Source organism: Lissotriton vulgaris, chromosome 6 (genome assembly GCF_964263255.1).
Source record: "Lissotriton vulgaris chromosome 6, aLisVul1.2, whole genome shotgun sequence".
Taxonomy (NCBI): domain Eukaryota; kingdom Metazoa; phylum Chordata; class Amphibia; order Caudata; family Salamandridae; genus Lissotriton; species Lissotriton vulgaris.
Genome location: NC_141694.1, coordinates 1,173,776,327 through 1,174,353,042, shown reverse-complemented (window position 1 = coordinate 1,174,353,042; position 576,716 = coordinate 1,173,776,327). Strand labels below are relative to the sequence as shown.

The 576,716-nt window shown below is 44.9% G+C and overlaps 1 protein-coding gene across 1 annotated transcript; it reads right to left on the bottom strand.

The window, feature by feature from the left end:
- Positions 1-97,774: 97,774 nt before the first annotated feature.
- EPM2A (EPM2A glucan phosphatase, laforin) lies at positions 97,775-574,854 on the bottom strand. The gene is made up of 4 exons (XM_086927280.1): positions 574,260-574,854; positions 407,696-407,870; positions 140,848-141,089; positions 97,775-99,114 (listed from the first exon to the last, which is right to left on the bottom strand). The coding sequence occupies exons 1-4, from the start codon at positions 574,513-574,515 to the stop codon at positions 98,837-98,839; spliced, it is 951 nt and encodes a 316-aa protein (XP_086783406.1). The 5' UTR covers positions 574,516-574,854; the 3' UTR covers positions 97,775-98,836.
- Between the last annotated feature and the right edge of the window lie 1,862 nt (positions 574,855-576,716).

Below are 576,716 nucleotides of genomic sequence, written 5' to 3'. Positions count from 1 at the left end.
AGTTGTGAAAAAGCTTAAAAATTGTAGTTGCAGCTACTGCAATGCCCCAAACTAACAACACCAACTTACTTGTAAAATCTCAAATCCAAAAGTAATCCAAAAGTCAGCCAAACAAAAAGTCCTCAAATACAAATATCCACCAGCAGCCACAAAAAGTAATCCTTCCAGCTCCAGATCCAAATGAAAAGTGACCAGGACATGGACAAAGCACTGGGAGGAGCCTGCTGGACAGGAACAGGAAGTTGGAGACTCTGGGGCACTTCCTTCTTGCACCCCCCCCCCCAAAAAATGGACTCCTTGCACAGCCAAATTTGAATCTGAGGCGTTATTCTGATACAAATCATAATTTTCAGAAGGTTTATGGCGCAGCGCACTCAAACTGGGAGGAAAAACAACTCGGCGAACTCAGAATCACGGTAAGTCAATGCCACGCGCGCGAGATTGTATTTTTGAAGCGCGACCAAGCAAAAAAATCCACCAGCTTGCGAATTTTTTTACAAGTTTCCGCGATTCGCGGACCGCGAAATTGCCAAAAATTCACAAATTCCGAGAGCGGAACGGGTTTTCAGCCCACACTTACTTTGTACTATACTGTGGTGCAACATGCAACATAATGTGCATATAGAATATTAGAAGAAGAAACATAAGCCACCGCTGTCACCCTCCACCATTGATGTCTTCACATGGGGTTCAAGGAAACCAGTGGTCAACATAGGGAAATTTGCAGAGATACTAACCTACAAGGCACCGTCTGAAAAAGAATAAGTACATGTCTTACGCGGAGACATCCCTGCACCATGTCTACTAAGCAATGTCACAGCTCAGGTGATGGGCCTCAAAGCCATGACATATCACATGTCGGAGCAGCACATCATTCTGAGGAAACACCCTGCAATACTACAAGGACTAGGGAAACTGACAAACATACAAATAACACTGCATACCAACGAAGCCCTCAAGCCAGTAGCTCAACATCACAGAAGAGTGCCGGTGCACCTACAATCACAGGTGTAAGATGAATTAAGCCTACTAACACAAGACATCATAGAGCCAGCGGATGGACCAACCCCATGAGTATCTCTGATAGTAGGGGTACCGAAGAAAGACTCAACATAAATATGCATCTGTGTTGACATGCGCATACCAAACACAGCAATTGAAAGAGAAAGGCTCCCAGTGCCTCACTTGAACGACATGATCAGCTGTTTCACCAGAGCCTGCATATACTCAAAATCAGATCTGTTCAAAGGGTAACATCAATTGGAGTTTGATCCGCAATCAAGTTAGATGACGACATTTTCAAAACACATGGTCTTTTTTGCTACACACAACTAAGTTTTGGAATTTCATCTGCAGCGAAGATCTTTCAAGAAACGGTGAGGCAAGTGCCTGTAAAAAAACAGCATAAACTACAGTGACAACATCCTTGTATTCAGTCACTCGAATGAGGAGCACCACAAGGCCCTACGAGAAGTCTGCAGCCAGATACAACTCGCTGGCCTGACTCTGAATGAGGACAAATGCGAACTGGGGAAGGGAGAACTAGTGCTCTTTGTCCACATTTTTTCACGGAAAAGAAGGAGACCACACCCCAGCAAGGTAGAAACCCTGCAAAAAACAAGGCCTCCAGCAGACGTAGCGGAAGTGAGATTATTTCTTTGGATGGCGAGCTACCGTGCTAGCTACTTTAAGGACTTTGCTACAGTGAGTACCCGACTTTGTGAATTATCAAAACAGGGCCAGTCCTTTCTCCGGAATGCGACAGGGCTTTTAAAGACATCAGGCATGCAGTCACAGCAGTGGACCACCTTGCCTACTTCGACACATCCCTATGCACCAAGCTCACTGTTGACGCCAGCACGGTGGGGCTAGGAGCCATTCTTGAACAACACATGCCAGGAAGAGATTGTCATCTTTGCAAGCAGGAGCTTGTCAGATGTAGAAAGGGGCATACTCGCAACCAGAAAAGGAGAGGCTAGCAGTAGTGCGGCCTTGTGAACACTACCACATGTTCATCTATGGGAAGCCATTCACCATTTTGACAGACCACCAAGCACTAGTGGAGATATATGGAAACCCCAATGCAAAAATTCCACCGTACATAGAAAGATGGGGAATACGCCTCATGGACTATGCCTTCATAATAGTGGGCAAACCAGGAAAAGAGCATAACCCTGCAAATTACATGTCACGGCATCCCCTAACACGTGCACCAGAGACCACGTCCATGGCTGGGGAGTACCTCAACTTTGTGCTGCGACATAACACACTTGCCCCAATAGCAATTGATGAACTGTTGCAAGAGCCAATGGATAATGCCAGGCTACAAGCAGTCAAAAGCACAACACAGCAACATAGGTGGAGACATGTAAACAACAGCAGCCCATTGAGTGTAGGAGTAAGAAGGGAAGGAATGCTGGTGTTTAAACAAATATGAGAGGAGCTGTCTGAAACTGAATGAGGAATTTTACTTGGAGGACCAAGGATAGTGATACCAGATACCAGATACACTACAGTGGTAGACCGTAAGCCTGGCCCATGAGTCCCATAGGGGCATAGTGACAACAAACGAAATGCTAGGAGAAAAGGTATGGTTTCCGGGACTTGATAATTTGGTGAACACAATGGTGAACTGTCACTTATGCCAGATAACTGGAAGGCCAGCAAAGCCAGAATAACTATGCTTGTCTTCCCCCCAGGCAGTGTGGATGACAATGGCTGCTGACTTCTATTGATCGCTGGAAGCCGGGGGCTACCTGCTAGCAGTCATCGATGAATACACATGGTTCCCCATAGTACACAAGTGCAATCAACATCAGCAACAGTGACCTTACCAATACTAGATGACATATTTGCAGGCTGTGGCACCCCAAAGACACTGAAGACAGATAATGGAACACCATTTTCAGGTGAAGAATTTTGCAGGTTCATGGTGTACCTGGGAATACATCACAGGATAATAACACCTTTGTGGCCACAAGCAAACAGCATGGAAGAAAGGTTCATGGGCATCATTAAAAAGTCCATCCAAATGCGAAATTGGCGCAGATCTCAGTGGGCCAAGCATTGTGCCAAATACTGCGAGAATACTGCAGCACCCCACACAGTTCCAGGAGAAGATGCCCAGCAGAATTGGTGCTGGAGAGAACAAGAAGAACGAGGTTGCCTCAACTGGAGGTAAAAGCACCCTCTGAACACAGCAACATTGCTAAAAGAGATCAAGAGGCATAGATGAAGATGAAACAGAATGCAGATGCATGGCTTCATGCCAGAGCATCTGCATTGAAGCAAGGTGGCCTAGTACTAGTGTGCCAATGCCAATCATGGAAGTCAGACAGTTGCTTCTCGAATGAACCTCTAACGATAACAAACATGAAAGGGCCCATGATAACAGCAACATCAGGACCTTACTACATCACCAGAAATAGCGCTCACACTTCAAAAGACTCAGAACATCAGATGATAGGGAAGGAGAGTCAGTGCCAAGGAACAATGCACCGTCAATAAAAGATGAAGTAGAGGAAAACTTGGAAGGAGTACCTCTCAGCAGCAAAGAACTAGACAGAGCTGGAGATACAGGGTGGGAACCAAGTGAAGAAACAGAAATGTCCTGCCCAAATAGAGTGTGCACAAGACCAGAAAAGCTCATTGAGGAATTATGATGATGGGACAGAAGGCTGCCAACTTTATAGACGAAGCAAAAAACTATCATCGCTGTTGTCAGGACAATTAGTGTGTTTTTGGTTTGTGACTGGGTTTTTCTTTTCTTCTCTTTTTGTTATACCTCTTTCGCTCGTCTCCTCCTTTCTTGTTTTCATGCCCTTGGTTTCTTTTCCACAAAAGGGGGAGATGTTGGAGTGATGTGCAGGTGGGCACCAGGACCCTGCCCTGGATACAAGAGGAAGGAACTAGCCACCGGACACTACTTCCAGTCAGGGAAGGGAGACGGGGCATTAGCATACATTCCCAGGAAGAGGTAGGTAGTGCCTGTGAGCACTGTGAAGCTGTACAGTAAATAAAGAAAAATTGCACATACCTGCGTTGTGGGTGCTACATGGGTGTTGTGTGCAGAGCGGGACACTACAAAAGGCGAGACCTTTTGGCTTTGCCAATGCTTGTTTAAGCTGTCCGTGTTAGAAAACCCTACTTGGTATTCTTTATATGTTGCACAGCGTGGCGTGACCATTTGAACGTCACCGGCCTCCTGGCCGGATGCTATGAGAAGTGGGCAAGGAGAGAATTGTAGGGATCCGCCTAACGCGGTAAGGTCACTCACCATATTGTGAAGTTCAACACCATGAGATTTTTTAATTTGTTAATTCAAAATTGTAATAGATAGATTTTATTTTTATTTAAAAAAATATTACTGTTGCTAAATTTCATAAAATGTGATGGATTTTTTACTTTACGTGGGTGCTCCAACTCCCTAATCTGGATCGATTGCACTGTTCTTTTGGTTTGTCATATGTCAAAGTGGTTGGGGCTGACTTTACCACCACATTTATACTGAGACCCATTCAACAAGTCAGCAAAATGCAATTTAAGGCGGTTGGTTATTTTCTCTGATGAAGTGAAAAGGTGTGCAGATTATACTTTATACACTGTCAAGTAAACGTTTGTGCTTCCACCACAATGTGAGGATGCTAAGTTTTTACGCTCATACAGTATGAGCTTTATGTAGAATGAGCTGAAAATATATTAGTTTTGATATATCATATTAAAAAACTCAGCTTGTCATTATCAACCAACAGCTTCAAGAAAAGTTGAGCTTTTGAAATTGTTATCTCAGCACAACCAATTTCAAAATTGTATATCATGAAACCATGCTGCATGTTTTTGATGAAATTATGTGCATATATTAGAATCTAATTTAGTGTGCACTTTGTTTAATAAGTATACCCCCGAGAGCAGATAAACTGCAAAGGAGGAAGGGGAAGATTCTGGACCACCTGCTCCATTCACAGTACACATTTTGGCTGCCATTTTCTTGTTGCTGATTAAAACATACTTGATTGCAGCACAATGAATGCAATGTTTACATTCTTCAAACAGTCAATAAACCCTGCAAGATCATTTCCGACTGATCTTTTTATGTTTACATCTGTTACTCTTTTCCCTGGTGCTATCTTGTATCTGGAATTGTTTTGCAGATAATTGCTGTCCTTTGGCTGTCCATAACTCTCCTCTTTCCTCCTATGATTGTCTCGTAGAGGAAAATGTATGTGTTTTCATTCTCTTTTCATCAGATCTTACTGAAAAGAAATGAAGTGCAAAGTTTTAAATTACGGCGTCAAGAAAAAGAAATCCCTAAAACGGAGTCAGCGTTTTGAAAGACTTGCCATTGTACCAAAAGTCATAGTAAATGGAGAAATTCCATTGCATGCTTGTTCACATAAACTGACTTTACTGTCACATCAGCTGCCCTTTAAATCCCATAATGTGGGCCATTTTAAGACTAAAGCATGTTATTTGACAGTGCACAAAAACAACTGCTGAAACTAGCAAAAGCACATGTTACACAACAGTCAGAATGGTCAAATCATAGTTGTTGCAAAACAGTCCACTTGGGTTGCAAGAGGCAGGAGGAGAAAAGCAATTTCACCCCCTAGGTAGCTTTTTCAGTTTTCTATCAGCTCACTAATCTCGCAGAAAATGTCCTGATTACTTACTGGTAATCCTCATTACTCTTTGTCCTACTAGTCCTTGACCCAGTCATAAATGATGAGGTAGTATCCAATCAGATGTGTAAGCAAGTACACTGTATCTGTGGCAGAGAATGGGGGAAAGAGACTCTCTAGTGTAAGGTTGTACCTAACCCAACCATGAATGTAGGGAAAAACACTATTTTGTTTTTATTACCCTCACACACCCTAGTGGTGTCATGCTTCATCATCAGGTCACCCTGACCCCTAAAAGTCAATGTGGGCTCACAGTGTTGGGAGATCTTTGGATACACAGGAAGAGAGGGGGTTCTAAAGATAAAATACCTCAGGCAGATCCCATTTTCCCTTTATTCTTGGGTCTGTCTGGGTAAATAAAAATAATTAAAAATGGGTCTTATTGGAATATTATGGTCCTAAGAACCTAGTGCCGACATGTTTCAGTCAAATGTGGCCATAAAGGAAGGTCCAGGACTTTCTTCAGGGCAAGATTGACCCCCTATGTGAGGGAACTGAAGGGATGGGGGGTCCCTATCCTATCAGATTGGTAAGGGCAGAGTAGCTGCTCCTCGTGGAATGTAAAATGTAGTGTTCGTCAAACAACCAAACAACATGTAACATACATTTACAAACAACATTGCTGCTGTGTTTTATACTAAAAGTGATCTAAAGTGAGTACCATGTAAGTGAGCATGCCCAAACATGAAGTGCATGCCTCTGTATAGAGGTGTCTGACCCCTCACTGTGCCACTCAGTTTCATTCCACTGTAACATATTGTTTATTATGTGACAGAAGTATTGTTCTAGTGGCAAATTTAATCGCATTCTAACACAAATTGCGTGGTAGTCCGATACTTATAAACATAAAAGTAGCATGCATCAATCTGAAAAAAGTCTCAATTGCAACAACTCTCATAAAACCAAGTGAAACTATTCTCAAGAAAAAACGCCACTGTGGATATGTACATACTGCTCAAACGTATAACTCATGCACATTGCTTAGTTCAGTAATACTTTACCCAATTAGGGAAGTTGACCGATTCACACAGGACAGGTACGATAATGTGGGTGGTCCTGGGAGTTATGAAGAGAATAAGGAGAGAATCAATCTAAATATAGATTGTCATAGGGCGGCGTGCTCGTGGTGCGGGAGCGATCGGGAGTAGTGGCGGTGAAGGAAACTTACTTCAATTGAAGGTCTCACCCAGCATCTCAACCTAGTAGGTCCCGGTCCTCGGCTATCACAGCCTGAGTTGCCGGTATTAAAGTTAAATATAGCAGCGCTGAAAGCGACTGGAGCTCCAATGTGCCGGTACCGGCAGGAAGTGATGTCACCGTCAGCACGTCCAGGAAGGAAGTGCTAGAATAGGATTTGTAGTTTTTCAGGGTTTTTAAGTTCACGTTAAATGAAAAGTGATCGGGAGAATTATAAATTGGAAATCGGGCTCAAAACGTGATTGCACTGGGCTCATCACCGTGCGTGCGATACTGGTGACATATAACCAGGAAGGTGACTCGTTCAATTGGAGTTTTTTTTGTGATTTGAATTATACTTAGGGAGGACATACTCCGGTAATTACTACCTCTCCAACCCCCTGGGCATCTGGATTTCTCCAGTATCCACACATGTTTATATAGTATCCAATCAGAGACAGGAAACAAACAGGAAACACTTTCTGAACCCACCAAACTTCCTGCTAAGGACTATAATACAATAGCCATACTTTAACACTTCTTGAATTACCAAACTATACAAAGGGCTTTAATACAGGGAGGGTGGGTGGAAAGTATGACTGGATTGAGGACGAGTAGGACCAACAATAATGAGGATTACCGGTAAGTAATTAGAGCATTACCTCTACGTCCCTTGTCCCTGACCCAGTCATAACTGATGAGGAATACCAAAGCAGACAAATATAATAGAAGACCTTTGAAATACCATCTGAAACAAAGAACCACACTGGGTAGAAGCACACCACAGTGAAGTTAATGCAACATCCAAGAACAATTCATACAAGATAATGAGACTCCAAAACCAGCAAAACCCCACTCCCAAAATTCAAACGGTAATGCCTCATAAATGTATGTTTAGAAGCCCAAGTCCTAGCCCAACAGATTTCCTCCAAGAGCATACCTTTAAAAGTGGCTCATCAGACCGCAACACCTCTAGTAGGCCTGGCATGAACATTGGAAGGAAACGGCAAGGCGGCGCCTTGATATGCCAAAGAGATGGTGTTCTTAATCCAAAGCCCCAGGATCATCTTAAAGGCAGCATTCCCATGCCTGCAAGACCAAAAGTCACATATAAACCGTCAGAAGAAAGGAATGCAGCAGACCTTTAAACATATACGGATAAGGCACGCTTCACATCGAGGGTGTGGAACAGGTGTTCCTCATGAGAAGAATGAGAGGGCAGAGATAAGGCAACACCAGTTCCTGAGAGGTATGAAACTTAGAACGAACCTTGGGAAGAACCCAGGATTCAACTGCAACACCAGAGTATCCTCCATGAACTGCAGAAATGGAGGGGAACACCTCAAAGCAGAAAGCTTGCCCAACCGCCTTACCGACGTGACAGTAACCAGGAAAGCCACTTTAAAAGACAAAAACTTCAGATCCACAGAAGCCAAGGGCTCAAAAGAAAAGGACTAAAGAGCACTAAGGACCAGAGAAATATCCAATGCCGGTACAGAAGAGCGGACAGCAAGGGAAGCAAGAGAAAAACTCAGTAACAAACAGAACTGAAAAAGAGCACTTGTGGGCCCATTTTCTTTGCATTAATATTATACTTTGCTTTATCTGTTTGTAATACGTTAAACATTATCAGCACATCATTTGGAGAAAAACCATTGATCCAGGTGACATTAGGAGAGTGCAATGCATCCATTTTTCTTACGTCCATTGCTGACTCAATTGCGGTTCAGGCATATATCACATCAGGGAAGGAAGTTTTTTGTTTTGCAGTTTTAATATAGCACAAACCTGACCCGAAGGCATTGGAGCACTTTCCACGAGCACCAGTTACATTACTCAATCATTTCATTTGTATTAGGCACTGGAAGATAGAGGGGCAGATTTACAATAACTGGCGCATCCCCAGGGATGAGCCAGTTATAGTGCGCCGCAGCTCCGCCACCCATGGTGCGCCGCATTTACAATGCGGCGCACCATGGGGCAAAAATGGCACAGATGCGCGATGCTTCTGTGCCGTAAAGGTGACGCATTGCTGGAGTTGTGTCACAAGCACGACGCAGTTCCAACAAGGCTCGGGGGAGCCCTATCTGCCCAATGCTGCGTCAAGCCTTACGCCTGCTTCAAGCAGGCGAAGTGTTTTGACGCAGCATTGGCCTAAAAGTGACTGAGTGAAATCTTGTAGATTTCACTCAGCCACTTTTGCGAGGCGCACCTGCCCCGGAACGCCCACCCTGCGCCGGAACACCCACATGTGGCGCAGGGCTTTACAACGTGACGCATCTGCCTAGATGCGTCACGTTGTAAATAGGTCGCAAGGATGCGCCACGTTTACGCCACCGTTGCATGACGCAAATGTGGCGCAAGTCGAACATAAATCTGCCCCTAAGTAATTTGCCCACAATCACAAGATGTTGAGCAGACACCTAGACTTGAACCTGGTTCTCTAGTTCTAACTTGGCTGCTCTGGCCATTAAGCCACATCATTGTGCCAGCATAAAAAAAAAATTATATAACGCAAACTCGGCCCGTAGAAATTGAAGTGCTTTCATGAGCACCACTTACATTACATAAGGACACATTCATTTTTAGATTTCGCCTGCATAGCACTTGTGATGACATTGCAAAGTCTTTTGTGTAAAAAAAAAAAACTTGCAAAGGGCTTAGAACCCACCCCTTACTTATTTCAACTTACCATTGGTTTATTCCAACGTCACTCTCACTTTGCACTCCATGTATTCTCTGTTAGGGACATGGAAAGGAGGGTTATAAGTTAGCTGTAACTTTCTGAAATCAGGATTCCTTCTTTCACCACATTGGCCCTTCTACTTTCACCCTCTGGTTCTCTGACCACTTCAGTCTCTGATTTAACTCCCCCTCCACACCTCTGACTTCTATTTCTTCTTCTCTGTAATCTGTTTAATCACTTGTCCACTGTTGTGCTCTTGACCCATGTACTTTTATGTCTCATGACCCATCCCTTTTCAGGCTCCTCCTCTTTCATTGTGTTTATCGTCTTTATATCCTTATCTTTATTTAATAATTTGGTAGCCCTGTGTTATCTGTCTTGGACCCTTCCTCATCATCTCTTTTAATCTCCCACTAACTATTTTTATTCTTTCTCCCCTTTCAGCCTCTGGCACTCGTCTCTTACTACCTGTCTCTCCTCTGAATGCCACTCAACAACCACAATAATAACACAGTAAACAACATACGTAGGAGGAGCCACCTGTTGAATAAATATTCAGCATATGAAGATTGACATAGCTGATAGATTTTGCATAGGCAAAGCATATTGGCGTTGCCAATGCTTGTTTATTTTTGCCACAGACGCTAAAGTGTGGTGCTTGCAATCAGAGAGGAAGGTGAGTCCATGCTGAGACTTGTTCTTGGTTCTCTAGATACAAAGGGCCTTATTTACTACATTTTGACACACGGCAGCGCAGCAAGCCTTCCAGCTGTGTTGCACAGCGTAAAAATAAAATGGCAGGCATACGCCTTATATACAAGATATGGCGTATTACTGTCCTTCTCCCCTGTGCCGGCGCACAAACAGCAACCGTGCACCATGGAGCAAGGGTGCCTACATTGCAGGGATGATTCCTGTTGTGCAGGAAGGGACACCTTCTTGCACAAAAACAATCATTAATGCAGATGCAGCCCACATAGAAAGAGCAAAAAACACGGGAAAATCAAAGTATTCTTCCTCGTTGCGCCACTCCTATGCCTCTGAAGCATAGGTTTCTGACGCATTCCAAGGTTTACAACACTTTGTAAATCTGGGAATGTGTCAGGTTTCATGGATGTTGCATGGGAACACCCACAGCAAAACCCATGGAACGCCGCTTTCACGCAGGGTAATGCCTGAAAGGGGCCCAAATTTACAAGGCCATGAAAAGTCACGCAGGGTGACTTTACATGGCCTTGTAAATATGGCCAAGCTCATTGGGCTGCCAGTGCTTCTAAAAATGTGACACACTGGCTGTGCAAAGGGCTTGTAAATGAGGCACAAAGTCAGCATCTCTGGCCAATCACCATAGGCCAAATCTTCTCACCTTTGAGTCCCTTCTATGACCGCAATGCTCGAGTGATAGGTGAAGGTTGATTTCCTGAATAACCTCTGCCAATACAGTCTTTAACACATTTAAAGACAACTTGAAGAATTAAGGGAAAAGCTCTAGATACTTTTTAAATACATCTGTGCCAACCATTTATTTTTCTTTATTTGTTGCTGTGAATGTCCAGTTTAGTATTCAGGAATGTCCTTCTATGGGGAATCGGCTGCAGGACAGTCCCTTCACCCAGAACACTAAAAGCCTTATGTAACTCAAAAGTTGGGATAGCTCTCTCAAGTGGGAGTTTTGCTTAGCAGGCATGACTCCGGGGCATATTCACTTGCCACAAAGTTAAATGGTTTAAACAATGTTACATAGAAATGATTATAGTGGACACATTTGCTGCTGCTTCAACAGAAGGCACACAGAGGCTTATCTGGCCTGATTTTTGTTCAATTTCTGTGAAACATTTTTATAACAATTTAACTTTATGGTACATGAAAATCGCACAGCGAGCAATTGTGCCTTTTGTCACACGCCTTTGATGTTTCTAATTTGTTGTTTAACTGAAATAGATGGCAGGGGTTGATAGTGCAACCCCTGCCTTTCTCGGTCCTGAAGCAGCTATGGTGCATCCACAATGCACACTTCCAGGACTCTACCCCACAACAGTATTAGTGGGAGTGCAGAGCCATGTTTCAGTCACCTCGCTGAGAGTTATACGACTGCAGCAGGGTTGGGAGGGGACAGGGCAATGTGCATGGCGACAGGTGCTGCAGTCCCAGGCAAGAGCATGGCCTTACATTACACCACTATGGCGCTGTATGTGTTACACCTGACTGTTGAGCCAGTGTAAAGGGGCCCAAACAGGAAAAGCATCTTCTCCAGATTTCCTGTTAACATATTTGTAGATACATGACTGGCATGCATTTATTAGTCATTTTTCAAGCTTCTGGTCCTCGTTTAGAGTTTGGAAGGAACTGAAATTCCTCCAATTTTGGAGGAAACTAATAATGCACCAACTGAATTTCACAACTATAGGGTTATTCTTTGGTGCCTGGAGTGTTTTTAAAGGGATGGGGAGCAAGACCAAATCATGACTTTGCCTATGAAAGCAAACCTGGGTGTCCCAATTAGGAGTGTCTCGGCCCAAGAATTAGATTTTTAAACACCGAGTTTACTGATGCCATTTCCAGCTCAACTTCTGTAATTAATTTCCCAAAAAGCAATAGTTTTACAAGCATTTTGGTAGTTACTGTGAGTCTGCTTGTTTGTATGTGTTAGTGTATGTGTGTGTATTTGCACTTGTGTGTTTATTTGTGTATCACTGTGTCTATATGTATGAGTGTAGATATGTATGTGTGTGCTGGTTGTTTGCATCATTGTGCTTTTGTGCCGGTGTATCTATTTGTATCTGTTTCAGAATATGTAGGTGTTTCTTTGTCTCCACATGTTGGCGTGCTCGTGTCTGTGTATGTGTCTGTACATATACTTCTGTCCATATATCTGTGAGTCTAGACATGGGAATTTTTGGGGGCAAATTAGCTAAATTCTTACTTTACAGTGAACGTTTTTTTTTTTAACATAAAAAAGAAACATTTCCATTGTTCGTGTCCAGAGCAGATGTTGGTCTTTGGTGCACCGGCGAATGAGCATGCTGAGTACCATCAGGATGACAATGTCTGTGTGTTTAAAAGCCTCTTCCAAGTTGTAAAAATTTCACAAATTCAAAATGTAGGCTTTTTCATTTAGTTGATCTGCTAAGTTGAGTAGTTCCATTTAAAAACCTGTGTCTGAAATACTCACACGGGGCCCTCCAAGCAGCACCTTATCACTGTATATGTGATATTTCCCAGGTAGTTGGATCTTTATAGGGAATATACGCATACCTTATGATCACTCGGAGGGTTGAGGGTTTGCTGCAGAGATCAGAAAGAAGACTGCATTAAGGAACACCCGACCTAATAGCTACACACCAGTGGCATAACAATAGCCCCCACAAAGTGTGGCCAGCATGGTTGGCGGGTGGAGAGCGGGGAGATCGTCAAGGGATCACACGGGGGTCGCAGGGGAATCGCATGAGGGTCACGAGGGAATCACACATGGGGTTACGGGGGAATCGCACAGAGGGTCACAATTGGATAAATTAAAATTAAAAATAAATACACTTAAGTTGTCGCGTGCCGGGTCCCGCAGTTCTGCTCCTACTCTCCTCGAGCACATTGGGGAACATGAAGAAAGGCCCCACAAACCATTCACAATGCTACGGTACAGCATTGTAATTGGTGAGCATCCAGGCTCCCCTGACCAATCACAACGCTGCAGCAGCGTTGTGATTGGTTTTGAGCGGCCTCGTTTGACGTTCAAACAGGGAACTGGGGCCTGGTTGAAAGCCTGGTTTGGGCAGCCCGAGAGGGCTGACTAAACAGTCATTTTAGACTTGAGTGGGCAAACCACTGCACCTCTGCCCAGTTCAAAGAGCAGAGCAGCCCCGCCCACTCACCCTCCTGCAAATCAGCAAGAAGCAGCCTAAAATTATAATAATGTAAAGGTATTATCAATTTAGGTTTTTGCTTCCCACTGCTTTAAAGCGGCGAGGCAAACCTCCTCCGCCATAGCGGAGGAGCCACTTCTGGGCCCCACAGCCAGGGTTTCCAGATTGGGCTAGATCACGCACAATTGGGCTATATTTTTCCCGGTTGTGCTGTAAAATATTGGTTTGTGCTAGTTGCCAGGTTTTGGGTTGTTTTATAAATTACTTTGTGCTTTTTTTTTACTTATTAGGCTAGAAATTTGTTGGTAAAAGTATCAGTCTTTTATCTGTTCTAACTGTTCTCCTTTCGCTGCCAATCAATCAATCAGGGAATTTGTAAAGCGTGCTACTCACCCGTTAGGGTCTCAAGGCAAGGCACTGGAGGGGGGGGGGATCTGCTACTGTTCAAAGAGCCAGGTCTTGAGCTGTTTCCTGAAGGAGAGATGGTCCTGGGTCAGTCGTAGGTGGGTGGAGAGGGAGTTCCATGTCTTGGCCGCCAGTTAGGAGAAGGATCTTCCCCCGGTGGTGGTTCTGTGAATGCGTGGGACGGTGGCGAGTGCGAGGCTGGCGGATCGGAGCTGGCGGGTGGGTGTGTAGAATGTGAGGCGGTTGTTGAGGTTTTTGGGCCCAATGTCATGGAGAGCCTTGTGTGCGTGGGTGAGGAGTCTGAACGTGATCCTCTTGCTGACGGGGAGTCAGTGCAGGTTTCTCAGGACAGGAAGCGGGAAAAGGCGGACACGGGGTACAGAATGCAAAAAGGGGCAACAAAGGATAACAGGGCACAAAAGTCACGGGGTACAGAATGGAAAGAGGGGCAACAGAGGACACAGGGCACGGGGTACAAGAAAGCAAAAGGGGCAACAGAGGGCACAAGGAGACAAGAGTCACGGGGTACAGAATGCAGAGGGGCAACAAAGGACACAAGAGCACAGAAGGTGCAGGATGGAGTTTCGCCGAGGAGGAAGGCCGGCTCTCACGGGCGGCAGTGGCAGCGAGTCACCGGACACCCAGGGGGCTGCGTGGCGGTGAGGGGAGCGACCTGCCTGAAAACAGCGACAGAGTGCCTCTGCCTGCCCTGCCTAACTCTGGACCTGATATATATACTGTTATACTTTTCATGTACAGTTATGAAGCTAATGATTATTGCAGCAATTTGAATTCAAGTGGCAGTGTGAGTGGTCAAGAAACACTTGATAGGATTTTATGTGATTCAGATTGCCCTCTTAGAAAAAACAAAAGAGGTTAAAACATTATTCTTATACCCTTTTAGGAAAGAATATTCTCTGTCACTGCTGTGCTATACTCTCTTTTGAAGCCTTTTTAGGTGTCAGATTTACTCTACACAACACAGTCAAAGAATTCTTTATCAACCCTAGCTCCCAAAGATCCACCCCTAGTCTTCTGACCACCATCTGTTTTATCACAATTTGGCTGTTGTGCACTGTGCAATAATCACCATTATATAAGAGGGAGTATCTTCTAATCGAACACAATGCAAAGATGAACAGGCTAAAATGAGTTTAGCGTCTTCAGTCGAATTCCTGCCAAAAGACATGCACCAAAGAAATTAGAAATTAGAAAGTAAATGAAATGGCAAAATGGAGCAAATTGTATCATTGATTGCACTTAAAGTACCAATAAAAAAAAAATATATATATATATATACAATCTTGACTGTGCAGTCTTTTTCTGTTCAAAATATTTTATTAAATGTTATGATAAGATGACTTACCATACAAAAAGGAGGACCCGAAAAGGTACATACAGGATTATTAAACCAGTAACAATGACGAGGAATTTACCTGTAGAATGAAAGTTATGTGAGATACTCAAAATAAAAGGAAAAGTAAAGAAAACTTAAATATAAATAAAACCAAATAGAGCTACTAACTCACAATTCAATCAATGAAAATATAAACACCTGTAGTCTGTATAATAAAAAAATATCTTATAAGTATAATCATCACTTGGTTTCAAAAATAAGTGAGAAAAAGAGATAGTATGAACAACACTTGTAAGAGGTAAATTAGCTGGTTGTCTAGCCAAAATTATTATTGACCACCATGTATGAACTGCTCATAAAGAAGCATTTTTCCAGTTCGTGGTAATTGATTTTAAAGCAGCAGATAAAAAAAAGTCTAGTAGTTTGTTATGTAAATCTGACATATTTGGTGATAATGAAATAGATTTGTCAATCAACATTTCATAAGAAAGATTATCAGAAATGTAGAAAATGCTCATAATGGTAAGACAGGCTTTTTTTCCCAAAACTTAGAAACAATAGGGCAATCATACAACAAATGTCTGAGAGGACCAGGATTCAAATTACAATGCCAACAATTTGGAGAATCTAAATGCTTAGAGTTGTATAATTTGAATGGGGTCCAGAAACCATTCAAATGTATGAATGAGTTGGTTTGGTATAAAGTAACAGGGAGCCAACCAGAAATATTAGTCATCCATATTTTCTTCCATATAGCCTGGGAAACAGATATGTCGAGCTCATTGTTACGAAAAGTAGAAGAAAGAGAGTTAATATTTTCCTCTGCTAAATTATTACATTTTTTGTAAAACTTTGAAACAGCTTGTGGGGATGCAGCTACCATTAGAATATACATTTCTAAATCAGAGGTTTCAAACTGAGGTAAATTGTTAGGAGAGTTAAGAATGGTATTACACAGAAGTTATTTTTATAACTATCTGAGGAAGTTAAAAAAAGTTTTGTTGCAATCCAGCAAAAGTAAAAAAAAAGTATTATTATGATATGTATATCTTTAGTAAAACAATATCTGCTTTCATCGAAGATTGCCAAAGTTGTGTGGTTAAAGCTAGGTTTAATAATGGATTTTACCACAATGACAGATTTAAAGTAGCTGAAATAGGAGATTGAAAAAGAGAGTCTAAATGCTTCAAAACTAGTTTTGTGGATTTAAAAATAGCGGATAGTTTTAATAAGGTGTTAGAATTGGACTAAGGGGCCGATTACGATGGCGGTGAGACCGCCATCAACAGCTCGCAGGTGGTGGTCTGACCACCATTGTAAGCAAGTTTCCCACCCTCTATATTACAATCGTGGGCGGTTTGTTGGCAGTCGAAAAGACCGATTGCCACGCATCCCATGGGCTCCTTGGGCCCGCGGTGCATCGGAGGGAGTTGCATTGCCTATAATAATGGCGGAGCCTGCCAGGCACTGCTGTAGGGATTACAATATCCCTTTTTGCCTGCCTTTTCATGGCAGGTAACCCACCATAAAATGACAGATGGAAAGGGACTTCGGAAGCCCATAGCGGGCCCCCCATGCCCCAAGCTGTTGGATGTGGGGTGTACCTATCCCATTTTTGCCTTGCGGCATGTGCTGCAGTCAGCAGCACACCCCCACAATGCAAAATATAGGCACTGCGACCGCCGTGGTGGCTGTCACTTTGTAATGCCTCTGTTGGGACAGTGACAGCCTGTCAGGCGGTCCCGTTTATGATAGGGTGGTGGGTGGATGAACGTCCGCCAGCCATCCAAATCAGCCCCATAGTTATTAAAGCAGGTAAAAGGAAAGGTAGATCAATCCTTGTTCAATAAGAAGCCACAAGGTGACTTAGATAGATCTGTAGAATTGAACTAAAAACCCCATTAATCTTTGCAATGTTAATTTTTTTATAACATAAATGGGGAGTTTTGTTAATCCAAATGAATGAGTTCATCAATATGTTTATAAATTTGAAGAGGTAATTGACTAGGCAACATAGATAAGAAGCAAAGGGGTTTTGGAGCAAGTACCATGTGTATAGATTCAATTTTGTCCCACCAAGATAGATGTACAGAGGACTGCATAGTAAAAACTTCTGTGGTGCAAACCTCCTTTAGTGATCATAATTCATTGCTGGTGATTTTAAACTTTGCTTCTAGTCCAATTTTTATGAATTTAAATGGGGCAAGGGATATCACACCCTCAATTGAAGGTCTTCGATTAAAATGGAGGGGAATTGATTGTGGGGCCATTCTAGACAGTGTACAAACGACACACCCACATCTGATAAAATCTTGCCTGTCCCCTAGTGGAAACCATGATAAATTAATCGCAGATTTTGAAGTATTATGTCATACCATTAAAACCCTCCTGTCAGTCCCACTTCCCAAGGAACGCAAAGAGCCAAGGTGGTTTGACTCATATTGCTCCTTGGCCAACAGAGAGTTAAGAAAGGCACTCTCTGCCAAACCATGGTGCAAAGTTGTTGTTCAAGCCGCCAGGAAAAATTATAAAGAGAAAATATCGGTTAGGAAGGCTAACTTGCTGTCCGATCACTGGGACTCTTTGTTAATCAGTGCGAATTTGGGTGGCAGTGGCCCATTTTGGTCCGCTGTCAGGAAAACGAGGGAAATGGGAAAAGAGCTCACCCAAATTAGCTGTAATATAACAAGTGCAGTATGGGAGAGCCACTTCTCCAAAATGTATGCAGCCCCTTCTGATGAGTATTTTCCCTCTAATTCAGGTCAATTGGATGGCTTAAAGATTTTGGACCATGAAGTTAAAATAGCCATAAGAGAGAGTTTAGGAAACAAGGCACCTGGACCAGATGGTCTCCCCATCGATATCATTAAACATAATGTCGACTTGTGGACACCTATACTTCTCAACATCTTCAATAGTCTCCCACAAGCAGCCATGCCGGCTACTTGGGCTACTAGTATTATTGTCCCAATCTATAAAAAGGGAGACAGGTCAGATCCAGCGAACTATCGTCCCATCTCCCTTTTGGATAACACCCTAAAAGTCCTAGGACGTATAATTTACAACAGGGTATTGGAATGGGCGGTTGACACTGACTTTTTAGATTCCTGTCAGATGGGGTTTAGGAGTGGGGTAGGAACAGTGGAGCAATGTTTAAATTTGAAATTGATAATTGATAAATATTGCGTTGCCCGCTCATCCCCTACCTACCTCGCTTTTATGGATCTTTCATCCGCTTTCGATCTTGTGAATAGATCCAAGCTCTGGTCAATTCTCTCATCCAATGGTCTTGATGACACTCTCGTTAGATTTCTAGCCTATCTCCATACTGACCTGAAAGCACGGGTACGTATTGGGATGGGTGGAGAGGTCTCGGGAGCCATTGAGATAGGGAGGGGGGTGAGACAGGGGTGCGTTTTAGCACCCCTGTTGTTCATCATCTATATCAATGGTTTATCCAACTGCCTGAAAAAAGCCACTTCAGATGTCCCAATGATTCTAGGTAATCCCTTACCCGTGCTTTTATACGCAGACGATGCGGTGCTTATGGCCCGCACCCCTAATGCTCTTCGTCTGCTGGCACACAGTTTTGTAAATTTTATGGAGGGTCTGGACTTGAAGGTAAATTTCAAAAAATCTTTTATCATGTCCTGTGGCCCGGGCAAAAGGAAACTCAACACAATCCGAATAGGCACAGATAAACTAGAATCTGTTCCTAAATTTCCCTATTTAGGGTTGTTTTTCGCTGCGAACAGCTCGTGGAGTGGGCATTTGGCCCACGCCACGAGCAAGTTCTCGAAAGCCATCAATTCTGTGTTGAGCCTCCCTCACCCAAAGAAAATTGGTGCCACTAAGGCTATTTTAAAGATTTTTAAACTGCAGTGCTCACTTGTCGCTACGTATGGAGCAGAGGTATGGGGGTCGGGAAGCAGTACTTGTATTCAAAGAGAGGAAAACCGCTTTTGCAGAAAAGTGTTGGGCGCACCGATTTCCTCATCTGATTTTATTTGTCATAAAGAACTAAATCTTCTCTATATAAGTGATTTTATTAGAGCAAGACCAGCTCTTTTCTGGATTAGAATCTGGAGGACTGATACTGCTGTCCTCACACAAAATATCATTAAGGACTGCCTAAATTGCGAACATGGCATGAAGATTCCCTGGTTCACAGAAGTTTCTAAATAACTTAACGAAGTTGATAGAGGTACTTTGTTCACCGATCCAATGTCAATCGAACCAAAGGACAAAGTTGAGGTTCAAAATGCACTTTATGCACTTTACAGAAATGGTCGCCCAGGAAGAGAATCCCAGAAATCAAGCGTTATGAAATATATAGGAAATGGACTGTGTAGGCAAACTCTCCCGCCCTATCTCTCCCTCCCTATGTCCAGCTGGGAGCGATCTCTATTGTTTCGTTTAAGGGCAGGAACTGTTACATTTTTGCTGTCCTTTCCTATGGGGTATCGACATAGTGCTGATCTCTCTCCATGTCCCTGTGATGGTGTGAGTACACAAGATGATCTGCATTTTTTATTTTTCTGCAAATTTTATCTGAGATTCATCAAATGGTTTTTACCTCCCTATTTTAAAAAATACAGACCTCTCACACTCAAAGAATCTTATATAATGCTGCTTACTTTGGACACTGATGAACTGACCTTTCGCACTAGCACTTTTTTAAGATCGGCTATACGAGCGCGTAAGACGATGGAAAATCCCTGAAATTAGAAACTAGTCATAATGGTGTAACTATGTATATAATATAATGAAATGAAAATTATTGTGTAGTTATTGTATGAATTTTTATGATATTATGGAATGTTTTTCTGTATAAATTCTTTTTATTTTTCTGTATGTAGTATATTTCAATGAATTATTGCTGTAATCGGTACTTTTATGAATTTTATGAAATTCGAATAAAGGTCTTTTGAACTTGAATTTACAGAGGACTGCATAGGAAATTTATTTTAAATATGAGTAAGAATGTAATCACAATTCAAAGTAATTGATTGTTTAATAAAGTGAGATAATAGGATAACTATATATTTAAGTTTTTCTTTTTGCCATATTGTATAATTTTTAGGGAGCAGTGAAGGTTCAAATGGCAAAACCTCTGTTTTACTATTGTTTAATGTGTATCCTGAAACTTGAGAGTAAATTTTAATTAAGTTTAGCAGACGTGGAATGGAGAAGGCTGATTTACTAATATACGAAAGAACATCATCAGGATAAGCTGCAGTTTTTATAGTGATATTATTAACAATAAGACGTTCTATTTGATAAGAATTCTTGATAGCAGAGAGCAGTGGCTCAATAGCAAGGAGAAAAAGCAATGGTGATAGGGGATATCCTTGTCTAGTTCCTCTAAAGAAATTCAAAGTGTTAGAAATTTGGCCATTAATGAAATGTCTGGCAGATGGACCTGAATACAGTGCTGATATCATGCAAATAAATGAACTGACAAAATTAAATGCAGACAAGGTAATAAATAAATAATGCCAGTGGACTTTATCAAAAGCTTTTTTAGCATCAAGTGCCAGGACTCTAGAGGGAAGAGAAAAAGATGGATTAGCTTCAATCTCATGGAATTGTTATCTAGTGCTATTAGCAGAGTGTCAAAGTTTCATGAAACCAGATTGGTCAACATGAATACCAGTATAAAGAATAGAGGATAATCTGGCAGCTAGAACTTTTGCATAAAGTTTATAGTTCTGATTAATTAAATAAAGAGATCTGATGAAAGTTTGAAACTTTGGTGAGATCTTTGTTGGGTTTCGGGAGAACAATTATCAAGGCTTCAATGAAACAGCCAGAATTTATTTCCAAAATATTAAAGTGTGTAAATAGTTTAAGTAGATTAAATACAGGGTGAGGAGAAAATTCTTTATAAAATTCAGCTGGAATACCATCTTGACCAGGAGAATTAGGGCGGCTATTAGGATGGCGCACGGACCTGCGTCCGTCCGCCACCCCTGAGGTGGAGGGACCGTCCGCAGGGGCAGCGGCGTTCCCTCCCTCGGAATTAGGATGTGAATGCCACCCTGGCAGTCACATCCCGTATACTTAACATTGCGGCGGGTGCTGCTTGAAGCAGCACCCGTCGCAAGGTTAAATATGCATGTTTTCCCTTTGCATGCACATAGCGGCAGGCACCGCGCGGTGCCTGCCGCTTTGTGCATGCAAAGACAGGTGTGCACCCCCCCTTCACCCGAGGGGCCCACAAAGGGCCGCCAAAGAAAAGACCGTATGCCTTTTTGTGGCGGCATTGCCGCTGCGGAAAGGCATGTCCCAATGCAAATCCTAATATGGCTGGCGGTGTCTGATAGACACCACCACCATATTAAGCTTTTGCGCCGCGGTCGGAAGGCGACCGCGGCGGGAAAGCGGTGGACGGTCTCCCCGTCTGCCGATGACCCCCCAGCCACCCTAATGTGGAGGAGAGTCTTTGAAGGCACCGCAGCAGTGATTCCGCATCCTCCGGGCCGGCGGTGGCTTCCGCCGCCCCGGAGGATGCGGAATGACCACAATCCTAATCAGCCCCTAAGTGATTTTAGGGATTTAATGGCTGACTCATTCTCTTTTCAAGAGATCCGGAAATCAAATTTAGCTCAAACTAATTGAGAAATTGTAGCTAAACTACAGGACTCTAAAAATGTATCAAAAGTATGGGTATCAATAGGTGGAGGATTACTGTATAAAGTGGAATAATAATCCAGAAAGTCATTAACAATTTCTTTGTGAGTTAATTTAACTTTCCCATTTGGACCATCAATTACATTGATTTGGTTTAGATCTCTATTAATATGAGAATAACTTGCTAAGAGCCTTCCAGATTAGTTAGCACTGAAACAGAATGTATTTAGCTTTATTATTAGGAATTTGAATGCCAGCCTTTCTGCTTAAGAAAGAGTTTAATTCATAACAGTGTTTTTGGAGGTGTACTTTATAAGTGAGATCATTGGAAGTAATAAAGAGGTGTTCATACTTGGCTATGTGTTCATCCTACACTTTAGGTTTAGAATTAAATGATTTATTATCATGTGCCACAATAGATATAGTTACACGTCTGATGTTGGACGTTTAATGCATCACAATGGTTGGCATATGAAGTAGAACCTTTTGGATTAAATAAATTACATTTTTGGTTTATTATTGTTGTTGAGAGCAACTTTAACAATAATACGCCATCTTTGTTGAGAATTCTGAGGGCAATCTATTTATAAAACTAATCAAAGCATGATCAGAAATATCAATATTGTTAATTGCGGTATCAGAAGTTGAAGTGATTAAATGAAGGGAGGTTAATAAATATTCTATTCAGGAATAAGAATTATGAGGATTAGAAAGAAAAGTGAAATTATTATCTGTTGGGTGATGTAAGTGCCAAATATATCCAAAGTTGGTAGTTTTAAAAAAGGCTTTGAGAGTGTAAAATGTTTTAGGTGGACAATATTTAGCCATAGATGTTCTGTTTAACATAGGTAACATATTCAAATAAAATCTCCTCCAATAATAAATGGTACATTTCCTAATTTTAGCACTCCTGATATAAAAAGGAACCAAAATTTAGGATTGCCAGTTGTTGGCCCATAAACATTAATTCAATGTAAAATCATATTCTCTATTATGATTTTATATACAATATCGACCATAAGCATCAGAATGTTTATTTAATATCTGGAGCTGACTGTTTTTGGAGAAAAGAATAGCAACTCAATTTTTTTCTGTTTGTTTGGCAAAGTCATAATGGATGAAAATGTTGTTACCATTGACCAGGAGAGACAAAATATCTCTTGCCGCTTAATGGTTCATCACCAAATGATACTTTAGAGATCAATTGACAAAGTTTGGTGTGACTTGGATTGCTGTGTGAAGGATTTCTATTGGGTTTATCAATTTCCAATTTTGTGAATTTTAAATGCAGAAGACCAGGTAAAAAGTTCTTTGGATAACGTCTAAAGTCATTGCCTCTCATGTCTTCTAGTAAATGAAAAATGTGCAAAATATATTGTCGGTTACAATTTTCTAAATCCACGAAGGGATTGCTCATCAGAACAGCCGTGGCAGTAATTGGCATAATATTATCAATTTTTGTTTTGTTATCCTGAATTTTTATTGCGTTGTCTGAAACGTCTTTGTGAATGTTCTTAATGTCTATGACAATATAATTAGGAAGTTTCATTAGCATCCACAATTTTTAATTTGAATGAGGGGGTGCATTTTGCTTGCTTGCGCTTGGTATTATTAACAACATGGACATTTTTCCCCTCCATATTCAGTAAGATATTGTAAAAAGACTTTTAAAAAAGCAAAAGAAAAAGATGCAGAAAGGAATAAATAAAAGTCACTGCAATCGCAGTAGGTGCAGCAGCTGAAAACAGCTGTTGGAGTGGTCTATGCCTCAGCCGCACCCTTTTCTTGAAGCAGCTCTACCCTCCTGACAGGAACTACGGCAGCAGTGTAGAAGAGCAGACCAGGCAGCTGGTAAAAGAGCAGTCTGGGAGTAAAACTCAATAAAACCATCAGCAAAGCAATCCAAGTGAAGCGTTGATAAAACAAACACCAGCAGGTAAAGAAAAAAAGGCAAAACTAGCCTGAAGTATGACAAATAATCGTCTATCAGGGAAGGCAACATGGAAGCAGCCATCTTGCTTCAAGTTATGCAGTCTTTACTGTGATTTGCCTTTACCATGCAGTCTTTCCCAAGCATGTGACTTTAATATGCATGGCTTTATCAAGCAAAAACACTTGCCTTTACCACTCATGTTTTTATTGCCATGCCTTCACCACACATATTAGTAAGTACTGGTAGTTATTTGTACGTATAAGTTAGTACTTTCAAATATTTTCAAAGTCATTATTTTAAAAAATAAAATAGGGAATTATTTTAATAGATTTAAAAATATTGGATAAAATGCAGAATAGGTTTTAGGCAAGGGAGGCAAGGGGTATTGGATGTGGAAGTGGATTAATACTCAGGTGCGACCTATTAATGCTTGGGTATTAATATTTATTACATTTTTAACATTAATTTAATGAATTTAATGAATAGTAAAATCAAATACAATTGTATGATCAGTTTTGGCCACAGGATGCTGAGAGATATAAGGGCACTGGGTGGAGAAGTGTATTAATACACAGGTATTGACATTATTAATACCCTGGCATTAATATCTAGGAATGACTTAATCTTAAATTTAGCAATTAATGTAATCATATATGAATAGTTTTAGGTACATGATGGAAGGGATATAGGGTTATTGGGTGAGGAATTAAATTAATACTTAAGAAGTAACTATAAACACTTGGGTATTTATTTTGTTGAAATGATTAAATACATTATACATTATATACATTATATATATCTGTACAGTAAGTTTTAGGGACAGAATGCAGGGGATATAGTATTATGTGGGTAAGTTAGTTAATACCTAGGTATTAACTATTACTTTTCTGGTATTAATATTTAATAAACAAATAAGCTTTAGGCCAAGGATGCAAGGGATATAGAGGTAGTCGGTGGGTACGTTTTCTAACACTCAGGTATGACTTATTAATACGTGGTTATTAATATTTATTATATTTTTTAACATGCATTCAATGAATAAGTAGATCAAATACAAGTGTCTGATCAGTTTTGGGCATAGGATGCAAGTCCTATATGGTCACTAGGTGGAGAAGTGCATTAATACCCAAGTATTAACATTAATTCATACTCTGGCATTAATATCTAGGAATTACTTAATCTTAAATGTAGTAATTAATTACATCATATACGGTTGTATAGATAGTTTTAGGTATGGGAATTAAGGGATATAAGGCTATTGGGTGAGAAAGTCAATTAATACTTGAGAAGTAATTGTTAATACTCACATATTACTTTTTTCAATTTTTAAATAAATTATATATATATGTTTACATTAAGTATTAGGGACATAATGCAGGAGTTGCAGGAGTATTGTGTGGGGAAGTTGATTAATACCCAGGTATTAACTATTATCATTACATTTTAAAAATGAGCTTTAGGCTGAGAATGCAATGGAAATAGAGGTATTAGGTTGGTAAGTATTTTATTACTGTGATACTAATATTTGAGAATGAAAATAAATTTAGTGATTACAATTTTATACATTATTTTAGTTACGCCTATAAGGGATATAGGGGTATTGGTTTAGGTACTATAGTAATACTCTGGTATTTTTTTATATATGCATTTTTTAAATAAATATATTAAGTAATTAGGAAACAAATAATCAATATTTAATACTATATTAAATAAAAAGTATTAAAGTTATTTAATCTATTTATTTTACTAAATATAACTTCATTAAAACCATTTTAAAAAATAAAATACTGCAAAAAATTCATTTTACCTTTGAACATTTTTAATAAAATAAGAAATATTTTTAAAATGTATTGAAATTCATTATAAATATTAAAGTATATACCTTTATTTAACACAGTAAAATAGTTTTGTAAATTTGAAAACAGGGAAATTTGGATGATGAATGGTACCTGTAAATTTATGCTTCCTCTATTCACCCAAATTCACACCATACCTTCTAAAATTACTATTCCATTGATTTATGCTTAAACTTTCCGAAAATAAATCCTCTGGCTATGGTGAATTTTGACAGTTTCCATCCTCGCCACCTGAGGGAGAATCTGCCATACGGGCAGTTCCTTCACCTACGCCGGAACTGCAGTGATCTAGCCAAATACAAAACTCAGGCTAAGGACCTCAGCACTAAACTGAGACAAAGAAAATACCCTAATCATGTGATTCTCAAGGCTATGAAAAGAGCTAGGAATAACAATCGTGAAGCCCTGTTGGAAGATAAACCTGAAAAAGACGACAAACTGAGCAGAACAGTCTGTGTCACCACTTATAGTCCAATAACTAACCAAGTAGCCAAACTGGTCAACCAACATTGGCGCACACTTACAAGTGGCTCACTGAATCTGGAAAAACCGCTGTTTGCCCACAGACGTGGGAGGAACCTAAAGGACATGCTCGTCCATACAAGACCCCCTACACACAGAGTGGAACAAACAAGGTTACAAGGAATACAGGGCCATCACCCGTGTGGCAATTGTAACAGCTGTCACCTCACTAAGAAAATTCAGACTCTAATCTTCACTAATGGTACCAGTTGGGAACAACGTACTTTCACCAACTGTAACAGCAAAAATGTAGTGTACCTAGTCACATGCCCCTGCAAAAAGGAATATGTGGGAATGACAACGTGAACAAGTCAGAATAAGGATTAATGAGCACAAAAGTAACATTAGATGCAATAAATCAACCACTAGAATGGCAGCTCATTTCCTTGAATACCAACATTGTGTGAATGAGTTACAGTGGACAGTGATTGAGCAGCTACCCACAGAGACAGGGCTATTTGAAAAAGAACAGCGGTGGGTGTTCCGCCTTGGGACTGACACCTCTGGACTCAATGACTCCATTCCTTGGAGCCAGCTACGTTGATAACACAGTGACACGTGGCTCACCTTGTTTGTAGCACGGTCTCTTGGTAACCTCTATGTCTTAATATTATTCAACTTGGACAGCCAGTATATGAATTGTACACAGGGTGTGTTTTAAAATCTGGCAAACCCTAATGTTGATGGCACAGCCCCTATCGAATAACAGGTTGCAGAATGCAACATTCCTTTATTCTGCATGCGCGCTTTCAGCCCCGGGCGCTACCTCTTTGAATCAACTCTCCCCCTAATTAGTGCTGTCAGTGTCACTTTTTAGAAATATGGGCGCGCGGTCATTTCTTGGCCTTAGTTCCAATAATTTGCCTCGTTTCCCCGGCTTTATTTAAACCTAAGCCGGTGACTTTTTCCGCTTCCCAAGTGTTGCCCATGCGCATTGAATCCGCGCTAACTTCTAGCGCATGCGCGTCTCTGTAAAAATCCCAGGTAATACGCATGCGCAGATCTGCCTGCGCTGACACCCAACGCGTGCGCATCTCCCTCCCGCACCGCACCCGGCCCAACGCGCAACACCGGATCTGGTGTACCAACAATCTCCGTATTTGGGCATACATCCGAACTTAATTAACCAATCTTCCTCCCCTTATTAACAGTCCGGGAGTATAAATAGAAAATCGTCAACCCCACTCCACACTTCACCGGAGCAGCGTTGAGGGGAAGGCAGGCGATTTGACCATGCAGTAATCGTGAGTCAGGTCACAAGATCTAGGAGGAGCATTGTGTACTTTTTAGTCTTCTGCTGACCTTACCACTATACAACCTAAAACCCACCTTTAATATCCTTTAGGTTGCTTTACTGAGCAGTGAGGAAGGAATCCCCCAATACCACGCTTAGGCTCATGAGGTCATCATACTTTGAACTATAAGTAAGCCTTCATTTAACAACTCTCTCCCCCACCTTAGCCATACCTGGGAGAAAACTATTTATACTGTAGATGTATGTCTGTGTTTTTCTGTGTGTCCTTTTCAATGTCTTCTTTTACAGGGTCTCTGAACCTCACTTTGGGTTCTGTTTTTACCCTCATTCACTAGGAAAGCATTTTTCTTTCCGCAGTTCCTGGACATCCGACTATGATGTTTATTATGTTTCTTTATTCCACAGGTTCTCTTCAACGCCAATTGGGCGCAACTGAGCTTACTCATATAAACAACATTGATAGGTACATTTCACCTTGTTTATATATTTTTGTAGAATACACTTTAACATTACATGTGAGTAAGGTGAGGATAAACGTGCATATCCTTGTCCTGAAGAAGGAGTCTTTTTGTACTCCGAAACATGTTAACACTTTTAATGGTTGATATACCCTAATACGTATAGAATCAACCACACTCTGCACCTTTTTAATAATACCAGCCGAGGACATAATAAGTAATTTTTTCCTACGAGCCAGGTATTTCTTAAACTCACTTTTTTCACCTCACCTCACTAACTCACATTTTCTCCCTAAACACACACCCTCACATAGTTCACTACCAAGTGCTCCTACGCAGTTGTTAGTCGTAGCACGCCGCATTCCGTAGAGGGGTGCGAAGGCCCCGATGATGAAGCATGACACCAAGGGGCCTGTTGGTGTGTGAGGGGCATTTAAACAACACTGTGTGCTCCCCATCACATTAGGGACCACCACCACTTTCTGAGTGGATTCCATTTTGTTTAATCATATTGCTAAGGGAGACTGAATCCACTTGTTCTCTCTCTCTCCCCCCTCTTTGTTGTATTCAAGTTATGGTGAATTTTTGTCAATTATAAAATTAAAAACAATGTATAAAAGTCCTATGAAAATTAAGATTGATTTTGAATTACAAATGATTAATGCAATTGTAAAACTCTATCCCATTACCCAAATTCAAGGATGTTTTTTCACTTTTCCCAGGCATATTGGAAATAAATACAAAAAATATCCTTAGCTGAGGATTATATGGCAAGCAGTATATTACAATTTCAACTTATAAAATTAACAGCTTTGTGTTGTGTACCTGAATGTGTGAATGTCTTCTACACTGCAACTGTACAATCAGAATATTTTACAAAAAACAACGATAAACTGGCCCCTCTTCTACATTATTTTGAAGGTACATGGATTGGCCTTCTAAGCAGGTCAGGTCATAGAAGAAACCCATGTTTTACCATTGAACAGATGAACTGTTACTTGTCCTGCTTATAAGCAGGTAGAAAACAAGCAATGCAATTGAGGGTTGGCTTAACTCCTTCAACAAAGCAATTGATAAACTTCATCCCAAACTCTATCATTTCCTGGATTTTTTTGTAAGGGATCGAAGTTATCAGGAAATAATATGTGCACAATCTTTACAAGGTAGTTTGAATCCTCAAGTTTCTAAGAAAAGCAAATAAATGTCAGAACTACTATTGGCAAAATTCAAACAGTTCCCTTTATTAGGAGCTTCAGACTATCTAGAAAACACTGCAAACATACTACATTAATTCAATCAATAACAGTTCTTTTAAAGCGTGACTACGCACCCATAAGGGTCTCAAGGTGCTGAGGGAGAGGATCTGGTGTTCAGTCAAAGAGCCAGGTCTTAAGGTCCTTTCTGAATTGAGGCAGAGATGGAGATTGCCTGAGATGCAGAAGTAGGGAGTTCCAGGTCTTTGCAGCGAGGTAGGAGAAAGATCTTCCTCTAGCAGTGGTCCTGTGGATCTGGGGGATCGTGTGCCGGCCTGATGGATGGAACAGAGATGTCTGGTGGGAGTGTGGAAGGAGAGGCAGTGGTTGAGGTATGTGGGCCCGGCATTGTGGAGGGCTTTGTAGGCATGTGTGAGGAGTTTGTAGGTGATCCTTTTGTTGACTGGGAGCCAGTGGAGGACTCTCAGGTGTTCAGTGATGTGGCTGCAGTGGGGGATGTTAAGGATGAGTCTGGCAGAGGTGTTTTGGATGTTTTGTAGGTTCTTTTGGAGTTTTTGCGATATAGAGTGTGTTGCTGTAGTCGCATCTGCTGCTGACAAGTGTGTGGGTGACCATTTTCCCGCACTTAGTGGGGATCCTCTTGAACATTTTCTGGAGCAGGCAGCGCATGTGGAAGCAGGAGGATGAGACTAAACATAGTAATTTATTGCAGTGAATTACTCTCCTGTTTTTAATCAAACTCCTAATTAAATTGGCCTTTTTGATACTTGTCCCTTTTTTTTTAAATTTAAACATTAACGTCCTACCTAGCGATGTCTTTTTTTCCAGCTACTGGTGATATTTGTCCAGACTTCAGAATCCATCTACGTTGTACCAAAAAAGAACTATTCATCCTATTCCTAGGAAACCAAAAATTTGTTTTTAAGAGTAAAAATCAACATCGATTAGCTCAACAAAAACTTTCAAGTCCATCGAAATTGACATCTGCAAACCAAAAATTAATCCGAATCCAAGGACACCCCGAAATTTCTTTTTTCCATTAAAGAAAATGTCATACATAAGCAAAAGAAATGTAGAATAATAATTTGTTGTCCCTAGAAATTGTCACCTGTCTTCTTTGTTTCAAATTGTACACCTATGCAAAAAACTCAACTCAAGAAATTCTAAAATAGCTAATTAAAAAGTATATAATCTTAAAACAAAGTATTTTGTATTTTAAAAATTCTTGTTTTTAAATCTTTTTTTATTTTAAATACATCTGCCCCAGCCTGTGCATACGAAAGCACCCTGTTTGGGGATATAAAACGTGTTTAAAATAACGTAACATCAAAAAAATGACATTTTCCTTTTATATGAGAAGGCATAGCATTTTGATGCTTTTGCAGATCTACCAATCAAGGTAACTCTGAGAGTGCGCAAAAATTCATAGGTGGATGCCTATGAAAACCCATGGAATACCTCCCTGAGGCAGCAACTTGCGCTGCTTTGCATTACTCCAAATTTACCAAGCCACGCATAGGGGGCGTGTGTGCCTTGGTAAATCTCATTCCATATTTTGCTTCACCCTATATCCCCTTACATGGCATAAGGGGATGTAAAACCTTTGATAAATATGTCACTTAGCCACCTCTCTTCCGCTCTCCTTACAATGAAGTTCCTTACCTGTAACAAATACATAAATTAACTCATCTTACCCGACCCAGCTCATCCATATTTGCAATCTTGACTGTAATGCTCTACAGACTGCAGAAACACATGCACGAGCAGGAACATAACCCCGAAATGTAAAACCGGAAAAAAGACTCTTTTTCCAATTGTATGGAAAAGTGTGGGAAAATATTGTTAAAAATGTTTTACACAACTAAGTTACTGTGTTAAATAAAGTTATATATTTTAATATGTAAAAGGAATTTCAATACATTTTACACATATTTCTTATTTGTATAACAACTTTAAAAGTTAAAATCAATATTTTATTTTTTTAAATGTCTTCTATTAAGCTTTTTTAATTAAATAGATTGATTAACTTTAATACGTTTTGCTTAATATAGTGCTACATTTTACCTTTGTCCAGACAAAAGGGAGCAATCTGTATAAGTCAAAGCAATACCTCTCTGAAGAGCTCTAATGAAAAAGTGAAACACGTGTCAGGGGTTGTTTTTATTCATTTCAGGTTTGCTTGGTAGGTATTTTACCAATTCAAAGCTGTAATACTGTGCCAGGAGTGGTAACCTGCTTTAGTCATTTTTACAGGCTGGCATGGACAGCACTGTGCTCGTCCTATGCTTAAAGACTTTGCTGTAGAAAAGTGTTTGTCCCTTTCTATCTCAGCGTGGAAATGGCACTGTGCTAATCCTATGCTTAAAGACTTTGAAAGAATAGCAGACATTTGAGGAGAGCAGATCTAGAGTGCCACTGCTGTTGAGGGTGCTATACAGGAACTGCTTTCCACCTAAACTTTAGAACTACGGAGAGTTTTCATCTTCTTTTTTGCATAATGTATGCGTCACTCTATGGCTAAAAAGATATTGTTTAGATATATAGATAGATAGATAGATAAATGTATCAATAGTTACACAGTGGCAGTCAACACTGTGTAGTTATAGTTAGGACCAGGTTTCCAATTTATTTTTTGCATTGATAATAACTTTAGGGCTGTTAAACAAATGTTCACAACATTTTCTTAAAAACAAGTATATCCTCCACCTCTGCTACTTCCTGGAAAGTTTCTGAGTGATCTAGGGGTGTAAAAAGGGATGGTCCCAAAATACAATTACCTCATTGAATTTTGATTTATGAACAGCACTACAGTCAAATCAGTTGAACTGATTTAAACAAAATTTAGCAGAAATCTAGATCTTGACCCAGAAAGCATGCTTTTTATGATTTGGTGTGAATCAGTTCAGTTGTTTTTGAGAAATTAAGGCTCAAAGTTTACAAATATTTGGACACATTTGGAAATTACCTCATCCTCTTAAGAGTGGCCGGCGGGCTTCCATCTGTAAATATATCTAAATGCACATTATGTTTGTGAAAAAACCTGTTGTAAGCAAGTGCAAGCAATTAACCCAGTATTACCATTTGATTGAGATCTGAAGATGTCGAAACGCGTTATGGAGGCTTGCTGTTTCAAACTCTTGAATGAATGAAATATTTCTACCTGAAACTAGCTGGTGGGCTCGTATTACACTTTCAGGAGAAGGAGAGTGTTCATGCTTTGGAATATTGAGCTCCGAACCGAGAGGCTGGGCATTCCTTCACATCAAATGTGCATTTGGATATATGTACGGAGCTGACGAAATGGTGGGAGAAAAAATCTTTAGAAAAATAAAAAGAAGTGGATAGGATACCACGAGTTTTAAGGGTGTTGATAGTGCCATCATTGGAGAACACTAAAACGCTTATATTGAAGGAGTGGACCACCACTAACCTAGAAGCCTCCATGAACATGGTATCCATCCTTATCAAATATGCGGAAATTGATAGGATTGAGATTCCAAAGGAAATTGACAACATCAACCAGTTACTGGAAGCGCATGAAGAAAAAGATCCAATTAAAAAGGGAAGAGAAGAAATTGATGTACACTTAAAAAAGCATGAAGAGACAATAAAGGCTTGTAAAATATTCAAATTCGCCCGTGACAAGCGAGATTACGAAATGGTGTTTACATTCTCGAGTAAATTTGACACAGTGAAGAGGCAAGCTCTCGCTTCAAAAACCTCCGGTATCTCTGCATTCAGTCAACCAGTGATTGAATTATCAAACACAGATATCAGTTCTGCGAGCAGTAGCACTGATTCAGATGACAGCAGGGCAAGCAACATGCAGGCACAGCTGCCCACTAACTTCTCGCCATCAAAAGAATTGGGTAGTTTAATCCAAGATCGCCGCCAAACATTGCAGCCATGCAACCCTGTGAAGAAAGCCGGCGAAGGTGAAACAAGCGCAGGCAACAGAGCTGCAAACTCAGGAGGCAACAGCAGAGGGAGAGGGGAGAGAGCAAAGAGATGACCTCAAAAATGAATAATGCCAAAAATCCAGACAATACTATCATCAACTTCTCGGTTATAGAGCTCACAGTTGCATAATTACAATTGCTTTCATTGGGACTGTCTTTTTGCCCTGTGAATAGTTTCAAATATGTGCAAACCCGAGTGGATGTATTCAAGTTTATCCGCAAACTCCTCAAACATTTCAAATTGAGTAAAGCAAATGAAGCTGCCTCTCAAATTGCACTACATGACTTGACTAGTTGGACCCTTCTAGTATCTGATATAAACGTAGTCAAATCCATGCACTCGTTGGCCCAAAATGATGAAAACATCACTAGCTCTGCACAAGAGGAGCTTCAAGAAATGGGCATGCGAGGTAATAGTCCTTAACCTAGCCCTTTTCGCCCACCTTCGCCCTTTATCCCCCTGATGCCTGAAGACGCAATTGTCACATTTAGAAATTGTGTCATTGAAGATCTAAAGAAACTTAATCAAAAGGTTTTGTATAAACAAAAACACAGAAAATATTCAAAAATACAATATACCAACCTTGTGTGCAAGTTACAAGATAACGGCAATGTGATTATCAATAAGGCAGATAAAGGGGGTAACATTCTGTTATAGCCTAGGGACCTCTACTTGAAGGAAGCACAACGTCACCTTAACGATACCTCTTATTATAGAAAAGCCACTTTTAATTACCTCAGGTTAATCAAAGACTCAATATTTAAAGAACTAGCCCAATGGAAGCGAATCGGGTTACTAAGTAAAAAAATCGAATACTGCTTTTTAAAGAATGATCACCCTATAACACCCGTACTCTATTTCATTCCCAAAGTTCACAAGAACATTACACCAATACCTGGGAGAACAATAATATTGGCTCAGAAAGGCCTTTTAGAGCCCATGTCGAAATATGTGGACTATTTTTTGCATGACTTGGTGGAGAAACTTCCTTCCTTCTTTAGTTTATTGTAATGGACATTTGCTCACTATATACGAGTATTAATCACTCTGATGGGCTGGAAGCAGGGAAGTATTTTATAGGCCAACGAAGTATTGAGTTTTACCAACACAATGCCATGCTTCTGAAAATGATTGAGCTATGCCTCATGAATAATTATTTCATATTTAACAAAAAGGTCCATCAAGAGCTATGTGCTGTGGCGATGGGGGCATGCTTCTCTCCCAGCTATGTGTGCTTGCACATTTGCTGGTGGGAGGCGCATGTCCTCGGAAACACCCAAAAGGAACTGTATGATGCTCATATACTTCATAGGTGGCGATTTATAGACAATGTTTGTGTGACTTGGAAAGGATCTATTGAATCGGCCAAGTGTTTTGTTGACACATCATTAACAACAATGTTTTGAATTTCACTGCCAACATAAGTAATCAATGCGTACAGTTATTAGATGTGAAGCTGTGTGTTGAAAACGACGCTATACACACTAAACTCCACAGAAAGAGCACAGCTGACAACTCTGTACTCCATGCAGCAGCTCCCACCCCAACCATCTTATCAGAAGCATTCCATATGGGGAGTTTTTAAGAATAAGGAGAATCTGTAGCTCTGAAAAAGTCTAGTGTTCATGGGTACAAAACAAAAGATTTGAAGGCTGCTTTGGTGAGGCCCAACAGCCATTGTAGAGAGGAATGTTTACGAAACACCAGTATTAACACCACTCCTACCAATCCTGGGATTTCAAATAATCTGTCTAAATTGAGTAATCAGTGAGACTGATAACCACCTATAGTAGCCAGGAAAAGCAAGTAAGGAAAATCATATATAAAAACCGGCCAATAGTAATGACAGACTTGACTTTGTCTCAAACTTTGCCAGAACGTCCATCTTTAACGTTCAGACGTGCGCCATCGATGAGGGACGCACTTGTTAAAACAAGCCCTGAGGTGATTGCTTCAAGTAACTGGCTATCCAAAAAGACAGGTTTCTTCAAATGCAGCTCATGCCGAGTTTGAAAATTTGGAAAAAATACAACTGAATACACTACTGCTTTTGAGCCAAAACCCATCAAGATTAAATGGATGTTTACATGTAGAACTGAATTTGCAGTATACGTATTATAATGCTCATGCTATCTAAAATATGTAGGCAGCACTAAGCTGCAAGTTTTCAATCGAATACTTCAACACATTCGTGCAGTAGTTAATTCAGACTCTAGTTACCCTGTCGCTCGTCATTTTAAACTTGTACATAACAACAATTTTAATGACTTGAGCTACTTTGTAATAGATTCAGTACCTAAGTCGCTCAGAGGAGGTAACAGAGAAGGGAAACTTCGTCAGGTAGAGTCCCAATATATTTTAACACTAGACACCAAGATGCTGAATGGCCCCAACACAGGAGAGGACATGCATCATTTTTTATAAGTTGGTGTTACTGTGACTTTATGGTGTTCCGTTAGATATTGTAAGAGTTTGGCTTTTAGATTTCAGTTGTTTAGCCCAGTTTTTAACCTGGTTTTTAAACTAGTTTTACCTGGTTTTTACCCAGCTGTACCTGGTCTTACATGGTTTTAGCTGGTTTTAGACAGGTTTTAAGCTGTATCATAAGCCCTCTTGTATCCTTATTCTGTAGGCATTCTGCACTTTTCATGCTGAGCAGTTTTTGACATCCAATAATATTCACTAGTATCTTGTTTCGAATTTTGCACTGGCATTGCATCTTTGTGTATTTTATACTAGTCGCATTTTCTGGTTGGAATTATTTGTATATACACACTTATTTGCCATGATTTTGCACTTTGACAAATGTTTACAGTGAACCTGCTCTTTAACGTACCTATGAATAAGGCGTACCTCAGGCTTCTGTTGTTTATTCGCTTGTTGTCAACTATGATGGCTAATAGCTGACAACACACGTTGATTCTGTTATTTTTGCACTCACACTTTATTGGACTGCACTTCTCTCTTTTGTTACGAGCTACCAAGTATGACATTAGCACTGATTTTTAACGTGTACTCAAAAACATATTCATTTTGAGTAACTTACTAATTTTGGTATTCACAGAAGGCACTTACTCATTGATGAGTAAGTGTCTTCTGTGAATACCAAAATGAGTAAGTGCCATCTGTGAATACCAAAATGAGTAAGTGCCTTCTGTGAATGCCAAAATGAGTAAGTGCCATCTGTGAATACCAAAATGAGTATGTGCCTTCTGTGAATACCAAAATGTTAGTAAGTTTAGGATTTTGTCTTAAGTTAGTTCTGTGAATCGGGCCCATGGCATTTAGAAAGGCCCATTCAGCACGCAATTTTGAATGAGGAGACCCGGTCCCCGTAATTAACAACCGCCTGTAACATGAACACTGTATATTATGGATGTCAACAATTTGCATGGGTATAATGAGTTGAGCAATATGTTTTGAGGTCCATTGACACATTTTGTGAATTTCTGCAATACAGATGGTATCAACTGCTTGTTGTATAATGGCTGACACTTGAGTTAGTTATTTATGTAATATTGCACTGTAGTTCATAATTGATGTTTTAACTCACATAGCTGCCACATGAAATTACAGCAGTATAAAAGGTTGCTTTGTAATCAAGTTTGCTGACATTGACAAAGGCAAGGATTCCAAAATGGGTTTGTCAGTTTTTTGGTTGCTGAAATAAAGGATTATTGAATAAACAGCCAGTGAGAACATGGCTATCCTGTGTGGAGGATTTTGGTGTGTACACAAGACCGTCCTGCCGAGACCGTCCTCGTGACCTGTAGCACCCGCTGCGCTGAGAACGTCGGCTTTGCTGTAGAAAGTAAACATATATATATATATATATATATATATATATTACCTACTGGCGGTCGCCAGTAGGTAGTTATAGTTAGGATTTTTTTCAATGTTAAATCTCAAAATTCTATTTGGAATAACTTTGGCACCGGTTGACGAATCTGCCTGAAAATTTCCTGAAAATGGCCTCGCGGCGCCCCGGTCCTTCCCTGAAAGTTTGGGGGGGATTCGTCAAGCGGGGGCCAAGATAAAAGGGGGGTCCCAAAACGCGTTTTCCCCATGTTAATTTCCATAGGGCGGTCGATTTCACTTTTAGCCCGAACGGCTGAATGGATTTCCACCAAACTTGGCAAAATTGTAGGGACTGGTAGCCCGATGTGCCTTTGCTATGTCTCAAGATATGTGCTCCACTGGATTTTGAGTAATTTACGTTCAAAAAAATATATATATCTATAGCAGCGCACCGGTACGCGCACCGGTGCGCGTACCGTGCACGCCACGCGACTTGCGTGAGGAAAGCTGATTGGCTCTCGGGTATCTGTAAACATTCTAAACAGTCCGGAGCGGCCGCCATCTTGTGTCTCGGTAAAATCGAGACACAAGAGGTGGCCAAAACAAAGAGGGAAATGACCATAAGGGGGCAGAGTAGACCCCCCCTTGACCCCCTAGGTTTGATGTGGGGGCCATAAAAGGGCCCCGCGGGGCAAAAAAAAAAAAAATGTTTTGTTGTTTTTTTATACATACACATACATATATAAATGCATATGCATATATATATGCATATATGTGTATATGTGTGCGTGTAGAGAGAGGTAGAGAGGTAGAGGTGTAGAGGTAGAGAGGTAGAGAGGTAGCGGTAGAGAGGTAGAGATTAGTAGAGAGAGAAGAAGAGAGAGGTAGAGAGGTAGAGAGTAGAGAGTGAGTAATAGAGAGTAGAGAGTGAGTAGTAGAGAGTAGTAGAGAGCAGTAGAGAGAGTAGCAGAGAGTGAGTAGTAGAGAGTAGTAGAGTGAAGAGTAGAGTGAGTAGTAGAGAGTAGTAGAGAGTGAGTAGTAGTGAGTGAGTAGTAGAGAGTAGTAGTGAGTAGTAAAGAGTGAGTAGTAGGGAGAGAGTAGTAGAGAGTGAGTAGTAGAGAGTAGTAGATAGTGAGTAGTAGGGAGTAGCGAGTAGCGAGTAGTAGGGAGTGAGTAGTAGAGAGAGAGTAGTAGAGAGTAGTAGAGTAGTAGAGAATGAGTAGTAGACAGTGAGTATTTGAGAGTAGTGGAGTCAGAGAGAGTAAGTAGTAGAGAGTAGTGGAGAATATTCCAAAGTTTGGCACAGCACCACTTTCACAATGAGTCCAATGAAATCATATCACTTAGAGTCCTTATTGAAGCGCTGAATCTTGGTGTATATTCAAATGCTTTTATTTTCCTTAAGTTTATGTACCACAGCCAGCCGAAAGGTTTCGTTCTGTACAACAGAACTTCTTCAGGGCGTTCTTATTTCCTTCAAGTTATGTCGGTATCCCGTTGTCATATAACTAGATATTTCTTCCAAATGTTAGACGAGACATAAGTATATTCTTATTAAAAGTGACTAGGTATCAATTTTACCCACACAATTCGGGCAGACTTGAGTAATTTATAGCATCCTCAAAGTCAGTCTTTCAAAAATTCCAAAGTATAGGACATGATAATCCAAATCCAAATGTTTCTCAAGAAAAGTCATTTACAATCGTTCGGAATATCGGTGTTTGGGCAGATATGATCCAGGGACCCCCAGTATGCAAGGGGAATTAGTCCCCCCTCTGCAAAGGCGCCAGTGGCCTGCATTGCAGAGAGGTGTAACAAGGGTGTGGCCTCATTACACTTCTCTGCAATGCAGCTCCCTCGCGCATACTGGAGGCTCCTGGTGGACTAGTTGACCCCAGGGACCCCCAGTATGCAAGGGGAATTAGTTCCCCCTCTGCAAACGCGGCAGTGGGCTGCGTTGCAGAGAGGTGTAACAAGGGGCATAGTCTCATTACACCTCTGCAATGCAGCCCCAGGCGCATACTGGAGGTTCCAGGTGGGCTAATTGGCCCCCAGGGGCCCCCAGTATGCAAGGGGAATTAGTTTCCCCTCTTCAAACATGCACGGGGGCTGCGTTGCAGAGAGGTGTAAAAAGGGTTGTGGCTTCATTACACCTCTCTGCAATGCAGTCCCCTGGCGCATACTGGAGATTCCTGGTGGGCTTTCAGGTCTTATATAGTTAGGAATTAGCATTAAAAAAACCTTTGAAATTCACTGAAAAAACCACAGGTTTCACACCAGTTATAGTTAGGAATTAGCATTTAAAAAACCTTTGAAATTCACTGAAAAAACCATAGGTTTCACACCAGTTATAGTTAGGAATTAGCATTTAAAAAACCTATTAAATTCACTGACAAAACCAGTTATAGTTAGCTGGAAATTTTACTGATATAAAACCAATGAAATTCCACGTTATAGTTAGTTGGACTCACTATAACTTGCGCGTGCAATGCACTGCTGATGACGTCACATATTACATCACTCATGACATGGTCAGTGACATCACTCATGACATCACTATATGAATATATATATATATATATATATATATATATATATATATATATATATATATTCACTGAAAAAAACATAGGTTTCAGGCCTTATATAGTTAGGAATTAGCATATAAAAAACCTTTGAAATTCACTGAAAAAACCATAGGTTTCGGGCCTTATATAGTTAGGAATTAGCATTTAAAAAACCATTGAAATTGCTCCTATATAGTTAGTTGTACTAACTATATTTTGCGCACCCGCAATCCACTGCTGATGATGTCACATATTACATCATTCATGACATGGTCAGTGTTTGACAGCTTCCAGGAGGCGGGAGCTGTCAAACAGCTCCCGCTTGCTGGAAGCAGAGTTTTCATTTTTGTTCCTGCCCGCAGACATGCAAGCAGGGAAAGAGATATAAACATTGCCCTCACATAAAGGGAGCTACATTTCCAGCAGTTCCCTGCATGCAAGAGCAATGCTGGCTCAGGCAGGAGGCAGGGAGCCTGCTGGGACCGTGACCTTGCAACTTCACTGTGGTCTCTCAGCACACCTGGTGCCTTGGCCAAGCAGCCCCCAACCCCAATAAATGATGGGTGAGCCCTGAGGGATGGCCCTAAATTGGCCTGGGGAGTGCAGCCCTCATCCCTGTTAAGTTAGTTTTTTCAGGGTCATTTTGGCCCTAACACTCATTTCTAGAAATGAAACCTCAACGGGAGACATTTACAAATATAAACATTGCAGGTACCCCCGTTGAAGCTTCACTTCTGTAAAGGGTTCATGATCCTAGCTCCTCGACTTGGCGAAGGCAAAGCAAGTGAGTTTTCTTGACAATTCCATATTGAAAGATGATCTAAAGTGCTTCATGGCGGTGATTGCATCGTTGCTCTATTGAAGCGCAATCTTTATGCAGCTGTTAAATGTGGGTTCTTTGTTGTCCTGTCCTGGTGAGAACAGAGTTCATGCTTCACCCTTTAAGTTACTATGAGTATACAAATGTGCAAATAACTTGGAAGCTTCGCCAATTTGGCCCTGCCCATCTCAGTAGTATGTAAAGGTCTTCCCGTCTTTTGCCAGGATGATGGACAACTTAACAAGCACCCCCCTCAACGCGTTTCCTCTGATTTTGGTGAGCAGTTCCTGATGCAGAGGAATATCAGGACATATTCACCAAACAAAAGAGGACTTGCTTAATATAGTTAGGAGTAAAGACCCTTGTTTGAGGGAGATTTACCTCTTTGTAGTTTCATTGTCATCCCTATAGGAGGATGCATGTTATCACATATTTCTGGATAAAAATGCACCAGGAATGATCACATTGCCAAAACGCACACAAGGTCACTGGTGACATTTTGTCGTGCTCCATTACGCAGCTGTAGTGTAGAGTATGTATTAGACATTTACCCAAGGAGGTAGCACCTAATATTTAACCAGTTGAGAGTACTGCACTTGGGTAGATATTTTGTGCAAAACTGCGGACTCTTGTTAGATAAAAGGGCAGGTGTGATTCCTTTATGGCTGAGTGACTCACACTGCTATTGACATACCCACACAGTCACTTAGACACCCACTCATATACTGAGGCACTCACTCACCCACTCACAAACACACATCCACTCACACAGCCACTCAAAGACCCACTCAGATCCTCAAACACATACACCCACTTACAGACCCACTCAGACACTCATGCACCTATTCACAGATCCATACAGCCACTCACACAGTCCCTCACAAACCCACTCAGAGTCACTCAGAGACTAAGGCACCCACTCCAGGCCTACTCAGACACTCATGTACTTACTCACAGACTGACTCACACTCATGGAGGCACTTGCACACCCGCTCAGACACTCTCACACCCACTCACAGACCCACTCAGACACTCACTCAGAGACTCATGCACCCACTCATATACCACTCAGAAACTCACGCACACACTCACCACAGATCCACTCAGACACTCACTCAGACACTCGCTCTCAAAGGTTACAGGTTACATTTAGGAAATAAAGTTTACAAATCCTTAGAAATTCACTTAAAAAACAAAAGGTTACAGGGACGTTATAGTTAGGCTCAGATTTCACTTGTACAAAACCATAGAAATTCAGCAGTGATAGTTACCTGCGCTAACTATAAATTACCCCTTACAATGCACTGCTTCTGACCTTGCAAGTTACATCACTCATGACATGGGCAGTGACATCACTGATGACATCATCCACAGAACCACTTACAAACCCACTCATACACTTGTACAACCTCTCATACACCCACTCACGCACACACATAACCACTCACGTACCCATTCAGAGACCCATACAAGTACTCACACAACCACTCATTCATCCATAGAGCCAATTGCTCACTCATACGACCATTCCCACAACCACTCACCAACCCATTCAGCTAGTCATACAACTAGTCACTCACCCATACAGCTACCTACACAGCCACACACTCACACATGCAGCTACTCACATTTACACCTATGCAGCCACTCACTCACCCATCCAGCCTCTCAACACAGTCACTCACTCACCCATTCAACCACTCACTCACATACCCAAACAACCACTTACATACCCATTCACACATCCATGCCAAGCACTCACACATCCACTCACTCACTCATATAGCCATTCAGATACCTACTCCCTCACCCATACAACCACTCACACATACAATTAGAGCACAAGACTTGGCAGGGTTAGCCTTGTGCAACGCCACCTTTTAACAGTAAGTTCTACGGTAAATTGCTCCAGGGAACAAGGGAATACGGCCACTAACGTCCCCTAACCTCCTCTGTGTTAACACAAAGAATACCAGAAAAAAAGACTTATTGTCCCTGAGCACAGTGTAAAATATTAAATCATTAGAGAAAAGAGAGGCCAAATCATGTTCTTTTCCATATCAGAGTTTCATTATGTCTGTTCCTTTTATTTTATTTTATTTTCTCTTCACAAACTTGAGATTTCCATCAAGCTGTCAGTCTTCATACAATGTTCATTAAGATAGTACAAAATGTAGCCAAAAGAAAGCAAAGCCAACACGTGTTTCGTCATGGAAAACAATCACCCATTGACTTCTTCAGGGCATAAGTGACTCCTCACAAAGTCAAGAACCACATTCCAGGTATGGCCTGTCTATGGTCCAATACTCTAGCTGAAGCTCTAAATTTCTCAAACTAGCAAATCTCCATCCATCATAGATACGTTCAATATCTCCATATGATTCACGAGTCCGTGATGATTCAAAAGAAATTGTATAGAAAGTCTCTGGGAGAGTACTCCCATCGTCGTCTCTTTGAGTTTCTCGAGTTGTGGCTACATTTTGTACGATCTTAATGAACATTGTATGAAGACTGACAGCTTTTTTTCACTCACACATGCATTCACCCACCCATACAGCAAGTCACTCACCCATCTAGCCAGTCACTCACCCATACAGCTACTTACACACCCACTTATACACCCATACAGTCACTCACACACCCATAAAACCACTCAGACACCCACTCCCATATGGATACACACAGTAATACAGCCACTCATGTAATATATGTTAGCAGTAGTATCACTCATTAGTAGTACACCCAGTATATTCATGTAACTTTTGTAGTCGCTTAGTATATATGTTTCACACCCATAAACTCTTAGAAAACACTTGCACTCACTGGGTGATGTCATCAGTGCTGTCATCAGTGATTTCATTGGAGATGTCACCAGTGATGTCACTGACCATGTGATGAGTGATGTAATATGTGAGGCCATAGGCAGAGCGTAAGTTATAGTTAGGTCAGGTAACTATAACTGCAGAATTTCTATGGTTTTGTACCAGTTAAAATATGAGCCTAACTACAACGGCCCTGGAACCTTTGTTTTTTTCTAGCGAATATATAGGTCCAACAAGGAAGACAGACACTTTGGATGCATGTGTAAATCGATGCATTGCTTGGCATCAGCCAAAATGGAACACATTTCAGCAGAGAACTGCCTTTGTCAACATAATCTGTGCCATTTTGATCACTTGTTATCTAGTCACATGTCCACAATGTCATGGTAAACATAGAAAACATCAAATAACATAAAAAACAGAGTAACCTGGACATACATTGCATAATTTGAAAACATTTTAAAGGTATGTATTTGACATTATGGCATAACTCACCATGATGTCTCGAGCACAGTTACATTCCAATTGATGTTTGTGGAGTACGCTGCTATTGCCCATATTGGCTCTTTAAATAAACACATTGATGTGGATGGGATGTGTACTCCCCGCTGTCACGTGTATGCACTATATCCTTCATATCACAATTACCATATTCAAACAAAAATTAAGTAGTAAATGTAAGGCTACCATCAATTACAGACAGAAAAATAGACAATCTGAGTTCCAATACAATGAGGCCACTCAAATGTCCTCTTCGTCATACCATACTACATGACACATATACAGGTACATATTCAGCCCAAGTGGACACCAGTAAATGTGGCAACCACATATTCACGAACTCATGCTCACTAAGCCTGGAACACCCCAACACCTGCGTACAGGCCAAAATAACCAATGGGTGCTGACAACCTCATGGGAGTCCATCTAAAATGAGAAGCATCCGTGTAGCCCATAAACTTTGTAAATGAAAATCCTAGAACCAGGGGTGGTTGTGCCACATAGTTTAATAGCACAAGTTCCTTTAGTCCACAAGGGGCCTGCCCTAGATATCATAAGCTCCTTCACATCCAAAAAGTTATCCTTAACAGTAGGCAGCAGAAAGCATGCTCATCATAGTATCCCACGAGGATACATAATAGATAAAAGAATATGTTAGTGTTCTCTCATTACTGTAGACATTGGCCTATTATAAATGCACATAGAATTCCTCATCACAGTGCAACCCCTTAGGTTCCTTACTGTCCAGTGCTAATATGTATCTTGATTCTAATATTCTACATTTCTTCTCTCTGTTTTCCCCTCTCACCTCCATGTGGATACCAACAATGATAGTGTACTTCAAATCCTTATCCTCCCCTCCATGCACAGAGTGAAAGTGCCTAGCTATGAGATAAGAGGTGTCAAGGTACTTAGTAGCCCTCAAATGCTGTAAGATCCTCTTGTGTGTTGTAGGGTCGTACTCCCTACATAGATTTCGGGGCAAGTGCACTTGAGGATATAAATCACATATTCATTTTTACATATAAAGTGACCCTTGATCCGGTGGACATCCCTGCCAAACATGTTGATTTCAGTTACGTTTTCACAATTTTTGCAAGTTTTGCATTTCATGCATCTAGTAAAGCCATCTTTGGGTTTAAGCCATATCCTTCTCTCCTTCCTGACATTGCTCTTTACTTGGGTATATCTTACAGATTTTGCTCTCCTGACAATGCTGACTCCCCAGGGGAATCATGGAAACAGAACTAGAAGTCTTTCATTTGGTAACTAATGCATACCCAAAGAGAGGCACAAGAATACTCAAATTGGCATTTCAATATTTATTGAAGCAATAAGATTCGTTTGTAAAATAAGTGAGCTGCAATAATTAATAGAAGGAAAAAGGGTAATCAGCATCACAAGAATGGTAAAGAAAATAAACAATTCAACCATTATGCTGCTACATATGCTTGCGTATAAGTACAGTTATAGTCATTCTACTACCTAGAGCTCTTTATCCTAGTGTACCTAGGTTGGAGAATCTGCCAGAATACTCGTAGGGTGATCTAGCTCCCCAGTTACCTGTGGGTACGTTTAAATTAGGAGCTCGTCTTGCAGTAGGGGCTGGGCACCATCCTTCTTTGGAAGTAAACAGGATTCAGTTGAGTTGGAAATCTGGGATTGGGTGATCTCGGCAGTGTCAGCTAAATGCTCCTCGACAGCGTCAGCATAATGCTCCAACTAGCCAAAGTAGTGACGTTGTTTAAATAAACTTCACCCATGTTGCCATGCCAAAGTCCCAGTCAGGCTATCATTATTGATTCTATCCTGACAAAGAGGTTGCTGTGTGAACAATAATAAACAAAATCAAGGCTCTGATAATATGCCTATGAAGATGTGTAAATGTAAGCAAAGTTATTTCATAGAACATAATCCATATAAGCACGCAAGAAAATGTGTGTTGAATATCAAGGTTCAAGAAAAGATGTCAATTTCCAACATGAGGATGTAAAATAGTATTGTTTCTGCTGGGGCCTAACGTGACCACATGATAGTACCATCATCACTCAATCTTTATTTCGGCCATTGGCCATCAAAGATATACAGTAAAACATGTATAGTCACTATAAAATCAACATACATAATCAATCACAATATAAAACCTTGAAATTACATACTAATAAAACTGTGTTAAAAACTGTAAACCTTAAGATTAAGAGGGAGCTTGCATCTTCAGAATACGGGTACGAGTGTGCCAGACCTTAGTGAGGAACTTTGCTAGTACAAATACAGTTAGACTAGAGGCATCAGTTTTTAGGATTCTATACATTGGGAGGTACTCCCTACAACCCAGATTTCTGATCAATGGTAGAAGCCAGTATTTCCTCGCTGCCTTGTAAGCTGGGCAAAACAGGACCACGTGTAGATCACTTTCCTCTGCCGCAGTGCAAGCCGGGCACTGCTTGGTGGAGGGAGGTGATGACCAGGAACTGGTAAAGGATCGTAAAGGCAGTGTGCCGTATCTCCATTGGAGAAACAGCTTCCTGGCCAGCACGGGAGAGATGGCATCTAAAACTCTCTCCTGCCTGTACGAGTCCTTGCTTTGCAAAAAGACAGAAGTTAGTGACCCTTCACACTGATTGTCTAAGGCCGTGGCTAATTTATGTTCATAATAAGCGCTAGCCAGACCTCTCCTTGAGATATTTAATGAGGCATTAGCAGGGTTAGACCAAAGGTCGGGGAGCCCCAGTGCCGTACAGGAATTTTGGATGTATTTTATCCAGGGGATCGATAGCGCTTTCGGGTGGGTCAATAGCTCCATTAATTCCGCCCTATAGGCGAAAAGTTTGTTGCTACTCCACAGCCTTTGCCAGAAGGCTATGGGTCTCAAGCCTAGTTCGTCAGCTATGGGGCGCAAACCCAGATCTAGCCTCAGGGGGAGGAGCGGGGTGCTGGGCGGAAGTGCGACTATCTGTCTGATGAATTTATTCTCTGTTAAGGACAGACTACGACAAGATGTGTGTCCCCACAATTCCGCCCCATACATAGTAGCACCCCTGGCTTGCGCCTTGTAGATCTGGATGAGCGGCCCCAGTGGTCGGTATGTGGAACCATTTAACATCCGCGCGATACCCCCTGTGGTCTGTATCAATTTTAGATTGGCCCTGCTCTGGTGTGATCCCCAAGACATAGTTTCATTGAGAGTTACGCCAAGTTCCTCAACATCTAGGAATTCCGCTTCCATATCACTTATGTTGCTGGTGAATCTTGAATTCAAATCATTGGTGTTAATATCAGAAACAAACATAAGGGCTGAGTTCATGTCTTCTCTCTGGATTACAAAAATACCATCTATGAACCTTACCCACTTGGAGATGTGTTCCTTCCATTTGTAAAGGTGAGGGCTACTGAGCACCTGCTCCTCCCACCAGCCCATGTGGAGACTAGTATAACTGGTGGTGAAGCATGCCCATCGCCGACCCCCGCTATTGTTCATATATATCATGGATAAAAAAGAATACGTTATGTTTGAGGCACCAGTGAATCATGTTCAACAGCCCTGAGCCCATCAGTATGGTGAAGGCATGTGTATAAGGACACCAGATCTAGCACCATGAGCACCGAATCCTCATCCCAGCTGATATCAAAGACTCTTTTCAAGAAATCAGTAGTGTTTTTCATATGGGATGGGAAGTTCTACAAAAAGGGCCATAACAAATGGTCTATGTTCCTGGAAATGTTTTCAAATAACAACTCTTGGGCTGCAATAATGGGTCACCCCAGAGGTGTGTGTGTGTGTGTGTATATATATATATAGCAGCCGTACATGGGATCGAGGACGGGCCCACTTGTGGAGTCCATACAGGACTTGATTGTGTGCTTTCCGCACTACACTTCCCAGAAGTCTCATTGGAGCCTCCCATCGGCGGGTGAGTTATATGTAATTGGAGAAGTGTAGCTGGTGCGCACACCGCTTCCGTTAAAGCTCCTGAAGAGAAGCAGATGGAGCTTCGAAATGAGTTGGGCAGATCCATTACGGAGCGGCGTCTACAAGCGGATCCCCGTCCTCACCTACACATAAATAAAGCTGCTGCTTGCGTGCTACTCAAAGGTGGACAACCTGGGAGCGAGAATCTATATGCGGCAGTCCAGTCGCAGAGTATGCACCACCCCGTTAACGTGGGGGTCACGGCAGTGAAGTAGCAGCCGTACATGGTATCGAGGACGGGCCCACTTGTGGAGTCCTTACAGGACTTGATTGGGTGCTTTCCGCACTACACTTCCCAGAAGTCTCATTGGAGCCTCCCATCGGCGGGTGAGTTATATGAAATTGGAGAAGTGTAGCGGGTGCGCACACCGCTTCCGTTAAAGCCCCTGAAGAGAAGCAGATGGAGCATCGAAACGCGTCGGGCAGATCCATTACGGAGAGGCGTCTACAAGCGGATCCCCGTCCTCACCTACACATAAATAAAGCTGCTGCTCGCATGCTACTCAAAGGTGGACAACCTGGGAGTGAGAATCTATATGCGGCAGTCCAGCCGCAGAGTATGCACCACCCCGTTAACGTGGGGGTCACGGCAGTGAAGTAGCAGCCGTACATGGGATCGAGGACGGGCCCACTTGTGGAGTCCATACAGGACTTGATTGTGTGCTTTCCGCACTACACTTCCCAGAAGTCTCTTTGGAGCCTCCCATCGGCGGGTGAGTTATATGAAATTGGAGAAGTGTAGCGGGTGCGCACACCGCTTCCGTTAAAGCCCCTGAAGAGAAGCAGATGGAGCTTCGAAACGCGTCGGGCAGATCCATTACGGAGCGGCGTCTACAAGCGGATCCCCGTCCTCACCTACACATAAATAAAGCTGCTGCTCGCGTGCTACTCAAAGGTGGACAACCTGGGAGCGAGAATCTATATGCGGCAGTCCAGCCGCAGAGTATGCACCATCCCGTTAACGTGGGGGTCACAGCAGTGAAGTAGCAGCCGTACATGGGATCGAGGACGGGGCCACTTGTGGAGTCCATACAGGACTTGATTGTGTGCTTTCCGCACTACACTTCCCAGAAGTCTCATTGGAGCCTCCCATCGGCGAGTGAGTTATATGAAATTCGAGAAGTGTAGCGGGTGCGCACACCGCTTCCGTTAAAGCCCAGAAGAGAAGCAGATGGAGCTTCGAAACGCGTCGGGCAGATCCATTATGGAGCGGCATCTACAAGCGGATCCCCGTCCTCACCTACACATAAATAAAGCTGCTGCTGCTCGCGTGCTACTCAAAGGTGGACAACCTGGGTGCGAGAATCTATATGCGGCAGTCCAGCCGCAGAGTATTCACCACCCTGTTAACGTGGGGGTCACAGCAGTGAAGTAGCAGCCGTACATGGGATCGAGGACGGGCCCACTTGTGGAGTGCATACAGGACTTGATTGTGTGCTTTCCGCACTACACTTCCCAGAAGTCTCATTGGAGCCTCCCATCGGCGAGTGAGTTATATGAAATTGGAGAAGTGTAGCGGGTGCGCACACCGCTTCTGTTAAAGCCCCTGAAGAGAAGCAGATGGAGCTTCGAAACGCGTCGGGCAGATCCATTACGGAGCGGCGTCTACAAGCGGATCCCCGTCCTCACCTACACATAAATAAAGCTGCTGCTCACGTGCTACTCAAAGGTGGACAACCTGGGAGCGAGAATCCATATGCGGCAGTCCAGCCGCAGAGTATGCACCACCCCGTTAACGTGGGGGTCACGGCAGTGAAGTAGCAGCCGTACATGGGATCGAGGACGGGCCCACTTGTGGAGTCCATACAGGACTTGATTGTGTGCTTTCCGCACTACACTTCCCAGAAGTCTCATTGGAGCATCCCATCGGCGGGTGAGTTATATGAAATTGGAGAAGTGTAGCGGGTGCGCACACCGCTTCCGTTAAAGCCCCTGAAGAGAAGCAGATGGAGCTTCGAAACGCGTCGGGCAGATCCATTACGGAGCGGCGTCTACAAGCGGATCACGTCCTCACCTACACATAAATAAAGCTGCTGCTCGCGTGCTACTCAAAGGTGGACAACCTGGGAGCGAGAATCTATATGCGGCAGTCCAGCCGCAGAGTATGCACCACCCCGTTAACGTGGGGGTCACGGCAGTGAAGTAGCAGCCGTACATGGGATCGAGGACGGGCCCACTTGTGGAGTCCATACAGGACTTGATTGTGTGCTTTCCGCACTACACTTCCCAGGAAGTCTCATTGGAGCCTCCCATCGGCGGGTGAGTTATATGAAATTGGAGAAGTGTAGCGGGTGCGCACACCGCTTCCGTTAAAGCCCCTGAAGAGAAGCAGATGGAGCTTCGAAACGCGTTGGGCAGATCCATTACGGAGCAACGTCTACAAGCGGATCCCCGTCCTCACCTACACATAAATAAAGCTGCTGCTCGCGTGCTACTCAAAGGTGGACAACCTGGGAGCGAGAATCTATATGCGGCAGTCCAGCCGCAGAGTATGTACCACCCCGTTAACGTGGGGGTCACGGCAGTGAAGTAGCAGCCGTACATGGGATCGAGGACGGGCCCACTTGTTGAGTCCATACAGGACTTGATTGTGTGCTTTCCGCACTACACTTCCCAGAAGTCTCATTGGAGCCTCCCATCGGCGGTTGAGTTATATGAAATTGGAGAAGTTTAGCGGGTGCACACTCCGCTTCCGTTAAAGCCCCTGAAGAGAAGCAGATGGAGCTTCGAAACGCGTCGGGCAGATCCATTACGGAGCGGCGTCTACAAGCGGATCCCCGTCCTCACCTACACATAAATAAAGCTGCTGCTCGCGTGCTACTCAAAGGTGGACAACCTGAGAGCAAGAATCTATATGCGGCAGTCCAGCCGCAGAGTATGCACCACCCCGTTAACGTGGGGGTCACGGCAGTGAAGTAGCAGCCGTACATGGGATCGAGGACGGGCCCACTTGTGGAGTCCATACAGGACTTGATTGTGTGCTTTCCGCACTACACTTCCCAGAAGTCTGATTGGAGCCTCCCATCGGCGGGTGAGCTATATGAAATTGGAGAAGTGTAGCGGGTGCGCACACCTCTTCTGTTAAAGCCCCTGATGAGAAGCAGATGGAGCTTCGAAACGCGTCGGGCAGATCCATTACGGAGCGGCGTCTACAAGCGGATCCCCGTCCTCACCTACACATAAATAAAGCTGCTGCTCGCGTGCTACTCAAAGGTGGACAACCTGGGAGCGAGAATCTATATGCGGCAGTCCAGCCGCAGAGTATGCACCACCCCGTTAACGTGGGGGTCACGGCAGTGAAGTAGCAGCCGTACATGGGATCGAGGACGGGCCCACTTGTGGAGTCCATACAGAACTTGCTTGTGTGCTTTCCGCACTACACTTCCCAGAAGTCTCATTGGAGCCTCCCATCGGCGGGTGAGTTATATGAAATTGGAGAAGTGTAGCGGGTGCGCACACCGCTTCCGTTAAAGCCCCTGAAGAGAAGCAGATGGAGCTTCGAAACGCATCGGGCAGATCCATTACGGAGCGGCGTCTACAAGCGGATCCCCGTCCTCACCTACACATAAATAAAGCTGCTGCTCGCGTGCTACTCAAAGGTGGACAACCTGGGAGCGAGAATATATATATATATATATATATATATATATATATATATATATTCTACTCCTCCTTCTCCAGATAAGAACTGCCACCTTCCAAAACAGCGGGCGTCTCGTCTCACACGGGACCTCCGGAGTGGGTGTTTGGAAAGCACGTCTAAATTTGTTGATTCTTTTCTTTTCCCTTTGGTTAAACAACTTCCCTCTTTTACTCAAGACTCTAGCGATTTCTTAAGAAAAATCTATGACATTCCTTGGGAACCAGATCTTTTACTGGTAACGATTGACGTTTCTACGCTTTATACAAGTATAAGGCATGAGGACGGCCTTCGCGCAGTAAAACACTTCTTAAAGGAAAGACCCATTAAACTGTGGCTCCATACACAAATGATCCTGACTATGATTATGACCTGTTTGAATTGCAATTATTTCCTGTTTGAGTCTGCCCTGTATAAACAGGTGTGTGGGACCGCGATGGGCACCTGCTTCGCCCCCAGCTATGCAAATTTGCATATGGGCTGGTGGGAGGAGCAGGTGGTCCAAGCGGACTTCCACAAAGAGTGGGGAGAGAACATCCTCCACTGGAGCAGGTACATTGACGACCTGTTCGTCATATGGAAAGGCTCGCAACTCAGTGCACAAAACTTTATTGATAAATTACAGAATAATAACCTTAATCTAAAGTTTACAAGTAACATCAGTGCCACATCCCTGACGTTCCTAGACCTTACCATTTTTGTCAAAAATGGGAAATTGCATTCAAACCTATACAGGAAGCCCACAGCAGGGAACACGTTGCTCCATGCAACAAGTTTCCATCCAACCAACTTGGTCAGAAGCATTCCGTATGGGGAAAGCTTAAGAGCCATTAGAAACTGTAGCGACCCAGAATGTCTAGAGAAAGAACTGTTAACCCTTAACACTCGGTTCTCAGAGCGAGGATACACTCAAGAAAACATCAAAGGGTGTATTAAAAAGGCAAAGAAACGCAGTAGGGAAGAAATCCTGTTCAACCAACATATACAAAAAACTACTAAGCAGAGTGAAGGAAACCAGGCCAGAATGATAACAACTTACAGTAAAAAGCACGCTGACGTGAGAAAAATCCTGAATCGACATTGGCACCACGTGGCTAATGACCCACTTTTGCAAGACCTAGTCCCCATAAAACCGGCCATTACATTCAGGAAAGCCAGATCCTTAAAACAAATGCTGGTGTCTAACATGCTGCCCCCTAAACCCAAAGCGAAGGGAGCAGGATCAGACTGGCTAAAGAGGAAACCAGGTTTTATTAAATGCACTAAGTGCAAGGCTTGCAAACTGGGAGTTAATACCAACTCATACCAAGGGGGCCTGTCCAAGAGACTATACGTTCCACACTGTACAGTGAACTGTATATAATCATGAAATGTTTTTAAACCAGGGCACTTTCACTCTTCTTTAATTTTCGATTTCTTTTCTTTTCTTTCACTTAATCTTCCTTTTCTTTCACTTCTTTGCCCGCACTACAGACACTAGTAGTAATATCGCCCACTGGGGCAATACCTCTGTAAACAATGACGAAATGTAATCAATTTAATGCTTTAGTGATTTGCACACAGTCTATGCCCACTATGGGCTTAATGGTAAACCTTCATGCAACGCTTATTTTAGACGCAACTACTTCTACATGCACTATGCAAGTATTGTGTTAAAATGTATTTATACCTTAATGGATTATAAGGCTGAATTTATTATTATTCAAATGAGGTTGTTTATTCAATAACTGTGCGAAAAGGTTCTTACACTGATGAATGTGAATCGAGCCATTTAGATTGAATGCAAAACTACGAGTCTGTTGTCACTATCAGTTGATCTGTAGTTCGAATCACGTGACTGTTTGGTTGCACGAGTTTTCGTTAAAAAACGTTTGTTACTTATTGAAGTATCGGTGAACAAGCCTGCTGGTCAGGCGAAACGCGTCCGAGGGCGACAGTGAAATAAATCACTTTGGTCTGCACAAGTCTCGTCTCTGGTAGTTTACTGCCTGGGAGGTGAAATATATATATATATATATATATATATATATATATATATATATATATATATATATTTATATATATATATATCACTGAATAGGACGTTATAGTTAGTTAGACATTTCACTCATACAAAGACATAGAAATTCCCCCGTTATAGTTAGTTGAGGTGACTACAACTCGCGCCACTGCAATCCCCTGCTGATGACGTCACATATTACATCATTCATGACATGGTGAGTGACATCACTGATCACATCACTGATCACATCTCAAATTACATCGCTGTTGACATCATCCATGTGAAAATGTGATGCATCTTCTCACGCCTTAATATAACCTTTGATACACCGTTTCCAAAATACAGAATGCCATTTTTGAAACCATTGACACACCAATAACAGTTACTACATATGTAGTCAGTGATTTTTAGGTCTACACATACATCCACCCATTCATCGATAGAATTACTTATACATGCAGTCAATCATCAATACACCACTATCATATGCACTCATACACCTACATAGACACTCATACACCAGCACTCATCCACAGTTACTCACACACCTAGTCAGTCAGGCAAAGAATCAGCCACACTTCCATTTACTGACCTATACAGTTGTACCCACACCACCTCACTTATTCAAACATATACTAACACATACTTACTCTATTATACAACCACTGATACAAGTACACACTCATCCATACAGCCAGTTTCACAATCACTGACTCTCACATATAGTCATTTTTATACACCAACTCTTACATACACTGCCTTTTACATATGTACTTAGTTGGACATGTACCACTGAGACATCCATTAACTCACCAACAGACTCATACACACACTCACCCACCCATGCAATTGTTTTCACATGCACTCCTAAACTCATACACCCTGTCAATGAACCACTGACACAACTATGCACAGAGTCACACACCCCCTACCCAACCACACACAGACTCAGTCTTCCATACAAATACTCAGGCAACTAATCAATAATTCATATAGACACTCATGTAGCTACTGACCAATTGATGCAGCAGGTTATACAACAACAGACAGACTGATACAGACATTCACACAGTTTAGTCACTAACACATTTATTTAGTGAGACGCATTTAATCACTCACTTAAACAGTCAATCACATACCTACTAAATACTCCATCCAGACACTTATACATCCACTCATTCTTCAATACAGATTGGTATATGTATAATACATTTTTAAATTTTAAAGAAAAACACAGTCAGTGGATGATGTCATCAGTGATGTCATTTGAGATGTTATCAGTGATGTCATCAGTGATGTCACTAACAATGTCATGAATGATGTAATATGTGACGTCATCAGCAGTGTATTGCGGGGGTGTGAGTTTTATTTAGCTCAACTAACTATAACAGGGGAATTTCTATGGTTTTGTATGAGAGAAATGTCCAACTAACTATAACATCCCTTAAACCTATAGTTTTTTCAGTGAATTTCAAAGGTTTTTTAAATGCTAATTTGTAACTATCGTCCTTGAAACCTATGGTTTTTTCAGTGACTTTCAAAGGTTTTTTAAATGCTAATTTGTAACTATAACGTCCTTGAAACCTATGGTTTTTTCAGCGAATTTCAAAGTTTTTTTAAATGCTAATTTGTAACTATAACGTCCTTGATACCTATGGTTTTTTTCAGTGGATTTCAAAGGTTTTTTTAAATGCTAATTTGTAACTATAACATCCGTGAAACCTACACATTTCGACAGTGTATTTCATAAATGTTTCATCTTTTGTTCCATAAACCAACACTGAAGACAGCAGGGCTCACAATTCACATCAAGTCACAATAGAAGATGATGCAGTGCATTAGGCAAGAGACATTGCTCCCAGTGCCGCCCCCCTGGACCACGCATCATCGCTGACTGTGTACATGCTCAATGCTTCTGATGCCCCTACCTCACTGCAACACAACTCATGCACCCTTTCTGATACAATATTTTGTGTATAATTTCATATCTGCTGTCCTTCCTTAGTGTATCACAAGTCATGAAGCCTTTACGATAGATACTTTTCTGTATGATTTCATAGCTGGTACCCGTACCTTAGTGCAACACAAATCATTGACCCTTTATGATTGAATCTCTTTGTCTGATCCAATGAGTCGAGCGCAAGTGCCCGCTTCCTGTTCCACTATCTATCTGTGTCCGTGTGTTTATTATGTATGCAAAATGCTGCCCCTAGGCCCTACCACATTACATACTGGTCTGGACAGTGTATGCAACCATCTTACCTTTGACAGTGGTGGAAAACTTTAGTTATGTAACTTTGTCTTGATCATTGTACAAGTACGTATGTAGAGACTGCATCATTACAGTACTGTAAGGAGAGTGTATACTGAATTTATAAGTGCGTGAAGATCGTTGCAGTGATTGTAGAAGTACATAAATTGGAGCAGCCTGATTAGGACAACAACCTTGTCTCTAATTGGCAGAGCTCCATGTGCCAAAAACTGAAACTTCAACTTTCCATGGCCCTGTATTGCTACAGCTGCAACACTCCACTGAATGTGCAAACAACATTTATATCTACACAGATGTCTCATGTCCACCATCTTTCTTGTGTGGAACTATGGATGAATATAGGGTCAGTAATTCCCCGTACCTGCCATGTTGGCCGTATTGTGGGACTTGGCTCACAGAGTGACACTTTGGCTTTTGCAACACGGGTGACGGTAGCACTCCAACACGGACACCCGCATTGCCACAACCACTTCCTCAAGGCTGATATACACCTACACCACACCCTTTCAGCAAAGGCGTCACAGGACTACCGTACTAATATAAAAAAACAGGCGGATGTGCTCTACGCCATTTTAAAGTTTAGAGTGCATGGCCTCACTTCTCACTGAGTTAGTTGCACCGCACGCACTGAGCGGGTGTACAACCTGCGATCATGATAAGTGCACTAGTATGTCCTCTGCCAAGGCGATATCAAGACTCAGTTCCAAATGTGAAACCTGTTAGCTTGCAGAACGGAGCTGCATGATGTAAAGGTTGCCATGATCGCAAAAAGGTGAGCAGTAAGGCCTTGTTGCGCAGCATCCGGCAGATACCTGTGAGCGGCGGGAGTGGATGGGGTACAGCAGCCTGATTGCAGAAAGACGGCAGAGCGATTTAACCGTATGCACTCGTATATACTCTGTCACAGCATCGGATTGGTAAGGCGAGCACTGGTGCAATGCCCAAGGGGCCAGTGCTGAGTTCCAACTGCCGGATGCATTTTGTAACAGTCTGAGGGGAAGATTTGGGCGATGTCGCTGTTGTTTGGCTACAGCCAGCAGCCCAGTGGGTGTCTGAATGGCCTTTTTGAAGGCAGATGGGCGTCATTACCTCACATTTAACAACAGGCAGAAGTATCACTTTCTTTCTCTCGCAGGGCCGTCCATTAATGTATGCTTACCTAGCAGGGCAGGGGTCTAAGCAGAAGTTGCCTCACTTATTTTTAAGACACCAGTGTACATAAATCTGTGCATTTTTTTGTATCTCCCCCACCCCTCCTTTTTTAAATAAAATGTCGCCGAAGCAGTGTTTTGAAGAAAGGCAATATCCACATGTGGCCCACTTTTTTTTAGCGTGCCCGTGCAGATTTTGGATTCTAATCCAACCCTGCTCCGTCATTACTAATTCTGTACTATCTTTCAGATGTGGGAGCTTGAGAGTTCCACTAGGTCGCGGCATGTAGTTGGAGATAGAGCGGTGGCGTTAAGGTAAGCTGTGACGGTTTTGTACACAGTGTGGGCACTCAGTGTCCCTCCTCATCTCTTCCTTTCTCTCTCTCACACTCTTTCTATCTCCCTCTTCCTCTTACAGTTTGTCACTTTCTCTGTCTCTCTCTCTTCTTCTCTCTATGTGTCTCTCACTCTTCCTCTGTTTCTCTGTTCCTCTTTCTCACACTCTTTTTCTCTCTTCCTCTCTCACTCTTTCTCTCTCTCTCTTCGTCTTTCTCACTCTTTCTCTCTGTCTTCTTCTCACTTTCTTTCTTTTTCTCTCTCTCTTTCTCTCACTCTCACTGTTTCTCTCTGCCTTCTGCTCACTCTTTCTTTCTTTCTCTCTCTCTACCTATCTCTTTTGATGGACGCATGACGCACAATCTTATCTTGCTTTGTATCTAACAGGAATCATGAAACCGCATTCACCCCGCCCCCCCAACACCACCAAAGTGAACACGTGAAAAATCTGCGATGATGCGTGGCCATCCTGAACGAACGACAAAGTTGCTTTAGCACGTGGTGGACCCTCACACACACACACCCATGGCACAAGGTGAGCAGAGAGACTTCTTTCCGCAGCAGCGGGCAGTTACTTCTGGGCGGTGGAAGTGGATAGTGTACATCAGTCTAGGCGCGCAAGAGCGCACAGACACCTCCGAACAGTGGGAGTGGATGGGGTGCACCAGCCTCATTGAGCATTAGCGAAACAAAGAATTACGTATACAGTTGTATGTACTCTGCAATTTCTAATTCTATACTATCTTTCAGATCACTAAACTTGAAGGTTGCACTATCTCCCGGCATGTGGTTGGAGACACAAGGGTGGCACAAAGGTGAGCTGCGAAGATTTTCTCCAGTGTCAACACTACCTCTCCATCTCTTCCTTTCTCTCTCTCACACTTTTTCTTTTTCTCTGTCTCATTCTTTCTTACTCTCCTCCTCTATCCCACTCTTTATCTCTCTCTCTCTTACTCTCTCTCACACTGTTTCTCTCTTTATCTCTCTCTTCCTATCTCTCACGCTGTTTCTCTCGTTGTCTTCCTCTCTGTCCCCCTGTTTCCCTCTTTGGCTGGCTTCCTCTCTCTCACTTTTTCTCTCTTCCTCTCTCTCTCTTTCTCTCTCTCTTCCTCTCTCTCACTCTTTCTCTCTGTCTTCCTCTCTCACTCTTTCTTTCTGTCTTCCTCTCTCTCACACTGATTCTCTCTTTCTCTCTTACTTGTATCTCACTCTTTCTCTCTTTCTATTTCTTCCTCTCTCTCACACTGTTTGTCTTTTTCTTGTAGCTCACTCTTTCTCTCTTACTCTCTCTTTCTCTTTCTTTGTCTGTTATCCTCTCTCTCACACTGTTTCTCTTTCTTGTATCTTACTATTTCTCTCTTTCTCTCTCTCACTCTTACTCTGTCTTACTCTCTCTCACTCTTTCTCTCTTCCTCTTCCTCTCTCTTACTTTCTCTCTCTCTCTATCTCCTTTGCTAGACTCATGATGCACCATCTTATCTTTCTTTTTGTCTTGCAGGCTGTGAATCACAAATGGACCAGCGATGACACGCCACGGCAGTACATAGTTGTTGTTTTGTTTAAATAAAATGTTTTACATGTAAATCTATACATGACTAAGATTCTTATTTGTCCAACCGCAGAGGGACACTTCCGGGTCCAAGAAGGCTGTTGGGGTATGCTGGTGATGTGGGAAGAGGGTGTGTTACCTGCTAATGTTGGGAGATGCAGCGTGAAAGGGGTATCTCTCAGAGAAAGAACTCCATTACGTTTTCAGAAATGCCTCGGACAGATGCCAGCTGACAGACTGAATCACGAAATGGCTTTTCAATACTCATGTAGTGTGACTTATGAACAGTTCGTACCCAGGCTCGCAGAGGGACAGATGCAGTCCGTGGGCTCGACTCACAGAGGGAGAACTATGGGCTGTCCGCTCCCAAAGAAACAGCAGCGTATTAGCATGCAGAGGTGGAGACACAGCAGCGTAGTAGCGTAGTAGCTCGCAAAGGTAGAGAGCTGCGAGCCAACGCACTGGCTTCTAAAGGCATAGCTGGGAAGTGGTGATGTTGGGCAGAGGGAGCATGAAGGGGGTATCTCGCAGAGAGAGACCTGCGGTATATTTCCAGTCTTGACTTCACAGATACAACTGCAGCCCCAAGAAGTCCCACCGGAACAGCTGCTACCCCACCACTAGTTCACAGAGGTAGACATACGGGCCGAATATGGTTGTTGAGGGTATGCTGATGATATGGGACCAGGGTGCATTACCTACTGATATGGGGAGAAGCAGCGTGAAAGGGATATCTCTCACAGACGGAGCTCTGGTATGTTTTCTGAGTTGCCTCGGACAGATGTAAGCTGACGGACTCAATCACAAAATGAATTTTCAATGCTCATAAAGTGTGACTTATCAACAGTTCCCACCCAGTCTCGCAAAGGGACACCTGCGCCCCACAGCAACGTACTAGCTTGCAAACATAGAGAGGTGGGAGCCAAAGAACGGGCTTCTGAAGCCATAGCCGCAACCTAGTGATATCAGGAGAGGCAGCGTGAAAGGCATATCTCACACAAATGCCAGTGTTGCCTCTCAGAGGTAAAACTGCGGACCCGATGGCTTCTACACGGACACATGCGAGCTAACGGAGTAAATAACAAAATAGCTACCAACACTTCCTGCTTTTAACAGTTCACAGCCAATGAGCTGCATGCTCATGCTTGTAACCCCTCAGCCAATCATATGTCAGAATTCTCAAATATAGATTTTTTTTAAATTTGATATTTCGTAAAAACTACTGAACATATTTACACAATTTAAACAAAAGCGTGCTTTCTGGACCATCACCTTTCTCCCTACCAAATATGCCGCAATTCCGTTCAGCAGTTTAACCTGTTGTCTTCTGTAAAGTTGTGTATCGAAACTGCATGGAGAAAACACGTTTTGGGACTCCCTTTTTTCTCACCCCTCCTACACCATTCACCCCCAAACTTTCAATATAGGACCTAATCAAAAAAAGAGAAACTTTTTTGATAATTTGATAAAGATTCATCAAACGACGCCAAAGTTATAAGCACATGTAGGTCTCCAGGACGGGGGCAGCGCAGACCCCCTCCCAACATGAGTGAAGCCCCCGGTCTGTGCGAACCCCAGTGGGACACTGCAACCCCTGCGACCCCCTGCTATTATTTTTTAACAAAAGCCCCTGGAACCTGGTCAACCGAAGGGCCTCATTAAATTAAAACGAGCAACCCCATCGCAAATTACGCAGATTTAAAAAAATATATATACTTTTTGGGGCCCTGAGCAGGCCTAGGGGGTCAGGGTGTTTATAACCTGTCTCTTCCCTTATTTAATACCTTTGTTTCTCCATTTTGGGTGACTCACTTCTACCGAACCACAAGATGGCTGCCAACGCTTCCTGGTTTGGAGTGTTGGCAGCCAATCATAGTGAAGCTCGCGCACGCGACTAAGGTTGTGCCCAGATATTGAAACTTTTATTTTTCTAATTTCTCAGGAACTACTGAACGGATTTACAACATTTAGAAAATGGTCGCTCTCTGACCCACACACTACCTTCGTGCCAAATTTGGGGTAATTCTGTTCAGTAGTTTCAGCTGTAGCCTTGCACAAAGTTTCCTCTGAGAAATTTATTTTTTTGACTCTTATTTTTATAATTTCTCAAAAACTGCTGAAACGATTTACACCATTTAAAACAAGGTTGCTTTCTGAACCAACATCTACCTTTCTGTCAAATTTGGGGTAATTCCGTTCTGTAGTTCGGGCTGTAGCTCGTCTCAAAATTTCCTATGGAAATTAAAATGAGGAAAACGCGTTTTGGGACCCCCCTTTTTTCTCAGCCCCGCTTGACGAATCACCCCCAAACTTTCAGGATAGGAGCTGACCTGGATAGACTTTTTTTGGGAGAATTTCGCAAAGATTCGTCAAATGATGTCAAAGTTATTAGCAAATCAAAAAATTATTTTCCTATGGAAAATAGGTTGTAACTATAACTACCTACTGGCGATCGCCAGTAGGTAATATATATAACCTACTTGCAGTTGCCAGTAGGTAGTTATATTTTGGACCTAGTTTCCTTAGGAAAAGTGTTTCTTTTCCCCATGCAGCTTCCCATAGGGATTTTGACACGATTACAGCCCAAACAGCTGAACGGAATTGCAATCAATTTGATTGATGTATATCTAGGTACGCCGAGCCTCCGAGGATCTGACAGATCTCATTACGAGATCTGATAGGCTACCACCACTTCAATCAGTAAGTTGTGGCAGCCATCTTGCGACTCAGGACTCAGCATGTGTCCCCAAAAAAGAGAAGGGGGCAGGGTAGGAATACCCTGTCCCCTAGGTCTGGAGATGGGGTCCCACAGGCACCCCCGCCTGGGGCCCAAAATGGAGTTTTTTTTAAATTTTGTTACAAATTAATCTGCTGCAAAATGTAAAAAAAAACAACTGCGGTCTTCCAAGCTTGTTTTTTCACAATGCCCCCTGGGTGGGCCAGGTCCAAGGAGGATTATGGGCAATATAATTGGGGTGAGGGGGCACAAGTGGCACCCCTCCCCAGGATGATATCCTTATAGATAATTGGAAGGGGGGCACTCGACTACTCCTCCAGGGCCAGTTTTGTCCCTGGGAACCCTATCCCTATGGGGCCCGGATGTCTTGATTATGGGAGGGGGACCACGCAGCTCCCCTCCTCAGACAGATTTCGTCTTTGGGGACCCCATCCCCTGGGGCTCAGTCACAATTTGAAAAGGGAAGGGAAACCTGTGTTTGCTCTCGCTTGGTGGGAGCAATTTCAAAGCACCCGCCAAGTGAAAACAAACATGAAGTCTGTACCCAGCTGTCAGGAGTTTTAAAAATGCTCCCGTCCGCTGGGAGCGGACTTCGGATCTGTTTCCCTGACTGCAGTCATATGGACATGAAAACAAATCCGAATATTGCTGCCGCCCAGAGGGAGCAGCATTTTTACCTGCTCCCTGCAGGCGGGAGCAATGCCGACTCCAGCTAAATGCGGGAAGCCGGCTGGGGCCTTGGGGATCCCCCCACAGCCCCCAACAAGGAGATGGTGGGTGCCCTGGTTGAGTTCCAGAGCACCCACCCTTAGATAGCTGGGCCTCAGAGGATGGGTCCCCGTAGCCAAAATCAGCCCAAGAAGGGGTGCCACTTGGGGCCCCTACCCCTATGCTAATTGGCTAGACCCCAGTGCATTGGGTCCCCGGGGGCAATAACAATCCTTGACTAGGCCCTGGGGGATGGGGTCCCCGGGGTCGAAATCGGCCCTGGCAGGGGGTCTGCATGCCCCCTACCCCTTTACTAGTTGTCTGGACCCCAGGGGAGGCGCCCTCCCCTTTAGCATTTTGTCAGGCCCCGGGGATGGGGTCCCCGGGGCTATTTCGGACTACGGAGAGGGGCTGCATTCTCCCCTTTCCATTTAGAAAAGGTGCTGGGCCCTGGTAAAGGGGGTCCCCGGGTCAGAGATCAACCCAGGAAAGGGGGCTGTATGCACCCCTACCCCATAATTACAATGGCCAGGCCTTGTGACAAGCCCCTCGTTGCGCATAGCATGCCCCTCTCCCTGCTCACAATATGCAGGGGCCCTTGGAGATGGGCACCCAGGGGTGAAAGCGGCCCGGCGAGTGGCGCTGTGTGCCCCCTTCCCCCATAAATACAGTGGCCAGGCCTTGTGGCCAGACCCTCGTTGTGCCAGGCCAAAGGATGCTCATGTGTGAGGCTGGCTGCAAGTGGGGGAAGTGCGCAGGGCCTGGTGCTTGGATTAACGTATGGTAATTAGATATAACTTTACGTTTTAAAAAAACTAGAAATTCACAAAAAAAAACAAAAGGTTACAAGGTTGTTATAGCTAGTAAATAGCATTAAAAAAACAAAAGGTTACAGAGACCCCATTGTTAGGTTCAGATTTTACACACACTAAACCATAAAGTAACAATAGCTTGCGCCCCCGCCATGCCCAATGTTGTCATCAATCATGTAATTTTAGATGTTGCAGGGGTGTTATCATTTATGTCATAGAGCATGTAATGACTGATGTAATATGTGAGGTAATTAGAAGTTATAGGGCATGAGTTATCATTACTTGAGATAAATGCAACTGGTTTATTTATGTGGTTTTGTTAGTTTAAAACAATATGTTTTAACTGACATTTTGACCTAATGATAACTTCCCTTTAAACTCTGTTTTTTCAGTGAATTCCTATGGTGTTTGTTAATGTAAAGTAAGGTTTTAGTACCATAACGAACTGTAACGTCCCTTTAACATTTGTTTTTTGCACTGAATTTCTAGGGTTTTTTTTAAACGTAAAGTAATACTTTATTAGCATACGTAACACCAACCCACCCTGCGGGCACCCATCCCCACACCACACATGGCCCTTGGCCGTGTTCCACGTGGGATTGGCTGAAAGGCCTGGCTGTGGCCAGGCCATGCACCCAATCGCTGGTGAGGGCATTGGGTACAGGGGTTGGGGCCTAAACTAACCGTGGGCGGAATTGCATAAAAAACTGTGGGATTCGCACTGAGCTAGTCATTATGCATTAATGCCACAACAGAACAAAAGTCAATATTTCTCATGTCACTGAAAAATCCCTACTGAAATGCAAAAGCGGTGACTCATCCATGAGCCTGGAAACCTCGCTCAATGAGGAGCTTCCTTAATTAGTGGCGTAAACAGGAAGCTAACTTCAATACGCCCTGAAGGCTGCGCTTTATATTCCATCGGCACCCCGAAGAGTAACCTGCTTTAAGTATGAGAATAGGATGATGTGCTGTAGGAATTGAGAATTTTTTGTAAAAAAGAAGAGAGGAACCCACACTTCAATGTGTTTTTCACCGTTCGATTTTAGATGAAAAGATAAACAAAGCTTAATATGTTTACCAAGGCGATTATTTACGCCGTTTTTATTCTTCAATTTTTGTAGAAAAAAGCTTGGCATGTGCAGAGAATTTACACTGTCATTTACGTACTGGCCAACAAGGTTGAGGTGACTAAACCACAAAAAAAAAAAATTTACAAACATAAACAATATGAAAGCATATAGCTAGTGATAACAAAAGGTTTTTTCTGTTTGCAACAAGGTAAATAACAAAGTGAAAATGTGTCAAAAAAGGGGAAGGAGAGATGTCAAGATATTCTTTCAATAACATCAGTAAACGTAATTTAGCAAACTTATTTTCATCAAGAAGCAATTATTGCACAAAAAGCAGCCTTTCAATGGAGCGGCATGAACACAAAATAACCTCTCGGAAACAATGTTTTTAAGGTTATAGATTCCTAAGTGTTTTGTACATATTTCCAAACTTAGGACATAATCCTGTTCGCCTACGCGTTTCGAGTTTGTGGAGTTTCTTCACAAACTCTCTTCAGGGCCAAATGAATTCTTTCCCCTGTTCCTTGACCTATTAGTGGAAACACAAGCAATTGTGTACACTCATTAAAATTGGCTCACCTAAGCCTACTCATACCTTCTCATCTGTGCAACTTTAAAAAGAAACGTACCTCAGGGGACTTGAGGTAAATTTGGTTGATCCAGAGTATTAAAATGGGATTTCTCGGGTCAGTGCGTTTTCTGAAAAGACACAAGATGTTGTGTCAGGAGCTGCTCTGTTTAGAAACCATTATCCGACTCATTATTGCGGTAGAAATTGCCAATCGTGTCCTACCTGAATTTGTGGCTCGGAGGAATTACAGTGGACGCTGCAAATTTTTGTTTGGAGGTGGACGTTTAACCGTTTCCAAATCTTCTTTATGCGCTGAGGGTCCTCGGGCGGGCCGGTCCCATTTTGGTTTTTAGTGAATGAATCTGCAGGGAAGAGAGGAGCAGCGAGCGCCAAACGTTTAGACGCACTCGTTCGCTGGTTTGTGGTTAGCGCGGCTTGTGGGGGCTGGGCGCTTACAGTGTCTGAAGGAAGCGCGCGCGTCAGTGCTTTGCCGGTTTGTTCATTTCAGGGCAGTTAACTAATAACTATGTGGCTCGCAGTCTGGTTGTACCATTTTGCAGCCAAGTAACAACACGTACCTGCTGATGTGTCAGCGTGTTCCACTTCCTCATTCCATCAGTTGGAGTGAATGGCAAACAGTTCCAACAGTCTCTCTGAGAGGCTCACTGTTATGAGGCCAATCACAGGAGGGCTAGTTTGAACGCCAACTGTGGTGCATTATGGGACCTGAAGTCAAAATTGAATGTGGGTCAATTTCAGAGTCTTGAGATTTCACTTATTGAATTCAGGCCCGTGTTGATGGTATCAAAGCGGAGTATCAGGTACGCCTCTTTGCGCAAAAGTGCCTGCTCCGCATTAGGCGATCTATGTTGTGGATCTAATCCAGACAGGACCGTCCATTTGAAGTCTGTTTCTTTGTGGCTGGCAGCCAGAAAATGCTCCACCATTGGGGCATTCTGCACTTTTTTCTTTAGCCTCGAGCGGTGTTGTGTTATCCTGACATTTATTTGTTGGCACGTTTTCCCTATGTACAATTTATTGCACGCACACAAAATCCCATGGATAACATTTTTACTCTTACAGTTTGTATGCAAACTGTGTCTCCATTTGATGCCATTGTGGCAAAATTCATCTCCTTCTACAACATTATTGCAGGCCACACAAGTACCACATTTATGGTGGCCTGTAATGGGTTTAAGGTTCCATCTGGAAATGAGATCACTCTTTGGTTTTTGTATGTAGCTGTCAGCTCTAATGATCTGTTGGCCGACGCTCGGATTTTTCTTCATTGCAAAAATCGGCTTTTGTAAAGGGAATTCCATTCCCTCCAACATGTGCCAATTGCGCAAAATAATTTGGCGAAACTTATTAGTGTGAGCCCCATAGGTAGTCACACAGACTAGTTGCTCCAACTCTTTCTTATTTTTGATTTTAAGCAAATCTTCTCTTGGAGTGAAGCGTGCTCTTTTTTTGGAGTGTTTCAGTAGTTTCTGGGGATAACCCCTTTTGTTTAGTTCTTGGCAGAAGGTGTCTGCGTGTGTATTGAAATCTTAGAGTTCAGAACAATTGCGCCTGATTCTCAGTAGTTGGCCATAAGGGAGGTTCTGTTTTAAACACTATGGATGGGCACTCTTATAATGTAAGATAGTGTTTTTATCTGTTGCCTTCTTAAATAGAGTGGTGGTGAACTTATTTCCCTGGGTACAGACTGCCACATCAAGAAACGTCATTTTTTGATTACTGAAATTAATAGAGAATGTGATATCAGGGTGTCTCGAGTTAAGCCATTCATGGAAGGCTATAAGCTCTGTCTGGCTCCCGTGCCACAGGAGCCAGACGTCGTCAATATACCTCAACCACTGTCTGATGTTTGTACTGTAGGGGTTGTCCTTATAAATGAACTTTTCTTCGTATTGGGACATATACAACACGGCCATTTCTGGTGCGTATGGACATCCCATAGCTGTGCCTTTGACTTGGATGAAGAATTCGTTCTCAAATTTGAAATAGTTGCTTTTCAGTGTAATGCGGGCCAGAGCTAGAATAAAGGCAGTTGGGACTCTGTGGGGTCTTGTGCGTTGTTCTAAATAAAATTCCATCACCTCAAGGGCCTCATCTTGCGGAATTTGAGTATAAAGTGAGGTGACGTCCAACGTTACCATTAGTTGTGTTTCAGAGTCAAAGGTCATGTCCTGGAGTTTATTGATGAAGTCAATGGTATCTCTCAGATACGATTTGACTTCAGGCAAGAAAGGCTTCAAGAAGAAATCAATATACTTTGAAGCAGGCTCTAGGGCTGAGTCGCACCCGGAGACAATTGGTCTCCCGGGGGGTGTTGTACTGTTTTTATGAATCTTCGGTAAGAAGTAAAGGACAGGTGTTCTAGGTGATTTTTTGTTTAAGAATTCGAACTCCTTTTGACCCAGGAATCCATTCTCTAGTGCCTCGTTAGTGATTCGGGCAATTCTATCTTGGATTTCTGGTACCGGGTCCTCTTTTACCGCTCGGTACCACTCTTGATTATCAACATGTGTCCTTCCTTCTGAGAGATACATAGGGCGAGGCCAGACTACCACTGCACCGCCCTTGTCAGCCTGTTTAATGATAATAGATGGATCTGATTTCAAGTCTTTTATAGCCTTAAGCTGACCCTTACTGATATTATGGTGAATGAATGTTTTGCTCTTCTCTAGTTTTGTTAACGATGACAAGACAGCTTGTTCAAAAGCATACACCTGTTTAGGAATATTTGTGGTGGGCAAAAATTTCGATTTAACTCTGAGACCCGTGGTTTCACAACTTGTAGTGGCTTCTGCACCAGCGAAATAAGTTTTTAACCTAATTTTGCGGCAAAAATCCAGCGCCTCAAGTTTGAGTTTAGTGAAGTCTGTTCGTCGGTTTGGTACGAATTTGAGACCCAAATTTAAGATGGTGCTTTCATCTGAGGTGAGGGTTCTGTCTGAGAGGTTAACTATTGTAGATGTGTCTAGTTCTTGTAATACCTGTTCCTCGTTCGCATTTCCCATGGTTCTTTGAAGCGGACGTTTTGCTGTCCGCCCCGTCCTAAAAAAGGTTGATTTGAGCCCTTTTTGTTTTGCTGACCTTGATTGGAGTCAGCAGAAGATCCTGACGATGAGGTCGAAGAAAAGGTGGTAAATCTTGATCTCGACCCTCCCTGATATGAATTTAAAGCTCGTTTAGAGTCAATAGTAGTGTAGTAATCCTCTTTCAGGAATGGGTAAACTTGTTCTATTTTGAACGACTTTGAATCTTTTTCAAATTGAGCAGTTTTAGTATTGATGGTGATATCTTTGAAAGTTTGAATTTCCTTTTCAATTTTCTCCAATAGATTCTTAGCCTCTAGTTCAGTTTTATTGTCAGCTATTGCTTTTAGGAGTTCTTCAATTTCTTTCTCTTCCTCACTGCATGAAAGTTGGGCGGGCTCTATTGTGTGGACCATGAGGTCCCTGCTACATTTGGTGTTAATATAGCTAAAACCTTTTTTATACTCAGTATCTTCAACGAAGATCACTGGTATATTTTTTACTTGTAGGCCCCAAGGTATTGTACCGGCCTGCAAATGTTGTAGAAGGAAATATCCGTGTAACTCTGTCCTTATATGTTTCTTCTGGAGACGAGTTAATTTCTCTGCTTCATTTTGATGTTTCGCAGTAGTACTGAGAGAAAGACCTGAGAAGGGTTTGGAAGCAATCAAATTTTTTATGTGGCTTTCCTAAATGACAACGTTTCATTCTCTGACATATTTCGACAAGGAAGGATTCCTTGTCATAGAGTTAATCAAACCAATAGTATCCAAGAGACAAAAATTGTCTCAGTCCTGACTCGCTCGGGTAACAACCCGCCCTAACACTGTCTAACAAAAAGGAGTTTGGCCCATGAGGACAGAAGTGGGGTAAGGGCCCAAATACTTTGTAAAAAAGAAGAGAGGAACCCACACTTCAATGTGTTTTTCACCGTTCGATTTTAGATGAAAAGATAAACAAAGCTTAATATGTTTACCAAGGCGATTATTTACGCCGTTTTTATTCTTCAATTTTTGTAGAAAAAAGCTTGGCATGTGCAGAGAATTTACACTGTCATTTACGTACTGGCCAACAAGGTTGAGGTGACTAAACCACAAAAAACATAAATTTACAAACATAAACAATATGAAAGCATATAGCTAGTGATAACAAAAGGTTTTTTCTGTTTGCAACAAGGTAAATAACAAAGTGAAAATGTGTCAAAAAAGGGGAAGGAGAGATGTCAAGATATTCTTTCAATAACATCAGTAAACGTAATTTAGCAAACTTATTTTCATCAAGAAGCAATTATTGCACAAAAAGCAGCCTTTCAATGGAGCGGCATGAACACAAAATAACCTCTCGGAAACAATGTTTTTAAGGTTATAGATTCCTAAGTGTTTTGTACATATTTCCAAACTTAGGACATAATCCTGTTCGCCTACGCGTTTCGAGTTTGTGGAGTTTCTTCACAAACTCTCTTCAGGGCCAAATGAATTCTTTCCACTGTTCCTTGACCTATTAGTGGAAACACAAGCAATTGTGTACACTCATTAAAATTGGCTCACCTAAGCCTACTCATACCTTCTCATCTGTGCAACTTTAAAAAGAAACGTACCTCAGGGGACTTGAGGTAAATTTGGTTGATCCAGAGTATTAAAATGGGATTTCTCGGGTCAGTGTGTTTTCTGAAAAGACACAAGATGTTGTGTCAGGAGCTGCTCTGTTTAGAAACCATTATCCGACTCATTATTGCGGTAGAAATTGCCAATCGTGTCCCACCTGAATTTGTGGCTCGGAGGAATTACAGTGGACGCTGCAAATTTTTGTTTGGAGGTGGACGTTTAACCGTTTCCAAATCTTCTTTATGCGCTGAGGGTCCTCTGGCGGGCCGGTCCCATTTTGGTTTTTAGTGAATGAATCTGCAGGGAAGAGAGGAGCAGCGAGCGCCAAACGTTTAGACGCACTCGTTCGCTGGTTTGTGGTTAGCGCGGCTTGTGGGGGCTGGGCGCTTACAGTGTCTGAAGGAAGCGCGCGCGTCAGTGCTTTGCCGGTTTGTTCATTTCAGGACAGTTAACTAATAACTATGTGGCTCGCAGTCTGGTTGTACCATTTTGCAGCCAAGTAACAACACGTACCTGCTGATGTGTCAGCGTGTTCCACTTCCTCATTCCATCAGTTGGAGTGAATGGCAAACAGTTCCAACAGTCTCTCTGAGAGGCTCACTGTTATGAGGCCAATCACAGGAGGGCTAGTTTGAACGCCAACTGTGGTGCATTATGGGACCTGAAGTCAAAATTGAATGTGGGTCAATTTCAGAGTCTTGAGATTTCACTTATTGAATTCAGGCCCGTGTTGATGGTATCAAAGCGGAGTATCAGGTACGCCTCTTTGCGCAAAAGTGCCTGCTCCGCATTAGGCGATCTATGTTGTGGATCTAATCCAGACAGGACCGTCCATTTGAAGTCTGTTTCTTTGTGGCTGGCAGCCAGAAAATGCTCCACCATTGGGGCATTCTGCACTTTTTTCTTTAGTCTCGAGCGGTGTTGTGTTATCCTGACATTTATTTGTTGGCACGTTTTCCCTATGTACAATTTATTGCACGCACACAAAATCCCATAGATAACATTTTTACTCTTACAGTTTGTATGCAAACTGTGTCTCCATTTGATGCCATTGTGGCAAAATTCATCTCCTTCTACAACATTATTGCAGGCCACACAAGTAACACATTTATGGTGGCCTGTAATGGGTTTAAGGTTCCATCTGGAAATGAGATCACTCTTTGGTTTTTGTATGTAGCTGTCAGCTCTAATGATCTGTTGGCCGACGCTCGGATTTTTCTTCATTGCAAAAATCGGCTTTTGTAAAGGGAATTCCATTCCCTCCAACATGTGCCAATTGCGCAAAATAATTTGGCGAAACTTATTAGTGTGAGCCCCATAGGTAGTCACACAGACTAGTTGCTCCAACTCTTTCTTATTTTTGATTTTAAGCAAATCTTCTCTTGGAGTGAAGCGTGCTCTTTTTTTGGAGTGTTTCAGTAGTTTCTGGGGATAACCCCTTTTGTTTAGTTCTTGGCAGAAGGTGTCTGCGTGTGTATTGAAATCTTCGAGTTCAGAACAATTGCGCCTGATTCTCAGTAGTTGGCCATAAGGGAGGTTCTGTTTTAAACACTGTGGATGGGCACTCTTATAATGTAAGATAGTGTTTTTATCTGTTGCCTTCTTAAATAGAGTGGTGGTGAACTTATTTCCCTGGGTACAGACTGCCACATCAAGAAACGTCATTTTTTGATTACTGAAATTAATAGAGAATGTGATATCAGGGTGTCTCGAGTTAAGCCATTCATGGAAGGCTATAAGCTCTGTCTGGCTCCCCTGCCACAGGAGCCAGACGTCGTCAATATACCTCAACCACTGTCTGATGTTTGTACTGTAGGGGTTGTCCTTATAAATGAACTTTTCTTCGTATTGGGACATATACAACACGGCCATTTCTGGTGCGTATGGACATCCCATAGCTGTGCCTTTGACTTGGATGAAGAATTCGTTCTCAAATTTGAAATAGTTGCTTTTCAGTGTAATGCGGGCCAGAGCTAGAATAAAGGCAGTTGGGACTCTGTGGGGTCTTGTGCGTTGTTCTAAATAAAATTCCATCACCTCAAGGGCCTCATCTTGCGGAATTTGAGTATAAAGTGAGGTGACGTCCAACGTTACCATTAGTTGTGTTTCAGAGTCAAAGGTCATGTCCTGGAGTTTATTGATGAAGTCAATGGTATCTCTCAGATACGATTTGACTTCAGGCAAGAAAGGCTTCAAGAAGAAATCAATATACTTGGAAGCAGGCTCTAGGGCTGAGTCGCACCCGGAGACAATTGGTCTCCCGGGGGGTGTTGTACTGTTTTTATGAATCTTCGGTAAGAAGTAAAGGACAGGTGTTCTAGGTGATTTTTTGTTTAAGAATTCGAACTCCTTTTGACCCAGGAATCCATTCTCTAGTGCCTCGTTAGTGATTCGGGCAATTCTATCTTGGATTTCTGGTACCGGGTCCTCTTTTACCGCTCGGTACCACTCTTGATTATCAACATGTGTCCTTCCTTCTAAGAGATACATAGGGCGAGGCCAGACTACCACTGCACCGCCCTTGTCAGCCTGTTTAATGATAATAGATGGATCTGATTTCAAGTCTTTTATAGCCTTAAGCTGACCCTTACTGATATTATGGTGAATGAATGTTTTGCTCTTCTCTAGTTTTGTTAACGATGACAAGACCGCTTGTTCAAAAGCATACACCTGTTTAGGAATATTTGTGGTGGGCAAAAATTTCGATTTAACTCTGAGACCCGTGGTTTCACAACTTCTGCACCAGCGAAATAAGTTTTTAACCTAATTTTGCGGCAAAAATCCAGCGCCTCAAGTTTGAGTTTAGTGAAGTCTGTTCGTCGGTTCGGTACGAATTTGAGACCCAAATTTAAGATGGTGCTTTCATCTGAGGTGAGGGTTCTGTCTGAGAGGTTAACTATTGTAGATGTGTCTAGTTCTTGTAATACCTGTTCCTCGTTCGCATTTCCCATGGTTCTTTGAAGCGGACGTTTTGCTGTCCGCCCCGTCCTAAAAAAGGTTGATTTGAGCCCTTTTTGTTTTGCTGACCTTGATTGGAGTCAGCAGAAGATCCTGACGATGAGGTCGAAGAAAAGGTGGTAAATCTTGACCTCGACCGTCCCTGATATGAATTTAAAGCTCGTTTAGAGTCAATAGTAGTGTAGTAATCCTCTTTCAGGAATGGGTAAACTTGTTCTATTTTGAACGACTTTGAATCTTTAAGTTTGCTAAATTACGTTTACTGATGTTATTGAAAGAATATCTTGACATCTCTCCTTCCCCTTTTTTGACACATTTTCACTTTGTTATTTACCTTGTTGCAAACAGAAAAAACCTTTTGTTATCACTAGCTATATGCTTTCATATTGTTTATGTTTGTAAATTTATGTTTTTTGTGGTTTAGTCACCTCAACCTTGTTGGCCAGTACGTAAATGACAGTGTAAATTCTCTGCACATGCCAAGCTTTTTTCTACAAAAATTGAAGAATAAAAACGGCGTAAATAATCGCCTTGGTAAACATATTAAGCTTTGTTTATCTTTTCATCTAAAATCGAACGGTGAAAAACACATTGAAGTGTGGGTTCCTCTCTTCTTTTTTACAAAGTATTTGGGCCCTTACCCCACTTCTGTCCGCATGGGCCAAACTCCTTTTTGTTAGACAGACGTAGGAATTGAGAATGTCAGCCAACACTAGTATTGCCAACTCAAATTCCCCTGGTATGAACTTGCTGCAGCCGTGGGTCCACTGCCAGTCATCTTACCCTCCGATAACTGTCCCTGCCCACATGCCAGCAAGCCTAGCATTGCTTTGCTCTGCTCTGCCATGCACTGCCTGGCCTCTGTCTAGTGGCGCTGCTGGAGGCTGTGGAGTCCAGACAGGCAATCCTCATAGAGTCAAGCCCTAACCTTGCCTGGGAGTTGACAGGGCTTGTTGAAGGCACACTCATCTCGCAGCCTTCTGCGTTGCTCCTTGGCCTGGCGACTGTGACACTCGCTTGGGTCAGTCACCTTCCTTTGTTGGTAGCAGCACCTAAGGGCTCTAGGTGAGTCCCTCCTGCTCTGCAAAGTAGGACGTGAACCACACTGCTTCCTGCTCCATTTCCGGTGCCAGTGCACGTGATGGCCTCAGTTTCACCCGGAGCTCCTTAAAAAAAACTAGGCAAAACTCTGCTCCGCTGGTGGTAGACGGTGTTGTCTGAAATCCGCTCTCCAAGAAAAGCGCCAGACTGGAAAAAACCTGCAAACTCCACCAGGGGAGCGGAGTATACCTCCCATGCTTAGACCAAGCCCCCGGTGGGGTATATAATGTTTCAAGATAAAGGGTCATATAAGTAGGGCAGACCTATTGACTTTGTCAAGGGTCGAAACACCAAACTATAAGGCTAACTTAAGCCAGAATGGAACAGGCTGGGGGTTCGGTCCTGCAGGCATGCCATTACTGCTGCTTTGTCCTTAGATAATATTATTTTAAGCATAAATTTGGCCAAATTTATTCAGCAAGTATACCGTAACCTAGATAAAATGGACACTGCTGAGGTCTCTGCTCATCGCTAAATCTGAATATGCATTCTAATAGAACTTGCAAAGACCGGAAGGGCTAATCTTCAATTTGTAACGTTTTAACTGGCATGCTTTAAGCCACATTTTATTGTTTGCTTCTCTTTTAATCATTCTTTTACTTCATAAAATTGTATATAATGTGATTTGTGCGACCTTTTAAAGATATGTTTTATATCTAAATAAAGGAATTATTATTATTATTATTTACAAGATGGTGGTAGACGGTGTTGTCCGAAATCCGCTCTCCAAGAAAAGCGCCAGACTGGAAAAAACCTGCAAACTCCACCAGGGCAGCGGAGTATACCTCCCATGCTTAGACCAAGCCCCCGGTGGGGTATATAATGTTTCAAGATAAAGGGTCATATAAGTAGGGCAGACCTATTGACTTTGTCAAGGGTCGAAACACCAAACTATAAAAAGTGAGCCTATTGGCTTAATGAAGAGATCAGCATATCAACATACATACAACACATCCTTTGTCTTTTTCAAAAAATCACCAATGTTTATAATCAAATCATATTTCATTAATTCACACAGGGCAATGTTCGACAAAACTGACTGTCATTAATAAAATCAAAATGTGTTTGAGTTTAAAAAAAGAAAATGAAATGCTGCAGAGTGTAGCCATAGAACCAACTACAAAGGGGGATCTGCACTGTAGCTGAAGAGCATAGTGTTTCAGCTAAGAGTGGTTTACAAAATATGGTGATCTCTCGTTGGGTTATAGATTTAATGACCACAAAGACTTGGGGCACATTTACAAGCCCCTTGCGCCACTTTTGCGTCACTTTTCCCATGTTAAAAGTGACGCAAAAAGTGGCGCAAGGGGCTTGTAAATCTGCCCCTTACTGTGTTTTTCAATGTTGCTGGGGACTGTTGTACAGAATGCAACCCGACCACAGCCCCACCTTAGAGGAAAACTACTAGGCTCCCCAAAATATATTAAAAAAATCCCTCTCAGAGCATTATGGGGAACTCTGCAAAGAGCAGCTCCTGTCCACCTGGGGCACCCTACAACATTTTGTACAAAATTGGGCCACTGTGGGAGCCCCAGGACCCCCAGGGCCCACCGGCTTCCTGCAAACGCAGGAGCCAGCCATTCAAATAAAAATACTGGTGTGACCTGGTGCACACCCATGGCACCTTGCAGTATTGTGCACATTAGAGGCTGTGGGTGGAGCCCAAAAGGCCCCACAGCCCTGCTGGCTCCCCTGCCTGCACCCATCCCGGGTGCAGGGCAGGGTGCAGGGCGTGCCGGCATTGCTCCTACCTCATGGGAGCAGTTAACTTTTGCTACCACTGGGCAGGAGCAATATTGTACTTTTCTCTATGCACAAGAGCAGGGGCTGGGAAAAGCTATTGTGCTCCCTCCCGGTGGTAACAGCTTTCTGAGCCCACTGAGAAGGAGCACATCAGACTTCCTTGCTCATGCTCTCGTGGGCAGGAAAATCACAGTGACCTGAGGGCAGGGATCCCAGGACACCCTACAAGAGATGGCCCAGGTGGATGGGATCCATGGACCAAACAATGGCTTGGGGCAGGAGGACACAAGCCTCCCTCCTTTTTACTTATCAGCTTCTAGGGATGGGGTCCGCAGGACTTTAAAGAGGCTTGGCAAAGGGGCAGGACCCTTCCCCTTAAAAATGAAGTAGACACCATGGGATGGGGTTCCTATGACCGCAAGTAGGCTTGGGGCGGGGTGGATGTAGCGTCTTCCCCAGCCCAGACCATGCATATGAACACTTCACACTCGGAGCTCTGTAACACACATCTTTATTCTTCAACATATGATCACGCTGTGCGTGCATTGCATCATAACTTTCATAAACACACCTTAACACCTCCCTTCAAACTACTTAATTCCTGTTTAGAGCCCGGCCAGAGCAGCAAGATTCCGGGCACCCATAATATCAAGGACGCTACATCTCCCTCTTTGTTAAATGAAAAGGACAAACATTAGCATCATATTTTCTCAATGAGTCGCCAGGCATAAAAGTGACGCAAAATGGTGCAAAATCTTTTTTTCCTAATTTACTTTAGAGCTGGAAATAACGTAAAAGTAATTTGCATTACTTTTCGACATGGGGTCGTGTCATGGGTGGTGCATGGGTGTTCCCATGCAACCACCCAAGGTTTCTCACACTAAACCTAATTTACTAAACATAGTAGATTGGGATTAGCGTGAGAAAACTGCACCCTTTTAAACTAGGCTCAAGGAAGGAGAAATGCTTTAATTTCTCCTTCCTTTTCTGACTTTGCACGCGTGCTGCATGCATACAAAGTGGGAAAATCTTTCCGTCGCGTCTAGACATAGCCTTCCTGTACAAAACATATGTCAGACTCACACCCACTCCCTAGAGCTATGGTGCTAAGGTGGTGTGTGACGCACAACAGCTGTTATCGGCAAAGGCACAAGGGAAAGGCGAGGAGAGAGCCATATCTTTAAAAATATGACACTCTCCTGCTCCTTCCCCTCCTGCGCAATGCAGTGCTGCCTCGCAGGAGGCTGCGTTGCGTTGCGTGGAGATTTTGTAAATCTTCCCCTCAGTCTCTTAGGGCTCTTTTGGTGGCAACAATGCCACATTATCCTTGATGGGCTAGCTCAATGATTTTCTGTCTCAGGCTCTCAGGTTTGCAGATTCTAAAGCCTCTCAATATTATACCTTCTGGGTTGACGGATAGCTCATCCAGTACATTTTTTAAATTAAACATCATCAGCAAAGGGTTGAATACTTTTCTTCCAAAATTGCATTGTAATGAGATCTTTGAGGATGAGCATGTCTTTATATGAATTGGTAGTAGCAATAATCTGTTCAATGGATAGAGCTGCTAGTGTGCCGGACCTCACAATGAATTTGAGATACTCTTCATCCGCTTTGGATGTCGAACTGTGGCTTTGTAGCGAAACTCGTGAAAAGTAGTCAGCAGCGTAGGTCTTTTCCCGGCTTATGCACAATCACACAGTTGACCTCTCGCAGTCGCAATCCCCACTTCTCAATGTGAGGGGGCATCTTAGCTTTTAGTTTTCTAAAGATAGTGAGTAACACCTGCTGGTCTGCGATGATAGTGAAACGTTTCCCATATTAAAACACATAAACATGTGCGCAGGCCCACACTACAGCCAGAGTCTTACTGAGAAGTTTTCGTTTTAAGTGTCAGTTTTCTTCCATGCAATACAGTCTAAGAATTCTTTATCAACCCTGGATCTCAAAGGCCCTCCCCTAGGTTCTTCACCACCACCTGTTTTGCCACAATTGGGCTGTTTGTGCTCTATGCAATAATCAAATTTATATGGGAGGCAGGACGTGCTAATTGTGCATGGTGCAAACATAAACAGGCTAAGATGGATTCAAATTATGCAGGCAAATGCCTGCCAAATGACACGTACCAAAGAAATTAGAATTTAAAAAGTAAATGAAAGTGGGCAAATTGTATCATTAATTAAAGTAGCACAAACCATAATTAAAGCATAAAGAGCTTGCCAAAAAATGAGAACCTCTGTCAGAAGGGTGTAAAAAGCATAAGGATTTCTTGCACTTTAGTATGTTGTATGTTTGCAACAGAAAAGTTTGAAGTCTGCAGTGCTCAAAAATTATTTTCTGGTCGGGGTTCCTGCAAAAGATGGTGACAGAGTGACTGCACTCTCTCCGTTGGTGGCCGCTTCAGAACACTGAGGACCTCTAGCACCACAGTCTGCAGTAGAGACTCGCTGGTGCTTGACTTTGGAGAGCCGTGGGAGGTTCCTGGGCGAATCTTGCATAGCTGCAGTGCAGCCTAGCAAGCCGACATTGGAAGACAGGGCAGGGCTCCTGGGACAGCAACTCTGCGGACAAGAACCAGAGAGGGCCGCATGGATTGACTCCTGCCCAGGCTGCCTGACAGAAGGTAAAGATGACAAATCTGCTGGATCCCACATCTGTGATGCCTCTTCCCGCCTTCAAGTGCCACATACCTAAGGATAGTAACTCTAGAATCTGTATTGGCTCCCCGAGCCCACCACTTCCATTGACCAAAGCCTCCTTTTTCCAAGGGTCAATAGCAGTCAGCAGACTGTCTCCTGGTACAAATAGACCAATGAACAAAGTAAGGCCATGCATCTTTGGTGGGTTGCCATGGGGCACTCCCCCTACCCCGCAAAGCTCACATACAACTTCTGGACCTAGTGGGAAATAAACTCAGTACACTAAGTCCCTGAGACTCCATGAGTCCCTGCAGATGGAATAGCTCCCGAGTCTCTACCGGTATAAGACATCTGAGCAAGAGTCAGGCTAAATAATGTCCACCTCTAAGCAAAAAAGAGGTGCCAACCTAAAGGATTTACTGACCAACGCTGCAGCACAAAGAACGGACAATGGACGAAATTCAAAAATGGATAGGGATGGAAGGCAGGAGCCCTCGCCACATTGACCAATGCAGCCCACAACAGAGACCCCTCTCAAACGTTCCTTAATGGAGGAACTCTTTGACATGCTACATGGTGATATTGCAGCATTAAGGGATGATGTTGCTAAAGAAATTAAAAGTGAAATGTGACTTGGGGGATCTTGAACAAGTTTTCACTCTAGGAATGGCTGGGGATTCAAGAAAGGAAGAACTTGAGGCTAGTTGTAGGGAGGTTGTGGAACTTCTTTACCGAAACATCGAACTCCTGGGACACCTGGAAAATTTGGAAGATCAGACCTGCAGGTGGGACATATGCATTAAAGGCATTCTCAGCACGGTAGAGGTGGAAACACTAGAGGCCTATGCGAATCACCTCTTTAATCACATTCTGCCAGGCCTAACTATCTCTGACAACTAGAACACACTTATCAAGTAGGGAGGCCTACTGACTCTTGAAGGATCCCATCGGATGTGCTCACCTGTGTCCACTATTTTAAACAAAAAGAACAATCATGGCCGCTGCTCGAGATGTCAGAAAATTCACCTTTGAGGGTGCCACACTGTACCTTTCTTAGGGCCTCTTTCCGATTACGTAGCAGAGGAGAAGGCACTTCCATGCAGTCATGGCTCACCTCACAGAGAAATGGATTAAATATTGATGGGGATTTCAGTTTGGCCTCACCTTCACTTGGGCTGGAGTAACCCACATAGTACGCACCCTATCAGAGGCATGTGTGAACCTGGACCTGCCCAGCTTACTGGGAGAACCTTCATCTGGCACCAACACTCACAAAACAACAATGGCAGGATGGCACGATAGAGGGACACAGACAATGATTCCGAGCCGTCAAGCTGTACTTCAATCCTATCAGGATGAGATACGGAGCAAAGGGAAAGCCATCCTATACACTTTATTAGCAAAGGAGAAGGTGTGGGAGACTGACAAGAAGCAGAACTGGGACTATTCACAGGCTTGCCCATCAGGGAGATTTTTGATACTAGTGTATGAATGGGGTGGGGGCAGGTGGGGGTGAGGAACCGAGAGAGTCTCTTTCACGGAGAGAAGTGGTATGGAGCCAGAAGAACTGATACAGTGGCTGTACCCTGAAAATAGTATTGTTACGATGTACACCGGAGGGTGAACCTTGACGAAAATGTCACACATGGTCCGGAAAAGACATCTACACACTATCATTTTAATTAAAAGGAAGAATATTACAACCAAAAAAGTGGATACCTGCGTATACATTACTGCTGCTACACATGGTCAAGATTTTAAGCTTAAATGTTAGTGGCCTAAATGATACTGCAAAGGGACTTGCCCTATTTTCTTTTTTGAGAAAATCAGTCTGCGATATCTGCCACCTACAAGAAACTTAGGGCCATATGTAACATACAAATTCACATTCGCAAAGGCCGAAATTCGCAGAATTTCGGCCTTTGCAAATGCCAATTTTCTAAATGGGATGTATGAATGAAAATCCGGTGCAGAATAAGGAATCGCAAAATTTGTGTTTCCTTATTTTGCAATTTCACTTAAGGAATCGCAAATTTTGCGATTCCTTAAATGCAATGTATGAAGCTAAAAAAAATTGCTAATTGTCCCTAAGGAATCGCAAATTACCACCAAATTCAAGTTGGTGGTAATTTGCGAATTTCTTGAAAAATGCCCATTTTGGCATTTTTCTAAGTGCCATGTGACGCACATACATGCCCTTAGGGCATGTATGTGCACCACATGTGCACCCATACTTATTTCAGGGGTGCAACAGGGTGTCTTTTGGACACCCCTGCACCCTTGAAATTATTCTCAATTTGCGATTAGCAAATTGCGAATCGCAAATTGAGAATAAATTCAAATTCCAGGAGGCACATAGAAATAAATGGGAAAGTATTCCTTAATTGCGAATTCGCAATTTGCGAATTCGCAATTAAGGAATATCAAGAAATCGCTAAAAAATTGCAATTTTCTTGATACATACCAATTAGCGATTCTGAAATAGCGATTTCTTAAAAATCGCTATTACAGAATCGCTAATTGGTATCTTGATACATATGGCCCTTACTTTGTAAAGGGAGATTGACTGTGACTCCAGTCTTGTTGTCCCACCGACAATTCCTCTCATCTGACCTAAAAAGACAGGTGGAGTGGCTATCCTCCTTGCCAATAAATTCAAAGGGAAAGTGCTGGGAACACATACAGAATTATCAGGTTGCCTGTTGGTGCTTTGTATCATAGTAGACACCACCTTTACATTAGGTTCCATCAATGCACTGAACGCCGACCAGGAAAAATGTATCAGAACGTCTCTGTCCCAGATACTGACATCCCCAGACTGGGACATCCGAATTGGGGAGGGGGGTCCCAACATAGTTATGGACACCTTGCAGAACAGGTCTGCACAGCAAGTGGGCAAGCCAGAGGCTCTGTCCAAGGGAAGTTTAGACTTGTCAAGGGAATTGAGGCTAGTGAACAACCCCACACAAAGGGATTATACCTTCTACTCAGCATCGCAACAGACATACGCTAGATTGGACCACTTTATCTGCACCACTTCCATGCTGGTGAGAACACTATACACAACTATTGAAACATTTGCACTCTCTTACTACTCGCCCATTGTGATTGCATTGAAGGATTCCCAGGATGATCCATCGATACGGGCATGGACACTAAATGACAAGCTACTGAAACATGACATAGAAGTAGAACTATGCTGGAAAATGGCCCTCTCAGAAGGGTCTTCTCAAACGTTTTGGCTTCCTCCTTCTCTTATTGCTGAAATCTTCTTGTCGGCTTTAGGACGCTGAGAACTTTACGACCGCTGACCAGTTCTAAAGTGCATGTGCACTCTCCTCTAAACATGCCATAATTGGTTTACACCTGTTTGGCATATCTACTTTACAAGTAAGACCCTTGTAAAGTGGTATACCATATACTCACAGCCTGTAAAGTAAATGCTACTAGTGGGCCTGCAACACTAATTGTTCCACCTACACAAGTAGCCGGGTAAACATGTCTCAGTCCTGACACTGCAAAGCCTCTGTGTGCTGTATTACTGCCATTTCAACTTGGCATTTAAAACCCTTTACCAAACCTTAAACTCCTCTTTTATCACACATACGTTACCCCTAATGTAGGCCCTAAGTAAGTAAGAGTGTGCTGTGTAAGTAAAAGGTAGGACATGTACCTTTAAGTGTTGCATTTCCTGGTAGTTAAAAACACCTAAAAAAAAAATTCACTACTGTAAGGCCTACTCGGCTCATAGGTTAACATTCGGAATTCCTCAATACACTTTTAAGCTGTAATTCCTGATTAGAAAGGAGTGCTGTATCATGTTTAATATATTTGGAAAGGTATTGATAAATTCTCTTTACTGGTAAAGATGGATTTAACATTACTGTTTTAGAAATGCCACTTCTAGAAAGCGGACATTTCTCTGCACTTACAGCACTTTGTGTCTGCAGCCTCTTTCCAGTACATATCTTTGTGCATTCTTTCTAGGCAGCCACAAACACAGTACGGTAAGGTGTGTCTGAGTAGTCATCTGCATTCTGATGGCTCTTCCTAGGCAAGAATAGAGGGAAGAGCTAACACTTACTCATGAATAGGCAGGGTCCTGTCTCCACACAAAGGACTGATTATCCCCTACAGTTAGTCTGGAGCCAGGACAGGGAAGAAAGGGCTTCTGTGCACTTCAAATACCCTTCTGTGAAGTCACCCCCATTGTAAAGGCACAGCTAGGTATTCCTATTGGGGCTCTAACCCCACCACATCAGACACTTTTGGGCCTGTAACAGAACTCTGTCAGAAGAATTGCTATGCTGCATCAGTGACTGACACTGCTGGAATGCTGATCTGGAAGACCTGCTTTTCTGCTGTGCTACCCTGCTGCTCCCCGGCCCTGCTCAGAGAGAACTGGACCCTGCCTTGCAATCAAGATGATCTCCAGGGGTTATTGGCTTGCCTCTTGTTGCTTGAGACTCAGGGCTATCAAAGTCTCTACCCCTGCTCCTGAGCCTGGTTCCTTGGAAGTAGAATAGATACTTGCACCAGAGAAATCAACACGTCTCCAGTCTGAATGTAGCAGAACTGGTGTATCAACCCTGTTGCATGAGTAGAATTGGTGCATCACTCTCAGAACCAACCAATCGCCTTAAGAGCCTGATGCATCGGAACCGCGCATCACCGCCTCAGCAGTGTTGTGAGATCAACGCATCCCCTCTACTGTGTGGACAACATGCATCACACTTTGGAACCAATGCATCTCGGTGCTTCATCTTTTGGACTGAGGCATCACACCACTGCATGGAGAAAATCAACGCATCACCTCAACTGCAGGCTCAACTTCAACACATCGCTCGTCTGTACCCCTCACTTGCTGTTGTTACCAGGATCAAGTTACTGTGTTCACCGGGCCAGAGGGGTTCTTGTCCCTACCCTGAGCTCCATTGTTGTCACCTGACCTGTTGACTTTTCCCCAGTCCAGCATGACCAGATAATCCCCATTGACACTTATTTCTAAGTGCTAGAACTCTTTTTATTCTTTAAAAATTCATATCTCCACTTCTACTTATTGGATTTTTGTCATGTTGGTCTTGATTTATTTATACAAGTATTGTCTATCTTGTGGGGAGTATTTGTGTGGTATTTTCATTGTGTTACTGTGTGTTAGGTTTACACAAATACTTTACACATTGCCTCTTTAGATTAGGCTCATTGCTCTGTGTCAAGCTACCAGAGGGTGAGCACAGTTAATCTCTGAGTGCTTAGTGCATATCTGACTTACCCTGACTATGATTATTGTTCCTGCTTGGGCATGGTGCATAACTCTTCCAACCAGAAACTTAAATTTGTAACAAACAGGTGAAACGAGTCGCCTCAGACTATCTTTAAAGCAATGACTCAACCGTAACCACCCTGCTTCCACTTCAGTCGGACACGCTAAAGGCAGTAATATGCTGTGAATTTCTCTCCCAAGTGATCCGATACAACAAAGAGCGGCGAGACAAAAGAAAGGCACTAGAACATAATGTCAGGCACTTAGTTGCTAGTTCTGCGGCTTTTTTGAAAGGATTCTGTGGATTTTGCATCTGACTCGATAAGGACTCTAGTAACAACTTGAAGTACTGCACGCATGTGAATGTCTTGTCAGCCTCAAGACAAATCCACAGTAATAAAAATATACACACACAAACACAGAAAGAGAGGCAGTCAGTCAGACAGACGGACAGACAGATATTTAATCCAATATCTTTATCTATTGCTTTGCTCCACTGATATTGACATTCTGCTTTTTCCTATAAGAGCAAACATCATATTGCTTGGACTTTAACCCCTTCGACGCTGATGACGAGCTGGGCTTGTCATGGCGTAGCCTCCTCGCACGCTGATGACGAGCCCAGCTCGTCACGTAAAGTGCGTTTCCGCAAAACCCAGCGTGCGAGCGGAATTCCGCTAGCGCGCACAGTGTTAATATAAGCAACTGCGATTAATGTTACACATGTATAGTGCCACTCATAAAACAATTTGTTCGAATAAAGTTGAAGGCACCAGAATTGACCAGTGACAGCTAGTATGTATGTATAATAGAATTTCATCACAAGTGTTCCATGATAATCAAGATATTTATTGAAAGTTACTAGCATCATGTTAAAAAAAATCATAATACAAATATATACATTTAAATGTCTCTTAGTCACCCTTTTTAGCTATCGCCCTGCCACATTGTCATTCATATTTATGCTCTATTGTGTCACATCGCAGAAGGTAGATTAATGGGGCAGTCCACTTTAACTACTAGATATATTTATTTTGAGTAATTGCATTTTTAGTACAAAACATAACCTTCAAGGGCAGATAACTGAAGACACGTATATTTACGTGTGACTGTCAGTACCACTGTATAGTAGGGTGTCATCACTTGGTTAAAAATGAGGACTCTCCCGGATCCTCGGCTTGCTTGAAAGAAAAATTGGCAACCCCGTTAAAAACAGCAGGGCTTTCGGTGTGGGGCGACCGGTCTTCTGATGGTTTACTTTTATCCTGGGCTCTACTTGACCATATAGCAGGGGGCAATATGTCTAGGTTTAAATATCTACAATTGCAGAGCTGGTCTCTGAACCTCAAAACACATATTGGTAAAGGTAACACTTTAGAGGAGCAATTGGTATCGAGACCGACAGGGAAGAAAGAGGTGTCCTTTTTCTATTGGGCCATTGAGGAAGCCATAGGTGGTGACTTTAAGCTAGCTGAAGAGTTGTGGGAAGGTTCTTTACCAGGCAAAGACTGGGAAAACCTGTGGCAAATCTCCTTCAATACTTTGTTCACAGTTGTAAAGCCAGCCTGGTTTAGAAGAAACCACTACTATACAGCCCACAGAGCTTATGTATCCCCCTCTAGACTTTCTAAAATTGTAAAAGGCCCCCCTGTCAGCTGCAAGAAATGTAACCTGGTAAACGCCTCAGACATACATACGTTTAAAGATTGCCCAGCTATTTCTGAATTTTGGGAGAAAGTAGGGGCAGCTCTAGTTGATATTGTGGGCGTCCCAGCCCAAATTTTTCTTGCCCCGATTATTTTGGCATAGCTAGCGAAGTTACAGGCCCCGCTAGGGGGTTCCTGTTCTATGCAATCTTGCTGGCCAGAAGAGAAATATGCAGGAGATGGGTAGAGTCCACACCCCCCACATATTCAGATTGACTGTCCTCCTTATATAAGACCTCTAAGACTGATTTGGCCAGACTACAGAATAGTAGAAAGAAAATAATATGGGACTATCTGCTCAATTGGTCTCCCTTACAACTATAGTTATTCTTTGATTCTACTCACATATTAGGGGGGTTGCAGTTGTTGAGTTTATCATTTTTTGGAATTATTTTTGTTTCTGATCCCATGATTATGCCTCCCAGGAACCTCTCGGGCTGGACTGTCTGGACTGTGCTAGGTCTTTCAGGTTTCTTCTCTCCTGTTGGCCAACAGCTACAGACAGCGGTTAAGATCATAAGAGAATGACCACCTTCTCCTTCGAAAACAGAGGTCATCAATATCACCTTTTGGGTTCTGTCAACTTACCGATAGGCAGGTGGTATCAACTCCGGTGCCTACGTCTCTCGAAAGTGAGTAACAGCAAGGACATCTACTTGGTTAGTCGTTTGGGGTCAGAGGCAAATGAGGATTAATAGAAAAAAAATGTAAAATGAGGACGTTTATTCAGGTCTGCAATAATGCCCCATAAGCACCAACCACTTTGGTATACGTATTTATCCTATGGAAAAAAAACACAAATCATTAAAATAGTAACAGTTTATATGCAAAGTTATATGTTGAAGCCTCATCCCCTCAGCTTTATGAAGGTTATTTGAAGCACTTCCATCTGTCTCTAGCAGGATACCTAGTAACCACTTAAGGTACTGCTGCTTAATTAAAGGATTTTAGACTTCTAACTCAAGAGGGACCTCTTTTAGCAACTTCAGATACTGGAGGTTTGTGGAGACTTTAGTTGGATCTGACCACAGGGACACCTAGTAACCACTTTAAGCACTATTAGGTACTGTATTTCTTCAATACCACTGGCAGAGTTTTATCCGTTAGTGTACTATATTTTCCTTTGTAAATGCCACACATCCACCACAGATTATATCATTTATTGTAACCTTCTATTTTGATTTAGCTTTTCATGAAAAACAAAAGAAACTACAGAACAGATGATGTGTTGATACACAAATGTTCCCCATTAAGACCCCGCCACACAAAACGACCTCAACATCCTTCCCCTCTCAATTCAATTATCCCAGTAAGGATCACACTGTGTTTAATGGAAGTTTTATATACCTTCAGCAGATGTGTAAATATGTAAATTCTAGTGTAATATCATAGCTTGAGGGTTATCAGTCTATCAGTTAGTACGATCTATTCTTCGTAATGCAGGGTTTCTTGCCCTCCCATATGTATTGTATTGCGATTTATATAGCGCACATATTGCCCGAAGGCATCAAGGCGCTTGCCTTGGGAACCCGTCCTGGTATTCCCCTGTGAGATAACCCCAGCAGGGTATCCACAAGGTGAAAGCCAGGCATCCCGCCGCGAGGGGCCGTAGTGGAGATTAAGCAAGCTATTGCCCAGAGTCGCAGAGTGTGAACCCGTGAGTCGAGTAGGCTCCGGAACGAGAATTATCGAGTCCGTGGAATTTTTGAGCCCAAGACCCGCTGAGGCGGGGAATTGAACCCTGGTCCAGGACCTATCTCAGCTTCCGGGTCTGCCGCCTCTAACCCCTGAGCCACACTTCTCCACATCATCAACTGATCGATAAGTTGTTGCAGTTTGTCCAACGTTCCTGGAGGCGTGATCAGGTGTACTGTTTGCATCAGGTAGAGGATCTTCGGAAGCAGCTAGCGTTCTCTTAATGACTTCGATTTTTATTTGATTTGACTTCTATGCAGCCCAGCCACAACAGACCACCCATCTGCCAGCTCTGTAGGTCAGTACATGTGGTATTGACTAACTCAGCATAATTTATCTAGACAATCTTCTATGTGAATGGGCAGATCTTTATGCCCAGATAGAGTATATACATCTGTGAACACTGTAATGGGTAGGATCGTTCGATTTAAGATGAATATGGGGCGATATGACGAGCATCGTACAGGGTCCTTTCCGGGTTTAAGAACAACTGGTTAACCTGCTTCTTTCATGATGGACGTGAGTGTTCCTGATTTCACAAATTCATTGTAAAGGTGTTTCAGGATTAGTGGTGGGTGGAATCTTTTGATGTGCCTACGGAATTGGAGGAATTTGGCGACTCCACTTCACTCTTGTAATGTGAATGTCAGGCCAAAATCCACCAATCACAGTGGTGGGACTGAGGATGAGGACCTCTGTCAGGCAGAGGCGTTTTGGATGCATTGTAGTCGTCGTAGGTGTTTGGCAGGGATTCCTGTGTAGAGTGCGTTGCCGTAGTCCAGTCTGCTGCTGACGAGGGCTTGGGTCACTGTTCTTCTTGTTTCGGTCGGGATCCATTTGTAGATCCTGCGTAACATGCGGAGGGTGTTGTAGCAGGCTGAGGAGACAGCGTTGACCTGCTTCGACGTGGAGAGGGAGGAGTCGAGGATGAACCCTTGGTTACGTGCGTGGTCCATGGGTGTCGGTGCTGTTCCCAGTGTGGTCGGCCACCAGGAGTCATCCCAGGCAGAGAGGGTGGGGCCGAGGATGAGGACCTCTGTCTTGTCTGAGTTCAGTTTCAGATGGCTGCTCCTCATCCACTCGGCGACGGCCTTCGTTCCCTCGTGGAGGTTGGTTTTGGCATTGTGCGGGTCCTTGGTGAGGGAGAGGATGAGCTGGGTGTCGTCGGCGTAGGAGATGATGTTCAGGTCGTGCTGGCGGGCCACTTGTGAGAGGGGGGCCATGTAGACGTTGAACAGGGTCGGGCTGAGGGATGAGCCCTGGGGTACGCCGCAGATGATGTCAGTGGCTTCAGATCGGAAGGGTGGGAGGCGGACTCTCTGGGTTCTGCCGGAGAGGAAGGACGTGGTCCAGTCCAGGGCCTTTTCTCAGATTCCGGCTTCTTGCAGGCGTGTCTTTAGTGTGTGGTGGCAGACCGTGTCGAAGGCAGCTGACAGGTCGTGGAGGATGAGGGTTGATGTCTCACCGTGGTCGAGTTGGCGCCTGATGTTGTCTGTAGAGGCGATAAGGGCTGTCTCGGTGCTGTGGTTTCATTTGAATCCGGACTGAGACGGGATCTAGGATGTTGTTGCCCTCGAGGTGGCGGGTCAGTTGCATGTTGGCGATTTTCTCGATGACCTTCATTGGGAAGGGGAGCAGGGAGATTGGCCGGAAGTTCTTGAGGTCCTTAGGGTCCACCTTGGGTTTCTTGAGGAGGGCGTTGATTTCGGCGTGCTTCCAGCTTTCCGGGAATGTCGCTGTTTCGAATAAGATGTTGATGACCTTCCGTAGTTGGGGTGCGATGGGTGTGTCCGCTTTGTTGAATATGTGGTTTGGGCAGGGGTCCGATGGTGATCCTGAGTGGATGGAGTTCATGGCCTTGCGCGTCTCGTCGTCGTTGACGTTGGACCAGAAGGTCAGGTGGTTGGTGCTGGTGGTGTTCGAGGGGGTGATGGAGTCTGGCGTTCATTCACTATGTTAAAGAGCTCTTTGCTGTTGTGTGCGTTGTTGTCCAGGCGGGCATTGAAGGAGGACCTCTTGGCTGTTCTTATGAGGTGGTGATGTCTGCGGATGGCGTCCCTGTGGGCTGCTTGGCTGCCAGTGTGTGTTTGTGGACCTATTTCTTCTGCAGTTTCCAGCATGTGCGTTTGGAGGTCTGGAGCTCCTCTGTAAACCAGGTGGCTTTCTTGCTGGTGTGGTTGTTGGAGGGTTCCTGAGCGGGGTGAGGGTGTTGGCGCAGTCATCGATCCACTGTATGAGGTTGCTGGCAGCAGCGTCTGGGTCGGTGGGGTTGGTGGGATGGTTCTGGGCGAGGGTAGAAGTCAGCTGGTCTTCGTTGACTTTGCTCCAGCAGCGGCGGGCACCTGTTGGGTTCGGTGGTATGTGGTTGGTTATTGGAAGGTGAAATGGATGCAGCGGTGGTCGGTCCAGTGGAGTTCGGTGGTGTCGTTTAGGTGACGTGGGTGCTTGTGGCGAAGACGGGGTCAAGCGTGTGGCCGGCAGCGGGGGTGGGTGCGGTGACGAGTTGTCTGAAACCGAGGTTGGTGAGGTTGTCGATGAGGGTGGCAGAGTTGGCATCATTGTTGTTCTGGAGGTGGAAGTTCAGGTCCCCTAGGAGGATGTAGTCCGTGGAGGTGAGTGCGTAGGTGCTGGCGAGGTCGGCAATGGAGTTGCGGAACTGAGCTCGTGGGTCCGGGGGGTCTGTAGACAAGTGTTCCTCTGAGGGTGGTGTTGGGGTCGATGTGGATCCGGAAGTGCAGGTTTTTCCACGGTTACATGATAGCCCGGCACACTTTATATACAACTTGTAACAAATTCAGAAAGCAGTTCAAAGGATTTTGTTCCATAGACGAGTCGATGTTCGATTTCAGTTTATTCTTTATTCTTTAAAAACTTTTGAAAGCACCACTTTTGAAACCGCCAACGCGTTCCGTCCCTTCCAGGGACTTCTTCAGGGCTACAAAAGTACATATAAAAAAGACTATTTACAATTCATCCATAGCAATGTCAAGACAAAGCACACACATCGACTTTTTCAGAAATAACCAATAGGTTTCTAATGTTAAGAGTCTTCTTTCTTGCTGGGACAGGCTTATTACAATCACATCCCATTACAATTACTTTTATTGTTGCCTAAGTGTTGGACCCATACCCAACATTGATGTTCCAAAAGGGAAGAGAGGGGGAGGAAAAATTTCAACTATTTACAACATAAGTTCATCAAAGCAGTTGAATAAAAGCACATACCTCAAAAAGTTAACACAAAGTGTTCGATTTGACAATCATTTATATGTTCACAACAGGTAATTCTGTAAGATGAAGAAAGAATATATATGCAGCTAATTAATTTAAAATAAGACTTATTAGAGATGTTTACACCTGCACATCTAGATTGTGATTTACTTACTTTGAAACTTAGTTTAATGCACATCCCCATGTATAGAAAATAGTTTTAGGCAAGAAAAAGGTCTTTAATAGGGAACAGAATCCTAGAAGGAATAACATTTAATGCATATTACTTCATTGAACAAAGCCATATCGGCCAAATTAATATTGAGAACATGGCATGTGCATCATCAATTCAGATTTATGTTATTCTCAGATATATTTGATAAGTATATCAGCTAAATTGGGAATAACTGTCCTTTTCAATGAAGGAACTAACATTTAAGTTTATAAACACAATGTCTCAGAAAGATGCAAATCGATTCTAACATAAATCTGAATTGATGATGCACATGCCATGTTCTGCATATTGTTGAATGCTAGGTTCTTTGAATCAGCTTCTAAATTTGGGAAGTATAGGGAATTCTGCTTCCAGCCCGTGGTTTGCACCTTTTGCCATTAATACTGACAGTGATTACAAGACTAGTGTAGGCAATTTATGCTTTGATTCCCATTTTTTGTTCTTTTGTTCGGTTTTTCCGCGGTGTCGAGGGTGTTGTATGCGTGTGTGTAGCACGGGAGGGTGGACTTGTGGATGATTGCTAGACTTCCTCCAGTTCCGTTGGTGGGGTCCCTACGGGTGATCTTGTAGCTGTCCGGGAAGGCTATGGGGATGTCGGGCGCCGAGGAGTCGTTCCACCAGGTCTCGGTCAGGAAGGCAACGTCTGGGGTGGAGGTGTCGAGCAGGTCCCAGAGCTCGACAGCATGTTTGCCTGCAGAGCGGGTGTTGAGGAGGATGCAGCAAAGATGGTTGGGTCCTGTCCTTGGAGGTTTGGTGGTTCTGTTGCAGGTGAAGTTGCAGGCTCGTCAAGAGAAAGGTCCATGCGTGCGCTTCGGAGCGGCCTGGAAGCATCAGTTGTTACGGCCGGTGTTGAGGGCGAGGAGAGTGCTGGCATTGTATCGGATTCTGGCATTGTGGTGTGTGCGTGGTCCAGGGGTTCTGGCGCTGGGTGTGGTCGGGCGCAGACGGGCTTGCCTCTAGCGCGCCTATGGGCGTGCCAGCGGCGGGGCCGCGCAGCAGCTGCCATATAAGGCAGATAGGGAGGGTGGAGCAGCCGGGAGGCGGGACGGGGTGGCGAGGGGGCGGGGCCGCAGGGGAGCAGCGGCGGGAACGGGCTACTACACAGGAGGAGCGGCATCAGCGAGGGAGGCGCTGGGACACAGGTGGCGCTGTGCAGCAGAAGGGAAGCGACCTGTCCTGCAAGCAGGGTCAGGGGTCACTCCTGCTGTCTCGCAGCAGCCGCCATTTAAGGCAGGTAGGGAGGGAGGAGCTGCTGGGAGTCTGCAGCGGGGTGGCGATGGGGCGGGCCGCAGGGGAGCAGCGGCGGGAACGGGCTGCTACACAGGAGGAGCGGCACAAAAGGGGGTGGTGATGGACGGAGCATCTGAACCAATCAAACACTCACACCCAGTCAACAGATCTGGGTTTAATACGTCACCACTCTTTAGCCCACTCTGCCACCCCAGTTCATACATGGCCATATGCAAATCAGTCTGACCCTGTGCCTCATGGGAACCGTCCAGCTCGAACTGCAAAGCCATGCCTTCCCTGGACCGGATTCAATCTTCCTAGGACCGGTTTCTGGCATTATAACCATTTTCTGCCAAGCTTGCTTGAATCCAGTTGCAAAGTGAGCAAGGGACTCACGTCTGAGCATACCCTGCCAACTTATGGTGAACAAAGCGGTACAAAAGGGCGTGGTGATGGACGGAGCATCTGAACCAATCAAACACTCACACCCAGTCAACAGATCTGGTTTTAATCCATTACCGTTCTTTAGCCCACTCAGAAACCGGTCCTAGGAAGCTTGTTTCTGGTCCTGGGAAGGCATGGCTTGGCAGTTCAGACTGGACTGTTCCCATGAGGCACAGGGTCAGACTGATTTGCATATGGCCATGTCTGAACTGGGGTGGCAGAGTGGGCTAAAGAACGGTGATGGATTAAACCCAGATCTGTTGACTGGGTGTGAGTGTTTGATTGGTTCAGACGCTCCGTCCATCACCACCCTCTTTTACACAGGAGGAGCGGCATCAGAGAGGGAGGCGCTGGGACACTGGTGGAGCTGTGCGGCAGCAGGGGAGCAACCTGTCCTGCAACCAGGGTCAGGGGTCACTCCTGCTGTCGTGCAGAGGCTGCAATTTAAGGCGGGTAGGGAGGGAGGAGCAGCTGGGAGGCGGGAGCGGGGTGGCAAGGGGGTGGGGCCACAGGGGAGCAGCGGCAGGAATGGGCTGCTACACAGGAGGAGCGGCATCAGCAAGGGAGGGGCTGGGACACAGGTGGAGCTGTGCGGCAGTAGGGGAGCGACCTGTCCTGCAAGCAGGGTCAGGGGTCACTCCTGCTGTCACGCAGCGGCTGCAATTTAAGGCGGGTAGGGAGGGAGGACCAGCTGGGAGACAGGAGCGGGGTGGCAAGGGGGCGGGGCAGCAGGGGAGCAGTGGCGGGAATGGGCTGCTACACAGGAGGAGCGGTGTCAGCGAGGGAGGCGCTGGGACACAGGTGGAGCTATGCGGCAGCAGGGGAGCGACCTGTCCCGCAAGCAGGGTCAGGGGTCACTCCTGCTGTCATGCAGCAGCCGCAATTTAAGGTGGGTAGGGAGGGAGGAGCAGCTGGGAGGCAGGAGCGGGTGGCAAGGGGGCGGGCCGCAGGGGAGCAGCGGGGAGCAGCAGCGGAATGGGCGGCTACACAGGAGAAGCGGCGTCAGCGAGGGAGGCGCTGGGACACAGGTGGAGCTGTGCTGCAGCAGGGGAGCGACCTGTCCTGCAAGCAGGGTCAGGGGTCCTCTACTGGATGCAAACGGTACCCCAGACTCCGCCTCCAGAAACACTGGACAAACTGCAACAACTTATTGATCAGTTGATATGGGAGGGCAAGAACCCTGCATTGGGAAGTTGAGATTGTACCAGCTGATAGACTGATAACCCTCAAGCTACAATATTACACTAGAGTCCACAGATTTACACATCTGCACAAGGTATATGAAACTTCCATTGAACACAGTGTGATTCTTAGTGTGATAACTGAATTGAGAGGGTAAAGGTGTTGAGGTGGTTTTGTTTGGTGGGGGCACTTTCTGTCTGGAAACATCATCTGTTCTGTAGTTTCTTTTTCATGAAAACCTCAATAAAAATATCAGGTAACTATAAATAATATATTCTGTGGTAGATTGTGTGGCATTTAGAAAGGAAAATATATTAATCTAATGGCTACATCTCTGCCAGTGGTATTGAAGGAATACAGTACCTAGTAGTACTTAAAGTGGTTACTATGTGTCCCTCTGGTCAGATCAAGCTGAAGTTCTCACAAACCTCCAGTACCTCAAGTCGTATAAAAAGAGTTCACTCTTGAGTTAGAAGCCCTAGCTTGAAAATTCTTTCATGAAGCAGCAATACCTTAAGCGGTTACTAGGTTTTCCTGCTAGAGACAGATGGAAGTACTTCAAATAACCTTCATAAAGGTGAGGGGATAAGGGTTCAACATATACCTTTGCATATACACTTTTACTTTGTTAATGATTTGTGTTTTTTTTCCATAGGATGAATAAATATGCCAAAGTGGTTGGTGTTTATGGGGCAATATTGCAGACCAGAATAAACGTCCTCATTTGTATCAAAGTAAGTGATGACATTCTACTATACATCTGTACTGGCAGTCGCAGGTAAATATAAGTGTCTTCAATTATCTGCCCTTGAAGGTTATGTTTTGTACTAAACATGCAATTACTCAAAATAAATGTATCTAGTAGATAAAGTGGACTGACCCATTGATCTAGCTTCTGTGATATGGCGCAACAAAGTATGAATATGAATGGCAATGTGGCAGCACAATAGTTAAAGAGGGTGACTAAGAGACTTTTAAATGTATATATTTGTATTATGATTTTTTTAAACATGATGCTGGTAACTTTCAATACATATCTTGATTATCATGAAACACTTGTGATAACCTTCTAGTATACATACATACTAGCTGTCACTGGTCAATTCTAATTCCATCAACCTTATTCTGAGTAAATTGTGTTTTGATTGGCACTGTACATGTGTAACATTAATCGCAGTTGCTTATGTTAAAGCACAAGCCCTATGATATATGCTCTGGTAGAAAGAAGCAGAATGTCAATATCAGTGGGGCAAAACAATAGATAAAGATATTTTATGAAAGATTCTTATCTATCTATTGATCTATCTATTGATCTATCTATCTATCTGTCCGTCTGTCTGTCTGCCTGCATGTGTGCATGTGTGTTTCTTACTGTGGATTTTTCTTGAGGCTGACAAGACATTCACATACCTGCAGTACTTCAAGTTGTTACCCTCAAGGCAGATGCAAAATCCTCAAAATCCTTTCAAAAATCTGCAAAACTTCAAGTGGGTACTAGGTGTAAGTGCTTAATTTGAACCGGTAGTTTACGGTTCTCAACACCGGCACTTAATTTACAAGACCAGCACATTTCATGAGCACCAGTTAAGAACACATTACTTTTTGGTAGGCAGGAAGCGATTAAGGGGCACATGCATCAACATAGACAATAGCGTTTCTTTAATTGTGATAATTAAGGAATCACAATTAAAGAATTGATATTGCCTAGGCATGTAGGAATCGCAAACAAATTTGCCATTCCTACAAATTCCCCATTTGTGACTCGCAAAGTGCGAGTCCCAATTACGGAATTGATTTCCATTCATTACTAAGGGCCCAGAGGCCCATAGGAATTAAAGGGAATTGCGTGTGCAATTTGTGAGTACCCAATTGGAACTCGCAAATTGCGCATGCAATTTCATGGATGCAAGGGTGCCAAAAGGATACCCTGTTGCACTCCTGAAATTGTTAAGTGAACACATGTTGCACACACACATGCCCCAAGGGCATGTGTGTCTGTAACCTGGAACTTTGAAAAATGCACTTAAGTTTTTGTAAAATACCATCAAGTTTCATTTGACAGTAATTTGCGTCCCCTAATGACAAAATTGCTATTTTCAATGGCATCATGCATTGCATTTGAGGAAGCGCAATTTGCGATTCCTTAAAGGCAATCGCAATTTAAGCAATCACAAATTTTGCGATTACTTAAATTGCGATGTTTGTATTTGGGATGATGCATCCCAAATGCAAAAATACCAGTTGCAAAGGGGCTGATTCTGAGAATCTGCCCGTTTGCGACCGGTTTGTACTTTGATGCATGTGGCCCTAAGTGATTCGCCCAGAATCAGAGGATGTTGAACCCACGCTGAGGCTCGAACCTGATTCCCCAGCTCCGAAGTCGGCAGCTCTGGCAATTACGCCATATCCCCTCCCCTCTTTCAAGGTTAGTAACTGGTTCTATTTTAGGCAGCTCTAACCGGAGAAATGGGCTGGTGTAAGCTGCCTCCTGGTGAGAGCCCTGGCACTTATTTTTTTACAAATTAACCACTGTTAGGTGTCCCTCTTGAGTCAGAACCAACTGAAATCTCCACTACCCTGAAGTACCTTGAATCGTTACTATCTGTCGCTCTCAAGTCAGATGCCAATGATTGGAATTCAGAAGAAAGTGTTTCAAATAACATTCACATCGCTGAGGTGGGATATATTCAACATATAAATCTGCATATAAATGTTAGCTGATTTAATGAATCATGCTTGTTTTCCATGAGATAAACAAATAGCTGAGAGTGCTTTATGATAATGAGGCAATTTTGGAGATTATAACAAATTTCTTAAGACCGGTTTTGGTCTAGTTGGGCCCCTTCAGTCGATGGACTGGGATGTGTCTGCAAGTTATTATCAGTGGCTGAGATTCATTCAAGCATTACATCCATCACTTTTTTTCAACGTGACTCCCTAAGTGAGAAGAATATGCCCAGATGTAGGTCCTGCTCATTCGGCACTGGAACCAAGCTCTACTCCTCTGAACAGTCCCAACTAGGCCGAAACCAGTCTTGGGTTGCTTGTGTTCTGGTTCAGAGAAGATCTGAGCTGGGAGTTCAGGCTGGACTGTTCCTGTTGGAGCAGTACGAAGGTTGACTTGCATATGGTTGAGTCTAATTTGAGGTGGTATTATGGGCAAAAGTCTTTGGACTGGGCTGCGGCCCCAAGTAATTACCAGAGGCTGATATTAATTAAAACATTCTATCCATCAATTTTTTTATTTCTCCTGCGTTCCAGGCATCACTCTCTTCTTGCTTGGGCTATGGAAATGCCCTATTGAAGTATTTTCTTAACCGCTTGCAAAATATTCAGAATGATGTGGGCATCTGCTTTTTAATGTTCCACATTGCACATCTGCCAAGTGTTTCTAGACAAGCTCCCCTGTTTGTCCATTGAAAGTGAATTGTCTTTAAATCTGAGTGTATCATACATACTGATATCTTGGGGACCAGTCCTGTCTATCTTAGATCTCCTCTTCGGCCTTACATCCAACCCCAGGCCATGAGATATTCTTCTATACAACACAGAGAATACCCAAAACAAAGCTCCCCAGAGCTGGGGGCTGCTCCTTTTCTTTTATGGGTCATACCCTCTGAAATAAGCTGCCTCGTCTGCTCTTGCTACTGAATAATAATCTGGTTTTAAAAAGACTGAAAACATACCTATTCATAAAGCCTATTTAGATTCCTTGATGGATACCTCTAGGCACGGTTGCGCTCAATACATAGTTTCATCATTCATTCATTGGAGAAGATGTTTAGAAATTAAATTCTTGCCATATGGACTTTCCATCTAGAGACAGATTAATGGCAACAATTTCATCACCCAATAGATTAAGATTATAGCACACTGATTTACTGTTCTCGTACAAGAGCAGAACATGGTTAAACTTATAGCCGCAACTGCCTAATAGACTAAACATGTCAATACACTACACTCACAAGGGCATGTTCTTGGTTAGTTGCTTTAGAGCAGTGGTGTGGTGCTGCAAGGATGAACCAGTTTCAAGCCAACTAACGTATGATACTGGGGAACCAGGTTCGAGTCTCAGCATCGGCTCAACATCCTGTGATTGTGGACAAATCTCTTAATCTCCCTGTGCCGAAAAATAAAAAATGTGACCTTGTGTAGTATACCTAGGGCCTCATTTATGAGGAATTGGCATAGGGCAGCTCCGCAAGTCTTCTTGCTGTGCTGCCCTACGCCAATGTGAAAGGGCAGGAATGCACCATATTTATGAAATACAGTGCAGTCCTGTCCTTTCCCCCTGTGCTGGTGCACTATTTGCTGTCTAGTGCCTATGTAGGCACCAATGGTTAATTTGTAAAAAACATAAGCTCCTCTCATCATGAGCCAGCTTGCACCAGCTCATTTCTCCTGTTAGCACCACCTAAAACAGAACCAACAACTAACCATGAAAATGGGGAGAGGTGTGGCATAATGGCCAGAGCTGCCAAATTCAGAACTGGCGAACCAGGTTTGTAGCTGGGGAACCAGATTTGAGTCTCAGCATAGGCTACACATCTTGTGATTCAGGGCACATCACTTAATCTCCCCGTGCCTACCATAAATGAATGTGTCCTTAACTGGTGCTCATGAAAAGTGCTGGTGTTGATGATTAAGTGCCGGTGCTGAGCACCTGAAACCACAACCTCAAATTAAGCACTGATAGGCACCCTTGCACGGTGCCTCCATTGCAGGCAGGATTGTTTTTGTGCAGGAAGGAGCATCTTCATGCACAAAAACAATTCAAAGAGGTGTTTTCCTCTTTCTATGTGTGCTGCAGCAGCACACATGGAAAAAGAAAAAAATGAGAACAAAAATCCTTGTTATGCTTGCTCAGGGGAGGCGTAAAGGTTATGGAGCTGCCCCAGGTTTACATCATTAGGTAAATCTGGGATCGTGTCAAAATTCATCTGTGTTGCATAGAAAAACGCACTGCAACGCCCATGAAACGCCTCCTTGATGCAGAGTAAGCAAGGCAGCGATTTGTGCTGTTCTGTCTTACTCCATCAGTATGAGGCCATGTAAAGCGGCTTTGCGTCACCTCATAGATCTGATTGAGATTTACATCACCAGAAAAACAGTGACGCTCCAGCGGCGCAAGCCTCTCATAAATAAGCCCCCTAGTGCTCATGTGAAGCGCACTAATGCCTTCAAGTCGAGTTCTTGCTGTAAAACTGCAAACAAAAAAATTGACCAATGGAAAAAAAGAATACGAATTGTACATTCTTCCCGGTCAAAGTGTGAAATGAACTACTTAAAAATAAATGCAAGTTTTTCTTATTCAAAAACAAAGCCTAGGCACCTTTGAATTCAAATATGCAACTTACTTTACAAACACTAAGATGCACCGTACTGCATGGATAATTACGTCATTATTATATTTTATTCGGATTGAGAGGCATCACATATAAGGGCTTTTCCATTACAAAAATTCGCAAAAGAAGGCTTGGTGGCATCAGGGCAAGGCTCACACTAGAGGGTTGCTCTGTTTTTCTCGGTATCCTAAATATTTGTATCATGCTTCCATCTTTTTTCAGTGGGGTTAATATTCAAATTACATAGTCTGGAAATACAGAAGAAGCACGTGGATTCTTGTGTGTCACTCTGTTCTAAAACATCAAGGGGATTATTTTTCTTTCTTTGTTGATCAACCATGATTGACTTCATGTTTGAAACATTTTCTCCTATTCAGTTTTCTATACTCCTCGATGTATAATTTTTTGGTTCTTTTGATGTTATTGAACTGTTTCGCACATAAAACACTTCTTTCAGTTCGTGAAAGACATTAATTCAACACTTCATTCCTTTTGAGAGTATTACCTATTGTTGGACCACTAGTAATTCTCTAGCTAGTAAAACTCTAGCTCATACATATAAATGGATTTGTTTACAGTACATTGTCTTAAAGATACATGAAGGTGCAAATATGTCCACCAATCAAATATACTAGACGGCCAGCTATAAGCAGAGATATTTCATATCACTGTAGGACCGACTGGTACACTTTGGCCAACCTACGGGTGACACTGACTCTAAAGTTGATCCACTGGCAGCAAGCACTGATTTCATCAAAAGTGGGTGATAGTCAATCTCAAGTAAAAAATGCTGTTGCCAGTTTTCATGCAGAATTCACGTTTACGGATCTAGTCAATAAATAAAACTAGATAAATTAACACAAAGAAAAAAGTCCTGGCTGCACTCCAACACACAAAACAAATTCACAAACTACAGTCATTTGGGCTAATTAGGGGACATCTGAGTTAAAAAAGATAATGATCAATTCATGTAGCCAAAATATGGGCATTTGTGCAGAATATTTCATAATGTGTAATCGTGTAGCTTGTACAACTAGATCAGCTTATCATGCTCTATGTTTTAGTTCTCATTGTCAACATCATATCTACTTAATATGTTTTATGTGTGTAACCATCTAGGATCTGCATGTCAAAGAGCAAATGTGTCCAAATTTTTGATGGAAGTCCTCTTCAGCTCGCACAAGAGCTTCTTCGTCAATGTAGACAGCGGCTCTCTTTGACGCCACAAAATACTGGACCTTCCTGAGGGACCATCCCATGATGTACATGAGAAAGCCACACACCGCGGCGGTGGACCGGCCCACTCCAGCATTGCAGTGAATGTAGACAGTGTGGCCGTTCTCTAGCAGCCCATGCAAGAGGTGGACAGCCTGAGGTAACATCCGCACTCTACCTAGAAACACAACAATAGACAATATTTTAAATTAACCATTGTGCTATATATAAGATCAGCATTTAAAATACACACACTTTCCCCTGAAAGGAAGTCACAATATGAATTTGTGTGGCATATTTTTGGGAAATTCATGAGTTAGTCAAAATATGTCAGCTATTAGTCATACTTACTTACAGGGAAATGGTTCAGAACCAGGCCTGGTAAATTTATGCATCTAAAAACTTACTCTTACATATCATATAATATTAAAAGGGAATGGTATTCATGGGATTCATGGAGCATCCTACTTAAGCTTGAAAACGTGAACAATATGATTCCTAGATAGAGTGGTCCTAATTTTTCATATAAAACATATACATGTTTCAAAAACCTAATAAAAACTTTTCTGAAATTAAAAAAACATATACATATTTTGCAAAAATCTTATTTAGATACTTTATTTGATGTAAAAAAAATTCTTACAAAAATTAAAATAATTGTGCATTTTTGCTATAATTGTCTAGAGATGGTGGCGAGGATGCACATGAAGATGGCTACACCTTAAGGGAGCTTAAGGGAGCTCAGGCTGCCACTGCTGCTATCGCAACTAAACCCCCGTCACACATGAACTAGACATGGAGAGCCCAGGTCTTCACCATGGGGCACTCCTCCTTTGCCAGGGGGCACTCATTTGAATCTGTGCAGAGGTTGCCTTCTTTTGCAAATCCCAGCACATTGACAAGGAAGGACGCTATGTGCTCCGAGCCGGTACCCTGGACTGGGACCCACTGGGACTGGGTTACGCCCCCATTGTCAATCAGCCATCATTTCTGGAATCCCTGGCCCCATACTTGGGTATGTCCATGCTGGCGGCTAAGATACTGGGAGGCGATTTCAACTGTTTGAACAGATCCTCCCCCTACTACTTGACTCGCCCGTCTGGAAGCTGGCCCCCATTTTCCAGCAATTGCTGATGGATTGAGACCTCTGGGATGTTCGGCGACTTCATCATTACCAAAGACTTCACCATTTTAGGTGATTTCAATTTCCATTTGGATAACATCTTTGACAAAGATTCAATGGCCCTGATGGACCTAGTGACAGCTGCAGGCTTAGAGCAGATTGTAGTATGACCCACTCACATTGCTGGCCACCTTTTGGACGCTGTTTTTTCGGATTGATCCTTTTTGAAATTCAGCACCAACCTACAGCTTCACTGGTCAGATCATTCTGCAGTGATGCTAACTCTCAACCTGCCGCTTTCAACTGACCCCAAGCACGGTCCATCAAGTAGTCATAAAAGCTACTTGTGGCAGCGGTTTGATCAAACTGAATTTACAAATCAACTGAGTCAGAGTAAAACCTGCCTCTCTAGAGATCCAGAAGTAGCTTCTTCACAATACCACAACTGGATCTCAGCAGAAGCACATAGCATTATCTCCTAGAGAGCAGGGAAAATGATTAGGACGGCACCTACTGAACCTTGGTTCTCTGAAGAACTAAGCTCTTCAAGAAGACTCTGTCGTAGTCAGGAAAGATGTTTGAGCAAACATTACGACCCTAGAGAAAAAGAAAGATACAAGCTAAGACTCGCTCAACGTAAAGAACTGATCAAAAATACTAAAATCAGCTATTTCTCAGAGAGAATAGAAGGTGCACAAAACAATTCCAAAGAGCTTTTTGCAACAGGTTTAAAACTTAGCCATATGCAGGAGTCCAGTCAAAGCACAATAGATCAAACTTTCTGTGATAATCTGGCTTCCTACTTCTATGATAAAGTCTCTTCAATCTATAACACCTTTACAGCACAGTCAGTAACTTCCCAGAATGTTCAGGCTTCGCCAACTGATATAGTAGACCCTTGCTTAGACTTGCCCATATTAGCCTATGAACATAATCCGCTTCATTTCTCAACTTTTAAATTAATTTCTGAGGAACAAACGGTAAACATCCGTGTAGAAAATAAGTCAGGATAGCCGCTGGATCCATGTCCTCCCAGAGTAAGTCATGTGTTAGTGGAGACAATCCGGTCCTATCATGGAGGTTCTTAACACCGCTGTTGAAACAGCAACCTTTCCCCTGCTATGGAAAAAGACATCTATTTTACCTTTATTAAAAAAACTAATTTGGATGAAACAGATGTGGGAAATTATCTCCCTATTTCCCGCCTACCTCTACTGGGGAAAATTCTTGAAAAACATTTGAATCAGGAATTAGTTACCTTTATTGGGAACAATCAGGTGTTGGATCTCACCCAGCATGGCTTTAGAGCCCAACACAGCACTGAATTGGCTTGAACACAGCTACTGAGGAAATTAGACTGGCAGTTGACAAGGGAGGATCGGCAGCCCTAAAACTGCTAGCTTTGTCAGCTGCCTTTGATATGGTAGAGCACGGCACTTTACAACATCAACTTCAAGATGCAGGGGTAGGAGGCCCAGCCTTGGCACTCCTTAAGTCCTTCTTGCTTGGTCAGGAGCAATTTGTTGAAGTCGGAGGTTTTAAATCGAAATGTTTTAGACTCCCTTGTGGGGTGCCCCAGGGCTCCATTTTAAGCCCCACCATTTTCAACATTTATGCTGCTCCCCTGGCACGTATGATCAAAACCCATGGTTTTGAACTGGTATCATACGCAGATGATACGCAGATTATTATATCGATTTCAAGCAAAAATGATGGTACAGCTCTGAACTTCAAGGAATGCATGAGATGTGTCAGCGAATGGATGGCTGAAAATTGCCTCAAGTTGAACTCAAATAAAACAGAGGTTCTACTCTTTGCCAAAGACACAGGATTTTGGTCCTCAGAATGGTGGATATCCGAATTAGGGACTGTTCCCATCCCAGTCACCAAGGCCAAAATCCTTGGTCATTATGGAATCCACTTAATCCTTCTCCCAGCATGTAAAAACACTTACTACTTCCTTCTATTATACTTTGAAAATCCTGAGAAAAGTCCTTTCATTCATACCTACAAATCTGCAGAGAATGGTGGTGTCAGCGTTGGTGTTCTCGAAACTCGATCACTGTAACAGGTTACTGGTTGGAGTAAATAAAGCGGTAGTGGCTAAGTTGCAGGTACTTCAAAACTCTGCTGCAAGACTGCTTTTTGGACTAGCCAAATATTCATCGGCTAAACATGCTCTCAACACTCTGCATTGGTTACCAATGGCAAAGCGCTTCAGGTTTAACGCCTTATTTATTGCCTTTACGGCACTACAAAATTCATGTCCCAGTTACCTGATAAAGAGCTTTAAATGGCATACCCCAGCACACACACTTCAGTTGGCTTTACTGAAGCTGGTGACAGAGCCTACTTTCCATCTCCAAAGATGGGGTGGTAAAAGCTTCCTCAGCATCACTACAAGATGGTGGAATAAGCTTCCATTTTATCTAAAGAATGCCTCTGATCTATTGTATATTGAGTGGCTGTATGGGTGAGTGTGCAGGCGTATAAGTGGTTGAATGGATGTGTGAATGGGTATGTAAATGGTTGTGTGGGTGTGTTAGTGGTGGTATGTGTGAGTGAGTGGCTGTGTTCAGAGGAACTTATGGGTGAGTGGGTGGGTGTGTGAGTGGCTGTATGGGTAAATAAGTGGGTGTGTGAGTAGATGTATTTGTGAGCGTGTGGCTGTTTGAGTGAGTTAGTGGTTATATAAATGGCTGTATGAGTGAGTGAATGAGTGGGTCTGTGAGTGGCTGTATGGATGAATAAGTGGGTGTATGAGTAGATGTACGTGTGTGTGTGTGGCTGTATAGTTGAGTGAGTGATTGTGTGAGTTTCTGTATGCTTGAGTGAGTGGTTGGATGAGTGGCTACATGAGTGAGTGGGTGGGTGTATGAGAAGTTGTATGGGTCTGGGAATGGGTTTGTGAGTGGTTGTGGTGGTGTATGAGAGGCTGTATGGGGGTGTGAGAAGTAGTGAATGGTTCTGTGGATGATATCATCTCTGTACTAGGGTGAATGTATGGCATTGTTTTGCATTCTGTCCGTCAATTGTTCTTTCTGTAATCATCAATGAGGTTATCAGTGATGCCATTTGAGATGTCATCAGTGATGTCACTGACCATGTCATGAGTGATGTAATATGTGAGGTCACAAGCAGTGCATTGCAAGGGCGTAAGTTATAGTTAGCTAAGGTAACTATAACTGCTGAATGTCTATGGTTTTGTGTGTGTGAAATCTGAGCCTAACATTAACATCCCTATAACCTTTGTTTTTTTCAGTGAATTTCTAAGGTTTTTTAAATGTATTAATTTATTTGATTATAACATTTATAAAGTGCATGAATCACCCCAACTGGGGTATCTCCGCACTGGATAGCTTTGGACAACCAAAAAAGGAAGATCAAAACAGTGAGGTTTTTATTAGTTTTCTGAAGGACAGGTAGTTGGTGCAGAGACGTAAGTGGATGGGCAATTGAATCCAGAGAAATGGAGCCAAGTAGAAGGATTCACCCCCTAATCTGTCCTGTTTTATGCGGGGTATCAGGTGGAAATCTTTGGACCCTGAGCGCAGGGTCCTAGTGGGAGTGTATATAACCATCTTGTCCGTCATATATCTAGGTCCCATGTTGTTTAGGGCTTTAAATACCATGCAGCAAATCTGAAGTTGATTCTTTTATGTATCAGTAGCCAGTTTAGTTTATGTAGAAGGGGAAGTGAAGCTGTTCTGGGAGGGGCATTGTTCACTAAATGGGCTGCTGTGTTCTGGACTACTCGCAGCTTGTTTAAGGAAGATTACTTAGCTGATTTCAACAGAGCATTGCAGTAGTCCAGACGGCTTAGGACCAATGCTTGTATCAGGGTTTTTAGTGTGGACAAAGGGAGTGGGGGAAATACTCTGCGGAGGAGGCTTAGTGCATGAAAGCAGGTCCTAGCAGTAGAGGTGGCATGCTCCTCCAAGCTTAACTTCTGCTCAATTTGGACCCCCAAGTTCTTAACCACTTGTTTTGGGGACGGTGCCGGGCCCAGATCTTCTGGCCACCAGTTAGGTGACCACCTTGTTAGAGCTTTTTTAAATAACACGATCTCTGTTTTCTCCACATTCAGCTGAAGGAAGTTGTTATGAAATTCTATTTAATAACTATAACTTCCCTGTAACCTCCATTTTATTCAGTGAAATTCAACTTTTTAATGTTATTTCCTAACTTTAACGTCCCTGTAACCTTTGTTTTTTTGTGAATTTCAAAGTTTTTTATAAATGGTATTTCCTAAAAGTAAGCCATAACCTTTGAGAATAGGTGTGCGAGTGGCTGTATGGATCTGTAAGTGTGTGTGTGAGTATCTGTATGGGTCAGTGGCTGGGTGTGTGAGTAACTGTATGGGTCAGTGACTGAGTTGCTGTATGGTTCTGTGAGAGGGTGCATGAGTGGATGTATGGATGTATGTAGCTGTGTGGGTGTGTGGGTTTGTGAGTGGCTGCATGGGTCTGAGTGGGTGTGTGAATGGCTGTATGGGTCTGTAAGTAGGTGTGTATGTGACTGTATTGGTCTGTGAGTAGGTGTGTGAGTGGTTATGCGGGTGTGTGATTGGGAGTGTGATAGACTGTATGGGTCTGTGAATGGGTATGTGAGTGGTTTGTAGGTATGTGAGTGACTGTATGGGTGTTTGAGTGGCTGTGTGGGTCTGAGTGGATGTGAGAGTGGCTGAGTGGGTATTTGAGTGTCTGTGTCAGTAGCTGTGTGAGTGACTGGGTCAGAACAGCCCCTCACCTGCCCCTTTATCCGACAAGAGTCCAGTTTTGCACAAAATTACTACCCAACTGGAGTACTTTCCACTGGTTAATTAGTAAGTGCTAACTTGTTGGGTAAATATCTAGTGCATATTCTACGCTACTGCTGCCTAATGTACCAGGTAGAAATGTTTCCAGTGACCTTCTGTGTGTTTAATTTCAGCAATGTGATTGTTCCTCATGCGTCTTCTTCCAGAAATCTGTGATAACATGAATACTCCTACAGGGAAGATGACGAGACTACAAAGAGGTGAATCTCCACCAAACAAAGGTACTTCCTCTTAACTATATAAAGTAAGTGCTTCTTTGCGTGGTTGAGATGTCCTCATACTCACAGCATCAAGAAGGCATCACCAAAATTGGTGGGGAATGCGCTGGGGGACCTTTTGGTACGCTGACCATCATACTTGCAAATGGCGGGAAGACCTGTGCATACTACTAAGGTGTACAGGGCAGGGATAAACTAGCGAGGCTTCTAGGTGATTTTACACATTTGGATACTCATAGTAATTTAAAGGGAGAACCAAGGACTCTGTTCTCACCAGGAAAGGACAAGAAAAACCCCAGTTATCACTTTCACAAAAGCGAAGGGGGCAACGCGGCCCCTACCCGTCATGATTTTGACCCGGGAACCCCATCCACCAGGGCCCGCCTCAATGCCCCCTTGGTCCCTGCTGGCTTCCTGCCTCCAGCGAGAGCCGGCATTGATCCCTCATGCAGGAAGCATAAAAAAGTGCTGCTCCCTGTGTGCAGGAGCAATTCTTTTATCCGTTTTCCTGACCCTTTGACAGCGGGCAGGAAAACAGAAGAAAAGTCTGCTCCAAGTGAGCAGGAGCAGTTTTCCTGCTCCTGCCTGCTGAGAGTGGACTTTCTATTTGCTATTGCTTGATGGGAGCTGTCATAGCTCCTACCAAGGGACAGCAAAGTGCTATGTGCGAGGGAGGGCACCTTGGGATATGGAGAGCAGGCTTTGGGGTATGGTGGTCCATAGGGGCCTTTAATTGCTCCAGGAGGGGGGATACAGTGCCCCTCTTATTTCTTATTGCAGGGTATACCCCAGGGATGTAGTCCTTCCCTGGGCTGAAACAGCTCAGGAGGGGGGTCGCATGGTCCCTCCCTGTTCTAAAATTGTCCTAGCGCCAGGAAGTTTGTGGTCCCCGGGTCCATGCTGCCCTGTCCCCCTTTTGGCTAAATTGGCCTGGTCCCAGGGAGGTGGTGGTCTCTGAGGCCATAAAGTGCCCTGGAGGGAGGGGTCGATTTTGCCCCCCGCCAGTATTTTATTGCTTTATTGTTGGCATTTCCCCAGGTGGCCACAGGATGAGGGGCTGCGTGCACCCACCTCCTCCACTGTCATATTTATAAAACCCCCTGGGACATGGCCCACCCGGGGTCTCAACCAGAAACAAGTGGGGAAGAAGCAATTGTTTTTTTTTCTTCAATTTTGCCTTGAATTCACAGCTCAACCTGAAATTGTGCTGTAAAATTGAGAATAAAATGCTTTTTTGCCCTTGCGTTGTCCCTGGGGGACCCCACCACTACACCTAGGGGTCAGGGTATTCCTACCCTGCACCCTTATCTTTTATTTTTACTTTTTTAGGGACTCAGTCCCAAAATGGCTACCAACGCATCCTGGTTAAAGTGTTGGCAGCCAATCAGATCTCAGCACAAGATTTCTATGATCCGCGGAGGGTTTGTGTGCCTAGAAATCTATATCTTTCTTCTTTAATAACTCTGCAACTAGAGAACAGATTTACATCAAATAACAAAATGGGTTCTTTCTGGGCCAACAGCTACATCATTCCCAAATTTAGTGTAATTCCGTCCAGCATTTCGGGCTGTAGTCGTGTTCGAAACCCCAGTGGGAAATTGCATGGGAAACACACTTTTTTTTACCTCCCTAGTATTCTCGGCCCTCACTTGAACGATCACCCCAAAACATTCCACAAACAACTAGACACAGGAGCGCACTTTATTTGGAAAGTTTTGTGCAGATTTGTCCAATGGCCCTAAAGGTATGAGCAAACCAAAAACCCTCTTGCTTTCAAAACTAGATCCTAACTATAACTACTAATTGGTGATATATATTAATCAGTTAGGTCTGTGATCTTTAGAAAATGTTTTTTCAGTTTGCTAATAACTTTGGAAACCCTAGAGCCAGCTTCACTGGGTGTCCCAGAGAGCCCATCCCCAAGATACAGTTTTCCTGCCCACAAGAGTGCAGGCAGGGAAAACTTGAGTGTTCCCATATGGCGGGAACTGCAAAACTGTTACCACCAGATGGGTGAGAACAGTTGTTTCCCTGCCCAAACTCTTGTGGGTAGGGAAACTCAGGACAAGATGTACGACCATTGGCAATTGCGACTCACAATTTAGGCCAAATTGCGAGTCGTAATTTGCGAGTCGCAATTGCTAATGTGCAACAGTGTCTGAGACTCATGCATGTTAATGAGGCTGTTGCAATTTGCAAACCTATTGGGAATGGCTGTCACTCCCAGGGATGGTGGCCTGCTGGGGACAGCAGACCTCCATGTCTGGAACTGCTTTTAAATAAAGCAGTTTTTTTTTAATGCAGCCTGTTTTCCTTAAAGGAAAATGGAAATGGGATGCATTAAAAAAAAAAGAAATTAAACGTTTTTGTTTAATTTTTAAGCATAGCTAGTGGTCCCTGGGACCACTGCCTGCTCTGAAAAAATGTTTGCGGTCACAAAACATTCTTACATAGGGTTCAGACTCGCTATTAGGAAGGGACGCCCTTGGATCACCCTTTCCTTATAGCGAGTCGCTAACCCTATTTTGCGAGTCGCTATTTAATTAGCTACTTGCAAAATTGGGTTAGTACATGGGCCACAGGTTTTTTGCATGTGCAAACGGGTCTAAAACCCATTTGTGCATGCAAAAATCCATCGTACATCTGGCCCTCAGTTTGCTCCTGCCTAGTGGGAGCTGTCAAAAATACATGGTCCCGCGTACATCCAGGAAGGGTGCATTGCGGGAGCCTGCAGGTCCATGGGGACGTGGTGCTCCACTGTGGCCCCAAAGTTCTTTGTTGTGGGTGCTCAGGGTGGGCCCTGGGCAATCACATTAAGACACAGAGTATAGGGTCCACTGTTTCAAAAGTGCTGCAGGGAGTGCAGCAGACTCCAAGCAACATTAGAAAAAAAATACAGGAAGACTTCTGGGTCATTGAATTCATGGCTCCAGGAAAACTCACCATATTTTTCAAAACCTCTCGTAGCTGTAGCGCTGTACTCTTCAGCTTGAGTGCAAGGCCCTCTAGGGGATGTTTTTATGATTACGTTTTGCAGGCTGAAAAATGTTAAAAGAAAGACTCAAAGACATTTTAGCTTTATCTTTAAAAAAACTAAAAAAATTCCAATGTCTCTGACTCTCTTTCAACATTTTCTAGCACATAAAAATCCAATAATAAAAACTATGTGACAATCAAGAGTCACAGGAATATTGATTTTATTTTTTTATTAAACATTTTTATAATAATCACTATTATTAAACATTGCATTGTGTTAATAACTAAATATGCGTGAGTTTGTTAGAAAGATGATAGATCTGATAGCTCTGCTTTATATAGACTGATATGTTCACACCTTGATATAGCCAATAGGCCCGCTTTTTATATTTTGGTATTGTGACTCTTCCACTAAGTAAGTAAGCCTACGAATTTGCTGCAAATTTAAACACAAATGTTTTGGTCACAGCAAGGATACATCTGGGGCCCCAGCATCAGGCCTAGGGTTCAGGGTATTCCTACCCTGACCCCTATGTCTTTTCTTCTGCTTTTTTTGGGACTCAGGACTGAGTCCTGAGTCCTAAGATGGCTGCCACCAATTCTTGGTTGATGTGATTGGTAGGATCCCCATCAGATCTCAGCAGGAGATCTCTCATCTCTCTTGTGATGCTGCGCAGGATGAAATATACAATTTTTTTTAGCATAAACTGCTCAAAAACTACTTAACAGATTTATAACAAGTCACAAAAGGCATTCTTTCTGGATGAAGATCTTGCTTCTTCTAAATTTGGTGTATATCTATTCAGTGGTTTAGGCTGGAGCTGTTTCTTAATGAATAGGGAAATGTGCTTTGGATCACCTCCCCTTTTCTCAGCCTCTGATTGATGGATCACCCTGGAACGTTCCGTGCGTATACTGGTCTAAAGTAGCACTTTTTGGGGAAAGTTTTGTGGAGATTCATCAAACAACACTTAAGTTATTAGCAACACAAAAAAGGCAATTCCTAAGAAAATACAATCCTAACTATAATTACTAAGTGACAACCGCCATGTATATTCAATGAAAAAAGCAAAGGTTAAATCTCTCTTATAGGTAGGAACACTTTATTCATTCTTTCTATACAAACGAAACCTAAAGAACACAAACATTACAAATTCTTAAGTTATAGTTATACCTTAAATTTGTGCACCAGCTTTGAACTACTATAACGTTATCGATTCTTTACATACAAACAAAAATTAAAATAGACAAAAATTATGAATTCAAACATACTTATCATTATAAAATGTAAGCAATGCCTTCAAATTATTTTAACTTGTGCACCTCCATGCATAGTGTATTGAACGCGGTAGCCATACTACATTAACTATAACTCGTGCCTTTCTCCATGCACTGCTTTATCCTTATATAATATATTAGTTCTAACATCTAAAATAATAGCATTTATAACACTTATAACATCACAAATCACATCATTTGTGGGAACACAGTGCATGTTAGAGTGACAAGTTATAGTTAATGTAGAGTGGCTACTGAGTTCAATACACTGTATATGGAAGCGTGCAAGTTAAAATAATTTGAAGATGTATTGCAAATTATAAATTAAATGCGTAAGTATTGTTAGACCTGGTATCCTTGAAGTGGTTTTCCCCCTAACTTTTTGCCTTCAACCCTCCTGCAAAGAATAGGAGTTGTGTGCAGTGGAATAGTGGCCAATAGAGTGGTGTCTAGTGAGTAGTATATCCTGAAGTGCGGTACAGCATTGTGGCATACATTGCAAAAGTATACAGTGGAGTAGAGTGGCATAGATAGGAATAGTGTTGAGTTTAGTGATGTAGAAAGGAGTGCCGTGGAGCGGCATACAGTGGAGTGTCAGAGTGGAGTGGTGTAGAGAGGGAATTGCGTTAAGTGTAGAGGTGTGGAGTGTAGAGGCATACAGTGGAATAGCGTACAGTGGAGCAGCATAGAGTAAAGTGCTGCACAGTGGAGTGGTGTATACTGGAGTGACAAAGAGTGCATGGCAAAGAGTGGAATAGCATAGAGGGGAGTGGGGTAGACTGCAGAGCGTTAGAGTGTAATGGCATACCATTTAATAGTGTAGAGTGGAGTGGCATAGAGTGGAGTAGAGAGGAATAGCATAGAGTTTAGTGGCTTAGAGTGGCGTGGTATACAGTGGAGTAGCGTAGGCTGGAGTGGTGTAGTGTGGGATAGCATTGATTGTAGTGGTGTACTTGTAGTGGTGTACAGTGGAGTGGCATACAGTGGAATAGGGTAAAGTGGAGTGGTGTAGAACAGCATACTGATTTTGCATATAGTGGAGTGCTAGAGAATGTAGTTGCAAACACTGGAAGAGTTTATAGCTGAGTGGCATACTCTGGAGTGGTGTAAATTGGAGTGGCATTAAGTGGTTTAGCATAGAGTCTAGTGGCATAGAGGGGAGTAACATACAATACAATAGAGTAGAGTGGAAAGGGGTGTAGTAGAGTGGAATGCCATGCAGTGAAACAGTGTACAGAGGATTGGCTTAAAGTATAGTGGCATACAGTGGAATAGCGTAGAGAGGAGTTGCGTACAGTGTGGTGGCATTAAGTGGAGTGGCATACAGTGGAATAGCGTAGATTGGTGTGGCACGGAGTGTAGTGTAGTAGAGTTGAATAGCGTGGAGTGGAGTGGCATAAACTAGAGTGGTGAAGATTGCAGTAATGTACACTGGAGTGCCGTTCAGTAAAATTGCAAACAGTGAATTGGCTTAAAGTGGAGTGGCGTACAGTAAAATAGCGTAGAGTGGAGTGGCATACAGTGGAATAGCGTACACTAGAGTGGTGTAGAGTGTAATGTAGTAGAGGAGAATTGCATGGAGTGGAGACGCATACAGTATAGTGGCATAGAGTACGGTAGCATACAGCAGACTACCTTACAGTGGTGAGGCGTAGAGTAGAGTTGTGTAGAGTGGAGTGGAGTGGCGTACAGTAGACTAGCGTAAAGTGTAGTGAAGTAGAATGTAGTTGCATAAGGTGGAATAGCGTATACTGAATTGGCGTACAGTGGAGTGGGGTACAGTGGAGTGACACAGGCTGGAGTGGCGTACAGTGAAATGGCATAGAGTGGATTGGTGGGAAGTGGAGTGGAGTAGACTGGAGTGGGTACAGCGGAGTTTGGCAGAGTAGAATAGCATACAGTGGAGTGGTGAAGAGTGTGGTGGCATACAGTGGAATAGTGTACAGCTAAGGATGATTTAGAAAAGGATATCTCGCTAGAGGTCTTGGGAACTCTACATGAGTTGGCATTAGGGAAGACTGCTGGCCCAGATGAGATCCCCCTGGAAGTGTATAGGATATTGCAAACACAGATCGCCCCTCTTTTACTTGACCTTTTTAAGGGCATACACTATAGTGGACATCATCCAGAATCTTGGAAAGAAATGGACAGCATTATCTTTCCTAAGAAAGGAAAACCAACAGATAATCCAGCCTCATATTGGCTGATATCCCTAATTAACTCAGATACTAAAAACTATTTGAAGATATTGGCCTCTCGGTTAGGGAGGATTATAGGACGTCTGGTCTCCCCCTGGCAGCATGGGTTTATTCCAGGAAAGGAAACAACGGATCACATCCGGAGTGCTATATCATTATTTGACATCATGGCTGGGACGGGGGTACAGATGGCTCGATGCCGAGAAGGCATTTGATCAGGTCTCCTGGAGGCTCTTGTGGGGATACTGGAACTAAAAGGTTTTGGACCGCAATTTATAAAGGCAATTAAAGCTATGTATTCCGACCCAAGAGCCCGATTACAAGTGATGGGGAGCGAATCAGGAAAAATAATGATATCCAGGGGAACTAGACAAGGATGCTCCTGTTCACCCATTTTATTCGCATTGTATATCAACCCCTTGGTGGAAAAACTTCTGCAGTTCCAGGAGATCAAACCAGTGATAAGTAGGGGGCACAAGACCAGGGTATTAGCGTATGCCGATGATGTTCCAGTGATAACTTCTGACCCAAAAGAGGGATATTTAGGGATATTGTTTGTATAGCTGAGGGATATGGTCATGTTTTAGGCTATGCACTGAATAAGGGGTAGACAGTTGTTATTTGCACTGAGAATACTGTTTTTAATGATTCTCGACGAGCTGAGTCAACAGTTTACCTCGGAGTTCGTATCAGCCCGAAGGTGCATAAAATTGTGAAAATTAATTCTGACCCCCCGTTAAAGATAATTTCTGTGGAGTTAAAAAGAGTTAATGGATTGCACCTATCTTGGAAGAGGGAACTTTTTAAAAATGACTATGCTACCCAAGATCTTATACCTATTTTGTGCAATCCCATTAGCGGTGGATGAGCAGATATTGAAGACTTTGGAGGCTACCTTTTCTAATTTCATCTGGCAATAATGGAAAGTGAGAAGGTCACTTAAATATCTAGCTCTCCCTCAGGATAGAAGGGGACTTTCAATCCCTAACATTACATTATACTATTGGGCAACTCTTCTGCACCAGATGACCTCCCGGTTTGTGACAGAAAGGGTCAGGGAGGCTTAAAGTGCAGGCAGAATACTAATAGTATATGAGCTCGCCATAGGGAAGGAGGCCTGGGGCTGTTGTTAAGAAAAATGGGACAGAGTTATTATAAAAAGGTTTACTTCAAGTTTGTAGATAGTGCGTGGAGAATATGGAAAAGAGTGTCAAAACATATGGCGATACCTAAGTTTTGTCAATATACTCCCCTGTGGCAATCCTCTCTCTTCCCATCCCTCTCTTACGATGCTATGGGAAGGCATGGGAGGAGCTAGATGTGGCTACAATTGGAGCTCTCTATGGGGAGAGGAAATCTTCCACTTTTTCAGGATGCAGCAAGAATTTGGGATCCCAAATAATCATTATTTGAAATATCTGCAGGTTAGGAGTATCCTTACCATATGTAGACCGGCAGTAAATCTGGATAGGATACCAAAATATTTTATAGCCTGTTGATAGATGAACTACCAGATGATTTAGAAAAGACTGAGACAGGCTGGGCAAGGAAGCTGAACAACGCAGATGTGGATATTTACAAGATACTATTATTAGCTGCGAAAATACTTTTATCTACTTGTTTAACCTGTTCGATGTCTCAGACGGCCCCTGGCCGTCCGACGTCACGGTGGGCATGTGCGGAGGATTGCAAGGGCTCGTCCGAACCACGCTCACTCCTTATTTCACCCACACTGTGGCTGAATTAATGCTGCGGTCAACGGGTTAAAGGCTCAATTGTATAAAACGGTATTTAATTTGTATTTTATTCCGGCTAAATTATTTGAGTGGGGAAAAAGAGCAGATGATAGGTGTCCTAGATGCGGGGTCTGACCGGCCACATTGATTCACATGTTTTATGAATGTGATATACTATCTCCTTTAAAGAATTGGTTACTCAACTTCTGGCAAAATATGTTTGGACTGATGCTTAAATTAACCCCTACCATCTTGCTCCTGGGATATGATAGGCATCCGCAGAAATGTTTCCGGGGGGACAACATTTTAACTTCATCACCATCCTCCGACATGATTGAGCACAAGTATTAAATACATTTAAAAAAATCTAATAAGACAAAGAGATTAAATAAACAAAGAAATCCATAGGGGGAAGAGAAAACTCTTGTGAGGCAGACAACCTGGCAAGTAATAAAACAGAGGGAAAACTAAAAATGACCGGAAAAAAACAAAAACATTCTAAATCAGGTTGATGCGGTTCTAGAGCATGGGTACTCACAAACTTTCTCTCTGGGGCCAAATTTACAGTGTGGTTTGTGGCTGAGGGCTGCACTGGTGGGGGCGGGGTCAGGGAGGGAGGGGGTGGGGCTACAGCAACAAAAAAACTATGACCATGAGGTTGAACGCAGGTCCCTGCAGCGGACGCCTTCATCTGCTGAGCCACCAGACCCGGCATACATACATCTTTCTTTCTCTCTCTCTCTCTCGGTCTGTCTCTCTGTCTCCCTCCCTCTCTCTGTCTCCTTCCCTCTCTCTCTGTCTCCCTCCCTCTTTCTATCTCTCTCTCTCTCTCTCCCTCTCCCTCTCTCTGACTCCCTCTGTCTCACTCACTCTGTCTATCTCTCTCACTCTCCCTCTCTCTCTCTCCCCCTCCCTCTCTCCCTCTCTCTCTCTCTCCCTCTCTCTCCCTCTGTCCCTCTCCCTCTGTCTCTCCTCCCTCTCCCTCTGACTCCATCCCTCTCTCTGTCTCCCTCCCTCTCTCTCCCTCTCCCTCTCTCTCCCTCCCTCCATCTCTCTCCCTCCCTCCCTCTCTCTCCCTCTGTCTCTCTCCCTCTGTCTCTCTCCCTCTCTCTCTCCTCCCTCTCTCTCCATCCCTCTCTCCATCCCTCTCTCTCCATCCATCTCTCTGTCTCCCTCACTCTCTCTACCTCTCCCTCCCTCCGTCTCTCTCGCTCCATCTCCCTCCCTCCCTCCCTCTTTCTCCCTCCCTCCCTCTCTCTCCCTCCCTCTCTATCCCTCCCTCTCTACCCCTCCCTTTCCATCCCTCTCTATTCCTCCCTTTCTCTCCCTCCCTCTCTCTCCCTCCTTCTGTCTGTCTGTCTCCCTCCCTCTGTCTGTCTGTCTCCGTCCCTCTGTCTGTCTCCCTCCCTCTGTCTGTCTTTCAACCTCCCTCTGTCTGTCTGTCGCCCTCCCTCTGTCTGTCTGTCACCCTCCCTCTGTCTGTCGCCTTCCCTCTGTCTGTCGCCCTCCCTCTGTCAGTCACCCTCCCTCTGTCTGTCACCCTCCCTCTGTCTCCATCCCTCTGTCTCCCTCCCTCTCATTGTCCCACAGTCTCACTCCCTTTGTCTCACTCCCTTTGTCTCACGCCCTTTGTCTGTCACCCTCTGTCTGTCTGTCGCCCTCTGTCTGTCTGTCGCCCTCTGTCTGTCTGTCGCCCTCTGTCTCCCTCCCTCTGTCTCCCTGTCTCTCTCTCTGTCTCACTCCCTCTGTCTCCCTCCCTCTGTCTCCCTCCCTCTGCCTCCCTCCCTCTGTCTCCCTCTCTCTGTCTCCCTCTCTCTGTCTCCCTCCCTCTGTCTCCCTCCCTCTGTCTCCCTCCCTCTGTCTCCCTCCCTCTGTCTGTCGCCCCCTGTCCGTCGCCCTCTGTCTGTTGCCCTCTGTCTGTCACCCTCTGTCTCCCTTCCTCTGTCTGTGTCCCTACCTCTGCCTCCCCTCCTCTGCCTCCCTCCCCCTGCCGCCCTCCCCCTGCCTCCCTCTATCTCCCTCCCTCTATCTCCCTCCCTCTGTCTCCCTCCCTCTGTCTCCCTCCCTCTCTGTCTCCCTCTCTCTCTATCTCCCTCCCTCTCTGTCTCCCTCTCTCTATGTCTCCCTCTCTCTATGTCTCCCTCTCTCTATGTCTCCCTATCTCTATGTCTCCCTCTCTCTATGTCTCCCTCTGCCTCCCTCTGTCTCCCTCCCTCTGTCTTCCTCTCTCTCTGTTTCCCTCTCTCTGTCTCCCTCCCTCTGTCTGTCTCCCTCCCTCTGTTTGTCTCCCTTTCATCTGTTTGTCTCTGACTGTTTCCCTTTATCTGTCTCCCTGTCTGTGTCCCTCCCTCTGTCGCCCCCTTCTTCTTTCTGTTGCCCTGTCTCCCTCCCTCTCTCTCTCTCTCTCTCTCTCTCTCTCTCTCTCCCTCTGGCCCCCGCCCTATCTGTCCCCTGCCGTATCTGTGTCGATCTCTCTCTGTCTCCCTCTCTCTGTCTCCCTCAGTCTCCCTCCCTCAGTCTCCCTCCCTCTGTCTCCCTCCTTCTGTCTCCCTCCCTCTGTCTCCGTCTGCCTCCCTCCTCTGCCTCCCTCCCTCTGTCTCCCTCTGTCTCTCTCCCTTGTGTGTCCCTCCCTCCCTGTCTCCCTCCCTCTGTCTCCCTCCCTCTGTCTCCCTCCCTCTGTCACCCTCTCTCTGTCTCCCTCGCTCTGTCTTCCTCGCTCTGTCTTCCTCACTCTGTCTTCCTCGCTCTGTATTCCTCGCTCTGTCTTAATCTCTCTGGCTTCCTCTCTCTGTCCTTCTCTCTGTCTTCCTCTCTCTGTGTTTCCCTCTCTCACTGTCTCCCTCCCTCTGTCTGTCTCTCTCCCGGTCTGTCTCCCTCCCTCTATCGTCCCCCTCCCTCTGTCTGTTGCCCTCTGTCTCTCTCTCCCTCTGTCCCCAGCCCTATCTGTCCCCCGCCCTATCTGTCTCCCTCTCTCTCTGTCTCCCTCTGTCTGTCTCTGTCTCGCAGTCTCCCTCCCTCAGTCTCCCTCCCTCAGTTTCCGTCCCTCAGTCTCCGTCCCTCAGTCTCCGTCCCTCAGTCCCCGTCCCTCTGTCCCCCTCCCTCTCTGTCTCCCTCTCTCTCGGTCTCCCTCTCTCTCGGTCTCCCTCTCTCAGTATTTCTCTCTCTCGGTCTCCCTCTCTTTCCCTCCTCGTCTCCCTCTCTTTCCCTCTCTCTCGTCTCTCTACCTCTGTCTGTCTCTGTGTGTCTTCCACCCTGTATCTCCCTCTATCTGTCTCCCTGTCTGTCTGTCTCCCTCTCTATGTCGCCCCTTCCCTCTGTTGCCCCCTTCCCTCTGTCTGTCTCCTTCTGTCTGTCACCCTCTGTCTCCCTGCCTCATTGTGCTCATCTATAATAATGTCCCTCCCTCGCCTCTTTCACTATCTTCTCTCGTCAATTATTTCTCACTCTTTCATCTCCCCCTCTCCGTTTGTCTCTACTCCCCACTCCGTCTCTTATTTTTCCTTTTGGCTCTGTCTCTCTCTTTTATCTCTCCTCTGCTCTTACGTCTCCCTTAGCCTCAACATGGAGGGTTAGTTACATTTTTCCACTACAACATTGTCAAAATCGAATTTTCATTTTTTTCCATTTTAAGTCATATTGTTCTTTAAATGTAGTTATTTTGGTCCTTAGTGGTTTTTTTCCGGAGTATTTCCACTCTTAGCTGTATTAGCACTCTCCCCATTGCACAAATTCATAACAATGAAACTTTCAATTTCAATCCGGTCTGTCACTTCACAGTTTTTAAACTAAGAATGTTGGCACTAACCCCGCTCCCCAAACGACGCCCCCACTCACGCCCCTTAGCTTTGTATATGATCATTGTGGCCTGCTGTGAGGGACTAAAGCTCACGGCCCCTGCTAATTGTGCTGTTTGAAAGCATCAGCAGCTCCCCAAGAACTCAACGTCATCTCCTGAGGCCTGGGATGGGGGGAGATGCTCCATGCTGTGTCTCCTCGGCCGGCCCATTGTCATACTGCCCATGACAATGGAACGGCTGCCTCTGTGACCTGCTGGGGCTCACACTCGGGCTGTACTGTAGCAGACTTTCAGGTGTCGCCCCAGTAGGAAAGTCGGCCCAGGTATATGGGCCCATCCTCTAGAACCGGGCCTGGATCCAGGGGGGGCAAGCCCCCCCGCTTGCCCCCCCCCTGCGGACACCCATGAGCTCGCTGAAGCTTGAAACTGCACAGCAATATTGCATATTAGTGGGAAGAGCAATATTTTGGATAATGTTTGCTGCTAGAGGGAAGGATGTAGAGCACCGACATTTCAGATGTGGCTAGCTAGACTTCTTGGAATATATAATCAGGAGAAGGCCTTGTATGCATGTTGGGGCAGGCAGGCCACAATCCGTGGGGGGGGGACCTCTGGGTACATGTCTCAAAATGGTGTAAATAAGCCAGGGGGTCCTAAAGCATGAGGATAGGAGATCAAGAGTGGTGAAGGCAGGCTTCTCCGCAGATAGGTTTCTTACAGGCTGGAAAACGGTGGCTATAAGGGTTCTATTCCCAATATAAATGAATTATAATGTGTGTTTTAACACGGTCTTAAAATCGCTCTAATTATAAACTGGATATGCTATAGTTAGCAACTGCTCTTATTTTGGATTAGCTTATATGTGGTGTTTGTTTATTTTGGATTAGCTTATATGTGGTGTTTGTCTCTCTAAATCATATAATTGTATTTTTGCACAACCCTAGTAGATTTGCTATGATCACCTATGATCTATCGATATCTATACAAAGTGATTTATTGCTTTTTTGCACAATCCTACTAGAAACAGGATGTAAAGATCTCTTTTTCTGTAAGAAGGACCTGAGATGTTTTTTAAGGCTGGTGCCAACTTTCGTTAGCTTTAAATTGCATATACTGTACTTAGCAATCGCTACAACAGAGCTGCTCTTTGCTTTGTTGTCTTTTATTTAAGCAATCTATTTGTATTTTGTTATCAGAACTGTTTCTATTTTTCATGATCTATTGATAAGTATTCTTGTATGTGACGTTATTTGGGTATGAATAAAAAAATTATAAAAAGTAAAAAAGGAATAGTGTACAGTGGTGTAGAATTGAGTGAACTGGTGCAGAGTCGAGTTGCATAGTGTGGAATAGAGTACAGTAGAGTTGGATAGAATCAAATGGTGTACAATGGAGTGGCATAGAGTGGAATGAGGTATAGTGTAGTGGTGTAGAGTGGAATTGCATACAGTGGAGTGGTGTAGAGTGCAGTGTAGAATAGAGTGTCATACAGTGGAATAGGAAAGAGTTCAGTGTTGCAGAGTAGAGCTGTGTATAGTGGAATAGTGTAGAGTGGAGTAGCGTACAGCGGAGTGGTGTACAGTGGAGTGGTATCGAATGTAGTAGCATAGACCGTAATAGCATGGACTGTAGTGGCATAGAGTGGAGTGCCGTAGAGTGAAGTGGCATACAGTGGAGTAGGTTACAGTGGAGTGGTGTAGAGGGCAATAACGTGAGTGTAGTGGCATATAGTGAAGTAACATAGAGTGGGGTGCCATATAGTGAAATAGCATAGGGTGGAGGGGTGTATAGTAGAGTTGTATAGAGTGGAATAGTGTTGCGTGAGTAGAATATAGAGGAGGGGTTTTCAGTGTAGTGGCGTACAGTATCATTGAATTGAGTGGCATAGAGTGGAATAGCATACATTGGGGTGGTTTAGAGTGTAGTGGCATTGAGTGGTGTGGTATACAGTGGATTAACATAGAGTTGAGTAGTGTACAGTGTATTGACAAATGGAGTGGCAGAGTTGAGTGGCGCAGAGTGGGATGGCATAGAGTGGCGTGGCGTAGAGTGGGGTGTGATACTTTAAACAGACCTAGCATGAAAGGGGCAAACGAATGTGGATGTAATGTGTCAGGAATATAAATTATGAGGTATAAATGCTAATTTTTGTTAGTAAGTGTAAATAGTGTAAGTTATGTTAAAGTTATGAGAGTTAAAATACTTAGTAATATGTTGTGCCGTGGTATACCATGGTAGCTTCACAGAATACTGCGGTATATGCTGATAAGAAGGTGGTATCTGATTGACTAATGTCTGTCTTTACATAATGTATACGGCAGCCATGTAGTTTTCGGCATACTTTCGCTGTGTTCTGGGTTAGGGCCTTATATATAGGTTTTAGGTTTTATCATTGTTCCCTACCTATGACCACTTTATGAAACTGATAATAGAGAAACGTATTTATAATATTCTGGATATTGTTCCAGCAATTTAGGACGTACTAAGCATTTAAATAAAAAAAAAATTAGGTTGCACAGTTCTCGAGGTATTACTGAGGTACTCTGTAGACTTTTTTTTTAAGTTCAAGAAAATTTTATTTGGTAGTAATAAGAGAAAGAACCAGGTGTCAAAATACAGTACAGTGGAATATTAACTTAAAGACTATGAGCAGAATAAAACAATCATACAAATGCAAATATTATGAGAGAATAAATGTGGGTGCTAGATAAAAGAAAAGGAGAAGGTAAAGAGAAGGCATGTTAAGCAATAAACATGAGAAGCATGAAAACATTGGAAAGGAGTAAAAAAAGTGGTACAATGGAGAAAAAGTGGAATGCATCGAGCAATTAAGGAGGTTTAAGGACTTCCTGTTGTGGAGGCGGTGGGTGGAACAAGCGTTTACTACATGAGTCCAAATAAAGCGTGACAGGAGTCCATAAGTCCATGCGTTTAGTAGCCATACATGCCGGAAAAACATGAGCAGTGTCAAGTCTATGGTTATGGCAGACATTAAACCACCACGCCTTAAAGGAAATTTTGGAGAAGTCTTTCCAGTTGACCGTTATTTGTTGGAAGGCAGCGGCAAGTAGTAAGTCAACAATCTGAGGTTTTAGATCAACGTTTTCCCAGCAAGGAGAGAGGCTACCCATGAAGACATGTGTGTGAGAAAAAGGGATAGAAGTGTGGAAAATTAGATTAATTTGAGCCCAAACCTGTAACCAAAAACTACGGACATGAGTGCACAAAAATAACATGTGAAATAAATTAGCTTGTGGTGATGAACAAGACCAGCAAGTGTGGGGGGTGTTAGGAAAGCGTTTGTGAAGGTCAAAGGGTGTAAAGAGGAGTCTGTTGTAAATAAAAAACAAAGTCTGCGTAAGGGTTGCTGCTCTCGAGGATTTACGAAGCTTGGACTAGATTTTGTCCCAAAAGGAAACTGACCAGGAGACAGACAAATCGTGCTCCCAAAAATCCTCCACTTTAGATTTAGGTCTGGGAGACTCACCAGTATGAAGGTACTTGTAGATAGCAGCAGCCTTTGGTGTAGTGCGTAAAAAGGAGTGAAGTGAGGAAGGGAGAGTGGATGAAGCAGGGGAAGGGCAGAGCTGAGAGAGGCCATTGTAGTTTGTTAGGACTGTATCCTTAAGCAATTGATAGTTGCGAGCAAAGGAGGTAGGTAAGTTATAAAGGGAGCGAAGAGTATCAAAAGGTAAGAAAGAGGAGTGAGAAAAGAGTTGGGAAATCCACTGCAGACCTCGAGTATGCCAAGATTTCCAAAAGAAGGGTCTGTTGCGGATGAGCAAGGAAGTGTTATGCCATATGGGGGAGGAAAGAAAATCAGCAATGGTTGTGGGAGGAGAGTGAGTGGAAGACAGGAGCAATTTAGTAGTAAACTTATGAATCGGAGTGGAGATAGAGGCGGGTTTGCGAGAGAAGGAGAGATATTCGGCAAAAGAGAAGGGAGAAAGAAGGAGACGCTCAAATTTAGTCCATAGAGGACACGGAGTGTCAGGGTCCTGTAACCAAAAAGAGGCTTGTCGTAGTTGGAACGCCTTATGGTAAGCAGGAAAGTCAGGAAAGTTAACCCCACCCTCTGACTTAGGACGAATCAGACGTGCCAAAGACATTCGAGGTTTCTTTTTATTCCAAAGAAAGGACGTTAGAGTGGAGTTGATCCTTTTGAAAAATTTAGAAGGGATGGGGACTGGAATATTAGAGAGGGTATAAAGGACAATGGGAGATAGCATCATTTTAATGGTGTCAAGGCGACCCCACCAGGATAGATAAAGAGGATGCCATTTGGATGTAAGATCCGTCAATTTATGAATGCATTTGGACATACACAGGGAAACAGTATCTGGGATGGTAGGGGTAATGTGCATTCCAAGGTATTTAATATTAGAGGGCTTCCATGTAAAATTAGAGGCGGCAAAATCAGGTTTAAATGTGAATTTAGTTAAGGGGAGGATCTCACATTTATCGTTATTAAGTTTATAGCCAGATATTTGGGAGTAGGCATGGACTTCAGTGAGGAAGGCGGGAATTGAGACAGTGGGATTGGAAACAAAAAGAAGGATGTCATCCGCGTAAGCGGCTAGTTTGATGTGGGAGTCTGACAATTGGAAACCTTGGATGGAGGGGTTTTGACGGAGTTTAGAAAGGAAGGGTTCTAAGGCCAAATTAAAGAGAAAGGGAGATAAGGGGCATCCTTGACGAACACCTCTTTTCAAATCAAAAAAAGAGGATATTTGACCATTGGCACAGACCGCTGCACGCGGGTTAGAATAAAGTAGTGAAATTAAAGATATAAAAACAGGACCAAAACCAAACCAACGGAGGGTGTGAAAAAGATAGGTCCATTCAACCCTATCAAACGCTTTTTCAGCATCCAGGGCAATGGCCGCAAGGGGATGGGGTAAAAGGCGAGATTTAGAGAGAATATTGAAGAGAAGTCTGGTGTTATCAGTAATAAAGCGACCCTTAACAAAGCCCGACTGTTCTTCACCCAAGAGATCTGGAAGAAGAAGATTGAGACATGCCGCGAGAGACTTCGCAAATATTTTATAATCAATATTAACCAAAGAGATTGGTCTATAGTTTTTACAATGTTGAGGATCTTTCCCCTCCTTGGGTATGAGGCAAATATGAGCATCTGAAAAAGAGCCTGAAGAGGAACCAAAGGAGAGGAAAGCGCCAATAAGGGAATGGAGTTTTGGGATAAGAAACTTTGAAAAGTGAAGAAAAAATTCCACAGTGAGGCCGTCCGGCCCAGGAGCCTTGTCTTTTTGGAGAGTTTGAAGTGCTTTGAGCAATTCTTGTTGAGATATATCAAGCTCTAAGTGAGAAAGGTCAAGTGGAAAGTGAGTTGGTTTTTGAATAGTGGAAAAAAATGTGTCTAGAGAGTGAGAAGAGGGCTGAGTTTCAGAAGAGTATAGGGTTTTGTAAAAGGTAGAAAATTCAGTGAGGATATCTGCGTCTGTGTGTTTGAGATTAGAATTAGCGTCGTAGATTGATTCAATATTTAATTTATTTTGCTTAACTTTTAGATAATTAGCTAAGATCTTGCCAGCCTTATTTTTGCCCCCATAGAACTTGGCACTTGATTTCAGTAGATACAAGGATGCATCGTCCGTGGATTTTTTGTTGAATTTCATTTTAGCGTTAACCAAGGCGGTTAGAGTTTCCTGTGAGCGGGAAGTAAAATAAGAATGCTCCAATTTCTTAATATCCAGAAGGATAGCCTTTGTAAAGTCGCGAGCAGCTCTCCGTTTTTTTGCAACATAGCCAATGATGAAGTCTCTTGCTGCCGCCTTAAAGGCATCCCAAATGGTGTGCTTGGGGACAGGGGAATTGTCATTTAAGGAGAAAAATTCATGTGAGAAGGTAGTGAAGGAGGTGGTAAATTTAGGGTCTAAAAGAAGAGAATTGTTAAAACGCCAACGTTTAGGACCAACTGATTTGGGTAAGATGTCCAATTGAACTAATGTGGGGGCATGGTCGGAAAGTAAAATCGGACCAATTTCAGCATGGGTGAGAGTTTGAACAATGTTGTGGGTAACAAAAATGTAGTCGATTCGGGATTGGGAATGATGGCAAGGAGAATAAAAAGTAAATTCTGAAGGTCTGGGTTACATAGACGCCAAGCGTCAGTAAGTTTATGCTGGGAGATAGTTTGAGAGAAGGATTTATGAGACTTATTAGGGATGAAGTGTGCTTTGGAATTTCTATCTAGAAAGGGATCCAGGGGCTGGTTGCAATCTCCTGCCAAAATAAAATTATCATCAATAAATCTGGTAATATGCTGGGAAAATGAATGCCAAAAAGTAGGATCACCAGTGGGAGGGGCATAAACATTTAGAAGTGAGATTGGAACATTCTTGACAGAGAGTTTAGCATACGTCCAACGGCCGTCAGCATCCGATTCCTGAGCGAGCAGGGAATGAGAAAGAGCTTTATGACATAGAATGGCCACACCATTACGTTTACCATCCCCAGGAGAGTAGTAAACATCACCCACCCAACTTCTCTTCAGTTTAACAGATTCTTAAGCAGATAAATGGGTTTCTTGCAAAAAAGCAATATCCACATTCAAACGTGCAAGGTGAGATAGAATTCTTTGTCGTTTGATAGGAGAATTAACGCCCTTAACATTCCATGTGATTACTTTCAAAGACATATCATATAAGAAAGGAGAAAAATATCAGGAGAAAGAAAAAAGATGCGAGGAGAACCCAGAGAGGGAGAAAAACCAAAGAGAGTAAGAGAGTCGGCAAAAGGCAATGCAATATAATAGTAAACAGGAGGATGAAGGAGGAGGAAAAAGAGTGAAGGAGATAGAAATAGAATCAGTTGACGTGAAAAATAGAAGAAGGTAGTCCAAGAAATAGCGATAATGATAGGAAGGAATTGATAGTAGAAGAGTTGTCGAAAAACAAGAGAGGGAGACACCTGTGGAACAAGGGAAACTAGTGAACTTGAGAGAGAGAAAAATGCAATGAGGAAAGCGAACATCCGGGGGGAAAGGGAAAACATACTTACGGAGGGTAGAGGCGGGGAGGAATGATCACCAGGGAGAGGAGACGAGAAAAAATGAATGAGAGGGGAGCGCCAGGCAGAGGAAGCAAGCGTCGAATGCAAGCGAACCAACAAGTCGAGGGGAAAACGCCATACACATTATGAAACCTGCAAGGAAGAGGAAGGAAAAACAAAAATGAGTAAGACGAATGAGGGAAGAAGAAAACAGAACAGTAATAAATGACAAAAAGGTGTATAAAAGATAGTAGTGAGCAATACTTAACCATTCAACCGGGATGCAAGAGAAATGGGGAAGAGTGAAGAGAGGAACATAGAAACTGAAGTCGCTGGAAAACCCAGCAGAGGCAAACAGTAATGCAGTCAGCAACAGATATTAAACATGCAGATTAATGAAAACAACGAAGCCACATCTTGCAAAAATCATGGAAGGAAAGCTGACGAAGAACTAGAAAAGTCCATATCAGATGCTTGTGTTGCGTTCAAAAAACTTCGGAGACGAACAGGATCCTCGTAAGTCGTTGTCTTGTTTTTGTAAGTAACTCTGAATAGGAGAGGATGAAAGAGGCCGTATCTGGCTCCAATGGCACGAAGTTCTGGTCGCATATCCAAAAAGGCCTTGCGGCGACTGGCTGTGGTCTTGGCGTAGTCCTGCGCGAAGAAAAGGTTGGAACCTGACCATTGAAGACGAGGTGAGGCACGGGCCGCTGAGATGACTTTGAGTAGGTCAGTATATTCTAAAAAGTACATGATGACACCTCTTGGCCGTGAAGAGGGGGAAGAAGTAGAAGGGAGGCGACCTAGCCTATGTGCACGCTGGATATTAAGCGTTGTACCTCCAGGCAGATGAAGAAGCTTGGGTAGAAATGATTTGAAAAAGGCAATGGGGTCAGTCCCCTCACAATTGTCCGCCAGGCCGTAGAGTCGAAGGTTATTGCGTCTGTTTCGGTTCTCCAATTCTTCAACTTGTTTTTGGAGGGAGGAAATCTGAGACTGCATGTGTGACACCTTGGAGGATGACTCTTGAAGAGATGTGAGAGAATGTTCTACAGTAGTCACTCTAGCATCCATCTGAGACCAATTATCAGTAAGAACCTGCAATTTAGAATTAGTCTCTTCCATAAATGGCCTAAGGGCACGGATCTCTTCCAATAGCAACTCCATGGAGACAGCCGATGTGGATCCAGTCGGTGATGGAGGGTCTTTTTTGAGGCGTTTCGTGGTCACTTTCCCTGGAGGTTGGACAGGCCGTTCCGTGTTAGACTGTGACATCTGGGTGGCGAGCGCTTGGGAGGCCTCAAGGTGCGCCAATGCAGAGAAGACTTTCGAGTTTTTAATAAAAACACGACGTGGAGTCTTGGGAGTGCGAGGGATTGCCCTTCTTTCCATAAAAAAGAGTTATTGTTAGGGAGGAAGAAAGTCCAGTGGTAATCAGTGCGTGTCCGCGGATATCTCAGAGTATGCGCAGGAACTCTTGAGTGAAGAAAGGTTCGCAAACTCCCAAAAAATAGGAAGAGAAAGGAAGAGAAGGCTGTCTGTTCTGAGTTCAGGAGTGCCAAAGAATTAGAAAGATCTTTGGAGTAGCATTCATGCAATTAGTTGAAGGAGGTGACACATTGATGGATGAAGCAAAAAATCAACATGACGATGAAATGCTGATAAGTGGCGCAGTATGAAGCAAAAGAAGCCCTTCAGGCGAAGCGCAATGTGTATGCAAGCTGCACACATAAAGGTGAATGTGACAGCATATTGCGGAAAAGCGCCACCAATTGTAAGTAAACATATGCAGGAAAGTGTAATAGATTACTGCGCTTGTAATAGAGAATATGCTGAAGCTGCGCTTACATGCAAGTTATGTGAGGAAGGCTCAGTGACACAAAATGGCCACCGATTTCATAATGTCTCAAAACGCGAGTAAAACTCACTAAGAAGCAGCGTTCTTCAAAGACATGCGGCAGTATTGCAAATCTGAAGGTAATAGCTCACCGGGAGCAGTTGGTGTGAGGTGAAGCTTCTTGGTTGGCAGGCATGACCTGCGAGCGGATGCTCCGTAGTGTACGCTGTGAAGAGCCAAAATGGCGGTCGCGGCTGTCAGAGAGCCGTGTCCGCCAAAAAGTTGAAGAAAACGGGTGTTCCGCCGCTCGGTTGCTGCCACATTTAGGAACACGATGTTGTCCCTGAAGTCCAGTCGGGGAAGATGAAGTTTGCAGGCGCCGGGAGTTGAGAGAAAGCAGCGAAGTCCCCTGTCGACCCGGAGCGCTCACATCAGAGCCGCCGTCCTCGCCGGGCGCCAAGCCACGCCCCCCTCCGTAGACTTTTTTTGAAGATGTGAATATGTTAAAAATGTAAAATACACTGTAGTATATATTTGCAAATATAGTGTAGCACAGTGTATATTGAACTTTGTAACATAACATGTGTATTTATTTTAAGTACTGCGGTACTTCCGCAGACCTCCGCATTCTTTTATCAAATTGGAGAAAGGGCCAACCCAAAGATGTGATTGATGGGCAAAGGGTGTTCCTGCCATTTGAGCAATTTGACGATGAATATGCAGCTGTGCCCTCTTGTAAGCGACACCAAAAGCGATATAATTTAATGTTGGGGTACCTTCTGACGTCACACGCCATATATCATTGCTCGTGCACTGCTTTATCTTGCTAGGGTGCTGAGTTTTATATTCGGAACCTATAAAGAAGTTATGCACGTAATTGGCCAGCATCTCCGAAACTGCTGACTCCGTCTCAATGCCCTTTCCCTGATTCCATTTCAGAGACGTAAGTGAATTACCTCCGTGCGTGAGGTCCATTTCCGCGCTGCCTGAATATTCAGAGCCGTAGGAATTCTCACAGAGATGAACCTTCCAGAACATAATTAGGTGCGTAGGTTATCAGGTACAGGGCTGAAATGAGTGTCCTCGTAAATGAGAAGACAGAACATGGCATGCTGGTTTGCAAGTACTTAATAGGTGTTTTGTTCGCTCAGATTAAAGGCAAATGCCACCAGACAAAATGCATGAGAAAACTGATCGATGCAGAAATTGATCTACCTTCAGTGCCTCGTTACAAGTAATGACAGTTCTGGAAACTAAGGGGATTTAGTCGTGTTAACTTTTAATACTGTGTTGACAAGATGCCGCAGGCAGGCGCTTTGGAAGGCACTGTCTTCCAATGAACACTTTGCGAGCACTTTATAGTCTTAACAGAAATAGAAATGTTTTGCCAAGAAACAGCAGCTCCTCCTAAGTCATGGTTAGTTGATAGTAAAATATGGATTTGATGTCTAATATAATAATATTAATAATTTCGGTTTTGTAGAAGAACATTTCTATATAAAAAAAACACAACTGGCAATACAAAACATTCACCTAGGCAAAAACTGATTTAAAGTTCCCAAACGTCATATGCGTTTAGAACGGAGCCACCATTAATTACAATGTTTGTGACAGTGTAAATAAACCGGGAAGGTTTAAGGCATGGGCAGAGTGTGCTCTGGCCCAGGGACCCAGCTTTGTTCTGTAGAGCCTTGCCATAATTACCTTGATTAATTCTTAAACAGATTGTTTTAAATACCGTTTCCTCTTTAATGTATATTTTTAATGTGGGTGATGTGTAAGAGTCTATTGCAGACGTTTTGCAGAGAAATGTTGTTTCTTGCAATATTCATTAATAAAAGTTTCTTTAGGTCAAAACAGGACTTCAAATATGAGAAATTGAAGGGTATCACAGATATTATTTGCTGCTGCTGTTAATATTGAAAATGCATGTCACTATTCCCGAATATTAGATACAAACACATTTAGAATTTGGACGAGTGTGTCTTTGCACTGTCATTGACCTGACCCAAGACTGCATGAAAGAGCTGAAACTGGATAATAAACTTAAAGCTGTTCCAAATAGGGAGCCCCAAAATAAGGGGCAGATTAGGATTGCAGTTTTTCCGCATCCTCCGGGCCGGCGGAAGCCAACGCCGGCCCGGAGGATGCGGAAACAGCACAGCGGACCCACTAAAGACCCACCGCCACATTAGGATGGCTGGTGGGTCCTGGTTTCTGTCCGCAGCTTTCCCGCCACGGTTGGCTTACTACCGCGGCGGAAAAGACCTAATATGGTGGCGGTGTCTCTCAGACACCGCCAGCCATATTAGGATGCCCAAAAAGAAATGCTTTTCCACGGCGGGTTTTCCGCCGTGGAAAAGCATACGAGCTTCACTGCTGGGGCCCGTTGCGGGCCCCTTGAGTGAAGGGGGGTGGGGGTGCACATGGGGGGTACCTATGGTACCCCCCTGCATTTGTATGCAGTAATCGGCAGGCACGCGCGGACCCTGCCGCTTTCTGCATACAAATGCAATGTATGCATTTTTAACATTGCGGCGGGTGCAGCTTGAAGCGGCACCCGCCGCAATGTTAAAAATAGAGGATGTAACCGCCAGGGTGGCGGTCACATCCTAATTGGACAGGAGGGAACTCCGCAGGCCATGCGGAGGTTCCCTCCTCCTCGATGGTCGCGGACGGACTCAAGTCCGTGTGCGATCATAATGAGCCCCATAGTTTTGCCCAGGGTCCCAAAAATCCTTAAGATACCCCTGTATATAATGGACGGAGAGGCTATGTCAGAAGGAACCTATTCAAATGAGTCTTTGAAAAAAAAACAATAATTAAACGGGGAGGGGCAGCCAATTATCTTTCTCAAGAAAGAAAAAGTGATAGAGGTGGTGGAGGCGTGCGTGGTTAAATGGGCACAGTACAAGCAGTAATGACACTGGCAGACCTGAGTTTAGTCGTCAGTAAAAGCAATAAATGCATTCGTAGATCTGAATTTATATGCCACCGGGCCAGTCGGTCCACCTGGCAGGTTAATCCAGTCTGAGCAAACACAGGCAGCATGGCAACCTAAGGCTTAAATGCTCACACACATATAAAGAAGCCGTTATAGTCCACTGAGCATTGACAAATGTTGCCTCACTGTAGGGGTATGAAAATGCATCAAATGCATTTTTCTAATGTTTCTGCAAAGGGATAATCAAATGCTTATGCATTTGGCCTGTGTTATACTCAACCCCAAGCTGTGGTGCATCCCGTCTGTGGAACCTGTGTGGTTCTGGAAGCTTATGCAGTGTGACATGTATACATTTTATTTTCAGTTAGTTCCACTAGCAGACTTTGAATACCTCGACCCTATTTATTATTCTTTGAACATTTACAGCGTTTTGCTGCCTTTCGGCTAGGTTTGCACAATAGAAATATCATATACTTACGTGCATATCAGAGTAAAGGGGCACATTCCAATCCCTATGCAAACAGGAGTTTGCCAAGGGTCTAGAATTCTCAGTCATGCAGTATTTACGGTATGGGGTTTTCAAATAGTGGTGAGGTATCTACCACATGGAGTAACTAACGCTCTCCCCAAATTTCCCCAATACATTTTGTCAGGAAAGACCTAATGAAATTGAATAGGATGGAAGGGCTAGTAAAAATTCAAAACCTGTAGAATCAGGCACAGAAAATAGCAAGTTTGAGTGTTAAGCCACTTATTTCCCTCCAGCCAGTAAATACCCCATCATTGGATAAAAATATATATATTGGGTACAATAAATACCAACCCCTCCTCCAACCATCCGATAATAAGAGCAATATACGCGACTAACATAGCATGAACTCTTCTTTGCTGTTACAGTCATTCAACCTAGAAATTCAATTGGCTGTTGGGTAATAGTTAAACGGTAAGGTGCATCTTTTGCACCAGTCTGTTACCCCAAATGATGACCTAACAAATGGCAAGGTGGCTGTCAGAATATCTATGTGTGTGTGGCGGATGTATTTAAAAACTATAGCTTGCAAATACATTTAAATAGTGTTCAATTGGTGTTCTTCTTTATTCCTTATGAATATTGTTTTTCTTTGGAAGGGTTATTTGCCATGGAGTGTAGTCTTTCTAAATTCATTTGGAAATCTATGATGGAACCTCCCAAAAAAGCACAATGAACATCAATCGCTGATTTTAAGGATGGCTTATATCTTTCCAATCGGGATACATCTCTAGCTCTGCAGCCCGTGTTTTTTTACACTGTCTCAGCATCTCAATGCACCACTGGAGTATTGCCTTGATTGTCTTTATTGTTCTTGCCCACATTGCCTCTGCTCATTTATTTTCTTCCCTTGCTGGATGTAGTCTCAACTTACTTGCAATGGTTACCCACATTTGCTTTACATCTCTGAATTCCAAAGGCCACTGTTTCTTAGGCAGGGATCTCTGGGTTAAATTATTTTTATAGTGTTTTCAGCCATCAATCATCACACAGAAAATACTTATTTAACTGATTTCCACAAATGACGAAGGTCACATAAAGCTGATGCAGCATAACTCACCTTTCCATAGTTTAGTTTATCACATGCTTCAATTCTCCCCTGGCATAGTAGTGCATTTGTGTAAATATGCCCCTGCAATTCCATTACTTTTCTAGCCTCTGCAGGACATGATTGTGGTCCTTTATATCACAGGTGGCTGATGGGTTGAATTAGAATTAGACCTTTAGGTAATCCCGTGTCAAAAACACAGAAGATTCTCTATAATGTCACCTTATATGAACTCATTGCAACTTAGGGGACTGAAGGTCGCTGTTTTAGCTTAGTCTCAAAGACAACAAGTAAGCACCCCTTCCAATATTTTACTTTGGTTTTGGGGCAGTAGTTGAAAAGCACTTTAGATTCTGCTGTAGGTTTCATCAGCAAGAAGATCAGTGTAACATGCCTTAAGTTGCTCTTGACTCTATCTTGCTGGAGAGATAACTTCCAAGAGTGCACTGTGTTAGTTACTGTATGTGGTATTTAGCAGAGCCAGTCAAGAAAGGTACAATTGGGAGCCTGGAATTGTTTTCCTTCTGTATCTTGGCTGGATTTGCCTTAGACAATCAATTAATAGACAGGAGCCCCTCAATACCAAGGGGATGGGGTTATCAGAACCAAAGATATTAACTAGGTACAAATTGAGGTTGATATGATAGCTAATGGGTATAGTAAACAGTGTTGATTGACCTTCCTACTATGTACTTTTATAGATTTTTAGCCCATCACAGTTTGAGATTCTCCATATGTGGTTAGTCTCTCTTTTGAGATTTGAGGAGGTTTTTTAATCATTGGAGCGGAAGATCCTGTTTTATTCATAGCATCATTAGAGATAATGCGATGATAAATCTTTTAACTGAAGTTATCATTTACCAAAGTGAGGTGTAGCTGAAAGATATGTTGGAAGATGGGTCTTCCTAGGATTCAATTCTGACAGTTGGTGTTTGTAAACATTAAGGAAAATACATATCGGTTTGGTCCAGAAGAAGGTGGATTTTATCTATATCTCCCACCGAAACATGTCAACAATGTCATTTTTAAGATTATCTACAAGCACTGGCTATCGTGTGTATACAAATAAAATTGTGTAAATGTCAAATGACAGAAACGTAGATGTGTATGTAACCAATACATACTGATCAGTCTGCCATAGGTCTTCATTTCAAATTTGGAATAATATGGATGTATGATTTGACCAGATTTAAAATATACATATATTGCTTAGGTACCTTCTTTTGTGAATGAGGAGTGTTTGTTGAGTGGATGATATCTCTGAAGTGTAATTAGTGGATTGAGGGGAATGTATCGACTTTCAGATTTATTTTAGAGCAAGAGGTCAGGGATGCCTAAACTTTGGGGGCACTAGGATGCCCAAATAAGATTACAGATGTTCATTGTATTAGACTTAAAATAAGAGCTAACATTCTTGAAATGCTGATGGTTTCTTACTAGCTAAACTTTCCGTCATCTTGCATTTTGAACTGCTTGGTCTATTAGTTAGCCGCATAACATATTATGGTGGCTGTCTGGGTCACTTCAACACATGAAATTGAGGACAATATCAAACCTCCCTCCAGATGTACAGAGACACGTGGAAGTACACAGGAATTATAACAAGCCAAATGGTGATAGGTTCACTCAGGGCTGGACACCCAGCATGTTGTTAGCTGCCTTATGGAGTATCTGTAAATAGCAAGGTGGGATTCTCTAAGAGCATTATGGCAAGACTATCACCTAACAATTATATTAAAAGATCTGAGTACCATCTTCGCACTAGATATGACTCTGAAAAGACAGTGAACACCATAATACACTTCCCGTGATCCCAAGGAGGAAGCACAGACCAACAGAGCCAGCTGAACCATATGTAAAAGAACCAAAATGAAAGACGCAAAGAGCAAAGGAAAGTCTCCCTCTGAAAATGTACCAAAAAAAAGAGGTGGGGAGAAAATTGAAAAAAGGTGCAGGAGAAGGCTGGGTGCCACCTGGTACAAAGTATGAGCAGCAAGAGCAAACAATTAGTAGGTGAATGTTTGTTTTGAACCCTTCTTCTTGTACTGCCTGCCTTCATGACGCTGAGGAAATCCACTGAATGCACTCCTATCTTGAACTCGTACATCGTCAATACCAATCTCTATATAGTTTATATGTCCATATCTAGCATAGCCACCATGGGAGATTGCCATGCTGAATCCGAGAAAACCAAACCCTCTCCTCTATGTAGAATGCCACAGTGAGCATGTTAGAAAATGTCTTACTGACGTGGTCACACTTCTTGCATAACACAAGTCCTGACAGTGGCATACCGCGATTTTATGACTCTACATACTCCTAGATAATTATTCCTCGTGTGGGATTGGCAAAGATTTTTCAGTGAAATAGAGGAATTTCTTCCATCGACATCAAGTTTGGTTCTTCTTACCTTGTTATGTTCTTATGTTGGCATGGCCCGCAAAGAAAAATGTATTGGCTGAACTAAGATTTTGCTGTTTTTGGTTGGCTGGGGATATCCCACCAAGCAACCTCCTTAAACCTAGACATTCTCAGAAATTACCTCTAACATGTTTAATCTACTAGTTCCTGAATATGGCTCTATAATACAACATGAAGACACAAATGAAACTGAAAACAGATGAACTGTAATTTTCATGAAATCCTGAACTTGCCCTTTTATGATTCCTATGCTTTGTCTGACTTTGAAGATGTTTTCAGTACTATTCAGTTATTGTCATCGAAAATATTATTTTTTAAATATCTTTATTTGCATTTTGTTCTTTTTTTTTGTTTTCAAATTACAGATAACTATATACATATATGAATGCAGGGGTCATTTTGACTACATCAATCGTGATAGATAGTGCCATTCTGACTGCTGAGATATGTCAGAATGGGCACGATATCAGTTCCCTGTAGTGGGAAAAGGACTGCCTATTATGAACTTCGTGCACTGCATCGCGTTCAAATGTCCCAAAAGGTGTATTTTTATGTCCATTGGGATAGCAAGATACATATCTCACTTTCCGCGATGTATCCCCGCACCCAGATGGCATTTTGCATGAAAGTCTGTACTTGAACATGCAATTGGGAAGAAAGAATATAGCAAAATATGAAACAATTTATAATCAAACAAACAAACAAGGTCATCATCTAATTGCGATGCCTGGGTCAATGTGTATGAGGTACAGGTATTGCCTTCCCAACACGTCCGTGCAGATATTATATCCCTTCTTTGATGTTCATGCCTCCAGAGTGCAGCTCATTTTCCCATGTCAGAACGTGATCTAGCCTGATATTTTCATCTAAATCATGATCCCTTCATAAAATATGTCATCCACTTAATGTCTTTCCAACAGCCCACAAAGCTACCTTATTACTTATCTTCCACTCGTAGAAACAGTTGAAATCTTACCGAAGCCTGCTCTATTTTCAATCACAATAAAATCTACATAATTATCTTTATTATTTATCCAACTAAAATGTTCATAGTACTTACACTGACCTCACTGGATTCATCAAACAACATATCTATTCTCAAGAATATTAACATTCTGACCATCTCACTCAAGGGTTATGTGAAACATATCAAATCCTTACATTATCTTTTAGAAATGTGTTTGCGTCATTATGAGCTTATGTGGCTTTTTCACAATCTGACATCCTAAACACAAAACTCAAATTTTCAGGCAAAAATCCATGCTTCACTATACAACTTCTGTACCCTCTTCTCTACAATTAAACAATGTACTAATCCTATTGCTGCCACTTTGTCTTTTGCCTGCTAGATTTATTATTAATCTTTTAATATTTTCTCTGACAAAGTTCTATAATTCCAGAGGAAAATTCTAACCTTGGCCATCATTTTGCTTGCCTAACTTCACCTCTTTTCCTCTATCAATGCACTGCTTAGACCACCACTTACCATTGATCACTACATAATCAGCTGTACCTGTTATCTTTTAAATCTTTACCTAAAAACTGACAAAATTGCCCCCGCCTCAAGAAAGCTCAATCTTGATTCTAATGGCTGTCAGCAATGCTAACAAAAATGAGACACTATTTAGTACACATGGGAATTTGTGTTAAAATCATAGATTTGTTTTCATTTCTTCTGTTGGGGAGATAGTCATTTTTGCAAATCGAACATTCTTGGTTACACCCTCACTCTTTATCTTGTGTAGTATTTCTAGATTCAATCTATATGCCTCCATTTTTCAAACTACACATGGAAGAACTGGAAATGATTAAAGAAGATTAAGGCATCCAGTACAAAAATGAACTGACCTGATCTCTCATGCTGACATGTCTAATCTGCTATCAAAGATGTGATCTTGATGATGGGCACCACTGCCCTGATGATTTGTGTGGCCTGTGGATGGAGGAGAAGGGCTATAGTGGAGAAGATGGTGACAAGGGATCTTACTTGTTGTGTCCTCCCCAGCCTGGGTAGTCACCAATGGCTACACCATACACAGAGCTTAGTATTACATGTCTTTATTCATCTGCGTGTAACCACAAACACAACATTCTAAAACTACATTTACTTCACTACGCTCTAACACTAACATCACATTTCTAGTGTTTATCAGGAGCCAAAGGGGTTCTGTCATTGCTATCTCATACAAAACTAAATCTCCCCCTCTGTTAACTAAAAGATTACAATGTTTTACAAATATATACACAATTATAGCTCTTCAATGAGTCTTTGTGGTGCTCTGATCACACGTTCTGATCGTGTCTTCAGAAATAGGGGACAAGCAGTAGAAGTGTCCGTTATCTAATTGGCGATGTAGGAACAACAGCAGTCAGGGGGTTTTCCTTTGTCCTTTAAGACCAAGTCTCTACATTGACATCAGTGCCTGACTAGCGATGAGCCACAAGTCAGAAATTATAGAAATCTCATGTAATGGACTTTCCAGGATGTCCTTTGTTTTCGTTTCCTAGACTGATGGACAAGCATTCAATCTCCTTAGGGAATGTAGTGTGTTTTGTATGTTGGCGCTTGCCTGTGTAGGCCATAGTTTTCCTTTTACGAACAAAGTTTTTTATACAGGTTTCTTCCTCATTACTTGATTTTCTGCGGTCCATTGAGGTAAATTGGTCTTCATGGCTCTCCCAAACATCAAGGTTACAGGATTCTCATCTGTGTGCGAATGAGGGGCCGAACAGTAAGCTTAAAGATTAGAATTTAAGCCAGTTTTAAGGTAAAGCTTCTACAATACAGCACAATGGACTTCTTTCCTAAGAGTGCTCATGAAACATTTGACAAGGCCATTGGCCTGTGGCCAATGAGGTGTGCTCTTCTGATGCTTCACATTAAGATGGCTGAGAACGTCTCTGAATTCTTGACTGTTGAAAGGTGGGCCGTTGTCAGATTTTATGATCGCAGGAACACCCCGTAGTGAAGATGCTGTCTAATCGCTCAATGGCTCTTTTTTGAGTGATAGATGAGAGATCTGCTATCAATAGAAACAGGAGAATTCCTCAACTTAACCATCAAGTGATGTCCATTGTCATGAGGACAGAAGAAGTCAACGGAAATTATTTCCCATACATGCTTTGGCAAATCTGACATTTTGAAAGTGTGTTGACTGGTTTTCAATGATAAACAGTTATATAGATGACAGACCTTCTCCTTCAACTCTTTCATCAAGATGCGGAAACCAGACTCAGTCTTGGAGAGCTTGTTTTGTGGCAACGGTTCCACAATGTCCTTCATGGGCCACTTCAATTATCTCTTTTCTCTTTTCGCAGACTGTCCAAATAATAATTCTTGAACCTCTCAGGATAATGCCTTCTTGAGTAATTGACAGTTCGTCTTTGACATTTTTAAACTTCTGGCACTCACTGTGACTGGTAAGAGGTTGAGTGTGCTGGTTAAAGACTGATGCATAATCATTTTTTTTAGTTTTAACATGTCACTATCTTGACTCGTGGCAGTAACAATTTCTTCCAGAGAAATGGTAGCTGGTATGCTTGATTTCACAATGAAATTTATGTAGGCTTATTCTATCTTGGAAGGGGTAACATGGCACTGTAGAGGCACTTGCAAGTAGAGGTCTGCATGGTTTTGATCTTTCCCTGGATAGAGCACAAACATGTAGTTGTATTCCTGTAATTGTGGACCCCAACTTTCAATGCGAGGAGCCATCTTTGCCTTTGGATTGCCAAATATGGTCACCAATGCTTGATGATCTGTCACAAGCATGAAAGGCTTTCCAAATAAGAATACATGGAAATGTTCACAAGCCCACACCACTGCTAAAAATAAGCATGTTCAGTTTGGGACAAGCGTCTGCTTACTTATGCCACAATATCTCTTCAAACATTTGGGTATCCGCTGTGCTGTGCAAGGATTGCGCCTAACCTGATCAGGCTAGCTTCAACAACAAATCTCAGTATGAATTTTTGAATCCAAGTATGTCATTTCAATAGCATTATCAACACTTGTTTGATTTTCTTAAAGTTTTGCTCCAATTTATGTGACCAATGAAATGATTTTGTCAAATCTCTTAACTGAGCACCTACAGTGGCAAAGTCTCGTATATATCTAGAACAGTAGCTGGTCATGCCCAGGAATGAGCATAACATGGTAACATCTTGTAGGGCACTGGCAGTTGACAACACCTGCACTTTAGCGTGATCGGGTGTCACACCTGCATCAGAAAAAATATGGCCAAAGAATTAAAATGTTGTCTTATGGAACTCACTTTTCTCAGCGTTCACAGTGAAAACTGCACCAGCGAGCAAACAACACACTTGCATGAAAGCTTTATCGTGTTCCTTTTGTATAGCTTTGAAGACCAATATCTCATTACTATAATTGAAAGCATTCTTGACAGGCTGTATGTTATGTCGAATGGCATCTTAAAAAAACTCTGCAGCTGATGACACAACGAAACGTAGTCTTTTATAACAGAATAGACCAACATATGTAGAAAAGTTTGTAATGTAGCTGCAATTCTCCTGGAGTTCCAACTAATGATATCCTTTATTCAAATCAAAGCAAAAGACGACCTTTGCACCATTCAATTGAGTTATCATGTCAGCAATTTGCAGACCTTGATGTCATTCTCTGTAAATTAACTTAATAGCTTGACGCATAGCAACACAGATGCGTAAAGCTCCTTCACTGACCTTTTTGGGTACCACCACTATGAGAGAAACCCATGGCACTGGACTAGTGGAGCGCTCAATGATATCATGTTTGAGTAAGGATTCAAGCTCTTTTTCAACAGCTTCCTGTAAATGAAATGGAATTCGTCTACGTCTTTGAGCAATAGGACGGACATCCTCATTAATGTGTAATTGTACCTTCATTGTCTTGAGGTTTTTTCTAGTCCAGGAAACAACAAAGGGAACTGACTTACTATTTTGCGATGAGCATTAATGTTCAATCAGTCAGTCAATCAATCAGTCTTGTATAGCACAGCTTGTCACCCCGAAGGGTCTCCAAGCACTGGTGGGCTGTGCGATCCTCGGTCAAAGAGCCTAGTCTTGAGCTGCGTCTTGAAGCTCTTCAGAGAAGGGGTGGTGCGAAGGTGGAAAGGGAGGTAGTTCCAGAGGCAATATAGGAGAAGGAGCGGCTATGGCGGATGTGGGTAATGTTGGCCAAGTAGAGTGGAGGATCGGAGATTCCTATTCAGTCAGTTGAATGTTAGGCGGTTGTTGATGTAGGCGGTCCAGACATGTGGAGGGCTATGTAGGCGTGAGTGAGAAGCTGGTTCTTCTGGGCTGGTCTGGAGACACTTGTTTGGTGTTTCCAGCTTAGAGTGTGTTACTGTAGTCGAGCTAATGGCAATGGCTATCTATCTGGAAGAGATGGGGATCCATCGGAAGATCTTGCGGAGCATGCAGAGGGCGAAAAAGCAGGCAGAGCAGACAGCTTTGATCTGCTGCTTCACTGTCAGGTTGGTGTTTAGGAGGATTCTGAGGTTGCGGGCTGGTAAGGGTGGTTGAGAGGCCGAGTGTGGTGGGCCACTGTGTGTAGTCCCATGGGGAGGGCTTCTTTCCAAAGATGGTGGTATACATGTTGTGGTTCACTGATATCAGTCTGATATCAGCAGCTGTGCTGAAGCTGAATAAACCGGCGCTTAACGTCATACCTTGAAGCACATGAATAAATGCTTGACATTTGTTTTCTTGTGTTTCATTGTTGCTACAAATGAACCTTGCATTTGTAATAGTGTTGATGCAGCCCATGTAGCAGCCCATGTATACACTTTGGTTTTAGATGGCGTAAGTTATGTCAACGGAGATAGTTCACTGCATCTCCCCTCAGGCATAATGTTTATCGAGTCACCACTGTCAATAATAAAGGGTATTGGGGAACCGTTTACCTTTAGTTTAATTTTCGGACAGTGTTTGAAAGACTTTGGCGCTTTTTCATGTCACATTTTCTTTGACCTGAATTTTTCTTCACATGCAGCCAGTCCAACATGGGCACATTTTTCTGCAGTAAACATTGACATTGCTCTACCATCTTCTTCACTTTGATGTTTATTTAGATGCAGTCTTACTTAGTTGGTGTTGACTTGCCTAAACTGGGGTGGTGATTTGGCCTTGTGGGGGTGCATTGAACATTGCTGATGGAACATTCAGGCGGTAATATTGTCTTCGTGCTGTGACATACATAATTCTTCCTTCCCCTAGAAACTGTTCAAAATGGTTCTCCTTTCCACAGCCTTTGCAGATCTGTCTAATGGTGGGACATTTACATCTGTGTGTAAACGGAAATCCACACCTGAAGCACAACTTCTTTTTCCATGTAAGACATCACTATGTGTTTTTAGGCCTTGTACTTTTGCTTTCTTGTCATGGGCATGACTGACTCACTCTGGGCCCCTCCGTCTTCCATGTCCATAGAATATTGTTCAGTACACACTTCAGCTCTGGCAGCCATGAGAACTCACTCCAGACTAAGAGTATCTCTCAGCATTTATCACCCAAATGAATTTGTCAGACATCCGTCAATAACTCTGAGACATATACCTTCCTCATTATTAAATTAATTGAAGTTAAAATGTTTGATGGGCGAATCTAGTCACGCGATATGTTCTTCAATAGATTCACCAACTTTCTGTTGTGCTTTACTGAAAATGTATCTTTGGTAATCTACATTTTGCATTCGCTTGAACTTGACATTCAAGGCTGCTTTGATTTGACAGTATGTAATTTCATCAGCTCGTGGCATTTTCGTGATGACTTATTTTACACCTACACCAGCAAGATTCCTAAGGAATTCGATAATCTTCTTGTTATCTGCTTCTTCTATCGCATCAATGAAATCATCAATTATCTTCCCATCAGTCCATCTGTCACCAATATTTTGCCTTTTGGTGCTATCGAATGGTGGTGATGGTGGTTTCAAAAAGGCGGTGGCAATGTACCCATTTATGAGATTGACTGATACTGAGAGTAGAGTTCTCACCGGCACAGTTTGCTGTCCACTAAGATCCCCTTCATCTTGAAGGCCCTGTGCTGTGCCAGCCTCTGTTTGACTTCGGAGGAGCTACATTTTCTGTTTCTGCTCCAGTCTAAACAACAGTAGGGAGAGTTGTGAAGAAGTAGAAGACCAGGTAGTGCAGGATAGGTTCCTTATTAAGATGCAAGTAATGAAAGATCTCATCCACAGCAGACCAAGGCATCAACTGAGACAGTCTTGGATTCATTAGAACATCATTAGAACATCCTCAAGTATACATCATGACATTCTACATTTAACATTCTACTATTGCTAATACCTAGAAGGGAAAGATACCACACACCTGGATACCACACACCTTCCCCTGAAACCCAAAACAGAAATACGACTATAAAGCTGTTCAAAACCATAAGAGGAAACCAAAAATAAATAAATTAAAAAATATATATATATATATATATTTCAAAACATAATCACAAAGAGCTGCAGGAGCCCTAGTCGCACAAGCACTTTTCCTAACGGGAGTGCAAACTACAGACGAACCACAGCTGTTTCTAGAATTGGGAGAAATGTCAGTATTGTTCGATTGATTAACTTTTAATGTCAAACCAGAAACAGGAGCAACACGATTCAAATTCCATATGCGCCAGTCATTTAGTTTAACAGCATTACGAAAGAGTTTTGTGACATGAAAAGGAGAGGAGAACTTTGGTCCAGAGGACTTAAGAGGGAGACGAACTCTCACCCGATCACCAACTGAAACATTTGTGTGAACAACAGCATGTCTGATGTCAAAGTTCACTTTCCTATTAGTAGACTTAACCTTTTGTTTGATCAAACCTAATACCAGAACATTCCATCTGTGTTGCTCCTCCTAGCTTGTTCTTTCCTTCAACAATGTTACTAGGTATAATGTGCTTTGAAAGGTGGTCCTCGATTATAACAAAAAAAGAAAACCTTTTTAAACACTCAATGGCTTCAAAGGATACCTTCAGTGCTCATGTCTTGTGTAGGGATCCATATGTATGCTATGCCTGCATCTCTATACAGCTTCATCATGGTTTCAGGGCTCATGGGCTCTGGATAGTAGTTGCAGCCCGAAGAGTTCTGAATGATATCCCAGTCGGTCTGGAAGTTCATCACCGCTGTTACTCCTAGTTCATGCTTCAGCTTCACAGTTACATGTTCCAACTGCCGAGGGCAACTACCCAGCCAGATGTTTGGTAGGATTCTAGAAACAGAAAAGTTGTAAGATTGTTAATTTTATCATTCAATCCTACAGTCACATTTTATGATCATTTAGATATAGCATGACCCTAGATCTAAAGTCCAGAATTAAACTTTTTATTGCGAAAAGAACTGTTGTGGGAGGTACTCTCTGTTAGGGAGTCCAGTTGAAACTAGAATGTGTAGGAGCATGAATGTAGAGGTATGTAGTTGGTACAGCACGGTTCTTTTTATGCCACCCCAATTTAACATGTACATTATATTTATTTACAACGTGAGTCACAGAGAGAAAACTTGCCGCCTGATTCATCAAGCTAAATTGCACTCACAAAGGGCAAGATTCTCAGAATCTTGCCTTTTGCGAGTGCAATTTTTGCATTTGGGATTCATCATCCCAAATGCAAATTTCGCTATTTAAGAATTCGCACATTTGCGAAGAATTGAATTTAAGGAATCTCTATTTGAGATTCCTTAAATGCAATTCATGAAGCATTTTAAAATTGCGAAATGGCAATTTTGGGCCGCTATTTACCGAGAGGTCAAACCTCTCGGTAAATAGCAAAAACTTAGAAAAATGCATTTAAATGCATTTTTCTAAGTTGCATGTTACACACACACATGTCCTTTAGACATGTGTGTGCGCAACACCAATGTAGATTACATTTCAGGGGCGCTACAGGGTGTCCTTTGGACACCCCTGCACCCTTGAAATCGCATCCTTATTTGCGATTAGCTAATTGCTAATCGCAAATAAGGAATAACTCCCCATGCATAGGAATGCATGGGGAGTTATTCCTTATTAGCGATTAGCAATTAGCTAATCGCAAATAAGGAACATGTAGGAATTGCAATAATTATTGCAATTCCTACATGAATCCCGTTTTGCAAGTCCTTAATAGCGATTCGTTATGAATCGCTATTAGGGGCTCGCAAAACGGGAGAATGATGAATCAGGCTGATAATTTTGTAAAAATACACACATTTGTTCTCATTTGGCAAATCTATGATTAGAACCCAGGAATCCCAGTGGAAGGTAAGCAACTAATCCATAAAACCAAATCTATATGAGCTGATTAAGTGTGCAAGAAAAATGAGTCACAGATTTCTGCTGTCTATCACTGAATTTTTCATGGCTAGGGTTATGAAAGTGAATTCCTCTGACTGAAAAAGTAACCAGAGACATGAAGGAAACCTCTAAATAGACAGCAAGCATCCCCTTAATTACCTTACATTTTCTGTGGAGAGGAATGTGTAGCTGGAATGTTTGGGCAAATTTGTTGCGTTGCATTTTTTTGCGGTGGTGAAGTCTTTTATTTGTTGTGTTTTTCAGCGGCATTGTAGCATAGTGTTATTGTTCTACTGCAATATGGTTGCTGTGTAGAGTGCTTTTGTGACTGTTTTGTTATGATGCCTCTTGTTTTGTAGTGTTTTTTCCTTGTTTAGTGTGTTTGTGCTGTGTTCTGTTGTTTACGTTAGAGATGTCAACAAATGCCGCTACATTTCGAATTAAAAGCGGCATATTTCTTTAGAGATCCAATGACAAACAACAATTTATCGCTGACTAAGGTAGCAATATAACCGCTGCATTCAAATACGAGAACTTTCAGCTCTGTAATGTATTAGTAATATTATTTAGAGCGATACAGTAAACGTGTCTCTGCGTTCCTCAGAGACGCGTGGGGCAAAGGCTTTACGTGACAGCACTTCCAAAACACTCCATCTCAACCTAAAAAAACTTCAACTTTTCAGAGATTCGAATTCTATTTTTATTTCCTAGATACCGGGACTAAGACACTTTGGCCCAAAACCTTGTGCGACACCATTTACTTTCTTTGGCAGAAATACAAAAAAATCAGGAGTTTTTTCTATAATTTTCCTGTGCTAGCCATCAAGTGGTGTAATAAAGTAACTTGTCACAGCAGTACAGTGGTGCATTTAGAAAGGCGGTGATTTTTATTTTGTTTATTTTATGTATTTATCATTATTATTCAGCATGTGAACCACAAACGGACCTTACAGAGCCATGATGGCAGGGTGGAAGGAGGATGAAACGAGTGAGATGCAGGACTTTTGCTTTCCAGGGAATACAACAGAGGAGGGGCATTAATAAAAAACATCATAAGTGAATCCAACAGGTGAAGGCTTTAAAGGCCACCAAAAAGGGAGTAGCTAAGAGAAAACATCCTATACAATGAATGTGCCATTCGTAGGCATCTGACAAGCAGGCGTACATTGTACAAGAGGAAAGTCACAAGAAGCCAGCTAAGGTCTGCAGAGTCCAGCCCACACAATTAATGGAAATAGTGTATCTTCAGGCCTCTTCTGAATAATACACACTTCGGGGTTCACCATGGCTGACACCAGTTGCGGCTGCTGGCAATAAAAAGAGGCAGGGTGTGGGGCAGCAACGGGGGTATGAATTAACTACCTGATGCTGCCGGTCGCCTTGCGCCTCGGTGCTCCTCTCCTTCCTGCTCTCAGCGCAGTGCCTGGGACACCTTCAGAGACTCCATATCCAATTCCTGCGCTGCTCTCATGCTGCATGAGAGGAGCATGGGGATTGGCCTGAGCGGGTTGGTTTAACGCTCGCTCAGGCACAGGTAGTGTGTGCCGTTTCTCCACCCGGCTGTGGAACACAGATGGTTGGAGAAACCTAACTGTGCATGTCTAAGATTGGCTCCCTCTAGCTGCCAAACACACACAAGGGTCAAAAAAGAAAAATGGTATACTGTGGGAACAAATTATCTAACACAAGTTTAACATTGTGAATACTCAAATTAACTGTAGATGATGGCCGTGCACTGCGCATTTATGTGTGCGGTTTAAGGCGTACTTCGGGCTCCTTAGGGTTACTCCCCGCTCAGGAGTATATAACAATAATTGAAGACAGCACTGGCACTAAATGTGCAAGTGTCACCTAGGGCACTGAAAAATTGGTGCTGAGAAATCCAGCTTATGTGTAATCGATAAAGTTTTTCAATAAGAGTTTTTTTTCCAAATAAAGTTTTTTACACTTTGAATCTTCTTAAGTATTTTATTCATACTTTTGTGATTTGTTCAATGTAATATCGTAATCACATTCATTGATTGTCCATCAATATATCCAACTTTCTTATTTTTTATGAATGAAAACCACATTCCTTCCAATGCATTTCGTCTGAGGGGCCTTTATCGGGGAAGTCTGTGAAACAAGAAATGTATCCATCACTACTTTTCTCTAACACAAGAAAATGTCGATATAATATACAACACAGTGTCTTTATCCAACCTATATGTTCTAACTAAATAACATTAAGTTCGGGCATGTATGCTCATAATCTGAGCCAGTAAGCAACTGACGCAGGGCTTATTAACCCATAACTAAACATGTAACATTTCTTTATGTTTGGGTACGAACGCTCATAGTTTAACATCAACCGTTACTGAGCACGCTTCACTTGATACAACTTTACACGTTAATGCGTTTTAAAATGAATGATTCTCATTGCAACATTGTGAAACCCCATAGGGAGGGTTGTCACATAAAACAGAATCTTCTAATATGGGTAGACATGTGCTTGCTTATAAGTGTTTGTACTGTATTGAAATTTGACACTTGTTATTTAGTTAGAACATATAGGTTGGATAAAGACACTGTGTTGTATATTATATCGACATTTTCTTGTGTTAGAGAAAAGTAGTGATGGATACATTTCTTGTTTCACAGACTTCCCCGATGAAGGCCCCTCGGCCGAAATGCATTGGAAGGAATGTGGTTTTCATTCATAAAAAATAAGAAAGTTGGATATATTGATGGACAATCAATGAATGTGATTACGATATTACATTGAACAAATCACAAAAGTATGAATAAAATACTTAAGAAGATTCAAAGTGTAAAAAACTTTTATTTGGAAAAAAAACTCTTATTGAATACTCAAATTAGTCACAGGTATATCTATTTATCATCAATCATGGTTTAGTCATTAGAATAGGAACAAGCTCAATGGATCATATTATCGGGATACAGGGGACCAACATACAAATTAACATATTATCATACATAAACATATTGACACATTAATGACAAAAAACATAAACAAAAGGCACTCAATCATCTTCTTGGAATCTTGTAGACAAACAAATGCAAATATAGGAATTTTTAAACTTCGCTTCAGTCTTCCAATACTTTTAAATGTGCATGGCTGTCTCCAGAAATGAACACCAGGGGCGGCCTTAGGCATGTGCAAGCTGTGCACCTGCACAGGGCCACCAAACCCCAGGGGCCACCACGTCAATATATATCCTTAATATAATAATCTTCTGGGGATGGATGCATATTTGCGTGGCGGCCCCTGGCAGGGATTTGGCGGCCTCTGGCTCTGTTCCACTTCCAAACACCCTGACCCCACCCCTCTTCACTGGCCTCCATGCTCCGCTTCACCCGGACCCCCTTTTCCGGGGCCCCCTACCTACGCTCCCTGCCCAGGGCTGCCATGAGCCTAGAGCCGCCTCTGTGAACACACATTCCACATTAGGATGTAGTCTTTCAAGAACAACACACCTTGAGGACAGACTTCTCTCACTATTCCTTTAGTGCGTGTCCCAATGATATATTAATGTGTTTCAATTTCATGGGCGCTTCCAAAAGAAAAAGTTGGCGCTTTTCGTCCCTTTCACCTGTGGGCCTCGTCAGGGCAATGGAAGTGTAGAAGTACTACAGCCATGTCACCATCAAAGCATTCAGCCCAGAAACTTGGAGTGAAAGCAACGTATTATCAAGAGGCACGGCGTTGGTAAGCATTTGCGCTTGTAGCCTAGTCGCGAAGGCAACAACCGCCTGCCATTAGTAGGAAACTCCGGAAACTCTTCAGAGTGGGATGAGGAATGCTGCCAGCCAGTCAGCATTCACTGAGGTGGCCGTCACGTAATGGACACACATAAGTGCCCACATTCCTGTGAGTCGCTAAAGAACATTAATGTTAATCATCACTCAACAGCAATAGGGTGCCCAGTTTTGATGCTAGCTAATGCAATATTTTAATATCCAGCCCACCCCTAGCAAGGGGACCAGAGTTCAAAAAGCTGACTCCTACTGAATGTGAGTATTATCCTAGGAATGCCCTGCACTCATGGAATGCCTGTGATCCACATCCCCCTGCAAAGCAGTTTGAGACAGCTTTTTGTGGCCCACTGTACATTATTCTGCACAGTATCACACTATGGAACACATGCATCAACCTTTTTACCGATTGCAAACGGGCCGATTCTGTGAATCGGCCCACTTGCGACCGGTAAAATGCCATTTGTGATGCATCAATCCAAAATAGATTTGTAAAGTAAGTATTTGGAAATTTACGATTACCTATTTTGCAACTACTGATTGTGCCTTTCCATTTGGGGAATCCCAATTTGCGATTCCCTAAGTGCAATGCAAGAAGCATTTTCAAAATGTGACTTTGCATTAAGGAATCGCAAATTAACATCAACTTCAAGTTGATGTTAATTTGGAAATCCTTAGAAAAATGCACAAAAATGAATTTTTTTGAGTGCCATGTGGCGCATACACATGCCCTTAGGGCATTTGTGTGCACAACATGTGCACACTTACCTGTTTGGGGGTGCATCACAGGGGCCTAAGACCCCCTAGCATCCGTATAATTGCATTTGCAATTTGCGATTACCTATTGGGTAATCGCAAATTGTGACTGCTTTCCCATTTGTTCCTATGGGCATCTAGGCCCATAGGAAGGAAATGGAATGTATTCCCTAGCGATTTGCTATTAGGGAATGTGTAGGAATCGCTACTTTTTTTTGCGATTCCCACATGCATAAGGAATTGCAACTCCTAAATAACGATTCCTCAAAAATGCAATTCCTTATCTTGATTCTTGTCCCCCTATGTGCCTAGATCAGATACCACAACGCAACTCAAAGCTTTCTGGACCTCTCCACTACAGAGTTACAGGTATGGTGTGAGGTGCTCATTGCTGCTGAGGCATAAAGGGGGCTAATATGTGTGTCTGAATCAAGGAAATCTGCCTGGTCGGTGATTATATATAGCGGAGATCGGAAATCTAGTTAGGGTATTTTTGGTGGAGGGACAACTTCCATAAACCAATCAACCATGAAGGTCATTAAAGCACAAACTCAATCCATAGATTTTTTTGTTTTTTTAGATCTTCAGTAAAAAGGATAAACTAAAGATCATAGGTCTCTATACAGCTAAAGAAAAAACTTTGGATCCAACCCTTCCCCTAAGCCTCCATTGTCCGGAAAAAAAGAGAGAACTGATGAAGTCTAAACAATACCCATAAATGGGTAACCAACACATTTTTGTTAAAAGGATTTATCATGATTAAATATACGGAAGAGTTTTTCCTCAAATCTCATTCAATGATTGAGTTGGATTTACTGAAAAAAATCACAAATTATGCCTGTGTAACTTATGCTAGAGCAGAAATCAGTTTAAATAAAACTCCAGTTTACCATCACAAGCATACAAGGCTGAGCCCCACTTATGGTGCTGTGGTCCAACAGGTCAATGGACCTTGGCAGTTGTAGCTGAGAAGATCAGGAAGAAATAAATCATCACATCGATAATAATCACAATTTCTAGTTCAGGTAATAATGAGAATTTTCAAAGATTTTTAAGTTTTAATTTTCAAAGTTTAGTAGATTGTTTTTAATCAGAATCATTAGTTTTATTCGTTTTAACCTCAACATATTCAAGCTTTTATAGAATCGATAAGGAAATGATAGGTAAGTCAATGAAAATACAATGCATTAATCATGTTCCATAAAGGAAGAAATCCCTATTCTGAGAATGGGGCGAAAAGTGTTAACAGAAACTCAGAAAGAGTTCAAGTTCAAAAGAGAGTGAGATCAAGCATAAAGATAGAAAATATATCCAAAGGTCATCAATTGGTCACAGCAGTACTTCCTATAAAGAGACGTTCATGAAACTCAGTAGAGTCCCAAAGCAAAGGTAGTAAGACAAGAGAAATATGCAATAGCAGTACCAACTGCAATCAATAGGATGGCAGGAGAGTGGGGGAATGGCATGGAAAAGCATGAAAAAGCATGTGTGAGAGTGTTAACCTACTCTAAGAGCACGTACTATTATAAACAGTCAAAACCTAATGTTGCATCTTTTCGTCCAATCATCTTTCAGGGTTCTTCCTGGGAACAGGTTCATGCTCCATTTTCTCATGCAAACACAATAGTACGCAGACAGTAATATCCTCTGAGTGTGCAAATGTGTTATTTTAATCTAAACTACACATGAAGCTTCTTCATTCTCAACATCCTTTACCACGAATGTAACTACATTTCTAACCTTCTAATGAAACAAATGATATATTAGCTAACAATTGGCTATGTTAAAGTAAAAACGTCTGCAGTAACGAAAGAACATTATCTTCATGAGTTCATCCTCATGGAATAAAACAAGTATGTTAAAAGAGGTCAAGTTCAGTTTATGTAGTAGTAGTAATATACTTTATTCGGTAGCCAAGTACCATCAAAGTGTACATGTGCAAAACATTGCGAAAATACATTAAAAAAGAATTTTCAGACATGTCACAACACAATACATTTAAAAACAATACTGCTCAGAATTCATTTTCTTTAGCCATTACCTATGTGCAAAATAAGAGCAAAAGTCAAGCCGAGCTATGTGCAAATTAAGCAACGAGTACATAAAAACACATAAACATTATCTTTTAACTCTCTATATAAAAAGAATATTGTCAGACTAAAACAGTAGTTAAAAAATTTGACCTAGTCACTTGAAGGCGCAATCAGTAGTCTGCTACGTTTGTGCCAGACTGCCTGTAAAAATGTGCTCATAGCACTGACTATTACTGGGGTGGCGTCACTCAAGCATTTTGAATTCCTATTTATTCAAGAAGAAATATTTGGTAGAGCTATATGAAACACCTAGTTCATAAAAACATGATCATGTCCGGAATTACATTTTTATTGTGTGCGCATTTAGTCAAACCACTTTCTAAGCAATGCTACTTCAGTTTTGAGAGTAGTATGTGTAACTGTGGTTAGTTACTACATTTTGCACATTTTCAATTGCATTTTGTTCATTTAAGTCTATCACAAATATATTTTAACTATTTTATTTAGCATTTTGGTAAAAATGCCTCTTCAATCCCCCTAATGGTTATCTTGTTCTCATCTTCAGTTGTATCTTCTCTATTTCTTTCATTTATATGATCATTAAATCCTATCTCTCTCTATTCTTTCACTCATTTTCCTGTTTGTTAATGAAATATCTACAGCCTTTGAAAATATTATTATTGCATATAAATAACTTTGGGGATTCCTCCTCCTGCAGTGGCAAACCAATTTGCAATGGTGGAAACTCCTTTTCCAAAGTTTTCTAAAACTCTCTAATGGTTCTATGTCAGGTTTCAAATCAAATATGTTCTTTGCAAATTCTTGTATTTTGCTAATGGTATAAAGGCATAGCGATGCTGAACCTTCAACCCCTTCGATGCTCATGACGAGCTCAGCTCGTCATGCAGTACACTGCTCGAGTGCTCATGACGAGCTGAGCTTGTCATGAACAATGAGAGTAAAAGAGAGTCAGCACAGAGGGGGGATTGCTGCAGCACTGATGGTGTTAACATCTTGCAGACGCCGTCTTTCTCTGCAAGCAAAATATCTCAAGGCAAGAGATTTTGCAGAACCATGAATCTAATAGCTACTCATTCTGAGTTCACAAATAAACAAGCTCCAGAATTGTGGGTTGCCAGCTGTTCAACAACTTTTGAAAGCTTTCTAGTCTTTTCATCATTTATTATGGCTCCTACCGGTGGTATAATTGTGCCAAAAATATCTCCCACTAATTAAGTTCCATCTTGTACAATACAGGTGTGTCTGTGGGATCGTGTCATTGTTAAAGCATTTACCTGAGAGATATCTTTATTGTTTAGTTATTTAATACCTTTACAATGACATAGATCAGTTGCATAGCAGCTAGCATTTAAAATTGCATAGCAAAATAAATACATAATACCATACACTGACAATGAAGGCAAATTTTTAAATTGGTCATGATGGTGTTTTTTAGTCTGCTAAAAATATACGGGCCTACTTAAATGTCTGTCTACAGGCTTAGACCGAACTGATTAGACTTTGCTTTATAAATCTTGATTATAGTTCGATGTAGGTGAAGGTGGCCTGCACAATTGAGTATGACTCGCATCAGGGGAATCAGACCATGTTTAGTTTACCATGGTGCCCTCGTCTGGGGTCTTTCATGAACTTTGTGGATCCACGAGGCTGGGATTGGTCATCCCAACAAATATGCTCCAAGTATGGCCCCTGGTCATGTTTAACCTTGAGCACTTTTGAACAGCTCAAGGAGGCACGAATTCCCAGATTGTTATTAACTTAAACGAACATGGTTTTAATTGAAGATTCATTTCCATGTGCTGTGACGCCTCTGTCAGACTTCTCACTCTCCTCCCACTATGTTTGTAAATGTTTATTTACTAATTGGAGAAACTGTGTTGCCCTACAAGCAAGCTGAAACAACTTTCTATTCAAAAGTGTCATCATGGCAGTTCGACAGGATCTTATCTAAAGGGACTGGAGTGCTGGTAATAATAGTTGCCATCTTAACGGGCGAACAGCGGGCAGATGCACAAGAGATGTAATATAGTTTCTTTGGAAGTGCTGCATAGCCTGCAAAGGAGGTTCAGCCAGGTTTCTTTGCACAATGGGACCTGGTCTTCTGTTGAGAAAGCTACCAGACAAATAGGAAGAAGAGAATGTTGTATTGATGGGGATATAGGACTTGTGAGATAGGGTTGTGGGCTCCAACTCTCTTATGAATGCAGTACCATCGATCCATTATATTTCCCTCCCAATTCAGCTTTATCGAGTACCCAGGCTTCTATTTCAGATGCTTTGTTGGTGATTTTTGTAAAGGCAGAGAAACTGATGTTATGGACCATTACTTCGTTCAGTTTGTGAGAGTTTAGCGCCTGTTGAAGCTCTGTTGGCCAATCGTTCTTTGGCTTGTTCTTTATTTCTGTCCAGCATAGGGCAGCCAATGATTCTGGCTGTGCTGCTCTCAATCTCCAGCACAGTTTGATGAGCGCTGCCATTCTAACCAGAGATTGTTGAAATAGGCCAAATTCCAATTGCACCTGTTCCTGAAAGGTGAATCGCGGGAGGCGAAAGATACATTTAAACAGAGTGGATTGCTGTTGGTTCAAAGTAATCGTTTCCTTTCCCTTTAAACGTTCTGAACTGTAAGTGAGAGTAGGTAAAACCTGGCTGCGATTACTTGTAAAAGGTGAGAATGGGAAGCGCACCCCAATTTTGTTCATAGTGTATTCAGTACGAATAGAAATGTATTCGCCTGGGCCCATCTCTGAACTAGATGTTCTTTATATTTGCATTTGGGATCCAGGACCACTCCTAGATATTTGATCTGACCAGCTCTAATTTATTCCCTGCTACCATCCACCTGAACTTCACGTTGTGAGTGAGTCCATTTGCAGAAAAAACAGATCACCATTGTTTTATTGTAGTTTAATCACAAACCAAGCTCCTTCGTATCTTCGTATACTTTGTATACAGGCGCTGGAGACCGATTGGTGTCTGGCTGCATAGGTCTATGTCATCCACATATTGTAAGCACCTCACTAGACGATTTGCTAGCTTGGGCTGGTCCCTTTAAGGTTCCGACAGCCGATCATCAAGGTCTGTCATGTAGATATTAAATAAGCTCGGGCGAGAAGGCACCCTTGTTTTAAACCTATGTATGTAGGGATCTTCCCTGTTGTCCTATCACTTTGCCTAGTTTAACACAGACCCATGTCTCCGAGTAAAAGTTAACTATGGCCTCAAGTAGCTTGGGGGAATGCCTCATATAACCATCTTTGACCATAGACACTCTCTTTGAACCATGTTAAAAGCCTCTTTCCAAATCGACGAAACAGGTGTACAATTTAGTGTCTTTGAACAAAGCTTGTTCGACAAGCAGGATACAGGCCAAAACATTACTCATTGGGCTGGTACCCAGTCTGAAGCCAGTTTGTCAGATTGGGATGATGTTCTTCTCCGTGGCACATGTCTCACGATCTAAAAGGAGATAGGAAGCATACAATTTGGCTTCGACGTCAATGAGTGCGATCAGACGGTAGTTCGCCAGGTCTGATCTACTGACTGCTTTGAAGATTGGGTGGGGGATACTACCTCTCCATTGTGCGGGTATGCTGTTAGTTATGAAGGTGTGTGTGGTATCTTCCACTCCTTACACCCCCCTCCCCGGCTGCTCTGCATGTGATGGAACTGCTCGCGGTGCCATCACTTAGAATGTCACAGCAACCAGGGTTCCAAGGCGAGCACCGTGGTGACATAGTGAAGCTGCTACCTGTTGTGGCTGTTGCTGTGGCTGAGGTCGCTGGATTACCCTTATTACTTTATGCGTGAATAAATAAGTTATTACTTCCATCCTGCTCATGTCTGTCATCAATGACCATCACTACACTGGCTACTAGGGTCAACCAGGGACAGCGACCTAAACACGCTTGTGAGGTAAAGAAGCACTGTGGAGCCAGTGAAGAGTGAAGAAAAGAAACTCCAGAGGCACACGACAGGAAGAGTGTAAAACGAGCGGCTGGTGGAAAGAAGCAGCGGTGAGTCGTGCTCAGCTGGCAGCGAGAGTGTGGAAGGTACCAGGCGCGACCATCGGAAATTGACCGGCATGTGTGGAGCTGGCAGCGCTCGGTTGTGTGGCAGTGGTGTGAAGCGGCGGTGAGCCGTGCTCTCTGTAAAGAACACCAGCCGCGACAATCGGGAAAGAGGAGGTGGCGCGGAATACCAGAAGTGCCTGCGGTGTGCGAAGCGCCTTACGCATCTAACCGGCAGGTGGAGAGCTGGCGGCGCGTGGCTGCGTGGCAGGTGACCAGCGGTAAGTCGCAGCTTGACTACCCATTCGGGTGACTGTCACAAGCGGGACCACGTCAAGGCGTGGGAACAAGGGCTCCTGGAATGCTGGCATAAAGGTGACCGGTGGGGTGTGAGGCACGTGAGAGAGCGCTGCGGCTAGGTACCTTGGACTAGTGTTAACCCCGGGTAGTACATCTGTGTCGTGACGTGACTTCAGCAATAACCCTCCTTCGTGCACCTTGTGGGCTAACTTGCGCTTCCCCTGCGACTTTGGTGCCATCTGATCGATGGGGAAATAGACCTTGGTGTAACAGCCCTGCTGCTTTGTGAGGAAGGGAAGTGAAGTGGGGTGGCCGTCCAGTGACTGGGGACGTTCCGTGTTACGATAGACAATTGACACGCTTTCAAGTACATATATTCTCTTCAGTGGGAGCAGACTTTGGCGCCACAGTGCCACCCGGTGGTTAAAGAAAAAAAAAGGAAAAAAGAAAGGTTTTTAACAATACCACCAGAATTGCTACAGTGTTGGTTGATTTAGCCAAGACTTTTCATTGTGAACTGTACATGCAATACACCCTGCTCCTGTATACAGGTTACTTGACACTTCATCACATCCCTTTTGAATCCATAAGTGTTCATCCCCTTCTAATTTTGGGAGGGCCCCCTGGAACACTGACAGCATGCAGAGTGTAACAGCTCCACCCTTTTTCCTAACTAACCCTAGGGAACCTGCAATACAATGGAAAAAATGGAAAAAGTGTTTTTAAATTATGCTACTGTGTGTGGCCCAAATCTTGGGTTAGAAAGGAAAGTAGCCCTATTGTCATACTACTTAGGAGTAGAGGGGGAAGAAGTTTTGGATCACCTCCCAGATCTAGGGGCGCAGGAAGCAAGGGGTCAGAATGAGCTGGAAGTCAGCCTGAAGAAATTAGATTTTCACTACCTCCCAAAGACTAGTACCATAATGGAGAGATACCATTTTGGAAAAAGAGTACAGAAGTAAGGGGAATCTGTTGAAGATTTTGTGTCTGATCTACGCAAACTACCCACGACTGCAAGTTTGGTGGCGCAAGTGAAGAGAGGATCAGGGACCAGTTTGTGCTAGCGTGTAGGATGGAACGAGTATGTGAGGAGTTGTGATTGAAAGATGACCCAACCCTGAGGGAAGTCTTAATAGTTGCTAAACAGGTAGAACACATGCTGCAGTGCGTCAGCGAAATCAAACAGGACAGTGGGGAGAAAAGAAGCGAAGACAAACCCAAAGTAAGCAAAGTCGTGACTGAATGTGAGGCTGTGTCTGTGGTCAAAGGTCAGAAAATAGTAGGTAAGGAGCAGAAAGAGAGCAAAATGGGATGGTCATTCAACGGTACCTGTTATAGATGCGGGAAGCAGGGGCACATGGCCAATGGCAAAGAGTGCCCTGCCCCAAAATTCACATGCAACAAATGCGACAGGAAAGGGCATTTCAGGGAATACTGCAGGAGTGGACAGGGATTTAGCAAACAGAGCAAGGACAGGACAAACACAGTATGTGACAAAATAGTTGTGCAAGTAGGTGAAGGTCAGATCTGCAGTCCCAAAGAAACAGTATGTGACGAAATTGTCGTACAAGTAGGTGAAGGTCAGGTCTGCAGCCCTAAAGACACCATAAAAGTAAAGGGTGCTGAAGTAGAGGAGTTGTTTGATTCCTGTTCAAGAATAACTATCATCAGTGCAAAGGAATTTTCACGGGTGTCCAAGGGGAGGATTAGTTTGAGAAGACTGGATGTAAGACCCGGGGGGTATGCTGGTCGCCCTATCTCTATGAAGGGGTATTTCTGTGACACAATTGAATACAGGGGCAGGACAACAGTGTCCAAGGTCTATGTGCCTACTGTCAGCGATAACATCTTGGGCTGGCAGGCACAGAAGGAGTTGGGGGTCTATCTTAATCCCAATAGCAATCCCCAAATCTTAGTACAAGAAGTACAAGAGGCAAAGGAAGATTTGGTGTCAGAGTTCAAAGAAGTATTTAGTGAAGAACTTGGGTGTTTGAAGAATTACTGCCACAAGATCAAACTGAAAGGAAACGCTAAACCTGTAGTAGCCAAAGTAAGGAAGCTACCCATTGCTATCCAAGAAGTGGTGAAGACTGAACTCGAGAAACTGTGCAAAGCAGGAGTCATCAAACCGGTGGAAGCAACAGAATGGCTGGTCCCAATTGTAGCAGCCCAAAAAAAGGATGGGTCGGTCCGGCTGTGCATTGACCTTAGGGCCTTGAACAAAGAGGTTGTGGTTGACCGGTTCCCACTGCCCAACATCACCCAGATGATGAGCATGCTAGAGGGCGCAAGAGTATTCTCCACACTTGACCTTACCTCAGCTTATTTTCAGATCAATCTGCACGAAGAGCCGCAAGAACTCACAGCATTTGTGACACCTATGGGCGCATTGAAGTTTAAGAGGATGCCTTTCGGTCTGGTATCAGCGGCAGCTGTGTTCCAGAGACTCATGGGGAACATCTTGAAAGAGATCCCTGGCGTTCTATGTTACCAGGATGATGTGCTGGTATTCGCAAAAGACCATGAGGAACACAACAAGAGACTGAGACAAGTGCTGGCCAGGTTTAGGTCGCAAGGATTAACAGTGAGAAGAGAAAAGTGCGTGTTTGGCTGCAAGGAACTGGATTTTTTGGGACACAGGGTAACTGCAGAAGGAATCCGTCCGAAAACAGAGCTCCAGAACACCATTATGAACTTGGTGCCCCCGAAGAGCAAGGACGAAATCAAGTCCTTCATGGGAATGCTGGAGTTCTACAGCAAATTCATACGGAACTTTGCAGGAAGGACATATGCTATGCGGCAGTTGTTAAAAAAGGATACAGTGTTCAGCTGGAGTGATGGATGTCAAAGAGAGTTCGAGGACGTGAAAAATGCACTTGCAGAAGCACCCAGCCTCAAGTCTTTCATACCCAATCGTGCGACTGTAGTCACCACCGACGCAAGCGCAAAGAGGCTAGGGGCGGTCCTCACCCAAGTAGGCACAAGCGGAGAAGAAACGATAGCCTTCGCCTCAAGATCCCTACAGAAGTCAGAGAGCAATTACTCTGTGATTGAAAAAGAGGCCTTGGCAGTATTCTGGGCATTGGGCAAATTCAGGGACTTCCTGTGGGGCACAAAGTTCATTCTTCGTACGGACCACAAGCCATTGGTAGAGGTTTTTGGTAAGAAGGGCCTGGATGCGATCTCTAGCAGGATCAGACGTTGGGTCGTAGGACTCCAGGAATACACATTCTGCGTTGAATATGTCCCTGGAACACGTAACTTTGCAGCAGATTGCTTGTCACTTCTGGTGAAGGAAAAAGACGTGAACGAAATGGAAGACCAAGAGGAAGAAGAAATTGAAGACTATCAAAAGGAAAATGTGTGCACAATAATTCAGAGAGCAGTAGGAGAAGAAACATGGAAAGGATCACTAAAGTCAGACGAGGTCTTGGATGAGGTGTGCAAAAGAGTAAAAAGCAGATGGAAACCTGAAGATAAACGGGACAATGCTCTATGGCCATTCTGGGTAGTCAAGGATGAGCTGTCCGTAGTCGACGAATGTCTGTTCAGGGGGACGAGGCTGGTACCTCCCATGGCATTGAGAGAAAATCTGGTGGATATGGCTCATGAGGGCCACCTGGGCATCACAAAGACCAAACAAAGATTGAGAGAAGACTACTGGTGGCCGCTCATGGACCTTGCCATTGAAAGAAAAGTAAGAGACTGTGTCCCGTGCAGCATCAGCGACAAAGTGTTGAGACAACAGACGCCTCCAATGGTGTGCAGGCCACCACCATCAGGACCTTGGGAAGAGTTGGCGTTGGACATTGTTGGCCCACTGATGGGAGAAGCGCGCACGCCGTACATTCTGGTGCTCATGGATCTGTACTCCAGGTGGCCGGAAGTGAAGTTTGCAAGCGAAATCACAACAAAGCCCGTCGTTGAGTTCCTTCAAGATTTATTCAGTAGAGAGGGACTACCCAGCAGTCTACTCACGGACAATGGGGTGCAACTGTGTTCGAGAGAGATGGAAGACTTCCTTGAAGAGAGGGGAATCACACACAAACGTTGTGCCCTATACCACCCTGAGACCAATGGCATGGTCAAGCGTTTCAGCAAGACCCTCAAAGAGAGCATTCAGCTAGCCAAGACCAGCGGCTTGAACTGGAAGGAAGAAGTATGGAGACGGATAGAAGCATACAGGTTTACCCTGCACCAAACAATGGGAGTCACCCCATTTGAGTTGCTCCGAGCAAGAATAGCCAACACCAAACTATCGCCAGGCTGGATGGGGTGGCACATGGGATGGTCGGACCACTCAAAAGAAACAAAGGGGTTAGAAAGACAGAGGGAAGCAATGGTTGAGAGGAAAGAAAGGTTCAACAGGCTCCACTCTACACAGGAGGCTGGGTTCAAAGTAGGAGATGACATTAAGATCAGAACACCCACAGGCAGGGCAAGTTGGTCTGGATGCTGTAGGCCCACCAAGATCACTAAATTGTTTAGGAATGCTGTCAAAACCCAGGAAGGAAAGATCTGGAACCTGGAAAGAGTAGTGAGATATCACCCCCCGGGCAGGATTCCTGTAGGGAAAGAGGGCGTGTAGGCAATTCCGAGGGGAATGTGGGTCCCCCTCCCAGGGAACAGAGGACGGTCCCTCACCAGGGTGGAAGGACAAGCCGGAGAGTGACCAGACCACCCAGACATTTGGCACAGTATGTGATGATGTAAATTCTGTTGTACACCTGTTTTCTGATGTTTCATTTCAGATGCCTCATTCCGTAGGGAAGGGGGATGTGTGGTATCTTTCACTCCTTACACCCCCATCCCCGGCTGCTCTGCATGTAATGGAACTGCTCGCGGTGACATCACTTAGAATGTCACCGCGACCAGGGTTCCAAAGCGAGCGCTGTGGTGACAGAGTGAAGCTGCCACCTGTTGTGGCTGTTGCTGTGGCTGAGGTCGCTGGATTACCCTTATTACTTTATGCGTGAATAAATACGTTATTACTTCCATCCTGCTCGTGTCTGTCATCAATGACCATCACTACAGTGTGGTTGAACAAAGTGGTAAGGTAAAGGCCCAGAATGGTTGATCAAGATTGAATAGAGCACTTGGAAGACCATTTATGCCAGGAGCCCGTCTTCTCTCAGTCTTTTTAAGGTGTTCCAGACTTGTGATTCATTCAGCCATTGTTCCTCAAGCTGATTGTCAGGATGCCTATTTATCTGAGTTTTTAGACCTTGGAAATATTTGAAAGTTAATACTTGTGAGTTGGAAGATTCCAGGTGTATTGTCCAGTCTGCCTCTGAGATATTTGCATTGTGGTGACGGAAGCTGCCATTAGCTACAATGTTAATTTCTACCCAGAATTGTTTGTTGTTCTTTGTTTTAATCATGTCCAGGTGTTTGATTGGTGTGTTTTTTTTTTGCTGACCAGATGTTCTTTATATAGAGGCCCCTTAAAATTGTGATTTGTTGTTCCGCGTTTGGGCTGTGTATTGAATCTTCTTTCCGGAGTTTTTTAATCTCCTTATTTAATTTCCTTTGTTTCCCTAGGAGTGATTTTGTGAACCAGGCTGCAGCTTTTCTGTAAATAGTTTGAAGGTAAAAACGATGAGCCTAAAAATTATCAAGGAGTTGCGTTATTTTGAATTCCCTTTTGCCACGGAGGCCGTGCTTTATTGTCACGTGTACCTACAGTGTGACTGATAATGAACTCCATTATTGTGGATGCCTCCGTGCAGTTCCAAGTGAGCCTATTCAGGTTGTATCCACTTGGAAGGGCCCTTAAATTGTTGCTTTGTGAGGCTCTTGACAGATGGATGGTGATCACGACGAGTTGAGGAAAATGGTCGCTCTCCAGTCGTGGTTTTATTTTGTAACCTCAGATCAAGTGAAACAGCTCAGCATCTACGAGAGTGTAATCTAAAATGCTGCTGGAATGGTTTGAGACTCTAGTAGTGGATGCTGGTTGGTCTTGGGGCAAAAGGTCATTAGGAATGAGCAAGCCTTTATTCATTATTCCAGCAATGCTTGTTCTGCCTTGGCAAACTAATCTGTAGTGGTTGGCTATTACCGGGGGAATGCTGTTTCTAACTGGGTACATGGATTGAGTGTGATGAATTGTGCCTGTTAGGAGTAGCGATATGTTGAAATCACCTAAAAAGACAAAGGGGGTCTGTGGATAAGTGTATTGCAATGATTTGAGTAGAGAGTTTAGAGACTCTATTTTTTCTATTTTTTGCTACTTGGAAGGGAGAAAGTACACATTGCAAATTTAAAAGGGACTTTATCAGATTTGGTTGAGTGGTTTGAGTTGTGCTGAACTGATAGTTTGACGCATTCAACTCATGTCTGGCCTAGATCGATCGATTCTTGTTGGCATCTTAGGTGGGATACATTAAATGTTGATTAGTTAATGGAAGCTCTGCCTTGTTTTTTGGTTTTAGTCGCTTATAGATGGTGCTCCTTAAAGCCTGGAAGTGGTGTTTGAAAAACAGCCCAGGTTTCCTGTAGTAATAAAATGTAGAACTCTTGGAGAAAATAAATGAAATCAATATCGTCCACCTTGCAGCTGAGGTTTTTCTATTCCAGGAGTTTTAGATTGATGTTGCTTGAGTCCGTTTGTTGGCATATTCATGTGACTCTCCTTGATATTGCCAAATCGCATGCTGTGTGTGGAGACACTTGTCTCATGTGGCTTAGGGCACCTGGAGTTGATGAGTTCTGAATACTTAGGTATGAGAAACTATTCTGCCTGTGGCTACCCTTAGTACCCCACTAATGGAGGTGTTGCTATTTTGTGACTGTTTTGGCTTGGGGCAAAGTGGGTCTGGATACTGCTCTATCTTCTTGGTCTTTACTTCAATACCCCATTTCGAGAAGCGGTCCCTGTGATTCCATACTTCCATGTCGATGTTTGGATTGCTCCAGGAAACCACCATAACTTCTCTGCCTGGAGACGTCAAGTCAGGTGTGAACTTGATGCTTTCTATATGTTGAGTTCCGAAATGGCTTAAAGTGTCAATTGGGCTGGCTAGTTTCAGTACAGCACTTCTGTTTAGTATATTGTGCCGTCCTCTGGACTTGCAGCGAGGGATCATTGGCAACATTACTTGTTCTTCCCAATTTGTCAGGTCAAGATGTGTGTGATTTTTTTACTCTGCTTTTAGTTCCCACTTGATTAGATGTTAGGTTATAATACACTTGCAGTTGATCTGTAGTGTTTGTAGGCTAAAAGGCTATTGTGTTACGGGCCAAGCTGGGGCCCTGTGTTGCTGGAACATTCGTTGGGCTCATTTGTAACCCGACGGTTGGTCTAAACTGAGGTATATGAATAATTTGCTCAAGAATCCATTCTTGGGCCTCCATTTTACTGTTGTGTGTAGTTATTTTTGCTAAATAGCGGCCGTATTTGTTTTTATCTGGGTCAACAAGGGTTGTTGGTACAATGTTCGTGTGTCTTGGTTTGCTTTGCGATGGCTCAGCTGGAGCATACACTTGCCTTTGCTGGCTCACGTTTGCATGAGGAATATTGCAATTTACTGTGTCCTGCTCTTGCATAGGACAACGATCGTGAGGAGATTGTTGTGAAGGGCCAGCTAGAGAGCCATGTTGATTGCTTAGTGGGTTGCATGGAGAATTTGGAACCACAACCTTGATTGCTGCTCTAAGTGCCTTATTTCCATTTACTATCATTTTGTCATCTGTTGTGTCTTGATCCTGTGAAAGATAAACCTCTGAGGAGTGGGAGAGTACTGACCTTCTGTTAACTTTGACAATCAGGAGACCGTTTGATCCTGGGAGTAAGTATGGAGGAGAGTTTGGACCTAGTCTTGTTGATTTAACAGCTTCTTGTTCCTCGATTTCCTAAGACGTTTGCGCTCCCTTTTTGAAAGAGTGGGCTGTGGCCATGCGCCTGTAGGTTTTTTTCAATTGCTATAGGCAATGAATTTCCACTTGTCCAGTTGAGAGGTACAATTGTGGTAAACCAGTGGTCTTTTGGTGTTGGAGGTTTGGTCTTGGACCCTGACTTGTATTCATATGTAGTTGTGTCCTTCTGGTGGGGAATGGTGACCAATTAGTTCGCCTAATGGTGGACTGATAGTCTGATTGAGGCAAGGAAGGCTGTGATTTTACTTCTGCTAGTATTTCCGTCAAAATGATGGGGATGGCTTTTAATAAATCAAAGGTGGTGGCGCATTGACATGTGTGATATGATGTGCTGGCATAATTTTGGACTCGCTTAATCAATCCATTTAATTCCTTGCGGTTCTTTTCAATGCTTGCTACATGCATGGCTAACGTGTTCAATAAATCTACTTGGATCACTAAATTATTGGAATAGAAAGCTAGGGCAGAGGATATTGTCTCCATTGTGTTTAAGAGTGGGGCCCATAATGGAAATGAGTATGGTGTGGGTTGTCTGTAACGTGGGGCTGACAGTTGTTATATTTTGGAGAGAAGATGTCTGATGGGGTTGCTAGATTGACCTCGGGAATTAACTTTTCCGGGGGGCAGTGGACTAAAGTGGCGTCATGATTTCCATGCTGAAGCTTTATTGGTGAAAGTGAAAAATTGAAGCCATGGATCGGTCTGAGATTCACTGTAGTATTTGATTAGACTGTTTCTTTTTCCTTTGTCACCTTTTTAATTTCCTAAAATGGACTAGGTAATATTTTTTGCGACTTTACTGATATTCCTGGGGGTTTGTCCAGTGAGCTGGTTTCTTGTCTGTTAGTAGTCCTGCATACAGTAGTTTGGGAGTTTAATTTAGTCACCCAGCCTCCACCTATAGTAGTCTCCATCGAATGGTGGTTTAAAGAATCCCTGATTTGCTGTTGTGTCTCGGGTGCCTTCTTTCCAAACGGCTCAGACTGAGTGAGGCTCACCAGGAAGATCGCAGGCCACACCCAGACCTAGCCGGGCTGCCTTGGCGAGTTGCCTGGGGCTCACTCACAGAGGGAGTCAGCTACGGCTCCCGAGGTCAGGGCTGCCCAGGGGTCGGTGTGGCTTGGTGTGGACAGGTGTGCTGGCATCCCAGCGCCCCTATGCTATATATGTGATACATCTGAGAAGACAATACAACTAAATAGCAAATACTCTCCCATCAGCAGACAACTGGAAATAAGCATTCTGTCGACAAACAAAATAAACACCTGGAATGGCTATTTCTTCTCCCTTTAAATTTTGCCATGTACCTCCCATAATTTCAAATGTGTGTTTGCAACTACTAATTCCCACATGTTTGGTTCTACTTTGTGTTCTTGTTTTGTAAACACAGATTTTCCTTCCTGTCTCCAATCTAGTTTTACCTTTGGATCAACCATTTTCTTTTTAAACTCATCTTCTTTCTTCCAAACATTTTTCCAAACATCTTCCTTTCTATTCTTAGTGTAATGTGTTTCTTCCTTCTAATGTCATAATGAATACTTTCTCTAAAGACCTTCTTAAGCAGGTTAGACTGCTTACATAAGCCTTGACATTATCTATAGGCTTGGATGGTCTAAAATATTACCAAGCTGTGTCCATTTCTTTTCCTTGCAATGGTTCTCTAGAAAGCACTAAATCATATTTTGAGAAAACATATTTAGTTTTCTCACCTATATCTTAATGTAAGCAAAATACTACATGTGATGGCGTATGTAAATGGTGCATGGAGATTAGTAACCTCTTCAGCAGCTGAAGACGGTAATATCAATTTGTAATCATCTGTTTTGTAGTTTACAAATGATGCTTTCCTTCGCTCTTCATCTGCTGAGTGTATAAATGTTACAGTTACATTCGTAGATTTAATATCCTTATCAGATGTAAAATAGAACCCTACTAATACTATTGCAATTACTAATGCTGCTACTAGAAAGACAATACCCATAATAAATTTGAATCTATTTCTAAAGCAACCAGTTTGTCTATAGTCAGATTGTTTAAGCAAACGTGTACAGATAATATTTCAGCTCGGATTTTTCTAAAGCAGTTTTCTTAAGCAGTTTTCTTTAAGCAGTCTTGTTTGCACAGTCTTTTATTTTCAGATAATATTTGTATAGTTAATCTCAACCCTACTCTGTGTTCTTATGAAATGTTATCCCGACTTTTCTACTTCAACCTTGAGCATGTGACTCTTCTTCTCCCATTATTTGTTCCTTCACTTGGATCTTCTGTTTGTTCTGCTGTTGTTTCAACTCTTTTCTCAAGTTGAGGTTTGACCTCTTCTTTTTCATCAGAGACTTCAATGCCACTTTGTGAAATCATAGGAACTTGCGTTGGTGCGACTGTCTGTGAATCTTCACCGCTTGTTTCTCCTTGTTGTGGTGAATTTTGAAATACAACTCCTTGCAGTTGTTCAGCTTGCTATGATGTAATCAGCTGTGCCATATCTACATTCAGGCTCAAAGAACACAAGTTCTTCATGTGGCTCTCTGACTCTTCAAGTGTTCAAAGCATGCGCCCAGATTGGTATTCCGGCACACTTAACAGCTGTGTTCATTATTAAAATCACCTGGAAGGGGCCTTTCCATCCTGGTTTCAGACAACTCTTCCAAATCTGCTTCTTGATCACCACCCAAACTCCAGGAATGAGGTTCTGGCACTGTTCTTAATGCAGGTCTAGTGTGACAGCTTCAACCCGGTGAGAAACAAAACACACCACATCATCCAATCCTTTGCAGTAATTGAGTATCATGCTATCTGTGATGCTCACAAGTGCATTTGCTGGCACAGCAGGCAGTCTCATTGTATTCCTCTTAAGATCTCATGAGGGGATAACCCGGTCTTTCTGTCTGGGATACTTTGGATACTCATTAACACCAAAGGTAAATAATTAAAATCACTTCAGTGATGTAGAAGGACAATTGTTTGCCAGTCAGCACTTTATGGTACCACTAAGCTGTGTGACGTTACCAGAAGCTTCAGATCGATACCTATCAGTAAGTTCCACAATCTAACTCCAGATAAACAGCATTTTGTATCTTGCTATTAACTCTCTCAAAAACAGTTTAGCTACAGTAAGACTGTTGTTTCTCCTTGTTGGGTAGGCTTCCACCCTCCTAGTGAACATGCACACTACAACCAGGACATATCTCAACCTATTGCAAACAAGCATCTCGATAAAGTCCTTCTGCATTCTGTTAAAGGTACCACCTGATCTTCCTATGTGACTCCGTGTGATGGGTAATCTTTTCCCTACATTAAATTGTTGACATGTTACACAACAATGGCACACTTCTTCTGCAGGCATCCTTCTGGGATTCAACCAATTTTGCCTGAACAACCTGACCATTGTACCTCTCCTTCCATGTGTGTATCCATGGAAGTGATGTATCATTGGAAACAGAAAGCTATCATGCCACACTGTTGTCTTATCAGTTGACATCCAGATGATATTTGCGTTTTTCTCACTACATGCTCTGATCCAAAAATGCTGCTCTGCTTCTGAAACATCTTTCTGTTCTCTTTTGAGTTCCTCCCATGTGTCAGCTACTGACATCAACATTGAAAAGATAGTGTCTTCTTCAGATACACGTGTGAAAACACCAACTCCATTAAATGTGCAGGCCACTAATGCACAATACCACGCAACTTCGTCAGCATATCTGTTCCCAAATGCAATGTAACCATTGCCACTTCGGTGAGCTGCACATTTAAATCAATCAATCAAGGTTTTTGTTAAGCACCACTAATCACCCGTGAGGGTCTCAAGGTGCTGGGGGGAGGGTCTGCAGTTCAGTTGAAAAGCCAGGTCTTGAGGTCCTTCCTGAATTGAGGCACTGACATTAATTGCTTGAGATGCAGAAGCGCGGAACTACCACAACTTTTGGGGGCAACTGGAGTACCTCAAACAAGTTCCTCGAATGCTCACCGTTTCGTATTGACGTTCCAGAGGATGTCATGAAACCTCTCTTTGACCATTATTGGCCACAGTCATGGACCACACCAAAGCTGTACTGAATATCTGCAAATATATTCACTTTCAATTGGGCTGTCAATCTGCAAGCTCTTGTAAGGGCAATCATTCTGCAGCTTTTGCTAAGGTAATACCTCAACGCCATGAAGCTTCTACAATATCATTAATAGTACAAGCAGCATAAGTTGCTCTTATGGTCCCTTCATTGTGTCCCAGACATGAACTATCGACAAAGAATATATAATCAGGGGTCTTTCAGGAGTATACCTTTATTTGTCTCGCCTTGGCTTGCTGCATACATTTGTGCAATCTAGACAATCAGAATCAGAATAAACTTTATTCAATATAAATAAATAGACCATAGAAGTACAATAAAAGAAATAAATGAAAATACAATTAATATCAAAGTGACTTTTAAAATACATTATATAGAAATTTCTCATTCAGTACTATCATGCCTGACGTACCCCTATCAATGACTTTCAAATAACAATGTTATATTTTAACTGAAAGTGAGAGGAAAGGGAGGCGGGCAAAATCCTCAACTAAGGGTCTGCTAACTGCTCCTGCCAACCTAATTGTCAAGTCCAATCTGATGTCTAGACAATCATGTTCAACTTCACAGCGTTCAGGAATTCAAAACTTTACATCTTTTCAAAGACACATTGTCAATAGGATTTGTTGTTCATATTTGGTAAGCCTATTTCGGGTCATGTGCTGGGTTTTAATTCAGGTGAGCAATATCTAAGGAAGGGACCATAACAGTTAAAGGATGTCCCATCACTATGCTCTCACTCCTTTTGATACAGACACCAGCAGTGTTGAGCGCTTTAAGGCAGCCATGCAGTCCTGCGGGTACATGGTCAAGGGTAGTAAAGAAATAAGCCACATGTCTTGAAGCATCTCCATGCATTTGAGTAAGCACTTAGAAAGTGCAGCCCTCCCTCTCAGTGCAAAACAATGTAAACATCTTATTGTTATCACGCATTCCTAGTGCCTGGGCAAAACAGAGACTTACCCTCAACTCTAGAAATGCCTTTTTAACAATTGCTGTCCCATAGAAACAGATCAAGCACATCTTTGTGTGTTAGCCTCAGTAAAGGCTTAGCCATTCGAGAAAATATAGGTATCCACTGCCTGCAGTGCCAATCATTCATAAAAACATCCTGACTTCTCTCTGTGTTCGAGGTGGATTCATGTGAAGAATCGCCTCCATGCTCTCTGGTGACACTATTCTCGCACCTTTCTCAATGGTATGTTCCAAGTACTGGACTTCTTTTTGACCTTATTGCAGTTTACCTGGAGACACTTTGGGGCTGATTCCGTTTGGGAAAAAAGCGTCCGTCCGAATCGTATCCGGAGGCCTCTCCGTACGAATCGTACCAGTCCGTCCGAATCACGTAGTAGGATCCGTATCTCGTCAATCCGTCTGAATCATCTCGAACTGTACGAATTGCAAGGAAGAAACCGTACGACACGGACCCATCCCTCAGCCCGACGCTGTTCAACGTCTATATGGCCCCCCTCGCACAAGTGGCCCGCCATCACAACCTCTACATCATCTCCTACGCTGACGACACCCAGCTCATCCTCTCCCTCACCAAGGACCCACACACTGCCAAAACAAACCTCCATGAGGGAATGAAGGCAGTCACCGACTGGATGAGGAGCAGCCGTCTGAAACTGAACTCGGACAAGACGGAGGTACTCATCCTCTGACCCACCCCCTCAGCATGGGACGACTCCTGGTGGCCGACCACACTGGGAACAGCACCGACACCCACCGACCATGCACGCAACCTAGGATTCATCCTCGACTCTTCCCTCTCCATGTCTAAGCAGGTCAATGCCGTCTCCTCCTCCTGCTACAACACCGTCCGCACGCTCCGGGAATAACGGTGACACAGGCCCTCGTCAGCAGCAGACTGGACAACGGCAACGCACTCTATGCAGGAATCCCAGCCAAACACCTTTGACAACTACAACGCATCCAAAACGCCTCCGCCCGACTGATCGTCAACGTCCCCACCGCAGCCACATCACCCCCCACCTGAGAGACCTACACTGGCTCCCCATCGACAAGAGGATCACCTTCAAGCTCCTCACCCACGCACACAAAGCACTCCACAACGCTGGACCAGCCTACCTGAACAGCAGACTCAGCTTCTACACCCCACCTGCTAGCTCCGCTCTGCCAGCCTCACCCTCGCCGCTGTCCCCCGCATCCAACGAACGACCTCTGGTGGCAGATCCTTCTCCTACCTCGCCGCCAAGACCTGGAACACCCTCCCTACCCACCTACGGCAGACCCAAGACCTACTTTCCTTCAGAAGACTCCTCAAGACCTGGCTCTTCGAGCAGTAGTGGCACCCCCCTCCCCTCAGCGCCTTGAGATCCTCACGGGTAAGTAGCACGCTTTACAAGTACTCTGATTGATTGATTGATTGACCCTCAGAGTGAACCGTACAATTCGTAAACATGCTGTACGCCCGACGAGTACAAACCGGACCGGGGTATGAGGACGCGATTTATACGGTCCATGTCAGGTAAGGCCGATTCGTACGGACAACCACACAATCACATACACACCGTATGGTGCGTACACCCCATGATCGCAGGGGTATGGTGCGTACCCCTGCAAACATGGGGTGTACGCATCGTACCACATCATGCTAGGGTGTACGCACCATACACCCAGCGATCATGGGGTATGGTGCGTACACCCCATGATCGCAGGGGTACGCACCGTACCCCTGCAGACATGGGGTATACGTACCGCACCCGGGGGGGGGGGTCCATCTCTGTTTCGAGGCAAACTCTGCTTCTCCGGAATGTTTTGGACTCCCGTAAAAAAAGTGTTGTACGGTGCGTACCCGACATGAATCGTACTTGCTGGGTTGGGGAAACCAGCTTCAAACTGTATGGATGTCACGTACAGCGAGTTCCGAGGGAGAATAGTACGGAGATTAGAGTCGGATGGTCTCTGTACGATTCGTATGGAGTCCTGCTCCTGGTACGAATCGTACTTCATCGTACGTACAGGGACGTTGCAGGGTACGATTCGTACGGGAAAAACGCTCCGTACGGCTATTCGGAGTGGTTTTTCCCAATTCGGAATCAGCCCCTTTGTGTCCATTCTGGGCCACATGTTTCAATAAAGCAATTGTATCATGGTTACAAGCTTCATGTGTCTCTCATGCCACAAGTAGGTCATCAATGTATTGCACAAGAACTGAGTTGAATGCCATCTATAATGACTCCAGATTCTATATCAAGATCGAGTTGAAAACAGAAGGACTCTCTGTTTACCCTTGTGGTACTCAGCACCATGACAAAACTCTCTCCTATATCAAAAAGGAAAATAGAAACTGTGAATCTTCATGCAATGGCACTGAGTAAAAAGCCAGGCAGAGGTCCACGACAGTAAACTACTCTGCAGTACATGGAATCTGCAAAATAATGGTGGCTAGATTCAGTACCATGGGACAACAACGTTATTACTCTTTGGGAGATCCTGCACAATCCTATATTCACCATTGGACTTCTGTAAACCCATGATGGGAGAGTTGTATATGCATATACTCCCAATGAGTTCATATAAAATCCTTTTTCTCAGCATACCTATGGGGACGGCTCCTGCAATTGTTTCTGATGTCATAATGTATGGTGGTGTACTTGGATACACCGCATTTCGTTTCAGTGTGACTATGACAGGTTCTACACATTTAATCAGTCTGATATCTTTCCCTGTGAAATCCCACACTTCTGGGATCACTGTATCTTTCAACAGTTTTCACTGGGAATAACCCTGTAGCTGTGTCTTGTCAAGCCACTTTCAATTCAACATATTCATCATGTGTTTGGAATTCTACACCATCTGGTGTACAATAAATTGTGCAATTTCACTTACACACCAAATCTCTTCCTAACAGATTTACGGAACTTGAATCACAAATAGCTAATTGGTGTTTTTCCTCAAATGGCCCTATTTTTACAGGGACTTCTTCTGAAACTTGGTTTGTGATCTGTTTATTTGAAACTCTTACAACTTAGATCTTCTTTCCGGAGAGGGATAGGTCTGGGACTTCCGCTGTTCTCATAGTGCATTTGGTAGCACCATGTCAATAAAGAATGACAAGGGATGGCCATATAGTTCTCTCTCCACAAATAATCTACTCTGGTCTATTTCTAAGACTGCGCCAAGCATGCAATCTTCCTCCCCATCAGGCACCGTCATTGAGATTTGTCGAAGCTGAAATCACAATTATCAAACACAGGAAACTGTTGAAGTCTGTTCTGATTATGGTTCTGGAATTGGTTTAAATTTGCTTTAGGCAACTGGTTCAAATTTAATATGGGGTTTCCCTTATTATTTGGGACCATCGGTTCTTGTGGAACTTTCATTGTTGGGACCTGTTTCTAAATTGGCACTTGCATTTGCTGAACTGGCATGTTTTGCATCTGCATTTGATTTCCTTCCTGCATTTGCATTTGCAAATTTCCATTTGCTCTGTCTGCTGAGGGATTAAGTCTGCACTACCGCTTCCAATGCCAAATCATTTTCTTCAGTGTTGCAACACTCATACCAGTATTCGGATCAACCAGAAAATCACTATGTATACCAAACTCCCCTTGAGTACCTTGTACTCCAGCTTGTCAAATAATGCCTTGCATAGCACCTTGATTTCCTGCAAAGGCCTGATTCTGAAAATCTTTCTGAGCAAACATTGACTGGGCTTACATAAACTCTACCTAGCTCATCACTACAATATTTTGCATATCTCAGGATTTCATGTACTAACTTTGTTTGTCAACAAAGTTTACTCTGCTGTATGTGCATACTTATTTCTAATCTTCACCCAATTACAAACTGGGACATGCAGGATCCCACATCACTATGTTTGGGATACGCTCTCCCAACTCCGTTGTTGAAACACCAGTAACAACTATTCATAGTAATCATGCTCCGATTCCTTTGGCTCTTGTGAGGTTCTTTTAAACTTAACCCAAACAATGTCTTTCGGAGGCACCTTGCCTTTCAGGAAAGTATCACTGCTTCATATTTCTCTATGACAACAGAAGATGGTGCATTCGTGTAACCATCTCTCGTTGGCTCTTTAAGTGGCCATTGTACAACAACCTTGCATTCAGCCCACAAATCATTTGGCATTACAATGTCAAAGAATGTATTCAAATTAATCCACAACACTTTTGAAAATTTTGACGAATCTGTCGATCTGATTTTACCACTGTACAGGCCTGTCTCAAAATTTGAAAAATTATTCGTAAATGTTTCAAGAACACCTCTGCTCCATGGTACATCATCATATTCTCTTTGTGCTATTTCCCTTAGAGGGTAAGCTGAAGCTCCCTCCTTATCCTGAGAACCTGTTGATGACTTTTTATTTTACTTCAATAGATGCTGGGTGCACTGCGTGATTCATAAATCTATTTTTTAAGGTTTACGTGCTCCTGGGTATCACTCCCCACTCAGGAGTGTCAAGATACTAGAATGATGAGCAGATCCAATAGTTTGGTCTGTCTCCCTGGGCACTGTGTTTGCTGAATACTCAGCAAACACGGTCCCCAGGGAGACAGACCAAACTATTGGACTTTTTATTTTATCCATCTACCTCTGATAGTTTCTTTTTTTTTCATGTGTCTTTGACCATTTACTTACAATTCTTTCGAAGTCACTATATTTACAAATGCATTTCACTAATTCATGTATGTGCAATTGCATTCCTAAATAATGCATTGTTTCAATAGCTTCATCATCCAAATTAACTCTGTAACTTCTCTGTAAAGGAAAACTTTTCGAAAGATCAACATCATATTTTCAAGCAAATCAGTTAACTTATCATGTCTAATTGCTGCACGTTTCATAATGTCTTTACTCAGGTGCATCAATTATTTTTCCTGATACTGGTTTAAATGTTCAAATTCTAAGCATCCCCTAATAACCTCCTCTAATTCCACTTTTATTTTTGGACACATCAAGTAGTCTCTTCCTTACAGGTTCTGGGGTAACATGTTGTTCTGTTCTCACTGTCTTTTACAAACCAGCAGCTTCCTCAAACCAAGGTGGAAAAATACAATCTTCAAATAAATTGGTCTCTCCCATGGCTATTGATGTCGTAAAGACAAACCTTCCCACTTTTCTCAGTGACTGAAGCATTTATTGTGGATTCCAGGCAACAATCAGTAAATTCTGTGATGTAGTAACAAACCCTGTTACTCTCCTAGTAGCTCCATGAACTGCTGCATTTGAAATGACACGAGCCAGACTAGTTATTGTTTGAGTCTCTAAAGGCTATACTGTCAAAACCCTAGTAATGAGTGCTGGTACAGTTACAATTGAAGCAGTAGCACCTAGAGGCATTACCATAGATATATTCTCAATTCATGCAAGCACTATACTTTTTTCAGTTCGAATCATATTCGGATCTACAGGAGCAGTAGCCACTGTTACATCAGTGGTTGAAATACTCTCAGCATTTATTACAGGGTTCACATAAGGGGGTAAACATGTGGCTAACCTTGCATTCAATATATCATACCCTGAATCACTATCAGTATCTGACTTTGTCTCATCATTGTTTTATTCTTTTTTTTATTTATCAAGTGTTTTGGTAGTAATAGCTGGGTATAGTCTAGTTCCCTTGACTATGGCTTTCCTCCATCTCTGTTGTTCCTGATCCCATCAAGCATCTGCATATTTACGCTAATTTAGTCTTCTTCTGCTATTTCTCTCTTTCCTATTTGGTGTCGTCATTTCCCACATATTTTATGCTTCGTACTGAGCAGGTTTGGGTGGTGGTTTCATTTCGTACAGCTTCTCTTCAAATTTGTCAAGCATTCTCAACTGAAATGACCATAACTTGGAAAAATCAATGGACCCTTTTTTCAGTGATCTTGTACCACTGACCAAGCCACAAACATATATGCAATCTCAATTTTGTTGTCATATAATGTGCAGGTGTACCCTCGAAAGGCAGCCTGCACCATCCCATATCGAAATTGTAACACCACCTCTCACAAAGTTCTTAAACCCTTTAAGACTTTTAATGCTTCTCAAAAAATTCAACAATAAATGATTTATTTCAGTAATACAATTCACATTCAATGTTTTGATTGTTTTCCATAATTGTCACATATTTTTCTCTAATCTTATCACAGTTTTAATTCTTGAAGGCTCATTAACCAGTCTAAGTGCAGTATTCATGCAACAACTGACCTATCTCAGTGCGGCGCTCTGTGTTGCCATCAACCAATCACAACACAACAATACACCAAACAACTAATCTCAGCACGGCACACCATGACATATAATAACACTCCTTGCAACGGTTCACCGTCCTTTACAGTTTTTCTCATACACACTATTCTACAATCTTAGTCAAACATAAATAAACAAATCTTAGTCTGCTTCACTAAAGAAAATGGAAAGGCAACTTAACAATCAAACTAATAAGGGTGTTATACCTCTCGACTTTTCACACAAAACGATTTTTCACACAAGTGAATGAAATTTCGACCAGCGGGAAATCACTTTAATCATTGTAGCTTCACCATTTGTGCAATTTCCTTCTGCCACCATCAATTACATCAATATCAATTCTTGTATAACGAAGTTACCAGGCATGAAATCTGCCTGTAACCTTATGGCAGTTAAACTACTGCATGAATAAGTTGTGCTCCTGGCACCGGGGGAAATGTCCCCTTTGTGCTCCATTTTTGTCCCTGATTTGGGATGTATTTCACTTGTTCAAAAAGTTTCTTCAAAAAATTCAAACTTGTGAAATCTATAAATGTAATTCATCTGAGTGACAATTTGATTCAAAGCATTCCAAATACATGCTGGATACACCTGGAATGCTTTGAATCAAATTGTCATTCAAATTAATTCAATTTGAAGAACCTAAGCTCGATTTTGCAAGTTTTAATTATTTGAAGAATCTACTTGAACAATTGAAATACATCCCAAAGCAAGGAAAAACGTGGTGCACAAAGGGGAGGCACCACCCCAGTGCAGAGAGCGAAACTTATTAATTTACTTATGCCTAGGATCTTAAGGCGATATCCTACTGCACACAATTAAACTCAAAAGTTGAAATTATCTTTAATCACGAACCAGGAGTGCATTACCTACCAATTGAGATAAACTACTGTCCCTTAGGCGGTAGCCTATACCGTCCTCCCCCTCCTGAATTTTATTCACATAAGGTTATAGGCAGATTTTACCCTGTTAACTTCAATATACAATAATAACAAAGACGAATAAATAAAGTACAAGGGATATGACCTACAAAAGGTCAAGGCCAAGAACCCATTGGGAAAAATGGCTGAAACAAGTCAACCACTTGTGCATGATGCAAAAGACGGGCAATGCCTCAATTCCTCTCTTCACATTGGAATTCACTTCTTGAGGATATGAGGTAATTTTATTTTCATGGCACAGATCCCACCAATATCTTCTTGCAGATACTTTCCCTCACGATGGAGATGTTACTCACCTGGAGAAGTGAGTACCCAGCGGAACCCAATGATAACGCTACCCAATAAGTGCCCCAGAGGATACTATATATACCACTTGAGGGTTTTTGTGCTAGCATTCGAGAGACTCTGGTATTAACACTGGCGCAGTTTACTTTTCATTTGATTTATGAAAGTACAAAAATATAGCGACAGTCCTATCAGTGTCACTGCAACTATGCGATTCACCAGCCTGGTTTCAACAAAAACAATTCTACCTTAAGTGGATCAAAAGCTACTAAATTACAAAATCACGCAACCCAAATGTGTTTATTCAACCCACGTAGATCAACACAAATTCTGATTTCCCTTCCACCATTCCTTTTGGGTCAAAACTATGGGCGCAAGCCACTCTGAGTACTCTATTTCTTCAATCACTCCTTGCTCCAACAATGTATAGAGTTCTCATTCGAGAGAGTCTAACATCAAATGAGGAACTTTCCTAATATTTGACATGATCGGCACTTAACCATTCTTCAACACAAGCTTATGCTCAAAATTCCTAAGTAGTCCCAGCTCACTAACAAACACGTTAGGACATTTTGAGCATATTTCATCAGGCAAACTATCTGCTGACAACAACTGCACTGTTTCTTGAGTACTGGGATTCAGAGCTATCCCCATGTCTCTCCGATGTCTCCAATTGAACAGATTGTCACTCCTCCTGGCCACATATACTTTCCCCACAGTTTTGTGGTCAGAAAACTGAATCTTGATTACTGGATATCCAAGGACATCTACCTTCATTCCCCCATATCCCTCCGGATTGATATCTGGTAGCTCAAACTTGTCCATATTCAACACTGCTTCCCAATTTTTTCCATCTACAATAATTTCACACTCTGGTATTTCCAAGGGATCACCACCAACCAATCCATCATCCATCAAACTCAAAACACATGTTTTTCTACACAGTTCACCCGTTGTGTTTTAGCCCCACAACACACACAAGCATAATATCCTTTCTTGCCGCATTCTTTACAAATGGTATGCCTTGCAAAATATCGGGGACTAATGGAACGGTTATGTTCACTGCCACATCTATAATGTTTTATATCAAAACCCAAGATTCATATCCTCACTGTGAAAAGATGTACTAGATTCCAGATTACAAATTCTTATCAACATCTCTAGTCTTAGTATCTGGATGCCTGTCAACCTCTCTATCCATATATAACATTCTATTCTTCTGGATAGTTCCATCAATTTCATGAGTATATTTCTTCTCTCATCTCACGCACCACATACTGGTATTCTCTATGCTATCTACTATAGCCATGCCTCTTTCAAATCAGGTTGTTTTGTGAGCAGTCTTTCCTGGACCTTGATACTATTGGTACATGTAACAATTTGATGTTTAACCAAAGAGTCAGTAAGTTGTGAAGCCAAATATTTCTCAGGCAACATCACCAACATATCGTACAAATAGTGTGGCTCACCCTCCACTTGACCAATAACAATCTCACCCAAACTCTCAGACACATTTCTGGCCTCAATTTCTCAAATTATGCAACAATATAGCTTGGTTCCTTATTGCATAAACCTTTTTGCCTCCAATTGCAAGTAAATAAGAGTAAAAAAACTGTTCCATCTCTCCCGCAGTAAGATAGGTTCACCTTTGTCAGACAGAAATTGAGGGGGCTGAGACATATTGGCAACCACCAAGATGGCCCTTGGTTAATTAAATATGGCAGTTGCTGTATAAAGGTATATGCTGTATAATCTGTACTGTTACTTGTATATCCATTTAACAAGGTATGCATGGTGATAAATTGTAAATACTATAATATCTCTGCTCTGGTAAGTCAAACTGTCCCAAATGTGGTGCTGCCCGGTCACACAACGTCTCACAAAATGCATTGTAATGGTGCCAATAAAATCCTACACATAATATCATAGAAAACAACTACTATGCCCCAAATATGCGCACTGTTAAATCGTCCGTCACAGTGTTTCCAAGGGTATATCTTCTCCCAGGTTAGATAACACCTGTTAGCCTTGCATTTATCTGTCACATGAGAAAGCTGGTGGTCTTGCGACTGTCCCCAGCAGACCTTCGCCACCAGTGTTAAATTCCAAAAGACTCCATTGTAGGTTTCATTCTGGATTTATGTGTTGTATACAGCAATAGACCACCGACCTGCAGTGCCAGCTCCAAAGTCAGCAAAATTACTGACACTAATTCAAACTTCAGAACATAGCCAGCGAACAGAGCGCGTTTTGCTGTCATGGATGACAGGTAACATTCCACTAACTTTGCAACCTACGCCACCACAGTCCCATATCATAATGTACATTATAAATCTGTTCAATATCGAAATAAGTTACTTTGAAATAAACAATGATTAACAGTGTTTCCCTGCCAGAATCAGAGCGACCGATTCTCAATGGCACTCTCCGAGAACCCTTTCTCCATAGGTCCAGTAAGCTTCTTGCACCACAGGAACTCAGATGATCTAAAATACTGCCCATGTTTCAACCCAGCACAAACCATCCCAAAGGAGAGCAGCTTAAAGTTAAGAGTAAGGAGCTTTCTCTGAAATTCAGTCTGCATCTTAGTCCGCAAACAAAACCAATATAAAACAAATGTTGGGCATGAGTGTGCAGTGCAAATCCACAGACTCTGTGATAGTGTGGCAGAGGTTGGCTTTAATGCAACAGGTTTACATTACAAACAAAGTCTCCAGGCAAATCGCCATATACGCTACTGCCACTTCACTATACATCATTAGTCACTTATCTCTGCACCTCCCCATCCCTAAACGCCATCCCAAAAACCTCTGAAGTAAACTGCCTGCCATGGTACCTCTAACTTTCCTTGTGAACTTTATTAAATGCAACTTCCTGGCTTCTGAAAACTGGCTACCTACCCCTTCCTCCTTTTAAGCTGCTTGACCTACCCCAAAAGGCAATTCTAATGTTATGTAGCCTCAAACATCTCATTCAAATGCATGCAACACTTGCCCAACAGCCAAAACCAATTGCAATCCTCTCACCAACTAGTGCACCAGACCCATGTAAGCCGGTTACCATTTGACACCCATCAACCCCCAATAAGAGGGTGGGCGAAGTAGTTCAAAATGACACCTTCGTCCTAGTCCAAGCTACCTTGTCACCTTTCCTAGAAGGAATGACGTGCTGGCTAACAGCTCCCAGGATGCCTCATCCCCACTACTCTGGATTCTCTGCCTGTCCAATCACGGGGCAGTCCTTCTGGACTACTCCCATGCCCAAAACACCCAGGGAGCATATCTCTCCCTGGTAAACTCCCCCTCCCCTCCCCCAAGCCTGCATTGTCAAATTTAGTAGGTCTGCCATAAACGATAAGTCACGCAAATACACATATGCATATAAATGCTGTTTGCACATTTTAGCAGAATGAAGCCAGAGCTACTGGATTTGTCAATGTTTATTTGAATTGAGTGAAGAGAGCAAGACAGATGAATGTTGTGTGTGTATGTATTGTATAATTAAAGTTTTTCTTTGGATACAGTTATAATATAAAGCTACAATGTTTTCCAACTTTAAGATAGAGACTGTAAATTACCAACTCTATGCTGGAAATGTTATTTTTGAGTGCCTACTTGCCACAAAATTATTTTGTAAAAGCTTCAACCTTTTGCTTTCAGTCAATAGACTATTTTCTAAATTATGTGAATTACTTGTTACATGCTGCATGCTCACGTACATTTACAAATAAAAAAATATTTTCTTATGGGACACTGTATATGAGATAGGACTCTCATAACTCGTCCTTTTTGTGTTCGCAGCTTTTATTTTACTGCCATCTAGTGTGCAGTTCTGTGCAGCATTATGCCAAAAATATCCTAACCAGCCTAATTTACATTGTATGTGAAATAAACAATGCATTTGCAAACTTTCAGATATTGTGTTCTTCTCTAACATTACCCCAATGCTCTAGTGTACACCAAGAAACAATCTTACCTTACAGAATCTAGAATGAAAATTCGAAAACAAAGTGAGAACATTATTAATGAGAAACTTACATTGAAAAACCTTTAGTATAATAAATACATATTTTAAAAGGGAAATGCATAAAGATTTGTGAGATTTTTTCTTCACATTTAACAGTTCTAACAATTTCCATGAAACCGTAAAACTGCATTGCTTTCCCATAACGCCTTATTGTAAATTTATACATACACATAAACATAACACTAATCCAAGGCAAATAACTAACCTTTACCACAATTGCAGATTAAGGGCTTTTCATGGTTCTATCCAAAAGCCAAAACTCTGGGGCATATTATCAAGGGGGTTTATCTCCGCTTTTTTGGCTTTAAAAGCCAAGAAAGCGGAGATAAAATTATCTCCCTATTACCTAGCTGTCGCTAACACCAGTTAGCGACAGCTAGTAGGAGATAGCGACCATCTTGGGGCCCACTTTGCATGTCAGTGAAATTTATCACTAATGAGATGCAAAGTGGGCGTGCCAAAATGTTAGCGACTGAAAACAGTCGCTAACATCGCTATCTCCTATTACCAACTTTTGGAGATATTCGCGCTAAGCGGGAATATCTCCAAAAGCTAACACCTGCCCCTGAGCAGTTCTTAGCCATGTTATCCAATGGGAGGTGGATAACATGGCTAAGAGCATTAGCTCGCTAATGCATGAATATCGCAGACTTTTCTGCGATATTCATGCTTTGCGGCGATTTTTACCGCATTTGCGTTAAACCTTGGTAATACCAAGGTTTATTTGCGGTACAAATCGCCGCAGCGCTGCGGTAAATTTTTGTCTCTAACCAAACAATAGCGATAATTATCGCTATTGCTTGGTAATATGCCCCTCTATCATTAACCCAACCCTAGCCTTCACTCTTAACCGTACTGTAACCCTTACTTAATGGCACACCCTTAATCTACCCCCAACCCTACTTCTATTCTTCTTTTCCGTTGCCTTAATCCATAAAAAAATGTAAACATCTGACATTCTATTTCCTTATTTGTCACTTCATGTCTTCTCATTTCATGCTTTCTCAGTTTTTGATTCTCTTTACATACTACCACATTCCAACCAGTTACAAAATAATTTCAGATTACAGCATAAAAAAAGAGACCACTAGGCCAACACAAAAATGTGCAAACCTACTTCATGTTGGGGCAGTGAAACAGAGAGTGTGTATTCCATTCAATTAATGACAATTTGTATAATACAGAGCTACTTCCAAGTAGCTGTCCCAGTGCTGGCAGAAAGCACATGAGAGTAAAAATAAACTAATAGTACATAACCATAAGAAGTGTCAAACAAAAAGGTTTTAAGATTGAGTCTTAAGACTGATTCAAAAGGGCGGCAGCGCAGACTGAGCGGCACTGTGTTCCACAGTTTGGAAGCCAGATACGTGAAGGAGGGTCCGCCTCATCTGGCTTTAAGTTTGCAGCGAACATACAGTACCTTGAGGGTGTTAGACCTCAGAACTCTGGACTGGGAGTAATTGTAGAGGATTTTAAATTGTAGTGACCTTTGTGATTTGGATACATCACAGTAGGCACAAGATAAGAACTCTTTTTGGTAAAAGACTGCTCTTTTCTTTAAGCTGATTCAACAAAAAGCCTCTGCGCGCTCCCCCTATAATGGGGACTTGTGCTCATATTCCAGGGAACACTGTGAAGGGTGTTGTCTAATTTACTTTGCTGTGGTTGGCTGTTGAAATAGGGTCTGAAATCTTTCACTTTTCTTTACTCTTCCATTTTAAAATGGCGACAAAATTCACTTCTTTGTTCCCATGGTATTGATCTGATGAGGTTTAGGTTCAGGCAGAAGACCTAAGGCGCGTAACACTGTGACAGAAGGCACGCGCTGGTACAGATGCACATACACACTAGAAGTGAGCTCCAGACTGCTGCCTGAGTGTATTGTAACATGCCAATCTCTCATGCAGAGTAAGGCACAGTGAGAGTCTAAGGGCCAGATGTAGGTAGCCCTTTACCGATCGGAATCGGCCGAAAATACCGATTTTTGGCCGTTTCCGATCGGTAAAGGGCTAGGGAGATGTAGGTGCACATATTCGGTAATTTTACCGAATCGGTAATAAGTACCGATTCGGTAATAATTACCGAATCGGTAATATTTACCGATTCGGTAATATTTACCGATTCGGTAAAATTACCGAAAATGCTATGTGAGTAGCCAATTTTCCATTGGCACATGGCTTACAGAATCGGTATTTTACCATGGAATACAAATCCATGGTAAAATACCGATTCCTGTGTACATGCACATCTGTGCATGTACACATGTGCCATGTGACAGACAGACGTGCCCTTAGGGCATGTCTGTGTGCCACATTGCACACATGCCCGTTTTGGGGGTGCTAGAGGGTGTCAAAGTGACACCCCCTGCACCCTTGTGAATTCATTAATTACCGATTCGGTAAATACCGAATCGGTAATGCCTAATCATTCCTATGGGCTTCAAAGCCCATAGGAATGAATGGGCATTACCGATTCGGTATTTACCGAATCGGTAATTAATGAATTGTTAAGGATTCGGTAACGAATCCAGATGTTGGGACCTACATCCCATTTACCGATTTTGAAATACCGAATCGGTAAAATTCGGTATTTCAAAATCGGTGAATGGGATTTACCTTCATCGGGCCCTAAATTATCTACTTGGTGGGCTACTTCTAGAGCAGCATGGATCATTGGCATTTTCTGATGGTTCTGTAGTTTTTTAAGTCCTACTACTGCCTGGGGTCAGCATTCACCACAACTCTGGAGAACACATAGACGAAGACTTCAATATTGGGACACTCACACAGGCTTTTTGTTGGTGCAAAGTGAGCTCAAACTCCTGTAGGGGTGTATGGGTACTTCAGGGCCACTTGTAAATGTAACGCATCAGTGATGTTCAGTGCCCTGTGAGGTCCACCAGCAATGTCCTTAAAGTACTTTAGAACATGTTTGTAGCTGAGGATGCCCCATACCTAAATCTGTTGCAACTTTCTTACATTACATGTTTTGAAAATGTGAATATATATCTGAATTGATGCAACTGGGGATATCCAGCATTGTTAATGTTAATGTTAATGTTAATGTTATGAGGGTATTTTTATAGCGCACGGCTACTCCGAGGAGTGTCCCGGCACTGGAGGAAACCTCACAGATCCAGGGTGGAGGAAGGGACGAGCGAGAGAGCGTAGCTCAAAGGGGGCGGTTTATTGCGTGAAGAGCAGGGTCTTCAGATGTTTCCTGAATGCCAGCCGATTGGAGCAAGATCTGAGAGCAAGATCTGAGAGAAAGAGGAAGAGCGTTCCACAGCCGGGGGGCAAGATGTTTAAATGAGCGGCCCCCACAGCGAGCACGTCGGATCACAGGAGTGACTGCCCTGGCCTGGGTCGAGGAGCGTAGGGATCTAGAAGGATGATAGAAGCTGATCCATTTCTGGAGATAGCGGGCACCTGTACGGTGAAGGGCTTTGAAGGTGATGGTCAGGGCCTTGAAAGTGATCCGCTTCTTAATGGGCAGCCAGTGAAGAGTTCTAAGGAGTTCACTGGCCCTGGCTCTCCTAGTGAGCCCGAAAATGGCCCAGGCCGCAGAGTTTTGCACCACCTGGAGACGCGCGAGGAGGTAGTCCGGAAGGCCTAGGTACAGGACGTTGGAGTAGTCTAGGCGAGAGCCAATCAAGGCCTGCACCGTGGTCTTTTTGTGCTCTAAGGATAAGAGCAGCAGGAACTTCCTCAGCATCTTTAGGATCGCAAAGCACCTGCCGGCCAGGCCCGACACCTGGGCCTTGAAAGAGAGGCTGTTGTCAACCTGGATACCCCGATTTTTAGCAGCCCCAGAATCGCTGGCAGGAGGGAACATGGCGGCAGGCCACCACTCTTTCCATCTGGGGTCTGCGGGGCAGCCGAAAAAAAGCACTTCGGACTTGTCGGAGTTGCACTTGAGGCTGTTCCGACTGAACCAGTCAAACACAGCCCCAAGGCAGCCCCGAATAGACGCCCCGTCGAAGTCGTGACCCCTGTCTCAGGTGACCAGGAGTTGTGTGTCGTCCGCATACGACACGATCTGGGCCCCAAAATCCTCCGCTAGTGCCGCCAGAGGGGTCCTATAAATGTTGAAGAGCGAAGGGCTCAAAATTGAGCCCTGCGGAACTCCGACCTCCAGAGGCGGCATCGCAGCAGAAAAAGGTGGGGCCCAGATAGTTTGCTGACGGTTGGAGAGGAAAGACCTAAACCATCTGAACACCGTCCCCCTTAGACCAACCTCCCGGAGTCTAGAAAGGAGGCGGTCGTGGGGGACGGTGTCGAAGGCTGCGGACAGGTCAAGCATCACCAGCATGGCTTTTCCACCCCTGTCCAAGGTTCCTTTGATCGCTTCGTTGACCTCAAGCAAAACTGTTTCAGTGCTCAAATTAGAGTGGAAACCAGACTGTGATTTGTGTAATATATCATTTGTCTCTAGAAAGTAGGACAGGGTAGTATGGACGTGTTTTTCGACCACTTTCGCAAGTGCTGGCAGGAGGGAAATTGGTCGGTAGTTGGCATGAGATTCGGGGTTCAGGTTCAGGCATTGAGGTCTAACTGGGTCTAACTGAAATTAAAAAAACACCTGGCTCCACTCATGTAAGATACTATTGCATTAACTCTGTGGTTTATGAGTCTTTCTCTGTTTTTGCGACGTGGTTTAACAGGCATATATTATGACTGTCCGATTTCTATAGTGAAATAGTCTATAAGAATATTTTGTGTTGAGGTAAGCCAGACCTTTAACCACGTTCCTCTGAGAATTCTGCCAAATCTTCTATTAGTTTGCTCCACATTCTGAACTATGCCAAAGTCAAAGTCAAAAGATTTTATTTGTGTTGGTACTCAACCGAGGACCACAAATATAACATAAGATAAAAGGTAAACTTTACATAAAGTAGGTACACAATAATCAATATAAAACTAACATGGATTTAAAAAATTTGTACAAATTATAACATACATATTCATTTGGGGGATTTATGGCCATTGTAAGAAAATCTTTTTCCTTGATTAGCCTGCAAGATCTGTAAATCGGTGAAATATACCGGGCGCGAGCTGCTACCACCTTAGAGTTAGGACAAATGAACATTAAGTGCTCCACAGTCTGCTCACCCCCTAGACATAACATGCATAAGTTGGAGCGATCTCCGGGTAACCATTTTGTTCTATAGACTTGAACAGGTAAAATCCCAGCTCGGTACATGAAAATTACCCTCCTTGCACTATGAGAGAGACAGAAAGAGATATATGGCTGTATATGTTTATACTCAATTACTGTTGTAAATGGCTTGAATGTTTTTAGCCTATAGCTATGAGCATAGTCCAAATCATAACTTAACCTTGGTGTAAAAGATTTAAGGAATAATTTCAATTGTGAAGTGGACCAAGTCTGTAGGATTTCACTCGAAATTTCAGCCATTTGGAACGCCGCAGACATGTTCACTAAGAAAGTATGTTTAACGATATCTGTGCCAAAAGTCTCTTTTTGTAACAAAAACCGAAGAGTTCCCTCCGTAGCATGGAGTAGCTGGTAGGCCCATCTAATTATGTTCGCCACGGCCGTGGCAAAAGCACTAGTGATTCCAAATTCCAGCCGTAGGACCTGAACTGGAGTGGCAGTTGGGACCTTCATTATTTTTTTCAGGATTTTACCCTCCTGACGGTCCATGAAGCCCCATTGTTGGATTGGAATACATTCCGTAGCGTAAGACAAGACCGCTGGTATTTTAGCTTTGTAAATTTTGATTAGAGAGGAAAAATGTCTGCTCCCCGTGGCGTTATATAATCTCGTTAGAGCACCTGCGTGTATTTCAGATTTATTCATTAGCTTATCGATGTGTTGTGTATTTGTTAGATTCTTGGTGAGAATCCTGCCCAGGTAGATATATTCTTTCTCTTCGTCGATTTTTTCCTCACCTAGCTTCCAAATATATTTGGCACTTTTCTTCCTCCCAGAAAAGGCTACAACTTTGGTTTTTCTTACATTCGGTATTAAATAATTGTCATTTGAATATTTAAACAGAATATCCAGAGTTTTTTGGAGGCCGTATGGAGTAAGATCGAAGAGGACTATATCGTCCGCATAGAGCAACTGGTGAACTCTTTGTTGGTTAATTTTTGGGGGCAGACTTGAGCCCTTTTGCAGTTGTATTGGCAAATCGCTGAGATATAGCGAGAACAACATGGGTGCAAGTAGACAACCCTGTTTAAGTCCGTTATCGGTGTCTATTGTTTTCGTTAGTCCTTTTTGGCCCCCCATTTGCACACGGCACCATGTCGTTGTATGGAGACTTATTATTGCCTGTAGCAAATGCTCGTTAATTCCCAGGCTCCTCAATTTTTTCCATAGAGTAGGACGATCCACACGGTCAAATGCGGTTGAATAATCTATAAAAGCCATGTAGACCGTCTGTTTTCTTGTTGTGACGTATTTGTCCAGAAAGAACTGGATTATTGCAATATTGTCCGTGACAGAGTGTTTGGGTCTGAAACCTGCCTGGAACATAGGGATCAGACCCATCGAAAAGGCCCAGTTTTTTAATTGCAAAAATATCTCTGCCGCGAAGATTTTTCCGGTGGCGTCCATCAGGGCTATCTGGCGGTAGTTGCCTGCTACCTTTTTACAACCTTTTTTGTGGATAGGAATTATAGTGCTCCCTTGCCATGACTTGGGAACCTGACCAGTGGAAAAAATATGGTTGAAAAGTGGAGTTAGAAAAAGGCTCCATTCCCTGGAATTTATTTGTAGGGCCTTTATAGGGATTTGGTCTGGACCAAAGGCTCCTGAGCTTCTTGCCCTCCGAATATGTGTTTCAACCATTATAGTTGTAGTTTTCGGGATTGTTTTTTCCATAGATTTTTCCTTTACCTTATCTGGACTGTTTGTCAGTAATATGTCTTCGTTTTTTTTGTACAGTTCTGTCAGGTAAATTTCCCACTCTTTCGGAGGAACAGGTACTGCGTGTAATTTCTTTTTTGTCCCAGATATCTTAGCTATTATAGACCAATACGTTCTTTGGTTTGGTTCTTTGGCAGCGTTTTGTAATTCAACCCAGTTTCGGTCTTCAAAGGATTTTCTCTCGCGTATTTTTTCTCTCTTGAGTTGGTTTTTCAATTTATTTATTTCTTTCTTTTTAGTAGGAGAGAAATGTAAGTATTGCGCGCGTATCAATTTGTTTAGGGTTTTCTTTGTCAATGAATTCCCTGTTTTGTTGTTATTTTTTCTTTTTGGAATTGTATCAGTTCTTTGAAGATTCCTTTCGGTTATTACCTCCTTGAGCTCGATGAGCATGGTCTCGAAGTTTTCGATAGGGTCTTCTGAGTATTGATTCCTTAAAAACTGTTGTTGATCGACCAAGTTTGTTATTTTACTCAACGAGGTGGGGTTCCAGAAGATTCGTCTCTGGTCGCTGCTTACCAAAGTTTCCTTTCTATCAAGGGTCATCAAGCCTTCTTCTTCAGACAGAGCCGACCAATTGGTAACTAGTTGCAGGACGGCATGATCGCTCTCTGGGGTAAAATTGGAACACAGATGGGACATTGTTTCAAGCTGGTCTTTACCACAGATGATATAGTCTATTATAGATGGTCTCCCATTTCCTTGTCTTGTATACCCTGCCGGGATATCGCCTTCCACATTCCCGTTAAGAATTGTTCCGTTTATGGCAAGCAATACAGATAACAGTGTTTTCCCTCTTTTATTGGATCGAATATCGTTGGGGAATTGGGGGATTACGTGTTCCAGGCGTTCTTCTTCCAGGATTTTTCCCCATTTTTTTATTTCTGTATTAGAAATTTTCCCATTAAAATCTCCCATAATTAAATAGGGTAAAGATGTGTGGGCTTCAATTATTTGTATGATAATTTGCAGGGTATCGTCATTTAAGCTGTCGTGGTTTTTTCCTGGAGGAGCATATACGTTGAAAAGCAATGTTGGTTTGGTTATCGTCAGATTGGAGGCTTTCAGAGACAGTTTCATACATTGCACGTTCTCACTGCTGGTTTCCACTATCTCTTGTGCCCACGAGTAGTCCTCTCTCAATAAAAAAGCCAGTCCCCCTTTGGCATGGCCCCGGTTAGAGGCTTTCGCATTTATATTATACACATAGTAACCTTTTTGTGAGAAGGGTTCTGTTGCCCAGGTTTCCTGCAAGGTCAGTATGTCGGGCTGGTTTCTGAGGACTTCCTTCATTTTTATGTTTGTTCTTCCAGCGATGTTCCACGAAATGATCTTTAGACCTTGGTTAAACGGGGTGCTTTTGGTGGGTAAAACCTTTCTTATAGTTTAAAATCCCTGGTAGCCAGGTCCATGAGTTCACCATCTTATTTTCTGCGTGTTCTTCCTTTGGTTCCATATGCCACACTTCCCTTTCCCCTTTTTTTACTCGAATTCTTAGTATCTCTTCTCCCTGTTCTATATCTCTGTTTTGCATACCCTCAAGTTGTCTTAAGGTCCCCGAGGGTCTTTGCCCCTCTTTCAATTGAAGTGAAGAAAAGAGAGTCGTATTACTATTAAAGGTTGGTTGTTCTTTATTTCCTTTATACTCCGGTTTCTCTATGATGTCATAACCAAAACGGTATATTATCTCTTTTTCTTTCAAAATGATACTTGGTATCACTGGAGACCAAAATGAGACTATTGCGATTTTACTTTGACCTCGCGTTGGAAGTGATACTAGGTCAATGTCGCTGCTAGTCATGGATTGAAGAGGTTTTATGTTTTGTAAGAGGTGTAGAATCCTGCTTCTGTTAAGAGAGATATTGTCAGTGGGAAATAGTTCTTCAAATTGAAGTACCTTAGTTTGTGTGGCATTCCAGCAGTAGTTTTCTTTTTCAGAAAAGAGTTTCACAGTGTTTTCTTCTGTTGTCGTAGTAACCAAATTTACTGGGAGATATACCTCCGCCCTTGGGTTCAAGGCTTTCTTGCTATCTGTTGTTGTTCTTTTGGGGGATTCTTCTTTTTTACTCCTTCGCGGAGTACTTTTCTCGTCGTCTTTTGCTTGTAGATCTTTTTGTGGTATTGTATTTTTTTGGAATTTTAATGTTCGTGCTTGCTTTTTTTGAATCCTTCTCATAGGTTTTTTCTTCCTTTTATTTTTCTTAAGCGTATCATCCTTAGTAGAGTTAGGTGTCATTTCTCCTGAGGATTTTTCTGATTTGACATCTACCTTTGATTCCTCGCCTTCTTTTGCAGATTCCTTGTCAGGTCTTCCCCTTCCCGTTTTTTTGTTGAATATCGGGTATTGTTTTTCCTTTTTTGGGGGATTTTCTCTAAACAGACGTTTCAGAGAGAATAGAGTGGATTCATTGAGATGGTCATTCTTTCTCATGTTATCGGTTGATTTGAAATTATCATCTGTTGTCTGAGTAGATGAATGACAGAAGATTTGCTTATTTTCATTTGGTTGTTGATTGTTATCATCTAGACTTCCTTCTGTGTTTTTTGAGGACTCTTTTTTCCTTTTCTCTTCAACTAAAAACTTCAAAATGCCGATTTGTACATCCAAAGTTTGATCAGAGTTTTCAAGGATGTTTCCTAGGAAGGAGAGAACTGATTCGAGAATTTCTTGTAATGTGAAGAGAGCCTTAGATATGGGAATAGCCGATTTTTCAAGGTTATTGCTTTCTATTAAAAAAGGATCTAAAGAGGATTCTTGTTTATGTAGAGAGAGTTTTTTTGCGACTGTGTTTGTTAACTTTAACTCTGGGCTGTTTTCTCCATCTTTTTGGTTGAGTAAACATGAGTCTTTTTGTGTTTGAGGGCTCCCGTTACCCTTTATCATGAAAATTTCAGAGATCAGACTTTTTTGTTCTGCTGTATAGTTTAAGATACTCAAGTCGTCTGGTTTGGGTACACCCTCATGGTTTTTTATAGGCGTTGATGATTTCACCGCACTAGTATTTGAATTTTCGGGTTGTTGATCTCTTATTGTGTGTGTAGACTTATTATTGTTAAACACAGTGTCGCTGACATTATGAGACAGATGGGGGGATGCCGATAGGCAAGATCTATCGTCCAAGTTTCCTGGTGTTTTATTTTCGAAAGCAGACGTTGTTTTTTCCGGTTTCTTTTTTGCCGACAATGACGAGAAATATTCACTGATTGCTGGGGTCAAGCTGCTGCGACCAGCTTTAATTCCGTTGTCAGTGGATTTTCTAACGGCTTCCTCGGTTCCCATTCGCTTCATAAAAATTGTTCGGGAACGTAGTTTCTTGAGACCCATTTTTTGTTTATAAAGAGGTTGCCACTAGTATCGCAACTCTGGACGTAGGGAGACGTAAAAAGAGGCCGTAATCTTTCTTTAAGAGTATGGCTCTACGGTGATCACTTTTTGATGTTTACTAAGGCGTGGATGTTAAAGGGTTGGCCCGTCCCGTCCTCGGTCGTCCCCGGACGGCCACAGACGGCCCGCCCTTTGCCCGGGCTTCGCCCGGCGTCCCGCTCGCGTCCCGCGTAGCGTGGAGGGTGTGTCTTAAGTAGGAGCAGGGGGCGGGAAGAGACTCCAGGTGCGCTCAGGTCTCCACGCGCAGTACCCTGGGTCTCGCAGTCCCGTCCCCTGTCAGGCAGCCTCCGACGAGTGAAGGTGACGGAGCCTGTCTCCTTAGATTCCTGGAACAACAGGCAGCAGATGATCAGTGGGCTAGAGAGGATTCTACAACACAAGCGCACAGAAGCAGCTACGAGCGGCACCCGCGAAGCGGGGGCCGCGAGCTGTTGTAGCGCTTTCGTCCAATCAGATGTCCGCAGGCAATCAGTAGAGGCGGAGCAGGGGCGGGAAGAGACTCCAGGTGCGCTCAGGTCTCCACGCGCAGTACCCTGGGTCTCGCAGTCCCGTCCCCTGTCAGGCAGCCTCCGACGAGTGAAGGTGACGGAGCCTGTCTCCTTAGATTCCTGGAACAACAGGCAGCAGATGATCAGTGGGCTAGAGAGGATTCTACAACACAAGCGCACAGAAGCAGCTACGAGCGGCACCCGCGAAGCGGGGGCCGCGAGCTGTTGTAGCGCTTTCGTCCAATCAGATGTCCGCAGGCAATCAGTAGAGGCGGAGCAGGGGCGGGAAGAGACTCCAGGTGCGCTCAGGTCTCCACGCGCAGTACCCTGGGTCTCGCAGTCCCGTCCCCTGTCAGGCAGCCTCCGACGAGTGAAGGTGACGGAGCCTGTCTCCTTAGATTCCTGGAACAACAGGCAGCAGATGATCAGTGGGCTAGAGAGGATTCTACAACACAAGCGCACAGAAGCAGCTACGAGCGGCACCCGCGAAGCGGGGGCCGCGAGCTGTTGTAGCGCTTTCGTCCAATCAGATGTCCGCAGGCAATCAGTAGAGGCGGAGCAGGGGCGGGAAGAGACTCCAGGTGCGCTCAGGTCTCCACGCGCAGTACCCTGGGTCTCGCAGTCCCGTCCCCTGTCAGGCAGCCTCCGACGAGTGAAGGTGACGGAGCCTGTCTCCTTAGATTCCTGGAACAACAGGCAGCAGATGATCAGTGGGCTAGAGAGGATTCTACAACACAAGCGCACAGAAGCAGCTACGAGCGGCACCCGCGAAGCGGGGGCCGCGAGCTGTTGTAGCGCTTTCGTCCAATCAGATGTCCGCAGGCAATCAGTAGAGGCGGAGCAGGGGCGGGAAGAGACTCCAGGTGCGCTCAGGTCTCCACGCGCAGTACCCTGGGTCTCGCAGTCCCGTCCCCTGTCAGGCAGCCTCCGACGAGTGAAGGTGACGGAGCCTGTCTCCTTAGATTCCTGGAACAACAGGCAGCAGATGATCAGTGGGCTAGAGAGGATTCTACAACACAAGCGCACAGAAGCAGCTACGAGCGGCACCCGCGAAGCGGGGGCCGCGAGCTGTTGTAGCGCTTTCGTCCAATCAGATGTCCGCAGGCAATCAGTAGAGGCGGAGCAGGGGCGGGAAGAGACTCCAGGTGCGCTCAGGTCTCCACGCGCAGTACCCTGGGTCTCGCAGTCCCGTCCCCTGTCAGGCAGCCTCCGACGAGTGAAGGTGACGGAGCCTGTCTCCTTAGATTCCTGGAACAACAGGCAGCAGATGATCAGTGGGCTAGAGAGGATTCTACAACACAAGCGCACAGAAGCAGCTACGAGCGGCACCCGCGAAGCGGGGGCCGCGAGCTGTTGTAGCGCTTTCGTCCAATCAGATGTCCGCAGGCAATCAGTAGAGGCGGAGCAGGGGCGGGAAGAGACTCCAGGTGCGCTCAGGTCTCCACGCGCAGTACCCTGGGTCTCGCAGTCCCGTCCCCTGTCAGGCAGCCTCCGACGAGTGAAGGTGACGGAGCCTGTCTCCTTAGATTCCTGGAACAACAGGCAGCAGATGATCAGTGGGCTAGAGAGGATTCTACAACACAAGCGCACAGAAGCAGCTACGAGCGGCACCCGCGAAGCGGGGGCCGCGAGCTGTTGTAGCGCTTTCGTCCAATCAGATGTCCGCAGGCAATCAGTAGAGGCGGAGCAGGGGCGGGAAGAGACTCCAGGTGCGCTCAGGTCTCCACGCGCAGTACCCTGGGTCTCGCAGTCCCGTCCCCTGTCAGGCAGCCTCCGACGAGTGAAGGTGACGGAGCCTGTCTCCTTAGATTCCTGGAACAACAGGCAGCAGATGATCAGTGGGCTAGAGAGGATTCTACAACACAAGCGCACAGAAGCAGCTACGAGCGGCACCCGCGAAGCGGGGGCCGCGAGCTGTTGTAGCGCTTTCGTCCAATCAGATGTCCGCAGGCAATCAGTAGAGGCGGAGCAGGGGCGGGAAGAGACTCCAGGTGCGCTCAGGTCTCCACGCGCAGTACCCTGGGTCTCGCAGTCCCGTCCCCTGTCAGGCAGCCTCCGACGAGTGAAGGTGACGGAGCCTGTCTCCTTAGATTCCTGGAACAACAGGCAGCAGATGATCAGTGGGCTAGAGAGGATTCTACAACACAAGCGCACAGAAGCAGCTACGAGCGGCACCCGCGAAGCGGGGGCCGCGAGCTGTTGTAGCGCTTTCGTCCAATCAGATGTCCGCAGGCAATCAGTAGAGGCGGAGCAGGGGCGGGAAGAGACTCCAGGTGCGCTCAGGTCTCCACGCGCAGTACCCTGGGTCTCGCAGTCCCGTCCCCTGTCAGGCAGCCTCCGACGAGTGAAGGTGACGGAGCCTGTCTCCTTAGATTCCTGGAACAACAGGCAGCAGATGATCAGTGGGCTAGAGAGGATTCTACAACACAAGCGCACAGAAGCAGCTACGAGCGGCACCCGCGAAGCGGGGGCCGCGAGCTGTTGTAGCGCTTTCGTCCAATCAGATGTCCGCAGGCAATCAGTAGAGGCGGAGCAGGGGCGGGAAGAGACTCCAGGTGCGCTCAGGTCTCCACGCGCAGTACCCTGGGTCTCGCAGTCCCGTCCCCTGTCAGGCAGCCTCCGACGAGTGAAGGTGACGGAGCCTGTCTCCTTAGATTCCTGGAACAACAGGCAGCAGATGATCAGTGGGCTAGAGAGGATTCTACAACACAAGCGCACAGAAGCAGCTACGAGCGGCACCCGCGAAGCGGGGGCCGCGAGCTGTTGTAGCGCTTTCGTCCAATCAGATGTCCGCAGGCAATCAGTAGAGGCGGAGCAGGGGCGGGAAGAGACTCCAGGTGCGCTCAGGTCTCCACGCGCAGTACCCTGGGTCTCGCAGTCCCGTCCCCTGTCAGGCAGCCTCCGACGAGTGAAGGTGACGGAGCCTGTCTCCTTAGATTCCTGGAACAACAGGCAGCAGATGATCAGTGGGCTAGAGAGGATTCTACAACACAAGCGCACAGAAGCAGCTACGAGCGAACTATGCATCTTGATTGACTTTGATATCAAATGTTTGCCTTCTGTGTTGCACTTTAATGTTTTGATAAACCTTCATGATTTTTATTTACTGATCTTGATCCCTTTTTGAGTCATGGCTAATTCTTACTGTTTGCCATTGAAATAATGTTTTAAATAATGTTTTAAATATTATCTTTAGGAACACATTTCCTCGACTATTCTTAAAGACAACACCATCCCGACCCTGCATTAGGTGCTTTATTTTTAACATATCAGAAATCACGCCAATACTGGCTTATTTGAGTTTCATCAGATTGTTTTCCACCTCTTTGAACATATAAAACAATATCCTTCTGTGATAAATAGCAAATGGGTGTAATATGAGATCAATGTGTAACTAGATTTCCTTTTCTCCCAGACACCCGGTGTCAATGGAAAGTCAATGGAGCTCTTCGAAGATGCAATTGAGTTTGCACTGCCAGACACTGAGTGTGTATTTTACAAATGTCATGTCTTTGGTAGTGTTGCAAGTCAAAATGGTACCTGTCAGTTTTTCTATGACATATCCAAAGAAATAGCTTTGCTGGTGTCAATTGTATTGTTATCCTCAATCACTGTTTCAGCGGAATGGAGGTGTGTCACTAAGTTATCCTTAATGTGGTTTGTGGCTGCAGGTACTACTCCTTTGGCATCACATTGGCTACTATGCTAAAGTTTACTAGAGTATTGCTATGTAGCTGTTGCACTTTTTAGGAAGCATGTTGGGCTTATTCAAAAAGGAATGTAATAGTCAGTAAAAGAGTACTCCTGTAGTACTCTGAGATGTTTTGTATATTAGTTTCATAACATCTAAAAGGGAAATGGGATCATTTGACGCATTTTCATATGTAGTTAGTACTAATAGAAAGGTCTGAACCTTTTTTTAACTTTTACTAATAGGGAGTTGTAGGTGTGAGGACCACCACACAAAGGCATATAAGAGTATGTGAAGGAGTATGCATATAATACTACTTTCTATACTTGTAAATGCTTTTGTGAATCAGCCCCATAATGTGTATTTCTTCCTCAACTGAATATTCTCAGGTGGGCTTTGCTCATTCATCTTTATCGATAACTTGCTTTTGGAAGCCATATCCATAACAGACATTCCATTGGATAGGTTCCCTTGTGTGTAACACACACAGGTGCAATTTGTTTTTATTCATGCAGGATGCAATCCTTTTGTTCTGGATGGGACTCCCATCACTGTGTAGCGGTATGCCCCCTTAGTACCATCATTTCATATTCTCCTTGCGATCTTGACCACACTCTGTAATTTTCTTCTCCAAAGGGATCACATCAAATGCTGCTGCTATGCGAGCTCAAAGGGGCATGTGAGAGTTTGAGGAGTTCCCCATAACCAGCATGCCACTGACTATGCTGCATTACTCCTTTAGTATTTGTTAACAGAGCTTAGAAGATTGACATCCTGCAATAATTTGTGCATATATCTCCTCATATGAATTTGTAAAGGTGCAAGTGCCTACCAACAAAGATACTCATGCTTGAAAGTCAGCCAGTTATTTATCTTGTTCCTGTAGCATCTGGAGCAGGATGTAATTTTTTTAACTGGTTTTGACTTGTTGAGTGGGGTGAGAATTAAGAGTGACCACTGGTGCATGAAAATCATCTGCACCTGTGCTTGGGGTGTGAAGCCCATGTTCACCACACCTTCTCTTTTCAATACATTTTGAATGAACTTAATGTATGTACTACACCTTTCCTAAGTTGCATACAGAAGGTTTTAATTCACACAGTCCAAAGGTTCCATCTGGGAACACAATCGAAAAAATCAATCATTGTACTCTCTCATTTTGTAACTCTAATGCAGATAACTTAGCAAAGGTATGTGTATAAATGATAGTGAAGAAAATAAATTATCAAAGTCATTTCGAAAATGCATCATTTTGAAATGGATCTTGTGACTTCAGATTGCAAGTTTTAAAAACGATTTGACCTCGACACTGCCTTCATCAAGCAATTCAATCATCCAGGTGAAAAGACGATTAAATGGAATCCTATGTATTCCTTGTGAAGATTGAGAATGAGGGAGCCAAAACAATGTGTCAACTTCTGTTTTCTCAAGACTCTCTGAACTTTGACTGCTGAATAATATTTATACGTAGGCCTGTGGTGACTGTGATTCAATGAATTTTAAGGTTGTTGTAGAGTAGAAAAAATTTAATGAATAGAGTAGGTGTGTGCATGAATGACATGTTAAAAATTGGACTACTGGTTGACTAGGGTGTGAGCCCTGGTCAAGCAGCAACCAAACTCCTAGTCAGTGCAAGGCACTAGCAAACCCCAAATTAAAACGTGCTTACCCCATGGTAGCTTGGCACAAAGCAATCAGATTTAACTTAGAGGCAATGTGTAAAGTATTTGTGCAATACTTAAGTAAAACAGTGAAAACACCACCCAAAAAGATCCCACGCCAGGTTAGAAACATTTAGCAAAACACAATAAATAAAACTAGCCCAAAATGACAAACGTACAAACAGTAGAACCAGAGGTATACATTTTTAAAGAATCAACTGCAATATAGCACCTAAAAGCATAAGGGATATCTGGTCTCGCTGAACCCGGCCAAAGTCAAAGGTTCAGGCCAACTCGGACTGAGCACAGGTTGGATACAGTCCCAGTTTGATCCCACTGAAATTTTACCTTCTCAAGTTTTATGCCAAGGGTCCAATTCGCGTTGGACAGCGTCGCAAGGAGAGGGTTGCGGGTAGTAGTCAGTGTGGCAAGAAGAGCAGGCCAGGCATCCCAAACAGGCAGCTGCAGCTTCGCTTTGGGAAACCACTGTGGGCTGTCGATGCTGCTGTGCGAAGAGATGGGTTGGAATTGGCTCACTCTGATTTTCAGTGCAAGAATCGTGGTTCCGGTGCGAGAAGGCCTGTTTAAGTTGGGAAGAGCCCAAAAGCTTGATTTAGGAGCCCACTGAGACACACCATGGTCTAAGAGGAGCACCATTTGGGGGTCATTAACTTGCTAAAGATGGGCAAAGGAGCTGTTTAGGAGCCTTTTATATCCTGTGGCTCAGATTAGGAGACCAGCAGTCTAACCCTTTTAGTCACTCTGGAGTCCTGGGTTCAAGAAGGATTGAAGATCCATTTCTTCCTCCCCAGGTAAGAGGGCAGCAGGTCAGCACAGCAGGGCAGTAGCTTCTTCAGAGTAGCAGTCCAGCAGAGTGGCAGTCCTTGTAGCAGCACAGTAATCCTTCTTTCTGGCAGAGAATCCACAGGTCAAGAAGTGTACTGAAGAGTTTGTGTTGTAGGTCCCTCTTTTATACCTTGGTGCCCTAGTTAGGAAAGTGGGAAAAGCTTCTAGACCGCAGCTTTGAAGTCCATGGAATTCCCTGCCTCCCCTACCCTGACTCCTAGCTGGCTGAAGTGACAATGCAGGGTTGTTAGACCCATTGGGTGGAGACAGGACACAGCCTATTCAGATGTAAGTGAGGCTAGGCCCAGCTCCTCCCTCCATCCTGCTAGTGATGGCCCATCCAGTCAGACGTAAGCTTCCATTGTGTGTGGCTGCCTAGGAGGAATACACAAAGCCCAACTGCCACCTAGACCAAGTCATGTGACCAGACACAGGCTTCAGGCACCAAAAAGTTAAGGCAAGAAAACTTTCCAAAGTGGCATTTTCAGAACTGTAATATAAAATCCAATTTCAGTGTAAATTAGGATTCCACAGACATCAAACAGGAACTGATTATTCCTTCTCATTTGGAAATTACACTTATAAAATGTAATATGGTAACTCCAATGTTACCTTATGGGAGAGATAGGCCTTTCTGTGGTGAAAATAAATTTAAAAGTTTATCACAACCAGGACATGTAAAACTTAAAAGCAAATTTCCTACATTTTAAACACATTGCACCCTGTCCTCTGGGCTATCCAGGGCCTAAGTTAGGGGTGAAAAGGAACAGTTGGGCCTGGCAAGAGGTTAATTTTGCCACGTTGAAATTTCAGTTTAAAACTGCACACACAGGCTCTGCAATGGAAGGCCTGAGGCATTTTAAAGGGCTAATTAAGTGGATGGCCCAATCAGTGCTACAGATCAACCAGCACCATACAATTTGCAGGCCCTGGGTACATATAGTACCAATTAACTAGGAACTTATAAGTAAATAAAGTATGCCAACTGGGGAATAAGACAATATTACCATGTTTTAAGGATAGGACATGTGCAATTTAGCACTGGTTAGCAGTGGTAAAGTGCACAGAGTCCTAATACCAGCACAACCAAGGTCAGAATAAATGGAGGAGGAAGGCAAAAAGTAGGGAGGATGCCCACCCTAAGGCTGACGGGGCTAACAGAGCAATATCAATTAGAGGAGTCAGCAACAGAAAAGTTGGCTTTTCAACAGGTATAACAAGAATGTTCTGTCCATTGAAATGAATTAAGATACACTCTGTGGCAACATTATTATTTCAAAAATAGTTTTGATATATGAAACTAGTGATGTACAACTTTGATAGTTACAGGAATTTCTAATCATTAAAGGAGCAGTTTTATCCTGTATGTTGTTTCTGGTGCTTCACCCATAGGAAAGCCTCAATAATACAAGGGCATGCTTCAATGATTAAATGTAGATAAAAGTGACAAAATAAGGTGATAAGATAAGTTATTGAAATTATTTTGGAATCAGCTAGTAGAGAAACTTTATTATGTGAAAAGTAGGAATATGACGGGGAAGAAGTATTAAATGTTGGCACAGGATTAAATGAGTTGATACAATCATAAAAGATCCACTTTCATCTCTACTTTCCCAAAAAACATTCTTCAATTTACATTGAAAGGAGATATTCTGCCTTTTGGAAAGGGCTGCACTGTGGAAAATTTCCCAGAACTGTTACAGAAATATTGAGATTCTTTGTCCTATGTTGCCAAGGTATTTTGTATGCAGATATGACAGTCCTGCAGATAAATTGGTATATTACTGTCACCCTAAAAGGCGAGTACAGCTGGGCTACAGTCAATCACATGGAATATCTTGCAGAGCCTATTTTACAGCTGACTCTTTCTCACTCGAAGGAGACTAACATCCCTAACAGGCTTACTAGAAAATAGTAGTGCAGAAAGAGTGCCTTGTGCCCTTATGCAGGCTAAGAAAATGGGCTCCCAGCCCCTTGTGTGATAGTTTTAAAAAGCTATAGTTTGATTTGGAGGGCCCCAATAGACAGTCTTTCAAACCAAATTTTAAGAGGATTGCTGTCAGGATCAGACCATTACAGAAAACAGACTCAGGCACCAAAATAAAAGTGGCCCCCATTATTGATTTAGATAGCTAAACAAGTGGCCACATCTGCAAATTAGATAGCTAAATAGGTGGCCCGAATTTGCAAATCAAGACAGTTTTGAACTTATACAGACATGCTACATAGGTGTTTTGCAAAGAATGTGTGATAGCCAAGGGCGTAACACAGCCCCCCGCAACCCCCACGGTGCGGGGAAGCCCAAAGCTCGAGGAGGCCCCCTCAGCACAGCACTCTTGCTGTAGAGCTCTTGATTGAGCCCAGAGGGGCCCCTGCACATTCCTTGCAGGGAGGACCCCTCAATTTTCGTTACTCCAGTGTTAATAGCATGTATTTGTGCTTGCTGTTGGTAATATGTGTGGTAATATCAAAGAAACAAACAGAAAAAAACAGACCATAAAGCAGGCTCACAAGGAGCCAAAAAACGGTCCCACACACTGACCTGTCAGACCAGCCCTTCTGGCACTGCTAAATAGGGTTTCATGCTCGCCTTCAACAACAGTAAGTCCACAACCTTGTGAAATACTACCTGCAAACAGCTTGTAAATTTAGTTCCTTTATTCTTACAGCATTGTAACTGTAAAACAGGCCCCATGAGGGTTGCGGAGAGCTGTACATCAGTTCAAATTGGCTAAAACAAAGCAAGAGAACAAACCAAAGGTGTATGAAACAAAACTGTTCTGAGACTCTAAATGTAAATTAACAGTCAAGGCGTTTAAAGCTGGCAAACTGTGTCTTAGGAGAGTTCTACAAATGTTTATTACAGAGGACCAGGGGTGTAATACAGGCCCACAGCCCCTGCGTTGCAGGGGGGCCTGAGATGCGGGGGGCATCAGCACAGTACTCAGGCCTGAGAGCTCCAGATTAAATTCGGAGCGGGACTGGTCCTTGTACCTTGTGGGGTGGGAGGGGCTCAACGTTGGTTACGCCACTGCAGAGGACAAATCTGAATGTGCACATCTTAGGCCTGCTTTGGGGTGATTCTGCTAGCATTTCCATTCTTTTAAAAGTGTTATCATCCGCTTTTATCAGTAACGTCCAGGAGATGTGATCTATGCAATGTGCATCATCTACAGCTGGATAAGGAATTTCTTTCATGAGCCGATTTTAAGATTCAACCAAAGGCTCATAGCAGCCCTTCTCCTTCTCACCGGAGTTGAAGGTTTGGTTATATGTTTTCCTTTAAGGGAGAAAGTGAATGTGAAGTACAAGATGCTGATAACAAATAACTTACTGTATCTTTCTGTATTTATCTGAATACAAGAAATTGGTTACCACGGGACAAATACATTGCATTAAAAATGAGAGAATACAGGGATTTAACTCAGGCCCCTCCAGTGAACAAACCCATTCTCTGGCACTGAGATACAGTCAGACACCACAAGTACACTGTACTAAGCAGTGATCTCCAGGGGTCAGCTTGGATGTGCCCCCTTTTTATTAGAAGCAACATCCATGGACGTGCAATACTTCCAGTGGTGACATGCCACTGCAGAGAGCAGCTCAGAAACAAATTACTTTTACTGCAGTGTAGGAAACTGCCTCTTTTTGCGTGATCACCCCCAAATGTTTTGACTGATGTTACTGTATTTATGACTCCGTGTACTGGTACTCTACTACCCAAGCCCCGGTCCATGTGTTCTGACCCTTAAAACATGTTGAAATTGGATATACTCCATATTGACATATTTACCTTACCTAGAAGTCCCTAGTATATGGTACAAAGTGTACCCATGGCCTGTAGGTTAAGTGTCACTAGTGGACTACAACACCCATTGTGTCACCCACCACGGTGACAGTGCAAACTTGACTGCATGCCTACCATTTTAGCCTAGCTGACCACTTTAAAAATTGCAAATCCTGTAAAAAGAACCCCTTTTGGCAGGCCTAAAACTTCCTGTTAAATATTGATGTCACCCCTGAGTAGGCCTTATTGACTATAAAGCAGGGTGAATGGTATTGAATATGTAATGTTAAATGTGACCTTACAGTGAAAAGGCCCCCAAAGCTATTTTCACTGTATCATGGTTGGCTATTCCATAGAAAAGTATTGGGATACAATATTACATTTAATAATGTTATCTCCAGCTAGAAAACACCTATAAAGTTCATGCTGTGTCTTTTTGAAATATGTATTACACAGTAGCGGTCGGCAGTAGGTGTTTCTATAGGGCGGTGACGTGGGCAGGAGGAGGGGCAGGGTGGGGGGAAATAATGTATGGATTACGGAGTTTTACAGGTAAGTAAACATTTAAATACATAAAACGAATTTCGTTGCGCGCACTGCATCACATTTGGTGATGCAGTGTGCGCAACGAAATTCGTTTTATGTATTTAAATGTTTACTTACCTGTAAAACTCCGTAATCCATACATTATTTCCCCCCACCCTGCCCCTCCTCCTGCCCACGTCACCGCCCCATAGAAACACCTACTGCCGACCGCTACTGGTATTACATGTCCAATTCATTGCTGACGTCAAATTTGTACGTGGAAGTGTAAAAACTACTCCTTGAGCAGACCAAGGGCCTTTGTGAAGCAAATGTTCTGCTCCTTTGGCAAGATGACCAGCTGGGCTTTGCCCAAAAAATAATTAACTTCAAAGAGGCTTACAGTGTCAAAAGAAAATGTTAGCTGATATCTTGGCAGGGCACTTCTTTGTTCCCCTAGTCAGGCAGGTACCAATCTCAGTAGGAGAGGAACTGCCCCGTTGCTAGTTTGAAGTGACAACAGAGGATGGATTGCTCATTTCCTTGGCCACACAACTGTCAGGCGCTGACTTGGATCAACAGAAATCAAAGCGCCTACCTGGTGTTAGTACTGCACTAGGGACTACATCTCCCAGAATGCCTGGAAGGGGAGGAGCATCGTATATATTAGACAGCCAATCCAGGGAGATGTGCGCGTAATCTGACTTTGTTCCTGTGTTCCGTGTTCTGGGTCTCACGCGAGTAGCGTGGAGACTCCCTCCAGTAGTTGCTGCAGGCTGTGTCCTTCGCCGGAGGTTTCTTCTACACGCTGCCTCAGCGTGTCTCCAAGTAAGAACTCTTCTAGGGAGGCTGTGCTGGTCGTTCTACTTCGGAGGAAGTTCGTTTGTTTTCTTTTGCCTTTCTGGATTATTACTTCCCGGATTGGTTTCTGACTGCGCGCTGAAGGAAGCGCTTTTCAAAGTACATTTTCCTGCTCGGGGCCCGTGTTGACCGTAACGCGCCTCGAGCTCACACTTTGTTTGTTTACTAGAGACCGATTTCCTTTGCGCTATCTACAGCTCTTGCTCTCTATCCCCAGACTTGGTGCTCCTACTCTTTTTATGGCAAGGAGCTGTGGTCATTGTTATCTGGTGATATCGTTCAGAACAGTTCTCCTGTGTCCTGGCGCTGAAGGAAGCACCTATGTACAATAGGGTGTTTTTCCATACACCTAGGATTATGGACACATACTTTGGACCCTGAGTTTATTATTTTTGTTTCCACATCACTGGTTGGAGATTCCTCACGACGTCAGTGTCTTATTCTCTCTTGGGGGTTTGGTTACCAACCTAGGATTGGAAAAGAAGGAAAACCTTTTTCTTTGGATCTGTGTTTGTTTTCTCTTGGATGAATGTTTGCAGGGTATGTATGTTTATGATTCTTTTCCCCGTTCATTGGAAAGGGTATGAATGTTAAGTGGTTCATATAACGCTGTGGTTTGTCATTGTAGGAAGGCTTTGAAGTCAAAAGCTGAAGGCTCATACGTTTATGTACAGACACAGAAGCCCTCGGCCAGTGGACAGGTACTAGCGAGCTCTAGTGAGAATTTATGAGTGTAGTTAGAATTATAGGATCTGTATTAAAACTGTCTTCTTCTGTTGCAGGTCTCCCACTTTCCGAGGGTGGTTCCCTCATACATTTTTTCCCTCGCCTGACTACCTTACTACTCTGTGTACTATTATCCAGAGTTGGGGGAGTCTGGAGGTGGACCCCTTTTTGGCATCACACGTAACCAGAGGAGTGGCCGTGACGTTGACAACATCTGGGAGAGCACACCGGCTTTGTACATGCGGAGAAGGGTTCTATGATCTTGGATTTGGGCAGATAAGGGCACTGTAGGATTATTGCAGTATGGCACACAGGAATTGCTGTAAACATGGTTACGATTACCCCAGGGATCTTCTGCCTTCTTGGTTTGGGAGGGGCCAGGAGTCAACCCCACCCGCAGCTAGTGCCAGGCATTAATGTGGCATCCTAGTTACCCTCTTTAGAACTCTGCTGGACATGTAGAAGACAGAGGAATGACTGCACCTGCTATTGAGACCAGGAGATGAGCTGAAAGGCTGGATCTGCTCCCATTCGTACCCAGGATAAAGAAGTGAACTCCAAGGGTCAGTCTCTTACACTACAGCGACACAAGTTTCTAGAAGCCCTTTTCCTACAACTTGCAGCCTTGCCCGAACATAGAAATCATCACTGGGCTGAGGTGCCAAAAGTATTCAGCTGGCAAGGTACCTACCTTAGATGCAAATTTTGAATTTTTCCTGCTCAAAGATTTCCCTCCAAAAATCAGCAGATTCACTGAGACCTTGATTGACAGCTATCTGACCTCATGGAGCCTTTTTCAGTCACACCTTGCTCCCTGGCCCCACTTATGATTTTTTTACTTTCATTTCAGAAACTAAGTCAAAAAGTAATACTCATGGTAGAACCCGATTTTTGTATTTGAGCCATGCTCCATCGCGATCAGACTTAAATGGTGCCTATGTACCTGTTAATTGCGAACCAGTTGACCGCAGTTGACACTTAATGCCTTTTAGCACTATTTTTATTTAAAACTATAAAAATTCTTATCTCTGGTTACCGTTATTGGATTTTTGTTATTTTAATTTTGTTTTGTTCATTAGAGTTTCTATATTTTTATCAATTGGAGTGGTATTTTTATTGTGCAGTGTTTTTGACTTTTTAACTGTTTTGGTATTTCTAAACGATTTACACATTTTCTTAAGTTAAGCCTTACTGATCTGTGCGGTAGCTAACAGAGGTTGAGCTCATGTTTAAATTACTAAAACTGATTCCCGGCCAAACAGGAACAGTGACATTATTACCATCTACCCTAACTAATGGTCCACTTTCTCACACCCATCACTAATATATTATGTAAACAATGTAAAATGTTTGACCTATACATTATCACCCTTGCCTGTGTGCATGGGTCCTTCGAATGTAGGAAAGGGGGCACTGTAGCTTGTTTCGGAGGGGGAAAGGAGGTCTACAGCCCTCAAGCCCACCTGCATCAGGCTGCCGCCCACTCTGCAACTTTCGCCCCTGGAGGCACCTACTTCTGCCGCCTGGGGCTCCCGCTGCGCAGGACGCACCTATGCGTGTCCTGGGCAGGGGCCCCTCATCTTGGCTTCTCTTTTGGATCCTCTCAAGAAACTGCAACAGTCAGGTGAGAATCTAACTAATCCCCCGCTACAGCGAAGCGGAGGAATGGCCTGTGCTGTCTCGAGCAACTCAGTGTCCACCAACTCAATGTTAGAGAGAAGAGGAGGGATTGTTACCAACGAGATTGAATCAACTGAACGACGGCTGTCACTTGACGATGGGGCTTTACCAAAGTTACTGGGGTCAGGGGAAAAAGCAGTTACTGTTGTCTTAGCTGAGCAAGAATCAATATTGCCTAACGGCCTGCCCCATACAAATATAAGCAGAAACTGTACTCCAACCGCTAGTAACAATTTGCTTAGTTGCGCAACAGTACCTTCCCACAAGTACAGCGACAAAAAAGGAAAAGAGCTCCCAATAAACAGCCAGCTAATAAAAGGAAACAACCTGCCAGAGCTGTGATTAGTAACAACCAACTGCTTTTGTGGGCACACAGAATTCTCAGCCTGTTAAAACCCCGCAGCCCCCATTACAATTAAAGATTTAATTTGATATTAATTAGTCAAATAGCTCAACTTCAAATGCCTTACCACCTGACTCTCTATCATATGAAGCCCTCTATAGCAGACTCAGCAACATTTTGGATGAAAAGCTTAAGCCACTGTTGGAACGATCTGCTTGCTGCCTTCCCACCGTGCTGGATGGCAATAATGACTGTGCAACTTGTGTTATTTTCTCAACCACATCCCATTGACCACCCTCATCCCTCGCATGGCAAATACGTTTCTACTCTTACCAAGGTGACAACATTCAATTCAGAATAAACAACAGAGACTATATTCACTTGCAGGTCAAAATCCTAAAAGGAACGGTAGAAAAACTGCTGCCAAATTCCTGCAGAAGGAATATGCCCCTAGAAGTACCTGCAACACTTGCAGAAGGAGATACAGAGTCCACCCAAGTTGTAGTAACGCAGGTCACCCAACAGAAGCTAGAGAGGCCGTGTTAAGTGCAGACAATCTGGACCTTCCACCTGCAGCCTGCCCCTATGTTGCGGTATTAGCTGACGTACCGCCATTGAGTGTTGCCCAGAAAGAATATTGGGAGGAATTGCGAAATAAATGTGTTGACTGGTTTAGCAAGCATAAATGTTTTTATCCCACCCATAGTAACAATATATTGATGGTACTGAGGGTGAGGGGAGTTGGACGATCACAGAAAAACATTGAAGGTGATTGTATTGTGGTTAATCTCCGAAGGCTTTCTAGTGCATGCAATTTATTAAAACAACAGGAGGACACTAGCGGTCTCGACACCAACAACTGCTGCCTCCCCTTAGGTTATTTCTACAAACCCCTGACAACAAGGCTTTGTGCCCCTCCTCTTACCCTACACAAGGTAACAAGTTTGCTGTCCTAGAGGGTTTCGATGGGATGAATTGACTGAGGTATACCTCCCATGGAAGGCCTAGCTTGGTACCTAAAAAGTCAACCCTAGAACTAGCCTTGCAGGTCACGCCTGGGCCGAATGTAACAGGAAACTCAAATAATCACACATTAAAATCCTGACTTGGAACGTATCTGGGCTACAATCTAAGTTGACATGCCCGGACTGGCTTTCCTATATTAGCCAATATGATGTATTAATGTTCCAGGAGACTTGGTTGAGAAGGGATGTACGTATAAATGGCTTTGTATGCTGTTACAACCCAGTATCCCCATCAAGGTCTGGGCATGCAAAAGGGGGGCTGGCAACATGGGTAAATATGCAAGCAGGAAGCAGTGTAAAGGTCCTAGAGATAGATGACCCCAACCACCTGACAGTAAGGTACAAAAGAGTTCTGACATTATATTTATTAAATTTTTATAATAATGATTTTAGTACTGTGCCTAATAGCAAATTCTTAACCTTATTTAAGTACATATCTTTCCTTCAGAAAACCGTAAGTGATAGTGGCCTGTCTGCTGGTTTTTGTTTAGGGGGTGACTTTAATGCAAGATTAAGTGCAATAATACCCCACATCACATGTGAGGGATCTTAATCCTAATTTAATAGATGACACTTATGAATCAAACACATCTGACGTAAGAGGACGTGTTTTGGCATCCCTTCTGGCAGCCTTGGTAAACGTCATGGACATTGGATACAATGGTATGGAACCATTCCCTACATTTAAGGGTAGAGGCCAAACTTCAATAATAGACTATATCTTCATATCTTCTAACCTTGAAGATTTTCTTTCACATGGCAAAGTGATCCAATCTAGTTACAGCGATCACAGCCAGATTGAAGTGTCACTCATGACCCTAAAACCCACATATGATAAGGAGATTGGGGCTTGCCATCTCGACCATTCATCTAATGCACTGAGATTAAAATGGAGAGCCGTAGCACCAGAGCAACTATTTCGGAAAGTGATCCATGAAAATGTTTCCCTGGAGCAGGCATGCCAAACTGAGGATGACATTGCTAATCCTGCAGACATCGCTTACGTTGATCTCTGTGATAAAATCAAAAAAGAGCTCATGGTTCAGACGAACCCCTCGCCTGTTAGGCCTAGATTGTTTAACCAGGATTGTTCTGTTGCTAGTCGTCAGTTACGACGGGCACTTAAGGGATTTCCAAATAAACCCCAAATTGTGGCTGAATCTCGCAAGCAGTATAAGTGGGCTACTGCAGCCAGAAAAGTGGAACTGCTAAATCTGCAATGGGACTCTTTAGTTACAGAGGCAAATAATAAGAACGGTAAATTATTTTGGTCCGCAGTAAAGAGATGAACTAATCTAACCAAAAAGACACTGAGAAGCACATTTTACCAGTGTATATGCCCTGCAATGCCCTGATGGTGGTACTTTGCCTGATCCAATTTTTGCTTCGGTGCAATTGTCCCTGGAAGAAGTTGAGGTGGCACCACATCAGTGTTGGGGGTAACGGAGACGGAGTTCCTATAGTTAACCCAGTTTCTGGGCACCCTTATTAGTGAACGTTTTTAATAGTTTTGCTTTTGCCCCTCCATCTCATACTTGGTCAACCTCTTTAATCATGCCTATTTTTCAATAGGCCAATATCATTAATTGACCCCCCTAAAAACTTTAGGGAGGGTCCTATACAACCACGTAAAGGAATGGGCTAACAAGAAGGCAACTCAACTTGTTAATAGGAAAATATACCATTGCCAAATATTCCCCAATGTATCTAGCTTTTATTGACTTATCCACAGTGCTTCACAGTGTAAATCGCTCGAAGCTGTGGTCTATTTTAATATCTCTTAGATTGGATGAAGCACTAGTTCACTTTCTGGCATATTTGCACAGGGGCATGATAGCAAGAATAAGAATTAACACTCAGGGGGACGCATCTGAAGATGTGGACATCCTGAGGGGCGTAAAACAAGGATGTGTTTTAGCCCCACTCTTACTCATTTTGTATATAAATGATCTTCACCCTTTTACTCACTGCCACCTCAGATGTTCCCAAGATTAATGGCTTTTTTATACCAGCATTATTATATTCTGATGACGTTGTGCTGATGGCCCATACTCCGAAAGCACTTTGTCGGCTAGTCAATGGCTTTGAAAATGTTATGGCATTATTAGATTTGTGTAAACATTTTCCCAAATCTTTTAATATGTCTTGCGGCCCTAATAATCATAGTCTGTCAACCTTAAAAGTGGGAGAATCAATTTTAAAATGTACAAGCACTTTTCCCTACCTTGGCTTGGTTTTTGCTGATAATGGCTCATGGAAAGCCCATATAGCAGGAACACATTTTCTAGAGCTATCAGCTCATTATTTAGTTTACCCCGTCCCAGAAAGGGGGGAGCCCTAGTTCCCTTTTTGAAGATTTTCAAAATACAATGCGTTCCAATTGCTACCTATGGGGCCGAAGTCTGGGATATTGATAAATACCACCAAATTCAACTGGAAGAGCATAGATTTTGTTAGCAAATTTTGAGGGCGCTGATTTCAAGTTTAAACTTTATAGAAAACGAAGGGAGGTCTCACAAGAGACATCATAAAACATTCTCTTTCCTGTGATATAGATTGTCGAAATATCCCTTGACTGGACTATATAGAAACCTCAAGCATAAGACTGGTCAACAACTGGTCTAGAAGTTAGGCGGCTCTCATAGTATCACCAAAAAACAGTTACTGACCATCTGGTTCAAATTTACGCATGAGGAGAGACTGAAGATGGAGTCCATCAAGCCAACCGTGACTGCTTATTTGAATAGAAACCACAACAGGCACACCTTAACACCTTCGATGCTGTTGATATTATCCTCCTGTGCTGATATTTCATCACTCCCATTGTTCATGACGAGCTCAGATCGTCATCAGCACAGTTCCACTGTGCCTCATGACGAGCTGAGCTCGTCATGACCATCGAAGGGGTTAATTTAAAGGTATCTGCCAAGTCAGATGGGGCAGGGGGAACACAGTTTGTTGTTCCCTGTTTAGGGAAGGCAAGGCTAAATATCTGTTAAGCTTCCCACTAGGTTTTCAAGCTAATTTAGACTACTGTCCCTGTCCGTGCAATGGGAGGTCGGGTAAATCAATATAATACTGTTTTATTCATTGTACACTTAAAGTATTTTATTACCACTAATCAAGAGACAATGCACTACTGACTTTAGAGAAGCTTACAGAACTCTGCTGCAGCTGAACAATGAGGAATGTATCCTTCATGTCAGACTGTTTTTGAAAATTGCTGTGCGGGCTCGGAATACAATGACTGCTTTCTAGGCTTGGCGGTATAACGATATGGCAGTTCCCTCAGATTTTATAACTTTAGTATGAGAAGACTCAAAGTGTATGAATGTTCTTAAATATTTATTTATTTTTATGTATGCACTTTTGTTGTCACTTTTGTAACCAAATAAAGATTCCAAACTGAACTCAACTGAATGTAGGAAATGTTGTAATGTTGTGAATAAAAATAAATATATATATATATATATATATATATATATATATATATATATATATATATATATATATATATATATATATATATATATATATATATTTATATATATATATAGCTGAAAACTACCCTCAGAGGGCAATGAAAACGCACTCTCTCGTCTATTTTCAGTGATAGCGGTTTTAATAAGTAACCAGTACCCAACGCGTTTCGCTTCTTACAAAGCTTGCTCACGGGATGTTGAGCTAGTTTCTAAGTCCTCCTTCTAAACACCAGGTCATGTGACTTCCCATGTTGTATATTGTATGCATGCTGGTTAATGTAGTTACAATACATTATAGTCACCAGTATACACTTTTCTTTAGTTCATAGTCTTTGACAACAGGGAAGAGGGGAAGGGGGGAGTGCATTTCTTTGTTTGCAGACATTATTTACAGACTATTCAGTGAGTGTTAGTCATGTTACTTTCTGTTCTATCCAATGAGCCCATCGGATTTCAATTTTTCTGTGTTCATCCTTCATGACACCCTGGTCGGTTTTGTCTAATGCTGTTATTGCATTCAGATTTGTTTTTAATCGCCCTCTGGTGGGCGTGTTTATTAATCCATATGCGGGGTTCACTGTGCGTGGTACACCACCTAATCATCAGAGATGAACATAGAGTTCTTCGGTCAAGTTCAGGCCTGTCGGTTCCAGAGTTCTGACGTTAATTATGTGCTTTGATTCTTTGCGTCTTAAGGTTTTCAGTCGGTCACCTCCTCTCTCCATTTGTTGGACTTGTTCTATTGCACAGAATTTCAAGAGTTCCCAGTTATTGCTGTGTGTTTGCTCCATGTGTTTGGCTACCGCGTAGCTGCGATCCTTATTTGTTGTCGCTCTGGTATGTTCCAGGATTCGCTTCTTGCATTCAAAGGTGGTGCTGCCTATGTATTTTTTGTTACATGGGCATTCGATTAAATATACCACATAGGTACTCTTGCATGTCAGGTGTTGAGGTATTGTCCATTTCATACCTTCTCTGATCACAATTTCTTTGGTTGCTTTCGCGATCTTGCACACTTTGCAATGTCTGCATGTGAAGAAGCCTTTCCGTTGTAACCAATCCATTTTTGGCACTTCTTTGTAGTGACTATTTACCAGGTGGTCTCCCAAGTTTCTAGTACGTCTGTACGTTATATTGGGGTGGTTGCCTATAATTTGTGACAAAGTAGGATCAGTTTTTAGAATCGGCCAATGTTTTTGTATAATCTTTGCCAACTTGTTGTTTTCTGCGCTATGGGTGGTGATTAATCGGATTACTTCTACTTGTGCTGGATTTTTTTCAGATTTTTGTAAAATTTCTTTGCGATCTTGTGCCTGTGTTCTTCTAAGGCTCTGTTCCACCACTTTCCTGGGGTATCCTCTTTTCACAAATCTAGTGAGTGCATTGGTACTGTGGCGCTCGAACTCTTCATCCTCCGAGCAATTGCGTCTGTATCGTTTAAAAGGAGGACTTAGAAACTAGCTCAACATCCTGTGAGCAAGCTTTGTAAGAAGCGAAACACATTGGGTACTGGTTACTTATTAAAACCGCTATCACTGAAAATAGACGAGAGAGTGCGTTTTCATTGCCCTCTGAGGGTAGTTTTCAGCTATATGCAAACGACTGGCCCAGCCGTAGAAAACTGCACCAAGCCGAGAAAGTGAGCGCCGACACCAATTTGGGCTACAACTGCTTCGCATATATATATATATATATATATATATATATATATATAAAAAATAGGCCTCCGAGAGGGAAACCACGAGCTCTGTCGATAAGCTACAGCCATCTCAGCATGCGAAACTCTCCATTAAAAAGTCATTATTGTAGATTGCACAGCATTGGTCAGGTCACCAAACCATATTATTTCATCACAGGCCTTATAAAGAAGCTGGGACGGTAGACCTTAGACAAATATTAAACATGCACATTGTACACGTTGTTCAATACAGATGCATGATCTGCCATGTTGTACCTTGGCCAATCAGCTGCAGCGCATACAGATTGCACAACATTTCCAGTGGCAACATATCACTGCTGAGACTGATCAGAAACTAGCCTTTTTTACACCAACGTTAATTATTATTATTATAGTTGCTTTTAAAGTGCAGCTGACACCCTACGAGTAACTTGGCGCTGTGATAGAATGTAGACTGAGTGTACAAGAGCTGTAACTCCTGTCAGGAGGAATTAGCAGGACACCAGGGAGCACGTCCGGGGAAAAAGCCAAGTTTTTACCCTTTTCCTGAACTGCAGAAGGTTATCAATATGTCTGATTTCAGATGGAAGTTTATTCCAAAGACAGAGGGCTGCCGTGCAGAAGGCCCAGCCTCCTGATTTAGCTTTCTTAACTTTGTGTACCCTCACCAGATTTGCCGAAGAAGAACCAAGCATTTGGGGGGGAACATACCAGATACATTTTTCCTTTAGAAGTTTGGGTCCCTGTCCATGCAGGGCCCTGAACATTATGCACAGGGCCTTGAATTGCACTCTCTGCAGGACTGGCAGCCAAGGCAAATCAGAGAGTGCCAGGGAGGCAGAGGAACGGCGTGATCAACCTAGTGCTACTTTTGCAGCCATGGTCTGTATTCTCTGCAATCTGTCAATCAGATATTGTGGAGACTCTAAGAGCAATGCATTGCAGTAGTCCAGTCTGCTAAGAATGGTACTCTGGACTATCAATCACTAGAGAATGTAGCTATCACAAAATGCCACGTACTGACCCAAATGTGAATGACACAACAAATATGTCGATAAAGGGGGCTGACTAGCACAAGCCAGTGGGTGAAGGGGTTGATCCAAAGTGCTTTTCTGTATGTTGTGTATGTGTGCTTGCCGGAGTTTACCTGGAAGATAAAGCAGTCTGTGGGCAGGCCTAGAAACGAACAGTTGTTATCAATAGCGTTAGTAGCTTTGTGCTTAAAGGTGTTAACTGAGCCAGGGCACGATATTATCTCCAAAGCTGCTCAGAGTTACTTCTAAGCAACTTATAAAACATCGTTTTGTTCCACAATAAAGTGTTCTTTTATGTCAAAGCTGCTAAATGAAAATACACATAATTGTGATTCTAAAAACACTTCAAGTATGCCAGCTTGTGCTTAGAGCTATTATTCAAAGGGGAGATTAAAGAGTAATTTAAAAACATCAGGATGAAGGAATTGATTAAATGGTCTTTTGAATCAGTAAAGCTTTGCCCAGAAATGTGCTTTACCTAATGGAAAGAAATTTGGCTTTGTTGAAATTTCATTTCAGATCAAATGTGGGCAGATTGAATTAGAGCTTGCAGCTCTAAGCTTAAATAGCCACTAAAATGAAAGCACCTGTTTTACAGCTCCGAAAAACACTTCATATGTGCTAGCTGGTGAAGCACGTGATGTGCGTTTCTCTTGGCATCTGAAACACAACGCTTTAATTCCTTTACGTACTGGGCCCTGCACTACAAGCTGTGGGCGGTAATATATACGTTTTGCTGTATTCTGGTAAAACGGCATGGCATTTCCTGCGGCTTATCATTGTTTCCATGGTAAAAAGCACCGAAAGGTGAATTAATGTATTGTGAGCTATCTGCAGCCTGGATGGGAGCTCGGCAAGTTAAATCTTCAATCTGTCCCGACTAGGAAGCAGTGGCGAGTCGTGCATCTGGGGGCCATCAGGGGGCTGAATCTGGGGCAGACAGTCCAGTGGTGAGCACTCTGATCCTGTCCCTGAGTCCCTAGCAGGCCATGAGCCTTTTCCCGTTATGGTCTGCGCCGCAATCCTGCACCCTCCATCAGACTGAGAGATCATGTGGTGTGGGTGGACATGGTGGCAATTCGATTAAGATAACTGGTGCTAATACTGTAATGACCTGGTGTTTTCATCCATCTGCTATGTGTACTAGAACGTTCATGAATGTTGTACTAAGTGAGGGTTTACTTTAACTGAAGGTTGTTGGTCATGGTAAGGGTGTTGTTCTTTTTATTTTTGGGAAGAGTGTTGTGTCACTCCTGTGACATAACAGGAGCAATGGGAATATTGGTAGTCACCACCAGAGGGGTGTTTTGGGTAGCTGTGTGTCACCCACCTGTTTCCAACAATGGTGATAATGGTTTGATTAGCACCACGTGGTGCCTGCTTAATAAATAGTCCCCGGCCTGCGGTGATGTCAGTCAAAGACACCTGGCCTGTTAGATGCATGTCAATTGTTGTCTCCTTTGTTACATTCTAGGCCCAGGTGCACACTCATAAAATCATCCGCCCCCACCCAATCTCAACGTGTTGCGGCCGTTCAACAGTACAACACGTTCTATTCTGACAAGGCAGCAGGGGCGGCCTTAGGCATGTGCAAGATGTGCACCTGCACAGGGCCGCCAAACCCAAGGGGCCGCCATGCTAATATATATCCTTATTATAATAATCCTCAGAGGATGGATACATATTTGCGTGGCAGCCCCTGGCAGGGATTTGGCAGCCTCCGATTCTGTTCCACTCCCTAACACCCTGAACTCCCCCCCCCCCGCCCTCTTCACTGGCCTCGGCGCCTGCATTCCTCCGGGGGCCCCCTATCTAAGCTCCCTGCCCAGGGCCGCCATGAGCCTAGAGCCACCCCTGAAGGCAGATTGAGCCTTCCTTCTTTCCTTCCATTGTGCAAACTGTGTACCATACAATTGGGCAAAATTAATGCCTGTTATTTACAGTACTTGAGACGCCAGAAGTATACAAGCTTGCCAGAATGTTTGCAGGGCCCAGGTAAAAAGCCTAATTGCGGGAACCTACTTCTTTCATTTATGCCACTGGTCACGAGCATCTAATTCAAAGAATAAGAAAAATATTCTCCAGGGAAAGAGAACAGGTATTCCTACCTTATTATACAACATTTGACACTATCACATGGCATTTTAAGAATAGCTACCTCATAATTAGCAATAAAAAAGTCAAGCTTGATTTATTAATCGATAAATAGTTTTTATGCAATGAGCGTGGGGTCCTGCAAAAGCACGGGGGTGGGACATAGGGCCAAATGTAGGTAATACTATTTTACCGATTCATAAATACCGAATTTTACCGATTCGGTATTTATGAATCGGTAAAGTAGAAGGGGGGAGATGTAGGTGAAATCGGTAATTGAATTACCGAATCTGTAAATATCGGTATTTACCGAATCGGTAAATACCGATTCGGTAATGCCCATTGATTCCTATGGGCATTGAAGCCCATAGGAATCAATGGGCATTACCGAATCGGTATTTACCGATTCGGTAAATACCGATTCCAGCAAGGGTGCAGGGGGCGTCACTTTGACACCCTCTAGCACCCCAAATACTGGCATGTGTGCCATGTGGCACACAGACATGCCCTACGGGCATGTCTGTCTGTCACATGGCATAGGTGTGCATGCACACATGTGCATGCACACCTGGATTCGGTATTTTCCCACCCAATTGGATTGGGTGGTAAAATACCGAATCTGTAAGGCCGTTGGGACTCAGAAGAGTCCCACCTACATCAGGAAGTTACCGAATCGGTAAAAATACCGATTCGGTATTTTACCGATTCGGTATTTTACAGATTCTGTAACTTTACCGAATCGGTAAAATAGGGCCCCTACATGCCAATTACTAAATACCGGTCGGTAACGGCCGAAATCGGCCGTTACCGACCGGTATTTCGGCTCCTACATCTGGCCTATAATGCCTCCACTGACTTCATCCACCCTTGCGATTGCCCTGGAAATGTGGCACGAAGAACTCCCTAGAGAATATGCTAGTATTATTATTATTGTTGTTATTATTATTATCTTATGTCACACATCCTATAGAAGTATGAATTAGCACGGGCACTCATTTAAAAAGAAAACAACCCAAGCATGCTACATAATAAATAATTACAGGTATTTACAAAGGGCTGAGTGAATGCTCTAAGCTATATTAGAAAATTGGAATGTTGGGAGCTCCATGAAGACACTGGAGTGCTCCCTGCTTATATGGGCCTGAAAAGGCAAGCAGAGCAACATTCCAATGTTTTACAAAGGCCTCTTGGAGCTGGAGGGGATTTAAATCCCGTTGAGATTCGAGAAGTCTTAGTTTTATTTGTAAGAACATTCTGCCCTCTTGTGGCAGAATGTTCTAATAGCCTTATAGCCCTTTGCAGCAGGGCTATTCCGGCTATTAAAATCCTGCACCCTTGTTAAAGTCCCTCACCTTCGGCTCGGGCCTTTAACACAGGAGCGGGCATTTAATAGCCGGTATAGCCCGCTATGGCGGGCTATAGGGCTATAGTGAAATAGCAGGGTACAGTATGTTAGGAGGATTTGTTAAATTTAGTCCCATTATCCATAAAGTAAGAATAAGATACTTTCAGCTGCCATTTTTGAAAGTTGGTCTTTATTCCCGTTTATGGCTTGTTAGAGGAACGTCTCCCAAAATGCTGTCCTAAAGGTTGAAATTCTGCATCCTGTAAACATGGATAAGCATGCACATAAACTGCACACTACACAAACACTGCAATTGTCCCATGCCCACAAATACATAAGATTCCATAGAGAAGGCGAGTGCTTGTCCATCCTTTGAGAACTGCAAAGATTTCCTTGTCGTTTTCAAATTGAAGGTTGGCTAAAGGCCTGCCGTTTTCTTTTCCGAAACACGTAAATGCAGGCCTAGTGAAGAATGTCAAGAAATGCACAACTGTGGCTTTTTTCTGCTGCACCAACATTAAGGCTGACTAAAGTAAATAGACTAACTGGGTTATGTGCTTTTCTAAAATTACTTATTTGGAATTGTACCACTACTACAATTTTCAGAGTAAATGTTTAATTTTTAGGCATCCCTGATTTCGAAACACATTTGTCGCTGAAATACTTTGCTATGCAGACCGGTACATCCATTTTGTGCCAAAGGTTGTCGCAATATATGGCAGCCTCCTGCTTTTTCTGTAATATTATAGTGCTCAATTATTCCTGGCTCTCTCTCTTCCTGTTATGACTGTAGGTGTATTTTGGTGTCAAAACCCGTAGACCCACTTGAAAGATATAGTGAAAATTAGTAGTGTCAGTCTTCTACATGACAAATAATTATTTTCTCAGCTCTCGGTACAGGTGCCGAATCCATTTGTTCAGGGTTGGTTGACATCAGATGACATGTATTTCTAAGTTATTGCCCACCTCTTGCTGAATATGCTAATTCTGTCTCCTTCTTCCGATCTGCATGCTGCTTACAAATATAAAAGAGAGAAAGTACCCAATACCAAGCATGTTGTGAGCTTATAATGTTAGAAAATAGCTTTAATCTCGGGACAGTGCTGATCTTTTAATATTTAATCTAGCCTGTTAGAGTCAGGAAGTGGATTGTTAGTTGGGTTGGATGGTAGTCCATCACAAGAGATAATGTTGCTATTCCCGTAAGCTATAGTACAGGTTTCAGTAATTCAAATCGGAGCTCAACACCTCATAGCTATGGCAGAGAGCAGACATACTTAACTTAAGAAAATGTGTAAAGCATTTAGAAGTACCAAAACAGTTAAAAAGTCAAAACATACAGCACAATAAAACCCCCTCTCCAATGCATAAATGAAGGGAATCATTTCATGAATATAATGACACCAAAGCAACAGATATACAATAAGGTGAAGCAGACATATGAATTTTTAAAGTTTTAAATGAAAATAATTCCAGATTTTTAAGTGCCAACTGCGGTCATCTAGTTGAACATGGCCAGTACTAAGATGTGATTTAAGGCCCTCAACAATGGAGCATGGGTCAGATACAGAAACCTGTTTTAACCCGGTCAGCCATTTTACTTTATGACTTAGTCTCTGAAATGAATTAGCATTCTGAAGAGGGTGCTCAGGGTGCCACATTTATGCCCGGCACTAGCTTGTGAGCAAGGGTGGCTCTTGGTCCCTTCCTAATCAACAGGGAAAACGTTCCAAAGGTTAACCATACCCACGTAGACAATTGTGGCATGTTTTAGGGGTCAAAACCCATGCATTGGGTCCTGGTTTTCAAAGTCCCAATGCAGAGTCAACCATCTAGCAGCATCAGTCAAAAAAAATGGGGGGTGATCATAGAAAAAGGAATTTTTCTACAGTTAGTGACAGGGAAAGAAAAGATTATAAAAAGTGATGCAGGTTCAGGTGTTAATTTAGCACTCGAAATGCCCAGGGTGTACTTATGCCTGTGCTGCATGTTTAATTACGAGAAATGTATTTGAGTTTGTTATATCAAAGAGATCCCTGCCTGCACGATGAGGAATAATCAATGCTTACTTTGTGCAAGTGGTTTTAGTCGATGGGCACCAATACTCAGTTTTAGGGACCAACAACTGCAATTGAGGTGACCGCTCCGATACTGGGATGCTTCGTGGGAACTGGTGCATGACATAAGAAACTTTGATTGGATACATTGTGCGCAGCGTGTTTTAATCATATTCCATTCCAAGAAGATGTCCAAATTGTTTTAAAAATGATGAGAAGAAATGACATTAACACACCTTGAACGTAAACATGAAAGGACCAGTTCTCTGACAACAGAATCGCATCTAGATTGACTTTGACACACAGTGCATTGAATATTTTGGAGAGCGGTTGCTATCCTGAGTGCAACAGTGTGGCAAGTATATATCTTTTGCCTTTATTGAGGGAGAATTAGTAACAATATCTTCAAGCTATAGAGAACACTGGTTTGTTATCTGGTAGGCCCTGATGAAGGTGGTGTTCATCTGCTTTATAAACCACCGAAACGCGATGACCAAGGCTGTCCAGATCCTGCTACATGCAGTTGCCCTGAATGATCGTGGAGACTGAAAACAACTATATGTCTCATATTTTGCAGCTGTATGTGGTTGCGATAGTGGTATGAATGTATTATAAGATGTATGAATGTATGAAAGTTGTTTAACATATTGGTGTTTTTTTTCTACCTGGGGGTGATGATGTTGAAATAGGAATACGTTTTCAAATTGTAAAGATATCTGTATATGCTGAAAATATGTATTCTGATATGTTCAAATGATTACAAATTGTATAAAAATAATTTTGATAAAAGATAAAAAATAAATAAACAAAGTTAAACTATTATAAATGTGTACATGTTCACAGATTTTATCATGGTTTATTCTATGAACGGGCCCATGTATGAATTCATAGTTGAATTACAGAAAAAGAAATATAGGTCACGAGCGAGCTTTCTTAAAGTGTTAGTTTAGCTCTAGAAATGCCAGTGTGTACTTGTGCCTGTGCTGCATGTTTAATTACGAGAAATGTATTTGAGTTTGTTACACCAAAGAGATCCCTGCCTGTACCATGATAAATAATCAATGCTTGCTTTGTGTAAGTTGTTGTAGTCGATGGGCACCAGTACTCAGTTTTAGGGACCAACAACAAGAAAGATAGGAGTGGGAGAGGGAGAAAGCAAAGAGAGTAGCTGAACAGAAAGGAAGTATATGTGATGGAAAAAAAGGGATGAGGTGGAATAAAGGCTAGGCGTGATTGGTGCTTAGAATAAGGCAGCACAGGCAACAGGATCCTAAGAAAAATGTTAGTTCCCTACCATTATGTTTTTTACAAACTAAGCACTGTAGTATGTGCGTTGTGGACAATTTCGTCAAGAGCATTACACCAATAAAATGTCGGCATACAGGATAGGGAATAAGGGACTTAATCCATAAATGTGATTCAAAGCACAATTCAACTTAACTGTGGCACACCAAAATTCAGCACCTAGGAGGGAATGAGGATCATTACCACACACTACATGTTGATTTGCCTGGAAAATGTACAGGTTACCAGTAAATATACATTTGTGTGCTCTGAGTTTTGTTCAAAAGGGCCACAAGGTGAATGATGTCACAATCGAGCTCAAATTCTAAGCAGACATCATTAGATAAAGGAACTTTCAGGAATGTCTATTGTTGCTGATTGTTAGTTGTTGGACTTGGAATCCTTAGTGTGGTTTCCTCCTAGCTTTTTACCTTCCCTCCTCCTCTTTTTGCTGACTTTGATTTTGCAGGCCTTGGAACTCTACTCACTATACAGCTCCAAACCAGTGCTAACGTCCTTATGCTCACTCCTCTAAACATTTTCACATTGGCTTACATCCAATTGGCATATTTAATGTACTTCTTAGTTTCTTGTAAAGTGGTACTGTATGTGTCAGTGCTGTACGTTTTATGCTCGTAGTGGGCTTGCAACACTAATTGTGTCATCCACTTAAGTACCCCTTTAAACATGTCTCAGGCCTTCTGTTGCACCCTATGTGTGGTGTTCTAAACTGTCATTTCAACCTGGAAAAATAATCCTTTTGCCAGGCCTACACCTTCATTTTTAATACATATATATAACCCCTCGGGTAGGCCGAACACAGCCCAGAGGGCAGGAAGCAGTGTATTTAAAACGTTGGACATGTTCTGGTAGTGAAAAACTCTTACATTTATTTTTCACTACTGCAAGACCTAGCTCTTTTATAGGATAACATTTGGTCACCTTATTACATTTAATAAGGGATAACTTTTAATTGGGGGCAGATCGGAATGTCATGTTTGGTGCCTGAGAAATTGTAATTAAACATCCTCTTTAATGGTAATGTGAGACTTTAAGTTACAATTTTGAAAATGCAACTATTAGAAAGTTTCCATTTTCCAGCCCTAACTATTTTGTGCCTGCAGACTGTTCCTGATCCACATCTTTGGGTGTAGTTGGCAGTTGGACTTTGTTTATTCTCCCAGACAAACACACAATAGAGGGATTAGGTGTGTCTGGATGGTCCATTAACTTGCAGGATGGGGGAGTGGAGCAAGGCACAGCCCCACTTGCAACTGAATAGGCTGGGCCCTGCCTTCTCACAAAGAACTTGTCACCGCTGCATTGGTCACGCAACCAGCTTAGAGCCAGCACATGGGAGTCAGGAAACTTCAAGGGCTTCGAAGGGAATTCTCTAGAAATGTTCCCTACTTGAGCGTAATGGCAGGCACGGCCCACACACATAGCTGCTAGTGCAACAGCTTCCCCGCCCCGTCCACTTTCTCTCTCGCTGAGACGCCGTGGAGGAACGAGATACGGAACCCCGGTAGCCCAGAAGCCGGAATTCCGGCAGCAATTCCTTGTGGCAGGTTCGAGCGGGCAGAGGGGAAGTGGGGAAGATACCCGCTATTCCTGGACTTGTAAGTGGTTCTGGCATTCGGTTTGGAGCGGCGACAGTGCTTGAATTGCCCTGTTTTTTAGATGACGGAAAACACCCCTGCAGCAGAGAAGGCAAGTCAAGCAGAACTCAGGGGCTAAACTAGGGGAGGCTACGGACGTATTTTTCATGCCCCCTGTGGTTCCTTAATCCCTTTTTACCTGCTTCTACCGACTAGACCACAGTAAGGGCAGCATGGCTAAGTGGCAAAGTGGCAGCGTGGAAGCAGAAGAAATATCAGCGGAGCAGGGATTTCTAGGTTGGCTGGACAACACCAAAAACAGAGTGAGAGGCAGGCACCAACACCAGCCTACGAGCCTCTCAAAACCCTCAGTGGAACCAGGCAGAGGCTTCTTATTTGTAAATTCAGAAGGGTTGATGACTTTCTGCTGCCTCTGCCTGCTTTGGCTTTTCTTTGTGAGGGGATGAGATATCAGAATGTGCACAAAACAACCTAAAACAACGAAGGAAGATAATAGCAAAATGCTGGACCAGATCACCCCTTTTCCAGCCCCCAGGTCCAAACGCAGAGGCCAAAGAAATACCCAACACAGGATGGAGCTTAAAACTAATTTGCGTTTTGAGTCAGACAGACAAGCGGATCTTAATGAGCCCTCAGACACTGAGAGAATGCCTGAGATAGAGAATAACAGAGATTCCGTTGACCCTCTGCTGGACCTGCAGCTCGATATAACCTGCAACGAGGAATGCAAGGTCGAGTTAGGGGCTAAAAGAACAGAGCTGCAGGGGGAAGACACTGGTACGAGCAGTAGCTCTATTCCCCCTAAACAATGCCCACTAGTCCATAAATATCAAAAGCAACAGAGCCCAGCCCTACCTGTACCAGATGAGGCTACGCTCATTAGAGATCGGACTGGTTCTCAGCCGTCTGCGCAACCATCAATTACAAAATCTTTACAAAGCTACTTACCAATAGGCTCTATAAGGTCATAGAATTAATCATCCATGGGGAGCAATGCGGTTTTGTAGCAGACAGGCAGCTCTCCTCAAATATCACATTTTTAATAGAAGCTTTGGACTATTTTACCCTGAACAAAATAGATGAACAGGTGTTATTTTTAGATGCTGCCGACAAAGCTTTTGATTTGGTGTCCTGGGAATGTCTTTTTTTAATTCTGGTAAGATATGGGTTCTCAGAAAAATGTATACGCATAGTGAAATAGATATATGAGGATCTTCAGCACAAATAATGATTAATTCTATAAATAAAGAAAGCTGTAGAATGAACAGGGGGACACGGCAGAGATGTCCTCTAACGCTGTTACCTCCTCCTGCTTCAACACTCTCCGCATGCTCCGTAAGATCTTCCGCTGGATCCCCACTGGAACCAGGAAAACAATCACCCAGGCCCTCGCCACCAGCTGTCTGGACTACGGGAAAGCCCTCTACGTTGGGACCACCCCCAAACTACAGAAAAGACTCCAACGCATCCAGATCGCCTCAGCACGACTCGTCTTGGACATCCCCTGATACAGCCACATCTCCGCCCACCTGAGGGACCTGCACTGGCTCCCCGTCAGCAAAAGGATCACGTTCACACTCCTCACCCACGCACACAAGGCTCTCCACGACTTGGGCCCCGAATACCTGAACAACTGCCTCACGTTCTACACGCCAACCCGCCAGCTCCGCTCCGCCAGCCTCGCCCTCGCCACCATCCCACGGATCCGCAGAACCACCACCGGAGGAAGATCCTTCACCTACCTGGCGCCCAAGACCCGGAACACCCTCCCCACCCACCTACTACTCACCCAGGACCATCTCTCCTTCAGGAAGCAACTCAAGACCTGGCTTTTCGAGCAGTAGCAGCCCCCCACCCCCCCAGCGCCTTGAGACCCTAGCGGGTGAGTAGCGCGCTTTACAAATACTCTTGATTGATTGATATCACAAATTTTGTTTGACTTATTCGTAGAACCACTGGCAATAGCCATTAGACTAAAAGCATTACAAACAGCACCTTTGGAAGGCATGTTTAGTATAAAATTATATGCTGATCATATTGTTCTATTTCTCAGGCAAGGGAGAGTATTGAAAAGGAAATTTTAGCAATTTTTTCAGAGTTTCAAGCACTGGAAGGGTACAAAATCAAAATGCCAAGACGGAAATGTTACACTGCAACTGCCAAGGCCACACATTATACCTGATCTCCATACACTACACAATATGGGGCCTAAGAGATATCTAGGTATGTTTGTGTCAGAAAATATGAGCAAACCTTATATACTGAATTGCACCCCCCTAGTACAAAAAGTCAAGCGTTTATTTTCTAAATGGAATCAACTCCCAATCTCAATAGTTGGACGGGTAGCACAAATACGAATGTCTATTTTACCATTATTTAATTTTCTATTCCCGGCAATCCCCTGTGAATTACAAATGTCATTATTTTAAAGAAATAGATGGTCTATTCTCATCCTTTATATGGGCCAACAAGGTATTGAGGCTAACACTAGTCACACTAAGTAACTCACATGAGGAGGGAGGGTTATCCCTTCTAAACCTGAGAGATTACTAATATGCAAATTTTGCACAGAATACAAATAGATTTATTAACTATCCTAATCGAATATATGACGTTATCCCGCAGACAAACAGCCCGCATACCATCAGTCTGCAAAAATAATCCCGCATGTACTATTAGGCCGCAAATTAAAAGAACGAAAACTTTTAGAACAAATATGCCTTTAGCACGCATACATGTTAAAGGTATACTCGTTGTCAAAGTTGTAAAGGTAAGTAAAAGTACACTACCCTACCCTACACTACCCTACACTCTAATGTAGTACCACTGCACCACCCACCCTTGACACACAGTCCTTTTTCTACATTTACACTACCCAGCACGACTCCCCAACACTACCATAAAGCACTTTACTTCCCTACACAAACACTACAACACTACCTTAATAAACTACCCCCAGCATGACCCTACACAAACACTACACTAAACCACTACACCCCCTAAACCCTAAAACACTACCCCCAGCATGACCCTACACTGCAACTATACCCAAACCCTAAACCTCTACACCCCAGCATGACCCTACTCTACACAAACACTACAACACTACAACACTACCCTAAACCCTAAACCACTACACCCCAGCATGACCCTACACTACGCAATCACTACAACACTACCCTAAACCCTAAAACACTACCCTCAGCATGACCCTACACTACACAAACACTACAACACTACCCTAAACCCTAAAACACTACTCCCAGCATGACCCTACACTACGCAAACACTACAACACTACCCTAAACCCTATAACACTTCCCCCAGCACGACCCTACACTAAACAACCACCAAAACTCTACACTACACTAACACAACACTACACTACACAACACTACACTACACAATCACTAACCCACAAAAGAATTAACCCAAAACCACTTACCTCTCTCGTCATCGTGGTTTTCACAACGCAAATGCATTTACCATACATGCCTTTAAAACGTAATTCATTGAAAAAGGCATGCATGATAAATGCACATGCGTTTTGAAAAAATGCGAGATAATGGTATGCGAGGTCAATGACCTTGTGGGAGAATGGTATGCAGACTGAAAGTTCGCAGGATAATGGCTGCAAACCATCCTAATCCTCCAAGCACTGATAACTTTTTAATAATAAAGATACTGAAGGTATAAAAAATTCTAGATCCTGCGAGGCTGGTGAAGAATCCCAAAATGTATGTTATAAGGTCTTTCAGTGGTTTTTAAAACAAAAGCCCAACTATTTATGTTTTTGAAATAAGTAAGATAAATGGCTCTACATGTTTGGCCAACCTTCAGGGTGGACAGTATAGGCTGATCCAATCTAACATATTAATGAAATGCAAGGAGAACGGATATACTTATGTGGCAGATTTTCTCAGCTCTGACACTTGAAAAAAAAGGGCAGAGATAGAATGCAGTCCGAGTCATTCTAAAGATATATTTAAATGATCCTTTATCCAAATAAGGCACCTTTTAGAAAGTATTGATCCGTCCGCACTAAGTGCATGACTAGAACTCAGTGAGGCTTTATTAGAAACAACTAGATGGAGACCAATAAGCAGTTGGGTAAAACATTTTAATGAACACAAGACTGTAAGCTTGTACAAAAAAGCCAGAGATAAGGTATGAGAAAGAAGGCCTACAGATTTTGACGATGGGCTGGAATAGAATTAATAAATTCAACACTACATTATTAAGAGGAGCCAATTTCAGGAGAATGCAATGCTACACTAAATGACTGATATATAGGACCTTTCTCCATAGAGTATATCCTCAGATAGAGGGTAAATGTTTTCGGTGCTTAGCAGAAGGGAGAGGTACATGGACTCACATTGTTTGGGATTGCCAAAAGATTGAGCAATTTTGTGAAGAAATTGAGAATTACTATAGAATGAAGCTAGGTCATCCAATAGCTATCGATAGATATATTGCAACTCTTGGATGTTCCCCAAACATAACGGTAAACATTATACAAGAAGAGGGACTTTAAATACTGGCCTCAGTGGCAAGATCACTAATCCTCTGGAATTGGTGAATTTAGATCATACCTACTATACCTACTTTTCATAGTCAGCAGGCTAAATTACATAGAGTAAGAGAGCTAGAAAGAGGATATGCCCAACGTTCGGGCTCATACACAAAGTTTGAGAAATGCTGGAAGTCCATAGGAAGCTAGCCAGTAGATTAGATTAGATAAGTTAGGTTATTAAGGGGAAAATGTGCAATGTGTGTTCTCTATGTGATTTTAACGTATTACCCTCAGCAATACATCTGGAATATGTTCTTTACTGTATTTTTATGCTATGTGGATGACATGCGCCAATCAAAATTGGGTACTGAAAGGACTTTATTTTTATATGAATAATTGTGTAGTGAACTCTCAACAATAAAAAAAGAAGCTTCTCCTACTTTAAATGGGGCACCAGGTATAAATAATGGACTCTCAGACCCAACTCTTCAGATCATTGCTTGACCTGTGGATACTACAGAAGAAGGACTACAGTGCTGCTGTACAGCGTTCCAGTGTTTGCTGACCACCAGAGTGCGCCAGAGAGCCAGAGAGCTGCGTTCGTCAGAGTCAGAGTCAAAACCAGAGCTCCAGCACGCAAAACGGACCCGCTGCTGCTGCCGTTGAAGCGTGCACCCAACTTCCCTATAACGAGCTTCTAACCCTGGTTCCAGGAGACGACCGGCTGAAGGACACAGGTTGTCGGCTCGTTGTTTGTCCCGGGCCGTCCCAGCCGGGGAAGTCCCGAAAGCCGCTGGAAGCCTGCTGTAGCCTCGGACTACAGTGCTGCTCTGCTGCCAGAAGGACTGCTACCCTGCTGCCCAGCTACTCTGCTGTCCTCCTTGCTGCAAAGGAAGACTGGACCTGTATACTTCATCCCAGGCTAGAGTGACACCAAGGATCAGCTGACTGGCCTCCTGTTCTGAGCTACAGGGACATGCTGACATGCTGCCTAGACGTGCAACTGAAATTGCAATTGGACCTGCATGAGCCCTGATGGCCTCTGCTCAAGTAAGTTCCTGACCCCCAAGAGGTACCCCTCAGTACCTGCTACAGCATCAACAACCAGCGGAAACCGCCAGCATGAATCTCCAACAACGACAGTCCGCAACACCCAGCCTGCTCTTCATGGTACATTAACTACCATCCGTGATAATCTCCCTGCTCCTCCCGGCCACTTGCACTGCAAACGGAACTCTTTGCGCGGATCTTTTTAAGGTAACTCTTTCAGTGAGACTAACCTGGTCCCTGTATCCGGCCTGAGCTCCATTGCGGTCGGCTTTAACTTGTGTTTTATCATCAGGTCTTGCACAACGAGACGGGGTGAATTTTTGATTTGTTCCACATTCCATTCATCATTTGTAAATCTTTTGCTTTCTCATCTTAAGTGCAGCGGGTATGCCCTGACATGGGTCCCGGACTCACTGTGCCACTGGATTTGAGCTAGCCTCGGTGATAAGGGGTGATACCCCGAAACCAGTCTCAGGATACTTGTTTCTGGTCCAGGGAGGACCTGGCTTGGCAGTTTGGCTGGACTATTCCCATGAGAAGCAGGGTCAAGACTGATTTGCATATGGCTGGCTTTAAACTGGGGGGCATGGTGATCAAAAGAATGATGGATTTAACCCATATCTCTTGCAGGGGCGGTGGGTGACATTTGAAAGTGATGGGGCGCAAAGTGATTTGCATACAGCACCGTAGTGAGCGAGCGCAGCGAGCGAGCCCGAACCCCAAAAGGGGGTTTTGGGGGGATAACCCCCCCCAAGAAAATTTTGAGAAAAAAGAAGAAAAATCGTGCATTTTCAAGCAAATTTGAGAAAGCAGGAAGGTTAATAAAGCAATTATGAAAGTGCAGTTATTACATTAATAGATGGCATAACATAGGTAGCTGCTTATTCAGTATAACTACAGAGCTTCATACATTCCGTCCTATTATGCTCAGGTGCTTAATTCAGACTATAAGACTTTAAATAAATACCAGTTTGAAATACCATGTTTTAACAGTGTGGCTCACGCTCGCACCATGCACAGTTTGAGGCAATTAAATAAAGGCATGTCAGTCGCAATGATTTAGATTATCAGCTTTCACAAAGTGCTAAAACAAATGCCTTCCTGAACAGTGCCGTCCTGCCGTCCTTAGCAGTGCCCACCACATATAGTGCCCAGTAGCCACCTAATGTCCCAGGTCCAAAAGAAAAGGTCTCACTATCTACTACCGCCATGTTCGAGTTGTATTGAAATATATAGGCAGCTTCAAAAAGACTCAATATAGGTAGCATGCGCTATTAAAAAAATAAAACACTTTCACAAAATACCTAAGAAGGTGTACAATTCACAGGGACTGGGCAGACACAATCACGATGTGTGGCAATTTGGGTATATTTTAGTCTTGCAACTAGCCCGAGGTAGGGGCAGACAGCTAAACAAGTCTGGTTGCCTAAAACAAATGTAAATGTGCTCAACTGGTCAAATTGCGTTTACGCCTGTTTTGGCTGTAATTGATGGCATCACTTCAAACTTTCTGACAATGCAACCTATCTTAAACTGTCAGTGATGGAACTTTCAAATATTTACGTACATATTCACATTGTTTTCTGGCACAGACTTGGACCTCCTAGCACTAAACATACATAAATCATGGCGAATTAAAAAACAGGATGAAATTTCCTTAAAAAGGCATATGTTAACATATTTTTGTAGTATAACACTAATATGTACTTATGAGTGTAGTGTTTAGTTATACATGGCTGCTTAATTTGCTAAATTGTGACAGGCATCCATGTATGCATGTTCAAGAGTTAAATAAACACAGAAATATACAATTTTACGGCTCCATTTATTCTCAAAGTACAAAATAAACATTGAAATATATACCAGTTATATAGGCAAAAAATAAATAAGGATAAATACAGACGGAAATGTTAATAAAATAAATACCATAAAACCAGGAGCCCTAATCATGATGGATGATCAGGGGGATACGTCCACACCACGCAAACATGTTTCTCTCAACACAGAAACAGGACACAGATTCTTGTCCTTAGGTGAATCAGCCACAAAAAAGACCTGCTTCAAGATATCATATTATGTATACCTCTGTATACACTTTGTATACCATTGCCACTTTCCTCATAGCAAGAGTAGGTCATATACACTCATCCACAGTGCAAGCTCCCTGTAGCACACACAGAAGGCGAGAAGCTGGCACTTCGAGCTTCTCACACACACACACAGAGCAGGAACAGCTAAGTGACCAGTAGCGCAAGCTGCCCTAACACAAAAAGCAGGTGCATTCGTAAGCTTTCCTCACACACATGTACGCACACACGCACACACACACACACACACTAAATATTTGTTTCCACGATACAGATCTGCACTGCAAGCTTCCCACACACAGAACCGGATGCCTGGCATGATTCCAGTTATCAGACTGTTTATAATACTGAAAATAACAGTTAAAGGTGCCATAACGCTCACAACAGATACAATTCAGCCGTCTGCTGAGAAAGCGTCACTCACACACAGGTGCAGGTATTCATAGAACCAGATTCCCTCAAAAGCAGGTGCAGTACAAAGAAGAGCCACAGTCCAAACTTCCCTAACATAAAGAGCAGGGTCAATACAAGAATCTGCAGGGTAGGTTTCTCAAACACACAGAGGAGTTACCCTAACGAGCGTTCATCACACACTGTCAAAACAGGAAAAGGATGCTTGGCCTTATGTCAAGCATCACAGAGGCCGAGGGCACTCACCGTCTTTCTTCGGCATCTTGGAAACTTTCCACAACTTCTGCCAGCGGCTCCTGCTGCTCCTCCCGCAGCCCCTCCAGGGACGACTGGCACTGGGAGGCTGTGGGGGGGGTCACAAACCGGGCCTGGTGAACACATGAATGCTGTAGCTATTTTTCCAGTACAGGGTGCCAGCACAGACTACAAAAGCCCTTTTCTGAATATCCGAAAAACCTTCATGACAAACACCCCAGTTACGATACCACACAGTGTGTTCAGTTGAATACCAATAACAGAGGGTCTGGCAAAGACTCAGGAGACAAAGAATTCATACATCCAACAAACAATTGAACGAGGGTCCAAGGGCAAGTTTACCGACCGACCAGATATGTGCCCCGAACACAATATACAACAACAATAAATACCTGGGGGTCTGAAAACAAGTGAGTGAGTCAGACAGATCGGATCACTATACCAACCTATGCAAAATAACACCAGTGAGAGAAAGTTGGTAACTACTGGTCTGGTCAAGGCCCAGGAGTATATGGAGAAAAATAGTTCCCATCAGAAGCCACACTGTACCGCCCTCGTTGTCATCATTTGGGTTCTCCTTACCCAGGAGACAAACCGGCCAGTAAGTTGTTACCGTGACCGGAATGTGGTGTGCGGGAAGTACAGGAAAGAATATGAGTGGCTAATGAAAAAGCAGTGTAGTGATTAGAGTGAAAAAGTGAGGGGTAATAATAAAATTAGGTGAACTGGGTAGAAAAAGAAATTTATTGATATCTCCCAATCCCTAAGATTAAAAGGCAGGTGTGGGTGCAGGTTTTAAATATTAACCGCACTTTATAGTGGTCGACATGTTTCTGCATTCAAAAGAAAAACGTTTCTAATGCATTCTTCAGGACCTAGTTGGAAATACACTACTGCTTTGTCAATAATAAATAATGAAAAAATATCACCTGGGGATCCCAGGCGTGCTCAACCGTATACTGTTAATGCATAGTGGCATTGGATCCAAAACGAATGACAAACACACAAATAAACAAAGAAACAAATGAGCATGAATAATTACTCAAGTAGTTCTTGTTTCTAGACATACTGAAACTGCAATATGTTCACTCATACCAGGACACAGTCTCTAGTGAACACTCACCCATGTATGTTGGTTGAGAGGCTTCACCCCACCTGGCTGCAGAGCAGGTAAAAGGAGCACCGCTCTAAAGATAATCATAAAATAATTATAACGCGGTTTCATTAAGAGAAAAGGAAATAAAATAGAGTTTACTTGGAGGCAGGAGGTAGTGTGAACCTCCGGTGCATCATTTGATGGTTAACTTGCAGGCACCCCGCTGTAGTCTAGCAAGGTCAGAGAGGGCAAATACTAGATGTAAGCGCATAAAGGGTCTGCCAATTTATATAATGACCCATGCGTTGGGTTAAACAAAAAGCTGCGTGGCTTTACGATGTAACTCGGAAACGAGCCTGCACTGTGTTGAAATGCCACGATTGAATATTGATAGATGTATATCATCTCTGCTACCGCCATGTGATATGTAGCACCTTTTATCTCAGAAGAGCGGATAACTGCTCTGTATGAATATTAGCAGGCTTTTCAGTAGGCGCCGCGATGAGCGCTAAGTCTTTTGTCTATGAACAGTGGAGAGCCCATTAGAAGCGATGGCTTTTCCGTGTAGGCGTGTACTGACACGCCTACACGGAGAAGCCATCGCTTCATCGCGGCGCCTACTGAAAAGCCTGCTAATATTCATACAGAGCAGTTATCCGCTCTTCTTTTTGTTTAACCCAACGCATGGGTCATTATATAAATTGGCAGACCCTTTATGCGCTTACATCTAGTATTTGCCCTCTCTGACCTTGCTAGACTACAGCGGGGTGCCTGCAAGTTAACCATCAAATGATGCACCGGAGGTTCACACTACCTCCTGCCTCCAAGTAAACTTTATTTTATTTCCTTTTCTCTTAATGAAACCGCGTTATAATTATTTTATGATTATCTTTAGAGCGGTGCTCCTTTTACCTGCGCTGCAGCCAGGTGGGGTGAAGCCTCTCAACCAACATACATGGGTGAGTGTTCACCCGAGACTGTGTCCTGGTATGAGTGAACATATTGCAGTTTCAGTATGTCTAGAAACAAGAACTACTTGAGTAATTATTCATGCTCATTTGTTTCTTTGTTTATTTGTGTGTTTGTCATTCGTTTTGGATCCAATGCCACTATGCATTAACAGTATACGGTTGAGCACGCCTGGGATCCCCAGGTGATATTTTTTCATTATTTATTATTGACAAAGCAGTAGTGTATTTCCAACTAGGTCCTGAAGAATGCATTAGAAACTTTTTTCTTTTGAATGCAGAAACATGTCGACCACTATAAAGTGTGGTTATTATTTAAAACCTGCACCCACACCTGCCTTTTAATCTTAGGGATTGGGAGATATCAATAAATTTCTTTTTCTACCCAGTTCACCTAATTTTATTATTACCCCTCACTTTTTCACTCTAATCACTACACTGCTTTTTCATTAGCCACTCATATTCTTTCCTGTACTTCCCGCACACCACATTCCGGTCACGGTAACAACTTACTGGCCGGTTTGTCTCCTGGGTAAGGAGAACCCAAATGATGACAACGAGGGCGGTACAGTGTGGCTTCTGATGGGAACTATTTTTCTCCATATACTCCTGGGCCTTGACCAGACCAGTAGTTACCAACTTTCTCTCACTGGTGTTATTTTGCATAGGTTGGTATAGTGATCCGATCTGTCTGACTCACTCACTTGTTTTCAGACCCCCAGGTATTTATTGTTGTTGGACAAAGAATTCATAACAAAGGCCAAGAAGCTAAATAAATGTCTTTTGTTGCCACAAAAGGAGGCAGATGTTCCACACTTGGCCCATGACCCAGAAGCAACATCCAACCAGAGAGAGCTCATCGCTTATTTATTTAAAACGATCATCCAAACGCTGACTATTTGTGTATGACAGCAGTAAAAAAAAAAAAAAAAGGACTAATATAACGAATGGCAAAAGGTATAAGTCAACAACAACGGTGTTTATGGTGGTAGGTGAGGCAATAGTGAAGATCATTGCTTTCAGAGTGCAATAGTAGTGACATCCAGAGTCAGTAAGCATCACACACAACCAACCACACCACGCGTTCAAATCAGCACACCAAGCAGTTACATGTCCGAATCTGAAAATCCTGAACTGAGGACCATTTAGTGAGGATTGAAACGCACAAGATGGATACTTAACAGTCTTCTGGATAGAGAAGGATACCTGGGTTGCTTCATCCCCAACTCTAACCCCCTCTCTCATAATACAAGTATAACCATAGGTCAGACATTCGCTACTACTGTTAGACTCAACAAACATGACTCAGTTTGACAACCTACTTGCAGGAGGCGGTGCAAAGTTTGCTCCTACGGGTAGCAGGAGTCCCTTTTGTTACCAGTTTTAACTACAGACCTTCACCCCCTTATAAATAAAGCAATATGCCATGGAGCTCTAGCCACCGTGAGATGAATTGAGCCAAAAGTATGCCATGCCACCTTGAGAAACCCACTAAGGCTTAGAGAAGATGGGCATAGGTCAAATCTGGTCACAAATTAAGTTGATTCAAGTGTACGGGTGGTGGGGCTCGTGTGGTGTGCGGCTTGTAGGAAAATGGAATACTCCCAATGAGAGATTGTTGCAGTCTTTCCGCCCAAGCCACTGTCTCACCTCCCATGCACCCAAGGTCTGAAATTGCGCAAATGATAAGATGCCCTGGCACAGCTACCTAAAAATCTAAGCTTCTGAATTAGTCAACTTCAACAAACTGAAGTTCTGTGGTCTAGAAAGTAACAACCTGGAAAGATTAAATCACACCTGCGGTTTAAAGCACAGCTGTGCCAGATTACATAGAAAAAGAAAAGGCTAGTCAGCATAGTGACTCTAGGAGAGCTCGGGGACCTGTCAGATGAGTGAGGGAAGCTAATCATGGGAGGAAAAGAGCAGTAATTGTATACCTGGCTTTGAAGTGTGCAGGGTCGGGGCACCACGCATGTGCATCCTCCCACGTGACCCTCCCCTCACCCTCACCTCTCATGCATCCCTCTGCAACTTACATTCTCTTCTAATAACTTATATTTCAAGGAGGCCCTTTCACCCCCCCCTCCAACACAAACCCCCTGTTCATGGTCTCTGATGTGGGCTTGGCAATCATTTACCACGGAACAAGCTGCTAATTACGAATCAGTAAAGAATCGGTGCTAAAAATGCACAGTAGTAAAACTAGTACTGTGAGAGGGCAGCTGGAACAAAAAGGAAAGAGAGCTTCAAATCCTAGCAGCAAGAAGAGAGAACGAGGAGGTTGTAGGATGTGCACAGAGAGGGTGAGGTACAGGAAGAAGAAACTTAGATTTTAAACAAAGATTCAGAGTAGGCAGAGGGGGGACATGTATTAATAAAGAAAGGTAGTAGGTTGAGAATGACCAAGGATGCTCTTGTAGAAAATATGGAGGAAATGGAAGCAGGATAAGGTGGAATATGGGGGCGGGACAGATTGACCAGACGTGCAAGATTTCCCAGGACAGTTCCACTTTTTTAACTTCTGTCCCCGTGCCCTAATACATAGAAATGTACAAGGATTGGCAAACCTGACCCTACTGCTAAACAAATGGACCCTTACATTACATTGAAGAGCCACCAAAAGCTCAAGCTGTCTCACAAAAGCACAAGGTGCTCATCCATTGGGCGAAAGTCGAGAGTGGTGCCTTACATTATGAGGAAGCCTGTCATCTCCTTAAATGACATATAGCAGCGGCCTGGGACATGGGCCTTGCTCATTCAGTTTAGAGAACTGGTGCACAAGGATACTCCCGCCCCCTCCACGACACTCACAGCCTGACTAATGCTTGCCCGCCCCTACACCTGACTCGCTGGCCCAGTCCGCAGACCCACCGTGCCATAGTTACATTAAACACACGACCCAGCACTGCCAGCGCCTCTCCTCTCTCAGATAAGAAAACTCTCTATTTAAGCTCCGCTCCGGTAATTATTTCATCGCACCCGGTCCTCGTTCATATCGATTAGTAGAATTGTATTTTTCTGTCCATGGGTGATTATTCCGTAGGTTGAAATCGGCCTGCGCTGCCGGACAGAGACACTTTTGCAGAGAGGTAATTAAGTCTGAGATAAAACGAAACTAGACTCTGGTTTTGTTTTATCTCAGACTTAATTACCTCTCTGCAAAAGTGTCTCTGTCCGACAGCGCAGGCCGTTTTCAACCTACGGAATAATCACCCATGGACAGAAAAATACAATTCTACTAATCAATATGAACGAGGACCGGGTGCGATGAAATAATTACCGGAGCTTAAATGGGCCACAAATTCAATTTTGGTAGAAGCTGCTGTGGCAGTAAAGCTCCCCCGACTCACATCACCCCAGTTCCCCCCTGCGCTCACCCATGTACATATGATGAAAAAGAGCGCAAAAGACCGTCAAACTGTAAACACGGTCACTTACCAGGTACACGTTCTTTGCAACAGGAATATTAACCCTATGCCTACCTTACCAAGTTACCATGAGTCAACACTTCCACTAGACAAACCTCCGATCTCTTTCTAGGAAGAACATTAATCACCAGAGTAATTTTTACATTTTTATCGTTGCCTGAAAATTGCTGGAGGCAGGGAATGCAGCAGCAGGTGCTTTTCAACCATAATATAAGGCCCCAAAAATGTCATGCGAATTCAGCAACTTGAAAGCTATGAAAGGACACTCTTAGTGCCTTTAAGCTATGCTCCGATTAGTTCCAGCAAGGTCCTGGCATTCACACTGGAACCAATTATCGAGGTGCTGTAACAGTTATAGGTACATTTAGTGTTGCAGACAGAGCACTGACTATTCTCGAGCTGCAGCCCCTCAACTCTGGCACAAGGCATAGACCCCTGCAAGAGCCCCAGACACTGTCGCATCAAGAAAGAAATGGTATCACTCAGCAAAGCAGCAGTGAGGCTGTGAAGGAGGGCAGAGGAGGGACTGAGGATGAGGAGGAGGAGGAGGGATGTAGTGGAGGCTGGCTGACAAAAGGTGTCACGTCAAACCAGGAAGTGTTCTCATTTGCAGGTCAAATCTCACATCGGAAAGCACCAAGAAAAAAACCAACAAACAGGAGATTAGTAGAGTAGCAGAGGCTGACCTACGTAGGAGGTGCAATGTCACCCAAGCATAAGAAATGTGGCTGTTACGTAAACTGGGGAGACTCGCTTCTTATGGTGGTTGTAACGCTTGTCAGCATGGCCTCTATCCCCACCACTCACCCCTGTGCAGCAGGTACCTGAAAAGACAGCTGTTCCAGCACGCGACTCGGGTACTCGTGTCCCGGTTCAAGACTCAGTGCTACCAAGAGGACAGAGTGGGCACAGATTCCAACACACAGGACCAAGAAATAAAGCTCACTGTTATCGGACAGTATAAGCGTTTCTAACACAAACAACGCCGCAGTGCACCTTCTGCGTTTACTTTCCATAGTCAACTTTATTTACTAGTAGAGTACAAAAAATATACACCAGGAAAAAAAAAACAGGCACCTCGTTTGTTAAGATGCGTTCAGTGCTACCAAGCCATGGTGAACTCCAGTTAAACGCCTTACAAATACAAGAATATCCGAGAGAGAAAATAATTACAAACATACTTTGCTAAAAGGTGTGGTGGGCAGTCAAGGAGGATTTTGTATCCGTAGCAGGAAATTCAGACAGGCAGGGCAACCAAAAGCTAAGTCAATGCTAATGCTTATGCTGTTAACCTGCTCGAATTAAACCAGTAAAGTTACGCGTGACTGGATGCACAAGAAACAAATACATGCCAGACTTTCAAAAGTTAACAGGAGCCAGTTATCACCTCTTCCCTCATTTCCACAGTGAGTAAGAGTAACCATGGGTGATTATTCCGTAGGTTGAAATCGGCCTGCGCTGTCGGACAGAGACACTTTTGCAGAGAGGTAATTATGTCTGAGATAAAACGAAACTAGAGTCTAGTTTCGTTTTATCTCAGACATAATTACCTCTCTGCAAAAGTGTCTCTGTCCGACAGCGCAGGCCGATTTCAACCTACGGAATAATCACCAATGGACAGAAAAATACAATTATTCTACTATTACACACGGTCACTTACCAGCACTTACTGGAGGTGCTCAACAGGGGTATCTGGCTGGCTCTCGCCAGGGTCTGCTTGCTTCCAGCTCCTCCTGCCCGGGGTCGCGCCACTCTGCCCCCGCCCACCCACGCGCGGCATCCAATAATGGATGTAGTGTGGTGGACCAGCCAATCCTGGCGCTGTATGCAGCACCAGGATTGGCTAGGGGGTCACACTTGTGCTCGCCCTGGGCAGCCTTAGAAAACTCGGCCGGCTGTAGCTGCACCCCTGCCCCCATCTCTATGCTTGGCTGGCTTGCTGGTATCAGCGCATGCGCGGGAAAGTCTCAGCTCGGTAGAAAAATGCGCACAATGCTGGCCTGCTGCAGACTGTCACTCAAGCAGCTGCAGCAGACCAGCCCCCCCACCCCCTCCATTACGTAACATGATCCGTGTTACTCCCGCGCTGCTGAAGAATTACTGAAGTGCTGTGCATATTATTTTTATTATTAGCTGCCTTTAACTTAAGCTTCCACGGTGCGTCCAGGGCTTAGTGGGGCTACGCCCCTACGCCCCAATGGACGCACCGCTGCTGATCTCTTGACCGGGGGTGAATGCCTGATTTGTTCCACATTCCGTCTATCATTTGTGTGTTTTTTGCTTGCACAACCAGATAGCCGCGAGTGATGTTTTATGCCTTTAGGTGGTTCTCTTACCTAAACTCATTAAAATTGAATATCTCTGGGTCTACTGATTGGATATTTCGGTGTTTTGGTATCAAATAATTTAATACATTTTGCTCTATTTTTCTAAATTGGTGTGGGATTTTCCTCGTGCTGTGTTTCACTTTATTACTGCTTGAAATGCTGCAGAAATACTTTTTACATTACCTCTAAGTTAAGCCTGTCTGATTTTGTGCTCAGCTACCAGAGTGTTAAGCACAGGTTAATGCAGGTTTTGGTTTTGTTTCACCCTGACAGAGATTATGGTTGCTGCTTGAGTAGGGCTTCACTTCTCAACTAGTAACTCCATTACCAATGTTAGGGATGGAGGACTGGGTAAAGAGCACAGGTATCTTTCCCTACATCAAATGTCCCCCCTTAAGAGGAGATTAGTGTCACGCATAGTCTTACATTTTTTTGGTGCATTTGACAGTCTAAAAATATGAATTCATCTATTTAATCAACATGCGGCTTCTCCTTCATCATCAGGGACTGCAGCATTAATTTCAGGCACACAGACACAGTTGCACATTCAGGGCCATGATAGACACTGAACCATATTCTCAAGCTTTTCAAAGAACAATCAACTACCAGTTCAGGGTTTTACATCAGCAGAATAGATAGTTTCACTTTCTCTGCTGTCCAAGGAACAAGGAATTCCATAGGTTAACAGGAATTCTCGCTCTCTCTATAGCTTGCCCTGATCACTTCGGTGGTGGACTTGAACTGCCCTCAAGATCCTGCAGCATTGGGTCCTTGAGGTCCCTGGCTGACCTACTCCTAGGAACCTCTTGCTAACAGGAAGACTTTTTAATTGAGTGAAATGACATGCAAGTCCTGTTAGGCAAAAGCCACAGGAGAAGGCACATGCCACCATCAAAGCCCTATTTCACTTTATGATGTACATTCAAAAGATCAAAAATAAATGTATAATTGCTGTTTAAAATGCGTTCATAGAGCCAAGAAGTGCATCCCGTGCTCACTGTGTCATGGTACTGAAGCTACACCTTACTTACGAGCCCCAACTAGGGTGAAACATTCTGGGGTTGCTGCGGCTTCTCTAGAGGGCTTCACCTGGGATTTTGGCACATCTTTTCCCATGAGGAGCAGGGTCGGTACTGAAATGCATAAGCTGGGCCTTGGTCTAGAGTGGTACGGGGGGTGAAAAATGAGGAACTGGTATGTAGCCCAAATCGATCGCCAGTGCCTGATATTAATTCAAGCATTCCATCTGAACATGTTATTGTTGCAGGTGGGTCACTAAGCAGGCGTCTTTCCGACCCCTTCACCATGCTATTACGAAAGACTCACATTTGCTGCTGGTTGCCCTCCAGTCTCCTCAGGTTTTTTCATCCAGCACTCACATCTAAGCAGAGGAACCTTGAGGTTTTTGGGGGCATCAGTGAGGTTTGATCAAGAGAAGGAGTGTGTATATATATTAACTGAAAAAAAACCATAGGTTTCAGGGACGTTATAGTTAGTTGGACATTTCTCTTGTACAAAACCATAGAAATTCCCCTGTTGTAGTTAGTTCACCTAACTATAACTCGCGCCCCCGCAATGCACTGCTGATGACGTCCCATATTACATCATTCATGACATGGTCAGTGACATCACCGATGACATCATTCAATGACTGTGTTTTTCTTTAAAGTTTAAATATGTATTATATATATGTCAAGGTGAATTGTAGAATGAGTGGGTGTATAAGTGTCTGAATGGAGGTTCCAGTAGGTGCGTGACTGACTGTTAAGTGAGTGATTAAACGTGTCTTACTGAATGCTTGGGTTAGTGACTAAAATGTGTTAATGTCTGTAACAGCCTGTCTGTTGTTGTATAAGCTGCTGCATGGGTTGGTCAGTAGCTACATGAGTGTCTATATGGGTTATCAATTGGTTGCCTGAGTATTTGTATGGGTGCCTGGGTGTGTGTGGGGGTGGGTGGGAGGTGTGTGACTCTGTGCATAGATGTTTGAGTGGTTTATTGACTGTAAGTATGGGTTCAAGAGTGTATGTGAAAACAGCTGTATGGGTGGGTGAGTGTGTGTATAGATGTGTTGGTGAGTGAATGGATGTCTCAATGGTACATGTCCAAGTAACTACATATGTAAGAGGCAATGTATGTGACAGTTGAGGTATATAAATGACTATACGCAAGAGTCAGTAATTGTGAGAGTGGCTGTATGGATGAGTGTGTACTTGTATCAGTGATTGTATAAGAGAGTAAGTATGCATTTGTTTCTGTTTGCATGACTGACTAGGTGTGTGAGTAACTCTGGATGAGTGGTGGTGTGTGAGTGTCTGTATAGGTGTATGAGTGCTAATGATTGTGTTGTATTGATGAGTGACTGCATGTATGAGTGATTGTATGGGTGAATGAGTGTGAAGAAAATAGAAACCTTCTCAGGGGTGTCACTGATACACCTGGTCCTTTTAAACCAACAAAGAAGAGATTGGCACAGAAGCTGTAATATCAAAAGACATATTTATTACCCTCAGATGAGGGAGACTACGTCACACAGTACCCTCAGGTAACTGTATGAGGCATTCTAAGGAGTACAGAGAACAGGAGCCTTATATATGCATAAATTTACATAGTCAGCATAAAACCAAGGGGAGGTCTTGGCATGTACCAGCATGCAAAATGACTAATATGGGCATACAAGATTTGCTTGCTCAACAAAGTGGGAGGAGAGTCATTTCTCCCTACATCAGCAAGAATAGCCTGACAGTTATAACTTAAGAGCAGGTGCATTCTACTAGCTAGGCCTATCTGAGCATGTGCAATGCTCTGGAAGAGGGAGAAAGCACATGACAGACACATGGCTACCTAAAATGGCTGCCAAGTACAAAATGGCTTTCAGCTCATGCTAACAGATCCCTGCAATCTTTAACAGATAGTCCTTTTAGCATGAGCTAAATACATTCCTATGATCTAGTAGAAACATAGAAAATATTTTGCAAATTTATTTTCATAAATTTATCAATATCCTAATTCATTGCTAGGTGGGCATTTTTCATTCTAAACATTTCAATAAGCGGGTATATATGAGGTATACGCAGGAGTACAAAGGGAACAGAGCATTGGGTCATAATTAACATACAGATAGCAGGAGAGAGTAATGACTATTATCACAAACAGAATTATCATTTTCTCAACCCTAAGCGAAAAGCAAATCCTAGAACCATCCAGTAAAAACATTTTCATGGCTCCTATGCACTTGACCTTTCATTTCAATTTCAGAATAGACAACAGCACATATATAATGAAAACATTTTCAATAGACTTTTCCAGTATTTCTTTTATGAGGGCTAGAATATCAATGATATTTTTAGGAGGCGGGCAAAGTAACATTGCTAACAAAAAGAAGTCCTTGGGAAATTGAAGCTGCTGTACAACCAGGCAGGGTGGAGTCTTCTCCCTGTGTCAGTTTGAGACTCACAGGCAGGCTCTTTTTGTTTCCACTGCGGAGCTGCACAACTCGCAACTCAAGAATCATGGCCCAGTTTCAAGGGAAAAGTTTCTTCTTTCAGGATAGGGCAATCATCCCCCAGGGCAAATGCACTCAGCGATCCTGTCCAGTGTCTCGGGCAGTGCACCGGTTATCTTCACTTCAATCTAACAGGCACCAGAGACACAGCACCTGTACCCTAAACTCAAGTCTTTCCATAACTTCTATATTACTCTATTGGCGCACTGCTCTTTGTTGGGGCCACACATTGCATCCAGTGTGCCCAGGTATCTCTTGACCAACAAACAAAGGTGCAAACTTGCATTCACTTTTGGACCAGGATTCAGAGGCCTGATGCTTGGATCTCTGAAGCAACCCTTGTTTCAAAAGGGGTCGCCTCAAGCAAAGCCTCCTTGCCGTTCTGGTAGGTCTATGACTCTCAGCTGCGCATCAAAAACTTGATCCACAATTTCTCCTTTCTGATGTGTGACCCTGTCTTTCGCCCAAGACAGAGGCAGGGGTACACAATTAACATCCCAGGGCTTCCGCCTTCACTGAGGTCCTAGTTGCCAGCAACGCTTGAGCTGGTTACCTTCACTTTGGCTTCAAGCTGGACTGGTGCTGACTCCCTAGGCTGGATCTGATGTCCGGGCCCCTCTGGCAATGGTTGTAAGGCAGCAAGTATTTATTGGCGGACAGAACAAAATGTCTTTAGACAAGGCACAGAAATAAGCTATCAACAGAGAGGATAGTCTCAGAATACTTCCTAGTCTTGAGGGCGCCCCAACCATTAGCAAGGCATCCAAGAACCACTTTCATCTATGTGAGAGTAAAAAAAACAACAGCCTGGACCTATTGGCAAGTATAAAAGGAACTCTTTGGTGAACTGACAAGAGTGAAACGTCACCCAATCCCAAGCAGCCAAGGAAGTCTGTGTTCATTTACTAAATTCTGAGGAAAAGAGAAAAGCAAATCAGACATACCCTAAATCCTTACATCTGTGTATTCCTATACTGCTAATCTGAAGACCCTCAAGAAAAAGGAAATGTTCTACAATTTTACTCATAGTCTTTACATTACTTGCACAGGACTGCAGACACTTCTAAAAGGATTTCTCTTAATAAAATCACCTACATTGTATGCTTAGGTCCATGCTCTCATGTTATAGGCACAGCAGGAAAATCTAAAACTGGTAATTTAACAGGGATTCTTATTACATAAAGAACTAAAAACTTCAACATAGTTGTAGTATTCTCAGTTAGAATACTCATTTAGAATTGTTATTGTATATTTATTCCTTAACATTATTTATGTTGGAGTTGGGCAGAGGGAGCCTTACTTTGATGCACTGTGCATGTATAAGCTGTTTCTGGAATAAACTTCTTCTCTTACAAATGAAATTTGACTACCAGATTACTTCACAATTTTGGTGATGAGGATGGGATCTTTTAAAGAAGAAGCTATATAGAAGAATTTTCCAGACAGCGTTCACTTCTTTTAAGGTATTTTTCAGATTTAGGGCCAGATGTAGGTAAATCCTATTTACCGACTCTTAAATACCGACTCATACCGAATCGGTATTTAAGAGTCGGTAAATAGGAATGAGGCAGATGTAGGTAAAAAATTACCGATTCTGTAAGGGTAGGTATTTATCGAATCTGTAAATACCGAATTGGTATTTCACATTGATTCCTATGGGCCTTGAAGCCCATAGGAATCAATGTGAAATACCGAATCAGTATTTACAGATTCGGTAAATAACGAATCCTGCAAGGGTGCAGGGGGTGTCACTTTGACACCCTCTAGCACCCCAAGTACAGGCATGTGTGCCATGTGGCACACATACATGCCCTAAGGGCATGTCTGTGTGTCACATGACACAGGTGTGCATGCATAGATGTGCATGCACACCTGAATTTGGTATTTTACCACCCAATAGGATTGGGTGGTAAAATACCGACTCTTAAGGGCCTGTGGCACTCTTAGTAGTGTCACCTACATATGGATTTACAGAATCGGTATATTTACCGATTCGGTAAAATACCGAAGTGGTAAATTTACCGATTCGGTAAATATACCGATTCTGTAAATTCAGACCCACCTACATCTCAAAAGCCAAATACCGGTCGGTAACGGCCAAAATCGGCTGCTACCGACCGGTATTTGGCGTCCTTCATCTGGCCCTCAGTGTGTTGATTGCACCTGCAGCAGTTTACAGTTTTGTGCTCTGATTGCACCAGCGGGAGATTGTTTTCAGCTTTATACACGTCTTCGTTTGTATTTTTCTTTTCCTGTCGCATTTAAGAGGAAGTGCCGACTGCTGTTTGATTTTCACGCATGCACTGTTTGTTTTGGAGGATTCACTGTGGAGTATCTTTGGAGCACTTGCTACCTGGAATGCTGTTTCGAATTTGCCATCGGCCGTATTTTTTTTTCATGTGTTTGATTTTATAGTTGGCCACATCTGGTGAACAGTAAGTTTTGGCTTGAGTGCAACGCACTATTCAAAAGAAAACTTACCGGAGCGTTTTCAGAACGCGTTCTCCGGTCTCGCTCCGACATCCTAACAAAGCAGCACGTCACTACGTCAATGACGTGATACGCCCAGTGGCTATATTTGTTTTCTTACGTCAGTGACGTGATACGCCCAGCGGCCATATTTGCTTTCCCCGTGTGTGTCATCTCCATAACAACGGGTGTAGTTCACGTTGGAAACTCATTACAACGAGTTTAATTTATGTCAAAAGCCTCCAATTCAACACCCTACTATTCTCCAGCATTTGTTTGGTGAGAAAAGTTTTGTTTTATCGCCTAAATTGAACTGAAACTCGAACTGTGCATACAAATCAAGTTTATTTCCAGCAATGATCTTAGTCTACACAGTGATCAGTGGTGACTACTTTTATTATTTTAAATTATTATTTTAACATATGAATAACGTTTAAAAAAAAAAATTTACTTTAATTTTATTATTTCATTATATATATCTTCCAGGTAATTTTTTCTATATTATTCAAAATGTCTAATATTATTGCTCCTCCACATTTTCTACCAGTAGCAGGTGAACCAAAAATGGAATGGGATCTATGGTACCCAATGTTTTTAGCTTACGTAGATGTGTTAGAAGAGGATTGTTGTTCTTCTAAGAGAAAACATGCACTTTTAAAAAATTGTCTCGGCGGAGCAGGGTTAAAAGAATTAGCAAATCTACCTTCAATAGAAATTTCTGGTGATATAAATGTTTTTGAGGTTACTGTTAAACAAATGAGTCTTAGATTTGGCAGGAAAATTAACACCGTGATGGAAAGATTTAAATTATATTCTCGTGCTCAGAAAGAGGATGAGTCCATTGAAGATTATGTAGCAGCTCTACGTACTTTAGCTGGACCGTGTGCATTTGAAACAATTAATTTTGAACAAGTGTTAAGAGACCAAATTATGATGAAGACTAAAAGTAAGAAGATTCAAGAACGTTTATGGGTGGGAACGGAATCTTCTCTAAATGCTGTACTAAATATTGCTAAAGGGATGAACAGTCAGAAATATTTGTCAGTGAAATCAGAGGCCAAGTGGTTAAAAGTAAAGAAATAATTCCTGAAGTAGCAATAGTAAAAGACCATTCCAATATTAGAAAACCTCCTTTTGTTCCTACCAGGAAAGAGAATTTTGGAAAAGACCACAAGTTTTTGGGGAAAAAAACTTAAGTAGTTTGTTACACATGTTCTGGCACTGACCATGTAGGAAGTTACAAAGGCTGTCCCGTAATGAATAAAATTTGCATTAAATGTAAAAAACCTGGTCATTTTAGTAAAATGTGCAGATCTTCGCAAAAGGTAAATTTAGTGGCATGTGGAGAAAGTGATGATCTCGAACAATTTTCAGAAATCAATAGTTTATTGTGTGTTGGGGATATTGAGTGCAAGAGTTTTCCCAGTGATAAAATCTTGATAAATGGTGAGGAAATTTCTATGCTAATTGATTCATGCGCTTGGTACAGTATTATAGGCAGAAATATTTTTGACAAATTCTGGAGTACTACAAAATCACTACCACCGGACGTTCAACCGGGTGGTTATTCTGGTCATAAAATTGACCTTGATGGTTTTATATGGGCTGATCTTGAATTTAAAAACAGGAGAACGAGAGGGAAGGTTTATGGGGCAACCAAAGAAGTGTCCATTCTTGGTTGGCCTCACCAACAAGAAATGGGCATTAAGCTTGATCCTAATACATCCCCACCTGTGTATGTTGTACCTCCTGAGGATAATGAGTTCACAACCAAAATTAGAAATACGTTTCCTTCAATTTTTACTGATGATTTAGGAAAGTTTATTAACTTTCAACACAAAATTATTCTCAAGGAGGGGCTATTCCTGTTCGACATAGAGTTAGAAATGTACCATTGGCATATCGTGATAAATTGAAATTGATTTTGTCTGATCTGTTATCTAAGAAAATCATTGAACCTACAAAGTCCTCTCCCTGGGTTTTGCCAGTGGTTTTATCGCTCAAAAGCAATGGCGAACTTCGTCTATGTGTGTACCTTCGCAGTTTAAATAAGGAAATCTGGATTGATAGGCATCCTTTACCTCATATTCATGAGCTACTTTCCACATTATCTGGTGCTAGTGTTTTTTCCACCATAGATCTGGCTAGTGCCTATCACCAAGTGGTAAGCATGGGCGGAAAATCCGTTTCGCTCGCGGATTTTGCGGATTTTCGGTAAATTTGCAATCCGCGAGATTCGCGAATCTCCCGCAAAATCCGCAAATCCGCGAGCAGCGGATTTTATGGCTTGCTCGCACTGTTCGCGTGAGTTCGCGGCTTCCCAGTACAACTTCGCGCCCCGCGAACAAGCGCAAAATTGCAGAAATACGATCTTAGCAAAACTGAAACTACTTACCAGGTTCAAAAGTTCAGGCTCATCATTAGTAGCCATTTCCTGTAGTGCTTCCTGAGGGGCCCCTCCAGAGTTCAGTTGCCAGTTGCAACTATTATGTGACCCTGCTCTGAACCTCAGAATAGTTACACATATGCCACAAAGGTCCTGAATTACAGCTAAGGGAGACAAGCAGGAGCCAGGCTGGAAGTTCAAATCCATTAATCAGCCCCTAATTCATTATTGTCAGTTGGGGCAGGGCAGGTGTTGTAACTAATTTTGCAACAATGAAAGCACTTAGCAAGTGCAAAAGATCACTAATCAGGAAGCACTAAGTAAGCAGGTGCCAGCTAAAAAAATATTCTGTGACACATTAATCAGCCCCAAATTAATTCAGGTCACTTGAGGCAGGGAAGGTGTGCTTGCTTTGCCACAATAATGTACACTGACTGGACAACCAGAGGGTGCTGTGATGAAACAGAGGGTGGCATGGGTGGGCCAGAGGGTGGCATGAGTAGTCAGAGAGTGGCAGTGGTGACAGAGAGTGGCAGTGATGAAGAAGAGTGTCCCAAACAGGCTGGGCACGTAGAAACAACAAGTTCGCGAAACTTGCGACCCGACAGGTAAGTTCGCGTTTGCGAAATTGTACAAAACCCTCGCGAACTGGCAGAAACCCGCGCGAACACACAAAAAAAAAATAATCCGCAAATTTGCGAGAATTCACGGATTTTGCGAATTGCGAGTTCGCAAATCCGCAAAATTCGCGAACGCGAGATTCGCAAAAATCGCCCATGCTTACCAAGTGGTCCTACAGGAAGAATCAACATTTCTAACTACCTTTATTACACGTGAAGGTATGTTTCAGTTTTGCCGCATGCCATTTGGCTTAGCCAGCGCTGTATCTGTTTTCCAAAGACTTATGAAGGAGGTCCTGGAGGGGTGTACTGGTGCCATTGCCTTCCAGGATGACATCTTAATTTTCGGAAAAGATTTTGAAGACCATGACAAGAATTTGGAAAAAGTGTTACAATGTGTACAGGGGAAAGGTTTAACTTTGAAGTTTTCTAAATGTAAATTCAGACAGAGTAAGGTAGAATATCTCGGTCACAAGATTTCTTCTCAAGGTATTAAGCCCAAATTTAATCATATTAAGAGTATATCTAATGCTCCTGCTCCGTCAACAAAGGAACAACGTGTATCATTTTTAGGGCTTACAGAATTCTATAGTAAATTTGTATAGGATTATTCTTCAAAAGTTCATGCGTTGAGATCTTTGTTAAAGAAAGATATGAAATTTGTATGGAACAAAGAGCAACAGTCTGCTTTTGAATCACTCAAGAAAGAAATTGTAAATGCTCCTTTTTTAAGAACTTTTGAATTTGGCAAAGATTGTATTGTGTCTGTAGATGCTAGTAATGTTGGTTTATGCTCTTGTCGTAATTGGCCCTTTTGGATTAGCGATTAGCTGAACCTACACGTTGTCCTCCTTAACTTGGCTATATACGATAAACGCCATTTTGAATGTCGCAGCGGCCATCTTACACCATGAGCGGCCTCGTGGCCGACGTGCCATTTAGTCCTTTGTCCGTTCCACTGACCACTCTCATCTGCCCAGCAACAGGCTATTTTTAGTACTGGTCAAGCCACACATGCGCAGTTTTCACTGACCCGTAAACCTTCAGGAATGTGCCGCTAACTGACCAGTGGGTTTGAAACTCTCCAATGAGCTGGCAGTATTCCAAAACATGACCATATATGTCTCTAAAACTGTGTCTTAACTTGTGCCGCCTAAAACTTTTATTGCCCCAAAACTGTATATAAACGGGGTCACACCGGTGTTCGGTGTGATACCTCTTGCATTACCGAAGGGTGCTGTTTGAGTGTACCACCACCCCATGGGGTTTTAATAAACTTGTTCTTTGCATTTTACAGTTTCCGTGCCAACAGTTCTTGTGTAAATGGGTAATCTCTGGAGCGTGTAGGCCTTGGGAACCCCGAAATACTTCAATTGGCGACCACGAAGGGACTCATCGGCGACTCGGATGCCCGAAGGAGAGGTCGTGACGAAGGCTTGGAAATCCGCCATGGGCGCGCGCTGCCACGAGTGACCCGAGTCTTGGCTGCCACGGTGTTTTTTCCTTTCCTTCCGATCTGACCTTCCAGGTGGCGCCGGTCTCCGACTGAGTTTTCGAAGTGTCCGCATCGCTGAGAAAGTGCCGTTTGGCTGATTTGGCTTACAAGACCTTGGCAGTTGGAACCTGGATCTTTGGGAATTTGGTAAGCTTTGTGTTCGGTAAGGTAGTCTTTGGACGCTTACTGAAAATTTGTGCTTTGTGATCGGTAAGGACGCTTGCCGAATTCTATGAACTTTGATTTGAGTTAGCTAACATAGTGAATTTGTGATCTTTGAACTTATATGTGTAGTGCACTTCACATAGGCAGGCATGTAGAGATGTTTCTCTAACTTTGTTTTTTCCCTTTGAGCGGCACAATCGTGAGAAGAACTGTAAGTGCCATTTTGCCCGGTGTCACGCTTTCGTGATACTTTTTGAACATGCCTGTTTTTAGCACACTCCGGGGAATGTGTTGTTTTGGAGACGGTACCTCAATTAGGTTAGCGGAATCACAGCCGGCTCCCCCAGAGGGGACACCAAATAGGGAGATGTATATCAAATTCGGCCTTCCACCTATTATGTACAGTAAATTATGGCATAAGTACACTAAGGCCGATCCCGAATTGCAATGGCCCCTACACGGGTCGTACGATTTGAGTAAAATCCAATTTGTAGAGCAATGTATGTTTCAACGCAGGTCTAGACAAAACATGTTTGATTGCGTGCGAATTTGGGAGAAAGCGGCGCGTGAGCGAATGAAGCGTGAGGTTGCCTTGGCGGACAAAGAGCAGCGCAAGGCTGCTCGGGATAAGGCTTTACAGCTTGAGGAAAAGGAGGCTCAGGAGAAGAAAGAAAGGGAGGAACGGGAGCGTAATCTGCAAACGACTGGTCAGTTTCCTATTCGTCGACCACTTTATCCTGTCCTTAATAATGAAATTGATGATTTTTCTTTGTTAGATCGGTCACCGCCTCCGTACGTTATGCCGACGGCTCCAGCTGTGGATTCTGATGATGACGGACAGGATAAGTCGAACCAAAAGGGTGTATCTGCTCTCAGGTTTACTGCGGATAGTTCCGCTCATTTACGTAGTTGGGCTCGTAAAGTGAATAAGCATTGTGTTACTCAGGAGCAGTTGTTAACAGAGAAGAAAGGGTGGTCGGATCTTGAATTAATGTATTTTCTGTCCAGTTTGGCGGATGAAGTTGTAAACGCATATCGTGAACTTTCTGATACGCTTGAGCCTAAAGTGTTGTCGGTGTATCGTGAGAATTTAGCTAAAGGTGATTTTGATCTTACAGATGTTGACGACCTGTTCAAGCAATTGATCAAGCTGCGGGATGAGACAACCCAATTGCGACAGGAACGAAAACGGAGACAAAAGGAGTCCGAGCCGGGAAATAACGGGGAGGCTAAGGAGTGTTCTCTTCGTGGTTCAGATAAGAGTTCTGCGTTGCATGTTATGCCTATGCGTGAAGCTGCGCCTTTGTATGTTCCACCAAAAGGGGAAGGTACGGATGATGATAAATTGTCGAAGGATGCGAAAGGGTATTTTGTGTATAATTGGGTATATACGCCATGGAATAGAGCAGATGTCATGGCATTGAAAAATTCTTTACCTGATCTCCGAAAAAATCCAGCGGCATTTTATGAGGGGGTGGAGGGGGCTATATCGTCTTGTGTGATGACTCTTGTAGATATAGATTTGTTTTTTGGGTTGATATTACCCCCTGATATGTGGCGGCAGATTCGTAAAAATAATGATGAGACAATATTGGGAGGGACATGGAAAGAAATAAATGCTGCAGATTTAGACAGGGCACCAGCATGCAAGCCTTGTCAGCTAATCCTAGAACTCCCGGCAGCTATTTTGCGTAAATTAAAAACGCTTGTTCCCGCCAAAAAGATTGATTGGACTATGTTAACGTCGTGCAAGCAGAAACCCGATGAAACGGTTTCCGATTTCTTTACGCGCTTCGAGGAGGCCTTTCATGATTACAGTGGTCAATCTTTAACAGATGATACGGGTCGGCATTTGTTTGTAGATAAGTATGTGGCTAATCTCCTACCAGAGATTGCAAAGCGATTGAAGTCGAGTGAAAGTTCCTGGGCCACGGCGACCCCTGCGTCCTTGTTAACTATGGCTCAGTATTATGAGCGGCAGGAAGTGGAGGCTAAAGAAAGTGTAGAGAAAAAGACGAAGGAATTGAAAACGAAGGTGATGTTGGCGCAGGTTCGGGGAACACAGGGTAGAGGGAATGAGAGAGGTAGACGAGGTGGAGGTAACGCATCGTATGGTCGTACGGACATTGCGGAGGATCAGTGTGCTTATTGTAAGGAGTTTGGGCATTGGGCCGAAGATTGTCCGGTACTTCGTGAACAGCGTAGTCAGCGTGGTCGAGGCAGTGGAAGGTCAAGAGGAGGTTATACGGGAACAAGAGGTGGCGGAGGAGATCGTAGACAGGTTGAGGAGAGGGGCCGTGGCCAGGACGAACGAAATACGTTTGATAGACGGAATCAATATCAGATTTTGGAAGGCGAGAATGTGGAACATCAGGATTTTGTGCATGCATAGGATTGCGTAGGATGGGGTAAGGAATCAGTTGAAGTGCCAGTAGATCAGCAAGGTCCATATGTAACAGCGGGTATTTTGGGTTCTACTGATCAGTTTCTAGTCGACACAGGAGCTACTCGTAGCGCTCTGTCGAAAAACTTGGTTCCGAGGGCTCCCCTGTCTGGCGAAATGATTACGTGTGTAGGGTTTGATGGCACACCCTCCCCCAGCCCATTGTCCAAGCCCCTTGCACTATGCATTGACAAATACTTTAGTTTTGGCCAATTTTTGTTATCACCCCATACCCCAGATAATATCTTGGGCATTGACTTGCTTAAATATTTTCGAGCAACAATACGCTGCGCTCCAGAGGGAGTGCGGGTTATTCTGAATGACAACTACCCTGACCCTGATGATTGCCCTGACCCTGACAGATTTTGTGTCATTTTAGATATTCCCGCTTTGGCCTCTCTGCCGCACACGTTGTGGGCGACATCAGATACGGATGTGGGAGAGATGCGCATTCCACCAATACACATTACTGTTAAGGAGGGGGCCCCTCTACCACGAGTGCCACAGTATAAGATTTCGAAGGAAGGTGAAATTGCACTGACGCATATTGTTCAGGATTTGATTTCTGCAGGGGTGGTGGAGGAGGTCCCTTATAATGTTTGTAACAGCCCTATTCTACCGATTCTTAAGAGAGACTCAGATGGCAAGATCTATCGATTTATTATTGATTTGCGTGAAATAAATAAAATTGTCATTCCCCAATACCCAGTGGTGTCTGATATCACGACTTTGCTTACTTTGGTTCCACCGACAGCCACCACTTTTAGCGTTATTGACCTAAAGAATGCGTTCTTTTCTATCCCTGTTCACCCAGATAGCAGATATCTGTTTGGTTTTACGCTCAATAATAAATCGTATAGATTTTGTCGTGTTCCCCAAGGATATAATGAAAGCCCTAGCATCTACAGCCAGGCTTTGAAACGTCAACTAGATTCCTTTAAATTGCAGTCTGGCGTGGCGCTCATCCAGTATGTGGATGACCTTCTGCTTGCCGCCGACTCCTATGCACAATGTGAACAGAGTACGCTTGCGTTGCTTTCCTTTTTGGCACAAAACAATCACAAGGTTTCCAAGAAAAAGCTTCAATACTGTAGACCCCAGGTGACCTACCTCGGTCATCTGTTGTCTAAGGAGGGGCGGGCATTAACATCTGATCGAATTCAGGCAATTTTAGACACACCAGTCCCCCGCACGCAGAGAGATGTGCGCGCCTGGGTGAAGAATATGTAGTTTCATATGCTTAAGAACTCTTCGAGGTGCAGAATACAACTATTCTACCATTGAAAAAGAATTGTTAGCGTGTACTTGGGCTGTGCAACATTTTCGACAATTTTTGTGGGGCACTAAATTTCGTTTAAGAACTGATCACAAGCCATTGATTAATATGTTGGCAGCTGGGGATGGCAGGACTTTAACTGCTCGGTTAGCACGTCTAGCTGCAAAACTACAGGAATCTAAATGTGTAGTTGAATATGTTCCTGGTCGTCTCAATGTACATGCCAACTGTATGTCTCGATTGCAGCTTTCCAACACATTTGACATTGCCAACATTGGAGTTGATTGTGATGTTGCATTTTCTATTGAAGATGTTAATGGTGAGAATTCCAACGTTTTACTGGATATTATTTCTGAAACTGAGTGGAAAGCAGCTATGTGTGAAGACAGCGGCTTGTCTGATGTTGTAAAATTCATGCAACTGGGGTGGCCTGAGGAACGGAAGTTATCTGGTGATCTTGTATCCTTTTGTAAAATAAATGATGAACTCATGTTTGACCATGGTTTTGTAACTAGAGGTGATAAGATAGTTCCACCATCTAAGCTAAGAGAGAAAATTATTTCCGTGGGCCATGAAGGTCACATGGGAATGTCCAGTACCAAAAGGCGTATTAGAGAATTCTATTGGTGGCCTGGGGTTGACAGGATGGTTGACAAATGGGTTAGTTCATGTTCTCCAAAAGTGATACAACTGTTAAACCCCTGGCTGTTGATGTTTCTCACATTGAGCTTGTTGATAGTCCTTGGAAGAAACTTGGGATCGGCATTATTGGTCCGCTAAATTTATATCCCAACAAGGATGCATTTGCTTTGGTGTAAATTGACTACTTCTCTAAATGGCCTGAGTTGAAGGTGGTTGATAAGATTGGTTCTACACAAGTTATTGAATTTATGGAGGAGGTTTCTTGCAGAGAGGGCATTCCTGTGGAAATGTTTCGGGCAATGGTCCTCAGTTTATCAGCAGAGAGTTTGGTCTATTTATTGAACGGTGCGTCATAGTACATAAAAGAGTGTCTAATTACAATCCTCAAGCCAATGGTCAAATAGAACGCTTTAATAGGGTAATTAAAGAGTCAATTCAACTTGCAGTTAGGAGTGGTTTGGAGTGGAAAAAAGCATTACGTGCAACCATGTTGTCATACCGAACCTCTCCCAATTCTGTGACTGGTTTATTTCCTTTTGAAATGTTGGGAGGTAGAAAACCTGGATCTAAACTTTTACCGTGGTGGATGAAAATTAAAGTTCCTTGTAAGTTTTCGTTTGATTCTTCTCAGGTTAGAGACAAGGTTCGGAAGTATCAAGAAAATATGAGAAGCAATCCCCTGCAAGTGTCCAGTCATAGTTCTAAGATTAAAGTGGGAGATTTTGTTTGTGTCAAGTTTGGTGGTGTTTGTGGCAATAAGTGGGCTTAATGTTTTAATCCATGCAAAGTGTTAGAAGTTTTTAGTAAGGCAGAAAGAGTAGAAGGTGGTAAAATTTGGAACTTTAGACGTATCTCGTTATGTAAAGCTGTAAATTTTAAGGATATTCCTCAATCCAAGCCTTGTAATAATTATGAAACCTACTCTGCCATGTTAGACACTTTTGGACATGATCTACTAATTTTAGATACTACTGTGCCTGTTTCTGCTAATGTTATGTTAGGGTTTTTTTTGTAAAGCGCACGTACGCCCGTGGGCTTCATGGCGCTGTTGAAGTAGGAACCTAACACAACAACTTACTGAAAATAAGCCTGTCTGAACAGACAAGTTTTATAAGAACGTCTAAAAGTTAGAAAGTCTGGGCTGAGCCTAAGGGAAAGTGGTAGGGAGTTCCATAGGACAGCGGCTAAGTAATGAAAACAGCTGCCGCCCTGACGCTTTCTCTTGTAAGAGGGAACAACCAGCAAGTCTTTATTGATGGATCTAAGATTGCGAGTGGGCTTATATTTGGAGACCAACTGATTGATGAACTGAGGCCCTGTGTTTTGTAGACTCTTGTATATGATACAACCGGACTTAAACATGATTCTTTGAGATACAGGCAGCCAGTGTAACTGTTCTAGACCAGGCCTGATTGAACACCGCCTAGGTTGTTTAAGAACAAGTCTGGCTGCCTGGTTCTGCACTAGTTGGAGTCTTTTTAAAAGGCCAGATGGAAGGCCCAGGTACAGACTGTTAGAAAAGTCCAGCCTGGAAAGTACCAGTGCAATGGTAACCTGGATAAGGGCTGAGTATGTCAGAAATTGTGCAATCTTTTTTTATTTTTCTAATCTGATAAAAACTAGCAGAAACGACTGCTCCAACTTGAGCTTTTAATGAAAGATCCGATGCAAGTGTAACACCCAAACTCTTCACTGAAGAAGCAGGGACTGGGGCAGGACCAAGGCTCAAAGGCCAATAATGAGGGCCCCAGCTGATACTGCTGTCCCCGGGAAGAATTAACTCGGTTTTACCCGGGTTGAGCTTAAGGTGGTTTAAGCTCATCCAGTGTTGTATCATAAGCATAGTTTGGTGGAAGTGGGCGACTGAATCAGGAGTATTCAGAGGGAAAATTAGCTGTAAATCGTCAGCATAATTAAAGATTGTGACATTGAATTGTTTTAGAAGGTGAAGAAGGGGGCGCAGATACAAATTGAAAAGCAAAGGGGAAAGTGAGGATCCCTGTGGGACACCACAAGTGGAGATGGTTCTTGAAGCAGTGAAAGGCCCTAAGCGAACCGCTTGAGTGCGGTTCGAGATAAAGGAAGTGATCCACTCAAGGGCGGCACCCCTGAGGCCGGCCTGCTCGACACGGTTAATTAGAATAGAAAAATCAACCGTGCCGAACGCGGCCGACAAATCAAGGAGAACCAGTGCCTGGTGGATGCCTTTATCCGCATTTGATCTTAATGTGTTTTGAACGGCCAAAATGACGGATTCCGTCGAGTGACAGGGACGGAAACCTGCTTGGTTAGTTTCAAGGTAGTCACTATCCTCTATAAATTTGGAAAAAGATGTGGAGATGTGCGCTTCCAATATCTTCGACAAATATGGAAGTAGAGAGATTGGTCTATAGTTGACCAAAGGCTTGAGGATCAGCCCCAGGTTTTTTCAATAGAGGAATAAGGAGGGCCTGTTTGAATCGGGGGGGACCATGCCACTCACCAGTGAGGAATTCAGTACAGATAGAATAGTTTGAGGCAGGGATTGTCCTATTTCTCTATATATATGTGGAGGGCAAACATCCTCAGGGGAGCCTGATTTAACTCGGGTAAGCAGTTGGGACAGCAATTTGTTGTCAATTGGTGGGAAGCCTTCAAGTGTGTGAGGATTGAAAAAAGCGTCCTCCAGTGAAGGAGGGACCGGGGAGTTGATAATGCCTTGTTTTATATCCAGAATTTTATTGATAAAGAATGTGTTTAAAGAGTCGCACATATCTTGAGTGGGGACAACAGGAGGAACAGTTCTATCGCTGTCACACAACTCGTTCACCATCTTAAAGCTATCTTTGCTTTTGTTTTGCGAATTTGCAATAAGCTCAGAGAAATAAATGGTTTTCTGTGACGAGATGGATTTTTGATACTCTTTGCGAGCAGCGCGGTAGTTCTCCCTATCCTGCTTAGAATAGTTAGATCTCCAGATCCGTTCTTTTTTACGGACTGCAAGTTTTTCCGCCTGCAATTGTGGGGTAAACCATCTGTGTGTGTTATTCGGGCGGGAGCGGGGAGGGAGAGTCCATGGGGCGTGCAAATCTGCAGCACCTCCAATCCAATGGGAGATAGATTCCTCCATCTCGTCTGGACTACCTACAATAGATGGTAGGGTTGTAGTTAGCGAGTGTAGAAAATCAGGAGTACTGATACTCTTCCATTTCCTAATTTTCCCCAGTTTCTGGGGTCTCAAGGCCTTGTCGCAGCTCACCAAAACGGTGAATTGGATGAGGTAGTGGTCTGACCAGATGCATGGTTCGGCGACCAACATGGATATGTTAAGGTCATAGGACCATACCTGGTCAAGGCTGTGACCCTTCCGGTGAGTGGAAGACTCAATGTGTTGGCATAGGTTAAGGTCGAGCAGGAGGTCTTTTAGTTCTCCTGCTTGAGCATCTGCTTCTGCTGCGTGGAACCAAAGGTTAAAATCCCCTAAGAGAAGGGTTTTAGAATAAGTTGTAACCAATGGGGCAAGTTGCTCCGCTAGGGCTGAGGGGAAAGCAGGCATGGAAGAGGGGGGACGGTAAATTAAAACAGTTAAAATAGCGCCACAGTCCGTGTCAATTTTGAAGACAAGGTTTTCAATGCCAGGCAATTCAAGTGAGGGTAACAGTAGGGGTTTAAGGGAGTTCTTGAAAATGGCGGCAACTCCGCCACCTCTCTTGCCTGAGGGGCGGTTCACAGCAAAAATATAGTAGTCGCCAGGGAGAGTGGCCAGAATATCAGGTAGGGAGTCCTGGGTTAGCCAGGTTTCTGTCAGGTATAATACATCTGGTTTTTCCTCCGTGAGTAATAGAAACAGATCTGTTTGATGTTGTACCATAGAGCGCGTATTAAGGTACATACAATTAAGGGTCTTGGTGAGGGGCGTAGGTGGAATTTTGCCGACGTGCCGGGGGTGTCGGGGAGTAGCTCAGGCACTGCAAATGTGTGCGAGGCAATACCGTAAGTGCTAATGCGTTTACGTACATAAGGGACAACGATAGGGCATAGATGGTCGGGTGGTCTGAGAGCCTGAAGTTGCAAGCTCGAATAAGCATATTTTTGGGCATAGTGCCTGGCCCCTGGCTCCGGACGCGCGCGGACGGGCGCAGATGGGCTTGGCTTAGGCGCAGCTTCGGCGCGCAACCGGCGCGCCCGCTGCGCCGTCTGGTCCCTAGGCACATTATATAGGTGCGAGGAGGGTGGGAGGAAGGCGCGACTAGAGCGCTCCTCCTGCCTGACCCAAGATGGCGCCCACCGCCGCCGATTATCGGTCCAAGGCGGCTGGGCAAAGTACAGAAGAGGTGGATAGCGTGTTAGTGTGCCTGGCAATTATTATTTCCCCTAATCTTCAGAAAAGCCCCCCAGAGTTCAGAGAACACAGAAATGCTCCGCAAGTTAAAAAGTTAAAAATAGTACACAGCAATAATTCGGAACAGGTAAAAGCAGTTTAAGTTGTTCGAAAGGCTCGCAGCCCTAGGTACTCCCTCTAGGGAGAGCTCATTAGGCGTCGCGCATCAAAGAAATGAAGCCTAAATACCCTGGGAGGGCGGGAGGAAGGCGCGACTAGAGCGCTCCTCCTGCCTGACCCAAGATGCCGCCCACCGCCGCCGATTATCGGTCCAAGGCGGCTGGGCAAAGTACAGAAGAGGTGGATAGCGTGTTAGTGTGCCTGGCAATTATTATTTCCCCTAATCTTCAGAAAAGCCCCCCAGAGTTCAGAGAACACAGAAATGCTCCGCAAGTTAAAAAGTTAAAAATAGTACACAGCAATAATTCGGAACAGGTAAAAGCAGTTTAAGTTGTTCGAAAGGCTCGCAGCCCTAGGTACTCCCTCTAGGGAGAGCTCATTAGCTCAACATGCAAGTAATGTTCATGATTCTACTCCTCGTGTATCTTGTGACAATGATAAGAATGTGGGTAATGTTGTTTCAGAATCTAGTAATGTTAATTTGAGGAAAAGTTCTCGCATCAAACATATCCCTGTAAAATTGTGGGATTTTGTTCATGAATTTTTTTTTTTAATTATTTTTTTTTTATTTGTTTGTTTTTTTGGGTTTTTTTTAAAGGGGGGAGGTGTGTAGTATTCTCAGTTAGAATACTCATTTAGAATTGTTATTTTATATTTATTCCTTAACATTCTTTATGTGGTAGTTGGGCAGAGGGAGCGTTACTTTGATGCACTGTGGATGTATAAGCTGTTTCTGGAATAAACTTCTTCTCTTACAAATGAACTTTGACTACCAGATTACTTCAATAGTGGGTACATTTTCTCCAGCAGAACATGTTGTGACAAGCAAACTCCTATAAAACAATATGGTCTTCAAAAATGTTTGCTAAGGATCACATGGGTGTCTTTCCTGCATTTTACTTTTCACAATCCAAACTATGCAACATCAGCTCCAATAAGGACTGTCAGCCTATTTACACATACTAGCTAATAAAAACTGGCAATGCCCTTGCAAAACTATGTAGCATGAGAATAACAATCAATAATGGTGTTACCACCTAAGAATTTTAGAACAAAAACTACCCACATCTAGTTCCCCTTAAAGGTCAAATAAGGGAACAGCAATCTAGACTACTCATCCTTTCATAAAAACATCAGACAGGATGGAAAGTAACATAGCATATTTATTTATTCATTGTATTACTGCTAACAATTTTAAAACAGTATTACTAAATAATCAATTAAATGTCTCAGGGCTATTTCATAGACCGTTTAGACAGGCTCAAAAAAGATTGAGAAAGAGAGAGAGAAAACATAAATTTGCCTACCCTTAATTTGTAGAGGAGCTAGCCTCCTTCTCCCATTTTGACAGTAGGAAACCCTGAAACAGGTTTCACTTCTGTCAACACTATCAACCCCTATTTGAAGCAACTGGGCATAAACAAACTCGGAGGAGGTAAAGAGCACATTGAGCTAGCTAAAAAACATGAATAACCAACCGCCAATCCCTTTAGCAAGTATACGAGTTATAACAGGAGGGCACATGAATTCAAACTAAATTCCACTGCCTCAGCCCTTGCACAGTAATCTTCAAACTAAAAGTATTAATGCTGTATACATGGCAGAGCTATCTGTTAATCAGAGCTCATATATACCATTATATTGCCTTGTTCATATGAGTGCATAAAAACCTGCTTTTGCCAAAAAAAGTAAGCAAAACTTCTCCTTCTCTCCCTGCGCTGCCATGTTGTCTTTCAAAAATTGGCAGAGGTCAAAATGTCAAAGGCAAACCTTGCTCTGAGCCCTGCTAGGCTTCAAAATGTACACCTCGACCTTTAACCCTTTACCAGCTGTCCTATTTTATGTGCAAGGTTTTCCATGCGGTTCTCCCAATTCAAAGTGACCTTGGAGACTGATAGCTGAAAAGCAGACCTATTCCCCTCCTGGTTGCCAGCAATTTAGAGGTAAGAGAATAACTTCTGCTGGTTTTTAGGTTTTGCCTGGGGCACGGAGCTTTAGCTCCGCCCCCAGGAGAAATCTGCAGTTTTCAGCAAGGGACACTTGAATACGCCCTCTGTTCCATTGGCTAGCTCCATAAATGGAGGCTAGCCATTGGAACAGAGATCTGTCCGTCAAGGCCGGACCAGATTCGGGGGCGTTCCCGAGATTTTTTCCATCTCCACCCTTTTTGCCTCGTCATCGGGCGGTGGGCGTGTTTATTTTTTTCTTCTTTCTGCAGCATCCTTCCTCACACCAGCTGGATGGCTCTCCATGTGAGGACGCAGACCTGACCGGCTCTCTACTCCGAGCCGACACAATGGAAGGTGATTTGTTGCCAGTGCCCGTTCCCGCCCCTGCCCCCCCTCCCGCTCTCCGTGTGTTCGTTCCCGCCCCTGCCCCCCTCCCGCTCTCCGTGTGTTCGTTCCCGCCCCTCCCTCCCGCTCTCCGTGTGTTCGTTCCCGCCCCTGCCCCCCCCCTCCCGCTCTCCGTATGCCCCCAGGAGGGGCATGGGAGGTGAATCTGTCCGTCAACGCGGACCCGTTTTCGTGTTTTCTTCCGTGCTCCAGCTGGGCGTTTTTTTGCTGTCTGTTTCTTCCGGCCGGCCAATCCCTGCGCGGCCGGCCGGAAGTCCCGCCCCCCACAGCCCGGGAGACAGGAGAACAACCATGGCGGGTGCTCTGCCGGGCTCCCGTGAGCTGAGGGAGCCCGGCGGCATCAGAGGTGGGAGAGCCCTGCAGCACCACCACGCCGCCCGCAATGGGCCTTGGAGAGGAAATGCTGCTGGGATCTTCTTGCGGCAGGTCGAAGGATCCCAGGCATGTGTTGTGGGCGGGAATGGGAACAGGCGGGGAGGGGGTGCATTGATGAGTGCTGTTGTCATGCCCGAGCTCTGACCCTAGATTAAACGCCTGCATGAAAAGATGATGGAGGGGTGTTGAACGTCTTGGGAAATGGATGGCAAGAATAGAGAGAGAGCCCGCCTTGAAAAGGTTCTGGAATCGCAGCATCGGTTTGTGCTTTTTCGTCTCAGTATGTTGTGATTAATGTTTACACACATTCTATGGGCATCTGCTTTTCTGCTCAGGGCGTGTACTGTGCGACTCCGAGGCTCCTCTGTGATTTAGTCTGTTAGTAGAGGGCACTCCCATAGTATGTGTAGAGGGCTCTGGGGGCACTGCTTAGTTTTGCGAGCCCACAGAGGCTCGAGAGCAGTTTCTTCTTTCCCCCCAAGTAGCCCCATTTGATTTCGAGTCCCGAGAGGCTCCCGACCGCATTTCTCATTTTGAGCCCAGGGGGGCTCGGGCCGCATTCTTTGTTAGAGAGCCCAGCGAGGCTCAAGGCTTAATCTTATTGGTTAAAGCCCTAAGAGGGCTCCGGGGGGCATTTGTAATTAGAAGCCCCGAGGCTCCAGGGCCACATCGTTGTATTGAGAGCCCAGGGAGGCTCTAGGGGGCATTCCTTTTGGCCAGAGCTGCGCTTCTCCCCTGCCTGTCCATGTTATGCTGCCCTCCTGTACGTCTCCCCCAAGAGTTGCTTTCTAATCCATGTGCTCCTCCCCACCCGCTCCATGACGTTCTTTCGCCTGTTGCTTCCCCCTAACCCCGACCTCCATGTTACTTTCCGCCACCCGCACCCTCTGTGTTGTTTCCCCACCCTCCCAGTGGCACTGACCCTACGTGCATGCAGTGAATCAATAAAACTGTGAAGAGCACAAAGTCGAGTTACATAGTGAAAGCCATGTGGTAAATAGTGTGGAATCTTCTTTTCAAGTAATGTGTTTATGGCAGTGCAGAGGTTACTCAAATAGGACCGTTTGTCTCATAAATAAGGTGAAGGAATGAGAATCTGTCTAGCTAAAAATAATTCCCATGTGATTCTAGTGAGAAAACGCCAGGGCAATTGATAAGCCGTGTAGAGATTGCTCATTTTATTTCATTAAGGAGAGATGGAAGAGCCGCTTTAATGAGTAAAAAATTCAAGACAAACATTAAAATATAAAACAAGTGCCATCCATCAACTTTAGGCTTTCTTCTTCCCTGGAGACAAACAGATTTCCCTTCCTTTCCTGCGCAGAATGTCCTACAGCCTCTGCTCACCCCCCTTTCGGATCACAGAAGCAAGACAAGCCTGCATACATAAACACTGGATTTATTGCTTTCGAGATTGCGGTGCTTAAATCATTCTGTATTTTATCTGTGCATGTGATCGAAACAAATGCATTGAACTTCAATGACCCCCCACCTTCACCCTTTCTTTCCACATGAACAATCTGCTCCGGGCTCAACATTGAACATTGAGTAGAATAAATAACCATTCTTATTCTTAAAATTTGCATATCCACGTCCGCTAACGTGGCAGCAGTTACCAAGAGACTGCTAAGGGTTGACATGTAAATTCAGCAGTTCGGTAGAGTTCACTCCTACCTAGCACTGAAGTAAACAAGTAAAAATGATTTTTGAGCATGGGCAGGTTCAGGCCAGCCAAGGCTGTTTGCTTCTGAAAAGCAAAAATCACAGCAGCTCAGAAGCTGAGTATGGGGCCATAGTTGACTTTTTCGGCCTGAGTCCAGTATGCCTGGATAGGGACAATCTGCATTGGAAGGCCAATTCCAATTATCGTGAACCTCTCAATTCAGAAGATGCAGTAAGTGCCTCTTTGAGGACGGGCCTCCAACAAGGACTAAAAGCTCCAAGGACTGTTAGCAGTTCTCCTGCCATGGTGGGAACCTTGCCATTTGTGCAGAGAATTCTGTGATGACTAAGCCTAAAGGAGGTCCTCAAACCATATTGTTGCAGCACTGGAAATTAAGAGTCATGCTTTAGTATAAAGGTTGAAGAGATGGCTGATGACCCTGTTTTCGTGCCTCTGTTGCCTGCTTGTTGTGTATTTCTTCCCTCTGTCTGCCTGGTGTTTTGTGCCATTATACCCTCTGTTACAATCATCCCCCCCTCGTTTTTCTGTCCTTCTGCCCTGTCTGCCTCGTGATTTGTGCCATTCTGCCCTCCGTTACAATCATCCCCCCCTCGTTTTTGTGTCCTTCTTCCCTCTGTCTGCCTGGTGTTTTGTGCCGTTCCTCCACCTGAACTGAGCCCTTTAAAATAAGGCCATGCTCCAAAAAGTACTGCAGCCCCCTGCCCTGAACCATAAAAAACTGCCCCCTACCTCCGTGAAGTACTCTGACTCTGCTCCCTACCCTCCCTTGGCGCCTAAAACTGTCCCCTGCCATGCGGCCTACAAAGCCTCGACTTAGTAAACTGTCCCTTTTCTGTGTGCTTCGAGGCCGTAAAATGTAAGCCTAGGCACAAATGGATGGTTGGATTTGTGGGGTAAAGTTTTATTTAATGTGATTTTATGTAGCGCGAACTTTACCCGAAGGTGTCAGAGCGCTTTACATAAGAACCAGTTGCCAAACCTAAGGACTTTGATTTACATGTGTTAAGTAAAAGATACAAACAGGAAAACAATTGAAATGTACTACATGTAGTCACACAAAGAAGAGACTGTTGATTCTCGTTATATTTCTATATACATATGGAAGGGATATGAATAGATTTACTGCAAGAGTCACATAGGAATGTTAGAGTAGAAAGGTCTACTGCATATACTAGGGAATACAGTCATCTCTATATACAGAAAAAATGAGTTATATTTAGAGGGGTCGGAGTGGGACACAGTGGGTGGATGGATGCATGATGGATGAATGTATGCATGATGCATGGATGTATGGGTGGATGTATGGGTGGATGCATGGATGGGTTGTTGGTTGGATGGGTTGGTGGATTGCATAAATTGTTGAGGGATTGGCTGTATATATGCATCTATCCATCCATCCACCCATCTGTGCATCTATCCATAGACACATCCATACACCCATCCATGCATGCACCCATGCATGCACCAACTCATCCATGCAAGCATTACAACAAGAGCCCGCAGCTCTCCTTTGTCTCTCCTCGCCCCCCCTTCCCTGAGCCCGCAGCTCTCCTTTGTCTCTCCTCGCCCCCTTCCCTGTGCCATGCCCTGCTATTGTAAATGACAATGCCATTTATTTATGTTAAAAAAAACATAAATAAAAAAAAATGTCAAGAGCAATGCCAATAGCTCTAACTTTAACAAAGGCAAAACCATTGCATCGAAATGCTTGTTATATTTATTTTCAATTTTAAGCAGTGTGCAGTATACTTTTCTAGCAGTGTAGAGGTCAGCTATTCATTCTATACTTACATGTGTGCATTTATTGAAACCTAAGAGCAGTTTGAAAGCTGCTATGAGTTGCAGAACTGCATTTAAATAGTGAATATTGCCCAATTTCAACTTTGGTGTTTGGGGCAGTTAAAATTAATATCCTACAATGTTTGGGCATATTAGTCATCCCCAGAATGTTCCCTACACATTCCAGAGATTGGGCATCAGAAATGTATAAATTATATCCTTATAAAAATGAGTTTTACGCGCCTGCGTAAAGTGACATTTCATATTTAAGTTTCCACCTATTGCGGTACAGCGCGGCTTAAATTCAATTTTGATGCTAGGAGTTCACAGCGTGATTATTAGGCTTTATAAAGATTAAAAAACGAATGTAATGCACTTGTTTTTAATAACTCTTTTTTTCATCTAATCAAACCAATCATTTTGATGGTTATATTTATGAAAAGCAAGCTTCATTCCTTTTTGTCTTCAACATGTATTCATGTACAACCCTAAGCACAGAAGCCTTACTTGAAATATGAAAATTCTGCCCCACTTTTTAAAGGACAGTCATTATTTAACATCAGAACCACGGATGTGCCTATGTAAAAAGGCATTAAGAAAGGATAATCCCTACTGTCAATCTGTTCTCTGTTATCCAAAATATTGAAACTGTATTTCTAACTTTTAAAACAGCAATTTGAAATGCAGGGTTTTATACTGTGTTTGCACTGTCTTAAGATTTAGTTGACTTCAGCATTCTTTTCTGTGGCCATGCGAACAAATATAGCTATATGCTATTCATGCAGCTGTTGTTTGAGCAGCAGGCGTCGAATTCTCACGCCTTTCTCAGGAGAGAAAAACCTTTTTCTGTGTTTCTAATGTCTTGACAAAGTGTAATCTCCTTTGGTTGTGTGAGATAGCTGCTTCTCAGTGAGACAGTTAAACACAGCTTTTTGAAAGTTTTTTTTTCTCTGGTGCTGAAAGTAAGCATGTCACAGTCTATTTAAAAAATAACTGAGGCATTTTAATGCAGTCAAATCTATTGTTTAGTTCAGCAACAACCAAGTTTACTCAGGTGATGTGAATGCCTTTTAATATTTAATACAATGTATCTAAGGAAAATGCTGTAACATTTTGTATGTTAGTCATAATTATTACAAAGTACACAATTTCAATTTTGAGGCCTATTTTATTCCTATTGAATGTGAATTCAAATTTTATCTTTAGCATTGTGGCAGTTTGCACATATGTATAGTTTCTTACTTTGTCAATTTAATAGTAACATGTAGCTATGTAGCATATGTTACATAATCGATTTCTGGATTTTTTTATTTAATATTAATTAAATGACATTTTGCATACCAGAATGATGACAACATAAGATTAACAAACACATTGAGCTCCTTCCAGACATTTACAGAAGGGGGCCATACACTCAGAACACAGAATATAGCGCGCTTAAGGCTAGCCATTCTTACACAAAAAGCGCAATCACTATTTACTCAAACAAGTACCACCAATGTCAAACCACATACACATTTAAACACACATTTAACCCACAAATCAACACTTAGGACAAAAACAAAAGACAGCCCACAGACTGTACTTAAACCAAACCATTTGTAAATACTAGTTGTAAGTCATATTTACAAGAAGAGTTTCTCAATAGTAGCCCAAAAGACTGCACAGAAACAGCCCAAAGACTGTTCCATTTTGAAGAAGCTAAAATACACCAAATTCACTAGATTTGGCTGGCAGATCACCAAAAATCCCTTTGCATATCACCACTTATAAAAGTGAGCAGAATAGGATCCTTTTTATGTACACCAAGGAAGAAATACGTTTTTTATACCTAAACCTATTTAGGTATCCCCTCTAGGGGAGCCGCCTGATTCGCTTTACATCCCATTATGGTACCTTCAAAAAGCAACACATTCTTCGATGTGCGCTTGAAACAGGCATGCTAAAAATATTGCAGAATATACAATATTACACCCAAAGTAGCACTTAAGTAATGTGCCGTTCACATTTTATAAAAAGTAGACAAAAAGCTCCTCATTACCTGCCTACACAAATTGCAATTCATATATTTCCATATCCCATAACCGTTGGCCGAAACCAAAACAAATCACATGTCGACAACCTTTCCAAAGCACAAACCTCCAAAGCACAAATCTCCTAAAGCACAAATTCTAACCTCTCACTGAAATCTCCAAAGCACAAATCTCCAACCTCTCACTGTCAAGTTTTGAATGACCTAACAGTCGTTTTTAGAATACTCACGCCAAAAATGTTCTCAGTCAGAAGCAGTAAACATTTTGAGGATCAAACCAGGAAGATCAGAAATATACTGGGCTGCAGAGATTGGCACAGAAGCTGTTATATCAAAAGACATAGTTATTAACCTCAGATGAGGGAGACTACGTCACAGAGTACCCTCAGGTAACTGTATGAGGCATTCTAAGTAGTACAGAGAACAGGAGCCTTATATATTCATAGGTTTATATAGTCAGCATAAAACCAAGGGGAGGTCCTGGCATGACTAATATGGGCATACAAGATTTGCTTGCTCAACAAAGTGGGAGGAGAGTCATTTCTCCCTACATCAGCAAGAATAGCCTGACAGTTATAACGTAAGAGCAGCTCCATTCTACTAACTAGGCCTATCTGAGCATGTGCAATGCTCTGGAAGAGGGAGAAAGCACAATGCAGGCACATGGATACCTAAAATGGCTGCCAAGTACAAAATGGCGTTCAGCTCATGCTAACAGATCCCTGCAATCTTTAACAAGTGGATGTGTGTGTAGACCTAGGAATCTGTGAGTGCGTATGTAGAAACTGGTATCGGTGTGTCAATGGTTTTGAAAATGGTAGTCTGTATTTTACAGTGGGTGTATCAAAGGTTATATTAGAGAGGGAGGAGGTGGTCCAGATTTTCACGTGGATGATGTCATCAGTGAAGTCATTTTAGATGTCATCAGTGATGCCACTGACTATGTCATGAATGACATAGTCAGTGATGCCACTGACTATGTCATGAACTAACTGAAACGGGGGAATTTCTATGGATTCGTACGAGAGAAGTGTCCAACTAACTAGAAATTCACTGAAAAACCCATAGGTTTCAGGGACGTTATAAAGTTTTTTAAATGCTCATTTAAAAGCGGCCATTAGCGATATTTTAATGCTCCCAGTTTTGTATCTACTTTAACTTTATATTTGGCTATTATCCCTTGTTTTAGTCAGAGCTACGAAAGGCTTTTGATCAGTTAGACTTTGGGTGCACTGCCCGTACATACTCACATCGGTATAGAGTAGCTGACTATTAAGGTGCAAGACGGCGAGTGGAAAAACCTTGAACCACTCAATAGAGTAGGAGGACACCTACTCTAGTAGGGACAAAATTGGTTGCCGTTGCACTCAAGACAGTGTGAACAATGTTAAGTAACATAAAGCAATACACTTTATACAAAATGACAGAATTATCCAAGCACAAGAACTCTCGATAGGTAAATCTTGGAGTCTTTAATGTTGCATACAGCCAGCCGACACGTGTTTCATCGCACTCGCGATTCCTCAGGGCTAAAAGGCTGTGTTCTTGTCAGAAGGTCGCTCAGCTGGTGATACTTCCAACCCAGCCGGGCTCTTGACCGCAAATACCCAGTCCGAGTATTCAATATGAAATTAATTATTATGTTAGTGGTTTCCCGCTTTGAGATTGTAGCTATATTTTCCTCGTTATTTGTTGTCCACGGCGAGTCGATTAACGCTCTATAGGTAAGGAGTAGAGTAATAATGCCGTGAACGCGTCCGTTGTGTCAGGCGCTTTCCGCTTGTTGAAGCGAAGACGCGGCGTGTAATGCGTCCGGATCCGTGTTCCTGTGGGTGTATCAAAGGTTATATTAGAGAGGGAGGAGGTGGTCCAGATTTTCACGTGGATGATGTCATCAGTGAAGTCATTTTAGATGTCATCAGTGATGCCACTGACTATGTCATGAATGACATAGTCAGTGATGCCACTGACTATGTCATGAACTAACTGAAACGGGGGAATTTCTATGGATTCGTACGAGAGAAGTGTCCAACTAACTAGAAATTCACTGAAAAACCCATAGGTTTCAGGGACGTTATAAAGTTTTTTAAATGCTCATTTAAAAGCGGCCATTAGCGATATTTTAATGCTCCCAGTTTTGTATCTACTTTAACTTTATATTTGGCTATTATCCCTTGTTTTAGTCGCCTGCCCCCCACTTGCACCATAATTGCTTGAAACTCACCGCTGTTGGGCGGGCCCTCTTCCCGGTTCGGATCGTTTCCGTGGCAGCCATGCTGGGTGTACTCTGGGACGCCTGCTGGCGCCATTGGGGACCTCTCACGTTCTAGTCGCCATAAGGACGCTAGACGGCTTGAAAAGGAGGGAAAATCTGGTGCTCAGTCTTGCTAGCCTTCACAGAGCGTTATCTGCGCGCTGCGTGTGGTTCCTGATTTAAAAGCGGCCATTAACGATATTTTAATGCTCCCAGTTTTGTATCTGCTTTAACTTTTTATTTTGCTATTATCCCTGGTTTTTAGTCGCCTGCCCCCCACTTGCACCATAATTGCTTGAAACTCACCGCTGTTGGGCGGGCCCTCTTCCCGGTTGGGATCGTTTCCGTGGCGGCCATATTGGGTGTACTCTGGGACGCCTGCCGGCGCCATTGGGGACCTCTCACGTTCTAGTCGTCATAAGGACGCTAGAGGGCTTGAAAAGGAGGTCATGCTGACGCGCAGCGTTCACGCACAGCGGGGACGCCGGATTTCCGCCGGAGTTACGCCTGAGTTCAGCCCGTCTGCGCCCGTCCGCGCTGAGGACGGGCTGGACGCTGGACTCTCTTGTTCATTGCCACAGGTAACCTGTTGTTACACCTTCCGGGAGATATTGGCTCTTAAACCACCCTCTCTGCCCTGTAATCACAGATTCTCTCCGGAGGGTTTAATACACTCCTCCTTCTGCCACACCTGCAAATCGGTTCTTTTGCCTCCTGCTACTCTTGAAAGCAGTTTTCAGAATGCCTCGACGCCACCTAGGGCCATTCCATCTAGAAAGGGATACCTGGTTAACGCTAGGTCTCTCGTTAAAAATAATATTGCTTTTCATGAGTTTGTGTCGGATAGACAACCCTACTGGTTGTTTGTGACGGAAACGTGGGCTTCTGAGTCGTCGGGCCATGATCTACTATTGGCAATTCTTGATGGCTTTAAACTGCTTAGGCAGGATAGACTCAAACGCATAGGGGGGGGAGGGGTTGGCCGTTCTCTGTAAAACCTCTCTGCCCTGTACGATAAAAGCTCTGTCTGTAGCCTCGGATCTTTTTGAGGCATTGTATTTCTCCATTTTATGTGCTCCCTCGGTCTCTTTTACTGGTATTCTTATTTACAGACCGCCTGGCTCGAGAGCTGCTTTTAACGGGGATCTTCTGAGGATCCTTGAACCTTATTTTCACAAACCCCACCTCACCATACTAGGGGACTTTAATTTCCATCTGGAAAATTTGGGGGACACTGACACCGCTACGCTGGTGGACTCACTCGGAGCTTGTGAGTGTTCTCCATTGATGAATAGCCCGACCCATCGGGCGGGTCACATCTTAGATGGTGTGTTCACTAATGACCCTAGACTTTCAACTGGTCTTCCGGTGCCTTTAGTTTGGTCAGACCACCTGGCAGTACCCCTTGAATTAGCATCTGGCCCGGCAGAGCTGCCTGTTCTGACTGCTGGTACTAGAGGTCCCAAAAGGAGTTACAGGAACATTACCAATGAAGCCCTTGCTCCCTATATAAAGACCAGCGAGCACTCTCCTTTGAGAGAAGCTGACGAGGCAGCCCAAGAACTTGCTAACTCCATCACCAAAGCTGTTGATGAACTAGCCCCTGCCTCATATTGATACTCGGCACGGCGTAAACCTTCTGCCCACTGGTTCACAGAGCCGTTAAGACTTCTGAGACAAAGCTGCAGAAGACAGGAGAGAAGATGGAGGAAGGCTTGGGATCCCATAGAAAGGGATGCACACAAGTGTTTGCTGAGAGAATACAAGGCTAGTGTAATCAGGGAAAAACAGGAGTTTTTCTCAAATCTCACCACATCCCTTACTTCTTCTGGGGAACTTTTTAAGATCGTGGATTCTCTTTGCTCCCTTCAAGTGCCTGATCCAGTTGTGGGCTCGCAGGAGCTGTGTAACAACATCTCTGAGTTTTTCCATAAAAAATTGAGGACATACATCTTGCTCTGGAAACTCAGAGGAACACCCTGGAGGACCTTTCCTTCCAAACTCTAGCGAATCTAAAGTCCTGGTTGAGAGACTCCACCAAGATCCTTACACATTTCCCGCCGCTTTCCCTTGACGGGCTTGAGCTCCTGTTGGAGCGGACTAAGTCGGCCTCACCTCTGGACCCATGTCCTTTGAAGGTTCTGAAGGATTGTAGGCACACGCTTCTTCCGCCCCTTCTTGAAGTGATGAATGGTGCCATGGCTCAAGGCACCTTCCCTTCAGTCTGGAAAAGGGCGATAGTGAAGCCCCTTTTGAAGAAACCCACCCTGGACCCAGAACAGCTCAAGAATTTTAGACCCATCTCCCTGTTACCAGCCCCTGCAAAAATGCTCGAAGCACACCTGAATTCATATCTTTCTACCTTTCTGGATTCCTCTGGGTTCTTAGATAGCTCCCAGCATGGATTCAGAAAGGCCCATAGTACGGAGTCAGCACTCACTATGGTGGTGAATAATATTCGCCTGAAGGTGGAATTGGGCCAAACCACTGCGTTGATCTTACTTGACTGCACAGCAGCGTTTGATACCCTGTCTCCTTCCACGTTAACATCGCGTTTGAAAGAGGCAGGGATTGCAGGTCCGGCCCTGAGCCTTCTGCACTCTTTTTTACATCTAAGAGAGCAGAGAGTCATGCTCGGAGATTTCCTCTCCCCTGCTAAATCCTTGCAGTATGGGGTGCCACAGGGGTGGGCCTTGAGTCCGACCCTATTCAACATCTATGTGGCTCCCCTTGCCAGGTTAGTAAAATCGCAGGGGATGGAGGTTGTGTCATACGCCGATGACACCCAAATCATGGTGTCCCTGGCTCACTCTGTCACCACTTCCGCCGTCAACTTAAGGACTTGTATGCAGACAGTCTCGGAGTGGATGATCCAGAACTCCGTAAAGTTAAACGGCGACAAAACAGAGATCCTGGTCTTTGGCAAGGACCAGGATGTCTGGTCTAGTGAGTGGTGGCCCTCATCTTTGGGAACCTGTCCATCTCCTTCCCAATGAGCCAGAAATCTCGGCGTAATATTTGACACATCATTGTCCATGACTCTACAGGTCAATCGAACAGTGGCCACTTGCTGGGGGGTCATTAAGATTCTTAAAAGAATCTTGCACTATCTTTCTCCCCGAGCACGTAAGCAGACAGTGGTTGCATTAGTGGGTTCCAGGTTGGACTACTGTAATGCACTCTATGCAGACTCCAACAAGGGACTCATCCAGCGCCTTCAATTCGTTCAGAACGCGGCTGCGCGATTTGTTTTGGCTCTACCTAATACATCCTCTGCTACAATGGCCAGAAAGAGCCTGCACTGGCTCCCCATACAACTGAGGATCTCTTTTAAGATCCTGTGCTTGGCCTATAGGGCTCTTGCAGCTGGTCCTTTGGACCCTCTAGGTGCACTGCTAACTCGCCATGTGCCCAGTAGAACCCTTAGATCATCAGAGATGAATCTGCTTGTGGTTCCCCGTGCTAGGAAGGTTTGTTGGGGCAGTAGAGCTTTTTCCATCGTTGCCCCCAGGCTGTGGAATTCTCTCCCTTTGTAGATTAAGGCCCAACCGTCCCTGTCCCTTTTTAAAAAAGCGCTCAAAACTTGGTGTTTTATCAAGGCCTACCCACAATGAGAGCATATTTGCTACAGCTAGCTTCTTTTTGGTTAGGCGCCTTGACGCCCACTGGGCTTAGTAGCGCTATATAAATTTGTTTTCATTTCATTTCATTTCATAACTATAACGTGCCTGAAACCTATGGTTTTTCAGTGAATTTCCAAGGTTTTTTAAATGCTAATTTCGAATTATAATGTTCATTAAACCTATGGTTTTTTCAGCAATTTTGAAAAAAAATGGTGACATTTTGTAACTTTAGTATCTTAAAAATAGTTTTTGTAATTTTGTTTGTTTGTTATTAAAATAATATAATGTCTTGTCTTGTTTTCTTAAATATTAATATATATATATATATATATATATATATATTTTATTTTTAAAATGGAGTCGCTCACCCATCATGTTCCTATCTCGGTGGGTGTGCGGATTCAAACCGCTATATTGGTAAAGTCGTGAAGGATGCGTGTTTCAGCAAGCCCACTCCGCTTACACATACAGGGAGGGAACTACAACGCTACATGCCCCAGGTCTTAACTGTAGTGATCTGCTGATCAGAGGTCTAGTTGCCAGCATGCCACAGCCACTCCCTCATGGCTAGTTTACACCCACACCACACCCATGCAGCACAGGCGTCACAGGACATGTGACCCTGCCAATAAAAAGGAACGGGGGCACATGCTCAACGCCATTTCCATTCTCTATCTGGGTGTATCTTTGTACTTATTTTGGTTGCAGCTGAGGCACTTCCGCCGACACGGGCCTCCCGCAACATAGCGATGACAGAGTTGGTGGCAGACAAAGCACTTTGCCAGACACTGGCCTCCTGCCACGTGGCAATGACTTGAGGTGCACAGAATTGGTGGCAGCCAAGGCATTTTTGCCAACACGGGCCTCTCGCCACGTTGCGATGACTTGAGCTGCACTTAGTAAGTGCTGCCAGAACTCAGTGGGTGTGCAACGTGCGATGATGTGTAGGCTTCGATACATCATCCTGGCAATCAAGATCCAATTTGAATTGTGAGCACGACTGGACCGCATGTACACCAAAGGGAGCTGGCTGTACAGACATGACTCCTCGGCATGGTACAGCGGGATGTGCTGGGGGCCTTGCCGCGGAATCCAGCGACAGCTGAGGAGGTTGCTCTGGCACATGGTGGGCCCTCTTGGAAACACGCCAGTGGCGGCTGGTGAGCATTGAGGTCTGGGTGCACAGGGTCGGGCAATTATCGCTGGGCGGGGACAGGTCTGGGGACCAGGGCTGGGATGCGTGCAAAAGATGCAGGAATCATGCACACTGTCTGAGAAGTTTGTGACAACATTAGTGTACAGGCCCTGGCGGTCCAGTTTTGCCTGCACATGGTTGGAATACGTGTGGTTTCTGTTGCGGTGATTCTGTGCAGTGTCGGCAGGGATCACAAGTAGTACATGTGTGCAGTCAGTTGCCCCCAACGCGTGCAGGAAGCATGCTATGGCATGGTTCCCTTGCTTGGTCTCCAGCTGTTCCTGCGCAGTGTGGGTGAAGTGAACATGCAGGTGTATCAAGCTGAAACGAACTGTGATGCTTACAGGTGTGATAAATCCTGCATAATGAGATCGTAACAGAAGTTCGTGTGGTTGTAACGTTCCTTTTCTTTCCTACGAAGAATATGACCACACGAACTTCTGTTACGGTCATTTTGTGCAGGATTGATCATACCTTTAAGCATTTCGGTTTGTCCAAGTGCAATACACTGTACCATATCACGTTTGTGACCATACTAACACTTGACCATTGTCTTCATTTAGCCAACAGGCTTCTGAATACAGGGTTTTGGGATTTCCAGGAAGATCTACAGTTCTTTCGATCCACAAGTTGATGTTCCCCGATGGCAATGTCACTCGTTGTTTGATGTTTTTGTGTTGTTAATTTATGTTTTTCTAATGAAGTTCTGTTTTTCCACTACTGTTGACTACTAGACTTAATGACCTGGCGTACCCCCATTTCAGTGACTACAATCCTGGATCTGGAGCATAGAGGCGTCAAGCAATGGCTGGGATTGGTTGTGCAGGAATACTACGAATTGGGACGAGTGGGTGGTGCGGATACATGGGCCCTACGTTGCTTTTGAAGAGATGCATCCAAGACATGTGAGGAAGTTTTATAGGGCTGGCTGTGAGACTCCTCCGACTCTCGCAGTTGTTCGTTGGAAGGTACCAAAGGCCAACAGGTGCAGCACAGCCAGCAGTTTTGTCTGTGAAGGATTTTGATTGTCCGCTGTGTTGGTACAGTCAGCCTGTGGGCAATGTGGCAGTGTGCACCAATTTGAGAATGGGGCGATAATTCTTTCACCACTTTTGCTGTGCTAAAGTGCTGATAACTCTCTGATAAGTCCCCACTGTTGGGTGATAGGGTGACTCTTGTGTTTATTAGGACTTTGTTGTAGCTACATGCAAATCACAAGAAAAAAGATGACAAAACAAGAAAAATGGACAGGGTACGAACACCCTGACCCCCTAGGCCTGCTCAGGTGATCCCAAAAAAAGCCCCAGGACAAAAAACGTATTACTATTTTTTTTTTTGTAAAGCGGCTGGGTGCACGAATCCGGATGAAAAAAGAAAAAAAATTATGGGGTGTATTCTCAAGGACTTATCGCTGAGTTATCTGCACTTTAGCGCAGCAAAAGTTGTGAAAGAATTATCATCCCATTCTCTACTTGGTGAAAACTTCTGATAGCGCCAGTTTTCCAGCAATAGCTTCCGCAAAAAACATCGCCACGAATGAGAGCGACATCTAACACTAATGACATGCAGAGTAGGCATTCCCGTGCAAAAAAAAACACGAAAACACCACTTCTCGATATTTTCAATGACCAGCCATATCTGCGATGCGATCCAAAAACAGGCGATAAGCTGTGTTAGCAGTAAGAATTTAACACCTGCCTTTTACTGGTGTTATGCAGGACGACTACCTACAGTATGAAAGGGAGCCCAGCCCAGAGCCACATCTGAAGATCAGCACATGTCATAGTGCTACTGATCATGCAGCTACGACACCCAAGAAGGCCACAACACACACCGTCACCACCCCCAGGACCTCCCCCCGAGGCAGCGCAGAACAGGACAGCGGACATTCCCATAACAGCATGGCCCCTCAGCCACACAATAGCTGAATGTTGGGAGACGTGGGAAACAAGTATGTCTGAAGGAGGCAAGTCCCCCGTCAATAACAATGCACACAATGCCAATTGCAACAGTGATGTGATGGACAGACCTCACTATGCAGAGCACCGACCTCTCCATGTGTACATATACTGCTGGTGCTTGTAGTGTTGTTGACAGTGGATGCAACCATGTTACCTCAGGCAATGGGGAAGTTCTTAGTCATGTAATAATAATAATAATAATACTGATACTTGTATAGCGCGAACAGCTACCTCTCGAGGAGGTGTCCCGGCGCTGAAAGAGTACTTCAGCAGTAAGCAGGAGCCAAGGAGAAATTCTAGGTTTTCTGCATAAAGAGCCAGGTCTTTAGGAGCTTCTTAAAGCTAGCTTCTGTCGTAGCAGATTGGATGGCAGAGGGCAAGGCGTTCCAGAGTTTCGCCGTGCCAGCAGAGAAGGGCCTGCCCCCAAGTCTAGCTTTTTTAGCTCGTGGGACGATTAACTGCAGCAAAGAGTTAGAACGCAGGTGTCGCTCCTGATGGTGATGGGGAAGTCTAAGTTTTAAATAGTTAGGGCAGGTCCCTTTTAGTGCTCTGAACGCCAGGGTGAGAACTTTGAATTTTATTCTGTTCGCCACTGGGAGCCAATGAAGTTTGTGCAGATGCGGAGAGACATGATGTCTGAAGGGAATATGCTTTATCAGTCTCGCAGCCGCATTCTGCACGATCTGCAGGCGTTGCACCAGATATTTAGGCAGACCAAGGTAGAGGCCGTTTGAGTAGTCTAGTCTAGATGTGGCTGTCGCATGGACTACCGTTTTGCGACACTCAACTGGAAGAAAAGAAAGGAATTTTCGGAGGTTTCTGAGTTTGTGAAGACATCCGGTGGTAACCTGCTGTATGTGAGAGGAGAAAGAGAGATTCTTGTCCCATCTTACTCCTAAATTTTTTGCATGGGTTCCGGGGATTGGTGCTGGACCCATTTCAGGAGGCCACCACAGATCGGGGGGATGTGTATTTTTTCCGAAAAATAGCACCTCCGTTTTACTTGCATTCAATTTTAATTTGTTTGTATTCATCCAGCTAGCCACATCTCGAAGACAGCCCCTTATCTTACTAAAAGCTGCCTCCGATACCTCTGCATAGGGGAAGACTAATTGCGTATCATCTGCATACGAAATCGCCTTGACCCCCCATTTGGCAATCAAGGTAAAAAGTGGGGCTAGATAGACATTAAAAAGCAGTGGACTGAGTGCCTACCCCTGAGGGACACCACACCAAAGATGTTTTGGCTTAGAGGAGAGGGTGCCCAGCGCCACTTTCTGGGACCGATCTGTGAGATAGGAGTGGAGCCAGCTCAGTGCGGTATCGTGCCCCCGTAAGTGGAAGCGGAGTGGGCTGGTCCGATGTACGTCACTCCAGTGTAGGAGTGTGAATATATAGGCCGGGACTCTGGGGGTGGTTCACTTCTGGGAAGGCCAACGCGTCTGCCAGAGCGGCAGCCCTCACCCTGCCATGAGCCTGCCACCGTGACTGCCGGCCTCCTCGACACAGACGCCCTGCAAACCCAGTGGCACAGCACCGCAGAGTTATGTCTGTACAGACTACTGCCTTCGATGTACACTGCAGACCGCAGGGCTCACAATTCAGATCGAGTCGTGACTGCAGATGACGCAGTCCAGTACCCAACAGACATTGCTCCCAGTGCAGCCCGCCCGGACCACGCATCATCACAGGCTGCGCAGACGCTGAGTGCTTCAGGTGCCACTAACTCAGTGCAGCACAAGTCATCGCCATGTAGCCTTATTAAGGCAGAATTCATTAGGCAAAAGACATTGCTACCAGTGAGGCCCTCCAGCACCAGGCATCATCGCAGTCTGTGCACACGCTGAATGCTTTTGGTGCCATTAACTGTGCAGCTCAACTCAACGCCACATGGCTATGGGCCCTTGCTAACCACTGCCTACACTGCTCACAATTCAGATCGAGTCGCAATTGCAGATGACACAGTCAAGTAGGCAACAGACATTGCTCCCATTGCGGCCTTCCCAGACCATGCATCATCGCTGGCTGTGCACATGCTGAGGGCTACAAGTGCCATCAACTCAGTGCACCACAAGTCACCACCACGTGGCCTTATTGAGGCAGAATTCATTAGGCAAAAGATATTGCTCCCAGTTCGGCCCGCCCGAACCATGCATCATCGCTGACTGCGCACATGCTGAGCGCCACTGTTGCCACTAACCCAGTGCACCACAAGTCAACACCAAAGTGGTTGTGGGCCCTGGCTGACCGCTGCCTCCGGCCTACACTGCAGTCAGCAGGTCACACACATATCCAATCCAATCCTGTCCTGCAAGGACATGCCATAATCGCTGGCTGAGCTCTTCAGGTGCCACTAACTCTGTGCATCACAACTCATGGCCCCTTTATGATTGACTTTCATGCTGTAGACACCAGACACAACAATGTCACCTCAGGCAGCAGGAATATCCCTAAGAGATATTACCAATTTCTTCACATGAGCACGCTCATCTGTGGTGCCCCTACCTCAGTGCACCACAAGTCATGGACCCTTTACGATACTATCTTTTGTGTGTGATTTAAGACCTGGTGCCCCTACCTTAGTGCACCACAAGTCATGGACCCTTTATGATTGAATCTCTGTGTGTGATCCGATGATCACTGTTGTAGTTGTTACCAGCACCAACCATTCCCTGAGGGCTGGCTTACACTCACCCTACATGCATCCAGCACAGACATCACTGGATATGTGACCCTGGTAATAAAAAGGGGCCGAGCGCACGTGACCGTAGCCAGTCCCACTATATATCTAACTGTGTCAGTGTGTTCATTATGTATGCATGATGGCCATGGGCCCTACCACATTAAATTGTTCTGTTGACTGCACACGCAACCATGTTACCTCTGGCAGGGGGGGAGACCTCGGTTATGTAACTTTGTCTGGTGAGTACGTGGTAGAGACTGGATGATTAGAGTACTGCAAGGAGAGTGTATGGTGAATTTAGCGCCTGGATGCCTGTATTGCAGTGCGCTCTATAAATGTGGAATACAATACAATTTATAAGTGCTTTGGGATTGGCGGAGTGATTGGATAAGTACATATGTTGGCGGAGCCTAACCCCGAGCACGAGCTTGGCTCTAATTGGCTGCCAACCAGTGACAACCCTGGCGGAGCATCAGGATTGCAAACCAAGCCTCGGGAGAGCCGACGCTACGCACAGTGCGTGAGTAGGCACCGCGCCGGTTCTTGAGGCACCCGCCTTCTTTGCTACAGGATCCCCACAGTCTTTGCTCTAGTACCCTGGGTTCCCGCCCACTACAACCAGGAGATTAGAATTCTCATTGTGGTATACAGCATTCTCATTCAGTGGATACCCTCCCAGGTTGTTAATCTCTAGATCAAGGAACTCTGACTGTTGGATCCCCAGAGTCCCTGCCACTAGATCCCTTAAAGTGAGCTGCTGGGTTCGTAGAGCACCAGTAATAAAAGGCCCAGAATCCTGTCTGCAAGATATTCCCAGCCCCACAGCTGGATCATTGAGATACAGCGGATAGAATCAACGGAATTCTGTAAGCATAAGCGGAGTGGGCAGAGCCGGCGTACGCCAGTCAGGGGCGCAACTAGAGCCAAATTTTGGGGGGGGGGGCTGATAAAAATTTCGTGGTGGGCTAATTCTTCCAGTCATACGCAGGGTGTAGATGCCTGTCTCCGGACGTAGGGGTTGCTCCCCCTTGTCTCCTGCATCTCTGGGTATCGTAGCGCTGCTCTCCCCACTGCTGCCAAAACGTATCTGTGCATTTAATCGATCTGTGCCTGCTTAGTTGCTTACTTGCTGTAGCGCCTCGCATTGCTGGAAATTAATTGTGCCTGTGTGTGTTCCTGGCGCTCCACCGCTCGCATTGCCAGCATTGCCCCCTGAGGTCGAGTATTGCCTGACTGTGCCCACGGCATTATTTGGCTTTATTTTGCATTCTTTTAGCCCCAATAGCCCCATTATCATCGTGTTTGCCTTTATTTTGGTTGCTGCCATTTGGTTGTGCCTCAAGCCCGTCCCTCCCCCCACGCTACCGCCTCCCAGCTGCCCCGCCCACCCACTGGCTATAAGGATCGTCCCGTCCGGCGTTTCATTGTGACCAGCCTGTCTCCGGACGTAGCGGTTGCTCCCCCTTGTCTCCTGCATCTCTGGGTATCGTAGCGCTGTTCTCCCCACTGCTGCCAAAACGTATCTGTGCATTTAATCGATCTGAGCCTGCTTAGTTGTTTACTTGCTGTAGTGCCTCGCATTGCTGGAAATTAATTGTGCCTGTGTGTGTTCCTGGCGCTCCACCGCTCGCATTGCCTGCATTGCCCCCTGAGGTCGAGTTTTGCCTGACTGTGCCCACGGCATTATTTGGCTTTATTTTGCATTATTTTAGCCCCAATAGCCCCATTATCGTCATGTTTGCCTTTATTTTGGTTGCTGCCATTTGGTTGTGCCTCAAGCCCGTCCCTCCCCCCACGCTACCGCCTCCCAGCTGCCCCGCCCACCCACTGGCTATAAGGATCGTCCCGTCCGGCGTTTCATTGTGACCAGCCTGTCTCCGGACGTAGCGGTTGCTCCCCCTTGTCTCCTGCATCTCTGGGTATCGTAGCGCTGTTCTCCCCACTGCTGCCAAAACGTATCTGTGCATTTAATCGATCTGAGCCTGCTTAGTTGTTTACTTGCTGTAGTGCCTCGCATTGCTGGAAATTAATTGTGCCTGTGTGTGTTCCTGGCGCTCCACCGCTCGCATTGCCTGCATTGCCCCCTGAGGTCGAGTATTGCCTGACTGTGCCCACGGCATTATTTGCCTTTATTTTGCATTATTTTAGCCCCAAAAGCCCCATTATCGTCATGTTTGCCTTTATTTTGGTTGCTGCCATTTGGTTGTGCCTCAAGCCCGTCCCTCCCCCCACGCTACCGCCTCCCAGCTGCCCCGCCCACGCTCCCCCCCTCCACTCCCCATTTATGACAGATACATTTGCGCACAGCGTCCACGCGCATCGGACGCGCCCTATGCATGCCGAAGGCGCGCCAAAGGTAAGCCCGTCTACGCCCGTCCGCGCCTGGACCGCGCCCAGCACCAGACCCCCTGGCCCCCGCAAACCCATCACCTCCCGCATCACATACGACGCCGCAACCCTCTCAGCCCTCAACCCAGGACGTCCACCAAAGTGCCACCAAGCCGCCCCAGGACACACCCATGGACCATTCACCTGCCACTCCTGCAAGTTCGACTTCATCAGGACACACACCAAATCCACAAACCCCAAACAAGGCCCCGACACTAACCACCTAAAATGCATCCTTCTCAACACCCGCTCGGTTCACAAACACGCGATCGACCTTTGGAATCTACTCGACACCATATCTCCGGACGTCGCCTTCCTAACAGAAACCTGGATGAATGCCTCATCAGCTCCAGACATCACCATAGCCATCCCGGACGGCTACAAGATCATCCGAAAGGACCGCACCAACCAAACAGGAGGAGGCATCGCCATCGTCCACAAGAACTCCATCCGCGTCACGACCAGTTCAGACGATAACCTCACTATCGCCGAACACCTTCACTTCCAGATCCACACCGACCCCAAGACCACACTCAGAGGCACCCTGACCACCCAGACCACCAGGACCCCGCACACATTTCAGCGAAGACATCACTGACTTCATCACCCCACACGCCCTCCCCTCCGAGGACTACATTCTACTGGGAGACCTCAATTTCCACCTGGAAAAGAGCAACGACTGCAACACCACCACCCTTCTGGACAACCTCGCCAATCTCGGACTCAAACAACTTGTAAACACCCCCACCCACTATGCAGGGCACACGCTCGACCCTATCTTCACCTCCAACAAGCACATCTCCTTCAATCACACCACAGCTCTCCATTGGACGGACCACAGCTGCGTTCACTTCAACTACAAAAAGACCACGATCCACAACCACACTCAACCAATTCTGCGAAGAAACTGGAACAAAATCACCACCGACCAGATCTTCACATCGCTTCTCCAAAACCCTCCTGCCAATTCATCGGACCCAAACCAAGCAGCCATCAACCTCACACAATGGATCACCCACAGCGCCGACGAATTAGCACCCTTGAAAAACCATCAAATCAAGCAAGGCAGCAAAAACGCCCCCTGGTTCAACGATGACCTTAAAAAATCCAAGAAGCTTTGTCGTACCCTTGAGAAAGCCTGGAAAAAAGACCCAAACACTATCACCCGAGCCGCGTTCAAAAACGCCACCCGCAAACACCACCAACTAATCCGGACAACCAAGAAATCAGCATTCAAAGACCGACTAGACAACAACGCCCACAACAGCAAGGAACTATTCAACATCGTCAAAGAATTTACCAACCCCACCGCCAGCACCAACGACATCACTCCCTCCCAAGTCCTCTGCGACTCCCTAGCTTCATTCTTCCACGACAAAATCGCCGACATTCACAACAGCTTTGACAACCAACCCGGAGACCAGTCCACCCCACCCACCTCTGAACCAAACCCCCCTCGAACAACCTCTACGACTGGGACCCAATCACCACTGATGACACCATTCGCCTGATGAACTCCATCCGCTCAGGATCCCCAACAGACCCATGTCCCCACCACATCTTCAACAAAGCAGACTCCATTATCGCACCCCATCTCCGAAACGTCATCAACTGCTCCCTCAACTCCGCCAACTTCCCAGAAAGCTGGAAACACGCCGAACTCAGCGCCCTGCTGAAAAAACCCACCGCAGACCCCACCGAACTCAAAAACTACCGCCCCATCTCGCTCCTCCCATTCCCTGCCAAAGTCATTGAGAAAGCCGTCAACAGCCAGCTCGCCGCCTTCCTCGAAATCAACAAATCCCTCGACTCCTCACAGTCCGGCTTCCGAGCGAAACACAGCACCGAGACCGCCCTCATCGCAGCAACAGACGACATTCGAACACTACTGGACAACGGAGACACAGTAGCCCTCATCCTACTTGACCTCTCCGCAGCCTTCGACACAGTCTGTCATGGCACCCTTATACAACGACTCAGCAACATTGGAATTCAAGGAAAAGCATTGGACTGGATCATCTCGTTCCTCGCCGGACGAACGCAGAGAGTCCGCCTTTCCCCTTTTAGATCAGAGGCCACCGAAGTCATCTGCGGCGTACCACAAGGATCTTCACTCAGCCCTACCCTCTTCAACGTATACATGAGCCCCCTGGCAACCATCGCGCGACAACACAACCTCAACATCATCTCCTACGCAGATGACACACAGCTGATCCTCTCCCTCACCAAAGTCAAGTCAAGTCAAGAGATTTATATAGCGCGCTACATACCCAGAGGGTCTCAAGGCGCTTGAAGAAGGGTGGGGAATTACTTGTCGAATATATCCACGTTTTAAGTTGCTTTCTGAATGCTAGGTGGTTCTGAGTAAGGCGAAGGTGAGTGGGAAGTGAGTTCCAGGTTTTAGCTGCCAGGTAGGAGAAGGATCTACCTCCCATGGTGGTTTTGTTGATGCGAGGTACAGTGGCAAGGGCTTGGTTGGAGGATCGTAGCTGGCGGGAGGGGGTGTAGAAGGACAGTCGTGTGTTGAGGCATTCGGGTCCAATTTCGTAAAGTGTTTTGTGTGCGTGGGTTAGGAGGCGGAAAGTAATCCTCTTATTGACGGGGAGCCAGTGGAGGTTTTTCAGGTGACCAGAGATGTGTTCTTTACGCGGGATGTCTAATATGAGCCTGGCTGAAGCGTTCTGGATGCGTTGGAGTTTTTTCTGGAGTTTTGCGGTGGTACCGGCGTATAGGGTATTTCCGTAGTCCAGGCGGCTCGTGACCAGTGCGTGGGTGACCGTTTTTCTAGTTTCGGTGGGGATCCAGCGAAATGTTTTTTTTGAGCATGCGAAGAATGTTGAAGCAAGATGAAGAAACGGCGTTGACTTGTCTGTTCATCGAGAGTGAGGAATCCAGGATGACGCCCAGGTTCCGTGCGTGGTCCGTCGGGATGGGTGCTTTTCCAAGGGCCTCTGGCCACCAAGAGTCATCCCAGGCGGAGGGGGAGGTGCCTAGGATGAGGACTTCTGTTTTGTCTGAGGTCAGTTTCAGACGGCTGTGTTTCATCCATTCGGCTACTTCTTTCATTCCTTCATGCAGGTTGGTTTTGGCGGTGTTTGGGTCTTTGGTGAGTGAGAGGATCAGTTGAGTGTCATCAGCGTAGGAGATGATGTTGAGGTTGTGTTGGCGTGCGATGGTCGCGAGGGGGCTCATATATACGTTGAAGAGGGTGGGGCTGAGTGAGGATCCTTGTGGTACGCCGCAGATGACTTCAGTGGCCTCTGACTTGAATGGTGGGAGGCGGACTCTCTGGGTCCTTCCGGTGAGGAACGAGGTGATCCATTCCAGTGCTTTTCCTTGGATTCCGACGTTTCTGAGGCGCTGTAAAAGGGTGCTATGACAGACTGTGTCGAAGGCTGCGGAGAGGTCGAGGAGGATGAGGGCGACTGTGTTTCCATTGTCCAGTAGAGTTCGAATGTCGTCTGTTGCTGCGATGAGGGCGGTTTCAGTGCTGTGTTTGGCTCGGAAGCCGGACTGTGAGGAGTCGAGGGATTTGTTGGTTTCGAGGAAGGCGGCGAGCTGGTTGTTGACCGCTTTCTCGATGACTTTGGCCGGGAATGGAAGGAGCGAGATAGGGCGGTAATTTTTGAGTTCAGTGGGGTCAGCTGTGGGTTTCTTCAGGAGGGCGCTGAGTTCGGCATGTTTCCAACTTTCCGGGAAGGTTGCGGAGTTGAGGGAGCAGTTGATGACGTCTCGGAGGTGCGGTGCTATAATGGAGTCTGCTTTGTTAAAGATGTGGTGAGGGCATGGGTCTGTGGGGGATCCTGAGTGGATATAGTTCATCAGACGGATGGTGTCCTCAGTGGAGATTGGGTTCCAGTCATTGAGGATGTTCAAGGGGGGTGGGGGTCCTGCATAGGGTTGGGTGGGTTGGTCTTCGGGTCGGTTGTCGAAGCTGTTGTGGATGTCTGCAATGTTGTTGTGGAAGAATGAGGCTAGGGAGTCACAGAGGGCTTGAGAGGGGGTGATGTCGTTGGAGTTGGCTGAGGGGTTGGTAAATTCCTTGACGATGTTGAATAGTTCCATGCTGTTGTGGGCGTTGCTATCTAGTCGGTCCTTGAAAGCGGCTTTCTTGGCATTCCGGATCAGTTGGTGGTGTATGCGGGTGGCGTTTTTGAAGGCGTCCTTGGTGTTGGTGTTTGGGTCTTTTTTCCAGGCCTTCTCAAGGGAGCGACAGAGTTTCTTGGATTTCTTAAGATCATCGTTGAACCAGGAGTGCTTCTTGCTGCCTAGTTTGATATGTCGTTTTTTCAGTGGTGCTAGGATGTCGGCGCTGTAGGATAACCATTGGGTGAGGTTAGTGGCTGCTTGGTCGGGGTTTGAGGAGTGGGCGGGGGGGGTTTGAAGAAGCGATGAGGAGATCTAGTCGATGGTGATTTTGTTCCAGTTTCTTCGCAGAGTGGGTTGGGGGTGGTTGTTGGATGTGGACTTGTTGTAGGTAAAGTGAACGCAGCTGTGGTCAGTCCAAAGGAGAGCTGTGGTGTGGCTGAAGGAGACATGTTTGCTGGAGGTGAAGATAGGGTCGAGTGTGTGACCTGCGATGTGGGTGGGGGTAGTGACAAGTTGTTTAAGTCCGAGGTTGGCAAGGTTGTCCAAAAGGGTGGTGGTGTTGCGGTCGTTGTTCTTTTCAAGGTGAAAGTTGAGGTCTCCCAAAAGGATGTAATCCTCGGAGGGGAGCGCGTGTGGAGTGATGAAGTCCGTGATGTCTTCACTAAATTGTGCGCGGGGTCCTGGTGGCCTGTAGAGGAGGGTGCCTCTGAGTGTGGTCTTGGGGTCGATGTGGATCTGGAAGTGAAGGTGTTCAGTGTTGGCGAGATTGACGTCTGAGCTGGTTGAGATGCGGATGGATTTCTTATGAACGATAGCGATGCCTCCTCCTGTTTGGCCTGTACGGTCCTTGCGAATGATCTTATAGCCTTCCGGGATGGCAATGGTGATGTCTGGGGCTGATGTGGCGTTCATCCATGTTTCTGTTAGGAAGGCGACGTCCGGAAAGATGGTGTCTAGTAGATTCCAGAGGTCGATGGCGTGCCTGCGGACAGAGTGGGTGTTGAGCAGGATGCATTGTAGGTGGTTGGGGTCGGATATCTGTTGTGTGTTCATAGATGATGAGTTGTTCTTGGTGCCGTCAAACTTGCAGGAGTTGCAAGAGAATGGTCCATGGGTGTGTCCAGGAGCGGCTTGGATGCAGTTGGGGGGACGGCCGGGGTTTAGGGCTAGGAGGGTGGTGGCATCGTACGTAATGCGGGAGGGGAGGGAGGTACGGGGGCCAGGGGGTCTGGCGCTGGGCGCGGTCCAGGCGCGGACGGGCGTAGACGGGCTTACCTTTGGCGCACCTTCGGCGCGAATGGGGCGCGAACGCTGCGCGTTAGGTCATTGGTCATAAATGGATGGTGGAGGGGGCGGAGCGTGGGAGGGGCAGCAGCTGGGAGGCGGTGGCGGGAGGAGGGGCGGACCAGGGGAAAACAACAACACAAAATAGAGGGTCAAAGGCGAGCACAGACAGGGGCAGCAAATGCACAGAGTGTTTAGGAAAAGAGCCTTAAACGCACAAACCAGCCTTAGTGTAGCGAAAATCAAAGTTACTGCCTCAGCGACGACGCGCTACTATTTAAATAAATAAAGCGACAGTGCAGCGCTATTAAATAAATAAATGCGACAGTGCAGCGCTATTAAATAAATAAAGCGACAGTGCAGCGCTATTAATTAAATAAATAAATGCGTCAGTGCAGCGCTAGGCGAGCAGAGAGCTGCAGAGATGCTGGGTTCAGGAGCTGAAAGCAGGAGATCAAACGATACCAGCGTGCAGGTCAGCAGGAGCGTGGGGGAGCAACTGGACTGAAGGAGGGTCCAGGCGGTCACAGAGAGCTCGGGAGCGAGGAAGGTTACTAATCGTGGGTGGGAGGGGCAGCAGCTGGGAGGCGGTGGCGGGAGGAGGGGCGGACCAGGGGAAAACAACAACACAAAATGGAGGGTCAAAGGCGAGCACAGACAGGGGCAGCAAATGCACAGAGTGTTAAGGAAAAGAGCCTTAAACGCACAAACCAGCCTTAGTGTAGCGAAAATCAAAGTTACTGCCTCAGCGACGACGCGCTACTATTTAAATAAATAAAGCGACAGTGCAGCGCTATTAAATAAATAAATGCGACAGTGCAGCGCTATTAAATAAATAAAGCGACAGTGCAGCGCTATTAATTAAATAAATAAATGTGTCAGTGCAGCGCTAGGCGAGCAGAGAGCTGCAGAGATGCTGGGTTCAGGAGCTGAAAGCAGGAGATCAAACGATACCAGCGTGCAGGTCAGCAGGAGCGTGGGGGAGCAACCGGACTGAAGGAGGGTCCAGGCGGTCACAGAGAGCTCGGGAGCGAGGAAGGTTACTAATCGTGGGTGGGAGGGGCAGCAGCTGGGAGGCGGTGGCGGGAGGAGGGGCGGACCAGGGGAAAACAACAACACAAAATGGAGGGTCAAAGGCGAGCACAGACAGGGGCGGCAAATGCACAGAGTGTTTAGGAAAAGAGCCTTAAACGCACAAACCAGCCTTAGTGTAGCGAAAATCAAAGTTACTGCCTCAGCGACAACGCGCTACTATTTAAATAAATAAAGCGACAGTGCAGCGCTATTAAATAAATAAATGCGACAGTGCAGCGCTATTAAATAAATAAAGCGACAGTGCAGCGCTATTAATTAAATAAATAAATGCGTCAGTGCAGCGCTAGGCGAGCAGAGAGCTGCAGAGATGCTGGGTTCAGGAGCTGAAAGCAGGAGATCAAACGATACCAGCGTGCAGGTCAGCAGGAGCGTGGGGGAGCAACCGGACTGAAGGAGGGTCCAGGCCCAAACACCGCCAAAACCAACCTACACGAAGGGATGAAATAAGTAGCCGAGTGGATGAAGAATAGCCATCTAAAACTCGGACAAAACGGAAGTCCTCATCTTAGGTACATCCCCCTCCGCCTGGGATGACTCTTGGTGGCCACCGGCCCTGGGAAACGCACCCATACCGACGGACCACGCACGTAACCTGGGCTTCATCCTGGACTCCTCACTCTCGATGACCAGACAAGTCAACGCCATATCATCATCATGCTTCAACATCCTACGCATGCTCAAAAAAGCATTCCGTTGGATCCCCACCGAAACAAGAAAAACGGTCACCCATGCACTGGTCACAAGCCGGCTGGACTACGGAAATACCCTGTACGCCGGAACCACCGCCAAACTTCAGAAAAAACTCCAACGCATCCAAAACGCCTCAGCCAGACTCATATTAGACATTCCCCGCAAAGATCACATTTCCGGTCACCTGAAAGACCTTCACTGGCTCCCCCTCAACAAGAGGATAACGTTCCGTCTCCTCACCCACGCACACAAAGCACTCTACGAACTTGGACCCGAATGCCTCAACACGCGCCTATCCTTTTACAACCCCACCCGCCAGCTGCGATCGTCCAATCAAGCCCTCGCCGCTGTTCCGCGCATCCACAAAGCCACCATGGGAGGAAGATCCTTCTCCTACTTAGCGGCCAAAACCTGGAATTCCCTCCCCATCCACCTCCACCTTCCACAAAACCACCTATCCTTCAGAAAACAACTAAAAACTTGGATATTCGATAAGTAAAATTCTCCCCCTTCCTCAAGCGCCTTGAGACCCTCTGGGTATGTAGTGCGCTATATAAGTGTTGACTTGACTTGACTTGAGGGGCTCTAAGAAGGGGTGAAAACACAACAAAGACTCATTTACAGGTAAATGGTCTTTGAAAGACCTGTGAATTACTCAGGTGCCGCGCTGAGAGCCACGCTCCCAGCACCTTCACACTAGGGGGCCGTGCTGAGCACCATGTTAGGATCACCACTCTAAACTTTTCTAAAAAAAAAACAGTCCACGTCTGTTAATTTATATTCGTCCCGAGGACCCCATCTCCCGGGGCATGCCCAATTCTTGAATGTTTTAATTAATCATTAGGAAGGGGGGCCGTGTGGTCCCCCTTCCCTTGTCCACTTCTGGCCCCGGGGACAACATCCCCCGGGGCCTGGCCTCTTTGTTGGGGACTGTGGGGGGTGCCCCAATGCCCCCACGGTGCCGCCAGCTCCCCACCTCCTGCAGGAACCGGCATTGCTTTTGGACAAGGGGAGCTGCTAACATACAGCTCTCCTTGCTCAAAAGCAATCCTGCTTTGCTTCATTGAAGCGAGAGCAGGTTTTTCCTCTTGCTTCAACAAAGCAACCCAGGGTTTCCTATGACAGGGTGGGAGACATGCTTCCACCCTGCCATAGCAAACAACAATGTCCCGTGGGTGGGCTACCTAGGACATTGCAGGAGCCGGCCCTGAAGATGGCGGTCCCCAGGGCCATCAAGGGCTCCAGGAGGGGGGCCATGTGGTCCCACTCCCTCTATTTTCAAATCCCCGGAAGGTGGTGGTCCCTGGGGCTTCGGGGGGCCCGCGAGGGCCCCCCTGCATATTTAATTAAAGCCTCTGGTGTGGCAATTCCCTGGGCTTGGGGAGCCTCGGAGGCCCCCTAATAATTACAAAACAAGCCCTGGGCAGGTGGCGGTCCCCCGGGGCTGTGGGAGGGCCATGTGCCCTCCCGCAATGGGTCCCACACCTAATTTACATAGCCCTGGGGACGTTGTGGTCCCCGGGGCCGCGGAGGCCCCGTAGGCCCCCGTAAAATAATTATAGGTTGCCCCCGGAATCTTCCCCACCCGGGGCCTCCTTTAAATGAAGTGGGGGAGCCCTCACTTCCAGTAGGTAGTTATAGTAAGGCCACGTTTCCATAGGAAGAACATTTTTTGTTTTGCTTATAACTTTGCCGTCGTTTGATGAATCTTCTTGAAATTTTCTAGACTAATTCTTTGTTCATATTAGCTCCTACTTTGAAGATTTGGGGGTGATTCGTCAAGGGGGGACCAAGAAAAAATATAGGTCCCAAAATGTGTTTTCTCCAGGTAATTTCCATAGGAAACTTTAGACAAGGCTACAGGTTGAACGGGTGAACGGAATTACCCCAAATTTGGCAGGGAGAAGGGTTGTGGTATAGAAAGCACACTTTTGTTTATTTGGTTTAAATCCGTTCAGTAGTTTTGGAGAAATATTAAAATTTACAGATATCGATATTTGCGAATTCTGCCATCTGATTGGCTGAGGCGTTATGAGCACAAGCTTGCTGCTTATTGGCTGCGAGCAGTGCGAGCGGTTGCAACTAGGAAGTGTTGGCAGCCATTTTGTGATTCCATTGAAGTGAGTAAGGAGAAAAAAGGGCAAAAAAAGTAGGAAAGTGAGGTATTGCCTAGAGTCTGATGCTGCTAAGGTGAGCTGGTGTGGGCCTCAGGGATTAAAGCGTGAGCCCAAACTGTGTGTTTTATGCTGTGAAGTCATGTGCCTGGCCGCTGCACCACACCTGTGGAAGTAGTGTTAGCATGTGCTTATACCTACTAGGACGAACTACTGACCCGTACTGGTCTACTCTGAAAGTCCTGGTGTACAGAAAATGTTAATGTTATAAGGAACTTATAAAGCGCACGTACATCAAGAGGTTTCATGGAGCTACTCTGTAACTGGTCGGGACTGGGAAGAAAGTATTAGTCGTGTGCTTGCTCGAATAACCATGTCTTGAGCAACTTTTGGAATCTCAGTAGTTCTGTAGAAAGACTGGATCTCCAGTGGGAATGAATTCCACAATTGTGGATCCAGATATGCAAATCGGCAGCCTCCTTGCCATTTCCGTTTAAATTTAGGAATAATTAATACATGGAGATGTTTTGAATGGAGATTACGGGAAGGGGTGTACCTGGATAGCAAGTTGTTGATGAATTTGGGGCTCTGACTGTTTAATGATTTAAAAACTAGGCAACCTATCTTGAAGGCAGTCCGTTTAGGAAGCGGAAGCCACTGTAATCTTTGTAAGATAGGTCTGGCAGATTGCCACCTAGGTTGCTGAAGGATCAGTCTTGCTGCCTGGTTCTGCACCAACTGGAGCCGTTTGGTCAAAAAAAGTGGCATCCCCAAGTAGGTCGAGTTGGCGTAGTCCAGATGTGATAATACCAAAGCTATCACCACCTGTATTAGTGCTGCATGAGTGAGCAAGTGGCTGATCTTTCGGATCTTTCATAATTGAAAGAAACAGGTTGATACTACTGCACCTACCTGTGATTTCAATGATAAGTCAGTGTCTAAAATCACCCCAAGGCTTTTTACAGAGGTGGAGGGTTTAGGAGGGGAGCCGAGTTCCGCTGGCCAATAAAGAGGGCTCCAGAAAATATGGCTTCCCCCTATTAGCAGTAGCTCAGTCTTACCTGGGTTGAGTTTCTGGTGATTATGATCCATCCAATGACGGATGTAGAGCATAGTTTCCTGAAAGTTGGTAACTGAGTTATGGGCGTTATTGATAGTGAATGTGAGCTGAAGGTCATCAGCATAGTTGAATGTAGTCACATTCCTGTCCTTCAAAGACTGAATCAGAGGTAGGAGGTACAAATTAAACAGGTGGGGAGATAGTGAGGAACCCTGCAGGACCCCACATGTCGTAGTTAGCTTGTGTGCTGTGAAGTTGGCCAAGCGTACTGCTTGAGTACGGCCCTCTAGGAAGGATTCAATCCATTTGAGGACTGGGCCCTGGATACCAGCCTGTCTGACACGGTCCTTCAGTATCCTGTAGTCGACCGTGTCGAACGGGGCAGATCGATCCAGAAGGACCAAGGCCTGAGGGATACCTTTGTCTGCTTTACCGCATAGATCATCCAGAACTGCTAATATCACTGACTCTGTGGAGTGGGCAGGACAAAATCCTGCCTGATGGGGGTCTAATTAGCCAGATTGTTCCACAAAATTAGACAAGCATTTAGCCACATGGGCTTCCAAGATTTTGGCTAAATTGGGGAGCAGGGATATAGGGAGATAATTTGAAGAGTTTAATGGGTCCGCTCCAGGTTTTTTTAGAAGGGGCACCACAATGGCATCTTGAAATACTTTAGGGACACAACCCTGAAAAAGCGACTTGTTCAAAAGAAACACAGCAGACTGTGGCAGAGCAGAGAAAATTCTTTTAGAATGTGTGGTGGGCAACAATCCAGTGGGGAGCCAGATTTTACTTTAGACAATAAAACCAGGAAAGCCTGAGTGCTGATAGCTGGAAAGTGTTCTAGTGATAGAGCATTTGTAGATGTGGCAGGGAATGACTCATTGGGATTAGAGCGTGGAATGCTGGCTTTAATTGTGGATATTTTCTCAAGAAAGAAATTATTCAGATTGTCACAAAGATCCTGAGTAGGGGTAGGTTTGGGTGGCACTCTGTCAGCATTAGATAGCTCATTCACAATTGAGAAAATGTCCTTTGATTTATTACGGGAGTTCACTATTCTAGTGGAGAAGTGAGAAGCTTTCGCTGCAGTAATAGCTTTTTTATAATCTTTCTGGGCCTCTGAGTAGAGGAGCTTGTCTTTGGCAGCATAATTTAATCTCCACCTTCTTTCTTTTTGGCAGAGTGCTTACTTCTGTTCTCTTAGTTCGCTAGAGAACCATTTGTGCGGATCAAAGCAATGGTCTTGTCTACGTTTTTTGGACGAAGCATGCGTATCACTGGCTGTTAGGAGCCATGCCGAAATATTTGCTTCGGGGAGATCGACTTCCAGATTAAACATTGGGGTTGAGCTGGCTAATGTGTTCATAAATTCTTGTTTATTGAGGGTGCCCCAATTCCTTATCACGCCCCCCTCAGCCAAGGGAGACTTATTACTGATAGGTACTGTTAGTGAGAATTTTATTAGGTGGTGGTCAGACCATAAGCATGGCAGGATCATGGGAGCAGACACTATGAGGTTTGTGGTCCAGACTTGGTCAAGTATACAACCTTTACTATGTGTAGCAGAGAACAGATGCTGAGTAAAATTGAGATTGATTAATAAATCTGTCAGTTCCTTAGAATGGGGACCATCAAGTGCATCAATAAACCAGTAGTTTGAGTCGCCGATTAAGATAATATTGGTGTAGTTTGTTGGCATGTTAGCCATATGCTCACTCAATAGTAGGGGATACAGAGACATATGCTGAGGGGGGCTCAATAGTAGGGGAAACAGAGGCATATGCTGAGGTATTGTCTAGAGTCTCATGGTGCTAAGCTGAGCTGCTGCCGGACTCGGGGATGAAAGCGTGAGTCCAAACTGTGTGTCATATGCTGTGAAGTCATGTGCTCTGGCCGCTGTGTCACATCTGTCCAAGTAGTGTCAGCATGTAGTTATACCTACTCAGTGGAACTTTTGTTTCGAACATTGTAACTTGTGTATGGTGCTTATGGGGTGTTATACAGGGAGTGCGAAGGTAAATTTACACATATCAAATCAATTCGATATTTGTAAAGTGCAAACTACTCACTCCTAAGGGTCTGATGGCGCTGGGGGCGTAAGCTGAGCTGCTGCCAGACTCGGGGATTAAGCTGCTGAACTACTAACCCTACCGGCCTGAAAATGCGGGGTACGGAAATTAAGTGAGGTATTGCCTAGAGTGTCACACTGGTAAATTGAGCTGCTGCTGGACTCGGGAATGAAACTGTGAGCCCAAACTGTGTGTCCTATGCTGTGAAATCATGTGCTCTGGGCGCTGTGCCACACCTGTCCAACTTGTATATGGTGCTTAGGCGGTGTTGTACAGGGAGTGCGAAGGTAAATCAATACAGTATTTGTAAAGGGCAAACTACTCACCCATATGGGTGAGTAGAGCCAGTGATCAAAGCGAGAGCTCAGTGCTGCAAAGTCAGATGATCTGGCCGCTGCACCACTGTTGTGTGGAGAATACATTTTGGTAAGTGTCCAGGAGTTGCCATTACCTGGCCCTAAAATAGCGGGCCTAAGTTGTCAGTTATAGGGTGGCTCCAAAAAGAGCCCTTGTGTTTATTAGTTGGAGCTACATATAAGTGTGGATGCACAGCTTCACGTTATTCAGAAAATCTTGATTTCCCTGATCTGTGAAGTGTACTCCATCACTTCTGTAGATATCAGCCATATCGAAACATATGTTGTTGTTGTAGATCGACCCCATTCTATGGTCTCTGAGGTATGCAGACACAGCTTTTTTGAAATTATTCCTAGATTTTTCAATCTGAAGACAAAATAGTTTTGACCATTTCCACTTCTGTCTTTGGCATATATTGGAATATACAAAGACAGTTTGAGGCAAAAGTAACATCAATTGTCCAAAGGCGTCCTTCATAAGCATTTCCAAACCTACTCCAGTCAATGTGCCATGGTCATTTCCTCCACAATGTACAATGATGAGGTCAGGGTGTGCAAGATGCAAAGAGGTTTTAACCAAAGGCAACAATTGATGCCACTTCAATCCTCTCTGTGCAAACCATTTAATGTCCACATTTTGTAAACCTAGGTCTAAGTCAATACGTCTCTATTCTGCATACCTCTTGCATCAGAAAATATAACTATGTCCTACGATCCACACTAGCATTTTGAAGGTATGGCTGGAAGGTATGGAAAGATGTCTGTGGCTCATGCAGTTCCTTCATAGAATAAGAGATATGTTTAAAGATGAGGAACTACTTTTTTTGCCATACAAAACGATACCTGATTGGGAGATGAAAAGCATTGTTTTTTTCGTGGAGTACATATCATAGGATAGAATTGGCTCAACTCAACCACACCTGCTACTTGCATTTGGAAGGCACTGTTCGAACTTAAAACCTGCATGTGCCGTTAAATGTTCGAGAAAATGTGGCAAAAAATATCGTTAGGTTTAAAAAAAATTGATGAACTTTTAATCTGCACGTGTTGTAGAATGTTCTAGAAAGGACTTTTGTGTGTGGGATGTGTACTCGTTGTTCTATCGTATCTGTCAGGGGATGCTGGCCACTTGCAAGTTCTTTCTTGGAGCAGCAGATATGCTAGCGCATGATAGCTCAGACAAAGAACCTTTCATCCCTACAGTAACTTTCATACAGGATGTGTACAAAGGCCGGTCGCGGGTGTTGTGGGATGTCTGCGACCCTGGTCATCATGGATGAGATGCCCAGCATGTGGCACAAGGTCGGGTTTACTATGTGCTATGTAGCCAAACAGCTGCTCCTCCCTCCTACGAGTCCCCACACTTTTGTACGGTGCCCTGTTGTATCCTGTGCACTCGTACGGCACACCATTGTAATTCCTATTCGGACATGTCCTGCGGCATTGCAACTACACCATGACAGTTCTGTTTGGAGGTGGTGCATGCCACTTTACAACATCGACTACTGTGGTCCTTGTGGCAAGTCACACCAGAACACAGAGACACACTTACCGAACTTCCTGCACACGGACATGTCCGAGACATTCCATTCCCCTTTCCGGATAGGCACACCCTTGCGCTGACCTGTGTATGTCGGACCAGCACACGCCAGTTGTGCATGCAGGAGGATGCGTGCATAGCTACATATCCAGGGTCGCTGCCAAAGCTGAGGTGACATGGTAACGTCTATTGAAGACAGCACACTGTGATGTTGCAGGGCCCGTTCCTATCATGCTAACAGAATGACCACAGGAACACACTTCCTCAGATGCGGGTTTGGGGGGCGTTGGCAGTCTTGGGTTGTTGCGATGAGTCTTTTGGCCCTCATGGGTATCCCTGTATCATGCTCATTGACTCTATGGCACCTGTGGGTGTTCTGATGTGGATCTTGGCTGTGTTCCCTTTCATGCTGCAGGTAGTCGTCCTGCTTAACACCAGCAGAAAGCTGGTGTAAAATCCCTGGGGCTAACGTGGCTTATCGCCGGAATTTGTTTCGCATTGCAGTTGTTGTGAAAGTTGTGATGTGATTTTTTGGTGTGCAGAACAATAAACAAACTGGGCAGTGTATCCCGTCAAGATCTAGTACCTGATGCACTATTCCCAATCAATATAAATACAATGAGATTTCTTCAATGATTTTGTGTGTACACTATAAGTGCAGCCACTACCTTAGTGCAATTCAATAGAGGATTTTAGTATTTAGAATAAATCGCAAAGGTGCACCTTGTGTCTTTTTGTACGAGAACGGCTACTCTGTATTTCATTATCAACACTTTAATGCAACTAAAGTTGAGATAAATCTAACACACTATTCAGAAGTTGGTGCAAACTGCAAACATCACCAATATTTCCGCGATAAGTGCCCCAAAATTAAACACCATGGTGGATACCACCAAATAACAGTAATAAAAACAAGAAAGAGTCACACAGCAGTTAAGAAATCAACCCAAAAACTGTATTAATTTTTTTTTCAAATTTTATTTTTTTATAAACATATATATATATATATATATATGTAGTTCCACTTCCTTCGCGTTTGCCGGGACACCAGAACAGCGGTGCAATCCAGGGGCAAAGGTTACACTGTAACAGGTTCAAGTCTCACGGCGAAGGGTCGCCGAAACGCGTTGGGGTTGTTTTCGTTGTGTATGTTCACGATGCTGCACATGATGGATTAAAATGAAAATCTGAAACTGCACACAAAGGATTGGGAGTGATCTTTTCTCTGGTTGGGAGAGTGCATTTGCGTAGCTGACTACGCGCTGTGGACTTGAATATATATATATATATATATATATATCTTCTCCACTCCTTGCCTCGGAAGTAGTCACCGCCTGCCAAACCAACGGGTGTCTCGCCTGTAACAAAGACCTCCGCTGCCGGGTCTTTTAGAACAACACCTCAACGAGTAGACAAACCACACGCTGGCGAGACCGTGTACCAGACAAATTATATTTTATTTGTCAGAGCCCTGGACGCGTTTCGCCTGACCAGCAGGCTTGATCACCAGAGGTGCAGTGTAACGGAAACCAATTAAAGTGCAAACACAGGTAAACGGGGTCACATGACCGAAACACAAAGTAAAGGAAAGCAATGGAAAAAAGACTTATAGTTCGTTCCAATGCACCAAGACGTCCTTTAGAATTCATAGCGGAGCTCAAAATTATACCAATTACATCGGCAACAAATGACACTTGAAAATAGTGATACATAGTTGTAATTAAACACACTAATCTTGGTTTAACTTAAACACTTAACATCATGTGATGAAAACAGTATAAACAAACCATTGTGCCCAAGTGGGCTTTTTTTGTCAGTTGCAGACTTGTATTCAGCCGTATTACTAAGCATTTTAGCGTTTGAGCAAGACGCTTGGGATACCGCCCCAGTGGGCAAATAAAACAACAAGTTTCACATGTGCCCCCTATTTACATTCAAAACCACCCATCCAATTGTGCAATTTAAAATAAAACCTCTTTCTTTTGTGGGAGCGAGGATCCTGAGCCGCGCACCTACTCCTGTTTGCAACTGTACAAGTAAAAATCGCCTCAAGGCCTAACCTCAAGTCCAGCTTGGAGCCCCAAAACTGGACATCTAGATCTACAGATGTGTTTTTAAGTCTTCTTCTAGGTTAAGACCTCCAGGGGCCTTGGCATTGAGTTCCAGAATATATCTGGATTCAAGCCGTCTCAACTTCTGCAAGCGATCCCCGCCCCTACTGCTGACAGGGACAGAATCAACAACGAAATAACAGAGCCCTGTTACATCTTTGTTGTGAACCGTCTCAAAATGCCGGGCCACCGGATAGGTGGGGTCGGCGTTTTTGATGGCTCGCATGTGTTGCAGGACGCGCACATGGACTGGATGAATCGTACTGCCCACGTACCTAAGGCCACAAGGGCACTTAAGCACGTAGACAGCAAAATCCGTCTTACAATTGAAAAAACCTTTGATGGTTGTATTCCTATTTGAAATTCCAGTTGTGTAAGTGCGAGTGTTAACTCCTGCAGTACAGGCTTTACATTTAAAGCATTTAATGAAGCCTGGTTTTCTCTTTAGCCACTCAGACCCTTTCTTTTGATGGTGGACGACATCAGGCAAGACATTTGAAACCAACATTTGTTTGAAAGACCTTGCCTTCCTGTAAGTGATTTCAGGTCTCTTATTTACAAACTGCTCAAGAACCGGATCATTAGCTATCAGATGCCAGTGTTTGTTAAAAATGCCCCTTACTGCTCTGTGTTGTTTGTTATATGCAGTGATCATTCTGATGTTGCTCTTGGGGTTTTTGGCTGTCTGCTTCTGTAAGGGGTTTCTGAAGAGAATTTCTTCTCTGCTTTTCCCCTTTGCTTTATGTATTGCACTGGAGATATTGGATTCAGAATATCCCCTAGCTTTGAATCTTTTTTCAAGCGTGACGAACTCTTTTGCTTGGCCTGCGGGATCACTGCAGTTACGTATCACACGCAAACTCTCCCCATATGGTATGCTCCTAATGAGGCAATCAGGGTGGAAGCTGTTCGCGTGGAGCAGTGTATTGCCCGCTGTTGGTTTACGGAACAATTGGGAATGAAGGCGGCCATCCTTCACAAAGATGGTTAGGTCAAGGAAATTCAGGGATGTTGCACTAATTTCAGAAGTGAATCTCAGGTTCAAATTATTGACCTGAATCCTATCCACAAAGTTCCTGGCACTGGCTTCTGAACCTTTCCATACTACGAATAAGTCGTCTATAAACCGACTCCATTGCAGTATGTTTTCCCCCCACTCAACGTGGAACTCCGCCCGGATCACCTGCTCCTCCCACCAGCCCATATGCAAATTAGCATAGCTGGGGGCGAAGCAGGTGCCCATCGCGGTCCCACATATCTGTCTGAAAAGAGTGGACTCAAACAGGAAAAAGTTGTTATTAAGGCACACAGACGCCATCTCCACCAGCATTTGTGAATGTAGCCAGAGATTGATCGGTCTGGCTCTTAAGGCATGTCTCACTGCTCTCAGGCCGTCCTCATGCCTAATGCTGGTGTAGAGTGTAGTGACGTCTATTGTCATGAGTAGGTAATCTTCTATACTAATATATATTTCCTGTTTTTCTTTCCCCCTTGCCTCCCATTTCCGTCATGTAAAGTAATGCGATAATAGGCATTGTGTTAATAACTGTTGTACAAAACAATAATGTTGATAATTCTTGTCCTGATGATGATGTCATAAGTAAAAAAGGCATCGAAACGTCGTCGACAAAAACCCCATATGCAATATGATAATGCTCTATTGTTTGATGCAATGGTATGGTTATGTTTAAGAGATTGAGTCTGTAGCACTGAACACAAGTATATAGACAGATTTTTGCTTTGCCTTTTTGGCCATTTCTTTGTTGTTTTGTCTTGATTGTTGTGGGTCACGGCTGTGCCCACTTGTTATCTTGGCCTTAAAATTCACTTTATCAACCAGAATATTTCAAATAAAATTCTTGTCCGGCTGGACATAAAAACATACTACTTATTAGGTGTATGATTACTGTTTTTTGTTTGCTATCTTGTCCACATGTAGGGACCATTGTTTTTGTAAACTGAGTCATGAATAGCAGAGACCACATCAGCTTCTCTGTGGATCTCACAGATGTCACTGAGTCCTGAGTCATGAATGGCAGTGACCACATCAGCTTCTCCGCAGATCTCACAGATGTTGCTGAGTCCTGAAAGGCAGAGACCACATCAGCTTCTCCGTGGCCCGGCAGATCTCACACATGTTGATTAGTCGAGTCATCAATGGCAGATACCACATCAGATTCTCCACCGGCCCGGCAGATCTCACACGTCACTGAGTCCTGAGTCATCAATGGTGGAGACCACCTCCGCTTTTGGTGCTGCTAAGCCCCTGGAACTCAAGGCTGTGCCACGTGGTGGTAGGCCCCTGATGGCCACATGAGCTTCAGGTGGCCTTAACCCTGTGCATCTGAAGTCCGCACAAAGGGGATGGTAGGTCCCTGACGGCCATACAGCTGAGGATGCGACTAATCTTCTGCGCAACTTTTTATGCACTCTTTATGGTTGAGACATGAGGAGCATCCGCCATCCAGTCAGCACCGGCAATAAAGGATGTGACGTTGTCGATCTATTATATTTGCATGGACACATGGCCTGTGACGCATGTGCCAGATGGGTGTGGTGTGTGTGCAAACCTGCCCTCAGGGAGTAATCGGAGTGACATTGCGTGGCGTATGACGGAACAGGGCAGGGATAGCTCCAATGACACAGACGGCTCATAGTACTGCGTCTGTGAGTCAAGTGAACGGGCCGCAGCTATCCCTTTGCGAGCCTGGGTGCGAACAGTTCATAACTCACACTACATAATTATTGAAGAATCATTTTGTGATTCAGTCCGTCAGATGGCATCTGTCCGAGGCATTTGTGAAAACATATTGGAGTTCTTTCAGTGAGAGATACCCCTTTGACGCTCCCTCTCCCCACATCAGCAGGTAACGCACCCTCTTCCTACATTACCAACATACCCCCAACAACCTTCTTGGGCCCAGAAGTGTCCCTGTGCGGTTGGACAAAGAAGAATCTTAGTCATGTATAGGTTTACATATACAAAAAAAATATTTAAAGAAAAGAACAACAAATAAGACTTAAGGGAGTCTGGTGCTGTGGTCTCTGCCACGAAGTTGGGGTCACTGCCATTCAGGACTCAGGACACATTTACACATGTGGGATTGGTTTGTGTTAAATAGGGTTAGTGGCACCAGATGCATTGAGACTGTATGAGCCTGTGATGGTGTTTGGTGAGGACGGCCTCACTGGGATCAATGTGTGTTGTCTACTGGACTACATCATGTGGAATCAGGACTCTTTATGATTTGTGAGGCGTGCGGACCTTAGTGTAGGCCAGAGGTATCGATGAGTAAGGGCCCACAGCCATGTGCCTACATTGATGGCCCCACCGGCCTGCGTAGTGCAGGTTCAGTGTCACCACTTGTCGCCAGCCTTCAATATGCAAATACTCCTCCCTAATCGAAGGGAGTCAGGTGCTGTGGTTGCTGTCACGGATTTGGCGTCACCGCCATTCAGGACTCAGGACACAGTTACACATGTGGGATCGTCTTGTGTTAAAGAGGGTTAGTGGGAGTACGTGTTGCTGGCTTTGCATATGGAAATATGCCTCACAAATCGAAGGGAGTATGGTGCTGTGGTCGCTGCCATGGACTTGGGGGCACTGCCATTCAGGACTCAGGACACAGTTACACATGCGGGATCAGCTTCTGTTCAAGAGGGTTAGTGGGACTATGTGTCGCCGGCCTTGCATATGGAAATATGCCTCACTGATCGAAGGGAGTGTGGTGCTGTGGTCACTACCACGGACATGGGGTCACTGTCATTCAGGACTCAGGATACAGTTACACATGTGGGATCGGCTTGTATTAAAGAGGGTTAGTGGGAGTACGTGTCGCCAGCCTTGCATATGGAAATATGTCTCACAAATCGAAAGGGAGTATGGTGCTGTGGTCGCTGCCATGGAATTGGGGTCACTGCCATTCAGGACTTAGGACACAGCTACACATGTGAAATCGGCTTGAGTTAAAGAGGGTTAGTGGGACTACGTGTCGCCGACCTTGCATTTGGAAATATGCCTCACAAATCGAAGGGTGTATGATGCTGTGGTTGCTGCCACGGACTTGGGGTCACTGCCATTCAGGACTCAGGACACAGTTACACATGTGGGATCGGCTTGTGTTAAAGAGCGTTAGTGGGACTATGTGTCGCCGACCTTGCATATCGAAATATACCTCACTGATCAAAGGGAGTCTGGTGCTGTGGTTGTCTCACGGAGTTGGAGTCACTGCCTTTCAGGACTCAGGACACAGTTACACATAGGGGATCGGCTTGTGTTAAAGAGGGTCAGTGGGACTACTTGTTGCCGGACTTGCATATCGAAATATGCCTCACTGATCGAAGGGAGTGTGGTGCTGTGGTCGTTGCCACAGACTTTTGGTCACTGCCATTCAGGACTCAAGACACAGTTACACATGTGGGATCGGCTTGTGTTAAAGAGGGTTAGTGGGACTACGTGTCGCCAGCCTTGCATTTGGAAATATGCGTCACTGATCTAAGGGAGTGTGGTGCTGTGGTCGGTGCCACAGACTTGGGGTGACTGCCATTTAGGACTCAGAACAACAGTTACACATGTGGGATCGACTTGTGTTACAGAGGGTTAGTGGCACCACGTGGCACTGCCGTTGCCTATGGAAATATGCCTTAATGATCGAAGGGTCTGCTGCTGTGGTTGTCTCATGGAGTTGGGGTCACTGCCATTCAGGACTCAGCACAGAGTTCCACATGTGGGATCGGCTTGTGTTGAAGACAGTTAGTGGCACCATGTGTCGCCGGTCTTCCACAGTGTAGGCCAAAGGTAGCGGTGAGCAAGTGTCCACAGCAACGTGCATACGTTGGTGGGCCCAACGGCCTGCGTTGTGCAGGTTCAGTGGCACCACGGGTTGCTGGCCTTCTATATGCAAATATCCCTCACTGATTGGAGGGAGTCTGGTGCTACGGTCGCTGCCAAGAAGTTGTGGTCGGTGCCATTCAGGACTCAGGACACAGTTACACATGTGGGATCAGGTTGTGTTGAACAGGGTTAGTTGGCACCACGTGTCGACGGTCTTCCACAGTGTAGGCCGGAGGAGGCGGTCAGCAAAGGTGCACAGGCAAGTGACGTTGACTTGAGCTGCACAGATTGGTAGCATTTGGTCTTCTTAACCCATCATAGTCTCTTACACAATTTGTGTCGCTACTAATCTTGAATTGTGAGCCGTGGTAACTCCAGTGTAGGCCTGAGGCAGTGGTCAGGATGGGTGCACAGCCACGTGGTGTTGAGTTAAACAGCACAGTTAGTGGCACCTGGAGCACTCAGCGTGTGCGCACCCTACGATGATACGTGCTCCCGGCGGGCCGCACTGGGAGCAATGTCTTTTGTCTAATGAATTCTGCCTTGATAAGGCCACGTGGCGGTGACTTATGGTGCAGTGAGTTAGGAGCACCTGAAGCACACAGCGTGCGTGCAGCCTGCAATGATACGTGGTCCAGACGGGTCGCACTGGGAACAATGTCTTTTGTCTGATGAATTCTGCCTTAATCAGGCCACGTGGCGATGACTTATGGCGCAGTGAGTTAGTAGCACCTGAAGCACACAGCGTTTGTGCAGCCTGAAATCAAAACTGGTCTGTGCGGACCGCACTGGGAGCAACGTGTCTTGCGTACTGGAGTGCGTCATCTAAAATCGCCACTGCATCTGAATTGCGAAAGCAGTAGTTGGTACAGACATAAGTCTGCAGTGCTGTGCTGCTGGGTTTGCAGGGGACCTGTGTCGAGGAGGCCTTTGGTCATGGCGGCAGCCACGTGGCAGGGTGAGGGCCGCCGCTCTGCAGACGCTTTGGCTTTCTCACAAGTGAACCACGCCCAGAGCCCCAGCCTATTTATTCATACTTGTACGCTGGAGTGGTGTACTTGGACCAGCCCACTCTGCGTCCGCTTCCAGGGGGGACAACACAGCTACATGACCGAGATCTTCCCCACTGCCTGAGGTAATATGGTTGCTTCCACTGTGCACTACAGTACAAGTATCAATACTATATCTCTACATGGAGAGGTATGTGCTTTGCATAGTGAGGTCTGTGCAACACATCACCGGTACACTTGGCACTGTGTGCATTATTATTGATGGGTGACTTGCTTCCTTCACACATACTTGGTTGCCACATCTCCCAACATTCAGCTATTGTGCGGCTGAGGGGCCATGGCATTTTGGAAAGGTCTGTTGTCCTATTTTGCGCTGTGTCGATGGTAGTAGGGGGGGTGGTTCGGGGGGAAGGTTCTGGTGGTTGTGGTGCTGGGTGTTGTAGCCTTGTTTGGTTTTGGAGCTGCTTGATCAGTAGCTGTATCACATGTTGGTCTTTACATGTGGCTGTGAGTTGGGTTCAATTCATGCAGTACATAGTTGACCTCCTTACAACAGTTAAAGATTGATGTTAATTTCTTACTGCTAACTCTGCTTATCGCCTGTTTTTGGACCGCATTGCAGATTTGGCTGATCGTTGAAAATATGGGAAAGTGGTGTTTTAGGATTTTTTTCCACGGGTACGCTTACTTTGCATATCATTAGCGTTAGATGTGGCTCTCGTTTGTGGCGATTTTTTGGGCAGAAGGTATGGATGGAAAAGTGGTCAGATTTGCAGTTTTCACCAGGTTGAGAATGGGATGATAATTTAAAAACAGGTTTAATGAACATTATAATTAGAAATTAGCATTAAAAAACCTTAGAATTTCAGTCAGTCACACACCTACTTAATTATCCATCCTGACTCTTATACACCCATTCATTTTTCAATACACCTTGGCATATATATATATATATATATATATAAATGTACTAGCAGCCCATCCCGACGTTGTCCGTGTCTTATTATTTGTTTAGGACCCACACCGACGGTCTCCGTCCCCCAGTGTGTTTGTGACGCACCCAGGCTAAGGCACACACTGCATTCGGCCCCAGTATGTGTGAGTCAACGGGCAGTCCCCCAAGGAAGTAGAGCGAAGGGTTACTAACCACGCCTTCATGTGAATGCAGACGCCCATTGAACGCATACGTCGAGGTGCTTTAATTGGTATCCTAATTTTAGAATGTAATGCGATTTGCAGTAATTGTCCCCGCAGACACGCTCAATCACGTGTGGCCCAGGCGCCTTATTATTTTGTATGTACGACCCACATGGCATGAAGGCGACCCACATGGCATGACGTGCGGAACGTAACGGCAATTGTGCGAGCCTCGCGCTTAACGCATACGGCCACTGAAGGCTTTTGCTCCATGTCACGCTCCCCAGCACACGCCCCCAGCGTTTGCCATGCCCCCAGCAAACGCCCACAGCACAACGCAGAGGTTTACAGACAGCTTTGTTTTTTGTCGCCAGGCCGCTCCCCGCCCACGCCCACAAGGGACTACTTTGCTGGTGCGGTTATTTTGCCTTTTAAATGTATATGGTGGGCATCTGCATAGCCTAGGTCCTTCTGCTGCAACTGCCCTTTCCAATGCTGTATTGGGTGTTGTGATTGGTGCTGTGGTTACAGAGATTACCCGCCTCTAAGGTTTGGGCTCTCTCTTTATAATAGTAGTATAGATATATATATATAAATGCCACTCGCACTCGTCCCACACGGACCAGCGTACCACGTAGCCACCAGGTACCACCAGTCCAGAAACGAAAGTCGACCCAGGCTGAGGTGAATGAATATTTATGTAAGTTTCAAAAATCGCCACCAGCATAACGTTTCGGCCTTCTCCGAGGCCTTGATCATATATATATATATATATATATATATATATATATATATATATATAATATATATATAAAACATATTTACATTTTATAGAAACACGTAGTCACTGGATGATGTCATCAGTGATGTCATTTGAGATGTCATCAGTGATGTCACTGACAATGTCATGAATGATGTAATATGTGATGCCATCAGCAGTGCATTGCGGGGGCGGGAGTTATAGTTAGCTCAACTAACTATAACTGGGAAATTTCTATTGTTATGTATGAGTGAAATGTCCAACTAACTATAACGTCCCTGAAACCTATGATTTTTACAGTATATATATATTATATATATATAGGGATTGGATATTGCAGGACCGCCAAAGAATCAATACAGGCAAGGGCCACTGTCAGGCACAGCCTGTGACTTCCCTGGGAAGAGGGATCACTGTATCCCAGTTTCATGGCCCGGTCTGACTTTGGTGATGGGGCTGGAACGTCGGGGACCCGAGGGAATGCTCGACTATTATTCACAGGAGTTCTTCATATCTACAATATCCCCACTCCTTGTCAGGAATTATAGCTTTCATTGTAAGATCAAAACTCCATGGCTCCACAAACAGTATTTACCAGAATACTGCATCATGGGAACTGCCGTTCTTCAACATGGAACTGCAGCTGAAACTGTTTAGTAGGTGGAGCCAGCTGACCTCCCCTGATTGGGAGGACCTGCTAATATCAAGGGTGTAAGGAGGAGTGTTCCCGGCCACGATAGCGGCATCTGAAGAAGGCAAACGCCGAAATGCATCATGCCATAAAAAGATGTTATTAAAGCATTCCCGAAAGCTCCCTGTTGTGTACTCTGGCTTTATTCACGGAAGGGTCTTTTGTTGATAGTTTACGTGCCTGCCAGCAGCACGTGAAGAGGACCCGTTCTACGAAGCGTCCTGCGAATGTTGGCATCGTTGCAGTTGTTTACCCGAGGGATCGGATATCGCAGGACCGCCAGAGAATCAATACAGGCAAGGGCCAATGTCAGGCACAGCCCGTGACTTCACGGGGAAGCGGGATCACTGTATCCCAGTTTCATGGCCCGGTCTGACTTTGTTGATGGGGCTGGAATGTTGGGGACCCGAGGGAATGCTGGACTATTATTCGCAGGAGTTCTTCATATCTACAATATCCCCACTCCTTAAAAAATGATGGATTTAGGCCCATATCTCTGTACTGGGGTGAATGTATGATATTGTTCTGCATTCTGTCCATCAACTGTTGTTTTTTGCATTTGTCACCCCGAGTGGGATGGGTATGCTCAGACGTGAGACCCATGCTCTCCACACCACTGGAGTCAAGCTATCCTGGCTGAAGACGGCTGATAGCCAGAAACCGGTCCTAGGATGCTTGATTCTGGTCCAGGAAAGACATGACTTGGCAGTTCGGGCTGGACTGTTCCCATGAAGCACAGGGTCAAGGCTGATTTGCATATAGCCATGTCTGAACTGGGGTGGTGTGGAGTGCAAAAAAACGATGGATTTGGACCGACATCTCTGTACTGGGGTGAATGTATGACATTGTTCTGCATTCTGTCCATCAACTGTTGTTTTTTGCTTTTGTGATGGGGCTGGAACGTTGGGGACCCGAGGGAATGCTGGACTATTATTCACAGGAGTTCTTCATATCTACAATATCCCCACTCTTTGTCAGGAATTACAGCTTTCATTGTAAGATCAAACCTCCATGACTCCACAAACAGTATTTACCAGAATACTGCATCATGGGAACTGCAGTTCTTCAACATGGAACTGCAGCTGAAACTGTTTAGTAGGTGGAGCCAGCTGACCTCCCCTGATTGGGAGGACCTGATAATATCAAGGGTGTAAGGAGGAGTGTTCCCGGTCAAGCTTGCGGCATCTGAAGAAGGCAAACACCGAAATGCATCATGCCATACAAAGCTGTTATTAAAGCGTTCCCGAAAGCTCCCCGCTGTGTCCTCTGGCTTTCTTCATGGAGGGGTCTTTTGTTGATAGTTTACGTGCCTGCCAGCAGCACGTGAAGAGGACCCGTTCTACAAAGCATCCTGCGAATGTTGGCATTGTTGCAGTTGTTTACCCGAGGGATCGGATATCGCAGGACCACCACAGAATCAACACAGGCAAGGGCCACTGTCAGGCACAGCCGTGACTTCACGGGGAAGCAGGATCACTGTATCCCAGTTTCATGGCCCGGTCTGACTTCAGGTGAACCAGCCGATCATATTCTTGGTTTTTAGGGGAATTGAAATCTGGGAAATAGACGGAATTGTTTGTTTTTTATTTGTATTTTAATAAATCCTAAGCCTTGGGGTTCTGACAGTACCCCCCAACAAGGCGGGTCCTTCCATCTTGGGTTTGGTTGGAAATTTTCGATGAAATACCCTCACTAACCTGGGAGCGTGAACATCTAGACTACTCTCCAAAGAGCGTTCCTCTGGACCATAACCCTTCCAGTCCACCAAATAGTACAATTGTCCTTTCATCTTTTCGGAGTCTAGAATTTCTTTCACTTCATATTTGACTCCAGATTCAAATTGAATGGGTTTTGGAGGTAATTCTTTCTGCAAATTTGGTGATGCCTTTTTTAACAAAGAGACGTGGAAAACAGGATGAATTTTCCAAGTGTCAGGCAATTGTAATTTATAAGTTACAGGATTTATTTGTTTCTCTATTGGATATGGCCCTATGAATTTGGGTAGGAACTTCCTATTTCCTTTTAGCCTCAAATCTTTTGTACTTAACCAAACTGCATCTCCTATTTGTAAACTAGGACCTGCTCTTCGCCTTTTGTCCGCATAAGTCTTATACTTCTTTTTTGCTTGCTCTAAATTGTGAACTGCCACTTGATGGGTTTATTTTAATTGGCTCATCAATTCCTTTACAGCCGGAACAGGGATCTCAACCTCAGCTAATGTGAAATTTGGGTGTTTGCCATAGTTCAAATAGAATGGCGTATAGCCAGTAGATACATTGATGGCGTTATTATGTGCAAACTCCGCTGCCCACAGGAGATCGGACCAGTCCCCTCCCGGTTTTAAAAGGAACAGTCTCAGATACTGCTCCAATTCCTGGTTCACTCTCTCGGTTTGACCATCTGTTTCAGGATGGTAACTGGTGGAGTATCTCGCCTCAACTCCCAATCCCAAAAGAAAGGCCTTCCAAAAACGAGAAACAAACTGAGAGCCCCTATCCGAGACTATTGTCCATTCAAATCGTACTCCTTTCTTTAGCAGTTTAGTGAGAGGTAATATCTTCCATGAGAACTCACAGATAAACCGTCTGTAGAAATGTGCAAACCCAATAAACCCCTGCACTTCCTTCACACTAGCTGGAGACTTCCAATTCACAACTGCCTGGATCTTACGTTCATCAATTTTCATTCCACTGGGCGAGAGGATAAATCCCAAAAAGTCTACTTCAGAAACTCCAAAGGCACATTTCTCTAGTTTCACAAATAAACGATGCTCTCTGAGTTTTTGTAAGACTTCTCTTACTTGTTCTGGGTGCTTGCTTTTGTCTTCGGAATAAATAAGAATGTTGTCGATATATACTATCGCACATTGATCGATAAATTCTCTGAGAACCTCGTTTATGAAGTGCTGAAAGGCAGCCGGGGCATTGCACAAACCGTATGGCATGACTTGATACTCATACAGACCAAACTTTGTTCTGAATGCAGTTTTCCATTCATCGCCTTCCTTCATCCAAACTAGGTGGTAGGTGCCTCTCAAGTCCAGCTATGTTTAAATTTGTGCTCCCTTAACTTGGTCCAACAGCACCGAAATAAGAGGGAGCGGGTAACGGTTTTTCTTAGTGATTTTATTGATGGCGGGGTAGTCAATACAAGTTCTCAGATCCCCTTCTTTCTTCAGTATAAAAAACAAAGGGGACGACACCGGGGATTGCGATGGCCATATGAAGCCATTCGCCAAATACTTATCTAAGTATTCCCTCAAGTGTTGATGCTCCTTTTCTGTCAATGCATACACCCGACTGCATGGCAAGTTAGCACCTGGCTCTAGATCAATTGAACAATCATAATTTCGATGAGGCGGTAACTGCTCAGCTTCTTTTCCATCAAAAACATCAGCATATTCTTGATACTCAAGCGGTATTTCCTGGGAGTCAATAACACATATGGACACATCAGCCATACACAGGGAGAGAGCAGGATTATCCTCACAACCTCTTTCAAAGCCACCAAAGCAATTTTCTTTGCAATAAGTGGAATCCATGGTAATAGTTCACGTACTCCAATTAATGGTGGGGTTATGCTCTGTTAACCATGGTAGACCCAAAATGAGTTGAAACTGTGGGGCGTCGATTAAATTAAATTGAATTATCTCCTTGTGTCCATTTATTAAGACCATATGCAAAGGCTCTGTGTGACTAACTATGGGTCCAGATGAAAGACTGGTGCCATCAACTGCTCGAACTGGTTCGCTCCTAGTTTTCTCTATAGCCCTTAATCCAACCTTAGCAGCAAACTGTAGGTCGCAGAAATTTCCGGTTGCTCCAGAATCCACCATCACTGAAACTTCTGTTAAGGTAGTGGTTTGGAGTTTTCCTTCGGCTTGAATGGCGTCTTGGGTTTTCTTGGGCAGTTCCTAACAAATGACCATTAGAGCCACAATACATGCATAAAATCCCTGCTCTTCTTTTTTCCTTTTCTTCCTTTCTCAACGGTCATCGGATTGTTCCAATTTGCATTGGCTCTGGGTTAGATGTTCCATCTGTCGTATTTTCAATTCTTGCTCTATCAAACCTTGGAATTGCTGGTCGGAAATCTCTCCTTTTCTCTCCCTTCCTTTCTCCTTGACAAAAGTCAATCTCTAGTACTAAATCAATTAATTCAGAGATTTCTATAGGTCTATTTGGTATTTGAGCTAATACATCTTTAAGCTCATTTCGTAGTCCACGGTAAAATACTGCGGCCCTCTTACTCTCAGGTCAATTAGTCTCCACTACAAATTTATTAAATTGGGCTAAATATGCCACTAAGTCACGATTGCCTTGTCGCTGTTCTAATAATTCACTATCCACTGCCTGTGATATTCTTCGTTGATCAAAGATCCATAGAAATTCCTTTTTGAATTCATCATAGTTCTGTAATATTGGGTCATCTCTTGTAACCAATGGCATTGACCATGACGCTGCGTCCCCACTCAAATACGATAAAGCAAACGCCACTCTTGACTGCGCATCAGGGAAAATGATAGGACGGCACATAAAATGGAGGGAACATTGGGTCAGGAATACTTGGGCCTTTTGAGGATCCCCGCTAAACCTCTCCGGGGGGCCAAAGGAATAGCTGGGGACAAAGAATGAATTACTTGGGCGGTTAATCTGTTTGAGCCCTCAGCGAGTGTACTCTCTCTGCTTGTACCCAAGGACTGTCCCATTCTCTGAGTCAATTCCGTAGTTTCTTTCCTCGCATTTAACATTTCTTGCCTAAGACTCTGATCAGCCAATTCCGTAGTTTCTTTCCTCGCATTTAACATTTCTTGCCTAAGACTCTGATCATCCTCTCTGACAGCTACTAATTCCTTTTGGATTGCCTCTAGCACTGTCCCCAAGGTTTGTAAATGTATTCCCTCAGCCATTTTCTGCTCGGGCGCAAGAATAACAACGTGGGTACTTCACTCTGTCAAGGCCCCAATTGAATTCTTACCGCTGAAGAACTTGTGCAGGAGCAGAAGCTGATGGTTCCCAACACCCGCTCAAGGCTCCCCCTGAGCCCGTTATAAAACTTGGCTCCTGGAGACCCCCAAGGGGGAAAGGGGAGTGGACAAAATAATAAACAGACAAGAAGAGACTGCTCGGGTATTTCTTCCTGGCTTCTCTTGGGTGTCCGACCTGCAGACTCCTTCTTCAGAGAAAACCTAAATTATAATAACAAGAAATTAATCAAGTCCCCTATTCTGCTCTAACTTCTATATAATTCCTACTTCTAATCTTCCTTACCTAGTTACCCAAAGGTATTGCTTCTCTCCTTATTCGTCTTAACTATTCTTGCTCTTCAACTATGTGGATATCTATATTGGAATAGAATATATATACTGTAAATTGTGTTTCCTCTCTTGCCTTACGAATACCTTTATCCTATATATATATATATATATATATATATATACATATATATATATATACTTCTTACCTTCTCTCACTAGTTGTAGTCCTTGTATTTTAGTTCTTAACTAAGTCTAAACCTATATGTGCCTATGAGTATCCTACCTATTGCCTAATAACTCTTATTAAATGTTTTTACTAAGTACTGACTTCTATTCTATATATGCTTTTATCTACTGCCACCTTGCAATTTGTCTTCTTTTATTTCTAGGAAAATTCACCGTAGATTTCAGGTAAGTGTGAAAGGTTTTATCAATAGCTTTTACTACAATTCTTTGAATTTTCATACACATTCATTTGTCATGACTTTTAACTTATTTTCTTTTCTGAAGGCTTCCTTCCGTCGTGACGACCGTTCTTTTCTTCAGACATTGGAGGCCTCTTGTAGGAATCCTGGTTCTCTTTACCACAGGTAAGAAATATGTTTCAGCCTTTTCCAGTTCTTTTTCTCCTCTGTACTGCTCAGGAATATTCGCTCTGCAAACGCGCTAGAACTGCGCCCAAATTCATCAAGGGAAGACTCTCTTAGAGAGCCCAAGAAAAGTTAACTAGACTCGGTAACTCCTCAGGTGAAGTGCGCTGTCAGTTAGGCTCGCGCGCTTCACCTCAAATTCCAGCACCTGAAGATTTACCAACAACTAGACCGCTAACCCATAATTGGGTTTGGCGGCCATCTTGGAATTCCGCGATTGAACGTGCAACTTCCAATGGTTGCAAACTGGATTGTTTTTAGGCAGAGAGATCAGTAACTGCCCTGCTAGCGTTGAGACAATGTGAGTCCTAAGCCTTGGGGTTCTGACACTATGGCTTCTACACCCTGAGACAGAAGTGGGAGGGCCGGGTGGGCGGACTGGACGATGATGCTTGGAGGGAGGCTTGCCAGGCCATTAGGGAGTTGGTGAGTTCTTTCCACCTGCGCATGATCCAACTACATAAACATAACCTACCTGTCTCCTCACTGTATACTACGATGGTCCTATCCACTCATCCCACCTGTGTCCTGCTACACGTGGCATGGGGTTGCCCTGTTGTGTGCTCCTTCTGGGATGGGATGGGGTGAGTTGTGAGCTATCAGCAGTTTTGGGATGTTCCATTGATATGGGCCCCAAGACAGTGCTATAGGGTCTTTTGAATGAATTGGGGGACCATGCCCTGGGAGTACTTTCATAGGCATGGCATTTATGATAGCCAAGAGAGATGTTGCGCACCTGTGGAAACAACCCTTACCCCCATCATTTCAACTATGGTGCAAAGGAGTTGAGTTGCGCATCAGCCAAGAGAAACCAATACCGTCATGATGGTTACATGGTTTGAAATTTCTGTGTTATGCTCTTCTATCCTCCTGAGTCCCTTTGCTATTGATGACTGTATCGAATTGGATGACACTCGCTTTACAAACTCAATAAAATTTGGTTGTCAACTAAAAAAATCAGATAGAAGATAACCGCAATCCTATGTTAATTGGTAAAAGTAAATAGTATTGGGTTATTACATTTTTGGAAAAATCCTAGTGCATTGATTTCTAGTTCGAAAAAGATTTTTAAAGTTACCTTTTGGGCCTACATGAATGAACATAGAATGAATGATATAGCAAATGGCTCCCTTACCAAAGAATTTCTTGCGTTTAAATCAGACCCCTACTTCAAACCTTTTTTGAATGAAGTAAACCCACCCTTAGCTAAAACACTGTACTTAAAATTTAGATATGGAGCATTGATGTTAAAAAGTTGTTTAGCAAGGTTGAACAAAAGTTCTGATGATAAATGTACTATGTGTAGCGAGAAAGCGAGGGAGGACATTACGCATGTGTTGTTTTTTTGTCCAGCTTACGTGGCTCCAAGGAGAAAATGGATCAAACCCCTCTGTATAAATATTGGTGTGCGGAAGTATAGAGTAGCTGAAAGAATTTTTATATCTGATACGCGCCAGGTTTTAGTATTTGGTATCAGTACGTTCCTCCTTGCAGTATACTTTTTAAGAAGAAAAGCGGGAGAAAAATTCTGATCAATTACAAATTTAGTGAAGGATGGTGAAAATGACTGTGTTTTAAGGTATTATCTTTTATTGTGCCTTTTTAAATAATTTAATCATGTTTTAAATATGAATATCTCTCCTCTCGGAGATACACTATCGTCAGTATTTATGGCCACCCGTTGTTTTGCACGATGTAATGGTTTTCCAAATATTTTTTAAATACCTGTCTTGTTATTGTAACTTTTATGATAATTTGTATCGAAATAAAGATCAAATGAATGAATGAAATAGTATTGAGAATAGTAACAGATGTAGCAATAGTGAAATTGACAGATTGACTGACAGTGACCTAAATTTCATGCAATTGTTAAAGTTGATGTTTCCTGATATTTAGGGACTGCCATTTTGTCAATCATTTTTAAATCTGCTATTAGTCAATTCAGCTCAGATAATCTATTCTGGATACGATTCGGGTGTGTTTAGCCTTAATTATGCATGCACTCCATTAACACTGTAAAGGCATTATTGCAGTTTCTTCCCAGGTCTATGGCATAGATCTCACTGTCTGTTTGTCCCACACCTTCAGCTAGCAAAGCACACAGTGAGCACGATTCACAAACATAACTTATGTGTAGTAAAGTTACGAGTGTGGAGTCTCTGCACTCAGGGTGGACTCTCCACACTACATACTGCAGAGAGTGTGGAGATTCTGTGCTGCGTACAGAGATTCTGCCCATAGCGCAGAGACTGCACTCGTAACTCTACTACACATAAGCACCTTCATTAATCAGGCACAATCTGTCTGTTTGAGCTTTAAAGTTCTTGCTATAAAAACCTGCACTGAATTTCATGCATTGTTGTGAGAATGGGAACACAATTGTGGGAGCAGCTTCAACTTTTGGGATGTTAGGCAAAGTGAGAGTGCTATGGGCCAGCATGCCATCAAGGAAAATTGGCTCACCATGGACACAGATAGTCTCAAAATATGGGTACCTTTTGGGGCCAGAGGGCCCCTAGTGCCACTGGTCCTGATTCATCCACATTTTCTGCACAATTAAAAATGGCACTTGTTACACCTGGCACAATTGGTGTGCGTCTCCCTTCCATTTTTTGCTTTTGCCTCCTGTATTTTTGTTACGTGTTTTGCTGGTCTAGATGCTTTGGGCACTTTGCAACTGCTATTCAGTCCCAAAGTGCAAGTGCTCCATATTGTAAATTATAGTAATGGATTAGCGACTCCATGGTTGGCTTATTTGATTTACTTGTCAGACCCTAGTACAGTACACCATGTGTGCCCAGGGCCTGTAAATCAAATGCTGCTGGTGGGCTTGCATTACTGCTTGTGTCACCCAGAGAAGCAGCTTGTAAAATATGACTCGGGTCTGGGGCTGCCATGTCAACCTGGTGAGTGCACCCACTTGCCGGTCCCTAAACCTTCCCTTTTCTACATATTAGTCACCCCTAAGGTAGACCTGAGGGCAGGGTGCATTTTATGTAAAAGGTAGGACATGCTCTGATGTGTGTGGCAGGTCCTGATAGTGAACTACAACCAATTTCGTTTTTCGCTATTGCAAGGCTACCTGTTCACTTAGGCCAGAATGGGCAGTTTGATTATAACATCTTATAATCCTAACTGACTCAGGGAAGTATGTAGAAATTCGAGTTTAGTATGCCTGCACTCAGAATGATAAAATACATCTTTGAGTGAAGTTGGTTTTAACATTCTGTGTTTGAAAATACAATTTTTAGAAAGTAGGTATTTTCTTGCCTAACCATCCAAGCCTGCCTCCGCTAGGTTGTGTATTCCATGTCTGGCTTGTGAGTGACAGGGGCTGGGATGGCTCCAGGAGACAGGGTGAGTCAGCACAAGGATGAATAGACCTGCATTGGGAGTGGTGGGAGGAGTAGCACCTGGGCCTGAATAGGGCTGTGCCTGGCTTCCACAATGCTGGTGGCTCCCCCTCCTGACAAAGGAAGACGTTGTGCACTGGCAGAATGCACCCAGAACTGGTTTGGACTAGGTACAGACACTCTCTGCCTTCAGAGACAAAGGATTTGTGTGTATAAAAAGGGGGTCTGAGAACCCAGAACTTTAGATCACTTCTGGGAATCAAGGCTCCCTTTGCCAATGAGAAGAACCAAGGAAGTTGAAGGAGGAGACAGGTCCTGTGCTGTGCTGTTCAGGTTTGCCTGCAGTGGTTACTTCATTGCCAAGGAAAGGAGAAAAGGAACTTTGTGTGTAATTTTGCAATCTTGAAGAAGAATCTCCAAAGGCTTATACTATGCTTGCTTCCTGCCTTATGTCTCAGGGATACAAGACTTCACCACCAGCTCCCCAGAATTCCCTTGCTGAGGAATTCTGCCTGCAGAGAGGTTCCTACTGTTGTTTAGGCCCTCTGAGAAGACTGTGAGTCGCTGGGAGCTGGAAGCGTGAAGCAACGAGGAGAAGCGTGTCGCCGCCACAGCAGTTGCCGTTGCATCGCCGACAAAGCATGCCGCTGCTGCAGCTGTTCGCCGTTGCATCATTGACGAAGTGTGTCGCTTCACCGGAGAAGCGTGTCGCCACCCCAAAGGTCGCCGTCGCATTACCGGAGAAGCATGTCGCAAGGCCTGTCAGGGCTCAGAAGTTACCGAGTTCGCCGCACGGCCGTAGGGTGTGCACGCATTACATCCAACGTTGTCACAATGCATTAAGATGCCATTGAGGCACCATCTTGTCGCATCGCACCGGATCACAGTAAGAAACTGACGCATCACCTCCTCTCCGGTAAGGAACCGACGCATCGCCTTCCCTGCACTGCAGTAAGGAACCAACGCATCACCTCCCCCGAAGCAAGGAATTGAAGCATCACCTTCCCTGTGACCCTTTTTTTTGTATTGCGTGACGCATCCATTTGAGAGTAAAGTGTCGCATTTACCATCTACATTGAACTAAGTTATTTCTACCATTTTAAAGTCTATTTTGTATTACTGTATTGTGGAGTTTTTGTTGTTTGGCTTGTGTTAAGGCTAGTAAAGATTACTTATTTTTCTAAACTAGTGTGGTGTCCATTTGTAGTGTTTTCACTTATTACTGTATGTGTTCACAAAAGGTTTATACACTGCCTCTGAGATAAGCCTGTCTGCTCATGCCTAGCTACCAAGGGGGTGAGCTGGGGTTATTTTAGGAGTGTGGCCTTTTACCCTGACTAGAAGCAAGGGTCCCTATTTAGACACAGGTACCTACCTCTGCCAACTAGAGACCCCCAGTTCTAACAGCACCCTTGATATGGACTCAGTTTGTAGTCAGTTTTGGACTAACTGTTCAGTCCATCTGACACTGTGGAGTGGGCCAGCTTGAAAATCCCATTGTCTGGACAGGGTTTTTGAGGCTATCAAAGCCCACAGACCAGAAAAAACGCATTTCATATACTGACCCTTTGTTAGCTGGCCCATCTTGCAGAGCCAGTCTGCCAAAAAGGCCAGTCCGACAACATTGTTTTAATTGTCCTCCTGATTCAAGACTAGTGGAGGCCAGGGCACTTTATCACGCTCCTTTAAATTGAGTAGTTATGCTCTAGTTCTGAGATCTTTTTGTGCAGATCCATCAATTGAGCTGCTGATGCAGTAGCGGGAGATGCACTTTCTTATGCACTCCATTAGCTCCTTGTTAAAATGAATGCAATCAATGGTATAGCGATTTCGAACAAAGAACCTATAAAGTCACCAGAATGTTTCACAGCTTTTCCATTAGATGTTTGAGGCATTATCTTATCTTCGGTCTTAACAAGCGTATTTCTTTTATGCGCGCTGGTTAAGGGCACACGGCTGCGGAGGCACGTTCATCAATGTCCGATACTAAATCATCAGATGCTGCCTGCAGAATGAGTGTTAGTAAAATTCACAGTGGCATCTAACTCTGCACCTGAGCTACTTGAGACAAAAGAAATCCTCTCTGAAGAAATACATGAGTACTCAGTGGCGGACGGACACTCCGTTCTTTTTATCATCTCTTAACTGCACTTTGTAACATAGTCCAAACTGAAGCTCTTTTTCCTTTTTTTTCTCTTTTAACCTACCTCAAAATACCATCATCTATGCTGCTATAAATATTTATAACCCTTTCTTCTTTACTGCTGATGGTTTTGTAATGGTTTTTATTAACTGTACAATAAAGTATTACTTACTTACTGAGCTACTTGTTGGCACTTTATCAAGGGACCCTGCTATGGAAACGCTACACTCACATGGCAAGGAGAGCTGCACCACCTGCCTGTGTTTGAATTTTGGTACCTGCACTGTGGTTTCCACCACTCAACTATGGACATCATTTGGGGGTCGCCGCTGCAACCCCTGGAACTGTCAGTTCCCTTGCAACCCCTGGCAATGCCCTTGCGACTCCTCACCTCTGAGGGCAAAGACAGCAAGAGGAATAGACAAATAGGGGCATTTTACTGATCAAAATGCTCCAGAATTTAGAAAAGAGGAGCTGCTCATGGTAGCAGTCCATTGAGACTGTGACAGTTACAACTAACAAGTATTACAATTCAGTTTGAACAGTGGAGGGGCCACCTAGCAGCACACTCTAATGCGCTCTTGTTACAGGGGCAGTAACAAAAACGGCCTCCACCGGTCCAAAACCGGCCCTCACCCTGCCGGCCCACCAGGGAAATGCCTGGTGCCCACTACAGCCAGTCCGACCCTGCTCCCGACTTGTCTGACAAGGACAAAGAGTTCAGTTTTCAGGTGTCCAGTACATTGCTGTCCTTGTGCAAACATTCTAAAACTCCACCATTATTTTAGGCAGTATCAGTATCATGTTTTATTGAGAGCCAACAGGATGGGGCAGTTTCGGTGCTTTCCTTTTCCCAAGTGACCCAAAGGGGTCCCTGAGGAGTACTACAGAAGCTGTTTGTGTAGGTGGAAATAAGTCTTCATTTGCATGAATTTTTTTTTTTTCGATTTTTTTTTCCAAACTACTGACAACTTAAAGAAGGGAAAAAAATGAAAGAGGGTCCCGCGTGCTGCCTCAATCAAGACTGGTAGGGAGGTCGAATTGTGGGTGCCCAATCCCAACAATAACGGCTGGCTCCCCCCTAGTTTAACCCCTTTTATCCAGTTGGCAGATGTTGACCAATCTCTGGTTGCCTCGATTGCTATCAACAAACCATATACCGAACTACAGAAACAGCAACCAACTCTGCTGACTGGGGACGTGTCCATACACCATTGGGGGTATTAAGGTTTAGGGGGCAGTTTCGGTGCTTCCCTTTTCCCAAGTGACCCAAAGGGGTCTCTGAGGAGTACTACAGAAGCTGTTTGTGTAGGTGGAAATACGTCTTTATTTACATGAGTAACTAAAACCATTGCAACAGCCTTCATATTATAAAAGTGGAATAAGAATCAAAAGTGCTGGCTAGCAGTGATACTTCAAACATGTATTCTACGAAGCCAGTATTAAAATCCCAGCCTACCATTCATCAGGAACGTGTATATTGTGAAACAGTTAACAGTGACCGGCATTTGTCGGCTAGCAATGTCAACAATTGACTTTCCCTTCTCCAGCTGTTTGTGGGCGTCCTATAAAAGGGGCACCCTCAAATCGAACCCAAAGTTAAAGCAACCGGGCGCTATCGGGGGTCAAATTGAAAACTAGCATACGGAGATAGTCTAACAAAACTCTGATGACTTTCGTCCTTATTTTGAAGGTAAAGCCTCCTCTGCACGAAAGGTTGCCGGGATTTGTGTTAGGAACAGATAATCATTTCATGTAGCTAGAAAAATGCATGGATAATAAGCATCGCAATTTTTGCAGCCGGTATATTTCAGAACTTTTTGTGAAAAAGTACATTCTTTTTGGTGTTCGTGTTGGTGCTGTGTATCAAGTCTTGCAGGAGTGTTACTGTCTTCGCCATCCTAAATTGGAAATTCGACGATTCGCTTGCTTCTTCTTTAGTTGTATTTATATATGTCTTCTTTTTGATTTGATAATGGTTTTTAAATAATTTCATTGAACCGCGTCCGCTTCTATAAGATTTTATCCCCGTGGGTCACTTATTATGCTCTACTTTCCTTCTGCATAAGCAGCCTTCTCGCTCTGGTCTATTGATTTCATTGTGTGAGAGATCTTCGTCAGCTCTAAGAGGGCTCTTATGGCTATTGCTTTTGTGAGAGTCTGATTAGGAGAGGACAACTTAAGTAGTACATTATCTTCTTGATGTATTTTATCTAAGCGTCCTTCTGTGTAAGGGAAATGGCCTCTGGCTCGAGGGTTTTTTGTCTGTGTGGTGCTAAAGTCTTAATGAAATTGGGATTGCTTTCTTTTCCATTTACAGACAAATGGTGTAACGAAAAATGATTCCCACCCCCGCACACTGTGAAAAGGAACCCCTGAATCTCCCGTGTAACATAGATATTCATTGACCCTGGGCTGAATCATGGCCCCCTGAAGGGTTAGAGGGGACGCTGCACCGCAGGGGGGGCTGCATTATGCAGAAACCCACTTGGTTCTGAGGCTTTCTTGGCTAAGATCATGCCTTAAGAGATCAGAAGTGCATCATTTGCCTGCCTGGCAGTCCTATAAAGTGTGGCTATGGCAACAAGGCCTTTATATGTGCAAATCTATCTGTTCTTCCACGATTCTGCTGGTTCATCAGATGCTTAAGTCTTCTGTCAGTGGCTGGCCTTGTAGCAGGCTATTTGGCACCCATGTCATTTGGGGGCACCGCCAGTTAGCGTGGACTTTTTTACCAATAGGACTTTGCTTCACGAGGATTTTCAGACACACTTGCAATGCTTTCAATGGATTTACAGGCCCTTAAATGCAACATAGTTTGGCTAAAAATCTAAGGGGCATATTACCAAGCAATAGCGATAATTATCGCTATTGCTTGGTTAGAGACAAAAATTTACCGCTGAGCTGCGGCGATTTATATCGCAGATAAACCTTGGTATTACTAAGGTTTATCGTAAATGAAAAGTCAGCGATATTCATGCATTACCGAGCTAATGCTCTTAGCCATGTTATCCACCTCCCATTGGATAACATGGCTAAGAACTGCTCAGGGCAGGTGTTAGCTTTTGGAGATATTCGCGCTTAGCGCGAATATCTCCAAAAGTTGGTAATAGGAGATAGCGATGTTAGCGACTGTTTCCAGTCGCTAACATCTTGGCACACCCACTTTGCATGTCATTAGTGATAAATATCACTGACATGCAAAGTGGGGCCCAAGATGGTCGCTATCTCCTACTAGCTGTCGCTAACGGGTGTTAGCGACAGCTAGGTAATAGGGAGATAATTTTATCTCCGCTTTCTTGGCTTTTAAAGCCAAAAAAGCGGAGATAAACCCCCTTGATAATATGCCCCTCAGACTTTCTGAATATAGGTATCATGGGTAAAACAGAGCCCATCCGCCATAACCAAGCAGAACAGAAGAACAAGGCACATTTTCTCCCTTTCAAGGATCCACCTACAGGCATTTATTTTGGTTTACATTTTTTTAACACTTTACATTGAAGCAGTCAGTGATATGGACAACCAGGTGTTCACCACATAGGCCAATAAATTGGTTGAAAAAAGTCCACGCTTGGCGGGACAAGAACAGAATTTGAAATTCAGCACATTCTGTGGTTGGGTGGGCAGAGCAGAAGGCCTTGATCCTGCACAGACAAAGGGCCAGGTGGGGGGAATCTCTTATCTCCCCTGTGGCACTGTTGGTAAGTGAGGCAGTCTATGGCAACATTGGCACTATTGGTCCTGGTAGTGTTTGGGTGGGATTGGGAATAGAGAGTATTTGGGCAGGTGTCTAGGGGAAGGTGATCTATTGTCCCTTCCTATTAAACTGTGACTTGCATTGTTGATATAGGTTTTAATAGGCCAAATAGGGAAAGCAGCTGAGAAGTCTGAGGTGTCTGTATTGTGGTGGAGGTTTTGAAGTTAGAGAGCATGTGCAGTGGCTGATATGGTATGAAAGCTGATCAAGGATGTGAAGGCATCCCTCGAAGGGCTGGCTATGGGAAGGCCTAATCCAGCGGACCGATGGGATAGACTAACCACAGGTCATTGGGAGGTGGGAAGGGAGAGTCAAAGGTCTGTCCTCTCCTTTATTGGGAAGATGGACCTTAGTCAAGCAGGATGGAGAAAGCATGTGCTAGACCAGGAATGGTGAGTCCTAGGTATGCACAGCCGAGAGGTGTGCTTCCAGGGTGTGCTTGGCGTGAATGATGAGGAAAATTCCTTAGGGCCAATTGTCAACACATCGTTAAAGCAGGTATCCTCTAGATAATGGATAGATCAGGCTGTGGTTCTGTGAGGTAATCTGGCAGGGAAGGCTGATGGGAGGGCAAGTGCATGTACAGCCACTTAAAGCCATGGCCAGTAGCGGCTGCTACCGGAAGGGAGTGGTCTGGTGGCATGTTGATAAATCATTTTTTAACTCTTATTTTTTATCCGGCCGCCACCTCTCCTCTGTCTTCCTCAGCTTTCTTCTTCCTGCAGTTCCAGCAGCAAGACGTATCCAACCTCCCCACAGCCAATCACATTGCTGCAATGCAGCATTGTGATTGGTCTGAGCGCCATGCATCCTCACTCAGACTGGGATTGGGAGGGTTTGCATGTTCCTAATCAGGCTGTGTAATGCAGCCTGGTGAAGAAGATGCAGAGTGCACATGTTGGACTTGGCCCTTTTTGCAGGGTCATCCCAGAACTTTTTGCTTTCCTCTTGTATTTTCTTTTTTCCGACCTGTGTTGGTGGTTTTATAACTCTGGGCACTTTATCACTGCTGATCAGTGCTAAAGTGCATATGCTTTCCCTTTGTAAATTGTTGTTATGGATTAGTGATCTCATGATTGGCATATTTGATTTACCAGTCAGACCCTAGTATAGTGCACTGTGTGTGTCCAGGGTCTGTAAATCAAATGCTGCAAGTGGGCTGCAGCACTGATTGTGCCACCCACCAGAGAAGCCGGTGAAATATAACTCTGGCCTGCCATTGTACAGCCTGTGTGAAGTCTAGTACTGCCATGTCGACTTGGCAAGTGCACCCACTTGCCAGGCCCTAACCTTCCCATTTTTTACATATCAGTCACCCCTAAGGAGGCCCAAGATACCCCAGCGGGCAGGTTGCAGTATATGTGAAAGGTATGACATGCCCTGGTGTGTGTGGCGTATCCTGATAGTAAAATACTGCCAATTTCGTTTTTCACTATTGCAAGGCTACCTGCTCCCATAGGACAGAATGGGAGTTTGTTTATAACACCTTATACACATAACTGCCCATGGAAGCAAGGTAGGAATATAGAGTTTGATATGCCTGAACCCATATTGCTAAAATGCATCTTTTAGTGAGGGTGATTTTTACAAGTAGGTATTTTCTAGCTTGGCCATCCAGTATGCCTCTGCCTGATTTGTGTATTGCCTGTCTGGCTTTTGGATGACAGGGGAAGGAGAGGGGGAGTGGCTCCAGAGAGCCTGATGTGTCAGGGCTGGGCTGCATTTAGAGTAGGGGATGAGATTTCCTTTCACCTGAATGGGCCTGTTCTGCCTTCAAGAATGCTGTCTTCCCCTCTTGCCAGGAGGCAGCACTAGTGAGGACAGACCTGATTTTGGTTAGGTATAGACACTCTCTGCCCTCAGAGGACAAAGTATTTTTGTGTATAAAAAGAGGGGCCCTGACGCCAGACTTTTTGACAACTTCTGGGAATCAAGAGGAACCTTTGCCAAGGAGAAGAGCCATAGAAGCTGAGGAGGAATACTGCCCCTTTGCTGTTTGCTGTCTGGGGTTGGCCTGCAGTGGTTACTTGCTACCAAGAATAGGAGAGAAGGACTTAGCAACTTGCTTTTTCCCCCTGCTTGAAGAAAAGGTCTCCAAGGGCTTGAACTGAGCTTGCCCCCTGTTCTAGAGGTCTCAGGAACAGCAAAGAGCTCACTGTGTCTGTGGGCACCGACTCTTATCGTCTCCGCAGAAGTAAAGGGTAACCAACTCAGTCATCGGGTCCGTCACAGGATTCAGTGTCCTGAAACACCGTTGACAGCCACGTCTCGCTACGCAACGCATCCCTGGTCTCACCAACTTCGTCAATGAGCCGCTGCTTGCACCCCATCCTGTGGGCACCGCCCTCTGCAACACTTTGCTAAACGCTGCTAGGACGTCACCAACTCTATCGCTGCCCGATCAGAACATCAACCGGCTCCGTTGCCACACCGTGACCTTCCAACACTGCAGTGGGCACCGTCTCATCCTTCAACACAACCCCTGGTCTCATCGATTTTTTTTTGTCAAATCTGTTTATTGGCATTTGTAGTTATAGACATTACATTTCACATGAATTTCCATACAGTACATCCCTGAGGGTATGACCAACGTTTTGTCACATAGGGCGCATTGTGTCCTTTAGGCACCGTAATGCCGTGTATAAGTGCACCCGGGGGTAGCATATGTGTCAGTGTGTATCCTTAAACCATAAGTGCCTGTGCGGCCCAGCCCCGTGTACAGAAGTGATTCATATTTCAAAACAGTAAAACTCCCAAGTTCCCTAATTTAAAACAAGCAAACTGTGACATGTTCATAAACAGACAGTAGGTGTTATCCCCCATCATGCCCCTATCCCCCACCAGGAAGCGCCTCCCCCCACCCATACATATTGTGAACCCCCACTGTTCCCTCGCAATGCAGCGCCAAGCGCAGCACTAATCTAGGAGTCAGGCACACTGCCCGCTGCATGTCGTCCCCAGCTGCCAATGACCCCAGCTAATCCGCTGCCACTCCCCCACTCGTAACATTCCCTGCCGACTGCAGGGCTTTAAGCATGTGTGCCTAACATTCTGCCATGGGCTCCTAGCGGAGTCCTACAGTTTCCTCTCGTTGTATAGCAGTCCATTCCGCCTGAGCCCATGCCTGAAGGGACAGGGCCCAAGCCTGCACGCTAGGCGGGTCCCACGCCTTCCACCTCTTAGTGAGGAGGCACGTTGCCACTACCATCCCCAGATCCAGAAATCTGGACGACGCCTTATGCTTTGGGAGCCTCTTAAAAAGGTGTAGACGAAATTCAGGCCAGTTACAGGGTATGACGCGCCCAGTACACTGTGCAAGCAGCCCGCTAATGTCCCCCCAGTAGGCACCCAGCCCTGTACAACTTCACAGGATATGAAGTAGATCAGCATCCACTTCGCCGCACCTGGGACACGACGTATCTGTGAAAGTATCTGTTAATTGAAGCTGGAGTGAGGTAGGCCCTACGGATTATGTAGACCTGTATTTGGCGAAAGCGCATGTTCCGGGGATCCGCACTGGGCTCTTGAGGAGCTTCTCCCACTCAGTATCTGCTAGTGCTCGCTCCAGGTCTCGCTCCCACTTGCCCCGCAATGCGTCCAGGCTTATTGCCGTGTGCTCTCTCAAGGACGCAGCAAACCATTTAACCAGGTGTCTTCCCCTGCCCATGACATGCAGGTATTGTACAGTGAGATGTGCTCAGGCTCTGCCGTGACATCCCCCCACCCCGCCGTCATGCGCGCTAGAAGGGAGCGGTGCAGTAGGAACCCCCCTGGGGGAAGCCCCTCGTTGGTGACCAGCGTCCCGTACGGTGTCAGTGTCCCGTCTCTATACAGGTCGCCCAGCGTCTGTATGTCTGCGTCATGCCACCTTTCTAGCATACGGCGAGTGAGGACCCCCCCCCCGCCTCCCGGTGATCCCTCCAGAGGCACCGCTGGTGCATAGGGGGACACTGCCCATGTAAGCCGCAGTGCCCTACGGAAGCACCTGTATGCCACCGCCAGCAGCAGCAGGGTGGGACGCACCGGGGCTGCAAGTGGGTGAAACAGCATGAGGATTCGTTCCAGTGTGTATGGGGGATCCCCTGTAGCTGTGTCCTCCCTCCCCTTGTCCGCTAGCCAGCGTGCGATCCACTGGAGCTGCGCAGCCAGATTGTAGTATTCGAAGCAGGGGGCGGCTAGTCCGCCTCTGTCAGTGGGGAGGAACAATTTCCCTAGTGCCAGCCGATGGCGGGACGAACCCCAGATGAAGTCGTGCAGCACCTTGTTAAGCATGGAGAAAAAGGAGGCAGGCAGAAACAACGGCAGATTAGTGAAATGGTACAGCAGACGTGGGAGCATGACCATCTTAGCTAGGGCTATTCTGCCCGTGGGCGTCAGCGGAAGCGTGGACTAGAAGCCGATCTGTGACCTTAGCGCTGTCACTGCTCGACTCAAGTTCCCATCAAAAAGGTCCGTCGGCTGGCGGTAAATCTGGATCCCCAGGTACTTAAATGTGGTCGCCATCCACTGGACTCTTGTGCCCCGGATCCGGAACCCTGGGTCTTCCACTCCGTCACTAAACGCGAAAAGGCCTGACTTGCCTGCGTTCACCCGGAGCCCCGAGAGCTCCGCGAAGCGATCCAACAGGCGTTCCAGGGACTCCAGGATGTTATTCACATCTCTGACAAACACCAGCAGGTCGTCAGCATTAAACGACACTTGGTGTACTTCATCCCCCAGCGGAATGCCAACGTCTAGGGTTTGCCTCATGGCCACAGCAAGGGGCTCCACGGCCAGCGCGAAGAGCAACGGGGATAGCGGACACCCCTGCCGAGTACCCATGCCCACCGCCACCGCCTCCGAGATGTAGGGACCCAGCCTCACTCGAACCACTGGGCTGCGATACAGGAGGTCCACCATCTGTAGGAGCCAGGGCGCTAGGATCTCCCTGTTGGCTTTTTAGTATTTGGCTGGTAGGCCGTCAGGGCCCGGGGATTTCCCATTCGCCAAGGCCTGGATTGCCTCCGCAACCTCCTCCAGAGTGATAGGAGCACCGAGTGTATCCTTTTGGGCGTCAGTGGCGGTGGGCAGAGCAGCAGAATCGAGAAACGCGAACAGTGCATGTCTGGGGCCAGTACCTCGGGCCACATATAGCTGTCTGTAGTGATCAGTCAGCGCCTGATGGATCTCGCGCTGCGTATAGACCATTTCCCCTCCCCCCACTCGGATGGCGCCCACCGAGGCCCCGCGATCTGACTTTTGCACCAGCCAGGCTAAAAGCCTCCCGGCTCTATCTGCCTTAGCATGGGTCTTGGCCGTGTGCGCCGCATAATTGTGGCATCTCAGCCGCTCCATGAGGATCGCATGTTCCCCTCTTAGTTCACCCAGTCTGGCCGAGTGTCTACCAGTCCCCTCGCCTTCCCTCTCATATTGCAGAAGCTCAGATTCCAGTCTAGTTAGGGAATCGGACACTGTCTTACGGATGTTCCAAGTGGCACCTATACAGTGCCCGCAAATGGTTGCTTCATGTGCATCCCATTTCGCCATAGAATCAGCCGCCATCCCTACGTTCACTTCAAAATAGGCCAGATGGCAGTGCCCAGTGAGAAGCGAAACTCAGCGTCTTCAAGCGCTGCCGGCTGCAGCCGCCATGTGGGCACGGGGGGGCGGTCCGTTTCCCAGATAATCTGGAACAACAGGGGATTATGGTCAGAGTGCGTCCTGCCTAAATATTCTGTCCTAATCAAAAGTGGTAGCAAGGACTGGGAGCCCACTATACGGTCCAGGCGGACATGTAGGTCATGGACTGATGAATAGTAGGAGTATATTTTATCGCCAGAGATCATGCACTCCCCAGTGCGTGAGCCAGTCCTGCAGCGCCTGCGTATTCAATGCTACCGGCGCAGCATGGAGAGGAGGAAAGGACCGGTCCAGATGCGTGTCCAGAACCATATTGAAATCTCCGCCTAGTAACCATGGGAGACCTGCCTATGGGTGCAGCACTCGATTTAGGCTTCTAGGAATGAGGGCTGGCCCATTTTAGGGGCATATACAGACCCCAAAAGTACCACCTGACCGTTGAGCTTAGCCTTTGCCAAGGAGTACCTCTCCTCCGGGTCCACCTGCACTTCCTCGCATGTGAACGGGACACCAGCTCTCACCCAAATAAGTGTGCCGCATGCATGCGCTGAGTACACTGTGCCCTACAGCTGTCCCCTCCAACGCCTACGGAGATTATCAAGTTCTGCCCGAGACATATGAGTCTCTTGAAGGAGCGCAATCCCCACCCTGTGTCGCTGGAGATAAGAGAATATATAGAGTAGCGGCGCGCTGGGGTGTACATATCGTGGATGTTCCAGGTCATGATATTAGTGCTCGGCATGTATGGAATTGTAGTATCGCTGCGCGGGGGTCAGGAGAGGGGGGGCGCCATTTCAGACAAAGGGACAGCTGTTCAGGGGAGGTATCTGCATGTCGCTTCTGGAGATTATAAACAACATTCAACAATACAACATAGCGGGCGAATACCCAACGGGGCATACGTCCAAACTGAAAAGTGGGTCTATCCCTCAGTAGGTCGTGGTCTCAGCGCCGTGTTTGCGCAGCGGGGCGTGTAGTCAGCAATTGAGTGCACCCACTCCCCCTATCCAGGGCATGTGTGTGCCTAAGAGGTGCTCTAGGATGCCTGAGGCGAGTAACACTCGAATCTCAGCGCAGGCCTTTCGTGCGGCTGTTTGTGTACCTGCCAGGACCAGCGCCGCCCCTTCCCCGGTCAGAAAGCTCCCCCCCCAAGCATCAGGCGACACACATTCCCAGCAGGACGCCCATGCGAGAGACCCAGTGACCCACCCGAGCAGTGCGCTGCGCAACAACTAGGCAAAGGATATAGTACACAGGTCATAGCTGATAGAGCCGCCAGTCTGGTCAATGGTGTCCCTCACATAATCAAACAATGAAGTCCGCTGTCGGTGGTGTCACCACAGGTAGACTGATATCTTCTGACAGTTCAGTGGACGGAGAGGACCGACCGCTTGCGTCCACATCACTTTGCTGTCTGGTGTCGAAACTGCCGGCGTTGGTCGCCTCTCCCAATGACGCAACTGCCTCCACTGCTTCCTGTCTTTCCCGTCGGAGTCGTTCCATGCTGGGGGCAACCTGGCCCAGGTCCGCGCCCTGCCGGGTCCCTCGTTTCCTCCTTCGCCTCCTGGAGCGTTGTTCTAGCCATCCACCGACCTTCGGACCCATGGGCCTCGTCCCTGACCACTGTCCCGTCTCCTCCAGCCAGTCCCAAATGTCTGACGGTGCCTCAAAGAAGCGCGTGCCTTCCTTGGTGACCACCCGAAGGCGGGAGGGGAACAGCAGGGAGTAGGGCAGCTCCAGTTCTCGCAGTTGCCGCTTAACAGCCATGTACGTGCCTCTTCGCTTCTGCACCGTCGCCGTGTAGTCCGGAAAGAACATCACGCGGCTGTTGCCCACCTTGAGGTCAGTCAGCTTCCAGATTTCGCGGAGTACCACATCGCGGTCCCGATAGTTGAGGAGCTTGAAGAGAAAAGGGCGAGGCCTGGTCCCTGGCCGCTGAGCCTGTGCTGGCACTCTATGCGCCCTCTCCACCACAAAATGCGCAGATAGTGCCCGGGGCGGCAGAAGCTCCAGCAGCCACAGCTCTGTGTACTTCTCAGGGTCCCTCCCTTCTTCTCCCTCCGGCATGCCGACCACTCTGACGTTGTTGCGCCGAGAGCGCCCTTCCACGTCCTCCACGCGGTCTTCTAACGCATGAACCCTGTCCACCAGATCTTGCAGTGCTGAGGCATGACTGCTCACAACGGCCTGCAATTCGTCTGTTGCTGGACGGTAACCGCTTCCGACAGTTTATGATGATCCACGTAAAGCAGCGTGAAATCCGAGGTGACCTTAACTATCTGCGCTTCAAGAGATATTTTAGTTTGCGCCAGAGTGGTTCCAATGCGCTCCACCACCGCCAAAACAGAGTCCATCTTCGCTGCCAGTGTTGCTGTGAGCTCAGAGCCCTCTCTGCTTCGTTCCTGCGTTGGGCCCGTGTTGCCCGTCCCCTGCTGTTCTTGCTTTGGCCTATCCCTTAACTTACCCATCACTAGTTGCTGCGCTGTTGGCATCAATGCGTGAGTTCGGCGTGCCAGTGAGCAGCGGTAGAGCGCCTCACCAGGCCGAGCACCGCCACCGCGACCGTCGAGGGGGGGAGGAGGGTTCCCCACTCAGGGCAGTCCAACTCCAGTCGATTGCCTGTGTGGTACTCGATGCTCACCTCCGCGTCCCTACTTCTCCAGTGCCAGCTCAGCCACCTACCGCACCAGCGATTTAGCGCGGGGCAGTGCAGTTCAAACTGCCTTGTACGGCACCACGTGGGGTGGAGGGCCAGTGGGAGAGGACCGTTGCAGCTCCAGGCAGTCCAAGGCTGACTGACTCTTCGGTCGCTCAACTGCCGCCAGCCAGTGATGTTCCGCTGAAGATGTCCGCCGCTCGAGCCCCAGCACCACTACGCCGCCATTTTCAGAGGCTCCCGTGATGTGTGTCTTGCTTCAAGTGCTGGTGGATATTCAATAGTGGTAACTGAGAGGGCCTCCTGTCGCCAGGAATCACCAGTAGGGCAGCAGCAGACTTCGTACAGACAGTGCTATCGTCCGAAAGGAGTGCAGGCTAGAATGGCGCATGAGCCGCCATGTTAGGGTCAGGCAAGGTAAAAGTCAGAAGGCAACGGGTGGGCACAACCACATCGCAAAGCCCTCCCCTCCAAACCTGGCCGCAAGTGAATCCTGGCAGCAGTCAGCAGATGAAGGTGTGGAACTGCCGTTCCAGCCTCAGCGGGGTTCCAGGGTCGCGCTGCAGAAGGACCCAGGCTGCGGGCGACAATCAGGTGGTCCAGACAGGTTCACCTCAGAGTTCGGGCTATCCAGGTGTGTGATTCCGTCCCACGGAGGTAGAAATCCCTGCCCCGATATGCTGCCTGCTCCGAGGTGATGTCCCGTGGCCCACCACGGTCTGCAGGGTCGCCGCCCGCTCTTCGGCCCCGCAATGTCCACTGCGTATTGACAACCCCAACGGTCTCAGGCGCAGTCCCAGGGAGCCGCTATGGGTTGCCGTTCACCTCTCTTGGTAGCCCCCCCGTATCGCTCCGCTGAGACCTCCTCTCCGCCTCCGGGCACGGGCACACAGTCCCTCGTGGCTCCCTGGGTGCCGCCCGCCGCGCGTAGTCCACTGCAGGGTCGCGCACCCCCTCCCGTCGGCCGCACACACCTGGTCCCCAAAGCACCGGGGGCACTGGGCAGGCTCTGTTGTCCTCTGGTGCAGTCTCCGCCTCGCCTGCCGTGGCTCCCGGAGTGCCCAAGGCCTCGGGTGGTTTTCACGCCCCCGGCAGCCTCTCCGCTGCGCTGCCACTCAACTCTCGTTACTCCGCCGTTGCCGCCCGGGGTCAATTCTCCGCACGTCTCGGTGACCTACCGGCACTGCTGCCCACCAGCTCTGTGTGGTCCAGGTCGAAACAGGCACCTTGTCAGGATAATAACAGGATAATTAAGGCCCCGTGGATGGAGCTCTACCAGTTCACGTCTGCCCTGCTAGGCTGCTAGCCACGGCCCCCCAGTCTCATCGACTTTGTCAACGAGCCGCTGCCTGCACCGAATCGTGAAGACTTCATCCGCCGCAACGCTCCGTTTCACAACGCGACGTTTACCTTGACTGAGTCGCACCAACCTGTTGGTCGCAACAAGAAAGATACTATGTCTGAGTCTGTTGATGCTTTAGCTGGCACGTATCAATGCGGTCGGCTAAAATTGTTAGACTTTGTCGTATTCAGTATTGCGGTAGCCCCAGGAGGAGCTACTGAGTCAGAAGAACTGTGTTTTATTAATTTTCCAGCAATTTAATGGTTACTATTTTTCAAGAATATTGTTTGTTGGATTTTTATTGTAACTGGTCTTGTTGGTTTAAATAAAGATTTACTATTTTTCTAAACTGGTATGGTGTCCATTTGTAGTGTTTTTACTGTATTACTGTATGTGTTCACAAATGCTTTACACACAGCCTCTGAGATAACCCTGTCTGCTTGTGCCAAGCTACCAAGGGGGTGTGCAGGGGTATTTTAGAAGCAAGGATCCCCATTTGGACAAAGGTACCAACTAGAAAACCCCATTCCTAACAGCGCATGATTGTTTGGCCAGCCTGATAGGTCAAGCAGTCATGCCCACTTAAAAAGTTCAGCCCTTCCCACCCCAAGAGCCACTGAATTCAACAGGAAAAATACAATGATAATAACTGTACGTTATTATCATTGTATTTCTCCTTTTGAGCAATGGGGCGACGCTCCTCTGCCATAACAGAGGAGCCGCCACTGCATACGGCAACAGAAGATAGGAGCATATCCAACCTAGTTGAAAGACAGACAGAGAGTACAGTGCTAAGGATGTACCAGCCCAGCAGCAGAGGCGGCCAAGTGTGGGAACTTGAGGACTTTGAACAGAATTTCCTCATAAGCCTAGTAGATGGAATTGAGGCAGTGGAAGCCATCAAATAGAGTTCAGGAATTTGAGTAGGCAGCAAGAGTAAAGGGACAGCAGGTGAAATAGGAGGGCCCACATGCCCCCTGGTGGAACTGAACATGCCAATTGGGAGCAGGCACAGTGTGGGGCTGCACTTAGGAAATGCTTAGGCAAAGTAAAGATGAAGCAATCTGGGTATAAGGGAGTATCTTGTGAGGCAGCAGGCTGGAGGAGATTAGGATGTTGCTTTTACCTGCTTTTCTGAGGATAATGTTGGTAAAATGTTTGGCAAGCAGTGGGATAGATTTTGGTGGCATCTCCTTTACCTAGACATGTAGTAAAATTACATAAGAGAACAGTAAAAAAGCTAACAAGATTCAGCAGCATAATGGGCATACAACTACGTGGTAACCAAATAATGCCAGGCCCAGTGTACTTCTTTAAACTAATACTTTCTGGAAATATGATCTAAAATATTATTTTGGAATACACTAGCATTATATTTGCTTTGAACTTAAGTTCAACAGGGATGACTCGTTTGCTGAGCTAATGAGGGTGGAGCTCACTTTGTCCTCTCCTCTGCTGACTCACTCAGTGAGGTACAGGGAGTAAAGAGTGCTATCCTTTTCTTTACACTACTGACGCTACTTCATAGTCATAATCATTTAAAAATAAAAAAGAGAATGAACCTTCAAAAGGAAGGTTCTATTAGAGGTATACCTTGTCTGGGGTTTTAGAGATATCTGAAAAAGGACATACAGTTAAGGTTGTCTTCCCTTATTGCTGTGCAGCCAGCCGTGGCCTGTGCCAGGTAAGAGCGGTGGGGCAGTTGGGGCTGGCTGGGGGGGGGGTCAGCGGACGAAGATGAGAGAAAATTAAATAAATAATTAATTTTTCCTCGTCATTGTCTGTCGAAATGCCCCTCCAGCCGGCCCCGTCACTCTTACCTGCATGGGTCACATCTAGTAACATTACACAGCAATAAGGGAAAACAATCTTAACTGTGTGTCCTTTTTAGGTCTCGCCTAGACGAAAGCAAAGCAAAGCTTTGCTGTCTAGGGCGAGACAACTTATGTAGTTACTTTTGGGGGAATGTGGACAGCAGAGTTCCACATGCTTTTTCTGGCCGAGATTTCACCTCGGGAGCGCGCACGTCGCCGTGCCTCATATTCCCATTCGCAAACAAAGCCACACTCACGCATGCGCACATACACAGGCACACACACACTGCATACACACACGCACCCCCCCTTAAACAGACAGACGCGCACACAGACAGACGCACGCGCGCACAGACACACTCAAACAGACACACGCGCGTACAACCCCGCTTCACCCCCACTCACCGGGCTCCTCTCCCCTCACTCATGGGAAGGCACTGTGGAGCTCTGTGCCAGAAGGAGCGCTGTTTGAAATCACCGCCGCCGCCTGGGATAGGGCTGCGCTGAGGAGGGCTGGACTGTGACTAAAGCGCGGTTGCAGCGGAGCGCTGTGTGCCCGTCATCTGCCCGTTGTTCAAAGCGGTGCACCGCCGCAGGCCGGAAACTTCGGGAGCCTCAGATATCGCGAGCGCAGCTCCTCTGACGTCAGACGTGGAGCCGCGCTGGGATTGGTGCCGGTGGGGCCGTTGCCTGGAAACGGAAGACTCGTCGACGCCGGGCGGGAGGGGCTGCTTCGCTCCTCACCCGGGCAGCGCCTGCAAGGATCTAACACCTGCTGAGAACCAGAGAGGCACCACGATCCGACGAGCAGCACCAAGCATGCCTGCTGCCAGCAGCTGACTGCGACGTCAGCAAGTGGCATGAAAACGCGATACTAGGGCATGATCTACCCACAGCACGACCTGACATGGGCGGTCAGCAGGGATCATGCCGCAGCGCGTTCTGGCGATCGGCCGGTATATAATATAGATACCCGCATGTGATGGAGTAAGCCCCGCCTCGAGTGCACCAAGATGTTTCTGGCCCGCACTAGGTCCAGTTCACCTGAATCCCAATGAGGACAGCTTCGCCTCTACAAAAGCCATAACAGTGCACCCTCAAGGCACGTTCAGGCAGGGTGGCGAGAGAGGAGCCCCACCCCCATAGAGTCTGCATGCGGGGAATGAGGAAAAGTCAGGACGAGCACCAAGAGTGCTGAGGGTCCCCGGGAAATGTCTGCTGCCAATGCGGGAGAAAAGGAGACTGTTTGTCACCCGCGGTAGCATTACCATACCAGACCTGAGAGAGTGGGCCCTCGATCCCAGACCCCGTGTGCGTGCAAATCTGCGTACACAGGGCTCTGATGGAAGTCAGTGTACATGTATTCCACTGTGCACATAAAAGGTATCATTGGGTCCCGATTCTACAGTGTGTGTGCGAATGGGACGGCGACGGGGTGCTTTGCTGCCAGTCGGGCAACATTTGCCCTATTAGGATGCTCCAAGTGTTTGCTCCATATGTGCATGCAAAGGTGGGTGGGCCTGCAGAGGGGTGCTACTGTCGGGAGACGTGAAAGGTGCCAGAGGGTCTTGATTCTGCAGCCGGGGGAGAGTGCCCTGAGGTCTTCGCTGCCAGTCTGTGTACGTGCAGCAAAGGTGGGTGCTACCAAACTCATATACCACAGCCTTGCGATGATGGGAAATTATCTGTAAAATCTCTGTGAATACCATAAACGTGTATGTTTGTCAGTGTTGATCTAGTTTTTCAGCATGCCACGCTAACCCCAACTTAGATAATCTGACACTATGCCACTGCCAAGAAATTTCCACATTCGCAAGTGAAATAGTAAAATATACAATCCTACCAATACTGATTAGGTGAATCAGAAATGGGAATTCCCAATGGAAAGAGGTTTTTGTGCACCTCCTTTGTACTCTGATGCACTATATGCCTCTCAATCAGGCTCAGAGCGTGCCACCGGCCTGGAGCTGCAAGGCTCAGCGCCATATTTCCAAACACCGTGGCAGGAGCGCTGGTACTCACCGGATGTTGTGATTGCTGCCTGGAGAGAAGGGTCAGCACCTCAGAGTGGTAATTGCAGTTGGCCACTTGGAAGAGCTTATCAATATTAGGAAGGGGCTTTGTGCTGGTTCTCAGCTGCATTTGTGGCACAAAGCGTCATGCGTGCAGGTTGATTCATTTGATGGTGTGTATTTTATGATTTTGTATAGCACTCAGGAAAGGGTAAGACCTGTATCATCAAAATAACTGTCTACGTTTGTCTTGCGGGAGATTCCCCCACAAACAACGTGGTTCTGACCATCACAGCAATCCAACAAAAGAGATAGGTCGAAGGAACACAATAGACTTAGATAATACCATAAAAGTGTTTCTGTTATTGCACGTGCCGACAGGTTGCAACATATATCCATATTGAGATACACTTTTAAGTTACACTGTCCATTGCCACATTCTAGTGATTACATACAATTTACAGGTACAAAACAAGAAAAATAAGTATCTGCAAAACAAAGGTCTTCCTTTTAGCCGGAAGGCAACCCAATGACCATCAGCCCCAGCTTCCATTACCTCAAGAGGAACAAAAAAAGCATTTGCAATGCAATAGGTCTCGCATTTGCGAGAGTTTAAGCTATTGGCATTGTAAATGACAATGCCTTTTATTTACGTTTTAAAAACCAACACGTAATAAAAAAGGCATTGCCATTTACAATGCCAATAGCTCAAACTCTCACAACTGCGAGACCTATTGCATTGTAAATGCTTGTTCAGATATCTCACAGCTGAATGTTACTGTCTTGCTATAGTACGGACCACAAGGTGACATTACACCTCTAAGATGCCTATTGCAATGTGTAATAACTTTGATGGAGTAATGGTTCTGTCATGTACTTTGCATAATTTACTGGCATAGTATTCAGGGATTAATTTATGGCGTGATAGTCGGAGCTGGGCACCAGCACTTCTTTTTGGAGAAGGGGACATATTTTATTTCTGTTAGATCTTGACTCAGAGCAAGAAAAAGAAAGGCAGGAAAGAGAGAAAGGGGTAAGAAAAGGGAGAAATAAGTTGAAAGAAATAATGACAAAGGGGGAAGAATATGAGAAATAACATACAAGAATGAGAAAAAGATACATAAATATAGGGTCTGTATCCATAGATCAAGTACCTCTGATGGGTGCTGATTTACCACCTTCAGAAATTTCCAAACATTTCTAGAAGGATTTCTAGAAGAATGCTTGGAATCTTCTGAATGTTAATACTGAGATAGTAGATGTCAATGTGAACAGCAATGTATTCATGCACAAAAACGAAATTGCATTTTTATTGACAAATTCGCCTGTTGTAAAATCCATGTCAACCCCAATACGTAGTTAGGCAGGCCCTGCGACCCACGCTCAAGGTCACTGATTGACAGATCACAAGTGGGTTGGCACATAGCAGGCGGACAAATGCATGAACAGGAAATCCCAGATCAATCCCACAGATAGGCACAGGAACACCACAATGGTGCAGGATTATTGGCCCCAATAAAGCACACATGGGTGGAGGGGTACGCTTGTTCCCAAAACACCATAAAGTCAAATGCTACACAAAGTTTTTTAATATATAGCCATTCAGAACTCAGCATGTACACGGTACATGCAGTGATCATGAGCTCCCCATGCTGGACATTTGGATACGTTCTGTACTGGCCACATTGTGTCCACGCTAGGTTGAGGCCTACCTGGATTCCTCAATGAATACATTAATGTATAGCTCCAAGGACAGAGATTTGCATTCTTTATCAAAAAAGGAACAGTGGAACAATTTTATTACATTCAATGAAATGCATAAAACCCACTTCAGATCGATTGTAAGTTTAGACAGTCCTCAAACCCTATGCCTGTGACCTTGCTCCCATTGTTTAAATAAATAACTGTTTATTCTTTGCCAAATGCCTGTTATCTCTTCTTTTTTCAAAGTATTTAATGTTCAAGCAACATTTTGGCAAGCCAGCCAGGTGTTAATAGGTACCTCGAACCGAACTGCAGCCAAAGGAAAGTGACTCCGCCCAGACGCTTTCACATTTGCTCTTCAAGGAAGGTGAGCAGACGCCGAAATTGATTGAAAGTTCTGCTGAAACGGCAGAGCGGAGGTCTCTACTGAAGCAGCTGCCACAGAGGGTCGGATAATAAATCAGAACCTTAGTAAAGGCAAACTAGGGAGAAGCCACCCCAGTTTAGACCCAGCCATATGCAAATCAGTCTTGACCCTGCTCCTCAAGGGACAGTACAGCCCGAACTGCCAAGCTAGGTCCTCCTTGTACCGGAAACAAGCCTTTTGGGACCGGTTATGGGGTATCACCCCTCATCGTCCAGGCTAGCTTGAATCCAGTCACACAGTGAGCGTGGGACCCATGGCTGAGCATACCCGGCGCACTTGGGGCAAGAAAGCAAAAGACACAATTGATGGACAGAATGTGGAAAAAATCAAACATTCACATCCTAGTCAAGAGATCTGGGTTAAATCCATTGTTCTTTAGCTCACCTTGCCACCCTAGTATGGACCCAGCCATAAGCAAATCAGTCTTGACCCTGCTCCTCATGGGAACATCCTAGCCCGAACTGCCAACCAGGTACTCCCTGGACCCAAAACAAGCATTCTGGGAAAGGTTTCACTGTATCATCACTCATCAACCAGGCTTGCTTGAATCCAGTGGCACAGTGAGCTTGGGCCCCAAGTCTGGGAAAACCAGGCACAATTAGGACGAGAAAGCAAAAGACACCAAATGATGGAGTGAATGCAGAACAAATCAAACATTCACCCCCAGTCAAGAAATCTGGGTTAAATTTATCATTCTTTTGCTCACTATGCCACCCCAGTTTAAACCAATCCATATGCAAATCAGTCTTGACCCTTCTCCTCATGGCAACAGTCAAGCACGAACTGCCAAGCCAGGTCCTCTCTGGACCATAAACAAGTATCCTGGGACCAGTTTCAGGGTATCACCCCTCATCAGCCAGCCTAGCTTGAATCCACAGGCAAAGTGAGCCCAGGACCCACGTCTAGGCATTCCCGGGCAGTTAGGCAGAGAAATCAAAAGTCAAAAAAATTAATGGACGGATTGTGGAACAAATCAAACATTCACCCCTATTCAAGAAATGTGGGTTAAATCTGTTGTTCTTTTGCTCACCATGCCACCCCTGTTTAGACCCAGCCATATGTAAATCAGTCTTGACCCTGCTGCTCATGGGAACAGTCCAGCCCGAACTGCCAAGCCAGGTCCTCCCTGGACCACAAAAAAGCCCCCCTCAAAACTGGTCACAGGATGCTTGTTTCTGGTCGAGGAAGGGCCTGGCTTAGTAGTTCGGGCTTGACTGTTCCCACTGGGGTGGCATTGTGAGCAAAAGAACAATGGATTTAACCCAGATCTCTTGACTGGGGTGAATGTTTGATTTGTTTGATTTGTTACGCTTTCCATCCATCACTTGTGTTTCTTCAGAATTCTGGTCTATTACCAATTTTATTTCAAGATAGCCTGGCTGATGAGGTTTATGAACCCGAAACCGGTCCCAGGATGCTTGTTTCCGGTCCAGGTAAGAAATGGCTTGGCAGTTTGGGCTGGCCTGTTCCCATAAGGAACACGGTCAGACTGATTTGCATATGGCCATGTCTAAACTGGAGTGGTGGAGTGAGCTAAAGAATGATGATGGATTAAACCCAGATCAGTTGACTGGGGGTGAGTGTTTGATTTGCTCAAACGCTCAGTCCATCATTCCCTTTGGTATCGCTTTGTTCGCCTTAAGTTGGCAGGGTATGCCCAGACGTGGGTCCCTTGCTCGCTTTGCCATTGGATTCAAGATAGCCTGGCTGATGAGGGTTATGAACCCGAAACCGGTCCCAGGATGCTTGTTTCCAGTCCAGGGAAGACAAGGCTTGGCAGTTCGGACTGGACTGTTCCCATAAGGCACAGGGTCAGACTGATTTGCATATGGCCATGTCTGAACTGGGGTGGTGGAGTGAGCTAAAGAATGATAATGGATTAAACCCAGATCAGTTGAATGGGGTGAGTGTTTGATTTGCTCAAATGCTCCGTCCATCATCCCCTTTGGTATCGCTTGATATGCCCTAAGTTGGCAAGGTATGCCCAGACGTGGGTCCCTTGCTCACTTTGTCACTGGATTCAAGATAGCCTATCTGATAAGGGGTTATGAACCCAAAACCGGTCCCAGGATGCTTGTTTCCGGTCCAGGGAAAACATGGCTTGGCAGTTCGAGCTGGACTGTTCCCATGAGGCACGGGGTCAGACTAATTTGCATATGGCCATGTTTGAACTGGGGTGGTGTAGTGAGCTAAAGAATGATGATGGATTAAACCCAGATCAGTTGACTGGGGGTGAGTGTTTGATTTGCTCAAACGCACCGTCCATCATCCCCTTTGGTATCACTTTGTTTGCCCTAAGTTGGCAGGGTATGCCCAGTCGTGGGCCCGTTGCTCAATTTGCTACTGGATTCAAGATAGCCTGGCTAATGAGGGTTATGAACCCAAAACTGGTTCCAGGATGCTTGTTTCTGGTCCAGGAAAGACATAGCTTGGGAGTTCGGGCTGGACTGTTCCCGTGAGGCACAGGGTCAGACTAATTTGCATATGGCCATGTTTGAACTGGGGTAGTGTAGTGAGCTAAAGAATGATGATGGATTAAACCCAGATCAGTTGACTGGGGGTGAGTGTTTGATTTGCTCAAACGCACCGTCCATCATCCCCTTTGGTATCACTTTGTTTGCCCTAAGTTGGCAGGGTATGCCCAGTCGTGGGCCCGTTGCTCAATTTGCTACTGGATTCAAGATAGCCTGGCTAATGAGGGTTATGAACCCGAAACTGGTTCCAGGATGCTTGTTTCTGGTCCAGGAAAGACATAGCTTGGGAGTTCGGGCTGGACTGTTCCCGTGAGGCACAGGGTCAGACTGATTTGCATATGGCCATGTTTGAACTGGGGTGGTGAAGAGAGCTAAAGAATGATGATGGATTAAACCCAGATCAGTTGACTGGGGGTGAGTGTTTGATGTGATCAAACGCTCCGTCCATCATCCCCTTTGATATTGCTATTTTCGATAGTGAGCACACTAGGAAATGTGAATATATATTGTATTTATTGTCAGAGTTGACACCTCAATCAATTTTTTGGTCTAAAATGGTTTCTCAGTGCCACAGGTTTCCCAATACCGTTGGCATCTGAAAGAAGTGAGAGGTGTTGGTCGCTTGACCACTGGGTGTAACACAGATGGTACGCATTGTCAGCTGTACTTGACATAGTCAGTATGATTGGACTGCTAGGGGTGATACAGATGGTATGTTTGGCCCCTAAGTGTTATACAGGGTGCCATTCAGACATTCAGGGAAAAGGATTTGGACCTGGGAGAATAGGTGTAACTTGTGTTTGGCCAAGAGGGGCCTGTGGTTCTCTAGTTATTCCTTTTTTCCATAAGCTATTTTCCATATCTTTGTCCCAGAGTTGATATTGACTGACTCTCACGCTCACTTAGTCCAGTGTATCACGCAGAGCTTCCCCTGGTCACAGGATATTATGGGCTAGGAGCGGGCTAAGGAATTATTTGACAAAGTCATCATTTTTTTCTGTTATGTTTATTTTTGGTGTTGGTCGCTTGGACCACTTGGAATTATACAGATGGTACACTTGGCCCCTAGGAGTGATACAGGATGCACATTATCTATATGCAATTATTGAAAAGTGATGTTGTGGTGCTGTTAGTTAATGCAAACTGTGTTTTGTCTTAAGTGTTGTGTTTCTGTTAATTTATTATCTCACATGAGTGTACTGCTATTTCTCATGAACTGTATTTGATGTCAAGAGTCAATATCATTCCGATATTGTTTTTATTAAGAACTGCACTTTTTCCTAAGTTGCAACCCTTCATATGCATTGTTGTTTGTGTTTATGAAATGTTCATGTTGAATTGTTGATGCATCTGTAGCTAGCGCTGAGCTTGTAGTAACATAATTAAAAGCAGTAACCCTGTATAGATTCTCCCCACTATTCAGATTGAAACCATAGTCCCTAAACAAAGAAGCTAAGGTATATTATCCTCCAAAACTACCAAACTTATCATAGAGACACCATTAAAACACATGCAAACAAGGTTCCCCAGAGAGGCTGAAAAACTTAATAAGGTTTGCCAAAAATGAAACGCACACACAAAGGCACATGCATTTCCCTGGCCAAAGGAGGGAATGTCCGACACTAACATACTTGAACACATGAGAACATACATACAAACCAAATACACAGGTCAAATGAAAGATAAGAGGGAGGCATTATTAGAATTATGGGCTATCTTCAGGGAATCACAGGTGACAACCCTTTCTTGCAGATAGCAAACAAGGCGTCATCCCCTCCTCCACCACATGCATATCCAGTCCCCCAAAAGTAGAAGCCGGTAGGCCTCCTAACGAACAACTAACAAGCTCAGGCATGACAGACTATCAGACCAGCAGACCCAGGCAGTCACAGAGCAACCCCAGTCTGGTGCAGGGACTCCCATAAGCTTGATCCCCCGTCCATCTCGCCCAACACATAGAACCCCAGCAGCATGAAGAACACTAACCCCCACTGGTTTGGGCGAACAAAAACAGGACAGGGAGATGTGTGGTGGTTCCAGAGAGGGGTACAAATTACAGGAGTAAGGAAGGGGGCCTCAGTCCCACGGGATCTGATTACGAGGGTTGGAGCTACAGGACTTTCTCAGGTAGCTAAGGGTACAACAGAGAGTGATTTTGTGGGCAAACACCGGTCGAAAAGACGGGCGCATAGCCCAAAGCGAATGAGGTACCCTAGACGGGATGTGGAAGAAAGGCACAAACTGAGGAGGGAGAGAGAAAGAGCTTGCACCCAGATAGCACAGCAAGAAAATAGAGCAGCATGCCACCCACATGAGGAGAAGGGGAGTAGGCACAGGACACTGATCAGGGTAGAATCAGAGGTAGAATTAGATGAGAAAACTCATGGACGGGATCTGAGCCTCACTATGGGGCATATTACCAAGCAATAGCGATAATTATCGCTATTGCTTGGTTAGCATGAAAAAATTATCACCGAGCTGCAGCGATTTTTATCGCAGATAAACCTTGGTATTACCAAGGTTTATCGCAAATGCGATAAAAATCGGCCGCAATGCATGAATATCGCTGAAAAGTCAGCGATATTCATGCATTAGCGAGCTAATGCTCTTAGCCATGTTATCCACCTCCCATTGGATAACATGGCTAAGAACTACTCAGGGCAGGTGTTAGCTTTTGGAGATATTCGTGCTTAGCGCGAATATCTCCAAAAGTTGGTAATAGGAGATAGCGATGTTAGCGACTGTTTCCAGTCGCTAACATCTTGGCACGCCCACTTTGCATGTCATTAGTGATAAATATCACGGACATGCAAAGTGGGGCCCAAGATGGTCACTATCTCCTACTAGCTGTCGCTAACTGCTGTTAGCGACAGCTAGGTAATAGGGAGATAATTTTATCTCCGCTTTCTTGGCTTTTAAAGCCAGAAAAACAGAGATAAACCCCCTTGATAATATGCCCCTAAGTTTTTAACTTAGGAGAGGGGCTGATCTGTAAATTAGAGACCAAGGTAGCCTGGTGCTGACCCAAACAAGAACATAGGAAAAACAGGATGGCATGTTTGCACGTGCATGAGAGGAGCAGCGGCGAAGGCATACGCTGCACCACCTGAATGCATGGGATAAATGGACTGACCCCAAGGCAGATAGCAGCAAGAGAGGATGGTGAGACCTTTGCATGGCCATTCTGCCACTTGCTAGCCCAATGGACCAAAGGAAAAGACCAGTATGACAGACCTTGGCCGGAGGAGGGAAAATTCAAACTAGAGGACGGTGGGCTCTCTATCAGACATAATCCTGCAGCTATCGCCTTCCTTACTGCACTACATTACCTTCTCTTGACAGGCTGGGGAGAGGTGATCCGCCTGTGATCCTTCTGGCGGCTCTGGACGTGGCTGGTGAGGAGATCCGGTCCTCATGGCTGGCGCTGGGCCTCGCGCCCCCTGCCTGCCTGCATTCGCCCATCGGAGCTGCCATCAGCGGGCCGCGGTGCGGTGGGGCCGGCTGCAGCTGATCTCCAGCTGTCTCGCGGTGAGTCGCGCCCTGAGGGGGGTTCGCTGGGGGGGTCGGGGCCTCTTGCTGCCCGGCCCAGTCCTGCGGAGTTGCGGCCTAGTTGGGGCCTTGCGCCCACCTCGGCCACGGCCTTGTGTTCGCGCCGGGTCCCGCTGGGGGCGCGGGTCTGCGGGGATTGGGGCGGCGGTGTGGTGGTTCCATACGCCCTCCCCCGATTGTGTCCCCCCCTCTGCGGGCGTTAACTCTCGCATCCTCCAGGCCTCTGTCAGGCTGCGTTGGGGGGGGGGCCTCCATCGAGCTGATGCAACGGTGGGGGCCTCTGGCGTGGTGCTGGCTGTGGCCGTGCTGCAATCCTTGCCGCTGTGTTGCCTAGCCAGGAGGGGTTCCCAGCACTGCTGTGGTGTGCTTCCGTCCTGCGGAGAGGCTCCATTCTGGCTGCGGTGTGTTGCGCCGGGCCTCACCTGCCTTCGCCCTCCCTCCTGTCGCTCCTGCCTTTGGGGGACAGACGTTGGATGCCTTGGGCTGGCTGCGGGCCGGGATTTGGCCTGGCGCCTCTGATGTAGGCCGCCCGTGGTTCAGCTCGATCCAGTGATCTTCAGCTGCGGCCTGGACTGTACGCTGCGACTGCAAGCCCCCGATGAAAATCGTGACATCTCCTGCTGCCGGATGCTCCCTCTTCAGTGCTGTCCCTGCCTCCGCTGGTGGCCGGGGGCCTTGCTGCTGTGGTGATTCTCCTCTGCTGGTGGTGGCCGGGTGTAGGTGGCTCCTCCGGCGCCCTATGCCTCTGACTCTCCTGCATGTTTGCTCCTCTTTAAGCTGGGGGCAGAGTCGCCTTTGGGAGCTTTCCCTTTACATTTCCTCCTCCGGCCCTGAACTCTGTTGCTCTCCTGCTGGGGCCTGGCCGGGTCTGGGGGCGGCTCCCTGAATGCTGTGGCCTCCTGCGGTTGATGGTGCCTTTGGCCTGGATTATATTTCCGCTCACAAACGGACAGCCACTGGGCCCACTCTCCTTACCTGCTGCCCCGATCCGGGGGTCTCGGCACTGTGCGTGCTCCCCTGAAGCTGCTGGCTGGACGTGGGCGGATCCGCTGATCTAGTGCATCTCGCACTTACTTGCATTACTGCTCCACGCTGCGAGGGTTGTGACTCCGCTGGTGCGCTCAGCTCCCTTACCTCTCCATCTCCGGTGGCGGCCTCCCGTACTCTCCCTTTCATCTTGGGCTTCGTCTTCCCCTCTGCGCCTGTCTGGACACACGGTTTCAGTTATTCCCCTTTTTTTTTACGATGCTGCCATCTGTTTGAGCTTGGCCACCCTGCCTTACCGCAGGGGTGTCCGCCGAGTCCTACCATGCCCCACCTGGGATGATTCCCGCTTCTGTTGTTTGGTTGCCCTGTCCAAGTTCTGGGTCCCTGGGGTGGGGTGGGGGGTCCTCTTAGCCTGATTGGGGGTTGGAACGGGTGTGAGATGGTGGAACACTGGGGGATATTTTTGATTGGCATGTTTTGCGTGGATCCTGGTCTGAGATTTGTGGGGGGGTGGGTGGGTGTTTCTGTTCCTCTAGCGAGGTGGTGGTTTTGTTGTGCTGTTTTTCTGTTGCTACCTTTTGACACTGCACGTTCCATTGCAAACACTGTGCTATGCTTGCGATTATGTATTTCTGCGCTTGATGCAAGGTGCCTGGTTCCATGTCTAGTCCTTTGCTCACTGCTGGGGCGTTTTTCGATTTACAGGTTACCATTTACATCACTCCGACCTGCATGCGGCCCCTTCAGTCCCCTCTATCTCCTTCGTGCACTGGCGTCCCCTCTGGGGGGGTCGTTCTTTACCTGGGCTGTCCCCATACTCACGCTCCTCCATAGGCTTTTTGTCTCCTCGATTGTCAGAAGGTGCTGGCCCCGATTGCATTCCCCGGCTGTGCGTATTATATTACGCTGCCCGCTATCTCCATTCCATTGGCTAATCTGAACTGTTGGACATGGAATATCCGTGGCCTGAATGACCACCGCAAAGCTCGTTTGACACATGCCCATCTTCAGCGCCACTGCGTGGATATTTGTCTTTTACAGGAGACTCACTTGCTCTTCTTATGCCAGAGGAGTCTCCATTGTGCTGTGCCACGGCCTCCCTTGGCAGACCTTTTCCACCCTTATCGACCCGGAGGGTAGGTATGTCATCCTGCATGGTGTACTGCTCGCCCAGCCCGTCACCATTGCAGCGGTCTATGGCCGGAAGTCTGATGACCAGGGTTCCTCCACCACGTCTGGCACCTGATCTCCTCCTGTGGCCCTGAGGCCGTGATCTGGGGTGGGGACTTTAATGTTACCCTTTCCGTGGATTTGTACTGATCAGGTTCTTACCGATCCCACCCGTGTGTCGCCACTGCTCTTTTATCGGACAATTCGCTTTTTTGATGCTTGGCGGCACCTCCGCCCTGGTGCCCGGTAGGGCACTTGCGTCACGGGTGCTAGGGGTTGTTGGTCAAGGATTGACCTATGATTCGCCTCGCCAGACGTCCTGTCCTGGACTTTTGATGCTACCCATATGGCCCGCACTCTCTCTGATCACACACCGGTCCGCCTTCTCATTCGTCCTCCCAATTCTCAGCGACGGGCCTTCTTCTGGCGCCTATCTCCCAATGCCCTTCGGGATTCTATCTTTTGTGGCAAAATCCAGACCGCCATCACTAACTATTTCGATCTCAACACGGGCTCCGTTAACTCTGCCTTTACCCTCTGGGAAGGGCTTAAAGTTTTTATTCGGGGAAAATGCATCTCCAAGCAAGCCGGTGTTTTGCGTTCTATCCGGTCCACACTGGCTAAGTTGGAGGGGGAGATCCGGGACCAGGACACCGCTCTGGCGAGCGGCGCCGGCCCCGACGCGTTGGCGCGACTGCGGCAAAAACACTCGGATTTCTCAGACGAAGCCGGCCGCGAGCTGTCCTTTTTGGGGAGGGAGGCTCGGGCCCACCGTTTCGGGGAAGGGGACCGGCCTGGGCATACCCTTGCCAACTTCCTGCGTCCGGAGCGAGCTGTTTCTTATATTACAGCCCTCAGTGATGGCGGGCCTGACAGCACCACGTCTTCGGAGGAGATCACTTCCCGCTTCCTTGCTTTGTAGTCCCGACTCTACTCCGCTGGCCCACCTATTTCTCAGGAGGATTTCGATCAGTATTTTGATTCCATTGCTCTCGTCTGGCTTGCCGACTACCACCGCAAATTCCTTGACCAACCGTTTTCGAAGGAGGAAATATTAGCAGCAATAAGCAGTCTACCAAGTGACAAGGCGCCGGGCCTTGACGGTCTGCCGGCCTCCTTTTATAAAACTTTCGCCTCCATCCTGGTTCCTCATCTAGCGCCTATGTTTAACGAATCCTTCGACACAAGCGTGCTCCCAACATCTCTTCGCAAAGCCTCTGTGACCTTGCTTCTTAAACCAGACAAACCTGCTGACCGGTGAGATTCCTACCACCCCCTCTCCCTCATTAACATAGATAATAAAAAAATTGCTAAACTGATCGCTTCCCGTCTTCTTCTATTGATGCCCACCATTGCCCTCCCCGACCAATCTGACTTCATCCCCGGTAGGGCAACCTCCCATAACCTTCGCACTATTTTTTCCGTTTTGCACCAAATTAATCCTGATCTTCCTGCTGTGGCCGCCCTGCTCGACGCCACGAAGGCGTTTGATACGCTGGAGTGACACTTCCTTTTTTATACCCTGTCGCCCATGGGCTTCAGTGCTCACTGTTTTCAGAATATTAGGCTCTTATATACCAGTCCCACTGCCCGGCTGCGCATAAATGGCCAAGTAATGGCCCCTATTAGCATCGCTCATGGCACTAGGCAGGGGTGCCCATTGTCACCCATACTTTTTGCGATTGCCATAAAACCCCTAGCCGCCCGGCTGTAACAGCATCATACCCACAGGGGCATTGGCTGAGTCACCCAGTGGTGAATTGAGAGATCTGCATCTTGATGGGAGGGAGGAGTGCACCTGAACTCTGAATAGGGCTGTGCCTGCCTTCCACAATGCTGGCTCCACCCCCTGGGGAGTGGCTGATATCTCTGCCCTGCACACTGAAAGAAGAAGGAGTCCTGTCAACAGAGTGCTCCAGGACTGTACTTGCCTTCCACAATACTGGCTCCACCTCCTGTGGGGCGTCTGATGTGCATGCCCTGCACTGTGAAAGGAAAGGAGAAGTCTGGCAAACAGAGTGCTTCAGAACTGGTTTGGACTGGGCAAAGGCCCCTCTCACCTCCGAGAACAAAGGATTTCTGGGTATAAAAATTGGGACCCTGATCCCATGAAATTAGATCACTTTAGACTACAATAAGAAACCTTTACTGAGGAGAGGAACCTGAAGAAACCGAGGAGAGACTATTTCCAAGCTGGAGTAATGCTTGGGGGATTGGCCTGCAGTGGTTGCCTTACTGCCAAAGGAATGGAAAAGGAACTTTGTAACTTTGCTTTCAAATTGTGAAGGATCTCCAAGAGCTTGGAAAAGAGCTTGCCTCCTGCTGAAGTCTCATGGACAACAGACTTCACCCCCCAGCTCCCCAGAGTTCTTTGGAAGTGCCTGCTGCTGTTTTGGGCATTCTAAGGAACTGCGTGTCACAAGGAGCTAGAAGCGTGACTCAACGAGAAGAAGCGCGTCGCTGTCGCTGTGCTTGCCGTCGCAACTCCGGAGAAAGGAGGGTGTCGCCGCTGGAACTGTCGCACTGCATGGCATCGGAGAGAAGTGTGCCGCAACGATGAGGAAGTGTGTCGCCGTCGCTGCTGCTGCCGTTGCATCTCCGAAGAAGGAGGGTGTCGCCGCTGGAGCTGTCGCACTGCACCGCATCAGGAGAAGAATCTCGCAACGAGGTTGGAGCGTGTCACCGTTGCTGTGCCTGCAGTCGCAACCCCAGAGAAGGAGGGTGTCGCCGCTGGAACTGTTAAACTGCACCGCATCGATCAAGAGCACCTTGCATCCCCGAGAAGCGCGCCACCGTCGGAGCTGCTGCATCGCATCTTGGATGTCGCCGCTGTAGTCGTCGCATCGAGCGGAAGCTTCACGCATAGTGGAGAAGAGCGTCCCCGCTGGAGCTGTTGCCGTCGCATCGTAAGGGTGTCGCTGCTGCAGTCCACGCATCGGACCGAAAACTTTTCACATCCCCGAGAAGCGTGCCGCATCTGGAAGATCTTCACGTCTTTATTTCTTTGTATCTGAACTTTGCCGCATTTCCCATCGATGCGACATTGCTTGTCGTGGAAGCGCAACACAACTTAAGGTACATTGCCGCAGAGTGTCGCATCCAAGAACTGAACTGAACTAAGCTTAAACTCCCATCTTAAAGTATAGTGTGTATTTTTGTTGTTCACGGTCTCGTGGTAACTCTATATAAAGTGTACTTATTTTTTATTTAAAACCTGTGTGGTGTCCATTTGTAGTGTTGTCACTGGGTTACTGTATGTGGTCACGACTGCTTAACTTACAACGCCTCTGAAATAAGCCTCGACTGCTCGCGCCACGCAACCTAGAGGGTGAGCAGGGGTTATTTTAGGTGTGTAATCCCCTTTCCCTGACTAGAGGAGAAGGTCCCTATTTGTCACAAGTACCTACCTGTGCCAACCAGAGACCCCCAAATCTAACAGATATGAAGGAAGGCAAGGCAGCGCAAAGCACTGCTTAGCCCTACTCTGCGTCAAGGAGGCATTCCACGGGCGTTGCAGTGGGTGTTCCCATGTGACTCCCATGATTTTGATGCTTCCCCAGATTTACAAAATCATGTAAACCCGTGTCAGTGCTAAAACCTTATGCCTACCCAGAGCAGGTGTAACAAGGAGAAATGTTTAATTTCTCCTCACGTAGCACAGATAGAATGAGAAAAACGCTTCCAATGATTGCTTTTGTGCAAGTAGGTGCCCCTTCCTGCACAAAAACAATCCTGCTAACAAGGCAGACACCATTGCACCATAGTTCAAAGGTACCTGCATTGGTACTAGCCACCAAATAGTGCCCCGGCGCAGGCAGAAAAGACGGGAATGCATCGTATCTCGTAAATACAGTGCATTCCTGTCCTTTTAAATTGGCATAGGGCAGCGCAGCAAAAAGACTTGTGGTGCTGCCCGGTGCCAATTTTTGGTAAATGAGGCCCCATGTGGGCAAATGTATCTGTATGTTGCTCGCTCACATGTGCATGAAAAATACAAAAGACAAAAAGACAAACTTCTTTGTTTGGTCAACGCTTCTTTAATGTCTTGGACCTTGTATGCTATCAACGAAGAGATGCATTTGGGAAACATAGGAACGGTATAAACCACAGGCAACACTGACACGTGGTGTGCGAGAAATGGTATTATCTAAATATATTATATTAGTGCTACCAAAGGCGTTGATGTAACCAGAACGGTTGTTGTCACCTGACATAACATTACAGTTGACTCTGGCTTATCCAAGCGAATTATTTTTGCAAAGACGTCAAAAAGTAGAGAGCAGAAAACTGTAATTGCAAAGAATTTGAATCAGGCCCCACAATAAATTTCGTACAACAAAACGACCTTCTTGTTTTAGTTCCGATAATGTTCAAAGCAGGTTAAAATGCGATGCTAATTTGTTTCATTTTCTTTGGGGAAAACAGAAAATATGGAAATGTATGCTTTGGGAACCAGAAAAGAAAGTATGTGGGGTAAAATGAACTAATATGATATTTGAACTGTCAAAATATAATTTTCATCAGTTAAACAAGCAAAGAAATGAAATACATCATATTTATCAAGAACACTAATCTTTGGAGGTATGTCAGAATCTCCTCTACAGAAATGTCATCTGATACAATTATTGTGTTGAAAATAACCTTTACTAAAATATTGTCGAATTGGGTGTAGGTTTTCTAACATTAACTCCAATGGAGCGACATTTTTGCAAATAATATTTTGGACAAAATGATACTCTGGTACCATACCGGTACCATACCAATGAAGAGGGTCTGTTATCAGAATCTTAAACGCCAAACGTCCTTCCATCTACTTGACTATCAGACTGTAGTGCCAAGCCCTGCATGCTAAACCAACCCCATAGAGAGGTTAGTTTGAATTTAAGTGAATCTACAGCAGACAGCAAGCAGCAAACCATAGTTAAGTGTAAGTGACTTAATATTCTGTAGCATTAATCTGCTACACATTCATACAATTTGCATTGATTGACAAGGAGTGTAGCACTGAGGTATGAAGGGTCGAGGTAAAACACTGTATCTGATACAATTCCCTAACGTGTCGAGCTTCATTTGTGCATCTTGACAAGGCCCTACATCAGTGGTCCTTAATCTGTGGTACAGGGGATTCTAGGGGTCCGCAAAACCTACCTAGAGGGTCTGCGACTGCTTAAAAAACCTAAATTATATTAAAAGATTAATAACGTGTATATTAATAAAGAACCAAAATTAACATTTTAAAACAATCTGTAAATGTGAAGGAATTTGAAATTGGAGGTAAACATGTATTTAGTATCCTTAGATTGATTTGTAGAAGTAGTGGAAGTGCATCAAACAGAATACGGTAGGGAAGATAAGTGGCCTCAATAGAATTTAGAAATGCACAAACCTTCCTATTACAATTAGAATTTAGATTTTTTAATATTTGTTTGTGAATTAAATAAAATATTTCATAATTTCTGTATGTGTTTGATAAATGCTTATTTCTGTATTTTGTGTGTATTGTTTTGCAGATTAAATCATTGCAAATGCTTAGACCGGGGTGCCAGTAATGATTATGTGGGGGTCCTCAGAAATCAAAAGGTTAAGAACCACTGCCCTACCTCAAAAACAATAGTTGGTGGAGACATGCCTAGCTGTGTCATTGGCATGATTGTCTTGTAGCAACGGATGCCCTGCTTCTAAGTAATTCAGAAAAGGGGGTGGTGATGGACAGAGTATCTGAATTAAGCAGAACACTCCTACCCAGTCCAAAGATCAGGGCTTGATCCATCACCGTTTTCTAGCTCACTGCACCATCCCAGCTCAGAACCTGGCTATATGCAAATTAGTCTGTCCCTGGCCCAGTGCATCATGGGAACAGGGCAAACCAAACTACCAAGCCAATTCTTATACTGGGAAGGAAACAAGCTTCCGGGGACCGGTTTCTGGCATTTCAGACGTCTTCGGCCCGGCTTGCTTGAATCCTGATGGTGCAGTGAGCAAGGGACTCACATCTGAGTATACCCTTCCACGCTTATGGTGGACAAAATGATTCAGAAAAGGATGTGGTGATGGACAGAGTATCTGAATTAAGCACAACACTCCTACCCAGTCCAAAGATCAGGGCTTGATCCATCACCGTTTTTTAGCTCACTGCACCATCCCAGCTCAGAACCTGGCTATATGCAAATCAGTCTGTCCCTGGCCCAGTGCATCATGGGAACATCATGGGTGCTTCTAAGTAGCAACCGCCACAGGAAGTGAGCCAGAGCACACAACACTAGAAATACTGTGTGGTCTACAACATCTCGGCAAGATACAAGAGACAGCAAGTGCACCACCTGCAAACCCAACACACAGCCTGGCCCCGCATATCTGATGAGACCCAATCAACAACTTGAAGTGATCCTCCTGTCACAACTCATAGTGGTTATGGTACTAGCTTTACTACAGAGAAGTAAGCAGCATATGGCAGAGCAACCTGTCTGTTCTGTCTAGCAAAGATCTTTTTAGAGGAAAAAAGCTTGATCAGAAGATATCTGGAAAAGAGCCCACACTTCACGCCCAGAAGCATAGCAAGGAGTCCATGGGCCTCTTTATAAGCATGGAAAATGGTCGCTTTTGCTGCTGCTTTGGTAGTAAAATGCAGTGAGCCCTCTGGGCTCCTGGCTCCAGTGCAACACTGGTAGTAGCTATGCCTGTGGTCATGCCGCAGGAGGGTGCATGGTGATCCTGAAAGGAAAGAGCAAAAAACTCTTCAGGAGATATGTGCGCGTAGGGATGGTGGAGGTTCAGGGGCCGGGTCTGAGCGTATGTTACCTGGCTGGGTCATTTGAAATGGGGCTTGTAAGGTCCACAACAATTAGATTTATGGAACGGTGACCACGTGACTGTTATTAGGCAAGGACGAGGGCTAGAATAGCCCGGGCCGCCATTATGGCGGTTGCACCTGTCCCTGGGGAGGGGGGAGTCACCCCGCCAGATGATGACGCGGCCCACCCCCAGGCTATCCTATGGGAGGTCAGGTTTAGAGTTTGAACCAGAAGCACTTTAGTGTTTCCGGTTCAACGTCGTGCCAACAACCGGGCAGACTGGCCTAGACCAGCCTCTCCCTTTAAGAGGGGCAGACGGTGAGCAGAACAGTCTCTTGTTCCTTGCTCCCCCACTCGATAGCCTGGGCCTGCAGTGGCCCGTAATCTTCTTTTTCTTTTATTTCAGGTTCATTCAAGCCGGTAAGAGGAGTAGCAGGTGAATAAGAAGCGGAGCAGCTCATCGGCTAGTCACGTTTGGTGGACCCTTTTTTCCCGAGACTAGACCAGCAAGAAGCGGATCTTCTTGTTTCTTTTATTACAGGTTTATTCAAGCCAGCAAGCGGAGTAGCAGGTGAATAAGAAGTGGATCGTCAAAGATTATATGCAGTGGTGGACCCGTTGTTTTTTCACCTGAAGTGGAGCGGAGCGGCTGGACCTTGCCATTGTCAAGAGGGGACAGGCCCGGAAGGGAGCGGAGCCGGCGGTGCGTGAATAGGCACGTAAAGGAAAGCTGGCCGGGCGTGAGCAATTGCTAAAAAAGGTGTGAGCGGTTGGGGGTAGACACACTGGAAAAGGGGTGCATGTCCTTGAGCGCTCCCGCCACAGTGTGTAATTGTTCATCCGGGCCAAAGTATTTAAAGTGAGTAAGAGTGCGCTCCGTTACTGCGCTAATTTCACCGGTGCCAAACTTTGGAAATAACTCGTCAGAACACCCCTGCAAGCCGCCACTTTGCCTCAGTAATAAGGGGGTTAGCAGCAGAACGCTGAGAGGCAGTACAACAAGCAATTTTCAGCGGGACGGCTGGAGCTAGACACATGAAGAAGGGCGAACGTTTATCTTGTTCTTCGTTGCCGTAAGATTTAAGGACTTTATAGAGCGTTTTCCGCTACCGCACTCTGTTTTCACCTGTGCCAGAGTGTCATAATAGCTCAATTGGGCACTCCCGCAAATGCGCCAAACTTGCTGCAGTGCCAGGGGGTTGTAATAGTGGCACATTTTGTAAATCGATAGCACCCGTTTAAAACTGTGATTTTAATACTGAGTACCAGGGGGTGCTAGTCTGTGTGGGGCTTGATTGCAAGAGGAGCCTGAGTGTGAAGTGCATTGGGGCGCTGTTTTTGGGGGCGTGATACAGTGGAGCGCACGAAGTGAAACAAGTATTGTTGTTTTCCCCTAGGCTGCAGTGTTTGTCGACACAGCCAGAGCGGACGGGACAGTTTCCTGCTTGGTGCATTAAGGACACTGGCGGACAGTCTGTGGAAGATCCTGTGGGACAGCTGGTGGGCAGCACCAGCAAGCCAGTATTTTCATCGCTTCCGGGAGCCATAAATGGTTTGAGTGGGTGATTCACCTGAGCCTACTGGGTTAGCCAGTGGATCGTGGCTCTGGTTGCGTGAGTGCACAGGCTGGCTGGGGCTGCTGCTTCGCACAGGTATAAGAGTTGCAACAATCGGTTTGGGCTGGTGCAGGGCGCAAGTAGAGGGTACGTGCAGGTAGATACAGTCAGGAATTTTCATCTGCAATGGCCCCTAATGTGTGTCGGAATGAGAAGAGGTCACACACTGATGTTATGCTTGAGGCTTTAATGCTTCAAGTCCAGGTCATGGGGCAAGCCCTCAATAGATTGCGGGAGAAGGTGGATGGTCCCGAGGTAACAGAGGGGAGGCCAAGATGGCCTATTATTCCGCCTAGATCCTACTCCCCGCCTTTACCAAAGAGGAACAGGGTCAAGCCCAGTGGGAGAGGGGCGAGGGGGCCGGGCCGGCACCAAAGGAGTCCATGCCAGTACCACCTGCACCTGCGCCAAGCCCTCAGGGTAGTGGAGGGCCTAGTATGTCAATGCTTACCGGGTCACCAGTGGGCCAGGCCCTTGTCTCAGGGGTACCTCTGGGCAAGGGTCCATTAGGTGCCACACCTGAGAAGCCAGATTTAGCGTCCAACCTAGCGGCAGCATTACCTTGGCTAGAGAAGATGGGTCAATGGTCTCACGCCGCAGGGACCTCCAGCGGCGGTGGCGATGCAGTTGAAAGGGCCAAACAAATAATGGCTGAACTGGGAAAAAAGAGGCCAGATGAGGTCATTACCAGTGGGGGATGCAACACCAGTTGTTGCGGTTCCGAGCACTGATGGCGAAGGCGTGTTGGCAATAGTAAGCACACCAAAGGACAATGGAGCACAAAAGACGGTTGATGCAGTGGCACCAGCAGGTATGAGTAAGACGATGCCTCCTTTAGGCTTGGGGGGGGAAACATCGACTTACCTTTACAACGAATTCTGAATCACGACGAATCTCAAACAACGAAGATTCCAGCCACGAAGACCTGAACCACGACTTTCTAAAAAAAAGAAGACCGAGTCTCTCATCCTACTGCTTCCGGGCATTCAAAGACAGAGGAAGACAGTCACGTCATCCTACATTTGCCAGCAAAGCAATATTTCAAAGAAACTGATTCGTCACGTCAGTCATCTAAATTCCGCAGGTTAAACTGACACACTCTATGGCACTGGCTAAAAGTACCGGCACCTCAACACATTGCTGCAAACAGGAAGGCGGTTAATCAGGAATTCACAAAGCACCCACCCACTAGGAATCGGAAGTGTTGACTCAAAGGCTGGCGGACTATATGGAGTGTGAGCAAGCAGTATGATCACGACATGCTTTGGTCGTGGGAACAGCGTGTTTAAGAATTCACAGTTTTTGAAAAGGTAGGCGGGATTAATTAAGAAAAATTGATAAATGTTATGCATTTTGGAAATTTGTGGAAATGCATGGTTAATATTTGAAATAATTTATTATAGTGAATAATGCAGACAGCTACGAAAAAAAAATGAAGGAATGTTAATATTGTGTCTCCTTGCAAAAATAATTGACATTTTAAAGTACGTCCATGAAATGAAAAGTATGGCTTAAATAGAAAAAAATGTAAATAAAGATAAAATAAAATATATTGTGGAAGACTTGTTATTACAATACTGCCATCTAATGGACAGTCACGAGGTGAAACTTTTCGTGGTTTAGCAAGACGTTGTAAAAAGAGTCGTGGTTTAGCAAAGATCGTTGTTTAGCCTTCGTGGTTAAGGTACTCGTGGTTAAGGGAGTAGTTGTTTAGTCATACAACCGCTTGGGGGAGAACAGTTGGGGGGACATTTATCCCAGGAGACCAGAGAGAAGATCTGGAAGGGGTCATATGTCAGCATTTTTTCCCTGCTGATAGATGAGGCAGAAAGGGAGGAGGCTAGGAAAAACAAGGAATGGACACACCACAAAGAGTGTGTAAACATAATTTTGTAATACAGGGTAGAGGAGAACTTGGCCAATTGGATTCAAGGTTTCACTATATACATGGCAGTCATGTTAGAGAGCTTCCCAGAGGTTGGGTCTGAAATGGCATGTTACCAGAATAGGATCACCGTCGCTCAAGCAACTAAGGGGGGCGATGGGTGGAAGGAATATGACAAGGATTTCAGAAGGGCGATGGCGCAGGACCCATCACTGGGCTGGAACCTGACCGATATGTTTATTCATTTGAAGCATTTAGTCCAAGGCCCGTCAGATAACATGCGGACGCAGACACCAGAAAGCGGGTGTTTTCAGCCCTTTAGAGCAGGTCAAAACCGGTAACGCGGGGGGCGCCCCGGGTAAAGCCGGGGGCACGGGGAGAAAAGGTGTCTGTTTTGACTACAACAAGAGAAACTGCAGTAGAGCACCAGGTACATGTAGGTTCAATCCTAACAACACATGATAAAGATGGGATCGAGTGCAGTGCAAAAATCAAAAGATGTGTGAGTTAAAAACAAGGGGTAAAAGGATCAATAGGCGAAAAACTCTAATGTAATTTGTCCTTTCCCTCAAACAAACAAGAACAATGCAGAGGAAGCAGTCTAAACATATAACTGCATTTACAAGGCCAACATGTTTCAGCCGGTAGGGACAAGATCCCATGGCTTTCTTCAGGGCCAGAGTTCTAAGCATTAGCTACTGCATACATAAAGTGAACGTAACGACAATCTGTAAAGGATATACATAAATAGTCCAAAATCGTGTTCCTCTGTACCAAACGGTGTCTCTTACATCTGAATAGTACAGGGAGTTTACCTCACCTTTCCTGGAACCCAGCTCAGGAAAAAGGAGGCCCCGCTCTGTCCGGCGTTGTCTCATCACAGGACCCGAGCTTTGTGGAAGGCCTTCCACAAAGCTCGGGTAAATGCAGTTATATGTTTAGACTGCTTCCTCTGCATTGTTCTTGTTTGTTTGAGGGAAAGGACAAATTACATTAGAGTTTTTGCCTATTGATCCTTTTACCCCTTGTTTTTAACTCACACATCTTTTTATTTTTGCACTGCACTCGATCCCATCTTTATCATGTGTTCATGGGTACCTTAGCGATTGATGGTGCGACCCAATTGAGTAAAGGCGATGGATGGGTCTCATTGATCAAGAGACATACCACCCCATTTTTGGATGACCAAATGAGAACACTTGATCTACGTACCTATTTGATGGGAATTCAACACATCTCTGTACGGGTCTTACCAACAATCTCAGTAGGTCCTTCGACAGGTTTGTCCTGGCACACATTTTGATATAGAGACTTTTGTAGCTCTATTAGCGCCTAACTCACTTATGTAGGAGTTTTGCAGCAGCTCGGAGTACTTGAAGCTCCGTTATAGACCCCCGGTTCTTTTGTTGTTAGGATTACAGTTAGGGGGATACGAACTGGGCAGGTCTTTAAATTTCCCTCAGACCCTCCTTCAATTGTTTGTGTTTTACATGTAGGTTCAAGCCCTCCTGTGCTTTCTGTAGTAACACGTCCCACCCTGAGTCCAGGTGTTTCAAAAAATCAAGGGAGAAAGGGTTCAAGAAGCAGGAATGAGGAGGCACAACTAGAGAAGGCAAGATCCCTTGTTAACGTCAGCGCCATGATCCCCTGGCTAAACATATAGAACTGCCCCGAAGCTGCTAGGACTATCAGGGAGGGGTTTGTGGAAGGTTTCAGGATCCCAGCGCAAGACTATAATGGGGTGGCACACTGTAGAAACCATCTTTCGGTTAGGCCCAATGAGTACATAGCAGACCAAAAAATTCAGAAAGAGGTAAAACTGATTAGAGTGGCAGGCCCCTTTGATAACGTCCCAATGGAGAGGTGTGGTGCCGCGGCCAGGGCGACTGACGCTGGAATCTGGGGATCACGGTTCGATCTCTGGCGCCGGCGGCAGATTAGTTCAGCACCATGTGACTCTGGGCAATAGCTTGCTTAATCTTGATGACGGCCCCCAGCGCCTTGGGCCCCTTACAGTTGATTGTTCGCGCTTTACAAATGTGGATTATTATTATTATTATTTGTATGCTCACCATTGGGGTGGTCCCAAAGAAAGCACAAGGTGAACTCCGACTAATCCATAATCTTTCAGCACTAAGAGGTAATTCTGTGAACGATGCAATTTCAGATGCAGTGTGTAGTGTAAAATATGCATCTTTTGATCAGGCGGTAGATATGCTCAGGTCCCTAGGGCAGGGGGCATTATTGGCCAAATCTGTAATTGAGTCCGCTTTCAGACTGCTGCCATTTCACCCTTTAGATTTTCACCTGCTGGGTTTTCAATTCCAAGGGAAGTATTACGTGGGCAAGTGCATGCCAATGGGGTGCTCTGTGTCCTGTTCATATTTCGAAACATTTAGCTCCTTTTTGGAGTGGGTGTTCTGGCAGGACACGGGCCATCAATGGGTGATATATTACCTCAATGGTTTTCTTTTCTTGGGCGTCCCCGGGCTCAGGGGAATGCAGGACACCATTGTCGAAGTTTTGCACCCTCATGCGTGATTTTGGCGTGCCATTAGCACCAGGGAAGACAGTGGATCCGAGCACACAGATTGAATTCCTGGGAATTGAGCTGGATTCTGTACAGGGGGTGTCGAGGCTACCGAAAGAAAAAGTGAGGGTAGCTTTGCAACACTGCCTAGACAAGGAAAAAGTTACGTTGCACCAATTGCTGCAAGTGGTGGGGCAGTTGAATTTTGCATTACGGATTATCCGAATGGCACGCCCTTTTTCCGCACCATTGCTCAGGCCATGTCAGGTCTCGGAGAGAAACATCACCACACCAGACTATCCGGTGAGGTCAAGCAGGACATGCTCATTTGATAGGCATTCCTGCACGATTTCAATGGTAGGGTGGTCTGGCCCAGATCGCCCAGGTCCAGCCCGGAGTTGGGCCTGATGACTGACGCAGCAGAAAGCGAAGGTTTTGGTGCGATTTTGGGGTCCGAGTGGGTGGCACAGCGCTGGCAGGGTTGGTGGAGGGACTCTTTGCTCACAGGCAACATAAGCTTCCTTGAGCTCTTTCCCATCCTGGTGGCGCTGTCCATATGGCCCGAACAGCTGAGAAACCAGTCTGTAATGAAAACGTTCAGCTTGGATTGGGGAACATGGCGGCAGGCTGACGCCGGTCGCAGGAGCTCAGTGAGGCGGCGCAGGAAAATGATTTCAAAAACAGAAAGGGTAAGAAATAACATTAAGAGCTTGATACAAAGGGGGTCAGGGGTATTGTTATCAGAGGATGATAAAATCAGAGAGGAGGCAAGGTCTTTCATGCAGGGTCTATATCAAGATGATACCATTCATAGACCAGGTGAAGTTAGGGCCTGGTTAGATAGTAGAGATCTACCCCAATTGTCCGAATCTGATAAGGGTTTTCTAGCTTCCGACATATCGGAAGGGGAGATCAGAGACCAGTTGAGGAAAATGAGTAGGGGCAAAGCCGCCAGCCCTGACGGTTTACCAATTGAAGTCTATTCTAGACTTTTAGAGAAGGTGGTGCCGATATTGAAAAAACCTTTGAATAAAATATTTATACAAGGCAAAAGTATTCCTCCATCCTGGTTGGAAGCAACGGTATCATTAATACACAAAACAAAATAAAGAGCCTTAAAAAATTGAATCATATAGGCCGATCTCACTTTTAAATTTGGATTTGAAAATCTTTTCAGGGATATTGGCCACTAGGATGGCCAAAATCATTAAAACAATTATACACCCGGACCAGAGAGGGTTCATACCAGGGAGGCAGCTTAATGAGCTTACCTTTCAGGTGATTGGCGCAATCGATCTTGCGGAGGAGAGGAAGTTGCCACTTACCATCATTGCAATCGACCCCACTAAGGCGTTCGATCAGGTTAACTTGGAGTACTTATCGGAGACCATGAATAAATTTGCCTTCCAATTAAATTTCATATGAGCCGTTAAAACTTTGTATTGGAATCCCAGGGCGAAAGTTTTAAGTCAATGGTGCCCTTACGGGGTGGTTTAGCATATTTAGAGGCACCAGGCAGGGTTGTCCCCTGTCCCCTCTATTGCTTAATGTCTACTTTGAACCCCTCGTGTGTGCACTCAGAATGGATCATTGCATTTTACCTTTCAAATTGGCGGACTTGGAGTTTAAAACAGCCCTATATGCAGATGATCTTCTTCTTTACACCTCAAACCATATTGACGTAATCCCACGGTTATTTGAATTAGCTGAGGAATTTGGTAAAATATCTGGATACATGATTAACAAAGAAAAAACTGAGGTAATGGGGTGGAATAATGCAGATATCATACAGGGAGCCAAAGATCAGATGAGATATCTAGGGATTTATATAACCGAGAAATTGATGGATATACAAAAGATTAGTTGGCAGAAGGTATCAGAGGAAGTTTGTAAGCTATTACAAAAATGGGGGAGCTTGCCATTGAATATTTATGGGAGAGTTAATCTTGTAAAGATGACGATCCTACAGAGAATAACCTTCCTGTTCAACACAATTCCATTACCCTTTAACTCTAAAGATATTGCCAGTCTTCAAGGGAAGATTGGTTCTTTCATATGGGCAACAAAAACACCCAGGATAGCGTGGAAGAAGTTAAGGAGAGGTTTGAAGATTGGAGGTTTAGTCTTACCTGACCTACTTTCCTATTGTTCTGCCTTCCATTTTAAGAACTTTAGAAAGTTGGCAAATGAACTAGATTCTTCTGCGCAGGGCATGCTATTTAGGGCAATGTTATATGATCTACCGCAAGGACAGGAATTCTTTCTTTATAAGTTTGGGGAAGGTCCGCCTTAAGACACTGCTGACTGCTCTTAAAAATTGGGGACATATTAGAAGAATACTGGGGATATCATATTACACCATACAGGCCCGATTTGGGATTCCCCCGGAACCCCTGATTGTCTGTTAGACCAACTGTCTCAGCCGGTTAAATTAGCAGGTATCAGGCTGTGGAGGGACTTATTTAAAGGCTCACAGCTTATGAGCTAGGAGTCCCTCTCCAATTTGACAAATGGGACTTTAACGGGATTTAAGTTCTATCAGCTCTCTGCTTGGTGGGCAACACAGTTATGGGATAAAAATGAAGAAGACCGTATGCCTTCTGATTCTATCTCTAGAGTGGGCTTATGGAAGCGGGAGGTCTCCTTCTGGTATAAAGCTTTTATAGAAGCAGGGGCCTGTTTGGATTCCGAGTTGGAGAATCTTTGGGGTACTGTTCTAACAGAAAACCGGGAGGAAATTCGGAAAATTTGGTGCGATTCTTACACCATGTCTCAGACAGTGATTAAACCAGCGAATCTCAGAAGGAACCACCTGTATACCACTTATAGAGTGTATTAGACGGCGGAGAAATTATCCAAGATGAGCACAAGGTTATACTATTGCCCCAGATGTAAAGATCAGGCTGTAGACGATCAACATATGTTCATGTGGTGTCCAAACATTGCTTTATACTGGGCTGGGGTATGTGGTTTCCTGGAGGAGGTTCTACTAAGACCAATTGAACTTACCACTACTCTGGGTTTTTTTGGACTCTCATCGAATTACTGTATAAGTACCCCCGCTTCAAAATTGCTGTTTTATGTAATAGTTATCGCCAGGAGGGAAATCTGCAAGGCATGGAAATCGAAGGCCCCTCCCATATTTACAGACTGTCTTAAAAATATTATCATGACGAGTCAGTCCGATATAGCCTGCGATGAATCTAGTTGTAATAAGGTCTGAGCAGCCTTGGAGACCTGGAGGATAAAATATTACCAGTCCTATGATTATGCCAGAGGTTTGTTGTCCGGGAATCCCTAGTAACTTGCCTCTCGTTTAGTCAAGAGAACGGGGGTGGGACCAGAAGGCATCCCTACCTCTGGGGGAACTCTGTTTGCCGGGCACAGATATACCCAGGGCGGCCATCGATTCTGTTTGTGTGGAAGGCACGGAGGGATCCCATCTAGAGTTTATCAGGTCTGATGGCATGTATGAGGACAAAAAAAAAAAGAGAAACCAGTCTGTAATAATCTGGTCTGACAACATGGCTGTGGTGGAGTGCATCAATAACCAGACTACGAAATGCAGTGTCATGCTGCATTTGTTGAAGGAGTGTGTTTTACAGTGTATGAAATTGAATGTAATTTTCAAAGCCAAGCACGTGCCAGATATATTGAACCATGCAGCTGACGCATTGTCTCTTTTTAAAATGCAGGCATTCAGGTTGCACGTCCCAGAAGCAGCTGTACACCCAACACCTTTCCCAGAACAGCTCTGGCAACTTGGTGCCCCCAACTATCGAACCTCGTGGTAGCTAGCCTAGCGCCCAGGACCAGGAGTACTTACGAAGGGGAGTTTGAGTCTTTTTGTCACTTTTTGGGGGAAACTTGGGAGCAAAAGTGGCTGGAGCCTGGGTCGGGGGTAACATATCTTGCTTTCATGAGGGAGCAGGGGCGCACTGTAGCGGGGGCCAGGCGAAATATCACAGCAATATCAATCTTCGCAAAAATAAAAGGGGCGGGAGATCCCACTAGGAATTTTGTGGTGCGTCAGCCCGATGTTCGCAGACCAGTAGGGCTGGAAACTTTAGCTAGTCTAATGGTAGACCTGCCGTGGGTTTGCGAATCCGCAAGTGATGTGGTGTTGTTTCAAGCAGCATTTTGCCTCACATTCTATGGCGCCTTTAGGTTTGGAGAATTAGTACCAAAGAACAAAAGGGATTGGCAGGGTGGCCTACAGATAGAACGGGTAAGCCTAGGCAGGGACTCCCTGCTGATTTCCTTACACCGGTCCAAAACTGATCAGGCAACCAGGGGGGAGAGCATAGTGCTACACAGGGCAGGGAATCATACATGCTGCCCCGTTGCCAGACTGGAGGCCTTTATGGCACAACGGGCGCTGGTCATTGGTGGGCCTCTCTTGATACATAGGGATGGGGCACCCCTCGCTATATTTCAATTCAAGAGAGTAATGGTTCTGGCCAGGCAAGATGCCGGGCTGGATGCAGCTAACTTTGGGACCCATTCGTTGAGAATTGGGGCAGCCACGGGAGCAGTGGCCAGGGGGCTGAGGGAATACAAAGTCAAGAGGATAGGTAGGTGGTCCTCTAACTGTTATAAGAGATATGTGCGGCTGCACATGCTTTAGTGTGTTTGTGGAGAATAGTCATGTCAATTGCAAATTTCCTTCACCCTTTGACTCGGAGAGGAGGTGACATTAGTACACTGTTACAGGGTACTACGTACAGTTGGGTATGTTTAGCAGGCATGACAGTGACGGTGCACTTACCTATCTTATTTTCACAATTACTTGCAGTTTCTTCCACCTGTGACTCAGGGGAGAAATCTACTTCAGCCCCCAACCATGCGAGGACAAGGGCACTGGGTAAACCGGGGGGATGACAAAGGTGATGGGGCAAATGCACTCCTGGCCTCAGGAACAGTGATAAATTTGGGTTGTGGGGCATTCATATGTCCGCCGTTTAAAAGCTTTCCTTTCAGAGGCCTACGAGGCCAGGACATTTCAGTTAGGAATAAAGATGGTGTTCATTGGACAGGAAGGCCTGCGCATGGGGCAATTCAGGGAGCTGGTGAACCGCGCATTAAAAGAAAGGAGGGGACCACCAGCGACCTGGATTTTCCACTTAGGGGTCACAACTTTGCTCAACTGGGGAGGAGAGTACTAGTGGATGACCTGCTCACCGAGGTAGGGTGGATGTTAAGGAAGTGCCCAGAGTCAATGATCGTCTGGTCCCACATGATCCCTAGGTTCCACCTGAGAGGTGGGGAGTCAGTGAGAGCGTTGATTCACGCAGTAAATTGAATCAACAACAAGTTCGATAAACTATTCAGGACTCCGAAATTGAGGTCAATAGGGCATAGGTACATCAGGGGGGATCAGTTTTTTCTGCAAGACGGGCTTCACCTCTCATACAGAGGGAATCAGGCCTTTATGGAAGAGATCTTAGCCTGGGTGGAGAGTATTATAGGACACAGAACATGGCCTGCCTAGAGGGCTGAGGAGGAGGTCAGATAGTCGGGCAACTACGCTGGCCTGTGGCGGTAAGGTCATGATTGGTAACCATAGTCTTCGGTTCTTAGCACCATGTAACTCCAGGGGCAGTGACAGCTGGTAAGCAGGCTGTCGGGGTGCGGGTGCTGGGGGAGTCATTTCTTTCCAGTGGGCCTGTGCACGCTGGCGCATCAGGGCGCCAGTATGTAGAAGTCTGCACCCCTGTGATGGAATTTAAGTCTTAGGGTGTAGGGGGGAGCCCGGGGAAAATCTCCGTCCGATAAGCTGTACCCCCTGTTCAACCTTTACTCCAGTAGAGTATTTGTAGTTTACTGGGGATCTGGGAGCTGCCAGTCATTGACCTTGCCGTAGGCTATAGAGGGAACACGCAGAAAGTGAATATATGCATTGTTAGATTTACGGTAGGAGTGTCTTGTGTATTAGAATTTGTTAAGGTTAGCCACATGACAGCATTTTGTCTATCAATGTATCTGTACTTTCTGCGTAAAACTTTGTACATAAATGTTAATAACAAATGTTTTTTAATACTGTAATAAATATGGCCGAGGGTTACACCCCCCCCCAATCCAAAAACCTGGTGTTTGTCACAATAATTGCTCTAGGGGAGGGAGTTGTGGGCCTTTCTCATAGCTGTGGTGGGTCTAGTAGAAAAGGGGGCATAAGTAAGTGCCAGGCCATGATTCCAGATGACCGGATCCACAGTGCTCTGGAACGAAAAAAAGCTCTTTTCACGAGGAGCAAACTGAAAATATTAACCGAAGCGACTGCAATCCTCTCAGTTTGACTTGTAAAAACAGCAGGATGCCTTAGGAAATGTTTTGACAACAGAACGAAAAAAGAATCTGTGCGAACAGAGAGAAAAAGCAAAGAGACAAATCCCGCTCTGAAAATACAGCCTGGGCCTCAGGACAGCAAGGCCTTGGATGTTGAGAGCTGAAATGACGGCAGCAGCACAGAGATCAAAACGAGGCTTGTTCATTTCCTTGTGCTGTTAGTGCAGGCAGGCGAAAGGTGAAATGAGGCACGCAGCTGTTACCCACATTGTGCGTTGGAAATAAGATGAAGGGCATTTGTAGATCCGTGAAAAGAAAAAATAGGCATTTCCTACAGACAAATAGTTGTACATCTTTAAGGACCATAATTTTTAGGCTCTCTGTAGCTTTATTATTTACATTTTTACCTGACAGGAACTAGAAGTCCAGCATCCTGCTTTCACAGACCTATAATTTCAAGGGTTTGAGAGCCCGTACATCTATAATATCTGTCAAAGTCTGGATTTTGAAATAAACAGGACAGCAGCAAAACACTCAAGGTTTGTGACAACAGGTCAAGATACATTGAGGGCCTGTAGCAGCACGTCAGCAGTTAAGACAGTAACAGGTGTGCAACAGCACGAAAAAATATAGGGAAGTATGTATTATCTCGAATAAAGGACACCCCCCCCCCCCCACGCCCCCCACATGTAAGAAGGATACTTCAAGTCACCTTGGAGTTCTTCACTTTTTTAAAGGTAATCGTCAATTAAGACAGTACAATATATAGTTGTAGAACTCCTTGGTCAATTGCACTATCCCAATGACGTATGACTGAAGATAGCTTAGTCCATATATAGAACTCTACAATAGGTATTATTATATATTCACACCTTCTTAGGAGACGTTTGGCAATAAATCTCAGGTTATAAACATGGATGTCGATTCCCCAAAAAGTCTGGGGTAGTGAAAGTGACATAACCCAGCATTTGACATCGATGACATCACAGGAAGTGACATCCTATGAGCTTTCACCCTCAATCCCAGAAAGTGATGCCACATGACCTTGCTCCAATGGCATCACAATAATTGATGTCACTGAATCCTAATGTGTCACACAAAGAGAAAATATATTGAAATTTACCAGCAAGAATAACAAAAAAAGAGATATTTATACACGGGTATTTATACATGTGAACGGCATATTGAATAATAACTAAATTATTGGCTTGAATTACTACTTCTCATTATTAACACGTTTTGATTCATGAACACTTGAAAGAAATATCACTCCTGAGAAACATTTTGCTTCTACCCGCTAAAGCGTACAACATAAAGCAATGGGTCAGCTCACTTTATCCATTTGTTGCCTTGAGTGTCAGGATTTTGCCAAATGTCAGGGATTGGTGGGCCAATATTTTACTTTTGCAATGCTTTTTATCTTTCAATTATTTATGCTTTTATATTTTTGTAAATCTTGTTTGTTTAATCTAAGTCTTCAGGTTACAGTAATTATGATACTACCTTTTCTCTTCGTGCCAATAAGCATGATATTTCCCTCCAACAGTCATTACAACTAAATTGAGTTCCTATGCTTATTCTATTCAAATTGTATGCAATTGTTTTTTTCATTAAAAAGTATTATTTCAAGCTTTCTTTGTATTTTTGTTGCATAGCTGTGCAATAACTAAAATCAAATATCTCACAAGGTTGTCAAGGCCAATGCTATTGGCTTTGCCAAGGCTTGATTTCTTTGTAGTTTTGTGGCATAGCTGTGCAATAGTAAAAACAAACATCTCACCAGCTTGTCAAGACCAACGCTATTGGCTTTGTGAAAAATTGTTTTTCATGTTTTCACAATAATGAAGCATGGCAGCAAGTTTTGAAATGTGCTTTTTTCGTTTGTTTCATTTTATGTTTTATTGGCTAGTGCTGCATCATTGAATGATTTGTTATACCAAATAGAAAGTGTAATGTGTAAGTGTGTGCTGTCTGAAGTAAACAGTGCTCATCACAGCACTGTTTGGTTTCTGTTCTTGCAGTGTTTAATTTGTAAAATTAAATGAATACATTAAAAATAAGTGCCAATGTCAAATATCTTATAGAAAGTTGCCACCACATCCACCACTGGCATAGCCCTATTCCACCACTGGTACAGACAACTTTGAACACTGGCTTTGCCTCGGCTCAGTTTGTAAAACAACCACTGCATTAACTCTGTTTCACTCTGAAAACACTCACTTTGTTATGGTGTGTGGAACTGGATAAATGGGAAAGTACGGCTTACTATCGGCTCTGATGGGTTTGCTGCCTTTGTTTCTTTATGCTACTTTTTAAATGGAGCCTTAATACTTGTTGGAAAACAATAGGCAAGTTTTTTTTATTGCTTTATTTTAGATATCTCCCTCCTACAACTGCTTGTGAGTTGTGATTCAATATTTAGTCAATGGGGAAAATAGTTTTTCCCACCATCTCCCACTTTTTTGTTTCAAAATGTAAGGATGTATGCATCAAGGTTGTCAAAAATTAAGTTGTCTAGTCTTTACTGTACCGCCTTCTGATTTTATCTACCACACACACTCCTGCCCATTTATTTCACCCTTGCACCTTCTTTTTCATGCCTGCTTTCTCCTGTTGTCACTGTTCTTCTGTCTTTCGCTTCCTCCTTCATCCCTCGTCGATTCTCTCCCTTGCCCTAGGTCAAAGCCTATTGATGGAAAATAGGTCTGTCTCCAAAAATTAGTGTCAGTAGGACCCACCAGCAACCACTGGCTCAAATTAAGTAACAGGCATACATGTACAATAGTAATATAATACCGGCCACTGATAACCCTCCATCAAAAAATTGTTGTCAAGAGATTTTCATTTTTGATTTGTGATTTTGGATCAATCATTAGAGAAGTAATTTTGCTTGAGTCGACATTGCTGATCCAGGCCTAATTTTTTTGGATAACATTTTTAAAAATGGCGAATGTGTTGCAGTGATGATGTAATATTTCAGGATCGGTACAAAAGGGGGTGGTGATGGACGGAGCATCTGAATCAATCAAACACTCACACCCAGTCAAAAGATCCGGTTTAATCCATCACCGTTCTTTAGCTCACTCGGCCACCCCAGTTCAGACATGGCTATATGCAAATCAGTCTGACCCTGTGCCTCATGGGAACAGTCCAGCACCGCTTTTGGCCGCCATAAGTGTGGCAGGGTATGCTCAGACGTGAGTCCCTTGCTCACTTTGCCACTGGATTCAGGCAAGCCGGGCTGAAGACGGCTGGAGTGGCAGAAACCGGTCTTCGGAAGCTTGTTTCCAGTCCAGGGAAGACATGGCTTGGCAGTTCGGGCTGGACTGTTCCCATGAGGCACAGGGTCAGACTGATTTGCATATAGCCATGTCTAACCTGGGGTGGCAGAGTGGGCTAAAGAACGGTGATGGATTAAACCCAGATCTTTTGACTGGGTGTGAGTGTTTGATTGATTCAGATGCTCCGTCCATCACCACCCCCTTTTGTACCGTAATATTTCCGGAAGCATCAATCCTATATACTTCATTTTGGTGCAAAAACATGTTTTGTGGGCTAAGTAGTCTTATAGGGACAGAAAATAATTCCTCAACGCAGACTTCTGCCATTTTCCAAAATGGCAGCTATAATAGAGGAAGATGAGACATATATAGAAAAAAAACAAATAATAATGGCTTTTAATCCTTTCATTTATACACCAAACAAGGTTTATGATCTGAATATGAAAACAAAATAATGTTTATCATTCCTGTTTTAGACACAATGTTATAGTTCGCTTTATTTTTTTGTTTCAGCAATCACTTGTGGTACATGTGCAGAATGTTGAACAGTCAAGCAGAGCATATCGACAAGGACATCTTTTTGAAGGTTTTGCAAGTACATGTACGTGTAAGTTCTGTGGTAGAGTCCTTAGATATTTCATAGGTTTTAGCCCCCGTCAATATCTTTTAATGTGTCCACGCACAGAAAATGAAGGTCGCTTAGCAAATAGAAAAGATTTAATGGTAAACTAGCTGCCATTGAGCAACATATTTACTTTTACCTGTCTGAACAATAATTCTCTTGTCTGTGATCTCTGAATTGTCTGTTCCAGGTTCATATCTGGAGCCACAGCATTGCAACTTCCCTCTGCCTTTCACCACAAAATGTCTTTGAATTAATTTTCTGTAAAGGCATGGTTTTTCCATCTCTAGCTTTTTCACTATTTCCAAATACCAGGACCCATATCTCAGGTAGTCTATGCAACCAAATTCACAAAACACGGTAATCAGTGATTACGCAGTCTTCACATGCAGCTCCCAATCATCGTTCCTATCAGCATGTACATAATTTTTCACTAGAGCTACCATGTGTAAAACATTTCCCCAGTGATGGATTTTTCTTCACCTGCTTTGACAAACTCTGCAAACTTGGTTTTGATTTTGAACTGAGTGTATTAAACATTGCCTGGCAATGCATTATGTTTTTGAATGGAGTGCACCCTGTGCCTTGTTAACTTCTAAGATAAGAGATGCAAATCCTAAGTTGTCATTCTTGTTCCAGACAGCATTCCAACAGAATGTCTCTATAGTCTCAGATTTGATGAGCATACCTTGTAACAAACAAAACATAATTAGTTCCACTCACACTGACTGGACAGTTTTGCTTCCAAAGATTTCAGCCTCAATAAGTGCATTGTCTATGCCATAATCACTGAGATAACTTCCTGCACAACTTGTGTTATGTGGAATATGCCCATCATTGGATAAAGATCATCTAATTCTACTGGATTGCTCATAGAAATATCAGCAACAATACAGAAAAAAAACCTTCATCGCAGAAAATAAGCATGATAAGCTGCACTTCAAGCTGAGCATGCACATTTTGGAAACTTTTTAGAGCTGTCTATACTGTTGCATAGTTTGTAACTGGAGATAGTAATACTTGTAAAAACCCAACTTTCTTCAGTGGGACAGTATTCGGGGAGATCAGAGCATGAATTTCAGCCCACAGAGGAATTGGCTTTTCTTCATCCTTCAGTCCACGCTAAATAAGCGATCTGATAAATTCAGTTAAATCAGCTTGCGGACTGCAGCATCGAGTAGAAGAAGATCCATGTCCTCAGCCACTTTGACATTTTCTGTTAGACTGGGACGTGTTAAAGGTTTGTAGTGATTTTGCACACAGTGTCAAGGCAGTTGTGTTATAAGTTTGCAGCTTCATTTGTTTATGTCTACAGCTGACCACCCAATTGGATTGGGTGGTAAAATACCGAATCTGAAAGGCCTTTGGTACTCAGAAGAGTCCCACCTACATCTGGAAGTTACCGAATCGGTAAATATACCGATTCGGTATTTTACCGATTCGGTAAATTTACCTATTAAGTAAATTTACTGAATCGGTAAAATTGGCCCCCTACATCCCAAAAACCCATTTACCGGTCGGTAACGGCCGAAATCGGTCGTTACCGGCCAGTAAATGGCCACCTACATCGGGCCCTCAATCTTTTGTGAACTTCGTCTTGCTGCATTTCTGCAGCATCTCAAACTCTCTTCTGTCCAGCCGCAGTTGATGTTATCTTTTCTATTTGATTAGTTTGGCATATGACACATTTGTTTTTGTCCTCAGATTTTGAAGTTAGGACACTCTGTCAGGAGGTACAGATCTCTGCTACCAACTGCTTTACACAAGTTAACGAATTTTAATCACCAGAAAACCTGAAACAAAAACATTAAAATAAATAACAATATGATGGCTAAAATACATCATTATTGATCCGCCATTTTGGAAAATGGCAGAAGGGTCTCTCTGAGGAGTTAGTTTCTGACTCTATAAGACTACTTGACCCCCAAACCTATGTTCTGATACCAAAATGTAGCATTTAGGACTCATGGTTTGAAAAATATTACATCATCACTGCAACATATCCGTCATTTTTAAAAATGTCATTCAGAAAAAGTAGCCTGGATTAGCAATGTCTACCCAAGCTAAATTACGTATCTAATGATCCAAAAACACAAATCAAAAATGAAAATCGCTGGTCAGCATTTTTTTACAAGGGAATATCAAGGGGCTCAGCATATTGACGCAGACATCTTAGTTGATCCTTATGCACAAGATTGCCAAACAGTACATGGGTAGCAGGAGTGGGGTGTATAAGCAGGCATAAGGCAGGGGTTAAGCATGTCATGTTCGCTGAAGAAGATGGGCTGTGCACACAATACCTAATACCCTACCGAGGAGACCAAAGAACTATTAAAAGGCTTAACATACTACCATTCAGGGTGCCATGTGGTATGAACAAGCAAGCAATGAGCAATGTACAGTGAGCTGCCGGTACGTCCTGCTGTGCAGTTATCAGTGTTCACTGGCCTGTGAGAGATGCACAACATGCAGTGCACAATGAAAATAATGCTGTGAGCAATAAGTGGTCAGGGATGTGGAAATCATGCGGCCAGACATCCTAGAAATATTGTTTGGGGTCAAGGACAACACGTTTTCATAGTTATTTTGTCCTTGAGACATTAAGCCAAAACCCCTGCAGCACTGGCCCTTTGGCTGCCAGATTATAGTACCATGTTATGAACCAGGGAGGGGCATTGTCTGTTGAACTTGTTTGTTAATAAACACCTTTATTATTAGGCTTTAATCCTGTCCTAGGATGCTTGTTTCTGGTCCAGGGAGGACCTGGCTTGGCATTACGGGCTGGACTGTTCCCATGAGGCACAGGGTCAAGACTGATTTGGGTATGGCCAGGTCTAAACTGGGGTGGCATGGTGAGCAAAAGAATGATGGATTTAACCAAGATCTCTCGACTGGGGGTGAATGTTTTGATTTGTTCTGCATTCCGTCCATCAATTGTGTGTCTTTTGCTTTCTCGCCCTTAAGTGCACCAGCTATGCCCAGACGTGGGTCCTGGGCTCACTGTGCCACTGGAATCAAGCTATCCTGGCTGAAGAGGGGTGAAACCCCGAAACCTGTCCTAGGATCCTTGTTTCTGGTCGAGGGAGGACCTGGCTTGGCAGTTCGAGGTGGGCTGTTCCCATGAGGCACAGGGTCAAGACTGATTTGCATATGGCCAGGCCTAAACCGGGGTGGCATGGCGAGTAAAACAATGATGGATTTAACCCAGATCTCTCGACTGAGAATAAATGTTTTGATTTGTTCTGCATTCCGTCCATCAATTGTGTGTCTTTTGCTTTCTCGCCCTAAGTACACCAGTTATGCCCAGACGTGGGTCCTGTGCTCACTGTGCCACTGGAATAAAGCTATCCTGGCTGAAGAGGGGTGAAACCCCGAAACCTGTCCTAGGATGCTTGTTTCCGGTCAAGGGAGGACCTGGCTTGGCAGTTGGGACTGGACTGTACCCATGAGGCACAGGATCAAGACTGATTTGCATATGGCCAGGTCTAAACTGGAGTGGCATGGTGAGAAAAAGAATGATGGATTTAACCCAGATCTCTTGACTGGGGAAGAATGTTTTAATTTGTTCTGCATTCTGTCCATCAATTGTGTGTCTTTTGCTTTCTCACCCTAAGTGCGCCAGTTATGCCCAGACGTGGGCCCTGGGCTCACTGTGCCACTGGAATCAAGCTATCCTGGCTGAAGAGGGGTAAAACCCCGAAACCTGTCCTAGGATGCTTGTTTCGGGTCCAGGGAGGACCTGGCTTGGCAGTTCGGGGTGGGCTGTTCCCATGAGGCACAGGGTCAAGACTGATTTGCATATGGCCAGGCCTAAACTGGGGTGGCATGGCGAGTAAAACAATGATGGATTTAACCCAGATCTCTCGACTGAAAATAAATGTTTTGATTTGTTCTGCATTCCGTCCATCAATTGTGTGTCTTTTGCTTTCTCGCCCTAAGTACGCCAGTTATGCCCAGACGTGGGTCCTGGGCTCACTGTGCCACTGGAATAAAGCTATCCTGGCTGAAGAGGGGTGAAACCCCGAAACCTGTCCTAGGATGCTTGTTTCCGGTCAAGGGAGGACCTGGCTTGGGAGTTGGGGCTGGACTGTACCCATGAGCCACAGGATCAAGACTGATTTGCATATGGCCAGGTCTAAACTGGGGTGGCATGGTGGGCAAAAGAATGATGGATTTAACCCAGATCTCTTGACTGGGGGTGAATGTTTTGATTTGTTCTGCATTCTGTCCATCAATTGTGAGTCTTTTGCTTCCTCGCTCTAAGTGCGCCAGTTATGCCCAGACATGGGTCCTGGGCTCACTGTGCCACTGGAATCAAGCTATCCTGGCGGAAGAGGGGTGAAACCCCGAAACCTGTCCTGGGATGCTTGTTTCTGGTCCAGGGAGGACCTGGCTTGGCACTTCGGGCCGGACTGTTCCCATGAGGCACAGGGTCAAGACTGATTTGCATATGGCCAGGTCTAAACTGGGGTGGCATGGTGAGCAAAAGAATGATGGATTTAACCCAGATCTCTTGACTGGGGAAGAATGTTTTAATTTGTTCTGCATTCTGTCCATCAATTGTGTGTCTTTTGCTTTCTCGCCCTAAGTGCGCCAGGTATGCCCAGACGTAGGTCCTGGGCTCACTCTGCCACTGGAATCAAGCTATCCTGGCTGAAGAGGGGTGAAACCCCGAAACCTGTCCTGGGATGCTTGTTTCCGGTCCAGGGAGGACCTGGCTTGGCACTTCGGGCTGGACTGTTCCCATGAGGCACAGGGTCAAGAATGATTTGCTTTTGGCCAGGTCTAAACTGGGGTGGCATGGTGAGCAAAAGAATGAGGGATTTAACCCAGATCTCTTGACTGGCAGTGAATGTTTTGATTTGTTCTGCATTCCCTCCATCAATTGTGTGTCTTTTATTATTAGGGTGAGTGAGAGAAGGAAATGTTGCAAGCTCAGACTGCACTACTGACATGTTTACAAAGTTTAACAATGTGTGGCTATGTACAAGACTCCCAGGATGCTCTCTGATTAGATGCAAATATATGCAAAAGCTTGAAAGCAAGATTGATGAATCTTTGCTTTCAAAATAAAAAATGCAACTACGAAAAAAACATTTTGCTAAACTACTGAGTAATTTCAGGTACTATTTCTTTGCAGCATCATTTAGTAAAATGTGTTGATGCATACTAGTATTTCCAACAAATATTCATGATGGAAAATCAGTGTCACCAGTTTCAACAAAATTAAATGAAACATGAAAATAAACAAGCATTGGCAAAGCTTATAGGCATGACATGGGTGGTCAACCTTTTGGTTTTTCAATGCATGTCTTGTTTTGACATGATTTTTGTAAAACTTTATTGATGTGGGAGGTGCTGCACCCTCATCGTTACAACAAACATTTACAAAAACAAAAATATTTTTGTTCTCCAAAAACCACATTGCCACAGTAGTCAGTTCCTGACACTGAACAAAACTACTTTGTGTGCTGACATGATCCTTGTGAAAAAGCAGAATTCTATCAACTTACACTGAAGCCAGCTGGTAGAGAAAGACAGGGAGATATATTTTTAATAAAAACAAAAGGTCCTGGTTAACACCAGATCTAAATAGGGTACCGATTCTTAAAGAAAGTCACAAAAGTGTACCCAAGGCATATGCCCTTGCATTAGAGCAGATGTACAGTTTTCATGAATTAATAAGAATTTTCAGAAGTAGGTCAGGAAATCGCACACCTAGAAAATATTTGTGAACTGCATTTTAGCACGGGCAAATATGCATGTGTAGATTTACATATGCGGAAATCTGTTGAGCTGTAACATATTCATACTCCCACCAAATACTTTATCCCCACCCCTGAAAGAAGTTTTACTTCTGCCCTTGTCATGAGTAACTTTAAACCTTTCTCTGTATAGGAAAATGTTAGAGACAAGCTGATGAAAACTCATAAAACATGAAAGTTTGTAGGTTTGCACAGACTCAAAAGGGCATTCCAACCATGGCAAATTATTGCATACCGCTACCTTCAGCCCCAGAATGTAGATATGCGGAAGGTGGCAAAATAAGAGAATTGCAGGTATTCAAACCCTACTATGGTATGAGCTCTGGGATGTATGACGGAACCTCGCAAAGTGTTCATCACAACGACCGTGACACAACCTATGCAAGTCTTACCATGAATGTACCATTAAAACGCATGCCTTTCAAGAAAATATGTGTTTTTAAGATATATATGTTAAAAGCATATGCGTGGTAGAAATTTACCAGGTAAGTATAACCTCACTGAAAATCAGAGCTGGGCACTATGGCATTGGCCATGTAGTGGGGGATGGAAGCTCACACATGTTTGGGCGATTAGAACACATTGGAGATTAACATGAATTACAGCATGCAGCCTTAGTGACTAAAGCAGTGAAGAACGGAAGGAGTATCTGTCCTGGCAGCCATGGAATATGAATGAGAATTATATGGCCAGCATTATACAGGGATGTAAAACAAGATAAAATGACTCATTGAATGAAATGGTTGCTGAGAATGAAGAAGTTGAGAAAACATGACATTCTGTTGCAGGGATTCTGCACATATACAGAACTATGCACAGGAAACCAGGACCTCGGTGTATAGTGGTGTACCAACCTATCACCTGAGTGTTCAAAATCCCCCAAACCGACTAGCTATAGTGTCTTATTCGTTCTCCGACCAATAGCAAAGCTACCAATGATTAGACAACCCAGAACACAATACTCTCAACTCTCTCAGGAATTGCGGTAGCAAGACAACTCTTTCGCCTACTCACTAATACTTGTCCACAATAAGAGTAATCAGAGTCACAGTACAGTTTAAAATGCTTATTTTAACTAACATGCTCTATGATGCAGTACACGTGCCATAAATAGCAGCAAAATGCATAAACACAATAATGTCAGCATTATTACAATTCAATAGAATACAAAAGGGGATGTCATTTTATAAAGGCAATGGAAAAGGGCCATAATACCTAACCACTCTCCCCGTGATAAGATATAGTTTATTATAAAAAAGAAGACCTCTGGGCTTTGTCAGCAGACCCCATACTTCAAGGCCTAGATGAAAGGTTTACATTTCAGGACAAGCACAGCTCTTCTCTCTGGAAAGGTCTCTCTCCAAGTGTGTGAACAACATGCTTCGCTGCAATATTAAAGCATACGACTTTCGGTAGTGCAGCTGTGTGTCATGTTATGTCAAGGTGCAAGGGACTGACCAGAACAGAATAACGAGGGGCATTGAGTTTCGACCTTGTACATCGTGTGCAGACTAACCCCCATAGAGCAGCAGAGAACGCAAAAAGCAGGCAGTTCTCATGTGAAAGGCACAAACTAAGTCTTGCAAAATAAAGGCATGTAGTATCGTGCGCAAAAGCAGCCTCATGGCAGCGAAGCTCATGCTAACTTAGCAATGTCGACAATAAACCCACCATCCATACAACAACTCCTATTTCTGTACATGGTTGCAAGGATTGTTCAAATTTGCAGTTTTTGAACAGTAATCTTTATTCAGGTTCTTGCAGAAACAATGCGTACAAAGAACTAGTTGTGACTCTCGTGGTGCATTTTACAAACTTGCACTGTGTGATGTTTTTAAGTTAAACATTTTTATCTGTCTGACAGTTTTGTGGCCCCAAGCACTGGAATGTTGTCAGAAATAGGCCTTACTAATTGCGCCATTCGAGCGTGTGTTTTTAAAAGCGTTCAGACATAACTCTGGCTAATTTTGTTGAGAAAGAAGAAATACAGTTATGATGTTTGAGAATCAGGAAGCTTTAAATACGGAAGTCAATATGTAGATATGGATTGACACGCAGGGCATGAACTTTCTATTTTAGCATGACACGTAATTAATTTAAAGCATTAACTTCTTACGTGCAACAGTATGTCAAAATTCAAGTTTAGAAGAGATTACAACATTGTTTTGAATTTATCCAATGACCTTGAAGTGTTTAACCGCATCGCTGTGCGGCGATTTTCACGCTGTGCGGCAATTTTAAAATTACCGCGATACATGACGAGCTCAGCTCGTCATCAGCACACACCACCCGTGGGTGATGACGAGCTGAGCTCGTCATCAGCATCGAAGGGGTTAAAGAGAAGTGCGTGCAAGAAACCTATCAGTATTTTGTTTATGTTCATGTAAAATATGGCTATATAAAAGAGAAGAGTATATAAAGGGTTTCAAAATGGCGCTCATAAGGTGACAAAGGCTGTTGTGTACAGCCGGAACCCGTCCTGTCCGGAGCGATGTTGAAATCTCTTGCAACTATTAGGGACCCATAACTAAGCTTCCCTCTAGTACTGCCTCCAGCTTACCTTTGGTTTGTAGATAAAAATTCCCATGGAGTAAGAAAACATTTATTGTCAGGGCATTTTTGCCAGAGTTAGGATAAATTCAGTGGGCATCTGATGTGGTCATGCCCCTTTGTCGAGGTAAGGTTTGATGACTTCTAGTGCTTGTTCCTGGGGAATACTTTTATATAAGGATTTTACTTTGAGTGTGACTAGAATTTGTGTCTCCCTATTATATGGCATTTCTTTAATATGATTAATGAAGTCAGCCATGTCCTGAATGTATGACTTTTTGTAGTTCCTGGTAATGGTTCACATAAGAAGTCAACATATTTGGATAATGGTTCCAGGATAGAATGGCAAGCCCGTCTGCACCCGTCTGCGGACGGCCAGGGCTAGGGGCTTCTCACTATGTCCGTCTGCCTACTTAATCCTCAGAGCAACTGCGCTCCCTTCAAGGCCCTTGGCCAGTAGGCTCCTCCACTCTTGCACACATTGATAACCTTGGCCTGTCCCTATCTTCCGCTCCCAGGTGTCTCCCTTATACTATGCAACTACCAGCCTCCCCTCTTATTCCGGTACTGCCCAGCCCTTCCTCACCTTCCCTCTCTACTCCTGCAATCTCTGCCTTTCTCCTTAATACCAGGTCAGCAGTCAAACATCACTTGGAACTTTTCATTTTTCAAGACTCTCACAAATCAGATCTTTTGTGTTTCACCGAAACTTGGTTCTGCCCTGACTCCTTGCCCGACGTTCTGGCCGCCTTACCCCCCTCCTATTATGCCCTCCGGGCCGACAGTCCCGCAGGTAAGGTTGGAGGTGGCGTTGCCATAATAGTTTCTGCTAACTACCATTTCCAAATGCTATCATTCCCCTCTATTGCCTCAGTTGATTTTTTGGTCGTCTGATCTGTTTCTTTTCAGGTCCCCCTTACCTGTGTACTCATTTATCGCCCTCCGCAATCTATGCCACATTTCATCCCGGCAGTTCAGGAACTGCTCGCAACCTTGATTGTGAACAATTCCTCTGTCTTGGTATTGGGTGATTTCAACTTCTGGCCCGCCGACCCGAGGGAGGACTTGTCGTCCAAAAATGTCACTGAACTGCTTCTTAATTTTAACTTTACCCCTCATATCCATATTCCCACTCACACCCAGGGTCATATTTTAGAACAGGTTTGGTCAAATAATATTCCCATCTCTTCCCCGCTAGTTACCCCCTGGTCCTGGTCAGATCACTCGTTTGTTTCCTTTTTCTTTGACCAGAGCCTTGCCCGGAAACCCTCTCTTCCAAATAATAATTGGGCACGGAATTGGAACCATACAGATACCCCAGCGCTTTGCTCCTCCGTTTTAGCCTCACCCCCCAACCTTGATGGGGTACTACATCTCACACAAGCGGACACCATCACTAAGTGGTTAGCCGCAGAATGCGACCGGGTGGCTCCCCTCAAGCGCGTCAGAACCAGGCGCGCTCATGACGCCAACAGATGGTTTAACCTGGAGCTCAAGGGCAAAAAACTTGCGCTTCGGCAGGCAGAACGCGCATGGAGGCACAACTATTGTCCCTCTCTTAAATCACATTTTTCTACTCTCCTGCAAGACTACAAAAAAGCCATTCTGCAGGCTAAAACTGAATACTTCTCTTCTAAGGTCCTCCAGGCTGAAAGTCAATCTGAGGAAATTTTTTCCATAGCCCAGGAAGTAGCATCTTCTGATAGAGTAATGCCCAGACCTGTTCCTTCCCAGATTCTCTTAACGATTATTTTTTTGAGAAAATCATTCTGATTAAGTCTTACATTGCACCTCCCTCCCCTTCTTTTCAATGTCCTTCACCCCCACCCAATCCTATTTGTTTAGATTAATTTCCTTTGATCACCAGAGACGCTTTTCTAAAATTACTTGTCAAAGTTAAATCAGGATCTCCCTCTGATATCTGCCCGGCTCATATTTTGCGAAGGATCTTCACTGCTTGCCCTCTCCCCCCCATAACTTTTCTTAATGACTCTCTCATGCAAGGGATTGTCCCTGTCTCGCACAAATCCGCTAAAATAATTCCCATCCTTAAGAAGCCAGGAGCTGATCCATCCTCCCTCTCCAATTTCCGTCCCATTTCCCTTCTCCCCTTCTTAGGCAAGATCCTCGAGTGCCATGTCACCAAAGCCCTCAGCTCATTCATTGAAGAAAGCCGCTTTTTAGCCCCTTGCCAGGCTTGTTTTTGCCCCTCCCACTCTATGGAGTCTGTGGTCCTCTCCATCTTAGAAGAACTCAGAGGAGGAGCGGATGCGAACACTCTCCAAGCCCTGGTCCTTCTGGACCTGTCCGCTGCCTTCGACACGGTCAACCATTCCATCCTTCTCAACCGTGCCGGGGGCGCTGGCATTGGGGGACCGGCCTTGGCCTGGCTTACTTCCTTCCTGCAGTACCGCACTCAGGCTGTCCAGCTGGAGCACTTCTCTGCACCCCTGCGGGATGTCAGCTGCGGGGTGCCCCAAGGCTCTTCCCTTTCCCCCTTCCTTTTTAACCTTTACATCTTTCCTCTTATTTTTGCTTTGCAGCAAATGGAGGTCACGGTATTCAACTATGCCGATGACCTCCAACTGACCTTCAAGCTTTCTTCCTCCCCTGACTCCATTCACAATTTCCAGATGGTTATGATTTTTATCAAGGACTGGATGGACTGCAATCACCTCAAGTTAAACCCTGATAAGACCGAGTTGGTACTTACAGGTGGCAGCTCCAGCCCTTGGTCACCTCTGTTTTGGCCCTTAACTCTCGGTACCCCTCCCTCACCATCCTCCTCTGTTAAAACACTAGGAATCAAGCTTAATAGCAATCTCACTTTGCACTCCCAAGTTAGCATTGTGGTTTCTTCTTGCTTTTTAACCCTCCGCACTATTCGCAAAATTTCTCGTTTCTTTTCTTTTTCAGCCCTTAAGCTTATTCTGTTGGCCATGGTCATGTCTCGACTTGACTATGGTAATGTTTTGTATTCAAGCATCCCAGCTTATGACCTTCATCGCTTGCAACTTATCCAAAATCACGCAGCCCGTCTACTCTATAAACTACCCAAATTTCATCATGTCACTCCCCTCCTAAAAACCCTACACTGGCTCCCTATCCGACAGCGCGCCCTCTTCAAGATGGGTTGCATGACCTTTCAGGCCCTGGCTGGCACTGCTCCCGCCTTCATTAACTCCTGTGTCAAAGCCTATATACCCAACCGAGAGCTGCGCTCGTCCACCAAGTTTCTGCTCTCGGTTCCCCGTTTCAAAAAGAAAAGATCCGGAGGCCTTAAGTTTTCCATCTTGGCTGCGCTCTTCTGGAACTCTCTCCCCCTGTCTGTCAGGTCTTCCTCCATCTACCTGGACTTTCGTAAAGCCTTAAAGACTTTCCTTTTCTCTCAAGCTTTCTCTTCTTAAGCTGTCCCCCACCTCTTTCTTGAGGTCCACGTCCCCAGCACCATGAAACCGCACGGTGACCGAACGCTCTATAAATCTCTTAACTTCAACTTCATAGAGTCACATCCACAGACGATTGGTCTTCTTGATGGCTTTTCGTAGTCGTGATGTATTATTGGAAGTAGATAGTTGTTCTAGGTGTTTTGTTAAATAGGAATTCAAATTACTTTTTTCCTATCCATCCCTCAGTTCTTACATGTTCAAATGCACCTGAAATATCGTCCATTAGTAGTCTGCAGGGGGCCGTGTCAAGTTTTCTGTAGTGATTAGGATCAGAAACTTGTAGCTTTCCTTCAGGGGTGTATTCAAACAACTACAGCTCCCCCTTTTCTGGCAGATTTCATGATCAACACTTTGTTGTCTTGTAGTTGTAAAAGTGTTCATGCTTGTAATTTTAAGATATTCGGTTTGTAATATTTTGATACCATCTCAATTTGCTTGTTAGCTGATAAAACCTTTCAAACATGATCATTTCTTCTGGCATTTTCGAATCAGAAAGGTAGCAATCATGTGCAAAGCAGTTACTTCATGCATGTGGATCTTCTTTACTAAAAAATAAGCTTACATTCTATTGAAAAAAATGATAGCTTCTCTTTTCATTTGTACAAAGTGTGTAGGCCTGGATGCGACAACGAAAAGGTCCTTCGGTAATACTGCAAATTGGACATCAATTTGGACAGAATTTAATATATTGTGGACCAGACTAAGGGCCTGATTTAGATCTTGGCGGACGGTTTACTCTGTCACAATAGTTAAGTATCCCATCCGCGAAAAAATATAAATCCCATCGGATATAACAGGATTTATATCTCGCAGGAGGAGATATTCATCACCGTTGTGATGGAGTAACCCATTCGCCAAGATCTAATCAGGCCCTCTGTCCTATTTCTTGTAGAACTGGGGCTGAGTTCTCATTTCTCATGGTTGTCCTCTCCTTCCTCTTTACCTTACTCTGCATAAAAAAGACTGTGGAATGTTACACCTGTTATTGTTTTTGTCTGATGAGCCTTCTTCTGGGTCTTGGTCATTAGTGAAGTCTGATGAAATTATCTTTGAGAAAGTAGTGAATCACTGAGATGAACAGCCCCTGACATCTGTCAGTGACCATGTTGCTTACGGTCTGGAGTAAACATCTTCTTGGAGTAAAAATCTTCTTTGAAAAAGAGATAATCAACTCTTTTATTTTTCCCCATAAGTTTGGACAGCATTCATGTGGCACTGTAATAAGTGAAGTGCTCCATGTTAAATGTTGTGGAATCCAAAGAGGGCAGTTCAATAGATAGCAACTGTCCTATGATGATCCCCAGATTGTGACGTTATGTGGGATATTACCTTAATTCTAAAGATTACTATTGATCCCACCCAGTTACATTTACAGCTTTGTATGAACCTTCCAGTAAGCCAAAACTAAGGTATTTGCCATCCTGAACTTCCAAGTGAGTATAATTTTATTATAATAACATTCAAATAATGTTTTCTCTTTTGGTACTTTTTAAAATATAAACCATATAACCAATAATAAAACGTGATATACACTGGTCTGCAATGTATTCCTTTAACTTTAGAGGAATCTAAGGCTTTCTATGCATTTTATATCATTTTAATACATCATATTTTTGCGGACTCTACCTCTGTCTCCATGTACGAGCTGGGGAGTGTCAAAAGGTTGTTTTTGGAATGCTCTCGTTTGGAGAGAAAATACTTAGAACTTCAGAAGCTATGAGTTGGAGGTCACATGCTGTTAAAAACTGTGCAGGGGATGGAGCTGTCATGGTTCGATCACAGCACAACAGATTCTTATTGGCCAGGTTTAGGTTCAATCCATTGCATACTTTTTTTGACAACTCCGTGTGGGAGGTAGGGCCTGAGGTAAGGGCACCCTGCGGCTGCGACAATTTGTCTCCGCAGGACATGCTGCATTGTACAAAGTATTGTTCTTATTTCAGCTGGCGGAGGAAGCGTTTTTTAATCCCCTTGTTGAAATCTTTGAATCTGAAAGAAGTTAGGCCAGCTGTGATGTATCTTCAGAAGCTTCCCACTGAGTATGTGCTTTTTACTGTTTTATCCTTTTCACGAGAAGCCTGGGCGTCCAGAAGAACGAGACCTGAGTAACTGTTTTATTGCCCACAGTTTTATGAGTAATGATACTGTTCGTACTTATTAACTATGAATTTGATATTGTCTTTGATCTGATTTCTTTTATGGTGATTTTATTTACCAAATAAAGATTTATAATAATAATACATTATAAGGGCAGTAAATGGACTAAAATTCCCAGAGCTTTATGATTAGCATATGATTAATATCACAAATCATGTGGACAATGCTTTTTGGTTCATTCTGTCATGGCATTGAGTACCTGGAAGCATTTGCCCGTAATTCATTGCTTTGTTATGCCTTATACCTACTACCTTAATAAACAAACGTATACAATAAGAGGAACTAAAAAATCGTTAATACATCCAAATCATTGAGAATACCGTTAGGTAACAGCTTCTAGCACTGGAGAACACTTTTGGGCCTACAATGGTGAATGCTTTAAATTGGCAAAGATGTCTGACATCACCAGAAAACACAAGTTATTGTATAACAAATAATAACACCCTTTTGTAGGACAGCTCATAAAGGTACTTAAATTAGCCTTACTATGTTAGTACATTGTCCTGTATTATGCAGAGATATGCCTGGTTTTGTGGCAACACTTTCTTAAACATTGCCACTTATTACTAAGGGCCACATGTACAAAATGAAGGAATTGCAATTTCTAAATTGTGATTCTTACCAAATCGCAATTAGTAAATCCCAATTCCTAATTTAGGAAAGTTTACAAGTTTTAGATAGCGAATCCTAAAAGGTCACAAATCAACCTATGCCATGAATATTAATGAGGTAGGTGTTAATTTGTGACATATTAGGAATTGCAGCCATCACAGGGATGGTGGCCTGCTAAGGTCAGCAGGCCACCATGTCTGTGATTGCTTATTAATAAGGACATTAGCAGCTGCCTCAGAACAGGGGGGATGAAAAATAAATAAATAAACTTACCACCGCCCCCGCATGCTTATCCTCCGTCCTTAGCTGCACGCCTCTCCTCCATCCTCACTCTGCTAGCAGCACCGGAAGCCCCCAGGCTCCCGGACTCTCGCAGCCAATCATGACATTGCATGAGCAACATCGAGATTGGTCTGAGCGGCATGTTTGGCAGCTCTGGTAATGCCTGGGAGCCTGGGCATGTTCTCCACTGGGCTGTGGAACACAGCCCGGTGGAGAACATGCTAAGTGCGCATCAAGCTGTCAGGTGCAGTTAGGGAGGGTGTAGGGACGTTAACTGTTCGTGGCCCACCAGACTCACGGGCCACGGACCACCGGTCACACACACACAAGGAGGGGACACTTCACTCAGCTTGGCAGGTACGGACCGGAAGTCACGAGCGACCCCGGTCCCTTTATTTAAAGCCTTCTGGCCACGCCTGGCCAGAAGGTGCTACAATGTGTGGATGTGTTTCCGGGTCTCAGCCGAGACCTGCGAAACACTAGAGCGCTACATCCCATTCCAACTTGGTCCCTTGTTTATTCTTGGGACAGGACTGTCAAGAGTCAACACACAAAATCCGCAAGCTTTACACTGGGTCTAGGGTTGGGTCTTAGATGGTAACTCTCACCTCCCCTGGTTGCTTGTGACCCAGGCTGTGTTCCTCTCATCGGTTCAGGTGCTCTCTCGCTGTCCGTTGCGTGGATGTTGCCGTTATCTTGCTCCGACCTCTCCGTTTCCTGTGTCTCACCATCTTGTCGGGTGTCCTGGCTCGCTGGGATGCGCTTGAACCAAGATATATTTCTGGTTACTACTTCGTCATTTCTCTGTGCTGTCACGGCCGTACCCTTTGTCGTCTTGATGACCCACGGGTCAACCTCGTAGGGTGTACGGAACTTGCCTCCCGGTCTTCTGGCTCGCATCAGCGCCGTGTCCCCTGGGCAGAGCTCTTTGTCTTGAGCCCTCCTCCGGTAACTGGCCCTTGCATTGGTCTGTCGCCGTCGTTCTTGGGTGGCCGCCGGTCGGTATGGCGCCACTTTCCAATTGTCCGCCATGGGCAGTCGATCCCTCCTTGGTCCGGCAAACATCAATGACCACGGGGACCTTTGGGTTGTGCTATGTGGGGTGCTCCTATATTCTCGCAGAAACAGTTGCAGTGCTAATTCGGGGTCCTTGCCCTCGACCATGGCGATTCGTAGGGTTTTGTTGACTGTCCTCATAAAACGCTCGGCCTCCCCATTCGCCTGTGGCCATTGCGGAGTGACTCTGTGATGTTTTATTCCCAGTTCCTTTACAAATTCCTTGAACTCAGCTCCTTGGAATGGCGGGCCATTGTCCGTTTTGATTCTTCGGGGAATGCCAAACAGCGCGAAAGTTTTACTAAGCAGCGGGTGGATGTTTGCGAAACTGGTGGATGCAGCCAGCTCCACCACGGGGTACTTGGTGTAACTGTCCACCATCACTACTGTCACTCTCCCATCCGGGAAACTACCAAAGTCTAGGCTGATCCAGCTCCATGGAGATGGTGATGGCTCCTCCGTGATGACCGGGGCTGGCGACTCTGGTGTGCTCGTGAGCTGACACGCTCGGCAGTTTTTTACCACGCTGTCTACCTTTTCGTCCATGTAAGGGAACCATACCTTTTCCCTCATTCTCGCCTTCATTCTTCTGGTCCCTTGGTGTCCCTCATGTGCTAGCAGGGTTGCTTGGTCTTGGAGTGTCACTGGGATGACTATCCGCGACCCTCTTAGGATTAGTCCATTGCTGGCTTTGCTCAGTTCGTTGTGCACTCGCCAAATTTGAGACAGTCGATTTCGGTCAGTTTCACTCCAGTCGCTTACGTTGCGCAGGAAACTCTCCCAGGATCCTGAGTCTAGGGCCGCTGCCACTCTCACCATCGTGGCGTCATGCTCATATTGACTCACAATATCTTCGGACACCAGTGCACGGGGACATGCTAGCTGTGATATCATGTCTACAAACTCTTCCGTCTGCGATTCCTGTTCATTCCCATTTTCTTCCTTCTCAGAGGGATGTCGCGACAGAAAGTCAGCCGGGTTTTTGGCTCCAGGACGATACACCAGCTCCATTTGGTAATGTTGCGTTTGAATGGCCCATCTCTCAATCCGTGGCGGTGGGTGTGGAGCGGTCCCTCTGAATAACGATAGGAGTGGTTGATGATCGGTGACCATCCTGAAGGGCTGTCCAGCAATGTAGAGATGAAAATGATTGCAGGCCCACTTAACTGCTAACGCCTCTCTCTCTATCTGAGAGTATCTTGCTTCGGTTGCCGTGAGGGCCTTGCTTGCAAAAGCCAACGGGACCCACACCCCCGGTTCTGATTCTTGGGTGAGGAGTGCGCCCAACCCTACGGGGCTGGCGTCCACCAAAATTTCTGTTGCCCTGGCAACGTCGAAGTAGGCCATTGTCGTGCTGTCTAGTAATGCTTTCTTGACTTTCTCGAACGCTTCCGCCTCTACTCTCGACCATCTCCACGCCGTTTCTGTCTTCGTCAGGTTTCTTAGCGGTTCAGCAATTGTGGCTAATTGCGGAATGAACCTGGCACAGTATTGCGCCATCCCCATGAAACTCCTCACCTCTGACGCCGTCATTGGAGCGGGGGCGTTTTTGATTGCTGACGACTTCCTGGGGTCTACCTTGACACCTTCCGCATCGAAGACATAACCAAAAAACTCAATTGACCTTTTGAAGAACTGGCATTTCTCTTTGTTCAAAGTGATTCCATATTCCGCTAACCTTCGGAGTGTCAATTTTAGTCGTTTATGATGCTCCTCACTCGACTTCGCATGTATCAGGATATCATCACTTATGTTCAATACTCCGCTCAACCCAGACAGGATCTCTCTAATGGTGTTCTGAAAGATCTCAGCTGCTGATGTTATTCCAAAGTTGAGTCTTTTGTAACGTCGCAGCCCCAAGTGTGTAGAGAATGTCGTGATGTACCGACTCTCTTCTGCCAGCCGGAGCTGATGATATCCCGCATTAAGATCTAATTTAGAAAACCATTGGGCTCCATTTAAATCGGTCAAAATGTCATCCACTGTAGGCGTGAGATGTCTCTCTCGTTTTATTGCTCTATTCGGCATCCTCATGTCTATGCAGATCCGGATTTTACCAGGTTGTCGGGGCTTCTGTGCAATTACCATAGGTGATACCCACGGGGTTGGCCCCGTTACTTTTTCAATCACGCCTTGTTCTTCAAGGTTTTTCAGCTCCTGCTCCACCGCCGACCGCAGGTGGAATGGAATCCTCCTATGGCGCAGAGCCACCGGTTGTATTGCTTTGTCTATGTGTAGCCTGACAGGCGGTCGTTTGATGGTGCCCAGACCGTTGAATAGCGAGGGGAATCTTTGTAGGAGCTCTTCGGTGTGTAGCGCCTTCACGATGTTTGCAAATGCTATCAATTTGAGGTCTTCGGCGGTATGGCTTCCTATGAGTAGATCCGCTTCTCGATCTATTACGTGAAACGTAGTAGTGATCTCCTGTCCCTCTGCTCTTACTTGCACAGTCATCCTTCCTTTGAGGGGTAAGGGTTTCGTGCTCCCATATGTGAGGATGCGTGCTTTCGATGGCAGTAGTTCCGGTCTTGGTCTCAAAGCGTTGTAGTGCTGACACCCCATCACATTGATCGTTGCCCCGGTGTCTATGACACCTGTTACTGTTGATCCATCGATCTGTATTTCGCACTTGGGTTGTGGTCTCCGTCTTCTCTTCAACTCGCTGACAAATGAGACATAATAACACTCATCGTCTTCATCCGTTGACGATTCATCTGGGTATTGGGGATGTCGGGGCTGTGGTCTGTTGCCCGTTGCAGCCGATTTCTCACGGGTATCATCTAGCGTCAGTTGTCTGACTGCCCTGTTTGGAGTTTTCTTCCCTGCCGATTCCCGACCTCTGAACGTTCCTCTGGCGCCCCCTCTGCAGACGCTTGCGAAATGGTTCATTCCGCCACACTTGGCGCATGCCTTACCACGTGCCGGACAGCCATTTTGACTGTGTTCCTCATATCCGCATGCTCCACACGGGGCTTGTCGCTGCGTTCGGGTAGGCCATCTTCCTCTGCCCCTGTTGTTGCTGCTTTTCATCGCGTCCACTCTTTCTGTCTTCACCGTCACTTCATGGCTGGTGGATGGGTTTATGGCTTCCTCCATCGCGGTGGCACGAGCATCAGACAGTTCGTGCGACCTGGCGAGCATCAGAATTTCGTCCAGCGTAATGCGCGACTGTCGCAAAATTAGTGTCCTCAAATGCTTACTTCTACAGCCCTGGATCAGTTGCGCCGTCACTTCCTTCGTTTGATCGTCGTCCGGGCAGGTGCTTATCATCTCCCTGAGTCTTGCATGGAACGCATCCATGGTCTCACCTTCTCGCTGTTTGGACTGTCTAAATTTGAATCGTTCGTAATGGGGATTTAACTGGGGGTCGAAATGGTCATTCAGCGCTTGTACCGCTGCGTTGTAGTCTGTTTCTGCTCCTGTATTTGGTAGATGCGTGAACAACTTGTGGAGTTCATCTCCTCCAAAATGCAGCAAAAGGGAGCGTTTCACCTCCTCGTCCTTCTCACGCGTCGCCGTGAAGTAATTGTTCAGGCGGCGCAGCCACATCGCCCATCTCGGTGCAGCGGTATTTGGCTCAATGTGGGCACTAAATGGCGGCAAGGGGTTGATTTGTGAGTGTGGGGAATGTTGGACGACTGTCCCCACAGCTTGCTGTGCCACTGTTCCTGCCACTGCTGCCGGTTGCGCAGCCTGTGGTGTTCCCCCTGTCGCTCCCCCTTCTTGTCCTGACATGTTAGTGTTTGACAGGTGACGTACTCCCCTCCTGGTAAGACTGTCTTCTACGTATAGCCTTGCTCCCTGTTTACTACTTGTCCTTTGTTGGCCCTAATGCAGTTGATACTTTTGACAAAATGTTATTTAGTGATATCCGGATTGGATGTGCCAAGGCTTGATGAAAAATATATTTTCTTTTTTTTTTTTTTTCAAAATGTCATTTAATATTTTTCTAGTCGATTGGATGCGCCAAGGCTTGATTTATTGTCCATTCCCTGCTCAGCCGGGCTTCCCCCAGCGATGTAGAACCTCCAGTCCTCTCCGTGATGACACACGCCGCACTCGCGGCCTTCAGGGACGTTTTCGCGCCACACAGGCGCCGGGCCGCTCCAGCCGTCACTTCTGCGCATGCGCGCCTCGCACGATGCAGACGCAGGCCGTCCTAGGCCCAGTATGCGCACAGGGTGACTCCACTGCGCATGCGCGAACCACACGAGGCCGCCGAAAGCCTTCCCAGGCCCGACTCGTTCCCCACAGACAGCGCCGGTCCCTGATGCAGCTCCTCACACGCTGCTTACCGGCCCAGTTCCGCGCCGCCTTCACTTCCTCTGCCTCCGCAGGTCGTCACGAAGCAGGTAGGCGCGACGCGCTTCCAGACGCGCTGCTCCGCCGCAGGGCTCACGGGCTCACCACACCAGTGCCCGCCCTCGTCGCCAGTGTAGGGACGTTAACTGTTCGTGGCCCACCAGACTCACGGGCCACGGACCACCGGTCACACACACACAAGGAGGGGACACTTCACTCAGCTTGGCAGGTACGGACCGGAAGTCACGAGCGACCCCGGTCCCTTTATTTAAAGCCTTCTGGCCACGCCTGGCCAGAAGGTGCTACAATGTGTGGATGTGTTTCCGGGTCTCAGCCGAGACCCGCGAAACACTAGAGCGCTACAGAGGGCAAACCACTCCTGCTTCCTCTAACGGTGGCGAGCCCAGTCCAGCCCCACCCTAACACTGCTTTGAGTGGCATAAAAAAATTACATGATATAAATATCTTATTATTAACATTTGTATTTTACACTGCTCAAAGAGCACTGGGCCGACGTTCCTTTGCCTTAGCGGAGGGGCCGCCAATGAATAAAGCAATTATTTTTTTAAATGCATCCATTTTTCTTAAAGGAAAATGGGATGCATTTAAAAAGAATAAAATGAAACTTTGAAGTTTCATTTTTTAAGCGTAAAAATATTTTTTCCATCCTCAAAGTGTAAGGGTTTCTATTGTGAACCCTTCCCATTTGCGAATAGGTTAACACCTCCTTCAAGGAGTCGGTAAAGTATTAAAGTTTTGCGACCGGAAGTCGATTGCAAACATTAATGCATTCCAGTTAGATTTGCTATTTGGAAGGGACAAATAAAACAGGCCCCTTCCAAATACCAAACCCCATCACAAATTGTGATTCTGTAATGTGTTACTGAATCGTAATTTGTGCTTTGATCATATGTAAAGGCATTTATACAGTCAGATGCAGCCCAATCATGTTGTTTCCAATGCAAAAGAGCTTTGTACATATGGCCTTAAATGTGTTACATCGCTTACCATTTACAGTGGGGCAGATTCACAATAATGTGCATTTGTTTAACTTTGTTTACTTTACAGGAAATGTAAATTAGTAGAGTAATGGTCATGTGTGAGCCTCCATTTTGTACTGGGATGATGAAGGCCATATTGTGATTTGATCATAGCGCCTAAACTCCAATTCTAACCAGATTGGAATGTAACATTAGGAAGAAAGCAAGATAAGAGAAGATACTATAAGACAGTGAAGACTGTATTTCAGCTCTTGTTTTTTGTGTGATTTTGGCTGGGCCAGATTAAACTTTCCATCCATGATTTTCATGAAGGACCTAAACGCTATTGCTGTCATCGAACACTGACAGTTTGGTTCTGGTTAGTCCTTTGATTACTTTCTGCAAAGGGCTGACATTTGTCATTAGCATTGTATTCAAGTCTGCTAGGCATCCAGCATGGTGAAACGCTACTGAATTTCCATTAGCACTAAAACAGAGGGCTGTATAAAGAGGAACATGCCATTTTCAGAGCAGGCACCATTGTCGCTCCTTCTGGCCTTTTGTGTCAAGTTTAGTACATTAGTCTTATGAGAATTGAGGAAGATACAATTTAACTATTCCTAAATCTTCTTGTTGTTCCGTTACAAAACAAGAAAAGAATGTTCTGCAAAGTTTCAGAAATAATGAGGAAATTACAATTAATGTTGCCAATAAGGGTAGATTAATGGTCATAATGGACAGATACATTTAAGAACAGAAAATGAAGGAACATCTATTAGATTAAAATACATACACAAATGTGAGAAAGATGCTACAAAGCTGTATTCAGGATATGCACATTCTGCAGTTAGTATTTGGTATTTGGCCAGGGTTTGATCTTTCTTTTTTCCAAATAAAAGGGAAAACAAGAGAAACATAAGAACTCCGAATAAGAAGTCACTAGTTGGTCCATATATTCTTGAAAATAATCACTAAAACACAATCAATTATGGTCAAACTTTAGGAGATAGTTCATCAATTTTCTAGAAAAAAGTGACTCTAAAAAGGTACTATAGTAAAAAGAATGCATATGGATTGACAGTCCCAGTGTGTCAATGAAATCACAGAATAATGTTAATTTTAACAAGTGACAATATTACAAACCACTATTAAGAGAGGAAACTACTAAGATCATGTGATACTATTGAACAAATGAGAACAACAAAGGCACTACTTCTTTGCCAATGCTCAAGACTGTAAGACGACTTAGGTTAGTATATAGGTTTGGACTTATTTTTGTTTTTGATTGTATTGTATATAAAGACCCTGAACAGTGCGAGTTGCCTTCACCTGGGTTGTACACAGGGTCTGGGAGTACCCCAGGCACTGCACCCACCCCTGTGCAGCAAGAGATTAAGAGCATAGCTTGTAGCCAACCCCCACTCCAAAGTCGTGGGCAGCGGGTTTGTTCCTACTAGATGTGGGCATTTGTCGAATCTGCACAAAAAGAGAAGGGGATTCAAGTTTGGCATGTCTTGTTCCATGCAGCTCTTCCAGGTGGAGAAAAATAAATGGGTCAGTCTTAAAAAACGCTGCCCTTCCATACAAAATGTTGCTTTCTTCTGTAGCAAAATCAACTGATTATGGTAATGTCAATCTTGGCATGCAAAAAGAACTCTAGTCTAAGGAGTAACTTTGATTGGTTTGGTGTGATTCTCTTTACTGTTTTTTTAGAAATCTGTGTTACAAAATGGCATTGGGTGAGCTTCAAATGATTAATGTAAGAGAGTAATGTTTATATACTTTGACAGTTAATTCATATATGCGTTGATACTCCAGATCCTTGAATCAAATAAGGATGAACAACTTGAAAAATTGACAAATGAGATTTGAGGAAGAAGCTATTTTTCTCTTTGCCCCAATATGGGACTGGCAAACCCCGAGAGCATTAGAACGATCCAGGCAGTGATCTGATTGGCTGAAAGTAGCTGAAAGGTTTTATTGCAGTGAATTTTACAGAATACCAGGCCTTGAAACTTGGGCCCTGAAAAAAGTGACAGAGTTGTGTATGGGGTACTGGGGAGCATCCAGACAATATTTAAAGGTAGTCCCGGAGGAATAGACCCTGACCCAATACCACTCATTTCTTCTTGTGCAAATCAGAGCACCAGATTCTGGGTAGAATCCCAAATTGTTGTACAAGTTACATATTCGTTTTTTTTGCAAATCTTATAAATAAAAAAGGTTAAACTACCAAACAATTAAGTGCATCTAAACATACAGGTTTAGCCCTGTTGGCCCCGAGGATGCCCAGCTGCAGTCGGTGTTAAGCACGCAGATAGGATTGAGCACAGTGCCTCTACATAGGCCTTGCAGTCAACACCAGCTCCACACTGCATTCATCTTTTGAGCATAACATCATAACTTATGCTTAAAAGAACCAGTGACACCTCTGGAAATCCATTTAAAAAGCCACTCTTAAAGTTCAATCATGGTTACAAAATAAAAGTAAAAATCCTCCTGAAATTGTCTAGTTTTGATTAATTACGACACTCCTCACCAAATGCACAACTTACATCCTCACAATATTTGTACCAATAGATAACAGACATATACAACCTATCCTCGTTAATTAACAACACTTCTACAAACAAATCATACTGTATTTATAGTGTTGTCAACCACATGCCAACAGTAAGGTGCCAATGGCCTAGGATAGTAATGAGCTGCAATGGCTATAGGTAGTGTAAATGTGAATGGCCCCAGTCTGTCATGACCATCAACAACACTAGGCAGGAATGAGTATTAATGGTGCCTGGCGGGGCGTGGCTAACCGTCAAGCATGGTGGCTGCACACTAACGGAGCTCCGCTGCAGGACCCACTTATCCTGTAGAATTCCTTGGACCCGGAGGTCATCTACTCCTGATCTCCCCTACCATCAACTCCTGAGCTCAGCGCTTTTGCACGGTGCTGCTGGGGAAGTCGGACTAACACCATGTGAGGAGGTGACTCCGCGTGGCGAGGCCGGCCTGTGCCAGCCTGTGGGCTGTGGCGTCGGAACCTGGGGAGCAGAAACCCAGTGAGAGTACTGCTGATGCGGACACCCAACGATGAAGCACCGTCATACTAGATAAGCTGAGGGGGCATCCCCGCCGAGCACCATTGCCTTTGGTGTGCCTATGTGTGGCGGGGCTTGCCCAGGGGCGGTGTGGAGACCCTGAGACTGCGGAACTAAGGGGCGCCGCATGCTGTACCGAGGGCCCCTGGAAGGTGATCCTACCACTGGAGACCGGGTAAGGAGGCCCCACACATACTGATGGGACAAACAGGCCTGGTGCCAGGTGCTCGGGCGAGTCCTACAGCCTGTACAGAGCACACTGGGCGGAGCCGGAGCGGGTCCCGAGGCTGCAACGTGACTGGGCTGGCGATCTGTCAGGATCTCAGCTTGGATGCCGCCGGGGGCGCTGAGACTCGTGGAGGCTAGGCCCGGAGAGTACATCTGGGGACTGGGGTCCAGGTTCGAGACGACCACCACCAACGATCTACGGGCTATGGTTATTACACACTGCTTCGGAGCGCTGGGAAACGGCTGAGATTTGTTCTCCATTGACCGTGGCGAGGCCTGCGCCACGGTCCTGATGACCTGGGGGCCCCCAGCAACGCCAAGATCATAAGCGGAAACACATCCAGTCAGCAGGCTGCCCCTTGGGAGACGTGGTGGGGCTCCGCTGGGCCAGGGATTGGTGTCAGCGCAACAAGGAAGTGGAGGTGACTGCAAGTGGGCGCTGCTTTGTCCGGGAGTATCTGGACCGTCACTGAGCTCATTTCACCAACCGAATAAACGCTTTATCAGCCACCTCTATTAATCGGTGGAGCCGGCTGTGACGCAAGTTTATAAGTCACCTGTTTGTCTCCAAGCTCACCCAGGTGGTCAAATATCACTGCGCTGGGCGCTTATGGGCGCACTGCTGGGAGCAGTAACAAATGCACAAGGCACAGCGTCAGAGTGTATCACCTGAGACCTATGGCCCATCTCTTCTAGAGCCTATTGTGTGGGCGAATCCACGACCTGAAGTGATAGCTGGGGACACAGTGACAACTGCCGCAGGTGGCCTGTGGCAACAATCAGAGAGTGCTGCTGCATGGGGCTCATCTTCCTTCCTTGCAGGTGTGTGCTGATAACAATCTGCGGTGAGATCTACCCAAAACAGAGGACTGTGCACCAGAGGTGCTGAGAGGGGGGCCTATCCGGTCCTACACTTCAGAACACTGCCTGATCAGTGGTGTTTATATGTGCCACAAAAACAAGAAGGCGGACCTTAATGCCCAGTTCCATTGCAAAACTGAGCACAGGACCATCTAGAGCTAAGATTAGCAACCCAGTTTGTGTCTGATTCTGATCCCCGGCACTGGTGCTACACGGTGGGATATCTCCTGCTCCCCATCCTTCCTCCCATCAGGAAATAGTGCAGAGCAACAGGAAAATAGTTTGGTTGGCGCACCCCCCAAAGATTAAACAGCATGGGGCGTACTAAGGGCTAACTAACGGAATAACCCTCCGTTGATCGACAGATGCAGGGGGAGATGGACATGGCCTCACAGACATCATCGATCAGCAGTGTCCCACCAACAAACGAAGAGCGTGGCTTAGATAACCTACACTTAATTTTGAGGAGATATGTGACTCTCGTAAATCTATCGAACAGCAAATAGCTTCCCTAACAACTGGCAATATCCATCTGAAAGCTGATCATGAGAAACTGGGACATAGTTAAAAATAACAAACAGACTCTGTTGGAGATACTGCCACGGCATATGGAACATCCTGAGAGGATGACCTGCATACAAAAGCAACTATCGAGCCTCCAAGACAGGGTGGAGGATGCGGAAGGCAGGGCACGTCACAATAATGTCCGTGTGCTGGGATTGCCGTAACGTGCGGAGGGCCCTAATGAGATGCAGTTTATGAAGCGGTGGCTGCGTGACCTGATAGCCCCGGACTATCGCCTTTCTTTTGCATGGAGGGAGCTCACCTGATACCACGGGGTAGACCAACAGCTGGAGCACCGCCAAGTGACAATGATCACCAGTATCCTCAATTATAAAGACTGTGATCTTCTACTTCGGAAAGCCAGAGAGAAAGTGTCCATCCAATATGAAGCCCAACACATTTCTCTGTATCTAGACTATACAGTCATGGTTCAAAGACAGCGCGCCTCGTGCCTACCCCTGAAGAGGAAATTCCAAGCACTACAGCTCAAATATGCCCCACTGTTTCCAGCCCGCTTCAAAATTTTACACAACCAAAAATCCCACTTTTTCGACAGCCCGGAGGCGGCCAATGACTGGTTGGACGCCACCCTTTCTCCTCAAGCTCTGGCTACCTTTGATCAGAAGATACGACGAGCTTCTCAAAGGCCACAGGGTCAAAGACCACACAGAAACAGATCGACCTGTAAGACTAAGGATGGAGGCCCCTCCCTGGAACAGGCCTTGCGAAGTCAGGAATCAGCTCTGGCCACAGTAACTGCTATGCGAGACACGAATCCGCCATCCACATCAGAGCACTTGGACGATAATTTGGTGCCATCTGATTCCGATAGTAACGACCCGCTGTTTCCATCGATCACCCCGCAAATAGTGCAAATGTTGTTTGGTTAATACAGTATTAACCTAGGAGACACCACCCAACGACGCATATTGGGAATCTATGAAGGAGGCAAGTAAGATTTTTGCTAAATGTCCATAATAATGCTCTTCCTTCCCCAGGTGTCCTATAAGTGTATATGTAAATGCATGGGTCCTGTCATGCGTTTAACTTCGTCAGAAAAGAAAGCACAGTGTGCTGTATAGGAACCACCCTCTCTACAAGTATTGCAATAGTTAACCAATTGTAAGTTTAAACTGTTTTGCTTAATGTTTGGACCAGCAAAGTTATAGTGCTAGTCCTAGTATTGGGAGGGATAGACAACTTTGTTGGGCTCATCCCGTTCAACGACACACACACCAGCGGTTGTACTAACTTGGGGCAATGTAACAAGTACAGACAAAATCATAGATGGCTGTGCTGGGAAAATATAAAATAGTGACCTGGAACGTTAGAGGGACGGGCTCAGTCCATAAGTGTCACCGGATCCATGCTCAATTAAATAGGAGGAAAGCCCACATAGCCTTGCCGCAGGAAACCCACCTGACTAACATCGAAGTCGTTAAATTATGCAAGAAATGGGGCGGTGTGGCTAACCACCAGCCAAGATGGCCGCACTCTGAGAGAGCTCTGTGACTGACGAGCCCTCCTCTCGAAATCCATACATTCATCCAGATTCAGATGCTACACGGCGGGATCGTAAGCCTCTTATCCTCCGGTGCAATTTGCTTCAACCCGCATCACTGTCCGAGGTTCCCCGGAGCCGCTACGTCGTGCTGAAACCTGCGGCCTATTCTGGCGCCAAGAGCCGGGGACTTGCGTAGGGACCGGACACGAAGGGCCTCGCACGCAGTGACACCTGCCGTATCCTGCTTGTAATTAGCCATCAGGACCAGACGACCGGACGCGCTCCCGCCCAACCTACTGCTATTGCCAACGTCCCGAGCGGAGCCTGTCCCCCACGCCTGCTCCAGAACTCGATCAAGCTGTAGGCAAGTGGCATTACCGGCAGGCCCGGGGACGGGGAGGACTAGAGAGCGACAGCCCCACTGGTTTGATACAGTGAGCCCACTCTGGCAGCTCCTTCTCCGGCGGCTCGCTGGGGGTGCAACGGTTTGCGCTCGCTCCTGTGGCCTAAAAGCCCGCCATTGCCCACTCATCTCGCGGGCCGCTTGCCGAGACACCCCAGAGGTGGGAAGAAATACGAGGGCAGGAAAAGCAGGGGAGTGCCCTGATACTACGACGCCAGCCCACGCCAGCAGATCAGTCTCAGGATCCCCACTGGCCGTGGCGAGGCGGGTCCCGATTTTAAGACATCCGAACCGGCCCTGGTTCACCCCAGGGTGTTCACGGTCACCGCCACGCAGGCCTAGTTGGGGGACAGAAGCCGCAGACAGGCAAAGGTTGCGACGGTATAAAGCAACACAGCCGACAACACTCCAGCCCACCTCCCGCCAGAACCACTTAAGGACACACTCCACTGAACACTCCAAGCACCTTCTTGCAGCACACAAACGCCGTCGGCGGCGATGAGTGGAAGGGGGACGAGGGGCCAGCAGGCCTCCAAACTGGAAAGGTACGCCTATAATAGAGACCCACCGGACGCTGCGAGGGGAGACTCCGCTCGAACGCCACCCCACCCCGTGGGAGATGTGAACAACACAGACAAGATCACTCTCCACGACGCCATGGCGACCCTAAAGACAATGCAATCCTCAATGGGCACGATCTCGAAAGACGTCTCCCTGATTCGAGCAGACCTCGCAAAAATGTCTGACCACCTTGTGGAGGTCGAGAAGACAACTACTGACCTTGTGGGAGACATGTCGGCTCTAAAGCGTAGAGTCCAACGGTTGGAAGACGATAATCTTGTGCTCAAAACAAAACTGGATGACCAGGAAGGCCGCTCGAGGCGAAATAATGTGCGAATGATTGGCGCTCCAGAATCTGAACGGGGCCCGGCCCTGGACGTTGAGGACCTTGTAACTAAGCAGCTCCAACCCAAAGGACTGTCGAAGTATTTCTCAGTGGAACGTGCCCATCGAGTACCTGGAGGACAGCCAAAGCCCGGGGCACCACCTCGGCCTATCCTGTCGTGAATTTTTAACTTCAGGGACCGGAACGCCATTTTACAGGCGGCGCGCACTCGACCTCCCATCCAAATTGACAACTCAGAGATCCACTTCTACCCGGATTACACAGCGGCAGTGGCTCAACAACGCCGGAGCTTCACGGAGGTAAAGAAAGAATGCGTGCTCGGGAGCTAAAATACTCGATGATTTTCCCGGCGAAGCTGCGTGTAGAGTCCGAAGGGAAAACGTGGTTCTTCGACACGCCGCAAGCGACTCAGGAGTGGTTGGAGGGATGGAGACCAGCGAGAAATCCGAAGAACCAAAATGCGCCACGGAACCACGGAGAAAGAAGCCCTCAACCAAATAACGACGCAGAATGAACAGGTATCGTCGCACTACAATCTCCGTCATTGTCACCCACATCTTTCAACCTTTGATTTTCAAACCGGACATCCATCCACTCATCAACATGATGAAGGTTGCCGGACATGCAGAGAGAGGGTGAGGCGGCGGGCCACTTACGGATGGCCAATTATGGTGAGACTATGGTCCTGCACGACGAGGCCCATGCAGGTAGGACTAAATAGTTAAGACTGGCACTGCACGAGCATCTACAGAGGGGGGGGAACGGCAACGGACACAGAAGTCTCACCCCCACGAACAATTTTCATGTGTTGGGACTGTAAGCACTCTGCTCAGTTGGGGAGGTGGAAGGTTCATTGTCCGCCGGGCAGGGAGGCAGGGTGGGGGGTAGGGGTTCTTTACGTTTTGACCTTGCTTAGTTTCTGTTCTAATTGTACGTTTCCAACATGGTTGGCTTTTTGCAGGCACACGCGACACATGCAACGTTTCTTCTTCACACACTTAGGCGTGACTGCCCGGCCGGAGCGACCAACTGGGAGCTTCCGGTCACGGTCTATTCGACATGACACCCACATTACAGGCACACTGCTAGGCACACAGGAGCACGTTCTACACTCCCGCACACCTCGGACCTTGGTCCGCGTCCTAAATCCGATGACACTGATGCACTTGCCTACCGATGACCATGGCTAATCCTGATGTTTCTACACTAGTCCCCCAATCACAACCACTAGTCGCACCCACGCTAACAATAATTTCGTGGAATGTCAATGGCCTAGGCCATAAAATTAAACGAGGGCTAGTCCTCCAATATCTCAAGAGAAAAGCACCCACATTAGCTCTGCTACAGGAAACACATTTGGTGGGGACTACCTCCAAGGCTCTTAATCGCTGGGGCTTCAAGATGGTCACACAGGCAGAATTCTCGGCTGGTTCCCGTGGGGTTGGAATCCTAGCCCAAAAAACGCTCCACTCCTCATCAAACACACTTGGGCTGATGACCAAGGGCGATTTGCTGCGATACATTGTCAATGGGAGGGACGGCCATATAATATACTATCAGTATACATCCCCCCGACGCTACACCAAGGGGCATTCCAAGACCTGGGTAAACTACTGCTTGAACTCCCAGAAGGCGAACTAATCATTGGAGGAGACTTCAACGCAGTATTGAATGCAGCGATTGATAGGCAGCCTCCTCGTGAAACCGCTAGATCTAACCAAATGTTTAACGACTTCCTAGAAGCAATGGGACTGGTGGATATGTGGAGACTTAAACATCCCCATGACCGTCACTACACATTTCACTCAGGGGCCCATAATAGTCTCTCAAGAATAGACTACATGCTGACCTTGGCGATCCCCCCGGAAAAGATCACGGCCCTCGAGCTCCTCCCAAGAGGGATATAAGACCACTCCCCGGTGCACCTCACCTACACCGCACAACCCACCAGACGACAAAGAATATCCCCGATTTATCCCGGCTATCTTAAAAATAGATCTATTTTGAAAGCACTGAAAACCTCCGCCACGCATTACTTTGATGAAAACCCAGACTGTGTAGATTCGCCCTCGGTTCTATTGGAGGCATTCAAGGTAGTGCTCAGAGGACTGGCTATTTCTACCATTACCAGGCACAAAAAAGAACAGCGGGCGGCTGTTGAAGCACTAGAAACAGCAGTCCAAACAGCATAATTGGCCCACGCCTCACATAACTCGGAGGACACAGCACACACACTAACACTGGCGTCACAGGAATACAAGGCATACGTAGAGGACATAACCAAGACAAAACTGACTGACACACTGCATAGGGTCTATGAATTAGGTGACAAGACCGGGAAAATGCTCGCATGGATTGAACGGAAGGACAGGGCCAATAGATGGATTGCCACATTAGAGCGCTCAGATGGTACGCACACGACTGCTCCCCCGCAAATTGTAGAAGAACTGGCCACATATTATGAGACCGTATACACTGCACGGGGTGGGAGGACGGAGGAAGACTGCTTGCAGTTCCAGCAAGACATACCCCTGCCCGCGCTATCCCAAGAGGATGCACAAACACTTGAGGGCGACTTAACAGGACAAGAATTGGGAAAGGCAATAGCAGCACTACATACTGGAAAAGCGATGGGGCCGACCGGCCTACCCGTTGAACTCTATAAAACACTGTCACAATAGATAATCCCCTATATGCTCCCGATGTATAATGAGTGCCTGTCGAGAGGTGAGCTCACGGCTGACCAAAGACTAGCCACCGTTGTCGTGGTGCACAAACCTGGTAAACCACCTGACCAAACCTCTTCCTATAGGCTGATCTCCCTAATGAATGTGGATGCTAAAGTCCTGGCAAAAATTCTGGCGCTATGACTACAGCCTCACCTTACAGACCTAATACACCCGGACCAATCGGGCTTTATGCCTGGTAGAAATACATCACTTAATCTATGGCGCATTAATGGAGTCCTACACCGTGTTCCCATGTTACGGGAAGCCGCGGCCATCCTCTCTCTTGATGCAATGATGGCCTTCGACCTGGTAGAGTGGCCATTCCTGTTCGCGGTACTCAGAAAGATGGGCTTCGGCCCTAAATTTTGCAGTTGGGTTAAACTTCTCTACACCGAGCCGATGGCACAGGTGGTAGCCAACGGCCATACTTCCCGCACATTCACACTAGGGCGCGGAACCTGGCAGGGATGCCCTCTATCCCCGCTACTCTTCGCTCTGATACTTGAACCCCTGGCGGTACAGGTGCGAGAAGACCCTATAATTAGAGGGATCACATGGGGGACGGGATGGGAAGATCGCATCTCCCTCTACGCGGACGACGTATTGGTTTATTTGATGTCCACCACCCAGTCCCTGACAGCTTTGATGGACCTACTCAGGGCCTACGGCGATTTGTCGGGATACACCATTAATTGGCACAAATCACTTCTCTATGTCCTACGAGGCCATACACCGATGTTGCCCCCAGACTGCACCCTACAGACGGTCACCAGGGGCTTCAAATACCTGGGAATCTATGGCACGCCACAGGAATCCTTATTCATAGAAGAAAACTTAATGAAGCCTCTACAGAGGCTAAAATCCGACGTCACACATTGGCGCTCTTTACCGCTTACATTGCTGGGGAGAGCCGCACTATTTAAATGCTATCACTCCCTAGATTCCTTTACGCGTTGCAAAACACACCCTTTGCGGTCCCTCTCACCTATTTTAAGTCCATAGACGCAAAAATCTCGGCACTCCTATAGGATTGGGAAACCAGCCCGTATAGCACACTCCAAATTAATCCGATCTTGGTATGACGGTGGGATCGCCCTACCCAGTGTTAAATTGTATTACTGGGCAGCACAACTAATAGCGGTTAATCAATGGCTACACGCCCCACAACTAGACCCAGCCTTCCGCCTTGACCGAACTGTCCTGCCACCTGACCAACTCATGAGGGCACTGTACATGAACAAACGACGCCACACCTTTACAGGCCAAACAGCCCACACGGTCAAGATCTGGCACGCAGCACAGAGAGCCTTGGGATGGGAGGGAGGGCTCACGTTCGCCACGCCACTTTGGGACACGCGGCGTCTGGGTACCCTAGCAAACACAAAGGGCTTCCGGCAGTGGGACTTAATTGGTATTTCCAAAATCGGGGACCTATGGAAAAGAGGTGAAGTTATCACTTTCCCAGCCCTCAAAGAAAAATACGGGATGGCAGACACCGAACAATATCGCTATGCACAAATCAAACATGCATTACAGGGGGCCATTCCAACGGGCACACAGCTAGCTGAATCCTCCCCCCTGGAGGATAGACTCCTCACCGAATGCCTAGACAAAAAAGCGATCTCCTTCACATATCGCAAACTTCTCAACAACATGCCCAACCCCACAGCTGTCCTCCGGAGCAAATGGGAAATAGAACTAGGGGACATAGAGGATGAGGATTGGCTATACGCTCTAGCATCTGCCAGGGAAGCCTCCATACCATCACGACTCAAGCTAGTGCAATTGAAAATATTACACACTTCTACACCGACTGGGCCGCATCCCGGGGCCTATCTGCCTGCGAGGGTGCGGACTTCCGGGCACATTCTTTCACATAATATGGGACTGTCCCAGGATCCAATCGTATTGGGTCCGAATACTCTCCGAAATATCAGATGCAAGTGGTGTTGAATTGCTAAGAGAACCTAGATGTTGTTTATTAAATATTTGGTCGCCAACTGACATGAATCGAGGACTGCAGACATGGGCAGCATTGGGTCTAGCCCTTGCAAAACGGAACATTGCCAGGAACTGGGGCTCAGGTATGGCGCCCACATGCGCACAGTGGGGGAGAGATATGGACACAGCTATGCTGGCAGAAAAGGCGGTGTATGTTCATCGGGGCTGCCCCAAAAAATGGACTAGGGTATGGGGGAAATGGAACGAATACAGGGGACAACTGTGCGACCCACCACAAGAACTGTCTGATCTTGAAAATAGTCCATGAAGGAGACAACATGGAACGCTAATGATACGATGAGGCTGTGGTTTGTTGGCCGGGGGGAGGAATAGAGACCATATGTAACTCTTGCTCTCGAAACGATGGGGGGAGAACAAGTGTCAACTATACGAAGATACCACTCTACTCAGAGGATTTAATTTCAGGAGCACCCATGGCTCGATATGGTGTAGGAAATTTAGTTTTGAATAGAAAGTAATGAATATTGCCTGATGTGTGAACCAAAAATGTATATTACAAAGAATATATGCATGTATCGGATAATTGAACCTAAATGGCAAGTGTTGTGTGTCACATGTAAAAGCCAATAAAATATCTTAACAAAAAAAAAATGCAAGAAATGGAGGGGCCAGATATTCACCACGTCATACACTGCATTCACAAGGGGGCCCTTATATGGGTACAACACAGGGTACCGTTTGTAAATATAGAGCAGGGCATAGACATGCAAGGACGGTACACACTCTTACATGGGACACTCGACGGGGTACATATAGTTATTGGTAGTGTATATGCACCAAATTATGACCAGGATAAATTTTTCCCCACCATGAATGCCATATTAGCGAATTGGATTGATATCCTTTGGGCACTGGGTGGGGATTATAACACCATACTGGATGATCATCCGGACTGTTCCCACCACCCTGTTCAAGGGGCTGTATCCATTAAACAGGCAGAGTTCCTGTGTTCTTGGGCAGAGGGATGGAGGATTAAAGATGGTTGGCGACTTCAAAACCCCACTAATCGTGAATACTCTTTTTATTCTACACCACACCAGTTACACATCAGACTGGACAGAATCTTCTGCTCCTCTGTTATTACACCCCAAATCTCCCACGCAACATATCTGGGTAAAACTCTGTCTGATCATAACCCATTGGAAATTATTTTAGAATGTGGGAAAGTACCCACCCCGGTCCCCACCTGGAGCTGGTGGCCACAGACATTAGAAGATGCAGTCTTTAGAGATCATTTAGGCACCACTATCACTAATTATTTTCACGAAATTGCAAACTCAGCTTCCTCACGCTTAATAGAGTGGGATGCATTTAAGACAGTAATGCGCGGAAAATCTATTGGAGACGTGGTGGGGGCTCGCCAGAAAATTATTAAGAAACTTACAACACTTGAGGCCTCTTTGCAGGAACTGGAATGAAACCTGAGCACCGATCATTCCAGACAGGACCAATTACTAGACGGGAGAATTCGCCATGCCGAACTCCTTGAGGACCACCGCCTCATTGACTACCGAGCATACACCCAACATGCGCATGCGGAAGTGGAAAAGTCTGGCTCTTTACTGGCCCGCCTCATACGCAATGCACCCACCCCTGTGCCAATACCGGAAGTGGCACTATCAGATGGCATTCTGGTGTATACACAGGCAGCAATTAATACTGCCTTTAGTAAATATTACGAGGCGTTATATAGTGCGCCACCGGATGCAACACCAGAACATATGGCAGGGTTCTTGGAAGGGCTAACATACCCTAGACTAACAAGGGCTGCCCAAGAGAAGTTAGACAAGCCTATCACTAGGGCGAAATTAAAGAGGCCATAGGAGAACTCCCGCGCAATAAGACCCCTGGTTTGGATGGGTTAACAGCGGAATTCTATTCCACATTTGCAGATAAGCTCGCACCCCAACTTGACCGCTTATATATTGCGGCACAGGAGGCCCCAACCCTCCCATTGACCACTATGCAGACACTAGTCATATCCCTTCCTAAACCGAACAGAGACCTGCACGATAAGCCGGGGTACCGCCCTCTCTCCCTCTTATCTACTGAGCACAAGATACTTAGCAAAATCTTGGCCCATCGACTCCTCCCCTACTTTCCTAAACTTATACAAACAGGTTAATGCGGGTTCGTCCCGGGTCGAAACACGTCCCTCAATATAAGACGCCTACACTACATCATGGAGGCAGCCTCAATGCTCTCCTGTAGGACTGGCTGTATTTCTCTCGACCACCAACAGCGTTTGACACTCTGCACTGGGATTACATGTTTGCAGTCCTAGGTAGATTTGGTGTGCCCCCTAAATATATACAGTGGGTTAAACTCTTATACACTGCCACTACTGCCCGAGTTCGTACCGGGTCCCACATATCTCACCCATACCTGGTGGCGAGAGGAATTGGGCAGGGTTGTCCCCTGTCACCAATCCTATTTGTAATGGCACTAGAACCCCTACTCATTAAACTGCGATGGGAAGCTATAGATAAAGGGATCCCACTGGGAGAGACAACACATGTAGTGCCAGCCTATGCTGACAATCTTATACTGTATATCAAAGATTTAACAGATGACCTGGAGCTCATTCCATCTATATTTAGACAGTTTGGAACAATTTTAGGGTTAGCAATAAATGCTGCAAAATCACATGCTTTTTATATGCAGCACAGGGAAGACCCAGAACCTATTTCCTTTGGCCCCGTGGTTCTGACGGTTGCACCACAAACCTTCAAATATTTAGGTATACAAATCTATAGAACACCCCAGGACCTACTAGAAGGGAACCTCATGAGAACCATTAGATCACAAAAGGCCCAGATTACATTCTGGAAGTCGCTGCCACTCTCAGTAATGGGCAGAAATGCCATATCCAAGATGGTGTTACTCTCAAGACTATTATATTATTTTACCAACATGCCAATCCTGATACCGACCAGTGTCTTCCACACAATAGACACCCTTCTCACAGAATTAATATGGGGTAAGGGACGTAGGAGGACTAGTCTGGCAAAGCTTCAACTGAAACCTGAGGAGGGGGGACTTGGGGCCCCGACTTTCATGCACACTGCATGGCTAGCCAACTGCAATGGTTATCGTATTGGCTGGCCGGCCGAAACCTACACGAAATTGAATACACACCACAAAAATTGGCTTGAGGAACATTACATACACTACTGCTGCCTGCCACAAAAATACCACATGCGACCCCACCACTGCTCTACTATATTGGAGACAGTCACTACAAAGCACCAAGAGGACTTCCCCATACTCAGGCAATATTCCACTAGATGGTATGCCCACCACTACAGGATTAATTACCAGACTTAGCATTTCCCAATGGAGACAGGAAGGAGTGGAGACAGTAGGGAACTTGCTCATAGTCGTGGTCTGCATGCTTGCAGACCACAACATCTTTGCCTGAGCGCAGGGATTCCCCCAGACATTATTTTTAACACATGCCACTATAGCACATTCTATCAAAAAACACTGGGCCCCAGACAGGAATGAACCCCTGACACATGGATTGGTACATGCAGTATATTTGATGGGAAGGGACACTTGGTTCGCTTGCTATATAGAGGAATTAGAACACATGTGGGCACCACTCTTGGCCCAGTACATACAAAATGGGAGAGGGACTTTGGACGGGACCTCACAGACAAGGAATGGGACCATGCCCTAGAGATCCCACAGAAATTTTCCTGCAACTCTAAATTTTAATATATCCAAAATATGGTTCTCCATAGAGCATATCTCACGCCACACCCTCTTAACTGTATATTTCCAGATACGCAGATCTGTTGCCCCAGATGTAAGTTGCACGATGTGGACTTACTACACATGCATTGCGACTGCCCAAATCTACGGGGTTTCTGGAAACGGATAGGATGTGTGATTCAGGACAAGATGGAAACCTCAGTTTGGGACACAGCAGACAGTTGCCTTCTGGGCCTACACCCTCGTGGCACCTAGCTTCTCCTGCTCTGGACCTGTGGAGCTAGGTGCCACGAGGGTGCTAGGTGTCGCGGGCGGTGTGCCATTTTCACCTCCACCCCCTCCCGAGATCCATGGGGCGTGGATCTTTTACTACACAAACTATACAGGTTCCTCTGAGTGGAGGTAAATCCCACAACTTGTGGTTTGTGTTCTGTTTTGCACCTTTTTACACATAAAACAGTTTTTAACTTTCACGTCCTTTGGTCAGGGTAGGCCTTAGCGTGCCCATACCGCCAAGGTACATGCTACAAGGTCCTGACGAATGCCCACGTAATTCTTACACTTAGAAAGGGCAGAAACATGTTGACCCCACTTTAAGTGGAAACTTCCATCATAATCTGTGGTAGTTCTTCCACACATACCTTTTTTAACCATGTCTAAACTGACCAGTGAATAAATCATTTTGATTGGTACAGCATTAGACATTTTTAACATCACTTTTCACACCACTGTCACAAAATCCAGCTCCGCAGTAATCTGGCGTTGTAGCACACCAGGGAGGCACTCGGCTTCTCCTGGTGGGCCTGATGATGAAGCATGTCACCAACCAGGTTGGTGAGTGAGGGCTTTCCACAAAACCCTTGAAGGTTTCCAATGTGTCAATAAGAGGGTATCTTTCTATAGTCCTTTTTCACAGTCTTTGCCGCTGTGTCTCTACATTGACACTTTTGCATATGACACTCTTCTTTTGTTTTGCAACCATGCAGAGATATACAGAACCATGACTACCAGGAGATACATGTATGAGGATGACAGGAATACACATAAGCAGACAGTATGGATCGTGAGAACTACACCACACATATGCAGAATCCCAATGAAATGTAGCATCAACAGCACATATATGCATCGGCAGAAAGAGACAAGAGCACCACCAGGTAGTCAACCGGCCAGCCGTACCCGGAGGTACATTGGTTAATGGAGATTGGCCAGGTCGGGCACACACATAAGGCTCGCTCCCAGGTGGGAGATAGAGAGAAAGAGTGAGAGAGAGACAGGATTTGGGACAAAAAACCCTGATACCACAGCAAGGAAAAACCTAGCATGCCTGCCTTCTCACTGTGTGGATATCTCATGACATATATACAAATAGACGTATACGTGTATATGAAAATATATTTATTGAAAGACAGGGGAACTTGAAGTGCACGTCCTACATAATATAGGAGGCCGCGCAATTGGTACCAGCGGCACCAATGCCAACCAAAACAGGATAGAACATGTCAAGACACTTAAAAGGCAACATCATCAGCCCTGTGAGGGAAGAGACCCTGGTCTCCTGAATGACAGGTGGAGACATTGACCACCACACTAACTATGAAAAGAGTTAGTAATACACATACATAGAAGCAGAAAAATGTATATATATATATATATATATATAGATACTGTAGAAATGGCAATGAGTTTTCTGAAGACAAATACTCCCAATGAGACCATCAGCCAGGGCCAGGAACAGGAGTACCTGAGCCCCCGTGCGGCAAGGAGCAAAGGGACTAGAGCCCCTGCCTGGAAAGTGCATAGGGTAAAAAAGGCACAAGGCAACGTTCAGCAGGGACGTGTCTGGCATGGACTCTACTGCCCATAAGCGAAAACCAGACAAGGTCTGAGCCGTGAAAGAAGACCTAAGCACGTCTCAACACCAGATAATGAAGAGTAGACAATAGCACAAGAAGAGAAGGCAGCCAAGACAGTGGCGCAAGGCGTAGCACAGTCCCCATGTGACTTTAAACTTACCCAGAGCGTACTCACATATCGTGTCCATATAGAACACAGAAAGAAACAGTTCCCGAGAGGAATAGGACAACATGCCCACAAGGCACCCTTGCTTACGTCTAAGACAGCCAATGTAGGCAAAAAAAGCACAGCGAAAAGGTGAACACACCGGGGTGAGCCAGGTGTGGCAGAAAACCAAAATTTATCTGGAGCAGTCTGCCGCCATAGAGGTAGAAGAGAGCTAAGGACCAACCGTAGAACACAACTCATAAGCTCTAGTAGAGAACCATTCCAATCTTCTGGTTCTCACCAGAGGAGACGTTATGCAACAGTAGGAAGAGCGACAAAGGTAGGAGCCTACAATATGAACAATAGAAGAATCCCCCAGAGGGACAGAAAAAGCCATCCTAAGAAGACTCAGCTGGAGCCTTCAAAGCTGCCTGTGCAAGGAAGAGCGGCTATGCAATAGCCAACGGATACCCCACATAGGGTATGTCTTATCCCAGTAAAAAGCCAGGGACACCTCTTGATACTAGCTAGTAGAAAGAGGACTCAAAAAGATAAGCAGAAACAGCTGGCTAGCTGTACCAAATAAGGACAAAAATGGCTGATTAGCTGACAGTCTGTTTGGGCAATAACGTCTTGAATCCATAGATGGATACCAGAAAAAACAGTGACAATACTTCAACCAAAGTAAAAGTCCACAACAAGGACTAAAAACCCTGGGATTTTTGGAAACCCAGACATGAGACATTGGACCGATGAGTCAGCATGACTCTCAAAAAGGGGCACCCCATGAAAGGACAAATCTAGAAGATGCTCCTGAACATTTGCACGAAAACTGCCATCGCACAGCCAGGCATGGCGACTAAGAGCAACTGACCAGGCCATAGCCCGACCCACAGTCAGTGGTGTCCATGGCTGACCGAATGGAAAACTGTGCCATTATGAAGCAGCTGATCCAGGTCAGCCCGAGAGCCTTCTGGAAGAGATGGAAGGAGATACTCGACTGAGTCCCAAAGGGCAAAATTAGCCTGTGCAAAAACGCACAACATGTTCAATGACTGAAGGGCCAAGCTGGACAACGCAAAGACATGGCAGCCACAAGCCTCAAACCAGCTAGACTCCTTAATGGGAGGAAGCACAGGAAGAGGGGAGGAAGGTAGCAAGAGAGAGGCTGCCTGCACTACCAGTCCTTGAGCCCTAGGAAGGAGGGACAAACAGACTGGGTCATCTGGAGTCGGGCAATGATGATGTGCAATAGCACAACCCACAGGGTCTCCCGATGAGGATCTCGCCCAAGTCCTAAGAAGAATGTCATATAATGACCCGCCAAAAGGCAGAGAGACTGAGGAAGGCTGCATCTGTTAGATACCTGCAGTTTTGAGAGCAGCTCTGGCAAATGCTGCACTAGCCTCCGGGGCCATTCTAGGTGGCGACAATAAGCCATCTTTAGTAGGCTAACCCGTCCACCAAAAGGCAGAGGCTCTGCAGCCTGAGAATGACCAAAAGCATGCCAGTGCACCATTGGCATCAAAACTACTAGGAGCATCGAAACAACCCTAGGGATGTTGAACCCTCAGGGTCCTCATCCTCCTCGACCAACAGAGGAACAGTAGGGAACAGCACCAGCGTCGACCGACGTCAAGATGGTGTTGCATCAACGTCAATGACCACCAAAGAGGACTCGTTTGCCTGGCATTGAACCGTCATCGACTTGACCTCCACTGAGATGGAAAACTGTTGTGAAGAACAGCGTCGACTCAGAGTCGAGCTTCACGCTGCAGCCGCCACTAGCGCCAATGCAGGGAGCCCCACAGGGCTGTGAGGTGGCTCCACAGGAGGGCCGGACGTCTGACTGGGATGCCCCTCCAGGCCGTGTCCCGAAGTTGCAGCAACACCGAAACCAGAGTCAGTGTACTCGATCGGCGCCGAGGACGAACCTGCTGGTAAATTTCAGATCTGAGCCCCTACCCCCTCTGTGGGGCCCGAAGGTGCTGCAGGGAGAGAAGGTGACCCAAAGATGGCCTGAAAAGCCCGAGAATAGGCTTCCATCTGTGATCTAGTCGCCCCAACATCAGGAAATGGTGGGTAGGCAGGGGTCGACTCCTGGGGGCCCGTGTCTGGTGAAGACTGGGAGCAGCGGGCCAAGGCATCACGTTTATGGGAGGTCGACGACCGCCGTGACTTCTTCCTGTGCTTACCTGTGTCAGGCGAGCGACGTCTGCGGGAACGACTCGGTGACCTGTCCCGATCCGAAGCCCCAGCTTGAGAGGGAAACCGGCGAGGCGAGGACTCCGAGCATGACATAAGGGCCGACAGCAACTTCATCCGAAGTTCCTGCAGGGACTTTGGCTTCAGCTGCCGGCAGGCGTCGCACTCCTCTGAGTCGTTGTGCTCTCCCAAGCACCACACGCAGATCTCGTGTGGATCCGTCGCTGACATCTACCGCATACAGGTCTCACACGACTTGAAGCCCTTAGGCATCGCACACAGTTCCTGGACACTAAAAGACATTGATAAGGCCAGAGGAACTGCTTCTCCTGGATCCGAGTTGCGACACAGAAAAGAAGGAAACTGACATCAGTGTGCCGGATGGGACTTATTTGGCTCTATTGACGTTATATCCGTGGACGAAGTCAGGATGGAGCCATGCGATGCCTTCCTTCGGATCACAGAGGTACTGCTGAAGATTCTCCTGATACTGTCTGATGCCTGGGGATATTCTAAGTTAAAGAATCTGCAGCTAGATGTCTCTATCAGATTGAGATCAAAATGCATTGATATATTCCTTTTAGACTCAGAAAGAGGAGAGGAATTCCTCTTTCATGCCTTTGCCTGTTTGCAATTGAGAAAGTGTTCCAAAACCAGTTTTGCAAGGCTGAAAGATTTCTGTGACTTGGGAAAATGTTTTTGTGCACTGTGAAAGGTATCTTGAAGTTGTGAAGCCTGATACACAGGATTTAGGACTGCAAAACCTCCTTATAAATGACATCCACTTGAAATAGTACAATTTCTTGGCAACTGAGTAATTCCCATCATTCCTGGCACACTTGCACATTGCATCTGTGTACTCCCCTCAAATATTGTCACAGCAATGGTGCAATTGTCTATGATCCTTCTATATCACATTTAGGGGTCGCATTGGGGTTGAATCAATAAATACTTTCATGATATCTGGCTAATACACTTAGGGCCATATCTACATAATTTAGGGATTGCAATTTCCGAATTGTGAACCGCAATTAAAAAATTGTCATTTCTAGTGTACAAAAACCTAGAAGTTGGAAAAAGTGATTCCAAATGGGGTCCCAAAATGACCTACCTCGTGAATATTAATGAGGTAGGTTGCAGTTTGGCCCATTAGAAATTGCAGCTATTACTTGGAAAGTAGCCTGCTGGGGTTACCAGGCCTATGATTGCTTTTTAATCAATTCAATCTTTTGAAACATTAAGGCTTCATTTTTAAAGAGTAGGTATTTGTCCCTTTTCCCCTGACTGCTTTTCAAAAATATTTATATCAGATTTCACAATCTTTGCAAATGGTTCCACCACCCTTGAGGTATCGATAAAAAATTTATGCTTTGAGACCGCAATTTAGTCGTAAAACGTTCATACATACCACTTTAGCAGGTAACCAAATTGCAAATGGACTTTTGAACATTTTAAAAAACGTTTAGTTGTCACAAACGGCCCAATTCTGAGAATTGGGCCATTTGTAACATCAAAAAGTTTTTAATTTGAACTATCAAGTATTCTTCGACAACAGGGTCATTCTCAATGATTCATTCTAAACTGCTTCTGGGAGCAGACCTCACAATATTCTTCCTAGCAGTGACTAAGGATCTACAATCTTTATTCACAAAGTTTTTGTTCTCTGTGCAGTTGTGTCTTACTCCTGTCATAGATGTGAATTTGACAAGAATAACCAGCCTGAATCACCAAGCGCTTTGGTGAGGGGTGCTTCCTATATCAGGCTTAGGTTTCATTTACTCATAGATTTTCCAGAGTTGGACTCTCTCTGAATCATAAAACTCTTTTCTGTACATACTCCTGAAATAAGCCAACAGCTCACAAAAATACACTGTGAAACAGGTCTGGGTATTCAGGTGCAGATCACATATAAGACAGAAGACACAACTACTTATAGAAAAATCCTTTTGAAACGGACCCTTAATACTGTACTCACACTTCAGAGTCTTTATTAACCTGGCAAACAGCAACTCAGACCTCATATAATTCACCTACATTGACCCTACTTGTGCACAGAATGACTTACTATGCAGCTAAATATTCGCTAAAACGTTTTAGTTCACAATCACCATCTCTTCCAAGCTCGTGCACAACCTCTCCATTTCAGTGAGTTATTTACGCAACTTGAAACACCTACATCTGTGGTAGTTTACTAAACACAGAGTCTAGTCAAAAATACATTTTAGAGTAACTAAAGTAGTTCTTCTGTGGCACTCTTTCACGTTCTCTTATATTGTTTTGTGAATTTGCCTCAAAACATAAAAAATGAAATAAATGGAAATATTCAACAAAGGAATGGGGAATGCCTCTGTGGCCACCAAATTCATGGTTTTTCCTATGCTGATGGAGTCAACGCTCCCATTCATCACCTGCTTTAGCAGGTGGTAAATGGGAGCAGTGGCTTCTATGCTGAACAAGTGTGAGGTTGAAATGAGGGAGATAGGGATGGGGAAGGGAGGATACACAAGGCTAGTGGAAAAAGTGCTCATGCAGGTTGGAATTTTGGATTTACCCACATCCCCCCACCCACCACCGCCATAGAATAAAGTCGAGAGGGATGGAGATGGCAGCCTGCATGAAGCACTTTTATTGGCTGGAATATCTGGCTGGTAAAATTAAGTGGTGGGACCACCAGGCCAGTCGTGAGTATGGAATACTACATCACTTTGCAATAAATTTGACACATGCAAAGATCCAACACACCACATTCCACAGAACTTTTCACAGATCTACAACACAGATGTACTACATAGTTGGCCATCACCATGCTCACGAGAGAACCTCTCACCAGAATATACTGATACATGATATAGATTACATACTGCACTCTATCATTTAAAAATACATCTTAGACAGAACTCCTCATATATACACAATCTGGTATGCCATTGGGTTGACAATATATTTCCCTAATAGTACTTGCCACCCACAAAATGCCACACACACTTATCTGTCAATGGAGCAGCAGCATTGTCTACAAGGTTAGATAATGCGTAAACAAGTGGTTCGAACCTTCAACTTACACATGACAACTGTTGCGGATTGGGAAGCGACCAACCTCAGGTCAGCGGTTCCAACCGCCTTGTTTGGATGAGATGTGGTGCGGTCAGAAACATCCATTTAACAATGGGAGCTTGTGCGGCGGGTGGAAACCATCCGCAGGACAAGCTCCCATTGAAAAATGAACGTCTGTAAACATCCTTACACTGTGTGGCAGGCACACGGTGAAGGGATGTTGATGGGGGCAGCATAGGTGCCCCCGCGGCCCAAATGCAGAGTGGAGCTCAATTTATAAGACATAACCACCTATAGGACAATAGAACTGGAAGGACTTCTAGGATTTGTAGTATTTCAGCCCAAGCTGATTCAGACTCTGATGATTGTGGAAAGCTGTAGATGCAAAAAGCACTTAGAAGCCATTTCAATAGCAGAATCTGTGCTACACAAAAAAATAAGGCAGCCTGTGCAGCAAATGTGTAAACGAAAAGCCAAAAAAATGCGAGCCACTACTGTACCCGAGTTCCACATGGTACAGCATTAAACCAATTGCCATATAATTGTCTTGCAAACTGAACACTGCTACTGTTGAGCCAGTACCTTGAGTAGTGCATGGCCTGGTGGCCTGCAATGTGGAAGTAAAAGTCTGTGGTGTGCTTCATCTCATTAGGGTGGCCTGTTGTCTCAATCCAGTGCCCCAGCGGGTGGCAGTAGACTCCATCCACCAGGTTTTTCTCATTATAGACACTGCAGCGGTCATGGTGGGGCCCACTACCTGCGAAGAAAACGAGAGGGCAATAACTCGCCAAGTGACTTTTCATATGAAAACTGGGAAAGCGCCTTTAACATCATGTACTTTTAAATCCAAATCAGAAAAGATTACTTCCAGTACCTGCCATCGTTATTATCGAGTAATACAATTATAAATTCACTGTGTGAATGTAACACGAATACATCATCTCGGCTGGGTACAGTCATCAATTAATGTCGTCTGTAATTGGAGTGCAGCTACTTTTATCTTCTGCGGATGTCAAGTCTATTCTTAAACAGGTTCATTTGTATCTTGAATGTATCTAGTTGTCAGGGCTGTAGGATTCTGAATTGATTTGCCGCCATTTTCAGACGCGTGTTAATTATAGAAATACATTCTCAACTGCTCTTTTTGGCCGTTTATAGCTGAAAATCCAAGGTTCGGGACTTAAAAGCAGTGCAAGAATAGCAAAACATAGGAAACGTAATTGTATTCGTTGTTAACACATAATTTAATATTACAAAGAGAAATGGAAAGCATGGTCTGATCTATACACAGCCGAAGTAATTTCAAGAAGTGGCAGTAGGTGCCCTGGTCTGGTTGAACATGGAGGAGGCAGTGTTCTGTGACCCGGAAGCGACTGGAGTCTCCCGGGTACAGTCTGCACTGGAGGTGACTTGCCCAGAGTTTGGGTCTGGACACTGGTATACAGACTAAAGGTGTTGCAACCAGATTTTGTGACCAGACGTTACAGCACTACTATCTTTCCAGGAGGGCGATGGCGCCCCTCCTGGTGGTTAGAAACTACACTGACAGTAAGGGGACAGGACTGTTGGACAAAGCTTTCGAAAAGAGGGGTGCAACAGAGAAGACAACGCATGCCCCTTTTCCTTGTATGGGAAAAAAACAAAAAAATAATGCAGATTAAGGCAAAAAAATCAAGCTTCAGAGAATAACCCCCGCACTGCGCCCATACCGTGGGAAATATCTTCCCCAAACCCATCGCCCTGGTATCCCAATAAAATCAGCCAACAGGGAGTTGTAGTTGTTGTGGTTGTTGTTGGCCGCAGTTTTATTAGGATTATACACAGACTGGTTATCCGGTCATCGTTAGCATGAACCCTGGTCACATTGTGTCATTTGCGAACTGCCATATCTGGGTCATAAATCATATCTGGTCATAAATCATACATGTCATCATCATACTGTGCAGATCATATTCTGGGTCATAAATCATACATGTCATCATCATACTGTGCAGATCATATTGTGGTACATTCAGTTCGTAAATGGCACACCAAAAACCAATTCTTTTGTTAGTCCTTGGTAGTCCTCTTTGTCATGTTACTTCTGGGACCACCATTTGGTTGGTCACCCACGCCCTCTGAGTGTAGGGAGGGGTAGCTTCTCCAAGGAGTTAGGCCCCCAACTCGCTACCTTTTTGTGCCCTGCCGTCCGACCGGTTCTGGGCCGAGAGTGCAGTCTCCGTTTGCTACTCCTCTCCTTGGCCCGGCCACCTCACCCTGCCGTGCGGCATCCCAAAATGAGTGGCCTACTTCCTAAACACCGCCCTGTCGGTGTGTCTTCTTAGCCCATCATTGTACCAATTTCCGCCAACGCTTGTGTTGCTGTCCAGCACTGCAAGATTTGCTGGTTCCTAGGTGTGGGTGGGTGGGTCCAGAAAATGAAGGTGCGCCGCTTCCCCGCTCCACGATGTTAGGAGCTATCTGGGGGAGCGGATGCTTATATCCCCCCTCGCTCTTCCCGCCACTCAGGTGCGGCTCCCCCATTGGGGGGTTTGTACCTAGCGGGGCCTCCCCATTGGCCGGGGGTTTTTCACTTGCTGCTTCTGGACGCTTTTGGGTGCCCAGAACTGGTTCTCCCACTGGGGCTCGGCGTGGGTTATGGCGCCGGCCCCTGAGCATCCCCCCCCCTTCGGGGGGAGCGGCGGCCTCTGCGATAAACACTCTAGCACAGCAGCAACATATAAATAAACACTTAATAAGCTTCCTCCATACGGAGGAAACTCGGTTAGGCAACACATGTACAGTGTAAACAGTGGCCATGTCTAGTAAACACTGAAGAACTTGGTTGACTGGGTTGATAGCCCTGGTCAAGGACAAACCACAGTTCTAGTCTGTGTAGGGCACAAGCAAATCTAAAATGTTCTTGTGCTTACCCTGTGGTAGTTTGGAACAGAGCAGTCAGGCTTAAGCTGAAGGTAATGTGTATTTAGTATTTGTGCAACACTTCAAACACTAAAAACAGTGAAAACCCCACAAAAAAATCCCACGCCAAGCTTAGAAAACCAAAGGAGCTTTAATTAAATAAAACAAGACCAAAACAACAGAAATCTAATCAGTAAAACCGGAGATATTGACCTTTAAGATCCTAGGGTAAAATAGTGCCAAAAAGCACGCAGTGCCAACAAGGGATAATTGGTCCCGATGGACCGGGACAGAGTCATAAGTTTACGCTCACTGCGATGGAGCACCGGCCGGCTACAGGAACTAGATCAGGCTCGCTGAACAAAGTACCTTAAATTCTGGTTCCGGATAATTGAATGGACCTGAGGCAAAGAAGGGTAACGCAGTCGAAGCAATGCATCGATTCCGAGATGCAGCGAGGCTGCGTGCGTGGTCCTGTTGCAGCGACGTTGAGGATCCCATAGACGGGGCATGTGTTGTGAAGTCCGGGCATGGAGAATGCAGAGTACGGCCAAGGCAATGCATCGGTTCCGATGAGTGGTGAAACTGGGATGTGGAGTTTCATCGTCGTCATCGAGGTGCCATCAATAAGAAATGCGTGAAACTGGGTTGGGGATGAACCACACTGTCGGTGATGTATTGGTTCCAAAGCTGCGAGGGAGATGTGGACCCTACGCACCGGGTCCAATCCGTGCAGCGGAGGCGATGCGTCGGGTCTGCCAGAGGATGCCCTGCTGAGCCAAGGAGATGCATTGATTTGGCTTGCATTGATTCGGCTCTCAGAGGCAGTGCCTCGCAGAGAAGATGCATTGATTCCACTGGTAAGCACCTTAGGCCAACTTCCAAAGGTCCAGGATTGGGGTGGCACCACTTGGCAGGGTGGGCTCACAGACAGCGGAGTCAAGGTGCAGATACAAAGTAGTTGGAAGCCTGTTATGTCCCTGAGGCTTCAGATCGGAAGACCAGCCAACTAGCCCTTCGTGTCACTCTGGGTTCAAGAGATGTAGATCCAGACCTTCTCACCCCGGCATGAAGGCAGAAGGCAAAGCAGGAGTACAGCAGATGCTCAGCAGAGTGGTTGTCCTTTCAGCAGCACAGCAGTCCTTCTTCCTGGCAGAGTATCCACAGGTCCAGAAGTGTACAGAAATGGTGGTGTCTGAGGTCCTCCTTTTATATGCGTTAAGGTTGTCAAAAAATGTTGCAATGGAAACATACCTACATGTATGCATATTCACAAATGGGAAGCACAACATCTTCTCCTCCACAAAAGAGTCCCTTACTCCTGGAAGATACATGTTAGACAACCGATAAAGAGTTCTAGGATTGCTCACTTCTGTGTTATGTGGTAAAAATCACTGCATGTCCTGTTATGTCAACTGCACCAACACAAAGAGGAAGAGTTCATGTGTATGAGGCTCTTGGCCAAACATATAAGCTCCTCCCAGGCTAAAAATAAGCTAACGCTGCAGCAAATGAAGGTTTTTAGCGCTTTTTCACCAGTTGTAGATTCTATAACTGAGCCTACAGCCTCGCAGCCCTTTAGAATCTGCACTTCATGTGCAGTCAAGCAGTCAACATAATGGAAAGGCTTAATTATGTGAGCTATTCATGACATTGCAAAATTAATTGTTTTCAAAAAGATATGTTTTCTTTTCTATTTGGCCACATTGTGTTAAGCTTGGCAGCTACACATTTCCATTACTCAAATTGCAATATTAGTATTGTACATGCTTTTTCTTATTTTTTTAATGGGCATGATCTGAAGTTGTAATTGGCATCTTCAGATTCACATTTTGTAAGTGCCAAGCAAGAGGCAACTCATCTTCTAGTACTTCTTCTTATGATCTAAAACACAGATGTACAGAGTAGCCCCTTTCTTTCCAAATTAGTTTATATTTCAGAGAATAATAATCATAATTTCATATAAACGCACAGTGTGGCTAACCACCACAGGGAGTGGAAAGACTATCTAATAGCTTGCAAAATCATCCTACAATTCCTTCACATATGGCTTCTAGCTATTAAAATAATTTTTTAAGATTAGGTCACCAATTGTCCGCCATCTTGCACTGCATCAGTAAGCATCCCTGCCCAGCACTTTGCGGGAGGCCCGCAAGCCCCCTGTCCTACATTAAACCATGAGACATCTGGCACAATGGAACTAGCAAGACCCAAGAAGATATAAGGGAACTGTTTAGGATGGATCTGCGAATTTGCAAAGCATGGGTCAAGGAACTAAGGGCACGATGTAGATGGCCCATTACCGGCTGGTAAACCCGAAATTTGGTAAATTTCAGGCTTACCAACCGGTATTGAGCCATTTCTTATGTAGGGGCTGATTCGGTAAATAGCAAATCGGTATTTACCGAATCATTATTTACCGATTCGGTATTTACCGAATCGGTAAATGGCATGTAGGGAGCACTTTTAAGAGTGCTTATATGCTTTAAGGATTCGTTATTTACCACCAACTATAAGTTGGTGGTAAATAACGAATACCTTTAAATAACGAATACCTTTGAAAATGCAATTCTGTGCATTTTCAACAGTGCCATGTGGCAGACATACATGCCCTTAGGGCATGTATGTGTGCCACATGTGCACACAAGCACTATTCAGGGGTGCAACAGGGTGTCAATGTGACACCCTGCCACCCTTGCATGAGTTCCCCCTATTACCGATTCAGCATTTACCGAATCAGTAATATTGAATGGCTTCCCATGGCCCATAGGAATGAATAGGAATTACCGTATCGGTAAATACCGATTCTTAATTACCGAATATTACCGATTCGGTAATTTTTATCGAAAATGTATCTACATCCCATTTACCTATTCTTAAATACTGAATCGGTAACATTCGGTATTTAAGAATAGGTAAATTGGGATTACCTACATCTGGCCCTAAGCCTTTGTGAATTTGCTGTGTGGGAGTGTGAGGCCAAGACAACAGGGTGAGAGCCACAGGCATAAGGCATAAAATAAAATGCAGAATGATGCTGGATAGGGGCTAAGTGTGCAGCAAAGTCTCACCTGTGATAATGCCCATGATAGACATCATCTTGTGGAGCAGTGCCACAGAGTGAATTTACGAGTAACTAGATTAACGGATTGCTTACTCGACTTGTTAGAAGTTTTTACACTTGTGTATCTGTCCACAGACCAGGAGGCACGCACTAACTTTGCACCGTTCAGATTCGTGTCGTGCTTGATTACATCGACAAACCCGTTTCAGACGCCGCTCGATAGATTCGCCGTTCCAATATCGGCTGCTTAATGCGAGTGTTTTAGCCTTATTTAATCTGGATTGCCCTTTTCGTATATTGTAAAGGACTACTGAAGCCAAAATCATCGTCTTTGAAATTTATCAATATACAAGAAAAAATGTTCTTTTTATTAAACGGAAAGTGGAAACCAAGGTATTTTGCGTTGTACGCATTTCGTGATTTAGTAATACGTGGCTACTCCTGAAGAAAGCACTGGTCGCCAAAACGCGCGTCGAAATATTGTTGTGCCACTGTGTTGTTGTGTTTTTTATTGAAAATAAGTTTTCTTTTTTTACTTAATAATGTCTGTAAAAATTCATGATATTTTCTGTTAACCTTTGATGTATTCTCTCTTTGCTATTAAGTCATACATCTTTTTAAATAACATGCTATTAAGTATAAACCCTTTTGATTGAATCAATAAAAAGCAGAATTTTTATGTCATTAGTTTTTTCTTCCTCTCTATTATTAGATTTGACAAGCAAATAGTATATTGCCTAGGTTGTTATTTAATATGTCTTTATGTCCCTGACCTAGGAATTGTTATAATCAGTCAACCAGGGGGTCCTTGTTGTTTTCACCAACACCATAGGGAAATCACTGCTTTCAAAGAGAATCAGTGGAACCCCTTCTGCCTTTGAAGCAGAACATTTTGGAATTCTTTCCTGGAACAGACCAAAAACATCCAGGACCACCTGGGAATCAAAAAGTTTGTAAACTCTGTGAGTCCCAAGATGGCCGCACTACGAATAGACAGAAACACCCGCAACTTTAAGAAGGGATGACAATGCTGAACCCAAGATAATATTCAACAAAAGCTGAAACAAATCACCCCAAAGATGTTAGATACAAGCACATACACAGATGCTGCTCCTTCTTCGGTCTTCACTCCAAGCAAAAGTGCAGCTACATGTTTTGCACCAACAACGCATGATGGGCCTCATACACACACATCCCCAATGGAGCTTGTGAGCCACTTGTTAGTTCTTTCCAAGATAGGATGATTCTGACCAAAAAGCCACTGAATGTGGACGAAATTATAGATTCTAATACTCTCAGAAAAAGCTCAAATATACATGTAAACCGTGAGGAGATGCAGAACGTCCCTTGCACATATATTTCCAGTCCAAGCCTGGCCTTTTAACCAATCGGGCACTTCACGGAGGGATTAGAGCCATTGGGGGCAAGCTTGTTAGCATCCAGGACTTCTAGAAGACTCTCTAGCTCCCCTGGTTTTAGTGGAGCATGCAATGCAAGGGTGGAAAAAGAAAGGAAACAAGCAAGGAAGTAAAGGACTCAAGGAAGAGAGTGCAGGAAGGAGGAAGAGAGCAAATAAGTGTGGAATGTGAGTTATTGCTTTAGCACAACTATTGCATCATGTTTGCTTGCCCAATGCTAATGATACTTAAAGGAAGTTCTCAGTACATTACATTTTAGACCCTCTCTTTCACAACTTGGCTCCCAAGACGAAAAAGTGTTGATTACCTTAGTCAGTCAAAAATGTTTAAATTCGTGTAACAACTGCGAGTCATCTTCTTCCTTTCTCGTTATCCCAGGCTCAGACACATGCATACTCCTTTTGTTCTACAAAGTCACGCGATGAGAGAGAGAGAGGAGGTCGCAAAGAAATAGCTCGACAAAGGGAGAAATCAAGAATAAGAGCTAATAAAAGAAATACCAAGAGAAAGGGAGAGAGGGAAAAACAGTGAGAGGAAGGTAGGTTACTTGCTTGCTTGGTTTGAAATTTTTGCCCAGGCTGCTTTTGATTCCCAGTCCGGCTCTGAATATTTCATCACATCAAATAGACTTGAAGCGGTACAGAAACGGTATTCAAATAAAACAGTAACGTTTTGAAAATGAATGTGCCTCATGAAACTCATTTAAAAGTTGCTGGTGAAATTAAGATTGATGGAGAAAAGTCAATTTGTGTGGTAACAATACTCTGTAGTGTGAAGAAAGCATTTAGAAGCATAAATGATCATTTGCTATAATGTTTCCTAGGCTTCGGCAGAATTTCCTCCACCCACGCAATGTCTTGTTGAAGGCACTGCTCCCAATTATCTCCAGCTAGAACATACATCCCAGTGACGCCTCTGTCAGAAAAATGTGTGGGTAGACAGCTCAAATGTTCTGCAGCGTACTTGGCCTTTGGCTGATCATATCTCACAATGGGCAGTTTACCAATTGATCAGGGGACAATTGCAGCACAAATATGACAAAAGGAGGACTTTATCTGAAGCTGGCGCCTTTGTGAAATCAAAAGTTAGGACGCGCGTGCGACGCTTCACGTAATACCGCTAGTGAGCGTGCGCAAGAGGACCTAACCTCTCCTTTGTGTGGAGAGCAGTGCTTTAAGTGGGAAAAATAAGTGCAGGTACTCATTAATATGAGCTAGAGGTGTGGCAAGTGGGCGGGTTAGGGGCGGGCTAAGGGCAAGATATGATGATACATAACGACTTCTGTACCAGTTGCAGCGCATACCAAAACATATGAGAAATGCGTTTATGTAAACAAAACAGGTTAACTCATTACACAAAATGAAAGCCAAACAGGATGATATGTTCACAGTTCCTTGTTTTGTAATATTTGCTGCTTCTTAACCCCTTCACTGCGGGGCTAATTTCCCCGCGGTGCGGGGGGGAGGGAGGCCGCGCCCAGGCTCGTCATGCAGCACGGTGCTCGTGTGCTCATGACGAGCCTGGGCTCGTCATGAACCCGCCCGCGCAATGGAACGCTCAGCACAGTGGGGAAATTAGCCCCGCGTGTGAGCGTTCCACGGCTCATGACGAGCCTAGGCTCGTCATGAGCACACGAGCGCCGTGCTGCATGACGAGCCTAGGCTCGTCATGAGCACTGAAGGGGTTAATGCCATACTGTTATTTGTTGTTGTTTGGCACAATACTATATACTCTCAAGTGTGCACACACAGAAACAAGCAGACATGCACACAAAATCATTCCACACATTCACTTCAAAATATCTCCTGAGAGTGTCCTGACTCTCTTCCTCTTTATCTTACTTTTATAACACACAAAACTGGCACACACAAGTTGGCAAGCACACAGACATAAGCAAACACTCACACAAAGTCTCAGATGGGATTAAAGCCATTTTAAACTCCTTGCCTCCCATGGCTTTCTAAATTGCCACTGTCCATTTGCTGCCTCCATACCTGTGTTTTGTCCAAATGCACACAATAGTGTGAATGGGATTAACAGCGTAGGGCTTAAATGAGCCATCCACTGTCAAAAACAGTCTGATGGTGAACACAAGGACATCATACAAATTATACCACGTTGAATAGTTCCTCAACGGCTCAGCTCACAACTAAAGGAGCTCCTTGGCTGTCAGATAGGTCCCACTTTCAGCTGAATGGTTGTTGTGTCATTGATCGAAGGTGCAGGGTCTATTTAGACCCTACACTGTTAATCACAGCATGATACAAGGCAAGTTCTCTCAGACCTCGGCTGTTTCAGGGCATTCAAATGGACGCTGCTTGAATCTCCAGCATGGACTCTGCAAAAGGCTAATGCGCTTTCGATCTTCTGAGAAGCAGAGCGGCATCTACCCTGTGCTAGAAGAGATACCTAACCGGAGCCTGCAGTAGCGTCTATTAGCATACCAGTACTCTCCCTGACTAAGAGAAGTGACAGTACTGACTGGCAGAAAATTCGGAAGTGCCGGTACTCAGTATCAGTGAGTACCGGCCCATTTAAAGCACTTGTGAAGAGTGGAAAGAACGAAGAGGATTCAGACAAAACCGCCTATTTGTCACTAAGTTCCTAGTTTCATCAGCAAAATCATACACTCGCGTAATGGCCTTAGTTTTTGTTTGGATCAAAGCAGGATCGAACTGGAAACCAAATGCAACCCGGGCAAATTTTGGACGACCAGCCTCCACTCTGCATGTAGCAAGCGAGTGCAGAGAGTGAGCCTGACTAATGCGGCGAATTTGAGAGGTTCTACTCCCAGAAATCTTTAAAGACATTTTCAAATGTGGTCCCTTCTACAACACATTTTTCATTATCGAACCTTGTCCAATAATTGGATGGATGGAGATTGTTGGCAGGTTGCATAGCTCAACGAATGAGTAGTTGGATGGGTGGGTGAATTAATTAAAGAATGGATGACAATGAAAAAAGACTTTTACCTAGCTGGAGAAAATGATCTCAGTGGACTTACAGGGAGTGTGCGTAGGGTTATGGTTTTCTTTTTAGCTTCAACATTAAAGATTCACCCTGCCCTTACGCTACTACCACCATTCCTTATGAAACATGCATAGCCAGAGACGTTATAAGGCATGGACAAAGAGGCCTATGGTTCAGGTTCCGCCTTTTCAAAGACACCCCCCCTCCCTCTTGTTAAGATTTTGTAACAGCCCCAGACTGTATATAGATTTCAAATAAAGAATGTTTTCTTACTTTCTTTTTTTAGCCAGCCCAGGCTTATTCTGGTTGGATTCAACAAGCACTAAAACCCTTTAGAGTTCAGAGTCCTATTTCAACTGCACAGGCCTTTACCTTTTGCAGTATGTGCTATTTAATGTGCAGTGGGAATTGGCCTTTTGTGCTCCCTTTGTGACTCATCAACCTTGTAGAGCTGCTGACAGACCGGTGCAATCCCACCATAGCTCTACCTGACTCTGAATACCAGTATCACACAATTCCAGCAGTATAGCAAACTAAGGCACCGATCAGCACCGTATGCCCAGATGGTACATCACATATTGTGGGCAGAAGACTTGGTCAGATCACTAATCTCTCTGCTTTTCTGGCACAGTCCAGCTAGAGACTGCTTCACCAAGGTAGTGCCCGAGTGAGCAGTGTAGCGTGAAATTATAAGCTTTATCCTGCTGAATTGCGGTGATAGCAGTCTAGTGCCATCTCACTCAGAATCCCTGTTCCTAACAGAACTGAGACAGGAGTGAAGTCAACATAAAAAACACCCTCTGTATGCACCATCCCAAAAGTGAGGCACCAGTACCTACGCAGCTGTCTTGTTCACACAATTGGGGGTCTATTAGGATGGCAGTCAGAAAACCACCCGACCGCCATGGTAGCAGAAATCAACCATCCGCCGGTACCGCAGCAAAACCGGTGGTCCGATTAGGATCAACCGCCGAAAAATTGTGATTACGGTTACGACACCGAGAAAGACCGCAGGTAGCAGGCAGAGCTGGTGAAAATCTGTCCGCGGCAGTCAGATTTGCAGCGGAAACATACTAAACCGCCGCCAGGCCAGCAGAGTGACAAAAATTTAGGATTTCCCCGATGTGACAGCGGTACGTTCCGCTGTTTCTGACCTCTGCGATCGCAAACAGTGATGAATGGGAGAGCAGGCAGAAGGGCTGTTGCATACCCACCACTGCGGACGCTCCGTGACAAATATGGCGGTCGACAAAAAAACACACCACAAGGCCACCAATTGCACACATCAAACTAGCTCTGCCCCCAAAAATACCTAACACAACCCAATGACACACCCCCATGGCAACTTCAAAAATACAAATCCCAGGACAGCCCACACAACACACCTGACAGCAGACAGCAGTACCCCATTTTGACACACCCACATAGCTGAGTATACAACCAGCCCCTTACCTGACCAGAATCCTTTGCACTACTCCAGCCCTGAAGGAACCAAACCATGCAGCACATTGGATAGGCAAAACACCACACATCTCACCAGCACCTCAACACACACACACACACCAACCCCACCACCCTTACAATTGCACCTCAAAACATTTGCACATCACACACCATGGCACAAAAGAAAATGCCCAAATACACAGAGAGTGAGTTGTCAGTCATGGTAGATGAGATAATCAGGGTAGAACCACAATTGTTTGGTCACCTGGTCCAACAGACACCATTAGCCACAAGAGCACAAATGTGGGAAAGGATAGTCGACAAGGTCAATGCAGCAGGAACCACCCATGCAGAAAATCATGAAGCAATGGCATGACCTGAAGAGGGTGGTAAAACAGAAGAAGAACAAGAACCGTCAGCTGGCTCAGATGACTGGCAGTGGCCCTCCCATTCCACCAAAAACATTCAGTGCATGGGAGGAGAAGGGGCTTGCCATACTGCATCCAGAGAGTTTCACAGGAATAGACGGGAAGTGCAGGCTGGTAAAGAAAAACAAATGTATACCATTACACTGCTATGTACTCTCTTGCACAACCACAAAGCTACACCTCCTAGGCCCAATTCCATTCATATGCACCACAATACCCAACACAGGTCGCACAGATGTAATATCCACTCCATCTAAATCACCCCAAAGGTAGCCTGCAACATTCCCATAGTTGCATGTGTACAGTCAGCCAGCACTACAACTCCCACCAGGCCCCATGTCCCACCCCTGAGCAGGATGGAGCACTCAAACACACAGACAGGAGCATGTGTCAGCCATTGCATTGTTCACATTCAGGTAGGTAGCCATCTTCCCAGGGAGGGCTGTTGGTGGGTGGGAAGCCTGCACTCGAACTCCAACCAGGCACCCCTGTCCCACCCCTGAGCAAGATGGAGCACACCCCCCCCACCCAGAAGCATGTGGAAGCCATTGGATTACAACAAACAAACTTACAGGTAGGTGGCCATCTTCCCAGGAAGGGCTGTTTTGGGGTGTGAGTCCTGTGCACAACTCCAACCAGGCCCCCTGTCTCACCCATGAGCAGGAGGGAGCAAACCCACCCAGCCAGAAGAATGTGGCAGCCATTGTATGGTTCACCTTTACCTAACAGGTAGGTAGCCGTCTTTCCAGGGAGGGCTGTTTGCGGATGAGAGGCCTGTACTACAACTCCCACCAGGCCCCCTGTCCCACCCATGAGCAGGATGGAACACCCCCCACTCAGAAGCATGTGGCAGTCATTGATTACAAAAAACAAACTTACAGGTAGGTAGCCATCTTCCCACGGAGGGCAGTTTGGGGGTGTGAGTCCTGCCCCACAACTCCCACCAGGACCCATGTCCCACCTATGAGCAGGATGGAGCACAAACCCCACCCAGAAGCATGTGGCAGCCATTGAATGGTTCATCTTCACCTAACAAGTCGGTAGCCATCTTCCCAGTGAGGGCTGTTGGTTGCTGTGAGGCCTACACTACAACTTCAACCAGGAATCCCTGTCCTACCCCTGAACAAGATGAAGCACCCGACCCCCCCACACAGAAGCATGTGGCAGCCATTATATGGTTCACCCTCACCTAACAAGTCGGTAGCCATCTTCCCAGTGAGGGCTGCTGGTGGGTGGGGGGCCTGCATTACAACTCCCACCAGTCCCACTGTCCCACCAATGAGCAGGATGGAACACTCAAACACACAGCCAGAAGCATGTGTTAGCCATTGCATTGTTGACATTCACCTAACAGGTAGGTAGCCATCTTCCCAGGGAGGGCTGTTTGGGGGTGTGAGTCCTTCCCCACAAGTACCACCAGGCCCCCTGTCCCACCCATGAGCAGGGTGGAGCACTCAAACACACAGCCAGAAGCATGTGACAACCATTGTATGGTTCACCTTCACCTAACAGGTAGGTAGCCATCTTCTCAGGGAGGGCTGTTGGTTGGTGGGAGGCCTGCACTACAACTTCAACCAGGCATCCCTGTCCTACCCCTGAACAAGATGAAGCACCCGACCCCCCCACCCAGAAGCATGTAGCAGCCATTGTATGGTTCCCCCTCACCTAACAAGTCGGTAGCCATCTTCCCAGTGAGGGCTGCTGGTGGGTATGGGGCCTGCACTACAACTCCCACCAGTCCCACTATCCCACCAATGAGCAGGATGGAGCACTCAAACACACAGCCAGAAGCATGTGTCAGCCATTGTATTGTTCACATTCACCTAACAGATAGGTAGCCATCTTCCCAGGGTGGGCTGCTGGTGGGTGGGAAGCCTGCACTACAACTTCAACCAGGCACCCCTGTCTCACCCCTGAGCAAGATGGAGCACACACCCCCAGCCAGAAGCATGTGGCAGCCATTGGATTACAACAAACAAACTTACCGGTAGGTAGCCATATTCCCATGGTGGCAGTTTGGGGGTGTGAGGCCTGCACTCCAACTCCAACCAGCCATCCCTGTCCTACCCTTGAGCAAGATGGAGCCCCCCCCCCACCCAGATGCATGTGGCAGCCATTGTATGGTTCACCCTCACCTAACAAGTCGGCAGCCATCTTCTCAGTGAGGGCTGCTGGTGGGTGGGGGGCTATATAACAAATCCCACCAGTCCCTCTATCCCACCCATGAGCAGGATGGAGCGCTCAAACACACACCCAGAGAGATGTGTCAGAAAGTCCACCCCAATGTGACAACAGAACAGGGAAGTAAACAGTGCATGCACCCTACCATTCCTCTCAAAAAGCATTGAGCCATATGACAACACCAGCCCTCCAATCCCACCAAAATTGACCCAGATACAATAACAAATTACAGTGTGTAGACATCTATGCGTTTGTAACTTTCAAAGAAACAAAAGTGTGACTCACCAAATCCCATGTTGGAGAAAATCAGGACACAAACACGCACAGCACTGAATGCTATCTGTTAGTTCCATGGGGGCTGAGCTTGAAGGACCATATGAAAACAAAGCAAGCATGGTCTGTAGAACAAATATATCAAAGCACAGGACATGGCAAAGGTATACATGGGATGACAATGGCTAGTTCGTGCCTAGATGTAACGTCTACCAGGCAGAGTAATCAGCAAAGATTCTTCACATCAAGTTGTATTTCCGCTAGTTGTCAGATGACAACATGTCCTCATAATCACAAAATCTGCACGCGGAGCATGGTAAGCTTGACATGTCACACCATGGAAAAATAATGTCTGTACCTCCACACCATGTCATGAAGCACATTACTGTGCAGACATACTATGTGAAAACTAGTAAACTATTTGTTGTATAACCTGGAAATAAGATACATTGAACGCCAAGCTTGAGGGGTGCACATCAATGACCATTTCCCCTCTGTCCCACAGGTGACCAAGAACTGACAGCAGAGGATGACAACACAAACCTACAGAGCCAGTCTCCACCCCCGGAACATGGATTTCAAGGATGCAGAGCTTGAAGCCGGCCCTTTTGGCAAGCCAGGGTGCAAGAGGTCCCAGGACCCCATTGTCCCCACCACCACAACCTCAGCAACAACAACAACAATGGTGCCCCTGCTGTAATGAACTGTGCAGCCGCCACCACCAGTGCTGTCTGCAACACTTTCCCTGCCCCAGATGTTGACCACCTCACCAAACCAACTGAGAAGGGCAGGGAGAGTAGGCAGGTGCGTACAGTGGTGAGGCAACAGGTCCGTGACAGCAGGGCTGGTGGAAGGGCAAGGGGGAGTCTAAGCCAACCTGACACTGGGACCGAAGCCCTGGATAACATCACCAGAGTCCTTGGGTCCTATGAACGGGCCCAGGGTTTAGTGGGCCAGGCTGAGGAAGATTCACGTGAGCTCCGCCTGCTGCTGAGGTCATCAACCCCTGCATGAGCCAAATCATGGACCTCTTGGGCCACCTAGTGGCGGTTCTGAGGGACAGGCCTGTGGCACAAACAACACCTCCACCTCCCGCGGAGAGAGGGGACTCCTCAGACCCCCACTGGCCCGCAGCAGAGGCCCCCCCTACAAAACGACCAAGGGGCTGTCCAAAGTAATCCCAGGGAGGATCCTGTGGCAAAGCACCTGCCAAACGCCAGTCAAGAAGCCAGCCATGATGGCAACCCTCTTCCTCTTGCCACTGACTTTGTTGACAGTCTTTCCCCACATGACCTTGTTAATGGCATCAGACTACAAGGGATACCTCCTGGATCCAATCTTCAGCAACTGCATCCACCTCACAGTTAGCTCACCCATCCCTCTCCCATAGACTGACCACTCTCTGATCCCATTTACCTGGTCACCGTCAGGCTCACACCCCACACCACCCCCCGCTCCCAGGAGACACCGCAAATGGTCACAACTTAATCCCAACCAGTGGGCAACCACTTTGGAAGCCTCCGTCCCAGAAAACAACTCCGACCCGGCTGTCAGTAATGACAACTTCAATAAATGGATCACCACATCTTTAGACTGCATTATTCCAATCAAAGACATTAAACTTAAACAGAGACAAAGAAATGCACCATGGTATTCCCAGGACCTACGTAGCCTTAAGAAGGAATGCAAAAAACTAGAAAGAAAATGGCGCATTAACTACTCACAAGCTAGCAAAGATGAATATCGGGCTGCCATAAAACTCTATACAAACGGCATAAAAAATGCCCAAGCCATCTTTTTCGAAAACAAAATAAACGAAGCAGCGTCTAAACCCAGGGAGATATACCAAATCGCAAAAATCCTGCTCAAACCTCCGCACAATTTACCAGATCCTCTGAATGCTCAGACTCGCTGCAATGAGCAGGCCGAATATTTCCACAATAAAATAGCCACGATCTACTCTTCCTTCCCCCAATCCCATCACATTCAAACAGGGCACAAGGATACTAGGCTGCCTCCTCCTACCACCCTGGAAACCTTCCCACCACTGGAGCCTACCACCCTGGAAACCATAATATTCCAGGGAAAATCTGGATCTCCCAGCGACCCAGCCCCAGCTCAGTCCCTCAGGACAATAACTCCCATCATTCTGCCCACCATCCTAAATCTGATCAACAACTCTCTATCTTCAGGTAGCATACCACCGAAGTGGAAACAGGCGACAGTTAGGGCCCTTCTGAAAAAAGTCAATCTAGCTCACAAGAACCCAGGGAACTACTGCCCGATCTCCCTGTTGCCATTGATAAGCAAAATTGCGGAAAAACATGTAAACCACTCTATCACAGAATTCCTGGAAGTGAACAACTTACTGGACACATCACAGACTGGGTTCCGTCCCATGCACGGAACAGAAACCGCGCTACTAGCTGTGATGGAAGGAGCTAGAATGATTGTGGATCAGGGCGGCACTGCGGCCATCATCTTATTGGACCTCAGTGCCGCCTTCGACACTGTGAATCATGATATCTTGCTGCACAAATCGCAGAACTAGGAATCACCTCTAAAGCAGCGGCCTGGCTACAATCATTCCTATCAGAGCACTCATTCAGAGTCTGTGAGGGCAATGTCACCTCGCCCAGTAAACCACTCAGTTGTGGGGTTCCCCAGGGCTCCTCCCTGAGCTCCACACTGTTTAACATATACATGCGTCCCCTTGCTGAAATAGTTCGCCCTTATGGCGTTCAAATTGTGTCCTACGCTGATGACACTCAGCTGGTGGTAACTCTGAATCACCACTCCTCTCATCCAAGTGATCTAAGGGGCTGTATGGAAGCAGTATGCACCTGGATGACCCAGTCTTACCTGAAACTGAACGGAGACAAGACAGAGCTAATGGTACTGGGTAACCCCCCACAGAAATCCATTGACTCCTTGTGGCCACCAGCACTGGGCCCGGCACCCCTAGCCAAGAACACCATTAAGAGCCTAGGAATTTGGTTAGACAATACACTGACACTCAGCTACCAGGCAACCAAATTATCTGCCACCTGCATGGGCATCCTGAGACTCATACGGAAAATCCTTCCACTCCTCCCATTCAAGGCTAGACAGATCACGGTCCAGGGTCTAATCCTCTCCCGGCTGGATTTCGGGAAAGCCCTCTATCTAGGAGCCCCCCAATCAACCCTGAAAAAACTCCAGGTGATCCAAAACTGCGCTGCCCGTACTCTCTTGCGCATACCCCGCTGAAAATCTGTGAGATCTGAACTAAAAGACCTCCACTGGCTGCCAGTGAGGGAAAGAATCGATTTTAAAAGCATGTGTATTGCCCACCGTGCCTAATGGAGGAAAGGAGCAATCCTGAATCACACCCTGATTACCCCCTACCATCCCAACAGACAGTTTAGGTCGGCCCATACCTTCCAAGTCATCAATCCCAGGACCAAAAGAGAAAGGAGTGGAGGCAGAATGTTTTCAGTAAACGCGGCAAAGCTCTGGAACTCTCTCCCAATCTCTATCCGATCAGAACCCAACATTCTTTGAGCAGCAGTACCGACATAAACATCCTGTATCTGGCTTCCAAACTAGCCGGTCCCAGAAACATTGGCAGCCAGCACTGAGTCAACAACAGGCTGCAGTCACAAACCTCACATACACCTTTCCACCAACAACGACATCCGCAGACAATGGCTCTGTTGTACATTGTTACTCACCTTCAACTGAAGTATCGGTTGATGAGCTGTTGGCGCAGGTCGACACCTTCCTCCTCTCCACTATCCTCGTCACTGGACATGGATTGGCTTGCAGGCGGGGGCCTTGGCTGCTCATCAGCATCCAGAAGCTGGGGAATCTCCTTGCGCAAGGCCAGGTTGTGGAGCAAGCAGCATGCAACTACAATCTGACACACCTTTTTGGGCGAGTACATCAGTGCACCTCCGGTCTTGTCCAGGCAGCGGAAACGTGGCTTCAGGAGATCAAAAGTACGCTCCATCACACGACGTGTCCTCCCATGGGCATCATTGTAGCGAATTTCAGCCGGGGTCTTGGGATTCCGCAGTGGGCTCAGCAACCAAGGACAGTTGGGTTATGCAGAATCACCTAGATGTGAGATACACAGATCAACTTTGTAATATAACGGTGGCAGAGGACAGCATGTCACACACACAGCTTGCTACCTGACTCTTCGTACTCACCCAAAATCCATGCATGCTCTGGAAGCAAATTATCCATTGCAGTTACGTGATGTACGAATCATGGGCGGAGCCAGGGAATTTGGCACAGACGTGTGAGATGATCATATCCGCCTGGCACACCACTTGCACAGAGATGGAATGGAAATTGCTTCTTGTTCTTGTAGATGTGCTCACTTGCCTGTGGTGGAACCAGGCCAATATGTGTGCAGTCAATGGCACCAACAACATTGGTGATGTGCCCAAGTCCATAGAAATCTCCCTTCACAGCCAACAAATCATGCCTCTTGGGGAACTGGATTTATCTGCCCTTGTAGATCATCATAGCGGACAGGACATCACCTAGCACCATGCTGAATATAGGTTGCGACGTCCCACCTGCGCTGGACACCGTGTACTGGAAGGATCCAGAAGCAAAAAAATGCAGGGCGGCCATCACCTTAGACGTTGGTGTGAAAGCACTCGGATATGTCCTGCGAGGTTGCAGGTGGGGCTCCAACATAGCACATATGTCTTGTAGGGTGAGTCGATCCAGACGGAATTTCTGTATGACCCTCTCATCCTCTATGTCTGCCAGCACTGTGTAGGGACGATGCACATTTGGTCTCCTCCTAGGTGACATGAAAGGGGACACTTGTCAATGACATCCACCAGGAGATGTGTCCGACATCTTACGTTTTGACTGACACAACGCCAACAATGACTGTCACCACAGTTAAGCTCACAGCCCAACTTACATGTAGGGACACCTTCAGCTACACCATCCCTACACCTGTCCACTTTTCACACAGCTAGCACCTCTCAAACAATATCTGACTATGTGAATGCCCAAAGGGATATGGCCACATCTTGAATGAGCAGCCCTGAGAGTAGTTAAGACAGCATATGTGTGAAACAGCAACACTATTGTCTCCTACCTAGCTGTTGTACCTGCCACACCTTCTTGCATAAGTCGAACAGGGCACACATCAACCACACAATGAGCCCAGTCTGTGCGTAAACAACAAGTATGTGCATGAGCCAAGAAAAGTAGACAGTCAAATATGCACATTGTGTAGTCAGACATTCATCACTGTGAGTTGCTCTGCCCTTTCACACATTGACATGTGTACCCATTGGAGAGTTCATCACAACACTGTTCTGTGTACATGCCAAGCAATATCACAAGTGACATGTGAGGAAGTACATGTCAATGTTTTCAATCATATTCAACAACATGCCATGTGCAGTCAGCAGTGGGGTAAATATTACATTGGCATTGTGTGCACTCTTGTGCCATGAATCATGTGTCTACTGTGCATAGTTGAAAACTGGCCATTGGCCATTCACACAGCATGACGTGTCCATAGGTGCTGTCAAAGTGATCTGCAACACAAATCACGGTCACTAGCTCAAATTTATAGCAGCCATATCGCTGTAGCGACCGACTGGCCCCAGCGGTGTGTCACCGCCAATGCCCAAGCCACACTTGCGATAGTGATAGTTATATGTGTATTGCCAAATGGTGGTTGCCATGCTTTGCCACCCAAATCACGGTCACTGGCTCAAATGTATGGGAGCCATATCGCGGTCGCGACCGCCTGGCCCCTGTGGTATGTCACAGCCAATGCCCAAGCCACACTTGCTGTAGTGATAGTTATGTGTGTATTGCCAAATAGCGGTTGGCATGCTCTGCCACCCAAATCACAGTCAAAGAGTGGTAATTACATGCTGGGGTGCTCTGGGGTGCTCATATGACCGTAAAAAACATGAGTGCGAGAATAAGTGAACTTGTGCACATACAGGATTATTGGTAACCCTGTGATGCAGAAAGGACAATCATCCTTTAACAAGCCAAATGGCGTTGCTAAAGTAAAGCAAAAAGCGGGCAAATGGTGTCAATATGCCTGTCTAATGCTACTCGCTAACACATGCAAAAAATGGAGAACGCTCAGCCAAGCTGACTGGTGCTGTTGGGCAGAAGAACAACTTAAAACAAATGCGTCCTTACAGTAGGTGCAAAAGATCAGAGCACCATGGGTCTCGGGAGGGGGGTGGTAGCGAAATGGCACACCCTGGAAATATAAAGAGGTAAAAAAATGCAGGGGTGAGTCTTAAAACTCAGAGACAATACACAAATGTACTCATCTGCCGGTCGCCGTACTCACGCCCTATACGCTAGGCACACGCTTGGAACCTGCGTGAGCCCTCTCTTGCCGGACCCCGAAGAATGTTCTGCTCATGGAGAACGGGGTTCATAAAGGCCAGGAGGGAGGGAAAAATGCCACTGTCAGAATGCGGTGGTGGGCGTGGCTGGTACGATAGGCGTCATCAAAAAACAGCCGGAGCAAGTAAGAAGCAAGCACCGGGACTGAAGCCGCCAACGCCTGAAGCGGTACAGAAGACGCGGCCATGTGACCCACTAATGGGCCTCTCCTATACAATGTTTGAACATAAGTTTTTGACTCACCAATCGGAGTCGACAATGCATCAATGTAATGCGCATTGTTATGGAGACCGAAGTCAACAGTGTGTAAGACAGCGCGAAGAGGTAAACGATCCCAGAACACAGCAGGATTGTTACATCAGTGTGATGGGAGGGACGTAGGTTGCTATCAGACTCATAAAGACATGGGGCAATGCAGGATGAAAAAAGGTTAAAAAAAGCGCATAGTTGTTGGAGCGCAATGGTTAAATAATGGATAAAGGCGGCGTGTGCCTCAATGAGGGGAGACAGATGACCGGTATAAGTAAAAGTGAGTTGATGCCCGAGACAAAAGGACGACCCGGCGGGGTGTTTTGCCTTTGTGTATTTTTGGCAGCGTATAGAAATATGGTATGATGCCCTCGCTCTCCGTCAGGAAGGCTGCCTTGTTTCTGGAAATGTGACCCTTTACTTCTGCATCCTCAACCAAGTCAGTGATGACTCTCTTTAGGTCTGCAGATGGATCATGCGTCAGTGGTTGGTAGTTCTTGGTGTCACCCAATAGTCGTAGACATTCATGCTCATAGTCAGTGGTATTTAGAACTATGACCGCTCCACCTTTGTCCACTGGTTTTATGGTAATCAAGGTGTTGCTTCGCAATTTATCAAGGGCCTGAAACTCAGCGGCAGTCATGTTTTTAAAAACGGATGTTCCTCCAGGTTCTCAATCTCATTAAAGACTGCCAGTTCAAAGGCGGTGATCCCTGCTTGTATTGTGTAGGGGGGTGGTGTGAAGGTAGATTTTACTCTCAAGGTGATGTCCCCTGCACTCAGTTCCTGAGTGTCAGACTCCCTCCCTTCGAAAAAAGCTCTCAACTTCAGTTTTCTAAAGAAATTTGAGAGCTCACAGTGTAAGCGAAACGTATCCAGACGAGCAGTAGGAACAAAACCCAGGTTTTCTCTAGGAGTCTGGTTTCAACGTCTGATAGAATCATGTTCGATAGGTTTACAATCAGACTCCCTGTGCACTTGTGCCCGCTTGTGGTTGCTTGCTCCGAGTGTGATTGCCCACTGGGTCGTCTTGTTCCCATCGTATCTGTGTTTGCCCTCTCCTTTTGCCTCTTCCTCTCCGGCCTCTCTCTAAAAAAGGCGGCCATAAGAGTTGGACTGGTATATGGGGGAAGGTACAAAGCCTGGGTTCCAGCCCATGGGCGGCATCTGTGGATGTTTGCCTCCCCCTGATTGCATTGGATATTGGGGCCACATTGGTTGCTGGAATAATGGGTGAGATCTTCCTCTAAAGCCTCCCCTTTGCCTCTGCTTATAGCTGCCATTGCTGGAGCCGCTACTGTTTGATGAATTGTCACCTGAGCTACCCGTGTTAGAATTGGGCTTGTTAGGTGGTGTGTAGGCCGGGTCTGAGTAAGGGTAAACTTTCGTCAGATCCTTTTGAAATTGGGCTACTTTGGTTTGGGTGAGATTGTCTTTATATTCATTGATATCTTTATTGATATCATCCACCAACGGCTGCGGCTCATGTCACCAGAGCCTGCTGCCTGACACCCCTCACCAACAACTGCTGCTGCTCCTGTCTCCATAGCCTGCTGCCTGACACCCCTCACCAGCAACTGCTGCTGCTCTTGTCACCTGGACCCAGTGATGTCGAGGACTGAGAAGATCCTGGCCCGTCCCTTCACCACAGAGGAGCTGGAGGTCCTGGTGGACAAGGTGCTCACACAGTATGGGAGGTTAAATGGTGCTCCAGATGTCATGGTAAGTGTTTCAGAGTAGAAGCGAGAGTGCAGGGAGTGCACACATGAAGTTGATCTGCTGCAGTATGTGCCTGAGAGTGTGGGTTGGTGCCATACACTGCCTAGCATGCTGTCTCCAGGGGAAAGGGGTGTTAAGCCTATTTCACACATTTTCCTGCCTGCACATCAAAGTGGATGGACGTGTATTGTTTTGTCAGCCATACAGTGATGCAGCAAGTCGGTTATGCATGAGTCAGAACAGAAAATGCCTGTGATAATGGATGTGTGGGTACCTGGTGTTCTTCACAATCTCATCTGTGTCCTTACCAAGGGTTTACATCCAGAGGGTACTGATGGAAGTGTGTCTGACTCAAAATTGACATCATGTATAGGTCAGCACTATGCTCAGGACTTAAATGCCAGAGGGTGCCACTCTTGGTGGTAATTCACCAATGACACAGCAGATTGTTGTACTTTTGCACACAGCCCCTTCCATTTCCACCAGCATGTGTACTGACTCGCATGTGTAGGCACTGTTTACGCTCTCAATTTTTCCCTTCATGTGACATTTCTGATGCCCCATGTTGGACCTCAATATGAGCCCACTTGGCCTGCACAGTCACTGCCCAATCTGACAAGGACACATCACTGAATGTACAGAGGGGAACATATGGGTTGTTTGCTAGACTATCCATCAAAGAGCCATCTCAGCCCTGTAGATTGCACAGGACAGGGCTTGTGAGAAGGGTGTGAGATTGTAAGATCATGTCCCTAAATGTGACCTCCATGACATAGTGAGACATTCACAGGGCAAGGGCATTGAGGGCTGCGCAGTGTTGGACCCAGTGAGTCTGCCCCTAAACATATTTTGAAATGTAATGTATGTCTTGCTCACCCACAAACTGGATAGTAGATGTAGGCAGCCTACACATAGCTTTCTGTGCTGGCATCCTGCATGTGTATGAGATTGGCAGGTACTCTCTCCACCCTCATACCTGCATGCATTTTCGTATGATTCTCCCATGCTAATGTACTAAATGAGATGCTGTATTGTCTCTGTTACACATATCTGTGAAGTTGTGCTGAGTTAGTATCATGCTCCTGTATTGAGAGATAGTGGTACATAATACTGTGTAACTGATTTTCCCCCTCTTGTCTCCCATGCCTGCAGCTCAAAGTCCACACTATCACAAGAGGTGGGATGACATCTGCTGTCTGAGCAAAAATGTGGCAGATATGACGCTGGGGCTGCTCCCTCGGACTAGCAGGTTGGCGCGCAGGAACATGACAGCACTAATTGCCTGCATCTCAGCTGTGACAGAGCCTCAGCTGGATGCACTTTTGAAGGCGCGTCAGCAACAAGCTGGGGGTGAGTATTCTGGGAAGGGTGACTTTGGTTGTGAGTGGCTGCATGTGTTCCATGCCTAGGCCTGTGCTGGGCACTGTGATGTTGCTAGCGTGATGGAATGGCTTGCAGGTAGCCTCTGTGTTGTGTGCAGCTGTCATGCATTTTCCCTACCTGTACTTTCTAATGTAATTAGAGTAATGGCCCTTGACATTGCATTCTGAGTTGTGACCTTCTGGCACCGTCTGCATTGAGGTATTCAGGGACATCCCATGGAAGGGAACGGCAGTGTGCATCATCTGAGTGTACTTTCATCAATGTGTGCATTCCATGACATCAGAAATGTAAGGACTACACATCTGCCACCAATGTGCAACTGTAGTTGTGCCCCAAAGTACGACATGGTGAATGGCATGAGTTCATGGCCATTGTGGACTGATATGTTGGAGTCTGTATCTGTGTTGTCCACTTCTGCTGCCTCCAGATGTGACAGTGGCAACATGTTGGGAGGTACATCTTTTCCCCCCTCAGGGCCCTAGGTGTACTCAGAGGGATCTGTGTGTCTGGTTACATGAAGGCACCGGCAGGCTATTTAGCTGTGTGGTCATCACATAGGTCACTTATGCCAAGTTTGCAAGATAACACGCAAAAATCGAGTTTGGAATTCAGGTTGCACAATGTTACTGCATAGGGTGGTGTGCAACATGGGAATATCATCATCTTGTTTCGTGCTTTGCTTGCATATGATGTTTGTGTTAATGACACTGAACTGTACCTACATCTCTGTCTCTTGTAGCGTCTACCGTGGGCACAGAAGGACAGGGGATGGACACCAGTGGTGAGGCATCAAGCACGACTGCTAAACAGGAGCACAATGACACTGATGTGACAGTGCCTCAGAGGGGAACAGGAGTCTGTTTGAGGAATCACAGCCAGAGACACCAACCTCAACGTCATCTGACACCAGCGGTGTCACATCTATGTTGGCGGGCACTGGGAGCGGGAAATCTGCCTCCTCTTCCATAACACAGCGCCCAGTGCCCACCCTCCCACCTACTTCTACTAGTGATGCTTGTGTTCACACCAGTAAGAAGGGAAGAGTGTCATTCACCCCAGGCACCGCTGCCCCTGTCTCCCCTGCTGCCATCAGTGTTGAGTCTGTGGACCTTTTGTGCCAGCTGTATGTGGCCCAGATAACTCTCATCAACACCTTCCTAGACCACGACAAAACGTTGGCACAGGTCATTGCTTTCATGGAGGGCATTCATTCAGACATGGGCGGGCTACACCGGACTTTCCAGTCTTTGTCCACCACACTGATGGCAGCCATTCAACTGGCACAGTCTCAAAGTCCAGCTCCAGTCCCATTGGCTACCCCCCTGCCAGTGGCTACATCTGACGATAGTGACCACACACCACGGACCTCAGGCTCATGATACAGCAAATGCAGCACACAACCGCAGCAGCCCAAGCGGCCCAGAGCGCAGACACCATCCCCCATAAAACCAAAGCCACCCCAGAGGGCAAAGGCAAAAGCCCTTCAGGTAACACTCCCTAGTCAAGGACTCTCCTGTCCCAAAAGCGTCTCGCAAAGACAAGCAGACAGTTGCTGTGCTTGCTGAGAAGCTGGTGCCTGCTAAAAGTCCACATAAAAAGAGCTCCAAGGCCGATTCACCCACAACCTCAACTCCCATCCACACCCCTGTGAAGCAGGGAAAGGAGAGCACTATAGGGGGTACACCTGGTCAACAGGGGATGGAGGGGCAAAGCAAAGGCCAGGCCAAGCATACCGCTGGATCCAGCATGTCCCCAGAAGGAGGGACACCAGATGCACCTGATGCAGCTTTGGTGGAGGGTGTGCCTGTTGTGTCTGCCCCATCTCCCACTCCTACCAAGGCAGGAAAGCCATTTTGAATCCCCAAGAAGTAGGAAGGCACCCATTCACATTCTCCCACCCACAATGTATCTCACAACAGCATGACTCCACCTACACGTGTCACCACACCACCTGGTCCAAGCAACCCTCCGGCTTCCAAAGCCACTTTGGACCTCTACCCTAGCTGGGCCTCTCTCTGGGGCCAGTCCTCCAACTGGCCCCAACACTCAGCCACCTCCCAGTCCGACTGACTGCCAAGTCTGAGTGAAAGTCCACCTTATACACCTATCTCTCCCACAGAGGTGCCTGGACTGCCCATTGTTATCCCCCTAACTGTGTTGCTTACCATGGCAGGGTACAGTCTCACCCATTCCCTGTGCAGGATCTAATGCACACATGTGCCTTCTCTGCACTTTGGACTGGCCACTGGCCTTGATGTTCCTTGCTGTGTTTGCCCATTCCCTGTGCAGCCTCTCATATATCTACTCTGCACATTGGACTGACCACTGGCCTTGATGTTCCTTGCTGTGTTTCCCCATACCCTGTGCAGCTTCTCATGTACCTACTCTGCACTTTGGACTGGCCACTGGCCTTGATGTTCCTTGCTGTGTTTGCCCATTCCCTGTGCAGCCTCTCATATATCTACTCTGCACATTGGACTGACCACTGGCCTTGATGTTCCTTGCTGTGTTTCCCCATACCCTGTGCAGCTTCTCATGTACCTACTCTGCATTTTGGACTGGCAACTGGCCTTGATGTTTCTTACTGTGTTTGCCCATTACCTGTGCAGCCTCTTATGTACCTAGTCTGCACTTTGGACTGGACACTGGCATTGATGTTCCTTGCTGTGTTTGCCCATTCACTTTGCAGCCTCTCATGTACCTACTCTGCACGTTGGACTGGCCACTGGCCTTGATGTTCCTTGCTGTGTTTGCCTATTCCCTGTGCAACCTCTCATGTACCAACACTGCACTTTTGACTGTCCACTGGCCTTGATGTTTCTTGCTCTGTTTAACTATTCCCTGTGCAGCTTCCCATGTATCTGCTCTGCACTTTGGACTGGCCATTGGCCTGGCTCTTGTCTATTTTTGATGCCTATCTGTGTAATATGTGAATAAAGACAGTTACTCCTGTTGTCTACTTTGTCAGAGTCCTTGCTAAATAAAGGGGCTTATGTATGGGTATGCTTTAATGTGGCACATGCTCTGTATGTCAATTTCACATTGCCAATGTCTGTTTTAACTTTTCCTGGATTTTGCAGACCTGACAGGCACTTCAGTTTTTATTGACTCTGAGGCTTGGGGTGCAATTATGGTTGTTTGTGATGATCTACTGTTATCCTAATCAATCTATGGTGACCTGAACTGTACATATGTCATGTTTGGATGCACTGCCAGCACAGAGTGGGAATCTATCCACAGTATTGCCGGCAGGCCGGCCAGGGTCCATCATATCTGTGTGATCTTTCTTGATGTGTGAACAGCAATGTTGATGTATGGTCATCTTGGGATGGCCTGTCTTCCTAGTCACATGGGTATATTTGTATGTGTGCACTTGAGTGGTCATGATGTGTGAAGAGGGTTACATGGTCAGTAGTGTGATGTGTGTGTGCCCCTGCAATGCCAACTGCACACATGTATAACCCAGAACTGAGAAACTGAGTGCCTGTTTGTTTGAATTGTCAACCATGTGCTTCAGATTGTGTGCAGATGTAGGAGTTGTATGTTGTGCACTGTGCAGTGTGTTGGTGTGTCCTTGCACTCATGGGGGACATCTACTAGTTGTTTCTGCCAGTTGTGAGTATGCAGAGTGTGTGACTGCCAAGTCTGTGTTGTGTTTTGTTGGTCAGTCATGTGTTTTGTTACTGTTTGTGCTCAATGTGCAGACCTGCTCAGCCACACTGACACTGTGGGTGTGTTTTCTCATACATTGCTGTCACAAGAGGCATTTTTGGTTGCAGTATGTCATGTGGGATGTGGAGCTATACCATCCCCTATCTGTGTTTCTGATGCCTACTCATTGTGAGTGGGCACTCCGTCTGTTTGGGTATGGTGCACTCCAGACATGTCCATTACTGACTTAAACACAACCTCACTCTCATGTCAGCTGTCCTCTTGGGTTGCCAGTGTGTGTGCCTCCCCAACACTTTTTTTGTTACACTATGCTTTGTGGTGCTGATCTGTGCACAGGACCAATGTGCCACTCAAGACAGTTTCCCAATTGGTTATATGTGACTTGCTTGTACTATTTTGCAGTCATGGTTGCTCATATGCAGTTCAACTATTTGTGCTGCACAGTTCTCTGGTCATGTTGTTTTCACCTGGGTGTCCCACACTTGTGCATCTGTGGGTGATGGGTGAGCTGTATGTGTGTTTGCTGAGGTACTTCTTCCCTTCCTGAGTGTGATGCTGTCCGTGTGCTATGGAGATTGGTGTTGTGAGGGTTCATGGTGTGGCATTTATATCTGTGTGGAACTGGTATGGTTGTTGTGCACTCACTGCTTGTCGTGCATGGAATGCTGTGAGTGTATGTTGCCTCATACTTGCCTGGTGTGCATCCCCTGATGTCCAGCTGTGTTTGCAATGTGATGGATTGGCATGTGCATCTGTTGTGTGTTTGCTGTGGATGTGTGCAGTGTTTGGCCTGTGTTGTCTCTTTTAGCTGACATATGCTCTGTGTGTGATGTTCGATTTGCATGTCATTGTGTGAATTTTTTTGTACATTGTGATACATTGATTGAGATGTGTGTTGCAAGTGTAGTGTGCATTACTTGTGTGTCTGTCACGTGCACTTAGGGCTATTCTAGTTCCTGGGCTTGTTTTGAGTGCATCGTTGGTGTTTTCTCCTCTTATACTTGACCTGTCACTTGTCAGGATTGAGCATGTACAAGCATGTGGTACACTATTACACCATGTTGACTTGATGGGTGGTGTGGTATGTCTGTCTGTGTTTTCATATTAGCCCATTGCTCCCAGTTTGTGTCCATGATTGTTTAGAGATGATGCACTTCTTGTCTGTGTTGGGGTATGTTGTCTGTGCATTGTTCCTGAGTGATGATGTTGTGTACTCCTGTTCTGTTTGGGCTCCCATTGCCTTTCCACTGTTTTACATCACAGGTCTGGGCTTGTTGTACTTCAGTGTATGTTGTTAGTGAGTTTTATGTTTGGCTGTTGTTTTTGTGCCAGCATTGGTTCAGACATCCCTGAGTGTGTGTATGATGTTTGTGGATGCCCCCCAGGAAGTGTAGTTGTTTGTCAGTGTATTCACTGGACATAATTGGCACCATTCTGTGTGTTTGACACTGGTGTTGAGTGTTGCAGGTGGAGGTGGAGGTGGGTGGGGGAGGGGTATGTGTGAAGGGTCCAAGTTGTGTTTGACAGTCATGGAGTGTGACAATGGGCCCTGTGTGTTGTGCTGATGACATACACCGGTCAAGTTGTTGGATACAAATGTGTGGCTGATCACTGTTTGACTTCAGACACTTCCTATCATCCCTGTGCCTATGCACGGGCTGCCTTGCTGTCTCCCCGAGTTGTTGCACAGAGATGACTGTAGTTTAATTTCACTGACTGTGCCAGCCATGTGTGAGTTGATGGGCTAAGGGTGTTGTTATATGTTCCTTCTCTTGCATGTGATGTACACAGGCTTTGTGGCTAGCTCCTTGGCTTTCCATTTGTGTCCACCTCACTTTAGCTTTGCCCTATGGTCTTTGTGGACAGCCCATGCCTGGCGCTGGCCCTGCCTTCTACATCGGGCACATGTTTTCCCACATCTTCACCACTGCGGTGACGTGACCGGGATATTGCATTGATATCACGGTTGATAGATTACCTGGATGCGGAGGGGTGATTTGGCGACAGGTAGGAGATTTGGGGTGATTTGGCGACAGGTCCAAGTTGTGTTTGACAGTCATGGAGTGTGACAATGGGCCCTGTGTGTTGTGCTGATGACATACACCGGTCAAGTTGTTGGATACAAATGTGTGTCTGATCACTGTTTGACTTCAGACACTTCCTATCATCCCTGTGCCTACGCACGGGCTGCCTTGCTGTCTCCCCGAGTTGTTGCACAGAGATGACTGTAGTTTAATTTCACTGACTGTGCCAGCCATGTATGAGTTGATGGGCTAAGGGTGTTGTTATATGTTCCTTCTCTTGCATGTGATGTTCACAGGCTTTGTGGCTAGCTCCTTGGCTTTCCATTTGTGTCCACCTCACTTTAGCTTTGCTCTATGGTCTTTGTGGACAGCCCATGCCTGGCGCTGGCCCTGCCTTCTACATCGGGCACATGTTTTCCCACATCTTCACCACTGCGGTGACGTGACCGGGATATTGCATTGATATCACGGTTGATAGATTACCTGGATGCGGAGGGGTGATTTGGCGACAGGTAGGACATGGGTGGGTACACATGTGGATGTGTTCCTGTCCCCACCAGGGTGTCTGGTGTGGACTGGTACCCTATATCAGCCCTGGAGTTGTGTGTTGTGGTTGTGTGTGGAGTTGTGTGATTGTGTACCTGCGGCGTTGTCCGCTAGGGTGCATTACTTAGTGGTAGTGGATCAGGTACAGCACTGGGAAGACTTGTAAAGCAGAAGCCATTGTGGTCGGGACTGGGTGGAGGGGACAGGGAGTCTGGTTTGGCGCTTTGCAGTAGTGCTTCCGCCATCTCTGGTTGGGTGGTTTCTCCGCTGCGGTGTGATGGGTTGTTTGGGGTATCCTGATTTGTAGGGCGGTCGGGACGTGATTCCGCACGGTGGTGAGTTTCTATTGGCTCCCACCACCGCGGTGGCGGGTGCATTTTTATGGCGGTTCACGTTGCACTGTGGTGGGCGGGAAATAGGTTATGTTTGCCCATTGTAATATGGCAGGCGTGAGGACCGCTGCTGGCGTGCAGAAAATGCCATTTTCCACCAGCACCGCAGTGGTGCCTCCGCCCCCCCATCCTAATGGGCGCCTCAGTGTCGTGGATTATGCCGGTGATGTTTGAGACCTGTGAAATGCTCACTGCTGATGTTTCCCTATGCATATGTGCATTCCATATAGAATTAAAATTACACCTTTGTGTTCTCCAGTGACAGTTGGATTTGCCTTCGCCTGTGTTGGCTTCTGCGCAGCCTCTGCAAGTAAATAAACTCGACTTTACACTTACCTTGCTAATTGTAGTGTTCTTCCTACAATTACTATGGCAACGATTGGCAGAGGACTGCAGAAGCGATGCAACACCTTGTATTGAAACCTTGTGAAACATACCTCAGATTTGTTGGTATGGTCGTGAACTTCATACAACAGGGAAGACTGGACACTGCTGTGTCACCAACAAAGACAAGGAATCACTCTGTAAGTTCGTGTTGCATATTTCGTTCCCCGGAGGAAAAGCCTGAGGGACATCCATTGCACATGCACAATCTGTTCACTGCCATTTTATTTAATTTTGGCAGCAGTTAAATGTACGGCGACATCAACACATGGACAGGCGCCCTTTCAGAGACAGGAGCAGGTGCGCTGCACATACCGTAAAGCCACGCGGCACGCACCAAGCATAAGCCATTTCTAGGAAGGCGCATCTTCAGAGACAGGGGAAGGAGCACAAAGCTGGTGCACGAAGCGTGTACACAGTGGTGATGCCTTCTCAAGGTCAGGTGCCCGCAGTGGACACCATATTGTCAGCAGGCATGTCGATTTCGGCGCATTTCGTAGTTCAGAGACCTTTTTCTCTTGACAGTTGCTTTCAAGTTTCCCCGTGGCTGCTTGAGAAGTCTACCTACTACATCGGTCAGTGACTTTTATTTCTATTTCCACATTTTTGCCCCAACATTGTTCTACGTCTTTTGAACTTTTTTGTCACAACTTATTCATGTAATTGATGGTCTTCAGTGGCATGCACACTCATGTGTGTGACCCCGTTCAGGTGCGTCCATTACAATAGTGGAATGCACACCTTATCAATGTTGAATTCTGGTGGGTGTGTAATTGGACGTCTTTAGTGGTATGCACACTCCGGTTTGTGACCCCATTCTGGTGCAACCATTACAACAGTGGCATACACACCTCATCAAGTCAAATTCAAGTGCGTTTGTTTCAATGGAATCAATGAGATAATATCAACAGACACATTATCAATCTACTTTTGTATCGACACAAAAATATCGATAACAATAAAATCAAGAACTATATACTTACTTAAAAAATACACTATTATCGAAACCACAGTATCGTCATTTAAAATTATCAATATCAAAAATATCGTACACATAATTATTGCTATAAAAATATCGAACAATTTTTAAATAAATACATGTCCAATATATCGATAGCAGACATATTGAAAGCAAATTATCATTTTTTTTATAATTATCAACAATACAAAATTACACAAAACACACAAAATAAGACACAATAAATATAAATAAATACATAAACATACATTGAACATAATACAATTTTTTTTAAGTATTAAAACATAAAAACATAAAAAATATAAAACACTACTAACAACCATTATACATATAAACTTGCATCATATAAAGTCTTTTTTCACTTTTTCATATATTTTATAACACACAATAAAATAATTCTACATGTAAGGAGAAAAAAAAAACGGACTCTTAGGGGCCGATTAGGTTTGCGGTGATTCCGCATCACCGCAGCAGTGCCCCCAAAGACCCTCCACCAGATTAGGATAGTTGGGGGGTCATCGGCGGACGGGAAAACCGTCCGCCGATATTCTGCCGCGGTCACCTTCTGACCGTGGCGGAAAGGCTCTAATATAGTGGAGGTGTCTATCAGACACCGCCAGCCATATTAGGAAGGGGCAGGAAGCATGCTTTTCCACAGCGGCTTTTCCGCTGTGGAAAAGCATGTGGTCTTTTCAGTTTGGGGGCCCGTTGCGGGCCCCCAGGGTGTCAGGGGGTGCACATGGGGGGTACCTATGGTAGCCCCCTGCATTTACATGAACAAAGCGGCAGGCACCGCGCAGTGCCTGCTGCTTTGTGCATCTAAATACTTGAAGCAGCACCCGCCGCAAGGTTAACGATACGGGATGTGACCGCCAGGGTGGCAGTCACATCCTAATTTGCATGAAAGGACCGCCGCTGCCCATGCGGATGGTCACTCTACCTCGGGGGTGGCGGACGTCCGCCATCCTAATGACCCCCTTAGTTAGCGTTTTCCATATAAGGAAAACAACTTCGGAAACATTTAAAACAATCAAAATTAACCAATAAAAAGACACAATATTAAAACCAACCAATACAATTAAACAAACAATTAAATAAACCCTATATAAACCAACCAAGCGTACTTGTATTTTACACATCAAACCAAAAGGAATAAAGAAGGTAAAACTCTGCAGGATTTCTACCAGAAGCAAGACCTTCATCAAACCAAAACCTGTATCAATCTGCTAAAAGTAAGTAAATTAACATTTATAAAATAACAGTTAAACTAATGTTCTAGAAATATTAACTTTCGTACTCAAATAAGTAATTTATATTTTTTCAAATTTATATTTCCAATACAGATAATTCTAAATAAAACAATAAAAGAAGAGAGAACCTCCTAAAACCATCAAACTAATAAAGTAAGTATTATTCAAAATGCATTAAAAAATCTGTAAAACATCCATCCAAACCCCAAATCCATCTTAAACACCCAGCCCACCCATGAACAAATTTTATAAAACAAATATTAATATCTATTTTAATTTCTTTACAGGAAAACCAACCACTTAAGAAGATTCAACAAAGAAAGAATTAAAGTCACCTTTTTTAAGCATCTAAATGCGAACTTTGTAAATATATCAAAAAAAATGTATTTTGTTAAACATTAACATAGATAAAATTCTTTTTATTCATTTTTATATGCATTTGTTATAGGATTTACCACATCACAATGACAGAAGAAGCACAATTTATAACATCCCAAAAAAGGAAAATGTTTGTTATGTAATATGGGGTATGTTTACACCCAGGAGAAACAAACTGGCTCTATAAGGCGATTTGAAATGTTCAAAGTATTATTCAATAAATGTTATGGTCGTGCAACTACTAGAGAAACAACTGTAATGTATACAAGGGAACATAATCATCCTCCTAATATCCTCCTAATGTAAGTTAGGAATGCACTTGAGAACATCAAACAGGCTAGCATGAGCTCACAAAGACCTACCAGTGCAATTCTTAAAGAATAGGTGCCTAGGGTACCCAGAGAAGCAACTGGACAAATGCCGTCCATTGCTTCATTAAAAAGAAAAATAGCTTGCACAAAAAAGGCTACTACAACTGCCACACCTACTCCTAAAACTTTTGAAGAGGTAATAATTCCCCCAGAACTAGCTATTACTTACAATAAGGAACCCTTTATTCTCTATGATAATAAATGCAAACAAAAGAGAATAATTATTTTTGGTACTGCCAACAATGTAATAAAGCTTCAAAAAGCTGAAACATGGATGACGGATGGGACTTTCAAAATCTGTCTAAAACCATTCTACCAACTATCTAGTATCCATGGCCTACATCAGAATAGTAACATTCCCTTTATTTATGCCATGCTGGCCAATAAACAGAATTCCACATATATAGAAATCCTAAATAAAATCAAACAAGAGACAAATTATTATTTTCCTCAAAAAATTATTATAGATTTTGAACAAGCTATAATAAACGCTATACTCAAAACATACCCACATACATCAATACAAGGGTGTTACTACCATTTCAATCAGTGTCTATGAAGACACCTACAAAACTCTACACTAAGGGGCTCATTATGATATGACATTCGCCACCGCATATCCGGCGGTGGCGACCGCCACGACATCGTAACAAGTAAAACCCCCCCAAAATTAAAATGGCAAGGGGTTTCGCGGCGGACGCAAAGTGCGTCTGCCGCTCTTTCGCCGGTCAGCAATCATTCTGAATGCCAGCCAGGTGGAATTGGTTCCAAATATGGTGGCGGTGCCTAGCACGCACCTACATCCATATTTGGATAGTGTGTGATGAAGGCATTTCCATGGCGGCTTTGCCCCCATAGAAAGGCTGGCGGGGATGTTCTTTGGGGGCCCTATGCAGGCCTTGGGGTGGTGCTTTTGTTGGGTACCCATGGTACCCTCTCCATTTGCATGCACAAGCTGGCAGGCACCGCGCGGTGCATGCCACGTTTTGCATGCAAATGCACAACATGCCATTTTGGCACTGCGGCGGGTGCTGAGGTACACAGCACCCACCGCAATGTCAAATATGCAGGATGCGACCACCAGGGTGGTGGCCACATCCTAATCGGGGCTGCGGGACAGCCGCATGTCTGACAGCCGGTCCCGTTTCCACTGGGATGGCGGGCAGACTAAAGTCCGCCCGCGATTCTAATCAGCCCCTTAGTGTAGAGTATGCAACAAACACTGCATTTGCATACCAAATTAAAAAACGTATTGCATTAGCCTACGTGCCAGTAACTGATGTTGCTGAACATTACAACCATTACTAGAAGCCCTTATTACCAACAACATGAGCAAAAATGAAGTTCCCTCCTAGACTACTTCGAAGACACGTGGGTGGGAAGACTTCATAGATCAGGCCTTAGGAGACAACCCACATTTTAAATTCCCTAATGGATTGTTCCAATCAACAACAGGACGAGGCACACCTACACTACATAAACTAATAATCTACCTACAAACATAACAGAGCTATCAGAAACTCAGAATAGAGCAATCTGTCACACAACTCAAACCTAAAATATCTAAACAAACTAAGCAAATGTACTAATAATACCTTGAACAGCAAGTTAAACTATACCCTACTACAAGAGGCCTGAAATACTTAGGAATGATAGCCAAAAGCCTACTCTAAACTCTCCAAACAAAGTAAATACATAATACTTTTAATTTATTTTATAGTAATACAAACAAACATTTTTATTTTCTCACAAAAATAATTACTTTGTCTAATATATTTTGATTATTAAAAAATATACACAGACACATTAGTTAAGTATGTGAGAAAATAAAAAACAACAATAAAACATAACATTATTTTCCTCCCACAATTAAAAATATTTCAAAAACTTACTGTTTCCGTTGATGTAGGCTAAAAATCTCACATCTTCTAAATTAATCCAGGTAGTTCATAATTAAAAAACGATAAAAAGTTTCCCCCCCAAAAATGTAATAATACAACTGAACCAAAAATAAATCCTCAGTCGATAAATCCACAATAAGGAAACCATCAAAAACCTTAAAAATAGTATTAAAACAAGAAACACTCCATGAAAACCAGAAAATTAAGAAAGTGTTAAATAATTATTAGTAACTAAAACGAATGTAAACTTCCTTAATTTAAAAAATGCAATATTCTGGCCCCCGCAACTTCTTTCAAATAAAACCTAGAAAACAAAAACACAGACATTCCCACCCACACAAATGTACACATAAAATACCTAATAACATTATTATCAACATTATCCACACAATAGTAAGACATATACAACTCTAATTAAACATTTCTAACTTGGCCTCAAAAACTTAAAACTAGATAAACAGTTGATACCTAAGTGACGCATAAAAAACATCATACCATCACAAACCAAACTCAAAGAACACTAAATACAATCTAGCTACCTTTAAAATATATTAAAAATATAGTTAAAATAAGGAAAAGTATTCTTACCTTGCTTGACGTGAAGCAGCTCCCAACCGCAAGCTTCTTCCCGTACAAATAACCCAAAACTACAGCAAGCGGTTACAAAAAACAAGCCCCAAACAAATATGGCAGCTTGGAATGGAATGGAATGGAATGGAAATAGATTTATTAAGCGCGGTTGCTGCCCGGGGGCGTCCAAGCGCTGGGGATAAGAATCAAAAGGACAGGTGACGTGACACATTAGGGCTCAGAGGCTTGGGTGAATAGTAAAGCTTTGAACATATATAATAAAACCATTTTATTTTTAAAATATTATAATTATATATAAAAAATGTTATTGTGTTTAACTAAAATACAAATTGCTAAATATTTTTTAAAATGCATTATATAATTTTGAAACTTTGTAAAATTATAATAATACATATTATAACACATATAATATTTAATATCATAATTCCATAAAATTACATGTTACAATAAACAATATATGAAACATTGTACTAATTTTTTATGTTATAAAACATATGTACTTTCTAAAAAAAATACAATATAAAAACTATGTAATCATTATTAATGTTAATATATTATATATTAATATTACTCATTAAAATGTATTCTATTTTTGTATAACAATAAAACTATGTTTATATTTCTCAATTGTATTAAAACCTACCTAAACGGTCATTGTATTGAAATATTACATGTAACAAACTTAAACATGCTAATAATACAAAAAAATGATTAACAATTGTTTTAAAAATATATTAATGATTGAAATGTATCCAAACAATTTTGAAACTACAGTATCTAATATTACACCATTGTACACAAATATGATATCAAATTTAGTAATGTATTAAAATACATTTGTTTCATTATCACACAAAAAATTACAAATAAACAAACTGTTTTATTATTTCTCAAATAAATATTATTTCTTATATTCATATATTTTTTATATGTAATTCAACATACTCTTTACATTTACATGCTATTTTTTTGTAAATAACATTTAAAAAAAATTAAAATGTCTAATGTATTGTCTACCATTTAATTTGTATTAAATTCAATGTTTCATAATAAATGTATTTATATTAATTATACTGTATTAAATTATGTTATAATATATATATATATATATATACAATATTGATTATTTTCCTACACAACTATATTTTCTTTATATTTCTATACTACTTTAAACAGTATAAATATTGTTATTAAATATTCTAAGTTACATTTTTGCTAAATTACTCTTCCAACTTTACATAAACACATTACAGATGCTAGACACTCCACTCCAGTCAATTTTAATGTGGGGTTGTGCTGAACACTAAACTTAATTAATGTACTACTTCCAATCCACTTAGAATTAAATTTGGGTAGGTGCTGGACGTTAAACTTAATTAATGTACTAGTCCCACTCTAGACAGCATTACATTGTGGTAACTGCTGGACATTAACCTAAATTAATTCACTATTTCCACTTCAGTCAATATGAAATTCAGGTAGGTGCTGGACACTAAACTTAGTTAATTTAGTATTCCCACTCCAGTCAGTATTAAATTGGGGTAGGCGCTGGACACTAAACTTAATTATTTACTATTCCCACTCCAGCCAGTATTAATCTAGAGTAGGTACTGGACACCAAACTTAGTTAATTTACTATTCCCACTCCACTCAGTATGAAATTGGGGTAGGTTCTGGACACTAAACGTAAATAATTTTCTATTCCCACTCCACTCAGTATTAATCTATGGTAGGTGTTGGACAATAAACTTAATACATTTACTATTCCTACTCCAGTCAATATTAATCTTGGGTAGGTGCTGGACACTAAACTTAATTAATGTACTATTCCCACTCCACTCAGTATTACATTGGGTTAGGTGCTGGAAATTAAACCTAATAAATGAACTATTCCCACTCCAGTCAGTATTAATCTAGGGTAGGTGCTGACACTAAACGTAATTACCTTACTATTCCCACTCCAGTCAGTATTAAATTGGGGTAGGTGCTGGACACTAAACTTAATTCATTTACCATTCCAACTCCAGTCAGTATTAAATTGAGGTAGGTGCTGGACACTAAACTTAATTAATTTACTATTCCCACTCCAGTCAATATTATTCTAGGGTAGGTGCTGGAGACTAAACTTAATTAATGTATTATTCCCACTCCACTCAGTATTAAATTGTAGTAGGTGCTGGACACTCAACGTAATTAATTTCCTGTTCCCACTCCAGTCAGTATTACATCGGCGTAGGTGCTGGACACTAAACTTAATTAATTTACTATTCCCACTCCAGTCAGTATTAAATTGAAGTAGGTGCCGGAAACAAAACTTAATTAATTTACTATTCCCACTCCACTCAGTATTAATCTAGTGTAGGTGCTGGACACTAAACTTAATTAATTTACTATTCCCACTCCAGCCAGTATTAAATTGGGGTAGGTGCTGGACACTAAACTTAATTAATTAATTTACTATTCCCACTCCAGTCAGTATTAATGTAGGGTAGGTGCTGGACATTAAACCTAATAAATAAACTATTCCCACTCCAGTCAGTATTAATCTAGGGTAGGTGCTGACACTAAACTTAATTAACCTACTATTCCCACTCCAGTCAGTATTAAATTGGGGTAGGTGCTGGACACTAAACTTAATTCATTTACCATTCCCACTCCAGTCAGTTTTAAATTGAGGTAGGTGCTGGACACTAAACTTAATTAATTTACTATTCCCACTCCAGTCAATATTATTCTAGGGTAGGTGCTGGAGACTAAACTTAATTAATGTACTATTCCCACTCCACTCAGTATTAAATTGGAGTAGGTGCTGGACACTCAACGTAATTAATTTACTGTTCCCACTTCAGTCAGTATTACATTGGCGTAGGTGCTGGACACTAAACTTAATTAATTTACTATTCCCACTCCAGTCAGTATTAAATTGAAGTAGGTGCTGGTCACAAAACTTAATTAATTTACTATTCCCACTCCACTCAGTATTAATCTAGTGTAGGTGCTGGACACTGAACTTAATTAATTTACTATTCCCACTCCAGTCAGTATTAAATTGTGGTAGGTGCTGAACACTAAACTTAATTAATTTACTATTCCCACTCCACTCAGTATTAAATTGGAGTAGGTGCTGGACGGTAAACTTAATAATTTACTATTCCCACTCCAGTCAGTATTAATGTAGGGTAGGTGCTGGACACTAAACGTAATTAATTTACTATTCCCACTCCGGTCAGTATTAAATTGAGATAGGTGCTGAACAATTAACTTAATTAATTGAATATTCACACTACAAACAGTATTAACTTAGGATAGGTGTTCAAAAGTAAACATATTTTAGATTATATTAATTAATTTAAAAACACTCCCCTCATTTAACAACTTGAAAATATACATCCCACTCCTAATATCTTATAATGATTCAAATTTATATTTTCAATAATTAATGTTACAATTTATATTATTTAAAAATTACATTTACATTATTTTATAACACTCCCCACCCTTATCCCCTATAAACACAGAACTGCTCTCAAGCTCAAATTATTCTAAAATTCAACCTTAAATTTAAATTTAGATTTTTTTTAATATGAATGCATAATTATACACAAATTAAAAAAAAACATAAAGCATATTTTTTAAAACACTACCCACCCGTATCACTTATAAACCAAACATCTCGCTCATAAATAATATATTTTAAAATTTTTAATTTTACGTTTCAAAATGAAATTCATATGTTTAAACATTATTTTAAAACACTCCCCACCGTCATCCTCTATAAACCCAATATCCCGCTCCTAAAAATATATTTCTAAATATGAAATTTAAATTTAAAATTAAAATTAATGTTAAAAAATTATATATTATATTTTTAAACATCATTTTAAAACACTCCCCACCCTTATCCCCTATAAACCCAACATCCCGCTCCTAAAAAATATAATACACATTATTTTTTTATTTACATTATTCACAAACAAACTCTTAAAAAACACAAATATAAGAATGTAACAATATTTTGACATAATGATACTTTTTACAATCGATATTACATGCTTCGATATTTTGACAATACTTAAAATCTATATTTTTAACATCGATATACAGAACATTGATATTTAATACACTCAATATAATAAACTCAATATTTCTGTATATCGATATTTAAAACTCAATATTTAGACTACTTACCGTTTCAATGGTGGCACACATACCTTGCCTAGATTAATGAGGGAATGTTTTACAGCTTTTGTTTTTTTAAGCTGCATTTTTTTAGTTCATGCTAATTGCTATATGTAATGCCTTTGCTATATGTTTAAGTGATTACAATAGTTTTTTGGTTCGTTTTTTTGCCTCCATTTTTTTTTTGTTGCTGATCATTTTGTGAGTTTGTTCTGTTCTCGTAGTTACTTGCGCTTTTCTTTTCATCATGAAGTCTGTTTCTCCACCACTACCTTTTCTCGATGTGCCTGGCAATCCACCTATAGCATGGAAAAACTGCTATGATGCTTTTGTAACATATTTGGGAGCCATATGAGCTTCTCATAATAGAGCTGAGAGGAAAAAATGCCTACTATTGCGCTCTTTAGGTTTTGAAGGAAGATCAGTATTTAAACACTTGGGGGTCCATTAGGATGACGGGCGGACAAAGTCTGCCCGCCATCCTGTCGTAGTACAGGACTGCCCGCCATAAGGGCGGGGGTCCCGTGGGCAGAATTAGGATGCGCCTGCCACAGTGGCAGACGCATCCTGCATTCAAACCATTGTGGTGGGCGTTGCACTCAGCACCGCCCGCCACAAAGGCAGGAAGGCATGCTGTGCACTTCCATGTAGAGCATGACAGGCACCATGCGGTGCCTGCCATGCTGTGCATGAAACAGCGGGGGGGTACAACAGGTACCCCCATGTGCACCCCCCCCCCCCCCCGAGTGCCCCCGCTGTGATTCTCCGCATGCCTTTCCGTGGCGGCAAAAGGCATTGTCAGGGCTGTCAGAGGCACAAGGTGGTAAATACGCCACTAACCTTCTGATAACAGCCAGCAGTAAGATGCCGTGAAGAGTAGCCTCCCCCTTACCCCAAACACTACCCTCACCGCAATATAGATCCACAAAGCAGGAAGAGAAGTACTCAGGGGAAAAGGGAAGGGGACAAAATAATAAAGCACTCCTGTTACTTCACAGGTCTGGTCTAGGATGCTAGCCTCCCTCAGGAAACACTGCAAGTGAGAGAACGTGAGAAGAGAATCAGATACTCCACATGCATTCATACAGAATCCCCAATGTACTCATATAGTGTCAAAAACTCACGTAATTTGATATGCTAAAACTTCTGAGTCCAACCAGCTTAATGTAATAATGAAATCCTTGGACAAAAGGAAACTAGGTAGTGGTAGGGCACGAACAGGCTGCTGGCGCTCAAGACATGAGGTCTGGACAAAAATAGGGTCATGCGAATCCTGTCACCCTGTATTAATTCCAGACTCTAAGGATATCCTACTCCACTTGAGAAAAGTAAAGAACTAGTCCCAGCCGGGACACAGATATGAAAAATGATCCTGTACTAATCAGAACATCACCTTAGACTAATTAAGTTGTATTGGCCCAAGGTAAAATACAATAATATATACAAACAGATGATACGGTCTTCCTGCTAATTCAACGTAGTTCCTCGAATTCAGCAGGATAAGAGTTGCACATTAAAACACAACAAAACCCACCGTAAACATCTTGGGAGGGGAGCGCCTTTATGCGCAGTCTCCGACTTCCAAGACTCTCTACAGAAATACCTGCTCATATCTCCATGATACCGGTGGCAAGGCGGCTGGATTCTGCAGGTTCCCTCGAGAGGAGAGCACCTTCATACGCAGTCTCCAACTCTCGAGGACGGGCTCGGAAACAAAAGGAAACTGCTTTCTAGAAGCCGGCTGGTCAAGGGTGGCTCCGTGCTGAAAGCTCCGCAGGTAAAGAAAAGTAAGAAAATCCGTCCGTGAGAGGAGAGCGCCTTCCCGTGCTACCTCCGACTCTCATGAATGCTGACGAAATTCTGGAAAACAAGGGCACACAAGTGCTCAAAAAGGACTTTGGCGAAACGGGAACTCAAGGAAAAATGTCTGAGCCAGGGACTCTGAAGGTACAGTGAATGGCTCACACTAACTCCGAAAGATCCGAAGAAGTTTGTCAAGCCCTGTTTCCTGTGTAGGCGGAGCTTAAAAAGGGACATGCCTCACCCATCTCCTGATACATTTTCCTGCTATTCTGCCCCTTGGCCTTTTGGAAGTTGTAGTCCCCCATTTGAACGTGCTCGCATTCACAAACCAGGGAAGAAGTGTTCTGCCTATTTTCTCTTCTTTGTCCATGGCCATATGAAACCGCGACAGGCATTCAGAGAAGCCCATCATAATATGGCTGGCGGTGTCTGATACACACCACCACCATATTATACCTTTTCCTCCCCCCTTTTCCTAATATGGCGGGGGGTCATTTAGGTGTGGCTGGCGGGCGGATTGTCCCCGTCAGGCCGGCGGTGGCTACCGCCAGCCTGGCGGGGGCAATCCACCCGCTATCCTAATGGGCCCCTTGTTATCTTTGGTACGAGCTGATGGAGATGAAGAGATTGACGAATATGTGGAAGCTGTAAAAAATTGAAGTTGCGTTTTCATGTTCTGCCAAGCTTAGTTGTCATCAGACAAAAGAGAGCAAAGATCTGGGGGCCCATTAGGATAGGGTGCAGAAAATCCCCCTGACCGCCATGGAGGCGGAAAACAACGGCCCGCCTGGACCGCGGATAAACCGGAGGTCAAATTAGTATCAACCGCCAAAAAATACCGACCGAGGCGGTAACAGACCAACAAAAACCACCCACCGCGGGTGGTGACGACCCAAAACCGACCGCTTCGGTCGGAAAAGCAGTGAAAGAGCTACGCCTCGCTGCAAGCATAGCGAGACACCGCACAGGAAAGTAGGATTTCCCCAATGGTCCCGCGGTACGAACCGCTGTTTCCGACCGCCGCAGTCGCACACTGCAGTGAATGGGAGAGACAGTGGAAGAGCTGCAGCATAGCCTCCGCAGCGGACGGTACATGAAAACATGGCGGACGAAGCAAAAACACTGCAACGATGCCTAACTGAGCACAAATCAAAGTAGCCATGCCCCACAAATACACAAAACACATACCAATGATAAAACAAATGCAAACAAAAAAAATTACATTTCCCAGGACAACACACACAATACACCTCACAGCAAATACCCAATTGGACACACCCACACAGCTGAGTATAAATACAGTCCCTTTACTGACCACAATCCTTTGCAACACTTCAGAAGAGAAGGCCAAACACCACATCTGAAAGGAGAGGTAAAACAACACAACACACACCCCATCACCACCATTACACCAGCACCAACAATCCACCAGCACACAACACACCTCACACCTCAACACCACACCCACCAGACACACCCCTGCACCCACAAACACTGCAAACACCAACCACCATGGCAGCACAGAAAATGCCAAAATTCACAGAGGGTGAGTTGACAGTCATGGTCAATGAGATATTGAGAGTGGAACCACAACTGTTTGGTAGCATGATCCAACAGACACCATTAGCCACAAGGACACAAATGTGGGAAAGGATAGTCCAAAGGGTCAATGCAGTAGTGACCACCTCGCGATCCAAGAAGGAGATCATGAAGTGGTGGAATGATCTCAAGAGGGTTGTCAATGAGAAGAGGAGCAAGAACTGAGAGCTGGCGAACCGGTGTGGCAGTGGCCCTGCCATCCCACAGAAAACAGTCACACCATGGTAGGAGAAGGTGCTTGCCATACTGCATCCTGAGAGTCTCACAGGAGTAGCTGGGGGAACGGAAGCTGGTAAGTACAAACAAATGGCAACCAACACACCGATAAGTACCTCCTTGCACAACCCAAACACCATTGCACTGTTCACCCTCACCTAACAGGTAGGCAGCCATCCTGACTGGGATACATGTTTGGGGGTGGGAGGCCTGCACTACCACTACCAGCATGCCCCCTGTCCCACACTCCAGCAGCATGGAGGCCTCCCCCACCCTGGAGCATGTGTCAGCCATTGCACTGTCCACCCTCACCTAACAGGTAGGCAGCCATCCTCACTGGGAGACATGTTTGGGGGTGGGAGGCCTGCACTACCACTACCAGCATGCCCCCAGTCCCACACCCCAGCAGCATGAAGGCCTACCCCACCCAGGAGCATGTGTCAGCCATTGCACTGTCCACCCCACCTAACATGTAGGTAGCCATCTTGTATTGGAGGGCTGTTTGGGGGTGGGAGGCCTGTATCACTACTCCCAGCTTGCCCCCTGTCCCACAGTCCAGCAGCATGGAGGCCTCCCCCACCCAGGAGCATGTGTCAGCCATTGCACTGTCCACCCTCACCTACCAGGTAGGTAGCCATCTTGTATTGAAGGACTGTTTGGGGGTGGGAGGCCTGTGTCACTACTCCCAGCATGCCCCCTGTCCCACATTCCAGCAGCATGGAGGCCTCCCTACCCAGGAGCATGTGTCAGCCATTGCACTGTCCACCCTCACCTAACAGGTAGGCAGCCATCCTCACTGGGAGAAATGTTTGGGGGTGGGAGGCCTGCACTGCCACTAACAGCATGCCCCCTGTCCCACACCCCCACCCAGGATCATGTGTCAGCCATTGCACTGTCCACCCTCACCTAACATGAAGGTAGCCATCTTGTCTTGGAGGACTGTTTGGGGGTGGGAGGCCTGTATCACTACTCCCAGCATGCCCCCTGTCCCACACTCCAGCAGCATGGAGGCCTCCCCCACCCAGGAGCATGTGTCAGCCATTGCACTGTCCACCCTCACCTAACAGGTAGGCAGCCATCCTCACTGGGAGACATGTTTAGGGATGGGAGGCCTGTACTACCACTACCAGCATGCCCCCTGTCCCACACCCCAGCAGCATGGAGGCCTCCCCCACCCAGGAGCATGTGTCAGTCATTGCACTGTCCACCCTCACCTAACATGTAGGTAGCCATCTTGTATTAGAGGACTGTTTGGGGGTGGGAGGCCTGTATCACTACACCCAGCATGCCCCACACTCCAGCAGCATGGAGCCCTCCACCACCCAGGAGCATGTGTCAGCTATTGCACTGTCCACCCTCACCTAACAGGTATGTAGCCATCTTGTATTGGAGGACTGTTTGGGGGTGGGAGGCCTGCATCACTACTCCCAGCATGCCCCCTGTCCCACACTCCAGCAGCATGGAGGCCTCCCCCACCCAGGAGCATGTGTCAGCTATTACACTGTCCACCCTCACCCCCAGGCAAAGAGGCAAAGGAGGGCACTGTAGATGGGACACCCAGCAAAGGGGCAAAGGAGGGCACTGTAGGTGGGACACCAAGCAAAGAGGCAAAGGAGGGCACTGTAGGTGGGACACCTGGCAAAGGGGCAAAGGAGGGCCCTGTAGGTGGGACACCTGGCAAAGGGACAAAGGAAGGCACTGTAAGTGGGACACCTGGCAAGCAGGGTAAGGTGGTCCAGAGGCTTAGCCAGACAAAGCATTCGGCAGGATTTAGCACATCACCAGAGGGAGTTCCAGTGTCTGTACCAGATGCGGGACAGTTGGTGTGTGTACCTGTTGTGTCATCACCAGTTCCCATTAACCTCAAGACAGGGAAGCCATTTCGTATTCTTAAAAAGTGGAAGGGCACCCCTTCAACCTCTCCCTCCCACACTGTGTTCCAGGTCTGCATGACTCCACCTCCACGTGCCACTATACCACCTGGTCCAAACAGCCCTCCAGCTTGCCAGATGACTGATAGCCCTACATCACCTGTTTCTCTGTCTCCCCAGCCAAGTGTTCCTGCTGACCCGACACACAGCCAGCTCCAAGTTCACCTCACAGCCAGATATGAGTGGCAGTCCCCCTCATATACATGTCTCTCATAGAGTGTGCTAGTCCTGACCATTGTTTGCCACCTGGTTGTGTTGCTGGCCATGGAAGGGTAGAGTCAAACACACTCACTGTGCAGCTTCTCATGTCCTTAATCTGCAGTTCTCCCTGGCCACTGGCCTTGTTGTTCACGGTAGCTCTCTCCTTGCCTCTGCAGCTTCTAATGCCCTGACTCTGCCCTTCTCCCTGGCCACTGGCCTTGTTGTTCACTGCAGCTCTCCCCTTGCCTGTGCAGCTTCTCATGCCCTGACTCTGCACTTCTCCCTGGCCACTGGCTTTGTCGTTCACAGCTGTTCTGGCCTTGCCTGTGCAGCTTCTCATGTCCTGACTCTGCACTTCTCCCTGGCCACTGGCCTAGTCTTCACTGCTGTTCTGGCCTTGCCTGTGCAGCTTCTCTTGTCCTGACTCTGCACTTTGTCATGCCCACTGGCATTGTCTTTCTCTGCTGTTCTGGCCTTGCCTGTGCAGCTTCTCATGCCCTGACTCAGCACTTCTCCCTGGCCACTGGCCTTGTTGTTCACTGCAGCTCTCCCCTTGCCTGTGCAGCTTCTCATGTCTTGACTCTGCACTTCTCCCTGGCACTGGTCTTGTCGTTCACTGCTGTTCTGGCCTTGCCTGTGCAGCTTCTCATGTCCTGACTCTGCACTTTGTCGTGCCCACTGGCCTTGTCGTTTACTGCTGTTGTGGTGTTGCCTGTACAGCTTTTAATGCCCTGACTCTGCACTTCTCCCTGGCCACTGGCCTTGTCGTTCACTGCTGTTCTGGTCTTGCCTGTGCAGCTTCTCATGTCCTGACTCTGCACTTTGCCATGCCCACTGGCCTTGTCATTCACTGCTGTTCTGGCCTTGCTTGTGCAGCTTCTCATGTCTTGACTCTGCACTTCTCCCTGGCCACTGGCCTTGTTGTTCACTGCAGATCTCCCCTTGCCTGTGCAGCTTCCCATGCCCTGACTCTGCACTTCTCCCTGGCCACTGGCCTTGTCGTTCACTGCTGTTCTGGCCTTGCCTGTGCAGCTTCCCATGCCCTGACTCTGCACTTCTCCCTGGCCACTGGCCTTGTCGTTCACTGCTGTTCTGGCCTTGCCTGTGCAGCTTCTCATGCCTTGACTCTGCACTTCACCCTGGCCACTGGCCTTGCTGTGCACTGCAGCTCTCCCCTTGCATGTGCAGCCTCTCATGCACCTGCTCTGCCACCTGCCCTGGATACTGGCCCTGTTGCTCTGCTGTGTTGTACTCTCACCTGTGCCCTGGACACTGGCCCTGTTGCTCTGCTGTGTTGTACTCTCACCTGTGCAGCCTCTCATGTACTTGCTGGGCCGCCTGCCCTGGACACTGTCCCTGTTGCTCTGCTGTGTTGGAGTCTCCCCTGTGCCATGGACACGGGCCATGTTGCTCTGCTGTGTTAGAGTCTCCCCTGTGCCATGGACACTGGCCCTGGTGCTCTGTTGTGTTGCACTCTCACCTGTGCCGTGGACACTGGCCCTGTTGCTCTGCTGTGTTGTACTCTCACCTGTGCAGCCTCTCATGTACTTGCTGGGTCACCTGCCCTGGACACTGTCCCTGTTGCTCTGCTGTGTTGGAGTCTTCCCTGTGCCATGGACACAAGCCCTGTTGCTCTGCTGTGTTGTACTCTCCCCTGTGCCATGGCCACTGGCCCTTTTGCTCTGCTGTGTTGGAGTCTCCCCTGTGCCATGGACACTGGCCCTGTTTCTCTGCTGTGTAGGAGTCTCCCCTGTGCCATGGACACTGGCCCTGTTGCTCTGCTGTGTTCTACCCTTTACCTGTGCCATGTACACTGGCCCTGTTGCTCTGCTGTGTTGGTGTCTCCCCTGTTTATTTATTTATTTATTTATTTGCAAACTTGTACCGCGCTGGGAATCAACTCCGTGAGGAGTATCTCCGCGCCTTTGGCAGCATCTGAGAGAAAAAAGGCCCAATCATATATATTAATTACCCAACCAGATAACTAGTAATTAAAAAGGAAGGTTTTTAATTTTTTCCTAAAGGGAAAATGTTCCTTACATAGCCTAATTTCATTAGGAAGTTCATTCCATAACTTGCTACTGATAGAGCCCTTCCCCCTTGTCTTGTCTTCCAGAACCTGGGGACACATAACAGTTCTCGATCTCCAGATCTCAGAGATCTAGAGGGGACGTATGGAATGAATTTTTTGGTTAGGTAATCAGGACCTTTACCAATAAGGCACTTGTGAATGATGCAACAAGTTTTGAACATCACCCTCTGTTTCACTGAGAGCCAGTCTGTGCCATGGACACTGGCCCTGTTGCTCTGCTGTGTTGTACTCTCACCTGTGTCATGGACACTGGCCCTGTTGCTCTTCTGTGTTTTACTCTCACCTGTGCCTTGGACACTGGCCCTGTTGCTCTGCTGTGTTGTACTCTCACCTGTGCCATGGACGCTGTCTCTGTTGCTCTGCTGTGTTGGAGTCACCCCTGTGCAACCTCTCATGTACTTGCTGGGCCACCTGCCCTGGACACTGTCCCTGTTGCTCTGCTGTGTTGTACTCTCACCTGTGCCATGGACACTGGCATTCCTGTTTACAGTTTGCTTGTGCAGGATATCTTGCATTTGTTCAGCATTTTGTACCTTGATCTTGTGTACAGCTGTTCAACTATCACATCTGTGTAATATGTGAATAAAGACAGTTATTTCTGTTGCCTGTCTTGTCAGTGTACTTGCTGATTAAAGATCTTTTGTGTGTGCATTTGGTAGCCTTTGCCCCATGCGCTATGTGCCACTTCAACATTGCCAAGCTCTTTGGCTGCATCACATTTTTAAACAGGGGTAACAGGGTCTTCTGTCCATTCAGACACTGATACTTGTGTTATCTGTGTTGCCTCTTTTAGCTGTCATGCAGTTCTCTTTTGAGTCGTTTTGTGTTGTTGGCTACGTTGTTGTCATGTTAGGTTGGGGTAGACGGCCAGCACAGGGTGTGATGCTGTGCACAGGTTTGCATGCAGGCTGGGCACTGTCATGATGTATGTGTGGTATTCCTGTATATGTGCCCAGCTGTGTATGTGTATGGTCATCCTGTGTTGGCCCTTAGTTCTGGTCCCCTGGCATACATGAGATGTGAGCTCTTGAGTGGTGAGGAGGTGTGCAGTGTGAAGGGTGTAACTTTGTAGTGGGTGTGGATGTGTGTGTGCCCCTGGATTGTGATAGCCACACATGTGAGCCAGGAGTTGTGTGCCTGTTGTTTGGATTGTCCTGCCCTGTGTAAATGATTGTATACACTTGTGTGAGTTGTCGGTTGCGCACAGTGCATTGTGTTGATGTGTCTACGCAGTTCAGTGTGACTCCTCATTGTTGTTGTTGTCACTTATGAGTGTGCAAAGTGTGTGACTTGCACATCAGTCTTGTGTTTGTTTAATCAACAATGTGTGTTGTGTGTGTTTGTGTGGACTGTGTGCCCCTGCGGCTCCTCACTGGCATTGTGTGTGACTTTCTCTTTGTCAAGTTCTGGTCGCGCCTCACTAATGAAAAGGGTTACGGAATGAGATGGAACTATGTTTCCCAGAATGCCAAGCTTTCAGGAGGCGGGGTATATAAGGAAGACACGTCCTCCACCTGGTGTCGGATATTTTGGATCTTGACCGCCAATGCCAGGTGACGTCTCTACGTTCTGCGCTGTTAGCGAGGGACGGAGAGTTTTGCTGTATCGTTGTGTTCTTGGGTCCTCCGTTGGCGAGCCTTCTTGCACCGGCTCTTGCAGAGGACATCTATCGTGGGCTTCGTTCACGTTTTGCTTTTGTTACGTGTCTCCGTTGGCGAGCCTTCTTGCATCGGCTCTTGCGGAGGACACGACTTGTGGTACTTTGATTATAGTTTCGCTGTTTTCTTTTTCCTCCGTTGGCGAGCCTTTTTTCAACGGCTATTGCGGAGGAAATACCCTTGTTTGTTTTGTTAATACAATCCAGCAATCCTCCGTTGGCGAGCCTTTTTGCATCGGCTATTGCGGAGGAATACTGGTATAGGTCCCAGGCTGGGGACGAAGGAGTTCGTCTCCAGAAGTTACCGTGCAACCATACAGGTAGCTCTTTTCATACTTTACATTTGGGTGACGTAACCCTCGCGTTTGTTTTTGGGAGAGATTGTGTCACGTTATCTTTAGCTTATCAAGTCTTCTCCTCTTCACCACCTACGGGAAGGGAGAATAGGGTATGTATATCAAATCATTCCGGTCATAGAGTTAGTAGAAACAAGATACCGTGGAGTGTTACAGGAGTGATTCTTTGTGTGTTACAGGGGAAATCAGATTGCATGACGAAAGTATATGTTCTCAGAAAGAAGAGAAGTATCTCCTGAGTTACAGCTGGCCACTTTCGAGTCACAGGTAGAGAGCTGTTCGTGTCCGGCCATCAGATATTATTATGGTGTGCTTCTCTTAAGAACCTGTACCAATCATTGTGTTATCTGTCTTCACAGCTCTCCCTCCCCGCAGTCCCCTTCCTTTCCTTCCCGTTTTGCCCTCATCTGATCCTTCTTTAGCCCACGGCTATTACAGCAATCGGGGCTTGGATAGATCTGGAGATGGCCTATTAAACAACACGCTGATCGTGAGGACGGAGAGGACAACAGAATATCCGACCCACGATTTCTTATCCTCCTGATCAGTGTGGTTGTTATGGCTACTCTGGATGATGTGTTGGCGGCCTTGGTACTGGTACAATCAGAATTGATTGCATCCAGGCAAGAAAACACAGACTTAAGGAACAGGTTAGATAACATCCAGAGAAACCCTTTTAGTGCAGGGACTTCGGGGTCTGGTACTCCCAGTACAGTAGTAGTGGAAATACCACCCAGCATCCCACTAGCGAATCCGGAACGATTTAAAGGAGATGCAGGGTCAGTGCAAGTGTTCTTAACACAAGTGATGATGCATTTCTCTTGCAAACCCCGATCGTTTCCCACCAACCAGGCAAAGGTAGCGTTTGCCATTTCATATTTAGTAGGGGACGCAGCTCAATGGGCAGTCCCGTTCATTCAAAGAAACGACCCATTGCTACATGATTGGGATGCCTTTCAGATCGAGTTTACGAAAGTGTTCGACAGAAGGGCAGACACATATACCGCGGACAAGGAGTTGCTTGAATTACGTCAAGGGAATCAGGACATTTTGACTTATCTGAATACCTTTCGACGGTTAGTCACTGAGACGAAGTGGCCTGAGGCTAAGCAAACATCTTTGTTCAATCAAGGATTACCTGAAGAGATGAAAGATATCATCGCTCAAATCGATCCACAGCGGTTTCATGCGAAGACCTAATAAACCTGGTCTTACGCTTGGATCATAGGATCAGGAATTGAAAAGGGGATTCTAAATCCAAGAATAGAACCATTCCATCCTCTAGCCCAGTCAAGACCAATGACAGTTCTGTACCCCCAGGCCCTGAACCCATGGAGATTGGGGCTGTCCGAGCAGCCTTAACCGCATCAGAGAAAGAACAGAGGCGCAAAGATGGACTCTGTCTTTATTGCGGCAAAAAAGGCCATTTTGTTAGGGAATGCCCGGTCAAACCTAAGTTTTCCAAGTTCCGTTTAAAGCGGGGTTTCTCAGCAGCTATGGAAAAACCGGCGGAAAACTGAAGGGCTCTGGGGGTAATGAAGGGGTTCCCTGGAGTCGTGTTAGTATCCCTTCTATGTTGAATACTGTAGTGGGAGCACAGCATCTATTCATCAACATCGTATTTATGATCAATATGGTGGAGGTGAATACGCACGCCATGGTGGATTCAGGGGCTACGGGCTTTTTTATGGACATGGCGGAGGCTGAGAGATTAGGCATACCTCTGATCCCTAGAGAGACTTGTAACGATGTCTTTGCGGTGGATGGCAGGAAATTGGATATAGGGCCCATAGGATATCAAACGGCCAAGACAGAGATGAGGTTTGGGTGTCACAGAGAATGGGTCACCTTTAGCGTAATCAAGGCTCCCCAATATGGGGTGATCCTAGGCATACCATGGCTGAAACAACACAATCCCGACATAAATTGGGAGACAGACACAATTGTAATGAATTCTAGACATTGTGAAGAGCATTGTTTCAGATACTCTCAGAGTCCTTCGTTTGCTTTGGCATGTGGGGAGTGTGTGGCCACGGCAGCAGAGAAGGAAGTAACACTACCAGAGGTATACGTTGAATACGAAGGGGTGTTTGATGAGGTATTGGCAGAAGGGCTACCACCACATAGGCCGTATGATTGCCAGATTGAATTAGTTCCTGGGGCAGTGATTCCAAAGGGTAGGTTGTATGCTCTGTTCGAACCAGAAAACGTCCATCTGAGAACGTACCTGGATAAACTGTTGGAATTGGAGTTTATACGCCCTTCAAGGTCACCTGCGGCATCCCCTTTATTCTTTATTCCCAAGGCTAATGGGGAATTGAGAGCCTGCGTAGACTTTAGAGCCCTCAACGCGGTAACGGTGAAGAATAGATACCCCTTGCCTTTGATTAACGTGCTGCTAGAACAGGTGAAAAAGGCCACGATCTTCACTAAATTAGATTTAAAGGGAGCCTACCATCTAGTGAGAATGAGAACTGGAGACGAATGGAAGACCGCCTTCAAGACCAGGTATGGGCTATTCGAATACCTGGTCATGCCGTTCGGGCTGTGTAACGCCCCTGCGGCGTTCCAGTTCTTCTTAAACGATGTGTTAAGAGAAATTCTGGATCGTTATGTAATAGTGTACATTGATGACATCCTTATTTATTCTGAGTCTGAAGAGCTACATGTACAACATGTCAAATCAGTATTGAGCATTTTACAACAAAACAGTCTGTACTGTAAACTGTCCAAGTGTGACTTCCATGTCACCACAGTGGAGTTCTTGGGTGTCATGCTCACCCCCCATGGGCAAGAAATGGCTGAACGCAAGATACAGGCTGTTCGTGATTGGCCAATTCCTCGAAACATCAAGGATGTTCAATGTTTTCTTGGATTCGCCAATTTCTATCGGCGTTTTATCAACCAGTTCTCGAATGTGGTGTCGCCCATAACACGACTGTTGAAAAAGGATCAGTGTTTTGTGTGGGATGAGAAGGCACAGGAAGCATTTGTGACTCTGAAAGGGGCGTTTATAACTGCACCTGTATTGACTCATCCTAATCCGGACATCCCATTCATAGTAGAGGCCGACGCCTCAGAGGTTGCTATAGGAGCCGTACTATCACAACGCCATGAGCTCACAGGGCAATTGCATCCAGTGGCCTTTCTGTCTAAGAAACTTACTGGGGCGGAACTAAATTACTGCATAGCGGAAAAGGAACTCCTGGCGATCAAGATCGCCTTCAAAGAATGGAGACATTTCCTCATGGGTGCCAAGCACATGGTGACGGTTTATACTGACCACAGAAACCTTCAATTCATGTCAGCTGCTAGACATCTCTCCCCTAGACAACTTCGTTGGATGCTTTTCTTTTCAGAATTCCATTTCACCATCACTTTCCGTCCGGGAGTAGACAATCGTAAGGCGGATGCCTTGACCCGGCAATCATCCATGAAAACTCCTGATAAGGGGATGGACGCTCCTATAGTGGACCCCACCAAGGTAATCTGTGTCATCCAACCGGATGCCTTTTTGCAGGGTATACGGAATGGGGTTAGGTTTGGTTCTTGGAAGAGATGGTTGCAGGCACATCCCGAATGGCAGATGAGACACGGTTTTCCGGTGAACCAAGGGCGTTTGTTGATTCCTACAGAAACCCTGCAGAAGCAGATGTACCAATGGTGTCACTCTTCTCCAAGCGCTGGACATGTGGGAGTGGAAAAGACATTAGAACTGATCAAACGCAGATGTTGGTGGCCATCGTTAGGAGTTGATGTCAGGAGGTGGGTTGCAGGCTGTGACGTTTGTGCCCGAGTCAAGTCTGATCATCGTCGCCCTGCGGGGCTGCTTCAGCCCATGCCTACCCCGTCTATTCCTTGGGAACGTATCTCCTTGGACTTTGTGGTAGGACTGCCTAGAGACCAAGGGTGTACAGCTGTGTTGGTAGTCATTGACTATTTGACAAAGATGGGGCATTTCATTGCTTGTCCACAAGTACCCACGGCAGGTCAATTGGCACAACTACTCATGGTGCATATTGTACGTCTGCATGGCTTACCAGCGGTCATTGTGTCGGACAGTGGCTCGCAATTCACGGCAAGGTTTTGGAAGGCGTGGTGCTCCTCCCTTCATATCGAGACGGCCCTGTCCACGAGCTTCCATCCACAAACTGATGGACAGACTGAGCGTCTCAACCAAACATTAAAACAGTTCCTGAGGTGTTATGTGTCCCAGGGTAAGAACAACCGGTGGAGTATCTGTGGCTGGCGGAGGTTGCGTACAATAATGCAACTCATTCGGCCACGAAAGTCTCTCCTTTCTATTGTACCTATGGGCAACATCCCCGGTTTCTTCCTTTTTTGCAACCCTTCAAGGAAGACAAGGTGCCTGAAGCGGCGAGGAGAGTTTCCCAACTCAAGGACATATTGGAACAGGCTCAGTGCAACCTGAGGGCTTCGAAGGTGGCTTACAAAGCCTCGGCGGACAAAAGGAGACGCCTGGGCCCGTTCTATCAAGTAGGGGACTGGGTTTGGCTGTCCACCCGGAACTTCAGGTTCAGAAAATACAGCGTCTTCAACCCCCGATACATCGGTCCCTATCAAGTGTTGCAGCGTGTCAATCCTGTGGCTGTTAAACTACGGTTGCCTCTGCATCTGCGTATTCATCCTGTTTTCCATGTGTCTCTACTCAAGCCATCGACATCGGTTGTGCAACGCCTTCCTCCTCCTCTGGTGGTTCCTGAGGGTTTGGAGTACGAGGTGGAAGGTATCCTGGATTCTCGGTGGCAAGGGAGAGGACTTCGGTATCTGGTGACCTGGAAGGGCTACGGACCCGAGGAAAACTCGTGGGAACCAGCGTCTGGGGTCCATGCACCCCGTTTGGTGGCTGAGTATCATCGGAAATATCCCTTGCATCCTGGCCCCCTTCGGCGCTCTAGGTGAGGGGGATGTACTGTCAAGTTCTGGTCGCGCCTCACTAATGAAAAGGGTTACGGAATGAGATGGAACTACGTTTCCCAGAATGCCAAGCTTTCAGGAGGCGGGGTATATAAGGAAGACACGTCCTCCACCTGGTGTCGGATATTTTGGATCTTGACCGCCAATGCCAGGTGACGTCTCTACGTTCTGCGCTGTTAGCGAGGTATGGAGAGTTTTGCTGTATCGTTGTGTTCTTGGGTCCTCCGTTGGCGAGCCTTCTTGCATCGGCTCTTGCGGAGGACACGACTTGTGGTCCTTTGATTATAGTTTCGCTGTTTCCTTTTTCCTCCGTTGGCAAGCCTTTTTTCAACGGCTATTGCGGAGGAAATACCCTTGTTTGTTTTGTTAATACAATCCAGCAATCCTCCGTTGGCGAGCCTTTTTGCATCGGCTATTGCGGAGGAATACTGGTATAGGTCCCAGGCTGGGGACGAAGGAGTTCGTCTCCAGAGGTTACCGTGCAACCATACAGGTAGCTCTTTTCATACTTTACTTTTGGGTGACGTAACCCTCACGTTTGTTTTTGGGAGAGATTGTGTCACGTTATCTTTAGCTTATCAAGTCTACTCCTGTTGACCACCTACGGGAAGGGAGAATAGGGTATGTATATCAAATCATTCCGGTCATAGAGTTAGTAGAAATAAGATACCGTGGAGTGTTACAGGAGTGATTCTTTGTGTGTTACAGGGGAAATCAGATTGCATGACGAAAGTATATGTTCTCAGAAAGAAGAGAAGTATCTCCTGAGTTACAGCTGGCCACTTTCGAGTCACAGGTAGAGAGCTGTTCGTGTCCGGCCATCAGATATTATTATGGTGTGCTTCTCTTAAGAACCTGTACCAATCATTGTGTTATCTGTCTTCACAGCTCTCCCTCCCCGCAGTCCCCTTCCTTTCCTTCCCGTTTTGCCCTCATCTGATCCTTCTTTAGCCCACGGCTATTACAGCAATCGGGGCTTGGATAGATCTGGAGATGGCCTATTAAACAACACGCTGATCCTGAGGACGGAGAGGACAACACTCTTGCACTGCAGGCACATGGTGCCTTTTCTCCTCTTGTATGGCATGATGTGTGGTGTGATGCCATCCCCTATGTGTGCCACGTTTGCCTAGCCATTGTGGCTCTGCATTCCCTCTATTTGTGTATGGTACACACCTCACATGTCTAATGGTGACATGCATGTCAGTTGATTTTGATGTCAGCTGTCCCCTTTGTTTACATGTGTATGTGCCTCCCTATCCCTTCATTTGTGAGACTGTGCCTTGCGGTGCAGTTTTTGGGCCAAGAGTGCTGTTCCACTCTGGACATAGCCTCATTCTTTTATGTGTGATGTTCTTGTGCTACTTATCAGTGTGGATTTCCCTTGTGCACTAGAGCTGTGTGTGCTGTCCAATGCTCTAGTGTAGCTAGTTGTGCTCTTGTATCCCAGAGTGGTGCATTCTGTTGTTGTTGTGTTGAGTGTCTGTGTGTTGGCTGTGGTGTATCTTCACTTCTTGGGTGAGCTGTTGTTTTTGTGCTGTGCTAATTTGTGGTGTGTGTGTTGAGGTTGTGTCAGTCATGTCTGTGTGTGCTTGTTGTGCACACACTGCCTGTTGTGCATACAGTGTTGTGGGTATGTGGGCTTGGCATTGGATGATGTGCATCCCCTGATGGCCTGTGGTGTTTGTAGATTTGTGCTTTCATGTGCATGTGTGGTTTGTTTGATCTGGCAGTGTAGTTATGTGCAGGTGCCATTCTTGTGTTATTTGTGGTATGTTGTGTGTGTTTTGTTGGTGAGTGATGATGTTGTGCAGTGATGTTGTGTTTGTACTCCCATTACCTTTCCACAGTTTGGCTGGCAGGGTATGTCTGCTTCTGTTGGGGTTGTGTTTGTGTTCCTGTGCTGTTTGTGTGCATTTATGTGCAGGCATCTGTTCAGGCTACCCTGTGTGTGTGTGTGTGTGTGTTATGTTTGTGGATACAGCAAGGGTGTGTGTGTGTGTGTGTGTGTGTGTGTGTGTATGTGCTGTGAAGTATTGTCAGCCTTCAGTGTGTGAGGCACAGGTGTTGTGTGTTCCTTGTCAGGCACTCCTGCAGTGGCTGTCTCCCTGGTTGTCTGTAGTGTGGTGCAGGGTGTGTATTGTGCTTGCTTGTTCCTGTGCTTGTTGCTGTGCATGGTGGAGCCCAGGATGGGCACCTGGCCTGTGACTTGCTGGGGTGTGTTGATGTGTGGTTAGGGGTGGTGTGTCCCTGTGGTGTCTGTGCCCTGCCCATGTCTTGTTGTGGCCTTGCCTTGGGCATTGTGTGCATGTGTTGACCGCGGCGGTGACGTGACCGGGAGCGTGACATTGCTGCTAGTTCGCGGTCGATGTGTGTCCCGGATGCAGAGGGGTGACTTGTTGTCAGGTGGTTGATGTAGGGGTGCCCTTGTGGATGTGTTGTGATGCCCAGCAGGGTGTCTGTGGTGGACTTGGACCCTGTGTCAGCCTGTGTGTTGTGTGTTGTATTTGTGTATTAGCGTACCTGCGGGGGCGTCTGCGGCGGCCCAGTTGATGGTAGTGCAGTAGCAGGTACATGACCGGATGCATATGTAGGGCTGGGTCCATGGCGTTCATGACCGGGTGGTGACGACCGGGTCTGTGCTATTGCGCTCCGCTATCGAGTTTCCGCCGTGTCTAGTTGGGTGGTGTCTCCGCTGAGTTGCGTCTGCCTGTTTGGGCCATCCTAATTTGTGGAGCGGTGCAGACCTCATTCCACACGGCTTTGAGTCTTTATTGGCTACCACCGCCGTGGTGGCGGACGCACTTTGATGGCGGTGCGCCTCGCTCCACGGCAGACGGGAAATGACCTATGTTTTGCTATACTAATATGGCGGACGTGAGTTCCGCTGCTTGCGGGCTGAAAAAGGCGTTTTTCCCGCCCATCCAGTTACCCCCTGTTTTTACCACTTACCCAAGGTACATAAAAATGCCCTCAGTCCGCCAGGCAGACCAATTGTGTCATCTATAGGGAGCCTGGCGGAACATATTTCGATCTACATCGACCACTTTCTATCTGAGTTTGTGATCAAATTAAGATCGTATACTAAGGACACAAAGGATTTTCTGGGGAAACTAGAAAAGATAACCTGGAGAGAAGGGGACTTGATGATAGCAATGGATATCACAAGCTTGTACACTAGTATCGCACATCCCCATGGACTGGAGGCGACACAATACTATTTGAGTAACAGAGAGGCTAAATACACCGAACACAACAACATGTTGTTAGAATTCTTGAGATTTTGTCTACAAAACAATATCTTTATCTTTGAGGATCAGCACTTCCAACAGGTGTCAGGGACTGCGATGGGAACCTGCTTCGCCCCCAGCTCCGCAAATTTATTCGTGGGCTGGTGGGAGGAGCAGGTGGCGTGGGCAGCAGACAAGGGGTCAAGGACAGAGAAGATAGTCACCTGGCACAGGTATATAGTTGATCTCTTCATTATTTGGAGGGGTCCGAGAGAGAGTGCTGAAGAGTACATAAGATTATTTAATAACAACATTTACAACTTGGAATTCACGGTGGAGATGAGCACACAGTCTGTCAATTTATTAGATCTGGAAGTGACAGTGGTTGAAAATAAGATATGTACCAAGTTGTATCGTAAACCCACTGCGGGTAATTTGATCTTACTTGCCCGCAGTGGACACCCTCCTAGGCTGATAAACAGCATCCCATATGGAGAGTTACTCCGTATAAAGAGGAATAACACACGTGAGACAGACTTTCAGAGGGATGCGGGAGAATGTGTAAAGAGATTCCGTAAACAGGGGTACAGTGTACAGACTTTGAAGGGGGCTAAAACTAGAGTGGACCATCTGGAAAGGGAGAAACTACTAGAACCCCGTACTGAGGGTAGTGAAAAGAAAGATAAGAAGGTGGGGTTTAGAATGATCACCACCTTCTCGAAAGATGCCACCAGACTCAGACAAATATTCAGGAAACATTGGGGCCTGCTACAGATGGACCCTATTATTGGAATGGACATTCCAAGGAGACCCCTCCTAACGTTCCGTAAAGCTAGGTCACTCAGAGACAGCCTCACATGTAGTTATAAGAAAAAGGAACAGAAAGGATTTGCGAAGGAGGTTAGAGGTTTTCATCCCTGTAAAAAATGCAAAGCCTGTGTGAGAAGTAAGAAAGAGGCTACCTACAAAATACCAGGAATAGAGAAACCAAAGATGATAAATAAATTCCTAACTTGTACTACTCCCTACACGGTGTACTGCTTGCAGTGCCCGTGTGGGTTGAAGTACGTAGGAAGCACCATACACCAGTCCAAGATTAGAGTATTAGAACATGCCAGGGCCATAACAAATGGCGATTTGACATATCAAGTGGCGCGGCACTTCAAGACTCTACATAATGGAAACAGGGACCTGATAACGTACTTTTGTTTAGATCATGTACCTTTGAACCCTAGGGGGGGATAGACTTATGACCCTTAGAAGGTTGGAATTGAGGTACATAATTGACCTCCAGACGAAGGCACCGGGAGGTCTTAATACACATGAGGAATTGGCTGTACATTTGGGTGACTAGGCAGCTGTGGAAAAGGATGTGAAACTGATGAAATTTGATTGTTTGGCAATGAACAGACTTCAATGGTGAAATGCAGTTGATGGTGGTATAGGACATTGATTACGGGCAGTATTTGATGAGTATTAGAACATGCCAGGGCCATAACAAATGGCGATTTGACATATCAAGTGGCGCGGCACTTCAAGACTCTACATAATGGAAACAGGGACCTGATAACGTACTTTTGTTTAGATCATGTACCTTTGAACCCTAGGGGGGGATAGACTTATGACCCTTAGAAGGTTGGAATTGAGGTACATAATTGACCTCCAGACGAAGGCACCGGGAGGTCTTAATACACATGAGGAATTGGCTGTACATTTGGGTGACTAGGCAGCTGTGGAAAAGGATGTGAAACTGATGAAATTTGATTGTTTGGCAATGAACAGACTTCAATGGTGAAATGCAGTTGATGGTGGTATAGGACATTGATTACGGGCAGTATTTGTCCATTGAGGAAAGGGATCACATGGAGTGAGATAGCTCGACATGATATATGCCCATCCACGGGCTATATGATGATAATGTAGGAAGTTAACACGTTCGATAGCCCATGTATGGGCAATATTGGCGGGCAATTTAATTGCGCGAGTTTGGTGAAAATGGTAATAAGGTGAGCAATGTGATGAATTGTGACCCTAATATAAATAAGACGCCATTTTTCGAATATATCAGAATGAGGATGTATGTCGATTTACAAGTCTCCATGCCTAATGTAAACTGACTGATTGCATGTTCCAAGATGGCGACCATGAACTGGTGATGTGGTCCGTTAACAATGTCAATGAAATGTGAACATAAAAAACGGCCGTTTCGGCACCGCTATGTTACCATCGACGAAGGCGAATGCCGAAACGCGTCTGGACACCGTGAGCTCAGTAATAATTGTTTTGAGCTCGCCACCCTGACTGCTTGTCTTCTTTGCGGGGTACGCCGCGGGAATTTCGGAGCGAAAAAAAAAAAGAATATATATATATATATATATATATATATATATATATATATATATATATATATATATTTATTTATTTATTTCGCTCAGGGTTTCCACCTTGCTTGCACTAGAAACCACGCACTCCGGGGGTAATTCTCAAAGATGTTTTTATTTCATTTGCAACAGACGCGTTTCGGCGCTCTGCCTTCCTCAATGTTACAAACATTGTGAGGAAACGCCATGTTTTATCACTCACCTCTATGTGCGTTTGCAGTGAAAACAAACAAGGGACTCTGATCAAATCGCCATATTGGGTGATCTACACATTTTGCCTCACGTTATGTTTCAGTAATGGAGTACACCGTAACATGTTTTTCATACGTGTAATTACGCTACAATTTGCTATTGTCATTTCACAAGCAATTAAATTCTTGCGTGCACATTTTTATTCGTGTCAGACCATTACGGTATACAATTACAAAATTATATTTTCACGCCATATATCGGCTTCACAATAACCCGTCACTAGGTTATCTGTTTCCCCAAGAATTTAACTCTGCCACAGTGGATTGATTCGGCATGTATTATTCATTAGAACATTTCAAGCTGCCCTCCTGATATGTTACAGCAGTGCCGAATACCGGCAGAGCCATCTTGGTGGTCCCTCCCCAAGTCGGGTTACGTCATTCAGCCGTGTATCGGCATGACCAAATTACTTCAACATAACTCATGACGCTACAACTAATTAAGCCGTGGATCGGCAAACCTCCCTTGACAAAAATTGTTTTCACAGGATTCTTTTTCAACTTTCTTTTTTCTCTCTTTCATATTTCATAAGTTCATAGATTTCCTTAGGGAAGGGTCACCCACAATTAATACTATAAATTCTCAGTGTATTCCATAATTCCAAAATTACTAAATTACGAAATTACAAAATTACAAAAATGTGTCTATTCAAATGTCGGATACCTATTTGAATTTCAAAATTTGCAAAGTTAAAACTTCAAACAGCAATTGATTACATTATTTTCATGGTAATGTCGCACAGTATTTAAGCTCAGTTAATGAATTTTTTAAATAGTTGGATTTTTTTCGAAATTGTTGGATTTTTTTCTTTTCTCCCCATTTCATTTCTCAGAGTATTTTTATACATTCATATTATTGTCAGTTCTTATTACAGTTTTTATCCTGTTCTCGGAGTATTGTTGGGTGCCTTTTAGAACCCAATATGAGATGCCAATTCCTCTCCCACATTTAGTCCCTTCGGATGTTTTGTCATTAGGTCTATTATGTACCGGGACTCAAGTCTTCTCAACCTGTGGAGCCTATCCCCCCCTCTAGGGCTATCAGGTATATGGTCCAAACCAAAGTATTGCAATTGGTGCCTATTGCTGGAAAGTTTTTCTTGGAAATGTCAGGCGACTGGATATGACTGATCGTTTTTATCAATCGCCCTTAAGTGTTCCAAGATTCTAAGTTTAAGAGGCTTGATCGTGCTCCCGATATATGATAGTCCACACGGGCACTTGAGACAGTACACTGCATACGGAGTACTACAGGTAAGATATTTATTGACTGTTTTCGTTATTCCTGTATCCGGTATCTCGTAACTTATTACCCTCTTACTGTGCGCACAGGCCTTACAATTGTAACATGGATGAAAGTCCTTTAAGTCTGCAAGAGTATTGGGTTTCCTTTCCACTTTCCTTAAGTGACTTTGCACCAACATGTCTTTTAAAGATCTAGATTTTTTGAAAGTTACCAAAGGAAAAACTGGAATGTCATCTTTTACGGAACTGTCTGTCTTTAGTATATGCCAATTCTTTTTGAGCATATGTTTCAAATGATTGGCTCCCGACGAATATGGGGTTACCAGCCAGAACTTTCCCATTTCGGTTTCATCAGCAGCGATAGTTTGCTTCTTGTCTATTAACAGGGTTTGTCTCGGTATTGATTTAACTTTGTGCAATGCACTTTCTAAAGTAGCCGCGGCATAACCTCTCAATTTGAATCTGCTGATGCACTCTGATGCTGCAATTTTGAAATCTGAGTCTCTGGTACTGTTGCGCTTGAGCCTAAGCAGCTCCCCATAGGGGATGCTCTGTATTAATGCAGTGGGATGATTGCTGGTTGCATACAATACAGAGTTACCTGCTGTGCTTTTACGGAAGAGCGATGTTTCGATCTTGTCATCCACAATGAACACTTTTAAATCAAGATAATCCACACAGCTATTGCTTTTTGATCCAGTAAATCTCAGATTTCTATCATTTCTGTTGAGGACATCAATCTAGGCTTTGGCAGTTTGTTCTGATCCCTGCCAAATTATGAACAGGTCGTCTATATAACGACACCATTTGATAACTTAGTCTTTCTCGCCATCCACTTCTAGCCACCTGGGCACCTGCTCCTCCCACCAGCCTACGAATAAATTTGCGTAACTGGGGGCAAAGCAGATGCCCATCGCTGTCCCAGACGTCTGTCTATAATAAGCTTCCTCAAACAAAAAGATATTATTTCTCAGACAGAATTCCACCAAAATTGCCAACATAGAATTGTGTTCCAAAAACCTCAGTTGTCTCTTCTTAAGATAATATTCCACTGCTTCAATGCCCTTGTCGTGGCTAATGCACGTATATAGACTAGGTATGTCTAACACTAGTAGTCTATAGCTGGGATCCCTTTTAATTTTGTCAATTTTTGACAAAAAGTCCTTTGTGTCTTTTATATATGAGTCCAGTTCTTGTACCAGAGGGCTAAGAAAGTGATCGATAAAAATAGAAAGATGTTCGGTTAAGCTGTTTTGAGATGAGATTATGGGTCTACCCGGAGGATCAATGCTATTCTTATGTATTTTTGGAATGTGGTAAAAGGTTGGTGTTATTGGGTTGTCGCTTCTCAAGAATAAATATTCTTCTTTGCCCAGCATGTTTTTGCGATACCAACTATAGATCAGTTTGTCATATCGTTGTTTGCTGGCTAAGTATTTTTCTTTCGTAGAGAGTTCATAGTTCTCTATATTTGATAGTTGTTTCATTGCTTCTTTGCAATAGTTCTCTCTGGTCTGTAAGACGACATTCCCGCCTTTATCAGAAGGCTTAATTACCACACTTCCGTCTTGCATTAGATCAAGAATCGCTCTCCTCGCATCTGGATTGATGTTGTTATTACTCTTTCTGCCATTTTTCCAATTCCTCATTCTATATTTTAACAGATCATTTGTCATTGCTTCCGAGAACACATCAATCGCATCTGGTGTTAGTTGTGGATTGAAATGAGATCTGGGTTTATAGTCACTTTCCTCCCTTTGTTGTTCGATTCCCAAGGTTGCAGCTCCAATTGCTGCATCATCCGTAGGTAAGGGGAGCTGGCTTGTGTGTTCTTCAAGAGCTAATCCTTGTAAAATCTCCACCGCTGGCAGATCATGTCCTCATAGTGCATCAGTGACAGTGACTCTGATTGGTGTCCCAATTGTGCTTTTTAAATTTGATCTGATTTTGAAGTATTTATGCAATTTTAGTTTTCGAACAAAGTTAAACAGGTCTATACGCGTCTGCGCGTATTCCAGGTGGCTGGTTGGGCAGAAACTAAGTCCCAGGCTGAAAACTTTATTCTCGATGTCAGTGAGAACTCTGGGTGTTAGATTTATAACAGTAATATCTTCTTTTATATCCTGGTGTTCATTTATTTCTTCCGGTTCACCCAATTCGATCTCTTGGGTCTTCTGTGTCCTCTTTCTCCTGTAGCCCCCGCCTCCTCTTCTGGTTTTTCTTCTTCTCGTTCTGGGGGTTTGTTCTTTCCACCTCGTAGCCATGCCTGCTTGATAACTTGAAACTCGCCCTGAAAAAGTGTCATTGTAGTTGTTCTTGCGTGGCCTCTATCCCTTATCGCAGTCTCATCTGCGGATTCATTTTCCGTTGCACTAGATTCTGAAGTTTCCGCTGCCCTTGCTGGTCCTTGCCCAATTTTCTTGTTCAGCTCTTTTCTGGGGGCATCAAATTTTCGTGCGAACGTCACAATCCTTCCTTGGGAATAGTCTATCTCATCGCGGTCAATCTTTTCTTGTTTCCGCGTTTTTATCTTCTGTTCGTATTTGCGAAGTCTTATTTTCATCTGTATCCTGATATTTTCTATAGTTTCCTTGTTTTCCTCCAGTTTCGCTAGTTCTTCTTCCATAGTTTTTATCTCCGCTAGCGCCTTTTCACGATCACTCCAGGAATACTTTATTAGGAGTCCCAGGGTGCCTTTGCAATAGTGAGAGGTGAGTTCCTCCAAGTCCGTCAACAATTGTGGATCAGGGTTCTCGTATGACGGAACCGTATACACTCTCAATCCCCGCGGTACCATCTGTTCATCATAGTAGTGCTGCAGACTCGTTGCCTCCCACCACTTTCTGACCTCTCTCTCGTACAGTCTCTCCAAGGTTGTTAGTAGGTCAGTCATTGTACTCGGTGGGCTCGGTTTGGAGGTTGGTGCCACTTCCTTATGTTTCTTGAACATTCCTTTGACGGCTTCATGCGGGGACGCTTCGTTAAACATAGCGCCATCCATTATTGTAAATTGCAGGAGACAGGAGCGCGAATATATATATATATATATATATATATATATATATATATATATATATATATATCCAAAAAGATAATCCTGCTCCAACGAAGAAGAGGCACGTACAACAGGTATGTAGGAATAGAGCTTATTTATTCATTGTCAGGTCTCCCACGATCCCGCATTGAAAGAGAGACGCGCTTCGCCTATGCAGCAGGATTTATCAATCTCGATTGGTGCCATAGAGTTTCAGGTATATATAGCCCTCTTCCCTCCTTCAGGCATAAATAGACATAGAAAATAGACTGTGCGATACATAATATCACTGGTAATACATGCTTGTCATAACATTACATAAAGTGCAAAGTGAAAAAAATTAATAAATATGAATAACTGCACAATGCACAGTCAGCATGCTTAACCAACAAACATATTTAGCTAACTGATATGTGCACAAAGAAAATGTATATGCCATCTGCCTGAAATATAATATGTCATAATAACAAGCCGAGGTGCCTGGATGTTTGTCAAAATTATGGCGCCAATATTTTCAGAACATGCTACCCTTCCGAAAATAAATCAAATAATGGAAACTGCAAAAGTTAAAACTGCAAAGAATACATGTCATGCTGCAAGTATTATTAATGCACATTTGCCCAAACCACATTGCCTCGTAACTTGACCTGAACAAGAACTACCTGGTTTGATCAATGAAAAAAGACACGATGAGCGAAAATTAAACTGTGCTCCTAAATGCACGTAGGAGCAGACACTTAAAATAAACACATAAAATAAACAGATGTCAGGTTTGTAAGACGTCAACGGGGCTCCAATTACACAAACTGTGTATAATTTCCATGTTAATGCCGGCCTCGGGGTGATTGCTACTCCTCCCAGCAGGACTACGGGACCCATAATCCCTCTAGGTGGCCTTGCGCGTTTGAAATTAATTAGCAAATGTCTGTAAGCGAAAGTTCAGTTTACCGGTGCTCCTTGCATTGTCTGTGTCAGTAACCGAATAATAGTTCCAAATAGGACAACACAATGTCCAAAATCAAAGTATTCAGTTACGAGAAAGTCGCAAATGTCAAGATTCACTGCAAAAACCATAGGATTCAGGGAAGTTACAGTTAGTAATTAGCATTTAAGAAATTCACTGAAAAAAATAGGTTTCAGGGACATTATAGTTAGAAATTAGCATTTAAAAACGTTAGAAATTCACTGAAAAACCCTCAGGAGTAAAGCAGACTTAATCCCCAAACGCGTACTTTGCCAGGAGGTGCGTTTGCAGAGTGGTGGAGAAAGGGGGGGCATGGCCTACAAAGACCACTTAACAACTAACTGGAGGTAACAGAAGGGGTAGATGGCCCTCAAGGATGTCCTTGGGGGCAACCTCCCCTCCTATTACCCCCAGTAAGTCCCACACAGTAGCATTAGTAGGTTCTCACAGCAGGCCACGCTCCCTTTGCCCACCATTCTGCAAATGTGCTCCCTGGGATTAGTCCCTTTCGATGCTGGGGGTCCATAGGAGCCAACTAGCCTACCTAACATGTCCAGTCAGCCCCAGATAGTGGAATTGCTGAGGGGTGCACACAGGCCACGTACCCTTTCTGCACCACTCTGCAATTGCACCTCCTGGCGCACTCTTGGTTGGGGGATGAAGTCCTCTTGCCTCCTGAGGGTCCCTGGGGCTTAACTAGCCTTTCTGTTATTTCTAATAAGCCCCACACAGCGGGATTGCTGAGAGTGGTCCGAGGCCACGCTCCCTTTTTACACCTCTTTGCAAACACATCTCCTGGTGTGGACCACCTCTCAGGATTCCAGCTGTGTGGGCCTTATTAGAAATAACAGAAGGGCTAGTTGGCCCCTAAGGACTCTTAGGATTCAAGGGGACTTAATCCCCCACCCCAGAACGCACATTCGCATAGGTGTGCAGGGAGAGGGTGGGGCCTACAGAGAGTTGCCATGTTTCTTTTTTTTTTTTGAGAAGGGGGCACTGTGCCCCCTTCTATTAAAAAAATAAAATTGAAAAAAACAACTGTTTATATTAACCCTTTTGGGTCCCGGGGACCTCATACCCCAGGCCTTAGCCATTTTTTAAATAAAATAAAAAATTTGAAAAAGGAGAGGGGCGCGCACTGCCCCATCCCCAGGCCGATTACGGCCCCAGAGACCCCATCCCCCGGGACTGGGTCAGTTTTTTGTTTATTTATTGGGGAGGGGGACATGTGGCACCTCTCCCCAGGCCAGTTTTGTCCCCAGGGACCCCATCCCCCGTGGCCCGGCAAAAAACTTTTTTTCAAGAGGGGTGGCCGCGTGGCCCTGTGGGACCACTTGAGCAAGCCCAGGGGGTCAGGGTGTTTCTACCATGCCCTCTTTTCTTTTTTTCACCTTTTTTCTTGTGACTCGGTTCTACCGAGTCACAAGATGGCTGCCAACACTTTCCGGTTTGAAGTGTTGGCAGCCAATCAGAGTCAAGCTCGTGCTCAGGAGGGTTTGCAGATCCACTGTGGTCACCAGATCTCGATATTCTTTATTTTTAAATTTCTCAGGAACTACTGAACAGATTTTCACCATTTAAAGCAAAGAGTGCACTCTGGACCAAGAGCTACCTCTCTGCCAAATTTGGTGTAATACGGTTCAGCAGTTCGGGCTGTAGCTGCAGGAAAAATTCCCATGGAAATTAACATGGAGAAAACGCGTTTTGGGACCCCCTTTTTTTCTCGGCCCCCGCTTGACGAATGAAGCCGAAACTTTCCAAACAGGAGCTGACGGAGCGGGCCATTAGTTTTGAAAAATGTGTGCAGATTCTTCAAACGACGTCAAAGATATTGGCAAATCAAAAAATGCTTTTTCTATGGAAACTAGGTCCTAACTATAAGTACCTACTGCCAACCGCCAGTAGGTTATATATATATATATATATATATATATATATATATACACATATATACATATACATATACATATACATATATATATATTCAACAACGCTTGCTCCAACTGCAACTTCCTGCCGGATTCACATAGAAGACAAGGCAGACCCAGTTTGGTGCTTTGATTTTATTTTCCAGACGCCGCCAAAACCCTCACGCCGCGTTTCGGCAGATCCCTGCCTTGATCACATGACAGCATCATCGTGAAGCACACCTCTTTTTAAAGTGCAAGTGCTACAATAGTGCTACAATAGACATAAAAGACATATTTACATTTACGTAGTCTTTCTTGTTTTTCAATGTACATCAACATTGAAATTCATTGTCATAATTGTAAAATACCATTTTAAAAAAAAGATATAATCCCATTTTAGTAAAATCAGGGAAAAAAGAGTTATACTTGTAAAATACGTTAGTGGCACAAAATACTTGTAAAATACTTTTTCAGACCACATTACAGTGTAAGTATACCGTAGTGGTAGTAAAATACATGATTTTCACATTGTTATTGCATAAATGCTTTTTATATTTTGGCCATCATTATACACCAGTCTATAGCTGCAATCCTTTACCCTTTATTTCAATATATATATATATATATATATATATATATATATATATATATATATATATATATTCACTGAAAAAACCATAGGTTTCAGGCCTTATATAGTTAGGAATTAGCTTTTAAAAAACCTTTGAAATTCACTCAAAAAACTATACGTTTTAGGGGTGTTATAGTTAGCTGGACATTTCACTCATACAAAACCATTGAAATTGCTCCTATATAGTTAGTTGTACTTACTATATTTCGCGCACCCGAAATCCACTGCTGATGATGTCACATATTAGATCATTCATGACATCGTCAGTGACATCACTGATGACATCTCAAATGACATCACTGATGACATCATCCAGTGAATATGGTTTGCTTCGTTATTTAAATATGCATTATATACATGGCAATTTGCATTGAAGAATGAGTGGATTTATATAAATAAATATTTGGATGGAGGATTTAGTAGCAGTGTAATTGACTGTTTAAATTACCAATTTATAGTGTCTCACTAAATATAATGGATAATGACTAAACTGTGTGAATATCTGTAACAATTTGTCAGTTGTTGTGTAAACTGGTTCTACAGTTAGTTACTAGCTATGTGAAAGTCTATATTAGTTATTGATTAGTTAACTGAGTATTTGTATGGGAGAGTGAAAGTGTGAGTGGTTCGGTGGGGGGTGTGTGACTGTCCAAAGATGTGTGAATAGTTGATTCAGTAGATATATGAAGTTAAAACTACATGTTCTAACAATTTGGGTGAGTGAATCTCTTTATGGGCGTGGTGATGAGCATGACTTACTATCTAAATGAATAGATGTAGTGGTGTTTGTATAAGTGTTTAGCTAAGTAAATATGTAAGTATGATCCATTGTTTGCATAAGTGAGTAGGATGACTTCATATGTGAATAGGATGTGTGCTGTTGTTTAATGTCGAAATAGGTGTATAAGTAATTTTGATAGTGTTCTATTGTTCATTGACAGCATGTATGAGTGAATCTACAGGTAAGTGATTAGATGTGTGTATACATCTATGAATCACTGAGTGGGTTTTTAGATACTTGCATTGCGGTGACAATGGATTCAAATAGGATACTTTGTATTTTACAAAGAGTGATGAAAGATTTTACTAGTGTATGAAAAGGTGAATGTGATTGTCACGTGGATGATGTCATCAGTGATGTCATCAGTGATGTCATTTGAGATGTCATCAGTGATGTCACTGACCATGTCATGAATGATCTAATATGTGACATCATCAGCAGTGGATTGCGGGTGCGCGAAATATAGTTAGTACAACTAACTATATAGGAGCAATTTCAATGGTTTTGTATGAGTGAAATGTCCAGCTAACTATAACACCCCTAAAACTTATAGTTTTTTGAGTGAATTTCAAAGGTTTTTTAAAAGCTAATTCCTAACTATATAAGGCCTGAAACCTATGGTTTTTTCAGTGAATTTGCAAGGTTTTTTAAATGCTAACTCCCAACTATATAAGGCCTGAAACCTATGTTTTTTTCAGTGAATTTGCAAGGTTTTTTAAATGCTAATTCCTAACTATATAAGGCCTGAAACCTATGTTTTTTCAGTGAATTTGCAAGGTTTTTTAAATACTAATTCCTAACTATATAAGGCCTGAAACCTATGGTTTTATAATTGAATTTCGAAGGTTTTTTAAATGACAATTTTTAAATGTATTAATTGTTATTTTTTTATACTGATTTATTACATTTTTGCAGGCAGGTGTTCAGAGGGCACGCCCCCGTTTTACAACACTCTGCAGCGCAACCCCTGGCGTGTTTGCAGAGAAGGAACTAATTACCCTTGCATACTGGGGGTCCCTGGGGGGCAACTAGCCCACCAGGAGCCTCAAGTATTAGCCAGTGGGCTGCATTGCAGAGAGGTGTAATGAGGCCACAACCTTTTTAACACCTCTCTGCAACGCAGCCCCGGCCGTGTTTGCAGAGGGGGAACTAATTCCCCTTGCATACTGGGGGTCCCTGGGGGCCAACTAGCCCACCTGGAACCTGCAGTATGCGCCAGGGGGCTGCATTGCAGAGAGGTGTAATGAGGCCACAACCTTTTTAACACCTCTCTGCAGCACAACCCCTGGCGTGTTTGCAGAGTAGGAACTAATTCCCCTTGCATACTGGGGGTCCTTGGACGCCAACTAGCCCACCAGGAGCCTCCAGTATGCGCCAAGGAGCTGTGATGCTTTGCCCTGGGGGCGGCAGTCCCCGGGGCAGTGTGGGGGGTATTGTGGACCCCCCACACTTCTTTATCACTATGCCTCCGCGATTTGGTCCCCCCGGGGGGGTAATTTGAAAAAAAACAGACCAGGTTTAAAAAAAAAAAAAAAGGGCCTTTTTTGTCCTTGTGGGACCACCTGGGCAGGCCTAGGGGGTCAGGGTGTATCTACCCGGCCCCCTTTGTGTGTTCTTCGCATTGGTTTTTCTGCTTTCTTGTGCCTCGGTCAATCGAGCACAAGATAGATGCAAACAATTCCTGGTTAGAAGTGTTGACAGCCAATGAGCATGCAGCTTTCTCAGGAAGGCATGCTGATTGGCTGCCACTGTCTGTCAACACTAGCACAATATGGATGCCAACACTTCCTGGTTTGAAGTGTTGAAAGCCAATGAGCATGCATCTCCTGCTCGGAAAGTTTTAGAACTCAAAAAGGGGGCAGGGTGGAAGCACCCTGACCCCCTGGGCCTGCTCAGGGTGTCCCACAAGGACCCCCAAGGCCCCCCCAATTCTTTTTTTTGGAGGGAAAATCACGGGGTGCGCGTACCCCGCAATTTTTGGAAAAAAATATTTATGTTTTATAGCCTTGGGGGTCCCTGTGGGACCCCCTGAGCAGGCCTAGGGGGTCAGGAAACTCCAGTATGCGCCAGGGGGCTGCCTTGCAGAGAGGTGTAAAAAGGGACATAGCCTCTTTAAACGTCTTTGCAAGGCAGCCCCCTGGCGCGTTTGCAGAGGGGGAACTGATTCCCCTTGCATACTGGGGGTCCCTGGGGGCCAACTAGCCCACCAGGAGCCTCCAGTATGCACCAGGGGGCTGCGTTGCTTTGCCCCGGGGGCGGCGGTCCCCGGGGCAGTGTGGGGGGGGATTGGGGACCCCCCCCACTTCTTTATCACTATGCCCCCATGATTTATTCCCCCCCCCGGGGAGTAATTTGAATAAAAACAGACCGGGTTTTTAAAAAAAATTGGGCCTTGGCGGTCCTTTTGGGACCACCTGGGCAGGCCTTGGGGGTCAGGGTGTGTCTACCCTGCCCCCTTTTTGTGTTCTACATGTTTGTTTTTCTGCTTTCTTATGCCTAGGTCTCCCGAGCACAAGATAGATGCAAACACTTCCTGGTTAGAAGTGTTGACAGCCAATGAGCATGCAGCTTTCTCGGGAAGGCATGTTGATTGGCTGCCACTGTCTGTCAACACTCCAAAACAGAAATTGTTGGCAGCCATCTTGTGCCTCAGTAGACTGAGGCACAGGAAAGCATAAAAACAAATGTTTAGAACTCAAAAAAGGGGCAGGGTAGAAGCACCCTGACCCTCTTGGCCTGCTCAGGGGGTCCCACAAGGACCCCCAAGGCCCAAAAAAAATAATTTTTTTCCGAAAAATCGCAGGGTGCTTGCACGGTGCGCGCACGGTGCGCGCTTACAGATATATAAATTTTTTCAAATTCAATTTTCTCAACAACTACTGGAGGGATTTACACCATGTAACAAAAAGCGTGATCTGCGAACAGAACTCTACCTTTTTGCCAAGTTTGGTGTAATTCCGTTCAGTGGTTCGGGCTGTAGCCGTGTCTAATCGTCCTATGGAAAATACCATGGGGAAAACACGTTTTGGGACCCCCTTTTTTCTCAGCCCCCACTTGACGAATGTCCCCAAAACTTTCAGGGAAGGAGCGGGCCATCTTTTTTAGAGAAATTTGCGGAGATTCATCAACCGGCGCCAAAGTTATTCCCAATAGAATGTTGCCGATTTCCTATGGAAACTAGGTCCTAACTATATATACCTACTGGCGACCGCCAGTAGGTAATACATATATATATATATATATATATATATATATATATATATACTGATAAAACCAAAGATTAAAGCAACGTATAGTTAGGTGAGAATTTCGGTGACAATTTAACCTTTAAATGTAAAATAACACTGAAATTCCAAAGTTATAGTTAGCTCTGATAACAATAACTCATGCCTTAAGGGCAAATACGACACTCACCCCCGCCATGCACAGTTTCAATAATTTCATTGCAAATGTTGCAGTAATATTAATGATGATGTCACAGAAGATGTCACAAATTGATGTAATATGTGGGGTTAATAGCAGCACATGGAGAGGGTGCGAGTTATAGTTACCTTACGGCATGAGTATAGTTACCACAGCTAACTTTAACTGGTGAATTTCAGTGGTTTTGGAAGTGAAAAAGGTTACATTGTCACTGAAAATCTCACCCAACAACAACGTTACTTTAACTTTTGTTTTTTTCAGTGAATTGCTAGGGTATTTTATTGTAAAGTAATATTTTGTGACCAAATGTAAAGCCAGCCCCCCGCTGTGTCCGGCCCGTGCTTCATGTACACCCAACCAAACGCCATGTGCAGTCCACCTCCTCAAACCAATAGTGGCCCCAGGAACCTCATCCACTGAGGCTATTACTTAGGTATATGGGAGTGGGGCTGTGACCCACCACCCCAAGCCTTATTAGGCCCAGGAGACCCCACCCCTCATGGCCAAACATATCTATATTTGGGGAGGGGGCACATTGCCCCTATCCCCAAGCCCAAATGTGGCCCGGGGACCCCATCCCCAGGGACCATACATTAACTGTGGGAAAGGAGGCCCGTGTACCAATCACCGAGTCTTAAAAGCTGGGTCTCCATTGCCCGGGGCCAAAAACAATTATTTTAGGGTAGGACATGGCACTTCATTCTCCGAGCTAAAATAGGCACCAAGGACCCCAAACCCTAGTACCAAACAATAATAACAAGGGGGGGAGGGTGCGTTTTATGAGGCCTGAGGACCTTATCCTCCAGGGCCAAAATAAGTTATTTTTGGGAGGGGTTTGAGGTCCCCTTTGCAGGCACAAGTGGGCCCAAGAAACCCCTTCCCTTAGGTCCATCTACTAACAAGTACAAGTGGAAACCTCCCTAAGCCTAAGTAGGCCTTGGGCCCCATTCTCTGTTAGACACCGCCATCCATATTAGGGTGAAAGTGGGGACATGCATTGCCGCCACGGAAAGGCTTGGAGAAATGTCTTGTGGGGGCCTGTTGCGTGGTGGGGGGTGCACATGGGCGGTACCTATGTTACCTCCCTGCACTTCACTGTACAACATGACAGGCACCGCACGGTGCCTGTCAAGTTGTCAAGTTGTGCATTGAAGTGCACAAAGTGAATTTTTTAGCATTGCGGCGGGCGGTGCTTTTAGCACCGCCCGCCGCAATGTTTAAAATGCGGGATGCGCCAGCCAGTGTGGCGGGCGCATCCTAATGGCCCCCACTGGACCGCCGCCCTTATGGCGGGCGGTCCTGTTTTACGTCAGGATGGCAGGCGGACAAAGTCCTAATGGGCCCCTTAGTGTTCTTTGACATCTTTGCACATTACATTAATATGAAATACTCCAAAATTAGTTTATCTTTTGCTGACAAGAAAGTCAGAAACACAGGGCAGTAATTGCCTGTTTGTGTTTCCGAGATTTGCTGTCAGCAAAACAGGTGTTAATTCAAAGATCTTTCAAGTTAATGAATCCGTCGAACAGGGCCGGACTGTACAGGGCACTGTGGCTGTGATGGGCTGGCAGGCTGAAAGCCTATTTCACTGCCTATTGGGGCCGTTTTTGTTGCACGGAACTTGCCAGCCACGTTCCAATGTGCACGCTTCTAAATTAACAATACATAGTTGCCAACATAAAAAAAATATCCAGGGACACTTTGCAGCACAGCTATCAATTACTTACTTGAAAATTTACCACACCACCTGACCCGAAGCACTGCCCACTCCGCCCATCCCACATAATTAGCATAATTTAACTCCACCTACTTATCATAGTACAGATGGTTGGGTCTACTCAATAAAGAGAGAATTGCAGGGAATTGAGTTAGGAATTTCAAACTTAAGGCCAAAGTAGCTGATTTAGAAAAATACTCCCAATCAACTGAATTGGAGAATTTTTCCAACTCGTCTACTTTGTCCTGAAGTTTGAAATGCTAATCACATGTCCCTGCAATTTTTTCCAAAGTGAAATTGCCAGGACTTTCCCGGGATAGTGAATTACCCAGGACAGTCTCCAACTTGCAAAAACGGGACATTTGGCAGCTATTGCAATACAAGCACAAATGGTTTAAAACTACTTAAAGTGCACTTTAAAACTATTTGTTTTTGCATTGTTTATTTAGAAGCTCTGCAAGACGAACTAGGGCGACAGGACCCAAGCAACAAAACAGGCCCCAACAGCCGGAAACTGGCCTGACCCTGCCAGCCCTCCGAAACATCCAGTGCCTGATAGGCCAGTCCAGCCATCGTGAAGAAGCAAAATAGAAATACAAATACCCCTTTTGTACTGGCTCAGTGCAGAAATAATGGATCAGGATACAGCCCTGGAAGTTAGAAACACAAATCATTCTCTACTTGAATATTTTGGATGGGTATCATGGTCTCTTTCTGGGGAAGCAAACAAATAATGAAAGCCATTCCAGGAGGAATGGACAGATGGGTGCTGGAACTACAGGCATGGATTTCACATGATGGGCTAGATAAGACCCAGGACGCCTGATTAGGAACCCGTGAGAGCCAAGAAAGCATTGGGTAGAAAACTGCAGCCCCACAAAGCCATGAATTAGGGGACACACCCTCAGTGTTCCTGCAGTGTAGCACCCAGATCTTGACAAGAGAACTGTTGGACCAGGCCCTCTCTGCAGGGTCATCTCCAAACCTTTTGCCTTTACCCCTTCAGGTTTTGGAATCCATTTTGTTAGCTTTTATGACTCTGTGTACTTCATCACTGCTAAGCAGTGCTAAAGTGCTTGCGCTTACCTCCAAAACATGGTACAATTAGCTTACCCCTGATTGGCACATTCAGTTTACTTGTAATCACCTCGTATATGTTGCCTGTAAAATAAATGCTACTAATGAGAAACAGCACTCATTCTGCCATGCACTAAAAGCAGAATTTTAAAGAATATCACAGGCCTGTTATTGCAGCCTGTAGTGCAATTTTAAACTACCAAATCGACCTGGCAAAATAAACCATTTACTAGGCCTAACCCTTCCTTTTTAATACATATAAGCCACTCCTAAAGTAGGTCATAAACAGCCCATAGGGGAGGGTGCATTGTGTTTAAGACGTAGGACATGTGTTTCGGAGTTTTACATGTCCTGGTAGTGAAAAGCATTTGTTTTTCGCTACTGTAAAACCTACCTCTTCCATAGAATACCATTGGGTACCTTTTTGCATTTAATAAGTGCTATCATTTGATTGAGAGTAGGGAGAAATATCATGTTTAGACTCAAATTAATTATAATTTAAAATTCTCTTTAATAGACCTAATAATTTCTCCCCATCAGGAATGCATATTAGGCCCAGACAGTGAACAATAGAACCTCTGTATAGCTGGGAGAGGGCCATCTTACTAGGATGGATGGGGCAGAGCTGTTCACTGCCCCACTTACATTTCAAAGGGCTACCTCCAGCACACTCACAAAGGAAATTGACACCAGTCTTTTGTCATCCTAGACCTACTTGAGCCTGGCCAGGGGGAGAAAGGAACTTTCCAGAAGAAGATATGGGCTGGATTAGATCTTTTCCCCACTTCAAAGAGTGCCACCAGGTATAAATATACTGGCCTACTGCTTGATGCTTGCCTTGTTCATCAGAGGACATGCCTGCTGCATGAGGCATGCCCTGCTTGTGGAGAAGGGTGAATTGACCTGCTCCTTTCATGCCAGGCTAACCTGAGTGACTCTAAGGGTCAGTTGGCTTACCTCCTGTTCTGAGCTACAGGGACACAACAAACTCCAGAGGCCTCCCCTGCAACTGCCCATCTGACCTGCTGAAACTGGCCCATCCTGGGTCTGCAACTGGGCCTGCCTAGACCTGCAACTGGACCTGCCTTAGTCCTACTGGCCTGAGTTCCTGATCCCCAAGAGGTGCCTCCCCCTGGACCTTTGTCTGGCACCAGGTGAGCTCCTCCTGTAAAATCTTGAAGTTCAAAACTCTGTGCACAAGACTTTGAGAAGGTAACTTTTTCAGCGGGACTAACCAGGTTCCTGTATCCGGCCCACACTTCATCGCGGTCCATCTGAACTTTGTCCTGGTCTTTTACAAACAGATTTCCATAGTTAATGCTTTTTGCTTCTTGGCACTATTTTTATTTAAACTTTAAATTGCATATCTCCTGTTCTCCTGATGGGATTCAATTTTTGGGAATGTTACTCTTTATTTCTAAAATGGAGTGGGATTTTGTCTTGTGTTGTCTTTTCACTTTACTGTTTGTATGCTGCATGAAATAGGTAACAAAGGGCCAGATGCATCATGCAAAGAAATAGCGATTCCTTAATTGCGATTATTAAGGAATCGCAAATAAGGACTCGCTATTGGCTATGCATGATGTGGAATGCGAAAAAACTAGGAATCGCAAAAAATCGCTAATTACTTTTGCGATTCCATGTAAAGTAATCGCAATAGTAAAATAATACCGATCTCGCAATTTGCGATTCCGCTATTTGCGAAATCGCAAATAGCGAGATCGCAAATTGCGAGTTCGCAAAAAGCGGGAGCGCGAAAAACTACAGAGTCGCATTGGGAGCAGGCTAATGACATCACAACCAGGAAGTTAATCAGCCCATGCTGCCACGTGTGCACAGTGGAACACTGAGGCAGAAGCTGAGTGCAGGGAGTGAGAGCAGAAGAAAACAAAGTGCAGGTTGCTAACTGGTGGAGACAGCCATGTCCCAAACAGCCACAGAGGAGGGAGCAGTGGCCAGGAAGCGCAAAATCAAGTTCAGTGAGGGTGAACTTGACATTCTCATTGAGGAGGTTGCAAACAACCATGAAAAGTTATTTGGCAAGCTCTCCCTTAAAGTGCCAGAGGCAGACAAGAGAAGGATCTGGACCAGGATCAGGGACAAGGTGAATGCTGTGGGGGTCACACACACCGCAGCATCGATGACCTGAAGAAGCGCTGGTACGACCTGCGCAGTCGTGCAAAGGAGAAGGTTGCTGAAAGGCTGAAGGAGGTGAAGGGGACTGGAGGAGGAGGCCCAACAGTCCCAGACAACACACCCCAGGAGGACATGATTGAGGCCACAATTGATCCTGAAGCAGTGGTAGGAGTGACGATCCTGGACACATCTGGGGCAGCCTGTAGCACACAAGGTAAGATGCATGACTATCAACAGCACAAAGCACATACTGATAGTGCCCAAATGTGATTTCACCTGCAAAAACAGCAATAATAGTCCAGCACACATTTAACATAGGGAGACCAATGCATCATGGGACTTGTAGTCAGTAGTACCCATTTGCCAGTTAGAATCCAACACAGTGAGCCCAAATGCTAACAATAAGCAGTACAGTGACAGATGAGACAGTTATAACATAAAAGTATAATTTTATTAAGGCTGCAGAACTATTGAAACACATGTATATAACATTGCACTGTTTCACATCGAAGATGCAGCTGAAGGAAACACTGATGACAGTGATGTCGGAGACAGCACACAGCCCAATCAAGAGACTGCGGTCTCAAAACCTGTGTCACCACCATCCAAAGGCAAGGCACCAGCAAAACGCAGGGCCACAGTTGCACCACTACAGCCAATGGAGGTAGAACAGGATACATCTACCGCACCTACTACAAGCCGTGAAAGTGCCAGTCACACACCAGCACCGCAGGCACATGTCCGGGCAGGATCACGACGCAGACCAAGGAGCCCTACTATGTCACAGGAAGCAGGAAGTCACAATCAGTGGGGTGGCGTGGAGTCACAGATGGTGCGGGTTCAGCGCGTGCAAGCTAGGCACATGGGAGCAATAAACCTGCAGATGACAAAAATGAACAGTAACATTACTGCAATGGCTGACAGTGTGAGGGAGCTCACAACTGCATTAGTGGAGGCTCACAGGGAATCCAACAACGCCCTGCTGGAGGTTGCGCGTGTGATGCACGAGGGACACACCACACAGAGGAAGAGGCATCGCCAGTTTCTCACATGCATGGAAGCCTATGCCAAGTCAAACAACAAGATCAGCACTAGCGTGTCACACCTGTCACGTCGGTCTGTGGGAATGCAGATTGACATGGCCCATTGTTGTGGGGATGTGTCCAAGGCACTGGGGCAAATTACAACAGCCGTTGAAATGATGCAGGCTAGCACTGGTGTTCAGGGTGACGTTACAGGGGAAGAGGGTAGTGAGGCTTCCAGCCTCAGCAGCATCACTGCGCCACTCAACACTGTCAGGAGGAGCAGTAGCCGAAGACAGGCACCTCCTGCAGCATCTAGGAATGCAGATTCTGAAGCAGGGGAAAGACATTTGGGTGTGAGAGGGAGGAGACGGTAAACCAAATTGGAGAGGTGTTAGACCTCATGGTGACGTAACCATGTACAAGACAATCTTAGTGACTGCATGAAAAGTCCTTAGTGTGTCTCCTCTGTCCATTGGTGCATGGAGTTAATGTGCTAATGGACACAATTTCAGGTTGTATTGACACCCCATACCACCATCTTTGAGAATAAATAGTTCACCTTCAAAAGCAAATGAGTGTTGTGTGTCATTGTTACATACCTTAGAAATAATGCTGGGTGATGTCTGCACGTTTCCTCTGTCCCTCCGCTGAACTACCAAGATGTGCACGGCGTGGTTGTGCTGGGGGCTGGTTGCCCTCTGTGTCAGATTCCTCAATGGGGATGCCTCTCCTTGTTGCTATGTTGTGCAACATTGCACATGCCGCAATAATCCTGCAGCAGGTTTCCGGTTGGTACAGCATAGCTCCTCCAGTTTTATGCAGGATGCGAAAACGACTCTTGAGCAATCCAAATGTCCGTTCTATTACATTACGTGTCCTGATGTGGGCAGCATTGTACCTCTGTTGCTGTGGGCTGGCTGGGTTCAGGTAGGGAGTCAAGATGTAATGCCTCACCGCGTATGCACTGTCACCTACAGAGTAGGAGGCAAGATGTCAGAGTCACGTATGCATTGCCATGAATAAGTCAGTGATGTGTATAGTATTGCACTTACCTAGCAGGTGTCCATTGCCAAAATCTCCCCTGAGCAGACGTGTGTGCAAGCCGCTATGGCAGAAGATGTATGAATCGTGAGTGCTTCCTGGGTATTGTGCGACTAGGTCGGTGATGATGTTTTCAGCATTGCACACTGCTTGAACATTAATTGAGTGATATGCTTTCCGGTTGCGGAATATATACTCATTCACGGCAGGGGGACATATGGCTACGTGGGTGCAATCAATGCATCCAATCACGTGTGGGAACCTTGCTACTTGGTAGAAATCCTGTTTTGTTTGGCTCAATTACTGTGGGGTGGTGGGGAAGGTGATGTGGTTGTTGATGACAGTCATCATGGCGGCCAGGAAGGATTTGAAGAACCGCGAAAGGGAGCTCTGTGATACCCCTCCTGCTTCTGCCACTATGTCCTGGAAGCTACCTGAGGCAAGGAGGTGGAGGCTACATAGCACCTGGACATGAGTAGGTATAGCCTGGCTCCTATGTGTTTGGCGCTGCAATAGTGGGTCCAATTCATCTATTAAGTCCAGTATCATTGCAGCATTCATCCTGTACTTATCATAAATTTGCTCAGCTGTCTGTCCTAACAATGTGATGCGCAGACGGAAGATTCTATCCTGGATTCTCCTTCTGGCCTGGCCTGCTGCAAGTATCCTCCTCCTCCTCGCAAATATGTAGAGTCCTGCCATTGTGGAAGCCCACTGGGGCCTCATGGGTCTGTTTAAATACACCTCTAATGTCAGGCAGGTGAGTAGGAATTTTTTTTTTACCACCTGATTGTGATTCCCTGTAAACTGCTCTTGCTAAATAGCGAATAATGACACAATCGCTAATAGCGATTTTACATGCATGGGGAAAAGCGATTTTATAGCGAAATCGCTATTTGGATATAGCGAATTCGCTATCTGATTCGCAATTTATTGGTTTCTCGCAACTTGCGAGTTGCTAACGGAGTTTGGCTTTGATTCTGCAAATTTATTGCGATATCGCTATTTTGCGTTTGCGATTTCGCTTTTTCTTGCGATTTCACTTCATGCATGCCGTTTCTTTAGTTTGCGATCGCAATTGGTAATTCGCACCAGTTGCGATCGCATTTTTGGTTGATGCATCTGGCCCTATGTGCCTCTAAGTTAAGCATGACTGCTTTCATGTCAAGCTACAAGAGGGATAAGCACAGGGTAATTCAGTGACTTTTGTGGTTCAGTCTGAGAAGGATTGTGGTAGTTGCTTCAGAAGCATTTACACGTCTCTCAACCAATAACCCAGTTTCTTACAAGAACGCATAACAATTCAGCGCGGATTATCTTTTTCAGTGCTGGATTCCTCTACACTAGTGGAATCTGAGTCATATTCCTTCGATGATCACAGATCCAAAGAGACCATCTAAATCGACCAAGTCAGATTATAATCAGCATCCTCTATACCATTCATTCTTTGCATGAAAATCTCAGTAGAAGTGTTAAATTATTCAGCTCATCCCACAAGGCATCATAATATGGCTGAAGCAGCAGTAGAGCAGATTTAAATGTCTGCTAGTATTGGTGAAAGAAGTCTGGTAATGTGGAAGGTATCTCATCTGAAACAAAATCCAAGTTTTCATAGAGATGCTGCAGAAAGCCCCCTCTATATTTCTGGAGGTTAAACTGCTTTTTGCCCGCTCACCCGTCTTCTTACCCCCTATTCTGGCAAAGAGGGGAATAAAGAAGAAGAATCTGCTTGCAGCTCCTTCTTATTTTGATGGGAAGAGTCAGGAGAAACAGACAGTTATTGTGCTTGATTTTTAAGGCACTCATGACTGGCATGCTGTGATTTTATCTTTTTGCAACAGAAATCTCCAGGTGGCTAAGGAGTGTTGCACATTAACCAGGTACAGCAAATCATGCACTAAACACAACACTATCGTATCTATTGAAGAAACTTTTATATTTATCTGCCTTCCAGGTGAGGCCAAAGTAGAATGATGAAACCAGCACAATTGATGTTCTTCAGCCCCAGGCATCTCTGCATCAGGAGGGGAATCCTGTAAATGTCCTGCACAGCATTCAGACCTGCCACCTGCCATTCCTCTAGCACATCAGCAGAACACTATAAGTGACCCCTCACATAGTACTGCAGCAGACCTTACAGACTTACCACCACACTGCAATCCATTCCCAAGATGGCTGACACTACACACCTATCCGGCAGCCAAGTATATTTGGTGCTCATCATGGTGGTAATAAATATTATTCCCCAGTATTCCAAAGCAGGCCCGCGTTCTGTGCAAAAATAAGGATTGATTCATTCAACATAACTTGAAATACTTATCGCCACTCGGTTCCAGGATATCTCTCAATAAGCTTAATGATAACTTTCCAAAGGATGCTGCTAATGTATATGGTTATATCTTCTGTCCTCCCTAATATGGTTTCAGAATGCACATTGTGTGTAAGCAAGCCAAGTATGAGCATACATTTCCCCTCCTGAGAATATCAGCAGTCCTGGGACAAAATGGCCAATGGTCTTGTTATGCACTATGGTCCTGAAAAAGGCAACAAGCATCACAGGAGTGGCAAAATAACTGTCAATCTACTCCTATGTAGATTTACACCCATCATGTACTTTTTGTAACTGCACAGATCACTTTTTTTCCTGCTGCTTCTATCAGGCACTCAATCACTGCTCAGCTCAGTATATTTCAACCACGGAAATTCCTTATGTTAAACCTTAACTCTTTAAAAATGTACAAACCTCATATCTATCTAATGAAGTCATGTATGTATTTCTATAGACAACCAATATTATTGATTACCAAAAACGATCGGATTAGTTGTGTAACTGCAACCGTTTATTGGGTTTAACTTCTAGTGAAGTTCATTTTCATCCGCAGAAAGTACCCCTTTCTTTACTATAATATATGCTCACATGCCCAGCTGCTAATATGAACTCTGCAAGTACCGGTGGAGGTTCAGTTTAGCCGGGTCAGGGAAATAAAAAGAATAAATACATTATGAGCGACACAGTTCTCACCAGGTTCACAAAAATAGAAACATGACTTTGTTGGGAGATGGGAATAAACAGGAAGAGCCAGTGGGCAGACCAGCCCTTATAGGGCTGAAAGGTGGTGGGGGTGAAAGGAATAGGCACTTGCTCATAGAACATAAATTCCAGGTTGGTTTATAGAAAAATAAAGGGAGTGACTGTAAAAGAGGTTCATAAAACTTCATGATGTTAAGGACTGTTTAAAGGAAGGAGGTCAGGTCAGGGGATAATGGCAGCTACCTGGGGCACGGAGGTGGCAACAAATGTTCCCCATGCTGAGAATCAGGGTAGGATTCAGGAATTACGATACTTCTTCACCATGGGTGCAAATATGCTTTCAGTGTTTCTGTGCAGATACTCTGTAGTGCATGATTTGTGTCCTTCATTTCAGAAGCTAAAACAGTCTTGAAAATCATGTTTTCGCTGTTTTCCACCATTTGTTCATCTTGGTGAAGAAATAAACTTCTGATGTGGCAAATCTATTTTGAAGGGTCTTAGGGCCACAAGGGTTACATTGTTCCATATCAGGAACTTCTTTTAAAGAGATATTTGTAAGTCAGATGGTTGAGTGGCATCAATGCTTTAGCTCATAAGTCTAGGTGAGTTACAAAGAATTTGAGACACGTAATTGACTTTCAAAGGGATTTGTGAATGCACAAATTAGTCATTGAGATGCAACAAACCTGAAAATATCAGAACTTTCACAGCAATGCAAATTTTCATACCGACTCACTAATCAATTGCTAATTGTGATTCTTAAAAGCCATGTGCATGGCCCACAGTTGAAATAAAAACTAACACACCTAACAAGGGAGTAACTAGGTGCAAAAAATTTAAAAGGCATGTCCCAAACACACCATGGCAACGGCAAACCTCCTGGGCCTGACTACAATGGGCTGTAGATAGGGCCTGTTCTAGGATTTTGATGCACTGGGCAGAAAGGGAATGTGCAAGGCCCCTCTAATTTGCATACGTGACATATTCAGGGCTCCAGAAGCTGCTTATTTCAGACTCATCCTGGGCCTCTTTTACAGCCCATTTCGGGCGAGATATGCGACAGCTTATATGGCAGGGTAGCACTGGCCAACTCCTAGCTAACCGTAGTGACCTGGTTGTGCCCAATATGGAGCACTACTACCTGGCGGCCCAGCTACAGTGGCTGGCCCGATGGATCAGCAGCCTGCATCTTGTGGAGACCGCTACACAGCAACCGGGCTGTACCCACCCCCAAATAATACCATTATTTCATCCCAGAAGGGCAGGAACGTCACCTAACCAGCTTTTGATTGGAGTAGCTTACACCTATTTCCGTTGTAGCCTAAGACTCACGAGAACAGTCACTCCATATGCACCTTCCCTACCAGTGCTTGGCACGGCCAGGCAACATTGAGCAATCACCAGGGCAAAACTCCACCTATGGGGGAGGCGGGAATCCAAACCCTAGGGGAGTTATATCACGATAAACAGCTGATGCCGTTTGAAATGTTTGCCGAAGAATTCAGTCTTTTGCAAGGGGCCAATTCCAGCTTCACACCATGCTGATGCGGGCACTGTGTACTCTGTCGGGAGATATAGCACACCTCACTAGATGGTTGGCAGAATCTCTACAGAAGCATGTAGTACTTCTGCTTACATCTCTTAGGTCCCAGTGGGCCCTAAGAGATGTCAGTGGCCAAGCACACAGCGAGAATGGGGGGCTTTCTTAAAAGGACCCACATGCATTCCTCTAGATACCAGATTCCGCCTCATAGAGTATTTCATAACATACAGAGCTTACATAACAGCAGCCAAGATTAATCAATTCTTTGGCCGTAATGATGCCCAGTGTCTCCGGTGTGGTCTGGTAGGAAGAGACCTCGTTCACATTCTGTGGGCCTGCACTGCCATTGTAACCTACTGGAAAACTGTCTCTAAGCACTTAGACCAGTGCACTGATTGCATGGCGGAGGGAGGTATGCCTTCTGGGACTCTATCAGAGGCCTAAAAAACATAAAGTAACAACTCAATTCATAGACTTAGGACTCATTGTAGCCAAGCGGTTACTCACCAGGAGCTGGAATTCCCCTGAACCCCCAGCTGTGAAGGCCTCATTCCAATCCCTAATATGCTGGGCGCAGGCGGAAAGCGGAGCGCTTCTTCGCGAAGATACCATTGCGTTGCGTACACTGCCACTGGAGGCAGCATGGGGTGTGATGCTAGCAGACTTCAGCAATCTCGAGTAGGAGTATTCGGAAACACAGGGTGTTTCCTTAGGGTCGGATGAGACACAAGAGCCAGCTTCTAACATAGAATAAAGTAGGTATCACCATGAGGGAGGTTGTCAATTTAGGAAACCTGCAGGGCCCCAAAGATTGCATACCTCACACATATATCCAAGTCGCAACCAGATCATTCAAGCAGTAAGGAATGACGTCATACAAGTGTAATATACATTTAATGTGCAGTTGAGGAGATATGACGAGTGGGGATGTACCATGTTACAACGCATACTATTACAACTACCTACCGTTACAACGCGACCATTACAACGCATACCATTACAACGCATAGCGCTTTGAGGTGCTGGATAGTGGTAAGTATAATTTACTATTCTAACTCCAGTCCCCGTGGACCCTAGGTAAGGTGTTGGATAGTAAATTATACTTATTCCCTATCCTAGAGCGCCCCCCAGCGCAATGCGTTGTAATGGTATGCGTTGTAAAAGTCGCGTTGTAATGGTAGTGCGGAGTAACGAATGCGTTGTAACAGGTGTATACCGACGAGTGGAGGATGGCGGCGATACACTAAAGCTGGCACAAATCATTGTGTTACCATGTCGAATCAATGGGACTTTTACTGTTGTGTTTTATTATATAAAGTTAACACCCTGTTTACGTAGGCATTTCAAATGCTCTGCATACACAAATCCTTATCCTGCAATATTAAGAATATACTGTATGCTTTGTGATTTATTTCATCAACGTAAACATGCATTTGTTTGCCTATGTTATCTATTTAAATACATGAAAATTCAATAAACAAATTTAAACCAAAAAAAACAAGCAACTCACTAGAAGACTACAAACCTTTCAGATTTCTGCAGCCAGACTCATCGTCAACATACCACACAGAGAACTCACATCACACCACACTTCACAGAGCTCCACTTCCTCCTGATACATGAACATTCTAATTTCAAACTCCTTAAACACACATTCAAGGCACTATACAATATAGGCCCCACCTAGCGGAACAGTTGTATATCCTTTCACCATCCACCCAGACAACTCCGCTCCACAGACTCCTAATCACTCACATTCCACACATATACAGAAACAGAACAGGAGGACCGGAATTCTCTTAAATTGCTCCTAAAGCATGGAACGGCCTCCCCCTCCTCCTTCTCTCTTCTTGAATTCCGCAACAAGCTGAACACCTGGCTTTTCAATTAACTAACCTAACATAGGTAAGGCTGGGCACACACACCTGCTCAGTGCCAGGATAACAAATAACATAACATTGAAAATTGGGTGAAGAATCAAGAACACACTCATTCATCAAAGAAAAACTATCTATTTGTGGTTAGTTCAGCTTAGACAGCAAGTTATGAGCAGTCTTCGTGACTCTAAAATGGATTGACATTCTGGAACAGCTAACACTCCAGGAGATTTCAGAAAGCATTTTTGGTTATAAAGATTATTCACAGATCTTAATAATTATGTACAAATGTGTTGTTGTTTGTGATCGGAATAAAAGTATCCACAATAAACAAGTGGGGTAATTGAGACCTCTGCCTGTTCCACCAAAACCCTGGCACACAACCTCAATGTATTTCATTGTGGAATTATGTGAAAGTCCTTGTTGTATGGTAATTCTAGTAGTAGTAGATCATTTGACCAAAATGGACCATAATACACCTTTGAGAGGCATGCACACTTCCAAAGTGTTGTCAGAATTTCTATGCACACAACTTTGTTCAAATACATGGCATTCTAATGTATTGATCATTTATAAGGGGACTCTGTTTAGTTGAAAATGTGGGTATGTGTATAAGAAGTTAGATATGGAAGGTCGTCCATCCACCAGTTTTCGCACTCAGACAGAAAAGTTAAATCAATACACTGAATAGTATTTGAAATACCAAGCCTTGAAAAAGAAGATGATTGAAGTAAGATGTGATTGGAAGAACTATTACTCTATATTATTGAAGATGCAAGTATTGAAATGTTCGGTTCTTTAATATGTATGATCACCATGCCCGAACATTGTCTTTGGATCAGTTATTATGTACAGTTACTTCAGAGCAATAAACTAAATGAGGTACAAAGGTCAGCACAGGAAGCCCTGGACAAAGCTAAAACTAGTTGTAAATTCTATACTGATCATAAGAGAAATCCAGCTCTCCAATATGTTGTTGATATGAAAAAGTATGGTTACTCACAAAACATGACATCTGAAGAGATCCATACGTTACAAACCACGTTTGTGGGGCCATTTCACATATAATAGATTGTGAATCCAGTTGCTCATTATCCTGTTTGGGACACCGAGAAGGCAAACGCCTAGAGAAATGCTGCACAGGGAGTAGAAACTCAACTTCCCAGAGGTCCTAGCGGCGTGCTTGCCTCTGACGGATTTCGACGCGCCAGGAGGTGCTTAAGTGCCGGTCGGACTTCATGCAGCGCGGGATGTGCGCGGGCGTGCCCGGGCCAAGGGATGGCCCATCTACGCCCTTCCACGACAGGTCAGGGCAGGGCCACCCCCCTGATTCTGTTGGAGCCAACTTTTTCGTTAAGAGCAATCAACGTTGTACTTAATTAACAGTATAAACATAAGTATGGGCAAATGGAAACTACCCCCAAAAGGGGGAAAAGTGTATACAAAAAGTGCCCCTGTAACAAAATACCTGAAGAATGTAGTGGGCCTTTTCAATAATGAAATCGTGCAGGTAGAGGAGCAACTGGCAGCGACTAAAAGCGCTCTTGATGCAGCAATAAGGGAGAGTGTGTCAATAAGTGAGGCTGACCTTCAAACTCGAGAGAGTAGAATGAGTGGAACTAGATCCAGAACTAGAACCTTTAACAACGGACACTATTAACATCACCAGTGCCCAAAGAGAGTATGACCTGTGTGTCTTAAACTCATCCCTGGAAATGTCAGTGTTGTCAAATGATACATCCACGGCATCCCCTCCGGCCAAAAAAAAGAAACAGCCATTCTTAACTGCTATTAGTCCAGGAGAGCGGCCCCTAACTAAGCCTACCAATCCTACACCAAAGCCTAAATCCAAACCAAAACCCAAACATAAAAAGGGAGGATCTAATCCTGGGACGTCCAAAGGGGAACGTAATTTAGAAATTCAGAAGTCACATGACTTTGAGACTTTATTTAAGAAACTACATGGTAAATTAGACAATATTGAAAGACACCTAATGACTGTAATTAATTTGTTGCAGAAGGACATGGCTTCTTTAACAGATATGGTTATTAATTCACAAGCCTTTTAAATTATAAGTAAGAAAACCGCCCCCACATCGACAGTTCAAAATCGAATTGAAACTGATTCTGACACTAAAATCGGGGCAGCGTTACAGAGAGAGATACCAAATCTTGGAATAACACGAAGGATGCCCAGACTTTACGACAAATACCGGGGCTAAGGCTCGATAAAGATGACATTCCCGATCCTATTACTGTTCATATGACGCGGCACACCCTTAGAAGGGATAGTCCAGTGGAAGAGGAAAATAACATTTAAATTACACTGAATCTCCCACCCTAGGCCAACCCATATGTGATTATTTTAATTAATATCCCGAAATTAGCTGTAAATCAGAGGGAAACATATGAGTCACTGAAAAACCAGGTGGCTCACAGGTATTCTGTTAAATCTAACGTTGGATTGCACATCCTATACCAGAACATTATCATGTTGAGGAGAGTTACTTGGGTGAGCAACTCTAGAAAATCATGCCCTGGAGATTGTGTTGTGGTAAATTTTCGAAATAGTAATCTTGTGGGTGCCTTGTTGACCACTCTCTCAAATGATTGGAAAGGGCATCACATAGATAATTGTGACAACATAAGGGCCGTCCTGTTGGGCTTTTTTTATAATCCTTATCATGATAACAATAACATGTGTTATAACCCTATGTCAAACGTGCCCTTGTACAACAGGTACTTACCACTGAGAAGATGTAGTGAATTAGACTGACAAAAAGAGGATTGGGCGGAAAATGAGCCCTTGAACACGAGTCATGCTGTTAACGGTGGGCTCTTAGATGTGCACTCGATAACTCGGGTGGAGGATGGTGGTTCGGGGAATGTCCAAGTGGTGCCAAGAACACTACTCATGAGACCTACTGATCTAGTGAAAGTTGACCTGGTGGCATCCTCCCGGGCACAGGCCTCGGACAAGCCCAAAGTCCAGGGTAGTGAACACCAACCGACCAGTGATGGGATGATAGACTATCCTACTATATATCTTTATGAGTTTTAAAAAATCAGGACCTGGAACGTGGCCGGGATTAAAAGTAAGACTGGGGATGAGGTTGGGCTGAAAATCCTAGAAGGGTGTGCTGTGGTGCTAATTCAAGAAACATGTTGTACAGAACCCTTTTTTGTTAACGGTTACCATACCATCTGTACAAATGCTAGCCCTTCTAGGATGGGCAGAACGAAGGGAGGCTTAGCTACATTAATCGCTGTTACCTCACCAATGATTTTAGTGGATACACATGTCTCATCACAATATTATCAGAACCTTCATCTCTACTCAAAATGTAAACAGCAGACAGTTATAATACATTTTTATAATAATATTTTTGATAACCTGAAGACAAAGGTCATTAAAGCTCTAGAAAATGACCTGGATAATTTTATGAAGAGAATTGACGGGATTTATTTTAGTTTGGGTAGGTGATTTTAATTGTGTGCGCCCTTGAAGCTGAACAACCTTGCGGGTATTGCGACGAATTCGGTGACAGGATCCCGCATTTTTCGCACTATATGTATGGGGAGACAATTAACAACGCTGTATACAAATATGACTTATTTATTTTAGAACCCACCAGTCTAGAAGGAGAAATAATAATTCAAACCTTTGTGGGGAGAAGGTCATCTTCCACCATAGACCATTTTACTAACCATTGATTTTAGGGGATACAGATTTCTCATCACAATATTATCAGATCCTTCATCTCTACTCAAAATGTAAACAGCAGATAGTTATAATACATTTTTATATTAACCCCTTCCATGCTGATGACGGAACGGTTCCGTCATCAGCGTCGGTTGAGCTGTGCTGATGACGGAACCGTTCCATCATGACTCCGCCCGCGTAAGGCGGAGTCAGCACAGGCGGGGAATACGCCCCGCACGCAAGGGGTTAATATTTTTGATAACACAAAGACAAATGTCATTAAAGCTCTTGAAAATGACTTGGATAATTTTATGAAGGGAATTGACAGGGATTTTATTTTAGTTTATGCAGGTGATTTTAATTGTGTTAAATGCGCCCATGAACCGGAGAACCTTGCGGGTATTGCGATGAATTCGGTGACGGGATCCCACATTTTTCGCACGATATGCATGGGGAGACAATTAACAACGCTGTATACAAATATGACTTATTTGTTTTAGAACCCACAAGTCTAGAAGGAGAAATAATAATTCAAACCTTTGTGGGGAGAAGGTCATCTTCCACCATAGACCATTTCATTATATCATCTAATTGTTGTGACTTGGTGGAAACTATACAAACAAACATAAGCCTCCTTAGCGATCATAATCCCCTAACCTTGTCATTGAGACTAAAATTAACATCTAAAACGCGGAGGAATAAAATGAACGCGGATATTAAGACATAATAGTATCTCAAGAAAGTGGACTGGAGTAAATCCAGCCAACTTCATGGAAAATCTTTTAGGGAAATCTCAAAGTGACATAGACATCTGTCTCACGACCTCTCCTCTGATTCAGCAATTATAAATGCCTTTTTTATTGCAGAAGACCTAACAATTAAAAGGAGTAAGATAAAGCATGATATAAACCCTAGATGGTTTAATGACGAATGTTCCAGGCTAAATAGGGAACTTAAATCTGCCCCAAAAGAAAAATCCAGAGATAGCGCCAGGATTAGCACCGCAAAGAAAGACTATAAAAATAGTGTAAATGAAAGGAAGAGGGAAATGCGTGTGGGGGCTTGGGAGAAGTTAATCCAAGCAGCAGAGCTGAATGATCAAGTTCTCTTTTGGAAAACTATTAATCACGCTTACTTTAGAGAGAACAATGCAGTTAAAATCGAAACCGTGGTAACCCCAGAAGAACGGTTAATGCATTATGAGAGCATCTTTAACCCCAACGCCTTTGAAATAGACAATCACAGGGGCGATTTTATAATAGTAGAATCAGTTGGAACCCCGTCAATTACGCCAAAATAAATCAGATCTGCTCTGCAAAAAAGCGCCAATGGCAAAGCTGCAGGCGCAGATGGGGTCGCCACTGATGGATTTTTGGATACCAATTTTATTGAAAGTTTTTAATGCCACCCTCAAGGGCGTATTGCCGGCCACTTGGGTCGAAAGCATCATCGTACCTTTTTTTTAAAAGGAAATAGAGGGGAAGCCAATTGTTACCGCCCAATATCTCTTCTAGATTCCACTTCAAATGTGATGGGTGTATAATGCTCAAAAGGCTGGAAACCTGGGCCATTGAGCAAAACATCTTGATGGAGACACAGTATGGTTTCAGAAGAGGTAGTGGGATGGTTGAACAATGCTTAAACCTAGAACTCCTAATAGGGAAGTATACACTTGCAAGGGTTGGGGCACTCCACCTATGTTTTGTCGATTTGACAAGTCCCTTCGACCTAGTCAACCATCAAAAATTATGGCAGACACTCAAAGAACTAGGGGCGCCCACTGCAATAATCATCTATCTGTCTCAGATATATAACTTCCTAACCTCTAGGGTACGTTTTGGTAACATGTGAGAATGCACTCCGGATTTTAGACTCACACGTGGTGTTAGATAAGGGTGCGTGTTAGCATCCTTTTTATTTTCCCTTTACATTAACAATATAGACCTCTTTTTACAAAATGTAGTTGCAGACATCCCGGAAGTTGGAACACACTCTTCGCCTGTTTTATTATATGCAGACGATGCTGTCCTAATTTCTAGGACAGCTAACGGGCTGCAACTTTTAATAGATAACTTCGCTTCCTATATGTCTGATAAAGACCTACAGTTAAATCTAAAGAAAACATTTGTCATGACATATGGGAATAACAGATCTAAGAACAGACTACATCATGTGGGCGGGGTTCCCGGTAATAGGGTTTCATCTTTTTCTTACCTAGGTATGCTTTTTAGCAGGAAAGGTTTGTGGAATGCACATATTGAATCATCTAATAGGACATTTTTAAGAATCATGAAGAGTATCTTCAGATTCTCCACAAAAATAGGGAATAAACCCACCCGTGAGATATTAACCTTGTAAAGGACTAAATGTGTTTCTGGGGTCTGCTACGGGGCTGCAATCTGGGGGAGAGCACACATTGCCTCCCTACAAACCCAGGAAAATAACTTTTTTCAAAGATTGTTGGCAGTCCCCAAAGCTGCAGCTAATTACATAGTCCACAAAGAACTGTCGGCCCCATATCTTAGCGACACAATAAAAATGTTGGTAAGAAACATCCAAAATAGATTTTACTAAACGCGATTAAGGATGGGGACTTTAAATGTTTTATTTAAAATGTTGGTAAGAAACATCCAAAATAGATTTTACTAAACGCGATTAAGGATGGGGACTTTAAATGTTTTATTTGCATTTCCAAAAACGGAAAAATGGGTTTCAATCTACCAAATTGTCCGTGCGACGGTAAAACACCACAATCAACGTTGCATTTTACCCTGTTTTGTACTTTTTATGGAGATATTCGAAAATCAATTTTAAAGCCCCTGTTTTTATCAAATAGGCTTTTTACCTATAAACAAGCATTTAACTTCATTTGTGGTTTGGGAAACTTGAAAATCATAAATTCTGTGATCAATTATGTGCAACTTGCCATTAGGAAAAAAAGGGATTAAACACATCTGGATACATTATTATATGAAGAGATGGACGAAAACTGTTAAACTCCCCCTTTTTTCCTTTTTTAACATGTACTTGCACTTTATACAACTATGTATTAATGACCCTTTATGCTGATTAGAGATTGTAAGAAGAAAAGCGCAATATTGTGCACTTTATGTACCCTTATGCACAAAGTAAGCACTGGAATTTTCATACAGATTGACTTACATGAATTGCCTGAAAGTGTAAAAATCTGAATTTAAATAGACGCCCTCTAATAGCTCCAAGGTTCTTTCATATACTGTTTTTGTATAAGATTAAGCAATGTTATATCTTAACCTGTATATGCATAGGTTGTTATGATCATGATTTTAATTACGTCGTAATGTAGGAATGCTCCTTTTTAATAATATGCTTATATGGTGTTCTTTATTTGCACCGAATAAAGCTGAATTTGACTCTGACTTAGAATCCAGTTGCGATAAGGTTGAAATGCCTCAGTCTCCGAAAATGTATCCAGTGTTACATGTATCTTTACTGAATTAAATTCTGCAAATACACATCTTGCTACAAATCCTATGCTGATTCAGGTGAATGTTGATAATGAATATGAGGTGCAAAGAATTTTAGATTCAAAAACTGTTGGAAAACAACTGCAGTATTCAGCATATTGAAAGGGGGTTGGTCCTGAGGAAAGTTAGTTCGAACCAGATTAAAATGTTTATTCACCTTGTCTGTCACATAAATTGTATGCACGGCATCTTGACAGACCTAGAACTCCTCTGCCAATGCTGCACCTTGGGTTGGCACTATAAGAAAGTGGATCAAGAATCAGGACATTTTGTTAATGTTTCGATGGGTGCATCGGTATAGTGCTCAAAACTGACTCAGACTGATGTCACTGCAAATAAGAAAAGGGTAGTGGTGAGTGAACAGTATCAGCACCATCTGGCAGCAGGCTTTATGCTCGTGGAAAGCATGCACGCAATTGCAACTCATACATGAACAACAAATTCCAAACATCCTGAACTCTAATACTATTTGCATATGGTGACACCCATTTTGGATTACTGGTCATAACGGTCCTTATTTTTCATGCAGTTCTCTTTAGGCAATTAAATTACCATGGTGCAGTAGCAAGGCTTCCTGCTTCATAGATTTTTGATACAAATTTGAGGGCATTATTGTCTTAAAAGTTTGCTGAAGACATCCACTTTTTACAGAGAAGTATTCTGGATGTAAAGTTGCTTAGAAAAATGAACTGTAAATTGAGATGTTTTGGGGAACGAACTTTAAACTGTTCTTGATTAGACATTGAGGGTCAAAGACTTTTGGGGCTCATTGCAGTCTTTTGAATTTGAGATCTTTTCTGAAGGATCAAACAGATTTCTATGGTGAAGACATAATTGATACTGTTATGTTTTAATAATGTCAGTGATGTTTTGTAAGTGGTATGTGTCAGCAGGATGTTTAATTACTTTTTAATTGTACCTATGGTTATCAGACATGATTCAATTCATTCCAGACGGTGTACATGCATGAAATTGGAGATAGTTAGAGAGAGGCTTTAGTTAGCATTTCAGTGGTCACTACATGAAGTTGTATTTCAGATTCAGATAAATCTGCTTGCTGCTTGATACTAAAAGATATAGGGGGCATATTCACAAGCCCCTTTCAGTGATGTTGTGGTGGCGATATGGGCCTCGCCTTATTCACAAGGCAGCATTAAGCCACTTAACGTGGCTTAACGGTGCCTTTTGAATAAGGTCCCCTTTCATAGTGTGTTTAGCGTGAAAGGGGCGTGAAGTGGGTGTTGTGGTGGGCGTTCCACCGCAACATCCATTGATATTTACGCTGCCCTCTATTCACAAGGGCAGCGTAAATAGGAGCTAAAGCCAAAATTATGACCAGGAAAACCCTGGTCTTAAGTTGGCAAAACGAGGAGAAATGCTTTATTTCTCCTCGTGTTTGCTTTTCCATGGGTGCTGCCTTGTGCAGTACATATGGAAAATGCAAAATGCCATGGTTTGTTTATGTACAGGAAGGTGTCCCTTCCTGTACATAAACAAACCTTTTTTTTTAAATGCCGTTTTGTAACTTACATGTGTTCTGCATGAAGCGGTACACATGTAAGTTACAAACTGGCTTTTTAGGTTTGTTTATGTGCAGGAAAAGACACCTTTCTGCACATGGTTGAATCATTTCTGAAGTGGCGGAGAGAGGCGTTAAGCCAAGAAGGTTAACGTCTCTCTCCGACCCTTCCTTGTGAATATCCCCCAGAGAGTTGGTTACACTGGGATGTTCGACTGACATATCTTTTGACTCTTGACATTACAAGCAGGATGTTTATGACACATTACTAAATACTTCCCTATTAACCTTTGGATATTTCTTACAATCTGCAGTTGTTATGCACAGCAAAATGATGAGGCAAAAATGACATCCAGTGTCTTTTTTTCCTCTCCATTTATTCTCATATATAATGCTGTGTGTAGTCAGCAGTGATTGTGATGAGTGGCAGAAGAGGGCATCACTCCTTTTGGATGCAGAGTAATAGGCTAGTCTGTTCTGATTAACTCTCCCACACCTCAATCTCCTCCTCCGACCCGCCTTTTCTGGTTCCTAATTGTGCTTTGACTTTCTATGTCCTGGAACATTCATTTTTTTCAGAATTTTGCACTTCTGCAAATCCTCCCCCTCCTTCTAATCTTCGATAGTTTGGCTGTATAATTGCTGTTTGCTGATGTTCGGATATAGAACTACAGCAGACTGTGAGCCCCATTCAAATCAACACATTGAGTAAACGTTTTTTTTTAATTGTTTTGTTTTAACTGAAAACAAAATTGTGTTACCAATTATAGAGTGTAAATAGTGGTTTAGTATCCCTGTGCACTCTTGTTACTGTACGTTTTACTCACTTTTAACTACTTCTTTTGTGCAGTATTGGGTGTGCAGCACAATCTGACGCCCTGTGTCTGACAGTGCCCTATAGTTGAAACTGTGTGGGACTGGAGTGACCAATCTCGAATATTTGCGCACTAATTTCTTGAAACACAGTTGTTTCTTCACTATGTTATCCTTGAATTAATGAGATCATTCACTCTGTTTACTTTCATTGTTTTTATTCTATTCTTGATTTCATCATTGCTTCATGATTAAATACATTTCAAGACTTTTCACGTCATAATGCGGACAAAAAATACTTTTTTCAACGACCAATGCATTTCGGGTCATACATGTGACCCTTCTTCAGGGGTCTAAAAAGGAAAGATACAAGGCCAGTTCAGTCACTAGAATCAAATGTTACTCAAATAATCATCAAATATACATCAAATATACACCAAAGACATTCATGTTACTCTCGATACTTGATGTGTCTCAGTTTGCAAAAATACATCATTTGTGATACACGCTGTCAGTCAACTATTATTATACGAGAATTATCCACGAGTTTCTCGAGCGCAATCCCCCTGTACTTCCAGTGACCAGCACTTACTGCTTTCTCCTCATTTGCTGCTCTGATCGGTCTCTGACCCTTTATAAACGAGAGACATGTGAACTCGCACAGAAGCCCCACCCATTTGGCCCCTTCCCACACACACTAGGCTATGCAACCTCTTCCCTCCCTTTCCCCAACTGTGATGGACAGCTCACTCGAGGGACCTCTGTGCCTATGGACGCAGTGGCAAAGTTACAGACACACGTGGTCACTGAAGACAACTCTTCCAGGCCTTTACGCTGCTGTAGTGTAGGAAAAGCACGAACATTTACCCAACGAGGTAGCACTTACTGCTTTCTCCTTATCTGCTGCTCTGATCGGTCTCTGACCTTTATAAACAAGAGGCATGTGAACTCGCACAGAAGCCCGGCCCCACACACACTAGGCTATGTAACCTCTTCCCGTCCTTTCCCCACAATGTGATGGACAGCTCACTCGAGGGACCTCGGCGCCTATGGGCGCGGTGGCAAAGTTACAGACACACGTGGTCACTGAAGACAACTCTTCCGGGCCTTTACGCTGCTGAAGTGTAGGAAAAGCAGGAACATTTACCCAACAAAGTAGCACTTACTGCTTTCTCCTTATCTGGTGCTCTGATCAGCCTCTGACCTTTATAAACAAGAGGCATGTGAACTCGCACAGAAGCCCGGCCCCAAACACACTAGGCTATGCAACCTCTTCCCGCCCTTTCCCCCACTGTGATGGCCAGCTCACTCTAGGGACCTCGGCGCCTATGGGCGTGGTGGCAAAGTTACAGACACACTGGGTCACTGAAGACAACTCTTCCGGGCCTTTACGCTGCTGTAGTGTAGAAAAAGCACAAACATTTACCCAACGAGGTAGCACTTACTGCTTTCTCCTTATCTGCTGCTCTGATCGGTCTCTGACCTTTATAAACAAGAGGCATGTGAACTCGCACAGAAGCCCGGCCCCACACACACTAGGCTATGCAACCTCTTCGCGCCCTTTCCCCCACTGTGATGGACAGCTCCCTCGAGGGACCTCGGCGCCCATGGGCGCGGTGTCAAAGTTACAGACACACTGGGTCACTGAAGACAACTCTTCCGGGCCTTTCTGCTGCTGCAGTGTAGGGAAAGCACGAACATTTACCCAACGAGGTAGCACTTACTGCTTTCTCCTTATCTGCTGCTCTGATCGGTCTCCGACCTTTATAAACAAGAGGCATGTGAACTCGCACAGAAGCCCGGCCCCACACACACTAGGCTATGCAACCTCTTCCCGCCCTTTCCCCCACTGTGATGGACAGCTCACTCGAGTGACCTCGGCGCCTATGGGCGCGGTGGCAAAGTTACAGACACACGGGTCACTGAAGACAACTCTTCCATGCCTTTACGCTGCTGTAGTGTAGGAAAAGCACGATACATTTACCCAACGAGGTAGCACTTACTGATTAGCCAGTAGAAAGTACTCCAGGTGAGTTTAGTGCAATTACCCAAAAATCCAGGATTTTGCAGGGAAATCCGCAAATTCGCTGTTTTTTTTGCAAATTCGCACGAATTCCCGAACCGCGAATTCGCAAAATTCGCCCATGGTGCCCAGACATGGGTCTGGGCCTCAATACGCCACCAGATTCTAGCTAGCTTGGCTGATAAGGGGTGTTACCACGAAACCCGTCCCTGGATGCTTCTTTGTGGTCCAGGTTCAGGCTGGACTGTTCCCATGGGAAACAGGGTCAAGACTGATTTGAGTATAGCTGGGTCTAAACTGGAGCGGCATGTGGAGCAACTGGGGGTGAATGTTTGATTAATTCAGATTTTCTCTATTGTCTGTTCCTTTGCTATTAATATTCAGCACGTCCTGCAGCTTTAGCAAAGCCAGTAGGTCTGGATTATTTCCTAAAAGGTAATCCAGTCTGAATGGATTTGTCAACACTTGTTTTGAATTCTCAGGTTTGTGATATCCAGTACTAGGTAACCGCACTGCAAGGGCATTATAAATGTTTGGAGAATGTGTATACCTATTCTATGTTCTCACTTTTGACTACACTGATGACAAGTCTTTTGGTTAATTCTGGTCCTTTAAATGTGGCTGTGTTATTATTGTGTTACTGGTGGAGTATGACATAGTACAGAGTCACTGATGTTTGATGTATTTACATGATATACCTCCCAGAGATTTTGTCTGGGTGAGAAGCTGTACAATCATCCAAAAATATCCTTATTTTCTCAAGACGTGCCTTTTATTATATACAGCTTTACAGATAAGACTGGAAATCAGCAGGGCTGTCAGCAAAGAAAACCAGTGTCAACACAAAGCTGTACAAATGCATTCCTTATCTCACACTACAGTTTCAATTCTCTATTTGATATTAGCATGATCTTAGATAAGCAACTATGGCTCATACAAAAACCTCATGACGGATGACAGTATAAATCTTCCAATAAATATTGTTGCTGTGTTTGCTGCCAGAAGCAGAGATGAGTTTGAAATAAAAACTAGGATGCCCTCTGTAGAAGTGTGCATCGCCTTGAATTCACCCCACATAGCACGTATCTGTCACCATAAACACAGATTATGATAATTAACACGTATTATGATTGTGGTGCAGTGGAATGGGATAGTTTGGGTATCCCACCAGGTAACAATTTCCAAGAATGGATCAACTTTTATTGCTTCAAATTCACATATTGTGGGTTTCATCAACAATTGTGTCACAATAAATTTTAGCAGGTTTGTTGGTCGAAATCTGTTACAGAAAAATTGCGAGGGGGGTGTGTGCAGCGTTTCCCAACTGGAAACTCAGATTTCTGCACGAACTCCTGCTTATGCAGACATCAGATTTAACCCTTAACTCATAATCATGGAAAGGGTCTGGGCTGATGCACAAAGTACTTTACCTTTGCTAAATCTGTGAAAATATCTTTGAGAATGTCAGCTCCTGAACTTGAATGCACAAAAGCAATATTGTGTGCAAAAAAAGGACTCATAGTTCAAATGCAATGACTCCTTATGCTGTAACATCTTTAAAGAAAATGCAAAGTCAATAGCAACTGTAAAAAAACACACAAACTGCAACTCACATGCACACTGCAAAGTTAAGTCAAAGTGCTAAAACAGTCTAAAGGCGAAAACTTTGCAACAGACCATCCCAGGTACAAAAAAGAGGAAGACAGGGGCCTCATGCACAAAAAGTTTAAAGTGCAAATCTTTGCATTTTGTTGCCAACAGTAACACCAGTTGAGGTGCAGGGGATTCTTAAATCTCTTGATGAGCGAACAGACTTTCCACAAGGAGGAGCAAACTACCGAACTTATTTGTATCTTCTATTTATAATGTATTTATATCAATGACGCATGAATCCGCTTACACCTCACTGCATAAAATAGTGAATATCGGGACAATGTCTACAGGGCAGCAGACCTCCATCGCAGAATCCTCAATGTACATGCATTGCGACCCCTTTCGAATACAATTTCAGCGATTTGATTGGCCAATGACTATCATGGGCTGATGAAATGTATGTCTGCATGCTGCCACAAATGGTATTATCTCACAAAATCTAACTTCTTTCATCGTGACCAGTTCATTTCCACAAATATCAAATTACACTATGGTAAGCCCAAGGTAAATAAACGTTCTTCCATATTTGCTCCTATTATGTGCAGAGTACTTGATCATATATATATATATATATATATATATATATATATATATATTACCTACTGGCGATAGCCAGTAGGTATATATAGTTAGGATTTTTTCTCTATGGAACTTTTGAAAATTCTATGTCTAATAACTTTGGCGTTTGTGGACGGAATCGGCTGAAATTTTCAGGAAAATGGCACATTTTGTTTCTGAGCAGCCCCTGAAAATTTGGGGGGGGGTCGTCAAGGGGGGGCCGAGAAAAAAGGGGGGTCCCAAAACGCGTTTTTCCCATTCATTTTTCCATAGGGCGGTTGGCATCACTTTTAGCTCGGACGGCTGAATGGATTTGCACGAAACTTGGCAAAATTGTAGGGACTGTTAGCCCGATGTGCCTTTGCTAGGTCTCAATATATGTGCTTCAGTGGATTTTGAGAAATTAACGTTCAAAAAAAGATATATATCTGTAACAGCGCTCCGGGCAGCGCTCCGGTTCGCGTACTTTTCGCGTAACGGAACTTTGCGATGCGAAGCTGATTGGCTCTCCGGTGTCTGTCAACATTCTAAACAGTCCGGAGCGGCCGCCATCTTGTCTCTTGGTAGGATCGAGAGACAAGAGGAGGCCAAAACAAAGGGGGAAATGAAGCAAAGGTGGCAAGGTAGACCCCTTCTGACCCCCTAGGACTGATGAGGGGGATATTAAAGGGTCCCGCGGGGCCCAAAAAAAAAAAATCCGATTTTTTCGCCGTAGAGACGCGTCTTGGTATGCGAACCGGGCAGCTAACCGGCAGCGTAACGGGAGTCTGAGGAGTAGCTGATTGGCTGTCAACATTGTAAACAGTCCGGAGCAGCCGCCATCTTGTCTCTTGGTAGGATCGAGAGACAAGAGGAGGCCAAAACAAAGGGGGAAATGAAGGAAAGAGGGCAAGGTAGACCCCTTCTGACCCCCTAGGATTGATGAGGGGGATATTATAAAGCCACGCAGGGCCCAAAAAAAAAAAATCCGATTTTTTTGCCGTAGACACGCGTCTTGGTACGCGAACCGGGCAGCTAACCGGGAAGCTAACCGGCAGTGTAACGGGAGTCTGAGGAGAAGCTGATTGGCTGTTAACATTGTAAACAGTCTGGAGCGGCCGCCATCTTGTCTCTCTGTGGGATCGAGAGACAAGAGGTGGAATAAAAAAGGTGTAAATGAATGAAAGGGGTAAGGCAGACCCCTCCTGAACCCCTAGGATTGATGAGGGGGCTATTAAAGTTCCCTGCGGGGCAAAAGAAAAAAAAATTGCGATTTTTCGCTGTAAAGGTGCTTCCCAGTATGTTAACCGGGCAGCTAACCGGCAGCGTAACGGGAGTCCGATATATTGTGTTTTTTGAACGTTTGTGATATGTGCACGTGTGGATTTTGTCTAATTAAGGTTAAAAAAATATATATATATATCTTTAAGCGTGCTCTGGCGCGCTTACGTTTTGGGTTTGGTTTGCGCTGCAGAGACGATACGTCACGGTTATGCGATGCATCATGAGGCGTCTCACGGGCTACGTGATACTTCACGTAATAAAGAATATATTTTACAGCTATAGATATTAGCTTTTAAAAAACCAATGAAATTCACAGAAAAAACCATAGGTTATAGACCATATATAGTTAGGAATTTGCATTTACAAAACCTTGAAAATTCACTGAAAAAACCATAGGTTATAGACCATATATAGTTAGGGATTAGCATTTACAAAACCTTATTTTATTTGCACAAAACCATTGAAATTCCATATATAGTTAGTTGCACTAACTATATATCGCGGACCCGCAATCCACTGCTAATGATGTCACATATTACATCATTCATGACATGGTCAGTGACATCACTGATGACATCACTGATGACATCTCAAATGACATCACTGATGACATCACTGATGACATCTGAAATGACATCACTGATGACATCACTGACATCTCATTTGACATTACTGATTACATCACTGATGATATCATTTATGTGATAATACATCTTCAGACTCTAATATAACCTTAGATACACTCAGTGTAAACAGGCACTCACAGACTGTCACACATCCATAGAGTTACTCACACACCTAGTCAGTCATGCAAAGAATCAATCACATCTCCATTTCATCAACTATACAGTTATACACACCTTACTTATTCAAACATATACTAACACATATTTACTCTCTTATACAATCCCTGATACAAGTTCACAATGATTCATACAGCCACTCTCACATTCACTGGCTCTGATGTTCAGTTATTTATATATGTCAACTCTCACATGGACTGTGTTTTACATATGTACTTACTTTGACATGTAGCACTGAGATATCCATTCACTCACCAATACACTCATGCACACAGTCAACTGTCCATACAGCTGTTTCTACATGCACTTTTGAACCCATACACCTAGGGAATCAACTGCTCACACATCTATGCACAGAGTTATACACCTCCCAGCCACTCACACACATACTCAGTCTCCCATACAAATACTTGGGCAACCATTCAATAACCCATATAGTTACTGATATAGCTACTGATTTAAACATGCAGCAGTTTACAGAACAACATATATAATGATTGCCAAATTAAGACACTTTAATCACTAACCCATGCACTCAGTGAGACACATTTAATCATTCGCTCATACAGTCAGTCATGCACCTACTAAATCCTTCATCCAGACACTTATACATCCACTCATTCTTCAATATGTAAGACATATTTTAACTTTACAGAAACATACAGTCACTGGGTGTTGTCATCAGTGATGTCATCAGTGATGTCATTTGAGATGTCATCAGTGATGTCATCAGTGATGTCACTGACCATGTCATGAATGATGTAATATGTGACATCATTAGCAGTGGATTGCGGGTACGCGATATATAGTTAATGCAACTAACTATATATGGAATTTCAATGGTTTTGTGCAAATAAAATAAGGTTTTGTAAATGCTAATCCCTAACTATATATGGTCTATAACCTATGGTTTTTTCAGTGAATTTTTAAGGTTTTGTAAATGCAAATTCCTAACTATATATGGTCTATAACCTATGGTTTTTTCTGTGAATATATATATATATATATATATATATATATATATATATATATATATATATATATATATATATATCCTAACTACAATGTTTGAGTTTTAGAACATATCTTTAAAGTTGAATATCACTATTCTCTAGTTGGGAGGGATTAAACTTGTCTTTCAAAGCGTTTGGTTCGCCGATTTTCCTTAGCTTGCATGTATGGCCAGCTTCAAAGAGATGTCTTTCTGCAATCCCTAAGTATGTCTACCAGAGAAGGACCATCAGCCAAAAACTATCCTTTCAATGTTGCTTCCATCAAAACGTAGGTTTGAAGCATGTGCACCTCTAGATCTTGTCTGCAGAGATGCACATCCAAAGAGGACCTGACCCATCTCACACTTGAGTTGTCCAGGATTATGTTTAATCCTTCAGACAATCTCATCAGGGCTAACTTTTGGTGCAGGTGGAGCCTGGTGAAACAATCTGTTTGGTAAACCCCCCACACCTCCCCCCACACCCCCAGTGACCACCTTCTTCACGGATTTGCTCACTACCACACTCCAACAGTGCCCCTCATCTTTCCATAGCCGCACTCTCACATGAATATTTATTTTATAGCGTCACTCATGCCAGTGTAGGGTGTCACTCATGCCAGTGTAGGGTGTCAGAGCCTTTACATCGCACACACATTACACACAGCCAATTAATCATATGTGTAAATATGTCTATAGGAAATGTTACATGAGACAATGAGGATTTCAAGGGGAAGGAAGTGTGTCATCTATACTGGTAGTGAATATATTTTAAGAATGTTTTGGCTGGAGAAGTACAAACTCAGGATTTAAAACTTACCTCAGTGGATGGGGATGGCTTTACTAATAAGAATGTATTTCTACCTAAACAAACATTTTTAGCAAAACTAGGATAATGAAAGACTAGGGAAAAAAATAATGTTCTAACCTATACCATGCAGTTTGAATGCAGCGCTTTGATGACAGTTGATGAACTGTACCAAACTAAACTATAAACATGCATGCAGAATGCGATACTGTAAGAAATGTCTACTCCACTTGTGAGTGTAAAAATCTTACGAGAAATCCCAACTGTTAGATTTGGGGGTCTCTAGTTGGCAGAGGTGGCAGAGGTAGGTACCTTTGACCAAATTGGGACCCTTGCGACTAGTCAGGGTAAGGGGGTACACTCCTAAAATAACCCCTGCTCACCCCCTTGGTAACTTGGCATGAGCAGACAGGCTTATCTCAGAGGCAGTGTGTAAAGCATTTGTGAACACATACAGTAACCCAGTGACAACACTACAGATGGACACCACACTAGTTCTAGTATAAAAATAAGTATTTTTATATAGACTTAACACAAGACCACAAACGTCAAAAATCCACAATACTGTACTTAAAAATGGTAGAAAAAGCTTAGTTCTCTTTAGATGCAAAATGCGACACTTTGAGTTCAATGTACCTTTGGATGCGTAACGCTATACAACGAAAGAGTTGCAGGGAAGGTGATGCCTCGGTTCCTTACACGCAAGAACGGTGATGCGTCAGGTCCCTACTACCGCGTAGGGTATGCATTGGTTCTTCTCTGAGTGGGGAGGTAAAGCTTCAATTTCTTACTGCGTTTCCATGGTGATGAGTCCAGCAGCGCCGTGATGCGATGAAGATCCAGTGCAATGAAACAAAATGGCGTCTTCTTCTTGATGCAACAACGACGCGTGCACGCCCGATGGCCGTGCGGCGACTCAACAATTCTTCTGAGCCACAACAGGCTCTGTGACAAGCTTTCCGGTGATGCAACGGCATCTGCTGTGATGGCGACACTCTTCTTCAGTGATGCGAGCGACATGCAGTCTCTCAGAAGTCACAGCTCAACAGCAGGCACTTCAATTCCCAGCAAGGGAAGGCAAGGGAGCTGGTTGGTGAAGTCTGGTGTCCCTGAGACTTCCGCAGGAGGCAAGCTCTATCTCAAGCCCTTGGAGATCCTTTACAAGGTGATTTGAAAGTAGCATAAAGTCCTTTCTCCTTTCTTTGGCAGTCAGGCAACCACTGCAGGCCAATCCCCCAAACAGCACTCAGCTTAGGGATAGTCTCCTCCTCAGTTTCTCTGGTTCCTCTCCTCAGCAAAGGTTCTTCTTGTTTCCCAAAATGATCTAAAGTTCTGGGGTCTGGGTCCCCGCTGTTATACTCATTTTCTCTTTCTTCTCTGAAGACTGAGACCTTTGCCTAGTCCAAACCAGTTATGGTCAGTCCTGGAGCACTTTGTTGATAAGACTCCTTCTTTCCTTTCACAGTGTAGGCCAGGGACATCAGACGCACCACAGGAGGTGGAGCCAGCACCACAGGAGGTGGAGCCAGCATTGTGGAGGGAAGGCACAGCCCTATTCAAGTCCCAGGTGCAACTCCTCCCACCCATCTATAAGAAGATCTCTCTATTGAGCCCTCTGCTGACTCACCCTGTCTTCAGTAGTCTCCCAGCCCCTGTCACTCAAACTCCAGACAAGGAATACACAACCTAGCAGAGGCAGGCTTGGATGGTTACGCCAAAACATACCTTGTTCCTAAAAGTGGTATTTTCAAAAACAGAATGTTAAAACCAACTTAACTAAAATATGTATTTTATCATTCTGAGTTCAGGCATACTAAACACGACTTTCTACCTAGTTCCCAGAGTCAGTTAGGATTATAAGATGTTATAATCAAGCTGCCCATTCTGGCCTATAGGGAACAGGTAGCCTTGCAATAGTGAAAAACAAAAATGTCTGTAATTGACTATTAGGACATGCCTCACACATCAGGGCATGTCCTACCTTTTATCTACAATGAACCCTGCCCTTGGGCCTACCATAGGGGTGACTAATATGCAGAAAAGGGGAAGGTTTAGGGACTGGCAAGTGGGTGCACTTGCCCAGTCAGCATGGCAGTACCAGACTGCACACAGGTTCTGCAATGGCAGACCTGAGATACATTTTACAGGCTGTTTTTGTGGGTGGCACAGCCAGTGCTGCAAGCCCACCAGCAGCATTTGATTTACAAGCCCTGGGCACATGCAGTGCGCCTACAAGTGTCTGACAAGTAAACCAAATCAGCCAATCACGGAGTCACTAATCCATACATCAATTTACAATAGGGAGAGCATATGCACTTTAGCACTGATCATCAGTGGTAAAGTGCCCAGAGTCATAAAACCGACAAAAACAGGTCAGACAAAATACAGGAGGAAGGCAAAAAGTTCAGGGATGACCCCGCAAAAAAGGGCCAAGTCCACCACCAACATATTGCAATTGTAAATCTTGTTGGTTAATGAGATCTCCCTGATAAAGAGCATGAGGCTAAAATAGAGTTCACCATCTTGATCATGGTAAATGATAATAAAAAAAACACAAATGAAGCACATTTCTGAAATTCTGAAGTGTGATGGAAACAAAGATTTTAATAGAATCAAAACCAGACAAGAAACTTCATTTGGTGATGTACAAACTCATCCAAAATGATATTATTTTCTGAAACTCAGTTTCCACATGTTATTGTTTGTGCTCTATATAGTTATAACAGTCAAATTGCAAGTCAATGCATGTCAGTGCAAAACGCTGTGGCCATTTCAATGGAAAATGTGCTGTCCATAAATGGCAATATGCTACCACACCATGCTTCTGTAGTATAACAGCGTACTCTAAAATGCACTACTACATACGGCACCTTTGCCACTCTCCTCATAAGTGTTTGACCTGGCTCATTTACTGTACCTTTTTTCTTGGTAAAACACTTGGATTTTTCACAGTCCCTATGATATTGACTTCAGTGATGTAACATTGATTGCAGCGCCAACACTCTGAAAAATGTATGCTGCACTAATGACCACACTGCATCCTGTCAAACCATTTGGAGGACTCAGTTGAGGTGAGCATGCATAACGTCAGAAAAGGGTCTATTTTTGTAGGTGTTTGTGCTGATTTTTGCCATGTAACTAAATATCCCCACTGTGTGGTTTTATTTAGAGATGATCAGTGTTTAGACTTTTACCATCTTTTGTCAGTGGAACCTCTGGGCCCATTTAACAACGTAGAGGAGGGCTATGATCTCTTCTGCTCTTGGCTCACTAGGGCTCTGGATGTTTTGATACCCGTTGTAACAACAAAGATCAACCCTCGAGTGTCAAGCCCCTGGTATGACGACGCTTTGCGCGCTTTGAAGGGAGCCTGTAGACGGGCGGAGAGGGCCTGGCGGAAGACATATGGGGCTGAGTTAAAAGCTACATATGTCGTGTCCGTCAAGCTCTATCACCGGGCCATCTGTCGTGCCCGAGCGGCATTTTATGCCGAGGAATTCCGGAACAGCACTAACCCGTCGAAGGCCATCTTCAAGGCGGTGAAAGATCTTATGTCTAAGCGGTCTATCTCTACGGCTGAGAGCTCTGTCACACACTGTGAATCCCTCGCTTCCTATTTCTTGGGAAAAGTCCAGTCCATATATCGGACTTTCCCGAACACTGGTATAGCGTTGGGTAGCCCTAAGGAGACATCTCACCAACCCGCTCTGCTCTCATTTCCCCCCCTTACCTTGGAAGGGTTTGACAAACTTGCTGCGCAAGTTAAATCTGGGTCCCCATCCGATCCAGTGAGGCCTGCCCTCTTTCGAGACCAGACCTTTGTGGGGCGCGTGGCTATACGCTCTCTTGTCAATCTCTCCCTAGAGACTGGGGTTGTCCCCATCAGCTGGAAGCAGGCGGTGGTGTCTCCGATCATTAAAAAACCATCTCTTGACCCGTCTAAGCCGGAGAGCTACCGTCCCATCTCGCTGCTGCCCTGGCCAGCTAAGATGACAGAGGCCCATGTCAATCTGGCCCTGTCTGAACACTTAGCCCGGTCCAATGCCCTCGATCCCACACAGAATGGCTTCCGTGCTGGCCACAGCACGGAGACTGCCCTTCTGGTGATGGTGGAACATCTCCGTGCAAGGTTGGATGCTGGTCAGACGGCGGCGCTGATCTTGTTAGATCTCAGCGCCGCATTCGATACTGTATCGCACAGCATCCTCCTTAGGCGGCACGAGGAGATTGGTATCGGCGGCCAGGCGTTGCAATGGTTCCGCTCTTTCCTAGACAACCGCTCCTTCTGTGTTGCCATCCCTCCCTTCAAGTCCGGGTTCCAGCCTCTGGCCATGGGGGTTCCGCAGGGATCCTCGCTGAGTCCCACGCTGTTCAACCTCTACGTGAGACCGCTGGCTGATGTCGCAAGGCAGTGGGGCCTAACCATGGTCTCATATGCCGACGACACACAGCTGGCGGTTACTCTCAGCGGGGATGCGGAACAGGATGCCCCCAGGTTTCAGTCCGGACTGAAGGCGGTGGCCAGCTGGTTGACAGGTAATTGTCTCCAGCTCAATGCCACAAACACAGAGGTTATGGTTGTCGGGAAGGGAGTGGAGCTCTGGGGCGATCAGTGGTGGCCTTCGGAGTTGGGCCCCACTCCGACCCCTGTGTCGGAGGTGAAGAACCTCGGGGTCTGGTTAGACGCTGGTCTTACATTTATAGGGCACACCAAAAAAATCGCAGCCTGTTGCTTCGGTCTCCTAAGAGGGTTAAGGCCGGTGCTCAAGTCCTTCGACGCCCCTACCAGACAGCTTGTGGTCCAGGCAACCATCATCTCTCGTCTGGACTACGCCAGCTCTTTGCTGGTGGGGGCTAACCAGGCTGAGCTAACCCGTCTGCAGCGGGTGCAGAACGCCGCGGCGAGAGCCATCGTTGGACTTCCTAAGTTCTGCCCGGTGTCTCATGTCATCCGCTCCCTGCACTGGCTCCCGGTTAGGAAGCGTATTCTCTTCAAGGTCTTGTGTCTGACCTTCAAAATCCTTAGAGGCATAGGCCCTGAGATCCTGGCCAACTCCATCTCTTTCTATGTCCCTACCCGTAATCTTCGATCTCAAGGTCAGGCCCTTGCTGTTGTCCCCAGATTTAGGCTCAGCAGGATGGGGGGCCGATCTTTCAGGGTGAGAGCCGCGTCAATCTGGAACACCCTCCCAGTTGAAATTCGGCTGATAGAGGACTTGCTGTCGTTTCGTAGAGCCATAAAAACCTTCCTATTTTAGCTTCCCTGTTTTAGTACTTTTCTGTAGTATTATCTCCATGCTGTGTTATGACTGCTTCGTGTCTCTGCGCCGGGATGCTCCTTCGCTGGAGTCGCTGTGCGCACTATAAATTGTTATAACATATAACATTTAGTGAGTTTCATTTTTGAAAAACTCTATGCCTTTGGCTGTTTTATTTAAAATAATGTTATGTATTTACTTATGTATGTATTTAGTTATAGAGCACGACTGTCATTAGGCATCATGGCGCTAAGACTATCAAACAGTAAAAAAAGACGGGCAAAGAGTGGGAGGAAAAAATATTTTATGCCTCCCTTGTCGGAGTAAGGGAATCTCTCTTGGGCGGAGGGTGCTTGAAAATCTCGAGAAACATGTTGCTGAAGTGCAGGCAGCGTTCGCTCATGGGGAGATCCGTGACTATCTTTACATTAGCAGCAATGACCTTAGGGCAAACCTTATCCAGAATGTAATGCATTTTATAGAACTGGTATAAGCCTGAAGCCCCAAACTGCATACGACATTACAGAAGGGGGAATGTAGGCCGCGAAGTTATTATTTCGATCAAAAATAGTAAAAAGATGGAACTTTTTCTATAACACTTTGCAGACTGAAACTATGTGATCGCCAGTAATTGTTTTTTGTTCATGGCTTTTTAAATTTAGGTCAGGCGGGGCTCTTTTGCAGAGACAAAAAGCGTATTTTGTCGTGATACTCTTAAGGCAATCACGTTTTACGTGCATACTTCTGTAAACCTTTGTCAGGGTGCACAGTTACGTTGTACATATCCTTCAACACCCACTTTTCAGAAGGGGAAGAGTCTGTTTACAAATGCAAAAACTCAGGCCTTACTGACATTTAGAGATGTTGTGAACTGGAGACCCCAACATATAGGCAAACTGTATTAATGCTCTCAAATGGTGAGGATTTATATCCAAAATAATATTTGCAAGATCGTGATTTTGTAGACGAACCCTTCTGGATGAGGGTATGGATGCATATTTGAATTTAGAGACAATTTATTTTTGTTTTAGCGCAAATGTGAATTGGGAGGAGCTAGGACTCTATCTCACTCTCTGTTTTTTAATTGCAATTACTTGGCTCACACTGTTTTTTACAGGGCTGCCAAGTTTGCCTATGTGTTACATTTCGATGTTTGAGGAGGGCTTATGAGTGACAGTGCCGATTCAGGCGTGACATTTTGAGTGATACTTAATACTTGCAGTTGCACTGCCTTTAATGTTATTGAATACATTATTTTTTTTAAATTGCAGGCTTCTTGTGTCGTGATTCGCGGTGTAGGTTCCTTTACTCTGCGCAGAAGGCTAATAGGATTCCCTCCCAGAAGGATGTTATGTTTGAACTGCTCCATAGCACATGATAGAATGTGGCTTCTGTTGTGTCCTAGCAGACACAGTCTAAGGGTTAAATTGTAAAGCCTACACTAAACACCCACCCACCACTGATGTCACGAGGCAGGTGACATCAGTCAATAAAAGGAGCCGAGCGCACGTGCTCGTGGCTCACTAACCCACTATACCCCTGGTGTCTGTGTCCCACTTATTACTAGCATGTGGGCCTAGGGCCCACGACGCGACAATGGCGACGAGGGAGTGGATCTAACTCCACGCGATGCAGCCACTGCTAAAAGGGAGGTGAATGCAGCCTGCCTATGGGCACCCCCTCCGAGGAAGCAGCGCCGGCCGCCGAGAGGCCCGTGGGGCGCGTGCCGTGCCCCGGGCCTAGCCGTTGAAAAGGAGGTGATCGGGAGCTGACCCCACACCTCTATGGCCGGAAAGAGGCGTCCCTGCACCAAGCGGACCGTGCGGTGCCCACCCGCGACTGCCCTGGTGAGGAGAGACCGGACGGAGCCCAACCGCCGCGGCCGGAGCCGACTACAAGGCCCGTAGGCCGGAGATGAGCCGAGGAGCTGCAAATGGCCCTGGAGGTCACAGATGCCAGGAGCGATCCCCCGTGTGTAAATACACGAAGCGGAGCCCACCCGCATGGCCATGGTGCCTTGCCGCGAGAGACGCTGCCGAACTTAAACTTCAAATAAAGCAGCGCCAGCGGAGCCCACCCGCGGCCTGCCTGAGGTGACTTACCCCCCTATGAACAATGAATAAAGCAGCGCCAGCGGAGCCCACCCGCGGCCTGCCTGAGGTGACTTACCCCCCTATGAACAATGAATAAAGCAGCGCCAGCGGAGCCCACCCGCGGCCTGCCTGCAGTGTCCCCCATCCCTCACCGCGCACTGAGGGGAAGTGAGGCTGCAGCTCCGGGAGAATTAACTTTATAGAAAGAGCGCCCGCAGCGTGTGAAGAGCTGCGGGGCGCCGATGACAGGAAGCGGGACCTACCCGCTGTAAGAGAAGAGTTTGTCCGCCTCTGAATGCGAAGCCCCGGAAAGAGGGAAAGGAGAACAGCATTGCCCTCTCCTGCCGCGCAGCGTAGGAATGCCGGAGAGCTGCGGCGGCAGGGTGAACATGGTGAAAACGGCACGATGAAGCGCCCGCAGCGTGTGGTAAGCTGCCGGGCGCACATACACTGAATGGAGCCTAATCCCAGCAAGAGCCCAATCCGCCCGCAATGTAGGGATCCGTGCCCACACCCATCCCCCGCCGCATGCGGAGTGCGAGGCTGCGCCAAGGAGGACAATGACAATAAAAAGGTGCCGCCTGCAAGCTCCCCACGAAGTAGTGAAGAGTCCGCAAGAGGCGTCCAGCCGCCTCTGAGTCCGAGAACGAGCCAGCCCCTGCAGCGCCGACCCTCCCCTGCCCGAGCAGCGTGTGAAGGGCTGACAGGCGTCCCGAGGGCAAACCAAAACTCTCCACAGGTGTGCCCCCAAAGTGAATAGAACATAACGGAGGGACTCGCCAGGTATCAGGAGGAGCCCCAGGTCATCCCTGCATCCATGTGCCCTGAGGAGGAGCCTGTGTGCGCCCGGAGAAGCAGGGATCAGAATGGAGGGCCCAGTCCATGAGGAGTAGGAGCAGGGGTCAGTAGCTATGAAGAAACTGCCAAGGACAGAGAAAGCAAGCTCACAGCAAAGCACACTGCCACCTAGTGACCTCATGCATCAATCACAGCCTGGAATTGAATCCAAAACATAGCACTCAACTTAAAGCAAGCCTGCAGAAACGCAGACTGAAGACTGCAGCCCGCACCAGTTACTAGGAGTAAACTCACGAAACAAGCACAAGCAAAGCCAAGGGAAAGCCTACAGGGAGAACAAGCCTGCAGCGACGCGGACGAAGACGGAGACCCATCACCACTGCAGAAGTGACGCCTGTGTCCACAGGTGTTCATCGCAAACGCAGGAGAGACAACAACCTCACGCTGGACATCGAGGGAGAGTCAAGTCGTCTACCGCAAGCAGCAAGATCCAAGTGAACCGACTGGAAGAGCGCAAGTGTACCCCGGACGTGGACAGTACAGGACAGGGCCTGAAAGAGAGGAAGCCACACCCAAAGCACCAGAAGACGTGCGAGGCAAGTACCAAAGTGTGAAGAAGAAAAGTGCCACACGCAAGTGGAAGAGCGACAACGCCAAAGAAACTAAAAGTGCAAGGAACAAAGCTACACTGAAGATGTATCACGACGGTACCAAGTGAAGCCAGAACTTGCCACATCAATGCACACTGACGTGCAACGGAAGAGTAACGCAAAGTTACCCCGCAGCCAAAAGGAGGCAAAGCAACCAAGCACGGTCAACGCCCCAAGAAGCTAAAGAGCCTCACCGGAAGCGAGCACGAGAAGTGCATCCACTGGAGAAGGTCCATGGAGCGGTGAAGTAACCCTCCCGAAAAGCAGAGCGCAGGCGAAACTGCGCCAACGAAAAAACACTGCAGCAGAAGCACATGGAGATCCCAATGATCGCGGATAGCAAGAAGACTCACGAAGAGCAAGCTGTCCACCCCATCTGGTAGCAAAGAAGATCGCCCAAGAAGAAAAGGAGGATCCGACAAGCCAGAGGGGCGCCCAAACAAAAGCTGATCACCCAAAATGGTCGCCACAGAAGAAAGAAGAAATTCTGCCAAGTCAGGATGCAGATGTCCTACCGTAAGACGTCCTTCAACTGAGAGATCAGGAGAATGTCCGAAAGAAGACCCGGAGAGACGGACGCAACACTTACAAGAAAAGAAGTAAAAGGAGGCAAGAGAGAAGATCGTAATGACCGGTCCAGTCACCGAAGAGTGGACAGAAGACCGTGTCCCAATGACAGGACAAGACCAGATGGAAACAGGCGGAGTGCACGCTGCTTGAAGAAGCCTGGTCAGCAAGACAAAGGAAGAAAGGTGACCGCACCGTGTCGCATAAAGGAGAAAGGAGAATGAGTGGCCCAACGCCATAGAGAAAAGAATGAGTGGCGCGACGCCAAGAACAACATCTGGAAAAGGTGAAGAGAGGTGTAACAAGTCCACACACCTACAAGAAGAAGAAGAGGTAGCACACACCACAACACCGTGTACAGTGAACCACACGTCCAGGTGAGCACTGAGAGCACCAATAACAGAACAGCTACCCATTCACAAGACCCCGACGACCCGTGGACGGTAGGAGAGCACAGGCCGGACCATTGGCAACACCCACCTTTGGGATTGAACGGAAGTCTGGACGCGGAGGGAGCTCAGATGGCCTGAAGAAGGAGAACTGACCGATCCCCACCAGCCCGTGGAGATCCAAGGGGCAAAGGCCTCAGGGACACCGGTGGCAGAGGGTCCCGACATGAGAGATGGATCCATCGCCGTCTCACCTGCATGTCCCGGGGAGAAGAGGAACTTGTGCGCAAAGGAAGGAGTCAACAACTACCCTTCAGGTGGAGCTACGGACTTTGTGAGGTAGTACCCTCATCGTCTCCTCCATTCACACGCAGACTGTGGAGTTGGAGCAACGCTGTGGAATAATACCCGGCCTAGTGGAAACCTGACACAAAGGGCCTCCGGTATATCTCGTGGCAGGAGAATACCCGCGAGAGGGGCATCCTACTGAGAAGAATATCCTTCAAACTCTACCCTTGCAATGTGAAGCCATGTGAAGCCAAATTGCTGACAGTGAAGAAACCGACGGACCAGCAGAAGACAACGTCATCCTAGTCTAATATCTGGTCATCCTGTTTGACGTCATCCTCAAAAGCCAGATCTCAGTGGACTGGCTAACACATGTCCACGGTGAAAGCGAAGAAGAGCACACCCACCGATAACCAGGATGTCAAGCCAAGAAGAAATAAAGTTTCAGCAGCAATTTCCATCACCGTCATCAAGCAAGCAGCTGAAGAGACTCGATGTAAATTTGTAAATATTGTACATTTGTGTTTCCTCCCACAGGTTCGGACTCTTGCTTTTCCTTAATTTTTATTAAAGTTTGGGAGGAATGTTGTGTCCTAGCAGACACAGTCTAAGTGTTAAATTGTAAAGGCTACACTAAACACCCACCCACCACTGATGTCACGAGGCAGGTGACATCAGTCAATAAAAGGAGCCGAGCGCACGTGCTCGTGGCTCACTAACCCACTATACCCCTGGTGTCTGTGTCCCACTTATTACTAGCATGTGGGCCTAGGGCCCACGACGCGACAGCTTCTTCCGTGCATTTCCGGAGACAGCGTGCATTTTCCCTGCGGCCCAGTTTGGTTAATATTGCCCCAGTCAAATATGTTCTGTGTAGAATTTTAATTTGTATCAGGCGGAGTCTAAGTGGTATGGCTGCTTCACGTGGGGACATTGGTGCAGTCTGCCACTCGTCTTCTCCAAGCGGCCTTATATCATCTTGCCATTGTTTTCAGAGTCGTGTGAGTCGATCTGGTAGGTTATTGCACAGTTTTCGGTATATCATGGATACGGCCTTCTTGGTCATGGGCTCGGACAAGAATCTATCCTCTAGTGAGGACGCTTCCGGCAACTCCCCCTGTGTAGGTAGGATCGTGTTAAGTGCGTGCCGGATTTGCATGTACCTAAACACCTCCTGCTTGGCGAGATCATATTCCTTTTGCAGGTCTGTAAAACGGAGGATAGTCCCTTTTTCCACAGATCACCAACGGTTGAGATTCTGATGGTGTCCCACTTTTTGAAACCCGGCTCAGTGCACAAAATACCCAGTGTTTGTGTTGTACATAGGTGGGGTAGCTTGAGTTATAGTTTGGTGCCATCCAAGTGTTTTGTTTGCTTGGTACTTGCCAGTGCTTGTTGTGTCTTGCTGTTGGAATGGGTTTTTACGGTGAATTGATTACTTACCAACTAACTTCACTGACGAACTTAACAACCCGCAAATGCCGATTAATGCATTTAGCCCAACCTACCACCCACCACCTTAAACTGCGCTCCTTCTGATCCGAAAACATCTAATTGCACCAATGTCAACGCCAAGATACAACATGCAACAGAGTCTATCTAGACTGATTAACTTTACGTCTATTTTTCAGACACAAAAAGATGTGTACCATTAGCATTAGTGCCATTTTCACTAATTTTTTAGGATTGGTTTCACTTTAAATACTAAATGGCATTTTACTGTTTTTACGTTCTACTTGCAGCATGGTTTTATTTATTGCGCGGTTGGACAGTGCTTAGAGTGTGACTCACACTATAATAAAAATCTCAGGTACGTTAAAAAAACACGAATATACGTTGCTGTGGTAATGTCCCGTCATGCATCAGGAGCCTGGAAATAGATACATATTAGTAAGTGCAGTGCTCTCGATGGCTGTGGCAGAGATTGGGTTCGTATTTCCGTTTGCGCATTTAAATATAGTAATACTGTAACTTAGCTCTGCGGCTGCTGACAGACTATGTAGACATAGTTTTGTCTTTAGGATATGTTCTTTATTTGTGCCGCCTTAAACTAAATCTGTCTTCGCATGCCAGTTGCTTCCATACAAACGGAACCAGCGACATCAAGCGGCACAACGTATTTAGCATCCCCGAATCTCAGATGTTAAAGCAAAATCGATTTGACCGGGTCCTCTACCTTTGAAGACGTTATCTATCACATTTGTTTTATACTGACACATAATACTTACTTAAGTAGTCGAAAAAATATGGATTTTAGATCAATTGAAGAAAAAAGTGTCGGGTCCATTTATTTGATCCGGGTCAGCACACTGACGAAATAATTTTCTGCAGAAGTTCATACTAAACAACGCAACTTACGAACGCGTCATCTAGGAGATTGCATGCACAGGTCTTTACAGAACTATTAAGATTTGTGTTTTATGAACCTAAATATTAATTAAAGATTATAGCTTCAGTTGTGTAGAATAAATCGAGAATCCGCAGTGTGTTAAAGGCACCAATATGAATTTAGTAATTTGTCGCAAAAACAAATAAGCGGTTAAAACATGTTAGTTTCTAACACAGCTGTTGTTGATAATGTGTCTTAACATGCAGAGAGATTTCTGCGTTTGAGTAAATAAACCATAACCAACCAAAAAGAAACATACTGCCATAAAAAATGTTCACTGAACGGAAGTTGGTTAGAAAAGCTGAAACATTTCTCGTTGTCACTGTTTAATTATCAGCTGTAATTCTGCTCCATATTTTGCAAACATATAGCATATTAATGTTCCTATTGTAAGTGGGCTGGGGAAAAAACAGCATTGTTCAGGTTAGGGAGCAACACTGACGGCATCAAACATTCTTGGACGCAGAAACACTCCTGACCATATGTTTTTGTGGAATAACCTGTTGGAATCTATTTCCACGTCAATTACTACCTTTCTCCCATCCCCCCTCACCATATGCCACAATAGGCTAGCTTTCACATTCTCGCATATACAAAGCCTGTTGATATCCTAATTGCCCTCAAAGTTACCAGATATTATGATGACATTTTCTCACCCACCAGTGAGAAATACCTCTCCAGAGAAGACTCGCCCCCATTCTCATCATATTCAATCTCTCCGTGGCAAAGATACACTCAGGAACAGGCTCAGTCACCTGCTATTGAACACAAAAATAGCCCTGCCCAAGATTAGCTCAAAACATACTGAGCCATCAAACACCTAACTTTGCTTGGAAAGTATAAGACAGCAATCTGTGTAACATTGACCTTGGGTGTGCGCTCCATGTTTGTGGTGCTGAACTCGTAGATGTTTATATCAAATGTTGAGATTGTGACTGGACTGAGAAATCAGCAAAAAAACGTGTGCTCAGGAGAGGCCAGTGTTCTTGGTATCGAGCAATTACCTGTTGTATAGCTAAACTGGTGAACCTGAAGATAACAATATTGTATATTTTTAGTCTGACCTTAATACTTGTCTGCAGCAATACGTGTCTTATTTACATTGGTGGGAACAAGCTGTAGCTAAGCAATGAAGCTTTCTGCAATACCAAGACTGACTGAAGCTACAAGACAAAGAGGCCCTGGTCACCACATCTGGGTCTGGACGACTGGGCAGCCTCAGGATCAAGCTCATCCATCTCCTTGAAGTGAGGAGTGATCTGATGAAGGTGGAGCTGTGTCTCTGCCAAAATGGCGGAGGACAACAACTGGACTGTCTGACCTGTTGAGAGTGTACCTTCCCTCTGCTGAAGCTAATTCACAGAAGCACAGTTGGGGCAGGGACAGTGTGGTTCCCAGTTGTCTTATAAGAACTTGCGTGACATGTGTATATATATATATATATTCACCCAAAAAACAAAGTTTACAGGGATGTTATAGTTATGAAAAATAATTTTACAAATGTAGAAATTCACTGAAAAAAACAAAAGTTACAGGGACATTTTTGTTTCGCTCAGATTTCACTCGCACAAAACCATTGAAGGTCAGCAGTTATAGTTACCTGAGCTAACTATAACTTACGCCCCTGCAACATGCTGCATATGCCCTCACATATTACATCACTCATGACATGGTCAGTGATATCACTGATGATGTCACTGATGACATCATTCAGTGACTGTAAGTGTGTTGTAAATGTTTCTGAGACTTAAAGATACATTCTAAGTTACTGCATAAGTTCAGCCACAAAACAACCTGTTATTCCTTCTGTGCCCGACCCTCCTGTACAAAAGGCCACCTCTTCCGGTCCACCACCTGCACGCCCCGCAGCTAAAACATCAGTCAATAAAAATGCGGCCTATAATGCAAGGCGCAATGTCCCTCGCTCAGCTCATCTCCCTCCAGAAGCTACCCCGTATGTAGCTATCATGACCGGGGTCCCAGCGTTGCATGTCAACTCTGAAGAACCCGGTTGGTCATTAAAAAATAAGGTTCTCCATTGGTTGTCATTGAATCGACCACTTCCCCCATTTGTCAACAATGGCATTGTCTCAGTCCGTAGAGTTCCCTGGGTAGGGAAAGAGAAAAAAACCATCCCAGGTGATTGCGTCATAATAACTTTTGAAGACCCCCAAATCATAGAATATATCTGCCCATGGAGTGCTCAAACCTCCTCGGAAGGAATTGGCACGAAAAGGTTAGCTTTCTTCTACCCCCCAACCAACCTCCTTCCACCGGCTCCCGAGTGGAACTGGACTCAGGTAGGGAACCGACATAGAAACACGGATTGGATAAACTGGCAGGGACAAGGAGGCAGAAACACCATGCCTTCTTTGGATTGGAGAGGAGTCCCCACGTCTAACAGGTTTGACTGTTTGGAGATGGTGGACTGACCACCAACACCCAATGTCCTGGCCGTTGGTAACCCCTCCACTTTAGAGCCCCTATTCTTGATGTCAGTAATTTCCCCTGTCATCCAAAAACCGTCGCCCATACCTACGTCCCCATCATCACCAGCCAAGTTAACCTCCCAACATGTTGGTTCTCAGCCTTACCTTCATTCCAACAACCTGTGTGTTAACCATCATGAAAGTCTGCCCCGATCTCCCAGCACCGAGACGACTTCAACACAAGGTAAACAACCCCATAACGGACCGGTAGCAACTGCCAACGGACCACCAGCGGCCATCTCATTGCCGATATTATTCTGGAACGTAGCTGGTCTGCGACCCAGGATGCTATCGGCACCATGGTTGGCTTTTGCTACCTCTCACACGATAATGTGCTTTCAAGAGACATGGATAACTGATCCACTGCACATTCAAGGCTACGTAACATTCCATTCTCCCGCTAGCCCCTCAATACACGGCAGACCAAAGGGGGGTCTTGCGGTATATGTATCCAATAAGCTTGAAGTCAAGAAAATTTCCCTGCAGTGTACTTCTTTGTATTACCAGATTCTTCTGATTACTTTTAAAAATGGTATTTCATATTGTTTTATTAATTTCTATAATAACCTTTTACCTATAGAATGTGTTAAAATTGTTTCCGAAATTTCACTTTATGTAGGCGATCTACGTGCAAGGTTTGCGTCAACTACATGTAATGTAATCTGGGGAGGGGATTTCAATGCCCAATTGTGTTCCCACTATATGAATTCTGAATGTGGCCTCCTAGATGAAAACGATTGCCCTATGACACATTTTACTCACTCCTCTGTAGGAGATTCTTTTAATGGTAGTCTAATGTCATTGGAATTGACTTTTGCTAATGAACTTACTGACCCCCCCGTGGAATTTAATCCCACTTTTCACGGAAGGGGTTGCTTTAGCACCATTGATTTTATATTATGTTCTTATTCATTAAAGGGTACTGTTTCACAGTTTAGTACAGGATCCGAACTTTCAGGAGACCACTTCCCCAACACAATTGTACTATCTCTAATTTCGAGTGCGCCTCAACCTTTTAAGAAAAGCCTTCTGGCCCAAGAAACATTGTCCATGGCCAAAAATAATGGGTACTGTGTGAAATGGTCAAGAATCGAACCAGTTGAAATATCAACCACTGTGATCTCAAACGCACTCCCTTGGATTAATACATGCTTAAACGAGACATCCTCCCCAGCGCAAATTATCACCAGTTTTGGGGAAATTCTGAAAGTAATCCAGAAGGCCCTCTTTCGAACTCGCAAGCAGGACCGCTGTAAGGAGCCAGGCTGGTTCAATACGGCTTGCAGGAAAGCTCTAAACGCCTTAAAAAAAGAGCTACATAATCCAATCAGGGACCGAGTAAAAATAGCTAAACTAAGACAGGCTCAGCATAACTGTAGGAGAGACCACAAGAACGACTTATGGGCCCAATTACACGAGAGTTGTAATAGAAAAGACAGCATTCTATTCTGGCAAACGGTAAAATCTCCCTTCCTGAGCGAGGGTAGCTCTCATCAATATTTGGATGTAGCTGTGTCTGCGGACGAGTGGGTGTCCCACTTTTCAAAAATCTTTAGTGACCCCATCGCAGAAAGTGTCGCTCAACCAAATTTTGTACCCGAGCCCATTGAGAAAGGGGAATATCCTATTGACCTTAACTTCTCTCTTGATGAAGTTATAAGCGCACTATCTTCTTTAAAAGCCGGAAAAGCCCCTGGCCCCGATGGTGCACCACTAGATATATTTCTTTTTAACATCGAGTTGTGGTCGCCTATAATCACCCAGCTAATCGCTGCTGTATTAAAAGAAGGACTTTTAGCCTCTTGGTCTTCCTCCATACTGCTCCCAATCTTTAAAAAAGGCGAGAGAAACAACCCTACGTGCTACAGGCCCATATCCCTCCTGGATTCACTGGGTAAAGTTGCGGGCCGCTTAATCTTGGACCGCCTCCAGGACTGGGCGACAGAAAAAAACATCTTAACAGAACTCCAGTACGGTTTCCGGGAGGGACTGGGCACTGTTGAACAAGCACTAAATCTAACACTTCTAATAGGGAAATATGCTGGAGTTAAGCGGGGAAACCTTTTAATGGTCTACGTCGACCTCAGTGCGGCGTTTGATTGTGTAATCCATGCCAAGCTCTGGTCCATCTTGGACAAGTTGGGTGTTGACCCACCTCTTCTCAAATTTCTGCGGGAGCTCTATACTGGCGCATCGGCTCGCGTAAGATTTGGCACAGGCGGTGAGTTGACCCCATCTTTTCCAATAAATCGTGGAGTTAGACAAGGCTGCGTCCTCGCCCCCTTTTTATTTAATTTATATACCAACGGCTTGGAAGCGGCCATGCTGGAGGGGAGCCGGGATCTCCCTACCATCAATAAGCGCCCGATACCAGCACTCCTCTATGCGGACGACTCCGTAATATTTGCTAGGACCCTAGTGCAACTTCAGAAACAGCTAGATAAATATTGCACTTTTATGCTTTCACTTGGGCTAAAGGTCAATAAGACCAAGACCTTTGTCATGCAATCAGGCCCCAAGGTAAAAAGCTCGAAACATCTTTGCATAGACCAATCAAAACTGGAACGCGTCACGGAATACCCCTACCTGGGTATCCTCGTAGACGATAAACTATCATGGAAAAGGGCGATGGTAAACAGAAGATTGCTCTACCAACGTGCAACTTCTGCCCTCGTTTCCTTTTCCAGAAAAATGGGCAAACCATCTCCCCCAGTATTGCTTAAAATCCATCAAGCAAAATGCCTGAGCATAGCCACGTACGGAGCCGGGGTCTGGGGCTACGTAAAAACAGATGAACTACAAAAAATACAAAATGGCTTTGTAAAATATCTCCTGGCTCTCCCGCAGAGCGCCCCCTCTTTCGGATGCCATATAGAGCTTGGGATAGATTATCTAACAGATTATGTTAGGTGTCAACCAATGCTACTATGGCACCGCATATGGACAAAGCCCCAGTGCCATCTTACACGTGCCCTGATCTCAGATTGTCTCGAGTTGTCGGCCTGGAAAAACATCCCATGGCTGTCTTTCGTGATCAATTTCCTGAAAGACCTTGACTTTACTCAGTACATCATCGAGCCTTCAGCTATTACTGAGATGAGTAGAAAAACTCTGAAAGCACACTGTCTTACTCATCTAAGGGAACTCCGTATGTCCAGTGAAGTATCTAAACAATCCAACGCCCATATTCTGATGGTTCAGACGTCCCCATGCACCCAACCATATTTATCATATCACATATCCAACCATGAAAAGTACCTATTAACGAGGTTTCGGTTTAATTTGTTTTTCCGTTCAGTTACCTTTCCTAAAATGTCTACCTGGTCACATGATTTGGATAAATGTCCATGCGACAAGGTCTCCCCCCAAACAACAATGCACGTGGTACTGTTTTGCCACTACTACGCAGTACCACGCAGGCGCTGGGTCTTACCTTTGTTACGACAAATGGGGTTGAGGACCTGTCGCCCGGCGTTTTTAGCCTTGCAGCAGCTTGACTCGCAATATGTGGCAAAGAATTTAGCTGTGTTTTTGAAAACCTGTATAGCTATCCGTAAAACCCTGGAAACGAACTTTGTATGATTGTCAGTACTAGTGCTGTAAATGTACATAAACTGTACTCCTAAAACGCATTAATAACAATTGTGATTTTATAATGTATTGTTTTATTATGATGTACTTTTTATGATTGACAAAACGGTTAATCGAATAAAAGAATTGAATTGAATACTGCATAAGTTAAATTGCTATTCTTTTTGAACTACTAATAAGTTATACTGTTTCTAACATATGTCATCTGAGTGGCTGGGAGACTGTCTCAGTGTGGGAGTGGGTGTGAAAGTAGATGAATGGGTGAGTGAGTGTGTGATTGGCTGTATGGGTGAATAAGTGGGTGAGTGAGTAGATGTGTGGGTGAGTGAGTAGATGTATGAGTGAGTGAGTGACTTTGTGGCTATGTTGGTGAGTGAGTGGGTATGTGAGTGCCCATATGGGTGGGTGAGTGGCTGTCTGAGTGGTTGTACGAGAGAGTGAGTATATGTATGAGTGGCCGAATTGGTGACTGGCTGTGAGTGGCTCTATGGGTGGGTAAGTGTGTGTGTGAGTGGCTGTATGGGTGGCTGTGTGAATGGCTCTCTGGGTGAGCCATTGCGTGTGTAAGTGGGCATATGGGTAAGTGAGTGGCTGTTTGAGTCATGCATGGGTAATTGAGTGGGTGTATGAGTTATGAGTGGCTGTTTTGCACAGTATGTACCTGTGTGAGTGGCTGTATAGGTGAGTGAGTGGGAATGTTAGTGCTTGTGTAAATGTGTGAATGGGTATGTAAGTCGTTGTGTGGATGAGTGAATGGATGTGAGTGGTTGTATGGGTGAGGGAGGAACTCTGTTAGAAGCTGTATGGGTGAGTGAGTGGCTGAATGGGGGAGTGAGTTGTGTAAGTGGCTGTATGAGTGAGTGATTGGGTGTGTGTCAGTAGTTGTATGGGTGTGTAAATGTATATGCGAGTAGTTGTGTGAGTGTATGAGTGGGTGTAGGAGAGGCTGTATTGGGATGTGAGAGGGAGTGTGACTGGTTCTGTGGATGATATCATCAGTGATGTCATTTGAAATCTCATCAGTAATGTAATCAGTGATGTCAGTGACCATTTCATAAGTGATGTAATATGTGAGGTCATAAGCAGTTCATTGCGGGCGCAAACGTTATACTTATCTCAGGTAACTATAACTGCTGAATTTTCATGGTTTTCTACAAGTGAATCTGAGCCTAACTATAACATCCCTATAAACTTTGGTTTTATAAGTGAATTTCAAAAGGTTTTAATAGAATTTTCTTACTATAACATTCCTGTACCCTTTGTTTTTTTCAGTGACTTTCTACTTTTTTTCTCATGAATTTCAGAGGTTTTTCAATGTTATTTCCTAACTATAAGGTCCCTGTAACCTTAGGTTTTTTTTGTGAATTTTGAAGGTTTTTTAAATTTTATTTCCTAACTGTAACATCTAAACTTTGTCGGTAGGTGCGTGATTGCCTGCCTGGGTCTGAGACTGGGTGTGTGAGTGGCTGTAAGGGTCTGTGATAGAGTGTTAGTGGCTCTATCAATCTGTTAAGTGGGTGTATGAGTGGATGTATGTGTGTGTGAGTAGGTCCATGGGTGTGTGAGTGGGTATGTGAGTGGCTGTATGAGTCTGTGAGTAGGTTTATAAGTGGTTGTATGGGTCTGTAAGTGGGTATGTTAATGCCTGTATGGGTCTGTGAGTGGGCGTGTGAGTGGTTACATGGGTCAGAGACTGGGGGTGTGAGTGCTGTATGGATGTGAGTGTATTTGTGGGTGTGTGAGTGGCTGTATGTGTCTGTTAGTTGCAAATTAGTAAGGTGGATGTGGAAAGGCCAAATAGGCGAAGCCTCCAGGTAATTTTCCACTTTTGCATACTCATAGTCATTTATAGGAAAAACCATGGACTCTGCTCTCATCAGGGAAGGCCAAGAATGAGTTAATTAGTCACAGTCACTACAGACTGAAATTTTATAGATCAACAATGCATTCACCTTCACCAAGGATTTCAGTCATTTTTCAATGTTTATTGCCTGAAAACATACTTGCTTTGCCTTCGCCAAGCCCCGGAAGCTAAGATCATTTGTCCTTTACAGAAGTGGAGCTTCAACTAGTACACCTTCTATGTTTATTTTTGCAAGTGCTTCCCATTGAGGTTTAATTTCAGTGAAAGGAATATCAGGGACGGACAGGAACCTCACCTGTCCATCTATCAAACAGGAGGTCAAAGTTTTGCACAAAATGTCTATCCAACTGGAATAGTTTCTAATGGGTAATTAGAAAGTGCTACCTAGTTAGGTAAATGTCTAGTGCATATTCCACACTAAAACTGCATATTGGACCATGAGTAAATGTCTCCAGCGACCTTGCATGCATTTCAGCATTGTGACTCTTCCTCGTGCGTCTTCATCAATAAATCTGTGATAACATTAATCCTCCTATAGCAAAGAAAATGAGACTACAAAGAGGTGAATCTCCACCAAACAAGGGTACTTCTACTTAGCTATATGAAGCAAGTGTTTTGTGACAATCTACTCATATTGTTTGCCATCAAGAAGGGTCACCAAAATCGTCAGGAATCGCGCTGGGGTGGGGGGGCTTTGGTAAGGTATCCATCATCCTGGTAAACGGTGGGAAGACCTTTTTGTACTACTGAAGTGGATGAGGCGAGGCCAAACAGGCGGAGCTTGAAGGTGATTTTGCACATTTGAATACTTGTAGTCATTTAAAGGGAGAACCGTGAGCTCTACTTTCACCAGGAGAGACCAAGAAAGAGCCCACTCATCACAGTCACCACAGATTGCATTCTGATAGATCAACAATGTATTTACTGTCACCAAGGATTTCAGATCATATTTCAATGGGGAACTGCTGTGAACACACAATGCACCCAACATATCGAACTCAATCCCAGCAGATATCAGAACTATCCTTTTTCTCAACAGCTCCTTCCCGAAGGGATAGCCACCTCCTCAACGCAAATCCCTACTCGCCGTTGCGCTTGACACTATATCACAATGTCCTACCTCCTACCTGCTCTCTGACCACCTCCTGTTCCTCCCCCCAAGGGTTAATCCCAAGACAAAGTGGACTAATTCGAAGTTATCTCAGGTCACACGTACTAACTCAATCCTGCACAGCACACTTGGTCCTCCCTATCCTATATGTGTAACATTTCTTTCTAACCTCCTCCGGTTCCTCCCCCCTTAAAGGTTCATCCCAAGTCAAAGTGCACCAATTGAGGTTATCTCAGGACTCAGGTACTACCTCAATACTGCACAGTATACTTGGACCTCCGAACCTATATGTATAACACCGCTCTCTATATGACTCTTGCGAAAAACTGCTGTGGTTAAACCCAAGACAGCGTGCACTAATTTAGGTTATCTCAGGACTCACATACTACCCCAAAACTGCACAGCACACTTGACCTCTGAACCTATATGTATAACACTGCTCTACTATATGACTCTTGCGAAAAACTGCTTTGGTTCAGCCCAAGACAACATGCGCTAATCAAGGCGATCTCAGGACTTACGTACTACATCAATACTGCACCGCACACTTGGACTTCCGAACCAATATGTATAACAAGATAACAGGCTCTATTTTATGACTCCTGCAAAAAAACTGCTGTATAGCGCTCCGATACCCCCGGCGCTATATAAAACTCCTTAAATAAATACAAATAAATCTTGCTTCACCTCCACCAAGCCCAGGAATAAAGGATCATTTGTCCTTTACAGAAGTGGAGCTTTAACTGGGGCACCTCCTATGTTATATTTATAAGTGCCTCCCGTTGAGGTTTAAATTTTGTGAAATGAGCTTCACGGCTAAAACTTGATGGGGGAGGGGTGATGTGCGGCCCCCATCTCCAGGCTGATTTAAGCCCCGGGGAAACAAATACCCAGGCCCCAGACTCTTTATGCTGGGTGCCCTGGAGCCCACCCAGGGCACACAGTGTGCAACGTTGGGGACCGCAGGGTAGCCTCAATCCCCCCGCACCCCCCTCCCCCACCGGGAGCGAACATTGCTTCTAAATGTATGGAACAGCAAGAAATGCGGCTCCCTGCATGTGGGAGCAATCCTTTCATTCGTTTTCTTGCCTGCTTGACAATAGGAAGGAAAATAGTCAGGAAAACAGATGAATAGTCTGCTTCCAACTAGTGGGAGCGGACTTACTGTTTGCTTTGCTTGATGGGAGCTGTGAAAACTCCTGCAAAGCGAAAGCAAACTGCTATCTTTTGAGGGTGAGCACCTCAGGAGCTATCAGAAGCCGGCCCTGTAAGTCAGCAGTCCCCAGGGTCATTAGTGGCTCCAGGAGCAGGCCGCTCTTGCTCCCCCTCTTTTCATTTTCAAGGGCCTACCTGGAGAGGAGGTGGTGCCCTGGGGTGAGAACAGCCCGGAAGAGGGGCCCCTCCTTCCAAAAAAATAAGAAATCCCCCGGGGAGGTGGTGCCTGGGGTCATAAATGGCCCAGGAGGGGGGGCGCACGGCTGCCCCCTCTGTTATTTGAATTTGTGGCCAAAGGGAGGTGGTGGTCCCAGGGGCACTTAAAGGGCAACAGAGGGGGTCTGCGAGGCCCCCCACAAATATATTAATAAATCCCCAAGGAGGTGGTGGTGGTCCCCGGTGCTCCTAAGAGCTGCTGAAAGGGTGCTGCATGCGCCCCCTCACTATTTTTAAGCAAAAACCCAGCACCTGGCCCACCCAGGGGCTAAAGTATAAATAATGGTGGGAGACTGCGCTTGTTTTATTTTTTGAGGGATGGTATTTATCCCAGTCCAAAGCTGTAATACTGTGCCTGGAGTGGTAAACGGCTTTTGTCATTTTACAGCTTAGCATAGATGGTACTGTGCCCATCCTATACTTAAAGTCTTTGCTGTAGAAATGGCAAAATACTATGGGAGAGATTACAATAGGGGGCGGATCACCACCACCGGCCCGCCCGCCATCCCAACTGCATTTATCCCCTGCCACATTATCATGGCCGGGTTACCACGGTCCGCCGCTTTTCTGCCGGTCGGCAATCGTCTCAATTGCCGGTGGAAATTTACCTGGAGGAAAAGATGCTGCAGGCGGCCAGGAGAGAAGAGTCCGGTTGGATCCAAGGGTGGATTGAAGATGTAGAGTACCTGAAAGCAGAGGGGACAGAGTCTGGGTCACTAGCCAGTGACCAGGATGGAACCAGGACGGAACCAGGCAATGTCGGGTTGCGATCAGGAGCTGTTGAGTAGTTTGTCTCCACTGCCACGTGGACCAGGAAGGATCGAGGATGACCAGCCGGTGAACACGAGCTGTCCCACAAAGGCTCTTGTTGTCGGCGTTGTCGGTTCTCAAATCGGAGTCACCAAGCCTTGGCAAATGCAACCCACGCAGGACTCGAAGATGTCTTTCTTTATCGGACCGGGAAGGTCAGATCGGTGGCTCCTTTTCAGGGGTGCTGGGGCCAGTCTGGACCAGCAGTGTAGTTTTGATGGATCGTCGTCACAGAGGCCACTAGCCAACGGGCAAGTGACCGGACAACGCGTCGAGCAGGAAAAGTGCAAAAGGGCCCCACGCAGCACTCGGTGAGTGTGGAGAGGTGATCTTCGTAGTACAGGCTGCTCGGGGCTAGGGTTTCTCAAACCCCAAAGCACAGTGTTGAGGGAGCCTCTGGAGCTGCACATGAAGCACTTTGTCAACTTTTCAAGCTGGACGGTCCCTCGTCTCACGTGGCCTCCACGAGTCTAAGCTTTGCTAGGACTGTAGATCGGGCTATTGGAAGTCTGGGAGTCTGGGTCTTGTCGGTCTCTGTCGTTCGAGCTCCGGTGGGAGCAACGGCAAAGAAAGTCTTGATGCGCTGATGGTGCGTGCTTGCACAGCGTGACCACTCCTTGACCACAAGGGAGATTCTTCAGTCTTCTACGTTGAGTAGGATGTCGAAGGGTCCAGAGTTTGGTTTCAAAGTTTCAGTCAGGATGATCTAGTTTGCATTGGCACAGCTCCTACCTTTATTCCAAATCAAGGGACTGGATCACCTGCTAGGTCCCTCCTATGGGTGGGACCCAGGAAGGGGGTGGTTACACCCCTTTCCCTTTGTCCAGTTTCACGCCTGAGATGGGTCTGGACAGCCCCAGCACCGGTTTGAACTGGACTTTGCATGGGACACCTTGTGTGCCCCCGGCAGTGTCTAGTTTCATTCAGCCCTCCCTGCCCCAATCCACTATCTCCTGTCTGGGGTGGTGTAACACCTCCCTGTGACAGGATACCATTTGTCCAGGCCTCCCCTGCCGGAGTTTTGGTCAGCAGCAGGAGGTCAGACTTGTGTCTGTGGCAGCAGCATCCATTTTTGTGATGCTGAGGCTCTGGTTAGATTTAACCGCGTTTAAGCAAAGTAACTTGTCTTCTCCCTCTAGAAGGGTGGAATGCTACCCCCCGTCGCCAGGACTGGTGAGGGGGTAGTATTCCAAAGCGTATGACACCTTACACGACATGTATTGATAAAGCCAAACCAAAGTTAGCAAGTAACCGCAAGGATTAATATGCACTTAAGAGTATATGGTATGGCAATATCCCAGAACAGCTAAGGGACTTGGTTCCGAAAGCTGCAGACAGGCTCAGCTCATGCTAGAGCACCATCTCACATAAAACGAAGCACTCTGCCTCCAGGATTGTTAAGGCCTGCCATAGGAGTGACTTATAGGTATATATGTGTCCAGATATAGGTTTAGTTATAGGTATACTATATCTAAGCAAGGGGTGATTACACCACCTTGCCCCAGCTGAGTGATCATCCAGTTGTGTCAGTTTGGATAGCCATCCAGGGGTGGCAAAAGATATGCTGCAGCCCCTGGTAGGCCTTGGATGCACCTATGCCCAGGGTACCTATAGTACACTGTACAGGGGCTGATAAGGTGACCCAATACCCAATTGGTAATGTACCTAAAGTACATGGTTGTGAATTTAGAGAGAGAACAGCAGGATGTGGGTCTGATTAGCAGGCCCACAGCCACATTAAGTCGAAAACCAGTGAAGCAAAAAGCAAAAATTGGGGTGACCATAGGAAAGCAGACCCTACTCTCCTACATAATCCCCCCCCCCCCCCAAACGCAGGGGCATTAAACTTAACCTTGACCAGATAAGTCTTCATGTTCTAAGTGGAAATACCTGGAGAGACCATCTGCATTGCCATGGTCAGTCCCTGGTCTGTGCTCCACTGTAAAGTCCATCCCCTGTAGGAAATGGACCACCTGAGCAGTTTGGGATTTTCACCCTTCATCTGATTTAGCCACAAGAGGGGCTTATGGTCTGTCTGAATTCTGAAGTGAGTGCCAAACAAGTATTTTCTCAACTTCTTCAGGGCCCAAACCACAGCAAAGGCCTCCCTCTCAATGGCTGACCAACGTTTCTCTCTAGGGGTCAGCCTTCTGCTAATAAAAGCAATGGTCTGGTCTTGACCATCTACATTAAGTTGTGAAAGCACAGCTCCCACCCCCAACTCAGAAGCATCTGTTTGGACAATGAACTCTTTGGAGTAGTCAGGACTCTTTAGGATAGGTGCAGAGCACATGGCCTTTGTCAGGTCATCAAATGCCTTTTGACAGCTAACTGTCCACTGAACCTTCTTTGGCATCTTCTTGGATGTCAGATCATTTAATGGTGTCACAATGGACCCATAGTTCTTTACAAATTTCCTGTAATACCCAGTCAGGCCCAAGAAAGCTCTGACCTGTGTCTGGGTGGTTGGAGGAGCCCAGTCCTGTATGGTCTGGATCTTACTCTCCAGTGGTTGAACCTGACCCCCACCTACCAGGGGGCCCAGGTACACAACCTTGCTCTGCCCTATCTGGCACTTTGTTGCCTTGATATTTAGGCCTGCATTCTGCAGGACCTCTAAAACCTTCTTCAGGTGGATCAGGTGATCCTCCCAGGTGGAGCTGAAGACAGCAATATCATCTAGATAAGCTGCGCAAAAGTCATCCAACCCAGAAAGGACTTGGTTCACCAACCTTTGGAAAGTGGCAGGTACATTCTTCAATCCAAAGGGCATTACCACAAATTGATAATGACCTCCAGGGGTTGAGAATGCTGTTTTGGCCTTGGACTCCTCAGCTAACCTGATTTGCCAAAAGCCAGCTGTCAAATCAAATGTGCTCAGAAACTTGGCAGAAGCCAATCTATCAATGAGCTCATCTGCTCTTGGAATGGGGTGTATTTACAACAAGGGGTGGTGAGGGACAGAGTCTCTGAATTAAGCAGAAAGCTCTCACCCAGTCAAGAGATCAGGGCTAGATCCAACACCGTTTTTTAGCTCACTGCACCATCCCAGTTTCAGAACCTGGCTGTATGCAAATTAGTCTGTTCCTGTCCCAGTGCATGATGGGAACAGGGCAAACCAAACTACAAAAGCCAATTCTTACACTGGGAAGGAAACAAGCTCCCGGGGACCGGTTTCTGGCATTACAGCCGTCTTCGGCCCGGTTTGCTTGAATCCTGATGGTGCAATGAGCAAGGGTCTCACATCTGAGAATACCCTTCCACGCTTAGGGTGGACAAAAATATTTACAACAAGGGGTGGTGAGGGACAGAGTCTCTGAATTAAGCAGAAAGCTCTCACCCAGTCAAGAGATCAGGGCTAGATCCAACACCGTTTTTTACCTCACTGCACCATCCCAGTTTCAGAACCTGGCTGTATGCAAATTAGTCTGTTCCTGTCCCAGTGCATGATGGGAACAGGGCAAACCAAACTACAAAAGCCAATTCTTACACTGGGAAGGAAACAAGCTCCCGGGGACCGGTTTCTGGCATTACAGCCGTCTTCGGCCCGGTTTGCTTGAATCCTGATGGTGCAATGAGCAAGGGTCTCACATCTGAGAATACCCTTCCACGCTTAGGGTGGACAAAAATATTTACAACAAGGGGTGGTGAGGGACAGAGTCTCTGAATTAAGCAGAAAGCTCTCACCCAGTCAAGAGATCAGGGCTAGATCCAACACCGTTTTTTAGCTCACTGCACCATCCCAGTTTCAGAACCTGGCTGTATGCAAATTAGTCTGTTCCTGTCCCAGTGCATGATGGGAACAGGGCAAACCAAACTACAAAAGCCAATTCTTACACTGGGAAGGAAACAAGCTCCCGGGGACCGGTTTCTGGCATTACAGCCGTCTTCGGCCCGGTTTGCTTGAATCCTGATGGTGCAATGAGCAAGGGTCTCACATCTGAGAATACCCTTCCACGCTTAGGGTGGACAAAAATATTTACAACAAGGGGTGGTGAGGGACAGAGTCTCTGAATTAAGCAGAAAGCTCTCACCCAGTCAAGAGATCAGGGCTAGATCCAACACCGTTTTTTAGCTCACTGCACCATCCCAGTTTCAGAACCTGGCTGTATGCAAATTAGTCTGTTCCTGTCCCAGTGCATGATGGGAACAGGGCAAACCAAACTACAAAAGCCAATTCTTACACTGGGAAGGAAACAAGCTCCCGGGGACCGGTTTCTGGCATTACAGCCGTCTTCGGCCCGGTTTGCTTGAATCCTGATGGTGCAATGAGCAAGGGTCTCACATCTGAGAATACCCTTCCACGCTTGGGGTGGACAAAAATATTTACAACAAGGGGTGGTGAGGGACAGAGTCTCTGAATTAAGCAGAAAGCTCTCACCCAGTCAAGAGATCAGGGCTAGATCCAACACCGTTTTTTAGCTCACTGCACCATCCCAGTTTCAGAACCTGGCTGTATGCAAATTAGTCTATTCCTGTCCCAGTGCATGATGGGAACAGGGCAAACCAAACTACAAAAGCCAATTCTTACACTGGGAAGGAAACAAGCTCCCGGGGACCGGTTTCTGGCATTACAGCCGTCTTCGGCCCGGTTTGCTTGAATCCTGATGGTGCAATGAGCAAGGGTCTCACATCTGAGAATACCCTTCCACGCTTAGGGTGGACAAAAATATTTACAACAAGGGGTGGTGAGGGACAGAGTCTCTGAATTAAGCAGAAAGCTCTCACCCAGTCAAGAGATCAGGGCTAGATCCAACACCGTTTTTTAGCTCACTGCACCATCCCAGTTTCAGAACCTGGCTGTATGCAAATTAGTCTGTTCCTGTCCCAGTGCATGATGGGAACAGGGCAAACCAAACTACAAAAGCCAATTCTTACACTGGGAAGGAAACAAGCTCCCGGGGACCGGTTTCTGGCATTACAGCCGTCTTCGGCCCGGTTTGCTTGAATCCTGATGGTGCAATGAGCAAGGGTCTCACATCTGAGAATACCCTTCCACGCTTAGGGTGGACAAAAATATTTACAACAAGGGGTGGTGAGGGACAGAGTCTCTGAATTAAGCAGAAAGCTCTCACCCAGTCAAGAGATCAGGGCTAGATCCAACACCGTTTTTTAGCTCACTGCACCATCCCAGTTTCAGAACCTGGCTGTATGCAAATGAGTCTGTTCCTGTCCCAGTGCATGATGGGAACAGGGCAAACCAAACTACAAAAGCCAATTCTTACACTGGGAAGGAAACAAGCTCCCGGGGACCGTTTTCTGGCATTACAGCCGTCTTCGGCCCGGTTTGCTTGAATCCTGATGGTGCAATGAGCAAGGGTCTCACATCTGAGAATGGGGTGAGCATCTGTCCTAGTGACAGCATTGAGACCTCTATAGTCCACACAAAACCTCATTTCTCTATTCCCATCTTTGGTGTGAGGTTTTGGCACAAGGACTACTGGGCTGGCTCAGGGGCTCTCTGATGGCTCAATCCCTCCAAGCTCAAGCATTTTCTGCACCTCAGTCTTTATACAATCCCTGACATGGTCAGGTTGCCTGTAGATCTTAATATCCACCTTTGTAATTTCACTGACTGCTGCTGAGGATCGAGGGCTCACCTTGACCCTGTTCTTGCATCACAACTTGCAGAACCCGCTTCGCGGGTCCCGCCGCGCACCTGAGTTACTGGGAAGCCTGATTGTGCTGCGTGCGTTGGACCAGGGCTGCGAGCGTGCGGGGCAGGACTTCCAAGACCACAAGCCTCTGCACACCGCGCCTCTCGACACCTGGCCGCTCTCCCTGGCCACCACGCCCGCCTGCAATCCCTTAAAGGCTCGTGTGGAGAAATCGACGTGGGTCACCTTTGTAATTTCACTGACTGCTGCTGAGGATCGAGGGCTCACCTGGACCCTTTTCTTGCATCACAACTTGCGGAACCCGCTTCGCGGGTCCCGCCGCGCACCTGAGTTACTGGGAAGCCTGATTGTGCTGCGTGCGTTGGACCAGGGCTGCGAGCGTGCGGGGCAGGACTTCCAAGACCAGAAGCCTCTGCACACCGCGCCTCTCGACACCTGGCCGCTCTCCCTGGCCACCACGCCCCGCCTGCAATCCCTTAAAGGCTCGTGTGGAGAAATCGACGTGGGTCACCTTTGTAATTTCACTGACTGCTGCTGAGGATCGAGGGCTCACCTGGACCCTTTTCTTGCATCACAACTTGCGGGTCCCGCTGCGCACCTGAGTTACTGGGAAGCCTGATTGTGCTGCGTGCGTTGGACCAGGGCTGCGAGCGTGCGGGGCAGGACTTCCAAGACCAGAAGCCTCTGCACACCGCGCCTCTCGACACCTGGCCGCTCTCCCTGGCCACCACGCCCCGCCTGCAATCCCTTAAAGGCTCGTGTGGAGAAATCGACGTGGGTCACCTTTGTAATTTCACTGACTGCTGCTGAGGATCGAGGGCTCACCTGGACCCTTTTCTTGCATCACAACTTGCGGAACCCGCTTCGCGGGTCCCGCTGCGCACCTGAGTTACTGGGAAGCCTGATTGTGCTGCGTGCGTTGGACCAGGGCTGCGAGCGTGCGGGGCAGGACTTCCAAGACCAGAAGCCTCTGCACACCGCGCCTCTCGACACCTGGCCGCTCTCCCTGGCCACCACGCCCCGCCTGCAATCCCTTAAAGGCTCGTGTGGAGAAATCGACGTGGGTCACCTTTGTAATTTCACTGACTGCTGCTGAGGATCGAGGGCTCACCTGGACCCTTTTCTTGCATCACAACTTGCGGAACCGGCTTCGCGGGTCCCGCTGCGCACCTGAGTTACTGGGAAGCCTGATTGTGCTGCGTGCGTTGGACCACGGCTGCGAGCGTGCGGGGCAGGACTTCCAAGACCAGAAGCCTCTGCACACCGCGCCACTCGACACCTGGCCGCTCTCCCTGGCCACCACGCCCCGCCTGCAATCCCTTAAAGGCTCGTGTGGAGAAATCGACGTGGGTCACGTTTGTAATTTCACTGACTGCTGCTGAGGATCGAGGGCTCACCTGGACCCTTTTCTTGCATCACAACTTGCGGAACCCGCTTCGCGGGTCCCGCTGCGCACCTGAGTTACTGAGAAGCCTGATTGTGCTGCGTGCGTTGGACCAGGGCTGCGAGCGTGCGGGGCAGGACTTCCAAGACCAGAAGCCTCTGCACACCGCGCCTCTCGACACCTGGCCGCTCTCCCTGGCCACCACGCCCCGCCTGCAATCCCTTAAAGGCTCGTGTGGAGAAATCGACGTGGGTCACCTTTGTAATTTCACTGACTGCTGCTGAGGATGGAGGGCTCACCTGGACCCTTTTCTTGCATCACAACTTGCGGAACCCGCTTCGCGGGTCCCGCTGCGCACCTGAGTTACTGGGAAGCCTGATTGTGCTGCGTGCGTTGGACCAGGGCTGCGAGCGTGCGGGGCAGGACTTCCAAGACCAGAAGCCTCTGCACACCGCGCCTCTCGACACCTGGCCGCTCTCCCTGGCCACCACGCCCCGCCTGTAATCCCTTAAAGGCTCGTGTGGAGAAATCGACGTGGGTCACCTTTGTAATTTCACTGACTGCTGCTGAGGATCGAGGGCTCACCTGGACCCTTTTCTTGCATCACAACTTGCGGAACCCGCTTCGCACCTGAGTTACTGGGAAGCCTGATTGTGCTGCGTGCGTTGGACCAGGGCTGCGAGCGTGCGGGGCAGGACTTCCAAGACCAGAAGCCTCTGCACACCGCGCCTCTCGACACCTGGCCGCTCTCCCTGGCCACCACGCCCCACCTGTAATCCCACGGTCTACCTATTTAAGGCAAGGCCATCACCCGCTAAGCGGGAGCGTGCGGGAGCGTCCCGGGAGAAGCCTGGGACAAGGGCGGGACCGTCTGTGGCCGTCCGGGGCCGTAGGAGGCCAGGCAGGGCCAGGTTACTGTCATTTATTTCTATTCATTGTCCATTGTCCAACAGTTTGTCAGTAGTGTACTAAGAGTGTAATCTGGGCCAGATAGTATACTTAGCTCAGTCTAGATATGAGCCATTCCGCACCCCCTGGCGTGGGTGTTTCTGTACTCGGGCCACTCGATACATTTTTAAAGAAATCTACCAAGGAAGTAGATATGGATCTTCTCCTTGCCGAGAGAAGAGCTGAGCGCCGACGCTCAATTGAGCATCTAAAGAAAATTCCGCTGCCAACCCTATCAGACTCAAACCTCACCCAAGAAACGGCTGCCCAAGGGTTGAGCTCCATTGAAGATGATGTCACTGACATTAATAATATCCCCAGTATATTTAGGTTTCCAATTATTTCCCCACCGTGTGTTAGTGCTACCAGCGGAGGCCATTTAGATTGTCCCCCTATTGATCATTCTAGCCTCATTGATTTAAACAACCCTGATATCCAGAATACGGAATCCGAATCTCGTCCTACGTTGACCAACCAGTCATTGGTCTGCGTAGATCCTGGCGAGAATCTGTTACCAACGAGTGTGTGTGACGCTGGTATCAAGCCTGACAAGGCTAAGAGGGTTGTGCGTTCCCCACCTAGGAAAAAAAGGAGAAAGGGCGGGGTAAAAAGGAAAGGCCAAAGTCGACAATCACCTCCCCCGTCTTTACTCAAACCAAACACTGAGCTACCGGTCCCACCCAATGCTGAGTTACCGTTGGTTGACCTACATGATTGTTACCCCTGAGACTGTTATTGAAGGGCTTAATGAGGTGTCCTATGCCATCCTAGAGAAGCTTATCAAATCATATATGTTACCTTTGCTGGAGCGTGTTAGGGTAATGGGCGACAAAATGGACCGCCTACTGGCGTCCGTTGAGCTAACATATCCCCCTAGCTCTGATAAGGACACTGGACCATCCATTAAACCGCAAGGTACAACCCATGTTGCTGGCAATACAAATACTACCTCTAGCCAACAACCTAAACGTACAACTAATGTAGGCACTACTGCAATTAAAACATCGGCTTTGGCTGTTAAACCTCCCAGAGCAGCTAGCTCTGCCAAAGCGAATCCCGGGGTGGTCGCTAACAAACCACCTACTAAGGGAGTAATGCCTCAGGTAAAGAATGGGATGGGCAAATCCGCAAACACTAACATTAAATACCACAAATCCCTACCTCGGAGGAACAATGTAGATTTGCCTCCGGATTCTATGAACTATGTTATTGTAATGACGGGTGTGCCACCAGTTTCGGAGTGGGATCGGGAAAATAACGAAAGCCTAAAAAACAAAGTCATTTTCTGGCTGAAAACAAATAGACCCCTTCCGGTTCACCTTAATGGGGATATTGTTTCGGTCAGAAGATGTCAGTGGGTGGGGGTACGCCCCAAGGATATAGAGGGGGATATAGTGATCATCAACTTTAGGGACCACAGAGTAGTTTCCCATCTCTCAGATTGGTATGTGGGAAGTAATGAGGGAGGGATCTCCACAAGGAACCTCAGTTATTTTTATCCTGAGACCCTGATTAATCCAACTGATCAACCTCCTGCCAAAAATACTAAAAGTTCCCTCAAATGGTCCAACTTTACATCTAGTTTTCATGGACCCCAATTCAACCCTGAGGCACGGTACCGCTCCTTCATTCAATCTAGCTATAATAGTTCCTTACGAACACCGGGTTGGGCTAAGGTTAAGCCTCAGTCTTTTGGCCCCTCAGCCTCATCGGACTTCCCACTCCATAATAAGACTCTGCACCCTTTGGCTCCCCCCATCCCTGTTTTTCCACAGTTTCAACAGCCCCAAGTTTCTACCCAGCATGTCAACATCCAAATAGGTTCACTCAGCCCAATGAGTATTGGAACATCCCGCTGAGGAACCTCTATGACCCACTTTCAGGGCTGTCGTCTAATGACTGACCAGCTTTTTCAACAAGGGACGTTGAGTCTAACTCCGATTGTATGGGTGCTGGAGCTGTCCAGGGTAATCCACTATGTACTGTTAAAGGTTTTGAAGACCAACTTCATTATTGTGTGAAAGGGTGTATGGTCTATTCAAGAGAGCCTGATATATTGGCTATGGTACCCACCTCAATGTCTTCTAAGGACGTCACCACTGAGAGCGTCAATCCAGAGCCAATCACCCAGGTTGGGTCAATGTGTATGCCAATGGAAGGTACGAATAAAGTTGCCCCTGAGCTTGAAGAACCCCTTCTCCAGCCCAACGAATCCCACCCTCTAGACATAACTAAATCGTGTGACCGATTATGTATAAAGGGTACTACTTTGGGATGTTGGAATATAGCGGGAATTGAATCTCGTATTTGAATTCCTGATTGGGTTGATTTTATCTGTCGAGGCGATGTTTGGTCTTTTCAAGAGACCTGGGCAACCTCACCAGTGTTTCTTTCAGGTTTCTTGAACTTTAACAAACCAGCCATTAGAAGTCATAGAGGTCGGGCCATGGGTGGCCTCACAATCTGGGTTCGCCAATTTGAAGGTGTGTCTGTTAAGGAAGTTTTTATTGACTGTCCAGATATATTGATAGTTAGTATCAAAACTACAAGTGGGATGGATATACTGCTGATCAATGTATATGCTAGAGGAACCATGGGTGGCAGAGTTTCAACCACCCTTCTCTGTTTGGATGACTTCCTAAGTACTACCTCAAAAGCTGGTCATGTGGTTGTTATGGGTGACCTAAATACTTGTTTTGAACCTCTAAGTAAAGACGATGGTTTATTAACTGAAGCAGAGGATCTGGTTTGGGGGGTTCCTCAACTTGATATACCCCCGATCAATAAGTGGTCCCAAGCAGCTACATTTATTAAAGGTCTCTGTCTGAACTGGGGGTTACGTGCCCTAAACGGACGAGTAAGCTCGAACAGGATGGGTAAACACACATTTTTCAATGGTAGACATAGCAGTCGTATTGACTACATCCTAGTAGATATTAAAATGTGGCCTGTGGTATCGGACATGGTAGTTAAGCCACGTCCAGAAAGTGACCACGAACCTCTGGTAGCGGAACTGAAGGATTTTAGTTTTGCAGGGCCGGTTGAACGACAGCTAAACCCTGTTCAGGAGGCAGTAGTACTTACAAATGACATGAGGAGGGTTCGCTGGCCAAAGGTTTCTGTGGATGTGGAAGCACGTAAAAAGATCAGAGCCCTGGTTTCCAACTCACTGATAGAAATTGATAAGTGTGAAAAACAGGAAATGATCAACACAAATATCACGGACATTCATGCTAGCTTGTTTTTGTCTCTCAAGTCACTGTTTATTAAGTATGTTACCAATAAGGGTAGGGGGAAGGTTAGGAAACCCGCTAATTGGTTCAACGATGCTTGCCGACAGACCCATGCGGATCTGTTTAAAGCTTTTAAACTAAAGAACCCAGCTCTAATCAAAGCAAGTAGGAAGGCTTTCAACGATGCTAAACGCTCTGCCAAAGCCTCTTGGGATGATGAGCGCTGGACATCACTAGCTGAGGCCTGTGGCTCTAGGAACCTTCAGCAGTTTTGGCACCTTCTCAGATGGGGTTTGTCACAGGATGATCGCCCAAGCCCCGCATCCGTTGAGCAACAGAAATGGGTGTCCCATTTTGAGGAACAATTTAGATGCCGCAGCAATACGCAAGATTCCATTAGTTGGCCATTATCGCTAGATTCACTTGAGTTCTCGGCCAGAGAAGTCGAAATAGTCCTGAAAGCTATCCCGAGGGGAAAAGCGCCTGGTTCCGACTGCATACCAGCGGACATATTCCAACAGGACCTTGATCTATGGGTACCATACTTAGTGCGGTTGGTAAATGCACTGGCCATGGGTGCTAGGGTACCTGATTCCTGGGCAGGTGCAGAAATACTGCCTATTTTTAAGAAGGGTGATCGGTCGGTTCCATCCAGCTACCGGCCGATCAGTCTTATTGACGCGGTACAGAAGATCATAACCCGTCTTGTTCTTTCCAGGATTCAGGCATGGATAGAGGAGCATGACATCCTTACTCCTCTTCAAGCTGGGTTTAGACCCCACGTGAGCACCCTGGATCAGGCATTCCGTGTCATGCTTTTGCATTGGAAGACGGTCACCTTGGGCAAAGGCAACCTATACGCGGCCTTCGTGGACTTAAGGTCAGCATTTGACCTTGTCCCGAGGGTCGGGTTATGGAAATGCCTATTAGATATGGGCATGCCCCCCACCTTAGTACGACTTGTAGTGAACCTACATGCACATACTTTTGCCTTTGTGCGCTGGGGTAAACCGGGTGAGGTGACGGAGAATTTTCCAGTGGCCAAAGGTGTCAGGCAAGGTTGCGTACTGGCACCCACCCTGTTTTCTCTATATATAAATAGAGTTACCAAGTATTATGACAATTTTTCCACGGATGCCCCAAGTCTGGTTGGAATGAAAATCCCCTTGCTCATGTTCGCTGACGATACACTCTTGATCTCACGAACCAGACAGGGTTTGCAGAAAGCCCTGTCGAGGTTCGAGATTTTCTGCAGCGAACATGAGCTAGAGGTGAACGTATCTAAAACCAAATTTATGGTTCTAAGAGGGCATAAACAAATTAATGCCAGGGTTTCCATGGGGGATATCCCCCTGGAGCAGACAAAGCATTTCACCTACTTGGGAGTTACCTTTAGTGAGACTTTGAGCTGGTCCCATCAGGTTGAGCTCATGACCTTGAAGCACCAGCAGCTGGGTGGGGCACTGATTAAGGAACATAAAGGTTCATTTACCAGGCCAATGTCCCCGCTTATTAAGATATATGGCGGTAAGGTTTTACCAGCAGTCCTATATGGAGCAGAACTCTGGGGTGGTAGCAATTTGGACCTGTTAAGACTTGCCCAAAATAAATTTTTAAGAATGGCAACAGGTCTGCCTCAGTCATCACCACTAATTCCCCTTCTTTATGATTTAGGGTGCCAACCGATGGAGGATCAAGCAAGACTTCGCCCTCTAACATTCTGGCGTCGTTTATGGACAACGCCGGAACTTCACCACTATGCAAAAGCCTGTTTGGAGGTTAGAAACAGCTCTGGTGCCACAAACATAGGCTGGTTTAGAGACCTTAAGGCTACCCTAATAGCTCTGGGGTATGGAGACCTGTGGTCCTCCCCCGAGTCAGCCAATTTCCCATCTAAAAAGGATTTCAAACAGTGTTATTGGGAATGGGTGACACATAACAGGCATTCAAAAATGTGCTCGAGTAGCCTTACTGGTCTGTTCATTGTTTACAAGGATACGCCCAAGTTAGAAAGGTATTGGGATATTATAACTAAGCCCTTGGACCGCAAATTATTCTTTCAATTCAGATGCGGCTCACTTCCTCTTGGGGATTTTACTAAAAAGTGGGGAGCTGAAAGGACGGGGCACTGTCCCAAATGCCAAGGTATTGGGGAAAGCTTGAATCACTTTTTGTATGTGTGTCCACTATACTCTGCCCCCAGAGCCAAATGGCTTAGGCCGGTATGTAGAAACCTTGGTACCAGCTCGGCTGGTGAAGCAAGTAGAATGTTAAAGACCAATCTGGCCCCTCTAATTGTTGTGGGGGTTGCTACATTTTTGGGGTGGGCCTGGCTGCTTAGAATTAGGTTCATTAAAAGCAATTTAACGGGGACCTAAAAGATGTGATTGTTTTACAACTAGGCCCAGTATTCTGCGGAAATATGTTTGCATCTGAGCGTTAGTGTAAATTTTGTAAATATGTAACAAGAAGCTGATTAGCATGTCAATGATTTAATACTTCTTTTAATTGCTTTTATATGTATAAACTGTATTTTATGTCTTTTATGATGAACTAATCGAATAAAGACTTCTTGAACTGACATGATTATACACAGGCAGACTGTCACCAGTGTCCACCTCATGGGTGCACCAGTTAGTCTGACTAGGTGTCAATGAAAACATGTGTCTGAAAGACTGTAGAACTTGTCTGCAGTCCTGTTGCTTCTGGTCAGTGAGGCTGCCAGCTAAGGCCACACCATCAACTGAACCATCATCAGGGTTATGGGATAACAGGTCTGGGAGAGTGCCACTCTCTTCCTCCTGCTCCCCATCTGTAGCCATGAGCAAGCCCATGTCTGCCCTGTCCACAAATGCTTTCAATCTGTTTACATGGAGCACCCTGTGGGGGCTCCTAGGGGTGCCAAGGTCCACCAAGTAGGTGACCTCTCCCTTTTTCTCAATTATGGTGTAGGGTCCAGACCATTTGTCTTGGAGAGCTGCAGGGGCCACTGGCTTCAACACCCACACCTTCTGTCCTGGCTGGTACTCAGTCAGCACAGCCTTTTGGTCATGCCAAGCTTTTTGAAGTTCTTGGCTAGCCTCAAGGTTTTTGGAAGCTTTCTCCATGTATTCAGCCATCCTGGAGCGGAGACCAAGTACATAGTCCACTATGTCAAGTTTAGGCTTTTTGAGAGGTAACTCCCATCCTGCCTTCACAAGACACTAGGGACCCCTTACAGGATGCCCAAATAAAAGCTCAAAAGGGCTGTAGCCAACCTCCTTTTGTGGGACCTCTCTGTAAGCAAAGAGAAGGCAGGGTAAAAGGATGTCCCATCTTCGCCTAAGCTTTTCAGGTAACCCTTTTATCATCCCTTTTAGGGTCTTGTTAAATCTTTCAACAAGCCCATTGCACTGTGATGGTAGGGTGTAGTGAACGTATAGTTAACACCACACTCTTTCCACATTGCTTTTAGATTTCCAGACATGAAGTTGGTACCTCTGTCTGAAAGTACCTCCTTTGGAAAGCCCACTCTGGAGAAAACTCCAAGTAGGGCCCTTGCCACAACAGGAGCTGTTGTGGTCCTCAGGGGAATTGCCTCTGGATACCTGGTGGCATGGTCCACTACCACCAGTATAAATCTGTGCCCAGATGCTGTTGGGGGGTCCATTGGTCCAACAATGTCTATTCCCACTCTTTCAAAGGGTACCCTACCACAGGTTGTGGTATGAGGGGGGCCGTTGTGGTGCCACCTGACTTACCACTGGCTTGGCAAGTAGCACAGGAGCGACAAAACTCCTTGGTATCTTCTGACATGTGAGGCCAGTGAAAGTATGTATGTATGTATGTATGTATGTATGTATTGGCATACTTGTAAAGCGCAATAGCTGTCACCCGACGGGCATCCTGGCGCTTAGACTGTTATGACACATTTATGATGGTTCCAGCTGCCGATCCATTTACATTATTCTGGGAAACAAGTATGTTTTTAAGGCTTTCTTGAAGGAAGGGAGGTCTTCCAAGACCCTCAAACCCAACGGGAGGGAATTCGACAGTCTAGCTGCAGTAAACCTGAAAGATCGACCGCCCATCCGGGACCTCCGGATCTTGGGCACTACTACCAGGTAGGCCGAGGCCGAACGAAGTGATCTGGACGGGGTGTACCAAGAGAATAGGTCCTGCAAAGGGGACGGACCTTGTCCGTGAAGAGCCCTGAATACCAAGCATAAAGCTTTAAAATTAATCCGCTGAAGGACTGGCAGCCAGTGAAGGTCACTAAGTGTCATAGCAGAAGAGTCAGAGCGTCGGCGCGAAAGTGCTAGTTTGGCGGCGAAATTCTGTACGCGCTGCAGTTTTCCCACCAAAGTAGCAGGCACCCCCAGAAGTAGCGCGTTACAGTAGTCAAGCCTACTTAAAATTATGCTCCGCACTACCTCTGGTCTAACCCGTACAGGGAACATGGGTAAGATCTTCCGCAGCGAGCAGAGCAGTGCCATACAAGTGGCCACCGTTTTATTCACTGATACGTCTAGCTGCAGGCTGGAGCTAAACATCACCCCAGGTTTCGAACAGATTCAACAGGCAAGCTGGTACCTTGAAAGTCAGGAGGCCAGAAATCCTGTGGAAGTGAGGGACAAGCCTGTCCCAAGTCTTGTTCTGGCCTAAGTGTCATGCTAGAGGAATATCATGTGCCAAGGTTAGAAGGAAGCCCCTAAATTGCAGAGGTATGACCAACCTCCTGGCAGCACCAGGCTTAGGGGCTCTAGCCTCTGAATAAAGGAGCCCATCTTCCCAATACACTCTATGGGTACCTTGAGCATTCCCAGTAGCCTCAGCAGCAGCCTGCTGTCTGAGGGGTTCAAGAGAAGGACAAGTTAATTGAGCCTCCCCCAGACCTTGAGGGTCCCCCTGTCCCCGGAAACTCAACCTGATCAGGTTCAAGCTCTTCCAGGCAGTCTCCTCTTGGATCACAGAGTCAGCCTCCTGTGAGGTCTGATCCACAACCTGGGGCAAGTGGGAAGGCACTGCCTTAACCCTCTTGCTCTTTCTCTTGGGTTGTGCTTGGTCTATTATTCCAAGATCCAGCACAGGTTCAGGTAAGCACTTTTTGGCCTGTGACCTGGTCACAGCAAGGACATGTGCTGAAATACCTAGCATCTCTGCATGAGTCCTGTACTCCACTTCTGACCACATAGAGTCCTCTAGATCACTGCCCAAAAGACAGTCAACTGGGAGGTCTGCACTTACCACAACTCTCTTGAGGCCAGTTACCCCTCCCCAGGAGAAATTAACAATTGCCACACTATGGGGAGTAGTGACATTGCTAGCATTGGTCACCAGGTAATTATCACCCAGTACAAGTTGTCCAGGGTCCACAAAGTTAGGTGTCACCATTGTGACACTGGCACATGTGTCCCTGTAGGCCTGAGCCACTTTACCATTAATCAAAGGCGTCTGCCTGTACTTGCCCAGAGTACTGGGATTTTTAGTAGGGGACATATCCATGTCCCCCTCACAGATAAAGACTGCCTGAGTAGGAACTCTGGCTAGGCCAGACTCCATCTCAGTACCTATGGTTAACCCCACTATAGCTTTCGTTTGGGGGCTGCCACTGCTGACTGTACTAGGGGGTGCAGTTGCCTTAGGGGCTGCAGTGGCAGGGGCTCCACCTTTCTTAGTGCACTCACTAAACCAGTGAGAAACGAACTTACAGTAATTACTCCAAGGTTTCTTTGGGCCATCATTCTTCTTCTTTTTCTTTCCGTTTTGGGATCCCCCCCTCATTAGTATTATTTTGGGGGCCTGAAGAAGACTTCTGGTCTTTTTATTTCTGATATCCACCCTTCTGGTCTGCCTTCTTTTGATCACCACCTTGGTTCTGGGGCTTCTGTTTAACCCTGGTTCTGACCCATTTGTCTGCCTTCTTTCCCAATTCTTGGGGAGAGGTCAGATCTGAGTCAATCAGGTGCTGATGCAACAACTGGTTCGGGCAATTATTAAGGATCTGTTCTCTCATAATTAGATTGTACAATCCTGTATAGTCTGTAACTTTACTTCCCAACAACCAACCTTCCAGAGCCTTAGTGGCACAATCAACAAAATCAGTCCAGTCCTGAGTCTGAGCTTTTTGGGTATCTCTGAACAACAACCTGTATTGCTCAGTGGTTAGGCCAAACCCCTCAATAAGAGCACTCTTCAGGACAGAGTCGTTTTTAGCCTCCTCAGGTCTAACAGTGAGGAGCTTGTCTCTCCCTTTTTCTGAAAAGGAGAGCCACAAGATTGCTGCCCACTGATCCGGAGGAACCTGCTGTGCCATGCAGGCTTTCTCAAGAGAAGTTATTCATTTGTGGATGTCATCCCCATCTCTGTAGGGGGCACAATCTTACTCAGGTTTCTATGATCATAGGACCTGTATTTTTCCTTAGGGATACTGCTGTCACCAGTGGAATCTAATCCACTTAATTTTTGCTCCCTTGCTAAAGCAAGTTTAGCTTGGGCCAGGGCTACCTCTTCCTTCTCAATTTGAAGTTGGACAGCTCTCATCCTAGCCTCATGTTCTTTTCTCTGGGGGGAAAGTCATTCCCCTTTGAGAATCTTCCCTTATTTGCTAGGGGAGGACCCTAGGTAAAACCTGTGACATCCTTCGCTATTTGCTTTATTACCTTCTATTAGGTTCCATATAGACTGGTTAGATTCCCTGGAAGGAGATCTAACCCTTCTAGTGCCAGGGTTAAGTATATTAGTGGGCCTGGGAAGGTGGACACCTTCCCCATTCCCATGTAGCCTTAGATTGGCCTGGCTGAGTCCTCTGACTTCAACTTGACCAATCCCCTGATCATCTGACTCATTTCCATCCTCATTATCCTCCTCCTCTTCTGGATCAATGGTGTCCTCTTCTCTGGGGGTCCCTGTTCCTATCTTACCCGAAGGACCTGTCTCAGGTTCCTTCTCAAGATCAGCTTTCTCTAGGATTGCTATGAGGATAGGGATGGTAGGGTTGTGACCCTTTTTCAGCCCCCTTGCAGTGCACAAGGCACTCAAGTCCTTGAAGCTGAGATTTTCATAACAGGCTGGTGCCTTGTGAGGGTCACCCACAGGTAGAAAACTGGATGGTTCACCTGTGCCAGGCATGACTAGTGAGTTGTAAGTGGTGCACTTACCTACACTATGTGTTTACCTACTTGAACCTCTCTAGAGGTTGTAGTCAGGGTGTGCTAAGCCCTTTGGTCTACGACCAATAAGTTCAGTAGAACTTAAGTATGTTAAGCTTTGTTTATATGTACCTAAGGTACTTGATGTGATCTTTCAAATGATATTCTCAAAGATTACAATTGGTAAAACAAACAGCAAGCTCAAATCCTAACCGCTGCACACCAATGTGAGAAGTTTGCCTGGTATATGATGATCACTATTCTAGTGAGCACCTTGCACCAGTCCAAACGACCCTTATGGTGATTGGTTGTAAGTCAACCTTATAGACCAGCTATCCTAGGGGTAGCATGGACAAAAGCAGTCTTAGGCTAAACTCAACAGGGCATGTGAAGCCAGATGTTTTACCATATGCAATCCTTTTTAATACCAAATGAAAGGACACCACACAAGTTATATATTACAAAATATATGTATTTATTTCTAGAATAATCCCCTATACTCTTTATGAGCACAGAAGCACAAGCGTTAAACAAAGAACACAGTATAACATACAATAAGCTGCACAATTATGGATAGGCTGGTTGGCCACTCAAGCCATATATTAAGAAAGTGGTATAAGTACCACGTCATGAATATTGAACAGGCCTAGGGCCTTGGGAATCGCTGGGCCTACACTGGACTAACGAAGGTTAGGACATAGGAGGCCCACAGGATGCGGGTGCAGTGTCTATAGGCAACCGCGTTTACCATACAAGTCAATGGTGCGTAAAAATCATAAAGTTATAAGTTTAGGAGACTTCCGACTGGACTAGAACTTAGCCACTTGAAACTAGGACACTAGGGATGTAAATCACTACAAGGGCATCGGAGTACCCTCGTTACCTCACCCACAGGAAGCGGGTGCATAGGTGCCAAAGTGCGTCGGGTTTCTTCGTGAAGTTCTATGGAGCCTGGAGGAAAAGATGCTGCAGGCGGCCAGGAGAGAAGAGTCCGGTTGGATCCAAGGGTGGATCGAAGATGTAGAGTGCCTGAAAGCAGAGGGGACAGAGTCTGGGTCACTAGCCAGTGACCAGGATGGAACCAGGACGGAACCAGGCAATGTTGGGTTGCGATCAGGAGCTGTCAAATAGTTTGTCTCCGCTGCCACGTGGACCAGGAAGGATCGAGGATGACCAGCTGGTGAACAGGAGCTGTCCCATGAAGGCTCTTGCTGTCGGCGGTGTCGGTTCTCGAATCGGAGTCACCAAGCCTTGGCAAATGCAAACCACGCAGGACTCGAAGATGTCTTCTTGATCGGACCGGGAAGGTCAGATCGGTGGCTCCTTTTCAGGGGAGCTGGGGCCAGTCTGGAGCAACCAGACCAGCAGTGTAGTTTTGATGGATCGTTGTCACAGAGGCCACAAGCCAACGGGCAAGTGACCGGACAAAGCGTCAATCTGGAAAAGTGCAAAAGGGCCCCACGCAGCACTCGGTGAGTGTGGAGAGGTGATCTTTGGAGCACAGGCTGCTCGGGGCTGGAGCTTCTCAAAACCCAAAGCACAGTGTCAAGGGAGCCTCAGGAGCTGCACAGGAAGCACTTCGTCAACTTTTCAAGATGGCCGGTCCCATATCTCACGTCGCCTCCAGGGGTCTAAGCTTTGCTAGGACTGTGGATCGGGCTGTTGGAAGTCTGGGAGTCCAGGTCTTGTCAGTCTCTGTCATTTGAGCTCCGGCTGGAGGAACGGCAAAGAAAGTCTCGATGCGCTGATGGTGCCTGCTTGCACAGGGTGGCCACTCCTTGACCACAAGGGAGATTCTTCATTCTTCTACGTTGAGTAGGATGTCGAAGGGTCCAGAGTTTTGTTTCAAAGTTTCAGTCAGGATGATCTAGTTGGCATTGGCACAGCTCCTACCTTTATTCCAAATCAAGGGGCTGGATCACCTGCTAGGTCCCTCCTATGGGTGGGACCCAGGAAGGGGGTGGTTACACCCCTTTCCCTTTGTCCAGTTTCGCGCCAGAGCTGGGGCTGGAGAGCCCAGCACCGGTTTGAACTGGACTTTGCATGGGACACATTGTGTGCCCGAGGCAGTGTCTAGTTTCATTCAGCCCTCCCTGCCCCAATCCACTATCTCCTGTCTGGGGTGGTGTAACACCTTCCTGTGATAGGATACCATTTGTCCAGGCCTCCCCTGCTTGAGTTTAGGTCAGCAGCAGGAGGCCAGACTTGTGTCTGTGGCAGAAGCATCCATTTTGTGATGCTGAGGCTCTGGTTAGATTTAACCGTGTTTAAGCAAAGTAACATGTCTTCTCCCTCTAGAAGGGTGGAATGCTATTCCAAATCGTATGACACCTTACACGACATGTTTTGATAAAGCCAAACCAAAGTTAACAAGTAACCGCGAGGATTATAATGCACTTAAGTGTATAGGGTATGGCAATATCCCAGAACAGCTAAGGGACTTGGTTCCGAAAGCTGCAGACAGGCTCAGCTCATGCTAGAGCACCATCTCACATAAAACCAAGCACTCTGCCTCCAGGATTGTTAAGGCCTGCCATAGGAGTGACTTGTAGGTATATATGTGTCCAGATATAGGTTTAGATATAGGTATACTATATCTAAGCAAGGGGTGATTGCACCACCTTGCCCCAGCTGAGTGATCAGCCCATTGTGTCAGTTTGGATAGCCAGCCAGGGGTGGCAAAAGATATGCTGCAGCCCCTGGTAGGTCCTGGATGCACCTATGCCCTGGGTACCTATAGTACACTGTACAGGGGCTGATAAGGTGACCCAATACCCAATTGGTAATGTACCTAAAGTACATGGTTGTGAATTTAGAGAGAGAACAGCAGGCTGTGCGTCTGATTAGCAGGCCCACAGCCACATTAAGTCGAAAACCAGTAAAGCAAAAAGCAAAAATTGGGGTGACCATAGGAAAGCAGACCCTACTCTCCTACAGTACCCTTCCTGTGGGCGAATTTACAGCTAAGTGGCACTCTAATTCCCCAAGTCTAAGTAGTTGCCCTGGTTCCAATGCTCTGGTGGAGTCTGTAGTCCATGTGTTGTTTGCTTGTCCTGCTTATACGCAGCCCAGGGACAGGTGTCTCAAACCGGTCTGTTGTCATCTGGGCACACAGAACCACCGGGATGCACTTTGTATACTGAAGTTGGATGCCAGGCCCCTCTTCGTCTGTGCTATGTCTAAGTTTCTAAGCCACATTTGGGGTGTTAGAAGGAAGGCACTTATGAGAGCATCTTAGTGATGGCAGGCTGACCCTTAGTTTGAGTTGCTTTTTGGGTCCCAGTGACTAAACTTAGGTTGCCCCCACTTGTACGCAACGTTGCACAGGCACTATATTGTAGATTTATCACTTCGCTTAACTGCTAGGGGAGGACCCTAGGTAAAACCTGTGACATCCTGCGCTGTATGCTTTATTACCTTCTATTAGGTTCCATATTTCACACTTGTTTTTATTCATTGAATCTTTTTTTTAAATGCATGAAAGATTTTAGGATGTACAATTTTAAACTAGCCGCTGCCGAACAGATAAGGTATACACTTGCTGGTTGCTACAGGGGTGTGGTCTCAATTAAAATGTTGCTAGTAGTTTACCCGAGCACCCTATACAATTGTGATCATGCTGGTTTAACATGGCTTAGCCATGTAAGTAATTTGCCGCCAAACAGCAATCTTGAGATACAATTTTTGCATGCCTATAGTGTGTTGCCTTGTCTGAACTTCTAGTTTTTTACATTTTTGACTGTGTTTTATTATGCATGTCTTGTGTGGCTTTTATGACTTGATCAGTCGAAATAAAGCTTAATGATGATGATAAAGAGATATATATATATATATATCAAATGCTCCAAAACACCAGCCAGTTGCACTCGTGAGCGGGTGCACGCCAAAACGGGGGTGTGCCCGTTGTATTTATCACAGCTACAAACGATTGACGAAGCCCTCTGGCGAAACGCGTCGTATGCTGTAAGTTCCCTCATTAAATCTATGTGGAACTACCCCCTGAGTGTGCTGCTTTCTTTACGAATTAAGGATTCGTGGATCGTTTGTAGCTGTGATATATATATATATATATATATATATATATATATATATATATATAATCTTTTAAATTAATTAACAATACATAAAAAAATAATTACATATAACAAAAACGTACAAATATTATATAAAATAAAATAAATAAATGTACAAAAAATTATTATTTTAAACTAGAAAATATTTACAAACAAAAAAGTAATTAAAACATAAATGGATTTATCTTATTTCCTACCCTATAACACCACACCAATAACAGAACACTTCAACATTTTTAATTACATATATTTACATAATTAACATAATTATTACTAAACTAAAAATTATTAATAATAAAATAACTAATAAACATTAATTGACCACACACACGTTTCTCCCCCAGCTACTCTTGCTTGCATGTGGGCTGGTGGGAGGAACACGAGCTCAGGACCACACACCGCCGCTGGCTACCCTATATTGCGCATTACTGGCGCTTTATAGATGGTGTCTGTATTATCTGGAAGGGATCAGCGGAGGAGGCGGAAATGTTTGTTAAAGAAGTTAATGTGAATGCTTTCAATCTCAAATTCACCTCTACCATCACGACAGATTCAGCAGAATTTTTAGATGTAAACATATTCATCAAAAATAACCGAATTGAAACTTCCTTGCACAGAAAGGCCACTGCAGGCAATTCAATTTTGCATGCTCATAGTTCTCATCCTGCCCATACAATCCGGAACATCCCCTACGGGGAGTTCATTCGCATCTGCAGAATATGTAGCGATAATGACTCTCTTGAGAAATGTCTAAATGAATCCAAACAACGTTTCATCCACAGGGGCTATTCTGATTCTATCCTCGACAAGGCTCTACATAAAGCATGTACATTTGAGCGGAAAACATTACTCATGCCTAAGACTCCTAACATCTCTACCACTGAGTGCAATGTACGCCTGATCACCAATTACAGCACTCAGGAGCATAAAATCAGGCGTATCATTTCTTCTGAATGGCCCATAATCCTTACGGATGTCATTCTCGGGCCTATGATTCCTAGCATCCCTAATATCACATTCAGAAGGGCTCCTAGTATGCGAGACGCTCTTGATAGACCTATGGCTGAAGACCCACCTAAAAAGAGCCTGATAACTAAAACTGGGTTCTTCAGATGTACATCATGTCGAGCCTGTACCTTTGCCAAAAATAGTACGCATTATGTCACTGCATTCTGCTCCACACCTGTTCCTATTCGAGAATACCTTGCATGCAGATCTGAATATGTCGTATACAAACTCAAATGCACCTGCAACCTGGAGTACATCGGAAGTACCAAACTTCCGGTGCACCAACGGATTTTGCAGCATATCCGTGCAATTGTCAACAGCGACAACAACTATCCCGTCGCTAGACACTTTCGAGCTGTACATGATAAGAAATTGAGGGATCTCGAATACACAGTTCTATGCTCGGTACCTCAACCCGGACGGGGAGGTGACAGAATGAAACTTCTTCGGCAGAAAGAATCTCATTTGATTCTTGCTTTAGATACTAAGGCACCTAATGGTTTGAACCTTACAGAAGATTTGAGCAATTTCTTATGAACTGTGTCGCGATTATTGATGACTTTATTTTCCATAATTTTTTCTGATGTGACGTAGATTATCACTGATTAGTTGGCCGGCTGGTCAGCCTTTACATGTACATACTTTGGTTTGGTGTTCTTCTCTATGAAACTGAACTGTGCTTATTTTGTTAGATATGACACCAATCTGCAGAGTTTTTTGGCATCTGAATATTTTTTGTTCTGTCTGGTATACTTCTCTCAGCTGTGGCTTTACAAATTCTCTTTTCCTTTTTTTCTTCACTTTATTATCACTTTTCTCTTGCTTTCTCTGATTGCTCTTCTTTGTTCTAACTTGGTTTGCTTTTTTGAGAGACTCAATATTATACATCTAGTATGCTGAGGTTCAATTCACATGATTACTCACTTTTTTTATATGCAATGCTTGAAATTTTTTACTTTTTACTCTTTGCACAGGGCATTTATTTAGCTGCATCACATAAGCTAGGTTTTGGCAATGTTACTTTGGCACTATGTCATCAGTTTCTTTTTCCATGTTCATTTGAACAGCATTGCTTCAGGTGGTTAATGTCCGGCACTTGCCGTCACTATGTTTGTAAATAACCCCCTGTGTTTCAAACGTCCACTTGTGTCGCTCAAAGCAGCTATACCCTTTGTATACAGTATTTTATTTCGAGCCTATGTACATATCTACTTATTACTATTTTTTCGAGTAGTATGTAAATTTCTGTGACCGTGTATACTCAGCATTTGTTTCACATGTTTCTTGATACATTGTTTCTTCACTTTGTTATTTTGTAGTCCATCTATTATGTTTATTATTCAGAGAAGGCGTGTGTCATTGGTTGCTTTCATTTTGCCCTTTGTTTATGTTTATTATTTATGCACTTCCCTGTTTCTGGCGCGCTGTGTGAACAAGCTCTCTTGCAGAGTGAAACGCGTCATCCCTTCATTAAACGTCTTCCCTGTTCTCCATTGTTGGATGTGTTTTTTCCTGAGGCTACGTTGGATTGCTGGGCGCGAGGTGTTTGAGGTCCTGACCTTTGGCTCCGTTACTATCACGGAACCTGGACTGTTTTTCATATATATATATATATATATATATATATATATATATATATATATATATCGCGCAAACATCCCTCCAAGAAGAACGCAGAAAGCCAAGGGGAATACAGGTCAGGTAGGCTCGTTTTATTCTTGCTACAGCAATGGCGGCGAATGCATTTCGGCAACTCTCGCCTTCCTCAGCGCCCAGCATTGCAGCATGTCCTTATCCACGAATGTTCCTTCCCGTTTAAAATTGCTCCAGCACATAACGCTCCTCCCCCTCAAGCGATCGACTCATCCTGTCGGTGTCCGTTGTGATGTAGGACTTCAACTCCCACAAGGCACTGTGTCGGCCCAGCAGGGTGGATGGCGTGGGGAAGTGAGGCAGACTGTGGGTCTCGCTGGTAACAGGTAGGCAGTGAATGGTTGCATGCCTTAGGGAGCAAGAAAGTCCACGGCCCCTGTCCTGTGTCCCCTTACAACCTCCGCTACCAGTGTACCAAGGACAATTAATTGGGTCCGGGCAGTCAATGCGGACTGTAACGTCCCTCGAAGTGAAATACTTCGTTTGTCCCAACAAAAACATCCAGGTCCTCTGGCGGCTTCAGGAGAATATCGATCCCTCGATACAGTTCAAAGCTGCACGCAGCTGGTTGCCAGTTTTTTCTCCGAAGCTCTTTGGTGCAGTGGGGCTTTCTGTACTGTGTCACTGGCAGGCACTATATATATATATATTATCTTTTAAATTAATTAACAATACATAAAAAAATAATTACATATAACAAAAACGTACAAATATTATATAAAATAAAATAAATAAATGTACAAAAAATTATTATTTTAAACTAGAAAATATTTACAAACAAAAAAGTAATTAAAACATAAATGGATTTATCTTATTTCCTACCCTATAACACCACACCAATAACAGAACACTTCAACATTTTTAATTACATATATTTACATAATTAACATAATTATTACTAAACTAAACTAAAAATTATTAATAATAAAATAACTAATAAACATTAATTGACCACACACACTTTAAACATACAATATCCACAACACACACCTAAATTAAACTATAAAATAATAAAACACAATTAAAACTTATTTTAAAAATTAAAAACTGTTACTATTACCTAATATTTAAACAATTAAACTCTATTTTATACCCACCCTATACCTTTTTTTTTTAAAAGTAAAAATAAACCACAAAAATAAACAATTACCCAAAATAAATTACTCATAATTAACATTCATTAAAAACTATATATTAATTAAACACAAATTACTTCTCACCCATTACTCCTATTAACACCACAGCACACACCTAAAATTAATTACACAATTTTCTTAATTATTTACTAATTAATTAACAACCAATTATGAATTAATTATTAATAAATTACTTCACACACTTAGCACTATAGCATCTCAAAATTATTCAATACATAATTAAATTACTTCCCACCCTATTTTCCTATAAACCGACAACCCGCAACACACCTCAAAATGCAATTACTTCCCACCCGCTACGAAACCAAAAGCACAAAATTCAAATAATTTGTTTTAATAACTAAGAAAAATGTAACACAAATATTAAAAATACAAACAATTCTTATACAAAAAAAGTACATCACATACATATAAGATATATACTCAAATACATAACAATAATAAAAACCTTAATTTTTTACAACTATATTTTTTCAAATGGTAATAGACACTTCAATATTTTTCAAATCAATATAACTTACCTTAAGTTGATATTCTTCACCACGATATTCTTGCTGTCGACATTTTTAGCCCACGATATTAATGACTCAATATTTGTGCAAATCGATATTTTGTACTCCACAGGCTATATAGAAACGGCAAGTTCCAAAAAGTAAAATACTTAAAAGAAACCATCAGGTTAAGTCAGTTCGTAATTTATGTTATGTTATGTTATGTTGACAACTTCTAAAGCGCACAAATACCCTTAGGTGTCTCGGCGCTATGGACTGGAAGGATAAGCAGAGAGCTGGTGGCCGCTTATTGCTTAAAGAGCCTAGTTTTTACTTGTTTCCTGAATGATAGCAGGGTGGGACTGGCCTTCATCTGCAGGGGGAGCGAATTCCACAGTTTAGATGTGGCCACTATGTATCTTTTATCACACCAATTGGCTTTCTTGGTTCTATGGACAATCAGCAGGTTGGCGTCTGCTGAGCACAGGGATCTGCTGGGCATGTACACCAAAAAGCTTTCTTCAGGTATTTATAGGCAATACATAGCGCCTTACATTTTGTTCTGCTTTTTATGGGCAGCCAATGGAGCTGTTGCACCACATTGGAAATTGGCTTAAACTTCAGGGTACCTGCAAATATCCTGGTGGCTACTTTCTGTACCAATTGCAGCCTACCCAGAACCTTTTCTTGGGCATTGATTAGAAGGCCATTGCAATAGTCAACCTTAGACATAACCAGAGCACTGATAAGTGTTCTCCCGGTGCTGACTGGGACAAAAGGTAACAATTTCTTTATCATCCTTAAAACATAAATGGATGAGGAGACCACTGCATTGGCGTGATGTAAAAAGGGAAGAGGTGTGGCGCCGCGGCCAGGGCGACTGACTCCGGAGTCAGGGGATCACGGTTCGATCCTCGGCACCGGCGGCAGATTAGCCCAGCACCATGTGACTCTGGGCAATAGCTCGCTTAATCTTCCCAACGGCCCCAGCGCCTAGAGACCCTTACGGGTGATTGTGCGCTTTACAAATGTGGATTATTATTATTAAAGGATAAACTATCATCAAATATGACACCCAAGTTTCTGGCCTTCTTGACAGGGATATGGAGTGATCCCAGCTCCGCTGGCCACCAGGTAGGAGACCTTCCTGGGGCAAGGTTACCAAAGACCATTACTTCAGTCTTGTCTGAGTTTAATTTAAGGCAATGATTTGACATCCATAAACTAATGGCCAACATGCCATTATGCAAACTTGCCGTGACTGCCTCTCCGTCTTTATGCACCGCAAGCAACAGTTGGGTATCATCCTAATATGAAGTGAGACCCATCCCTAAAAGATTTAATTACTTGTGCTAAGTCCATCACGTACACGTTGAAGAGAGTTGGACTTAGCGAAGATCCTTGCGTAACTCCACAAGGGAGAGAAAATACTGGTGAATTGAAGTCACCCAGACTAACTGACTGGGTCTGATTGGACAAAAAAGAGGACAGAAGGGCTTTGGCCTTGTGCCCGATGCCTTTGGCTGAGACACAGTTGATCAGTGTAACATGATCAACCGTGTCAAAAGCTGCCGGTAGATCCAGAAGCACCAGAACTGCGGTACCTCCTCTATCAAGAACCATCCTAATTTCATCTGACGCTTTAATGAGTGCGGTCTCCGTGCCATGGCCTTTCCTGAAGCCAAATTGTGTGTCATCTAGCAGCTTATTCTCTACAATAAACTGTGCAAGCTGGGTATTCATAATCTTTTCAATGGTTTTCACTGGAAATGGGAGACGCGCGATTAGCCTGTAATTTTTGGTCTCTCCTGGGTCAAGATTGTTTTTTTTAACAATGGTTAAATGATGGCCTTTTTCCATAGGGAAGGGTAGGTGCCTGAGCAGAACATAAAATTGCAGATGGTCGCTAGGTTAGCACATATTAGGTCAGGGATCAGTTTCAAGACTGAAGGGGGGCATAGGTCAGACAGGGAGCCTGATTTTACTGTGTTAGCCAGATCAGAGATCTGTTCCCCGGAGACTGTCTCCGTGGTTCTCTGGGCACTTAGAGTGAGACTGTTTTCTATGGTACTAGTCTACTGAATGCATTTTGGAGCCATTATGTATAATTTGTAGAGGCCAGTTCGGGGTCTGGCACAACTTCAGGTTGGGTGTTCATTAGATGTTGTTGAAGACAGGCTTGATCTATGCCACTCCAGGCCATAAACTGTTTAGAGGGGATTGAACTGGTGTGCATAGAAGTGGGCTGCAGTATCCTGATATCAAATAATATCGCACAGTGATCAGACCATGTTAGAGAGAGAATCTCCCTTATTGAATTTGCTCATTGTCGAGAACAGACCGTCCAGTGTATGCCCTGCCGAGTGAGTAGGAATAATTAATGATGGGTTCCGAGATGAGGGCTATCGATTCCCTATCTTTGTGGGCTTCCAGATGAAATTTAAAGTCCCCCAGAATAGTGAATTTGGATTCACCCGTCACAGGTTCCAGTAGGCTACCTATTGCTGATAGAAAATCTCCCCTGGGGCCCGGTGGACGGTATAAGGGGGTCCCCTTAAAGGACTTGTGTTTAGCGAGCTGTATATTAAAAGTAAATGCCTCACAAACCGCAGAGGTAATCATCTCTATCTTGACTAAAAGATCATCTCGGTAGATGAGTACCAAGCCTCCTCCTCTCTTCAGTGCTCTATTGCATCTGTATGCAGAGAAGCTGTCAGGGGTAGCGATACAGAAATCTCGGCCAGCTAAAGGCTCAGCCCATGTTTCCTTAATAAATAGGAGATCCAAGTCATATTTATCTAAGAGTTCCGCTATCTCGTATTTATGTTTAGGGAGGGAGCGTGCGTTAATCAGGGCAGAGTAAATCTTATCCTTCTTCATGAAGCCTTCTGGATGTGTATTATTAGATACAGGGTCACACTGATTGGTTTGTACCCGCAGGTCGGGCATAGAGCTGTGACCCATTTAAAGAGGGTCTCCAGGTTAAAGTGAGTGCAAACTTGCTTACAGTAATTTCCATCACTATAGATGGCCTTGAGTTGCTTACTGGAGCATGACATTGCCCCTCTCTGTACTTCTGACCAACCAGGACTGGAATCCTGGCCCTCGGCCCGGTCCACGCAAGGACGGGCACAGATGGGCTCACCTTTGGCGTGCCACCTGCGCGGCTGCTGCGCGCGCCCACTGCGCGACGGTGCCCTAGTGGCTCTTTATAGTGGAGGAGACGGGAGAGCCCGGCCGATCTGGTAGGGCCTAAAAACTAGAGCACCCACCTCTCTAGGTTAAGCTACAGGAAGTGGAGAGCACGAACAGAAAATTATCTCTGCCTACTCTCCCTCCCTTCATTCAGCCCCTCAGAGCTGCGGTATACCGAGGAGAGAGCTAGGAAAAGTGCTAGGTGCGTAGCAAATGTAAAAAAGTTTAAGACAGGTAAAAACTGTTAAAAGTAAAAATCATGCAGGTAAAAAAAGGCGGATGGCAGCACAATATATTTAAATGCTTAAAATCAGTACGTCAGGAAATATAAAGTTAAGACAATATAGCCCGCAGCCAACAGCGCTAGCCTTCCAATTTATCCAATTTAAGGAGACCAAGGGCATATCAACCTCTGAGTTGGCACCGTAATACGCGCCAATGTGAAGCAGGCACGTCTCCGGTACCCTCACAGAATTAGTAAGCTTACTACTTTTTGAAATTGTCATTCCTGTATAGACTGTGGTGTTTTACATGCAGATTAATTACGAGCCACTCCCTTACTTGAATGGGGGAATTGATGGCTTCATCATCATTCATATAATTTTTAGCGTCCGCCCTGAAGAAGTCTAATGTATGGGACGACGTTTGAATAAAAAGAAGATTGGAAAATGTATCTCTGAAATTGAATCATACTTTTTTGATTGTCTAATGTTTAAGTATTGATTGTGCAACAGTTAGTTTCTGTTTAGATTTGTATAGTCCTGTTGGTAGCGCACTTTGGCAGTGGGTGCTTGAATAGTGTGCACATTGACATATATATGGCTATTGCCTCTATCATAAGGATTTTGGGGATAACGGGATAGGTGCAATTTGCAGTAGGGGTTCCTACTGTTGCACTCTGGAATGGGAATAATCATTTTTACCCCTCTGCTATCTAACACTTTCCCTACTATTGCACTCACTGGAGTGGGAATACATTTATTTACCCCTCCGCTATCCAACACTTATCCTACTGTTGCATTCGGTAGAGTGGGAATATTAATTTTTACCCCTCTGCTATCCAACCTTTTCCCTACTGTTGCACTCTCTAGAGTGGGAATAGTAATTTTTGCCCCTCCGCTATCCACCGCTTTCCCTACTGTTGCTCTCACTGAAGTGTGAATAGTAGTTGTTACCCCTCCGCTTCCCAACACTTTCCCTACTGTTGCACTCACTGGAGTAGGAATAGTAATTTTTACCCTTCCGCTATCCAGCACGTCCTCTACTGTTGCACTCACTGGAGTGGGAATAGTAATGTTTACCTCTCAGCTGTCCAACACTTATCCTTCTGTTGCACTCAGTGGAGTGGGAATAGTAATTTTTACACCCCGCTATCCAACACTTTCATACTGTTGCTCTTACTGGAGTGGGAATAGTCATTTTTGCCTCTTGTCTATCCAAATATTTACCTAATGTTGCACTCACTGGAGTGGGAATAGTATTTTTACCTCTAAGCTATCCAACATTTCCCCTACTGTTGCACTATTTGGAGTGTGAATAGTCATTTTTACCCCTCCGCTATCCAACACTTTCCCTACTCTTGCTCTCACTGGAGTGGAAATAGTATTATTTTTTACCTCTAAGCTATCCAACATTTCTCCTACTGTTGCACTATTTGGAGTGCGAATAGTAATTTTTAACCCTCCGCTATTCAACACTTTCCCTACTGTTGCACTCACTGGAGTTGGTATAGTAAATGTAATTATGTTGCTATCCAACACTTTTCCTACTGTTGCACTGATTGTATTGTAATACTTTGTAAAAATGTATATTAAATGTAATTTATTTTGCTAATATTAATATTAATATTTAATATATGTAATATTTTGCTATCCAACACTTTTCCCACTGTTGCACTGATTGTATTGTAATACTTTGTAAAAATTTATTTTACATTAAATTTATTTTGCCAACATTAATATTAATATTTAATATATGTAATATATTATTTTATTTTATATGCATATTTAAACCAATATTTTCACTTTTATATTTGTTTACATCTATATTTTTGATTAGATATTTTTGTACCTACCTGTGTAGGTATGGGAGTCTATATTTTTGTAGTCTATATATTTGCTCCGATATTTTGAACATCGATATTTTCAACATCGATATTCTATCAGTGCACCGTCTTGGACTTGGAGAGGGAACTAGAGGCTAAACCCTCTCCACCTGTGTTTACGCAGCGCATGGCGGATTACCTATAGGAGACTGTGCAATGGTGATTACTCCTATGAACTGTGAACTACACAACCACATGGCATTGCTGAATGGCGCTTGTGGCTGCTTCTCAGGAGCCGCCAACTGGCAAAATGGAGCACTCTGTGGATTGCCTAATGATGCTCCCTGAAGCTGGTTTCGCCAGTATGTGTACTAAATTTTTTATGTGTACTAAATTGTGCTGTGGCGGAGAAGACAACAGTTGGAGGACGGATGGCTGAGTTGGAGCAAAACCACCCCCTGCAAACGTCTTCCTCGTGGTCGAGTTAGCTGTGCATGTTTGCAATGTTGTGGAATGCTTGCAATTTGTTTGCTGGTTTTGGATAGGTGGCCGTTGTCATACTGCAGGGTGTTGGGGAGTTGGGAATGTTTGACTCTGCTAGCACAGGGCACAATTCTACACACTGGACTCAGTACCCGATGGGTAGCATGAATGTAATGCCGGAGGGAGGACCCAAAAAGACCGGTCATAATGCAAGGACATGCAGCCCAGAAGCCCCTACACCTTAGTTAGCTGGAACGTGAGGGGTATGCGGTCTTCTGCGAAGTGGCACCAAATCCTCTCATATCTCTGGTGTAGGGTGTGGACAGCATAGCCCTCCTACAGGAGACACGCCTTATTGGTGGGGTGGTGGGCACTCTAAGATGGAGATGGAGGTGTGTATTCGCCACAACCTTTTCCTCGTACGCTTGTGGTACTTTGATCTGGGTCAGTCGGGGTCATCCTTGGACATAATGTCCGATTATAATGACAGGGTGGAGAGAAATGTGTTCCTTATGGGGCGCATCAATGGGGTTGAGCTGGTGCTGGGTAGCATGTATGCACAGAATATTCACCAAATACCTTTTTATGACTTGCTGACCCCGCTTTTTGCACTCACACCAGAAATACCAACAGTCCTGGTGGGGGACTATAGAACTGCTGATCCGAGCCTGGACGGTTCACTCCAGCCCTGCCGGAATCTTCGACGGGGAGACTTGCAGCGGACCTTCGGGGTGGTGCGCCCAATGGGGTTTTCTAGATGCATGGTGAGAGAGACATGTGCACCTGGAGGAATACACTTATTATTCAATGGTTCAGGACCTGCATATCCACCTTGATGGTTGTCTATACAGCCCAGTTGTTCACAGGGCTGTTATCAGGGTTAAACATTTAGTGTGCACACTTTCCACAACACAGTGCACTTTAGTCTGACATAGGGGAGATGCATTTCGGCAATACCAACATAGAAGCTGACAGCCTCGTCCTTAATGGAGTCCACCTTCTGAGAACCTATAGTGACTACCAAAGGGGAGTATTTTATTAAAAATGCAGGCTCCACAGGGAATTTAGCCACTGAATTGGAGGCGTTCAAGGTAGTGGGCCAGGGTTTTTGAATAGGCAAATCAGTCAGGCTGCGTAGGCTGCTCAATGATTTGCTTGCGGCCCTGGAAAATGGGTTAGCAAATGTTGAGCGTTCCCTGCCTATGGACCCGGTAGTTCACCTCAGATTGATGGAGTGGAGGGAAGAGATCATGCTGGTTAACGAACAGTTGCACTCCCTCCACTGGAGAGAACACCAAGCTAGTTTGCATGAAATTGGAGGGGGATGGGTAGGGTGCTGGCATGGCTGATATGCAGGGACCAGCGCGGCCATCTTGTGTACTTACAGACTGACATACTGCACGTGTTTATGACCTACTATAAGGATTTATATGGAGCACAACTGGAGCCCTCAGCAGCGGTGCTACATGTGCTCCTGGGCAGAGTGCAGCTTGTGCATCTAGGCGGGGATGATCAGGAGGAACCTGGGGGTCTCACCTTGGAGGAAAGATCAGGGTCACCATTACAGATCTGGCAAGGGGCAATACCCCGGGCACGGACGTCCTCGATGCTGAGTTCTACCAAACATACATGCTTGCGGTACTTTGATCTGGGTCAGGCTGGGGTCACCCTTGGACATAATGTCCGATCACACTGACAGGGTGGGGAGATATGTGTTCCTTATAGGGCGCCTCAATGGGGTTGAGCTGGTGATGGGTAGCATGTATGCCCCGAGCATTCACCAAATACCTTTTTATGACTTGCTGATCCCGCTTTTGGCACTCACACCAGACATACCAACACTCCTGGTGGGGGACTATAATAAGATTGCCGTTCCGAGCCTGTACCGGTCCACTTCAGCCTCCTGGACTCTCCGACGGGGAGACTTACAGCGGATTTACAGGGTGGTGCGCCCACTGGGGTTTTCTAGACGCATGGTGAGAGAGACATGTGCACCTGAAGGAATACACTTATTATTCAATGGTTCAGGACCTGCATATCCACCTAGATTTTTTGCTATACAGTCCAGTTGTTCACAGGGCTGTCATCAGGGTTGAACATTTGGCGCGCACACTTTCTGACCACAGCCTAGTACGCCTTAGTCTGAAATAGGGGAGATGCATTTTGGCAATACCAACATGGAAGCTGACAGCCTCGTCCTTATTGGAGCCCACCTTCCAAGAACCTATAGCGACTACCATATGGGAGTATTTTATTAGAAATGCAGTCTCCACACGGATTTTAGCCACTGAATTGGAGGCGTTCAAGGTGGTGGGCCAGGGTTTTTACATAGGCCAATCGCTCAAGCTGCACAGGCTGGTCAATGATGGCTTACAGCCCTGGAAAATGAGTTAGTAAATGTTGAGCGTTCCCTGCCTACGGACCCGGTAGTTCGCCTTAGATTGCTGGAGCGAGGGGAAGAGATCATGCAGGTCAACGAAAGGATGCACTCCCTCGTCTCGAGAGAATACCAGGATAGTTTGCATGCGATGGAAGGGGTGTGGGTAGGCTGCTGGCCTGGCTGATATGCAGGGACCAGGGCGGCCAAACCACAACCCAAATAAAACACAGTCAGGGCCATCTTGTGTACTCACAGACTGACATACTGCACATGTTTATCACCTACTAAAAGGATTTATATGGAGCACAACCGGAGCCCTCAGCAGTGGTTTGTGGGCAGAGCGCAGCTCACGCATCTATGCGGGGACAATCAGGAGGCACTTGGCGGCCCCATCCTGGAGGAAAAGATCAGGTTCACCATTACCGAAACTGGCAGGGGGCAAGTCCCCGGGCACGGACGGCCTCGCTGATGAGTTCTATCAAAGTACACAGGGGATCTAACACTGTGGATTGCGGCCCTATAAACTCACTTGTTGAAGGAGGGCACTTGCCGACCACTGCACAGGAGGCCCTCATTGTCTCAGTGCCCAAGCAAGCAGAGATCATAATGAGGTATATAGACCTCTATCGATATTAAACATGGACTACAAGATACTGAGTAAAGTTTTGGCGGGGAGGTTGAATGGCCACCTTTCTGCCCTGGTTCACTCGAACCAAAATGGCTTCATCCGTCAACGTAATACCTCATACCATATCCGACGACTGTTTTGCCTCATGGCTGAGACGCCTGAAGAATAGACCTGGTGAGCCTGGCCTTTTATGCGGACTTTCGCAAGGCCTTAGACACCCTGGGATGTACCTACCTACAGAACGTAATGCAGAGGATGAACTTGGAACACCCAATGGGGCCAGTATTTTGCCCTCCTCTACGTGGATGTAGGAGCCAGAGGGAAAGTGTGGGGTGGCATTTCCAAATCCTACAGTGTATTTCAGGGAACGCAGAAGGGCTGCCCTGCCTCACTCATGCTCTTTGCCCTGGAGGTGGAACCCTTTGCCAGCATAATGAGAACAGAGGGGATCCCTGGGGGCTACCAGGGCAAGCTGATGTACATATGGCGTCCCTATATGCAGACAACATGCTGGTTTATTTGCGATGCCATGACCTGGGCCTACCGTGGTGTATGTCCATACTGGAGGACCTGGTTACCACCTTAGGCCTTACAACTAACTGTGAGAAGACGTATGTCTATCCCTTGTTCCTGGTTGGGCACGCCTCCTGCCGTCTTGGACCAACATATTCAGTGGGCACCAACCCAGCTGAAATATTTGGGGGTGCGTCTGATGAAGACACATGGGAGGCTAACCTGGGGGGCTTCACTGGGGGCAGCATCAAATTGTGGCACTCCCTGAGGCTCCCTAATATGGCCAAGGCTGCCCAATTTGGGTTAAGAATATATTTCGGGGGCATAAAGCTACGTCAAGGAAAGCCACTAAACTTAACAAGCCCACAGTAAGGCCTCATATTTTCTTGCTAATTAGTTCCGGCTTGCAACCTTATCTTGATTTGGTTCACAATGCTTACTAACGTGACCTTTCATTTAGATTCAGCTCCCTCCAAAAGTGGGGTAGAGCCCGTCCGGCTATGATTAGCAAGTTGTGCGAGAACTCGAGGATGAAGCATGGCACACCATTTTGTGGGTGAGAGTAATTTTTATAAAACCTACTTTCTCCTAGATTTTGTGTTGAGAATAGGACAGGGATTTCTTTCAATAACTTATGTGTGACATCCCTATTTGTGTAATGGAAGGTTCTAGTTCACCTACATCGGAGTCTGATATTCGAAATAGGTTTGCCTTTTTATCATATTCATCCTGCCATCAGACTATACCAGTGCTCATATTAGAATCCCCAAGCCACCCACCTCTCCCAGTACCCCATTAGCAAATGTATATGTGCAGGGGCAATGCATAAGCCCTTACCTGTGCCTCATGCCTAAGACCTGTAAATAGAAATCCACAATTAAAGATAAAGTGGTTATGATGTAAAATACATTCATTTTTTATAAAAGCATCTCTCTTTGTTGATAAAAATCTATCAAGTGATAATAGAAGAAGAAATATATTAATGCTTTCAGTTTCTCCATGGTTTCATATTAATTTAAAAAGAGGTCATGTCTTAACAGGTATGCAGTTTGATTGATAGAGCAGTTCTTCCAACCTGTGTAACACATCTGTAGTGTCAATGATATAAGAAGGTAACAGATTTCTATAAGGGGACAAAACTCTATTCATCTAGATCAATGGTCATCAACAGACACCCTACACTGAACACTATAAGGCTACCTAAACAGCTATGCATTGATTTGTGCATTTAGGTAAGGGATATAGTGTAGGATCTACTAGAAACTAATTTTTCAAACATAGATCGTCAAAGACTTTCACTCAACCAGTTGGTCTATCTAGTAGGTTTTTGTGACTATTTTACATATCAAGAAGATGAATTTTTGAACGTTAACAATAAAGGTGTAACCATCCTTATCACAGGGTTTCATGATAATCGCCATCTATCGCCAATCCTGTAAATGCTTCCGATTGTCTTTTGGATATATTGTAATTGACGGTCATTTAAACATGGCCCGCGTCTTTCCAGACCACATCTTTATATATCTTAATCAACCCCTATTTAATTTTCCCATGACAATTACTGTCCTCAATTCCCACAACTGAAAGGCTGCAATGGAAAATTATACAACCTCATTCTCATACTCTGCTCTAAAATAAACAAGTTTACAATATCAGTGATGGTATAGCTGCGAGCCTAGAAATTAACCCGCACAACACTCATTGGAGCCCGAGCCTTCCTACAGTGATAAGATTTATACAATCTTTACTTTTCAGCAAATGTAGATAGCTTGTTCTAGATCACATGTGATGTATACTATCTGTTATATTGTCTTTTTAGAAACTATATGCACCTTGTCTTCCACCACCTCATCCCTGTGGTAGTGGTAAAGACATGGAAGAATGTTGCAAGAAAAATTGGTGCAAGAAGAAATAAAGGAAGGAGAAAGGTGGGGCAGTCCTGGAGTCAGAGGAGCAGTAAAATATTTAGACATGAAAGAATCTTGTGTCTCTTAAAAAAAAAAGAAAAAGTCAGAATCTCCGTGGGGTAAAAAAACAGAAACATATAAAAATTTCATAATTATTCTAATCATAAAGCACAGCCAAAGCTAAGAAAGTTATACAGAACTTACTGAACTGAAACAACCTGAAAGGATTGGAGTTCTATATAGGGATCTATAGTAAATATTTTGCTGAGAACAAATTTATTAAAGAAAGGACTGTCCATAATGATAACCGTTTCATTTTGTCAGATAACCCTCTTCTCTCCTCTTGCATATTGTGAGTTCTTTAAAAAACTGCTTTATTTCTTTGTCCTTGATTTTTTAACAGTACCCTAGCAGTGCTTTGAATTTTAAGCAAAGATAAAATCAAGGATATATTTAGCACATGTGATATGTATATGATGGATGTTAGAAGCTTAGGGCCTCATTTAGATTTTGGCTTATGGGTTAATCCATCACAAGAGTGACGAATATCCCGTATGCCGAAATATAAATCCCATTCTATCCTATTTATATCACTGTTGTAACGGAGTAACCCGCCTGCCGAGATCTAAATCAGGCCCTTAGTCAGGATTGCATGTTGTACATTTTTTGTAGGTGGTCTTAGTCATGACTAACGCCCACAACAAATAACTGTTTTGTTTCGTTAGAGACAAATTCTGTTCTGTTCTAGTACCTTCCCAGATGAATTGTCCGGCAATCCGCTTCAAGAACTTGAACCAGAAGGTGTCCTTGAAGGGCTCATCCAGCAGGACCTCGCAGATCCAAAGAGAGGGCTCTTGAGTGGAGAGAGGCACCTGAGTGGGCTTCATGGGCACAGCTCCTTGAGGGTCCCAGTGCCCCATCTCCTGCCGAGAGCCAAGCATGAATAGCTCAATGTCGGTGCAATCCACTGTCAGGATGACTCCAAAGCGAAACAGGAGCTGCTGCATACTCAAAGACAGGAGGGCAAAAGAGCCAGCACCAAGCCAAACCAGTGCCAACTGCAACTGGGAAATAAAGGGTGTGTGTTCCAGTTCCTTGAATTTTCTCAATAATCAGCAAACGAAGGAGGTTCGGATGATACCTTCCAACCAACATATGTTTGTCGTAAGCACTGAAATATTATGATTAAAGATCCAATTCTGTACTGAAGAATTTTTTCAGTAGTTAGCGCAACAATGTTTAACAATTTGCTTCAATAATAACAAATACCACTTTTTCTGTATCAAAGAGCGAAACATATAGGCAATGGAGTCTTGAATTCCTTCTTGAAAGCTTACACATAGCACCACCCTAGGAGAGAAAAAAACACACATTGTTGTTATAAAAAGAAAAAACTGAACATGACACCACATAGCATTATACAAATCAAATGTAGGAGAGGACACTTGTAACTACATTACACTAGGTTTTTTAGGCAACCATCATAAACGCTATGTCAGTTCTGTCGCGGTTTATATAGTTTTTCCGCCCCACATATGCGTTGTGGCATTTATGATTGGGTTATCTAATGTGCTATATGCCAGCCTCAAGCCTGAGGTAACCTCTGGTGTTGCGTAGTAGTGTCCAGAGATGTGCACAGATACCCCCAATGTGAAGGTTTAGATAAAAACAAACCTACATCCAAAAAACTCTTTTAATTATCACAGGGTGTGGTTTGTTGGTAAAATAAATGGTATGTACTTGGATCAAGTTACTGGATCCTTGCATATCACTTTACTCACATAGTCAACATGTTTCTGCTCCTTTTATGCCCAGCCGGGTCTACGGAGCATTCGTCAGGACAAAACAAAACACAATAAAATTACTCACACTTTTTATGCAGTATTCAGAAGGCTAATTTTGTTACCAACTTCCTTTCAAAAAGTTCGATTCACCTGAAATATAAATTGAGTACAAAATATTGTTTATTATTTATTATTGTCGGGGGTATATTTGGCATGTTTTAGCTAACTTCCAATTTTGAAGACAACGCATTCATTTATGCATATATAATTTGCATACTGAATCACTATGTGGACCGTAATGGCGAGTCACAGAGGGAGATTATAGACAGGCAAGATCTATTACTCTTAGTAGTTAACAAGTGGAGAAACAGGTGGTTTAGTATTCTCTTTTGTTGTATTCATCATTAGGGTTTCTTTTCTCATCATAAGGCTTTTTCATATATCCAGTTTTCTACATTATTTGTTATAAACACATAGTCTCATATATACTCGCTACTCTCTTAGGTATGTATGGTATCAACCTCTTATAGCGCGTCAATGGTGTGGGTCAGGATCCTGAAGTACATGAGTCTGTACTACTAAGCTATTTGTAAATTGTAATCCCCTATTGTTGTTATAAGCATGTTAGTTACCCCTATCAAGTAGCAAAAAGAGATAAGTATCTAATCGTATAATGTTATTTTATGCAAGTGATATTTTATCCCACATTTCCACCTCCATTTTTTACCTGAATTTCGTGAATTATTGGCGTCCTCAGGGGAGTTGGACTCAAGGTCCCAGGCTGTGGGGAGGGAGGGAAAGGCATTAATGTTACCGTAAAGACGCTGTGTTTGTCGCGTGTTCTTTTTTTGCCATTCTCACCCGCATGGAAGGCGAATTCCGCGTCTAGTGCTGGCTCTGCCCCTGGACGCGGAATCGACGTCATCATCCTGCTTATCTATCTGCATGATGTTAAAGATAGAAAGAGGACTGGTTAAGTCTGTTCCTGATGTTGAACCTATTACCTTTTTGCGGTGTCTTTAATTTGAACTTAGGTCAAACGTTTGTTAATATTTCTTTGAATGACGTGTTTTCGTAGATTTGTATATTGTTTGTGAAGTCATTTGTAATAATACGTAACACTCCATGATGAATACCGGTTATAGACATTGAGAAAAGACTAAAGTATGCTGTGCCTCCAATTCAGACGTGTTGAGTGGTGAACATAAGGGAGGTATTGTAATATAAGGACAGACAGGGAACCAATTGCGTTTGTTTTATGGATGTCGGTCCTCTTACTTATACAGGTGTGTCTATAATTATAGGAAAACATTGTAATTAAAATATTACCGATATAGTCTTCTTTGCAAGATGACAAATTTCATGAATGTCTGGAACTGTTTGTTATATTATAATACACTATATAGTGTTTATCAAAATTAATT

Coding starts and splice junctions, on each gene's coding strand:
- EPM2A (XM_086927280.1), bottom strand. CDS start 574,515: ATGCAGCAGCTCCTGTTTCGCTTTGGAGTCATCCTGACAGTGGATTGC. Junction 141,090..407,695: donor CAGGCCATGCACTACTCAAG/GTACTGGCTCAA, acceptor TTCTGTTTCTAG/AATCCTACCAAACATCTGGC. Junction 99,115..140,847: donor ACAAGACATGAGCACTGAAG/GTATCCTTTGAA, acceptor TTGTGTTTCTAG/GTAGAGTGCGGATGTTACCT.